This window comes from Melospiza melodia, chromosome 2, assembly GCF_035770615.1.
Source record: "Melospiza melodia melodia isolate bMelMel2 chromosome 2, bMelMel2.pri, whole genome shotgun sequence".
Lineage (NCBI taxonomy): Eukaryota > Metazoa > Chordata > Aves > Passeriformes > Passerellidae > Melospiza > Melospiza melodia.
Window position 1 is genome coordinate 84,713,661 of NC_086195.1, and position 576,716 is coordinate 85,290,376.

The window sequence follows — 576,716 nt, forward strand, 5'->3', positions numbered from 1 at the left end:
CTCTCCCTTTGAGGGGCCGTGGGGGTACCTACGGACACCCTGAGGGGGTGACAGAGTCCACTTCTCCCCGAGGCGCCCACGCCCCGGCTTCCTCCCTTTCCTCCCCGCCCGCCCCGTCTCACGCCCTGGCTCCCGCCCCCGGCGGCAGCTCTCCCCGATGGAACCGGCTGGGAAGGATGCAGACGGCAGCTCCGAGGTAATTATTAATGGCCGTGCCCACCGGGGCGGGAAGGGGGGGGCGCAAGGTGAGATAAAATGGGGCGGCGGGGAGCTGGGAGGCGGGAGCAGCTGTCGCGGAGCCCCGCCGGGAGCATGGCCCTCGCCGCGTCGCTGCTGCCAGCGCTGCTGCTGCTCTTGGGGCGGCCGGGGCTGGGAGCGCCGGGGCAGGGCGCGGGCACCTGGTCTCGCTTCGCCCGGCTGCCCTACCCGCAGGACCAGCTCTTCCTCCACGACACCTTCCCCGACGGCTTCCTCTGGGGCGCGGGCAGCGCCGCCTACCAGACGGAGGGCGGCTGGCGCCAGGGCGGCAAGGGGGCGTCCGTCTGGGACACCTTCGCCCACCGCCCGGCCACGCCGTCGGGGGCCGCCCCGCCGGGGCCCGTGGGCGGCGACGTGGCCAGCGACAGCTACAACAACCTGTTCCGCGACGTCGAGGCGCTGCGGCGCCTGGGGGTCTCGCACTACCGCTTCTCGCTCTCCTGGGCCCGGCTGCTGCCCAACGGGACGGCGCCGCCCAACCCCGCCGGGCTGGCGCACTACGGGCAGCTGCTGGCCCGCCTGCGAGAGCTGGGCGTCGAGCCCGTGGTCACCCTCTACCACTGGGACCTGCCGCAGGCCCTGCAGGACGCCTTCGGCGGCTGGGCCAGTCCCGTCCTGCCCGGGCTCTTCCGCGACTACGCCGAGCTGTGCTTCCGGCACTTCGGCGGGCAGGTGCGCTACTGGCTGACCATGGACAACCCGTACGTGGTGGCCTGGCACGGCTACGGCACGGGGCGGCTGCCGCCCGGCGTGCGGGGAGGCCCGCGCCTGGCCTACCTGGCCGCCCACCACCTGCTGCAGGTAAATGGCGCCAAGCGGCCCCGGCGGCTCCTCGGCCGTGCCAAGGTGCCGGGGCGCAGGCCGAGCTCAGCCCGCCTCGCCGGCACACCTGTCCCTTGGTCCGACACTGGCATGGAACACAAATCCATGTGCCCGACACAGTGCGGGCAGCAGGCCTGTAGGCACAGAGGCAAAACTCATGGTGTAAGGCAGGAGCTTACTGAGCTACTCACACCAGCGACTGAGTTGGTGGAGAGTTAAAGAGCTCTGTTTTGCAGAAATGTCCGTTTCTGCCCGCAGCAGTTCAGTTGCCATTCTGGGTGGGTGAGGGTCTGCAGACCCTGGGCTGTGACACTCCAGTGCTGCCTTTCTAAGGTGGAAGTGCTTAATAATACTATAAAGGGAATTAGCATATTTGATAAAAAAGGCTTACTGAATTAAGAGAGATGGTAGAGATGGCCAATATGTCAAACAGAGACGTTTCTTGACAAAGTATGATGGTTTTTTGAGTGTGAGCACTTTTTTGGTGAAAGAGACCCTTAATCTCCCAGTTAGTCTTGTAAGTGGCAATAGTAGTTTGCTGTACTTAATTTTTATTCTCTGTATCACTATTGTAGTATTTGCTAGGAGCAACCCGTGGAGATTTTCAGGGAGAATTAAGGAGAAGTGTATATCCTTCCAATGACAGGAGAAAGGATTCCTAACTGGAATGAGGTGGTCATTTAGGCATGATCTCTTGTACTTTAATATACATTTACATTTCTGCTAATATCTGTCTGCTCAGCACACACTTACTGGCAAGAGTTGTATCCTAATGAACATTGTGTATTAGATGTGGGCATGAAGAAAACATCCAATGCATGCCTTATTTGACCTTTTTCCACTTTCCTGTATTACTTCTACATTCTTTAATGCTACATATAAGTCAGAGGGAAAATAGAGATGGAGAATATGTGGGTAAAATTTCAGGTTAATTTCCTCGTCCTGAAAACTTTAAGCTCTTCACATGTAGTTACCATGGTGTGTACTTGGCCGTGTTTCATGCTTGAGTATATCCTGCATCACCATAGTACCAGAGTCCCTCATAATCTCAAGCCTGTGCTTCTTCTCTTAAAAACTTTGTGAAGGAAGATACTTTTCTATTTAATAAATGAGAAGCTGAGGCACAGTCTTGGCCACACCATATCAAAAGTGTAATTAAACCAGGAAGGTCTACCAATACCTGCTTTAGTGACAGAACTGTAGTATTTAGTTTTGTCCCAATGACTGTCAGTCAGGGTTTGCACATTTCTTTTTATGTGCAGTGGAAGGCAGCAAGACACCACTTTTTTCCCCCTACATTTTATGGAAGAGGAGCAGAAACACAGATGCAGTTAAGAGCCAAAGTGGCCACTGGTTGTTAGTGCCCTTTTCCTGGCATGTGATCTTTGTAGCATATTGGTCATTATACTTCCAGCTCTTCTATAAGTATATTCCTAGATCTCAAATCACCTGCAGAGAAAATCAGGGACATAGATTATGTTTAGAGAAGCTCACATCCCTGACTTCTCCAGTAAGAGTCTTCATGGAGGCAGAGGTAGAGCCTAGCTCTTCAGCACAGAGAAGTGAACAGCTTTCATCTGTGTCTCTTTCTCCTTTTTACTTCTCTGTAGTGTATTATTATTAGACCTTTCAACTTGTGCAAGCAGTGAAGTAGGAGGAAGTACATAGTATGGCTTGATATCCATATCAGGCTGTGCATTTGTCTAAGAAAAGTTTGAAGTTCTACCAATGATGGTAAAGAGAGAATTACGTTTCACATAGAAATTAAAGTGTCTTACCCAAGTCTAGAGTGATTGAGTTTGCAGCTTGAATGCTGTTCTTTAATATGTGTCTGTGGGTTGTATGGTTTTATAGGTGAGTTTGGTCATTATTTGGGAGTGTGCACGTCTTTGGTTTGTATCAGAAGGGTGCACAGCAGAACTGCTTTATCACATAAGCTGCAGGGTGTGTGCATCACTGGACAGTGTTGCTGGGAGATACAGTCCTCTTAGACCTACTGCAAAAGATACGGCTGAATCCTCTCATGCAAAGTCTACCCTTTTGCTCCTTATGTCATAAGATCTGGTGCCTGGTTTATTCTTAATCCTTTTTCCTTCTCTTTGCCATTCTTGTATTTTATTTTTTTTCCTGGGAAATGGAGTTTGCCGAACATGTTTAGTTTTTTTGAAGTTAGAATTTGTTGTCGTAATTGATTCTCAACAAATGTGCAGACTAGCTCTTAATATGCATGATTTCTGACTTTTTTCCCCCTTATTTACAATATGCAGGTAAAGCTGGTGCCTTCTAATTTATTTTACTGGATTCTAATTATGTTAAAAAGCAAAATAATTTCCTGTAAGTTCTTTAAAATTCAACAGATATAAATGTGGATTTGGGGCTTTGTTTTTCTGAGCGACTTATTTATTATCTGAAGAAATAATCAAATAAGAGTTTGATTCAATTTAGGTTGTTCAATTCAGAGCTGGTGAAAACAGGGCAATGAAGTTTGATTTAAGTAATGATGTTTGAATTCAGCTTGAATGGATTTCATCATATTGTACTGAATTTTTTAATTGCTTCTCATTTTTCTGAACTTCCTTAAGGGAGTCATAACAGATGCTAAATTGACAGAGACACTTTTTTATAGACAGGACCAAATAAAAATAGTGTAAAAAACTTGTAAGGAAAAATTATTTTATTAATGCATTCTTAGTGTGCTCTTGAGGGAATGTTCATCAGTATTCAGTGAAAATTTCACCCTTTTTTAGTATTTTCCACTGACACTTGTCGCTTTTGAGATGTCTAAGCCCTTCAGATGTGGTAATAAATGGAGGAAGCTGTTCATGTTTATTCACAAAATAAATGGAATGGATCAAGTATGTTTCATAAAAGTTGGCAATCTCTCAAGTCAACAGCCAGAAAATGTAATGCCAGCAATCTGTCATGTATATGATGCATCTCTTTTCTCCAAATAGGAGTTGAGAGAGGTCAGTGTATTATGTTCTGGTTTTTGCAAATGCGTTTTTTCATTAATGGTTCACAGTCTGAGTTGAACATACTTGGATTTACTCAATATAAACAGCATTTGCAGAAACAGAAGAACACGTTGTTTCCCTGAAGAAGTGAGTGGAACTGCTGCCTGGAAACCAGTCACATAGCAACAGACTGATTTCTATTCCAAAACTCTTTCCAAAACAGAAGGTAAGTACTCTCTTGTTGACCTTCAGTGCTAAACCTAATAAAGTGTCAGTAATTTCAGTGTAGGAGAGTGGTCTTTTCTTGGTGTGTATTGTTTATTTCAAAATTGAGGCAGCCCTCAAACTTTCACTCAGTGCAAATGGAATGATTTGGGATTTTCCTGAAAGTAACATAGCTCATCATAGTTGTCAAGACATACCTAATTTTTAGAAAAAAGGAGGAATACTGCTAAGTAATAGTATTTTTTCCTATTCTTGCTTTCTTAAAGCATAATTCAAAGAAGAACAAAGAAGAAATTGATTCTTACTTGAGTTTGAGTATTGGTTGGGTGGTATATGTTTGCACTAGTGATTATTCTGCTCATTAATAATTTGAATCAGGTTTCTTTCAAATACCAGATTTGACAAAGAAGTGCAGACAAACTGTGGTGCAAGTTCAGATCTGATGCTGCAGTTTCCTGTGCCAGTAGCTGCCAAAAGTTAGACTATGTTCTCAAATTATATTAAAAGCTATAGCAAGTTTTTTTTTTTAAGTTTTAATCATGAAAAGGAAAAAAATGCAGTGAGTTTCATTTTAAAATGTAATAAACAGAGATATTGGGTTTCAAGAATACTTGTTTTATTAAAATTAGCTCCAAGATAGATTACATAACTTTGCTTTTGCCATTCCTACCTGATTGCATACATGTTTGCAAAAGGATTGTTGTTTTCAAATATTCCATTGTAACAAACATTGTAACAAAACCAAAAATTTTAGAGATTATAGGAAATCTTAGCAAAACTCAACAGGCAGGATCTGGAAAGATCACACCGGAGTGGCTGAAATTGAATGGAAGCAGAATTTGTTTGTTCTGTGTGGAGGAAAACCAGGTCAAGCCTGTAGGTGTGTTAAGTCCCACCTCAACTCTTTTGCTGTTCATTATGAGGTTGGAGATGTCTTGAGAGTCTCTTCTTTGTGAGGTTTTTTAGTGCTTGGCTGTATAGCTGTGAATCTTTGTAAATTCCCTTGGCAGCCCCAAATCTGTGTTTTCATGTCTCATTTTGTGTCACCTGCCTGATTTCTAATCACTGTTGTAGCTGTTGCTGGAGGCACCTAGGTGATATTTCTATTTCCTGTCCAAGGTAGCCCAGTATGCTGCTTTTTTAAATAGCAGTTGTGTATGCTTCCTTTTTAAATAGCTGTTGTTCATGTTGGGCAGGGCTCTGCTCAATTCTGGGAAGATAATAATTGCTTGTTAACAGCAGTTTGATGCAGATAGAGGTGTTTAGATTGACAACATAGAATTTGCATCTGGTAAAATCTCACTGGGTACATGAGTTTAAAGCTCCTTGATGCTGTTCCATTTTGTATTTCTAAAGCCTCATAAGGTGTGGGATATTCTTCGTTCTTCCCTTCAACCCCTCTCCTCAAGCAGAAGGGATTCTGTATTTGTTGTAGTTTTGGGGATTCCAGAATGAAGCTTGTGGTAGAACTCACGTCACTCTGTATTCCTTTATGTTACAAGCTTTTCTAGTTTCCATTTCACCTTGTTTCTATGGTCAGTTTCCAGTACTTAAAGGTAGTTGATGGACATAATTCCTAGCTGTACTTGGGACCTGGGAAATAAAACTAGTGAAACATCTATTGTAATTCAAGATAGTTCACCATTGTTTAGTGTCTGCATTTCCCTTTTGGCTGAAAGCTAGGAGCTCTTAGCGCTTTTTCCCTCTGATAGGTCTGGTGGAAACCTCTGTTCTGCAACCAGCAGCAGGTTGGAAGTGCAGAGATTGTTCTTCCTTTTGAAAATGTTATTTTCTGTAAAGAAGAAATGCTGTGTCATGTAAGAGGAGGTTGTTTGGCTCATACTGTACCCATCTTCTAGAAGGTCAAATTCTGATTCTCTTGCTATGGTTGAAGTTGTGCTTAGCTTAGGTTTGTTCTCACACTTACTAACTAACAGCTTCTTCTTCCCAGTCTTCTCTGGGGAGCAAAATTTTTCCTCCATCTTTCATTATTTCTTAAACCAGTTAGAAGCAGTGAATATGTCAATACAGCTGATGGCAATGTCAGCAAGCAGTGACCATTAGGACAGGATGTAGGCATTTAGTCTTAATTATTTTGGTTATTGTGATGCATGATCCTTCTAACGTTGGGAGAAACGGGAAAGAGCAGATGTGTATGCTGACCCATCTGTAGTTTGCTTAACTCCAGTTGAAGAGTCCTGTGGCTTCCAGATAGAAATTGGCAGAGTTCAAAGGCAGTTTGATAATCCTTGCAAATGAATGTGTGATTTGTGTGTTTGGTTGTTGCTGATGAACAGATGAAATGCTGAATTTAATCTGAAGGTCAGTGTTGGCAAAGTTGTAAAAAAGCCAAGAAGCCAGCAATCAAAGGAGTCTGCTTGTACAAACTTGAAGGTAAAGAAATGTCCACAGGAGAATTTCTTCTATATTTTTTTTCACAAGATGGTAAAAATAAAGAGGAGGAAATTACAAAGACATGCTTCTGAAGAAGGAGAGGAGGTGACCTGTGCATACAAGGGTGAGGCCTGGTTGAATGGGGCTTTGGGCAACCTGGTGTACTGTGAGGTGTCCCTCCTGCCCACAGCATTGGGGTTGGAACTAGATGACTTTTAAGGTTCCTTCCAACCCAAGATATTCTATGACAGGTTTTAGCAATTAAAGGATGTGTGTTACCAGTTTTAAATACTAAATAAAAACTACTCATGCTTGCTTATTTGCCTGCCAAAGTATATAGAAAAATATCATAGTCAAATCTGTGATTTTAGATTAAATCAGAAGAATGGAACAGAAGAATATGGTTGTAGACAAAATCTTAAGTTCCTTAGGAAATTACTGAAATGAACATTGGACAGATCTCTGAAGGAGAAGGTGACTCATTGGATATGACCATGAAAGAAGAGACTGGCTTCTGAAGAACCACTGAATTATTTCACATGAGAGAAGATGTGTCAGCAGAAAGAGAAGGTGAGTTGTCAAGAAGGAAGAATAACTAAGTACAGAAGGAGAAAGGGATAATTTGCCATGGCAAGAGACTGGAGCCTTTAGTAAAATGGGATGAGTAGAAGATAATGATAATAAAGAAGGGAAGGAATTAGACTCACACTGTTGCTCTCTGTAAATACTCCTGTGTTGGAGAATTTTGCTCAGAAATGGCTTATAGAGTTCTGTTCAGACATGCCATAATCATATACAGCTGATGGAAAAGTAAAAGGCAGCTGTGAGGAGCAAATTCTCAAAGCCTGTTTTTGTGAACAACAGAAGTTCTCAGGCACGTTAATGTAAACAGCAAAGTTCTCAGGTTGTTTTTTAATAACAAGTAAATATCTTGTCCTTGGATAAGTTTTGGGAAAGCGAAAGTGACAAACATGGAGGCCTTGAGAACTGTTCATATCAGGGTGAGAAAACAAATCTTGGTTTTCATAACAAACTACAGGTATTGAAAACAAAAGGAGGGATTAATGTTTAATCTGCAACCTATGACGAGCTCGGGTTTTGCAATATGTATGAGCTTAATTAACACTGTTATAAAATGTGCCTGGTGGATCAATAAATCGGAGTTCGATGCTGATCAGAGGATGGGTCGTCTCCCTTCGCTTTCTACACTCCTGAACATAAGTATTAACGACAGGAAGAAAATTGAGAATTAAAAACCATATGCTTGCACACACAAAAGGATGCAAATACAGTTAGATTGACTCTTAGAAGTCATGAACAGCTTTGGAAGAAAGCTGCTGGAATGGCCATTCAGTATTAATGGTAGGAACAAAAATCTTATAAGACAGCTAGAGCAGTTTGGGAGAATAAACTTGATGCATTTGGTGGCAGTGGAGGTGACAGTAGCAGTAAACATGAAATCTTCCTCTTTGCTTTGCTGAATTCTTAACAGAATGATATAAGGCATGGTCTAAATCTGAGAACATCATTCAATGTAAAGAACAAAATACAGTCTATAGTAACAGTAAGCATTTGTTTAGTCTTTCAGTGATGGCAGGTTCTGGCTTTCTGTAGCTTCAGCTCTAATCTGAGAGCACAAAACTCTCATAAGAAGCCTGGCCTGTTATGTTTGTGGTGTGTATCCCTGGAGATTTGTCAGAGAGGATCCTTTGAGAAGCACACTGGAATAAGAAAAAGGACTTTGAGAATATCTGGATTTGGCCACATTGAAGCCCATTTGTGTTGCTCCATCTTTATGTATGTTTAGTTTGAGAAGAGATAAACTTCTGTATTATGAAAAATTGCAAAAGTTTAAAGCTTAATTTTGTTTTGATTCTAAAAAAACCCCAACCCATATTCTAAATTCTCCCAGTTATTGAAATCTTTACAGATGCTGTTTACAACAGTTGATAAAGGAACAGTTGATATAGGGACTGGGACCGCAAGTGGTTCCAGTGCCCCCTGACAGCTGGATCTCTGTGACGCCTGCCTGATGGAAAGGGCAGGGGCTTTTGCCCATCTCAGGATCTGGCCAGCCTGGGGAGTGCTGCAAGACACCCTGCAACACAATCTTCAGCAGGGGGGGGAGCTGACAGGGGCCTGTGCCAGGGGACTGTCACTTCAGTCTGCACAGTTTGTTACTTGCACATTAGCTCTCATGCTGACAGCTAAGATTGGATTTTTGTTTTCAGTCACAGCTCTAAAGAAGCGGAATGGTTCAATTGGCTGGGAGAGACTATCCTACTATGGAAATGCCTTGCAATTTTGTGAGTCCAAAAGTCAACCCAAGGTATCCTTTTGTAGGTTTATCAGTTTAATTCTCTTATGAAAGGCTAGAAAATGTTTGTACCACTGGGATTATATTTTACAAGATATTTGCTTTACAGTTGGGAAGACAGTAGCATCTGTTTTGATCCTGCTCCTAGGAAAGACTTCAAATGGTCGCATGGGGGAAGGGGACAGACTTGTAGCTGCTGGTCACACATTCTGGTAAGAGTTCACAGTGATTTTCCAATGCCTTTTCTCAGTCAGCTTTTTTCATGTTCTCTTGAATATGTAGTAGCTCCACTGGATCAGTTGTTTTTCAGAGTTGAGGCCAAAGTTTACTCAGTTTGTTTGTTTAACTTCCAGCATTTTAAGAAATGAAATAATTTTTTTGCTGCAGACATGGAACTGTTGAACATAGTTATTGATTAATTAGTCTAATTGTGGTTCCTCACAATTATATGGAAATGGTAGGATTATGCAGCATGTCTTTTCTTTTGAGAAAGTAGGTTGGAAAAATATTGCATTGTCAGCTTGATGATTTTTTATGAAAATTTATTTTGTAAGTAAGAACATATTACTTAAAAATCAATTGAACAAATCTGACCTTATGGTTGAAAAGAAAGTTCATCTGACACCTGGCTGTGCAGTAGTGACACGCTTGGCATGCTCTTTGTAACACACTTAATTAATTTGTTTTCCTGTGACAGTGCAAGGTTAGCTTGGGTACAAATGATGCTTGCAGAGAACGATCACCACACCAGTTGACCAGTTATGTATGCCCTCAGGAGGCAAAATCCAAGCCAAAAAGAGTTGTAACAAAACATGGGGTGATAGGAAGAAAGAGTATTGGGAAAACGGATAATGTTTGAGGATCTGGTGAGATTAGGGAGTGACTGGCCAAGAGTGGGAATGCAGGAGCTGAGTTTATGAGGCAATACTCCATTTTCATGTGTGTATTTAGCATTAAAATTTAAAATCAGCATGAAATGAGATGGCCTGGAGTCCTCATGGGTGATTTGTTTTTTCCCTGTTTCATTTTTTTAAATAAATGTCGTATGAATTATTTTGAGGAAGCTGACTGGCGATTTACAGAGATCACAGACCATGCTTCACAAGGATGGGGCCTTCTTCAAAGTCTGTCGTGGCTTATGGTGTCCACTTGCTGTCCCCATGTTGCCACCAGCACTGGGAGTGGGGGACACCATGAGTAACCTGCTAAAGAAAGGAGGGATGATACGTTAGATCTGGGTTACTCAAAGGAGCTTAAGGAAAACAAGTTTCCCTTTAGCTTTTTGGGGAACCCTGTCACTTTTAGGCAGTTAAGTAAATTCGCAGATTGAACAGATGCTTTCCTTTAATCTTAAGGAAAGTGTGCATTCCCATATTCAAACAGCATCTTTGTGTATGAAATGCAAGACCTTGGAAATGCACTGAAGGAGCTCTTGAACTCAGTTTTTCGTCGTGCTTCCCTTGCCAGCTATGAACATGTCTTTTGTTTTGGAAGAGAATATTGGGGGTATATCATGCAGGGAACAGAGCTGCAGGAATATGTTTCAACTGCAGTTTTGCATCTTAATTATATGCTTGGTGGAAAAAATAATCCCTTTTTCTTCATAACCCCCTGTCATTTCAGCTTGCTCATTCTAATCTTACTAATACCTCCCAAATTCACAAGTAATATAATGTCATTAGAGCAAGTCAGAAAAATCTAAAACCTTTGAAACTGGAATTTGCTGATTCATTGAAACTAAAATATTTGAGAGACTTCAGTTTTCTAGAAAAAGTTGTGAACTAGGGGAAATACAATATAAATAATTTTATTTTGCTGTAGAAAGTTTTGGTTTTCCGTTTTAATGTGATACTGAAAAAATTCATTTTGATGTAGTGAGTCAGTCAGTCATTTCACACTCTACCTTCTGTATTTTTTACTGGATGAGTGCCCACTGCTTCAAATTGGGTCAGTTTACCCTTGTTAAATTGCTGTTTAACCTGCTGCAATATGACTGACTTACTGAAACTGGAGATTGATGTTTTTTATTCTTTGATGAAAGAAATAAAATGGAGCTGTCAGGACAGAATTCCTGCACTGTAGAGGTTATTCCATGTCTCATATTTGTAGCTGGGCTGCTTGTGCTACTTTTGTGTGAAACTGTAATTATTCAGTCATTTATCCAGCTTCTCTTTCCTATTTATGGTAAAAGAAAAGTGGTACTTGAAGGAGGCAGTTGCTTAAAAGGGGGAAAAATTCTAATAAAAACAACATCAATTTGGCACAGTCATTTTGATTCTTAGAACCAGCAAAGTGTAGCACAAGGAAGTTCAGAAACAGCCTTTTTCCATAGCTCAGCTTAGGATAATGAAATAGAGACCTCTTCAAAATTGGTTGGTGGTGAAATGGTTATGCAAGAGCATTGTAAGAGTAAGCCATAAAAGGCAGGAACCCTAAATCACACCAGTGAGATCTCACTTTACCCAAGCTGGACTCTTCTGGAGAGTAATGTTTCCTGTGTTATTGGTAATTTGGAATAGATTTGTAGAAACCAGAGGGGGTGGGCATTATTCTGGTTTATATTGATTCTGGCCTGTAGGAGCTGCTTTTGTTGACTCGTGGTCAGGAAAGAATTTAAATTGTCAAGGAACAGTGTTGTGTATTGTTAGGCCTCTTTTTTCCCTTTCTCTGGGCCATGGCCAGGCTCCCACTAAAAAAATTATTTTACCTAAATAATTTGCCTTCTGTTGCAAGGGTTTAGGATTGTCATGATATCTTTGCTTTTCCTGATTTATTCCTGTGACTTGCTATGACATCTGAAGCATTTGGCATGTTTTTTTTTGTGTTAAATATCTTAGAAGTGGCTTTTTGGCTCATTAGTTACAAATATAGAATAGCAGAGTCATGGGATGGTTTGTGTTGGAAGGAGCTGGAAAGATCATTTAGTTCCAAACACCCTGTCATGATGTGACATCCCACCCTCAAGGGGGAGGGAACACCCAAGAGTTATGGATGCTCATGGTTGAAAAGGAATGATAAAAGTCAGAGGGTCCACAGCTTATCTTCTAGACTTGTGCACATGGGGAGGGACACCTTCTGCCAAATCAAGTTGCTCAAAGCCCTGCCCAGCCTGACCTTGATCAAAGGAATGGCACATCCACAGCTTTTCTGGGCAGCCCATTCCACTGCCTCACCACCTTCAAACTTCTCTTGAATATCCAATCTACATGTTCCCTCTTTCAGGTTAAAGCCATTTCCCCTTGTCTAATGCCCTTGTGCAAAGTTCTTCTCCAGCTTTCCTGTAGGCCCCCTTTAAGCCCTGGAAGGTGCTGTGAAGGGAGCCTTCACTTCTCCAGGAGGGAGCATATAATAGCCAGTAATGTGTAGTGTTTGAGGCTAGAGGCTTGCTGCAATATTGCAGACAACTAAGCTTGGTGATTCCTGAGTCTCTTATTTTTGCTTTGGAAGTGTTCAGTTTGAGTGAGTGCTCCTGGGAAATACATTCGTAGGGACAAAGTGAGTATGGAAGACTGAACTACAGAGAGGGTGAGGATTAAGAAAGGATCTAATGTACATTGGAGCAGCTCATTCCCAATATGGGAAAAGACCTGGAGGGTCTGGAAAGAGCTGTGGGATACTAGCATTTTGTAGACCCAAGATCACATATAAATGCCTGAGTGAGCTATTTGAGTGTCATGGGGCAGAAATTATACTGGGAGGTATACAGAGACAAGGCAGTTAATTGGTATGTGAAAAACATAGTTTATTTTTTACCAAAATAAACTGTTAACTGTCAGAGAGAGAGGCTTGTTGTGACACAAACACTGACACTGGACATAAAATAGAAACAGTAGCAATGACAAGCTGCCAGGCAGAGGCAGTTTTTTTTTGGTTACATAATAAAGCAGTTCCAGATTTTTGAGTGATTGGTGCAAGCAGCTGAAGATTTTTCTGTGAAGCACCTTGTTCTGGAACTGCTTCAATGATAATGAGATAGGCTGGACACCTGCTGTAGTTACTCTTCTATTCTTCTTGTACAAGTGTAATAAAATAGTACATTCTCAGTCCCGACAATATGTTTATGGTAAGATTAATTGTCGACCCCACCCCTAAATAATTCAGTATTGTTTTGTGCAGTAACTATGCAGAAGGTTTGGAAGCACCATCCCAGAGCATTTTGTGTCTGAAAGTTTTCAAAGACTAGAATACATAGAGAAGGCACACATACATATACATATACATATACATATACATATACATATACATATACATATACATATACACACATATAAATATATATATTTATGTAGGCAGTGGGTGTCATTCTGGAGTGTGGCCAATGAAAGCACTGTAGTTCTGCACAGGAGGAATGACACTGCTGATGTAAATGATAAAAAAATGTACATTATTGCAACTGTAGCCTAGCATGGTAGTTCAGATACAGCTAAACACCTGTTCTAAGTCAAAAAACTGTCTTTTGTTGTGTTGACTATGAAATGGATGGTTTAACTGAAGAGTAGTCTGGCAGATATGCAAATAATGTTTTAATCCATTTGTGTCATCCAGATTGAGAACAGAGGAGAATATGCAAGGAAGACCAGTCTGCCTAACCAAGGCTGGATATGGCCCATACAGAATGATTTGTTTTGGTGTTGGTTGGCTACCAGCTCTCAAGCCAGGTTTCATGGGGCTCATAGGAGAGCTGGGTGGAGATCAGAGCCTGCAGAGTCCTCGTACTCATCTTCATGTATCCTGTACAGCATGGAAATAATTTGTGGGTGTAGCTGGGACAGTCTTCAACCTGCAAAGATTATCAGTAGCAAATGGTACTTATCAGCAAATGGCTGAAAACACAGTGTTAAAGTACCCAGAGTTTACCACCCTCAGTTACAGTTGTCAGCAGCAGGACATTTTGCTACTTTTGAGTGAGGCTGTGGTATGGAAAATTACTCCTGTCCCACGGTTCAGAAGCATCATCATTGTGCTGGTCTTCCAGGCAGTGTTTGCATCAGCTCTGAGACACAGTTTGGCATCTGGTTGGCCTTGCAATAGCTGGCTTTCCAGTAACCATTATGAAATGTTGTTTAGCATAAAGATGCTTCTTTTAAAGTGGTTTGGCAGCGTTCCCAGTGATCCCAGAGGGAAGAGCAGCTAGGACTTGCTCTCCAGCTCTGAGGCAGCTGTCCACTGGGCTGACCAGGGTGGAGCTGTATGTGCTTTGGCTCTGCACCACAACTAGCGAGTAAAGATGTGGACTACGTTGTCCTTGGCTGCCTGCAATCCTTTTGCATAGGGCTATGTAATGTGACATGATGGGCCAGCAGCTCCAGGGTTGTGCAGCAGCTCTCTGTGAGGGCTTGTGATGGGGGAGAGGGAGGTGTGCAATGCATGGGCTTTGCTACTGCATGCAGTCTATTGCTTTGCTATTAGAGACATCTCCTTTGAAGACTGTGGAAGTAAATGCAGGGGATAGCAATCATGCTTGAGCGAATCTTAGGATGTGTTCACCATAGAAATCTACTTGAGCTTGCCACCTGAGGTTCCTTTTCCAGGTAATGGAGAGTAGTGAGCATGGTACCTCTTGTTCTATGACCAAAAAATGCAATAATTGTCCCATTTCTATCTGTGGGGTATAGGTAGGTAAACCCATGGTGACAAACTCAAGCCCAGACTTTTTGCAGACAGACTTTCACCTTTAGTCTAATTAGAGTGTGGAGAGGTTCAGTAGAGATGGAGGAGGGGAATACTGAGGGGCTCAAGAATTTGAGGTGCTTTCAGTTCCTATGACTTCTCAGAGGGTGAGCTCTGACATATGGTCTGGATCAAATGCAAATTTTGCCTGAGTCTCCCCTGCTTCAAGCATGTGGTATCTCCTGCATGTCTGTGGGGAAGACCTGTATCACATACTGTCCCCTGGTTTTCCTGGGCAGGGAGCTGAGTCTTTCTTCTGACCCAGGAAAGCAGCTGATATTCCCCCCTGCAAGGGTGGTCAGTAGCACGGTTTGGTCCTGTAAAGCCAGAACAGGCAAATAGCCATGGTGTCCCATGTAAGATGTCATGGACATTGAGTAGCCCCATCTTGCAGGTCTTAATTTCTTTTTCCCAGTTATCTGCTGCTGACCCACTCTGGCGCTTAAAGCATTTTGTGCTTTTTTCCAAAATATAAAGAGAGCAGTCCTTGTAAAATGTTTAAAACATAAAAAACCTCAAAACAAACAAACAAACCCCCCCCCCCCCATTAAAATAACATTGTCTTTTTACCAGTAGTTGGAACTGATATGCAAATGCAAACATATACTAGTTGCCACAGTCTCCTTCTGTCTGGAAACAGAAGATGCCTCTCCTTTAGGAGCCCCATTATTTTCTGCAAGGACTTTACAGAACCCTACATCAAGAAGTGGAATCGGTATTTACTAGCTATGCTACAGAGAAAATGTAAAAATGTGCAACCGGTCTTAAAAATAAATAAAACCTTATTATTTTAAAACAAAGCCCAGATATCTTCCAGTCACCTAAGAAAAAGTAGCACAAGGAAAGACATATGACCATCAGGTTGTGGGGAAAAAGAGAGTTAAAAAAATTTACATTTCCAAAATGCTTTTTGTCAGATCTGTCAGGAAAAGTGATCATGTTGAGCACTGGGATTCATAGACAGGAAAGGTTAATGAGGGTGAGGATTAGATAAATGTTGGTAACTGCAGGTGCAATGAACATAAAATGCTGCGAATTTACAGTATTGAAGGCAAGCCAGGCCCATCTGATAGCTTTCTGTGATAACTGACTGTCTAGAAAAAGAAAATATGATAAATGTAATCAACTCTATTTTCAGTAAGACCCTTGAAATGGTGGCACATGGAGAGTTACTGTTTCAGTGGAGAAGGAGGAGAATGTTCAGCTGTAGCTAGGAAATTGCTAAAGCAAATGTCATAGTGAGTTGTGCTGAAAGTAGAAGCATCAGTCTCAAAGGGCAGTTCACAGCTGAACTTCTTAATATATTTTAACTACCATGCCTTGGCACAGGCTAGGACTTCACTAGTTAGAGCATGTGCTAAAATTGAGGAAACAGTGCCAGTGCAAAGGATAATCAAAATAATAAACAGATGGAGAAGAAAGACTCAATTTTTTTTTTCTGTAAGAAGAGAACTTGCTGATCACAGCATGACCATCAGATGCAAATATAATCCAACTGTGACAAAGACACATTTGTTTCTGGTCTGTATCAGGTGATTTTTCCAGCAGAGATGAGGAATTACCAGAACATGGCTTGTTTACCTGAGCAAGAACACTAGGATAGAATATACTTCATGTCTATAAATAGATCAGTGGTAAAAAGAAGTGAAAGGAAATAACTAAGTGCGGGGAAAGTTTTGCTGCAAGAACAAGTGTTTGGACTGACCATGAATAAATTCAGCCTGAAAGTCAGGGGAAAAAGAAAACCATTTGTGAAGTGTCATTCTCTAGACATCTTCCAGAGAGAGTAGTATGAACAAAATAGCTAGCTTGTGTTAAAGCAAATCTGGATCATGTTATGAATAGGATTATGTCATATATTGCCCATAGAAGCACTGGTTTGAATCTGATACCATTGACGCTCTTCCTAATTTTATAATCCAGTTTTCCTAATTCTTGCCTGATAGTAGACACAGGATCATAAATATAGTAATGATTTTTTTTTCAGCAAGATATTTTTTGTATTTCTGTTAAAATTCCCCTAACATGGTAATATTACTTATCATTGTCTCCTCTTTACTGTATCATTTAAAAAAGCATTTGCAGTGTCTTACTCAGAATGTCTCATGCTTTTATGTGACATCCATTGTTGGGTCCACAATGAAAATATCATCTTGTAGGAACATAGGAAGATTGACAACAGGAGTAACTCCTGGTCTGCAGTAAATTGGGCTTGTGAAAGGCCTCTGCTTTCATTCCTGTTTCTCTCCTGCAGCACAGAGTTATCCCTGAAAGGAGGGATTATAGAGGCAGTACTTTCAGAGTAGCAATAACCTTTATATATATCTACATATAAATTATATACATATATATGAAGTATACCGAATATGTCCAGTGCCTCATTTGATAATAAACATCTAATGCATCTTATGTACTTGACTGTAAATTGTATCCCAATATTCTTATTTTATGTTTCAAATTAGGTATGTAAAATCCCTGATGTTTCTTCAGTATTTCCAACATCTCTGCTTTCTTCCATCTCAGAAGTATGAGGAAATTGGATTTTGACTGCTATAGATGGAGCCTTGCTTTTTTCCCAGTACTCATTTCTACAGAGATTATTTTTCCTCCCAGTAAGGCAGTAAGGACTTGTGTGTGTGTCTCCTGCAGAGCATCTTAGCTCTTTTCTAAGAGTGTTCCTGTATAAAAGAGCTTCCAGTGAAAAGTTCAGTTAATGCAGTGCAATTTCTTACAAATACCCCCCTCCTTCCTGCCTTTCATACTCCTTCCCTTAGTCTCAGCAAGTCTTAGCCTCCTGCCTTCCTCCCTTAGTCTCAGCAAAAACACCTGGCTCTTCGAGCCCTTCACACCCTAATTCAGACCAACAATTTGCTTTTCATTAGTGTTTGGGCAACTAGTTAATTGCTGCAGTGCCCCCTGCTCTGCCTTCTCTAGCATCGTTGATTGAATCATGGTTCCACATAAACTGTATAATCTGTGAATTTTTTAATATCTAAAGTGTCATCCTGATTTAATGTATGCTGTCTTAGACCCATTTTTTCCCAATACCCTTTGTACTACATACTTGTTGAAGGTTGTGTTGGCATAGCTGTGGCTACTGAAAGCCTTTGTCTCTAGGATAAAATGGCTGGCCAGCTCTTGCTGCACCATATGGGATCTCTCCAAGTCAAAGATTATTTTCATATTTGATTTTGATAAAAAATACAAATTTCTGTACTATGGTTCATAGCCTGAAATGGTTTGGGTTGATTTTGGATAAAGTTAACCTGGAAGCTGCTGTGCAGGATCCCACCTGGTATAATCTAGCTGTCCATCACCTTCTGGTCCGTGGGTTACTGTAGATATTGGGTCAATAGCTCTGCTGTTTGCTAAAGTACATGTAGGTGCTGTGTCTGAAAGTTCACTGGCTACACATTGTATTAGTGGTGCACTTAATCTCCTTTTCCATCTAACAAGCCTGGAGTATATGGAAGTAATAATAATTAAAGAGAGTATGTAAAAAAAATTGAGGCACTGGATTTATGTCTCTTCCTGTTCCTCTGTGCTTTAGCCTGAGGTGTTGCTGTTCATTCTTATGTCTGAGAGTGGGACTGTGGCAAACACTGACCTCTCTTACAAAAACCTCTGTGGCTCTGGAAGTGTTTAGATGGATGTCTTCATAGAAGTCTGTTGTAAGTTTTTGCTCTACCTGCATAACTCTTTGGTCAGTTTACTTAGAAACAATGATCTATACAAATTCTTTCCTTTGAACTGCCTTCCTTTAAAACAGGCAATATTTAAATGACAGGCATCTGTCTCATGATTAGATATTGACCTAATTACCACATTGTACATGGCCTCCTGAAAACTGCTGAGATACCTGCCCTCATGGTAACTGTGAAGCAGAGCAGTGCTACTTTCTGGAATTTCTGTACCTCAGCAAAGGAGGATGAATCATGCTGCTACAAGATTTATGTGAACTCGCATTTCTATTGTTCTAGTGTGGTTCAATATTAAAACTGGGATTTCTCCCAAAAGATGTTTTCTTTAAATAATTGAAAATATTACTTTATTTTGATATAGTATATTTTCATGCTGCAGTATACTGGCGGAATTTCCATGATTATACAGAAATAAAGGCCAATCTTAGACAAATTGCTTAAAAAGTGTACCTGAAGCTCTGAGTTAATTGATGAGTTGTGCCCTTATATTTTTGTATCTATATTTAGAATAGCTGGGGGGTGAAAAAGTATTTAGTCATATCTGAAATCAGTAGGAATGAAAATAGAAATGCATTTCATTTTTTGTATTCCTAGCCCAGTGATGATTCTCATTCATGTATACAAGTGTCTTGTCATCACTGGCTTTATACTTTGTTCTAGAGCAATTTGAAGTTTAGTACTGCACTTTGATATAGTAGACAAAAGATTAAATTTATTGTTTTCCCCTTGTGCCTGTTCCTTCAACGGAGTAATTTTTTTTGAACAGTGTCAGTGTTAGCCAAAGGGAAAATAATATTTTGTAGGTTTCCTATGTAAAGAAGCCCCAGTATCAAAGAGGGACAACTGCTTTATCTCCAAAAGAAAATGAGTGCACTGTCAGAGATCAGTGAAATATGTTAAGTTGCTCTTTAAAAAAGAACACATGCGAGGCCCCCAGGAGTGCTCACTGTGCTGCTAGAGTAAAGTCTAAACTTTAAATGTGCTAAGAATGTTTAAAATTTATGGAGTTGACAGAATATTTATGCATACCTCAGTCTGTTAATGTGATGTTAATTCTGATTAGCAAGTGTCTAGTACTGTGGTGAGAGCACAGAGGCCGAAACAAGGATTGCTGAAAGAGCAGTAGCTAATTAACATTTTCAACTATGTGTTAACCAGCGCCCGCCCTTTTCTGTGTGGCTCAGTAAGCAATCACTCTAACAACACACCTCCTTTTCTTTTGCTGTATTCTTTTAAAATTTATTTTATTTCCCTAAGGACTGGATAAAAGCAGCTTTAGGTGTTTCACTGTGATGTTTTTCTTCATTGATACAGCTGAGATTGCAGTACATTGATGTAGTAAACCCCCCTTATCCTGTATTGCTTCATAAAAAAGTATGGGATGTGGTTTGAAAAGGGAAACAGCTGTAGCTGGTATTTTTATATCAATTTTTAACATTCAGCTTCTTATCAACAACATTTAAACATTTCCTCACTATTATGTTATCCAGACAAGTTAGATTCTTTGTTTACAAACCGGTGAAACAGTTTAATTTCAACAGGTAATCAAAAATATGAAGACTTTGTTTATTAACTAAGAATTAAAGATTTGATTTTAAATACTTTTAGTTTGATGCAGTTATCTGTTCTACAGGAGTAGGGCTTTTACTGGAAATGGCGATTCTTACTCTGTTTGCCGACTACAAGAGTAAAGCAGGAAAACTTCTATGTGTACACTTTTGAGTTAACACTCATCTCTGCAGTAAAGCAATTTTATACCTACCATTAAACATGCATTTAGAAACAGACATAAAGGGACTTACTTATACCTCAAAAGTGTATTTTCATGGTTTCAGCACGCTTTGGATGAGATTCTAAATGTATTTCCTAAATCAAAGTATGTATAAATTGAATCTAGTTTAATCTGTGACTGCAGTATAGTCAAAAGCTTGTTGAAAAAAATGGATAAATGCACATAAATCATCCTTGCTGCTGAAGAAATGCAAAAATTCAAAGTTTGTTTCCAGTCTAAAACTGAATGCCCGATTTTGTCTTTCATCTCTTGATTCATGTTGTTGCTCAAATTTAAAAAACTGGTACCCCAAGAATTTCACTTCTCCTAATGATTAATTTTCCCCACCTTTCCTTGCACTGGAATTTATCTTTCCTCTTTTGAATTTTGATTTGAATAGCTGCTCTTTATCTTCTTGGTGGCTGCTGAGGAGTGTAGTGATTCCTCAAAATAAATATGCCTGACTAAAGTCTGCCTCCTCCAGTGACTGTATCCTCACTGACGAGATGTCAGCATGCTGAGTAACTTGAATTCAGCTTGAATTCCTCCTATAGTTTCCCAGATCTTCCTTTCATAGCCTAGCTTAGTGGAAGCAGTAACATTAAGGAAGAATTACAGCTAGTAATAACCATTGTAATAATTAAAACTTGTCAGTTAGCCCTGTGGTTCACTGTGGTGGTGCAAAGACAGACAGACTGCTGAGACATCCAGACCACCAATTACGAGTCATTCAGTTCTGCTTGACTTGTCTATCTGCAGGGTCCTATGATTCATCTTGTCAGCCTTTCAGGGGCTGCTGCTGGTGTAAAGCTTCTGGAGTGAAAAAGTCTTACTTAGACCCTCTTGGTTTTCCTGAATCCTTTCAGATTTTGATTCATTCTTATATTGTTCAGGACAAACAGTCAGAAGTTCATGCATTCACAAAGCTACCTGTTCAGAAGCTACTAGGACAAAAGAAGTGGCACACACATAATAAATGTGTACCATTTGAGAAGCCTAGACAATCCTGTCTGTCTTGCCTCCAGTTGCCAGTCCAAAAGACAAGGTTTTCCAGAGGTCATGAGTTGTGCAGATATCTTGATAGGCCAGACCATCCCAAATGGTACTGGGATGGCTCTGTTTGAGCAACTGAATTTTAGGTCATACATGGACATTAACCCTTCTGACTACTAATGCCAGGTGTCAAGGTCGGGAGCTGCTTTCTTCTTCATAGGGGTGGGGTTCAGTGGCTGGAGCAGGTATCTGCTGCCACTTGTGTTGTGGAACTTCCATGACGTTTGCACTGGCTCAGAGATCTGCAGATGACGCATGCAGATTTTTGTAGCAGTGGGTCCTGGTTAGGCAGGTTCTCTCTGGGATCTAAGTTGACACAAAAGCTACTCCAAAAGTCACTGGATTAAAGTTAATTTACTGTACAGTTTCAGTGAGTTTGCAATTGAGCATTCCTTTTAAAAGTGTGTGATTGAAATCACTTCAGTCATTTCTATTACATGTCCCCAGGCCAGATAATTTCAGGCAGGTTTCACACAAGGAGATAAGCCTTTAGTGCTTGCTTTTTATTATGTGTGCATAGAAACACAGCTGAATCTGACAGACAGAGTTTCAGTCTGACTGGAAAAAGAAGGAAGAATTGTATATTCACATCTAGTCAAATTGTAATCTAAACAGTTGTCTGAAAATTGAAACTGGTACCTTCAATTTATATTGCTTATCCTGATGTGCTGCTTTCTGCATCCATCTAGAGGGCTGAATGGGACATTCCATCTTATTTGATAGCCTGTTGTCACTGCTGCATAGTTCTTATCTCAGAATGGTTAAATTTAGTGTCCAAGCTTATAGCAAACACAGGTTATCATGTAAGTGATAGAACAGGATTTGGGCGTGAACAATCCAAATGTTTGGTTTAAAAAGAATTTTGCAGCAATTGCTTCTAGCAAGTCTTCTTCATTCTGGTTTTCATTTGCCTCTTATCGTACCACAGAGCTCTGTTCTGATACATTGGTTCCATATATGATGACTAAATTTGCGATTCCTATGACAACTGTGTTGAGCTGAATGCCTTCATATTACTCATTGTACCCTCCACTGATGGAGACTTCCACTTCCTTTACTGTTGATATCCCCTGGTTGTTTTTTTCTCACAGAGGAACTCAAAGTAGGAAAAGCTATCCACTATCACATTTATCTGGAAATACCTTCTGAAGCCATTTGATGTACCTGGGCACTGCAGTATTGGTCTGTTGTGAAACTGATTAAGGATCTTTCATTTTATATTTGCAACCATGGAACTGATATCTGAGTGCTGAAAAGAAAGAGGATCTAGTTTACCTTCTAGAAGCATTTCTTGTGATGCACATCAAATAATTCTGTAGCAGTTGTTTAATATTTTCTCCCAGAGGGAGCTACCTTTCTCCTGCTCTAGCCTCTTTGAAGTGACTTTTCTTGTGAGTAAATTGGATGAGGTCCCCATGATATGCTCTGGAGACCAACTTTTCTTGTAGTTCACTCTTCTGCTGAGCCCACACTGTTCATGCACTTAACTGTGCCGAACTTGGTAATTGCACCTTTCACCCACTCTGTAGTTTCTGAGTCACTGCTTTAAGTCTCCCAGGAGCACCATGTGCTCACTTTGTACAGTGAACTGACTGACTCCTTTGGTTTTACAATAACATAACCTCTACTGCTTCTGGAGGGGGTAACAAAGTGCAAATGAAGTGGCCATGCTGGAACAGCATCCCCAGCGTGGCTACCTGTGCCAGCCTTTTTGAATGCTGCTGAGGTCAGGTTTTGTCCTGATCTCCGCTCCTATTCCTGCACCTTCTTAAAGAACTTGGTTAAAGGCTAATCTGCAAACACCGATATAGAATGCGGGGGGAAAATAAAACTCGCAAAAGATCACAGCATATGTGAAATTGTAGCACAAGGAGCTTCTTAGTAATTTTTCCTCATTCATCCTTCTAAGGTCATTAATCTATTCCTAAATATTTTTCACTTTAATGTACCACTTGACCTGTTCATCAGTTCACTTAGAAGCGAACAGCCATGTACAAATATACGGCTCATACTTGTATAATTCACTCTTTCAGTGGTGTTTGAATCTGACTGTAGGTTAATTCATCATCTGTTCGTGAAATTACATGGATTTGATCAGCCTCTGGTAAATTTTTCCATGTTTGGTTGATATGAATATTGCATAAAGCTAGAGCACAGTGAAATCCTGGGGCACTAGATGCTTCTAAAATGGTATTGCTGCCGTGCCAATGTAGGGGGAAATTCTTTCCATCCTTTCCCTCATAACAAAATCCCAAAGACAGCATATGCTAAATCTGTTCTGCCTGATTATGGTGTTTTTTCCTACAACAGGTGTGGTTTATGGTGTAACAGAATTAATTGTTCAAAATCCAACCATTATCCAGTAAATCCTGCTGTCTGCTTTTATGATAGGCCAGATTGGAGCATCAGAAATACCTCATCTTCATGTAATTATTTATTACTCCAGTAAGCTTTTTTCCATGGTTTGGAGATATTTTTACTGCTTCTGTGGTTGATGGTCTGGACTCAAACACTTTGCCATATTCTTGCAGTCTAATTTCTTTTGAGACTCTGATTAGGGAAAAGCCACTAGCCATTCATCTCTAGTTGAACTTCGGGAGCTTTTAGGGCAGCACATTCATGCAATTCAGGAATAATTTCTGACTGCCAGTCTCACTTTCCCAACTCTACAAACATGGATTTTCCAAATCCAGTATCATTTGATGTTCTTGTAATAATAGCATGACAGCAATTTCTTTTTGTCTATCTTCTAGGAGCATTAAGTCACACTCAAAATGTTGTAATACCTCTCCAGGAGCATTTGGGCCAATTTATTTTTAATCTAGTGGTGTGCCCAGGATAAGATTCAAGGGTTAATTATTAACACCAGAGCATCAGAGCATCTGTTCTGGGTGCTTTAAGTGCAGGGATGGTGGTAATGAGTAACCTGATTTCTCTATCCTATAATATTCCTACCAAGCTATAGGCTTTCTTCCAAGCTAGGTTTTTGGTTTAGCTAGTTAGATTAGGTCCAGCAAGCTGAAATTTTTTTGTCATTTCATTATCTGTTGGGGGACACATGATGATGGACTTTAGTCTTATTTGTGTTTACCTCTATCTCTCACCAAGAAAAGTTTTCTTTCTAACACACCATCTTGGTTTTTTAAGCTTCTGCTAGCAGATCAGTCTTTTCAAAGCAATTTTCTTCACATGCTTCCACTAAACCATGAGAAGTACATTATTTCTCCCTGTGAAACACCTGGTTTAGCAAATTTAGAGAGGTATGTTGAGGGACCAAATATGAACAGATGAATATTGGTCTTCCCTATATGCATCTACCAAAGCAACATGCTTGACATTAGGCACCTCTTCCAGAATTTTTACCCTTAAATATGGGAGACATTTGTTTTGTATGTTTATTTCTTATTTTAATTCTGTATTTAACTAAAAGTAGTTTCATGTTTTAAGACTGATGTCGCTAAAGATTATATGTACTACTTTGGTTGTCCTCCTCACTATTGCTTTGGAGGGCAATAGTCTTCTCATTTGGCTTCTGCCTTAGCACAAGGAAGGGGCATGAATTCTGTGGCTTGGCCTTCTAAAGCTGTGTTCTGTAGTTTGACAGCTTCTGTGGGCACTCCTCTTCTTCCTGCTGGTTTTTTCTCTTCCCTCTTTCCATCCAGTTTGTACAAACCTTCATGAAACCACTGGTTTGAAGTCATAATGGATGCCTTCTCCTTGACAGTACTATTACAAAGATTGGAAGTTTCGGTTTTTAGCATTCATTTACTTTCAGTGCTTTGACTGGGCATTGCTTTATCACTTTTATATATTCTCTGTATGTTTTTGCTATATCAGTTTTATGTGAGTTTTGTGATAGTTTTATATGCTTAACATTTTTGCTCACTGCTGATTCTAGCATCATTCTTTCCAACCAGAATGTGGCATAAAATCCACTAATGTTCCATTTGTTTTCCTGGATAATGGTGTATTCAGTTGTCATAATTGTTACCATCATTCCCATTATGAGTTTCTCCAAAGTCATGGTGCTTTTTTTATCCTTCTTGTTCAACTGTCTGACAAATATCAGCTCCTGCAAAGTGGTGCTGTCTTGGTTTGTGCTGCTCACTACAGCTTGGGCAGTTCTGTGTGCTTGCTTTTCTGGATTACAACTCAGTTCTTCATGTGTTTTCCCTTGTATCTGTATTTTTTATACTTGGATATGATTATGATGATTGGAGCCTGGCCTTTCTTACAAGAGGTTCATGTTTTGGTAGAGGACTTTGCAGGTCATTCTCAGTACTGGAGCTTTTGTATGTTTATGTTTCTCCAGCACGCCCAAAGCAATTTTGATGGCAATGATTTTATCTTGGTCTTCCCCTAAATACTGCCTGAGCATTGTGTCCCAGATTTCAAGTCTTTTATCAGTGACTATTTTAGTTCTCTCCAGTACTGCAAGATTGTCTCTAAATCACTCAAGAGTACTGCTTTGTACTTTTATCTTCTTTTTGTACTCTGTTTAAGAATCTCTCATATCTTTAATATTCACATGGGTCACAACATTCCTTGAACTATTTTGGTGCAGTTCCGTAATTAATCTTTTCTGTCAGAGGTAAAGGAAAATGATTAAACACATCAAGTGTCTCAGAAGCACTTGTTGTCAGAAATAAAGCTATTTTTATCTTGTCTCCCATTGCTTCACAAAGTCAAATTCTGCTTAATTCTTTTCCAGATGACCTTTATATTTTCAGAGACTGTTTGCATCTCATGAGACTTGGAACTGCTTTCCCAGCCCACTTGTCTCTCGGTGCTTTAGTTTATTTGGACAGGATGTCGGCTCCAGTGGTTGTGCCAGCCTGTCTGTGTGGTGAGTGGAATGGAACAGGCACTTTTTCATCTTGCTGGCTCATTTGGGCATTAAAAATGGCTTGAGTGAGTTGTGGCCCAGAGGTGTCCCTACCTGAGGAAGTGCTTCAGATGCAGGTGATGGCAAAAATGGGGTGAGACGAGTCCCTGCCAAAGGGTGTGGCTGTGTTTGCACAGCCTCTGATGGTACTGGTGGGGCTTGCAGAGTGCTCTGTGCAGTCCAGCTGCCTTCTCTCTGGCTGCCATGCCACAGGGTGCTGGCCCAGTGTGTGGCCTTTTCAAAGCAAGGTAAGCCTGAGAGAGGTTTAACTCAGGGCTTGTGCCCTGACATCTCAGCTTTCTGGACTTCAAAGGAGGAGTTGCCTGCAGCAGCCGCCTGACACAGTGGGATCAAGGGGTTTTTGTTTCGTTCCATCACACTGTGGTCACTGTGTCTCCCTGCTGCAAATCTAACTGATAATGGTCATTATTGCCTGTGCATACAGTGTGTGAAAGTAAAAGCCTTCCAAGACTTTTCATCTGCTCTAAAATTCAATAGCAAAGTGTAAAAATAACTCTTACTCGCCTTCTTATCTTTCAGGTTTGTTATTTTCCCCTTCTGCTAATATTTTTGGAGTACCTGCAATGCATCTGGATGCCTGTGGCTTAGCTTCATGCTTTCAGGCTGCCTTCTCCCTTTCATTCTCGTGATAGCAAAGCACTATTTTGCCTAGGATGAGGAAAAATTATGTTCTATCTAGGCACTGTGCCTTCAGACAAATACTTAATGCTTTTTTGGGTATTTTTTCTGTAGAGGTGAGTATTACATTAAACAGAGGCACTTATTCTGGATTTAATACACTGGTCTACAACTTGGGGTATCTAGTTTAATTTGTCTTTTTCTGTGCATGTTGTAATATCTCCGTTTCCAGTTCTTAAAATAGGAATGATACTGTTTTGTGCCTAATGTGTGGCTGCCATAAATTCATTCCTGTTCATGTTCCAATGACCAGCACAATGTGAAAAACAGTGGCTAATGGTTATTGGGAAAGGAACTGGAAAAAAGGCTGTAGTTCAGATGTGTGATCAATACTGAGAGCTGTAATTCTAGCAAATGTTACATGGAGTGGTTGTAGACTGAAAAAAGTTCACTTGGTGTTCTATGTACCACTTACATAGCCTAATTCTATTGCAAAGTTGTTGAGATTGGTCAAAAATAATAAATTAATTGAAATTATCATCTGTGGTAATGTTGGCTAACAGATTGTAAAAGTAAAACTGGAACACTATATATTTGGGAAGGAATAATTGGAGAAACAGAGTAACAATATAATGAATATAAAAGTCCTGTGCTTTATATATGAAGATGTTATTTTACTAGTTTTGAAATATGGGAAGAACTGTAAGCAATTTCTACATACCTGTATCTGTTACCCAGTATTAAGATTATAGCTTGATTGTGAAACAGAATGTTTGCCCAAAGACTGTGTGCATAAAACTAACTTAGGATCTAAGGGTGAAACTTACATTAAATATGTCATCCATTTGTTGCAGCTTTTGATTAAAATACTTAGTTTTGATGATACGGGTGAAAAAGCACATTTTCCCCTTCCAGGTACAAGGCACATAGTGACTAATACATAGATTTTTACCATGTCATTCAAATATTTATTTCTATTTCAGCAGGGCTTTTGATGTAGAACTGAATAATGATATTTTTGTTGGAAGTATATTATCCCAGTTTCTACTGATCAAAACCCCTTTGTACACCCTTTTCAATTAACTCTTCTCTTTGTATTGCTAAATCATAGAATCATAGAATCATTTAACTTGGGAAATGTCATCCTGTCTGGGCAGCCTGGGGCAGGGCTTGACAACCCTTTCTTTCAGTGACAAAATTTTTCCCACTATCCCATCTCAACCTGCCCTGGTACAACTTGAGACCGTTTCCTCTTGTCCTGTCACTTGTTACATGGGAGTAGAGACTGACCCCCACCTGGCTACACCCTCGTTTTAGGGAGTTGTAATGAATGATGGGTTCTCTCTGTCCCTCAGTTTCTCCAGGCTAAACAGCTCACTCGGTTGCTCCTCATCAGACTTGCGCTCCAGACCCTTGTTGGGCTCCAGACTTGAGCTCCGTTGCCCTTCTGTGGACATGCTGCAGCACCTCAGTGTCCTTCTTGTAGTGAGGGGCCCAGAACTGTAACACAGGATTGGAGGTGTCCCCTCACCAGTGTCAAGTACAGTAACACTTTCCAATTCAGTTTCATTAATACATAAATAGACAGTTAAAACAAGATAATTCATCTGAGCGTGAAGAGCAAGGTGTTAGTGCAATTTATTTGTGAAATGAATGTTGTTATTACTGGTTCAGAAGACATAGAACTTAAAATTGAGAAAACTTGTTCTGGAGGAATGAACACAAATTATGGAATTGTGATGTTCCAATTAAAATTCTTGATTTGCTCTTGTGAAGGCTGTGCATCGTGATGGATATAAATACAGAGAACTCACAGAATAATCCATGTCAGTGCCAGATTCAGGAAGATCTTAATGATCATGGATTTAGAGGAGTAGTCAGGCAAGCAAATGTCTTAGTATTACTACATTGTTGTCATGTAGTGATTCAGACTGTATAGGTCTGTCCTGCCATAGAGTGGACAATCTCTGACACAGTAGGACTTGGTCAGATTATGAAGCTTGTGCGCCTGTGTTGAATTACTTCTGCTATCACTGCAGGAATTTGGTAGCACCTAGCCCATGCTATGACATTGCAGGGTTTGTTTTTCTGTCTTGGAAATGTGTTTGACCCTTCCCAGGCTATTCAGGTCTCCTGCATGGAAATTGCAGGTGTGACCTGAGTCTTTATTATTCTGGAGTGGCAACTAGTTGCTTGTGTTAAGGCAGCTGGTGGAGCCAGAGATCTCCACTGGCTGTAGTAGGAGCTTGGGCTCACATGTGGACAGTGAAATATAAGGTGTCTTCAGCTCAAAAGGAATCCTACCCTAGAGAGAGGATTCATTTGCAAAAGATAATTTGCACCCTGCCTATGGGTGCAAATTATCATTTGATGAGTTCTTTAATACCTCAGATGTCTCTGTGGAGCTAAGAGATACTATTTAGGATTTTTTGGGAGACTCACAGCTTTCTGAAACTGTCTGGAATTTGGGCTGGAATTCCAGTTGCCTCTGAAGTATCTAAAACTGTATTAACCACCTAATTTTAGTTAAATGAATTCTGTTCCAATTTCTGTATAGGCTCTCTGCTTTGTCACTGCTTCTTCCAGCTTTATTTCTATGCAGTTTTTGAATGCTTCATTAATCTACATCCACAGGGGACTTAATTGCACTGTTTTCTACGTTTAGCATTTTTAAAATGGAAATAATATAATTCTGCTTCATGCACACTCCAGAGGGCAGACATTTAAGCGAGCTTCTTCTTGCCACCTTTCATCTGCCCATGGAGTATGTTGTGTCTAAACTGAGTAACTGGTTTTGTCATCAGTGGAGAGAGATGGACTCGCAAAGAGTGACTCACGCTTCATATCTTAGACAGCAGTCTTCTCATCTTCTGTAGAGGCAGCCCAGGGGATTTAGAAAGTAAAGTTGAGTGAGATGATCCCACATTGCTACACTTCATCTTTTTTCATTGCAGTGAGAGAGTAAACAGCACTTCACTATGCTTGTAGAGGGATAATCTGTAGAATTCTCTTTCTCCTTTCTTCATGGTAGATCCAAAGCTACTAAAATGTTGGAAGATCTCTCTCCCCTGATAGGAAACAGGGAGGGCTGAGAGTTCTGGGAGCCACAGTACTCAAGGTGTTCTATAGCTGGGCAGCATACTTGCAAATGAAGATGACATAGATGAAATTATATGTTTTAGAGTGTGCATGGTGGTATCTTAACATTTGAGATGGTAAACTGGAGATGAGTCACATCCAACAGAGGAAAAATATACATCCCCTTTGTAAGAAAATTTGGGTGTGCAAATTTGAGTTGCAAGTGGTGACAAATTTATTCTCGATGGCATTTTAAAAATCATATTTTAAATGTTGGGTGTTGATCCTGATGTGTAGTGTCTTTGGTTCTTTCCTGAGCTTCGGTGTGAAGTAAAGTCTGTACTTAGGTCAGCTCTCATTTTTGCCATGAGATTTTGAAGTTGTTACTATAGTTTCTCACAAGCATCAAAACCCATTGTATTATTACAGACTGATGGTCCGGCTGCATCATGTTTATTGGAGCTATTGATGAGAGCGTCTACATGGAAATCTGCATCTCAGAGCTTGATTCAGATACATGCATGTAGGTGTGGACTCTGATTCAGAGTTTCTGAGATTGTTCTCTTTGGCTTTTGGTGACCACTCTGGAAAGGTGTGAGTCTAGTCTCCTGAAGATCTGTGCAGTTGTTTTATATACCCCACGATGACTCAAAGGCAGCAGGTTCCTGTGTGGGGGCTGCTGAATTGAGCCTTGATTATTGATCTTGCCTTTAGTTGTCCTTTACTTCCAGTGGTTTTTCTCTCAGCAATAATAATTAAAACTCTGCTAGAGCAGTAAAATCGTAGCATTTGCTGTTGTCCTGGGTAATTAACAATGCTGATGAAAAAAAATTACATTCCTAATAATGCTGGCAACTGGAAGTGATTGTACTTCAAAGCTTAAATGATAAGAGTGAAAAGGAAACTCTAAACAGCAGCTATCAGTAAACTAATGATAAAATTTGCCAACATGCCAACTGCATGGAGTAGAATTCTAAGGCTTTCTATATTATTTATATTATAGGGAAAACTAAAAATGCATGTGACACTTTGATATATGTTCATTTGATTGGCAACTCTGTATGGTGAGATTGGAGGTTTGTGTCATCACAGCGCATGTGAACAAATACTGAACGATGTGAGTCTCAAAATACAAATGTAACTATTAGTAGAGTTATTAGGTAGGTTTTATTCTAAGGAGTGGATCTCAGAATTACAGAATCACAAGATGTGTCTGGCAAGAAAGGACCACAGTGGTTCATCTGGTCCAGCCTCCCTGCTCAAGCTGAGTCATGATGGATCACGTTACACAGAATTGAAACCAACAAATCTTGAATATCTCCAGTGAGAGGAACTCCACAACCCTTTGGGCAGCTTATTCCAGTGCTTGTTGATCTCTACAGTAAAAAAGTTCTTTATATTCAGGTGGAACTTCCTGTGCCTCAGTTTCTGCCTGTTGCCTCTTGTCCTGTAGCTCAGCACTGCAGAGCAGAGCCTGGATCCATTTTCTTGGCACTCTTCTTTATATACTTAAAGACACTGATGAGGTCCCACTTCAGTCATCTCTTCCCATGGCTGAACAGGCCCAGCTTCCTCAGCCTTTCCTTGTAAGAGGGATGCTCCAGTCCCTCGCTCATCCTTGCTCTTCTCCACTGCACCAGGAGCTCCACGTCTCTCTTGTCCTGAGGAGCCAGAACTGGACACAGCACTCCAGATGTGCCTCACCAGGGCAGAGTAGAGGGGCAGGATCAGCTCCCCTGACCTGCTGGCACTGCTCTTCCATCCTAATCCACCCCAGGACACCAACGCCCTTCTTGGCCACAAGGGCTCTGCTGGCTCAGGGGCACCTTGTTGTCCATTAGGACCCCCAGGTCCTTCTCTGCAGAGCTGCTTTCCAGGAATTTCCCCCAGCATGTCCTAGGACATAGGGTCATTTGGTGCAGCACCCTGTATTTGCTTTTCTGGAACTTCAGGCAGTTCTTTGCATTTCTCCAGCCTCTTGAGGTCCTTCCACAGAGTTGCACAGAACCCTCTGTTGTATTGGTCACTCTCCCACCTTTGTGTTGTCAAATCTCATATTTTTACATTTTCAACAATGACATAGAAAAAAAAAAAAGACAATTTCTACTAATGTATAGATTACAAAAGATTGAATATGGATTCACAGGACAGTCAACATTCTCGTTGACTGATAAGCTAGGCTCAAAAGAAAATATGTTTTAGATGGTGAAGGGCTCTGGAGAGATGGTAGTTTAGATGTGCATATGCTCACACTGTAATTCTGTGGCCACATGAGCAGAAGTAGTATGGTAAATCATCTCTGGTTTTACTGCTGGCAAGACTGCCACTGGCGTATTATATCCATTTCTGCTTCTGCAGTTGAAAGACAGATGATGACAAATTGGAAGAGAATCAGAGGAGAGCAGTGAGAGTGGTTAAAGATCTTGAAGGTAATGCCTGAAGATAATACAAGACTTCAGGAACTTAACATTTAGCTTTTAAAAGGAACATTGAGAGACTTATAACTGACTCTGTAAGATCTCAGGAAAGAAATTTGGTAACAAAATACATTCTTATAGTAAAAGATAAAATTATACCAAGACAAGTGCTTAAATTCTGATGCTCGGTATAAATAGTACATTTTAATGGATTAAATGGAATTATTGGAATGATTTTTCAGGGCCTGTGGCAATTTTATTTTCACTAGACTTTCTAAAGTCCACATAGATAGTTCTATATTCCTATATTGTGTGTTCTGATTCAAAGAGTAATAAGTTCAAAGGTATTTCTTTGTTTTGTATTATTTCAGAGTTTTGGGCAATATTTTAAAGTTTTTTTTTTATATATATCCATGAATCTGCAGATAAAGTGATATTCCTATATAATGAAAACCTTTTTTGAAACATGTTTGGTTAAATGCATTTTCTTTTTTGTAAATTCTGGCAGTATGTCTGAACTCAATAATAGAAGTTAATAAAGCCAGAAGTGTGTTCAGTGCCTGTAATAGTATCTTATGGAAAACTGAGATGCTCTTTTCCCCAGCCAACTAGCAATTTCTGGTTGATCCATGGTATTAATGAAGTATTAAGAGGTAATTTAGGTATTGCAAACTATTGATGTATTAATAACACTGAGCCCCAGTAATTGAGAATAATTGTAATGTATTTTTGGGTCCATTAATTACAGCCTTTCTTCTCAACAGGCCCATGCTAAGGTCTGGCACCTCTACAATGACCATTTCCGTCCGGCTCAAAGAGGAAAAGTGTCCATTGCCCTCAGCTCCCACTGGATAAAACCCCAGCGTATGACTGAAAAGAGCATAAAAGAATGCCAAAAATCCCTTGATTTTGTGCTTGGCTGGTTTGCTAAGCCCATATTTATTGATGGTGACTATCCAGAGAGCATGAGGAGCAACCTCTCATCTCTGTTGCCTGAATTCAGTGAGGCTGAGAAGAAGTATATCAAGGGAACAGCAGACTTTTTTGCTCTTTCTTTTGGAGCTACCCTGAGTTTCCAGCTTTTGGACTCCCACATGAAATTTCAGCAGTTGGAATCAATAAGCCTGAGGCAGCTCCTTTACTGGATAAACAGTGAATATAACAACCCCCAAATCTTCATTGTGGAGAACAGCTGGTTCGTTTCTGGTACCACCAAGAAAGATGATGCCAAATATATTTACTATCTCAAAAAGTTCATTATGGAAACTTTAAAAGGTAGGACTCTGTATTAATACATGCTTGAAAAAATCATAATGCAGTATAGTCCACAGAGGTGTGTTAAGGTACCAGGCTGAAAACTGATTTTAGTCTTTAGCATTCATCTTAACACTTATGAAATGAGACTTCAAATCCCTTTCCTGGGTTTATTCTTTCCTTGAAGAACTCTCATATCTGCACATAGCATTTGGTGAGCCTGATGCTGCTGTTCTTGAAGACAGTAGGAAAATTTATACTGTCTTTGGTAGGAGGAACTGCAAGACATGTAAACTATATTCTGAGTGGCCTTTGGAGAATTTGCTGTATTATATATTAATAGTTGCTTTCCTTATCTGAATGCATATGTGCAAAACATAAGAATATATATATGCAAAGATAAATACTATGTAATAGGGATTCCCCTGATATTTTTTCCAAACAGTAAGGAAAATACACCACCGTAGATGAGACTTATTTGCTGTTTTCCCATTTCCTTCTGAAAAAACATTTTTTCAATCCTAGTACATGCCAGTAAGTTGTTGGGATTCCCATTTCCACTTTTTCTTTTAATGTCTAAATTTACAATTTGTTAAGTGATTTACTTGTCTACAGTTTACTGTTCTTGGTTTAAATAGTATTATTGTATCTATTAATTCAGATGAAATAGACATTGTGTTACATTGCCATTTTCATATGGTGAATGAGAAAAAATTGGTTTAATTTCATTCTCAGCAGTAATGAAGATGCAGAGGACTCCCAAATTGGTTTCATCTGCTACTCCAGAAACATAATTATTGCAAGTAAATTAAAAGGTGAATAAATACCTGAGCAAAATAGTAACTAACTGTTGCAAGTACAGTATCACTAGTTTGCATAAAGTCAGATGAAGAGTTCATCTTGGTGAAGAAGTCATAATCCGGTTACCTCAATTTCTGCTTAGATTTTAAATTGCTGGAAATACATACATGGATCTGTCTTTTAGTCACAGCTGACTGGAAGGAATCTCAATTTACAAAGTGTCTTTCCATTTATTGTATCACTCAATAAATAATAATAACAGCAACAACAGTACTAAAGACTTGTCATAAGACACTGGCACTTGCCTAAACCTTTTATAGAAAAAAACCCCAAACAAACAAAGAAAGCAGAGGCAGGCTGGATCTGCAGGAGGGACTTTGGTATCATTTAAATGGAAAGTATTGCACCCATATCTTCTGTTATTAGAATCTGCAAAATCCGATGTAAATACCAAAGGTTTCTATGCAGTACCTTGGGGAATTTAGCTGAGGAAGATCCAAAAAAGTCATCATGCTGGCTGTGAGCATATTTGTTGGATGGCATTAAAAAACAAACATAAAGGCACAAGATTTCTCTCTGAGAATTGTAGATATGCCTATCCAGTGCAATGAAGCACTGTAATAGGAAGATTTTTGAGGTATTTACCATGAAATTCACTCCAGTGGTGAAGGGACAGTAAAATGACGCAGGAACTGTAGCACTGAGAAGCAAGGATGATTAATTCAGACATGGGTCCATATAGCTGGGATTTTGCTACTTGCTAGATCTTGCCATCCAGTATCTGTGCCTGGCTGTGTGTATGCACTGGTTCAGACAGAACTGCTTATTTCTCCATCTGCTTTAGCAAATAAGTGTAGCCCAGTTGCTACCTGTAGAGCAAACCAGTAGAGCAAAACCCAGAGCAAACCTGTAGAGTAAAAAAGAATTGGTGTTGAAAGCCAGGTGTCCACATGGTATGTATTCCTGAGGCCCATTTCTGGATTAATTTTACCCCAGAGGAACCCAGGACATGCATTCTGAGCCCAATGTGTGATGTGAACTGAAGCATGGTGAGGGAGATTTGCTCAAAAGTGTGCTCCTGATTTCCCTTGAAGTGCTGATGTAGGTGTCCACTCTGATACTGCTTGCTGTAGAGAAGCTCTGTACAGTTTTTTAAATTTATTTTTTTATTTTCCTTTGGGAAAGGATATTTATTTGGGATTCACAGCCCTCTTTGCTATTTTTGGTATTTCTTTCTTTTTTTTTTTCTTTTTTTTTTTCTGGCACCATTTAGGGTTGATTAGAGTAAATAGAGCTGTAGTATAAAGTTGTTAAATATTAATTAGAGCCATTAATTGGTTGGAGATATCTTCTCCCCTCTATGAGGATCTTACTTTGGGATCATATTCATTTCCCTTCTCTGTCTCTGGTGCAACAAACAAATGGACTGTGCCTTGTAAAGCAGAGCATGTTGCCTGGAAGGGCTCCTCTAGGTCATGTTGATTGGGAGAGGTCAGGTCATTGTCTGGGGAGTTACCAGGTCTGAATTCAGAGTCTTAAGCAGAAAAGGAATAGCCAGACCCATGACAGGCAGGACCAAGCTATTCTCAGGTATGTCCAGAGGCAAAATATAGATCTTGGGCACCTTCCAGATGGAAGCATGGGCTGGGGGCTTCACACACCTCTTCTTCAAGCACTGGGGTTGGAGAGCAGCTGAGCAGAGGGTTTTAAAGATCTTGTAGGTCTGATACTTACGGGTCTGCCATGTTTCCTTTCATGACTTCTATACTATTGAGCCAAACAGGACATGAGCTGAACTGCTGTTTAATTTTTAACCTAGTTCTGGCAGAGTTCTGGTCTGTACAGTATCAAACTTGTAGGCTTGCTCTGGGGGATTGCTCAGATCAGGAGTCACTTGCAGTGGGAGTATAGATAAGGCCGCTGAGTTTCAGAAGCAAGGACAGTCTAGATTACAGTCAGCCTCATTGGGTCACCAACAGACATAAAGGAAAAAAGAGGAAAAGAAAAGAAAAAGAAAAAAGAAAAAAAGAAAAGAAAAGAAAAGAAAAGAAAAGAAAAGAAAAGAAAAGAAAAGAAAAGAAAAGAAAAGAAAAGAAAAGAAAAGAAAAGAAAAGAAAAGAAAAGAAAAGAAAAGAAAAGAGAAAAGAAAAAAGAAAAGAAAAGAGGAAAGAAAAGAAAGAAAATAAAAGAAAAAGAAAAGAAAAGAAAAGAAAAGAAAAGAAAAGAAAAGAAAAGAAAAGAAAAGAAAAGAAAAGAAAAGAAAAGAAAAGAAAAGAAAAGAAAAGAAAAGAAAAGAAAAGAAAAGAAAAGAAAAGAAAAGAAAAGCATTAATTTTCATTGTGATTATATGCAATTGGTGTGGGATTTGGTGTTTGAGACTTCCAGACTTCTTGGAACTTCCAAACATTTTTCAAGTTGCTTCTTTCCTTAGTGACACTTAAAAGTTAATACATTTTTTAAAAAAGATTTGAGGAGGATTTTTGCAAGGTGCTCAGGAGGTGTGGGAGTGCTGTGTGAAGTGATGACTTACAGAAGGGTGAGATGCTGTTCAAAGAGTTTTCGCTGAGACTGGTTCACACAGTGGCTTTTACTCTGCTGTATGGCAGATGTCATCATGGGTGCATGCAGAGGTTAGAAAAATAGTGACATTTGCCAGAGACAAAAGAAGGTGCCTTTAGGAGGAGAAATATTCCATTTCCTTAGACATTTTCTCATGACCTCTGACAAAGACTGGGCCAAATTTGTTCCTTATTTAATTGCATTGTTCCTTTAATTGATTCAAACAGGGCTATAATCAAGAATCCATGTGGTGCCTCATAACTGATTGTAATGAGGTACGTTAGTAAATGTACCTCAGGAAATTAGGATCTTGTTATTCTGCTTGCCTGAAATAATGCTTTCAGTGTTACTAGGCTGGTAAATATTATATTCAGGTAGTATCCAGTTTGGGCTGACAGAAAATGGTGAGTAATAAAGATAAACTTTGCTGGCTACAGAGCCAAACACCAGTTCAAAAGAACGCTTAAGAATGTGCTTAAATGCATTGCTGAATTAGGGTGGGTCTAATTATGTAATTAGAATTAGCACACTCTTTTATGCTTTCCTGGAGCTGAGCCTTGCCCAGGAACATTTTGCTGAATCTCAGTGTTTAATACAGCTAAAAGTGAGTATCATTTGGAATCTTATAATAATGCTGGTTAAACTAACAGATGCCAGTAGATCCTGACATTAACCTTTAATGCATGTGATGGTTTTAGAAGTCAAACAGTTGACCTAGAACATGCACATATTTTTAAAGACCCTTAAATATTTGAGCTGGAAAATGCTGTGCCATAAAAGATGAAAAGAGACAAAATTTCAAAATAAACAGAGGCTTTCTGTATTATCACTTCTACTTGGAATCTGTGGTAATAAAAATTCACGTGCACACCAAATATGCTGTCAGGTTTTTCCCAATGTGTATTTGGAGTGGAGGGGGAGGAGATGTAAAGGAGTACAGCTTTTGTTTGCATACAGGGTAGTGCTGCAGCAACAGCTGCCCTGGAGTGAGCTGCAGCATGAGCAGAACAGAGGGCAGTGCAGGGCAGCCCCCAGCTCCGTGGCTGCAGAGGGTTCAGGTTCTACTCTGAGGCTGAGCTTTGGCACATCTGATGAGCAGCGCTGCTGAAACCACTGCTGCACGGCTTCTCTTGCTAAACCTCGCTGCTTTAAAGCCAAGCCAGGTACCTCTGCTGCCTCCTACCATACTCTGGAAGCATTCCCAGTGCAGCTGAAATATGTTCCCTGAAAGGGCTTTGAGGAAGGCCCTGAGATACTTATCTGACCTGTTGCATTGTTCTTAAACACTAATGCTGCAAGCATTGCTGATAGTGTGGAATCTACAGAGGAAAAATGAGCACTGTGCTAAGTTTGGGTTTGTTCTTTCCTCAGCTATCCGGTACGATGGAGTAAACGTGTTTGGCTACACAGTCTGGTCCCTCCTGGATGGCTTTGAGTGGCACAGGGGGTACAGCATTCGACGTGGACTGTTCTATGTTGATTTTCAAAGCCACGACAAGAAGTTGATGCCCAAATCTTCTGTCTTGTTCTATCAAAAGTTGATAGAAAAAAATGGCTTCCCACCTTTGCCTGAAAACCAGCCCATAGAAGGTATTTTTCCCTGCGGCTTTGCTTGGGGAATTGTTGACAACTACATTCAGGTGAGTCTGATAATAAAGCTGACAGGCTGTCCAGCCAGATCAGTGCACAAGTTCACGGTGACATATTTGCTGAATAGACTGTCTTTGCTGCAGTGCTGCAAGGAGATGGGTACAAGGCTTTTGAGCCAAACAGTGTGTCTATCATTCTTCACCAGACTTGCTGTGTGTGACCAAGGCAAACCAGTCAGATTGAGACACTATAAATAACATTATAGAAAAATGTATGGAAATGGAAAGGAGTCTGATGCTTGTCTTCCCTCAGCATATGTGACCAGTTATGGGAAGTCAGCTCTTTTCAAAGGGAAGTCAATTAATCTGCTAAACTGTAAAATGCGTGTTTAGGAGTTCCTGACAACTCCTTAACTCCAGTGGCATGTTTCTATATCTTGTGCATATCCATCCTGGTACTGTTCTTAGAGAGATTTTATATAAAAGGAAGTGAACGAGATTAGTTTTAAATGAAATTTCTGTATTCCTTCTATTTCATTTTATGTTATACTGTGTCTGATGAGGGCTTGCAGTGCCCCTGCATTGAGCCTAGCTAGTTCATGGCTCTCAGTCTTTCTTTCAACTGATTTGACACTTTGGGAGAATGTTTCAAATTATAATACTTTATAACATGAGTAAAAATTCTACCTTAGTTATGATCATTTTAACTGTTGGGCTCCATAATTTTCAGATGCTATTTTGGGTTGCAGAGCTTCTCTAACCACAGTAAAGAGGTATAAATTCAAAGCCAAGGCTTCATCCAAAACCAGAATTTTTAATTCGTATTTTCCACAAAGGCAGAATCTTTCTTAAGGCTTGAATGTGAGGAACTTGTTTATTTTTTCTCACTCCAAAAGTAAGATTTGGCTTTGTTCTCTTGAGAAATACTGCAGCCTTCTTACCTCATGCACTGATTTCCTGGAAAATTCAAGTCATCCTCCTAGCTCTCAGATAGATTAAGAATTGGAAATGGAATTGCTGCTTTTGGAGTCAGTAACAACTATAAATTTGTGGAGTCAGTCAGCCTACAACAGCTAAAAAATCCCTCCCATCCCCAAAACCTTCAAAGCTGAATATTTTAGTTTCAAAAGGCCATTCAAACATTTTGTGCTGTAAGGCTTAGGTGTTTGATTTGTAGATGCATCACGGTGGAAAAACTGTTTTGACAGCATTCCCACAATATTAGTGGCAATGCATGCTTTAGTAATCTACAAGGGACAATTCTCCAGAAAAGCAATTTCCCTCAGACATGCTGTTTTTTATTACTTTCTTCTACAAGCACAGTACTGACCTCTCCGGAGAAAATAGCAACTGATTTTCAGCAGCTTCTTTTATACAGTCTGCAGAGCCTCAGCTACAAGTTGAACACTGGTTGTAGGCTGACACCTGCTTTTCAAACAGAGGGCAGGACAAGGAATCTGAGCTCAGGGGGAAGCTGCACGGCAAAGATTAAACGTAAAGAGAAAAGGACAAATAAAGACCATGGTACCTCTATCCTATGGTTTGGATCTAGAAAGAATTACGCAGAGTATGAATAAGGAAATTTCACACTGTGCATTATTATAAGTAGTTCAGTTTTTCATTTTCTAGTCCTTACTGTGCTGGTGATTTTCATTAAAACGTGGAAGTCTAATTCTGAGTGACCCTGAGAAGCTCATTTTGTACTGTTTTACTGTGTCATACAGGCAGTTGTGACATCTGAAACCCTAAAGCCTTCTGGGAAATGCATTTTCTGTTGGACTAACAGCAGGTTTACCCAGAAGCCCAAAAAAATTGATTCAGACATCAACAGCCTGCTGAAATAACTTGCAAATTACTTCAGTATGAATTAAATAAAAAAGGATGTCTCCAGCAAGAAGGAAAAAATTTGCTTGTCCACTGAATTTTTGCTAAAAATCAAGTGCAGAGCATTTCTCATCTTTCATCATGGTCAGGAAAAGAAGAGGACACAGAAATGATGTTGTATTCATTATTTCTTCTCATGCATTCAGGGAGTGGTCTTGAAATTGACTGTACTGGGTAATTTACAGCAGACAGTCTCTCTGTATTCCCTCCTTCAAAGAAAAAAAATTAAAAAATTCCTGTAGTCTTCACTGAAGATCTTGTTCTCTGGATATCTGTTGCAGACTTAGTGCCTTATCCCCGAGAAATCCCTTGTTTCTTTTGGAAACTGGAACAACTTAGAGAAGACATAGACATGATGACCATTAGCATGAGCTTGTTTGGAAAGTAGGGTGAAAATAATATATAGATTTGGTACTTTTCTGACATCACTTGTTAACAGAAAAGTCATTCATTCATATGAGCCCAAGATGGCAGTATCAGAGATGCTGAATGCAATGTTTTGATTCAGGATATTCTTCCACTAGGCTGTGTCTGATGGTTATGATGTTCCCACCTACCTGGAACAAAGAGCTTCAATCTGGTGTGTTTCCTGTTCCTCCTAGGTAGACACAACACCTGCCCAGTTCCTTGACTCCAGTGTTTATGTGTGGGATGTTCACCAGACGAAGCAGCTCATTAAAGTGGATGGAGTTTATGCCTCGAAACGCAAACGTCACTGTGTTGACTTTGCTGCTATCAGGCTCCAGATCTCTCTTCTGCAAGAAATGCATGTCACACACTTCCATTTTTCACTGAAATGGTCTTTAATCCTTCCTTTAGGTAACCTTTCTCTAATCAACCACACACTTGTACATTACTATCAGTGTTTTGCTAGTGAACTTCTCAGGGTTAACATAACTCCTGTCGTTGCTTTATGGCAACCTATGGTTGAGAATCAAGAGCTTCCAGTTTCTCTTGCCAAATATGGTGCTTGGGAAAACACAGAAACTGTTCAGGCTTTTGTTGAGTATGCCAGATTCTGCTTTACAAGTCTTGGGGACCATGTCAAATTTTGGATCACCATGAATGAACCATCTGTGAAAAACCTGACATACACAGCAGGGCACAACCTGTTGAAAGCCCATGCAAAAGTCTGGCATCTTTATGACAAAGAATTCAGGAGATCTCAGAAGGGCAAGATATCTATAGCTTTGCAAGCTGACTGGGTAGAACCAGCTTGTCCCTTTTCCAGGAATGACCAAGAAGTTGCTGACAGAATTTTAGAGTTTGACATTGGCTGGCTTGCAGAGCCCATCTTTGGGAATGGAGACTACCCGGAGGTGATGAGAGCGTGGCTTCACCGAAGAAACAGTGTTGACCTGTATAATTTCCACTTGCCTTACTTCTCAGAAGATGAAAAGAAGTTAATACAGGGCTCATTTGATTTTTTTGCCTTGAGTCACTACACTACTACCCTTGTGGGCTCAGAGAAAGAAGATGCAGTAAAATATGACCACTACCTTGAAGTTCAAATGATCAATGACATCACGTGGCTTCACTCACCCAGCAGAGCTGCGGTAGTGCCCTGGGGGCTGCGCAAATTGCTCAAGTGGGTGAAATCAAAGTATGGCAATGTCCCAGTTTATGTTATGGCTAATGGGATTGATGATGACCAGAATATGGTGCATGATAAGCTCAGAGTGTATTACATACAGAATTACATCAATGAAGCTTTAAAAGGTAAGGAGCCACAAATGGTTTATCTGTCACAAATCCCACTGTTAGTATACTCTGTGTGATAAAGTATGGTTAGCTTTATAATATGGGTCCTCTGTAGAATACTCCCTAAATGAGATGTTACTACAGTGTAACAGGTAATTTCCCCTTGATTTATGATTGATTGGTGTTACTAAATGTCAGGAAGATTGACCTTGCTTATATCCTGCATAAGACAGCAGAAGAAGATTTTTATGGATTCAGTAAATTTAAATAGAAGTTATGTGATTAGCTCCACATGTATTTAGTCAGGTTTTCATCTTACTGCACTTCTACTGTTGTTTTGCTTTGCTGCTTCTCTCCACTGATGTGCCTCAGGGCTGGATATGAGTTCTGTTCCTCAGTTGTCTCTGTATCTTATCCAACAATGATCTTATCCAACAGTGATCTTCATAATAATTCAGCTGTCTACCTCATTATGCCATTTCCTGGACTGTTTCCTGCTATTCAGAACACATACCAGTCCTTTTCTCTGTCTCAAAGATTCATAAATTATAAGGCAAAAAGCATTTTGAGTCATCCTGTCATACAGCACATGCTGTTTTTTCAGAAAAGTACAAGACCCAAGTGAGATAATTGTTACTGATGAAGAATCTTTGCTGCCTCACAGTATGTGTGTGTATATATGTATGTATATATATATATATATAAATCTCATTTATCTCATTTCTACTATTAATTGCTCTGGCTTCACCTTTAAGCAGTCTTGTGCATTTCCACATGTATTTTACCTATGTAGGTATTTGCAGACGCAAGACAAGCTATCTCTCATGTATCTCTTTGATAGAAAATAGAGACAACGCTCTTTGTGTCCCTTGCTGTAAAGCACCATTTCAAAGCTCTGAGTTATTACGTTTTTCCCTTTGTGCTGATATTCTTCATGAGAGGGGTAAACCCACACCTGGACACACTGTTCCTGTCACAACCACACTTAGGCAGGTATAACATAACCTCTTACCCTCCTCATTTCTACATGGAAGCAGGCTGTTGGCCTTCTTGGCCATGGCAGCAGGTTGGTTACACAGCTTCTGTGATGATATACTGTCATTTTAAACTCAGTTACAGATTTCTTCCCCCTATTTGAAGCAAGACCTCTTCAAAACTAGGTCTGCTTGTTGTTCACATTTGGTCATGTGCAAATGCCTGCTGCTTGTTTGTGCAAACCTTGCTATGCTGGCTAAGTTGTCTCTAATCTTTGTGACTTGCAGACTGTGAGAAAAACTTTTACATTTATTTCAGGTTGCTGATATATTTAAGATCTTTAAATAACTTAGTGCTAAAAGCTGAGCTCCATGACCATGGTAGAAATATACACATTGTGACACTTACTTGCCTTCAATTGCATTTCTAGACTTACTTCTCGTTCTATTACTTAATTCTACTTGAGACTAGTTGAAATCTGTTTATTATGGACTTCCCTTGACCTCATAACATTTTATTTTCTTGTTCCAAATGCCATATAATGTAAAGTCATTTGCCTTGTGAAGCTCTAAATATTTAACATCAAACATCATTACTTTTATTGATCTGCTGCTCTCAGAAAAAAAAAGTCAAGTTATTTTGACAAGATTTATTTTTCATAAAGCCAAACTGATTGGCATTAATAATGTATTATCTCCTAAATTTTATATTTATCAAGCTTTATATAATCTGTTCCACTCTTTTGATAGGTAGTAAAGGATGGCTGGCAGTTCCTGTCCACTGTATTAACTATTGGCTTTAACTTCCTCCTCTGTAATTTCCACCTCTTTTGCTGATTACTGAATATCCATATTAAGTGCCCAAGAGTTCATTCTCCATCATTTTGTAGCATTGAATGCATGTTTTATAAATCTATAGTTAAAAAAATATTTTGGCAATATTTGGGCTTGTGGTTTCAAACTGTTTTTTTCTGTACTGCTTGTCTCCTTGGCACTTCTGTTTTCAAAGTGTCTGTGGATATGGACTTTTCTCCCAGTTCCCATTAGCAAGAGCACCTGCATGCCTCTGCTTTTTACAGAACTTTATCCTTTGTACTGTTCTGGTACCACTGTCCCTCAGTCACTTCTTTCTCCCTCTTCTGTCCAGCCTGTAAATAGCTCCTGTGTTTTTCAGCTTAACCTATTTTCTTATCTTTTCACCTTCTTTGTGATGGATAAATATGTCTCTGCTAACTAGCTGTAATATTTTTCCTATAGTTTAATATAGACACCATGCTCTCATCCATAGTGTTTGGTCCATCAGCTTTTCCATTTTTTTCTTCTCCCTCTCTGATAGTGCATTTTTGTCCATCTTGTTGTTACATAACCTTGGCATCATGACTGATTCAGGTTTCTCCAAGACATGCATTTCTTTTTTGCAACACCTTGTGCAGTAACTAAGATGAATTATAAATCTTGTGTCCTTGCCTCAGTGTCACAGTGTAGAGGGGCATTGGTATGTGTATGCCCTGGCCTTAAAGTCCCTGTTCTGCCTTCTTCCTCCAGCTGGTTTCAGGCACTACATGTGGAAATTTTTGTGTATGTATTATTGCTCACCTGCATTGTTCCAGGGGAGCCAGCAGGTTTGTGCAGATAAATGATTCCAGGATACAGTATGGGCCCTTTTGGACTGAGGCTATATTTTGGAGTGCTTTGTACTCTCTTTAAGTACATCTTTGCCAATTGAAAACAAAGAACAGCAGTAACCATTTATATAACACCATTAAATCCACCTGCAGTTCTGCAAACACAACTAATTATCCTGGGCAGCAGCTCTGTAAAAGCCCAGGTAAATATTATTTCATTTTACACATGAAAAGTAGGTTAGAGGTGCTAAAATCTTGCACGTGGCTTCAGGAAGAATTGTTTCCAGAAGCATATGAAAGTTCAGTCCTGTGTTCATCTGCTTTAATTTGCTAAAACAGTGATTTTGAGAGATAAACTATTACAGTTTGTGTTTACTACCTTGGATTGATTTTTTTTGTCAAGCAGGATGGATGGCTCAAGGTTAACACTGCAGCTGCTGGGCCTCTTCCAGTAGCTGAGTTAGCAGTATGGATTGCAGACACGTTCTCAATACAGACTGATACAGGTCATCTTGGATCAGAAACTTGGGTTAATAACAGGAGAGGGCTGTAATTTACATAAACTTTCCCCTTGCACCAGTGATATCCCAGTGCACAACCTCAGCGTGGCTGTGTGATATTTCTGGTGTCGCTGTGCCTTTGCAAGTGAGAAGTGCAGCCAAACATCCTCTGTTTCTTGACTGTCCCCATCAGGATGTGCCCTGCAAGGGAGAAGGAGCAATCAGAGAAACAGGATGCAGAAAACTAGGGGCAGGAAACCCAAAACCTGTATTCTTTAATACATAACAAAGAGAGCCATCTTTTCATGATAGTCTCTATGCTGATCATAAAACACCATCAGGCACTCACAGCTGTGTTTGCCAAGCCCAAGGAAATAAATTGCAGGATACTCACAGATCACACTGTCTGGCAGTGGCTGACAGATTCTTACTTTTTATGAGAAACACTTCACAGATGTACATGTACCTTACCTAATTTTGGAGAGAAGTGCAGATGTGGATTTAACATTCCCCTGCCCCTCCTTTACATATGGATATATGGTACTGCTCTTGAATGCAAAGTGACATTGATTCATTTCTTCCACCCTTTGTCTTCTTTTGCAGCTTACACCTTGGATGACGTTAACCTTCAAGGATATTTTGTCTATTCTTTTAATGACAAAACTGCTCCTAAGTATGGTCTCTACAGCTATATTGCAAATCAGTATGAAGCAAAGCCTTCACTGAGACATTACAGAGAAATAATTGGCAATAATGGTTTTCCTGGTCCTGAAACTCCTGAGTTGCTGTGTCCAGAAGAGGTTGCCTCATGTGCCAATTGCCACTTCTTCCGAACAAGAAAATCGTTATTAGCCTTTATCTCTTTCGTATTTGTTGCATTTATTGTTACTATATTCTTCATTACTTACTACTCCAAGAGGGTGGAAAGACGGTATAAATAGAGCTTCTCCTTTGAATACATCGCTCACTGTCCTTTTTCTTGCAATCTCTTGGGAAATTTGAAATAAAATGCACAATGCTGTGATTGCTTCAGCATTAGGAAGGCATTTACATTGCTTGGTACTGCTGGATATTGACATTGAGAAGCTATTGCTTGCATATGGCTTCCAGAAATCATTTTCTCTGTTGTAGTACCTTTGGTTTATAACCAGTCCTTGATTCCTGTGGTTGGAGTTGTCTCACAACTTTCCCTGGGACCTTTTGATGCTTTACCCTTCTTGGATTTCCCTTGCTGAACTGTACAGGTAAAAGTAGGTTTTGATAATGTGGTGTGATGGAAGAGTCTAAATGTCAAATTCTCCAAGACTGAGGTGAAACCAGAATTTGCTTTTCCAAATTAGGATTTAACACTGATGTTTCTTAACCAGAGCTAGAACCTAACTGGAGCAGAGATCATGACTGAGAAGAAAGTGGAGGAGAATTGCAAAAAGCAGTGCCAGGGGAAAGATTAACCCCTGTCCTAAAGCAGATGCAGGAGGAAGAACAGGGGGTAATGAGTCTGTACTGCTGGGAGCTCTTGGTAAGTCAGTAACTGGTACTGTGACTACGTCTGAGTTCAGGATGCCATTGGGGAACTCCAGTTAAAGGAACTGTGTCATTCTCAGGGGGGTAAAAAGCAGGGATATATCCAGGGATTGCAGGGGTCCTGCCATCTACAGGAAAGAGATGAGAAGGGTGAAAGGGCTTCCCTTTGTTTTGCTCAGGGAAAAAAAAGGTAAAGAGCAGGAACTGGGATGTCTTCACTGTCTCAGCTGGCAGAAAGCTGTTTGCCTGACCCTGTGCCTCTTGCCCTGTACCCAGGGACATGGCACAGCTGGGACATCCTTTTTCTGCATTTCTCACAGCCAGTTGAACTCAGCTGCCACTGCTGCTGCCCAGCCACTTACCTGCTGGAAACTTGTGACAACTTAGCAGGGATGGTCTCTGCGTGCTATTTGTGTTGAGTGCAGAGTTTTCAAAAGGCAGCATTTTGGTGTAATAGTGCAGCACTTTATTGCTGCCAGGGTCTGGGACTGTGGAGCTGTTGGGCCAAACCTCTCACAGGTTGGCTGGAGGTTCTGCTTTGAGCAAGTGGACCTGGCAGCATTTGATCCCTAAGTATTACTGGATGTCTGAGGGCCTGTTTTTCTCTCAACAAGATGAAATAGTGGAATGTTAGCACCGTTGTTTATTAGTAGAAATAGAGAATGGGAAAGAAACCTGTGTCATTTGCCTGCCTTGTGAATTGCTGCATTCAGAGGGTCCTCAGGGTAAAGCACTACGGTCATTTTTGTCTGGTCTCTAACTCTAGGCCTGCATTGCCTTCAACTGTAATTGTATTTTTATTGTTATGTGAACAATGTCACTCACTGGAAAGAACATTTTAAAAGAAATGTGCTCTATGTTAATCAAGAATTATTTATCTACTAAGGCTGATTATGTTGTATTTAATGTGATGTTTATCTACTAGATTACTAGAAGATGACTAAATAACCTCCCAGGATTCTTTTCAACCTGATCACTCTATGATTCTATACTGCATATTAAAACTTACATATGAAATATGATTTTAATTTGTAATTTAAGATTATATTTTTTCTTACATAACGTATAGAAAAAAAATTACTGTCTTCTCATATGATTAATATATTTTTGTTCCAGTTCTAGTCTGTAAATGGTCTCTCTTTGCAATTATGTATATTTTGGTATTGAGATTGAGGTGCACATTTCAGGGTAAGTGATGAAGTATTAAAAATACGTGTAAAAATTATTTATAGACTGATAGGACTTGCTGTAGAAGAGAACATTTCAAACTGCTGTGTATTTATGTGTTGGTGCCTGGTGCACTGAGGATTATGAGGAAATAGCTCTCCCTGAGTGTATGAAATTTGGAATGGCTTTTCCCTGGCACGGCAGTGAATCACCATGCAATACGTTATGCCAGCTGCCAGATGCCTTTGCAGCACGTAACAAAAAATGGCATTCATTTAGCACAAGCTGCACCCAGCTCATGCCCAGCTTGTGTGTTCTGTATGCCTGTGTGTCTGTGTTTGTGTGTGTGGTGTGTGTTTTGCAGTTGGTCAAATGTGGGGGCCTGATGTTCTGAGGAGCCAGGTGTAGCTGGGTTGTACCTGCCCCCCTGGGTTTGAGGGGGCTCAGGGGGCCTGGACAGGGCAAATCCAGAAGAGCACAGGTGCCATGGGCACAGTGCTGATGGAGACTGGCCTGACCTGATGCTTCACGAGCAGTTCCCATCCATCCAGCTGCTGCTGGGAGCTGTGGGATGGCCCAGGCACAGCACAATGTGTGAAACATCGGTCCCGGCACGGAGGAGACACGGCAGGCTCTTCCCATAGAGGCTGGGTGATATGTAACCACTGACAGGCAGATGGCACCAGCTGGATAGCTAATTTGTAGGTAAACTGGGATTTGTTGCTGTGTGATCATATCCACTCATGGAGCCATGACCCATGGAGCTAACACAGCCTTTGGCATAGTTGTCTTTAGAAGAGGTTTTAAATATCACTGCAGAGCACAGCTGGCTTGAGCAGGGCACACTGGTTGCCAAAGCCTTCTCCCAAGCGTCCTGCCTGTGGTGCTGCTGGGCCAGTGAATTGCACAATGATGGGCTGTTCTGATGGAGACAATGGTATGGTTTTGCCTTTGGAATCTGCTTTATTTTATGTAATCTGGGACAGTGCAAGTTTCCTATCATTTGTCTTGAAAAAAATCACTCTTCAGTAATAACAAGGAACCCCATGAATAGGCAAAGATGGGATACCTGTCCAAGGTGTGCTTATGCAAACTGATGTGGCAATCACCTCCTTTGGTCCTGCTGTAGGGCACTTGCTGCCTTGGATGCTCACATGAGAGCAGTGATCTGGCTCTCCCAACCCAATCTGTGCATCCTGAGCAGAAATGCAGGCAGCAGGAAGGACGTGGAGCAGAGGGGGCTCCCTACTCAGGCTGCAGAGATGGCTTGGTGGTAGCTGGTGGTTTGTTTCCTCAAGAGCAACAAGGCTCAGCATGCTCAACTTGCGGTTTTTTAGGTACACTGCTTTCTTGATATTTAACTGTGTTTATAGAAAGAAATGTTGTTGCCAGTTTACTCAGTGCTCCAGATTAAACATTCTATCTGTTCAAAATATTTTTATGACACGTGTGCAAAACTTCTGGTTTATTTCTTGAAAAGATTATGCAGAGTGACTGTGGGAGGGATGTCTTTGCTAAATGACAGGATGAAAGTTATATTGTTTTTATAACAATCGCAGAAGTGAAATAAAGATACTGAATGTAACAAATTGTAACGTGATCTTACTGTTTAATCTGTCCAGTTTTTTCGCCTGCAGCATGAAGTACAGAGCATCTCAGGAGAGGCTATTGTGATAACTCTGCAAGGAGTTTGTGTTGTTTGTTTTTCCAGTGACACAGAAATAACTCTAGCTTTTGTTGGAGATTTCTGGGGCCTGTGGCTAAACAGATGTTTTTCCAGCAGACCTAGGAGTTTGGAGGCTTTTTGTTATTTGAGAGGTTTTTTTATTATTATTTTTTAAAGTGACTGTTGCTATTTAGAAGATCTGTGGAAGTAACCATACCAATTTAAGAGTGCTTTAGTGCAATATCTTATTCCATAGTAACACTGCAGTAAATTTGAAAACTCTTCTATTCCAGTAGAGTTACTCCCAGGTTTCAGGGATTCTGTCAGCATAGCTCAGCACTGAGCAGTCTGTTTGTGGCATCGTTGTTAAACATCCTAAGGAAAGTAAATGTCAAGATGAAGGGAAGTGGGAGCAGAACAGACAAACCCAGAGAACGGAAGAGGGGCCATACAAGCCTCAGCATGTTTAAACATGCAATTTGCCCTTTTCTCCTTGTATTATATGTGTTGCTTTCAAGTCACTTAGAAAACTTGATCTGTTCATTCTGCTTCCAGAGACGACTGAGGTGAAAATTTCCTTATTCAGGGTAAAGAAGTCAATTCTAGGTGCTAGACTTTAGCTTTGGCAAGGAAAGTTCAATCTTGTTCCTTTTTTGCTTGAGGAAAGCCAAGAAAAAGAGACATGGAAAAGAAAAAGGAAAGCTCTTCCTGTCTTTGATGTGCCACTCATTAATTGCCAAACCACCGTTCCTCAGCCCTCTCAAGGCTATGGCTGGTGCAGGCTTGTTAAACCCACCCTTCTTGTTAAGCCCACTCTTTATAAGAGATTGGAAAAAGGGAATAATGAGGTGAGAAGAAGGTGTCAGGGCCTAGTGTATCAGAGTCTTTTACTTTGCTTCATGAGTTGAACAGAAGCACCACTGTCGAGCAGTTCTGAGAAAAATTAAAACTTTTAAGAAATCAGAAAGTTGAAATAACAGCAGCCTGCAGCCAGGATGCTTGTGGGTGCTGACATTTCTCTGGCTGTTACTTTGTGATGCTTTCTGTGTTTCTGAAGGAGTAGCAAAAGCACCAGTGAGGCAGAGAGAAGCCAGGGAAAATGCTAACAAAATAGGGCAGAAAAGCCACAGGCACAAGCAGATGTGAAGTTCCTCATCCTGGGAGCTGAGTGTGCAGTCCCCTGCTATGGAGATGTGCCATGGGACTTGGAATATTCTTTGTTAAAAAATATTTTTTTCCATATTTCCCATATTTCTCCCTCAGTGATATCCCTCCTTCATGAGGAATTACACCTCCTACATGAGGAATTTAACTGTCAAAAGCCTTTGTCTTGTCACAAGAATTACTCACAACATGTGAAGCCACATTATCTGATCCCAGCTCTCCTGAGGTGATCCAAATCTGGCCCAGGTCCCAGGAGACCCATGAGAGTCTGAGGTGGAGGAGGGGTGGTCAGTCACCAGCCCTGAGCAAAGCAGTGGGAATTACAGCAGTGCTGTTTTCCAAATGCTGCAAGTTCACAGCGAGTGGGATTCATTTCTGTCTTAGTTCTTTTCTGTTAGTGGAAACAGTTTCTTCATTACTAAGAGTAACACACAAAACCCCTTTTGCGGGTTTTTGGTTGGTTGGTTTGTTTGCTTGTTTTTATGTTCATCTGTTTTTTATTTTTTTTTATTATGGGAAAGGGTGAGTTTTAATATTTCTGTAATCTGGGATGTATGATGGACTTCTCCCTGATGTTTTTTTATGGCAACAGTCCTTGTATGGGAGGAGAGCACCTTGGTAGTGACTTCTCAGTCCCACCTGTTTGGTTCTCAGGAGCTTCCATGCCAGAGCTTCCCTTGGGGCTGCACTTCCAAGCTGGAGCAACACTCCCAAGTGGGACATGTGCTGGGGCCTGGAGGAAAAGCAGGGCCAAGGGCATGTCCTGGTGAGATCCTGGCTGAAGTGGTGGTTTGGCTCTGGGTACTGAGCTGGCCAGTGCACGGCTGCTTTCTGCATTCAGGGCTCTGCAGAAAGCCCTCAGCAGCTCTGTAAACCAGCAGGGCTGCACAAACACAGCACCTGACCCAAGAAATCTGGTTTTCCTCCTGCCAGAGGAAGCTGTGAATTGGCTGAGTGTTCAGTTCAAGAGGTGTAATGGTATAAACTACCTGCATTGTAAAGTTTTACGAGGTGACAAAGTTTTGTAGTCTGGCAATAGTGCAGTGAGCTGGAGGCCGTAGGGTGCCCTGCCAGGAAAGAGAGGGGAGCAATAAGGTGAGGAGGGCTTCCCAGCAGGCTGCATCCTCTCTGGGCAGCCTGGAGCCTGAAGAGAGCCTGAAGGCTGCTCCTTCAGTCTGGGGCATGCATGGCCCAGGCACTTAGTGCTGGGTGAAGAATGGGGCAGAACAAGCTCCAGCTCTCTCATCACCCTTCTTCCCCCTTTGGGCACATACTTATATACACTTGGGCTATGAAATGGGGACCTAAATACCAAGGTGTGACAGAGGTATGTCAAGGTGTGTCACTTACTTAGAAGGCAAAATGCCATTTACAGGCCTTACAGATTTTTTGTCGATAGTTTTCACTTTGCAGCGACCCTTCTGCCTCCCCCTCTCCACTAGGATTAGATGGGTCTTATTTCCAAAAGCGAAGAAAATAAGTGCTCATAAAGGAAACTGCCAGTGATGCAGCCACCTCTCCCAGCACTTACTGAGCATTTAAGTCCAATTCTGATGCAAGTTTGTGAAATTTATAGGCATTTGTAACTCATTTATCTGCCACATTGCTGCGACATCTGTGAACGGATATTGCCTTTCCTTGCACCTCACAGCAGGAGGCGGTGGGATCCTGCTCTTGGCAGCACGTGGTTGCTCCTGCTCGGTATTCACGGGCACATTCCTCTGGCTGATGATATATTATTATTGGGCTGGAAGAAAAATAATGCAACCAAGCTCTTATTATTTTCTCCTTTTATCTGTTTAGTCATATTAATGTGGGATCATCGTTACATAAATGAGCAGGAGATGCAGTCAAGGACATGTTCATTTTTAAAGTCCTCCAATGCTCTTGTACTTCAGTCATTCATCTTCTGTCTTTAATTACAGCAAGTGATCTCAGAGGCACTTAAAAGATTAAATTACTCAATTATTTGAAAAATCTAAATGCAATAACTGTATCTTTTTGCTGATAAATACCAGCCATCGCTGGAAAAGGTTGCCCAAGGCAAAATATATTGGGAGGCCAAGGAGGCCATATTGCATTTTGCCTTAACCCAGTGATACCCTTTTAATTTTCATCATTTACAACCTTTATTTTTATTTGTATTGATAGTAACCACAAACTTTTCCATTGCTGTTCCGATGAATGTCACTGTCCAACACTTTACAAGTGTCCTGGCACCTCATTGCCTGTGGAGAGAAGGACATGAGGACAATCATAGGTTAAAAAGGCAGGGCATCAGCATGGCCAGGCAATGAACCCCATCCAAAGCAATGCTTGTGGATGGGGGATGGTTCAGTGTTTGGGAAGGGGATGTAATTAAAACACATCCCCAAGGTGGTGGCTTGCTCCATGATGAGGTGGGTGGGTTCCCTGTTGGCAAAGGTGAGCATCCGCGCTGTGCTAGTGGGCAGGCTGGCTTGGGTTCCCCTGCCTTGTAGGAAACAGGAAAGAGGGACAAAAACTGGCTCTGAGATGGTGTTCTGGGTGTCCCGTGGCCACAGAGGTAGCTGTTGATGTGCCCTGCATGTTGGCATCGCTGCCAATGCTGCATCAATGCATCTGCAGCAGCACAGTTTGTCCTTCCTGACCAGCAGCCCCATTGCTCACTTAGGATCCAGAAGTACAACCACTGCACAATGGGAAGTTTTTCCTAAACAATTTTTTTTGGCCTCTTTTGCAAAGCAACAGATGGGGTTGAGCCCAGTTCTGGGAGCCTGGCTAAGGCACTTGTGTGATCTCTTCTCCCTGGGCCAGGAGAAAAGGAACACAACTCTTCAGGGAAAGAGAAATCCAGGGTAAAGAGTTAAAATCCTGTATGTTCTCTTCATAGGTCCAATTCTGAGTTCCTGTCCTACTGGGCACCAGACAACACTGGGCAAAATACCAGAGCAGCCATGAACACAGAGTACTCTGCACTTTGGCCATGGTGGGCTCCTTTCTCATGCTGGTTGGCCAGCAGTGAGGCACAGGTGTGGGGTTTTGGTGTTGATAAAAACTTCCTGCTTTGGACTACCTCTAAAATGAAAGAGTCTGGGAGCAAAAGAAGGACTCACTGTTTGTTGTCAAGGCAGACCAGCTGTGGTTTCATGTCCTGCTGCCATGAAGAGCAGGCCTGGCTGGTGTTAGCAGGGAGCAGTGGGGTGGCCACGTGGGCTGGCAGACCCTGGGTGGGTGTGGGGGTCAGGCTGCCCTCAGCCAGTGTCTGTCCCACATGCATGGGGGCTGGGGCACTGCTGGCCCACAGATGCTGCTGCTGAGAGGGTTACTGTCCTCTGCTCCACCACCTGTGGTTCCCACGTTTATTTAATTAAAAATAAAAAGAAAAAAAAAAAGAGTAAGTAATTCAATACACATCCTCTCAAGGAACAGCAGTCATTCCAGCAAGGAGCAGGCCAGTGGTCTGGGGAAGGACAGATGGCCCTGCAGCTAATTTGCTCCCATAAATCGCAAGCTGTTGCAAATCCTCCCTGCAGTAAATGCTGGCTCTGTGTTTGTTGCCATGTGGAGCTGGGAGCTGCTATGAGCAGGAGGTAGAGCAGAATCTGTAGTTTTAGGCTTCCCTTGTGTCTTTTACAGAATTTAGCATTTTGGTTAAGAAATAAGCTGTAATCCTGTAGCTGGCTGCCAGCAGAGCTCCATGCAATGGCTCTTGCATCAGGACCAGTTATTTTCTTGTTGAAGCTCCAGCACAGCCAGGAGCTCATCCTGTGCCCTTGCAAACTGCTGCTGAGGACGTACGCACTGGAGTTCAAGTCTCTGCAGTTCACTGCCTTTAGCCTCTCCATCTTGCAGGATTCTCATCCCTGGGAGAGGATCAAAAGGCCCAGCTTGTCATTGCAGTGGGACAGGGGCTTATGGTTATTTTAGTGATCTGGCCTCCCTGATGAGAAGCAGAGAGACTCCTCACCCTGGTGTTTTATCCCTATTGTGGGACACAGGACATTCTGTACTCAAGCCCTGGCAGGCTGGCCATGACTGACTCACTGTTGCACCTGGAGCTGGGAGCACCTGGCCATGGTCACCCTGCCTTAAAGGGTGTGTCCTCCTGTGCATCCTGGGCTGGGTTAGAAGGCAGACATGCAAGGACTGAGTGAGACAGAGGGCATGCTGGCCTCAAGGACTGGGCTCAGGCAGTGGAAAAGAGCAGTGGAATATAACTACCTGTGGGAGGACAGTACTCGGGATAGAGATCCTTGTTTCAGAGTCGAAGGCATGGAAGCAGATAACTGTCCAGGTTACCTTTTGTGCAAGAGATGCTGATCTCTGTCAGAGGCATAGAGGCTGTGGTGTCTGGGACCTGCTGTGGGGTTAGGGAGGGTAACTCCCCAACATCAGCCTATGTAGGACAGGCAAATAGTTCTCTGCAGTGTTGTGACATTTTCTCTCATTTACTCATTAACCCGGACCCATTGCTCTGGCCTGCGTTTGCCCTTGAGTTCCACATGTCCTTGTGTTTGCTGAGCAGAGTCTTGCACAATGGAGCAGGGCAGCCTGAAGTTGCACAGTGGGTTCTGCTCTGCATCCATTGCTGCTCTGGGGGACTTGTTGGCTTTCTACATTGTATTCCTGAGTGGCCCAGAATATTGAGGGTCACAATTTAAAATGTACATTTTAGAAAAATCCAAACAGCTACCTTGTTATGAATCTGTGGCTTGATGCTTGATGTGTAACTGCATTGCAACAATAGTCTGCCTGGTCTAGCACCCATCCAAATGAAGCCTAGGTGCAGCTGTGGCTGACACACATCTGGCAAGGAGACCGTGACATGATCATGCTGAAGTCCCATGGGATTGTGAGTGGGTCATGCTGCTTTCTGTCTGGCAAGGTCTGTGTTCACTCCCCAGCATTTTCACATCACGACTGAGCTGGAGCAGCAGGATGTGTTTTCATCCTCTCCTATCTGACTGGCAGGCTCCAGCAGTCTTCTGGATAGTTATTCCAATATTTTCACCTCACAGTCATCTCAGGGTGCTCAGCCTGTGCTCTCATCTAACAGCCACCAGCCACTTCAGAGAGCAGCACCTCTTAGGCCTGCCAAAATCCTCTGAGGGTGACGCTGATTCTGCAGTGTAAATGCATCAAGCAGAGGGACTGCCCTGCTCGTGACTCCTGCAATGTGTTGTAGAGAGGACAGGCACCCAAGAATTCAACACTACGAAGTCTGTGCATACCAGGAGCTGAAACATCAGTGCTGCTAAGGTTAAGGCAACCTCATTGCCCTGAGATTGCAGCAGTGGCTGGGAGGGAGAAATGGGAATGAGAGCACATGACATAACAGCGTTTTTTTGCAAGAAGGGATGGACTTACACAGCTGACCATCTCTGCCGTGGCAGACACTTAGGAAAAAATGTGTCTTTTCAATCCAAATTTTAATACAGAGCTTTCTCTGAATGAAGGGACATAAAGGCTTATCCCCTCCTAGATGGTCTCTCACAGTTGACTGTGCTCAGCACCCTGTTTTCTGAAACTCTGCTTCTTTTAGTAAGCCAAGAGAGAGTTGGAGTGATATAGGCACATGACGTGCTTAGAGCTGCAGTAGAGTTCATTTTCTTTTTGCGGTGCTGTGCTTTGGATTCAGGATGGGAATAATGTTGGTAATACAGTGATGTTTTGGCTATTGTTAAGCAGTGCTCACCCTAAGTCAAAGACTTTTCAGCTTCCCATGCTCTGCTGGTGAGGAGCTGCAGAAGAAGCTGGGAGGGAGCATGGCCAGGACAGCTGAGCTGAACTGGCCAAAGGGATATTCTTGGAATGGATATGGAATGGATATTCCATACCATAGAACATCATGACCAGTGTATAAACTGGGGGAGTTGGCTGGGGGGGGACAATTGTTTTTCAGGAATGGGCTGGGCATTGGGCAGTGAGTGGTGAGCAACTGTATTGTGCATCATTTGAGTTTCTTGGATTTTATTCCTCTCTTTTTTACCTCCTTGTTTTTGTTGTTGTTGTAATAGCAATGATAACAATTATAACAATAACAATTAGTAACAACAACAACAACAACAACAATAATAATAATTTTGCTTTCGTTCAATTATTAAACTGTTGTTAACTCATAGGTTTTACCTCTTTCTGATTCCCTTCCCTGTCCCTCCAGGTGGAAGGATAGAGAGAGGGCGTTGTACCAGCTGGGGTACAACACTCATCCAAAGGAACCTTTAATTCATCTGTAGAATGTGTATGAAAAACCACAGAAGTCACTATCATGCCACTATACCTTTTTTGCAATGGCTGAATAGATTTGAGATGGCTGATGTCTTGACAATGTGAACCCAGCACTCACCCAGCTCCTGTGAGCCTAGACCTAAATTATTGACAAGAACACAGATGCAGAAACATGGCTGAATTTGGAAAACAGTCTTTGCCATGAAGCTCGTGTATACATAAGGATACTACAGGCTAAGTATAATGGACAACAATATAATTTTGAGCCTGCAGTTGTTACCCAAGTGCCACCCCAGAACAGTTTTGTGTATAGCAGGTTGCAATAAAGAAATCAAGGGCTTAAATTCAGCATTTCTTGAGCCAGTGGATGAAAAAAGAGCACAAAGAAACACGATTCTTTAGTGTATGCAAATTTATTCAACTCTGAAATTATTTATTTACAACTAATGACTGATACCAACTGATGAGGTAAAAATATGAGGTATTGATATGAGTATAACATTTAAAAATGCAATTATCATAATGTATCAATGTAACAATACAAAATACTGTGGTAGCTGAATGGTAGACATGGCATAACGTGCATTTTGAAGAAATCTTATATCAACAATACATGGCTTGGAGATGCCAGAAGCTCATGACAGAGCTTTTGCAAGGGCAGGAAAACAACCCTACCTTGCTAAGGGTGGCAGATGGCACAGGGCCTCTTCCAGCTGAGCGACGACTTGTGAGACAGGATAAAACCACTGTCCAGGTTTTCCCTTCTTTTCCTTAGGACATTATTTATTGCCAGACACTGCCATTCCCAGGGCTAGAAATTCTGTGCCTGTTAGTGCTGAGGCACTGCTGTATTTATTTATGTAAACTAATGTAGCAGAAGTACTCTAATTGCTCATGTTTTGGAAAACGGCCGGCATGAAATCTGCTGCCATGGCCACAGGCGTCTGGGAGGAGGTGCTGCTTTCTGGAATGGCATTCCCAGCTGGGGAGGCACTGTTTGCTCCTGGGAAGGCTGAGCCTGGGCAGTGGGGGTGCCCTGCAGCCAGCGGGTGACTGCCAGACCCCACTACGGCCACGTAACAGCCCCGTGAGTGCTCCCCTGTCTGCAGGACTTAAAGCTCATGGTAGTTGCACATTGCAACTATTGTTGGCCATCAACTCGAGGCAGGAGCTCCCAGGCAGCCAACATCCCTGATCCCAGCACTTGCACAACAAAACATGAGTGACACAGATCATGGGTGAAGATGACAGTGACTTTTTTTGGAGTCCTGCTCCTTCATAAGCTATGTGGGTCACCTTGGGTCACCCTGGGCACGCTGAGCTCCCACAGGTGTGCTGCCTCAGTTCACAGCACTGTCCCCTGCCAGCACAGCCCCCGTGTGTGTGCACGATGGCACCTGGGGTCATGCTCTAGCAGCTGTCACCAAACACAATCCACTGCACAGCTCCTACACCTGGGGAACGTTGAAATCTCTGACTTTGAAGGGACTTTCATTGAATTGGGGCACAAAGCTGTAGCTTCACATAGGAAATGCATCCTGCTTAATCCACCTCATACTAATCTTTCTGGATTTTGCTGGAAGGACTGAGCTGAAACACTGGCTGTGAGTGACTCTGCTGGTTTATGCAGCAATAAATAAAGTCTAAGTGAACAAATGTGATTAATGAAGAACAGTATTAAGAGGCTTGTACATTCTTACTGAGTCATAGATGCAATAACATTTTGGCCGTAGGTTAGTTAAAAACAAAATGGAACCCTGCCTCAAAGGCAATGTTGACAAATTATTATTATTACTTTTAAAGCATTCTTCCATTAGCAAAATAATAGGTCCCTGAAAATGAAATTATATAATAGGCTTAAATGGCTCCTACTCCTCATAGTCCTAATCCTGCTCCCACCAATGCCTCCAGAGGTGGGATCATGCAGAACAGTGCAATATAAGATGAAAATACTTGCTGTTACTATAAAAGCAATCTTTCCAAGAATAGCATTTATGTTGTCTTTTAAATCTCCAAGATGTGTTTAAAATCTTAAAAAAGCATAGTTATTTGTATAGTAAGAATATTAAAAGGCATGGTGTTCATCTGCATGTCTTTGTGTCCACTGGATGTGGAAAACCTGCTTTGGATTAGCTATCTCTATGGGAGAAGGAAAGAACACAGAAACACTCAGAACCTAGACAAAATGCTTAACAAAAAAATTAATTTACAGCTTAATAAGTTACCAGTCTTGATTTCAGCCATCTCAGGACACACAACATTACCTTGTGCTGTCCGAGGATGAGCAGTTACCTGGAACACTGCACACAGTGAGGTCTCTACTGACAGACACCAGTCATTTAAGGCAACAGGTAAGTTTTCAACACCTTCTGCTAAAAGTCACAATTCTGCAGCTGAACGTAAATGGCCTCCACAATGTCTGTCTCAGATGCATCTCCATGTATTTTATTTGGTGAGACTGATTCCCTCCTCATTATTTTTAAATGCACTGTAACCTCTTTCTTCCTTAGTTCCTGTAATGCTTCCTACATCTATTTCTAGGTACCTTCTCATAGCACACACAAACACAAAACACATTTGGGACCAGGCGTTTGTTACCACACGAGTTAGGCCTGGTAGCTCTGTGATAACAGCAAACACAGCTTATGTAGCAGTGACACACTGAGAAACAAGTGACAGGTCCACTTAAGGTCCAACTGATGCAAGTGATTTGCACTGAGTTATATACAAAATAATTAATTTATACATATACATATATATAGATAGAATATAGATAAATATATACATACTGTACATTATTTATTTACAATTAAAATATGCTTCTTAGAAGCCTTTAAATACCAGAGTTATGTAACATACAAGTAATGGCAATAATCTGTTTTTAAAGTAATAAAAGCTCTCTGAAGAAATGTTTAGTTCAAGAATAAAAATTAATACATAGTGGATGCAGGGGAAGGGGGAAGGTGAAGTCTCCAGAATAAAAAAACTTTCCTATAAAATTTCTTTTTCAGCTTTGTACAGATCCAGGTCTGGTCAGATTTATGCAGCTTAAATCAGACCTTTACTTTCAGTATTCCTGTTCCCTGCCAGACCCTGATTTATGCTCACATGCTCCCAGGAACACTTCCTCAGATTTTTGTTTCTGGTCCCTCAGCAATCAGAGGTTGAAATGAGTTTCTGATCCTGGCAACTTCTGCTGCACACAGATGTCCAAAGCCTTTGTTGTACCACTCTGGGGAATGTCCTCTGAAGAAATGAAAAGAGAATTATTGAGAAACTCAACTACTCAAGAAACATGCCCCACAGAAACGTGCTTGCCATGCTTCCTGCTCCCCACTGCCCACGGTGGTGGTGGACATTCAAATACTTGTCTTTTCAAGTGTACCTCGAAGTTCTCCCTTGCAGTAATCAAATAAGCAGATTCTGTTTCTAAGATCACAATCTATCAGTGGTGGGCACTGAGTGGAGAGAAGACTGCAGGAACACTCTGAAGCAGCAAAGCTAGTCTAACCCTGCCCTCTGCTCCCAGCATCTGAGCTTGAGGGTTTTGTCCTGCTGAATGGCCATTGCCTTGTGCAGGTGGGATACTTACTTGAGGTCAATCCTGCAGATGTGGGTCAGCCTGGCTTTCCCTGAGCCACAGGGCTCTATCAAGTACTGGGAGTCCATGACGATGGCTCGCACAGCTCCCATGAGAGGAGCCTCTTCATGCTCCACAGAGATGGCGACCAGCATGCACATCCCCTTGGGCAAATCCGTCCTCCATGTCCTGCAGGGATGGATCAAAGACAGATTCACATTAGCAATGAAACTTTTGGGCCCATGAGTAAGAACCAGAACTGAAGTTACAGTCTCCTTGTGTGCCCATCCTTGTTGCCTGCGATGCCAGTGGGCTGTCCCAGGAGTCCCTGGTAGAGTTTCATGGCTGTGTGGAATAGCCACCCATCTGTGTGGCTCCAGGTGGAGAAATTTTGCTTCTCCACATGAGCATTTTGTAGCCATCAGTATTCTAGGGCATGATAGAGCCTTTTGCAGTCAGACAAGTTTTGGAAAGGAGAAGGACCAAGGGTAAGCCATCCAGCAAAAGCTGAAACGGTGCATTGCACCCATGCAGGCTTACAGAACAAGAAATGCAGTTCAGTACAGCAGAAGTCCTCACTAATACCCAGAATATGTTTCAAGGGTGTCTGAATTAAAAACAAAATGTCCTTTCATTTCTTTCCCAGGTTTCTAGCCTCTCTAACATGCTGGAGAAGTTTTCCATCAAATTCAAGATTTCTAGACTTTAATACTTTTTTTTGTTGTTCTGTAAGCATTCTCTACATTCCCTTGTGTCTCACATCTTTCTCATCTGCACTCAATCTGAGAGGATAGGACTGTGCTCTTTCCTGTGCTGTGGGGAAAAAAGAGAAATTCCCACTGTGCTGTGTAACATGCATCATCCTGCTGTGGATTGTCTGAGACAGGGATTATGCTGCCTTGAGAAGTATCATATTTTTAGCAGGTAAGCTGCTTTCAAGGACTGTTGAAGGTTGGACCTCAGCAGATAATTTTAACATTTTGCATTTTTTTACATGAAACTGAGCTGTTATTCAAGACACTACAGGAAGATACTGACCAGAAGGTTTTACATGTTCTTGGGCATTAAAAAATTTGATGAGCTGTTTTGGCAGATGAAACATATGGGAGAAGGAAATCACAGCTGAGATCCAGTATGAGAAATGCTGAACCACCTCCTGCAAGTGCCTGCACAGTGTTAAGATGTGCCCACATCATTTTGGTAACTATCCAGCACTCCCTGGGCCATTTGGGAAGTGGAAAGTTCTCTGTCCCAGAGATTTCAGAAGACTTTGGTTTCCTGTTCCCAGTCATATGGATTTAGGCCAGTTTCAGCAGTTCTTTAAATACCTTACAGTAGTAGAATCATGGCACTTAACTCACCAAAATGCTGTCATACTTAATGAACATTAAACACTTGTGGATTCTTTAATACAAGTGATGCCTGTGCAGGGCAGCTGAGAGCTGTGTCATATCCCAGGCATATGAAACATTTCTCCTCTTACCATCAGAGTCTTCTCTAGGCAGCCTAATCCCCTTGTTATGACTGTCACATTGGAAAAAAAAAGGGAACAACTAAGTTGATCCTTTCACAGCCCAAAGTTTGACTGAGAAGGAGAAAATTGCCATCTGTTAAAATATATTTATTCATGTCCCCAGAGGTGTATTATAATTTCACTGTTCGCTTCCCACCAATCATAAGGTATCAAATTGACTGCGGTATTGCTGGGTAACCTTGCTCTAGACTTAATGATATCAATCAAAAGAGATAAACAACAGAATCTGACAGATCTGCCTGATGGCTGTTTCCAGCCCTTAAGAACCCACCAGGATTCATTTTTATGATATGTATTTCAGTCCTTGGGGGTCATTCTGCCTGGGTCAGTGAAAAGAATGAGAACTTGATAGCACGATTTTCCTTTAACTGATGTGGCTGCACAGCAGGTCTTTAAAGAACATAAACCACCAGGAAACCTAATAGTGAACTAAGTGGCAAATGAGAGGACCAAATTACGGCCGTCAGAACCTCCCCGCCGCTCGCAGGCCATCTTCCCGGTGCCATGCACAGGGCCAAATTTATCACTGGCTCAAGCTAATGACATCATATAAGAAGACTATTTATAAAATAATGATAGATATATAATTATATAAAATATATAATAGATATTTGATTATAAAGTAGTTAATTTAGCCCAGTATACTGTGGTAAGGCAAAGGAAATAGAGTAATGGAAGAACTGGTTACAGAAAGCATTTTTTAAATCTTCCCCTAAGAGTTCCAATAAGTCTTCCCTTATACCAACAATATCTGCATGTTGTCATCCTTTAAGAGACTACTAAAGTTCATAAAAGGGATGTACTTTCGTAATTATATTTTATTTGACCCATCTTTTTCCTTCAATCTTCATTCCCTTTAATACAATTCTGACTCCCTGTACTCCTTCCTTTGTCAAAACTGCTTTGTATTTCTCTAGCACATCATTTCAATCAAAGAAAGCAGGGACCAAAAGCAGGAATGCACAAAATCGTCCTACAATAAATAACTGTAGGATTGACCCTGTTAGTGAAATATGTCAGCAGCTCCACAATAGCTCCTAGCAAGCAAAGGCCTGGATTTCAAAGACAGAAGAGGGTTTTTTTTACTGCTCTGTACAGGCAGATAGACAATGGCAGAACTGGGATTGAATGTAGAATATTGATACACAGCTATACATTTATTTGAGAGAAGTCATCCCCTGGAAGAGAGAATACAAATCTACTGCCTCTTTCTGTTCATTTCCACACTAGGATTTTTATGGATCAGCATTTCTTCATTTACAAAGACTCCAACTGAAAATTTAAGATAATAACTTATATAGACACTGTATAACAGACTTAGCTTAAAAGCACCACTATCTTCTCTTCTAAACATTTGGCTCTTAAACATCAAACATTCCCCAGAGAACAGCAAAAGCAGCGTAAAAAACAATTGGGTTCTATTTGCACTGTTTTGACAACAAACAAAGCTGAGAGAGAAGAGCAGCTATTATCAGACATCTGTTCTGAGGAAGAAATTATATTTATGGCCTCAGGAGTATGTGCTGCTCAAATTACATCAGAGAAAAGGTCAGCATGCTGTAGGTGTATGACTAATTCAGTTTGAGAAATCAGCGCTGCTGCCCAGAAGTAGAGTTCCTGGAGAGCAATTACACAGATGTGAAGGCTGAGATAAAGCCAGATCTTCTTTATGCACTGCAGGAGCCAAAGGTACCAGAGAACCGCCCTCAGCTTACCTGAGAACAACAAAGTCTCGGACGGGGTGAGGAGCCATGGTGTTCAAAACATACTGGTAAACTTCTGTCTGCTTGTCCAGGCTCTCCACCACCTTCCACTGCAGGAAGTCCTCGTCCCAGAGGTGACGTTCTCTCAGCACTCGGTTCAGGACAACTGATGGGGGGGCTTCAACTTCAACTGAGGCTTTCCAAAGCCTTAGTGGGTTCCCATCCCCAACCTGGAGTGACCAAGAACACAAACCCTGGTAATTTACATGCCTGTGTTCAGCAGATGATAACTGAGGACAAAATCTCAACGTGTGTGTCTGAGTTCAGCTTAAGAGCATTCATATTTCCCTGCTAATCATTACTATTACTGCTATTGCTGCTGCTCTACTAGTCCTGGATGGAAATCTGAAGTGATTCATTACTCTGCTGTCACAACAGAATATATCTGGACTAGTTCCCATAGTGCCAGTGAGGTTCTTCATTACTTCTGGTGTGACAGACACTTTTCCAAGTCCAGACATCCTAAGTTTAATGATGAAAATGTGTCTGCAGAAATAAAAAGAGATGAAACTGAAACCCTGGGCTGAAATAAAGCAACTGCCTTAGGCAATCTTGTACACTTCCTGGGACTGAGGGTCCATGAACCCTCCTGGTTAATTCTGGGGGGGCAGAACATACTTTGATTCGGTTATGTGTCAGGTACACAGATGTTTTCTCCTCAAAATAGCTGCAAGGGAGGTGTTGGGAAAACACCTTTCAAAGAGCACAGACTGTTTGCTAACTCCTTCTTGCTCACTGATCCTGTTTCTTGGAACACCTCCACAGCTTATAGTAAGGGGAACAGAAAGTGCTGGGCTATGCACAAAGTGAATATCCTAGATTGCACACATCCAGCTTTTCTGCATGGTTTTAGGCAGTAAACAAGTTAACTGCAATCACTGGATCTTGCAAGCCCTGCTTTTCTAACCCTTCCCTACCCTACCGTTCTTATATAGCAATGTGAGTACTTTGGAAACCTCTAGTACCTCCTGTACACCCAGGGAGGATTGTTTCCCCAGAAACCCACCTTCCTGACCTCCCACCTTAAATTATTTCATGTTGTTAATTCTTTCTCCCCAAAGCTTTCAGTTCCCCATTTCCCCTGCCCTGGAGCCCCAGACTCCCAATTCCCTCTGTAGTTCACAGGTCCTTGACCTCCAGCAGTAAAGGCCTCTATTCCCTCTCTCCCATCTCCCACATCCTGCTCCCACCTGAGCTCTGTTACTCTCTCCCCAGCCTCCCACAGTCTGTCCCTGGACAGGTCACTCAGAAAAGCTGGCTACAAACCACAGTAACTGCAATTTCTTTGCCCTGACAGAGGGGTTGCACTTGCCCAAGCTGGGGTAATGCTGCCTCCTGCCCCCTCACCATCCCGATCTCACATTCCTCCCAGTGCTCTTCTGCCTAATTAGTGTCACCCACCCCTAATCCATCCCTTCCTCTTGCTCGCTGCTGCTGGTTTGGAGACCTCTGCTTTGCTACTCAGTTTCAGCACTGAACTCCACTCTCTGCAGGGCCCCTGCAGCACCCTCTGCCTCACGGCAGTGGTCTGGCTTTCTCTGAAGAGGTGATGGAGCCTAAAACAAATTCAGAAATTTTAATAAAAGCTGCAGTATCAAAAATCCACATGAAAAAAGGACAAAAGGATCAGGGATAAAACTGGCCTGCTTAAAAAAGCATAGGAGAGCCTGAAGAAGTTTTGTACCTACCTGTGTTCTAGCTGTGCTCTCCAAACTGCTAGCAAACACCAAGAATTTGTCAGAAACTTTTCACGTCCCCCAGTCAAAGAGCTTGCCCAGGTAATGTTCTCTGTTGTTTAACATCTCAGCTCACTCTCTGGTTGTGTTGTTTGCTGTGTCATTTACTTGATCTATTTTAGAGACCCTAGCTTGCTTTCTGTGCCTTTTTTTGGGATCTCATACTTGAATCACTATTACATTACATTTTAACTGCTTTTAGCAATCTTTTAAAAAATAATAATAATAAAAGAGTGCCTTGCCAGAAAGAAGGGTGTGAGTTTTGCCATACAACATGCCAGGGTGGCCCATAGCTGAGCTGCACTTTGCTTTGGTTTCTTTGCTGCTTCTTTCATGTCTCCCTAAATTACCTTTTTGTAGGCGAGTTCTGTGTTCTCTACACTGGAACATGTAACCCATCCTTTGAATTTCTCTTTTGCTTCTTTCTGGAGATTTTGCATGAGATTTTCTAGGTACATCTGATAGTTCCCTCCTTCCTCATCCACTTGTTTCCCAAGCTCGTCCAGGGTAGGAGAATGCACTTCTGCATCAACATAGGAGTTTCGGGATTGGGTGATCATCTCGTGTGGGACCTGTGCCACAGAAGGGAGAGAAAACACACAGGGAAAATCTCCTGCTGAGAACTTTTCCTTAAGACAATATGTTTCTAGGCTGATGGACCATTCAGCATTCACCCAGTTGCTCTAGCCTAGGATCTGCAAAATGCACATCAATTTCTGTCTTTATGCAAGATGAAACATCAAAGTAGTCTAATAAAACAGCTCATGGCTCTGCACTACTCATGCAGAACCATGTTAAGACTGATCAACTGGATGTCAATACCCCACTGTTTTTCCTTTAGCCCTCAGAAATATTGCCTTGTGCTTCTGGGGAAAGAAGATATGAGCATTTGCTCTCCTCCAGCTGCAGTGTACATAGCTGCAGGTCTCTATGTGATTTTTACTTTATTGCATGACACACAGAAATAAAGTGTAAAGGCAATTATTTTTAAGATGAATAAGTTTAATTGAGGCCTTAAAAGCATTGTAATAAAATTTTAAACTAGCAGATTTTGATTTGAATTAGTCTCAAATTTCCTAATCCACTGGTTTGGTTGAAAACTGTCACAGAATAATTACCCTGCATCTTTTGAATACTAAAAGGGAACTGCTGTAAAGACATGAGATAAATAAACTTTGGATGAAGCAAGTTTACAAATAAGTGAGGCACCAATCTCTGAGCTAACACAAGACAGAAAATATAAGCGTAAACATAAATACTTCAAAGGGTGCTGCATTATGTGGCCATGAATAATGCTGTTTGAGTCTCTCACTCACCTCAAAAAGTTTGTTGCATTCCATTATCATGTGAGCAAGTCCCTGAGTAGCTGCCAGGTTTTCACTGAGGTCCTTCTGATCTGGCTTCCCTGTTGCATATTTTTTCTGTATTACTCTGTAATTGAATTCAGTATCTCAGGTAAAAAGCTGAATCTTTTTAATATGAAAGCAAAAACCAGCAGGATGCTCCCAACATCAGAGAGAAAAAACCCCCCTATCTTTAGTTTCTATTTATCAACAAGACTGCTCAAACTGTTGGGCCTTTTTTAAAGGAAAAATGTTTACCTCAAATATTGCTCAGCCAAAGGTAAAAGCAGGAAAGGTTATTCATATCCTGCATGATGTGTGATACATTTTGAAATGGATTTTTAACAGACACGATGTAAAGTGGTTTACATTGTTACTTCTTAAAGCCCTTGTTCAGACATGGGTTATACATGTACTTGACCAAGAATCTCAGTGTATTCTAACCAGATGGGAAGGAAAAAAGTCAAGAGGGACCACTAATGTTTAGCCTGGCTATGCCCTGTTTAGTCTACACTCACCATGTTACAATTTTAATGTGTCCTGAAATAAACCCTGTTTCCTGAATGGCAGAATGTACACAGTAAATTGAAAGTGAAAAAAACCACTCATTGAAAATCTACATATCAAAATCCTTTAAAACATTGTTAATCTTTGACTTAACCAGAGCAAAATCAACCCCTTTTCCTTAACAGAAGTCAACATTACTCATGCAAAACTCACTAGTGCCCCATTGAAAATTCCGCATGGAAAGCAGGCACTGCATGTTCACAACAGACAACCTGAAATGCCTGCTGGGCTTGTGAAAACAAGTGTGCTTCTGGCTCTGCAGCCGGGGTTTTCCCCTCTTATTGAAGCCATGCCCTGTTTAATGTGTGCTGGAAAGCAGATGGCTTGGAAAATTTTTCCTGCATACCACTGAAAGTATCACTCCGTATTCAGGATGTGACTATTTATAATGCTGAGAAGAAACATACCTTGGAGAGCTTTCTTTCTTCACTATATTGAGATGGAAGAGGGAAGGGGCCAGACAAACAGCGATGTTCATGGGAGTCATCTGATTTTCCTCCACGGAGGTGACGTCGCTGAGGAAGCAGAGCAGGGTCTGCAGCACCTCCCTGTTCTCGTCGGCCATGAGCATGATGGCCGCCTGCACCGCCTGCAGCCGCTGCTCCTTGGGGACATCTGCCAGGGAGCAAGGGACGGCCAGGGGTCAGTTGTCAGATCAGGTAAGGGGACAGAGAGATAAAGCTACCACAGACATTCACAGCCCCCTCTGTGCTCAAACCCCGCGCAGAGGTGGTGCTCAGAGACGTGTTTCAGCGGTGGGCCTGGCAGCGTTGGGTTAGTGCTTGACTCACAGAGGTCTTTCCCGACCTTAGTGATGGCTTAGTGAAGAGGCAGATGACAGGAGACCAAGGGGAACAGATCAGCTGGTCCTGATCTGCTCCTCCTTCTGCTCCTCCACAAAGCACAGCTTCTCTTGCCAGTGTTTGGCATTTCTCTGTTTGTCTGAAGGCCTGCTCCCAAGAAAGACACTGGGCTTCATTTGAAGTTTATGAAGGGAGAAGACTACTCAGTACTTACAGCTTGAAATGGTATTTTTCAGGGTTTCTTTGTCCCCTGGCAAGACAGAAGTTTAAGTCTTAGGGAAGCTTTGGGAACGCTTAGATTTGTGTCCTAAACTGTAGAAGAGTTTAATGGAAGAAGTAGTGGAAATGCTTAAATAGCACCTCAGACAGATTCATTTCAAAAACTACCATAAGTTCTCTCAGTTTGGACTTTGAGTCCTCCTCTGGGTATTACATACTCTCTGTAATTGAGTGGAAAAAGAACAAAAGCAGATTTACAGTAGAGGGAACAGCCAGCTTTTAAGATTTGACTGCTAGCCTTCTACAAGCACTTTATTTTAAAAGCTTTCAGACATGAAAGACAAAATGAACACAGCTTAATACTTCTAAAGTTTCTGAAAGCAGCAAGGCCAGGTTTTTCTGAGAAGTCAGGGGAGCCTTTGCTAAATCCATGCCCTGTGTCTTTTCTTCCCAGGACACCTTCTGGTAATCCCTCCCTCCCCTTTATTGTTGCTCTGATGGGTCTGGTACATGAAGCAGAAGACCAGCCAGTGCTTCAAGTCACAGGTAAACATTAAACAACTGGGAGTTTTAGGAAAATGGAGAAAGTTTCATCAATGGTATGCTGTATAGACTACTACACTACTAATCTCATCCCAAATCCTATGTGTTACGGTAATTCAAGCCATTCTGGATACATGAAAGAGGTCTTGGATATATGAAAAATATCTTCAGCGAGTCCCAGAAAATCAGAAATCTCCTGCCAATACACTAGGAGAGGGGAATCTCTCCTAGTAACTTCACATTAACAATTTGTTAAACAGAACAAAGGGCAAGAAAAAGTCTCAGCTACAGATTAGTTTAATTGCAGATGTTATGAAATACTATTGGTATCCCAGAAATTTTCAACATTTTTCTTTCTGTGAAAGGAATTTTGTCAGTACTGTCTGAAACAGAAAAATATATTTGTTGTTGGTCACGTGGAAAAAAAATCCTTGCTACTCATTCTTAATCCAAACACTATTTTCTGATGCCTACAGAGCCCATTTTTTCTTGTTCCTACCTTGGTTTAAAGAGACTCATCCTCAAGTCTTTCTGAAAACCTTTAACTCCTAGTGTATTTTAGCAATCTTAACTCATTTAACTCACCTTTTCCCCTTCTCTCTGGAAGAGAAGTTCTTCAGATTTCCTGCTGCAGCACCACACAGGCATTACAGAATCAGCCCATGCCTCCCTCTTTTTATATTTTTTGTTGGCTGTTTCCCCATTCAGCCTCATGTCTTGGAAAAGGGCAGCCCTCTGGCTACAGACCTGCTTATGCTGATGCCACTGGGATCTGCCATCTCTGTTTTCCTGGAGCAAGGGGGTAATTTACTTGCAGTCTCTTCTGTGCAAAGAGACATCCCCAGTTTTCATCAAGCAGTAATTTGGAGGTGATTTGTTTCCAAGGACATGCAGAACATGTCCTTGCAGTGGATAATCTTCTCCTTGGCCACCTCCCCATGGAAATAATTGTGACTGCCATTTTATTAGCAGCCAGAATTCCTGTTGCTTTTCTGAACAAGATTATTAATGTGTGTGCAGGCAGACAACTTGTGAGCAGGAAAGGAGAAGGGGAAGTGATGGTCCAGGGCTGGGCACCAACTCTTGCAGTTAACTTTTGTCCCAAGACACCACGTACAGCCAAACCCACTGAATTTATTTGCAGTGCTGTCTCTCACATGCAGAATCCAGCGCTCTCTACCAGCTACAGACACTGTGGTGGTAAATTCATTAGTGACTGCATGCCACAGACAGATTTTTACAGTAAAGAGAAGCAGCGGAAGTATCTGAGATTCTTAAGCACTGGGATTACACAGTGTTTTAAAATGGCTTTCTATTGTTTTGGCAGCTGAAACATCTGCAAGTGAAAAGACTAGACACACTTCTCTTTAGTGCTTCCAATTATTTGGCTTAGGCTGGCTGCATCTGCCAGAGTGCTGGCTGACTGGCCCTCATAATGGACACTGTCAGGAAAAAACTCTAATTCCTCTGGCTGTTCAGTGTTTTCCTCACTGTTTATTTCTCCCTCAGTCTGGAGAAGAGATACACAGTCATTTCCTGATTCACAGGGACTTTCATTATTCTGATGCATCTCAGATTTTTCGGAAGATTGCTTATGCTGGAAAGAAAAGAAGAAATCCCCTGGTTTCTTTCTTTCTTTCTCTATGAGTTCTTTACATAGAGCTTATGATCTACATGAAGGCAGCTTGTTTTTGCATGTACGTTTTATTGCCTATTATGAAAAAGCAAATAATCAGAAGCCACAGCAAGGACGGGGAACTACAGAGACACATATAAATACCACTTCTCCATGCTCAGAAGACTCATTTATATTGAGAATAAATGCATGAAATGGGCCCACAGTTTAAAGAAATCTAACAAAAATATGAGACAAAATATGTCTTCATGGGCTTTGTGTCCAGAAGCCTGTTTTTCTGTCTTCTTTCTGGTTGTGAGGCTGGTATGAAGATTGTATTTTCATTAAATTTGACACTGAAATGTTTAGATGATTCTAAAGACCTGTTAGTGAAAGATTTTGAGGGAAGAGGGGTTTTTTATATCTCAAAGCCTAGCAGAAAGAAACCTATCCAGTGTTAACATGCCAAAAATATTTACAGTATATTACTATATAACAATTTCTAATTATTTATAATAAGAGAAATATGTAGAAATATCAACTTACATTGATAGATGTGCAGAAAAGTCTCTCCTAGTTTACTTGTGAGGAGGGGTTCTGGCAAGTCCCTGAAGAATTGCTTGACCATGTCAGCCACATCATATGCTGACTGGTCCTCATAGCTGACGTTTTCTGGGGAGCTCTCGTTCATCTGGCGCAGGGCCTGGATTCGGGATTTCACTCCAGATTTCCGAAACAGACCCACCTACAAACATACCACATTGACTTGGGTAAAGGGGAAAGTGGCACTTGAAGAATATATCTGTGGTATATACATTCATGTGTGGGACTTGGATCATGACCAAAGCTTGGGTTGCTTATTTCATTCTAGGCAAGGAGGACGAAAATGTGCAGATGCAATTGATGGTCCTACAAGTCCTGCAGACAAGCACAGGCCCCCACAGAAGGATTGCAGGGGTTAATAATGCTGCTGCTCTTTTTCCCATTCTAGAGAGAGGGTTCAGACTGCCTTGTGGTTTCTCTGCTGCCTGAGAAGTTTAAGCAAGATGCTCTGCTGATATGAATCAGCCTGGCTTGCTTGGCTTGGGTGACTGACTGTTGATTTACTCCAGCTGAGAATCTGGCCCCTCATGTTTATTTGGGTATATATTTTGAAGACTAACAGGAAAATATTATGCTTAGCTAAGTAATAAATGCTGTGACAAAAGATTAGTACTTCCTAGTAGAGCTTTAAAATCAAGATTAAATGTGTTTTTTCCCTTTCATGTTCTCTGCTTCCAAGAGTTCTCCCAAATCCCACTGAAAAGTCCAGTTCGAGAGTGGGGGCCACGGAGGGATTACTTGTGCAGTGTCACTAAGATACATTTTTATCCTGTTTGCTTTCTGTTTTGAAAGGAAGTGGTAATTCTTCAAATAATGCCTTCAAGGCAGGGCTGCCCTTTCTTGTCCTTCTCCACCCGTGGAATTCCCCCCGGGGTGAATTCCTGCGCCTCAACCACATTATTTATTCCCAAGTGAGTTTACAGTGTTTCATTTGGGAAGTGTTAACACTGTTTTCCCTTCAGTTTTGCAGGGAAAAAGGTGAAACATTGAGAGAGACCTATGGGAAAGGCCCATTTCCAGTTGGGAATTATAGACCCTTTTTCCTCTGTGGTTGCTGTCTCGCTGGTGATTCGTGCAGCTTCCTGCATGGGACAGTCGATCAACAAACAGTAAAGGTAAGGGAATCATGCCTTCAGCCTTCTTCCCCTTACTTCTGAGCACGAAGCAGCACAGAGTTCACAGAGGACCCTCCTCTCTCTAGAACACCTCCCATGCTCACCGGAGGGTATTTAGGCCCTCGGTTAATGTGCATATTCATGACACTAATTACACAGATCACAGCTCTACCAGGGGCTATATTTATTTAATTACTTCTATGGAGAGGAACTGCTGCACCAGACTGGCTGTGAGGCAGCTCTTCTGTGTCTTCTTACTGATGAATTTAGTGTCACTTGAGAGCTAAATTTATGTACAGGAAGTAGAGAACTGGAGCTCTGTATTTATGATCCCAAGTGAAGCTCTGATCTTCTTCCTGACAAGAGCGTACAAGAAAGAACATCCAGCTCTTTTCATCTGGTTTTCCCTTTCCCTTTCTCTTCTTCTTTTTAAATGCCTTTTCCTCTTAGAAATGTGTGCTGAAGATGAAGAAGATGGACTAGCTAATTGTGCCCAAAAGATGGACTAGCTAATTCTGTCCAAAAAATAAGGTTTTGGCTTGCAGTAGATAAATGTCAGACCACAGGCTCAGTTCTCTCCTTTTGATGGAAAGTGTTCTTGCTGGTATAAACAACCATTAAAAACTTCTAGATAAGTCTGATTTGAGAGGTCAGATGTCAAATCTCACCCATGCAATCTCCAGCTGCACATCATTCTACTGCTCTTGATCTCTGTTTAAAGACATTTATCCAAACTCCAATTTCCTTTTTTTTTATTAATGGAAAAAATTAATAATTAATCAAAAGAGTCTTCGCTCAATAGAGAAAGATGTTTTAGGCTTTGTTATGCATTATTACAGACTTGTTCAGTAAATAAAAAGGGACTAAAAATCCAGAGGTTAGTCTGCCCCAATCTCTTTACTATCTTCATGCTGCATGTATCATCTTCCCCATAAGCAGCTGTATGATGCATGACAGAAATAAAGATGCAGTTGGAAAAGGTAAAGCAGTTTCTCTTTCACAAAGTGAAACTGAATTACATATCCTACATAGGCCCTGTGGGGCTTCTCATGCCAGTTTAGGGATTTCAGTGGCAGGAGCCAGACCCTGCAATGGTTTAGAGCAACCACAACTTTGCCAAGAGTGTGCAGTAGAAGCTCTGACACCTGTTCTGAACTCTAGCCCACCTTCTGCAGTGCGCAGGAGAGACACAGAAGCAAGATGCTGAGGTTACCCAGGTCTCTGTCCAGGCATTAGCAGACTTTGAATTAAATGGGAACAAAGGGAGTAACTGTAAAGCAGAGGAGCTGAACTGCCTGGAATGTTTTTGCCTAGAAAGGTTTTTGGTGAAAAGATATTTTAAAGGACACCAATTTGTAGTTCTCCTCCTTCTTTTTTTTAATCAGTATTTTCCCAATTTTACTCTAAGAAGAAACCACAGCTGAACTGACATTCACAGAGCTCTGCTGCTTCCCAGCCTGTAAACACAAATGGAGCAGACAGTTGTTTGAGGCTTCCAACACCTTTTAATTGCCTCAAGTCTCTCAAGAGCGTTTTCTTTCTCCTTTGTACTCCCTTTTACATTCTCCCCACTTAATCCTCTCACTTCTCTTTCTTCCTCTGGCTCTGCCTCTTAGCTGGCAAGCCCATCTCTATCCATACATCTCCTGTTCCTCTTATTTGGGCGTCTCCTCCTCCAATCTCATCACTAATTCCAGGCTTGCTGCATCACTTTTCTTCCTACACTGGCTTTCCACAGCTTTTACACAGCTTAGTACACAAACCCAGATGAGCACTGTGGCAACCAGGCATGTTAGCTCCTGAATATATCACTTCTACTTGTCTCCATGTATCTTTCCCTTTCATCCTCTTAATACATTTCTGACAAGCCTTCATCCCACCCCTCAGCTCCTGCACTACATATGGCTGGCAGAACTCAGCTCAGCTCACTTTAACACTGTGAGTTAGATGTCAAGGTCTGACCACTACAGGGTCCCTTTACAGAGAGAACTGACAGGAAGGACCTTTGTCTTTCCCACTGGCTGCAAAGGGAAGTGGTTGTGATTCACTGGAACGCCTTTAATTTTCAATTTCAGTTTTGGGGAAGATGACTGTCACCCAACAGAAATCCTGAACAGCAAACAGAATGGTGATTAGAAAATGTGAAGATTCAAAACAGACTAATTCCACCCTTTTCATGTGCTCAGAAAGCAGCAAAGTCTGCAGAGCAAAGCGCTGGTTGCTCCCTTTGAACTTACAAATATCTAAAGGCAGTTATGAAAGAGGTCATATCACATGAGGTCAGTAACAGTAGAGGACTGAACATAAACAGCCAGGGGGTTTCTCCCAGTCCTATGTTCATAAAAATATACATCCTCATCCTTAGGGGAAGAACAGTAAAAATATGATTAGTATGTCCCTCTGTAGCTAAAGGGAATAAAAAAAATCTGAAATACTTTGAGCATGAGGGTCTCCCAGCTGGCTTGTTGTAGCTAAGAACACTATAAAAGGCAACGTACCATAATGGCTTTGGCATTGAACCCCTGCTGACCTAACTATCTGGATATATCTGACTCTGTCAACAGAATACTTGGAATATTTTGCTGAGTTTGCTCTCTATTCTTGGACTTTTCTGTCTTTGCTAAGTAAATAAAACCTTTCGTACCATATCTTGTGAAATTGTGAATGCAGTTAACCCTCAATGGCAACAGTCAAGCATAAGCAGTACAGATTTGTGTAGAAGTGGGGAGTCCTGATCCCTTTCCAGGTTTCGTTCAATATACATGAAGATCTCAAAATGTTCTTTGAAGTAGACTGTGGTATACAAATCAGCAGGACTGTTACAGCTACAAAATTTCAATAGATTAACTGGATACAAATCTCACAATGGAAAACTTTTAGTTTTGGCACCAACTATCAAATCACCAGAGGAGATTGAGGCCCAACATGAGAGATAATAATCTTCCAATAATCCTGGCACAAAAATGCTGACTGTTGCTTGCCTAAAGTGGCTTTTCAGAAAAAAAGAACAAGTCCATGGAGTAAAACTCCTACCTGGTCTAGACAGTTGCTCTGTAGGTAGCGCAGGGCTTGCTGTATGCTCTGGGGAAGAGGCTGCCCCGTTCTCTGGACATGAACTATCAGGGGCACACCAAAGACGTTCTTGTCCTTGTAGTCAGGGACTTTCATCCTCTTCATGAACTTTGGCACAGACCTGAAAATTAACACGAACAGGCTGCATGAAAAAATCAGGGTATTTACACACCTTCTGAATAACACTACTGACAGAAATTGGTAAGCGGGGCCTTTTTAAATAAAGATGGTGAAATAATGTTTAATGCACAATACACGGACACTTGAAAATTTGCATAATTGATTAATTTCTTAATGTCTATAACTGGATGGCCTCTGAGGTATAGCATAACAATCAGCTTTAACAAGAACCTCTTACTATGCAGGTGTCATCCAGCTGAAGCCAGTAAGATTTAAAGCATCTTTTAGGGACTCACAAGAATGGCAGAGCAAACCTGAGTGGAGAGGGTATCTGAGGGAAAAGGAGGTACTAACATGCTGATGATCTTTGATCTTCTACCAGTTACATGATTTAGTATTTCTATTGACTAAAATTTTACAATAAGAAATGATGGTGGGAAATCCCTATGTGTCAGATTCCTCCCTTGTGTTATATGATTTATTCTAGTTGAGTAACTTAAGTGAAAGCTGGTGAGCTTGCTTTCTTCAAAAAATTGAGATGAAAACAAGAACCAACTGGATTCCCTTTTTGGGAGTCATGACTGCCATGGAATTAAAAAAAAAAAGATGAATATGACCTGAATGTGACTAAGGGTTGTGTCATCTGTGTGGGAAGAAGTAAAAACTCATTTTAAATTACCTACTGAAGTACAGTGCGTAACTCTACAGCTATTTAAAGTGCCTCTCTTAAAAATCCTTAGAGACTGATTATAAAAACTGAAGAAATATCTTTCAGGATGGAAATCTTGTAGTAACAGTAGCACCTAGAATTTGTTGTATTCTAGTCTGCTTAATTGAAGTTGGGTAAGGTGAGATTCATTTCAGTGCAGATGCCAGCTAGCCACAGGGAGTACTCCTAAGGAGAGCAGTGAAATGGGGATTAATTTTACTGAATTTTAGTTATTTTACAGAGATTTAGAAAGAGTCAGCTGTCTGGGCTACTTCTATACCCACTCTAGAGAGAGACACCTCTGGAAGGTGACCAAAACCCTCACCCTTCGATATAATGGGCTGCTTTGGGGTCACCTGTCTCTTTCCTCTGACCACAAGCAGCCAACCTGACTTTCTCAGATTAGATTTATAACAGATTACTCTTTTAACTTTTCTTAATGACTGATGTCAGTGAGGTGAATCTCACATGTATCAATTGTATCTGTTTTTCCATTTCTAAGGGAAAACTTGTCATAACATAGCTCACAGATGAATTTAGCCGGATTTTGGGGAGGTCCTTTCAGCATGAAAATCACAATATAAATATCAAGTCATACTGTATCTGGACTGGGTGCCTCAGTGTATTAGGGAAAGATTCTGTCATCGTTTTGATTATTTCTCAGATACTTTCAAACTCTTATCCATGCCCATTTCCATTTCTGGTGTACCTCAATCTGTGGGGCCCACCAGGGTTTGTGTACCATGAAACACGCAGGTTTCTGTAGAGAAGGAGCCACAGAGTGAGCATTCACATCCATGTGTGCTTCCCTCCACTGCCTGAGTGACCAGGTAGCTGTCACAGCTGCCAGGGCTGCCAGCTCCCTCTAATACAGGTCCAGGCCTAGGCCAAAGCCTGCATCTTTGATTTCTAGAGAAAAGCCCCATAACTATTCTAACCCTTCTTTTAAAGCACAAACAAAGCAATATCAAACACATGAAGCAGCAGCTGTTTCTTTTCGAATCACCAAATGAATACTGGGTAGGACTTACTGTAAACTTTTCCTACTTTATAGTCACTCTCTCCTATTCCTGTTTATTTTTCTGGAACTGTAGCATTGTTCAAAAGGCCAGGGTTGTCTCTCTGTTAGAGCACAGGAATGAAGCCAGATTTCCAGGATCTATTTCTCACTCTGCCAACGAGCCATGAGGCAGCAATGGATTAAAAGGGACAGTTTCAAATACCACAATTGAAGTCAATGGTTCCTTCTAATTCCATTTATTTACCAACAGAGTAACAGAATTAGGAGAAGCTATTTTCTTCTAAAAAGTCTCCTTCCAGTTAGCAGTGGTACTCACCAGGTCCAGCCATGTTTGTTTGACATTGAGTACTTTTCCATGATGGCAGTGAGTCGAAGCAGAGAGAATTTTTGCAGTAGATTCAGCTGGGCTGCTGACTGGTTGCTAATGTGAAGTGATGCAATGGAGCGGCTCAGGCGATGAGAGATTTGGAAACTCTGCCATCGTAACTGCCTTTAGCAAAAGAAACGATAGAAAAATCAGAGAACTGCTTTGGCTGGGCAGAAAAGATGGTGTACTGTGAGATAGGACTGGGCAATGTATAAAACATACATAAACACACACATAAGTGATGGCTTGTGGTGTGAAAAGAAAGAAAATTTACCTTGGAGATAAATACAACAATTTAGTCAAATCTCTTTTAATTTCATAAATGCCCAAGTTTTGTTGTTTTAACATTAGAATCTCAAGTGGGTGTGGGTCCTGTCCATATACTTGGGGAAGCAGTGCTGCCTGCTATGGTCTTCAGCCCACGCACTTCCAACAGGATGTGGGAGATTCAGAGACAAATGTTCTTTGCCTGACTCAGAGCTGGTGTTTGATGCCTAGCCCCTCATCTCCCAGGGGACTGACCTGACCACTGAGGTATTTGGAGATGAGGTTCTCCAAACAGTTCTGTTATTAAATGCTGAAGGACTTTTTTGAAAAAGGATTAAACCCTGTGTCTCCTTAGCTGGAGCCAAAACCACCAAGCTATTGAACCATTCACATCTTTTTACTCCAATGCACTTTCTCTGTATACTGGATTCATCAGAAAAAAACCCCTAATCTTATTTTCATATTTCACTAAATATAAGTTCTGACTCAAATCCTAAAAACTTTGTCACTGCTCATTTACTCAATAGTTTCCTCCAGTCCACTTTCACTTTTGTGGTGGTGGTGAGCAAGCACAGGCAGCAGCAAACCATGGCATGGCAGAGTCCTCTGTGAGGGTGCAACAAGACTGACAGCAGATCAGAAGATACCAGTATTATCAGAAATACCAGTGTCAGAAAATACTAGATATGTTCTCTCTGCTTTGGCACTTTCAAAGCCACCCAACATGCAACAGTTTAGACCCACAAAAGCTTTTGCCCAGGAGCATTGGTACTTGGCTCAACAGGAGCTCATCACTCTGACTTAAAACATGTCTGTAAACTATCAACAAAATTCCACTTTTCACATTATTAAGAAGTCAGTCATTCACCATCATTTCATCCCACCCATGTAAGGGGCTGGGGCAGAATAGGGAGGTTCTCTTTGAGCACAAAGGGGCACATTTTTAAAGCAGATCAGTTCATTAAAAAGTGCATAAAGCTACAGATTCATAAAGACCTGAGTGCATAACTTGGAAGCCAAATTAAAAATGCATCCGACAACATATACAGGGTATATGTAATCAATGGATCAAGGGATAAAAAAATGCCTTAGTTTGCTCTATTAAATGAATTCTGCATTGATTCCATGTAAAAATATCCACAGCAGGATGTCCTTTCCCTGAAAATCCCACCTTTCCCTGGGAAGTCCCCATCTCCATACAGGATGAACACCACTGTAATGGTACCCTGGGCCTTCTGACACCCAAGCTGAGAACCTCTGCTTCATTACATTGTATTTCACAGTCTATGGATTTGTATACAAAATTTCGCTACTTACCTGCTTGGCCTTGTGAGTGATGCTCCCACCCCAGAGTCCCTCCTGTCCCTAACACCAGTGGCTTCAGATTCATTCAGGGATGTTCCATCTCTGTCCATGTCGCTCGGGGTGGTCCGGCCATCAGACACAGAGTTTCCTTCAAAATCAAGAGTGATCTGTGTGGGCGACTGGAAAGGCAATGGTGGGGATTCCCTGACTGACACGTCACCAACCGGCAGACCTGGCAACACCTTCTTTGACCAGCCATCTACCACCTCCTGCAGTCCATTGACATGTTGCAAAATGTCATCTAACTGAGGAAAAAGGACATCCTTCTCTATGTCCAGGAGGTCCCCAGTGCTAGCATACAAGTGGGAACCTGGCACATTGTCATAAATACTAATTCTGCTCTCTTTAGGACAGCAAGCCATCAGGCCAGATTCCTTTGGAGTAGAGCAGTTCTGCTTTCCCAAAGAGATGCTGCCTGTCCTCCAGTTTACACTGTTACTGTTGTCTGTAGGTGAGAGGCTTTCGATGGAGAGTGCCTTTGGGAAGGTCCCTGGTTTGTGATCCTTGGGAATGTGCACAACCAAGTTCTCTTGGGAATGAAATTCATTTTTGCGGTTTTGGTCCACCACTTGCCGTAAGGCTGTTCCTGCCAGAACATCCAGGTCCTCCAGGTACATCCCACCTCTCTTGTTTGCTTCATGGCACTTGCGTTCCTTCAAACACGGCGTGCTCACCCCACTGCTGCTGTTTTCGGACTGGCTGCTGTCACTGCTGGATTTGGCAGAAGAGGGAAGCCCTCTTTTGACTGAATCTTGCCCCAAATTCTGGAGATCGCCATTGACTATCTGCACACAGTGCATGTCTTTCAAGGATTTTGGCTCAAACTGGAGAACTGGTCCACTGATCTCTAAAGGACCTGTTCTTCCTGAGCCTTTTAGCTTTCCATGCACAGCTTTTGCTTTCAGCGTCTCCATGCGTTTTAGAAAGGTTTTCGCTCTGGCTCGTGTTGGATTTTCATTCTTCAGGCCGTCCCTGGGGGACGGGGCGGTGTTTATTGCAGCGGAGTCCTGCAGCAGGGTGCTCTCCACATCGTGGCGGGCAGAGCAGTCACAGGCCTCCCTGGCAGCGCTGGTGGTGCCAGACTGGCTCCTGCTGTCACTGCCCCCACTGCTCTCGCTGTGAATCGATGAGAGCTCAGGCTCGCTCAGATCTGTAAGGACGCTCTCACTGCTTGTCGTGTTTTTCATTTTAATGTCCCCAGAAGAGCCATGTCTGTCAGACCAGTGAAGCAGAGCGTCAATGTCGTCCACCCGAGACCATCGTTTGCTGGTTCTTTGGAAAGTCCATTTATTACTGATAGCACAGAGATCTTCTTCATCTGAATCTTCACTCTGGAAAAAAAGCAAGTGGCACGTGTTAAAATTGTGTGCTTTAACTTGATATTTGAATTAATGAGATTGGGCTGCTCTAGGTGAGCAACAGGCAACAAAGTCTCTCTGAGCCAAGTTTATGGAAGGCTGGTCATCAGTCCTTTCATAACACCCTCTTTCATTCAATTGTAAAGACTGCAAATATCTTAAAAAGAAAGAAATAAAAGCCTGCTCCGTGTTAGGAGTCCCACTGATACCTCTTGGCTTCCATGGACTGCCTGTGCACTGAGTTCTGTAGGGCTGATGCTCACAGTGACTGTTTAGAAAAAAACCTTTTGAAAGGCCAAAGTAAAAGAATCCTATTTGCAGGGATGGTGTTAAGATACACATGGTAAAGACAGGGAAGTGGCTGGGTACTACAGCAGTGTGAGCCATTTAAAAATCCAAGACAGCAAATATCTGGTGCTGCACGTAGTTTGCAGTGAAAACTAAATACACATCTATAAACTTCATGAGCCAGATGCATCTGACAAGATTTATGTTTCAGGACTATAACAACAGATAAATAATAATGATGCTTAAAAAGCAATAAAAATATTTGGCAGTATTGCTTAGGGTGTGTCTGAGTGCAGGCAAAGGAAAGCAGAGAAGGCAGCCATGGGGGTGTGGGCAGGAGGAGCAGCCAGGCTCAGGCTGGGATGGGGCAGCATCTGCAGCTGAGGTGAGCTTTCCTACAGTGGGCAACCACTGTCTTCACTGCTGTCATCAGTAGAGGCACCCCAAACTTGATGACCTGCAGCATGCCCCACTGTCTCTGCCTTCCTTCAACCTCTTCCAAGGCAGCAGCACCCCACACCCTTTCTGGTCTCATTATGTTTAGGTAGCTCCAGGAGCTACTCTGCAATGCAGAAAACGTGTGCCTTGAAAAAAAATTTAGATAAAAAACCTGACCCTATGACATTCTTCTCATCCGTTTGCTCAAACAAAAAAGATACATCTTCAGCATGAAGGCCATAGTTGCTAATGAGTACCCTTTTCCTGACTTTGAACTGGACTTATACTGCATTATTCTTGTGCATTTGTTTTAAAGCAGAACAAACTAACTTCACCTACATGACATTCAAACAGCTCTTCACATTCTTGGAAGCAGTATGAAGGCAGTAAAATATGACAGGCTGTCAGACTAAAATGAGGTGCTAAACCAGAAAGACTATTTTGGGACTGGAAAAATTCTCATTTTAAAAGTCTATTATTAGAAGTATTTTTATATGAAGTTTTGATGGTAAAGTTATCTCCAATCTTTGACTAGATCTTTGCTGGCCTGTCTAATTGAAAAATGTAGACCAAACTTTACAAGAGCACCCAAAACCTTAAATAACATGAAACCTCAAAAGCTAGAGATTGGGATCAGTAGCGTGCCAGGTCTCACTGAAGCCATAAACTTTTGCCAGTTTATCACTCCAAGTCAGCCAGATGTTTTAGATTGTGTCCAAACCATAAAATAAAATGTAGCTGTGAAATTTTGGGTTTAGGCATTCCTCTTTCTTTTGTTAACATTGAGGTGTGCAGTGTTCCTGTGAGTTTACAGGAATGAATGGAGATCCTCATTCTGTGGCTTGTTAAAGAGAAAAACTGAGCACCTAGTGAAATATGAGGGAAGGGGCTAGAAAAGGCAAATACTGCTTTGGCCATTTTGTCTGCAGGAAAGAAATTGCACATCAGACAGTTCTACCTTTGTTTTAACTCCACAGCTTGCTGTATGCATATATGGACCAAAGGACTGCATAGCCTCAGGAACTTAAAAATCCATTTATTGTGGTCTTAGTAGTGCCACAAAGTAGATATTTTAAAAACCACAAGGGTACGTACTTTTAAATATTTAGCAGTGGTAATTATATCTACAAAGCATACCACTGCTGAAGCGTTGGTGGCACCAGCCAGCAGAATAAACATATTTTTAAAATTTGTTCTACATTGCAATATGCCAAAGGGACCTTAAAGAAGATTCTTGGCTGACACAAATCCCTGTAGCTGCACTGACATTACTGTATGAGCTGACAGGATTTAGCCTGTGTTTTCTACAAGCTGGAATCGATTAAAGTAGCCAAAGTGTTAGAGACATTGCAAAAAACACCAAGAAGAAAGCATAGAGCAGAAGACAGAAATAAAAATAAATTCAGTGGTAAATATACTTTAAATCAAAAATTTGTGGAGTTTTTATTTTGTGGGGCTTTTTTTGTGTTTTTGTTTGGTTTATTTGAGGGTTTTTTTTTTTACAAAGCAGAGATGAACAGAAATGGATATTGGTAGTAAACAAGTTTTTCCTCTAACCGCAGAAAAGACAGGATTACATTCTGCCCAAGAATCACTTAGAAAATACTTAGAGGCTTTTCAGCGTCAAAACTTGCAGCTCAATTAAATAAAGGCTTAGTTTTGGGTTCTTTTTAATTGATAAAGAAACATGCTTGTGTTTCATCAGAAGCAAAATCAGGCAAATATGAAATGAAATATCTGGATTCTGAGATACTGCCATGGTGACTCACTATGAATTCAGCTGCACTGTGAGTCCTATGACATACTGTGCTTTTCTTTTGATGAAATCAATAGAAATTCTGGAAGCCACAAACATCCTGAATGACCCACTGTTCTTGTCAGATATCTGAGTGTCCTGACAAACGAAACTTTCCAAAAAAAATGTTGAGAGCACTTAGCCCACCCACGTGTCACCAGCTAGGGGTACAGCGGATCAAGAGAAGGTCTGAAAGCAATGATTCATCTGACACAGGCAGAGCAGACATTTTGGAGCAGTGACTGTATATTCTACTGACCTGGGGTGAAATCAAGTGCACTGCTTTGGAGCATATTCAAAAGTCCAGTTAATACCATTATGTTTGGGAAGATGAGAAGGGACAAGTTTCTTGAGGAGTGATTGGTAACATTTGCCAAAGAGAAAGAGGTTTTGATTCACAGATTTGTCACAGCTGATTTAAAATAGTGCAGCTTTTTGACTGAGGGTGTACTTGCCTGAAATACAGAGGCATGCTAACAAAAGGCAAGTAGTGGATTTATTCGCGGTGGAATTCTGCCACATTTTTCCAGCTGGGGGCAGGAATTCTCATAAATCGACAGCTGCAGAAGGCAGTTAATCCAAAGGCTAATCTCTGTCTGTCCAAATTGCTTACAGACATATTTGCAACACATACATGAGCATTTCTGTTTGCATCTTGATGAAGCCAAGGGAAGACAGCAGCCCACAGTGGGAATGGTCTGGGTGGGAGAGTGGGCAGTAGGGAACGCTCCTGCTGAGCTGTCTTTCACAGGAACCTTGCCTGGCAGCTTGCTTGGCCATATTTTGGTGAATCATTCAAGCAGCTCAGCTAGTCCTGTGCATACCTGTTATGCTGAAGCTCCAAAGCTGGCTGACTTTGCATTTCATTATCTACAGCCAAAGATTTATTTAGTTTGGTGATCAATTTCAGACCCAGATTCTGGCTTTTACACTTGCATTTACATTTCCTCCTGTCAGCAGGCTCTCCCTCCTCTTCTCTCACCCACATTCTCTTCTACTTTCAGTTGCTCTGTATCTGTGGACTAAAATCTCCTCCAACTCCTCTTTGTCTACATTTTTCTGTGCTCAGCTTCTCTGTGGCCTTGTGCAGGTATGGACTCAACTAGCTTCTGTACCCTTGAAAGAGTACAAAGAAGTGCCATGTCTCTTCCACCACAAATTAGTGGTCATCTGCAAGGAGAGCAGCTGAGGACTTCAGTCCATTCAGAACAGGGAGGAGTGGCAGCAAAAAATTAATGAAAAACAAACATAACAAAAAAAAAATCCTCCCTTTTTAACACAACATAAAACCCAAGACAAAAACACCCCAAAACCATACACAGTGAAGTCCCTGCAGCTCTAGGGAATGGACAAAATAGAAGCTTAAGAGGCTAGTACACAAAGGAATAAGCAGATATGTGCCAAAGTGGGATATCTGGACATTAAAACCATCCTCTGTTCATGTTCCCTCAAACACTGAATAGAGTATGATGAGACTGAATTTGCAAAGACATCAAAAATTCAGCTCTTGGATTCAGTTTTTAAAGAGCACTAGAAAAACACTCTAGGAAGGAAAAACAGGAACCAAGATTTTTCAGAGTTGACAACTAGCATTGAACAACACTCAAGGACTTTGGGGAATTTGTGACCAGAAAACCAAACGTTCAACAGTTAATGCTGGGCATGTTACAAAACTCAAAATCAACAGGCTGTTTCTGCAGCCCTCACTGAAGCCCTTTATGCTCAGATAATTCCCATGTTACACAGGAGCTTGTAAGGATGACAGAGTTTATTTTCATATTCTTAACTGGGAAGAAGTCAGTACAAGAAACAAAGAAAAGCTGTTGTTTTCATCTGAGCAGCTTCCATTTTTTTTTGAGCAGGATTTTCTACTGTGGACTCATATGGCATTGACAAACAAGCCAGTCTAATGAAGCTTTCCTGTCTTTTCATCCACTAACTTTAATTGCACACATGTAGAGTTTAAGTACTGTGTGAGCCCTTCTAACACACGTAGTATTTACTCACATTTTCTATTCTATTCATGATTTCAAGATTCAGCAATTCACATTATTTATGCCTCCAGATAATGCTGACATGCATGTTCAAAGTAAAATAAACTTAACTTACTTTTAAGAGCATTTTACTAGATTAAAGGCTAGATTGGGATGGTCTTATCACAAAAGCCAGGGTATATTTGATGAAGTTCCCTTACCTTTTTTCTTTGGAAGTTCACATCGAGTTTCATTGAGGCGCACTTGTTCAGTGTGTTCAGTCGTCTGCAGGGCAAAGCAAATTCAAAAGATTAGCAGCCTCTGACTAAAGGGCATGATTTTTTGCAAGTTCAAAACATGCTCTCTTATCTTACTGTAGGGTGCCAACCACATATAACAGCTTCAGAAAGGATAGTGGTCACCTATTCCAGCTACATGACCACTACATGAAAGGGGACCCTTAGTTTCACTTTACTTGACAGCCAGGTTTGATAGATTGCTTTTTAAATTCATAGACATTTCCACACAGCACAGGAAACAACTCTAAACAAACACCTGTGATAGCTGGGGAAATGACAAGAGAAGGAGGCGAGTTGCCTTATGCAAAGGCATCAAAAATGACTGTAACGTAATTGGTCTAAAATGGGAATTTCAAAGCACTAGTGAAAGACCAAACAAAAAATCAGCTGCAGTTCCTCACTTCTGACAGTTGGTACTTCTTTAAAAAAGTTGACATAAAGAACTTCTAGCTGCTACTTAAAAGTTTCTCCAAAGCCAAAAGTTTCTTTTCTCCTATCTGTGGATCTTACACACAGGTTAACACACCCAACATGTAAAAATCAAACATTTTAAAACAAATATTTTTAGCTATTTTTGACCATGGTCATATTGATGTTACCAGAGTCTCTGTAAGGCTTCTGCTCCTTAAATCCAAGGCTACCCTGTGATGACAGTGAGTTGAAATGACAATCTGTGTGTGTGTGTGTGTGTGTGTGTGTGTGTGTGTCTTTGTGCAAGGACAGCCAGAGGACAAGTAAACATGCTCTTTCAATAGAGAACCTCCTGTGGTAATGATAATTGATTTGGTTTTATTTATACTCAAAGATCCTGATTTATGAAACCATCCAAATTCTAAAAGCAGAGGCTGAAAGTTAAATATGTTCAACTTTGAAAATTTTCCACATCTAGGACTGAATTTCAAAATAAAGGGAGGCAGAGTGAGAGCCACATGCCCACAGCACTCCTCTGTTGGCTGCTTGCATCTCCTGTGTCTTTATAGGAAGACCTGTCTCTATTGCTTTTGGGTTGCAGTGAGAGGCCTCTAATTTCCAGAACTTAACATCTGAAATGCATGTGATAAGTTACAAGGACACATGAAAAAACTATCAGATCAATAATATAATCTCTCACATAACATAAGAAGATTATGGCATTAACATATTCCTCTGCAGAACTTCTAATATTAGAATACCTTTCAGATTGCTACCACTAACAAAGAACTGACCCACCAAATGTGGATCTTCCTTTTAAAAAAATTCCCTCTGAAAATATCACCTGCTCATTTGTAGATCAAATATTCCTCCCTAACTGAAGCCAATAAATCTGTTATGCCGCATCAGAAAAGTCCTGTGCTCGTGGTATTAATTTGGGTTTAATGTATGCACAAGCACACCCTGCATGCATGATAGCAATATTGAAATAAATTCCAGGGTTTGTGGCTGTGTAGCTATATCTGCAGTCTTCTGCCCACAAATCTTCTTCTGGGATTACATCTATTATTGCAAAACTCCTCTTTTGCCCAAACACAGAATTTCTCAACTCAAAGTGGCATTTTCTTGGGGCCCTGGGGCTGAATAATGTTCAGTGCTTCATTTGAGCACAAAATGTTTAAATGTGTGTATCGATATCAATTTCAAGTATGCAGAGGCACATTTTCAAAGGACTCCAGCCCAGCTTTCTGTCTTGGGGACAGCTTCCTCTTAGTGCTGAATATTGGCTAATATTGGAGTTCCTGCACCTCTTTGTCAGCTGGCCTGTGCTGAAGGGAAAAGTCTAGCTCCATTTCCACACTAGCTCCACCAAAACCAAAACTACTTTTTACTGGGCGCCAGGGACTTCAACCCCAGGTTTTAAATTAACCCCTCTTCAAAACATTGTTATGTTTTCTGGGGCTCTTCCAGGGCTGTGGAAAGATTTCCCAGGGAAATTACAGAACTAATGATCATATTTGTGAGTTTGTCTGGTACTAACAGCTCAAATCAAAATCAGTCTTTTTCAGCTTCTTTCACCTTGTTGATGTGCCAGTGGTGGCAGAAAATTTTTTTCATCAGTTTAAAGTTGTCAGATGACTGACAGTCAACTCCTCAGCAAGTTATTTGAAAATAAAAAAACCCCAGAAGTTTCTGGCTACAAAGGCTGTCACCAATGTTCCAGCTGAATTGAGAGGAGCACTGCACTTTTATGCCACTGCTTAAAAAACATGGGAAAAGAATGCTGTTTGTAATGTTAACAAAACACAAAGTCTGGAATTGAGAAAAGGCAGGGAAAAACACATTAAATAAACACAAGAGAGATGGCTATATAAAACCCAAATAATCTAGGATGCATTTGAAAGTATCTGTAAATTTCTGCATTGTTCAGGGAAAGACTGGAAAACATGTATTACAGCATTTCAGTGATGTTAATTTTATTTTCTCCAGAGCATCAAAGATGGCTTAAGACTTTGAAATAATTCTTTAAAAGCCAGCAGTGATATTCAGGTACCCAAACAGATGTTTCTGGTGCTATTTTAGATCCCCTGGAGTATCAAGCCTGGCCTTCAGCTGCTGCAGGTACCTCTGTCCAGCCAACACATGGAGAAGTCTGGGCTCTGTGAGGAGATTTAAGACGGCCACAGACACAAGTCCTTAGGGCTCTGAATCCCAACCCCAGTGCTGTAATTGTTAACTCTTATGATAGAAATTTTTCAGAAGCAGGAAATCTCCAGTTTTTTGCATTCTTTACAGCACTGAGCAGTGTTTACAAATAAATACAAGCTTGTAGCTATGCAGGCTCAGCCAGCTGGAAAACCTTGCGGGGGACCTGTTGTCCTGCTTTAGGAGAAATCCAAGTAAGAGGGAGCAATCCAAGTGATAGGGAGACAGCTCTGAAGTGAGTTTGAGTTCCAGGTGGATCTCTGGACCTGTTCTGCAGCTGCTTTCAAGCAGGTGCTTTGGAATGCAGCCAGGGCCACAGGAGATGCATCATGGGGAGGACAAGCATGGACAGTACAGTGTCTCCTGCATCAGCAGATCCACAAATACCCTCTCTTATGGATTTTGTCCAGGAAAACACACTCTGTTGTTCTGTAAATGCCCCTCTGAGGGAACCACAACAGTATTTATTTGTTTTATTGTTATTCCTAGCCAAGTTTAGGTGCTGAGTACACATGTCCATGCCTGGCTTCTTCTGGTGCTGTCAGCTTTGGGAAGAGAACATCAAGCGCTTAATGCTGGGCTTTGCTGAGGTCTTAACACTGAATAAGAGTCCTCCCAGCACCATTAGGGCTGGTGTGCAAGGCTGGCACTGGCATGTCCCTGCTCTACCGGTTTTGTGCATAAAGAGAATATTCTGTTTTCCAGTCCTATCACCTTTTTATCATGGCTGCCACTGACAGAGTCACCTTGTAGGCTCCAGGCTCACATGCGATGAGCAATCTCTCCTGGAAGTCAAGGGGAGCCATCCTGCTGCCTCCAGAGCACGGCTTTCTGTCCTGCATGGGGAGAGTCAGGCTTATCCCCCGCCCAGCACCTAGAGCAAGATAACCCAGCAGGTGGTACTGACTGCACATCCATCATTTCAGAACTCTGGTGGGAGCATGTCCCATCCCATACAGCAACCTTCCCTTTGTTTATAATCTATCTAAGAGACAACAGCTATGGAAAAATAAAATGCTAAGGGAAAAAAGACTGCTTGGCACAGCTCAAATTTTAAGAGCTTGATTTGGCGAACTGTGTATCAGACTGTGATATACTTGTTCTTCATGTTCTTAGTCACTGTATTTACGTGAATACTAAAAGTACAACATGGCTTGGCTTCTCCTTCTCGCCCTCTTATCACAGCAGCCACAAGAGTTCCCAGAGCAGAGTTGGTTGCTGCTATTTTGGATGCGACACAGCTATAAAATTTTCATGCTCAATTATTGTTTTGGCAGGATGACAGCGTTTGCCTGCAGACTGCCTGGCAATTCTCTATTGTTCATTACTCAATAAAATCTGAGAGGAATCTCTTGATAGATACACCTCTAACCCAAAGGCCTCAAATTTGGGTTTTACTCTGCCAGATTTTCAAATTATATTGTAAACAGCAGGAATGTTAGAATATCTCAAAAAGGTCACTGAAATCTTTTACAACAGGGAGTCTTAGACTTTCTGACAAAAATACTACCAGCTGTCTTAAAATAGGTTCTTCCTCATTTATGCCTTACGTTGTCTGGTATACTTCAACACCATAAGAAAACTGATTATAAAATGAGATTGAGAGTCTGATTTCAACTCACAAGAGCAGAGAAATTCAGTGTTTGTGCTATTACTATTCAGAGCTAAAACTGCTCAAACTGATTATCCATGCTGGCATTTCAGCTTTAAAATTATCTTCCAAAAAGCAATGAGAAGCCCATTTTGTTCAGCACTATGTGCTGAATGCACTATTAGTCAGTGTGATGGCTTGGTCACGCATAGCTTTAAGGGCAGCTTTGAATGTTAGAAGAATGGAAGTTTGACTGCCAACCTGGGAATCTGCACACAGAGATAATAACCAGCCTTTTTCAACTTTCTCTTTCCTCAAAGTGCACCACAGCCTGCAGCTCTCACGTGGTACACTGGCGTGCACCTTGCAGTAACACCATCACAGAGCAAAGGAAGGGCAGAGAATTGCCAACAGTGGTCAGCTGAGCTGTGAGGATTTCCAATGCACTGGAAAACTTGGAAGATGCTGCTTTGATAGCTCATAGAGTAGCAAAGCTGGAACTGGGGGCAGCAGTGGACACTATTGACTGTTTCTGATGAATCTTGGCATTTGGTACAATGGCTTTTTATGGCTCACTTTCAGCAAAAGGTTTGAAATGGCTGAGTTACATCCAACTAAATGTCTGCAATCCGAAAACATAAACTGTACATAATACTTGTATTTCTAATATTATGAGGAGCCATTCCTTCTTAAGATCTAAGCTGTTTAAAAGCTCCCAACAAAAAGTCAAATAAACAAGTGTTGTCTTCTCAATAAAATAATTACAGAAGAAGTAGTTAGAGAGTAATAAACCCATTTATCTTTAAAGTGTCGAAATATCTGTGCCTATGCTTTTTTCTATAGGTCTCATCATTGTCCCTTGGTTTAGGCTAATGTAAAGTATTTTTTTTCCCATGAGTGCATCTATCTAACTGCTAGTTAATTTTCCAAATCCTCAGGTTTTAATAAAAGAGAAAAACCCCCAACCCAACCAAGTCTCTAACTTCTCAGCTTGAAAAAAATCCTCATAAATATATTAACATAGTAACTGTAGGTGTATCTGTGAGTCTACAGAGAGGCTGGAAGAGCAAGAGATAAGCTGTTCCCATTTTTAGCTGTGTAGGTGTTGGATGCCTGGTGACCATGACTGCAGCAACACCATTGCAAATTACTTCAGAGAAGAATGATTAGGGAGCACCACAGAGCTATGGAATGACTATATCTCACTGTTTTTTCTCACAAGAAAGGGGCAGGAACAGACATCTTTCTTGCATTTTTAATGGTCCTTCAATTTTGTGGTAAAGGGCAGAGGGGAAGAGATCTCAGTCTCCTATCTCTAACACTTTCCAGTTCCCAAACTGCAGCAAAGCATGTCTTCCATCATGCCAGACTGAAGCAGGGGGATGTACAAATGTATGGGGAAGAAAGTATCTCCCCCACAGCAATCTCTCTCAGCAAGCAGCAGAGAACAGCAGTGGATCAAGTCTGCAATTAATTCTGTTCTCAGGCATCTGTGAGAGAGATCACTGGAGAATCCAAGTATTTCCTACTGATTTACCTTCAGACACAAAGGCTATTACATGGAGACAGAGAATATTCTGTTCCCTGTAGCCATAATAGACAGCATGAGAAGCAACTTGCAGCAGGGGAATTTTGGGAAAGCAATCTGACAGCTATGTCCAGAAACTACCTGGATCTGGCAAGAAGGGGGGCATAGTCTGGGATGGAGAGGTGGACTAGATGAAGTCTCTGTCACCCCTATTCATGGTGATTCTCAGAAACCTTTTCTGCATTCTTCCACCACAAACTCATTAATCCTTACAATGTACAGTATGATGTGGAACAGCATCTCCTAAAGCCATCTCTGCTACTTTGGCCACAGTTGCAGAAGGGGAAATAGAGTCTTGTCCAATTATCTTGATGTTGGTGTTGTGAAAGTTTCCATAACATGCAATGAAGCCTGCTTGGTTAAGGGCCAGATGCTCCTTTGTCCTGACTTGAAGAGGAGAGGAGCAGAACCAGCCTGAGCTGAGCACAGGGGAAAGAAGAGGGGAAAAATGTCTCTGCAATGTAGTTTTGCAAAACGCCACAGAATTGCTGTGTCTTGAGTCCTGGGGGACAGGACTTGAGCAATGCAGTATGGTATATTCATCACAGAGTACCAAAAGCAAGATAAACAGCAAACACAGGACAGCTGGGAGGGCCAAAGCACTGATCAGTTGTAGCATCTGTACTACTGGGGGGTCTGGTTCCACCTCTGCTACTGGTGCCAAATAAGAGTACCAAGGGAATCACAGCAGCATGAAAACTGTGCCTGCTGCCAGAGAAAAGGGCTTGCTGAATTCTCTGCAATGAAGTTTCATGTTTTTTGCTGGACTTAGACATAAGAGTTATTAGTGTGAGACTCAAATGTGACTCTTATTTATTCAGGGTGTGCTTGCACTACTGTTAGTTCTTAAAAAGCATCTGTTTCAAATCCATTGGATTTGGGTCTTCTCAAATTATGTGATGCTTTCTGTGATGTAGTGGGTCTCCTACTGAAGCATCTTCTGTAAGAGAAATTAACTCAGGATGCTGGCATTATAAATCTCATCACTTAATGCACCTGGACAAGCACACACCTCAACTGCTGCTATGCCAACAGTCAAAAATCATCTCATGCTTTTAAATTATCAGAAAAGAAACTTGGAGTGTTATTTACCTGCAAAGAGGTTCTACAAGGTCCTTGTCAAGAAAATCATGATCTTTCTTTACTGCAGCAATGTCAATGGGAAACTGGGAGTCTGTAAAAGGAGACACATTATTAAGATGACCACTTGCTACTCAAGTGAAAATATGTTATCTACATCTAAATTGCTTTGCATGTGCTTGCTCACTGAAATCTAGTATGACCAATTTCACTCAGCTCTGGCTCCCTTCCAGCTATGTCTGTGACTCTTTCTTACACCGTTCTGGTTTTTTTTTTTTCTGTTAAAGGTATAGCTGAATGTCCACTGCATTACAGTGACAGCAGAAGTATTTCATTTTGGCCTTAAAAATACTTAACTGTTAGCTGTTCATTTTAGCACCTTGCACAATGGATGAGATCAGGGAATTACCACCACACTTATTTTACATGAAGGTTTTCCCTTCTCATTACAGTGGCTTAATGAGTTATTTGCTAGACAGACTTTGCCAAAGCCCCAGAAATGTTCTGTGCCTTTTGTTTTTAAAACAGATCCAAATAACAATGATTTCAGACAGAGGGTTACTCAAATAACAGACAAAAAACCCCCTCAAACTGAATTATAATCCCCAATATTAGCTAAAAAGCCAGAATAGTATGCTGGAAGCTGACATTTGCAATGAAAAGTGACACAGCTCTGTAACAGTGGGATGGGTTCCAGTGTTGTGGCTGCTCTCCAGACTGCTCTGCCATGCTTAGATACCTCAGCAGGACACTGGGACACAGGAACTTCAGCCAGCATTTTCAGACACTACTGCTCACACTGACATAATAGATGCCTGTGAAAAGCACCTTGTTTTTGGAGACATAGTCTGTCTAGAGCACATATTGACTGCATGGGAACTGTTGGAGCCCAGCACAGGTTGTTTTTTGGAGAGAACATCCTTTTGAGTTAAGCAGGCAGCAGGTGTTCCTTTCTCTGGAGGAGTCACTATGTGACATACTCTGAATACAAGGCAGACACAGAATACTGCTGGCTACCCAGGGACTGCTAGATTCATAATTGTGTCAGTTTTGGTCTGGCAGGCTTATTAGTCTTAGTTCCTTGCTGGATTTAACAGAGCCTGCCTGCCTCCTGTGGAGCCACCTGAGCATCTCTGAATGGTGCTCCTGTCCCCAGGCACCTGAGCAGCCCAACATGACCTGGGCCCTGATGGAGCTCAGCTGGCCACAGGGGTGTCCTCAGCATCCCCCTCCCTGCCATCCTCAGCCCCACACGAGGGGAGGGGTGGTGTCCGAGCTGATTCCCTGCAGACTTGGCTCTGACCCATGAGGCTCCTTGGGCCTCGTTCCATGAGTGGATCTGTGCTGCCTCCAGACTCATGCTGACCCTGGAAAGTGTCCAGAGATGTTTGGCAGAGCTGCCTTTTGGCTAATAAGCCCAAGTGGCCTGAGCTGGGTGTCTCTGGCAGGGAGAACATGCACTTTGGGAAAAACGAGGCTCAGCCACAGTTTCCCTCTCAGCACTGAGCTGGGAAGAGCAGGAAAAACTCAGCTCCAGTCCCCAAACTACTATGGAACACAGCAGCAGTGCAACCAAGCCCTGCCTTCGGGGACACTGCTTCCCTGGGCACAAACTTAGCACCTAGGAAGGGGACACCACCATTTGCACTGAGGTAGCACTGAACTTTTCTTGTCAGCTTTTATTACTTCGCAAATGTGAAGTGCAACTCAGATTATTCACTTTTGGTAACTCTGCAGAGTTTTCAGTCTTACTTTCAGCATGATTGAAATTTTCAATAATTTCTACTGTCTTTATTTCAGGCATGTTTCAGAAAATAAACTCATGTTTTTAGATATTTTGTAGTAATTTGTTTTAACCTTTGGGGTTTATACAAGCTATGTCCCCCCCCTTTTTTTTTAAACTTCCCATGGTTACAAGGGTAAGAATCTTACTTTTCTTCATGCACTGGTATGACTCCAGCAGCTGAGGCTTTGTGAAGCATCCAGCCATGGCCATAACTCAGTCAAATGTGCAGTTGGCTGACTGCAAGCTCTCCTGGCGAGGGCCCAGTGCACTTTCAGAACCGCACAAAGAGGAGAAAGAGCAACTTACCCTCATAGAACTGAGCATATTGGGGAAATCCAGCTGCACGTAACCAGTCACACGCTTCCTTTGCTTCGATTTCTGAGCAAAAAGAGGAAAGAGAAAACAGTTCACACTCTGTTATTTTGAATTAGAAGCTCTTTCAATTACAAAGAAATAACAAAGAAATTTGATAGGATGTATTTGCTGTTACAGTACTGTCATCACTCTGAATCACATTTTATAGCATCAGAAGAGAGTCCCTCTGAGAAACCTGCCTGTCTCCACAGGACCCTGGGGTGCACAAAGCCCCTTGGTAGCTGGGACCAAGAGTTAACCATCTCCCTGCAGCAGAAGTTGTTCAGCCAGGTTTGTGGCTCTGTGATCTACGCTCCCCCAAGGGTAAGTTGCTGGCAAGAGGTGAAGGTGGAGCAGGGTGAAAATGGGGTGACAGGGAGCAGCACTGCGTTCTTTCCTGTTCTGATGTTTCTTGAGGAGCAGAATGCCACATGAAATCCATGGAAAGCACTGCCAGGAAAACCCCAGTGCAGGTGTCATGATACTGAAGGGACAATTGCAGGGGCACCTCTATTCTTACCAAGGGCTCCATGGGCTCACATTCTGGAAAGCAGTGTGCTGGCTCCAGCTCTGCCCAGCACCTGCACTGCCTGCATGTGCAGCTGCTCCCAGACCAACCGGGGGAACAGCTGAAAACAGAGGCCCATCCACACAAAGGTGGGGTTCAGAGGAAACCTGGGAAACATCTCTTTGTGCTGTCCAAACCTAGATCAGGATCTACCACCTGAACAGTTTTGGTTTACAGCATCAAAGTCAAAGCACATATCTGCACCTCTTACATTTGCAAAGCACGAAGAAACAGAGTGGGCAGGTGTTAAAGAAAGTAGACATTTTATGTTGCTTATTAATCAACCTGAATGAACCAGTCAAAGGTTTTGGCACATTTGTGGCTGTAAAGTCTAGACAGCCATAATACAAAACCCTAACTATAAAGCAAACAATGGAACTGGAAGAAGATGATCAGGCTCAGTTGATCTTCTGCATATTTTGCCTTGCATGTGAAAAAAATTCCAGTTGTAAATCAGTTTTCTACTAAAATGCATTTTTTAGGTAAGACATGCTATTGTGAACTTTTGCCCATGAAATTCTGTTCAGATCACTCATTATACCCTTAATGACTTTACCCACTGAAGCTCACTATAAAATCTGCTTTGAACATAGTCTGCAGTGTGTGACCTGCACACCTTTCTGATCCCCTACAAAATGAATCACACTGGCAAATTTTGTAGCAGAAATCAAAATTCAGAATACAAGGTCTATGTATCAAAAGCTCAATATCCCAAAGACGATTAGACAGCCAGGAACAACTCCACAATGGTCACAATCATTAGCAGTGCTGAAAAGGATTTACCACCAGGTCTTCATTTGCTTTGACATTAGTTCATGTCAAGGCCAAAAAACAGAGTATGAAAGTACATTCAGTTCTTGACAGTGCACAAAAGAATAAGCAGCTCACATAAAACGTGGCTCTCACTACAGCACATCTGTGTGCTGAAAGCACATCTCTATTATGTTCCAGTTAGACTATTTCTATTAAATGCTTGGAAAAGAGACAAGTCTTTATATTATTTTTTTTCTTTTGCTTAATTCAATCTCATGAAACACAGACAAATCAATCCCATTTCAAAATGTATTTTACAACTCAGAACAGCTGTACGTACACTCTAGCTTCATCTGGCCTGGAAATACAACTGACAGAGGCTGTGGGTGATGGAGAATGCTACCATTTAATGCTCTTATACGCTTATCATATTTCAGTGTTTTTTTTGCAGTTGGCTGCTCAGAGGAGCTTGCTGAGAAATATTCTTGCAGCCCAAACAAGATCTAAAAAATCTCAGATTGCAATGGCTGAGTAATTATAGGGAATAAACAAGAAAGTAGATCTCACTCTTCTCTGAGGTTTTGGTTTTAGGTTTTTTGTGGTGTTTTTGGTTTGGTTTTTACTTCTTTTTTATGAGGTTGTTTGCAACACACTGTATTCAGTCAAATATAATTGACTGATTAACTTCTGCTTTCAAAACTTTGACTCTATATCCTCCATGAAGGCATTTCTGGGGAGTATTCTCATTTTCTGAATGGCTACCTCAGCCTTGAGTAGGATTTGCTAATCTTCCAGCCCACTGAGTTTCAAGACAAGTATCAGTTCCCAGTTCCCTCCCATATCTCTCTTTCTTGTCTTATCCAGAGAACAGCAGGAGGGCAGAAGTGCACCAGGCTGCTGGCACAGCCCGAAACAGGACTTTGCTCATACAAGTGTGTTCCTGCTGGCCAAGGGCACCTGTTCCAGTCATTCCACTCTTGGTCCCTCCTACAGTTTAGGTGAAAAGGCACAACAAAGGATTCACTCCTCAGCAGACATCAAAGGTGATTTCTACTATTTTGCCCTGGGCATGTAATCCAAGTTATAGTTCAGAATGCAATATAAATGCTTTCATTACTGCAGTGTTTGAACAATAATTTGACATGCTAAGTTTAACCTTCTCTTTTTGTGCTCATATCCTAATATTTGCTTTTTCTTACTTCATAGTGAAACATTAGTGAAGACTTCTTTGGGAAGAGATGTGCAGCACCAAAAAGACCTCAGTGGAGGTGTCAATGGAGGGTGGTACAAATACTTTTAGCTGTGTTGTCCCAGTTCTGTTCCCATTTCCAGGCTAGTACGGGGGTTGGATCCTGCTTCCAGCAGATGCACTGTCCTGGTGCAACATGGAAGGACTTGGAAACCCACATGTGTTCAGAGGTGGCACCAAGGCAGTTTGTCAACAGCACAGAGAAGGGCTGTCATGGTGAAAAGGGTGATTTCAGAGAGGACATGGCTCAAGGCTGGCAGGAGGCACTGTTCCTCCAGCTCCTACCAGAAGCCTGTGAGCACCACTGACCCACCATCAGCATCTCCCTTGGCAGGACCAAAAAGGCTGCTTGCCCCAGCACACCTGATGGTGGGTTTGTCCTTATGCACTACTGCTCTTTCTGCTCTGTGGCTGGAAAAAAAAAATTAGGCTAATTTGCCCACTGCTTTCCACCTGCTTGGGCATCAGTTAACAACAATCATTAATTATTAAGGCTAGATAATAATTCAGTCCCAAATATTGATAACTGTCAGTATGTCTCACAGGACTAGAATTCTAAGGAGTTTTTTTTTCAGTTTCTAGTTGAAGCTTGAAGAAAACAAATTTCTCTTTTCCATTTCATTTTTCTACTGGTAGTGAGTTATAATTCAGGGTAAAATGAGGAGAGAGGTTCAATCAGGAAATGTGACAAGTATTCAGGGCACAGCTGGGTCTTGGCTTTGAGTCTATCTTTAGTATTAAACAGGTTTGAGCTTGTCTCCCACAAATCGTGTGGGTGGCTCTGGCTGTTCTGGGGCAGAAATGGAGACAGTTGTTTGTCATCTCTCCTGCTCTTCCAACACTTTCTCTGATTCTTCCCAAACTGATTTGTTTCTGCCCAACACCAGACTAGCAGCCAGCTGCCTCTGAAGGGGACATCTTTGTCCTGCCTATCCAAAGCCAGCTGGCTGCTTCTCCTGCTTCCCTTTGTGCCATACTGGCTAACCCTTCAGAGACCCAGCTCAACCCCCTAAGCTGGTAGAAAACTAACCCTCCAAAAGTGGTGGGAATGGACTGTTGTTGGATTGGCAAACTGATTCAAATCCTCTAAGGGTTCTGTTTAATTTATGTTAGCTATGTTTTAACAAGCTCAAGGAAGTCAAACCAATGGAACAGTCCTTCCCTCATGAAGGGGCACAGGAGAACTAAAAAGTCTAAACAGTCTAAAAAGTTGTTTGGTGAACAGCTCTCTCAGGAGAAACTCATGTAAATAAATTAATTTTCTGGCTTGGAAGCTTATCACCATCTACAAATATCAATGCCTAGACCTAGTTACTATAGTCCTTTCCTTTTTCCTGTCTAGATATCATATTTCATCGTATTTCTGCCTTTTTCTTCGGTCTCCTGTTTTGGTGTTTCTCTCCTTTTTTAAAATTACATTTTTGTTTAAAATGCAGATGTCCCTTTGCACAATGCAGTGAAAGATTTAGCAACTAGAATAAATAAGGTACGTAATTACCCCATCTATTGTGTTTATGTCAACTTTATGTGATAACCTTTATTGTTCATCTTCTGTAACAAATCACTGTTAATGTTCACCTTAGTATTCCCCCTCTATTGCTCACCACTTAAATCTAATTTAGTATATTCACACAAAATATCTAGGGATGTTAGAGAAAATGATTAATCAATTAGTTGGAAAGAAGTGCATTTGACTGTGGAGCCACATCAGTGAGCAAGTGGTTAGTCTGGTTACGTCAACTTTTGGTCTTTGTCTTACTCTTTCCTGCAAGAGGAGGAAAACTGTTGGGATGAGTTTGTGCTGCATCTTCCAGAACAAAACTCTAGGCTACCTGGCATTCTAGGGTCAGTTTGGAGGCTCAGCTCAACCCAGAGTGGTAAAATGCCTTTTCCTCTCAGGAATTGCTGCAGAACTGTACAAAAGGTAAACCAGAGAATACTCCTGGGGAGGAAACACTGATGGAGTCTTAGACCTGAGGCATGCTCCAGGCAGCTGTAGGCACTCAGACAGCCCTGTCTCACAGGTCCTGCTACAACCCTTGTGTCCCATAAACCTGTCAAGCCACCAACAAGCAATGTCACCACCCTGAAGTCTCCCCAGAAGAGCGCTCGTGAAGGAACATGAGTTCTTTGGAGAAGTTCACTCAGGCTGAAGCTGCATGAGAACAGCTTTAGCAGGCTTCAGCTTCTTCTTGCAGCTCAGTCTGAGATACTGCAATGGATGCCATTACTCTCCTGGCTCTCTATCACAGTCTTTAGGATATTTATCTGTGTTACTCTTCTTATTTCAAAGATGGCAAATTAAAGCACTTCAGAAGTACATAAACAAGTTAGAGGTGAAGTTGATAGGAATTGGATGCCTGACACTTATCTGGCCATAAAAATAGGGTTATCCCACTCCTCAGTTACCCTTAGAAATCTAGTCTGGACAATCCAAATTCAAAATTTTGGACATGTAAATGCATCACTCTACCATCCCACAGCTACAACGTACCACTAAAGGCTGATAGGTTTCCATTAAGAGGCATTTGCAAAGCTTCTTCAGAGCTCTGAAATTAGAGTGTAAAGGTGCTAAATTGGAAAGAACATGAATATATTTGTAAATAGGAGAAAGGATGACTTTTCAACTCACATAGGAAATTCATGGCAAAACAAGGGCTCACATGTGAGCAACCTGGTCTAGTGAAAGGTGTCCCTGCCTACCCACTGTAGGGGGCTTGTAACCTTAAGGTCCCTTCTAACCACCACCATTATATGATTTTATGATTCCATGATCTACAGCTTGCAAGGAGCAGGTTAATACCTTAATTGCTGTATTATCATCTCACTTCACTAATGCAAGCGCTTGGTATAGAGCATGGAAAAATTAAAAACTTGTCATATTCCCTAAGGAAAAATCCCCATGCAATTTAATAAGGACAGATACAATTTTCAATAACCTTTCATGCTTTTAGGTAGAGGTTTAATGGCTTACCCCATTCCCATCCACTCTGTAGGACTTTTCCAGAATAATTCCAATAATAACGCAACAGCAATTGTACCATGCAGCTGTAAAATTACCATTTATATTACAAATATATAATAAATAAAATAAACCATAAGCATACAATGAATTCATATGTTTTACTGCACTATGGTGCACACGCATCAATAAATCCTGATAATAAGGTTTTCAAAAGTGGAATTTCATTGGAATTATTTTATATCATGCCATATAATTAGTGTTAGAGACAAGGTTATGTTTTGCAAGGAAGGGACAAATAAAACTGTCAAAGTGTTATTTTAATAGTCCTAAACCTTTCATGGAATATTGTGGTACTAGTAATATTATAATAAAATACGGACCTTTTAAACTACTGTGGCTGAATATAATTTAAATGTCAATAGAAAAAGATCTTTCATGAGTAGTTCCTTTATGTGTAATTCTTTACCCTTGGTGAGTAATAGTCAAATGTGTCCATTCATGCTCTGACTTCTTAGAGAGGTCGAAAGTGAGAAGCCTGATTATTTATGAACATGAAAAAAAATAAATCTTGTATGCTGAGAGATTTAAAGAGTGTGACTGTTTACCTTGGAGAGCAGATGAATAAGGAAGGGTTATGCTAAAATGGTATAAAATCAGGGGTAATACAAAAATAGGAAATTGGGAACTACTGTTCACAGCACAAAAGCAGGGAGATTAATAAAAAAGAGGGAATAAAAAAGAAGGAAGGCAATCTGAACTGACATTGCCACATGACACTGGTATCAGGAGATGAGTTGGAGTTGGAACTTTATCTAACTACACACTGCTACCACCACAGATTTGGAGAAGAATTCTCCAGAAAGGAATAAATGAAACCAAGCTAAAGGCAGTGTTATGAAAAGGCTTTTTCCTGGTTAGATGATCAGCTTATCCAGCTTTTCCTTCTGAGCTACTGACACTTCTCTTACTCATACATAGTCTGGGACTGTATAAAATGTTTCTTTCAATGACCACAACAATTGTTTTGTTCTCTACTACAACCAAATTCTGTACAGGCCATCTGGGAGAATTCTCATCAGCCTTCTATCTTCAGCAAGGCTGCACTTCCCAAGAAAAAACAGGTGTGTTATTCCAGCAATGACTTAGGAAGCTACGTCTCCCTTCAGCAAAAGCATTATGCTGAATTCCTTTCCCAAATTAATGGGATACTGGTAAAACTAGTAGATCTGAGTTTTATACCAGGTTCATCAAGCACAGAACTTTTCAGGTCTGGGAACAGTGTCTGTATTTGAATTTTTTACATCTAGGTATCATCAGAGCTAGAGGTACAAGGCAATGAGTTTCCTCATGCAAACAGCAACAGGGAAATCAGAGTTTGCAGTGCAGGAGAGACCTTTGTGCAATGTGCTACACTCCACACACTCAGGCTGAGAGGTGACTTGCAGGAACCACCAAAGCAGCCAGCACACCAAGACAGCAGGCATGCAGGGACACACTGAAGAACTTAGGAGCAGGAATTGTCCTGAGGGACTCCTTCTTCAGAGCAATTAGCCACTCTATCAGGCAGCCATTACTGTTCCTGAAAGTCTATCATAAAATCGACTCCCTGGGGAATTCTCCCATTATATAGACTTCCAAGGGAACTCCTGGTAACGGGTGTACAGCACAATCAGGCATCTGAACATAAGAATGCAATGAGATTTCAACACCAAGTGGTTTAAACATTTGTTTCAGACATAGCATTAATAATACTGCAAAGATGTTTAACAGACCTAACCAATGCTGAAAATCCCATCCATGTGATATGGTTCAGTAATGTGAGGAAAAAAAAAGAGATTCGGGTCTTCATTTGAGTGTCTTCTTGAGATTTTTGGTTGCTCCTCATCATCATCATAATTCCTATTTACTGCAGGTTTCCTTTTCTCCTTTCCTTTCCACGTCTTCCACTGTGAAGCCACTTTAACTTTCTGTCATTCATTTCTCTGACATCTTTGCTACCCACTGTCCCACATGTCCACTCAGTTTATTCAACCTTACTTCATGCTAGTTTGTTTCCCATTTTTTGTCATCATCCTTACAAATTCCTGAAGTAGGATTTTAAATCCCTCCTAACCCAAAAAATCTCTCTCTATCTTCAAGCATCACTTCAAAGCCACTTTTCTTAGCTTACAATTGATTTGTACAATGCAGCACTTTGTGATGACACCAATAAAACAATAGCTTGCAACCCACATCTCATCTTGAGGCCCTTTAAACAGTTATAAAAACTGAAGAGAAAGTTATATATAGGGATCACTTCATCCCTGGGTGAAATGCAGCTGCATTAGGATGAAATGTGGCAGCTGCACAAAAGAATGCTGCAGCAGTTTATGACAAGAAACAAAGAGAATACTTTACCCAGCTGAAACCACTAACAGGATTTATGAGTTAGAATAAATTTGCATTATATATATATATATATATATATATCTCGAGAGCTGACAAGGACATCAGGCTCTCCTCCCTTTAGTCCTAAGAAAAATACTCTGGTATTACTAATGGACAAAAGTGATTAAGAACTTGGTTCCTTTCACATCCTCCTCCTTCTCCATTAGGATTTATATTCTTTTTCTTGCCTTCTGACAGCCCCCATGAGTCTTGGCTTCCTATAGACTTGGAGGACTGGATACCACCCACCCATTTTTCAGTACAACACTGCCCATCCCACCTATTTGGCCTGTCATTTGAAAGCTGAGAACTGCTGACTTGAGAATTAACAGAGCTCTTATACATGAGCACTGTATGCCCACTGAAAAATGTGTTGGGATAATGGTCTGGAAAATGTGAGTCTTTAGGGACTCTAATATAAAGTATATAGTATTTTTAATGTGGAAGAAACACTATCTAATAGATAGAGAAGAGGTAACAATCTCATCCCTTGGGATCGACTTCAAAACTTCTGGTGACTCCTAGAGTCACTATGAGTTAAATTTTGAAAGCAGACTCTTCTTTTACAAGTTTCTGGCTTTGGATTCCCGAGCTAAGAGATCTAGGCAGCGTCTAAACTTCCATGTATTATGGACCAAAGGGTGGCCTGAAGATTGGAACAGCTGCTGAGCTCACACTGAAAAGGGAAATACTGCGTCCAGCTGGTATTTTGAAAACTTCTTGCTCCCTGGATGTGTTATAAAGAGATTTTTGCAATGTGCCATTCCTAGTCCAATACCTCCAGACATCACCAATAAGTAGTCAGTGAAACTGCAGCTATATGTATCTATTCATGCTGTATATGTCTGTTATATATTCTTGTCATGTATCTTCTACTGAATCACTATTGTTGAGGAGTGAAAAGCCAAAAGACTACAAAGCAGCTTTGCAGAAATCAGCCTGGGTGCCTGGTGGGCACCAAGAGAACACAAAGCAGCCGCGTGCCCTTCTGCCAAGGAAGGCAGGCAGCACCCTGGGCTGCACAAGGAGGGGTGACAGCAGGTGAAGGGAGGTGATTCTTCCCCTCTTCTGACCACTGGTGAGGCCACATCTGGTGCGCTGCATCCAGTTATGGGCTCCTCAGTAAAATACAGATTCACTGGAGTGAGTCCAGCACAGGGCTACAAAGACAATGAAGGGCCTGGAGCATCTGAGAGATGAAGAAAGGCTTGAGAGAGCTGTGACTGCTCAGCATGGGAAAGAGAAGCCTCGGTGGAACCTCATCTGTAAGGATAAATATCTCAAGGGAGGGTGCAAAGAGGGCAGAGCCAGGATGTTCTCAGTGGTGCCCAGTGACAGGCAATGGGCACACACTGACACACAGAAGAAGGCTCTGTACATCTTCAAAGACTTATTTCCTGTAAGGGTAACTAAGCACTGGTACATGTTCCTCAGGGAGCTGGTGGAGGCTTCATCCTTGGAGATATTCAAAAGCCACCTGGACACAGCTGGCTACAGACGGCCTTGCTTGAGCAATTGGGTTGGACAAGATGACCTCCAGATGTGCTTTCCTACCTCAACCATTCAGTGAGTCTGACTATTTCAAGAAGTATGTAAAAATAACCCTGAACTGACCCAACAGTAAGGAGGAAGATATCTCTACCAGCAACATCATACTTTCCTTAGTAAAGAATTTCAGATGAAGACTCACTGTAAGCTCCTCTACACCTCTTTTCATCTTGAGGAAAACTAGCACTATTGATTTTTGAATCCAGAAAGTCACCGGAAGGGCAAGAACAATGCCAAGGAGAGGAACAGCCAATAGGAAGTATATATATTTCAATTCCAACTGTGCCACTACTGGAAACTTGCCATAACTTTATATTTGGAATTATAAGTGTTATTATCTTTGTAGCTGAACCAACTCTTTTATTGGATTGCTAATACTTTAATCACTAGAGCAGTAAATTCTTCAATCTGTACACAAGGTATGATTCTTCACTGCACATAAAGTGCCCAAGGTGTTTTGTCTGGTGCTCTGCCCTTGAGATCTGGTTTGAATTTGGACGCAGCAGATGGACCCCACTACATGTAGCTTGCAGCCACACTCTGTCCTTACAAGGTTTTGAAAAATGTCATCTCTTGCAAGGCAAGGGGAGACTTCCAGACAGCCTGAACTCAAGCAGCATACAAGATGTCTCTGGAGTGCCCTGACATTCAGAGGGCTCCCAAGAGGATGTAGTGCTGGTCTGACCATTAGTTTTGACTCTCATGTGTATTCATAACTCCAATTAAATGCAAAGATTTAATGTCCCTGGAAATCAGGGTTTTCAAGCTCAGTATCCTAAACTAGAGGTCAAGTTTCAGGCTTCAATGCCTTGCTTAGATTTTCCACAGTACTCAACGTGGTTTGCATGTGTGCAATACTGAAGTTAATTGGTCAGACAGTAATTGGAGCTCGGCAGATGAAAGGCACTATGGAATGCAGAGAATGCTTCATGTTATAATTTGAATGAAAATATAAACAATACCCCAAAAGACAGATGTTGTCATCATAAACTTTCTCTCTGAATTATGCAGATAAGTAGAACAAAATGTAATTCCTTATCAACATATTAATTATTCTTTGATTATGCCCTTCATGTTCTGGAGATGTTCAAATTACATACAGGCAATCAGATATACATCAGAGAAACTCTACCCATCTGAGGTGGTCTTCATGCTGTGAATCTATATTAAACACTGAACATTAATATTAAAGTAACTCCCCTTGGAGATAATACTTTGATGTATTAATAAAAAAGACTTCGCAGTTCTTGTTTATCATGAATTAAGATTAAAACACTTTCTTTTGCAGTTCTGTGTGAGATGAGTAATTTGAGCAGAGTTCAAATATTCCAAACTGAGGTCCAAATCCATGTCTGCAATGCAGAGTGCTGAGCTCTACCCTGGTGTTATCAGTGTTATCTGCTGTTATCAGCCGATTAACACTACAAGCAGATCTGTTTTTAGATCCCACTGTTTCCTTATTACCTCTTTTCATGCAAGGGCCTACAGAGAAAGATGTCCTGTGTATTACTTCCGAAAAAGAACCCCAAACAGCAGATGGTGACTTTTTCACACATTGTGTAAGAAACTGTCATCTACTTAAAATCCAGGAGCAGGAGGGCTGACGTTATCCTGAAAGCACAGACAAGACCTGTACCTACAAACCCAGCTGTCTTTTTCTGATTCACAACCATACCACTATTGTTGCCATTGAAGTATATCAACATTATTAACATCTTATCATGCCTCAAGACTGTAGTGAAAATTCATTTACAAAATGAAGGGTAACTTTATTTGTGGATAGCTACTGTTTTATTATGATTATTTGTGAGAGGATCAAACACCCATATCTGTTTATTGCTTTATTCCAGCTGCTATTTTCTGTAAGAACATTACTAAAAAAAGCTACCATGATGTCTTTTATGACTCTATGAGGAAATGAAAAATCAGTAAATTAATCCTCCGTGCAAATCATTATTTTCTTTTGTTGGACATTCTGAACTTGGAATACCTTCCTTTTTGGAGCTGGATTGATCCTGTGGCAGTGCCAGATGTGATGTGGAAAGCTGGCTCTGCCATGAGCAGGGGTTGGGCCAGATGACCTCCATTGTTTGATGGTTCAACTAACTTTTTAAATTATTTCAGTGATGAAAGAAATAACATATGCTTATGGGAAGATGTTATTGTGAACTAAATTTTACCCTTTGCTTTGACTATGCAGTGCCGTAAGAACAGTGGAGTCACACCAGTGGGTGTTTCAGCGTGATCTAGTCCAGAGCCACTAATTACATGGCTGTGTGCTGATCTTTGTAGAATCATGAGAAAAAACAAAGAGATTAAAGGAAACAATTACTCACCTACTAAAAAAAGAACATCTTTCCTCACTCTGTTTTCACAAAAGCACCCATTTTTACGAAAGTGCCTTTCAAACAATTTTCTCTAACATGTAAACAGTACTAACGTGGGAAAGTCAAATTAAGGTTCTTTTTTAGAGAACAGTGGAGCTACTGCTCAGACAGCTGTTCAGTTTCCATCATCCATCATGTAATGGAAATTTTATTTAATTTTACTGAATAGATACAGATTACTTTCAATATCCAGGGCCAGAGTTTTAAGGATATTTAAATTTCTAAACTGCTAGGATGCAGATTTTCAAAGATGTTCAAAGCATTTAACTCTCATTTACCTCTTCAAGCACACTGGATTATGATTTACCCAGTCCTGTCTTCTCCTACCAGGTGGCTGCAGACATTTTTGCGTACTCCACACATACACATCTAAATGTTTTTTGAACAACCAAAGGGATGATACAGAAGCAGCAGTATTACCAATGAACTCAAACGTTTTGGACATGTGAACTAACAAACTCTCATGATTTTTCTTCACACAAATAATTAGATTTTTTTTTGTTCATTCCCCTTTACAACGAAAGCTGCAGTCCATATGGTTGCAGAGCAATACACAGAAAACAGGCTAAAACAATTTTTACATGATAGCTGTTCACAAACATTTATTCATTCATACTGGAGGAAATAAGGAACAGACAACTTGGCTATGATGGTACCGTTATTATTTTTAGCCTTTTGGCTGGAGCCCTTAGTTTTCTTTCCATACGTTTTTAAATAGAAGGCTGTGGGGGTTTTACGTGCTCCTCCAAGAAGAGAACAGATTTTTAATGTAGCAAAAAATACTGATTTTCCATTCTGCAGCTCACCTAGGCCTGTTTCCATCTAATAAGCCATTGTACAAAATAACTGTTTCCTATAACAGGAAATTCTGCTATGGCAGAAGTATCACTGGGTCTCCATAGTACTGACACTTCTCATTTCCTTACCCCTGTTACAATGCAGAGCCAACAGGAGCCAGGTTTGTAGGAACCCTGTAATTACTTGACAATAATCACTGCCAGCAATGAAGCAGAGTTAGCAAAGAGATAATTAGCACACCACCCAGGACTAACAACTCTCTACACTTTTCCCCTCTTATTTTTAGCAACAAGCAGGAAAGACATAAATTGCTCTTTTATCAAATAGCATGAAAGAGCTTAGATAAGTTAGATGTTTGCAGTTATCACTTTATAAAGCCAGACCCTGGCCTTCAGCTATGTTCCATATATTAGCCTGGAAAGAGACAACAGGGAGGCTGGAGACCTACCAGTGCTTGCTCCCTGCCGGTGCCAGAGTGTGGATCTGTGGAGTACCTGTCAGGAGACACCAAAGCCACCAAAGAAGGACAAGCCTCCTATTTTCATCTCAGTGTCTCCTGTTGGGTAACAGGAGGGAATACAGAAGGGTTGGCTCTGCAAATGTCAGTGAAATACAGAGCCTGTCACTTTTTAACTTGCTGGATGAATTTCAACTATTTCTTAATCTTCCCATAGTTAATGGGAAGTCACTTGGTTAGTGTCAGTTGCCATCTCATGGATGGAGTCCCTTTGCTCTGACTGCTGAAGAGCACATTCCCACTCGTCTGAATCATGACTGGCCTGACTGTGGGCAAAGATGGTTTGGTCTCTAGACAGTTCTAGCAGCTAGATATTTGGAAAGTAAATGACTAATCCCTTGCCCAGCTAGACTTTCGGTGGGAAATGAGACACATCACTTAACGCTTACACTTCAGTTTAAAAATGGAAAAATTATTCTTCCCTCCTAAAGAAGCAAAATTGTTAGACTAAATATGCTGAAGCATTTATTATGCTAAAAATATGGTCCAAATCCATAAGGGCCACATAGAATACCTTGCATGAGCTTGTCTTCTTTTACCACTTTAACAAACCAGTGGCCTCTTAAACTGGAGATTTTTTTTTTGTATTCTGCCCACAGACAGAAACAAAACACTTGCTTTTCCAGCAGATATTACCCAGAGTCAGAAGTTGCCTTAAGCCATGACCTGATTCTGTATCAATTAGAGAGCATTCATCAGGAGATCAATGAATATAAATCCATGCTATAATTTAAGGTCAGTTTAGTCCAAGAGAGAGGCCAGCAAAGGAAAAATAAACAAATAAAGACCGTGGGTTTTTATAAAAAGCTGAGAAGAGTGCTGAAGTGCATACTTGAAATATTTCCTCTGAACTCCACAGTGTGGCTGGCACACCACGGGTTCAACACTTGATGCCTGTTCCACGTGTGCTACGTGGATGCACCAAGCCTGCACACACACACTTGCCAAGCAGAGTGACAGAGGTAATGTGACTATTTCTGAAAAATGAAGTGTTTATGGCTTGCTCAGTTTCAGAGTATGTTTCATAATCTTCAACACTCACAACGTGCCACTCATGGGCTTGCAACATATTCCTTCTGAACAGAAGCTACTTTGTGCTCATCACTGAAGAAGCATGTGCTGTGCAAGTGCCATACTGTATTTTGGCAGTAGCTGTTAGAAGTAAATTTACAGAGGATTAAGGAGATGGAAGGCAGCATGCCTCACTCTGTAATTCTGCAAAGCATTAAAACACCCTGTTTAAAGAAGAGATGAGAGATGGCTGCTATTCAAAATCTTGGGGCCTGAGGTTCACTTTGTTTTGACCCAATTTGCATTCGGTCCTGGAGAAGTCTCTGAACAACAACAGCTGCCCTTGCCCTGAAGGAGTGCATGAGGACACATCCCTCCTTTGGAAGTCACCTTGAGTGCAAGGTGGGAGCTGTCCCCAGGGGCCCAGAGCCACTCAGACCTGCTCCACAGGGAAGCTCCTGCCAGCTGCTATGCTGCCCCTGGGATCAGCCCTTCCCCATCTCCAGATGTGCTCCATGAAGTACAGGATTCCAGGGCTGCCCTGGGTTTATGTCCTCTCGAGGCTGGAAGAATGAAAGTATGTGCTGAGGACATGAGACATTTTTGGCTGTCCAGAGCTACAATAATACAGATATGCAGATATGCAGATAAACACAAAGATTGAAATTTGGTTGTGTATGCTTTGAAGGAAACTTTTTTTTTCAAGCGTATTCTTCTAGACTTGACCTTGGTCTGCACTTTTGAGAATCTGACATTTCTTGATGGTTTATTTCACTTTCAGATTTTGGCAGGGTCTAGCCTTAGATATGCCAGAAGTATGATGAGATAAGTTATTCTCCAGACAGAAACAGAAGCAGAAAGCAGGCAGCTGCCTACGAAAGATGGACTCTCCTACAGATTTTACCATAAAAAAAATGCCCCGTTCAATTTTTGAAAGGAGAAGACAAAATCTGAATATGAAATCTCAGCTAAAATGGCACTTAAAGACAGCTAATAACCGCCTTTGAGCCCACATGTTGCTCTGAAACCATTGGTTGAAACTGAAGACATGATTAAAGTATTTTGATTTAGGAGATAGGCTATGTTTGGCAGGGAGTGTTGGTGTTTTAAAGTTTCTCATTATGTTTTTCCTGATGCTTTGCCTTTTGCAGTGGTTTTTCACACTGTAATGGTAGTTAGAAACCCATTAGCCACAGTATTCTGTGGCCATGGCATTAGGCTCTGAAAGCTTACTTATTGCTAAGGAATAGCACTGATGTACTGAAAATTACAGTTCTGTATTTTCTGGTACAGCTTCATCTTTAAGGACAAACAATAACCCAAACAAATCAGCTTGGAAGCCGCTGCTTAACCTGCACTGGAGGATGTGCAGGGAAGGCAACACTGGCAAAAGTTGAAAATTATAATTGTGATGCTTCACTGGCTGACGCTGATTTTGGGAAGAGAGCTGGGGCTTTCATTAATCTTTCCATAACTCCAAGCCAAAGCCAGTCTGAGGTTGCTAAAAGTAGCCTCAAAACTGAGACTACAAAGCTCCTATTTCTTAGATGTATTTCAAAGAATTTCCTTAATTCGTTGTTTACCAATGTGGCCTTTCCTCATTGGGGTAGAAAAACATAATGAATGCTTATCACCTGCAAGCTCAAATCCCACTGGAAAGCTCTTTTTCAGGAAAATGTTATTGTGGTGAGGACTTTCAGGGAGTGTTGAAGTTTTAAAGTTTCTCATGATGTTTAGCATTTTTCTTCTAAATGAACAGGAAAAAACTCATCTGGCTCTCATTTGAATTCTCAATAGACTTTAGAGAGGAAATTCCAACCAGAGCTGTATTCCTACACCTAAAATCTACATGGGAATGAAGCAGCATGCTTGTTCCAATCCAACAGCAGCCAGAAGCAGCAGAGCTGGCTCAGTGGCACATTCACATGTTCCACACAGTAATGGTCTCAGAAGAGGGGCTGGTTTTATAAAACAGCCTTCAATAGGTCATGTCAGAAGTTCAATATTTAGATGACCTGCCTTCCATCATGCTTATTAACATGGGGATTTTTGGAGATAAAGAATGAAAATCATCTCACCTATCTGCAACTGCATTGGAACTATTAATCCTAGGTGCTACTGAAGGCTAGGGAGAGAAGGAAGTACTTCCTTTAAAATATTTCTCTTAATGTGTGAAAGAGGTGAAATGGCTTGTGCACAGAAAGAGCTCATTCTTCTCTATGGTCTACACAGAAAATATGGGATGTACAGGCAGATAAAGCAAAAGACATTTCCAGTGTGATTCTTCTTTGAGGCACATCCCACTAATGTATGGCGTGACTTAAGGTCCCTAATTTCACTTATTTGCACCTGATAGTCACCATTTGCAGTGGTGGTGTAGTGATCTGTATCCATGTTTGCAATGGGATTTGAGATTTATGTAGGAACATTCCTGTGTAGGTGCTCTGTGTTTACCACAAACAGCATGTATTTCCCACACAAAGCATATCATAGGATTAGCTACCTGACCTCAAAATCCACTAATCTGAAACATAAACAACCGAGTAAGCACTTATGTTGTTCACCCCCTAATCACCACAATGCCTCATTGATGAACAATTCATCTGCTGGATTTCATATATATCTCTATGTATATATTCCATATATGTGTCAGTATACATGTGTTATATGTATGTCTCACTAGAATTAAGCTCCAATTATCAAGATTCCCCCGTTGCAGTTGATACTATACATTCTTGGTACCCAGGTTTTCTTAATTGTTTTATAACATAAAGTATCTGAAGCTTATAAACAACTCCCTGCACTTTAGACTTTGCCAGAAAAAAATGCTTTTCTTTCCCTGAATATGTGGGCAGCCTCTGGACAAAGACGTTAGCTCAAAGCACAGGGCTGGTTCCAAGTTAAAATCAGGTTGAGGGCAGGCCTTCCCAGACAGCAGGGTAGGCATCTCCACTTTCCAGCTCCCAAAGAGCCCTGTTCCTAGTTCTCCCCAGACATAACAAGGGAGCTGATTGCTCAGTGCACAACAGGGACTAATGTGAGAATGTGATCCTGGCAGAGCCTCAGTAGAAGATTCTTGTAATTGATGTGAAGACAATATAACTGATTTGTAGACACATCACTCTGCACCATGCCTGCTGTATCAGCTTCCCAAAACTGTTGCTGATTGCCTTCTTCCCCAAGCATTTTCTTCTCTCTCAGTTTTGAAACTCTGGGAAGAACAAGCAATTTGTTTGTGCCATGCCTATTTGGCATGCTGCGCTGCACTCTTACACAAATAAACAGGGAACACGATGTAACACCACAGCAGCAGATTTAACTAAGATCCAATTGTGCTTGGTGCCATCTGAATATGGGAAGAATGTTCCCTTAAATGAAAAATCTTCAACAGAAAAACAAGTTCACCCTTCACAAGTATGTACCATAACATGGGACAATACACCATCTTTGACTTATGATTTCATCAGAGAGTAATTGGCTTGTTGGAGCATTTCTCCTCCAATAAGCAGCATTGCTCTCTATTGTTCCTCTGCACAGATCTGGATTTGGGGTGTCTTTTAGAGCCAGTATGAAGTCAGTCTTTGCTAGAAAGTGGTAGCCTGTCCAAAATCACCTCTCAAATAAGTTACCTTTGGCTGAACCACCACTGTTTCGATGCTGGAGGCTACTGGCTCTTGAATAATATTATGAGATTGTAAGCAACTAGAACAAATAGTTTATATTTCGAGGTGCGATTTATGAATTTAACTGACTTTTACTGAGTTCCTCACACCAAGAGCTCAGTGAAAGCCTGAGTAAATGCTCTGACTTGAAACACAAATCATCTAAAAAATTAATGATGAGTTATTTTCCCAAAAGTCTTAAGGACAAACACATTTCCAGGGCCTCTGAAAAGGAAATACCTCAGGGAGAATATTGTTATTAGGTGACACTGAGCAAATGCTTAAGCAGGAGTGATTGAAGCAGACTGTGTACCCTAAGAATTTAATGAGCAGCTTGAAGGAGTTGATGGCCTGCGGCACAGCCTCAGGTCATTAAATCTCAAATGGTTATTAATCCCTAGGAAATGCTTTCTGTCAAGGTCATTAGTGCTATTATACAGTGGAAACTGAGGGTGTATCAAGAAATTAGCATATAGCCTGTTTGCAGGAAAAATGTTCTCAGAGAGCATGGGCAGGTCATTTCCAGGAGGATGCTGCAGTGTCCACAAGCCACCTGGCTTGGCTGAACTTCCATGTACCTCTCTGCACCACTTCTAAGCTGAGCTGCTCTTTTGCAGAGTTTACAGGAACTTTACCATGCACTGAGCACTTGAATTAGCAGTCTGGCATAACTCCAAGGGTTAACATTAGCTGAAATCCCTCCTACTTAGCATATGATTTTAGGTTGGAGTCCTGCCCTACTGTTGTTTCTTCGAATAAATCCAGGAAATCTGATTCATTTGATGTGTACACTAGCGACCATAGCATTTCACCAAAGGCAGAAACTGTAAAGGTGTTGGATCACTGTCCTTTTCTCAGAATTTCCTAGGATAAAGGAAACTTCACTGCCTTCAAGCAGAAATACCTGAAACCAGAACAAATATATCAATTGGCACTTGTGGGCTTAAGGCCAAGACACTGATCAGCAGGCAGGGAAGGGCAGGAGGTGGTGAGATCCCAGTCTGGGGTTTCCCTCTTGGATCCCATCTCTGCATGGGGCACCTTGTGAACAAAGCCTCAGTTTTACAGTCACTGCTATCACCTTCCCATATAAGCATGGAAAGTGACTTTTTAAAAACAGAGTCTAGAGTTCAGGTAGTTATTTGATCAATTTTATGTAGCTAAAACAATGATTGAGTGTCAGATTTACTGATTTTTTTTCCCGAATTCTGATGCTGGTCTGTGATTTGATTCTGGCAAACCAAATCCTATTATTCTGTTAAACTGTCTTTGTGAATCAGACACTGAAATTATATCTACTACCGTGGTTATTCTGAATTTTGAATTACATTTATTTACACGTGACCTGGAGATCTTCTACACTATAACTATTGTATTATAATGATCAATGCTTGACTTTTAAGGTAATACAAGAGATTGCAATTACCAAAATCTCCCCCTTCTGCTCTAAACTAAGCAGAAAACCCAGAGAATTGTTACATAGTTGAATCATTTTGATTACATCCTGAGGACGATTTAGCACCCCAATTACACAGCTGTCAAAATTAAGTGAAGAGATCTTTCTTTATTAAAGACCCTGAGGAGATTTAGAAAGCAACAGCATATTATACTAAATAAAGAGAAAGAACAAAAGGACATCATGATCTATTTAATTCTTCTGACAATGTCTGCATTAACTGATCAATGCCTAGACATGCATTGCTATTTACTGTTTGATTAAGTGTCCTCACATTCACTGGCATCAGCTAATGCATCCTTGCTAAATGGAATTTATGCAAATGTTATTTCAACTACACATTTCTACATAGGTATCAGGAAGCTGAGGGCAAATTCACTCTTTTTCTTTTGTTTGTCTGATTGCTTTCTTGAGAGATATTCATTGAATGGAATTGGTAAATTATTGAAGTACAGAAAACTACTTTCACAATGATATTAAGGAAAAAAAATGCCCTTGTAGGACATGACTTCATGTTTTTTGCATGTACTGGGTCCTTGATTTTGTTAAGCATATCACAGATATGTTTGAGTACTGATATTGTAAGAAATGAAGTTTCACTTTAAAAATGTAAAAGATGAAATTGCACATTAAAAATACAACTATAGCAGAATATTTTTAGAAGGAAACTTTTGCTTAATTTAAATGTTAGACATCATTCCAAATACCTTAAAAAGAACTGCATACATATCACAGTAAAGAAAATTTTATTTGGCACTACTGGCTTAGACATGGCTGTGAAGCCATAAATCAGATAAAGTATGTATTTGGACACTAAATTATTTTGAGACTTGGAAAATTCCAGTAATGCTATATTTTTACAGCAGTATATTCCTGTAACCTAGATTACAATCAAAGGATATATGTAAAGTAATTTTCTTCTGAGGAAAAGATAAATTTAAAGTCCTGTTGTAAGGGGTCCAACAGTGCAGTTTCACACTGTCTTAAGGAATAAGCATGTTCTTCTGATGAAAATTTTCAATAGATTTTTGAAAAAATCTGCACCTAAATGTGTCTAACATTTATTTCCATGCTTGCTTTGCTGGATTGTGCCATAAGGCATGCATTGTACTATTTATGTAAGAAACAGATCAGAAAAAGAACCACACATTCTTCAGCTCTCCTGTATTTTCAACAAAATACAGAATTCCTTACTGCTGGGCTCCTTTTTGGTTTTATTTTCACAAGTATCTTTTCCTTCTGACTCTCCAACTGTGTTTTTTATTGTCTTAGTTTTCACAGCTATCCCACTAATGCTCAGGATACTTCAGTGAGTCTCTGTCAAATTTCATTCCTCCATGTGCTCTGTCACTGAATTTAGGAAAATGTTGAACTCCACTGCCTGTCAGGGCAGTCACATTCTCTTCACTGGATCTTATGCAAACACAGAGTAAGGAATAACTTGATAATGCCACCATCTGACTCATGTACTGGGACTGATAATAACTGCAGCCACATCCTGCAGAATGACCAGTCTGAAAAACAATAAAGAGAGTTGGCTTTTTCTCTTCCCAAGGATGGCCATGCTAAATTTTATTTTAAAAAGACTTCATCTAAGAAGATGAAATAAACCATGGAAAATAAGGCCAAAGTGGAGAGTGAAAGTTCATCTAATCCACTCTCTGTCAAAACCTGCAGGACTAATATTTACTCTTCCTTAGAGGAATCCTGGATTCAGGACAATTTCTGAGATACACCTGACTAAACAGGTTGCTTTGGTCTCAGACCAGCTAGGTGGCAAATTTACAGCTCTTTGCCGAAGTTGATGTTTTGATGATACAGTTCCAGCTCTGTTCTCAGGAGGAGACATTAACTTGAGCAGTGTGTGCCTGGAAGGCAGTGTTTACTTTTCCAGACCTTGCACTGAACTACCTCTGGATTGCCACACCTGTAGCAGAAACCCCATAAACTTCTCTTCTTTTCTTGCAAGCAGTATCTTATATTCCTGCCATGCAGGCATCTCAGCACCATTTGCACCCCTGCTCACAGAAATAGTGCCATTTCAGGCAATGCTGCTTTCCATGGTGTGTAAGGGCTGCTGGATGATAACCTCACCTGCAGTGCTCAGACTGGTTAACCCTCACTTCTTCGGATGAACACAAAAGTGCAGATCTCCCCAAGCTATCACAGGTTTGTTTGGATCAGGAATCTGCACAACTGTAAGTTTCAGAAGGCAGAAGAGCGGATTCCAGGAAGCAAAACAACCAGTGAATGAAAATCTGAGAATATACTTTGGGTGAAGCTCAGAAGAGGGAATTGCCAATTCCTCAAATAACATTGTTTATTTAACAGTATCCTGTTGGGGGGAACTACGTAACTGCAGTGACTGAGTAACTGTGTGTACTTATGCCATGATAATGTGATGAATTATCATGAAAGTCGGCTCTCCAGGGAGCAATATTTGTGTCAGGCAAACACTGTCTTCTAAATAGCCCATGGTTATCAGTGTGTCTGACCAGCCAGGAGTATGTTCTTCCAAATAAAAAAAAAAAATCCCTAAATTATAATTTTAGTGATAAATGCCTCTCCAAAACAATATTTCAGAATGAATATTTTAATCAAACACCAGACAGTCTCACTACTAATAAATAACCTGAAGAGTACATTCCTGTTTAGTATCGGTAAAAATATCAGCATTTAGCCCTAAAATATTTTGAATTTAAAACCTTGTGAATAGTTCACAGACAATGATGATTTTGTTTCTCTGCTTTGGCAAAAAAATATATTCAGTCAAATATATACTTGTTTATTTATAGCTCTTTGAAAAAATTGACAGAATTCAAAGAAAAAAATCTCTCTATGTATACCAAGTCTCTACATTTAGCTGGTGTCTGCAATCCACAGCACACGCAAAGTAGTAAAGAAGCATTAATTAGTATTAGTTAATTATTTTTTGTCAAATTATTGTTTTTTTCCATCTCAGGGCCTGAGCACTGATATTCCCCAATAACCTTCCAAAGAATCAATGCAGGAGACCGCACTCCTCCCCACTTCCTGCTCTTTTCTACTTCCTTTCTTTTAGAATATTTGAAGGCTGAGGTAGTAGAACACAGAAAAGATGATATTTAGTCTCTGTTCCAATACAGACCGGCTTTGAAGGACAGCAGTGAAGGCTTATCCCAAAAAAAAAATCCAGATTATTTTTTGGAAAATGTTTCAACTTGCTCACTGAGTGTGAGCTTTACCAAAGACACCTTCTGCAGCCCTAAACAGCAGCAGATCTCCTTCCTCACTTATACCTCAGTTCCATGTTTCAGTTTACAGTCTGTCTTGATAGTTCATCCTATGTGTGATGAACAAAATCCAAACAGAACTTGCAGGGAACTGCATGAAAAAAAATCCCCAAATGTCCTCTACTATTGTTTTCCATTTTAAATGCTAAGGAAGATGTCATTGTGGTCAGATGAGAGAAAAATAGAGATGCAAAAAGAATAATTTAGAAAAGCAGTCTTAGAAAAAGCACTTACTCAAGTGTCTGTCAAGGGGATGAGGTACAATTGTTCTGTTTCATTAATTTTTAATCACATCTGCCAATTGGCCTCAAAAGTCTCCAAGACTTTATGATGCCTCAAAATGAAAAGGGCAAAATGCTCTCCTCCATCATTTTGGAAGCAATCAGGGCATCTGTGGTAAACGTAAAGCCCCTTTCAAAGCAGCCTGAAGGGCTGAATGCTAAGGCAGCTGCTTGAAGGACAGCAATTAACCAGTAGCACCAGCTCATTTTTATCACAATGATTCCACACCCCTAAGGCAAATTTTGCTTTCAGGAGATGAAAAAATGAAAAATGACAGCATCACAAATGAGACCCCAGGAACGTTAAGATGGATGATCCCTAACTGAAATATAATAAATAGCTTTACTGTGGGGTTTTTTACCTTTATTTATTTAATATTTATTTATTAATTTTTAAATCCATTAATGCAAAAAAATGTGTAAGTTTTTTAGATCCATTCTGCCATATACCTTCTCAAGTAATTTTCTACTGGACAAACCTGCACTAGCCACTAACTAAAATTTTATGTCCTAACCATAGCCAGAATCTTTTTTTAAAAAGCAGACTCTGGACTTCCAAATCTGACTATAGCTATCTCTTAAATATTATTTAATAAAATGAGCACATGGAGTTGATAACACTTTTTAAAGTTTGCCACTTTTAAACGTTGAAAAGTAGTAAATGACCAAAACAACTGTCACTTCATAGGTGCCATGTACTGATAGAATGTTAACCATCTGTGAGCTGTACAGGTGTTTACTATGCTTGATAAGTTCACACCAAATTCATCACTGCCTGGGTTAAAACACATTAGAGATGAACAGGTAGGGTGGGTCCCACATTTTCCTCATAATGGAGAAGCAACTCAATTGTTGAATTGCTCAATAAATTTTCACTATAATAATTAAAAACATTTACAGGAAACCCAAAAATATATTTCTTTTATGTCTTCCTTCACAATACAATTCACAGAGCTTTACCCACTAATTCCTTCATAAGTCTTTTAATTTCTGCATGCTTTACAGTATATTTGTATAACTGCTTCTTAAAGAAATACTATTCATAATATCTGTCTCTCTGGGACACTCTCCTGCCCCCCAACACAATTTCAGAATTTACTGGCCAGTTTCAGTCAACTCTGACTGGAGGAGCCATATCTCCAAAATATTACATTTTAGAAAAGCTGGTGCTGAGGAGAGGAAAGTATAAAAATTAGCACTCCAGTGAGGGAAAGGCATTTGTGGGGTGACCACTGTGCATGCTGAGAGGCAGCAGACAGCTGACTGTAGAGTACACAACATTCTGCAGCAGCATCAGTGTCTGTACCACTTCTCTTGCAAACATTTAAGGGATGAGAGAGAGATCTCTCATCTGGGAAGTGACATGGAGGAGGGGAAGGACTTGTTTTCAGTGAAGTGGGGGAAAGGAATCCAAATTCATAGGAAACCAGGCTGCACTGATGTCAGAGCTCCGAAAGCAGAAATTCATTTCGCTCAGTTTTACAATAATGTCTAAGATGGAAATAAAGGTCAACCACCAGTCATTCCTGGGTAATGGGCTGTTCCAATTTTTGGCAGCTCCAGGATGACTCATGAGAGGAACACATCACTGCTGCATTCTTCGCCAGCGTTGCAGGAGTGACCACATAACGTCCCCACAGCACAATGTCCTCACACTGCTCTCAGCCCCATCTGTCCCACCCCCCCACTGCTTTCTTCTTTAGAAATTCCAAAAGAAAAAGACAGTGAGGGGCTGTGACACTGAGTGGGACCTCTACTGTAGGTAGGCAGCCTACCCCTGCCCTCAGATACATGTATACTTGCCTAGGTCCAAAACATCTCCTAAAAGTAATCTGCAAGAAAGGGCCTTGGAGCATGATATTTCCCAGTCCTACAGATCTACCAAGCTCCAGCATGAATGTCTCTAGAAGAGACAACAAAAATGAGGACATAAGCATGGCCATATCAAACCATCAAGCAACCAGCAATTCCCCAAATACACATTAAATCCAACATCCCTGCAGACCCATCCACTGCTTCACAAACCATTTCACAATGAAAGGCTGTACAAAGCCCAAATTTTATCCATACCAGCCAAAAATATGTAATGCATTCACAAGAACAAAGCTTTTCCTCAGCATTTTTGTGGTGTGAAGAGACAAAACTGCACAACTGCTGTCATCATTTATATTTCACTACAAAGCCAAAATCAGAACCTTGCAAGAGTCAGTGATGCTCAAATGTTTAATGACAAACTAGCTGGTGCCTACAGAGCTTACAGTCCTCACAGACAGGCAGAAAAGGAAAGGATAAAAAAACCAAAAGTGTGGAGACTTACGGATGGTCATCCTATGAAGGGAGGAATTTATCTCTTGAGTTAAATGTAGGAGATGTGAGCTCAACACACTCAGAACAAGCAGAGCCCAGGACTGCCTCTCTCTGAGGGGAGTGCTCTAATTCTTGGGCTATTATGCAAGAGGAAGATAAGTCACATTCATCTTCAAATGAGTAAAACCCAACTGCATGGAGCTGCCAGCATTTATTTCCTATTGTTCCTCTATAATCCCAGTGGAAGAGGTATTTACTTGGATGAGGCAGACTGAATCATCCTTGGGTGGGTGGATGGATAGATGGATGGATGGATAGATGGAAAGGGGGAACAGATCTTTCTCCTCAGATATTCAGTAAGCAACTGTTGCTTTTCTTAGACTGTACAAGTAGTTGTCACAAATTTACTGGACCATCTGCTTAACCCAAGGTACCGAAATCTTGAATTAAACAAAGTGGGTTTCCCACAAAACACATAGTCTCTCTAGCAAATGCCACTGTTTCTTGACTTTTCAGACAAATACCATGGTATTGCTAATTATAGTGGGCCTGACTTTCATCTGGAATGAATTAGTGTTGTTGCTGCCAACGACTGACCTAAAAAATCCATGTAAGACTGCAGAATCCTTACAAGAAAATGAGGCTCTCTGTTAGGTGGGGCATTGTTGCTAGGAAGACCTGTTGCTGAATGTTTTAATCCAAAAGATTAAAACATTATTTTACATTATGGTCTCTGACTTAGCACAGTAAACAACCTCCAAAACTGCAGTCTAGTAACAGTGCCTTTGTTCTGCTTGCCATCAATGGCAAGCAGGGACAATTTTCTCTTCCTTTTTTTCAAAATTACCCAGAAAAATACAACAGAATAGACCCAGGAACCAAGTTCTTTTTCAAATATGGAACATAATTTAATTTTTACAACAGAGAACAGAAGAGCGTGGAGTTTCTCTGACTGTGGATTTCTTGTAATTTCACTGAAGATAAATATTTAGATAACAACCAATGGGATATTTAATTGTCAGGAACTATTATATTTAAAGAAAGCGCTAGAGATTTTCAGACTTGTTTTCTTATGTGTGTTGACAACTCATTCCCATCATTTACCTTCTGTATGACATCTAAATACAATCACTGCTGTAATTTGTAAATTGTTAATATTAGGACTGTAGGGATGGCTATGCTTTCAGTTGTACATTAAAAAGGGACAGCTTTTACATCAACATCTGACTGAACTTCATTAGTTTCCCATCCATTATTTGTACTCCTCCTCCTTCTCCTTGGCCTAATTTTTTTTCTTGTTGTGCCCCTGTCTGATTTCATCCAGGAAGCTGCAAACCCTGACTGCTCTTGGCTCCTGTGATACTCATAAACCATGAGACAAATAAACACAGAAAGAAAGAGCAAAACCAAAGCAGGAGGAGATCTGGCAAACCCAGATATGTGAGTCCTCCAGCTGTGCACATAATCAGTCCATGGCACAATCTGAACCCAGACACAGCGTCCCACCTACTCCTTCCATCCTCTCTCCTGCTCAGTTTGTGTGAAAAGGAAAAATCTTCAGGTCAGGACCAAAATTTCTCATAAACCTGACCAGCACTTACAGAAACAGGACTGGCAATGGGACAATTGGCTGGCTAAATGATACAGTCCTCTGTCAGGAACTAACCCACAGGTCTGACAAACCCACAGCGGGTAGAATAAGGGTGTAGGAGTTCAATTTCAGGAGCTATTCTCAGTACTATTCACTCTTTGGGGGAAGCTTTTCACATCACAGCTTATCTAAGTGTCAAATAAATTCTATATTAATATCTAGTTCAAAGAGATCCTGAGAAGTGTTACTACTTGGAACTTCAGATCTCTGGAGGAAAAGCACCCTGAAGGTATGTAATAGCTGGAATTGCATGGATAGAGTCTCCAGTTGGTTACCAGTGAAGTTACAGATTAGATGCTAGGTTAACATATGCAGCAAAAGAAGTTGAGTAAGAAATGCATGTATCAGTAGAAATCTATTTAATGACTTTATCAGCTTGCATTTGTCAAATTCTGTTGGGTTTTGAGTAACTGAGAAACACCCCCAAAAGGATCAAAAGAACATTATATCACATATCAGAAAAATAATTTTATTCAGAGAATAAGAAAATGAAACAACTTCTCACAAAGAAAAATGACCTTGTAAGATGATGCAGCTCTGAATCAAATTACATACATTCTACTAATCAATAAAATACAGTTGTCAAGGCAACAATGACATGAGAAAGTGAAATACAGAGGTCTGTCTTACATAAACACATACACATACCAATATGTTTTGTGAACTTTTGTAATCTAGCAATGACTTCAAGGAAAAATATGTTTTTACAAAGGAACACATATTTTCCCAGGCTTGATAGATTCTTGTGTAAGAGCTTTTATGAGATCTTAGACAAGCTTCATTTTGTTTGGTAGTCTTTGTTCTTGTTCTTTATTTTTTTAACTGGAAAAGAAATGTTGCAAAAAACTGCTTTCAGTGAAAATTTATTCTTGCTATAAAAGTGATTTAAAACAGTGATAATTGGATGGGAGGTAAAACTCATTCAAAGCATTTGAATATGGATCCTGAACATAGTTTAGACTTTAAAAAATTGAATTTGTAGATCCTATCTGTACTATATTATGCAGACTTTAAGGGGCAAGCTCTGAATACAAAGACTAAATAAGAAAGGATTTTCTTTTCAAAGGTCTTACAATTCTCACTGTATGTGTTTTTCACCTGCAAGCTTAGCTCCGCTGCCTTATTCAACAACTGTTATAATCTCAGTGATCTGAGTGGAACAAATCAGAGCAGGATGTTATTGAGCATGACTACAGGTGATCCCAGCCAGCTCCGTCTGATCTCTGATTTTGTATTTAATTTTAATAGATCATTAAATTATTTCATAGCTTACCACCAGAACCTCTCAATACATGTGCTTGCTGCTGGAACAGGCTGTTTCCTTCGCTGTAGCTAAATAAAGCCCAGGTGTCCCAGCAACGTTCACAACTTCTTGCCCCTTTTTGCAAAAACCATGGACAATACCTTCTGGTCACAGGACACCACCTCATGGCTCCCAAATTACTGCTCATGTTTCACCCACCTGTGTGCTCAGCCACCTGGAGCTGGCAGGTACTTTCCCAGCTGGGATGCCATAGCAACCAGGGCTGAATAATCAAGGCAGAACTATAGCTGTCTATTGAATTTGCTCTGGAAGTTTGTGTGGACAATATAAGTGTAATATAAATAAATAATATGAAGCATGAGGATGTTTGACTGCTGCCTTAGAGGTCTGCAAGTATGCTCATTATAAGTATCAGGTTTTCAAGGCCATATCTTCTGAAAGATGGTTTTCAGACAATTTTTAAAAATGAACTGGTTTAGCTCATTTAGCATCTAAGTTCACTGAAAAACTCCTCTGGAGATATCCCACTGAGATCTGCCTCCTAATTTTCAGTTCAGTTAAAAAATGGAGCTAAGTCATTATGCAGCTGTCTGAAATATTCTTGTAACTGCAAACCCATGGTGTTTTTACAAAGAACTGAGAATATGGGATGGTATTTTCAGGTATGTGTAAGCAATTATAGTCCAAACAAAATAGTGTCTTCATTCCTCATTGGGTTAAGTGATGAAAAGATCAACTGCTATGTGTGATTACCTCTATTAATTTAGATGTGTAAATTAGACACGTTCCTGCAGGCCTATGGAGATTAAATGCACTATGCAAGTGCTAAATATTAACATAAATCTACATTTTGAATTCAGTGGCTCAGCAGCACAAGAGACGTGTACATCATTGTGCCTCTATCAACAACATTCAATTTTGGTTATCTTGTGTACATGGTCTTGCAAACCAAATTAATTCAACAGAGCTGCTCATGCAGGTCACTAGCCACTAGTGGAGGGATGTGACAAATTAAACATCTCCTTAACAAATCTTCTAAATCTTCTGCCCAGAGAAGTTGTGGATGCCCCATCCCTGCAATGCTCAAGGCCACATTGGGTGGGGCTTTGAGCAACCTCATCTAGCGGGCAGTGTCTCTTCCCACAGCAGGAGTTTGGAATTAGATGAACTTTAAGGTTCCTTCCAACCCAAACCATTCTATGCGTCTATTAATCTTTTGAACCCTTCTGTGACAAGTGAGGGCCCATCCTCTGCTTTAGCTGTACCAGCTGGGATGCACAGACACAGGAGAGACACAGAAAGAGCAATGCCTCAATGCTATGCTCTGCTGTGCTGGAAAAGAAGACGCACAGGTTCTTTTTGGAACTGGAGTTTAGGTACAGAAATGGGGGCCCCAGGACATGGGTGCAGTCTTCAAGTATTTCCCTGAAACAAAGCCAGTTGAGACCATGTTGTGACTTTTCAATGGCACAAAAGTGTTCATGGCTGGCAAAGGACTGTCATTTGCAGTTTTTGTCCCTGCTCAAAGCCTGTATTAGAATAGCTAAAAACCACAGTGTTCCTATTTCCCATAAAGTCACCCCCAAATGGGAGGGCCATGTCACACTGAAGGGGTGAGCTCAGCATTACTTCTCCCAGCAACACTCCATGAAGATGCTCCAGCCACCAACCCCTTTTGCAGGATTGCTGGTTCCCAGGCTCCTGCCTAAACTGTTGGCTGCACTGGCAGATTGCAAGAACTGAGACAGCCCTAATTAGTGATTTCACAGGACCTTCCATTCATTTGCAATTCAGCAGCTCAAGTCCACCTTTTAGAGACATCTACCACTTGTTTTACCATCTCCACAGAAGTTCCCTCCATCAGTCCTTTCTTTTTTCTCTATAACATCCACAGATATAAGAGGGAAATTTTACATAAGACAGAATGATACTGTTTTACTGAGTCTACTTGCTTTCAAAAGCATCAATAAATCAACAAACCAGAAGTAATTAAGGAACAAAAACAAGGCTAAGGGCTTGATTTAAATACATAAACCCTGGTACATTCAGGACTCAACCTCAGCCCATTCTGTCTGTCCCTGTGCAAAATGTTTAAACAGCAAGTGAGCTTATCTCTTCTAGATGTGTTTGGTGGATGGAAACTGAATTTAATGTAGCTTCCTTGTATTTTATCTGCTTACATCAGAACCCTATTATTATTTTAACCTTACAGTGACTTAATTAATGTTCTAGCCACGAAAAAAAATTGCCTGGGTGGCCTGAATAATATACCTCCATATTTTTTTATGAGGTGACCTTTCTGAGTTCAAGAAACCATGTTTGATCACTGGTTTTGGGTGGGAGTTTTGCTTGTGAGGATTATGAGTGCATTACAAGGAAAGCCTCCTTGATTTATGCATAATTTTTCTCTGAAGGTACAAAACAAGTAGCCATCAACTTAATGCTACTTAATGCTGAAGGCTTTAAAGGGTCACACAAAGTCATCCTTTTTACAGAACAGCAAACAATCACGATGCTAGGTTAGGGTTATAAATGAGTAAGTAAATCACTTATGCACTGCATTCAGCTGGCCCCCACTCTGAACTCATTTAGCACATAACAGCTTGGCTGTTGCCGTGTCTTGCGCAGACATTCAGTGGGTGGTTTCATAATGTTCCACAGCCTACAGAGCTCCGTTTTTTTTGGTTTTTTTTTTTTTGTTTGTTTAATGTAATTTACTGTAGCTCTACCACCCGCCCCATGCTTGTCACATGCTATATTACAAAGAATGACCGGACAAAATTTGTTTCAAAAATGGGATAATGTGCAACATGTCTAAAATATGGTCTGAGATATTTTATTTGTAAGAAGTTGCACTCTCAGGAAGGCACTTTTGTGGTGGCCACATGAAAAACGATTCCATGTAATGAAGAGATTTAAGAGCTGATTAATAAAAATGTAGGGACTGCATGGGCAGCAGACTAAAGGGCTGGAGCCTGACCACACCATCCTACCAATCCTTATGGAAGAGGAATGATTAGGGGCTAAAAGTCCTCAAATGTGCTCCAAATCACTAGGAGAATCCAGTCCCATTGGATGGAAAAACAAACTTGCATCAGCTCAGACCACTCTTTTCCCCTCCTGCCCAAATTCAAGATGAAAGGGAGACACTGGACTTACAGGGGAGTTGTTTACCAGAACTCTCCCTCTAAAGGAAGAGAGACCCCATCAAGAACCCTGTGATAAAGACAGATCTAAATAAAGTAACTGGGACACTAAATTTGTTCTGGATCATCAGGCAGCTCAGTGGCATAACCAAGGAAAGTAATTGGCACCTTCCTCTGGAACTCATGGCACTACCCACTGTTCTCTTGAGTTAGATATACCAAAAAGCAGGAAAGGTTCAAACTTAAGTAATGAAGAGAAAAAGCAGCTATGCCTCTGTGAAGGTGCCAACAAGGAACTGTTCTGTGGGAGGATAACCAAAACACATAGTGTCTGAGAAGGAAGTGAAGGAAATTAGGAAAATAGAAAAGGTTACAACTAATCTAAATTTCTGTAAACTTGAAAATCAAAATCAGCGGTCAACACATGAATAAAAACAACATGTCTGATAGCCATAAGAACACCCTCAAAACACAGAGAAAATGAGTGCACATCAAAATGGCATGACGAGCAGTGAGGCCAAAGAACAAGTTGAGTAGGCTGAATGATAGTGCATGGCAGGATGCTGTCCAGAAGAGAGGTGATGGTGAGTTTATTCTTAGGATACTGTTCAAGCACAGTGCTTAACTGCTTCTACTGCTCTGATAAAAATACTCAGTAAATATAGGAAATTTCCTCAGTAGTTTGGGTACATTACAAGATTCTTTCCAAGATTCTTTCTTTCTTTTTCTTTCTTTTTCTTTCTTTTTCTTTCTTTCTTTCTTTCTTTCTTTCTTTCTTTCTTTCTTTCTTTCTTTCTTTCTTTCTTTCTTTCTTTCTTTCTTTCTTTCTTTCTTTCTTTCTTTCTTTCCTTCCTTCCTTCCTTCCTTCCTTCCTTCCTTCCTTCCTTCCTTCCTTCCTTCCTTCCTTCCTTCCTTCCTTCCTTCCTTCCTTCCTTCCTTCCTTCCTTCCTTCCTTCCTTCCTTCCTTCCTTCCTTCCTTCCTTCCTTCCTTCCTTCCTTCCTTCCTTCCTTCCTTCCTTCCTTCCTTCCTTCCTTCCTTCCTTCCTTCCTTCCTTCCTTCCTTCCTTCCTTCCTTCCTTCCTTCCTTCCTTCCTTCCTTCCTTCCTTCCTTCCTTCCTTCCTCTCTCTCCCTCTCTCTCTTTTTTTCTCTTTCAGTGAAAAATGTCTTGACTGTACTATGTGATTATGTCTGGGAAACTGGATGTGATGGGGGACACGCAATAATTTTCTTTTTCCCCAGGTTTGTTATGTAATCCTGCATTGGACTTGGCATTGTAATCATTAGTAGAGAACACTGTGAAGAGCCTAAAGGGTATCAAATGAAGTGGTATTGTCAACTGAAAAATCCATTTTCCTTTCCATTTCTGTTAACACAGTAGCAGTGTACTTACTGACTAAAAAACATAACCCCCACCCTTTCATTTCATCATATGAAAATCTTGGCACTCACTCCCTGCCACATGAAAGCAAATGCCTGTAGACATGCCTGGTATATAACAAGTGCCTGTCATACTGTGATGTGAGCTGAATTGATTTGAAGGCAAACACCTTGACAGACAGGCCATCAGAGCACACACAAAAATAACACAGAGATAAATAAATAACACTGATGTACAGCATATCCCTGTTGTTTCTAATGTGCTTGGCAAGCTCTTTATTCCATATAAATAAAAAAATGACAGGAATTGAGTGTATTTTAGCAACAAACATCAGAAAAAACCAGTATCATCATCCTAGCATACTAATCTCTTGTGCTAACGAGGGACAAGCTGTTTCTGCACTGAAAACAGACTTTCCCCCAGACCTTTCACAAAGTCTTTCCTCCCTCTGCAGTAACAGCACTCACCATCAGCCAAGCTTTTGGCAGGTTACAGAGACCTGCACCCATTTTTGTCCATTCCTCTTCAAGCCTCTGCAAATCATAATTTCCAAAATGTGCCTGGCACTAGTGGAAGCACAACTTGCAACACTCAGCTTGCTGAGACCCAGAAAAAAGCAGAAAACCCCTGGCTGCGTGCAGTAGCAGATGCAGCAGCAAGACGTGTCCAGCATGGTCCCTTCAAAAGGTGCCAATAACCCCAACCAGAGCAGGATGTCAGGATAATGCAAAGAATTCACTTTTTGCCCCAGTTGTCCCTGCCATCAGTCACTGTGACCCCTCCTCCTAAGTAAATGAAATCAATCAGCAGGGATTTCTGTAAAATACATAAAACAGTCATCTTCCAGACTCTACCAGAAGATAAATGGTTCCAGACATTGGACTGCAGCCATTTTCCCACACATGCTACAGTGTTTTGTCATCCATATTGGGCCATAATAGTGAGTGGGTTTTACTTTTTGGTTTTTTTTTTCTCAGTCAGCAGCCAATGCTTCTGCTTCTAACTCGTACACTAAAACCACAGCAACAAGAGTAATTTTTTCTGTACAATTTGTAATAGAACAGCTTCACTCCCAATCAGACAGTCTGGGGTCTTGTACAGAACTTTGACACTTTTCTGCTACAGATAATATCATCTTATTGCACTCGGCTGGAGCTCTACAAACCTTTTTAGGATTAAAGCATATCACCCTAAATACAAACCACTGAAGTGAAACAAGCATGAAATTATGAGCAATGCAAACCTTATCTGAGAACCTGCTAACAAGAAATAATATGATTGCTTACAATATCTCATGTTGGCTTTTGTGCTAATTTCAAAGAAGGCTACAAGTATACGACAAAAGATGCATCACAGTGTGAGTTTTCAATTAATTTTAACATATTTTCAAGCAAGTCCTTAATAATCTGTTAACATAAAATGCACTTTGGAAAGAACCATGGGGTTTTTTCATTATTAAGAAATGTGCAACCAAATTCTATCCTTAATTAAATCAGGAGTAATTTTATTAACTACAGTAGACTTAAACCTGACTTACATCAGTGTAAGTGAGGGTAGGATTTAGCCCCGGGGTGTTTATACACTGTAGTTCCAGTTAGTTTAGATCTATTTGGGTGGGAACTCCTTTCCCCTTTCCAGAAAAAATATTCTTGTCTACCCTTTTTCACCTCACAGCTGGGGCCAAAACAGCCTTTTCTTCTAAGATATTTTTCTGAAAGGTTACGAATAAATCTTATCCTCGATAGGAGATGACCTTGTTAAACAAAAAAGCACCCTCTGAAGTAAGGGACACCGGCAGTTTGAAAGTTTGTTTACAAGTTTTGAAACACGGCACCTCAAACAGATAAGCTTATTTACATCTTACAAATAAATAAAAACTTCAAGTAAAAGCTATTTAATACAGGAGCTACTTATGTCTGTTTTCAAAGCTGAAAAGCCCTTTCAAACAGTATTAGCTGCTGCATTAAATATCCCTGTTGCAGTATAGAAACTTACTGTCCACAGATATCCTTGGGCTCCACTGCACCTCTGAACCAAAATCACTTTCTTCTTTACTTCATTTTCTGCTCTCTTGAAATCGGATTCCCAGTTCCTGACAGATGGCTCCTCTGTCACCGAGCTCTGCTTCCGCCTCCTTATCGCTGCCAGCTAATACTTCCACGATGCTTAGCTGTTGTCTGCGGAGCTGTGCTCTGCATCATTTCTACTCTGATCAATGCTCTGCTTGGTTTTAGGTTGTTCCTAGTCCCGCCTCCCGCTCTTGAAGAAACGAAAACTCACAGCTGGATTTTCTATAAATCATCTCTTTTAAGAGTGGCTGGGCAAGTATGGCAAATACTACAGCTAAGACCTGCTGCTCTATTTCAAACTTCAAAAACAATTCCTCATCTTAATGATGCACACGTGAAAGTTAATCATGTACTAAAATCACTAATACTGAAAAATAGTGGCCAGATAATTGTGACCTTCAGGGCTTAGATGCTGATTAATGTAATACAAAACTCCTCTCTGTTCCAGGGGGGGAATATGGTAAAACCTGCTGCCTTGGTGAACTGCTTTATATAGCACTGTGCTTTGAACAGGAGCTTGTCATGCTTACAAAGATAAATTTACATTTGCAATACAGAGCTTTCTGACAGACCAGCCCAGTGTACATAGTGTTTAGGCTAGCAGCCCTAAGCTTGAAAGAGACTTTACCATCACAGCAGCTCTTCTGAAGTGTGGGCAGGAAATACTTTTATTTTCTGCACAGGGCTAAGTGCACTACACAGCACTGAGCTCATTACCATGTTTAACAAAGCATGGAGTACAAAAGCAAGGTGGTACCATAAAACCAACACTACAAACTTTGCTCCCACGAAAACAGCAAAACAGAGCTGAGTTTCTGTAAACTGTTAATTGTTCTCATTCTCCACCTTCCAGATCTTCTTAAGAAATTGTGCTGTAGAAATGAAAAATGACTGGACAGATCTGGATACAGTCTGAATGGGCTGCAAAATCCTGGTGTTTTCTCTAGGATTTTTCTATGGAAAGAGCTGCATCCCAGCTAAAGTGTTGCCAGGGCTAAAATCAACTCCTTCCTTACTAACAGCTGCCTGTGTCCTGGTGTCCCATGAGGTCCCCTGACTGCTGCCCACACTGAAGAGCAGCTGAGCTGCTGCTGGAGTCTTGATAAAGAACTCCTTGGGTTTCGGACTGGGGAAGTGTGCAAGAGCAGCGTGTGCCAACAGCAACTCTTCCCCAAGTGTGCTGCTCAACTCCCAGCAAGCTGGGACCCGTGGGCTTCTCCTGCCAGCTGCTGGAGCTGAACTATTGCATCACTCGCCTTCTATGAGTGGATCTCATCCCTTTTTGAGTCTCATCTACCCTACAGTGTTCCAAAAATGCAGTGGAAAAACACCAAAAAAAGCACTTTTGTCTATTTATTCCGACTCTCTAACCACTTCATTACGTGCCCAATAATCCTCCCAAGTCCAGTTTTTCCACATGACAGATGAATGTGAGGGTTTCTGTCAGATCCAATTTGACTGTCTTTTTTCCCAAAGCTGAAGAATCTCCTGGTTTCATTCTGGGGCTGGTCTGCCTTTTTGCTCACCCCCGTAGGTATTGCTGCTCCCATAAGCACTGCAGCCAGCCCTTTTGTTCACCTGATAGAAGCTGATGCCACAGCACCCGAGCTCAAGCCTTGCTCCCAGTCCATGACTGATATTGTTGAAAATATTCTCACTTTCTTTGCTTTTAGTTCTGCAGACAGTAAGTGAGGACAGTCAGTTGTCACCTTGTGATCCCCATCACCATGGCATGAGTGACCTGAACACAAGAATTTCAGGACAACCACACCAGACTAATTTCCAAATAGTTACCAGCCTGGCAGCCCAGGAGAAAGCAGTATGGATTAAGACACCAGGAATGCTCTGAGCCAAGGACAACATCACTGTGATGCAGCTATAGTCTGTTGACCAGCAGCCACAAGACACAGGTCCTGGGCCCTGTCCAAGCTGTGACTCAGATCTGAAGTGCTGCAGTGACAGTGCTCTCCTGTGGATGCACTGGTTGATCAGTGCCAGTAATTTGATGATGGAGAGTGAAATGAGCATGGGCAGAGCACTATCCCTGCAACCAATCTAAATATGTAATGGCAAATATAGCAAATCTGCTTTCCAGGTGCTGTGGCACATTCAGTACTTATCAGCTGTCAAAAAACCACCACATAACCAACTAAAATTACTTGTTTGACCTTTTAAGTGTACTTGAAAATCCACAAATGAGACTCATCAGTAGTACATATCCAGTTGAATAACAGATCTCCAGAAAAGGTTTCCAAAGAGATTAAATACTCAATACAATGGTGTGACATGCACTATATAGACTGGAGATCTTCCAAGGACTTTTATAGAGCATTTTGTTTAATGTCTGCAGTAGTGTTTATGGTACAGAGGGCAAGATTTGCTCTTTCTCTGCCCTGAGATTCCTGACCATCACCTGAATAACAAGAAAATGTTTGCTGCAGGTGGAAATAAATATATTTATTATACATTGCTTCCTCCATGTGGTTTAGCTCCAGAAAGCGCACTGAGTTCTTTGGGGATGAAAGGGAAGATCTGCTGCTACCACCAGTGAGTGTTCAGCTCACAGGCTCAAACTAGAGTAAATCCCCAATAAGGCAGCAAAATGTGGTAGCAGAGACAATGGTTTATCAGGTCCTTTTTCTCTCTGCAAATCTTTTATTGGGCCCCACTACTTGCTAATTGTGAACAAAGCCCTGCTTCAGTATGGCTGAACCCAAGACCATGGAACGAGCTCAGGTCCCAGGAAACAATCCCCTGCATTGTTGGTCCCTGTTCTGGACCACTTCTACCAACTTCCTCCTAAGCAGTGTGAACATGAGTCTGTCTGGGTTCCCTGGCTGTGGGATCCCTCACTCTCCTTTGTTTGGTAGTACAGATGTTGTCCCAGGGATGAAGGACAGCAGGATAGTTCCTCCTGTCACTGTTATGCAGCCCTCACTTCCTCACTTGAAAATTGTTGTGAGATTTGCTGGGACCCTGCTGGCACACCAAGCTCACAAATGGTTTCAAAAACTGCACTGGGAAGGGGAAGGAGAAGGAATAAATAACTTACCATTTCCCTCCAGTGACTTGTAACTAGAAAAGCTCAGACTTCTCCATGCAACCAGGATAGCTGTGCTGGCTTGGCCCTGAACTCTTTTTGGGAATTGTATATATTTAATATGTCAAGCCTTCTACCCTGAGTTTGTCTGGGGAAAATTTTTAACAGTTTAAAGGCACTCTGATGGTAGTGTATTGCCTATAATAATGTGGTAAATAGAATTATTAAAAACTTTGCCTTTTGTATCTTAAAACTCTAAGGTACTCAAGAACACATTATTTCTTACTGTCAGATTTTGCTTTGCCAAGACAGAATGCATGAGACACTAGACAGATGTGGGAAAGTCTTGAGTTCTTTGAGAAGAAACAACAGATAAGAGGACACTGATGGAAAGGTGAGCAAGATGAAGATGCTTATCTATGAAGACCAGCATTTGTATCTGCCTACAGATCCTCTGCACCACTGTCCTGAAGCCTTCTTTCTCTGATAGTCTGAACATCCATTTTCAGCTGAAACTTCTCCACAGCTGAGCTACACTTGGGTCCTCCAGCTCAAATTCTCCTCATTAGTTTTCACCATCCAGTTGAAGGCAACAAGATCAGACAGGAGATCTTTGGATCCTGGAGGCTACAGCAGAGCCCTGTTTCAGTCTCCTTTGATAAAACAAGCCACTTCCCCTATAACAGCTTTTCCAAATCCCCTGATGCCAGTTGAATGGGGGCTGGATCACAGGGAACCAGAACTGTGTGCAGATGTGCCCCCCTGTGCCATGTACTCACCTCTCCCATGGGAATACTCTGCCAGACAGACCCAATGGCCAGGCTGCACTGCCTGCCCACATTTCAGGAGTGACTTGCAATTACTCTCCAGTCTGCAAAGGCACTCAAGCCTTTGATCTCTGTTGCTCCCAACTGCCAGCCTCCCAGATTTTGCCAGCATTTCCTGCTGCTGTTCCCTAATCACACTACCACACCACTGATAACCACAGTACAACTGCAAATTGAGCTGCCTGCAGAGGAAGGGCACATGGAGCCAGTGCCCCACTGTATGACCCCTTCCTTTCATCCCACTTTCTCACTGCATGTCCTCTACAAATTCTTGCAGATTCTGGAGAAGAACTTGAGGCAAAGGTTTTACTTTGTGCTACCAGGAACGGATGAACCCTGTTTTCAGGTTTCATTTAGAAACATAATCATATTTTTCCTAAAGATGATGGAACTTGATAAGTTGTAGAGATGAGGTAACATAAAGTGCTGCATCACTTTCAGCAAGAAGACAAAGGGGAAAGGAAAAATAATACTGAGTTATTACTATTTGAAACTCTGAATCAAAATGGATATTTTGAGGCAAAATCAAAATAAAAAAGCAAATTGAAAACTTCCTATCTAAAACAGAACACTGTTGACTGGGGGATTTTCTCCTGGGCAGCTTTCATGCAGCAGATGCTCTTACCTCTGACTGCCATTTCCCAAAGAGATCTTGAACTATTTGTCATTCATTTAGTATTGTGGTTGTTACGTAAAGTAGGACAGTTGTGCTATCTCCACCTGATGAGAAAGCCACACATTTTTTCATCCTAAATCAAACACATTTTTTGAAGAATCAAAGTATGCATTACCTAACTTACTTTTCAGAAAAACCTCTCTCACTTACACTTGGTCCTCATTTAGTTTTTCTTCTGCTGGAAAATCTCTGGAGTTAACATGGCATATCTGTGTGTCACATGTGTTCCCTTTTAATGGCCAACATAAATGTTTTTCATCTCTGGACTCTACAGCTTGAGTCTCACTTATGAAAGCCAAGCAGTGCCTCTCTGCTTTATTCATCACGCGACCAAAGGACTGCTGATCTCCCTCTTGTCTACGGGCAAAGCAGGGGCTCCCAGAGCCCAGCCCAACACCATTCCCTTTGGTTTCATCGAACTGATCTGCTGATAAACTCCATCCTGATTCCCAACACTCTTCAGCAAGCTCTGCTTCCCAATATGTTTCCCTTCCCAAGGACCAGCAGTGCCACGCTCGCCTCTGTGCCCCTGCAGGCTGGGCCTGGGTGAGTGTGGCTGTACGGTCCCACTACAAGGACACTGTGTGGATGACAGAGGCACAGTATTTCTTTACATTGTTAAAATGCTGCAAAGAATCAGAATAAAAATTATTGACATTGCTGCATGAGTCAAAACTTTAAGAAGCTTATATTAAAATATGGATCACTGGGTTGCTTCAAGGGAGGAAAAAACTTGTTTTCAGCAGAAAGTTCATTGGGCCCTGAAAATCAGTAATTAAAAACACCATTAGTAGACAATAATCATCTGCAGTGCTAGTTTCCTTCTGAACATAAAAGGCTTTAAAAGGACAGAGTAAGAGAGAAAAGTTCAGCATCAGCATTTGCCTCAAGACCCAATGCACCCAGGGGCTGGCCCAGCATCCCTTATGCAGGGAAATGAGAGCTAGAAAAGATATTTTTGTTGCTGTGTGTAAAAGCTGGATTTCTGAATTGATATGCCCGCACCATTTAAAATTAACTTGTTCACAGTAAAACTTGAAATGTCATCCTGAGGGACAGCACCACCATCGCTATCATCCTGATGCACATGTTAGAGAGAAGTGCCACCACCCTGGGCAGAAAATGCAGCCACTCTTTGCTGTGTAACAACACAAGGCTGGAAGCAAAGAATATGGTTTCCAAATTAAACAGCAGGAGTAATTTCTGCCAACAGGATGTAATTACTCCTCTTGTAAAAGAGCTGTGGAACACTTAATGGTTTCGAGCACTAATACATATGGAAACAGAGTGTTCCACAAATACCCAGCCAAGTGCTAGAGCACCACTGGCTTGGGGAGCAGTAAAGGGCCGAGAACACATTCAGTACTGCCTAAGACTTCAAGGGCCTCCTTCCAAATGCTGCTCTAGTGGGACTGAAGTTTCTGTAACAGGTATGGTCACTGCCCAGGGTGAAATTTCTTGTCTCTCATAGCAGCTGTAGGTAAGGCTGTGGTAAGACTGCGTCACAGCACTAAGTATAGATTTATCACCATCAAATCTCAATGCCAGGTCTGTGACTATTTCATTGATAATTTATCTGATTAGACTGCTATCTTCCCAAACATCTCTTTATGAGCAAGAAGGATCTGAGACTATGCCAAATATTTCAAGGTAATTCCATAGGATATATGGAATCTCAAAGCTGATGTGCTACTGACACTAATTTTCTTAAGGCCTGACCAAAATACATTTGCAGATAAGAAATAAATAACAGCATCTAAATGCAGAAATCCTAAAATTATGGCCAGAACATTCCCAGCATCTGAAAGCTCCTTCATAGAAAGTGTACTTGTTGAGTGAAGAATGTTAGGCCTTAAATACCCTATGGCAACTCAGTTCTTATATTTACATGCAAAAATTCATAGCCAAACTTATGAAATCAGGCAAGCAGAGTTCTCTACAAACAGCTCTTCTGGTACAAGTTTTTGACTATCTTTACTACTGCAAACTGGAGCTTGGGAGGAAACAAATGTCCCAGCATCTCCTCTTCCACTGAAAACACGACGTTTTCAAAACACATCCATATATGTAAGACCTTCTGCAACAAAACCAGCTCCACTCACACCTCTCACAGAGTATCATGCATTTCCCAGAGATTTTAAGGTGGGATTTGTTAAAATTAAGAACAGTACTTACCACATGAGAAAATTGTCCCTAACCAAGAAGACAAAGTTTTTCTACATATCCCTGCCTCAAACATCAGGAGGAAAACATGCTTGCAACTCATCTGAGGAACTGCTCTGAAATTTAACAGGCTCTAATGAAGACAGCAGAGGTTTATTTTGAACAATCCCTTAGGGGAATGGGCATGAATCCTCCATGTCAACAATGCCGCTCAGTGTGTGATTCTCTCATCCTCACACTGACTGAAGAGAAAGCAAATGAGTCTGGTTGGTGACTATTTCACGATATAAAATTTGTTTTGAAACATGCAAAAATTCTTTTTGAGCAAAACTCAGCATGATTGAGGTATGAAACATTGTTTTCCTGACCTTTCAGAATTCAAAAAAATCTGACATTTGGTTCTTTGGTCAGTTATGCTATTGACAAATTTATTTTCTTTTAACACACAAACGCACAAAAAACTTCACTCATCATAATGCTATTGCCATCATCCTTCAGATCTTTTAGCATGATTTACAGAGGGGGAAAAATGAAAGAAAAACAAAAACTGGCAGTACATTATGCAGCTTTGGGCAAAGAAGATGATGGATTCTCCCAAAGTAATTTCCTGCAAAGTGAGATTTGATATAAGGATCTTGATTATGTATGTCAGTGCTGGGAAGGTACCCAGACATGTGAGACTATCATTTACAAGCAATGCAGCCAAGGCAGAGGCCACTACTGGGTTTTAGAAAGGAAGAGCATTAGTACAAGGGAACAGAAAGAAAGGATTTTTCAGAAGAGTTGGAGACAGCAATATTTGATTTAACTTACAATACACTGCTACCTCCTAAGATGGTCCCAATTAGACCTATTTCTGCATACCACATTTGGCAAATGATGCCACACTTGGTCTTGTCCTTCTCTAACTCTCTTGGCAAAAGCAACAAAGGCTTCCTAGCACTAAAAGGCCACACTGCGGTTTTGTTTTCAAACATCACTTCTAGGAAAAAAGAGAGAGTAAAAAAAAACCTCTGTGAAATACTCTGTATCCAAGGACAAAGCAGAATGGTTCCATGTGAGACATTTTCAGTCTTTTCAGGCTTGGCATTTGTGGTATGAACTCAGAAAAGTCATTACCAGTAATTCTGTCATTTCAAGTGTTTGAAACACATGAGAAAAAGTGCTTCTAAAATGAAAATCCCATCCTAACCACTTCAGTAACACTTACAGATCAACTTCCTACAACTTCAATCTAAATCCATCTCACTATATTTAAAAAATATTTTTGGATGCTGTAAGTAAACCAAGGCATTCAACCTGTGACTTGAGAAAGAGATTTTCAAACAAAAATGTTGCAAGAAGCAAGCAATGATTAAGGAGACACATTTCCATTTGTTCACTTGAAGCGCTGCTTGTTGGATTAACCCAAAGTGAGCCTGCAATCCAGCCATATCTTTTCTTCCATCTTTAACAGCCAAGCAAAAACAAAGAAAAGAAAAGAAAAGGTATCACATGTGCAGCCACTTTGCAGGAAAGTTTTAAGTGATCAGAATTAATTCCTTTGCTCCTACTGACATATGGAAACTGCTTCTCTGACCTTTGATGAAGAATCCATCTCTGAGCTTCATTTTTATTTGATATATTCATTTTTTATTTGCTATATTTAATGACTGCTCTTATAAACCAGTCTAAATGGAGAAGCTAAACCCAGAAAGAAAATACAATATTTGGTTCTTTCAAACACCAGTTTAGGTTTATAAGCAACAAAGCAGGCAGTGTGCTGTGATGGTCTGGGTAGTCCCAGCAACACGAAGTCTCCCCTCTCCCTTCCTAGCAGGACTATCTGACAGTATCATGAAAAATACATATTTTTCAAGTCTCCAATAATCAAATTATCAAACCAAACTAAAGGTCAGGATTTCTATGGGCACATGTACAATGTGACTCACAAGGGATTTCAAAGCAGCTTTTCCCATACATGCAAATTCTCTCCGATGCCATTATTTTTGGTGTCTTGTACCGAGTGAAGTTGCACAATAATAATCCTGCTGTTAGAAAACACGTGCCCGTGACATAGGCACACCTATTGACACAAACGCTGGAGGCCCTGCTTGTGAAATGCCCGCACCTCTGTCAAATCAGCCTGAAATCAGCTCCGGAGCCGCCGAGGGCGTGGAGGCAGCGCACACAGAGGGAGTGTTTGCACAAGCCGTGTTTCCATAGGAAACCAGGGCAAACACACATCCCCGTTTACAGAAATGCAGCTTTCCATAGCGGCGGCGGGCGAGGCCTGCAGCTCCGGCCGCTGCCCGCTAGAGGCCGTGAAGCCCTTACGCCTGCCCTGGCCCGCCCGCACAGTCCAGCCAAGAGATGAGGAATGGGAAACACCAAAAAATGAGACGTATTTTCTTCTGACATTAAAATCTTAACACTTCCTGAGAGCAGCGAGGCACCTCAGCCCTGGCAGGCCAGCGGGAGCAGCAGGGCCTGCTGTGGGTGGCCAGCTCTGCCCACCAACAACTGGAAACCCGAGGAGGAGATGGATGAGGAGGGTGATCAGAAAAATGAGAAGCTACAGCTGGCTGGAGGGAAGCTACTCCTCTGTGACAAGCCCAAAGTAAACAATGGGCAGCCAAATTTAACGGGTCACTTTTAAAATTAATTATGCTTTTTGAACATCACTCATTGGAGCCTGGCAAGATGCAGCAGTCAACAGAAAGGATGCCAAGCATGAGGGGGATTTAATGAGCAGCGTTTGCTGGAGAACTGCAGCAACAAACACATGTGCACAGAAAAACACCGTGGAAGCTGCTTTGTGGGGAAGAAATCTGAGGGTATTTCTCAGTACTGAGAAATACATAGGGGTAGTGTAACAAAAAGAAGAAATACTCAATTTCTCCAATTTAACTCCAAGCAGGGCTTTGCTGGTTATTCAGAGATTATATCCTACCCCTCTGTGAGGGACACAGGGAAACAGATGAAAATTAGGAGAGGAGACCTGCCCAGAGCTGTGCTCTAAGGGAGTACATCAAACCTGGACTTCCACAGGAGGCACAGGAACATGGCCCTTACAGAGCCTAAGGCTGGAAATCACATCTAAATGTCTTCCTGTAAGCTCGTGACAGGCTATCCAGAAAACTACAAAGGGTCAATGTAGATCAGATTATTCTTCAGAGCTATTGACTGCCCTGCTTTTTGCAATGTTGAATTTCATCTGAGCTGTGCATTCACCTAGCTTAATTATGCCCCATTTTAAGTTCCTTTATGTTTTGCTATCTGGATTAGTTAAATGCTTTTGTGTTTTCTGCAATCTCTGTCATGTTCCACACTTGTGCCACAGATCATTAAACAGCATAAATGTCACACAATTTCTAAAATGACATTTCAGGGCAGCCCAATAAAAACCAATGACCTCAGTAAAAACGTATATTTATTTGTCTTGTATTGCTTTCAAGTTCTTGGCAACTCTGTGGTGAAACATTCTGTTAAGACTGGGTAATATGAGTTTAAGTACCTTCTGGCTGGTGGTCAGACATCTCAAAAGCATTAAGGTATGATGCAAAATGTGAGTACCACTGCATCCTTGGATGGCCATTTTACAAGAAGCTAGTGATCAGGTAGTTTGTGTTCAAATATACAACTTGGGCAGTTCAGGGTGGAAGAGGATTTTGGCTTTTGCATTTCATAAGGATATTTAGTGGTAGCTGTTGGTAAGTACCTCAGTGCAGCAGACTGAGGGTTGATGCCCCTTGCCCTGGTGGGGGCCTATAGCCCTCCCAGCATGGCATGGTGGGGATCCTTGGGCTGTGGCACTTGGCTTGTCCTGATGCAGCATGCAGGGATGCCACAGTAGAGCTCATGTTGTGACAGCAGCTCCAGAGCAGGAGGAGACCAACACACACTTTGTGAAGGGTGCAGCACACCCTGCACAGCAAACCAGTGTGCTGGGAGCCGTGTGAAAAGCTCTTGCTGGGAATGGTCCTTTATCAAAGGAGGGTAAATAAATTTAAGACAGATCTGTCTGTATTCATGAAGACAACTTTTTGTTGTTGTTAAGAAAACAGAAGTCTGGTGGTTTGTTGGCAAAAGAAAAATGTGAGAAGTGGCACGAGTGTTCTTCCACTTTATGCCTCTTTATGGCACCTAGGGTGGGGGGGCTGCCTGCAGATGTGGAAGCACATCCCCACCTCCCACTTCCAGCCCCAGCTCCACTGGGCAGCTTGCAGTCCCTCTGGCCAACACTCAAGGAAAAGCTGGGTCCTTATCTCTAATGTGTTCCAGTTAGGCGGCCCTGAGAGCAACCCCAGGTGTTCATACAGTCTCTAATCCCATTAAGGCTCTTTTAAAGCAAGTGGTTTGGTTGGGTTTTCTTTCTGGTGTCACAGAATTTACACTTAATGGGTTTGCAGTTATTAGGCAGTTAGAAAAGTTATTTGCACTTTGAGGTTTGCTGCCAGAAGTGTAGCAAGAGACAAGCACTGAGGTTCTTGTGAATCCCACAGCTGCTGTGACTTTTCCATGTGAGGAAGGAACAGTTGCCGGAGGCATTTCAGAGAAATGCAAGAACACAGGAACAGTTCATTAATACTGGAAGTGAATTTGCAATTATTGAGAGCAGATGGCCAGCTCACACAGTGAATGAACCTTAAACCATCTAGACTTACAAGACTACAGCAAACATTGAAACACTACCAAATTCACAAAAAAAAAAAAAAAGAAAAAGAAGTAAAATTCATACGTGCTCACAGTCAGAAGTCAGCTCAGATTTGGATCCTATGTACAGTGGCTTAAGTCCAGATAAAGCTGTCAATATTAAACTGAGTCAGTGGATTTACCACAGAGTTCATGCCCCTTCTTTTTACTTGCCTAAAAAACCTCTCAGAGCCATCAAAGATAAGCAAAAATAACAAGGACCTTAATAAAATAACAGTATCAGCATCATTAATAAAGCTAGGAATCAAGCTAATCCTCCCTTGTACAACTGCAACTCAGCTGTATCAGAAATGTGTTAGCAGCATTAATAAGAGTGGAAATCAAAGCTGAAGTTACATGACTAAGTTTTTCATTACTTAATAGTCCACTAACAAAAACCACCATACACACACTGCTTTAACAAATGTATCTGTGATGCACTCCAGAACTGTTGAATTCTTTCCATACATATGCTGTTTGTAAAGGCTCTGTGAAGGAGCTTAAGAGAGATATGTATCTTGAAAGCACTCCTCAGCAAAGCAGCTCATGGACAAATTAGAATTATTGCTGTAGGCATGTAACAGTACATATGTGCAAAGGGAAGGACTTAGCACCACATGCACTTCCCCCTGCCAGGTCTTCATTTGGCTTGGCAAACAAGACTATAATCACGGGGGGCAAGAGGGAGGCTGTAAGCAAAGAGCTCTCTTTCATGGTCCTTCCTGCATGTGTCCAGGGAGTGAAATGCAAGGCTCCACGAGCTCTGACAAGGCCATGCAGTCATCCTTCAAAATCTTTTTCCCTGTGACATGGAGTTTCAGCTGTGTACCTCTGGACAGCAAACAGTGAAGGCTCCCTAAGGTTAAGATGACCTGCAGCTTACAAGTCTTTGCAAATGGGTGCACGAGGGCTCCAGTGCTGTGTGGATGTCAAGGCAGTCGGCAGGGAGAGTCGACACCTCAGAATTGCCAAAGCCCTGTGCGAGAAGGTAACTGCAATTGGACTGCACTCTGAAGGCCAGCCAAAAGCTGCAACAGCAACAAAGGACATAGGCAAGGTATGTGACTTAAAAAAGAACGGTAATTGGATTTTCAGACAAGGAAGGGATGTTGGCTGGCTGGCACTTGTGATCAGTGCAACTTGCTGAGCAAGGAATAGAGAAAACTTAAAGGCAAATCCCTCCAATCAAGATAATTGCTAACAAGGCATCCAAAGATTTTTCCTTGGTTACCCTCACAGAGTTAAGGGTGTATGAATTTCTACTCATACACAGGATAGAATTTAAGTTTTCAGGGATGTACTTGTGGCAAAAAGCTTAGGTTTATTTCACACAATCAACTTAATTCTTCTCTTAAGCCAAAAATCTGCATAGCATGTCAGTTTGTTTGCAGATCAGATTGTTTGTGATATAATTCAGCAATTTCTTTGTCTGGTTTCATGGCTCAATGTACAAAAATATGTCAATGCATGTGATGAGCTTATACTATCAATAGGCTAATCCCATACCTACAGCAACAGAAAGTGTGAAGTGTTGTAGCTACTTTCAGATTCCTTCCCTTTACACTTCCTTTTCAACAAAAAGTAAAAAGCACAGGATACTTGAAGAGTTCTGCAGTGCCAACTATTACATTGTAAAGACATTGATATGTTGATTCAATATCTCAGAACTGCTTTAAAGTTTTCCAAAACTTTAGGAAAACAAAGTTTATAGCAGAAGTTAATTTGACAGAAGGTGGTTTACATATGCATCTATTTAGTATGCTGAATATAGCTTAAAAAACCTGTTGACTATAAAAAGCTATTTCTAGCAATATCTTAATTACGCTGGTTATTCTTTGAAACATTTTGCATTTCCCTGAAATTGTGTGATCCCAGAACTATTTTAAGCAGCCTGTGCCATTGCATATGCCATAGCAATTCTAGTTGGCTTCTGGGTCCAATTCCTGCATCTGTCTTCGGCCATTAAAAATTAAATTGAAATTCTTTTTCTCCAACAAATATTTATCCCATTGTAGTCTGATCAAATATATGGTAGCACTTGTAAACTGTTGTGATGACACAATACTTGGACCTCTCTCCATTAGCAAAGACAGATCTGGAGCAGACACTGGCTTACATACCCAAGGATTTCAGATTTCCAGACACATTTCTAATTTTGTATAAATAATTTTTTTTCCTTTCTAAATCTGACATTGCTCTTCATTAAGGACTGGGATTTGGAAAAAAAAAAACAAAAAAACGAACAGAAAATCCCATGGGATTGAAAACAACAGATGTTGTCTGTTTTAAGCTTCCTTTATTCCAAATCACTGAATTTCGTGCTTTTAAGATTTTCCTGCCTCTCTTTTCAGAGTCCCATGATTTTCTCTTTAAATGGATTTTCAAGAGGCTGACTCTGAACTGAAATGTATGTGAAAGAGATTTTCCACCTAAAATGCACCTTTTTTTTCCCACTGAAATTACTATAAATAAACTAAAAATATGATAGAAACACTACCAGGGCAGTGTCACTGTGTGTCCATACTGTGAGTAATAAACCCTACAGGATACCATCCCAACAAAAAGGAGGCACATGCTGCTCACTTCCCACCCAAAAATCCTTGTGCTTCCTGCTGCTCCTTTTCAACACTGCTGAATTGCCAGCTTCAAAATCCAAAATAGTGCTCCAGGACAGCCACAAAGGCATTTTAAAGCTTTCCTTAGAATCAATTTTCTTCCCCATAATCAGCAACTTTCCTGCATTTGCCTGCCCTCCATCTAGCTGAAGAGCCCCTGCCCTTAGGATGTAAAACTCATTCTTCTGCATCCTTTGAAAAGATGATGGGATCATGAAGTCATTGATTCAAAAATGGTCAGGGTGAAGCAATAGCTGTGTAATGCTGTGGAAAGAAAGGCTGTGTAATTTGATCCCGAAGGATATGGCAGGGAAATAATAAACAAGCAAGGAAGTTTGGGACAGATTTGACATCCTTTTTTTAAAAATTGACAGGTTTCAAAAAACAGCTATAGGAATTGTTTGCATACTGGATTAAGTAATAGCACAGTGAGGAGCAGTAATTTTGCCTATCTAAAAACTCAAACTTGGCAAATAGTTCTATCAGAATGTAGTGATATCTGACAGTGAAAATCTCTTCATTGCAGAAAGAAAGCACAAGAAAAATGTCTGAAATGTGAGGACAGACAAATTCAAATTAGAAGTTAAGCATATGATTTTCATACATTATATTTTTAAAAATTTTTGTCTCCTAGTCAGTACAGGGTAAGTTTCTGGGAAGGATATGGAAGCCAAACAACCAAATTCTGTTTTCAACACATTAGATAGACAGGAGGCCAGGCTAAATGAACTAATGGGTTTAAGCTTTACGAGGTTAAACCTTTCTATTAAGTGTCAGAAACTGTATGTTTACAGTGTTTATATTCATGGTCATTAATAAAAATAATTGGAAGTGACTACCCCTTTGATTTAAGCAGATTTGCATTGGTACAAGTTCATCGAATTGCAGATGGAAGAAATATTAAACCTCACCCCCTTCACAGATGGTAGGATTTTAGCAATGCTTTCACAAGGCCTCAACTGATATTTTATGCCTTAACTTCCTCTTGTATTCCAGGTTTTTTTTGCAACAGCACATGCACTACAGAAGCAATGCAAGTTAAACTACAGTACAGTTTTATTTGCCAAGCTTGAGTGGATGTAAACATCTGTCCTTTTGGAATTAGTGTGCCATTCATGTTCTTTTATAAATAAAAATCTATTTTTAAGTTAGAAAATAGGAAAAAAAGAGATGGATTTTCTGGTCTTCAGTAAGGCCATCTCTCCTTCTACCTTCTGTAAGCTTTTGTTGGTCCTGAGGCTCTCAGATACTGATTTATCCTGTTCTTCCATTATCTCTGGCATTGTTGACCAGCTGGGAAAATTATATGTCTGCACTACTTGAGACATGCAGGAGCCGCAGAAAATCAGTTGCACTTTCTGTAGCATCAAAGGTGATTTTTCTAAATTTTCTTCCAAAATGAAATTCTAACATATTTACCTCTCAGAAATACTGGAAAAAGAGTGCTTGGCTCTGGCCTTTGCTAATGGCTCTTGATTTTCCAATGGAAGGAAGGGCATGCAGCAACACAGTCTTTGATATGAAATCAAGATGCAGGTCATTGACAACAGCTACACCAGGAGCAGCCAGCACCTGTCATGAGCTCCAAGGTTGGCAGTTCTGAGGTGTTTTGAGGTCACTTATCTTGAGTCCATGAACTCAGAAGACCCTCATATGAACAGAAGTGCCCTGAGCTGCATGTAGGAAAGCTTTTGCCATGATTTCCAAGATCATGAATAGGGCACAGGGAATCTAGAAACTGTGCAGCTCAAGGGACTTTGGCAGCTCTGGCTTCCTCAGCAGTTCACCAGCTGAGACATTGAAAGACACGTTGGTTCACCAGAATACTGTCAAATATTACAAGATTTCATCAAAAGTTTCATGTCCATCACATGTCCCAGCCACAAAAGGCCTGAGAGAGTTTAAGAGACTGAAAGTAAGAGACCAGTGTGCCCTGCAATACTCTGGTGTGAGCTGGAGCAGCTGAGGTGGATGAAGTGTTGAGTAGCAGAGCAGAGGGCAAAAAGACTTCAAACTTGCTTTGAGCATGTGTACCTAGATTAGACAGGAGGCAGAAATATGGGATATGCCAGCATAGTACTGCAGTGGAACCACAGCAGCTGGGGGGTCAGGAGAGAGGAGAGCACAGAATTACACTGGATAGCTACTGATAAGGGACTTAGCAAATATGCACATTTCTGATTTTCACTAATGACTGAGGAAACCCTCAAATACATGATAGTTCAGCCAGTGGCCATTACTCAGAAATTGCCTAGGAAATGAACTGAAATTTGAAAAATTGTATAAAACCAAAAATATTGAAGTTCAGCACTTGTTAATACATTCACTGCTGATGTCCCTTCAGAAAAGATGTGTGGGCTTTGACATGTTCTTTCTTTCCAGCACTTTTCCCTCATCTATATAACTTATTGTCACAGCTCTGCAATTTTATTGACAGCTCTGATCTGTGAATTGCAGACTTGCTGTAGTTCTAAGGTTCATGGTTCACCTCTTGGTCTGGACTGTTTTTGTCCTGCAGAATATGGAACAGCTTTGGAAACAGCACATGCTGACAGTGATTATGATTCTCCACAGCAGCTTCTCAGAAAACTTTGTGGAAACTGTATTTTACCTCACAAGTCATGCAGACAAAGCATGTCCTATAAATTTCCATAATTAAACTTTATGAAAAGTATGCAAAGGTTTCATAAACAGTAAGGGAAAGCACAGTTGTAAAGAAACAAACAAACCAAAAAAATCTGTCAGCTTTAACACACTCATCTGGAGAAGCCAGCTACTTTGAGGAGAGACATAATGGTTACATGTTTTCAAGAAGCAGCAGCAAGTTGTATACTTCCAGCCTGTTCCTGGGAAAAGCCTGATGAGTGCAAAGAGAACAACTGTGAAACACTAAACATGCTGCTAATGTGCGAAGCCCTATGTTCTGGGGAGAGAAGAGCATTCAGAAATAATTGAATCATCCAGGGCTGTGCTCAGTGCATACCCTAAGGTGATTATGTTCAGAATAGAAGCTTTCAGAATGTCATTTAGTAAATGAAAACAGAGTTGGATACCAGTAATAAACCAGTGCCCTCAAGCTACTCATTTTTTATAGTGACTTAATTGAAACTTACAAATCACTGACTGCCAGATGCCTGGGAAAGGGGGCAGCACTGAGACCAGGACTGGAGACACTGAGATCCAGCAACAAATTGAGATTTTGCCTCCAGTAAAGAACAGTTTATAGCTATAATTTTCTTCCTCTGGTGATAAAAATGAGTCTGTCATGCTCTGAGTGCTCAAGTGTACTCCCAGAATAGGTACAGAGCTGGGTACCAACTTGTTTTCAACTTTCTAATTGCTGATTAACTCATTAAAATGAAACCAAGCACAAAGTTTTGCTTTCTCTTTCTTATTGTCACAAGAAGGCTTTTTAAAACTGCAATATCTCCTTAATCACATTTCAATTACCTAATTTGCAAGAAGCACAATTCTATTCTCTTTAAAAAGCAAGCATATATTTATAACTCATACTATTGTCATTCAAATGATCTATAACCATTACATTTGGGATTTATGCCTTTTTATATACATTTAGCACTTTCTTATTATAAAAATGAAATAAAACTTAAGAAAGATTTCCAATTAATACTACTTCTTGCAGAGAGATGTCCCTAAAAGAGTTGTTCTGTTAAGCTGTACACCATAAGAACTAAATTGGCTTTGAAAATGTAGCATTGTAGTTTTCCAAAGCTGAAGCCTAAGAAGAAAACGCATTTCTTTGGATGTAATAAATCTTCAGTGATGAGTACAACATGAAGGAAGCCTCGCTCTTCTTGAAAGCAGGGGACACTCCCTTCCACTCGTTTCTAATAACGTACTACAAGGCAGAACTCCCAGCCTGTCATTTTTCACAGCAATGGCTCGTCAGAGTGCTTGAGAACGATTTGGACATTGGTCTGAACTCAGCCCAAACATGAGTTTGGGCACTGAGATTACTTGCTCAAACCTAAATTAAATCATCCTGGGAGGGGAAAAGGCGTCAGAGAAGATTGTCACACTCCGAAGGCAAAGCACCACCCCCAGCCTGCCTGTGCAGTCCTTCCATACCAGGCCTTGCTCCACTCAGGAGTTTTGGCTGCCAGACTTCTACAAACCCAAGTCTCCAGCCATTGCCCCTGACTCTTGTCCTGCCTATTCTCAGCCCATTTTTCCATTGCTGAAGACTGAGCATATCACACAATTGCAGTTAACAGAGGATTTTGCAGCCTGCCTCTCCCATGCAAGAGAGCTTCGTCACTTTCTGCAGAAGATTAGTTTAGTGTTAGTTGCTTTGAAGATAATTGCTCAACAACAAATTCAGTTCTTAACCCTTATTTACATTTCCTAGAAGTTCTGTCAAGGTAGTGCCTTTGGGGCTGATGCTTTCTGGGCTTAATCTCAGTCCAAAGGTGATTTTCATGCATGTAAATGTAAATTCAAACGCGTTAATACTTCTCACACCAGACACACATATGACATGATTTTCTGCAGGACCTCTATACAAAAAAAAAATAGGAAAATATTTCCCATTTCTCACTGAGCTCTAAGGAATATTCCAAGTTAGAAGAAAATCCTGTTTCACAGACATGAAGAAATGAAATAAGAAATTAAGGTACTCTCACTGGGTTAGTGTGGGAAACTAGAGTGACACTGAGTATCCAAAACAAGTACTTAATTTACAGTCTGAGATGCTCAGTTCTGTCCCCAGCCTCTCTGAAGGAGCTGTGACAGCCTCTGGCTCTGCTCAGCACCCCTAAGTAGTGACATCTGCCCCAGCACGTGGATGGCCTGAGCAGCACCTGGATCGCGGGGCCAACAAGCCCCATAAAGGTTCTCAGTCACCACACACTGTCAGAAAATGTTAATAACTCAGGTTTTCAAGAATTCAGACTCCTGGATGTGTCAGCAGCGCAAATATCCATGTCCATCCTGATTTTATGTATATACACATATATATATTATTTACTGTCACTAAAATGTGGGAGCTGAGGTGTAAGACCTGGGTTTATTCATTGCACATCAAACTCCTGCCTGTGTGGTGTGCTATCATCTGCTCAGGAGAAAGAGCCTTAACTTAATTATGGCAACTGGTGTGGAGAAATTAATCATCACTGAGCACTGAAAAATAGAAATCAATACTTTTGTGTCCTTGCGAAATGGTCTATTGCTAGATAGATATTCATGGCTATATTTCTCTCATCCTGTGAATATTAATAAGGTAGCAAAGACTATATATATATATATCAAAGCCTTGGAAACAAGGCTATTGCTAATGCAGGTCCTTAGCAGTAACATGTTATAGCTACCAGCTGACTGATTTGTGGGATGCTAAGTAGCAGCTCCAGTATAACACAATCCTTCATTTCCTACTCTGAAACTTGTTTACTCCTGTTGCCATTTATTAAAGTACTGTCCAGCTATAATTAAAAAGGACAGGACAACAATAACCTTTAGTACCTCCTTGCTGTGATAAGGGAGATGCTTAAACAAGAGCTTAGACAGTTGACAGGCAAGTACAAATGGGGCTAAATTCACTTTGATGAGCTGTGTGACGGCTTCTTCCACAAATGAGACACAACAGAGAGGCAGGTCATTAGAAATCCCCCTGCAATGGGATGACGGGCACGTACAGCTTTTGCAATCCTATTAAGCTGTTGCCACTGAATGAAAGCACCTGCTCATTGCAGGGGTAGGTAAGAGATGTTGTTTATACCTGGTGTGGAGGGCTGCCTGTGCCTGAGACACCACGCTTAGGTAAATACACCCAATGCCTCTGGCCTGATTCAGCCTGGGTGGTGATAAAGATCTTAAATGAATTTCCAGGCATGAAACTATTACAAAATGGATTTAATGATGAAAGGCTATCTTACTGTATCTGTTCCACTGTTTTGTATCATAATTTAATAAACCAGAAAGTGTAGAGATGACAGACAGGTAAGCAGCCCAAAGGGTAAAGTCTATATTGGGGTGTCAGCTAATGCATGGGCCTCTAGAGTCCCGACTTGGGGCCCCAGTGGCAAAGAAGCCCCAGCTTGCTTCAACATCTGACCAGGATATTTGATCCACATATGGGGTATTTGCTGTGGTAGCCACATCCCATATGACAAGCACACACAATGAAAATTCTGATTTTTTTGCAGGAGTACTACCAGTGCACTTGCTGACCTGTTTTGTGGGATTATCCAGCATTCCTAGTCAGCCCTGGGTGTGGGCTTTCCATATGGTCATTAAGACTTCCTTGCTGCAGTACAGTAACATAATGAAGCAACTATTCAGTTATGACTAAAGTCCATTGCTATTTATGCCCTAAGAATATTTTATCCCTATTATAGGAAAAGTGGAGACAAATGTTACATGATAGTCTCATTTTATTATCTAATGAAATTATATGCCACTTTTTTAACAGGAGAAACCTGCGTTTCCCACTAGGCAATGTCGCATCAACAAGGCAATATTTTAATTTTTTTTTAATTACTGAATGTGGAAGAAATACTGTGTATGTACTCATACAGAAGCCATATGTACATATCATTTGCCTCTGGCCTTGCTATGTTTTCAATTGCTGATAGTTATATCTTTCCTAGCATGTGCTCCTCCCATCTGTTGTAACCAAATGTTGTTCCTAAGCCTATGCTCAGTTTGGAACCTTCAATGACTCACTCAGTTGCTCAACATAACCTCCTTTGTTTGGGTGGAACTCTACACATTGCACAAAGATAAGGCTTAGAGCCATTACTGTAAGCTTTTTGAAGCGCTAAAGTTATGTTGTCAAATGACTATTGAAAGCCTGAAGCAATGGCACCCTGGCTGCAATGCAAATAGCACTGTTCCCTGAGCTGACATGGGCTGATTTAAGAGACTGACTCAGTGTGAGCAGATTTGAACTCGACAGGTAATGCCAGAGCTCCTGGACAGATATGACAACACAAAATGTAAATGATGCCCCTGCAGAAGAGGTCTGTGAACTGGCAAGTCAGACATCCATGTCCATTAGGTGCAGGTTTCTGAGCAGATCCCACTGCCACAGCTGGACAGTTCCTCTAACTGTGCAGGTGCTTTTTGAACAAATACCACTTCTTGGTCTCAGGCCTTGTTTTGGGCTTTCTCTCATGCTGCATTTGAAAAATAGGAGAAAGCTCTCATTTATAGGGTGAAATTCTCTTCTACCTATTTTTATAAGCCAATTTTTAATTCAAAACTTGGAGAAACTTATATGAAAGGGATCTAGTCCACAAAGACTTTTTGTAAGATTTTTTGGTGCAATCTATGTTTAGACTGATTTCCTAAGGAAATGCCACCGACATGGCCAGGCTTTGTGTTTTTGGTCTGTCTCCCTTTCTGTGTCAGGCTCCTTACTGCCTCCACCAATAACTTTTGAACAAATTGGCTGATTTGAAAGAGAGACAGATGGCTCAAAGTATTAAACTCTTACAAGTTTTGTGAATATAAGCAGCAGGGTAATGGAAAGAGAGCCTCTTAGTGGCTCACTAAAGAAAAGGCTTCAGCAAAAATTCAATCCTTATTAAGCCAAAGAAAATCTGCACAAAGCTGAACCCTGATGTGCAAACTCACCACAAACAAGCCTTTGCTGGGGGTGGTGTTCAAGAACTAGTTTGTGTTATCTATTGCAAAGCAAACATCATCTTGTTTACTGTAGGAATAGCAAGCTAAATTTTTAATAAGGACACTGCTGAGGCAGTTAATATGCAATGCAATGATATTCATTAAGAAGATACCATAAGCCACAAGCCTTGTTGAACTTACACACTGCCTAACTTTGACAGTGCATCTGAGAAAAGAGTTGTATCAGTACTTAGGGCTCAGATTAAGATATTTGACATTGGCACATACATCTAACCTCACACAGCAGGTTTGGCATTAAACAAATCGCACTTGGCACTTGTTGAACAGGCTCTTGAACACTCCCCGCACCACGCACACATTGTCCTACAAAGAGCCTAGGTGGAGAAGGTCTGCACTTGAATCTGACAGGAAGCTTTGATCAGGCAAATTAGGACAAGCTTTTATGCAGAGTTCCTGTCTGTACAGACTGTGTGCTTGATGGCAGTGTCCCTGCTGGAGGCTCCTCTTCCATTATCGCTCACTGCATGATGCTCAGCTTACAAAGGACACTGCACTTCCCAATTTTCTTGCCTATTCCATACCACTTAGTTTTTATGAAGACACTTGGAATGTTGGTATTTTAATGCTTACCTAGTTTTTAATTAAATGTTATGATCCATAAATATACCAGTTTCTGAGAGCTTAGCTAAGAAAGAAGAGGCACAGGCCTGTATCTAGAGCTTTTAACAAAATTTCAGTCTCACAGGGTCACATAAACAGTGTCAAAATAAACAATATACACATCACACAGCACTGCACTCTCTGGTATAGTGGTGCTGAGTGGCTGCAGTGAGGAAAACTGCAGTTTCTGGGTGCATTTGAAGGCACTGAGCACACTGGCACCTTTGTAGGCAACCCCATCTAGCCTTCAGTCAGACAAATGTGCTCTCCACCAACCAAAATGGTGATAGGATTTTCTTCCTCTGGTTGCTATTATCCTGTGATGCAGTTTCATGTACAAAAGCAGCAGCTAACTGCAGGCACAAGACACTGAGAAAAGTAATTATCCTCTTCAGAGCAAAAAGAAATTCCTTCTCCTCAAGCAGGTAAATACTTCCTGGGCATATCAGCACCATACACACTGTCAGCAGAACCTCAGCTACCTGCTCTTGGGACCACCTTACATCTGCAATGCTTTCTGCTGATGTACTCCTCAAGGCAAGCAAATATTGCCACCATCAGCCCAACTCACCTAAAGTAACTCTTCTTGAGGCAAATAGCATCTTACATACTTGCCACTAGCTCATCAAACCTGGGTCTTCTGTCAAATCCCCACAGGGTCACTGCTTATTGACTTCTAACACCAAGGCAGCCACTCTAGGCCTGTGACAGTTTAGTGATGGCACCTAACTTCTGGGCTGGGATGGTGTTCAAAACTTGCATCTGCATGGTTGCCTCTGGCTAACCTCAAGAGCCTTATGCAAAACTACTTGATGGTTGTCTTAATCTCCATGAGCATGTAATCCCCTCACTGGTGCACTCCCTCCGTGCCAGACATTCCTGTCTGCATGCAGCTGTGCCACAGGGATTGCAACAGGCAACAGCTGCTGTCCCAGCGGTCCCTCAGTGCTCATGATCTCACCATTCCTGTCTTGGGTCACAAGCCATTTTGTAATACCCCACAAATACCTCCTAGACTGGATCCATGTTGCAAGGAGGGCACAACCCACCGCGGGACAAACAATCCATCTCTGTGCACTGGCTGTGCACCTGGCCATAGCCATAACAAAACTAAGGGAGAGTGAGCACAGCCAAAGGTCTTTCAGTCACTGTGTTACCCAGAAGCTTGGCAGGGACAGCCACAGTGCCCCTCAACAGGCACAACACGATTTGCTGAAGGGTCTAAGGTGCTAAGAGCCTGCTGTGATACACGGCCCGGAGGGCTGTCCTTGGGTGCCCACGGGGCAGAGCTCTCCTGCATGGGTCTGAGCTGGGACATTCACAGGTGGAACTGGCAATAAACCTTGCAGGAGAGAGGAAGGAAACAGGTGACTGACTGATGGATGCATTATTGCTGGAGCACTCCCAAAATTTTCATGGATAAATTCAGCAGTACAGAGTTTCTTGCATAGATGAGTTTCATCTTCTCCATGGCACATGGCAGAATTATTGATGGCATATTGAGCATATATTATGTGTTTGTGTAACTGAATTGTGCTGTATTGCAAGGGTCTTAGAACATACACAGGGTAGACAAGAATCCTTAATTCAGTCTACCTTCAGTGAGCTTTAATGCTACATGTGCCTAAATTCTGCAGTGCCTAAATAACTAAAATTATGGGAGGATGCACTCAAATATGTGACATGGCAGTGTGGGGTTCCCAAGCAGCCACACTCGTATGGGTATGGTCCATTTTTGAACAAGCTATAGACAAGAAACCACATTTGTCGAAAGGAAAAAGGTCTAAGAACATCTTGAATGAATAAATCACTGTAACACTACAAAATTAGGAAATTTTCCTGATTCCAGTCTGGTAGTGTCCCTGTAGGGTCAAGCTGTTGTCAAGAATAGCACATGGCCCCCAAGGGGACTTCTAGAAGGCCATGATGAGTTCCCCTCTATCACAGAAGCTCTGTTAGTGCTGCCTGCACTCTATCCTGCTTTCCCAGCTGCCAGGGAATTTGTACTACAGCCTCCCCAAATGATACCACTTGGGAACGTGCTATTTTTGCTCATGAGTGTGTCTGCAGACGAGTGTTCATCTCTCTGATTTGTAAATGTGCAGCAATGAAGGCTCCTAAATATAAAACTTGTATTTTTAACTACAGTTGATACATAATAAAAACATTCTAAATCCATGATTTTTTTAAAATGATGTGCTTAAAGGCATATTTCCATTTCCATTTTATTTACAGAGTAGGGAGGCAAAATGAGAAGAAAAAAGGGTAAAAGGGGCAACTACACAAGCAGACTCTGTGCAGCCAAATAAGGATGTGCATAAACACTGAAGAAAAAGTCCATAAAGTTGAAAATAAAAAAGGAAGATTTTGTTTAGACAGCCTTTTTTAATGATCAGTGATCTTATGCACGCTAGAGTTCTGTCAAACATGTAAAGGCACATTGCTAGCATACTTTCTTAGCAGATTTGGAAGAGGGAGCATGTGCATAATGTGATAAGGAAGGGGAAAATACCAAAATGAAAATGGCAGTTATGGAAAGTTATCTCTGTAGGCAGATGCAAAACATAGGGCCAAAATCTGTGTTGTTATTTCTTATGGTAGAGAGTGATAAGGCAAGAAAGTAAAGCAAATAAAGGAGAAAAATCAGACTAGTAGACAGATAAGCAATTAAATCAAGAGTTTAGACCTGTTCTGAACCTCTGAATTTCCCAAAAATGCTCAAAGAGCACTATGATATTACTGGCACATTGCAGCCTCCTACCTGCTGATTCACATGAGGTCCCAATATTTCTCTTTATGAATAATGCCAGAAGAATCTGGCTTTTCTCTTCCTAAGCACTGTGCGCTTTGCTTGTGCTGATCTCTTTTGAAATGTCAACTTTACATTTCCAATATCCACAAAGAAATTCTTAATAAAAAGATATGATCTGCATTTCAGAATGAGACCTTTAAATCCTTTAGCCCTGCCAGTTTCTAGGGAACTTTTGTTAAGAATAAAACACCCTGTTTAATAACTGCTTTCCAATAGTAATCAAGAGAGTTGCAAACATCAGTGGACCACAGATAATAAAGGCAGTACAATCCAGGCAAGGCAAAAAAAGGTTTTATCCAGGTTTCTTGTAAACAAATGTGAACAACAGTTTAAAATATGTTCTGTGCATAACCTTGCCATATTTTAATTAGATTTCCAAACTAAGATACTCTGAAATGTCTATTTAATATCATTCTGCTGAGTTATGACATAAGGACACATTAGAAATGTGCAAACAAATCCAATACACCCAGCTGCTTTTTTGCCTTTTTCTGCATTGCTTGTGCAGCTACAGTCTTTGCTTTTAATTCAGTAACACTGCTGATTGGCATTAAAGAGAGCTGTCCCATTCCTCACTACACATTCTTACCACCTACCTTGTAATAAAACCATACAAGCACAGTCCTTTGGGCCACAAGTCATCCTGTAGTGACACTTTTACCAGCCTCGATCCAAAGGAGGGAAGTGGCCAGGACCAAAACCAGCCCTTTTGGCAAGAATGTGGCTTTCAGCTGGATTACATGTCCACTGACACTTCCCAGAGCTGGGGCTGAGCAGTGAGCTGCTCACTTCTCCAGACCAACACAGGTTAAAGCCAACACTGCAGAAACAAGCCCCAGGCCTTGCCCCACTCACTCTGAGACTCCAACCCATACTGCTGCCTGTACAACAAATTTCATTCAGGTCTTCCTTCAATAGAGATAATTTATGTTAGTGTTTCAGTTCAGTTATAAGAGATGTTGGGTGGTGTAGTTTTGTATAAGGTCAAGGATTTCCCGCAGGGTGCTCCATGCCAGCTACTGGTCCTGACTGATGCCTTCTCTCTGATGTGCAGAGATGTTATGCACCTCACTGGTGCCACATCTGTAATCTTGCTACTGCCATGCCTGTACCTGTGCCAATCCCTTTGGAAAGAGCTGTAGGTGAAAGGCCCCATGAAAGAAATTTTAGCATTTATTAGTATTCTAGTATTTTAGTGCCAGTATGCCTTTTGTGTGTCTTTCTATTCTGGCAAGGCAGTGTGATGTAGTGTACTTGAACATGGTGTTGGGGACACTGGAACTCTAACTCTGGTTTCACTGCTCTGCTGCCACCTGTACTCCATCAAAATCTCTGAGCTCTGCTGTGTCCATCTTCTGATCTTCAAATTGCGGTAGCAGCTACAGATTCCAATTTACAGAGATGCTACCAGAGTTTCTAAGGCTGCTGAACACCTGTCACTTCTGCTTCCCTCAAAGGTTTCAAATGCTCTGAGAAGAAGGGTCACAGAGACTCAAAAAAAAGAAAAAAAAGCATCTTTAAGGTCATGCTTTACTTCAAAAGCACCATTTATAAAATTTGGTAAACTTAATTATTTCTGCTAGCCAGTGGGAACTTGTTACAGTTTTTGATGGGATACAAAACACACCAATTAAGAAGAGACTAGTAAAGTTTTCTAGGTTTTCCAGATACAGAATCACAGTGGACTCCAGATAATCTAAAGTCCTTCAGGCTTCTTAAGGTCAAAATATTTAAAGCCAATACTTCAGAGGTGCACTTTTTTGTTTTTTTTAAATGAGTGATTTACTTTATTATTAAACCAATAAAACTACTTATCTGGCTAAGCTAATTCCTACAGTCCAGTTACTCTGATCATATAAAGATATCTGTGATGGTCTTTGGCCTTTTAAATGTTTCCTAGAAAGAGAAAGCAATTTTTTTAATATGTTTGTTTTTGGGGACTTTTTTCTTCCTCTACTGACAGGACTTAGGACACAGGACTCAAAAAAAGTAGATAACAATAACTAGATGCCTATTTTTAGTTCCAAACTCTTCTGTCTTCATAGGACTAAAAACCTGTGTACATGCATTTTTCTTACGTGTACATCCCTGCAGCAGACCTGCATTTACTTGCCCTCCTTCACCTGAGTCATATTTGTACTCCTGGATAGATAATGGCAGTTTAAATACAGCTATCCGTTGCCTGGGGCAAGACTAAGACTCAGAAGCCAGGGTGAAAAACAACTTCTGATTCAGCATCCCTGGATATTTTTGGTGGCCTCCTCTATCTCCGGAATTAGTGACAACAGTGACCTACCTACCTTGTCTGTCTCCTTATCCCTCATCTGCTTTAGATTTGATCTCCATTGTGGCTCGTTCAGTTGCTCTGCAGATATGGCCTCACCTCATCCTGTACATTGGAAATAAATATACTGGGAAGGGTGGAGCAGACATGATGCTCCCCTCTTATCTCACCCTCTATCTCTTCTTTGCTCCAAATTTTCTTAGATTAATCTGCAGCTCCTCAGGCTGGGATAAAACAACTTAATTCAAATGGCATCAACTCATTGGACTTGACTGACTGCACATTAACAGCTCACCAAGATGAATCACAAATAAACAAAGCTACAAAGTCAGTTTATTTTTCTCTGCTTTCATCCTATTTTCTTTTTAAAGACTGCAGAACCACAGGTGAGTTTCAGCCAATAAATTATGGATCCTATACCATGTATACTACAGAACTGGAAGGGGTACCAAGACTGACTTTGCAGCATAGTGTTTATGCCATAGAGCAATGAAATTGGGGATCTTGGTTCAATTATCTGTGCAGATGTACAGTTATTAATTTATATAAAATTGAAGCTGGCAGAAGTTACAAGTGAGAAAGGTTTACTATTGCTTATGCCAAATGGGCAAGATCTGGAACTTGGGTCATTCACGGACACACCATAACCCATGGGCTGTTAGGGACTAGTTAGGGAAGGAGACAGAACAAGGAGGCTTGTCTTTAACTTGGTCTCCCACTGCATCCTTACAGCTAAACCAGGTAAGTGAACCATAGATTACATGGATGGCAAACGGTGAGGAAGATGACTGGATCACTGGTCTCACAGCTTATACTCAGCAATACAAAATCCAGTTGGTTGTTGGTTACTATTAGTATCCCTGAGGCAATGATACTGGGCTGATACTGTTTAATGTCTTTAATAACAACCTGGATCATGGAAGCACAGTCTCAGCAAATTTGTGGATGATACCAAACCATGGAGGGGTGGTTGAGATGCTGAAGAGCTGCTCTTCAAAGGAGGTTGCTGGAAGTTGCTTCTCAATCTGGACACACTGGAGGAACTGGCTGACAGGAACCTCACACATTCCACCTAAGTCCTGCAGCTGGGATGGAATAATCCTCTGCAACCAGACAGACTGGGGCTAACTGGACACACAGCCCTTGCAGAAAAGTCCTTTAGCTTTTCTTGGCAACAAATGGGACATAAATTTGCCCTTTTGGCCAATGATAACACCCTCACAGTAGGTTAGTGTATTAGGAAGAATGTAGCCAGCAGATAAAGGTACATGATTGCTTTCTTGTTATCCACACTTGTGAAACTACAGGCTACTCTGTTCATTTTGGGGTTCCCCAGCACAAGGATATCATGGGCATATCACACCAAGCCCTGCAGAAGGCTGAAGCAACTTGACATAGAAAGAAAGACCAGCAGAGCTGGGTTTGTTAACCTTAAGGAGAAAAGGCTAGGAGAGCTAATTAATGGCTTCGTCTACTTAACAGGAAAGTGAAGCCAGGGTCTTTTTAGAGGGACACAACTGTAGGATGAAAGGCAACAGAAACAAGGTTGCAGAATTTTAAATCCAATTAGACATAAAAGAAAAGAAAATTCCCCATTTGGTGGTCAAATGACATCCCAAGTTGCTCAGAGCATGTGTGGAAGTTGCGTATCAGTCCTTGGAGAACTCAGAACTTAACCTGACAAGGTCCCAAGCAATCTGACCCAGCTGTCTCTGCTCTGAGTAGGAGCTGGACTGGATGATCTCCCAATGCTTCTTCCAACCAAAATTATTCTGTGATTCTGTAAAGTTCACAGTCTTGTTGCCTGGCCAGCTCTTGAACATTGAAGTTTTGGAGGGTTTTAGGATGTTTCAGTGAAGCAGACACATCAAACATGAAATCGCAGTTTCTAAACGTGAGACTTCAACCAGGATTATTCCTTGCACTTAGTGGTGCTACTGTGATGCTCCTGCATGTGTTATTTTTATGCAAACTAGAGATATTTTGTTCCAGCACAGTTCCCCTTTCTCTGCTGGGGATCTGAACTCTGGGTCTCCAAGACAGCAAAGGAATATTGTGCCTTATCCAGCTGGTGTGAAGTCGTTGTGTATGCACAAGGACACAGCCTGAGTGAATGTCACCTGAGTCCTACTTAAAACTAGAACCTGAACTGTATTTCAGTAGACTGCAGTTTGATTAAAAACAGACTGGGTGAAAACTCAAGACCAAAAGTCAATAGTCATTTCAGTGAAATAGAACTATGTAGAGTCCCATGCATATTTTTAATCCATATTAAAGGACTTAAAATGTCAAGAGTCCAGTCTCCTGAATGTAACATTTCCCTCCAGGTTAAGCCTCAGAATGGAAACCATCAAATCTCTGTCAATCTCTCATGTGAACAAGAAATGGGACAAAATTGCTGTGGTGCCAACAACCATTTTACATATTGCCTGATGTTTTTTCAATGCAAAATTAAAATAGATCACAGAGAATATAAGGCAATGAAAAATTGAGCTAACCACAAATTTTCCATTTTAGAGAAGATGCAGGCTCAAGATACATTGAAAAAAAATCTACCATACCTGTATGTCGTTCTAAACATTTCTGAAGCATAAATGTCACAAGTATTTATTGGTGTCTCAGACTGAAGAGTACACTAGTGCCATTAAAAAAACAAATTCTGCTAAATCATGCAATAAACAAAATTGCAGCATCTAATTTGACAACTGCCACTGCTATAAAGATTTCCACTTCTGCTAATAAAAGAATGACATATGAAGATTTTTCCTTAAATCAGCAAATTAATTTGCAACTTTTTCATTGCCATAAAGTTGCAGTAATTGTTACTCAAAGGCAGGAAATTTAGCACAAATGCTAAAACCATGACAACAGGGAATCTGATTATTTTTAGTGGATTGTTAAAAATTCACCACAGTTCAATATTTTAAACTCTTGGTACAAGCTATTTGCACCTCTTAAATATTAATCCTGGTTTTAAATAATTTTCTTATAGCTTAAACAAAGAAGCAGACCTAAATTCAGTATGAATTACATCAGTAGTTAAATATCTAATAAGAAATTAACATCACTATAAATCTATTTTACATTTCACTATGATTATTTAGGACAGCTGAGCCTCATATATGCTGAAAGAGTATGTCAGCATACAACAGCTGCTGATAAAAACCAGCATGTGTTGGTGGAAGCTTTTTGTTTTCTGAAGATAATTAAAACTTGCTATGGTTTTCCAGCTGCTACAGAGTCAATAAGGAATACTTTAAAAAAATGAGTGGCACTTTTTTGATTCACTTTAAATGGATTGTGGCTATGTCTATTGAATATTAACTTTAGACAATTATTCTACAGTTTTGGGTTTTCATGAGTTTTCTAAAAAGCAAGCTATAGTTTCAACCAGAAAATTTTCAACTGTCAGCTTCAGGTGCTCAGGAGGAAGAAAGCATTCTGGTCACAGAAATATTTTGCTGAACAAGAAAAGCTACTCACTCAACTACTTGTGTCCTTATCCTTAAAATTCTGTGTACTATATATATTCAGATTGCATTTTAAAATCTCTCTCTATTGGTCTAGGCAGTTTTTTTGAAAACTTTCTGTTCTTAGAAACATTCACAGGCACATGGAGCTGTAAAAAGCCTTGCCAGTGTGGGAGACAGTGGCTCTGCAGAGCTACCATGAAAATGCTGAAAGCTTTATACCGATTCTCACTGAAGACTCAAGATGGGGGATTTTCCAAGATGTCAGACCACAGAAAATAACATGATATTATTTTCACATAATATCATACCTGGTGGCATGTGAAAACTGTCTTCCTGCTTGTACAACAACTTTTAGGTCCCATGCCCAATGAAAATCCAACGGCAATAGAGCAACTTAACGAAAGTCTTCCACAGAAATGGTCCAAAACACAACTTTCTAGAACAAGGCAACTTCAAAGGTCTGAGACACTTCTGAGTAATATATAATTACTCAGCTGAGTAAACGTAGCTGAGTAACCTAAATGACCTCTCCTTGCAGTTCTCATTGCTGGTGGCTTTCCATGAGCATCTGGAAACTGGTGGAAGCTGGTTTGCATTCTCTGACTAAAAAGATAAACCAAATAATGGAAAAGGAACTAAATTACCCTCAGTGATAGCCAAGTTCTCTCACACATCTTGACAAGCTGTGGATGTCAGAGGTCAGATTACAGCCCAGAAATATGTATGGATCATCTGATTTGTCAGCCTTGAAATAGACTTTCAGTACCCAACATAAGTATTACTGAAACAAAGTGTAATTTAATTTTTTCTTTAGCAATTGCAATTGTTTCATTTTAAACTTCAGAGGCCAGAACTAATGAATTGATCTTCAGATAAGAGGCCACTCGAAATAATAAGACTTTCAGCAAATAACACTGCCATTATGCACCAGGGAGCTGAAACGCTTATTATGCAGTTCAGTGAAAATTCAAAAGACACAAAGAATTTGATATGACTGGCAGCAGCACCGTCTAAAAATAGCTCTGCACAAAAGGGAATTAAAATGTCACCGGAAATCTCTTCCTTCCTTCAGAAGCTGCTGGTAAACAGAACTTTCTTAGTCTGAACTGACAATTACCCCATGAGCAAGTGCAAGGGCACCCCTTTGCCTCTTGCTGGCACCCATGGCCCTTCAAGGAGGATGTCAGGGCTGCTGGGGAGGGATGGCCTCAGGGTGAACTGCAGCCCCTCATCTCCCCAGGTAGCACCACTGATGCCATGTCTGATCAGCCATCACCACGATGAAGACAGCTCCAGCTATCAGCATGAAGCGCTGGATGAAGATAGAGCAATCCTGGCCATGAATCAGTGCCTGTATTATTTGATCCAGGCTACAGCACTCAGGCAGTAGTATGAAATGCAGCTTTTGCTGCCATGGCTCAGGTTTTGGCAAGGGTGTTTAGTTTTAATGCAGAATCAGCAGTTCAAATGATAAAGTTTTGGAAAAAGTATTCTGATATCTCAGTCTCTTGATTTGGAAGAAACTTTTAAGACAGATATTGCTGAATTGAAGAGACAAGAAACTCCTCTTAACTCTGGATAAGACCTAGGCAGACTGCCACACTTTTAACGAAGTGAAGCTGACAGGATGGCAGTTTTAAAATGTCCTCAGAAATACTTATAAATACAGCTGTAAAAATGAAAAGAAAAAGGAAAAAAATGTAAAGCCAAGGACTTACTGCCAAGCACTAACTTTTGGATTTTACATTATCCCCTTCAGATAAATGTTTGCAGGAAGAGAAAGCCATTACCTCTGAAGTTACAAAATGATTAGATATTCAGCTGCTGCCATCAGATGCAATTAAAGACACAAAACTTAGATTCATCCTGCAGAACATTAAAGTTTGCCAAATATATCATGAAAAAGCCACATTGTGTGGCTCTGAGAGTCTTGTCCTGTCCAGACTCCCACTCCCATATCAATTTGGGACTAGGGAAAATGAAACATTCTGTGCTTCCTGAAGCTGAAATGATGGAAAAGGACTGTGCCTTTCACACATGTGAAAGATGGCACCTTGTGCCATCTGAGTGTTGACAGAGATACTGCTTCCTCCTCAAATCTAGAGTCATCTTACGTCTTTGGTCCCTTTTCAAATCCTGGGTCTTTTGCAACTATGCTTGATTGGGATCAGCAATATGATCTAATACGATCTAATTATTTTGAATGGTTTTTGCAAGTTGTGACCTTACACAGATTCGGGACACTAATTTCAAAAGGAGAAGGATGAGGTTGTGGTTAGCTAATATGAACTGTTTCACAGTATGATATAATGAAAATTACTTAAGTACTTGGCTTCTAAACAGAAATTATTTCTGCATTTTTGCAGGAATGAAAAGGCACTCCATGACAGGATACATATACTTTTGAGTATATTCATCAGAAACTTCAAGCATTAAAAATTGTATTGCCTCTTTTGGGGGATAATACTGTAGAAACTTTAATATTGGATCTTTGGACCTTATGAGGAAGGTTTTTCCTCATTTTGCACCTTCTGTGGCAGTGGCAAGAGGGGTTACAATTACACTGCTAAATGAAACACAGACTGATTCTTGTTTTTTGGTCAAGTGGCATTACTCACTTCATGTCCTCTCTATATCTAGTAGTATAACTAGTCCTCTCTGAGGCTTAGTCTGAGCTGAGCCAGCTGGAGAAGCCCAAAACAGAGCCAGAGAATCTGCTCAGCAGCCCAGGGGGCACTACAAGCTCACCTCCCATCTTTTTTATTCAGCAGCACAGATATGCCCACTTAGACTCAGAGGGACATTTTACTGCTGTACCAACACAGGGAGGCAATGTGTTAACACCTAATATCTGCAAGCAGGAGTTTCTGGATAATAGTGTGGGTAAATGGACATTGAAGTAATTGGCCCAAAGGATACATGCAATAAGGAAGGGGGAAGTGCTGTCAGAGATCTAGGGAAAAACCACATGGTTCAGCATGCACTGAGGAGTTTGGAGAAGCAATAGGTCTTTGCAGAGAAGTGTTACACAGGAGCAAAAATTGTACCACCACCCCCATTTCCCAACCCATTCAGCAGTAAAAGCTGTGTTGCCTTTTCTTAAAGCTGAGGGTGCCGTATTTTCCTGCAAATGATTGCAGGAAGGAAGCTGAGAAATCTCCCAGAAAATGGCAGGTCTGGAGGGTGCTGGATGCCAGTGGGTGTGTGTTTGTGACTGAAGAGGATAAAACCCAGAATTAAATTAGAGATTTACATTTTAATTTGCTGCTTTTATCCATATTCCTAAACCATTCAAGTGGTGAAGGACTATAAACAAGCTCTGAAAAATCAATAAAATAAACAAACCATGAAAGACACTAGTGACACATTAAGGGGAAAAAAATCAGATACCCTCTAGGCCATTGGGACCAAAGGAGAGAAATCACAATAAATATACAGAAATTTTGGTTCCAAATCCTGAAAACTTTGCTCACATAAACAGACCTTCCTCCGACCACAATCCAATTAAAAGAGAGCACAACTATTGCCAAAGGCCTGTAACATCTAGCTCATTAAAACAGTACCAGTTGACATTATTAGGATGTATTATTTTGCTCCTTTAGCACAGGGGAAGGTTCATGTGAGTAAGTAGCAGGGCTGAGTCCTTCTTTGGCAAAGGGCTTTGACTGGAAAGCAAAATGTCTGGTATGTTCCAGGCAGGCAGTTTCCATGCCTGGCAGATGGTATTTACTTAAGATGTACTGCACAGCCCATTATTTTAAACCAAGTTACTTTGTCAAGTTTACCTAACTTATCACAAGGATTGTTCATCTCTGTGTCTGTATTAGTCAAAATCCCATGTGTTCTGAACTGCTATGGAGGGATTGTTTTCTCCCTGTAGAATTAAACTCGGTCCCATAACAAATGAGAGGTGAAAACCCACAAGATGTTTTCAAACTGAGTCACACACATCCTTTTCAGCCAAATCAAAATGCTCCCAAGTCCTCTGAATCATAGTGTCTACTCTTCAACAGCTTCTAAATAGTCCAGCTCAAGGTGCTCGAGGCCTCCTCTCTCCCACCATATTATGGTGTTCTTCTCTGATTAAACTGGACCTGAAAGGGGAAACTCCTCAGGTTTTTAAGCAAAAAGTGCACCACAAGCCACAAAGATGGGGGGGGGTTCTTGCTTACATTTATTTATCTATAAAATGAGTATAAATAAGAAATGACACAACTAGTATTATACTGGATCAAGCTCACAGGATATGTAATTCATCATTTTACCCTCAAAAGCAGCTATTAAAAGGTGTAACAAACTCGACTACAGACAATTGTTTCATAACCTAGTAACAAGGGTCCTGTTTGCTCAGTCCCTTAGGCACTAGTCCAAACATATGTGATGTCCTATTTGAAACAGCTCATATATTTGTTTAAGTGCAATTAAACATCTGAGAATATCTTGTGATAGGAATAAGATAAAAAAAAAGAGTGAGGCTAAGATGCTATCGTTGACTACACAGCTTGCACAGGAATAAAAATTAAAAGCACATAACTACTGCCAAGAAATAGTAGTATCTGTTTGGAACCTAAAACTGCAGATTTTTTAAAATTAACATTTACAGTGCTCATGGTACAAACACTGCACTTTATTTTCAGAGATTTCTGTATAAATATGGATATAAGAAACTGAGTAGGAAAAATGCTACATACATATTCTCTTAATTAATCAACTATTGTGAGTAATTTCCATTTTACTTCTGTTATATAGCATTTTATATGCCACAGTGACTTATCACTCCTTGTGAATTTAAACTAATTCCCCTTCTGATTATTATTACTCTAGTGATTACTTTATTGAGCATAAATCATGCATTTATTGGCTTAAATGTCTTTTAATATTACTGTCTATACTTGTACAATGGGGTTAATATGAAATTCAGTCTCGTCCATGATCAATGCAGAAGATATATAGCACAACTACAGCTGTTCATTTCACAATTTCAAAATAAGAAAGCCTCAAGTTAAGATTTCACCTTGGCTGAAATCTTACTTTCAGTGAAATTGAGAGTAAAAGTCTCCTAACTTATAAGGAGAGCCAAGATTTACTTTTTTGTGTCCAACCTGCATGTGTCAGCTGAAGTGCCTTTGACATTTCATGGCTGTGAAGCTTTAAGACTAGAAATAGCCACTATTATTGAATCCAATCTCCAGTACCACACAGGCCACTTCTAGTTACATATTTGAACTTTTTTGCCAGATAGTGGCCCCAGTGAAGGTTTCTCCCTTTTAAATGTCCTGTAGTTTATGAAGAACAACTTTTTAAAACTTTAATTAGCTGGACTGCACTCTTCTATACCAATATTGTTTTTAATATAAACACATCTCAGGGCACTCTGAGCTTATAAATACCTCTAAGGATGCTCACATTTTTTGTGTTAAAGTGTCCAACAAATACTTCAACCATTTCAGAGTACAAGTACATAATAAAAGTATTTTTAAAAATCCTATTATTTAATTGAGGAACTCTAGTTTCTTCAAGTTGAGGTCTAAGGACTTGAGGAAAGAATGTATAAGGAAGAAAAGATGATGAAGAAGCTTCAGGTGACATAGGGTCTCAGTTTCTAAGGGGCCTTAAAGAGTGTATGAAACAACGAACCCAAAGATCCCTTTGCTGTGAGCACACACCTGCCCGGCACACATCTAATGGTGGAGGGGGGTGGACCATGTCCCAGCGGAGGTCTGCAAAGCAGCTCTGCAGCTAAGGATGTTCCTCCTGGTGCTCTGGGCAACCCCAGCCCCAGTTCTGTCCTCTCCTGTGTGCCTGGGCTGGAGCGTAGACAGAAGGACCTCAAGAGGAGGCACCGGGAGCTGAAAAGTGGTTGCAAGGTGCTGCTGCCCTGACTCCCCAGCTTACAGGCTCATGAGACAGCAGACCTCCAGCACTGGTCAGAGATGACCTAAGTGAGGGTGTTTGTATCATTACCACCAAGGCTGAATCTTGTTGGTTAATCTTTCACTTTCCTGCTTTCAGTCAGTGAGGTTTAAACATGTGCAGGTAAAGTGGCCAGCATCCAGAACAGGAGAAAGGCTATGGTTCAGGTTGCCTGAACAACTCTATTTTGTCCTCTTTGAATGTCTGACCAAACTCACAGTCTTTAATTTTTTAATTGTGTCCCATTTCCCATCCTGCAATCCACACCTGTGTATATACCAGGAATTTTATGTGGGCTTTTTTAATGTAGCCTGTGACTGCAACATTTTCACCTATATGACTTCTCTGTTCTCCTTTTGAATACAAGAGCATATTATCTCTTATGGCAGAATAATTGTTGAAATTTAAGTCACTTGAATTGCATAATTTTTCCAAGTCACTTGTATACCTCTGTACTGCTTTCCACAAATTCTACTCATGCTTAGAAAAATAGAAGAATTAAACACCTAGAACTAATTACAAAGGGAAGACTATAAGACAGAAAAGTGCATTTGTTTGCACATTTCTAAAACTCACTCAAACCAGACAAATCCAGGTGACCAAAGGTAATAGCAAACATACAAGATCAAAACTGAAATTGCAACATGAGAGTATAAAACATTTGCTGAGTGCTGAATGGAGAGTTTGCCTTGAAAAATTGAAAGTCTGATTTAATATTGCTCCATCGAACAATTTTCTTCAACTGTTCTTGCCTGTGGATATAAACTGAGACAAATCACAGGACATTACACACTGTGGGCAGGAATTTACTCACTGAGAATAGGAATTTGTCTTGTTTTCATTTGCTTCTTCATATTATTGTCTTATTGAATGTGCAGGCGAAGAATCTAATTTTACTGTAGGTGAAAGGGAACATTCCTTTACCAGCCTGTCTATGCTGGGGCAGATGTGGCTTCATTCACCTTGACTTACACTCTACCTGTACTGCACAGCCCAATTTAACATTTTCAGGGTATAGCCTTAATTCTTCATTACTTTTTACCTACAGCTACTTTTTATATTTTCTATTCTGCGCTGAGTTTAGCCATGCACTGTAAAAGAAATAACATTGTGACTCATGTAATATAAATTCTTGAAAGCCACCACCTTATTTATTTAAAGAAAACATGAGTAATCGTTAATGAATTCTCATACAGTTACTGCATAGAGAGTTTGAATAAATGCCTCAGACCAAGCATGCTACACCCCGTTCCTTTAGGCTGAGGCATGTGTCCCCTTCAGTGTGGAAATGAATGGCCTCATGGGGGAAAGGGAATCATCAAAAAGATCACATCTTGAAATTACCTGTTTAATTCCAAACAGATAATTACCACTCACATTCACAGGCCACCTCATAATTCTGCCTGAAGGAGTTGGTGGTGTACACAAACTAAATATTTAGGACTTTCAGAGTATGATCTGATTGAAATAACAGTCTGGTTCCTGTCATTTCCCTTGTGGTGATTTTCTTTTTAGAAATGATTAAATAGTATAATTCCTCTAATGACTCATTTAGTTTATTTTTAACTAACACCAAAGGAAAATACAAAGGAAATAGTTTTCAGCAAATGTGTTTTTCAGGGAGGGGAAAAAAGCTGTATTGTGGTATGATAGCGTAAATTAGCATAGTTTAGAACAGTATATGCAGCTAATGGCTGAAAAACTAGCACTATGTGCAACACTTGTATCACACTGCATCACTGACCAGGAATGGAAGCTTTGTCTGCTTTATACATTATAAATTGGATATGTTGTAATTTTGTAAAACATTCCTTTAACTAAGGAAAAAATTTCCCTGATATAACAATCCTACTTCAGGTGCCTCCAGTCTGAAAACGAGCAAGTGAAAAATAACTGGGTAAGAGCAGAGAGCAGGTATTTAAACAAGCCCCAGGGCAGCTTAGCACTTAAACATGTGGCAGATCTGTTTTCAGCAAAGTAATTTACAAGGCAGGATTCACCATTCCAACAATCTTAAAATGCAGGCTGGATCTTTTTCTAAATGTATGCTACAATCCAAATTATTAGATTGGAGAAGTGCTAACTTAAGAATTGGGGTAGCTATGCTCAAATATTTTGTCTTAATAGCCTTAAAATGTATAACTCAAAGATACACAAATTCAAGCAACTAAATAATGATTTACATGCTTTACTCAACTGAATGACTGAAAGCAAGTTTTGGTTCTCATCTTGCATCTCCTAATCTACTTTTCAATATATTATTGATAAGTTTCTTTGTGGCACTCTGCTAGTTATGAATCCCATTTTTGTTAATGGGGTAAAACTCATTCACCGCTAAAAGCACAGCCTGATAACTCCACCCATTTTAGAGTACTCTTCCAGTACCCTCTGGGAAAAGGATGGGGACTGATCCAGTACCCTCACACTGCTTACAGTCTGAACAAAGGAAGCAGAGAGGGTGACATGCTAATCCAGCAAAACTTGGTGGAAGTCTTGTGAGGGATTGATGGATCTGGGTTTTTCATCCAGACCATAAACTGGAGGTTTCAAACTGAGTCATATTAGTTAGGCTTAGACTTTTTGGTATTGCTAATACAACTATTTGTATGAAAATTATTAGTCATTACTTAGGGCACTGTAGAACAAAATGTGTGCCTTGGTTTTGCACCAGATGTGTGTCTGCCTACATATGGGTTTACAGACAGACATCAGTATCTATCTGCACACATAATTTCCTTACTGCTAATGAACTGACACGTGACCAACAGTGGATCTTGTCCCCAGCTTACATCAATAAAAGAAATAATGTATTCATTCTTAGTGACCCAAAATACATAAATATTTCATATAGTGAACAGTAACATACATCACATGATCAAGCTACTATACAAATATCATTTCCACAGCTCTATGCAGAGCAGGTCGGAAAGCTGTGAAAGAGAAGCAGAGGTCATGCACCACAGACTGACCATCCATGCAACAAGCTGCAGGAAGAAAAGTTACAACTTTGAAACTTCCCACCATGCAACTTTTCCAAAGTCTCAGCAGCACTGGCTGGCTTTGGCAGCCCTGGCTGTCCCAGACAGATTACAGGTTACAAGAGGGAATGCTAAACAGCATCATGACAGGTAGGTGTGTTAATCCATCACATCCTCAGTTAATGCTGTTTGAACACTAAGTTGGTACTAGCACTGCACCCAAAACATTTTCAAATAAACTTGTAGAGAAATAAATTACCCTTTCTTTCCATTCAATCCAGGCCATACACTGGGTACACAGAATGACATAATATCCTTCCTGAAATCAGAGCTGCAGTGAGGACCAGTATCCTTCAAACACGACCAGTTCCTGAGACTGCCTTGCAAACAACTACATTTTCCTAATTGCCACAGAAACTATCTTTTTCATCTTTTTAAACCTAGCCAAAGAATTATACATTGTTTTCTTTATAAATGCAATAAAATTTCATCACTATATTCTGTACTTCTGCCAGAGTTTGACAGCCATAGATCTAAAGAATCTTACTGGAAAGCAGCGCATAAAAATAGCCATTCCATTTAACTGCTGCTGGTCAAAACCTCACACCAATTGCTGTGATATTTGCCAGATATGAATGATGTCATCTCCATACCTGCCCCTAGCAGAATCAAACACCTTTTTGCAACCTGTCCAGAAAGTGGCTTTTATCATCAGAAATTATTTTTTTTAATGTGACATTTTTCTGCATGTAGGACCACATCCACTTTGGAAACCAGTTCTCTTGAAAACAGGATTCCATACAAAACCATGATCAATACAAAACTGTGTATTGATTTGCTTTTTAATCCAGAAAAATTGCTACAGTTGGTTAGGGTTTTTATCTTTGCATTAGCCATTGTGAAGATGATTTTAAATTGTGTGCACAGGCCAAAGGATTTGTTCTGGGGCCCATCTGCATTTAGCTTTAGTGCCATAGACAGACATTCAGAAAAAACCAAATCGATACATTTGTAATGACTGCTTAGATAACTGCTTAAGCAGCTGTGGAAAGCCTAGTCAGCAATTATTTTTAAGGATATGGGACAAATTTTCTAATGCCCTGACAGTTACACACGCTTGTTCCCAAAGGATGTTATCCCAGTTGACTTCTTCCAGTTGCACTGGACTTCCGCTTCTTTTTTAATTGGGTGACCATCTATTCTTCTTTTGTGGGTTACCATGGGCAGGTCTGACCTGTAGCAACCAGAGCAGATGGGCTGGTGCCAGTAACTGCTCAGACAGTCACACAAGACGAAGTTCAGCACCTAAGATACCACAGTAGTTTATGATTAAAAGGTAACTTAGTTAAATGGCTAATCATGCACTAGCATTTGTCTCCTGGTGATCGGTGCATGTGTGTATGTGTGCAAACAGAGAGCTATGAATGACTACTTCAAACCCTGTCTCTAGCCACATTAATTTGGAATAGACACAGGAAACGAGCCTGAAATATGAGGCATTAAAACCTGTTCTCTTACGAAAGAGCAGAGCTGCAGCCCCTGCGCCAGCGCCGGGCTGCGGAGCGCTGCTGCCAGCAACTCACCTTGCTGAATCTTCGTCACCAGCTGGTGACGGGCAAGAATCCTGCTGGTCCTGTACGGAGGGCGCCGGGCGGCCGGATCGCAGCGCCACAAGAGCTCCTGGCCCTCGGGGGACACCGCGTTCAGGTACAGGCAGGCGGTGCCCGCGGCCCGGGGCACCTGCTTCAGCATCGCCGCTGCCCCGATCGGAGCCGGGCAAGGAGAGCAGGGACGCTCCAAGCCCCTGGGAGCTGCGAGGAGCGAGCGCTTTAAACGCCAAAGGAGTGCCAAGACCTACTACAGCTCGGGATTCCGGCTCTCCCACATGATCCGCGCGGGCCAATCGCTCCAGCACAGCAGCCTGGGGAAGTGAGCCTGCCGAGCGGGACAGACAGCCTGCCCCAGCCCGGCACACAACCCCAGCCCCGCACAGCCTGCCCCAGCCCGGCACACAACCCCAGCCCCAGCCCCAGCCCCGCACAGCCTGCCCCAGCCCGGCACACAACCCCAGCCCCGCGCAGCCTGTCCCGGTCCAGCAGGCACAGCCCTTTCCCAGCCCCAGCCTGTCCCGATCCAGCACCGCCTTTCCCAGCCCCAGCCCCAGCCTGTCCCGATCCAGCCCCGCACAGCCTTTCCCAGTCCCGCACAGCCTGCCGAGCCCCTCACAGCCTTTCCCAGCCCCAGCCCCAGCCTGCAGCAGCCCCAGCCTGTCCCGGCAGCTCCCCGGCTGGCCGGAGTTTACCCAAGCACGGAGGGGCTGCACCGGGCCGCTTCAGAAAGCAAAGAAGAAATAGTTGAAGATGTTCGAAAATGCGTATTTTAAAGTATTCAGGGCTGCCGAAAACTTTTTTCTCCTCTACTCTACGCTGCCCAGCTGTTGACTCATCTCTGGAGATGATGCCCTCACTTTTCTAAAAATCATACCCCTGTTTGCCAAGAAAGAAGTCCGTTTACGGAAGGGCTGTCTGAATCTCCAAAACCGCACGGTACAAGGAGCACTGGAACAAGCGAAGCCCTTGGGATGAAAAAAATTCAACAACACCTAGCAGCAGCCACTCAGCATAAACAAAACCCAAGAGTCCCTAACATTAATTCTACCAAGAACTGGTCACAGCCTGGAAGAGGGAAAAGAGGTGGAGATGTTCTCTGTTATTCATATTTTTTGTTGTTGTTTTTTTTGTTTTTAACAGACTGAGGGGCATGTGTTTTCATTCTATCCTCACATATCAACCACTGAGTGAGCAGAAGATGCTATTTCTTTAATTAATCATATGGAAACAGAACATTGCCACTTTTATAAGCAGGAGGGCAGCAAATCTGAGTGAAAATATACTGAAAATGCCCTTCTAGTCAAATAATTTTTAATTATATTCTAAAATACCAATATTTTGTATTAATACACCCCTAGTGTGTGCTGATTTCTAATAATTATGGGAAATGAGGGATTTCTAAGAATCCCAGGTCAGGAATGATGCTTCCACCTCCATGCCCCTTCCCAAGAGACCAGTGTCAAGCTGGGGTGCGGCAGCTGACAGCACTGTTGGAGTGGCTGCAAACCCCAGACAGCAAGGGCTCAGCCCCATCCCAACTCAGGGGGGATCTTGAGCTCCCAGAACTCTACCTGGACATCCATCTGCAGTGACATTATTGTCTGTGTCCTGTTCCCCAGCCTGAAGGCCAACAATATCTCACGACATGCGATGGTACAATGGAACTCTCCTCGCACTCCCTGCCTCACAGATGCTGACCAGGACAGGGCCATCAGGTGGCACTGCCTGGGACCTGCCTCCTCACAGAGGACAGGGCAGGTATAGTCACTAAACGTGAGAGGGGGAAGGACAGCTCTTGTTCACAACTATTCATTAAAATTTTGCTCCATGAAAACCCCCTTAGAACATAGTTTTACTGCGATGCAATCTGTTCTCATTACACCTTATGAATTTTATTCCTCATCAATGTGAGACTTGTGCAGTGCCATAAAATGGAGAAATATAATTCCAGGTACTAGAAATTTAAAATGAATGCTGTAGACTGGAAGCCTTCATTACCTGTTATTACCTTAACAGCACCTGCAGGGTCTGTACGTGCTGCTTTTTGCTCCAAGTATGCCTGCATGGCCTCCTCTGAGGCTCTAAGCAGAAACTTCAAACTCAAGAGCAAAGACACAGCATCACGATCATCTACACTCCCAAACAGGGCTGGGCACTGGCAGCCAGGCATAGGACTGACTTCTCTGCCTTGCTGTGCAAAGAGGAGAGGCAGGATTGCTTCACAGGTGTGAACAGAGAGAGCCTCAACAGCAGGGAAGAGATGGCTCCCATTCCTACTCCAGCTTGCCAAGCCAGTGTCAGTCACTCTGCTGCCATCTTTTCAGAATAAATATCCCAGAGACTCTCAAACATCAATGACAGGCACAGTGTTTATCCAAAGAGACATTACCTACCTCCATGCAGGGAAATTCATATTTGATTAATCTACAGTTCTTTGATCTAATTCTATTTTTAAAATGCCATTGCTAATGTAAAGCAAGTATTAACATTTAATACTACTCTGCTTAAATATTCAGAAGGATTTCTTTTTCCGTTGGAAAATGCATTGACTTTTTCAGCTAATGGGATTCTGCATTCTTCCTTGCAATACTTCCAAAGTCTAGGAAGCAGTTGAAGAGAAATGTAATGCTTCAAAAGCCAGTCCAAAGAAACAAAGACCACAGCAAGAGCCTAAGTAAGGTGTATATACTAGTGAACACGTTCCTAAGGGATCAGCAAACCCAGTTATATGCTTGTAACAGACAGCAGAGTACCAGCCTCAGTGCCCCCTGGCTGCCCATCCCTTCCCATGTCCTCACCAAGGGGTAAGGCAACAGGGCAGAGCTGCCCTGCCAGCTTCCCAGCCACTCATCTCAGAGGTTACAAAGGACAGAATAAGAAGCCTCTGTTGCTGAATGATGACTTTCCTCTCAGACACCAGGGTCCAAACACAACTTCAGAGCCAGAGGGTTGCCCCAGGCTCGGTGCTGACGAGTGCTGCCTGCGCTGAGGCTGAATTCTTTGGCTTCAGTCCAGTACTTGCATAGTAGTCAAATAAAACAAGAAACAACAAGAGTTAGCTGGTCTTGTGGTGCGTGTTTGAAAGCTCCTGTGCTTGAAGTTGTGCATGGCGAAAGAAAGAAGTAGCCCTCCTTGCATACTTTTAAAATGACTATATCCTTGTTTGGTGACTGCCTTGACACTCACTGTTTATTTTCAAAAATGTGTCATTCAGACAAGGAAAATCCTTTGGCCATCAACCTCTCAGACAAGATGTACTAGAGAGGTCTAAGTTGTTATATAATAGCACTAATTAATATTTCAGTCTCAGTCTACAGACTGTTTCTGGAATAGTTAATAGAGCAACACTGAACTTCATGCTAATGCATCTCATAAAAGCACTTCAAAATAAAAGCTTCCCTGTGCATTTTACAAGGAAATGTAAAGGGAGGGAGCTCCCTCCCATTTTACAATACACCTGAAATTGCTGCCAGTCTTGACAGAAGCACAGCCCATGAGATGACAACCCAACCCCATGCTCCCATGTTGTGACTGATCCATGCAGGAAAGGAGATTCCTTCATAAAAACATGTCTGGAATTAGTGGGTTTTTTAAAAAAAACTAATCAGAAATGTCCACACTGATATCTGTAATGTAATAATCACGTGTCACATCTAAAGTGACAATCAGTAACTTGATGGATACTGAAATACTATGGGATATCAGGAATCTTTAACTAAAGCCTTATTCATACAGCACAGTGCTTCTGATGACTGCATAGACTTACTGGCAAAGTCAGCTCAAGGAGTCATACTCCTTCCTCTCTATGCATTCACCGGCAGAACTGCAACACTTCATTTCTGTTAATTGATTTTTATGTCTCTCTGACACCTTTTCTCCCTGAAATGGCATTTGGTGTGAGAAAGGAATTAACTATTGGCAGGAAAAGTTGCCCCAGGGCTGCTCACAGATACTGCAGTATCTCAAGCAGTACTGGAAATCTGCTTCCATTTCACTGCGAGTAGAGTGCTGACATCAGCTGGAGAAAACAACACAATGTACTCTAGAAATGCTAAAATATATTTGATAACAAACTACTTTAATAATCTACTTATGACTGGCTTATCTGGGCAAGAAAATAGACACCACCTTGGCCTTAGAGAATTACTCCAGGAGGCAGTGCTTCAGGCGGGTTGTTGAGGACAAATTGAGATGAACATCAATTTTCCATTTGCATTACTATAAATATACAAATATATAAATATATAGATATAGATATAGATATAGATATAGATATAGATATAGATATAGATATAAATAGAAAATAGAAACAGAAATAGAAATACTAAACTGATTTTATAGTCAGAAGTGCTGATTTACATCTTAGAATGCGCACCTCCCAGTGAACTGTGAAATATGTCTGTGATGTTGTACCTGGCATGGAGTTCTCCAGGCTGGGATTGAACCTGCTGTTCTCACACAGTAATCAGCCACTTGATCTTCCCGAAGTGACCCATTTCCCTTTCATTGTTAGTTGCACTTATCTCGTTATTTCACATCAAAAATTTAATGGCAACTTGACAGCCTCTCTTCATTAGAAAGCACTGTTTCTATGAGAACAAAACAGTTTCATATCCACTAGAGGAGCACATTTGTTATTAACATTAGTGACATGTAGTTAGAAGCAGGAAACTCTTGTTTTCAAGTCACAGAAGAAAAAAACTCAGGCATGTGCTTTCAACTTTCTGATCTCTGGACTTCCTTCTATAATTCTGCAGGTAGAAGAATAGTTCAGTTTGCTGGATTATCGCCTGACTTCAACACCTTATATATGCAATATATCCTGGATACTGAAGTCCTATCCACATATCCCTATCCTATCCCTACATTCTGTATTTCTTACCTGCCTCTGCCCTTAGAAATGCCTGCACAGCAGCTCATGTACTAAGTACAGGCAGTTTCTCCTTTCTCAAATTCAAGAAGAGAAAAACTTCACATGCGGGGAAGCCAAAGCTGTGTTTAAGATGAAGCTGTCACTTCACATTTTGAACTCTGTCTCTGGGACCAGGACTTTAAAAAGCAGAAGTTCATTTCCTGCTGTTTAGGATAAATGTTTTATGTTTGAACACAGACATTTGTTTGAGAGCTGTTTGCTGGGATTACTGCAGGCTGCAAACTCTTTCATACAGGGCATGAAGCAGCAGGGAGTCTAGAGCAGCCAGAAATGCTTCCCTCTGGCTCAGTGGCACTTTTTGACTTTCTTCCTGAGGCTGTGCTGGGGCACTGAGGCTCTGCAGCTCATCTGGGGCAAAAGGAAAATAGTTGATGTGAGATTTCTGCATGGCCAGGAAGCGAGATGGAGACGGCTAATAGCTGCACGGAATTACAACAGAGGATTGTTTCACGGCAGAGCCCGATACTGATGTGTTCTGGAGGAAAGTCAGCTGCTGTGTCAACTGTCTGATAGTGAGTTTTAAAAATGAACAGGGCTTCTTAAGCATGAGAGAGGCTTACACACACCCTTGAAGATAAACCTCAAACCAGGAGATGAGGCTTCTGAAGAGTACACCATATACTTTTCTTCCAGTGTCCCCATTCCAGCATCAGAGGACAATCCACTTGCATTTTAAGACCCACATGTTCAATGAATAGTACTGCTACATAAAATACCTCCTGATTACAAACAAGAACATCAGAAGCCTGGCCACAGCACAGAAGCAGAAGATTAGAAATTATGTGCAGGAGTGCAACAGTAGTACGTTTAGGGAACAAAAGGATGGCAGGGAGGTGAGTAACCAGCCACCCAGGCAAACTTATGGAAATAAAGACACATGCAAAAAGCCAGGAAGATGAGGGTCAAGGCAAGAAAGTACGATTCATGTCATCAGTTCTCCTGTAGAGGTGCTCAGGATGTTAAATAAAAGGAAAATGAATAGTAAGTGATTTGATAAAGGCTCCTCTAAGATCCTCTACCAAGCAATCATAAAGAACCTCAGCTATCACAGATAAAAAGGAAAAGACCACTTGTGGTTTAATGACAGCTTAAACACAGGAAACAAAAGGAGTAATAAATAATCTATGTTCCCAATGGGATAAGGTTCCCAGAGGATTCACACAGACATTAGTGTTGGAACTTGTTTTGTCCACTATCCATACATGGGTTTTATAATGGGCCTGGATAATCAGCTGGAAAAATATAATAGTGATACCAAAGTATTCTGTCAGTCAAAAGAGAAATTGGTTGTATGCATTGAAGGTGTTTACTACAATATTGACTAAGAAGGCCTTAAAATTTAAGCTTTTGAAGGCTGATAAATGCACAGGACAAAAACCACCCTAAAAGTAACACAGAGTACAGTGATGACATTTAATGGGGCTGTAATCTCTAAGGAAACAGGTCTTGGATAGGTTTATGAAAACCCAATACAAGTGCTCAGTAGGAACAAAAAAATAGCAAAGTGGATTTTAAAACTTTTTGGAAAAGTAATTGAGTGCAAACCAACAAACATGGTTATGCCATTACAAATGTCTGTTCACCATTTGGTAATTATGACGTCTTTTCTCACAGTGGATAAAGTTGGGAATGGTAAGTGGGGGTAGGTTCAAAATGAATGAACATAAATAGTTCTCCATATATGTATAGCTGACCCCTGCAAGTCATTGTTTGAGGTTTTGAAGTCATTGTGGTTGCCAGAAGTTAGCAGCACTCAAAAAAGGATGAAATCCCTGGAAGAAAAATTCAGCAAGGACCATTAAGCCCAAAATTCCAGCTTATGGCTCAGGACCTCCTTGAACCAGGTGGGTGCAGGTAGGATATACAACATGCACAAAATCACTACATACCTTTCCCAGCATTATTTTTCCAAAAATAGCTGCATCTGCCCACTGCCCAGCTGGCCATGATACTGAGTTGGTCTGACCTGTGGCCACCCCACTGGGGCTGCTCTGAGCAGCAGTGGCCAGTCTGTATTCTCACCTGAGCTAACCAGATGTACCACCCACAGCCTATGTAAACGTGGGCTCCTAACAGCACTCCCAGTGCAGAAATGCATCAAAATAACTGCTCCTGTGGTCTGTGGCTGCAGCCTGCAGAATGGCAGTATTTCCCTGGGCTCAGCCTCTCCGTGCCCCCCTGTCACATTTGCTGGTGAAGTGTAACCTCCTGGTCTGTTGGCCACAATGTCGGGCTCAGAGGATGTGACCTCTCTGTCCCTTCTGTTTTCCCAGGGGCTCAGAAGGGACCAGGAGCTCCTGGATAGTTGGTAAGATCATTGGAAGGGGTCAGTTGTTTCATCCAGTGCCTGACAGCTAATTTAGGCATTATGGTCTCACTCTTGTTCAGTTTTTAAACATTTTTCCTCAGTCAAACCACACCAGCACATGAATAGAGACTCCACTGGCCTTAGGTGAACTCTTCACAAGCCAGGAATAGCCAGCGTCCCACGCTGTGTAAAGTCCCTAAAGACAGTGGTTCTCCACAGTAAATTAAGGAAAAAAACACAACAGCTGGGTAATAGAGTTCAAAAGAGAGGAAGACATTTCAGGTGGCAGACCTCCTCTGCTAAAGTATTTGGAGAGGATTATGACAGAAATGAGCTAAAAGTAGTTTCAACTTAGTGCAACTCCATATGCTAAATCTATACACAAGTTCCTGTGGGTTCACAGGAACTCTGTAAATATATTTAAGTAGTGGTGGGCTTACACACATCCTAATCTCACAGTCTCACTAACAAAGTGTTTGGATAACACACTGATAATGTAAGGAAGTGTTTAGATAAACTTAGTTCCTTATAGTTATCCAAATACATTGTAAATCCCCACACAGCCCTACTGCTGGTGTCACTCAGTCACAGACAAACATTCCTATCTGAGCTGAAGGCTCATGCCTTTGTAGACTTCAGGTAAGGGCTTTGCTATTCATTTTCTTTTCAACAGGACTCCAGTACTACCATGATCAAATAGGTAAGAGATGAAATATTCAGGTTTTGATCTGGTTTTGCCAGAAGATTTTCCCTCTCTCTGGGCTAGAGAACCAAAGCCAAAGTTAGATTTCGTAAAAGTTTTTAAAAAGCAACAAGGCAGAACTGAATAATTCTTGGCAACACTATTTCAAATACAGCAGCAGGGGACTGGTGTCTGGGAACATGAAATTCTCCAGGCTCCTTGAAATCAATGAATACTTGTTGCATGATTTCAGTCTCTGGCCCAGTAAGGCAGACAGACACGATGGTTAGGGCACAGCACTTGTGGCAGTGACTTGCTGGAAGACTTCAGGGAAGTTGTATAACCTGTCTCTGTACACCAGTTTCCTGACTGATACCAGTAATCTTTGCCTTTCTTAACTATTTTGGTACCTATATGTAAAAAAAAGGAAATACAATTTTGTAGGAAGATTTATTTTCCTTACAAGCAATATCAGTCCACTAGAGGCAGACTAAAATCTACTGTAACTGCATGAGCTAAGGAGAAAATAAAAACCCTTTAAAATGATCTTACACCTGTAGTGGATTCCTTCAGATGAGACACTTATTGCCTAAACTTGCAGATAGCCAGATATTTCCCAATGTGTTATTAAATGCATGTTGTCAGGTCTAATCAGCTCTGTGTAACAAGGATGTAGGGTTGTACATGTGGTTCTGCAGAGCAGTGTGCACTAACCAGTAAGCTGAGCCTGGACTCTAGGGCTGGACTGCAGCCTTGCGTGCAGGGAAGTGGGATACATACAAAGTGTTTTGTTCACAGACAGTTGGAATTCCTCCTTTTTTATTCTACAGTCCCCAGGCCATCACCACCAGGACAGCCACTAGGTACAGCAAAGCCATCCCTTGGCTGGTTACTCTCCCTGGAGACCCAGGGAAGCTGGGGCTTTGGCTGATGCCTGGGGGAGGTTTAGGTTACGGCGGGGTGGCAATTGTTCCTGGAGAGGGATGTCCTTTGCAGAGCCTACTGACCTGTTCTGCCTCTCCCATTTCCCCAATGAAGAAAACTAAATCAAGCCTTGCAGCAGCCACTGTCCCTGGTGCAGTGTGGGGACATCTGGCCTGACACATGGCAGGTCTGTGCTGCTGCTGTGAGGGTGAGTGGGGGCACTGAATACAGAGCTGAAGTCTGTCCCCACAATGTCTGGGAATGGGCCTGCCCATAACAGGGTGCACACAACATTTTCTTCCCTCCCCTAGGTCACCAGAACAAAGAGCCAGTACAAAAACCATCATGGATGAGCAGAGAATCTGGTCACTGTCCCAGCCTTAAGGCTGAGCCACCAGCTCACAGCAAGTGTGACCAACACACCTGCACACTTATCTGGCTGCATAATATCAGCAAGATTATGTGTGTCTGATTGGCAACCTCACAAATAAAGAAGCTGAGGGAATATGAGACATGCATGGATCACTTATTCCTTACCCAAAGCTAGAATTTAGCACAATCTACAGCAAGTGTTCTGTATAGCCCCATCTGTTTGGAGCAGAAAGAATGATGCCTATAACTTTTAATCTCAAATTATTTCTTTCTTCCTATCATAAAATTTTGGAGTATAAGCTACATATAGTATTTTTTTAATTAAAAAAATAATTAAAAACCCAAATAAATCCCCCGAATAATTCTTGGCAGAACTTTCACAATAAAACAGTAGTGGGACAGTTTACAATATTGATATTTATAAACTGGACAAGTCCCTGGACAGGATTTTCCGTCTTCTAGCAACCAGCTGCTCTATGCTTAATATAAGCATTTCATTTTTAGACTCCATATTTCTTGCATACTTCTTTTCACTCACATTTCACACTGTGCTAAATACACACCACAGAGCTGATGTGTCTCACTGGATAATGCTGCAGGTTGTTGGTTTTTTTACAGAGTGGAAACCTACCAAATAGCAGGACCAACAGAGAGGAGAGGGTTTCCCAGAGCTCCCTTTCCAGCCGCCTTGCTGCTCCTTCTAAAAAAAGGGCAGGCAGCCTGCAGCTCTCTTTCCCCATAGCCTCCCTTTGGACAATGCTTCCAGTGTACAGGAAGGGCCAGAAAAAGCCTAGAACCTTCAGCAGTGCAGGCAAGATGAACTATTTCCCAGCAAACATTTCTCCTTCTCTTCCAGTCCCCAATACAGGTGTACCTCCTTTCTCCCCTAGCTCACACACTCCCTTGCACACCCTCTTCCAGCAGCCACTTACCAAGATTCTTCCTCTGTTGATTCCCCCTCTGCTCGAAATAGGCACACCAAGAGAGTTGGTTGATAAGTTCCATTCCAGCTGAGAATTTCTTTTTACTCTCTCAATTACAGAGTGATGAAAATATTGCTGTCTGCTCTCATGTTTATCCTGGCATCCTATCACATCCTTCTCACAGGCTTTCTCCCTGTTCCACTGTCTGAATATACAGCTCTGTTTGAAATCAGCCTCACGGTGTTCCTCATTTGTTGTTGTCTACTTAAGGTGTTGCTCCATGTTTATGGAATGCAGTTTTACTGGAAAAATTCCTTGGCCAAAACCTTCAAAAGGAACTACTCATCTTGGGTCTATTTTCCAATGCACTTGGAAAGCTCTGACTTTCTGGGAAGGTTGGTTTCCTCAGTCTGGACATTAGACCTCTTTGAAGTATCTCAGTTGGGCAACAAAATATTGCAAAACTGAAATTGCACCTGACCTGTGAAGAAGGTTTGTCCTCTTTATCTTTCCCAATTTTCTTTGCCTCTTGTTCCATCAGATTTTGACAAGCAAGTGCTGTTCTTAGCTATAAGGACATGTAACTAAGGCAAAACTGGGTCCTGAAGGAAGTTTCAAGATCATGATGTTGTGGAGTTCTTTTGCTCCAAGCCAGAATTCATTATATACCCCGTAAGTGCTCAGGATTAGCACGTATGTAGCTGAGACTGGAATTGGCATTAAAGTACTTCGTATGTACTCTCTTCTTGAATTGCAAAAGAATGAAGCAGAGATTCACGTATTTCAGTCTTTATTTTTTCTCCTTTTATGTCCTGAGGAGCTTATGAAAAATAATATGCTCACTGGTTTCTAATATGTTACCAAACATAATAGGTTGGATGATAAATTAAAACCAAATGGAGTTCTGATTGTTTTGCTTTCAAGCCTGTATTGCTTTAAAAATAAACTTTGTTCCCACTTTGCTCAGATTAGTGGCACTTCACTTTGCTCAGACTAGTGACACAGAGGCAACTCTGACCATGACACCTGGAAATGACATGAAAATAACTTTTTAAAATAGCAATTGTGATGTGAGGGATTACACGTCTGCAGAACATTTCAAACGGGAAACAGTCGGCGTGTCTCACAAACTTAGGTGTAGCTCAGCTAGGAAGTGCACAGTCACATCATAAACCTCCCTTTTACTTTGCTCCTAATTGGCAGCCCTGCTAACAACATCAACAAAGAACTATTTACTGAAACCTGGAAGCTAAGAGGTCATACCATAAATTTGTCATGTTGTTATACTCTTTCCTAGGCATTCACCAGCAGCTGTTGTGAAAAACAGGATACCTGAGCCTTGATGGACTTTTGTGCTGATTGAGGACACAGAGAAATAAATATTCATACATCAAGTAACTATCTACTAGTTTGAAAAGTGAACTTCAGAATGCACTTTAAAACATGCATAATGAATTCTGCATGGCTGCTGCCCCTGTTGCTCAGCTAAGCCTGTTAGGGTTCACAAGTAAAATCAAGCAGCTTTTATTACAATGAATTCAGAATGTCTTCTAAAGATGTGTAATTCACATTGTGTAAATCTGCCTCCCCAGAATAAACTGGAAATGAAGAAATACATTTATGCAAGGTTTAGGTACACTGGCAGTTTACTGTCAGAACATGTGCCTTTAAGCACATATACAAGTGCCACTGAAGTCTCAGGTGCCTCATCAGCTCCATCTCCTGCTTTGCTGACTTGAGCAGGTACTTTAAAATGAAGCCAGAGATGTTATGAGCTGCAATCTCTAAAATTAAACTTCTCCACTGCTAGTGGCTCACTGATTTCCATATCAAAGGCACTTAGGTGGCAGCTGAAGAGATGGCTTTTCCCAGTCTGTCACTGCAAGAAAGTCTTTGGTGCTGTCACTTGGCTAGGATTATGGCAAGAAATAAGCACCACCGTAGGGCAATTCATTCCCCTTGTCTCACACACCTATTTCAGGATGACAGGACTGGCTTTCAGAGGTTCCTATTTCTGTCTTGACTGTAAAGAACCTGGTGTGACTAGCTCAGTCCTTTTAGAAGGCAACCCCACTAGACTCACGGCTTTCAAGTCAGGGCAGATGCTTTTCACTCAGTATGTTATTTATAACATGAATCAAGACTGTGTGGATATAGCATAAAATAGAACCTGCATTCTGAAGACTAAAAGAAGTGTAAGTGGAAAAGGAATGAATATTTCTTTTCTCAAGTATTTCTGTCAGTTGGCACAGCTTCGTTGTCTTGGCTGCTACATTCCCATTTGGGATCCAGCCTTATTCTGCAGTTCAAGTTGAAGCTATGCTCCCACAGGGCTGACAGATACATCCGTGGCTGTGCCACAGGTACATCAGTAGCTGTGTCACACAACTTGAGAAGCCAGAGGAATGCCAACATGGACTATATTCACACCTTCATTGGCAAGACAAGTCTAAGGATGCTGTCCTTGGGATAGGAGCCTGCCTCTACTATTTCATTAGCAGGGTCTGCATAGAGAATGGCTGAAAATAGTTATGTGCTAAGAAACTCAGGGAAGAATTAAATCTTCCTACTCATTATTCCCTACTTAAGTTATTGCTGAGTGTTTCATCCTTGCAATTGTGTGAACATGTATGTTTTAGTCAGGCATCTACTGGCATAACTGAGATGAGGCTTCCGGTGTAAAACAATGCCCTCTATTAAAGAAATAAGTCATCAAATAAGGGCATCTATAAATAGAAAGGGTTGTAAAAACAAATAGGGGAAAGCATCTGGTTTGCAGCATCTTTGCACAATTTGCAGTAGCTAAATCTGGAGTCAATTAATGACCTGTTTATTTTCCAAAAACTCAGTAAAATGCCTTGGCAAAAACTTAATCTGTCTCTGGAGAACATCTTACTTCCTTCCATATGTTGCCCGATCTGTCACAGCAATAAACTTCTTCTTCCCAGTTTGAAGATCCCTAATGATTGCACCAACTGATGCTTTCCATAAAAGAAGAGATAATGGTTCCAGCCCTGTACAAGCCACAATCCTCCCTTAAGAGAAAGCAATGCAAAGGAATACAAGAGCAAGTGAGTGCCCTGTGTTACAGCCTCTGTTGTGACCTAGAATCCAGAGATTTAAAACAGCTCCTACCTACAATTCATCCCAGCTGTTTTATAATCCCTCTGAATTTGATAGTTTCTTTAAAATTCTGCCATGCCACGATTAATGTATATGCCTTGGCTTTGTAAACACTTGTCCTGCTGTCCTTGTTTTTTAGGGTGCCTTCCAAAGAAACAGCTTAGGCCGTTTAGTAACTACGCATGTTTATGGTTTTGTATAAAACAAACCAGATGTGTCAGAGCCAATTTTATTTGGTGTTGTCTTGTCTAACCTAGATTCTGAAATGTATTTGTCCTCTCTTTGAAACAGATTAGGTATAGTATCTTCTGTTGTATTATATGTTGGAAATATGGATGTTCTGGTAACTTCCTCTTTCTGATGAACTCATATATCCAACCATACTGGTTTAACAGATAATCTTTTTTAAAAGAATCTACTGTTGGTTTCGAAGTTAAATATAACAAAACAGACTAGTCCACATGATTTGAATATTTAATAATCTAAATTTATACTGCATTTAAGTGCTCTGCTGAAATCAGACCATAATCAAATTATCAGTTTGGTTCTGAAACAAAAGCACTTGGAGCTGTTAGGGATAGGCAGAGACTGCAAATGTAATTACAAAAATACTTATCTGCCAAGCTGATATAAAACTATGTTTCTGATTCTCTGTGGACTAATGTTTCTTTATGTTCAGGAGTAATGGAGTGGGTCAGATCAGGATGATGAGTGGATCAAGCCATCCTTACATCAGAATTCAGGGTGTTTCTGTTGATTTTAGAGAAGTTCTTTATTTTCCTCAAAGTGACTGGCAGGAAAACAAATGATCCAAATCTTTAGCTGATAATGAAGCTGTAAAAGTTTCTTCCCAGGAAAGAAACTGGGCAAGTCCCAAACACCTCGCCATGTGGCAGAAATTCATGTGGAGGCTCAATGTATGTATGTATGTTTGGTTATGCACATTAAGGGTCAGTACTGACATTTTGAATTTTCACTGTGTCTTTTTGGTAATAAAAGTTTCCCAGTTTATTTAAAAGAAGCTGGTAGGCTCAATGCTGTCATGGGGCTTGAAAATTCTCAACTAAGAAAAGTAAGAGAAGATATGTTAAAAGTAAACGAAGCAATAAATAATGCAGAAAAGAGGAATCAGTTGTCACTTTTACCTTCCTATGATATCAGAAATACAGTGATGCTGAATAAAAGTTTAAATCTACAAATTAATGTTTAACAATTGAAGAGAAGTGTGTGCTGCACATTGTTTTTTCTTGCAAGTACATGATTTGAGTCACTAGTTATACTGTTACCCAGCAGGCCACTACCCATCATTTTTCTTTAACTACCAACTCCTCTAGCAGCTGAGCTATATACTGTATAATTAATTTCTGCTACTTTTTTTAGTGAGCTGTTCTGAAGATGAACATTTACCTTCTCTCATGGGCAACAAATAGGAGTAGCTGGAAGCCATTGTACAGCAGGAAAACTGTGACAGAGTTGCCATCACAGGGATGTGGGGATGATTCATACAACAAGAGTGCTGTGGTGAGTAGCTATAGACTCTTCAGAAAGGACAGGCAAGGAAGGAGTGGTGGCGGGATAGCTTTGTAGGTTAGAAAGAGTTTTGATTATCCAGAACTTGATGCCAATGATGATTGGGTTGAGTCAGGGGGAAGAAGCAGGAGGAAGGCCAAGAAGGCAGATATCCTAGTGGGACTCTGCTGTAGACCACCCAAACAGGATGAAGAGTCAGAAAAAATATTCTGTAAGCAGCTGAGAAAAGTTTCACAATCACTAGTCCTTGTTCTAAGGGGGGACTTCTGCTCACCAGAAACCTGGAAACAAAAGAATCTGGCACTTGCCATTATTAAACTCCATATTAAACTCCGTGATTGCCCAGCCCTCTATCAAAATATCTTGGCAGGGCCTCTATGCCTTTGAGGAAGCAGAATAAAGCCCTCATAATCCCAGGGGAAATGGTCAGCAACCACTTAGATACACACAAGTCTATGGAACTGGATAGTATCCACACAAAAGTACTGAGGCAAAAGTTCTCACCGAACCACTTTCCATCATTTACCAGCAGCTCTGGCCAAGTGGGCAGGTCCCAGCTGACTGGAGATTAGCCAACGTGACACCCACTTAGAAGGTCAGAAGGAGGATCCAGGGAACTACAGTTCTACCTCAGTGTCAGGGAAGGTTATGGAGCAGATCATCTTGAGTGCTGGCACGTGGCACGTGCAGGATAACCAGGGGATCAGGCCCCGCCAGCAGGGGTTTATGAAAGGCAGGTTCTGCTTGATCAGCCTGATGTCCTTCTGTAACAAGGTGACCCACTTAGCAGATCAGGGAAAGGCTGTGAATGCTGTCTACCTGGACTTTAGTAAAGCCTTTCAAACCTTTTAGCACAGCATTCTTCTAGAGACACTGGCTGCTTATGACTTGGACAAGTGCACGCCTTGCTGGATAAAAAATTGGCTGGATGTCTGGCCGCGGAGAGTGATGGAGAATGTAGCTACATCCAGCTGGTGGCTGGTCACCAGTGGTGTTCTCCAGGGCTTAGTACTGGGGCCAGTTCTTCTTAATATCTTTATTGACAAAATGCACAAGGGGATTGAGTGCACCCTCAGTCAGTCTGCAGGTGAGGCCAAGCTGGGTGGGAGCATTAACCTTCTGGAGGGCAGGAAGGCTCTGCAGAGGGATCTGGACAGAAAGGGTTGAAGGGCTGAGGCCAATTGTGTGAGGTTCGACAAGGAGAAGGGCAGTGTCCTGCACTCGGGTCACAATGACCCCATGCAGCAGAACATGATCCAGAACGTGCCCAGGTGGTCAAGAAGGCCAATGGCCAGGAGTGTTTGTACCCCCATACTCAGCCCTGGTGAGGCCACACTGCCCATCCTGTGTCCAGTTCTGGGCCCTCACTACAAGAAGGACATTGAGGTGCTGGAGCATGTCCAGGGAAGGGAAACAGAGCAGGGGAAGGGTCTGGAGTGCAAGGCCTATGAGGAGCAGCTGAGGGAGCTGGGGGTGCTCAGCCTGAAGAAAAGGAGACTCAGGAGAGAACTTACCACTCTCTACAGCTACCTGAAAGGAGGGTGTAATAAGATGGGGATTGGACTTTTCTTCCAAGTAATAGAACAAAAGAGAGCAGCCTCAAAATACCCTAGGGAATTTTAGATTGGATATTGGGAGAAATTTCTTCAACAACAGGGTTGTTAGGCATGAGGCTGCCCAGGGAATTAGGGGAATCACCATCCCTGGAGGTATTAAGAAGATATGTTGGTGGCACTGAAGGACATGGTTTAGTGGTGGACTTGGCAGTGCTGGGTTAATGCTTGCACTTCATGATCTTAAAGGTCTTTTCTAGTCTAAGTGATTCTATGACTTTATTTACAATTTAAAGCATTTATTGAACCAAGGCAATCTTTTGGGAATGTTTTTAAACACTACTTCATAAGTTTCAAATGAGTATCATATGCATAATGAAATTGCAATATTTTAATGTTACTCTTTAGTTTTGTGCCTTGAGATAGATGGTTACATATTTGTTTCTGAAGTAACATTTGCAAGTTGGGATTGTAGCAAAATATTTGCTAAAAAAGAGTGTGAATAGTTCACAGACTTGTCAGAATCCATCTGTTTGTGTCTATTAATGGGTACATTCCCAGCTGTGGTCTTTCTAATGCAATAAATAAAAAGTTTCTTTCTTACTATAAATCCAATGGCTGAAATCTCCTTGTAAAATTGATTTATTTCAATAAAAATTTATACTTATGTTAAAGACACCTCTTAAAATGAGCATGACCATGAGATGCCATTTGCATATCATTTCAGCAGCCATCGGACACATAAATGACTCAGTCTTAGATAATTTGCTACAGCATTTTTCTGGTTAAGCCGTGGAAGAGCGTGCCATTCAGACCAGGATGAGAGGGACAGGGATGGGAAAACACAGTGTATTTAGCACTGGAATGAGAGGCACATCCAAAATAATCTAAAGACTGGGACAAATGCTTAGTCCTCACTCCTTCATGCAATGAATCCAACACAAATTTACACATTTACACATGTGTGCAACACACTTTAGAGAAGTCCAAGATATGAACCAATGCAGGAGGTTCCTAAATCTTTAGGAATATTTTTTTAATACTGTGTGTAATTTTTTTTTTTTTTTTTGTATTTTGACTGAGACACATTACATTTCTAGCTTTGGTTTTGATTTATCTCTTTCACCATTCTCTTAAGCTATCCTTATGCAGCTACCTTACCCTTATCCTATGCAGCTACCCTACATTTCATAAATTGCAGCAACAGAAGACCATACACAAAGACATTTCAAACTAATTTTTGCTCAAATTCAGACAGACCTACATATGATCTAAGGTACATTTGAACTATGCTACTGTTCTGAGGCAATATCCCTTTAAATTCTTTCTGTAACAAAACCAATACTCCACTTTTGTGGCTGTCTTTTAAAGTGCTTCTGTATTAAATGACCTGTGAAGGTTCAGTGCCCTTCTGCATCATCATGGCCTGGAAAACCAGCCCTCTCCAGAAAAAAATTCCTTGGTTTATCAATGCACCAATGCCATTCATTTAGCTCAGGCAACAGAAGAAATTAATTATCCCCACATTATGTTACATTTGTGACAAGTAAAATTTGTGAAGTATTTATAAAATTAAGCAAGCTATTTTCAAGTTAATGAACTTGTCTTGCATCTAAAGAAATACCTATGGTTTAAGCAACTTTTTGGTAAATATAAATTTTAATTCATAGTGTTTTGAAATAGATTACGAATCAAATCTTTTTCAACTTAAAGAAAACCAACATTTATAAGTTCCAGTGCCTCCTCTTCCACTGTGCTACAGCATGTTGCTGGATCTGTAAAAATGACTTCTGTAAAAAAGGTTTTATAGAAAATGTTTTCTGTATACTTACTGTTCAACAACAACAAAGAAAGAAATCAGTATCTCTATGAAATAGTCCATTGAAATGCAATTCACTCTGGTGATTATATACAGCAGAGTATGCTTAGTTTTGATCACCAAGTTAGCTGAAAACATCTTGTTCTTTAATTCTCATAAATTTTGTTCTACTTCTACATTGCTAGGGCTCCTGGGTGGCACTCTGTTCTTGAGGACAGAGGATGCCTTGAATATTGCACTGCCCTAACAAAGCCAGCTGTTGTGTCTGACACTGGGTGACGCAGATGGGTTCGCACACTAATTGACATTACTGTATGTAAATTACTGCCCTCTACTGGAATGACAGGCAGGGAGTTTCACATGAAATGGATGCCTTGTAAGGTAATTACATTGATTGTTGAAGCCTGGTGTTTTCTGGAACCAAGGGCCATGGATTCCAGGTGTTCCCGATCCCTTCTTGGAGCATAGCTGTTTGCTGCACACATATCTGTGTGCATTCAGCCTTTGCTTATTGGCAGTACAGGGTGCACCAGGATGGTCTGATTGTCAAAATATTTTCCTTTTTTAACTGTAAACAGGATGTGCAAAGGAGCTACAGAAATGCACTTCTCTTGTGAATGCCCTAATGTCAGTCAAGACAACTGATGCCCTGATGTCAGTCAACCTTCTACAATGTCATATTTTTAAGCCTGTAATAATCAAACGAAAATATCACAAATTCTTAATTAATTGAAAATAATATTCGCAAACCCAAATTTTACAGACTGTAAGACAGGCACCACTTCTTTAAAATCATGAGGCTACTGATGTTTACAGGAAACAGACATTTTACAAAATGAAGTTTTTTCTTGGCTCTTCAGACTCTGAAGTTCTCATCTTCATTTTAAATTTGCTATGCAAATGTGCTTAAGTAGAAGTGAAAGCTGGTTTTCTCAATTAATTGTTATTCAAGGAGATGATTTTTAAAGGAGTTTTGATATATTGCGGCACAAGATTTGGCCATGGCATGACAGAAAAAGAAAAGAAATAAGGAAGAGCAAAATAGAACATCTGTCTCTCAAGAAATCCAAGAAGTACAAAATATAAGAAGACAAATGTGAGTCAAAGCACTGCAGTGAAACAAGGCCAATGCCTGGGAAGTATTGTACAAAATCAAATTGTTAAGTCACCTAAGTTCTCAGAATCCCTAGAAATATGACAATATGGGACATTTTGAAGGGGTTTTTTCATTAAAGCAAAAAGACAAAATTCAGAATTGGGACTTCATGATTCCTGAAACTAAACACCACATCCTACTGTAGCTGAGAAAGCAGAAGAATAGGAGTCCAGCCTCCAGTGCCTTCCTGAGTCCAGAAATTTCACACATTTCAGAATTTGCTGGCCAGCCACCAACAGACTACTGATGTTCACTAGGCAGCTGAAAGTTTATTGTGGATATAAATGTTCCATATAAATGTTCTGGCATAGCTATTATTATACACACAGTCACTTGCATGGGGATATGGAAGAAGCCTATAGGATTTCAGTCATATGAATAAATACAAAAACACCTAGTAGGAAATAACTGAGAACATACATTATTTAAGATGCCATGACTGATATAAAGAAGCTATTTTGGAATGGAAAAGCGTCATCACTGTTTAATGTCAGACAAATAAATTAAGTATTTTTATCAGTCTACATAATTTCCTATATATCTTAGGAAAATATGAGCACCAAAACCTGCATCTATCTAAACGTACATGAACTTCAACAGCATTGTGTTATATACTATGAATTGTTTCCAATATTTGGTCTGCAAACACCAGGATAAGTACAATGTTTACAGGAATATTCCATGAAGTCACAGTGTAGAGAACTGACAAGGTAGCAGCCTTCTTCTTGTCACATACAAGCATCTGCAGATGGCATGAGCTGAGGCCACGTATATGTGCAGAGAAAAAAGGAGAAATATTTGTTTACTGAGAACTGCAAGAACCTTGTGAATGCTCAAGGAACCATGGAAAGCCAGTAGAAAAAAAAACAGTAGAAAAAAACAAATCAAAACCCAAACCAAACAAACCCAAACCAAACAAAAAACTGTACTACAAAAAGGACTGACATAATAACTGTCTAGGAAAAAGAAGTGTACTTTCTAAAGATTAATGTGTCACTGAAACCTGTGAACAGACAAGCTCCAGGAAGAAGGAGACCTGTCAAGAACATTTTTTAAAGCTATCAAATAGAAACTGGCTGACTCAAATGGTATCCAGTTCTATTGCCAGCACTGATTCCCCATCTTATCAGCTGAGATTTGTATCTCTTACTGTCAGGAAATTAGGTAATCAAAATTGAATTTCTTTTAGGAAAATAATCACTGATACAACTCTCTCTGATGAAGGCAGTACCCATTCAAATACAAAATCTGTGTATTAAATGTAAAACCAGAAGATGAATGCTGTTGTCACCCTAGGAACATCTCCATGATCACTCCAAATCTTACATGGCAAATTGCAGAAGAGCCACAGGAACGAGTATGAGAAAAATCCATCTTTCTCTGGACTTTGAGACAGTGGGGAGTCCTTCATCACCCCCCTTCACAGTCTCATGCTGATACAGAAATACTTGGCAGGTCAAGCATATTGGTATTTTTGTAATTGTACTTCTGGAATTAACTTCTTGTTGCTGAGGGTCATGAGAGCCTGGCAGCAGCAGAACTAACAATGGTGGTATTTTGCCACCACTGCCCCCTTTTCAGATTCAAACCACTGGCCTTCAAGGAGTGCCTGGGGAAGGAGATGGAACATACAGGATATTGACATAACCCAGAAAACATAGGTGCAAAGAAAAGCCTCTTCATACTTTAATATTAAACTAATCAAAAACCCCTCCTCACATTAATAGAGAATGTACGGCACAATTAATTTAATTTATGAGATCAATGACTACTTTTTTGGCTACTACATTTTCTTTAGGACTGAGAGCAGAAAATTTCCTGGCATGCCTGACCAAATGAATCACTCATAAGTCACTTTCTTTCTTCCCTAAAGCACTCCATCATGAATAAAGAATGTCTTTCATAACTTTTCTCCTTGACAAAGGACAGTCTTTTCCCATCGATGGGGCTGGGTTAGGGAGGAATTTACACACATACATCTTATCAACATACATGAGAATCAGTATCTTGTACTCTCCAGTGCACTGGTGGGGACACACAACTGCAACATCTCTACTTTGCTTTCTAAAAATGTTATGCGCGTGATTTTAAAATAGAACATAAAAGTATGCCCACCAAATACCACATTTTTCACACATGCATCTCCCATACTCCTTAATTAAAACTGGTCTTCCAAAATGATTTCATAAAAAAAAATCCACTTGTTTCATGAGTGGCTTTAAGGTAGATTAATCTGCATTTGCACAAAGGTCTTAATTCAGAATAAATTTCACTAATGTAATAATACCAATCAATGTTGATCCCATACTGAGACATCTGCCTTTGCTCAGGGGTTCTCATAGGGCCTGGGAGCCTGGTACACATATTTCCTTTGGGGTTTCCAGTGACTTCACCCCAAAATAAACTTCTGCTTTGCAGAATAAAAACTTCACAAACAAGTTCTGAAAAGGTTTAGTTATAAATGAAAATCAAAAACTATGAGAAAGCTACAGATTTGATGGTTCTTTAATTAGGCTGCAGAACCATAGCTGCTCTTGTCTCCATACTGGCATTTCAGAAAACTGTGCTAAAATTCACAAAGTTCTGGTTGTGACCACTAGTTTTAGTTTTTTAAAACCCATTTTTCATTTCTGTATTCCCCAAGAGCAACAGATCAGCAGGTGCCAAGGAGCACCACGCTTTCTGAAGTGCAATTACAAACTTAGATTTGTTTATTTGCATCCAATAAAATCACAATAACCCACAAACCAACCACAAATTACTTTTGAGAGGAGTGGGTGCATTGCCTTGTCATCTTTGCAACATGCTGAATGTGACATTTACTTTCTGCTGGGCAAATTATTCTCCATTTTCTACCTATATCAGATAATGTTCAGTTTCATCTCTGATATAAATGTATTTCGGTCATATCTGAAGAGACACTTGTAGATGCTATTCAATTTATAAGGTCCTCCTGAACAGTTAAGGACACCTAAGAGTAGGACTTGTAAAGCTTTCCGTTTAAAGGTGTTAATTTTGGCTTCTTTAGACTTCCTAGGGATTTTCTTTTACTCACAAGTCTGCCTCATTCCTGTTTCAGTTTGGAGCTTCAGGTAATCCATTTCTAAGAAAAAACTAGTCCATGGTATGTTGTCCCACCACAAATTTTCATTCTACTTGATTTGAGACATTCAGTGCTTCATCATTTGGAAAAAAATCCTGCAACATCACAGGGGAAGCTCAAGAGTCAGTTTAGCACTGGTGCCTGAAAAATCTGTCCAAAATTGGACAAGTTAAAACAGTTTGAAATGTCAGTCTGAGCAAACCACTGGAGGTGTGGTGGAAAACTTGATCCCAAATTCCTTTTACCTAAAGCACAGCCAAGCCAAAAAAAAAAAAAAAAAGAGTGGGAGCATCTGAAACTGTTCCCCAAACCACGCCAGGCAGTTGCTCCTGGAGAGCTCTGTAGCTGAGTGTGAGCTGGAACAGTGCTCAAGAGTGCCCTGGCTGATAGGGCAGCTGCAGCAGGCAGTAGAGAGGATGTCACTGGATAGATAAGAGAGATTTTGTACCAGAAGAGTTAGAGGAGATCAAGTAGGGATTTAATCTCTTAAAGAACACAGAACATACAAAGGACTGTGGGACACAAAGCTCAGGTGAGAAGAGATTTGTCAGAAAGACTGAGGGGGTATCTATGCCACAGACACAGTGGAGGCAGCCTCACAGAGAAGAAATCCTGACAGCAATCTAGATTGCTAAATGTTTAGCAATGTAGATTGCTAAATAACAGCTAAAAGCTGAAATCAGAAACTACAGGCAAAGCTTTATCAGAAGAATGCTAGGGTCACAAAATTAATTTTGCAAACTTCAGTAAGTCTCAGAATTTAAGTCACCTGCTAAATTCTAACTCAGCCCTCTTTCGGCTAGGTAGTAAGACAAAGTCTCATCTTCATCTGCACATGCAGTTTCCAAGAATCCTGTCTGATGATGGGGTGTGGTCATGTATCATGCATGAAGCTCATGCAGTGGAAGACAGAAAAACCCAGGTTTCTGTGACTATGACAAGTAAATGTTGCCCAAGTGGCAGAGCACCTTCCATTCATTGTTGTACACCAGGTGAAACAAAATCTGACCAGACCACCAGAGCCTGCAAGTTATTAATTCTCTGGGTGCAGTACAGTTAGACCCAAATGCTGATTTGCTCAAAATGTTGTGCAACAGCAGCTACTGAGAGTCATAATTTGAATACTAAAGTAGATAATTCAAGTTCTAACTCTCAAGAGCTGATATTCCTGGGGTCCAGTCTCACTTTGGCTCTTGCTTCTATCTGTAAAATGGGAACAAGTAACCTTGAAGCTACTAGGAACAACTGAAACATTAATGTTATGACATATGCAAGCACCAGGCTCATGAACAGTTGAGGGAATTTATAATTCAGTGCTTAGTCCAGTGTTTCAGAAAGCTGCAGAACAGAAGGCTCTAAGTTAAGAGATTCAGCAACAGAGATCATCACTTTCTGCAGTAAATGAGGCTGAAAAATTCTGAGCAACAAAAAAGGTTAGGTGATTGTGTCAGTCAATCATGTCAGTGATGACAATTTTACCCTACGAGGGGGGGCTGTGCAATACAGTAAAAAACACCTTAACACTGGTGTTTCCTGACTCCAAAGTACTGAATTTAAAAATGAAATTAAAATTTAATTTTATTTTAGTGTATAGTAACTGAAAGAATGCCAGGTAGAAGGTGTCACTTTTCCCTTACGTTCAAGGAATGTAAGAACTGCAACTTGTGTTTTACTGTAACAGGTGATTATGATTTGAACAGGGATCTCAGAATTACTTTAGGTGATCACTGTAGGAGGATTTGCTAAATACCTGAATCAAATTCCTTAAACAATGGTTTTCAATAATGGCAAAGTGGTTCAGGATTACGTTAAACCAAAAGTATTTTGTACAACCCTTCAGGTAAATAGGCCCCCACAGGGAGTTAAAATTCTGGTACATTTCCCATTCACTTTGTCAATTCCAAATTAAACCATAAGCATAGTGGAAACAGTGTAAAATACCTCTGCAAAACTTACAAAAAGCACAAAAAACCCCCGAGGGTGCAATTTTTGGCACTGTAGAGGGTACACCCATTGTTTGAAAAACAAATCCCAGTCAGTGAATCAGAAAAAGTGACTAAGAGCTACTGGGCACCACGGATCTGCCCTGAATAGGAGACAGTGTGGAGCAGCCCTGTCCAGGAGCGTGCAGGAGCCAGGCTGCTGCTCATCTCTGCTGCAAAGGTAGGTGGAAGGAAGGAAGGAAAGGAAGGAAGGAAAGGAAGGAAGGAAGGAAGGAAGGAAGGAAGGAAGGAAGGAAGGAAGGAAGGAAGGAAGGAAGGAAGGAAGGAAGGAAGGAAGGAAGGAAGGAAGGAAGGAAGGAAGGAAGGAAGGAAGGAAGGAAGGAAGGAAGGAAGGAGCGAGCACACTGTAGCAGTGTTTTTATGCACAACCTACTTTTCCACAGCAACCCAGCCATGCTCTCTGCCTCCTTGGGAGCAGCTGAGTCAAAATTCAGCTCTCTCCTTGCTCTAGCCAGGATTCGGCTCCTCTCTCCAGCTCACACCCCTGCTGCCCAACAGGGCCCTGCTGCCCTCTGCTCCAGCCTGGATGCCAGGGCACAAACTCTTCCCAAGGAGCACTGGGGAAAGCCCTGAGTAACCTGCTCTGCTCCCAGTGCTGATCCTGCTCTGAGCTGGAGACTATACTGGAGAATTCCCAACACTTCATCCAACCCTAATGAGTACATAATTTTTATGAATTACAAAAATGTGCTTGCTTTCTTTACAGGTGTATCTTGGGCAACTGGTGTCCTGATCCTTAAAAAAGAGATAAAAGACTAAAGCAAAGCAAAAGAGCAACTATGTAAGTGCCTGCAAAAGTATCATCACAGCAAGGATTTAATCACAAGTTTTTATTTGGCTTGACAGTTAGAATATGACAGCACACTAATGATTAAAACTGCATTTAGTTTTGAGCACTGCTCTTGAACCTTAGTTACCAGTTACACTGCTGCTCTGACTGCCAGTCAGAGCTGAAATACAACGGCAACTTTGAGGAGAAAAGATGGAACTTGTATAACTATCTACCTGGTTGGGATCAGATCCACTGCAATGGAGAAGAAGATGGGCTGGCAACCAGCAAATAGTTGACACATTTAGATCAGCCTAAATTTCCTGCCTTGTCATTAAAAAAAGCTGGAAGAAGAGACCAAGGAATATATGCTGCAGCAACGCAGGTCAGCACAACAAACAAATATAAAAACAAGGACAAAAATGCCAGAGACAGAAAAGCAACAGAATAAGAGGACATATCTGGCACCAACAGACATTTGTACACATTTCATTATGTTGTCAGATAAGTAATTTAATTAAACAGCAAGTGTATCAGTGTCTTACCAGAGTATTATGAATAGCACTTAAATTATGGCGGTTCATAAACCCAGGACATTAGTATTCTATCCACCTTAAATAAAAAGTTTTGACTCCATCAATTTTAATACCCAGTTGCTTTAAGAAGTTGGCTACAGTATGATGGCAGCCTGCCCAGGTTCTTTGCTCAATCAAGCAATAGTTGTCTTTGACCAAAAAAGAAAAAAATAGCCAACAGTATCCTTGCTGAATGCCCGCTGGCATCTGCTATCAAAATAGGAAAAAGGGACTTAAAAGAAAATTAAAAACTTAAAAGTTTAGTATTTTAGTTAACCATAATATTACAAAATAGGTTGTTTTAGTAATTCCTTATTGAAGCTACCCAGTTTAGATTAATTTTTCAAAAAAACTACCATGCCATTTTTATCTATTACTTTAATTGTATGTACATAAGAACTAATGTGCTGCAGACATAAAAAACCTGCATCATTTACCTCTGTATTATACAACACAGCATGTCACAATGCCCTAGGCAAGGTCACCAAACTCCTAACAATGCTGTAGGATGTGACAGAGGAATCCATCTTTATAAATTAGACTTCATTATACATGATCCTGCTCATAAATCTTGATGTATCACTTTCTATAACTCTACTTTGCACTTGCATGTACACATACTAGATATTCTAATCTAGAACTTCTAATTCACAGAGTACTTTACAAATACACCCTGGGTGTATGCTTGTGTGCATAAAGCCACTGTGCTGCTGCAATAGCAGCGCTCTAAATGAGACCCGACCTCCCAGAGCACCTGCCCTGCTCTGTGCCCTTCTGGTCCCCACCTGGGGATGGAAAAGCTGCAGGAGGCCGGTTTGCCAGAGCAGGTAGGTGACCTGAAGCTATAGAAGCATCTGAAATGAAACAGACCATTTCTCTTTGGGAGTTGTGCAAAGCAAACCCTGTGAGGAACCAACCTGGTTGGTTAGACTTACAACACTGATCGGAGGAGCAGGTGAGCCTGCTTCCCGGAGGCAAAGCCAACCCTCTTCGTTTCGGAGGCGCTCAGAAGGTGCCTCCGACACGGAGCGAGGGGGCGGCTTAGCCCCGAGCCCGAATGCGTGTGTGAGCAGCCGCGCTGCCCGCCGGTTCCCGGGCAGGTGCTGCCTGCAGGGGCCGGGGGCTGCGACCCGCCTGCCCCGCTCCTGCCCGCAGCCCAGCCCGCCCGGTGCCCGTCCCGCCCGGCCAAGCCGCGGGCTCTCCCCGCTCCGGCAGCGGAGATGGTGCCCCCGGCCGTGCTCCTGGAGCGGGACCCCTCCTCATGCTGGGGCCGGGGCGTCCCCTCAGCGTCCCCGGGCAGGTAGCGGCGGCCGCGGCGCGGCGGGGACTGACCTGCGAGCCGCCGCTCCCGGACATTCCTCCACAGCAAGTCCCAGGCTTTGGCGGTGGAGTCCCGCAGCTGCTCGCTCAGCGACCTCCGGAGCTGCGCCTTGGCCGAGCGGCGCTGGCTGCTCATCCTCGGCGGCTCCGCATGCCGCCCCGGGCAGCCCCGCTCCGCGCCCGCTCTCCTCGCCGGGGACGGGCGGCGGCGCCCACACGGGGCCGCGGGGCAGCCCCGCCGCGCCGCAGCCGCGTCACCGCCGCCCCGGGCGGGCGGCCCTTCCTTCACCTGAGCGCCGCCCGCCCCGGCCCCCGGGGCAGCGCTCCCGCCGCCAGCCTCGCTCCCTCGCTCCCTCGCTGCCTCCCTCAGCGCCCCGTCCCGCGCCCGCCGCTCCCCGCCCTCCTGTCCTCCCCCGCGCTGCGGCCCCCGCGGGGCGGGGAAGGTGCCCCGGGCTCCGGCCCCGCTCCTGCCCTGACCGGGACCCCGCGCCCTCGGGCACCACCGACGGACCGGCACCCCGCGCGTCCCGCGGCCCCGCGCCTAAATTCCGTGACCCCGCTTGTGCCCGTGGGCCCATTTGGGAGCTGCCCTGCTGTCAGCTCCTGCTGCCGCCGCTGCGCTCCCTGGACAGCGACCGGGAGCTGCCCGCCGCACCCCGGCCGTGCCGCTCCAGCGCTGCGAACGCCGCTCCGGGGACAGGTCACCCGCCACGAGGTGACAGAAAACCTGCCTGGCAACGGGCTGCCTTTTTCACGGGAGGCTGTAATAGGCGCTTTGCCCATGCTTCAACTTTTGCGGAAAGAAAATTAGGTTTCTTTCTCAGAGGCCTAGGTTCATCAACTCTACACCCAAGATCAAGCCATAGTCCTCACAACACAGCCTCTCCTGTTTCTTTCCCACTTTCTCTGCAAGCCACCCACTTACTCTCCCCCTCCTTCCCCCTGCATGACTTCTTCTCTTACAAGCTCTTTTGAAAAGGTTTCAAAATTAAACCCCGGCAGACACTTTTTGCACACTTCACAGACTAAAATGAATCCTGATTTCTTCATCCGTAGGCTAGCCAGAAAGTAATGGCAGGGCCCTTATCCCATTTAGGAAAACCATTTTGTGTCTCTGCTTCTTCTGTGCTCTGGGAAATACTGTTTTAACAGTGTCCCCTTCCCTATCCTGGATGTGCCTCCAGCAGAGAGTCTGATAGCTGAGAAGGACAATGGCCGCTTCATTCCATTTAGTCACAATCAATTACTTACTGCTTGCTCTTTTGGCAGAGTATTTGTGATGTGTAAAGCAGAGGCTGATGTTCCTGCAAGGGAGTGCCCTACTGTGAAAGAGCTGCATGGCCAGGTGAAGCAGTCATGTTAAACATTATCGATATCCCCCTCTTGTTTAGATTTAAACTGTTACTGCAATGTCAGAAGCTAAAAGCAAGCAGACAGATGTATTCCATGTTACCACTGTTAATAATGTCTTCTGCTTACTTTGTGGTGTGAATTTGTTTTCCTTTGTCCCTGCTTTTAAGAGGTTCATCTAAAAAGGTTCATCTTAAGCTACTCTATTTTAGCTGATATAGTGAAGACTCTGTGCTTGTCCAGAACTTGTACAGATGTTGTATGTCACTCCTCTGCCTGCAGTTCCAATGTCCTCCAAATGACTGGACAAACACTTCTGAGAAAAGGGATGCCTTCCAGGGATGGATGCATCCAAGATCTGGAAGGGAGACAGCATAATTATGTAAATACTCCCACATCCCATGACCCAGAGCAAACACCTGCTGATGTTAATGGGAGAAGAGAGGATTACGGTTCCTACAATCAGCTCCTCTGCCCAGTAAATCTGCCTCTGACCTCTGCCTCTCTTTATTTAATCTCTCACCAACACAGCTATTACCAGTACATAAGACCTACTATGCCTGTTTACTGCCACAGGCTTTTATCAGTTAGGAACCAGGCAGAGATGAGAAATTAATTCCTGATATTGTACTCAGCTGCCCTATAAAGATGAGCCGTGACAGACAATCTAAAAGTGAAATAATAAACTCAGTTTTGAAGGTTTTGTATCATACTGCTGTGTCACCACCCACAAACGTCAGCCAGTACTGCAACCTTCAGCAGTGCTCTTCTGGCAGCCACACTTGGATGCACCAACTTGGAGTGCCCTGCCTGTCTGGAAGATAGATATCCCTTTCTTCAGTGGCTGTCTGTGATGGCCAGAATGTAGCAATAGAACAAAAGGTATTGTCTTCCCTTCTGCAGCATTTTTGAAGATCTCGCTTTATCAAAAATATCCCTAGACTTCCAGGTTTACTGAAAGCAGCTAATTAGTGACTAGATAGTGGCAATTGCTAATCCCATGTTATCTCACCACCAGTTACTAAGATAAACTGCAGTGATATGGCTGTATTTCATAATAAGCAACAGAAATGAACTGGCAAGCCTAGACCAAACTCTGTGGCAGGCACTGACAAAAATCTTACTGATTTCAGGTACTTTATTGTGGAAAACTGAATCCAGAGGCAAGATCAGATATTGTAGTTTTCTCCCCAAAGAAAACAGTGCTATTGAGTAATGAGAACACATCTCATGCAGCAACTGGCCTATTCCTATTTTATGCTTTTAATCATAGTCAGCTGTTCAGAAGTCTAATTACCATCACGAGTATTTTTGATGTATTACACCTCATAGTAGCAGTTACACTAAGAGCTATTCTGCAGAAGAAGTTACAATAAGAGCTATTTTGCTTGAAGGAGGGTACATGTTAGGAATTATTCATCGGTTAAACAAGCCTAATTTCCTTTTAGAATGTTAGAAAACCTGACAAGATGGTGAAATTCTGGTCTCTCACACATTTTGCATATGTTGGTTAAGTGTATAAGTAGCCAGCTGATCAGTACTTGAAACATTCTGACATCCAGCACAAGATGGCTATCATTTCTGGGGGAAAGAAAAGGAAAGCACATTTTCCACAGAATATACAGTTTTCCTGCTTGATATTAGTCTTGCCAAAATGGTTCTTTTCAGAGCAATTGCAATGAAACCACTGTATATGATGAAGAGAAAGGAGAAAGTTCCCAGCTGCCTTAAAAGAAGTTGAAATATTACATTTGTCTTTGCTCATTGATAACAGAATATTGGCAGGAATAAAAGTACTGTCTAAATCTTGAAGGCATATAAAATATTGGGGAAATGTCTAAACTAGTTGTACCCATGCTCTGATGCCATTGTGGCACAGAAGTCTGATACACTTATTTTATATTTAGCAATTTATAGCTCCTTCCAATCACCATGGTAATTAAACACCAAGTTAATTGACACAGCGTAGTATTCTGGCCCCTAATTAGCGGAGTGTTTTTAATTTGTTACAGATTCCATTATGCAGCCTGATGTAGTCCTAGTAAAGTAACTGTACACTAACTCCAATGCACCTGGTAAGAGAATCAGACCTAAGGAAAGAGAAACAGGACTACATATTGGTTTGCCATTTGTAAACTACTGAAAGACTATGATAAAAGTGCAACTTCTTTCCTTTCCACCCTCTTGTCTTTAATTATCATGAGTCAGGATTTTTTGTTAGCTTTATCACCTCACAATATTTGCCTACATGCAGAAGAGCAAAACAAGATATGTCATGTGGAGGAAAATGTGGGAAGAGTGCATCCTTGGTTACTATGTGCTGTTTAGAGGACACAGGCTCCTTACCCTGGTATCTCTTAGAAAGTAATACTAAAGCAAAGAGGAAATTACAGGATCTACAAGATCAATTATGTGGTCTGATGCTAATAAGTGCAATGCCAAATTTTATAGTTAATTTCATTCTTCAAGAACTGACTGTAATGAAGATTCTTGAAATTTATGATACCCAAAATGGTGTTGCTGTGCTTTTGTAGCTTCAAATAGTAGCTCAGACAGCCTAGATATAAACACATCAAGTAATGTTTATAACTTTAGCAGTGGTCTTTATCTCTTTGGGGGTCCTAGAGCTCTGGAATTTGTTTTCTATCACAGCTTAAATGGTCTGAGTGGGATGTTGTAAGTCTGGGTTACCACTGGAAGGGAAGAAAAGATTTGAGGTTTTCCATTGCTTGTTTTCCTAACAGCAGACTCGGGTGAATTTCATACTAATTCTGTGGTTGAAGTTATGTGAAAAGCACCAAGGGCATATGAGTAGGTGTCCTCTTTGACATCTAAGTAAACAAACAAATATTTTGAATTTTGAATAGAGAAAAATAAGAATCACTGTGAATGAGGACAAAATGTTCTAGCTTGTGCCCTGGCACTCTCTCCTTGTTTTTTTTTTTTTAATTTACATATACAAATTATCATAATTTTGAGGTAGCTTTAATGAGAACAAGTCATATATTAGTTTCACTCTTTTCTGATTTATCAAGAGATTGGCACCCATAAGTTCATCCTACTTCATTTCAGCTTTGTGAATCTCTGGGAAAGGGTTGCTCTGCACTTTGCCAACAGCAGAGCACTGCTGGCTTTCATTAGTGGGGGCCAAATTCTTTCACTTTTGTTCACAATGATTAATGCTGAAATAAATGGAACTTCTTGCAGTATTCACTGTGAACAGACTCTAAGTACGCTCAGATACAGACTACAGTAACAAAGTGTCTGCTGTTTGACTGTGCTCCCTCTCCCTTGCGAGAACAGGCATGGAGGGCATGGGGGGAAATTAAGCTTTAATTCTGTTCATACAAAGGATGATACTTTATTGTTGTTATTATTAATAACAAATTGTTTTCTCGAAGTGCTTGGAAGCAAAAACTGGATGGAGCTAAAGTTCAATCTTTGCCCTCAGGAGATTGCAAACTAAATATAAAACAGGACACCGATGGAGAGAAGACCTGATTGGGGTAGGAAGGGTGGAGTATGAGAGAGAAATAGAACTGGCCAGAGTAGTAACTGCTGGTACTTCTGGCACATCAGAATAGTGTCTGGAAGCACTGGTGCAAAGTGAGTTAGCAAGAGGGTCTCCAAGGAGGTTAATGTGGTATCTTTATATATTCAGAGGACCAACTTTCAAGAACGAGGGGCATTTTTAACAAAGGCATGCAAATGTGTATTTGAAAACATAATGAGTAGACAGCAAAAGCTGGGATCCTGTACACAAACAGGCTGTGGGGAGAAAGCTTTTAATATTGAACACATAGGTGAGGCAAGGGAAGGGTCTTCAGACTTCAGTCAAGCCGCCTCTACTTGATGCACCATAAAGGCAGGATGAGCTGCGATGAGCAGTGATAGAGAGAACTGCCAGGGTGTTTGCATTTGGGATGCAATGCAATAGACCAGATTGTGTCTATCAAGGCAGAGTAAATGGGAACAAAAGTGAAATGGTAAATGTGGGATGAAATTTTTTTTTTTCTACAGCAATCAAAAATTTTCACCTGGAAACCTCCTCCTGACAAAATCCATTGTTTCTTAAAGAATAAAAATTAAGAGAAATCATATATGTTTCTGGAAAATAAATGGGGTTTTTTGGGTTTAACTCAGCAGGGTTTTCACATTCTGGCCAGCTTTAATGTGCACATTTCTCTCCATCTTGCATTCTGCTTATATCTAGCTCTTGCAGGTTATTTTTAATAACTCCTCTACCTCTCCAGTCTCTTGTACTAAGACAGTCTAAATTGTCACAGGACATTATAAACTCCAGGAGAAGGTCCTGTGTGACAGGAGATATGTTATACATCTGTTATATATAACATATATAGCATATATAACAGATATATAACATACCTCCTGTTATATGAGAATGGTGAAGAAGGGAAGAGGGAGGCAGCTGTGGTTCAAATGATGATTGGATGGATTGCCCCCTGAGTAAACAAGGCACTTCTATGGAACAGCAGACAACCAAGCTGATGCTTCAGCTGAAATCCTGAAGAATTGCAGCCACAAGAGCCCTTGCACATTTCTCAGATAACAGACGAGAGGAATGGACAAAACAAACCAAGTGCCAATAAACTTTCACTTCCTTTCGTAAGATGCTCTGTGGACATCTTTAAAATATATTACATTGAAGATATGAAGTCTTGTGCTGAGCAAAGCCAGTCTCTGTAGAAATAGCCAATGCTTCAATGATTAAGCAACTGGGAAAGTGAACTACATTTTATATGTGTAGATGCATTGGTTTTTTACTGGAGCTGAGCTTGAAATTTTGAAGTGATTAATGCCCTTGAATAAGGGAGCAGCTATGTTGAAACACAAAATGTCTCAGCACAGAATATTGCCCCTGTTCTTCTCATTTCAGCTTCTGGTGTCTGATTTTCTCCCCCTCTTCAGTCACTTGACAAAAATATATTGTTTTAAACTACATCTTTCTTTGCTCTCAAAGTGTTCATTTCCTTAATATTGTATTGGGACCTTGTCTAAGCAACAATTTTTAATTTTTCTTTTCTAAACTTCCAACTGTTATTACCATCACAGTAGAAATAATTGGAACATTTGTGTAAAAAAGCCTTGCCTTGCAGCAGTCAATGGCAATTTAGCACACACCATAGCAGGATATTGGTTCAGAGACCTGGGAGCTTTTTCTCTTTCTTTTTTTTATAACTCTCCTGGATTACACAGGAAAACATGATCAGTCTTGACAGCAGGTTCTAACAACAATGCAAGCAAATTGTTCCCCAAACGAATTTACTTGTGAGAGTAAGAACTTTTTTTCAGATACGCAAACACTTCTCTGCACACACACCTTTTGAGTAATCAGGCTACTGACTGATGGCAGCATATTGCCAAGCATCAGTATATTGCAACCTCCATCACTGGCCACACAACTACTACTATTTAAACTTGTTTAACAGATTTTAAATGTATACATTTGGTAGAATTAAAAAGCAATGGCACTCATGTTTTTGGCCAGTAAATAAAGAGTGTTGTGGCCAGTTGCAGTAGGGGATAGAATTTCAGGTAGGAAGTATAGAATGGCCAGAATCAAAATTTGGCTGGGGCCCAAGCCAATCCCTATTAACCTCAACTGTTCTACAGGATCTTGAATCACTAAAGCTGATTTTAAATTTCTTCTTGATTCCACAATAAAGAAGGGCTAATTGTCTGTCCACAGTATTGCCTGAATCTCATTTGAAGTGAAGGCTGGTGACGATTCGATTGTAAGCATCATTTCCCACAGCTCCATTGGGAAGGTTTCCCAGCCGCCTCAGAGCCTGCCTAAGCCCACTCCATCACCCAGCTCTGGCATTACAGAACTCTCTGTTCCAGCAGGCTGAGTGGTACAGCCATTCCTGGGAGTATAAAGGAGCTTAAGCTTAGGAAGAATGCCTGTTTCATGACATTTAACATATCTGGGTATTCCCACTGAGAAGCAGGATATTCATGCTGTGGAGAAGGGGCTGGACTAGGTGGATCTGCAGCTCTTTATGTTCAAAAATATCCCTGTTTCTGTGAGAACATTTTGGTAGTGTCAGGCAGCACCTGTATTCCATTAACTCCAAAAGCATTTCAGTGTTTACAGTAACCAGGAAATGTCCATGTCTGTGTTATATTAACAAGTCAGCAGTAACAACTGCAGTTTCAGTTTTTAGAGCAATGTAGAGAAAGGTTTACTTTGAGTTGCTGAGGGTTTTTTTGCTTGAAAAACAGAGGCCTGTAGTACTGCCCTTGAAACCATTACAGAAAGCTTCAGGGAAAAAAGTTACCAAATGATGTCCAATAGCACTTCCTATAATCAGGGAGGCAAAAGCATAGCTATGAGTTGCAAGTCTAAAAAGTACTTGTGACAACAAATTTGTAGGTCCTTCACCTTAGTATTTTTGCTCGTACTCGTCCTGCCTACTGCATGTAAGGGAGTTTGCATAATGGCATAATTTCATTCAACATTCATTATGTTGGAAACCAAACTGTGTCATATTTTTATGTGGACTATACTACATATGCTCAGAGAGGTAAGCCATAAGGTACCACTGCAAAGTAGGCAGCAGACTTTATAGGAGCAGTGATGTGGTGCTAGAGAATTACAGTCTATGTAACAGAACTCACCTGTGAGAAATTAAAGCACAGCTTTTTGTAGTCTTCCAAATAGGCTCCAATTTCTGCATGCAAGAGGCAAAAGATCTTAGCTATGCACTCATGCGCTTTTCACATAACTGAATTTTAATAGTGACATTAAATTACTATTATATAAACAGTAACATCAAAGACTATGGGAGAAAGCTAGAAAATATATTTTTCTTTTCTCTTTTGGATTGAAAATGGTACATTGTAAAGCAACTTAATTCCCAAGAAGGCAGTAGCAGGGACTGCTCTGTACTTGGCCAAGCATACGAAAGGTAGAGAGACCTTAAGGAGGTGTTTCCCCATCACCTGCTGCTGTGTACACTGATGTGACCAGAATGATGACAGAGATCACAGTCACAGCTCTCTACTGAGTGTGCCACCCCTTGCCTGCCAGAAAGCACCATCTTTTTTATTTATAATTACTTGAAAAGGTGATTCCAAAAAGAACAGAGCAGGCTTCAGCTCCTCCTGAAACACTGTATTCAGCTGGCCTGATCCCCCTCTTATTAACAGGCACTTTTTTGAGACTCCATCAAGACATTTCTCCTTGACTTTATTTAAAAGCCATGCAAATGAAGGAGATATGCAATCAGGACTATTCCAGGAAGCAAGAAAAGGTTTTTACTTTGCTTGTATGTATTGCTGGTTCCAGAGTTCATTTTTTCAGTATTGCAATGACTTCTAGTGAAATCAGTTCCTAGAGATGATGACCTTTACAGTGCTGCAGGTACAGCTGTTGCTCATCTTGTTTACTTATGCTACTGTCATGCAGATTCATTCCAACACCTTTTTGTCATTTTGGGTTGACACAAATCTGTTCAGCAGTAATTACTTGAGATTGTTCTACATTTCAGGGAATATTTTGACTCATTTACATTACAAAAACCCATGCAAATTGCTAGGAGAATAGGTGCTAAAGGGATTATAACTCAACAGGATCTTACCACAGTGATAGCTTTTGAGACAGAAGATCAGTTAATTTACCTGACAGAGAACATTTATATTAAGTAATCCTTGGTTTGATCAAATTTATCAGATACATGCTTTCAGAGTTCAGGCCCTAAAAATATGTGACTGTCAATGCCAAAGGCAAAAAAAAGTGTCAGAAGTAAATATGGAAACCAAAAACCACTCTATTTCTGACTCATACTGGAGGTTATTCCCTATTTCTATTCTGAAATGTTGCTAAATAGTTTTAAAATGATTTAAAGTACTTCACTGCTGCCAGTCAAGTCAAAAAGAAAACTGTTTCAACTGGGAAACATTATCCTTCTTTAGGACTTAAGTAGATTTGGGGTTATCCACCTCTTTCCTGTCCTATAGCTTATCTTTTATAGCTGGGCAAGATAAATGCAAAATAGGTTGTATGTGCTACTAGAAAGTAGTAATAGGCTCTTACTTTGCTTTGCACAAGTATAAATTACCCTTTTAATGCAGAAATGCTGAAACTTAGGGTCTTTTCAATAATTACCAGGGACACCCTCCATTCCCAAAAGAAGTACTCTAATCATTCTTAAAAAAAAAAACAACAAAGCAACACCACAATTTAAACCAACCACTAGTTCCCCAAAAGAAGTACCCTAATAATTCGTAAAAAAACCCCAACAAACCAACACCACAATTTAAACCAAACACTAGTGACAGTCTCACATTAATAATGAAGTTATTCATTTGATGAAGTAACTGCAAAAATTGCCATATCCTTCACTGGAAATTTTCATCTAGTATGGGTACTCTTACCATGTTTATTAAGCATACATGAACATAAAGCCCTCCACTTCTTGCTGATTTGATGATCCTCATTAATAGGGGAAAAGATTCCAGCACAGAGAGTGTGCTGCTGCTTCTGAATATTGCATATATTGGATATCCTTATGAAGGTGAATAGGAATTTAGTGCCACATTTTTTCATGAGGCAAGTAAAATGATTCTATCTCCCCTGCTTACCATCCTTCACTGACTTCTCTGAATGTTTATTTTTGTAGACATTTTTGTAATGTTGATGATGGTGGGCATCACTGTAATATAGTTCCCTGAATTTACATGATTACATTATAATAATATCAATGCTGTTTTTTATACTTCATATAAATCAGTGTTTTATTTGCTCTCACAACTAGTGCTGCAAATTGAACAGCTGTTTTCACAGAGCAGTTTTAATTAAGCTGTCCATAATGCTGCCTAGATATTTTTCTGAGCTGGTAACACTTCATTAAGTATGCAGTATCAGTGAACACTTCAAATCATTCCTGAACATTACCTCACACTTCGGTAAATTGAAATCCCATCTTCACTGAGGTTGTCAAATCACCTTGTTTTGGTGATTTGAATTTGGTATTCAGAAATCTTTCTAATCCTCAGAACCCTAGGAAATCTTGCATTTGCTACAGATTTTGCCATCTGTTCACTCACTTGTCAAGATAATCAAGCTTTAAATGATACTTGCCCTAGTAAAATCCTTTGGGCAACCTATTATTAGCCTCTCTTTATTCTGAAAACTGACAAGTTCAATTTATGTGTCTTTGGATCTTTTATGAAGTTTATGTTTTATGACCAAAATTTGCTTCCCACACTGATTTCTCACATTTTTTCATCTCTGTTTTGAATATCTCTGCAATATTAGTTTTGAAAGCCAAGATAAGTTTTATCTCTTCCTGTTTTTCTGTGCAAAACCAGCTTCCTTTTTCTTTTTACAAATCCATACTGGATCCTACATCTGTATTCTCATTTGGGAATGTTATAGATTGCTTTGTTATTTTCAGAAACATATGATAATTAATGTGGGAAGCAGTAATTATTTTTGTTGCCCACAATGACTTTTATTCACCTTTAAAAATGGGTATCATTTTATCAGCCTTGGACAGCTGAACCTGATGAATGTGTCCCAGCACTTCCATGATTAGCTCCATTTCTCACAGTGGAAATTTCTTTGTCTCTTATTTGCAAAAAAGATTCCAGAATGGACTCACATCCAAGCATTAAGTCTGTTAAGGAAAAGGCGTTAAGGAAATATTCTGTTCAGGCACAAAAATTTCATGGTTTTATAAACTGTGCCCCTAAGTCTTAGAGTGTAAGTTCCTTTCCAATTTTTAGATGTGGTTACAAGTCATCATCTAGGAATATAAACAGGAATCTGGAATTTCAGCTTTTGGTCCTCAGTTTTTAAACCTTGCTTGTTATTACCCAGAAAGGTGGCCAATCCCCAGCCAGCCAAGAGGACATAACCCATGGGTGATGCAATGATGGACCATGGTGTGGCCATTAACCAGCAGAAAGAAAAGCAAGGACTTGTTTTGATTGCAAGGATGGAGAAGATGTATTATACATGGGTTTAGAGACCTTGCAGAACCATTTGTCCATTTCACTGAGAGCCACGGAGGAGTAAGATGCTCTGGACAGCTCAGAGGTATGGAATAGAGCCAACAGGAAGGGCAGAAGGAAGGGAAGGGAAGGGAAGGGAAGGGAAGGGAAGGGAAGGGAAGGGAAGGGAAGGGAAGGGAAGGGAAGGGAAGGGAAGGGAAGGGAAGGGAAGGGAAGGGAAGGGAAGGGAAGGGAAGGGAAGGGAAGGGAAGGGAAGGGAAGGGAAGGGAAGGGAAGGGAAGGGAAGGGAAGGGAAGGGAAGGGAAGGGAAGGGAAGGGAAGGGAAGGGAAGGGAAGGGAAGGGAAGGGAAGGGAAGGGAAGGCATCATAAGCAGGACAGTAATCAGACTCTAAAATGGCTGGGACTATAAGAAGAAACTAAATAGTGGTAAGGAGGAAAACTAAAACTGGATTTTGCAAAGAAGAAAATGTAGAGAAAGGGAATAAATACAGGGGAGTCCAGAAGTCTATCACAGAAAAAACAGTATGAGGTATTTGTGCATGGTGTAGAGGAGTGAGCACAGCAATGAACAAAGTGCTCTGCATGGAACGATCTCTGTTTGCACTGCTAGTCCAGGTTAACAGAATTAACCCAGTTAACTTTAGAATGCTTGGGTTTGTACTTCATTCATTTTAACTTCATCTGTGAAAGAGAAATGTTAATAAAATTTCAAAAGCAACAGATTTCCCTTCCTTGAATTTTGGACACCCACTGTTAAAAGAGAATTGAGGGAGATTGGAAGGGGGGTTGGAAACACATGTCCTTGAGAGGATATCTCATTCCATCCCAAACCAACTGTCTAGAAGAGGTGCTACAGTAGGTCTATGGAGCAGGACTTGATCTAGCTGAAAAAGATGTTACAATTTAAAAAAGCATCTCTACCCCAGTTACAGAAGAGGTTCTAAGAAAGCCATCTTGGACTGGAGGTAAAGCTGGAGGTATCAATTCCATCTCACATTTCCTGTTTCTGTAGAATCCTAGTAGTATTTCACCCTTTTAGACTCATTTGAAAATCTCAGGTTGAGTGTGTTTCAGTTTCACTCTAGTCTTTTCAAAGTCTCTAATAGATCTAAAAGCAAATTCATCATGATTCTCAATAGAATTTGTGTTCTGAAAGCCTGTAACTTGTTTCTTCCTTCGTTGCTTTTTAACATGGGCTATGTTTTGATGTGGAGATGTAGGAATTGTTTTGCTGTTGAATAACAACTTTTCTCTTGCAGCACGAGCTGTAAAACATGAACACCTTGTTGGATCACACTCTGAAATCTGAAATGGGCATCCTGCCAAGGCTCAGGGCTTCCTTTTTGTTTTGACTGTTGCAATGTTCTTGTTTCTGTTAGTATCACGTTCCTAGCACTTGTGCTTTTCAGACACCTACGGCCAAACAGCGTAACTCCACTGAGCCCACTGAAGCTGCAACAGACGTGAATTTGTCTCAGTATGTCTGTAAATTAACCAGTCATTTAAGCTGGAGAGTGACATTGATAAGCAATAACCGCAGAGGAGTGGTGAAAGGAAGATATCTCCTAGTTAGTTTTGGACAGTTGACACTAACTGCGTTGTCAGATAAGTCTTACTGACTGTGGGAAAAGCTGAGTGGGAAAAGTCACACTCGCCGCCTGCTAACCGTAGGAGGAAAACAGATCTGGAATGCAGAGGAAATCTTGACATTATCTGTTCCCCCAACCCCTACCAGCCAGGCAATCAAAATAACTAGCTGAGTATCAGCTGCCTCTGTTCCTGCCCCAAATAAAGGTGCTTTCTTGACAGAGCTTTTGCTCACAGGAGAGCAGGCAAAGAGAAGAAGTCTGAAGTGGGTGTGGGGGAGTGCTTCCTGCCAGAACCCAGGAGCAGCTTCTCTGTGACATCTAAAAGAATACTGATGACATAAACCTAGTGCTGTAAACAGAGGTGGCTCTGCCATTTCCAAAGGACAGCAATTCATGCCTGACAGCCCTGCAGCCCAGAACTCCTGTACTCCATTGCTCCACTTGGCTTCCATTGACATCACCAAGGACACTGTGCCAGGCTCTGCTACAAGAAGGATCAAACCCAAGGGAACAAAACCACTGGAAAGAACTCCTCTCTTCCCATCCAAATTTTGTTGTTTAAGAATAAAGTGTAGCTGTTTCAAATGAACACTTGCACAGTAAATTTATTTCCTTCTGAGCCCTCACAAGACACAAGGTTTATCAATACCCAAGGAAGCACTGTATACTATACTTACATATATGTATCATATATACATCAGAGCAAATTAGAGACACTCTCACATATTTCTGTGTACACTCACCTAGGTGTAGCTTAATACTCTGGATGTCATCCCTATAAGGTTGTTGTTATAAAAAATCAAGAAATATGGGGTCATAGAAGAGTATCACGGCAACAAGAGCAACAAATGAAAAGGTGCACTTTAAACTATGCTACTGAATATATTGAGTTCTCCAATACATCATCCAGCCATGGAGTGTAATGCATCCTTTCTGTCTGCCTTATAAATAGGTAGAAATATAAACCGGAAGTTTATTTTAACTTTGGAAACTCATCTTACTTTTTTCTTACCACATTAGAGTCCAGAGAGGTGTAAATTGAAGATTTTGACTATGTGTTGGTCAGCAGACAAGAAAAGTGTGTGAAAGTAATGGCTAACTTTATGTGCTATATATTTATCAAACAAACAGATCTCAATATCAGTACACTGCTAGTGATGACAAAGAGTGATGACAAAGAGTGATGACAAAGTAACTGTGGCCTTATACCTGCTTTGCCTACTCAAAAAGCCTGGAAATCAAAATTTGTGGCTTTTCTTGATGGAGTCCTGGCAGGGACAGTAAAGCATTTACTTCTGGGGAAGTAATTGCTTAATTCTGGGGAAGGCTGGAAAAAGACCAGTTGGCTGGGGGATGTTATAATTACTTCTCTCCATATACCTTCTTCACTGCTTTGGGAAGCAAGCACAGAAGAAATTATTCTCTGAATCTCTCCCTCCTATTTTGTAACCCAGACCCTTCTATTTGTCTTTGACAGAAGTGAATTACCAACTTCCCAAAGACACTTATTCTCTGACTTTTCTGCACTAAGAAGCCTTGAGCTGCAGCTGGCTGAGCCAATGCTGACCCCTCAGGTGTTTTTGGGCACGCACGAGCAGGTGTGGAAGCTCTCCATACAGCCACAGTGCTACTGCAAGCCCTTCCTGGAGCCAAGCTTAGCATGAATCAATGGCACAGCAAAGAGCACCTGGCAGGATGGGGACTGTAACCTGGACACCAACCAGCTCATGGACCAACATGCATGAAAATAAGCCCATGAGAAATTATTTGAATGCTGAATTAGAAACAAATGTAAATGTTTTAAGTCACCTTTTTGCATGAAAATGATCCATGATAATGTAAGGCTATAAAGGTTTGTGAGGGAAGGACTTCATTCTGCCTGTACAGTGCTCACAAGGACACTACTCTGGGCCTGAGGCCAATTGTCACTACCTCAGTTCAAAAAATTTAAAAATAATAAATGACCTTATTAGTAATCCAAGTAAGCAGCATAGTAATCCAAGTAAGCAGCATTTTTAAGAGTTTCCTGAAAGAACTACATACATTTTATGAAATATAATATTTCCCATTATATATATATATATGAGTCTCCCATTTCCTCAGCTACTTGATTCTGAAATCTGTGAAAAGTAGAGGCTATTTTTTTTCTTTACATATACAAATAATTTTCTCTACAGCTAAAAATGCATCATTAAGAGACTAAGTATAATCCCAAAAAGTTACTGGTGACTGCAACTGGCATAGAGTTTCACTCTACAAAAAAAAAAAAAAATCCCTAAATTTCTATAGGATATACCTGCAAGATTCTGTGCTAGAATCAGTTTACTTCTCAGAGTTAAATCATAGAAACCTTATATAACAGTGTCTTTGGAAACCAAGAAATATTCCAGGGTAGGTATATATCCAAGATAAATAAATATAAAATAAAAACCTACAGCCATTACCTTCCCAAACTCTATGTCAAAAGCCTACACTTTACGAAGGCTGGAATAGCAGATTCAGATCCACTTAATAATACCCACTTGAAAAGCAACCTTTTGGCCATCTGTTTTCTTGAAATTGCCTTTCCAATTGCTCTGCCTTCATAAAGACACAGAGCCAAGATCACAACTGACAGACGCCATTGTATGCAATGGAATGATATATGGGATGGCTTTGGTATGTCTTTTATATTCATATGCAGCCCCAGTCTCCTCCTCTGGCTGCATTTCAGTGGTGCCTTGACAGCATGGTGGAATTTACTAATTTGTTTATGCCTTGTGCTGAGCACTCAATAAATACCAGCATCTATATGTGCATTTCTGTCATAGCAACTTGCTGGCCTGGGTGGAATTAAATACAGAGAACAGGAAGGGCAGAGACTGGATGGTTTTCAGCTGAGAAGCCTTCTAAAAAGGCTCCTGTTTCTGAGTAGTTGACACCAACACTACATAGCTCTTTGTCCTCCTCTAGTGGTCCCACTATATTTAGGGAGAGGCTTATGCAGTGATTACTTCCTTCCAATTAATGCAGTCATTACCCCACGGCAAGCTGCTGAGGCTCATGCCTGGAGGTCCTGTGCTCAGTCCTGGCATGAGCCACAGTTCCATGGTGCTCATGGAAGTGGAGGAGGTGCCTCTGCTCACAGCCAGTGACAGCTGCACAGACATTGTAGCTCACAGGAGAGGAGGTGTCCTTGTGTCCGTGTGTCCTTGAGCCATGGCCACCACCTCTGAGCAGAGCCTGCACCACGGCAGGCTGTTCAATAGCAGGGAACAGTGGCATGGCCTGACTGCAGCCCCACAAAAGGTCCTATGTTGCAAAAGTCCAGAAGCTGACTGCTTTGTTTGATTTCTTTATTGTCCCAAATACTCTGCAGTATGTTCTAGCCAGAAGCTTTTCTCTGTGTTTTCCTGCCTGACTTGCAAACAAAGAATCAGTGCAAAATCCATCTTCTGTGCTGAGCCGTTCAGAGAGATGATGCATGTCACTCTGATGCAGCACAAAACCTTAAACATTAATCCTTAGGCACTGATACTAAAGAGTTAAATAACAAAAACTGAACCTAAAGAATTGTTGCAATGTAAATGTTTTCTAATAGGAAACACTAAAACTGTTGGAACTGCTATCCATTAGAAATGCTTTCTGTGAAGACAAAAGCTTCCTACCATTTAGATTATTCTTTGTTTGTGTGTGTCTCTGAGCTTTAATGCTTAGTTAGCACAATAAAAAGCTAAAGGTTTATTTTGCTGCTTGTATACTTTAACATTGGTAAAAAATTGTCTAACCTTCAAACTTTTGCAGTTATGTCTTGCACAGGAAATAAAACACAAGGACATAATTTGCATTGTGGCTATCAGAGGGGTCTGAGGGAAAGGTCTAATTGAAACAAAAAACAAATATACTTTTAAATTATTATTATTCAGTGAAAATTTTCCAGGCATTTGTTGATTTTGGAATAAATGTTAAATGGCAAAATGTGGTCTCTGCCACGACTCTTGGAAGCCCCCAGTTTAAAACAAGTTGGCTGCTCACGAGCAAAGGAGCTGAATATGGCTGTCTGTCTGCAACCTTTGTCAGGCAATTGTTCAGTCAAAGAAAAATATGACTCAAGAATCCTGTGTCTCCATGAACTTAGTTGCTGGAAATCAACACCACCTAATTCCAACAGAGGTGGAACTTTAGAGCAATTTATCAATCTGAATTAGATCACCTCTTACAGCAAGGTTCCTGTCACATCTCGAGTTGTTACAAACCCAAGCTCCTCTACCAGCTGCTTAGTGTTCAGCTGTCCTTAGGAGTCCAAGCTGTAACCAAACTGACTTAGGAAAAGTATTTATAATATATTCATTCTGAAATGACCTATATTTTGTACAATTATAAACTAGATATTATTTTTAATATTTATCATCTCTATTTTCAGTATTTTTCTTTCTTATTTAAAATGTTGACTAAAAATCAAAATCACAGAAAGAACCATGGAGCAGAGAATTAGGAAAAGATATTTAGAATGACATTGAGTAGTTGCATGGGTATAAAATATTTTTATACATTGCTGCTTTATTGCTTTACAAATGTCTTATATAAAATTCAGAGTACTTCTTAATGAATCAAGTTTTTGTGTATAATTCACATACTAGAACAGTAAACATATAAATTTCTAATCTATACCTGGCTGTTTTGTGCAGTTTTTTTTGAGAAACAGCAATATCTCATTTTCCTCTTGCTTTTGAGAGCAGAAGATCCCTGCCCTCAACTACTCCAATACATCAGTAAGAGCTGACTAGCAAAGATTTGCCTTTTTACAAGAACAAAAAAAGGCTTTGTTCTATAATTTCTGATTATGAAATGGAAGAGGCAATCTCACTGCCTAATTTTGGAAGCCAAACTGGCACTGCAGAAAAGTTAGAACTGGAGCCAAATGAAATGACCCTCTGATGCACTGTCTGCAGGACAAACACCAACTCTACCTGCTTCTAATTTGAGCAACACAGAGCATAACTAGTTAAGAGGCCAAGGTCACCAAACAGCTGGGTTTATTCAGTAGTTTACTTTCACTCTTTAGGAAAACAGCCTGTTCATTTTTCAGTCCAAAGCCAGCACCTCCACTTTGTGCTGGAAACATGTCAAAGTGACCCTGCTCTGCTTTCTAGTAAGTGCACGGGATCATTGGATAAGGATGTTTTATTTTCTCCAGTTATTTAAGGTCAGGTTTTCATCTTGGATAAACTTTTATAGCTGGAGTAATGACAGAATGAGACACAAGTACTGCCTAGGTCTTGCAAGGCACTGCTGAATGTCTAATCCAGCTGCTGCTCCCCCCTGAAGAGGATGAGAAGAGGGGTTTCACAGTCACAGCCTCAGCTCCACCACCAGCACACTTGCCAGGCATTCATGGCAAGTGAAAAGCTTAAAGAGATCACCTCCATCCCCCCCAAGCAAGAGGAAAATCCCAGAATAGGATAAGGTTCTATGAGCCACATCCATTTCCCTGTTCAGAGTGTGATTAGCCCATAATTCCTGCCCAGGGACTGCAGCAAAGGTAAAATAAAACCATGAGCATAAAACCTTTTATGACTAAGGAAACATAAAAAATATGTAATCAGTTGAAAGTACTGTACTCAGGTTTGATTTTGCGATGAATCAAGCACCTTCAGTTTCTAACAAGAGCCAGATGGAGTCACAGCTCCCTCCCATTTCCCAGAATCAGGCCCGTTGTTGGCAGTTGTTCATATACAGCTGCTATATAGCACAGTTCTGTTTCTTACACTATGGAGACCTCTCCTTGAAGTCAATTTGCATTATGCCTGGGCAAATATTGCAGTATCAGGCTGCTCATTAAAGCCCTGGGACCACTGTTGCCCCTGTTTGAATTTTGCATTATATCAGTCAAGGATACACAATTATCCGTGGAGTACTTCTGAAATGGCCAAGGTCACATGAGGATTTTATCGTATTACTGCAGTGCACCATCTTCCTTGCCAGCCCATTGCTGTTCTGCTACAGACTACATTACCATGCATCAGCAAATACATGAGCACACTGCTATATTTAGTGTTTCATACATACCACTAAAATAGAGGATGTGTCAGCTTTTAATCCGACTTCAAATTTTTGTCAGCAAAGTGAGGGCTCGTTTTCCCTACCAGTGATGAAGTGTGCTCTGTGTTAGTCATCTTGAGCTATGTGGTGATAACTTTAAAATACATTAGGCAGCTAGAATGCTCAATCTGAGTGGAATGTTTTTTACTAAGACACATACTGGGGGATAGTAAGGACACACAGCATCAGTCAGCCAGGTTTTAGTAGTGATTGCCACAGGCCACCTACAAACCCAGTAGCAATCTGATGGCAAGAGGAGCAGCTAAGCATGGTGATCTCTGGGGTACCACAGCAGACAATTAGGAGCTCATACACTGCAAGGGCAGAAGAGATAGGTGGTGCAGACTGGGTTTGATGTTATGTACCTGGCAATATGAGAAGAAAAGCATTGATGATGATGATGATAACTTGAACAGAGTGGTGTATTGCATGGAGATGGGACTGGGGCAGTCCTATTGATGGCATCATCTATTCATGAGAGCAGGAACATGGTTCAGTGGCTGAAACCTCAGGTACCACCAGGATAGCCACATTCATTCCCAAAGAAAGCAGAGTTCAGTGGATAAATCTGGTGTTTTCACAGGTCTCTAAAGCCTTTTCACAGTCTCTAAAGCCACTGAACAGGGTATTTTTTACATATTTGTAACACTTGCTTATTAATACCATCATATACAACCTGTACAAATGTGAATTGCCTTCCTGTCTACCAGTTCTACAGAAAGCCAAGAGACAACTTGCCCACCTCAGGCCAAGGGTGAGCCTGTATTTTTGAAAACAACTTTTCCACTCCAAACTTGTCCTCTCTTGCACCTATCCCTTGCACTTTGCTAACTACATCTTAAAGGGTGTGGGCAACACCACATTTGCAGCCTAGATCTAAGTCTAAATAACATTGTATTTATTTAACAGTGTGAAATCATATAAATATATGAATTTCCAAGACTTTGTGGCACTCCATTTCAGTCCAACCCAGAGCTGTCCATCCCAGCCCCATGATGCTGTGGCAGGGCTGTTCTCTGCCACAGCCCTGCCCAGCCATGTAACCCAACTTGCACACTGATATCCCATCCCATCCCATCCTTGGCCCATCTCTGTCCCCAGGCCTCATCCTGGAGCTGTCTGACCTCTGTTCCTGTGTCTGCCCCATTCCCCAGGCAGCCACCAGCTCATGCTGCATCCTGCCATGATTAAAGAAAACAGAAAGCAGAATAAATTAATGCCTCAAGAATCACATCTCACCATTATTTAATTTTTTTTTTCGAATGGTTAGATCATCATTTATTCCAGTGCATGCACTGTTATAAGTACCAATGTCATTACATCTGGAAGTAATGACGCCAGGCCTGGCAAGCATGCAGTGACACTGCCAGCAATGCTCGTACTTCAGATGAGGTTCCCTCATGGGGCTGGATGGTCTGTGCAGCTGTAGATTTTCTTAGACACATTTTGGGTATCCTGCTTAACATAATGCGAGGCACCCACTAGAAATCCAGGTAATAGAAGCCACAAAATATTGCATTAATTTGGGGAGGGGGAGGAAAAGCAACATAAAACTCAACTAGAGAGAGAACAGCATTCCAAAGGGGAGTTTTTTCCCTCTCACATGCAAATATGGTTTACATGGAGAATGACTGGAAGCTGATGACAGCCCAGCCTTGGGGAAAGGGCTGCAGAAGTTTCCACCCTGGCTGCAGGAGCTCTGAGCTGCCCTGTGCATCCCCAACTCCTTACGGGATGGGATGGGATGGAATGGGATGGGATGGGATGGGATGGGATGGGATGGGATTATAGGTGCTCTTTGATGGGGAGGGCAGGGTGACCCACTGGCACTCTGGGAAAAGACCCTCTTGGCCCCTGAGAGCTCTAGAGCTCTGGCCAAGAAAGGGGTCAGAATAATAAATGACAAAAGAGAATGAGAAAGAATAAGATGTAAGGGGAGAATGATGCAGAAAACAAGCCTGAGTAGAACAGTGAGTGCTGTGTTCTGTGTGCGGCTGATACAGGCAGGACAGGTTTTCTCCTCATGCAAGAAATTCCAAACCAGAAAATTTATTATCCAGAAAATATCAGAAATGTTTAGCAACTGCAAATCTGGAAGAAACCCGTGTCCCTTAGCTCAAGACATAATATAATTTAAATCAGGTTTTCTCTTTTTACCTCTTTTTTTTTTTTTTTTTTTAATATTTCAGTGTAACAGATTTCAATGCCAAAATTTTAAAGTTCAATAAAAATTAACACTTCTTGCTTTGAAGACTGTTAAATCATTGCAAGCTGAGAAGTGTGTGCCTGTTTTACAGAAACAATTTGAAATAGATTAATGGATACTAACCTTTTCCTGTAAAATGTTCTATTTGAAGAAATGAACATTTTCTGCCAAAAGCATTTTAATGATAAATTTATTACCAGCTCTACCATATGCTAGATTTCTATGATTAAAGTTTCACCTCAGTGACCAAACTGTGTCAGAAAATGACCTGTCATTCTTCTTTCATGTCTGCAGTCATCAGATTTTCAGCCATCATCCTACAGTTCTATCATTAGGATGGGCACTAAATTTTATCTCTTTGGGTGACAAAATTAATATTGTCATAAAAGTAAAACAATTAAAAATCAGTCATACAATAAAATGGGAACACTGCTAAAATAATTAGTTTTATTTAAAATGCATGTGCCATTGACAGGTTTTTCTTTTTTTTTATAAAGTGAGCCTTCAGTGGCACAGAGAGGTTTTGATCCAACAATGAATACAATTAAAACAATTGCTCAATCAATCTCAGAACTTCTGAAATTCGTTTAGCTTTGGAAAAACCCAGGCATGTGTTTCATTGGCAAATACCATCATGGAATAAATCCACATCCAAATCATAAGGCAGGAAGAGTTAATGTGTATAGAGCTCCAATGAAAATACATACATTTACACTACGCTCAGAAGCCTTTATGTTTTGTTGACCTGAGTTAAAGTACACGAGGGTGGAATTGCCTACAGAGAGCTGAGTTTTATAGGCCAGGATTTCTGTCATTTTGCTAAGCCACTATGTTTGCCAGCAGAGCCACTGAATCAGTGAAATTGACTCCAAAAAGCCGTGTTCATCTGATTTTAAATGACTCAAGGTTGGCCCCTGGAATGAACTGTGGATGCAGTTTAGATCAGAGACAGATGCAAGAAGAAATTACTGAGTGAGCACACTAGCTTAAACTAGTCCTTCAGGCAAAAAAAAAAAAAAGATGCTAAGTCATCTAGGGACAGAGGAGTAATTACAGCAGTGTTGTCCAATTCTTTCCTTTTAATTGGCACACTCTGCATACATCCTGACTAACAAAACAGAAAATGCAGTCAGAAATGGGTGATTCCAGAGGTCAATTGGTTTATGACTGAAATATTCCTAGCTGGCAAAGGCTTTTGTGGGAAGGTGGATTCATCTAGACTTTGAGAACATTACTTTTTGCAAAACTTTGAGGCGGTTATTAAACCCCAGTAACCCACATTCTGGGACGCAGTTCCTTTTCTCTGTATTTCTTAATTGTGCTTCATTACAATTTAATAAGGACTTTTACTCTCAATTAAGCAAATCATCCAAGCAGTTTCTTACGCCTGTTGCAATTAATTGGTTTTGTCAAATGAGGGTTTAATTGTGCGCTAAGTATCTTGCTGAACCAGGACCTGTGTGTGTGTACATATCTGTCCATCCAAACCTTTCCTTAGCTCCTGGCATGATAATGTATGTGCAGCTCAGGGTATCTGAGCATTTAGCTCTGTTTACTGCTCTGGTCTTGGTGCCTTGCTGGCCCCAAATAATTCCTCATAATGGTCAAACTCACTAATGCTGTTAATATTGAAAAATGCTTCAACCAGATAGTGGGCTCCTGCTAAGGGAGAAATCAGGCATTGTCTGCCAATTGGGACATGTGGGTCCCAGGGGGCAGTTGGATTTTTTGAAAAATATGCCTCTGTAATGAGCCTCTTCATCAGATTCAGCTGCTGAGTGACTGCTGAGACAGAAAAAGCTCTGAGGTGTTCCTCATCTCGGCTCACCTCTCTCTCTCTCACACACACACAGACACATGCACACACCAGTGCCATGGCAAGACCTTCAGGCCCCCTCTGACACCATTAACAAATGCTTGGGTTTATCCCTACTATTTCAGAACTTACCTTGCAAGGTGTAAGTCAAAAGGTGATGAATTATCAGCTTTCCTGAAAGAACCACCTTAATCCTACACCAATAGGTCATGAACAGCAGCATGGAAGCGATTGTCACGAATGCACTCAACACCCATTTCATAGCAGAGACTCCCTGGGTCCTCCATCATTGCACACATGGTTACTTACACAAGCCACCAAGAAACTTTCAAGATGTAATGCAGCCTTACCTGCTTTTTCCTTGCACAGCTTCTGAAACAGCATCTGTAAGAAAGTGATTTTTCTTTAATAATGGTAATTTTTTTTCATTCAAATAAGTTCCACATTTCAAGATGACAATCAATGTAATTATTAATGGTCACTACCTTACACAAAGCATAAAATCCAGAGCTTATCAATAAAAATTATGCACAATAGATGTTTTGCTTGCTAATGACAACCTGGCACCCATTTTCAGGACAGGTGAACCTGTCCTGCAGTGAGTCTAGGAGCACGCTCTACAAGCAGATAAGGTGCAACACACTGGAACATGCCTGAAAGGATCTTGCAATGCAGGTGGGGCTCAGTGAGCAGACAGGCTGCTGAAAAGTTGTGTAGGCAGCTCTACTGACGGGCAAGAAACAGGACACTGTGACTTGGGAAGGTAGATGTCTGTTTCCTGCTCATCTGTGACCAAGAGAGGGTTGCTCTGCCTAAGGCTCATGGGCAAACTGACCTGCCATGTTGTTTTCTTCATATTTTTCACTTTGCTGCTTTGGGTTTGCCACGCTAAATGAAAGAGGTGCCATTAACACCACACTTGGATGCACCTCTTGGTCCATTACTCTTCTCTTTAATAGCTTTCAGTGCCCAAATGAGGAGGTTGTTGACAGTGACTAAATGCATTTCCTTTCATAGATCACCAACTCTCAGCAATGCAGGCTGTAAATGAAACTAGCATAATGGGTGAAACTGCACCTAATTTTTTTTTTTAATTAAACAGAAGGGTGAACTGATTCCACCAGGTACCAGTGTGAAGTGCCCAATATGCAGGCAGCTGAAAAGACAGACATTCCTATGCCTTGCAGTGACACACCCTCTTCCTGTTATCTGCTTGTCCCCACATGGACAACCATCTGCACCTTTCCATCAGATGCACCAAGTGCTCCATTATCTCTTCAGTCAATATTGCTTCTGCAGCCTTGATAAGAATCTGTCTATAAAAACATTCTTTTTATTTATCTTTTATCTAATGAAGAATTTTACTGAGATATTGGAAAATTCCTCCTCTGAGCATGGAACCAAATTGATTAGGCATCTCTCTTAATAATAGGGAAAGCACAGCTAGGGTACATTTTTGCCTTCTGCAAGGCAATTTCATTCTAAAAGAGCCTCCTGCTCCATTGCAAGGTCTGCCTGAGCAGCAGCTGAAGTCGACCTATCTTTAGCAAGCAGGGATCAAATGGAGTGGTCACTTCTGATGGGAAGATAACGAGTGGCTGAGTCCAAATCATGTTTCATTAGTGGCAAAGTATCTCATTTCCACAGAGAAGTAGGAAATTCAGGCATGGGCTGTGTCAATTGGCAAGGGACAGGCAGGTCCCACATGAGTGTGCCAGGTTTTTGGGATGCCTTTCTGAGTGAGGCATATCATATTGTCTCTCCAGTCTTCAGTGAGCTGCAGTGTTGTTTATCACCCTGCCTGGGGACAGGCACCTGATTTTTAGAATCATAATTCTGGCATAAGCCTGGTTGGTGCCTAAATTGCTATACTGAATCTTTAGATAAGCACTTCTTGAAGAATACATAAATGATATGTGAATTGAAAATAAATATGTCAGTCCTTCATGGATAACTGGTTTGTGTGTTCTAGTGCTGCCAGAAGGACACCAGCTATTAAAATCATACCCAGGCTATGTTAACTTCCAAGATCTTTTTAGGATGCCATACAAAAAAGGATGCAAATTATTGCTGGAACAATCTCAAGTGGCAACAGAAAGCTGCCAACTAAAAGTGATTTATGGAAATGATAAGGCACTATATAACTGATTGTGTAACAAAATACATTTATTGGAGGACTAGCAATCCATCTGAACAGCATGGCACCAGCTAATCAAATATATAGAAACCACAGACCAAGAGAGTACAACTCTAGCCAAAAGACTGCTGCAGCACCTGCTGCTATGAATAATAAAGAAATCATTTGCGTACAACTCCAGCTGTAACAATTTTGCAAGTGGAAGTGTCAAACAGCAGCCAAAGATAAACACGCTCTGCTGATATAGCCATGTCTTATTTGCTGAAGCATGTAAACCAGCTCACAGAAAGCAGAAGTGTTTAGATGCTGGGTCCATTCCTCCTCCTCAGCAGTCCCATGTTTCAGCAGGGCCCTCCCACGTTCACCTCTGTGAGCAAAGGTCTCCAAAAGCTTGCCTGGACAGTGTCACCCTGTGCTCTGTGATCACAGCAGGATGAGCCAGTGACATGAATGAGGCAACTGTACCTTCAGTGTAGGTTCAGCTACCTAAAGAAAGGCTGTGGATCTATTGGTGGCAGGGAAGTGGACATGTTGCATTTATAAAGAACCTGACATGGCCTCAAGTTTCACCAGGGGAAATTTGGATTGGATTTTAAGAAAAACTTCTTCACAGAAATCAGTGCCAAACACTGAGACAGGCTGTTTGTTCAGGGAAGGGTGGAGTCACCATCCCTGGAGGTATTTAAAAGATGTGTAGATGCAGATGTGGCACTGAGAGACATGGTTAAATGGTGGACTTGACAGTGTTAGGTTAATGGCTGGACTTGGTGATCTCTGAGGTCTTCTACAACCTACAAGATTCAATGTTTCTGTGATTTTCTTGAAAGGCATTCTGTGTGGAAACAAATTACTCAAATGAACTCCTTGGGTGAAGTGGAAGTAAAGATAGAAGCAAAGCACCAGCATTATAAAGTCAACAAGGAAAATAAACATGCACATTGGAAAACTGTTTCTCTGATATATACATAATCTTTCATGGCTATAAGTGATCAGGGCATGGAACTCATCAAACTAGATTAAATGACTTAATATCATCCCAGAAACATTATTGTCACATAAAAGCTTTTTTTTTTCTGACACAGATTATGAAATGGTTGACTTGAACAACTTCAAAACCATTTTAATTTGCAACAGCACAGGGATTCTGTAATGCCAGCCAATCCTGTAATATCATACACCATTTCAAAGAAAAAAAAGACCATTCTGCATCCACGTCTTTTGCTTCCCTCTTCCCCATCAACCTCTATTAGTTATTAGCTCCTTTATTCTCCCATTTCAAACATGCCTATATCTTCCACTGATATTTCTGAGTACCTGTCAAACTGTCATCATTCACTCTCAGGAAATCACACCCTCCAAAAAAAAAATAAAAAAGGCAATTAGTGTATCTGTTCAGCATGCAAATATCTTTGCTAGACATTTAATAAAAAAGCCAGAGAATTTATTCAACATAGATATGGCATCAGAAATATCACTGCTATCAAATAAACCCTGGCATTTGGACAGGACTACTTTACATCTGCTGTTAATAAAAAAGGCTTTGAGTTCTGTAAGCTTGTGTTTTGTGGAGAGCAAGCGGCAGCAGCACTCTGAAACACGACACTCCTTGCAGAGGAAAAAGGATAAATCTGTATGACTTCCTACTGGTTCACTGATACTGAAGGAAAGCACTCTAAACTGAAAAAGGTCCTCCAAATAAGGATTAAAAAAATCATGCTGGTTCTTCATTCTGGCAATTTAATGACCTGCCAGGCCTTAATTAGAGTGACATATAGGCAGTTTTAAAGGAGGAAAACAGCAACCCACATGCAAAGCTCAATCATCTGTGTAGAAGGTTTATTAGATCCTTTTAGAAAGATATTTACATAAGGAAAGAAAATCCTAGTCATTACTTCAAAATAAAATTCTATAGCCCAAAACGGGAAGTAATATTATGACACAGCAATGTTAGCCTTAACTTGAAGTTACCTGGCCCCTGCAATGAGAGCTTCAGTCTGGATGACACTTGCAATTTCCCTAGAGCATGTTAGTCAGCTGAGAATAATGGCAATACTGAAGCTATTCCACAGAAAATACTGTTGAGACTGCTGTGTCAGAAATTTGATTTCTCTCAGAGACTTGGCACCCATCTTTGGTACAGGGTTGAAATTGCTACTGGATTTTAGTGCTTAAGATGTATCTTCAAAGGCTGCCAACAGAGCTCATAATTTTAATTTAAAATACAACCACTGCAGAGGTGTTTATTAGAGACCATATTTGATTTACAGCCCGAGTTCCATTAGTGAATTTCCCCTTGTGGCATGGAAGACAGGTCTTGGTTTGATGTGATTATGCCTCATACCTGTTGCATCACAACACAATGTGCTGTGATGCAACATTCAGCAGGTTAGAAAGCAGGGGGAAGGTGAAATTTTCAATTTCTTCCATTGAACCTGAGCTACTGTGCTGCAAACTATTCATGATGGGGTCAAAGAAAGAAGTTTTAACAGCTCCCCATTCTGCAGTCATGCAAGTCTTCTTGCTTGCTCACAAGAAGAGTGACCAGCAGGTCAAGGGAGGTGATTCTGCCCCTCCACTCTCATGAGACCCCACTGGGTGTGCTGCATCCAGCTCTGGGGACCCCAGCACAGAAAAAACGTGGTCCTATTGGAATGGATCCAGAGGAGGGCCACAAAGATCAGAATGATCACAATGATCAGAAGGCTGAAACAATTCTCCTATGAAGACAAAGAGTTGGAGAAGAGAAGGCTCTGGGGAGACCTCACTGCAGCCTTTCAGCACCTACAGGGGGATTTCAAGCATCTGTAAGAATTCAGAGGACACAGACTTGTCTTCTGAAAACCCTAAACTTAATACTCTGAGCTGTATTCTAAAAAGTTAAAACTGTAAATATTGCCTAAAGATATAAAAACATATTTAATAATTGTGCACAGCTGTTAAAGAACACAATGAAAATTTGAAAATTATTTTCCGTTGTTTAGTATTTTAGTTGGCAAAATTACCCTCACTCACAGTTTTTAACATGCATTTTACTTTAGTCCAAATATTTATTTAAATAAATATTTAAATACATTTTTAAATCTTTGCACCAAGATCAGTGCTAGCTCAAAAAACTGTCATAGAAAGAAAGAGTCATTAAATTGCTTTTATCTCTTTTCTACAAATATGTATCTATTTTGCCTATGCACTATTGACAGAAGTTTCGAAAATAATGTGACATTTCTTATGGCTGCTGTTTTGAAAGCTTTGATCAAATAGAAAACTACCTGGAAACTATATTAAAGTGAAAGCTTTTGAACAGCATTTAAAAATGTTTACAATATGTGGAGCAGGGCAATAATAAAGTATATAAAAATGAAAACCATTCCAACAATGTTCCAAGTGAGATTAGAAGAAAATGAGCTACAAGACTAACAGTAAAGCAACATGCATTTCAGTAAATGTAATTTATCATACTTATCTAAAAGAATTTACTATATTAACAGACCAGGGAGATTTCACCTCTAGCAGATACTAATACGATTTCCAAATGTCAAGCAGTTACAGCCTGGGGGGTTAAAACCAAATTTTAATTGAGGAGGATTCAGTTCCAACACGTGAGGAGCAGCCATTTGAGACGAGTGCTAGGGTGTGCCTCCGTGGTATTTTTTACTGTATTAAACCATTGCAATTGCTCATTTTGCCATCAGATTGGATGATACCATCCATCCCTGTGGCTCAGCTGGCCATGCCTATTTGTCTTGCACTAGCACTAGCACTCATCTCAACAAATGGGAATCAAAAGAAGCAGAACATTATCACCAAAAATAATTTTATCACCAAAAAGTTTCTGCTGTTTAAGTTGTTGCTTTCATCACAAGAGCTCCATTATAGCTCCATTTCCTCTGTCTCACATGTTGCTCTAGCGCAAGCATTTTGTTTAATACTTGGTAATCTTGGGTTTTTTCCTGTCATTCACTCTATATTACCTCTGCTTCTCCTATGATTTCCCCTATGGAATAAAATGACTGTGTTTGCTATTCCATAGTCTTGAAGACTGAACTATCTGATCTCCTAAATTTTGCCCCAGTACAACTAGTGAAAGTCTGAACGTGAAAATTTCCCTATTATTTAATGGCTAGCAAAAAGCCTCTGTGTTGACAAGAGCCTCTTTGTTGCTCACTATGCTGCACCACATACACAGGTATGCTCAGATACCACCATTTACATTAGAGTAAAAAAAAATGTTGCAGCAGTTTGCAATTGATCTACAAATCCCACAGAAGGATAAGAGCAATAATATGGGAATCAGTAGAAGTGGTAATTTGGGGCTTGAAACTATTGAGGACTTTTCCCACCTTGTTTTCCATTTAAAAATTAAATTGACATGACTTTTCAACAGAGAATGTGAATTATCAAATAAAAAAGCAAATTGTTAAAGGGTTTCATTTTGATAGTTTTGAAGGAAAAAATACTTTTTGGGTTGAAAATGTGTTTACTTTAATATTTAACTCATTATATTACATTACATAAGAAATTTGCAAAGCCTGGTGTTGAATCATATAAGAAAATTTTACAAATTGGCAAAGCATTTCACCAAACAGAAAGACTATTTCTATGAATATTTGTACTTGAAACCATTAAAAATGGGCACCAAAGTATCATAAGTTCAGGCATCTTCTTCAACTTCAAGGATTTTATTGTACCTTTTACTATTGATTTTAGAGGTCACTGTAATTAATGTAGAAAATAGCTCTGAACAGGCAAAATTATTTTTTTTAGTATTATTTTGAAGAAGTAGCTATTTAAAACTCCAGAATGTTACTTTGCTATAATATATCCATGGTAATTTTCTTAAATTTTTATGGATTCTATACTGTGCTCATGAAAGTTCATGTTCTAACCAAAGCCAGCTGTGAGAACAGCTTCTCTGTTGTCATTATTTTGCCCTTTGTGGCCAGTTGGATATACCTGAGAGACAGAACACAGATGTTTCACTGCAGAAACAGATGCCCCTGGGCCCTTCAAGGTGACCAGGGCAGCCAAGCAGGTCTGGTTCCACCTGGTGTAAAGTGGTGATACACCCCCATTCTCTTTCACTTACACAAGCTCTCAATAGCACTTCCCACTTTTGTGCTTTTAGATATGTTTTAATAGTGCCAAATATTTTAAAATCTAATTACAATCTAACCTGATTGTTGGGTACTATGTTCTTGCAAAGCAGGTACAGGCAGCCTCAAGAATTTAGCCAAGGAAACAGCTTGTGGAATATGTAGGCTCTTTTGGTTTGCATGGTGTCCTAAATATTCAATTCATCAGTCCCAATTCCCAACACCCACCCTTAAGGATCACTTCCTTACAGGATACAGTTCTGCCATGTCTCAGCAAATTTCATCCTGATAAAATCAAAAAATGTCCTCTTCATTGTGCTTTTACCTCTACCAAGTCCCAGAAGCACTTCGTCATCCTGAACTCTCGACTCTGCAGCAGGACTAACATCAACATGCTCAGAACTGTGCAAATAACAATTAGTGCTCAGCTCTCTGCTAAGATAACCAGCCATGCTTCTGTATAAACAAAGACATGAATAAAAACTGGAGATAATGCAGTTGTCACAACATATGCGTGGGGGTCAGGTGGAAATGTGATGGGGCAGAGGTGGGAGGAAGAAAGACAAATAAGAAGAGCAATGACTGCCAAATGGAGATGAACAAAAGTGAGAGGCCAGAGTAGCCCTGCTTTTTACAATCCTGGAACAATACAGTGAGTCACACATTGCTATCATTTTTACCCTCTTGAGTAGGAAGAAGTGCTATATCTATTTTAAAGATAGAATGAAGTGGGAAAGGTACAAGAGGTCACCCAGCAACAAAGACAGGCACGAAAGCTGGGGACTGCTGTGCTGCTCTGGGAAATGAGTGACTGCTAAAGCAAACAGCAGTTAGCAGTAATCCATGGCAGAACACGAAAACCAAGCCCTGTGAGCTCTGGCTACAGTTGGGGTGTTATTTTAGCTTGGCCCAGAGCAGTACTTAGCTGGGAATGAACTTCAGATTGACATTAGCAGCAGTTTGTTTGTTTTCACTACAGAGTGTCCACAGAAATGTTTCATGATGGCTAGGCTCTGAGTGGATATTGGGTATTCTCCTTCACAGTCAATAAAACTCATAATTGTAATTTAGTCTTAAACAAAAATGCACTTTTCCCAGTGTACTGATGTATTAGCCATCAGTTAAAATCTTGGTCAACCTTTTAGGCTTCTTGAGGAAAACCAACACAGGTTTCTTTTGTGGTCATTTCGTGGTAAAGCAGGGATAAGTGAAGAAAAAAATTGTTTTATTCCAAAGAGTTACTGAAAATGCAGAAGTTGTGCACAGCAGAAGAGCTGTGGACAGCTTCATGAGAGCACCTGTGGAAAATGTTAGGTATCATCTCTGCCCCTTCTGGCATCCCAGCAAGGGCTGATGCCCTTAGGAGAAGCAGACATTCTGATTGCTTTTTATCTTTTAATTTATAGATTTTAGTCTTTATAGAACATTTCATTACTGGAAACCTGCTGTAAATCCTTTTCAATCTGTGATAATTTTTTTTTTGCCTGCCTCTGTGGTTTTGTCTCTGTTTATCATAGCTGTTATGCCAGATTTAAAGAAAAATCTTTTCCCAGGCAAATGACATGGTTCTCTTTGGGAGGTTTCATAGTTCTCCCTTTCTAAGAAAGAAAAGAATGGCTTTTACCATTCTTTTGCTTTCCTGCTTCAGTGTGCCAGCAGCAGGTAAGAGGATGCCACCTACCTCACCACCTTCACAGCAAACGCACACAAGTATCAGAAATGACAACTCCACTGCAAATTCTGGTGTAGCCCATAGGAAAACCAATGCTTGTGATGTGTATTGACTTCTGTTGTTTATTTTCAAAATGAACACTTCAACCCATAAAAATAAGGGACAATGCATTTGTGTTCTGGTCGCAAAGTTAATAATTTCATAGAAAAGCATACATTTCCCTTTGCAGTGGGGTTCTCTGCCAGCAAATGCCCAGGTGCAATTCAGATAACTGCCATGTAAACACCTAAACAATTTCAAAGCCCTGTGTTTCCAGCTGCTTGCCTTACTTTTTGCCTTACCTGCCAAGATTATGCACATGATGAGAAAAGTTAGGTGAAATTATGCTGCATCAGGAGTTGAGAACTCCTTATGCACATGTGAACTAAGAACAAGAGGGCTGCAGTGCACCAAAAGTCAAACAGACATGTATGGTTTGAAATTATTTAGACAAAGCATGCTCAATGTTAATACTATGCTTAAATCCATTTTTAAAATACACTAACTGTGGTGGTGGGCTGCATTTGACTCAACACACTCTGCAGAAACTGGATCTAGAAGTCTTCTCTACAACATACACATCATGCACCCTAACCACCCCCTCTTCCCCTCCCCAGGTAAGCATATGCACACATATATAGACAGACACAATTTAGATATGTGTATATGTGTGTGTGCCTCTGATTCACTCACCCTTTCAATCTTTTCCCTGCAAAAATTCCTGAGATTGTGAGAGAGCATGAATTTGTGTGCTCACATACTGAAGGGGCTGCTGGCTTAATCTGTGACCTCCTGCAAGTCAGAGCAGCATTGACTGAACAAAGAAACAAATGTTCTTCAGCTAGTCATGAACATCTCCACTGCTACAGTGACCCTTGGATTACTGCTTATCCTTAAGCAGTTTGGTCTCTCACTTCTGCAGCTGTATCACTCCTAATACACAAGTCTAACTGCAAGTCAGAGATGTTAGGGTTTCCACAGCCACAACCATATTTTATAATTTAAAATTTACTGTCTTACAGACATCACAAAATGTCTGTACAGAAGCACTGACCTTGACTTATCTCTGTCATATCATGTTTAAAACAATTGGCAAAAGTCATGATGAGGTACTTAATCACCTGCATGCATCCTTCTCTGACAGCAGGAGAGAGCAGAAATTTGTTAAGGACTAGCTCAAATTTCCCTCCCCACCTTTCCCCCCATCCTCCCCCCTTCCCCCCCATTCCTGCATAGCCTAAAGCAGATTCAAACCCATTTCAATATATGTAGTACTGGCTAAACTATTTTGCTATTAAAAAAAACAAACAGACAACAAAAATAAAAAGAAACACTTTACTTCTTGAAATGGAGTAAAATAACTGCACCACCACAGAGGGGTTATAAAATTGGCATGTCATGGACAGCCAAAACAAATATATTCACAGAATTATCTCTATACCTTGTACTCCTATAAGAAGAACTTGTTTTATGCTTCTCTGCAATGCAGACAAACAGTAATTTCTGTTCCTTTTTTTTTCCCTTTCTTTTTTTTTGGTAGCTAAGCACCATGACCTTCCTAGAAATATTCAAGGATTCTTTAGTGGAAAACTCCACAATCTCTTCAGAGTGTTACTGTTCTCCATAGCTCAGTATAATACCTAAATGGAATAAACTAAACTTGAAATTATAGAATCATAAAATGTGGTATTAGGCAAGTTTTAGACAATTGAAATAAAAAGACAACTTTCATAGCATCGCTTAACATTTATGGCATGTTTGTTGAACAATTTTTATACCACTCACTTGCACATCATGGACTACAACTAAATGCTGATGGAATGAATGGAGATTTTTCTGTCACCTTGCATACCTTTACCTTTTTGTCCTTAATCACTGTGAGACAAATATCATCATTCTTTGTTTTCTGTTTGTGTAATTCACATTAATGACTACTGCTTAAAATTTGTTTTTACAGTTAGATTTAAGGCACTATTCATCTTTCAAAAAGCACTGATTTTACAAAAAACATCATTGCTTCAGTGATCTTAAATCAAAGTAGGTCTGATTTATATCAGACCTACAAGATTTATATCAGACCTACAAGTCAGGTACAACAAGAATAAACTTTTAAAGTGAAAACTATTGTGTCAACAAATGAAAAATTTGAAAAACCCCACAGTAAAGGGTGCACTTACTGATTCACATCTATCTTCTGTCCAATTTTATTGGACAGCAACTAAAAATAATGCCAACTCATGATGCAACCTCTGAGACCAGAAAGCAGTTATTGCAGTTCATTTTAAAAAGTTATCTCCTAATTGCTATATTCTAATGTTCCAAGAGAAAAAATTGGAATGGGAATATTTGAAAAGGGCTTCTCAGTGGTCCTTTTACCTACTAATTAATGCAAGAAAGGATTTTCAGCTTCCTATGCTCTCTGGCTGGGCTTCTGGACGTTTGTCAGAATGCACATCTGCAACAACCTTGGTGAGAGCAGCTGCTGGAAAACTGGATGCTGAGATGTCTCTCTACCTATACAGCTTGAATTCTGTTTCAGCATGAAAATGTATATTTGATTAGTAATTGGTTTATTAATTATTGAAGGAGGCTCTCCCAAAGTCTCATGGCTGTGAGATGAACCAATTCCCCATTCCTTGGGACCTCCATGCTGTCTGTGCAAAGAACAATAGCTCAGTTACTGAGAGGCTCAGTTTGCTCTGTTATGGGACAGATTTCCTACACAATCCTTCCTCCAGAAGCTGGAGCAATGATTTTGTACTTCACAGGGTAATGACATGAGAATAAAGGAGAGATGCCACATTACAGTCATTCTGCTGTCTGTGCTACAATTCATAGTGTCATGCATCTGAGGGCCTGTTCCTACTGCACTAGGAGTAAGAGAGGACTTTTACATAATTCTAAGTAGATCTTTTGCCAGAGAAGCATGTAAATTCATGCAAATGAGTTTTCAAAATTTGCTGACCTCTTGACAGCTTATGGAAGACAGTTTTCCATAACCTGGCTTTCTCCCAGGATTAGCTGTACCTCAGGACTGGGGGCAAGGTCTTGATTTAATCTAGGACCTGCAACACTCACGAGAGCTTGAAGGAGACCATCAAATACATAGAACCTTATTATGAACTGCTAGAGTTAATTATAGAATATCTGGAATTTCAATCTGCTTGTTATGTAACTTCAAATGTTTCATCCCTTGCAGCAATATCTGGGGCTTCATGGCCACTTGCACCTTCACATTCAAGGCCCTCCAGTATCTTAGGCACTCTTTAAAACTCATTTATGACTAGAAATACCTACTAATATTTTACAGCTGATGAAAAAAAGAAAAAATTCAATTGGAACATAATGTTTATACCACAACAAACAGGACAGTATCAAAACAGACTCAACAATGTACTTTATGACAGCATATTTTAGCTTACCAAATATAACAGCCAGTGTCAAGCCTCCTTATCACCTACATGATTAAAGAATGAGAATATGTAACTCTAGGCAGATGATTTAAGAAAGGAGAAGGGGTCTTACATATTAATCAACTGTGAGATTAAGGAACTATCATTATTTCACTGACTTCTTTCTACTTCAGATCTTTATACCCCTTTAGTCTGAATTCATAGCTACACAAACCCAAACAGGCAGCAAATGCTGGGTGGATGTAGCACCATGATGCACTCCCTGGAGTTCCTCCAGTTTTCATGCTAAACATTCTTAAGGCTCTTTAGAGATAAAAGTCTGATTTCTTGCTGCATTTTTTCTATGATGTACTGCAATGTTCACCTTCATTCTATGTCAAGTCTAATATAATTCATATCTAATCTTAGGCAAGCCTAAGCTCTCTCTTGACTAAAATGGATTCCAGCATGAACCTTTTTATTTTAGTAAATAATCAGACAATGACATTATTGTGGTGACCTTCATTTTAAAGAGTTCTGAAGGAAAGAAAGAGACACTCAAATTACCTTCTGCACAAGGGCTTTTCCACATTTGGTATCAGAATGTACCCAGCTCTTTTCTCTCCAGAAATTTTAGAGTTTTTGATCTTGTGTTGTAAATTTTCAGTACACTACCTGTCAGCTTTTTGCTAGTCACAGTGTTTTGGAACACATATTGAGAGCTTTATCCATATGAGATTAAAGTAAAAATTCAAGACAGCAACATAGAGAATGCAGCAATTTACCATTTATGCAGTGTTATGTTATTTTATTGCTTACATTACAAAGTGCCTCACATTCAGGATTCAACAAGAAATAAGGTCAATTTTTATGGGAACACACAATAGATGAAAAACTAGGTCAAACCCCATGCATATGTATCGGATCAAAGGATCATCCTTGGATTGAAGACCTCACAGCCCAGCTTAGACTTTCATTCTAGATTCTACACCAAATGTGACATTTTGCGAGGGAAACACTCACTGCCCAGTTGTGTGCTTATCCTCAAAAGTGCAATCGATTCTTGGATCTTGAGAAGATGGAGAATAAAATGTCTAGTCAGGCATTTGGGCTCCAGAGAGGACAAGGAACTCAGAAATCCCCAGAGCTCAGCATTTCAAAACAGCCAGCTGTAGATTGCTTTGCCAAGACTGAAGCTGTACTTAGGCCTGCTGTACTGGGGTTGTTCAGCCTGGAGAGGAGAAGGCTCCAGGAAGACCTCATGGTGGCCTTGCAGAACTTAAAGTGGCCTATAAAAAAGACAGGGAGAGCCACTTTTCATACTGATGGGAGCAGGCAGTGGGTTTAAACTAAGAAAGATTTAGATTAGGTGTTAGGAGGAAATTCTTTACTCAGAGGTAGTGAGGCACTGGCACAGGTTGCCCAGAGAAGACGTGGATACCCCATTCCTTTAAATGTTCAAGGCCAGGTTGGATGGGGCTCTGAGCAACCTGATCTAGTGGGTGTCATCTCTGCCCCTGGCAGAGGGATTGGAAATACATGATCTTTAAGGTCCCTTCCTTAAACCATTCTATGATCAGGATGCTCAGGTGCCTACTAGAGATGTTTACAATTTATGAACTGGTGCCAGTGGATACAAAAATAGACATGACCATCTTTCTGCCACTAGATCTGCCCCTAACAGTGTAATTAAAAACTGAAACATGCCATTTTGCATACACAAGGAAATATGTATTTACAGGTGATTTCAATACTGCTCTGATTTTTCAATATACTCAGCAGCCACTCTAGATCATGAAGCACAAGATTAGGAAAAAAATTTAAGAGAAAAAAATTAAGAAATTCCTGGCAAGTTTTACATTCCCCTTTAAAAAGAAAATACATACACCCTCCCTTCCTCCCTTCCCTCCAGCAAATACCACTCATGTTTAAGATTAGATTATTTTTCTCCCGATTCCTCTTTAGCTGCCAGAGAGTGACTCATTGTCAGATTGATCTAATTACAATTACAGACCTTGTTCTTCTGGTGTTACAAGGGAAAACTAGGAAACATAAAGGAAAAGGTCAATACAGAAAGACTCTACAAGTCAGGATATGTTAAACAGTGCCACTAGTGATTTCTGTTGATTTTTCTATAGTTTTCTTTTTAAAATAATGCAACAGAAATCAGTTACACTTCTCAGACACCTACCTGAAAGGTTGGTTTTGTTTTTGTGCAGCACATTACAGATTTTAGTTCTTTTGGCATAAGAGTGAAACAAGAGTGTAATAGTTTAATAATGTAGTTTAATAATAGCATCATAGTTACTGTTAGTAGAATAACAAATATGAGGGATTAATGTAACATTCAGGGGATATTTTGAAAGATTTATACCTTTGGTAGGAGGGATAATTTAACACCAACTGCTCTGCTAAGTCATTAGCAAAGCAGGATTTCTTTAAAGTTATATTTGCAATGTTTAGCTTTTTAATATTATTATTCTGAAGATACTATAATGCAAGCTTTATGTTAACTTATAGAACAAGGCACATTGAGCATATCACATAGTGTCTAAACAATGGATATAGTTTAAAACTCTAATTTATACACTTTGAAGGCAACAGTATACTTAAAAAGTATATAAAAATTCTTTTCCTGAGACCTATCTGTTGTTTGCCTTCAAACTTTTCCAGGAGCCAAAGAGAAAGGTTGAGTCTAAGGATCTTGCTTTGTCAGAAAGTTTATTTAATATTAGTAACCAAGAGCATTAAATTTGTACATTACTGTAATAACTTTTGTGTTTTCATATACTTCTAATTTTCCCAGAGAATGTAATTAGAGAGTAGGTATTTAACGACCCTATCCTTGTCACTGCCTTTATCTAATAGCTGACATTATGCAGCTAAATATGTCACCCCTGAGAGTCTTCTCAACTTGTTTTGAGATGCTGACACGGTGGTAAAAAAAGCACGGCTACCTTGACAGTTTTGCAGGGGAAACAGTTAGTAGATCTTACTGGTTTGGCAATTCAGAATAAATTAGCTTTGCTGGAGAAGTTTGAAATACTGAACAAACACAATACTGATGCAGTAACGCATTAGACGACATTATTAATTGGAATTAGCAAAGCAGGTTGTTAAGGCTATTTACTACTTAATTTTATTAATTATGTTTCATTTTGGTTAAAAAACCAAAACCATAAGCCTCATAATTTCAGATAATAAGATTTTGCCTTTTTTGTTTTGGAGAAGAGATATGAAGTATAGTAAATAATATTGGTTTTTAGTGACTAATTAAACAAATGTAAAGGAGGCTAGGAACATACAGTGCAGGCCACCTGAAAATCTTTACTGCAAAGGGACACCTTGTAACCCAAACTCTTTTATTTCCAGGAAGATGGCTGTTACAGAACATGACTGTCTTCAGCAGTGGCTATGGCAGTTGCATAGAAGAGACTTGGTTCAAGAACAGACTAGAATCGATGAAAATGAGAAGTCAAAAGAAAATCAGAATTTCCATTGCAACATTTTCGTCATAAATAATGAAGAATCAAATTAATTGAAGGTATGAAAAAACCCCAAACCTATATTGAAAATATGTGATTCATTTGTACATTTAACTGAAAATAAGTGCTTTTATATTCCAAGTCATCAAGATGTTAAATTTTAGCACTGTAACAAAACTTTGAGTTAATCTAACAGTACATTGTACATGTGGGATTGACTTCATCTAGTAACAGGTGTCTACAATGCAAACATTTACAGCTGAGCCAGTTATTCTGTATGGGATATGGGTCATCTCACAGCATAATCTCCTGAATAAAGCACTCTCCAAATGTACCTGGTTTTAAAAAGTCCAAAAAAAATCCCATGCATTTTGTAGAAACAGCATTTTCCACAGAACTGCAGCTCTGTGCAGCACTTGTCTTGCTGCACTGCATAGTCCCATGAAGGTCTGCAGTGGTACTTCCTGACCTCTCTGAGTCAGTACTAAGGTTTAGAGAAGGTACCTAATAAACATGGAAAATTTGAACCAGACAAAAAATGTAGCAGCATCATGAGAGGTGTGAAAAGACTATGTGAAAGTAGATGCTAATAGAAAAAGTCATTCATGCCAAGTTGCTTTCTTCAGTGTAAATACCTCTCAGTGAAAAACATTAAGTTGGTATAAAAGTCGCCTCCAAGGAGACAGTAGACATTTGTGTAAGTTTTTCAAAACACTTCTATTTCCAACAATCTGAAACTTAGAATTGGATTCATGTAGCAGAGCTAGCCCTTAAAAACATATTTATTGAGTGCTCAGCAAGTGAATTACAGAGGAACTGACAAAAAAGATGTTGCTAAATAAGAGCTGATGCCTTGTGATGCAAAATAATGTGATAGAGACTGGTAAATGGCCTTGGTATGCTGACACAAATTCTCTGCTCTTGTGGCATTCCTCCTGCAGGATCTGGTCCCTGCAGGAGGATTGCAGGGCCTCAAGGCCCTTCCTTCCGCATTTTTACCCCTACTTCTCCCTTTATCTGCCCAGGATTTGCTGTTGGAACAGCTCTTGCAAGCACCTCCATCACCTCTTCCACTGAAAAGGCAGCAGGTTTCCCAACCATTAAAGCCTTCACCTGAAACAGGTTACAGCATCTGAAATGAGCAGCCTGAAATGAGACCTGGGGATGCAGTAACTGACCAGGGGGTAAAGTGTAGGACAATATGGAAACATTTGCACCTGGGAGAGCTACAGCAAGAAGAGAGTCTGTTTATTTCCTAAATAAATGGTCTGTCACCATCGCAGCTCAGTGACACTCCACTCTCTGGCGTGCCCAAGCTAAAAAAAGTTCCTGAGATATTAGGATACACACAGAGAAGAAAGGAGAATAACATGGATAACAAGGCAATGTTTTTCTGTGAATTAGTGTGCAGTATCATGAAGGACATCATGGAAGAAGCATTGACCATCTTTCAAAAGAATCACAGACCTTCTGAGGATTCACAGAGGAACCACTCAGAGTTGTTAAAAACTGTAGAGAGAGCATGAAAAGACCAGTTGGTCCTAGGAGGAAAGTATAACATGGAAGATGTTGAGAAATGCATGTGTATGAAAGGTATATCAAGACCTCTGTCTTAATTTGTAACCCCAGAACACCAGCATCCAAAGGCATGAATTTTAAAAATGGGAATAGGAAACAGATTTTTCTTGAAGCAGGAAATTATACTATGACATACATTTCTGATAGAAGGCTTTGAGTGCTAGTGTTTAGCAAAGAGACAAAAGAACTCAGGCACCTTTTTGCGTGTCAGAAATATCCATATTCATTATTTTTCAAGCCACTGGATTTTTGAAATTAAATTGCTTGAATAAACCTATTTCTACACAGGAGCCAAGTCTTCTGGGTGGAGGTTAAGTCCCAAACTGTTAGCAGCATATTATATGTAAGCCTACTCACCAGGCAATAGTGATGCCCTTTGAAATTTGTGTTTCTGGCCACCCTGAAAAAAGACACTGTGGATCTCATCCAAATACCAGGCCTCCCAAAATGCCTAGCAAACATTCAAAGAAGAGTTAAACAGAACACTACAGGGTGGTTAAAAAGTTATCATTAATTACAATTATGTTTTAAAATAATAAATAACAGCCACAAGTGAAATAACTTAATTTTCTATGCCTTAGGTTCTCATTTCCTTAGTGGAAAACTTTGGATAATATGGTCTGTGCAACACAATCTACTCATCAAACTAATTACAGTATAAATTTCCACTCAATCTGTTTAACTAAGCATTAGTTGGAAAGTTCTTGGGAAACCCTTACCAACATAGTGAAAACCTTCCTTTATATAAATCATTTGAAAGAATATAAGAAAGGGAAGAAATCCATTGAAATTTAGCTCTTAGAAAGCTGATGAATAAGCTAATCTGTCACTGAGTGACTCAACGTTCAACTGTTTAAAAATGGCATATGAACAAAACCCCAGGAGAATGCCATTGTTCTGAGCTATTTTCTTTTCTTAATTAGCCCTAATGCTATTTTATAAAACTATTATTCTCTTTTTTAAGCTATCTTCAATCTGAGCACATAAATATGCAAAATATAGAAAAACAAAAAACAACAATAACAACAATTTCTGAAGTTAAAAGTTGCACCTGAAACTGGAACTGCAGTACTGAGAAATTTATTGAATTTAGGCTTCTTTTAGGATATAAATTGAATATGTTAATTTTATTCATCAGAAACAATGGCACAGTGCACATACATACAAAATCCACCAGAAATAAGGGAAGGTCACCAGGCTAATCACTTTGGCTTATTTCCCTTTTCTGTACTCCCATCTGCCTATTTTCTCTGCTCTTCATATTTAAAAGAAACAACTTGAACAAAGTTAGGCCAAAATTGACCTACTTTTTTTTGTTCGTTTTAGTTCATTTCTTTTTTCTTTGCAGCATCTCTGCAATTTGTATACCTTCTACTTCACACATGGTTTCTCTTTAAAGCCAACTGAATAATGTCATGTTTTTTTACCACTGATGAGAAAACCTGTAACAGGACAGTACAGAATCATCATTGCCAGGGATGGATCTTTGCATTAAAATGGTGTTGTATGCAGGACAGGTACCTCTACATTGAGAAACAGGTCACCTTAAGCCTACATAAAATTAGAATTAGCAAGTCTTCAGATCAAACTAATAGAAACAGAAGAGCATGTTACAATAACATGGTTTCTTGGAAGTGTGTTCTTTCCACATAATTTTGTGCAAATAGATTCAATTCACTTCATATTAAAATGCGGCACTTTGCTCTGAATCCTCTCCTCCCAAGCCAGTGCAGTACATGTTACTTATTAATCAAAGACTGTAGAAAAGGAATTTTATCAGTAGGTAAAGTACAGTCATTTGAGAGGAAAGAAAACAACCTAAAGTACAGAAATCAAATCAAGTGCTACAAAAAGTACTCTGTTCTGGTATCAGCAATGCCAACTTTTGAAAAAGAACATTAAAAATTTCTCCAAGATGGAAATGGGAGCCAAAACTCACTGCAGAAACAGACAAACCTGGCAATTGCATATAACACAGCTCAAGACCTAATAACAGTCCAATCTGTCAGTCAGTTCCTGCAACTGGCAGGAATTTTCAGATCAGTTCAGGAGTGATGCATGGACCACAACAGCTGCCAGCTCATAAGGGCTCAGCATGATGACATGAGCAATGAGGAACCCAAGCTAGTGACTGAAATTGGAAGAGATCCTAAATTACAGCTTTCTCCCCCAAACCTAGTTCTCCAAACTTTGTTATATATTTTGGTATGAGAAAAGTACAAATAAAAATCTAACAGAGCTTTAATGAGAATGGAATACAGGACAAAGGAGAGTTTATGTAAGCAGACCTAACTGGAAAGGGAAAAAAAAAAAAAGCAAAGACTCTTTAAAATAACTGCTTTTAGATTCATTGGCCCCACTCAGAAATCAAATCCCAGCCCTGACTGAACCTGTCTTGCCAGCTACTTTTTGTGCTTGGCAGGTAAGATGCATAAGGAAACAGTTTGAGTGCAGTTGCCAATCTGAATTTTATGGGACTGGGCTAGACTATCCTAATCACATTGATACCATTTTGCTTTGGCTTTCTCAAGTCTCTAAGAAGAAGCAGATTTGCAATGCAAGGTGGGTCAGTGAAAGCAAAAGGAATAGAGAGCCTGCAAACAGACTGGTTCTGATGCAGAGGAGTTGGTATTCCCTGTTATTTCATATGGATCCAAAACAAAAGCAAGTGTGAGACAGTTTAGTTCAACTCAGAGCTCAGATGAGATAATCTGATGGTGGCAAACCAAGCAGCTGGGGCAGGATTCAACTTTCAACCACAAGCAGGAGTGTCCTTTCTACCACTGCTCAGTAAAGCAGAGTGCAGCAGGTACTCTGAAGTGCATTTCACTGCACAGTTACATTCACATGTCCTCCAAGCAAACAGTGTGCTCCTGAAGGCTGTTGTGGTGGGTTCTGAAACCCTCCACAGAAGAACTGCATGAGGGCTCTGGATGAAAAGGAAAGACAACACGACCTCCATGTCTCCTCCTTGCTGGTGGCTGGAACAAACTTCTGCACCTTGTATTTCTGAAATTACAGGAATTCTATCCCATTTGGGCAGTACTATACAGGTGAGTAGAAGAGAACAGCCTGGTTTCTCCAGAAGAAGAGGAGATGGAAGAAAAATATTGCAAAGAAAGGAATTCTTCATCTTTCCAGCACACCTGCAAAGAGGCTAACCTGGAAACTGTAAAAGTGGTAAATAGATGTGGGCAGAGTTCCTGGCAGTGGTAGTTCTGCTAACTACTCAAGACAATCTTGTCCAGAAGACAAGAGTGGACCTCCTATACTACAGAAAATTCATATGATATACTAAATTGCATAGAGCAGTTCTGTCATTGCAGTCTTTCTTTCTAAAAAAGGAAAGCATTGCACTGTCCTGAGTCATGCATTTAGGACAGCCAGCAAGGAAAATGTGATGGAAAAGCTGCTTATTCTGGGAGAGATACTATCTTCCTTCCTCTCCAGAGCCATACAGTTTCATAGGGTTAGGATCCTGTCCCAGACAGCGTGGTTTGGAAATTTGCTGTTCTTTACTGGAGAAATGCTAATGAGCACAGCCTTTTACCCAAAACATCTCGCTGTCTGAGGCTCTTGCCAATTTGTTTGTTTGTTTTTTTAATTAAGAAATAAGTTTGCTCCTCATGCTGAGAAACAACTGGAGAGTCTGCTGTACCAGGGTACAAAGAGAACATGTGAGTCACGTTTGGCAGCATCTGCCATTACACACAGCAGAAGCTGCACTTAAGCCAGTGCTGGCTAAAGCAAGGGAACTCACAGAAATAGAGTCTTATCCATCAACATCACTGTATAGGTCAGAGAAGGCAGAAGCAGCATATCAATTTGATCTGGGATGCTGTATCAAAAGACCTCAGGAGGGTTTTCACAGAATGATTCGTAACTCTAGAAAGCCCCCAGGCTATTTGAACCGAATAGCAGATGTAGGGATAGATGATACTCCTCTCAGGTACAGAATGGATTGCCTTTATTGGAAATGCCACTAGATATTCAAAGGAAGGAAGACTACAATTAATGCTGTCCTTTCCCTTTTACCTGAGGCTATAGGATGGAAATTGGGATGCAGGTCTGCAATCAGAAACATTTTTGCCTTTGACCACAAAGGAAATAGTCACAATCTGGATCACAACTCAGCCTGTGTCTAGAGTCATAGCCCGGGATCTGGAGTAGGAAAAAAATAACTACTTAGAAGAAAATTGTAGTGCTCCCTTCGGTTCTCCTTTTCTTTCCCAGGTACAAACACCAAGCATTTGGAGGTGTATTTGTACACCTCACACAATAAAAAGGTGCTTTTACATTAAAAATGTATCAAACACAAAAATACTGCAAAAACTTAAATGTGCAAAATTCAGCACAGAAAAACACTGACCAGATGCCTGTTTTTCTCATAACAAAAATTAGACAAAATAAATCTAAGATCAGCTAAGCTAAGTCATTAACAGAAACAAGATAATACATATCATAGAGGAAAATATCAAAGATATTTTCCACTGAGGTTGGAAAATATCTTTAAGATTATCAATTCCAACTGTTAACCCTGTACCACTACCACGTTAATCATCAAAGCATGTCCTCAAGTGCCATATGCACTTTTTTTTTTTAATACTTCCTAGGATGGTGACTCCATCACTTCCCTAGGCAGTCTGTGACAATGCTTTATAACCCTTTCTGTGAAAATATTTTTCCTAATACCTAATCTAAGCCTCCCCTCGTGGAACTTGGAGCCATTTCTTCTCATCCTGTCACTTGTTACCTGGGAGAAGAGGTAATGGAGAGGAGCAGACCCGAAGACAGGTAGATACAAAATATAGAGACGAAAACTCTTTGATTTTGGTCATGCTGTATAAAAGCAAGTGAGAGCACTGAACTTACTTTGGTGATGAAAGTAGGTTTCCTAAACTGAAGTGATGGGATCTGCATCAAATAGGTGGAGAGGGCTTCTCTGTGGAAGAGAACATACTCTAGGAAGAAGTGAGGCAGGGAATACAGAGATGGATATTAATTTGAAGGGATTCACTCGTACATACATAAAACTACCTTGTTTCTGTTTGGGAGTCCCTGGATAGAAGGATGCACAGGGGTGTAGTGTATTGTATAACAATAAAACAGGTAGTATCAATCCTCCCATACACACATAGCAAAGTTGACGGTCTACTGCCAACATATCTACATTAAATTTAACTACATAAAGCAAATTTAGTTTTCTGGATGCCTGATTATTTTTCCTTTTTATCCACACACATATATATGGCACCAAGGCATATTTAGCAACCATTCTTTCTTTATGTCTATGTGCATATCTACATATGCATGGAGAAATGAGAAACATTTATATCTTCTGGCCTTCCTTCCAGTTATGTAACTATTAAGCAATGTCTTCAGCTGTTACCCTTCTAAAACTGTTCTTCTGATCCTACCTCACTTAGAGTTTGCTGCATCTTGTTTTCATTATGCTATAAAACTGAAGCAGTGGAGGAGGAGAGCTGTAAGAAAACCATTTGTTCAATGAAGAGGCCCTCAAAATAGCAAATACATTTTATTGAGCTCTTTTGGTAGAAGCTATGCTCTTCTGAAAAGTTAAAAAAGGAAGTTTTGACTCTTTCCCAATGGAATGAAATTTAATTTTTACACACACATAGATATCAGAAATAGATACTTGATTTCATATAAATATAAATATAAATATAAATTTAAATATATCCAAAACCAAATAACTGTTGTACTGTGTCATAAATGTAATTCTATTTTTATGAGTGTCATATCCTTTGCTGATTGAGCGCCAAAATCTCTTTTCAACCATTTCACTTCCAAGACAAATTGTCAGTATCCCCAGTGGCATGTATTAATTTATAGATGAGCAGGATCTTCATGGGATTACCAGCTGTTCTTCACATTTACATCCTTTGCCAAAATAATATTTCATAATGATTTCTTGAAGCACTCAATTACATGGAAAAGCCTCTGTAATGACCAGTCCTTGGCTCACCTTGCTCTCCTGTGGAAATACCATTAAAGCATAATTCTGTGGGTTGGAAAAACATATGTGAAGATATGAGAGTTGTCTTGGAAATACTTGGCTCCTGGTACAAGGAGCAGTAAGATCTGCATAGGGCATATCTCTCTAGCACATTTTCCAGCATTGTTGTCAGGATTATCATGTTAACTCTAGAGCAATCTATTGTGTGAAGTACTTCTCATTTGACACATAAATCATGCCCTATAGTCCAAAAAGCTTCCCTTGTAAGTGTAAAGGAGAGATGAGGCAACATGCCTGCAGACCAGAGAGAAAAAAGAAGCACCACAGCTGTGCTTGGTTGATGCACTGCCTTTTGTGGTGCACAAATGGTCCAGCTCCCACCTAGGTTTGCAGAAATGGAGTTTTAAGAAGGCTTTAAAAGGAAGATTGTTGCTGTGCCCTGGCTGTTTACAAAGAATTTTCCTAAAGTGTGAGGTCCCAACTAAGAGAGATCACAAAGGAACTTTTAAATCTAGGCATTTGGGACTGGGGAAGGGAGAGATGGAAGGTGAGCGAGTAAGCCAAGAAGTGTACATGATAAGAAAGGAACAGGCTATTAAGGAAGTTGCAAGTGAAAATAAAGACCTTACCTTTAATACAGCAAAAGACAGAGGCAAGGCTTGGGGAGTGAAAAAAGAATATGACTGAAGTGATGGATGAGGAAAATGATCCCTGCAGTAAAGTTAGGTAGATCTGAGTGGCAGGATTACACTCCTTTCTCACAAAGAAGCATTTAGTTCAGTGTCTCTGCTGAATCCAGAGGGGTTACTTTTGTGAGTTAGGAGTCTCCTGGGTCAGATAGAGCTCCATGAACTTTAGTGTGCTTCCTACTGAACTTCATTTATCTGAAAATTCAGTTTTAGGCAATGCATGTCAAAAAGAGCATAGACCAGAGATCAGAAACAAAAAATTATCATGGACATAGAAAATGTTAATTGCACAGGAAAACTAGATGAAGTAGGACTGTTAATCTAGAAAAGAGTGGGCTGAAACCTGAGAGTAGTTTCCAAACATATGTTATAATGAGAAAGGAAAAATCTTTTTTCCACAGCTGAGGAGGACAGGAGGAAATTATTTTAATGTGCAAGGAACTTCAGACTACACTTTCAAGAATGTAATTTCTAATGTTAAAACACAGCAAAACAATGGTTGCATGGTGAGATTGTGGGGTCTCTGTCATGAGAGAGCATACAAACATCTCTCAGAAGTGACATAGATCTACCTGATCCTATACTGCAGCAAAGGAAATAAAATATAGTTTACAGAATTCTCTAAAGCCTTTTTTTTTCATCTCTTGCTCTATTAACCTTCAAATAACCAGTTTATAACTCGTAATACAAGGTATTCTTCATGACTTGATCAGTACAATGAGATTTATATAATCAAATTTTACTTCTGTAACCTCTCTTAAAATACTGTTTCATGAGTCCAAATACTGTGCTGTGCTTTTTCAAGTGTCTTTTACTGATTAAAATAAGAGCCAGTTAGAAAGCTGAGACCTGAAGTGGATCATTACTCTTCAGGTCTTGTTTTACAACTACTTCACACACTGACAATGGCAGATGTGGTACAGAAGGTTTTCTTGCAAAAAGATAAACAGTAAAGATATAGTCCCTGGAGCTGTGACAGAATGGGATAAGTAAGGAAACAAGTGTTACCTGGGACCAGTTTTGTCCCAAGGAGTAAAATAAAAAACTCTCCAGGAAAATGAACTACTATCATAGTAATTGATGCTGATGCTGAACAATCATCTTTCCTATAAATTAAGCCAAAACCATAAACAATCATATTTCAATTTGAAAATAACTTTTAAAAAGCCCAAAGACTACGTGGTTCCCAGTAGGTCATTCTAAAATAACTATGGCTACACTTAAAACAGGAATTTGATATTTCTTATTTCTTCAAATGTGGCTTTACATTCAAGTTCTGTGGCACTGTAATATTTTCAAGAAATGAAGTTTCCTGGACAGTTGGAAGTGATTAACCTTTATGATACTTTGAGATTTTAGTGGGGTTAAGGAACTACAAAAAGCAAATACCAAAGGACTCAAATTTGGAAAACACTATTCCCATTCATGTCACCAAACTCACTACAGATCCTTGAAAAGCCGTGATTAAAAATAGCTAGACTAGATGCATGTGTGTCAAGCTGCAAGTGTTCCCAGAGGGTAATCACACAGATGTCCAAGCTCACACAACGGAAATTACAAGGCAGGGTGCCTGCCACTAAAGAGACATTTTTCCTTCACACAGAAAATGGTAGACAGTCTTCAGAAAAATGCTGAGGCGTTGTTCACACAGATTAAACGTTCCAGTCCCTGAGGGTCCTTATTCTAGCAAGAACTGTGAGATAAATAAAGACAGAGAATCTGAAAAGAAACAATTCTTCCAAATAAACCAAAATAGCATTATTGGAAATCTGAATACAAACCAATTGCAGCTGAGGTCGGGATGCTGCTTTTAGTTCCCATGCCAAATCTTCCAAAATCAACATTGTGGTTTGGCTGTATGTTATCAATAACCGCTTGCCATGCATTCATCTGACATGACTCACTGACACTCAGCTTCCTTCCTGCACTTCCTTTGGCTCTCAAACATAGCCCTGCATTCAAACTTCATTAGTACTGATGTCACACACCAGCCTCTCGCAGCAGCACCGAGTCAAGCCCGGCACTCACACAGGCAGAAGCTGACAAGTAGGAATGGCCATGCACACTGGTAATGTGCCTGGCTTTCAGAGCCTGCCAGGGGTACAGAAAGAGCATTAAATTACTGAAATCTGAATTTTAAAATCAATATTAATGCTGGGTAAATGTAAGTGTCTGAATGAATCTCTCTGCCTTGTGTGCAACCACATGAATGCAGCTGAGGAGCCAGGCCATATGGCCCAGGCGGCTCAACATTTACACTGCTAATCTGCACAGTAATAGTCTTTAGCTCTTAAACTTTCTCACTTTATTCATGAGCACATTACGCATTTTTTGTGGTTTTAAGAACTTCAGATTAGGATCCAAATAGAGGTTTTATATAATTTATTTGAGAAACCAGTAGATACCCAAGAAATTTTGCTGGGACACCAGACAATACAGGATGCACTGTCTCTGCCAGTCTACAAATTCCATTATTTTGGCAGGCAGGCAATACTAGGTTGCAGCTGAAAAAAAAAAAAATAAAAAAAAAAAAGGAATACAAATAGCAACTTACTGCTGGAGATGTCAATGCATAGCAATTGCTTTCAGGGAAAAGGAAGGCTACACTTTCTGAATACTGACTTCCAAGCTACTTTGTTGAATGTATGCTGTTATTTAGAACAACTATTTATTACAGACATCAAGTATAATATAAAAACAAACAAAAAAGGTGCTCTGCAATTTCTGTTTCTGGAGACAGCTTTGAACTGGTTTTGCTACTGCTAAATGCCTTATACCAAAAGCTTTTTAGGTTCATAATTCTTCACAAACACTAAGTAAAAATAGACATCTGCCCTTGAGTCTTAAGCCAACATAAAATATTTACAAGGATGGCATGACAACCAGCGTGCTTCAGTTTCTGTAAGAAGTTGGAATTCCCCTGATAAGTGGAGGTTCTGTGAAGTGTTATCATACTATTTATATCAAGTGTTATAAATGAAATTCTTACGCTGAAGTACATGTATCCAAAGAAAATACAGCCTACTTAAACAATATTTTTGCTCCTGATTTTCATACAAATTAGCTTTTTCATCTGCCTGCAAGTTCTTTCTGATTATTCTGCAATTATTTCTAATTTCTCTGAAGCTGCACATTAACTAAACAGAAAGAAGTTATTTTCCATGGTGAATAAACTGACTCTATATCTATGAAATCATTTGTACTAGAGTGAAAATGTGAAGGACTCCTAAGTTTTCTGAGGGATGAGGGACCTGAGTAGTGACTCATAACCATGTCACAGATGAAGTATAGAGTTCAGATCCATACAGATCCTTATGAAGCAATGTTGGATGTCTGTGCTATATATTCCTATATCATAATCCCATGAGAGCATGGTGCAGAGACACCTCCAGTGGCTTTGGGTGATGTTGGCCAAATAAAGTCCAGTTTTTAACCTCACTCTCAGTCCTGGGTCTGTCAGCAAAGCTGGCAGTGGAGAAGTAAGGATGCAGAATGTGTGAGGACAGTCATGGAACAAGAAAAAATATAAAGAAGACATACAGTAGACCAGAGAGAGATTTTAGTTAAGAGATTAAACAAGACACAATACATTATCAATACACTCTAGTGAGAAATCAATTATCTAAAAGTTGGGAACCCATGGTCTAGGTGCTTGCAATGCTGCTGAACTTTCCCTTGGGCATGGTGCTCTGAGGCCTTAAAGAAATTCCTCTAGAAGGACTCCTGCAAAGCTCCATGGGAATAAATGTATCCCTGGATCTGCAGGACTAGAATTAAAGCTTTCATTAGCACAGTGTCTTCTCACACAATGTTGACAACACTGTTCCCAAATATACAAGTAGCCACAATTTTGCCTGCTTTTGCATTATGTGCAAAGCAATTTTAAGTTACAAGTACATGTCCTAAATTATTGGTCCCAACAGTGAGCCTATAATGTAGCAATGATTTGCAATGATCTCTGAAGAGAACCTTCAGAGAAGCAGTTAATCATAGGATGTTGTGTAACATCAATATACTTGCTCAAAAGCCATGAATCAACCAGAACAAACAAACCACCAATTCTAACCAATGTCTTCTTGGGAGGTCAAAAAACAACAACAGGAAAAAAAGACAACCTTCAACAATTATGCCTGAAAATCTCTGATCCATCTTTTGTCTTTCAATATGCAAAGTTCATCAAGAGTTCCTTGGATAAGGTAGGGCTAAACAGAGAAAATAGATGTCTTCACCACAGCCATCAGTAGAACTGCTGCATTCTTCAAAGCTCTTGGAATTTTGTGTCAAAGTCTGCTGGAGCTCACTGTGCTGAAGGACAGTCAGGGACTGAACTGCCTCCAGTAAGCCACTATACCTTATGCTTTACCTGTGCATTCCCCAAAAGTCCGGCGCCCCCTGCCTGGCTATATCCATCCCCAAACTGAGATTTACTGTATGCTTTGCTGAGGAGTCAGTTTTGATCTTCACAATATGAGATTCAGGGCATTAATAGTTTTCAATATAAAAAGCAGGCTAACAGCACATTGGTAAAATGTCAGGTAAATAGATAGGCTCATTTCCACACTGAGCAGCATTATCATCAGGAGAAGTCTGGAGGGAGGAAACGCTGAGAAAGGAAACTCAGAACCAGAAGTCATTACGGTCATAACTCATACATAAGACAAAGCAAAGTGTATTTTAAAAATTATTTAAAGTGAGATATGCCTGAACACATAATTTCCCTAGGGATGGCTGGGTCTCTGGCAAGCACTTAAAACATCCGTGTTCCTGGGATGAAGTTTTTTGAAGACAAAATGCTACCATGTTGATTACCATGAGAAGGAGAATAATTGATTTTCAAAAGTACATGATTTCTGGAAGTTCAAGCTAGTCAAGAAAAGTGGTACCATATGCCAAATGGGATGGACACTGCTGAGGATCTGGCCTTGTTTCTTAGGATTCAGTTAGAATTTAACAGGAGCAGAGTTAGTGAGAAAATAGTAACAATTTAGCAACTTCAAGTCATTTGCTGCAGGAAAAACAAAACAAAACCAGCAGATAGCAAGCAGAGAAAGTCCTAAATCCAAAGGCATCTTTACTTTGGTTGCTTTTCCTCTCCTGCATGCATGGTGCATGAACTGCGCAACTCTGAAAAGCTTAAATAATTCAGGAATCAGAACCTGTCTTTCCCAGCCTTACCTGCAACTCAGTCTTGTTCTAGATCCTCTCAGGAGGAAGGCCTATGGGGTCTTCTCCTAACACAGCTCCCCTCAAAGCTTACTGGGAGCTTCAGTGAAGGCAAATCTGCCAGGTATAGGGCACACACCATCCAACAGCGCCACTTCATCGCTCCTAGCAATCCACTGCCCTTTATTTATACCCAGATGTGTCTATGGCTTGTCCCTAGTTATTTTTACCACATTGTTACCTCTAAGGCTTCCAAAATTCCTACCCAGGTTCCATCTTTACTGGCTGTCACTCTAAAACTCAACCTTTTTCATACCCCAGGAGTTGCGCAAATTGTTTTTGCCAGTCCATCTTCCACATGTGCATCCTGCAGTGGATGTGGGAGCTGAGCAAGCTGCTGACGATATGGCAAATCTAATTGTATAATTAAAGCCATCTGAAAGGGAAAGCCAAACTTTCATATGCCTAAGGGGAGTGGTTTAGCAAATATATATGCAGATGGAAGCATATCAAGAGCAAACAGCTAGTCATTCACAGAATAAATATTCCCATAATAAGTGCATAACGAGGAGCGATGGTAGAGCATGCAAAGCAGATGGCTGATCCATGCAACTAAATGTGTGGGTCCCAGAAGCCTCATTTATGCTTGCACTTTCCCTTTTTTATACCCTAAAGAATGAAAATAACAAAGCAAGCAATAAAAACAAAACACTGCCCCCTTTTCCCACCCTCTTTCCTCCAAAAACAAAACCAAAAAAAAGTCAGCCAAAACCAAAGAGAAAGAACAGGCCTTTCCAGGAGATGACCTGCTGCTCCAGTGAATGAGAAGTGCCAGATGATACACACTGGAAATCAGCATGAGCCACGATCTGCTGTGTTGAAATGCCTACCACACCTCTGAACCTGTCAGTCAGACTGGGGAAACTCTTACCCTTCAGACCCTCAGCCATGTGCCACAGGTGAGTGAGGGATCTTCTTAGCTGCCAGAAGACTCTGCTCTGCAAATGCAACCTTTGCAGACAGAACAGGGTATAAACTGGGAGGCTGTCAACCATGTTACTGGGATGCTGACTCACTAAAAAGTGCAACTACACTGATTTTAATGTGTATCACAGTACCCTGAATGCCTCAGACAGCAATGTTCAAGATGTACCTTACTGTATTGTAGGTCTGAAGGAAAAAATAGTATTCCAAATAATGGTATTTTGTTATATTTTATATAATATATTCTGGGTAAGGTAGGAAGAAGCAAAGCAAGTGTTGATGGGAGTACACAAGAGAGTCCAGCAGATCAGGAAAGACAATCTTGTATTGATTGTGCAGGACTGAAGATCAAAAGACCTGGTTGGTCCTTTCAGTACTGTGAGAGACCTCATGGAGGAAGCTGGGCAATCACTTCCATTCTGGCCTTCTGCCTTCCAGCTGCAAAACGAAGATAGTGTCCTTCTTAGGTCTGAAAACTTAAATATTGCAGTCCACCTCTTTGCATGTGGCTGTCTGTCTCCTGAGAAAGCAAGCAGGGAATGCAAACATTCCAGAATCAGATGAAATGTATTGTTACAGAAATGCCTGTCAGGAAACACTGGGTATGAACTCAGTCATGCCTACAGAATGCCTTCAGGTCCCTACTCTAAAATGCTAATCAACACTGGTTTACAGTTGAAAAGGTCTCACGTCTACTTATGTAAAATGAAAAGAATACAATCATTCAAACCTACATTCAAGAAGTGGGACAGGGTACACATTTCAGTGTTTTGCCCTCTTAATTCTTTCATGGTGATTTTTCAAAGCTATAGAAAATTTACAGCTTGGTTTGCTGTAAAATTTGTTTTGAGCAAACCATCTCTCCAAATTACTGAGTATTTTAAATGTGCCATATGGTACATAATTTTAGTTTCCCACATAATTTTTGTTTACCCCATAATGAACTTGATCTTTAGAGCTGGAGAATGTCCGATACCAGTGTTGCAATATGACTCAAAATGAATGACACTCGCACTCTGAGATGTCCAAGGCAAAAAAGGGGGGATTTATTTCTGAACCTCAATATTTATAGAATTCCAAAAGTGACCATGGATTGGGGGATGAAATTGCCACCTCTCCAACTACACTGGTCAAACCAACAGTCCATCAATTCTCTCCTCCTCCAGAAAGTAATGCAAAACAATCATTATTTACATGAAAAGTGTGTGAGAAACGCCATTACAAAAATGTAAACATCAGGTTTAGAAGAACTTAGAACAGGGCAACATACCAGTAATTCCTTTAAGAGCTTGAGGGGACCTTTTCAACATAATTTTTAGTATCCTAGAGTATTTAATGTCTTAAAGGGAAAAAAAAAACACCTTCCACAGGCTTGTTTGATATAAGAATGTCTACTATAGACATACACTTCCTATCCATGTGGTTTGATATCAAGACTGGCCTGGATGATTTTATTGTCTGGAGAATTTGAACCTGCTCTAGTCCTCATTACAGGTTTTTAGTTCAGTCTGAGATAATGCATTAAGTCTCAGAATTAATCTCTATTGTTGAACCTCATGAATCTCTGATGTGGTGAAAAAAATTAATCTTGAATTTCAACCACTATGGGCTGTATCTCAAATAATCTGGGAATTATGGATATTTAATGGATATGATACATATTTCTCAGAAAAGATCGCATCATGTTTATACCTGCTGCGAATAAAGCAGAAGTATTCTTCCTTTGACAGCACTCCCTAAGTAGCCCACCCAAACTAGGGATGTACACTCCCTGGACACCACCACCTCAGCCACTGTGAGAAAGGCTGAGTTACTTCTTTTGCAACCACTTTTGTAAGATTCTCCACTAAAGATAACTCTTGTCCAATAGGCTGTGACTGGGTGGGCAGCTTGGCCACAAACTTCTAACACAGCTACAACTACAAAAAATTTCCCTGTCCCTATGTAATTTGTGCCAGACAGTCAGCAAAACCCACCACACTCTCATTTGCCACATCCTAAGAGAATGGCATTGCAGGAGGACAGTAAGTGTGTGACACATGTGCCAGTGAAGATGACTGGAGCCACAGGTATGACAGCCTAGCCAGGACTCTGGGGAGCAAAAAATGTGTTTGTTTGGTTTTTTTTCCCAAGAGGCAAAAGCTATTCTTCCTGATGGGACTTTAATCCATTCACAGCAGCTGGAACTCCACATCACAGAGGCATACACAGCTGGACAGTTAGGCATCAAAATCAATCTCTCTCATAAAAAACAGCCCAGCCAGTAGAACATAAGTAAACTCAAGCTATATGTCTTAAGGAGCCCTCTCAAAGAGGTGCATACAAAAAGAACCAGTGGTGAGTAGAAAAAGTCATTCTTCTGATATGTCTTAATAAAAATATACCCTGAGGAGAGAAATGCCAATAAATCGACACAGAGCTACCTACCACCCAAAACTTCTGAAGAGACTTACAAAGGGAGGCTCCTCAGTTAAGCAAAGTCAACAACTCTGCAAGCCTCTGTCAGCAAAGAATCAGACAATCCTGACCCTGGGTTGAATTCCTGCTGTGACACAAAGACTTAAATACAAGTCCTTGCTGAAACTTCAGATACACTGTCAGAAAAAAACACTTAGAGAAAGCAGGCGAGAAATCCTTGAGGTACTGCTTTGGTACAGGTACACCTTGGGGATTAAAACTCATTATAACCATTTATTGCCAAAATTTCTTTTTCTTTTCTTTGTATTGCTACAAGGGATAGGGCTAGGGCAAACAAGACATCCAGATCAGGTTCCCTGTTTAAAGAATTCATTAAGAAGTAAGGGTACAATCACACCGTGTTACACTTCGAGCTTATGTTGTTTAAGCTCTCACTAAGTTCACTCTGCAAACAGACTGACTGACTGGCTGAAAAGCCAGCACAACACAGAACACAGTCTGTAAGAATACAAGGATTTGCATCTCAAAATGCTCCAACTGTACAGTCCAGGACCACTGCTGTCTAGAAAGACAGTGATGTCTGACATCAAAGCACAGTTGTGTTAGGATTGCACTGCCTGAGCAAGGAGCAAGGAATAATTTACAGAGCCACGGCTATAGATAGACATCTCATTAGGCAGATTATCTGAGTTGAAATTTCAAGAACCTTTAGGAAACTATTTTTATACATGAATCAAGGACGACTCCATTAAAAAAACCCAGCAATCAAAAGAGGTCAAGGCTTTGGATTTCGCACTGCATCCTGAGCTGGTGTGTCAGCAGAGTGATGCTGCGCACTGCTGGGAGCAGCTCCCTCCCCACACTGATCCAGAGAGAAGAGTGCCACCTGCTGAGGTCCTGCCAGCCTTCCTGCTTCAGTCCTCTCATCATCTCTGTCTCTCTGTCCACATCCACCCTCCTCTGCCCGTGTGATATTCCATGTACATTGGGGTACCATGTGCCTTCCACTGACAGAGCTTCCTGCTGTGCTGGAGTTAGTCAAGGGAGCAAGGAGACATTCAGCCTAAGAACTTAAAGGAGAATAAGATTCCCTTTTCACCTGAATCAGGCTGCAAATCTCCTGGGAATTAATCTCTGGATTAATTCCAGAGCAGCAGGAACTCTGTTTTGATGAATTTTCTATTTATCTGTACAGGCATCCTTCGTAGTGTAGGCACAACCTTGGATTAGTTTTAGTCAATTTACACAAACAAATGAAGCACGTTTCTTAGGATACTCTAGGAGTAAGGAAAAACAGGCTACAGGAATTAATATCATTAATGGAACTGTGACTTTTGCAACCATGATTGCAGAGAAGATAAAAGTGAACATGAAGGATAACATCTGTTTCAGTGTCTGTGCAACTTGCCAGTCCCAGGGGCATTTCAGAGAGCCCAGATTCTGCTACGGCCTCAACTGCCAAAAGTCTTTTTGGTATTTTTTCCAGATGAACTTGTGAGACATGTAACTAGCTCTGAACATGCTGAAATTAATATTTAGTGTGCAGGTTGAGACACTAGATGAAATAGGGAATCTGGAAACCAGGACCTACAAGAAAAAGCTAGATGAACCAGATTGACCCTGCAGAAGGAAGGCAGAAGGCAAAGAACAAGAACAGACCTTGTTCTGTGTACTGATGATGAACACAAGAAGGTATTTTACAGTACGAAAGCATAGTAAAACTTTCTAATCATCAATGGGGTACTGAAATGAATTTGAACAGGCTTTATAGTCTGTCAGTGGAGGTCTTAAAAAAGATATCAGAAAAACTTACATCAGGGTGACACAGGTATAGGTGATTCTGATGTGGTAAAGGGGAACAGCCTAAAAGACCTCTTGAGGTCTCTCAGACTGTAGGTTGCTGCACTTCTTCTCTGAGGCTGTGCTAACTCTGTTTCAGTGCAAAACTCACAGTCCAAGATGGAAACTCTAATTTGTTAGCTCAAGTTTTAAGACATGAAAGTCCTTCTGAAAATTTTCAGCCCAATTTTCATCCTTCTGGCTAACCCAAAATGTTCTCAAGCTTTAATTGGGTGGTTCATCTGAAAATTTCTATTAGGATATGTTGCAATAAAGAAGCTTCAGCCACTTTTATTTCTGAGCACTTTGGTTTTAATAATGATTAGTCATTGTAAATTTTAATGCAATACCGATTTAAAGGTCATCATTATGACACTTGGCTGCTTTAGATAATACATGACCTTTCTACCACACTGGATTATCAGAAAGCTCAATCTATCAAATAATCTCAAAATCACTACTTTATCACTCCATGTTTAGTTCTGGGAATTCACAAAAAAAAGGCCCTATGTGTGGTAGCAGGACAGAAAATGTCACCAAATAACTTTTCTGAAGTTTTAATTCCCTTGAGTGCACATCCTTTCACAAAGGGCTACATACACCCGAGGACAAGGGGGTGGCATTTGAGCAAAGCTGCCTCCTTCCAGTAGAAGCACAAGAAAAAGTTGCACCTTGCAAGGGATTATCTCTGTTAGAGAGATGGGATGCACGATTTGCTCCATTCATTTGCATAAAAAATGCTCTCCCCGTGCATTATGCTGGCCTCTGTCTCTGGTGTGTTATAGATGGAAGCTCCTTCTTCCCCAGCGTGGGAAACAGGCATGAGCAGCCCACAGGCTCTCCAGAGTACAAAGAGCCAGAGGCTGGTATTATGAGAGACCTTTGCACCACCGCTTAAGTGGGACCAGGGGTCTGACTCTGCCCAAGCTCTGAAATGCCACAGAAGCACTTCATCAGCACGGGCAGGACACATTTTTAATTATACATCTCTGGTAATATTTGAATCCCTTTGCTTTGCTCTTGCTGTGAACGACAATTGTAAAAGTCATAGCCTCTGTCTCAATCATGTGCTGTCTGATCAACATGTGAAATAGCCAGGAAAACCCTGCCAGAATAAAAATTACAGAAGTACTCTAAAAGAGGCATTATGGTAACACCATAACATAGAATATACTCACTCTTTTTTTTTTTTTTCCTTTTATCTTTAGGCTGTTGTAACAAGTATATCACGAGGCAGAAAAAAGAAAATGCAAACTCCTGACCAGATGGACAGACAGGTAAGGTATGACTGTACATACTTCCGTGAAGAAAACTGTGCTCAACCAATGCCACAAGCAAAAACACAAGAGACAGCCTCGTAGGGTTGAACCCAGCACATTCCTGCCATTCTCACCCATGGGAGCTGGCATACTCTATAATTTGTTCTTTCCTCTATAAAACATAGAGTGCTAAAAAACACAGTAGAAAATTGTACTGTCAGCCAGTTATACAAACCGTGTGTTGCATGCAAAACACGAGCCCAAAAAACATGAAAAGAAAAGAAAGAAAAGAGAGGGAAATTGTTTCTCTTTTGCACTTCACTAAGTACAAAGTTAGCTGCATGGAAGTGAGGTTCTCTTTATATTGGCATAGGCTTGGTATAATGTACTGGTATGGTTCCCAATCACCTCTTGTTATGCATGTACAGAGATTCCTATTTTTACAACTTGAATCTCATCTCTACGGACAAAGAGGACATTTCAGTTTGTACTGAAGAGCAATGCATTTCTGAGGCTGCATTTCTGCTAACACTGAAACATAAGTCAGCAAATTTAGTGCTTATTTTTAGCAAAAATGCACTACTATGAAATGAAATTGTGTTCCTGCGAACAGTCAGTGTTACCAGAAATAAAACACTGTTTTATTTCTGAAGTGTTTCTGCAAAATAATTCAGTCAGAAGATCAGAAAATTAACATATTTCAACAAATGTCATTCTAGAATATTTAAATTTACATATGATAAATATGTCTATAAAAGTCAAGTGGCACACATAGGATCAATTTGGGATGTATGTACTAATTAAATAATGCCAGCCTGCAACTCTTATTTTGTCACTGGAGCTGGAACTAGAAGGCAAATCTCACTGTGTGAGTTTGGGACAGTTATAATGAGAAAGGGATTGGGCTGGCTCAGAAAAGTGCTCACTCAATAAATTTTGCTGGCAGTTTCTTCTCATGGGGTTTTGGCAAAATCACCCCCAAGCCCAGCTGCTCTGCTGCTACTGCCATCCCTGGTGGACCTGCTGGCTGCCCTTGCAGAGGTGGGTGACCTCTATTTTCCAGCCGCTCCTGCGGTTCCTCCATTGTTCAAAGCTTTTCTTGCAATACAAACAGACATTATCAGTTTGAACTACAGAAATAGCCATGTAATGCCAAGCAATAAAAAGAACCAATTCTAGCCTCCTCCTGATACAGATTTGGACTTCATATACCTTTTGAAGTACATTAAATGAACTTTACTCCAAAATGAGTTGGAAACTTCAATTTGACTTTATACTGTATACAAAAAAAAAAGCATATAAATTATGTTGTCTACATCCATCAGAGAATAATTGTTTTAAAATTATTTTTCAACGGCATTTTATGAATAAGACAGCTCTTTCCTTTCCTGCATAGATAACTCAATTAGTTTTACAAATAAAATACAAATACAAAATACAAAGTATGTCCCTAGCCTGCAGGTAATTCTTATGAAAACTAAATTAAAATAATGAAATTGATGCAAAATACTGCTTTAAAAGTTACCATTAATACCATTAATATACTTTAAATTAAATAAATATTTTCATGGATCAAATGATTTAACAATAGCAATTTGAAGTAATTTTAAATACTGCATAGCTACATTAGGATTATCATCTTCAGCTGGTGACAGCATTTTTGTCAGAAAAAAAATGGTATTGAGCAATTAATTAAAAAAAGAAATTGTATTGGGTGTGGCTGAGATGGAGTAAACTTCCCCAAATTCAGCCCTCAATAGGGCTGTGCTTTGTAGCTAGAAAGGCATTGATAACCTGCCATCATTTTGGCCACTGCTGAGCAGCCCTTGAACAGCACCAAGGCTCTCTCCAACCTTGACCCCTGACTCTCGAGGGCCTGCGGGCTGGGGGTGGACAAGATCTTCAGAGGGGACACAGCTGGGACAGCTGACCCAGGCTTGCCAAAGGGATATTCCAGTCCATATGAAGCCTGCTCAGCAATAAAAGCCAAGATAAAAAAGGAGGAAGCAGGGAAGGGCTTTTGTTATTTATAACATCTGTCTTCCAAAGCAACCATTACATGTCCTGAAGCCCAGCTTCCCCAGGCTGAACATTGCCTGCTAATGGGAAGTAGAGAATAAATATTTTGTTTTCTTTTGCTTCTGGATGCACAATGTTATCTTTTGCTTTATTAAAGTGCCTTTATCTTGCCACACAAGTTTGGTTTTTTTTCATCTAATTTCCCCACTGAAGGACCTGACTGCTGGGATGAGGGAATAAAGACAAAAAGGAAAAGAAACAGGCTATGCTGGGTTCTTATGTTAGGGGCACACTTTGGCCAGAGTGCTGGCAAGTGCACTGGAAACAAAGCAGATGAGAAAGCCTGAGTATTGTAGATATTGGAATACACAGCTCTCAGGAAGGAAGGGAGGCATCTGCCCTTCACTCCCTATTACTGATTTTCATTAGAGATAGTACAATCTCTTCCTGGGCAATGGATTATTTTACTACCAAGAAACTACTTAGTCTTAAAAGCAGGGAAGATTCAGTCTTCCAGGAGCACTTGATGATCTCAGAAATGACTGCAAGTCCAGAGTGCTCCTGGGAAAGAAGGGTATCTCAATGTCCCCACTGTGCAGACAGAGCAGGGGAAAAACAGAGGCACAAAGTCCTGTTCAGAGGCACAAAAGTCCACCATATGGGGGTACACGTGGAAGTGGAGTGGGTCACCTACCTGACTACTTCAGCATGACTCTGTCCCAGTGAGATTCTGGTGAGATTAAGTACTGAACATGAGAAAAAAGGTTTTGCAAAGACAAGGTTTCAAGCTACCTGCAACTGTACTGGAGAGCTATTTTGCTGACATAATTAATAGCAGCATTAAAGAGGAAAGCAATTCACATGACTAAAGGACACAGTTTGAAATTTGTCTTCTCCAGAATGGGAACACTCAAGTTAGCACTCTATGAAGAAGGATGGTCTGGTAAGCAAAACCAGAGACTGTATATAGATTCTGCTCTTGACCATGTTGCAATCAATCATCTGGTTTTGAGACTTTGAGAAAGTAAGTAAAAACCTGATTTCTGCAAAAATTTCGCTACTTCTTCAGCATGAGCGATGCTACTTTTACAAATGCATTTAGTTGAAGCATAGACAGAAATCTTCAGCTCCAACATGGCCAAATAATTTTGTGTTCAAACACACTACATCTTTGAGGAAACAGAGCATTGAATGCTATGTCTTCATCATTCAGCTCCAGGCTTCTTAGTTCATTTTCTTGTACTTTGTGGGTCATAAAAAGTAGCCCAAAACCAAGATGGGCATAAGAAATCTTTGCCAGAGATTGCACAAGTCTTCTTGGGGCTTTACTATCAACTTTATTAGTGGGGGCAAGGTCAGAGTAAAGCATGATCTGCCTAATCGTCACCTTGGGAAACACACCCTACTAGATAATGGGATGGAACTGTTGATATAAATTCTACCATGAAGTGATAAATTTATGACTGTATCCAGCAGAGACAGTGCATGAAACTTATTCTGGTGTCAGGTTTAGGCACTTGTAATCTCAGATGGAAAATTAATACTGCTTACATATTTTGTGGAGAAATAAAGGATCAGCTCAAGGCCTGTAAATAGCTTAAGATCCTCAAAATTGTAAAGAGTGCTAGTAAAAGTAAAAACTGTTATGAGTTGCTGCATGATAACCTTTTCTGCCCTGGATGTTGGCAGCTATTTGATAAAAGGCTTTCACACACGCTCACTGATGGAATCATCTCTGATCCCTGGTGGTCCCAGGCCAGAAATATTGAACAAGGAGGCACACAAGAAACACAATGATTCTGACTTTGCTTCAGCTGTTAATATTTTTAAATTTCTCTGCCTCAAATATAATCAGAAGGTCAGAAAAGCATTACACTTACTACATAGAAATAATAGCCAAAAATTATTGCCTTATTAGTTTTATATTTCTAAACAATGTCAGAAGATGTCAGACATCCTGGAACCACTGATCTAAACTGTGAAACACTATTTATAGCATTAACTAGTATTTCTCAGAAAAAAAATCCTAAAGGAATCATAAACACTTCAGTTGTACAGGTTACAAAACAGTTTTGCTCCTCATTTTCTGAATCAAGTGGCTTAGCATAGATAAAGTATAGTTCACTAACAGTTTCAACTACCAGAAACTGGCACTGATGTGAAAGAAGCAGTTTGCCTTGCCTCATCTCCAGCCACTCTGACCCCCTCTTGCACCAGCCTACAGAACCAAGTCTGAGCAGAGAATCTGACTGAGAATCCAGGTCTCAAAACTGTAAAACAATCTATTTTAGCCCTATGTATTTAATATGTTCAAGTCATTTGTCAAATTAAAGCATAAGAAATCAAAACTGCACTCTTCAACTCTACTTAAAAAGAAAACAAAAGAGTAAACTTACAATAGATAAAGGAAAAAGCACTTTTTACCAATACATAAAGTTTTGTTTTCTTGCTCATTCACAGATTGCATGGACAGAGCATACTGTGTTACCTGCAAGACCTAGTGGGTGCTAACTGATGGGTTTTTCAGACCTCCATTAGACTCCTAAGTTAGACTCTGCTCAGTTTTCTCTGCTCAGAGCATAGAGAGGCAGGCACTGCCCATCAAATGCCAGATTGTAATTTATACGCCCTGGGACAGATTTATTTTATCCAGCTCTAAGCACGGATGTCTTGAGCAGGCACTTCTGAAATACGTGACCAAACGACATCAGCACTTTGGGGGCACAAAGCACATCAACAAGAGACCTCCACTCAGGCAACTACCTCAAGGCAAGGTGTGTCTTGCTGTAGATGGGCTTTTTCCTCTCCATTAATGGAAACTCAATAATGTAGACATGGATTTACAAATGCCAGCAATTGACAGGTGAAACTTTGCTGTTTGTCTCTCAAGCACGTGGCTTCCCTGCCAGGTACATACTTCCTGTAGTACCTCAAAAAGAAAGTTTCAGTGAAGCAGCCCTGGGAGAGGAAGGAAGGGCAGGAGACATCAGCCCTAAACCCATGATTTGCTTTTTTATTCCACCAAAATATCATAAGAAGTGCAAGTCATAAAAACAGGCATACAAACAGCATACCTACTGTGACAAGTTTGCAAAGAACACTTCATTGTCCCTTCTAGGCTTTTAGTCTAGTTGGTATCCATGAAAAGTGTGCAGCAAACATCACTGCCTTATATTGAGAATTGAACAACTGTGTCCTGCCTAATCTCTGCATATCATTCCTGAATAGAAGCATCTCTGCTGTTTGTAGAATTGGTCTCTGTTATTTGCTAATCTCAATAACTTATGGGGTATTTGTTTCTTTAAATCTCTTGGGTATATGAGCTACTGGGGAGTGGAGACAGGTAAGTTCTTTTGGACCTTCTGACTCACAAAAAATTGGAAGAGAAGAAAAACTGGATCATCAAAATACAAGAGGTCTGATTTATCTCTGTGTTACTCCCAAATTATGTATTATACCATCTGGATATGGGATCATGGGAGTTAAACAGATGCAGCCTGGGTGTGATATAGAAGGAATTATTCTGTCCCACCCTGTTTACTATAATGAAAGCAACTTCAGTATATCCTTTTTAAAAAATATGGAAAAGTCTGTATCTTAAGGAATAAACAGTGAAAATCTGTGTATTGGAGAGATATGACAGACAAATGCATACTGCATGCCTGGAGCTAGACATAGCATTATTTGAATTTGCATGATAAAGAGCACCAAAAGCAGCACTTTGAAGGAAGTAAAACGATCAACTCTCCTGAATGACATTTGCAAACACCAGTTTCAATATTTATTCCTAATTTAAAGCACTGTGCAATAAAAAAGCAGCTCAATAATTTCTTAAGAAATTCTTGCCTTCAGTTTTCTAGACTCTCTGATGCCCTAAGAAACATTTGTACTTTCTGCATTAACCTGCTCTTACTCCAGTATACAAAAATGATTGATACAATGCACGGACTGTACTGATGAGGATTCGTAGAATTGCTTTTTATCATGCTAGTATTTCCTGATTTTCAACAAAAAGAAAAAAAATAGACTTCGGAAAAGAAAAAAACCCAAAACTTACATCCTCTGCCTTTCCTCCCACACACCAGTAGCCAAACAACAGTATTACTGCAACACCACTTTGAAAATATTTGCATAGTACTAGTGGGAAGGCAGCTAAGCTGTGATACTTGTACATGCCTGAACATTTGGCCAAGGTAAAAAACAAATAAAGTTGGCAAGTTTCTTTTTAATTAATTCTGTTATCTATTCCAACTAGAACAAGCAACAAATCAGAACAAATGTTTGCGCTTTTGCAGAAATGGAAAATAGCAAACCTATTCTCCAAGGAAAGAAAATAGCTAGTGGGAAGACAATAATGTTTTCAATTAGCAAGCAAGTGGAGCCAACCTTCAAATTTCCTTTTCAGTGCACAGAAGTAGGTTCATTTAATGAAATAGAGAATTTTTATGGGGGTATGCATATCATTCTTTGGTAGATGAATACGACAGTGTTCAAGATATCTTTAATATAATAGATTTTTCTTTAATCCAAATTGTATAGATAACTTAAAATAAGCACCTTGTTCAGGGAACGAGAACTGATGAGATATTGGCTCAATGTGTAATTACTGCTAACACCTATTGGTTTAGGGACAGGAGGAAAAGAGGGGGGGAAATGTGATGCCGATGTCTGAAAATACCTCTGAGGTTATTTGTGGAAGAGATGCTAGTACAACTGATATGCATGGCAGAAAACTGACAGAAAGTATGCTTAAGAACATATGGACAGTAACACAGGATAATGGCTTAGAATAATTGGGATTTTGGAGGCCAACTTCTTTGAATGATCATGCAGATACAGGCAATTTGACTGCTACACTTCCATTTCAAAAAGCTTCTGATGAAGTTGACCATCAAACTCAAACTATGCTATGAAGGAGGAACTACAAAAAAGAGGTCAAGAAATAAAAATGGATTTTCATTGCTAACTAAAAGTGAAAAAAGAAGTTTCAGAATAATTGATTATTTTCTTTTACAGTGGATGGATTACCTGACAGTCTCATGGATCTGTTTTCAGCACACTTACAAATTAATTGGAAAATGGAGGAATAAAATTCACAAATTAATCGGAAAATGGAGGAATAAAAGGGGACAGTTTTCTGATAATATTCAACTACAGAGGTTAATAAAAACAAATACTTGCTGCAAGAGGACATCATGATGTTGAATGGTTTTAAAACAAGCAGAAAAATGTAAATCAATAGTAAATGCAGTCATTTGCTGGAGGAAAAAAAAAAACAAACAAACAAGAAAATCAGCCTCAGGTATTCACTACTTCCTACAAGATGCCTGAGATTCAGTTTTTGCCAGTACAAGAATTACAGCCAAAATGATAATTCAGTAACAAAATTATAATAAGAAAAATGTGTTGTATCACCTACTCCACAAGTGAACTTTGGAAATCAAAGTATCTTTGTTCTTTTGAATATCAAAAGAACAAACGAATACAAATGAGTACAAAAGGCACAACTAGAGTCGAAAAAGACTCTTAGGGGCTATTAATTACAAAAATGCAATATAGTGTCTATCTTCAATGTGCCTGCATGATAAATACCTCAAAGGAAGTTGAGATGGCTTACTATCTGCTTGCTATGTCCTTACACTTCTTTCCTGAACATCCAACACTGGCCACTGCCAAAGAAAGGACACAGGGCTATAAGTACTTTTGATTCAATCCAGTGCAGCCACTTTTTATGTTGCATGATGATCACAAGTACTACTGGCACACAAGTAATTTAAAAAAGGGAGACAGAAACTATTTACATTTCCAAATGAAGACACTGATCCTAAAGTAGTTTACATTTAGCTATTGGGAAAGTAAATCAAAGCCTTTTGAGAAAACTTTCTGATGGATTTTGATAGATTTTGATAGCAAGCTATAGCCATCACGTTGTAAAAAAAAACCCAAGTAAATATTTCTATTATTGGTTAGAAGTGCGATCTAACTAAAATTCCAGAATTGAGCAGTCAGGCTTGCAGAGAATGCAGTGTGGAATTCACATGAATTGAACACAACCAACTGTCAAGCTAAAAAATCCTAAGAGAGTACTTCTAAAATAAGCCATGAAGAAAAAGCTGTGGTGGTTGCTCTGATGCCTGGAATCCATCACATGCTACCTACAGATGAATTACTCTTTAGAAGTGCCTGTTTCTTTCCATTGACTATGAAGGTGATCCAAGTGACAAGTTCACATGTAGAAGTTTTCATCAGTGGTCTAAACTCAGATGAACCCCACAGCCCTGGAGCCTCATTAACTGAAGTCTAACTTAACTTTTATCTATAGCTGCTTTGCAAACCAAACTCCTCCATGCAGTGCAGTATTTGCACGAATCAAACATTTGATGTGTGTGGAATAAATTATTTCAAAGAAATGCACTGACAATTTTAATGATATAGTGTAAATTCTGAGGTTACTGAACCTGAGAGTCAGATAATGCTGTAGCTACTTACATCAGTTTTAGGTCGTGCTCCAGTCAACACTTGGTAAGGTAAACAATTTAGATGCTGGTAGTCTCCTCTTCTTTTCCAAGATCCTTTTTCTTGATGATCTCCATAAAGGCCTGTCTCTACTTGAACAGGGCACTGTAAGAGAATTTTTAAAACCCTATAAATAAAGACAAGCCAGAAATATTTTTAATGTGAACAGAAGATAAAAACTTAGGAATTTTATCTTTTCCTCTGATTTTATCTTTTCCTCTGGATTTTTTTTCCTCTGATGAAAGGCAAACATTTGGTTTTGATCTTTTTTTTTCTTAAAAGCACCTGCTGCATCATTTTTACACTTTGCTAAGCTAGACATCCCATCATTATGGAAAGTTGCTTCCTTAACATCCAGCATACAAACTGGAGAACTAATCAATAATAGTACACCTTCCTGTAACTTAAAGGAACTGAATCACTTTGTAGAAAGAGAAATAGTTTTATTAAAATTATTTTAAAACTATCTTTTAACTTTATTTCATGTTTATTTTTGTATATTAAACAGAGACCCAGAAAATCCCCATTTTCAAATTACAGATTCTGAACTTTCAAATAAATGTTCCTTATTCCCCAAAACCTGGGGAGTTCTCATTTCATTGTTCCACTCCCACGCCATTTTTTAAAAGATGGATGTCCTAACTCTGGGCCCACACTGAATGCAGTGTCAAGAAGAGACCAATTCCACAACATTCCCTCAAGTATCATGGTTTGCCCAAGGAAAAACTGGGTGAGTGAGCAAGAAGCAACACATGCTGCAATCCAGCAGAATTCATACTACGGACAATCGGGGAAACAGGGTCATGGGTGCACTGCAGAGCAGTCCCAAGCTGTTGGGGACAATCATTCTAATCAGCCCATTTTCAAGCTCTTCCTCTCCACAAAGTAACAAATGGGCTGCTGATCTTTAATAGCAATTGCCCAGTTCCCAGTTAGTATATTTTGTAAGGATGTAAAATGAGGAGGCTTTGAAAAGGTGACAAAATAATTAGTATGCAACCCCTAAAAAGTTTGAAGACAATATACTAAAGCAAAAGAATTAAATGAATACGTAAGTCAAAGAAAAAGCTTTGTTCAACCAAAGTCAGATCTCTAACATAAGATGATCAAAAATAAACAAACAGTATTTCCCTGTCATTCATGAATAATAAAAGACTGAAACTGAAAAAAATTTGATTCTCGTTTTCAAGATTTCCTGCTTTTTCTGTAGTGAAACTGAGTACAAGATACTAAGTGGCAATGAAGCAGATACATTAAACAATGGGGAAACACACTGCAGCAAGAGTGCTTTATCTCTGATGTTTCATTTTCAAAGTGCCTCCTTCTATACTGCTAAAAAGGATTTTTCTTCCATAGGAAAGGTACAGATTTTACAGGAGTGGAGCTATTAAATGTGTTTTTCCAAAACTAGCAGTTTTGTTGTTAGTACATTCAGAGAGTACAACTTTTTGCGCTTAAATTGTGTTCATTGCATTGGTGAGGGACTGTTTCAGAAAATAATTTGATTATAGACAATTATTTTTAACATCTTTGGATCAGCTACTGAGGAATCCAGTCAATGCTACATCCACATAATATTTGCCAACAAAAAAATGACCAGTAGCAATTTGTGGTTTACACAGATGTAGGAAGAAGTCATCCCTTAGCATTCATGCAAAAGCTATTATGTTTTAGAAAACACCTTGAATTTTCTCACTAAAACACTGCAAAACTCTCTGCTCTCACCCAATAGGTCCCATAATTTTTATTCACCCAGCGCATATATTGGCTTCTGTAAAAAAAAAATCTATATTATTAATAACAGATACCTTCACAACAGGAAAATGCAAAGAGTAAAAAAATATCAAAGAATTACTAGCAGAAACAGGTGAAAAATCCTTCAGTAGATAACTGACTGGCTCAAACTAGTGATTAAATTACAAAATATATTTCTGTGATATAGCATTTGCCATAAGAAATGACTCTGTCATCTGTTAAAAATTGTCCTCACCCTCAAGAGAACAACTTTCAGAGCAGCAGCTCCAACAAACCACTCATGCAGTAGTCACCTGCTTTGGAGATTTTGGGTATCCATCTCAGTCTTACACCTTTAAACAGTTCACCCAAAATCACTGTCAATCATGATTTCTTGCGTCAGTTCACAGTTGAGGATAAAACCATATTAAGAACACAAAAGTGGTTCATTTTATAGAAGGCAAATTTACACAGTTACTAGTAAATATATGCTTGAGAGAGGTCTTCTTTATTTTCAAGTTTCATGGTAAGTGACAAGAATAAAACATTTGATATGTGTGGAACAGATTACAAGCTATAGTTAGAAATATGGTACAAATAGCATGAACTGATAGAATATAAACTACTCATACAACTTGAGTGAAAACCAGACTGTTATTTTTTCCACTGCAACTCTCATTTTGAAATCTGCAGGATCTGTTTCTTTACAGTACATTTATGGAGAGATTTATGAGGATCTATCTCTTCTTTGACTATAAAGTAAAACTAAAGCCACCCATTCTGAGGCAAATTATGAATTAATATTTAAATCAGAGCAGATGATTCCCTTGCTGTATAAGTTCTTTTGTAGGAAACAGCAAATGGTATCCCGTCATCAGTTCCACAACAGATTTTCTAAGACTCTTTTTGCTCTGATCTTGCTGGTCTCATTAGAAAGACTTTGTATTAAGTGACCTGTCCAGTTTCTGTATTGAAATTGGCACTTGGAGGTTTAAAGGTCATTTCCAGTTTGTCATATAAGGCTACAAAAAAATGTGTCTGACTCACATATTTTCCCATCCACAGACAACTAAAATGAAGAGATCTCTTCTATTTAGAGTGAGAAGAGGTGGTTGATAAAGAGGACTGCAATTCCTCAAATATCATGCTAAGCAAAACAGTAATTTTGGTGCTGGTGTTGGGAACATCCTAACACCCTAGCAGAGGATTTTGGTGGGAGCATATATCCCAGGAAAAAGGCTGCGATGAGGCCTCAGGAAGGGAAGTGGTGTGCTGGGGTGCTGGTGATGGCATTCTCTATGCAACCATTTCTGATGATGCTGTTCTTATGTATCAAAGTTCATTTGAAAAAGTCACCTATTTAGATTTTTCTGCTGTTTACAGGCAATATGCCCTTCAGTGAGTGCTTCAGCAAAGGATTTGAGGTCGTATCCTATGATCCTCAGGCCAACATGAAAAAAGAATGATGCCTAACCAAACCACAGCTTTTACCTTAGTAGAATAGGCACAGCCATAAAATAATGGGTGTTTGGATCACTGGTTACCAGACTGTCTCACAATGAGAAGTGTTTAAACTCTGATGGCTGGGATTTCACTTTCAGACAGAAAAGCAGACTACGCTGCCACTGTATTTCGACAGAAGATATGGAGCATTCTCCTACAAGAAGACAGAACACTGTCCCTTAATGGGCAAATTAATTATGAAATTAATTCAGCTGGACAGAGCTGGTTCTAACTGGCTGACATGTACAGCAAGAAAGAAATGAGATGGCCATGGCCACTCTGTTACTAACACTCTCTCTGTAGAACTTGGAAACACAAAGTGCAAGAGTCTGAACATCCCACCTAGAGAGACACAAACATTTACATTGTGATGATCCACAAAGATGCTTACTTCAAGAATTTACTTTTACCTAATGAAGCAGCAGTGACAGCAAAAACATTCACAAAAGATCACCTTCCATGAACTTCATGCCAACATTCAGAGCTGAAAATCCTCACAATTCTATGTTAAGAACTGAGTTTAATCATAGTCTGAAGCAGAGAACACTTATATTTCTCATGCCGGTCATTCTCCATTAATTGCTTATATAAAAAAATTTGCTTATTCAAAAATTAATAAAATTATATCATTGCTCCTTTAATCCTATTTGTCCTCAAAATAAAAGCTTGAGAAACTGTCATCAACTGATGACACCTGTCATCACAAAATATTCTGAACTAGAGGATTGCACCTCTAAATCAACTATTCAAATAAAAGAAAGAGAGAAAGAAAAAAAATCTAGCTGTCCTGGGGTAACTGGGACACTAGTTCAACTCTTAATGAACAATGTCTCTCTTGCTGTTATATCTTTAAATAAATATAACAAATATTAATAGGTTAGCACTTAAATTAGCAATCTGAAAAACATGCAAGCAAATATCCCTAAAAAAACCCGAAAGTGTATAATGATTTTAAGATATCCTGACAGAAAATTTACAAGTTTCACCCTATCACAGTTCTGCTTATTTGACCATTAGTTATCCAATGTCAGAAATTTCATTTTACTGAAAACTTTCAACTTTACCCTAACACTTGAGCTCCTTGGCCTATTCTGAAACACAACTGGATCTAAAAACTATAGCTTGAGGAATGCTGTAGCTAAATGTTAGAGAACGTATCATATCACACACACATTCTTACCAGTTGCTTGTGCCTTTCAGAAGGAGTACTGGAGGGAGAAGAGCCAGCACTCAGAGCTTCTTCAATATCTAAGTTCAACTGTTCCAGTTTCTTCATAAGCCATGACATAGAGTCTGGCCATTCAGATTCTTTTTCTGGTTGGGTCTAGAAGAAATCAAACATACATGAAGTCTTAAAATATTCAAGCTGCTTCTATCTTGAAGATGCTTATTTTTTCTTCCAGCCCTCTTTCTCTGTCCTTGAGCAACATTCTTCCATTTAGAAAGCTTCAATTATCACTCCAATCCTGATGACACATATTCATAGCTGTTCTACATACTCAAATGACTTTTGTATATCTGAATAGCTTTCTATCACTTCATCTTGGGTGACCCACTGCTATTTCAAGCTAAGCAGAATCAGGACTAAAACTAAAGTCACTTTAATGCCTCTTGTTAAGCCACTTCTATTTCAGCATCTCTCCACTGATTGCTTGTTGCCAACAGGAACCAGAATATCGAAGGCCATCATATGCACTGTATTATATTCCTTACTAGAATTCTAGAATTGTCAAATCCTCTGCCCATATGGTGGGAATACTTTATTGGTCACTTTGTCACTAGGATGCATTTTTCCTTTTTACTTGAAGAGCTTTACTGTATAACTAAAATTTTAATCCATTGTAATGTAATCGACAAAGATGCTTTTCTTATTCCTTAATTTCCTGAAAATCCTTTCCAGTACTCTCCTAAAGCACCTCTCCATGGTAGTCCCTATGTATGCTGATGCATTATGCCTTGTTTTCTTTATTCACACCACTTCTAGTCATCCCCTACAAAAACCAGTCACACTGACCTCCCTGTCAACACAGGCAGCTACTGCTCCCCAGAAGACTGTCCTGAAGCTACTTCAGTTCCTTCATCTTCCTTCCTTTCACAAACAATACATATCTTTGCACAGAAGATAATTCCATAGTGAGCATCATCAGACAAACAGTAATAATGCATTTTCATCCTGCCATAATCCTAAGAGCATCATAACAACACTCCTCAAAACCCAGGGGAGATAGATGAGTACTGTTATTACTCTTACCTGATAAATCTTTATGGTACTTTGTTTCCTTACAGCATTTCACAAGTGGAACAGAAAGATAACTAATTGGCTCACAATTGTAGAAAAAAACCCCTTTACAAATAGAATGCAGGAGATTCACTCCTCTATTACACTGACATATACTATTACTAACAGAATTACTCATTTTCTCCCCAGTAACTAAGGTCCCAAATCATCAGACACTGAGTCTCATATTAGCAACAAACACATGTTCCCTTCAGAGGGGCTAATATGATCTTTTCAGAGATTGTTTCAAAGCACAGAAAAATAAATATCCCAATTTTTACTTTTCCAAATCTTTCTTTGGAATTTCACCAGTTTTTACAACCTCTGAGTATTTTGCCTGAAATGCTGTTATAACTGCTAAGCTGCACTTCAACTCTAAAGCTATTAAAATTATTTAAAGAGATACTTTGCTTGCTTCCCATTGTCTTTCCAACTATTTCCAAGTAAACTACAGGATGTTCCACAGAAAATGAGCATCAAAAGACACTTCACATATTGAATCCATTCTGAGTGAGATGATCTCACATAGGAAATGTGCATATTGATATATGTCCACAAAACTCATTTGTAAACAAAGCAAATGTTTTCCTGTGGTTTTGCTTCCTCACATACTGGTCTTTCCAATACTAAAAAACACTAAAAAAAGAGACTCAACAAGGACAAAACATGAAAACCCACACAAATTCCACAAACAATAAGGTATAAATTCTGCAAAAATCTAAAATGAATGTTCTATTTCTCAAAAGAGTTAAGATGCAATTTATGAAAAAGGAGCTGTAAGAATATGTTTTCTTACTTAACAATAGTAAACAATTCTGAAGCAACAATCACACAGGGAAATAAATAAACCGTGTTTGATTTCTATGAGCTATGCAAAAATCATTCTTGCCAGGTGATAGGTACTGAAGGTTACATTAGAAGTTTGGATTTCTGAGTTTAATAGGATGCAGGAGCAATTTCCACATGTTGAAACAGACCACTTTGTGTTCCATGACAGAAAAGAGTATTTTGAGGGGTGTTGAAGAGGTGTCTCTAATTTAGTGTTTTCCATTGAAAATACAAAGATAAAAATTCAAAAAATTTCTAAGACACTCCAAATGTATGCAACAGCACACATGATAGCACATTACAATAAAAAGTAAAGCTCCATGCACAGGGAAGCACATTTTGCCTCTATCTCGACAAATATTTACCTACTGGAACAATACCTGCAATATTCACTGATGTTCTCTCAAACAACTGTATGAGCCAAATCCCCTTATTTTTATAAATTTCTTGTTTTAATGCTACAGAATTCAAATCACAGTCATTTCTAAAAAATACAAGTCCTAAAGAGTTTCACCAAACTATAAATCTCCTAGCATTCTCCATTCAGTTCTTTTTTTTTCAGTCCAGTAAGACTCTATATTGTGTCTATTAAGGGGATGAGGAAAAAGATGGGGTTTCATTATCCTTGAAGATAAAGCCAAAAGGGCCTAGTTAACAAATGCCATTCACTAATTGGAAATTTGGCACAAAAGCACCATTTGGAACAAATGCTGATTGGCTACGTATTTCAAAGGTTGCCTGAAATTCCTGCTAAACAGAAAAAACATGATGCTACTTACATTCAAAAATATACAGCCTGCACAGTAGGACTTCTAACTGGTGAATAAATTTTGCCTAATCCATTCATGAGGAACACAGCTCCACAGTGTTCAGCCCCAGTAACTTGGTTGGACACTATCAAAGTGCTCCAAAGATCTGAGTACCAGTGTTTCCTGCCCATAGCAACTGCACAGGCAGCAGGGTCAGGGCGCCTTTGGAAGCTTTTGTGTCTTGCCCTTCAGAAGGAAAAAAATCTCACTTTAAATTATCTAGAGAATCATGGCCTGCTTTATTCATTGGGTTTTTTTCCCCTAAAAGGTTACAGGGAGAACACTCCTTTCCATATATTCTCAAGGTCCTTTTTTGTTGGAGCCATAGCCATTCAGCAATGCATAGGAAATGCTGTTACCTTTTGAGGAACCTTGAAAGCATAGAGACCGAAGTGAAACACTTTTTACATGCTACCTTCAAACACAGAATCATTTAGTTTGGAAAAGACCTCTAGGATCATCAAATCCAACTGTTAACCCAGCATTGCCAAGTCTACCACTAAACCACGTCCCTCAGTGCTGCAGCTACACATCTTTTAAATATCTCCAGGGGTGGTGACTCCACCACTTCCCTGGACAGCCTGTTCCAGTGCTTGAAGCCCTTTTAGTGGGAAAAAAAAAAAAAAAAAAAAAAAAAAAAAAAAAAAAAAAAAAAAAAAAAATCCTAATATCCAGTCTAAACCTCCCATGGTGCAAATTTGAGACCATTTTCTCATGTCCTGTCCTAGACAGATGAGCAGATAGATCTCCAGAAAGACCAGACAATCCCTTGTCAAACAAGTGTTTCAAGGGGGAGCAACACTGTCTATGGAAACCACGGCACACCCTAGGCCAAGAACAACTTATTGGCCTTGAAAGTGAACTTCTTTGCCATATAGATTTCTCAAGTCCCACATACTCACGCTAGATTAAAAAAAATTGTAATCATAAAACAAGAATCACCCTCCATGGAAAACAGAAAATTAAGTGGTACAAACTTCCTAAAATCAGAAACAGATGCAGCTATTATGCTTAAGATGGCTATTGTACAGAAGAATTATCCCAACAAATGAGATTTACTAAGACATATTTAGCAATCAGCAAAACATAGAACTCAGTTCTATCCTACAACAACCACAGTCTATTTTAGAACAGCTTAATGACTTTGTTACATGTACACATTCATATGTATCCTGACTCTGTATTCATTTGCATAGCTGAAATTTCATTACTACCAGTAACAAATCAGAGATAAAACAAGGTGCAAGATTGTGCCCAATCACCTAAACACTTACTTGCTCTTTTCTAACACTGAAAAGAAAATACATTCCAGACATTCAAAGGTTAGTGCCTTTTGGACCAAAGGCTTCTGCACATTGTTTTTCAGCTTTCAAGTATTCTTCACTAATCTTATTCGGCAAAAACATCTGTGATAAAAGGCATATTTGTTTCAATGTTTGGTCATGAGGCTTATTGCAAGAGGCATAATCGCTGCCAGCAAATCTAAATTTAAACTGAAAGAATGTGGCAGAAATGAACAACTCCATATAGAACGCTCAGGGGTCAGGGTTAACCCTGCTGCCAGACCTCATCCTATACTGGAAGCAGAAAGGCTTTCTAAGTGAAGGGTTATGAGAAAATTACACAACTCTAAATTTATCTGATAATTTGTGCCTTTCACTTTAGAACTTCAATAGGTCCAATTGTTCTGGTAATTAATGTATTGTACAACTTTGGGTAGAAAATCAGTAACCACAGAGTAAAATATACCAATGCTATTTAACCCTCCTCCCTATTAAATCTGCTCAGATAAAAATTCTCTCTGATGTACAGCCTAGATCTGTAAATAATGATTTTGTGGGACAATTTCAGGGACCAAATATCATATTCTGCTCTTGCTGCACAGATGGGGCTCCTCTGTTCTTAAAAAATCTCTGTGTAAAAGGTCTCTCAGCCATTGATGGCTTCGCCTACAGAGAATGGGGGAGGAAGCCAGATTGATTCCTGATGTAAAATCCTTCAAAAAATAATTATTTAGAATACAAAGAACTCTTTCATTCAAAAAATAGATTTACATGTGCCTTCTATATTGAAGATAAAATACTTCAAAAGGAATTTTCCTTAATATCCCACTACAGTGTTGCTCAAGTATTTACAGAGCTGTTGGATGGACAACTAACTTGTGGCACCTTCATCCTGGAAAGCAGGTGAGTAAACTCAGCAGTTGGCAACCTTTTCACTTCTAAGAACTGTATGGTTATGTAACTGAGATTATCAAGGAAGTCTCTTCCATCTCTCAAGTCAGCAGGCAAGGCCATGCACGTAGGTTTCTGGGAAAATGAAAGCTCTGATCCCCAAACCACTCACCTAAGATGGGCTGTAAGACCTTAGCAGTTTTGCAGAAAAAAGCTACAGAAATAATAACATGAAGATATGTGTCAATCTGTTTAAATGGAAACACCATTTCCGAGACAAATCATTTTCCCTTAAACTTATTACACTTCTTAAACACATCTCTGTATGGAACTTTGATTTTCATTCCGGTCCAGCCACTTTCTTTCTGCTGCTTTCCTTCCTGAAGGCTGCTGCCTCAAGCTACTGTTTTCTTCAGACAAGTTTTCAGAAGTGACACAAGCCATACCTGGATGAATGATGAAAACTTCTGTGTTTTTTGATGCTCTAGAGCAAAGTAAGCTGAATTTTAAACACATTCAAGTTTGTTTCTGGCTTTTCTGCATTTTCCCTTAAAGTGGTTCCACACACCTGCCTTAATTTTCTTTCACTAAGCTCAACTGCACATTTCTGTGACTTTATGTGTCTGTATTTAAGCACACACTATGTCTTTGAATAATGAATACAGTAAAATATAAAAAATATTGTGGAAATACTAACTTCAAATATAGTACAATAAGGATATATGCTTGGATTTTTTAAACTACTAATAGGTGCACAACATGGGAGAAAAAGGAACCCAAAGAAGCCATGAGAAAATAATGTAACATAATCCTGACTTCATTACATGTATTTGACTACTTGACTTTCAAAGTCCAAGTGGCTCAGGAATGGACTAAATTATTTTTAATAACTGCTTTTAATCTTTCAGACAGTAAATTGACAAATTTGACCTTTAATTTGCATTCATCACATTGATCTTGCACTGTGATAATGTCCATCATGGGAAAGAAAACAAAATTCTGAAGTCCTGTCTCTCTTTTAAGGGTTCTTGCATCAGTTTTTAAGAAGTATTGCCCTAAGCTAGACAGGACAGGAGAGAACCCCTCGTACCAATGGAGTCTTCCAAATAGTAAGTTTATGGAAAATTTCCCAGATGAAGAAACCCATGCTAATTCCTACGACTGCAGGCCACAAACTGTATCAACATGGTGTTTCCCCCAGACAAGAGCAAAACTGGAAAGGGAGAAGAAAGGAATTTAGTTGAAGACAAGGTTTGGGGCAAAATGTTTTGGAAAACAATTCCACACCGCTGCAGAAGTTTTAAAGTGCAGTAACCCAGACAGTCTAATATGAAAATTCTACTGCAGCTTCATTTTGTTTCTAGCCAAAGCAACTAGTTTTATATTGAACTTCTCATTAAAAAAAAGAAAAACCAAAAAAAACCCAACAACAACAACAAAAAAAAAACAACTTAAATGGCACCTAATTGGTTTTAACATTTTGCTCCAATGATTAAATTTTCCAGATTCTCAAAGCCTACAGCAACTTCACCTTCTATTCTGCTTGAAATTATGATGTCAAGCATCACCAAATTTCACGAACAGGCTGTTAGTCAAGCCTGTACTGATGACACATGCTACAGAACTGGCACCCAAATGGCCAGACAGTCTGTCTTAATTGACATCTGCTCCTATTTCAGCACATGAATTATCCTCTTGGGTTATCCCATCTTCAGCTGCTTCACAACAGATGCCAGCTCATCATCTATCTATTCTACCATTTCCTCCACCTTGTGAGGTGGAGGAAGTGAACTACACTTCTACTATCCTAGACACTTGTTCCAAGCAGTAGTCAAATTCCTGACACTGTCCATATTCATTTGGTTTGGCACCATCTGCAACAGCAGTTTTATCTGCACATCACAATTAGTGACAATGAATGACAAAGTACTTTACCCATATAGGTATTGAGACACAATTAATTTCTTCACAAAAAAATAATTGCAAAATTCTCTTACCAGGACTCCCTTGGAAAATGTAACCAGCTTGTATCTGTTCACAGCAGATATCTCCCTGCAGTGCTTCCTGACTAATAAATTTTAGGTTTCAGACTGGGTTCCATGAGACTGAGGGATCTCATGCCACTAAATCCAGACAAAGTTACAGACGAGAATAAGTAACTTACAGATCCTTCTCCCCAGCGTGGTTGGTTGCACCTTTTGAGATTGGGTAGGACTTAAACCAGTTTTCCTAAAACAGAGTTCTCTCTCTAGGAAACATTGTGGTTAGAACTGTCCAGGATGTGTAAAAGCTGGGCTCAGCTTCACCTTTGGCCTGATACATTTCATATGCTTTAAGGGGAAGGGATGCACTTCTGAGTAACAGAGAAGAACGAGAAAATACTGACGCTCTAGAAAACAAGAGGGAAATACCTGCAAATCACCCCAGAGGAATTAGGGAGGGCTCCTTCCAAAAGGTGGGGCAGCCCACAGGCCAGCTGAAATGCCTCTATGCCTATGCACATGGCACGAGAAACAAGCAAGTGGAGCTGGAAACCATGGTACAATTTGAAAGCTACAACATATTAGGAAAAGAGGCTGGGGCAGAACTGTAGTCAAGGACTACAAGGTTTTTAAAAGAGATATGTAGGGGCAGGGTTTTTGTACTCTGTGTTAGGGAGGGGATAGATTGTGAAGAGCTGCCTCTGAAAAACAGCCACAAAAAGGTCGACAGCCTGTGGGTAAAAAATTCAAAGACAGGACCAACAAAGGACACCTGCATGTGGGGGTCTGATCAGGGGGAAACCAAGGTCAAGGCCTCCTGCTTCAGATGCAGAAAGCATCACACTCCAAGACCTCATCCTAGCAAAGGATTTCCACCACCCAGGAATCTGCCAGGAAAGCAACACAGCTAGCTGTAAGAAATCCAAGAGGTACGTCAAGGAAAACTTCCTGGCGCAGGCATTGGACAAACGAACCAGATGAAGAGCACTACTGACCTGGTGCTCACCACAGTGGATGAGCTCATTAAAGGGGTTGGGACTGGAGGCAGTCCAGGCTGCTGTGACCTGGCTGTGGGTTGACAAAATCAATGAAGTTGGAAAAGACCTCGAGTGCATCGAGTCCAACCTATGACCAAATATCACCAAGTCAACATCAGACCACGGCTCTGAGTGCCACATCCAGTCTTTTGTTGAACCTTTCCTGTTCATGATCTAAGGAACATGGGCCTGGTGAGGAGCAAAGCCTGGGCCATTAACTTGGAAAAAAGGAGACCAGTAGTTAAAAGTAACATGAACTAGAAAACACTAATACCAGATAGAAAGGATAACAATAGGGCGTTTTAACCGAAAATGATTTTGTGACGCATGAAACATTCGGGAGATCACATCCATAAACCTTCTGAAAGGTAAAATAATTTTGGGAAAGTTTTTCACTTTGGGAAAAAGCCTTCAAAAGCTAGGGGAAAGCTTAGCTGGGCTTATATACAGCATAAAGCACTGGAGCCTCCAAAGAGGAAGTACTTGTGCCTTACTTTTGCTGCTGGCCCTAGAGTGAAGGGAGCTGTGTGGTGTGTCCCCGCGGGGAGCAGGGGCAGCACTACTCCCCCAGGAGCACCAGGAGCCAGCATGGGTGCCTTCCTCTCTGCCCTGTCAGCTCCAGCTGTGAAACAGCACACACAGGTGACTTGTTTCACAGTTAACCGGGGTTTTGTTTAGTGTTTATTGGTAAAGCAATGATCTTGTTTAATACAGCAGCTGAATTAAGCAAGGCCTTGTCTGCTGCCTTTGCAGACTGGCAGCCAGGGTGATCAGTCACAGCTGTCAGAACTCGCTCGGACACAAGCTGGTGCTCCGTGTGTGGGCACTCCAAGGCACTGAGGGCTGGGAATCAATCCCTGTGCTGGCACCAGGGCTGCCCTGGCAATCCAACACACAAGCTGAGTCATTTCTTCTAAAAATACCAGTGTCAGTGTTTCCTTGAGGAACTCTGGAGCAGGTTCTAGAGATTAAGATGGTAAAAGATAAGACAGAGATCTCAATATCTGGCAAACTTCAAATTGTAAAGAAAGAGACACCAAACGCCAGCATACTTTTATTTAAAAAAACTGATGTTGGTAGCTATAACCTTAACACTTTCTTATCTTAAAATACCAACATTCTTGTTTTCAGTTACTGGAATTTTAAAAATTCATACCTACAGTGAAAGAATTTCCAAGAAAATCGGGACTAGAGATTGTCTCCAACTACTTTGAAACTTCAACTGCTTTCAAAGTAAGCGGCTTCTTTTGGTTACACACAAAAACATAACTCATAAAAGCGCTATTGATGATACAAAGCCAGTAAAATCATAACAATACTATCATCCCATTTATGACAAGCTACCACACAAAACCCTCAAACCCACCAAGGATTAAAAGGATGCTCTAAAATTCACAATGAGTCATGGAGTTCTGTTAAATCTGACACTGCTCTCTGCCCAAGTTCTTACAATGCACTAATCAGAAAATACATTAATGTGTGTTAGCAAGCCATTTGTAAACTGAAATCTGAAATTAATGGAACAAATAAAGAGCAAAAGGTACCTTCTGGAATTCAAGGGTACTTAAGGACAAAGATGAGAAAGCTTGGCAGAAAGGATGCTATTTTTATGGCTAAGGATAGGTGGTGATGGGACAATGAATGGAACATGAATTTATGGGAGAACAAGAGAATAGATGATAATTGAAATAATGTAAACCTTCTAAATTATATCCTGAACCAATTTTCATCATGCTAACAATTAAGAGAGGGCATTAATCCCAGACCCAGAAAAGTCATTAGGCATGATTCCCAGATCTCCACTGGAAGTTTGTAACCCAAACATCCAGGTTTACTCACCAGGCTTCAGTATTAATCAAAAGCAATTTAAATGCCTCTATGCATTTGTTGTAAGTATTTAATGTTTAAATGCATTTTAAAAATTCACAACCATTCCTGAAACTGCTGAAATGTCTAGAGCAACAAAAGTAAGAAAACTTACATAGTTCATATTGGTAACTTTATTTGAAAAACTTGCACAAAGCCAAGACCACGTTACTCAAGAAATGCTACTATAGTTGCTAAAATATCACAGAATTATCTGGCATTAAACTCGTGACAATTTACACTTATCTGTTAAGTAACAACAACAAAAAAATTATGACAAGCTATAGCTTGTGTGTGAGCTGTACAAGAGATTTCCCAAGTTTCCCTTGTTACTGTGAGGGTGGTGAGACACTGGAACAAGGTGCCTATGGAAGTTGTGGATGCTCCATCCTTGGCTGTGTTCAAGGCCAGATCAGATGGAGCTCTCTGAGAAATGTGGTCTAGTGTAAGGTGTCCCTGCCCACAGCTACAATGCTGCAACAAAATGATCTTTAAGGTCCCTTCCAAACCAAACCCTCACATGGTTTTATTATACCCATGTAGTTCCACCAAAATTCTTGTGGTTGTCCCAAAATAGCATGCACATGCAAATCTTACAAACACCTTGGTATCTTCACACAAAATGAGAGCTGACATGTGCTTTAATTGGTTTATGACATGCACACTGAGAACGCCACGTAAGATTTGCAAAGAAACCAAATTTTGCAAGAGCAGCTCTTGCAGCAGCAGCAGGGAACCTGCCTGGGATTGGGACACGAAACAGCAGCACCATCCCACGTACGGCTGCACAAAGGCTCCTTCCTCCAAAAATCATAGAGGAGAAAGAACAAACAAAGGGTTTCTCCAATCAAAAAATGAACTTATGAGCATTATGACCTGTAGGCGACCAGATCTCCTCAGATCCCTCCACATAATTTGAGTAGCATACTTCACAAAATAGAAAAAAAACCCCAAAACAAACCAACCAACCAGACAAAACAAAAAAATAAACCCAAGACAAAAGTGTTGCTTTTCCAGATCCTTCTCTTGATGGAGGAAAACCAAAACCGAAGACCGACACAAAAGCCCCCCTAAACCAGCCCCACAAATCGTTTCCCCACGCTCGTGCTCAAGGTCACAGCACGCCGGGTCCGGGGGCCAGCGGGGCCGAGGGGGGAGCGGCGGGAGGGCTCGGGGCGCCTTTGGGGCACAGCCGCCCCTGCCGCCCCAGCCGCGGCCCCGGAGGCGGGCGGGGCGGGCGGCCCTGGACAGCGCTGGGGAGCGGGGCCCGGCGGGCGGAGGGGCAGGAGGGGCAGGAGGGGCAGGAGGCGGGGGCGCTGAGTGGGCGCTGAGGGGCGGCCGCGGCTTTCCCGCCCTTCCCGCGGTCCCAGCCAACAATGGCGGCGCCCGCGCGCGCCCAACGGTCCCCGGCCCCGCCCTCTCCAGGGGCTCTCGCGCGGGGGATGGGATGGGAGGGGCGGGGCTCGTGCCCGGGCCAGCGCCCTGAGGTGCGCGCGCAGCGCCTCTCCTCTTTCCCTTTCCGCTCGCGCCGCTGTGACGTCGCCGGGAGGGGCGGGGCCGGGGCGCGAGGGCGGGGGCGGCGGCCGCCTGCGGCTCGCGGGGCGGCAGCGCCACCTGGCGGGCGGCGCGGCGCGGGCCGAGGGCGCGCCCTAGCGGGCAGGGAGGGGAGCGCGCCCCGCCGGGCAGGGGCGGCGGGAGCTGCCGGGGCCGCGCTCCGGGACCCGCTGTGCCTCGCTCGCCGGCCCCGCACCGGGCGGCCTCGCCCGCAGGGGCTCTGTAAGGAGAAAAGCCGCTGCCAGCGAGGAGCGGCTCCTGCAGGGGGCGAGGCTGAGCCCCGGAGCCGCCCCCCGCTTGGCCGTGGGTGCGCTCGGCCCGTCCCTGTCGCCTTCAGGGGAAGAGGGGCCACCAGGGTGCCCGGGCCGGAGGGGCCGCCGAGCTGGCCCTGCCTCCGTCTTGCCCCGAGATCCTGCCCCATGGGGTGGAAACTGTCCCAGCCGGGTGTGGCTTTGCCCCTCCGAGAAGTGACTTTTCCATAGCGCCCTGCCTCGGGTTCTGCGTATGTCAGAGCATTTCGGCTGGAAAGACCTGCCCCATGCCCTGGCTGGGCGTGCGGAGGCTGGGGCGAGTGCCTTCCTTGGCTGCACAGCTAAGCAGAGGTACACAAGGCCAAAAAGTAATCGGAAGCAGATCTTTCATTTCTGGGCTCCTCCGTGCAAGAGAGACACAGCTCCTGGAGCGGATCTAGCGGGGGTTTGCGGGGAACTGGAGCATCTCTATTCAAGGGAAAATTGCAAAGTGTATCAAGGGAGTGGAGGAGCATCTCTCTTGCCAGGAAAGGCTGTGGGAACTGGCCATGTTCAGCCTCGAGAAGAGACAACTGAGAGGCAGTTCATCAATGTCTATGAGTTTCTCAAGGGAGGGTCAGAGGATGGACCAGGCTGTGCTCCATGATGCCCAACAATAGGACAAGAGGGAAGGAGCAGAAACTGATCCACAGGAAGTTCCACCTGAATATGAGGGACTTTTTTTCTCTATGGGTCACCAAGGACTGGAACAGATTGCCCAGAGGGGTAATCTGGTGGAATGTCCCTCAGCAGAGATATTGTCAAAAATATTTTTGCAATTGCATACACTGGTGAGAAGTTCCTGCTTTTGTGTTCAAGGCTACAGTTGCTACCATAAGAGCATTGCACTTAAATTTTTTTTTTTTCTTTTCCCCCATGGTATTTTAAGAGAACAAAGTCATACTGTTCTGTCTTTGCATTGTTAAGCTGCTGTGACATTTCTCCCACAACTTTTGAGCATTTCAGATACCTTCAAGCCAGTTTGGAAGATGGGAAGAAATATCAGGGACAACCAAGTTGAATTAAAATTTTGACTGTACAAGAGACAAAAGCGATGGCCCACTATAAAACTTAGGATGAGATAACAGACAGTATAATTTTTTAATAGCTGCTGAGGAACTTATTTTTGTGTGCTAATTTGCCAAGCAGTGGGAAGTTACCACTAGGTAAAGCACATATTGATTGTCCCTTGCTGGAGTGGTGGAGGGAGGTGCCAGAGACATTCTGGGGGAAAGGAAGTAGAGAAGACATTGGCAGTGCTGGGAAAATAGTGGGAAGTAGAAACTGGAAATAATATAAGAACAGGAAAGGACTGGAGTATGATGGAAAGCAGTGAGAAATGTGGAATAATTTGGGCGACAGGAGGTCCTGGAAGGGGTGAGGCAGGAGGCATTAATTCTGCAGAATGTCAGGGTGGTAATCTTAAATCTGAAAAATATTTTGGAACAATTAATTACTTTTCTGAGATAATCATCATGGGGTGATTAGGTGAATTCTGTAGAAACAGAAGGACAATATATTTTCACTTCCTATCCTGAGACGCTTGATTTTATAAATGACTTTTTTTTTCCCTCATGAAGAGCAATTAGTCCCTGATCAAGAAACTGAAGGAAAATGCATTACAAGGATTGTTCAGAGCTTATTTGCTGATTTTATAGGATTTGTATCATTCATCTCACATGCTCTTTTATTCTTTCATAAGCAGCAAAGGGGTTTCTCAACAGCTTCTGTTTAAGTGTCAGCCTTGCCAGGTTGCTCCTTGCAGAGCCCTCGGGGAGTGCAGTGAACTTCATTAGGTGCCTGTCTCTTGTGGCCAAGGATCAAGACAGGGATCTAGTTAGTCCCTTTCTGGATGTTAGGCAGGGGAGAAATAGTGGATTAAAAAACAGATTAAAAGAAAATTATTTTTTGTGGCAAAATTGCAGCACGAGTGCATTTTTTGAAAATCTTTTCTGGGAAAAAACTCGTCATTGGGAATGAGGTAGGAAACAAAATACCTCTGTAACTAAAACTACAGTGTAACACAAACAATATATTATATATTTTTTTAAGTTTTGAGTTGGCCAGAGTTAAAGGGAGGTGGGAGTAAGTCTGAAATCAGAAATACCATTATGCTTGGTGACTAGATAAAACCAGCTCCAGGTATAATTTATGGTACATGCACATTGCTCAGTTTTAATGTTTTGTCTCCCCTTGTTTTGAATAGAGCGTGGGCTGTAGCATGCAATTATAAGAAGCTTGTCAACGTGACATAAGGACACTGGTCAGAGCAACAAATAAATCTCCTTGCATAAATTTTTGGAAGTGAGAACGATGAGTAAGGAGGCACATTTTTCTTTCATTGTCTTAAGTTTCTTAAATGCCTGCACTTAATCAGATGGGATCTCCCTCTGGAGCTCTTCAAAGACATCAGTGTCTTTTCCTCAACTGTGTAAGAAATTTATGTGCTTCATTTGACAGCCTGCTTTCTCTATAGTGTGGAAACTGGATACATTCCCTAGCACCCAGATCCAGATAATATTCTGCTGATGTCTTAACTCTGTGTTAAGGCAAGATGTGCTGTGCTCCATCCCCATTTTCACTCCTTCTGGTCTTCCTCCTACATTCCCAGTTTTTCTGGAAGAAAATTATAAGAGCTGCAGCCTACTCCAGCAGCCCCCATGGATGATCAGGAACCATAGATATTTAAGTATTTGAGTGTCAGATAATTAATCACCTAAACTGCAGAGATCAGATTTCATTCCTACCTGCCTAGTAAAACTGGCAAAAGCTTTTAACCTGAAGAAGCAAAGGGCCTTACACAAAACATCCTGAACAAGCCATTGGCTGTACCTGGGACATGTCTTGCAAATCACCTCTCTGTGTCTCTGCTTGGGGATTTTTTGCCATCTTTTGTTTGGTAAACTGAAGTATCTATTTCTGCTACCTGCCTATGCTAAAAGCTGCAGCATCAGGTGTGTTACTATAATAATCTGCTGTGGTTTATGTTTTTTTTTTTTTCTCTAAATGACAGAATAGCCATGAAAAATATAGAAACTAAGAAGCTGAAGGAGTTGGGCAGAATTTAAAAGCTGAATTAAGATAATCACATTATGCACAAGAACAGTCATCCCTTATTAATGTAGTGTGTAGTTTTATATTGTTAATTATTAATGCTAGTTATGTACCTAAAGTGTTCAGAATTTGAGCTACATTTCTTCTTTCAGAAGAAATACATAAATACCATGTGAGTGATCAAAACAACTTCCAGAATTTTAACTATTCATGGTATTTGTACTTATTAATATCTGTAGACAGCTGAAGCCCTGTCTTGCTAGAATTAAAAACTAAAAAACTAATGTTGTGAAGTCAATGTTGCATTATTATTGCCACATAATACTGACTGCATATGGTGAGTGCATATATTTATAATACTGACTGTATAATATTTTGCTGCCCCTAGACATCTTACTTTATGAAGACTCTTTTAGTCAAAAACAGAAACAAAATAGTGACTATATATTTTAGCATGTCTTTTTTAACTTGGGAAGAAGATAGCTCACTTAAAAAACCTAAACCACTTTCTGTTAAACAAATCAGTTTGATCTCAATTTTTGAAGAAAAGATGCTTTGATAATGCAGCCTTGGGCATTGTTCCTGAAAGAAAATAATAGTTTATGTGTTCCCAGAGCTTCTAAACATACTTGCTTATACCATGTTAGTGTTTTTGTATAACACATAGGAAGGAAAATGAGGCTTGGAGATCAAAAAAATCTGTCTTGCTGTAAGAGTATGGTCACTAAATAGCAAAAACTACTGTTACCAGAACTTTAAGGTTCAGGCATGTTCCCTGTCCCTTGCTTCAAACATCATCTCCTGGAATGAGAAGGGTTGAGGGACAACAATGATCTGTAGCGATTACTTTTAAAATATCCAAAAGTTCTACAAAACCTTCAAAATACAAATGCACTCAACAAGTTCTGAGGCAGGTGAAGCTGAAAACATGAGCCTGTCCTGGAGTTTCACTTACCAAGAGTTAGCCTGACTGTTACTGACTTCCAGTCCTAGCATAACTTTTATATTGGAGCACTTCAGTTTTATTTGTATTTGCCTGGCTCTTTGTTAAGTACCTTAACTGAAAGCACTCAAAAATTCTGTTTATCCTTGTTAAGGTATTTGGTATTACTTTTATACTTATTTATAAAAGTAATAGTTATTAAACTTATATATATTATATAAGTGTACTTATTTATAAAAGTAATAGTTATTAAAAAGAGCAGGAAAATATTGCTCTTTGGAATTACTAGGAGAATTACAAGAAAGAGCAAAAAATCCCCCTGCTATGGGATGATTACCAACAGTGATAATTCTATTCGCAAGTATTTCAGTTCCCTGTGATATGGCATATTTTAGAAAAACCCCATCAACCACAAAAATCCACATAAAGAGACCTCTTGGTATAACTCTGCAAATAACTGCAACCAAACAATTCCTAGGCTAATTCAAGGATTTCAGCAGGTTTCTCCAGTTACATACTTCAAGCGAGTGTATTTTGAAATGCAGGATACTTAACAGTAGCAATAATAAGCAAAATCTTGCTAGCAAAATTCAGTATAATGTAGAATTGCAAGATCTGCAGGTTTAGGAAGATCTCTAGATATCCTTGAGAGGAAAGCTTTATGTGCACCTGGGGTATATCCAAACATGCCAGGATAAAAGCTGGAAGGATCATAGTTTGTATTTTAGCACGCTGTCTTAACGCAGCACTTGAGGAACTTGAAAAATCTACAAGTTTTCCCAATTGCTCTCCAATCCTGCTCATCTCTCTATAGTCCCAATGTGATACTGCCACCCATAAAAAAACCAAAAACTCAAACAACAAACCAAAACCCAAAACCCCAAAACAATTCCAAAGGGAATTGGTCTAGACAACTCTTGAATGGGAAAATGTGCATAAACTGAGCAGTGTACAGTTTGGCCCTGGTGGGAAAACCCTGCTTAGACAATGTAGAAACCAGCCTGGTTGCAGCCCAGCCAACATATATTTGAATTTAAAATTTAAAATGCCAAAGTGATAGTAATTTCATATCTTACATGACAAGTGATTTTCTTTTCTTTTAATTGATATTTGTCAATGCATCAGACTTGAATTACTTTTCAAAGACAGCTTAATTTTGACAGCTTTCCTCTGGGTAAAATACCTGTACCTGCAAAGCTCTTTAGTGGCCCACCTAGCGTGCTGCTGGAGGCTCCTGACATATCACAGCCAGGGTAAGGAATTTTTCACTGTCATAGAGAATTTTGAATCTTTGGGGAGTTTTTTTCTGAACTAAAGTAACTCCAAATTTAAAAATAATTACTTCCTTTGCAAAATGGTATGCTTTTATTTTTCATGATGTACCTAGGAGATTGGGGTTTTTGATAATACTGCCAATTTTAAATTGGATGCATAAACCAAATGTTCCTTCTCAAATTTGTACAGTTTTCAACCATACTTGCTACTCTTAAAAATTCCTTTTAATTTACATTAGAATTAAATGCTGTGTGTTCCAAGGTGCTTGTGTGAGCACTCCTTAGAATTTGCAACCCTTTGAACACAATTTCTAAATAAGAAAAAAGCACCCATCAAGAAGGCCTAGTCTTTTTTTATTACTCTTTTAACTTAGATATCTTCATTCTGTTTAATGCAACTTAAAATCACCTTCTTAAGAACTTTTTACAAAACTGGAAACATTGCACACAGAAAAAGATGATCAGAGATAAAAACTCTGAATGTATACATTCCAATTTATAGCAATTCTAACTATTTTAAAGTTTGCTATTATTTTTTGTTCGTATTCATGGTAAATTCTTTTACTTGAAGAAGTGGCAATTTTAGAGTTTGCTGTCTGTCATTCACATGCAAAATGCAAGCTTTGTCATGTCTGAAAAGTTGAGTTTCAAAAGCATTTTCTGAACTTCTATAATTTGTTTTTGCCTTTATTTCAGAAAGACCTGAGTTTGTCTCTGCTTGCTTGGAATACTGGGGGTTTCCCACTAAGGCTTCTTAATCTCATTTCTCTCTTTCAATTTTTTTTTTTTTTTTTTAGCATCAGTGGCATTCTGTGTCCCCCAAGACAAGGCTTGGACAATTCAAGACAGCACTTGATCTGTTCTACACCAAACACAAAGCAGAGGGGTATCCTGATAGCCCCCTTGCATTAGAAATGCATCATGGTATTGCAACAACTTTTATTTTAAAAAAAACCTCAGGGTCTTTGGAATGTTTCTGTCATCCAGGGATAATCTTTTTTAGTTTAATCATCTTTTATCTCACAAACATGAAGTTTTTCCATATATCACTAGTTATTTGTAACACCCTGGACAAATCTGCAACACAGCAGATTAAAGTACAGCTTGAGGTGAACTCTCAGAGTCTGGATCCTTAGTTGCACAAATTCTCAGTACTCCACTTCCTCTCAGTTTAGGCACCTATCTTGGCATGTTAATAAAAGGCAGTCTGTATATTCTTGCTTCTAGTTACTGCCTTTGTGTACTTTTCTCTTGATCTTGATATGTGGTGTACATCGTAAAAAATAAAATACATACAAGTTGAAGTATTCTGTTCTGTTGTTTCTTGGCAGGTTTAGCAGCTTTTTTTACGTTTTAGTTTAAGTAAATCAGACCCCAGACTAGCTGCCAAGGCTTTTGCCATGGTGAAAAGTCCTCATTATGTAAATACTGAAATGTCACCCTTATACTGCTTGAATAGAAACAATAAATAGTAACTGCAAACCTTACAGTAATTTATCTACCATATTACTAATTGCTTCATCACAAAGATTGGATGAAAGCCAAACAAAGTTTCTCTGCACATATATTAGAAATGAGCTGTTAAATCTGTGATGCTAAAACATTACCTATTCTAGACCTGATCTTTAAAAAATTGGATTGATAGTCTAAATGCCAAAGAACTTCAGAATCCATAGAAAGCACACAAAGAGACCCCAGTAATACAATGCAAAAACCTGGTGAGATTTTACTGAAGTTAATTTCTGGAATAAAAAATATTTCAAATGCAGACATAGACTTCAATGCCCTGTCTGATTTATTTCAGGAGAACTCTAAGCTAATTCAGAGGAGAGTTTCCTTCTCTGCACTGCAAAAGTCTCAGCTCTGAGATAATTCAAAACTGGACAAGAGTTTTACAAGAGCATCAGTTTGTACAAAAGCTTGGATAGAAAGAACAATCTGTTTCCATTTTTTATTGCAATTTGTAATACTCCATACTTGGAGAGATTGTTAAGGAAAGGCTTGAGGCTTAGGACACTTTCTTGTAGACAGTAACCGCAGAAGAATGCCATAAAATGAAATCTCAGATCTGTCAACTCTCAATGAAGTTCATGACATTTAAATTTTTTCAGTGTATCTCTAAATTGGGTTCAGTCATGGATCTCAGTGTCCACACAGATTTCTGGTTGTGTGGTAGCCTGCGATGTGGCAGTACCAAAATGCTCATAGATCCCTCAGCAAGTCAGATCATATCAGTTGGGTCCCATGGCCCTACCAAAGAAATATGTCTGTTACAATATCAAGCTAACATTACTTTATTAAAATTTCATGCCAAGAAGGACAGAGGGATCATAACTGTATCACTAGAGTCTGATTTTCATTAACTGGACATGTGTTACCTAGGAATAAGTTTCAAAAGCACCTAAATGCCTTATAGGAAGTGCTACAATCTTCCAGTGGGACTTCTGTGTATGAAGATATCTGTAACTTATTTTTCTTAATCCCTTTCAAGAACTTTTAAATATTACAAAATATACTTTGTGAGGTTGTTGATTCAGTAAAGTTCTGTTTCTGTTTTTTTCATTCGGTTATTTTTTTCTCCTTTGCTGTACTGCAGTTCTATTGGCTGACTTGAAAAGCATACCAAATCCTTATTTGTCAGCCAAACCAGCTTTAAAATGCAACCCTTCCCTGGTCTCCTCATCTTTTGTACAAGTTTCTGATCTCACAAATTCTGCTTATGCCCATCCCACAGTTTATCCAGTGTCTCCATCTGTTCCTTGAGGAAATATCTTTATTTTAATGATAAGCAGATTAACAGATTTCTACATGTTTCTTCTGGTTCCCTGCACCTAAGACTCAGCCTGTAATTCTCACAGGTGCCTCTTCCCATGCTCTGACAGAGCAATGTTGTTCATCACAGCCTTGACTTAGACAGGCCATATTTTCTATTGACTTTTTCTCTCCTTCTGTAGGGATACATGAAATATTTGAATGGGTTCACATTGCACAGGTTCCAGATATTTTGAGATACTTTTCAAGAAGAATCTTGATACAGCTCTTTTATTTTATGGTCCCAGTGCAATCATAAGCACATAATCTTTTTTTATGTTTTCTGATAATACCAGTAGTAATATTGCTCTTTCCTGAGGTGGTCTGATGATTCTAAAATATTCAAATACACAAAAAATAAAGCAGTCAGTATTTGAAAAAAACCCATAACTCACAAGTAGTGAATACTGTCCCCCTTTAGTATAAAACATCTGTTGTGTTAACTGTCTAGTCTTCTGAAGCTTTACAGATAAATAAAAATAACAACAATAAATGTAAACAATAAACAGTGCACTAATGCTCTTGAACACGCTAAAGCAGGGGTTCCCAAAATGCTGTTTTGTGAGGTCTTTTAATGTGTGCGCATGGGCTTTGATGAGGCTGTGCAACAAAATTCATTGGCAGTTCAGTATCTTCTTGGAAGGACAGCTATGAAGTTCTACACGTTTGAGCAGCCCAAGGGTTTTACACTGTGCAAGGTAACTCAGTAATCTCACCTTCTATAATATATGTATTATATATATAAAATATATTTACAACCTAATTCAACACCAAGTTGAAATGCACTTTTTGAATTTTCTAAAGGAATTTTTAAGTCAAGATGAATTGTCCTTTTGACTAATTATCCAATTTTCTTCATTAGTTTATCCAATTTTCTCAGACTCTCACTATGTCAGTAATTTATACTATATCCTACACATTTTTAGAGTGATGGTATTTTGCAAACTGCAGAAGAATCAACTGCAATGCAGCCCTCTGATTTTTTTGAGCATTAGTCACTCCATCACATGGAGATTTGTTTACTGGCTCTGCTTTTGATAAAGAACAGGTTTTGTCCCCTTATATTACAACTTTTCCCCAGGAGGGTTTTGGCAGAGCCCAAGCTGGAAGGGACTGCTCAGAATAGTCTGTGGGATGCATTCAAAAAAACCAGAGTGCATCCTTTCTCCAACCTCAACCCTATAGCCACTGATGCCTGCCAAAGATGATCTTGTGATTTAGTGTATCTGCTAATGGCAAGTAGTGTATCTTTTCTAGGGCCATATACATTTCTATTTTTTAATTCTATATTAATCAACAATGAGTGAAGCATGTTTATTAAAACAGGCAAGCAGCATGCAAGTATGTTGGAGAAATGAAGGGCAGTAATTTTGATAGCATCTACATGTTCTCCTACATAATTTCAATATACCAGTTCTTTTCATTATGATTTTAAAGCATATCCTTAAATTACTATTCTTCATATAACTTTACTGTTATTTTCCAAAATTCCTATCATTTCTTAGTAGAAACAGTCATGTAGCTAATGTCCTCAACAAGCAGGACACAACAAATGCCACATTGTAATGGGAAACAGTTACGCTATTAGGAATACTGAGGTGACAGAAAAAAGTACTCAATGCAAGATGCTCTATTCACCATTAGTCCTTCAAATTTGTGAAGCCAATAAAAAATCCTTTCATTAACTTAATAATTAAAGTCCCTAAGCTAGCATTTATCTGACTCTTAATAGTAAAGAGCTGATTGTGATTATTTATCGACTGACAATAATGCATCACTGCTAAAGCAATCAGGAGTTCTCCAACTCCTTTTCTGAGCAGGCAGGAAATAAGCATAAACACTAAAAAACTTGCAAAGTTCAAGTCACCGTGTCCTTATCTATCAGCTCTCAAGAAAGTGCCACTGAAATACAGAAAGTACAAATCTTACAGACACACAAAGGAAATTAGAATGTATAAAGCTTAGTGCATCACTTCTTTCTTAGACAAGTAATTTCCCATTTTTCTCCCCTTGATTTCATAGCCTGTTCTCCCTGGCTATTGTTATTTCAGTGCTCAGCTCTCCTACCTGGGTAGATTTCCAGTGTCTGCAGAAGATGACTGAAAGGAGATAATAACAACTGTATTATTCCTCATGAAGAAGTCATCACAAGTTTGCAACCATTCTCCTCCTCTAGCTTTGGAGTCTCAGTTTCATAGGGTAAAATGAAGTACAAACTTCCCAAGTATGGGAGGAATGAGAGTAGGAATTTGTACTTTACTCTAATATGTTCCTCTCCAGTTTATGCTCCTGTATGACTGAATTAGAGAAGAAGGTACTATTGCAGGGCAATTTTCAGATATCTTGAATTCCACCTAAGTTCTACTGCCTCATTAATGAAAACAGAATAGTACCTCTCAGAACAGTGCTTCAGAGTGGCTAAGCAGGGCACTGAGCAGAGTGTAAGCCACCCAAGTACAAGGGTAAGAAGCTTACTTTGGCACCTGATCACAGATGTAGGCTTCACTGCTGCTCTGTTTTGATCATTTAAATTGAATAAACTCAACGTAATCTGAATAATGAAAATTCACAGGATCACAGAGTCATTAAGGTTGGAAGATACCTTCAAGATTATCTAGGCCAACCAGCAACCCAGCACCACCATAATTACCCCTTAACCATATCCCCAAGAATCACATCCAGATGTCTCTTGAACACTCCCAGAGATGGTGACTCTGCTACTGCCCTGGGCATGTTGTTCCAATGCTTAACCACTCTTTGGGTGAATTATTTTTATAATGTCTAATCTGTCCTCTCCTGGCACAATTTAGGGCCATTTCCTCTCGTCCTTTCACTTGAGACATGTCACAAGAGACTGACCCCCACCTCACTACACCCTCCTTCCAGGTGCTTGTAAAATGATGAAGTGTCCCCTGAGCCTGCTTTTCTCCAGGCTAAACACCCCCAGCTCCATCAGTTGCTCCTCATCAGACTTGTGCTCCAGACCCTTCCACAGCTCCCTTATCCTTCTCTGGACACGCTCCAGCCTCTCAATGTTCTTCTTGTAGTGAGGGGCCCAGAACTGAACACAGGATCTGAGGTGTGGTCTCACCAGTGCCGAGTACAGGGGCACAGTCACTTCCCTGCTCCTGCTGGCCACACTACTGCTGATACAGGCCGGGATGGCATTGGCCTTCTTGGCCACCTGGGCACACTGCCAGGTCAGATTTATTGTCCAAGACTTAGAACTTTCTGATTCCTTTCTCATAGGGTATGATTACTTGATTAAAATATTTACAAGTCACACAGAAGGATACATATATTTTAAGGAATGATAATTGACTTTAAGACCTCTGGCTTTTGAATAAATTATATGGGATTCATCTCCTCTTCTTGTGACTGCAGCAACTGATGGGAGAAGACTGACATTGACAGTGGGATCGAGTGCACCCTCAGTGAGTTTTCAGATGGTACAAAGCTGAGCGGTGCAGTTGGCACAACAGAAGGACAGGATGCCATCCAGAGGGACCTGGACAAACCTGAGAAGTGGGCCCACAAGAACCTCATAAAGTCCAACAAGTCCAAGGGGCTGCACCTGTTGGGGCCGTCCCAGACGTGGGCACAGACTGGGAGAGGAACTCATTGAGAAGAGGAGAACTCAGGGTTTCTTGTAGAGGAAAAGCAGGACATGAACTGCAGTGTGTGCTCACAGCCCAGAAAGCCAGCTGCATCCTGGACTGAATCAAGCAGGCAAGATGAGGGACAGATGCTATGGAAACTTCCATATTGCATTTCAGCAAATTATTCCAGTCTAAATCTTGTGATTTAAGCCAATACAATAATTGTCAAACTTTTCATTTGGCAGTGAGTAATGAGGATAAAATTTACCTTACTGTAGTACAAGGATGGAACAAGGAAATCAATGACAGTAAGTGAATAATCAGGGAAAGAGAAACTGATCATCCTTTTTTTGTTTTTTCAGTAAATTACTGTTTTCTGAAGTAATTTTCAGAGTTCAGTTGCCTTAGTTTTAAATGTCAAAAACAATGGAGCTTTCACAAACCTCCTTTATGACACTACATTTTTCCTTGAAGTTTTACTGATGGTGAAAGCTGATGGCACAGCTCCCCTGCTAACACAATGCAGAGCTGCACACAGAGCCTGTCTCTGACATCGTACTGGCCACTCCCATGCCTGCGCAGCCTCCTCCAAAAGTCTTTGAACTTACAGTCTGAGGGCCAAATCCTGACAAAGATATTCATTGTGAATGCTACCTTAATTACCTAAATTATCGGTTTCGGTCATCTTGTCTCTCCTGGGGAGTGGCATCTCACTCTTAGTTTGACCCAGCTGAACACGGTAACATTCAATGCAAATATTAGTCCATCATTATGGTGCTTTAAACAAACAAGCAGGTTTGGTTTAGATCTTCCTAAATGCGTTGAAAGAGGCATGGTAAATGGTAAATTCATGGTAAATATGAATGCAGACAGGGAGGCTGCAGAGGGGCTGCTGGAGCACCTAGCAGTCCTAATGGTTACCCTAAGCAGTTCCTTTCCAGCACTTGGCTTTCCTGACTCAACCCATTGTCTCTCAAGGGAGCGAGAAACAATAGAGGAAGATGAGACAACTCTCTTAGGTGCCCTAAGTAATGTCAACAGCCACAGAAAGCTTTTTGGCTGTTCCAGTTGCTAATATGGGCTGCCCAAAGAAACTATTTGAAATTGCCCCAGAAAGGATTTTAAGTTTGCTTCCATGTTGGTAGGACTATGCTTGTCTCGTTGCAGCAGCCAAGAATATTAGCAGGGTTTGTATACAATCCCCGGGGTGAGGGAAGATCCATGACAATTCACACTGTCAAGGGTATGATTTCATAATACTTTCTTATTGCCTAATATCTGTCAAATACCTTCAAGTATTTACTTCCCTGAAATGTTAATCCTGAAAGTAACACATACTGTTTTCAGGCTACGTAAGGATAGGATAAGTTTATGGATGGAAAGTTGAATAGCAGCTCCTGGTTAAATGTGGTCTTCAGCTGTGTCCTGCTCAGTATAGTTTGAAGAAATGACAATCTAGAAAAATGTTATGTTTCAGAAGCTATTCTGAATTATTTATTGCCCCTGAACATGGAGCTGGCTGCATGCACAAACGCTGTATCAAGTTTGATATGAAGACTTGAAGTTAAACAAGCAAGGAAAAATGGCTGAAGGTGCCACTTCAGAGCTGCAAAAGAATCTCTGGACAGAACTAACCAAATAATCATAAAATTATCTAGATTGGAAAGAACCTCTAAGAACATTTAGTCCAACATTGGCCTGAGTGTTTGGGCAGAACTGTGTTGGGCATTAAATGTACTGCTGATTACAGACTCCTGACAAAGAAAAACAAATTGCCAAATTTAGATTTTATGAGGAGGCACAGGAAATATATGTGGAACTGCTCTAAGGGGGGAAACTCGGGGACCATGCTGAATTCAGAAATTGAACAGAAGTACCATTTATCTTGTACCACTTAGAAGAGGCAGAAGCCTTTGGAACAAGAAGAAAGAGCATTTTTAAAAGGCCATCATTATATGAATTGTTTTCAGCAGTTTCTTCCACTTGACAGAGTTGGCAGCATACACAAATTGATTTTTTTCCATCTTCCCTCTGCTTATTTACTGCTCAGTGCACTTAAAGGTTTTTCTCTACTTATTAATTAGAATGAAACACGAAGTTCAAGAGTTGTCACCTAAATGCGTGTAACAACTATTTAAGAGGAGATCGGGACAGACTCTGCTTGTGGTGACTGCCTGCAAGGGCCAGCGCTTCCTTCTTGGAGAAGGTGGCAGCCTTTCCTCCTTTCTGGAACTCAGATAGGAGGTTTGCAGTCAGTAACAGGTGCCTCTGGGTAGGAGTGTCCCTGCAGGATGGATCTTAAACACAGTTTCACTGGGAACTCCAGTAGCAAGGATTTAGCCAGGGTCTTGTGCAGGGTGCTCTGTATGATTGTCTGTATCTGTACAGCCAAAGTAATCTGTTTATTATATGATTATAAGTTTAAAGTTTAGCAATACCAGTTGCCCTTGTCAGCATTTTTACCTCATGCTGTCTTTATTTATTTGATTTCTTTCCACTAGAAAGACATTTCTCCCTAACACCATTTCTAAACAATAGAAATAAATAACTTGACAGTGACATACATTTGCTTCAACCAGAGTCATGGGGAGAGATTTCAGTCTGCATAATAATGCATGACTGCTGTTAAAATTTGAGAGACAAGACAATCTTAATGTTTATTTTAATTTTTTTTTAATTCTTGGAGGCTTTCCTTGAATGATGCTACTTATTTTCATAGAAAAAATCAAAACCAGGACTGCAACATTGCATCCATTTTTTAAAATGTTTTGACACATTTACTGAGATTTACTAGGTAATTTCACATGCTTGTCTGGCAATTTATAATCCATTATTTTGCACTTCAAGCTGCATCCTTGAGTTTATTTTATGGCATAGACATAAAGTAAACTAAATGACAACATCTTCTGGCGTCTCCCTTTTATCTATGGGAATGACCTTCAGTAAAGAAAATCCAAAGAATGTTTGTGCATCCATTTTGAGATATATTATTTTCATTAATGTGAATGTTTCTGAGTAATGAGGAAGTAAGACTTGGCTTAGGTTAGAAGAACAGTGCAATTACTTAATAAACCATGTGTCATGAGAATCAGGGTCAGTAGTGCATCAAAAGTTGCACTGTTTGGGAACCATCTTTGGGCCTTGGTCTTCTAATATAATCTGCTGAGGAAAATTTCTAAAAATCTGGCTTGCTTATTTGTGTGCTGATGGATTTCTGCAGTGAAGTTGGGATATGTATGAAATACAGCACAAAACTCCCACTCACTTAAGGGCATAATTAGTCACCCCAAACTGGAGATAGATTAATACTAAAGGAGAGAAGCAATTAATTTATGGCATAGTTTTGATGTAAATATGGACATTATAGTCCAAACTGTAACACTTCATTTAACCAGAATCAATAAAGCAACTCTGTGTTATACTCAGTAGAAGAAAAAAGGACAACTGCAGGCAGAGTAAAATAAAATACACTGGGTAAAAGACTACAGGACTACAGCCTGGTTTTCAAGGCATAGAGCAGATTTACATGAAAAATAACTTTTAAAAGCTGGAAGAAGGAGAAGAGAGGACAGAAAGGAATGCCTGACCTGCAGGTTAAGATCAATTTGTGCTCCAAGGTCAGGAACATTGGAATTCTAAGGGTTTGGTTTTGCCCACTATTTGGAGTCACTTCTTAGTTTTGTATTAGAACTGACTTTCTCCAATGATAAATGTGTTTAGCTCCAGTCATTTGGTTTGTCACCAGCTGTGAGCAGGGAGAAACCGTGCTTATTGTCCAGACTAGAGACAGTTCAGCTGGGAGGCTTCTGTTCCTCCAGTTCCAATAAACAAAGTTAATTTATTCAAAGTTGAGTTGTTTTTTTTTTAATGGAAAGGTTGTATATAGTTGGATGATTTTTATTGCTAAAGATTTTAAATTTTGTCCTGAAAACTTCTGTTTTCATTTTGGCCACTGGTCTATAAAAAATCGTGATATATAACACCACAGATTTAAAAAAAACGGAAAAACCCAACCAACCAACCAACCAACCATTATATACCACTCTTTAACTTGTCCTCTATATTGTTTTAATGAAATGTTAGTACAGAAAACAGTTATTAAGTGGAAACAGTGCTGTGGGTTAGGTGGCTCAGTGCTACAGTACCACCACACTAAAAGCCCATTTTTCAGCATGAAGAAACATATTCTGCTCTGAGACTAAATGTGAGCTCTATCCCTTTGGAACAGTCCTCAGACTGTGTGCTGTACATAGCTTGATATATGATCTTGTAGGAATGTAGGAAATGGAGCCAATCCCATTTAAATAAAAAAGAAACCAGAAAACCAAAGTTTGAAGTTCAGGCTAATAGAAGTGTGGTCAATCTGAAGTAAGATTTGTCTAGTGAAAAAGACTAGTATACTTTTACTGTAGGTTTAGGTTCTTAATTTTGTAATTCACAATAATTATCACCCTATAACAATTTACACAATTCCTTTTCCTCCTGTAACCAACCCTAAATGGCACCTCTTATTTAAAACACACTTGAAACTAAAGAATAGCTTGTATTACCTCCAGCTCCATATGTTTTTCTTCTTTGTCATGGTCCTTCAATGCCTTTTCAGATTGATTACTGCAGTCTTCTAAATGACAGGTGTGCTGATATTTAGTAAGTTCATGTTTAGCTTGCTTTCTTTGGGAAACATTCCTTCTCTGAAGGCCTTTGAAAAATGCCTCATACAGTGGCAGTTCTGTAAATGTGTCATGATCACCTCTGTTATCTGCTTCTTCCTCTTCAGAAGAAAAATCATCTGCGTCTCCAGCCTCGCAAATATGGAGCTTAGTGCCGGCTTCATGTGATAAAAATTCAAAATCAGAAAATGTGATAGCACATGGTTTGTGTTCTATGACTCTGATCTCATAATTTGCTTCTGGATTCTTGTGTGAATTTTTTCCTGTGAGGACTGGCCATTCTGTGTGCATGGGAAGGTTTAAAGGATCTTCCTTTGACATGTGCCTTGTAGAACAGGATAATTCTTCACAAAGGTGCTTTGTCTCGGGCTGGTTGGTGGCACTGGAACACCCTGCAGCCATGCCGAGTTGTAAGGATGTCTCATTGTGGTCCAGTAAGGATGACACAGATGGCAAGCTCAGCTCAGGTTCCAGTAATAAATTCTGAAATTTGTATGGACTTGTCTGATTTTCTGTCTTTCTTTGGTATTTTTCATACTTGGCTTCCTTTGGAGTTCCCAGGCACTCAGCAGATATAAGATAAGGTGAGCCCTGTTCTTCTTCATAGATGTTAGTTTCCATTCCAATGGGTTTCATCCATCAGAGATCAAAATGACTTCATTCTTGCTTGTCTTAAGAAACATATATCTGCATATGTAGCCAGGAAATATATTCTTAGTTTTCCAAAACCATGATCACACAGTCATTATTAATGCTTGGAATCTCATATAAAAACATCTGAATCCTTTCAGCTCCTGAAAAAAAAAATAAAAATGAATGAAAACATGCTTGCAATGGAGCACACCAGCAAAAGAAACCCTGAAACTTGAAATGTCCATATAAATTTACTTCAGATTTACTTGTGCAATATTTCATGTGTGCAGTTTAAATGAACTTTAAACATGAGAATTTTGACTTGTTTTGCTTATAGACTAGGAAAGAAATGGCAAATGCAGAATTTTTTTTTAATTAATGACTCTTAAGTTGGTTGTGACACAACAGTTCAGAATCATTCAAAGTGATGTTAGACATATGCTTGTTATCTAAACATGCCTCTCTATTCACTGTATTTTCATTGTCTATTAAATCACTGACAACTTTTACTGCTCTGATAAAGCTACTAAAATGTCATAGGGAAGACTAAGGGACAAAACACATGGAAATGTCACAGGGAAAACACAGAAAATAATATGTCATTACATGTGTGATTTTCTCTGTCTCAAATTCAGTGAATTGCCAGTGCAGTGCAACACCTGCCCATTTCTAAGAGATTTGAGAGGGAAAAGGAAGAGGCTAAAATAACAGAGAGCTTCAGTGCTACATCAGAGTTGGCCTTGTCTGCTTTAAAAGTCTTAGTACCCATGCTCACACCTAGGCAGGGCAAGTCCAATGCTCTGGGAGAAGGGAGCGGCTGAAGAACTGATCTCACATCACTGAGTAGCTTCTGTTCACCCATGCATGTCATTTACTTCTTGTGACAGATTGAATATTGGTAGTATTTATTTTAATGATTGTTTCAGTACTCCATCTGTGAGAGAGCAAAGCAGAACAGAAGCTTTTTCAAAATAAAAAGAGAAGCTTAAGCCTTTGATATATGTGGCAAACCTGTCAGTGATGAGGAAGATGTGTCAGAAGGCAGCACTGTGCCTGTCAAAGTGGGAAGCAAGCAAAATAAGATGCTGGCATATGATGCGCCTGTCACTGCATGTGCCATAAACTGAGCAATGCACACCAGCTAGGCATATTTTAGTGCTGGTTAGTGTGTATTTTACTGTTACAGGCATGCCTTTGGTAATAGAAAGAATACTGTAACACATCCAGAAAATTTGGATTTATTGTATTACCTTTGTCATTTGGACTGCAGCTGTAATAGATGTGAGCATGCAGTTACACACTGTTTATGTAGATCTCCTCTCAGCTATTGATAGCTATTTAAACATCAGACATTATTGTGAACTGTCTAACCTCCTGCTGGAGTCAGTGGAGAGAGAAAAATGCTTCCAGAAGGTAAATGCTCTCACTTAGCTTGTTTACCTATTTTGATGTGAGAGAAGTCTCCATCCTGGCTTGACTGCCTAATACAAAACTACAGAGGATGTCTAGGCAAAAAGCTTACACCAGTCATCCAGCCTTTAGAGGGACGAATAATGCCAAGAAGAACTTCAGCCCACAGCTGTGGTACACAATAATAATAGATTACATTATCTATGCATGAATGACAGACCTACTCCTCATTTTCTCAGGTGCCTCAGGGTAGTCATCTACACAGAATTGACTTCAGTTCCAGAAAGGGGAGAACTAGTTGAGCAAAAATGTCTTCAAAAAACAAAACACATTCCCACATTTAGATGGAATGATTGGAATAACTAACTTTTTGCATAATATCTTGTACATTGTGGGCACAGTGGAAAGGCCTCTTGCCATTTCAGGTGATTATTATCTGTGCTTTGCTATGAGCCATCACCTTTGCTTCTGAGTCCCTGACAGCCAGCACCCTGGAAGGAGCCACGCTGCCACCACACAAAGCCAGCTATAAACCAAAAAGTTCTGGCTGCTCTAGCAGATTGCACAAAGGGCAGAAAAGGAGCTTTGGCCTGGCTGCCCACATCAGGTGAGAGGGTGGGATGTGTTCACCAGCCATTGCTGCTGGTGGCTGTCCTGTTCTTCAGCTGATGGTAGTTCCAGAAGAAGTAGCAGTGCTCAGGTCTCCTCCACAGACTCTTTCCCAGTCTTCACCCCTTCCTATTGTCACTCCTTCTTCCCATCCTTGGCCCATTTCCTGGGCCCTCTTTAGTTTTGGTAATGCTGCCAAGCAGGATCTGCTGTGATAACATCTGCAGAAATACACCTCTGTGTTCATAGTAACATCTCTGCTGTAATAAGCCAAACATTCAGCAAAAAGTGCTCCAGAAGCAGTTACAGAAATTCACAGGATTACAGAATGGGTTGGGTTGGGTTGGAGAGGACCAGAGGGGGTTATCTGGTCCAACCTCCCTCCACAAGCAGGACCATCCTGCAGCACATGGCACAGGATTGTGTCCAGACACTTGCTGAATATCAACAGTGAGGGAGAGATTCCCCAACCTCCCTGCTGCCTCCCTGACAATCTGTTCTAGTCACAGAGATTAGAACAACAGAGAATAATAAAGAAGTTATTACATAATATGGAAGTTCTACCTCATTTTTAGGTGGAACTTCCTGTGTATCAGTTTCTGCCTTGTACATCAAATTCTGCAGTAGGCATGCCCAGGATAAGTGAATTATATATTTTTTTATTTCTAGTACTTTAGGATGGTGCTTTAGACTCCCAAAAATGAATTATCAACCAAAATATTGTATTTTTCACTATGTCTCCATATAACTCTATATTACTAGTATTTACAATCAATACCCAACTTCTTTTAAAACTTTGCTAAGTTATTTCTCTCAAATGAGTTTTGGTTTTTACAGGATATGATGTAAACCTGTAATTTTTACAGTTTAATTGCAAAAATCATGAAAGAGCTTTTTCTGTTTACTGGATTTGCTATTCTATTGTATTCTTTTTTTTTCCTGGGATGAGACTGGAATAAATCAAGTACTCAGAAGCAGGCTGGTTTTGTGCAAGTATGGCAAGAAATCTCTGAAGGGGAAGTGGTGAGAAGAATGTCAGTTTGTCCTTGTTCACCCTGTGCAACATTATCTTTTTACTCAATCTAGAAATGGCTATGAAAAACCCCACACTTTAATGTATAATATTAAATTCCATATTTATAAAGAGTGACACATAGACATTTCTAGCTCCTAAAAATGGAGCAATCTTGGCAAAGCAGAGAATTTAGAAATCCTACCCATAGCAAAATTTTTAACTCAGAGTGCTCTGAACATTCAGAGCTAAATCTGTACATGTCACAAAAGGCCTCTAAGACAGTCCTGCAAAAGAATGTAATTCTCACCACAATGATGAATGTATACACATACAAGTTCTGAAAACCAGTAATCTTTCTGGAAAGGTCTTCAAGGCTTTATAAATAGGGAGATTACTTTCGTCTGCATATGTAATTCTAAATATATACTGTAGCATTAGCTCCACTGGTAGCAGCTAGTGTAGATGAGGATATGGAATAATGAAAGTATATGTCGGTTTTTCAACTAAAAAGATAATTCAGAGGTAACTGTCCAATCAGAATTGACTCCAAGAAGCATTAGTAAGAGCAAAAACATTATAAGGCAACACACAGGATTATTTTTTTTTTTTTTGCTAAATGTGAAATGCATATCTGAGTGTAGCAACTTCAGCTGTTCACACACATGAGTTTAAAACTTACAAATAGAATGTTGTTTATTAATGAAAACTGCTTACAAATCAGCAATGAATTAATACAGATTTTTGATACGCCAAAAGTGGCATGCCATGGAAGGGAAGTTCTCATATGGTCTGGCACACGCAAGTGTGTATGTGAAGCCTCACAGATCAGTTTCTGTGTATCATGCTCTACTGGCTTGACTCCCCTTTGCCTGAAATCAAATTATTATGATTTATTTTGTGGCATTACTCTAACAGCAAGTGTCCTAAAACAGTTTTTCAAACATGGCTTAAATTAGTACATTTCAATAATCATTATGTATTTTGGCGTTACAGAGCATGTGATTATATGTAACTTTTTCAATTTAAATTCAATTTAAATCTGAACTGACATAGTAAACCAGCAAATCAAGTTCTTATCTTGGCTGGAACAGTGCACCACTCATCTAAAATAAAAAGTTTCTACCTCTCAGGCCCTAGTGCATTTTTTTCCCTTTCACAATGACTTTGCATAGTATTTTCTATTGACTTATACAATATTCCCCTGAAAAACTAAGCAAACAAGGCAAGAGAATGCGAGACACATAGACTAAGAGAAAATAACGAGATTAGGATTTTTTCCTGATGATTATTTTACCTGTTTTGCAAGGTAACCCCATATTTTTCAATTCAGTTAATTTCCATAAGCGTAACAACAGGAGCTGTGTGAGTAGCCAAAAGATCCTCCAAGCATTGGGGCAGAACAGAAAAAGAAGTGAGCAGATCCTTAACAAAAGACATTTCAGCTTCCTCGCTGCACAAGAACTCTGTCAACAGAAGTATGTGTGAGAATCCCTGGGGCGAAAACAGCCTTCTGAAGGCATTGGCCAAATTATTCACAGAAAATTACAGAAAAAAAGGAGAGGGGAAGGAAAAAAATAAAAAGAGAGAGTAAAAGCATGCTTCATAGGATCACCAGGCACTTCTAAAAATACAGCATGACCTCATTCTTCACATTATGCCAGAACTTAACATCGTGCTTTGCTTTATCACCTGGAGCACCTGGAGTCAGGTTCCCACTGCTCGAGTTTGGATGCTGTCAGATTTTGAAAAGGTAGGCAGTAAAATGCCTTTTGATGTAGTATAAAGGCAGTGTAAAGCAGTACCAAAATTAGCTTCCTTGTCACTTGCAAATGTTAATGATTTTTTGCCTATGTTTCATCAAGACCTGCATTTGCTGCCAAAGCTTTACAAGTCTTTCCTTTTATATATATTAATAGAATCTTAGCTTGCAGACAGACTTCTGCATACACTGCAAACTGTAGTTGCAGTGCAAGTTACTGGACACATGAGCCTCTGAGTGTGATTATAAATCAGTTATTTGCAAATCTAACCTGGAAAGGAGAAGGATGCATTGTCACTGGAGTTATAGTTAAATTTTGGAAATGTTTCTCTATATTGCTTTTAAACAGAGCAAAAAGCAAAAATGAAAATGCTGCAATACCCTTCTACTCCTGTAATGGATGTATTCATGTACTCAGGCTTGTAGCTGTAGATTAGGTTTCTCACCTTGAGATATCCTTGAGGGACACTTGTGTATCTTGGCACAGATGCTGCCACAACTACTTCCATTCTGACTCATTTCAGCGAGTGAAGGAGGTGGCACTGAGATGCTGGTATCTCTTACACCTCATGCTCCTGATTGCCTTCACTGAAGTTAAGCAGTATTTTATTCAGCAACAAATTTGGCCTAGTTATGAATGAGTTAGTCAGCGAATGAAGCGACATCTTGAGGCAACCATTTTTCAGGAATTACTTTATGTGACAGTTTGGTGAGGGTTGTCTCAGTTCAGAAGTGCTCATTATCCCAGGACAGTTGCACTACCAGGTCTGTCTACTACCAGCTTTGCCATCACTGCCTCCACCTCCACTGCGTCTGAAGCTCATTCTCATTGCCAAGGAAAATAAAATACCTTCTCAAATGCAATAAAATAAAATAATAAAGAGACACTTTGTTAATTTAATAGTGCTTACATTTATGTTTGTCTTAGGTGCAACTGTTGGTGGCAGATGTGCTGTTTTCCAAGCAGCCTCTTAACAAGCACAGCAACGTCAGCAATTCATTTACAGCTGGACCTACTTGCAGTGCATAGGAGGAAAGATTGCTATGAGAGGAGTTGTTGACATACTTTGTGCTATTAGCTGAGCCTGAGGCTGAGTTTAACCCAGCACAGGCACTGACATCCTGCCAGTATGCTGACTCAATTTATTTCTGCCTAAACCAGCATTTCCAAAGGCACCGTCATTGACACCTTACAGCACATGGTAATTGCAAATAAAGCGAGAAATACACTCTGCAATACGACTGTTGTCCTTTCTAAGAGCTTAGATCCATGGGCAGTGTTTATTTCTAGTTAGTTTATATAAAGTGGGCCTTGATTTTGCAAACCTTTCTGCTCTGTGCAGCCTGTGAATAGGTGAATAGCATGATTACAATCCTGAGCAAAACCAAATGGCAGGAATGTGTGAGCAGCAGTACAGTGTCTTCAAAGAGTAAGATCTGTCTTTCCTTCTTCCAATAGGCACCTTTTACCACTGCATTCAATGTGTTATTTTTGTATTCCCTGTCCTGCCTCATGTACCTTGTCTTACATCAATCTCCTGATGAGATATTGGTCAGAGGTTGTTGGATGGACTACATGCTTTTAGAGGGCAATTTTGAATGATTTAAGAGCACACTCTGAATTGCTTGAGAAATTAAACCTGATGTAAAGATAGAATACTTTGGCTTTGTTTCTATATGGGCAGTGCAGTCAATGTGGAACAGGAAGAATGGCCAGCTGTACATGGACCCTGTTCATAAACACAAGGTCCAAATGAACCAACACCTGATAAATGTTTTTAAAATAACACTGGGTAAACCACATAAGGAAAAAAAGTCTGTGCCCTTTAGGCTGATGAGCTTCACATTGGTGAGATCCCAGGTTTTTGTCTAAGCTGCCAGTCCACACCAAAGTCAGGAAACATCGTTTCTGCAAGCAAAGATGCACAGGCATGAGCTGCTTCTCCTTCCTGTTCCTTCAGCTTTTAAAGTGAATTCCATCATATGTGTTCATGGGATGCTCAAGGGACTTTTGGAAATTGATCTTCATTTTGTGCAAGTGGAAAGAAGCTGGAAGGACCAATTTTATCTTTTTGTTCATATTGGGTGATGTCAATGATAACATTTACTTACATAACACAAGTTCTATTAATATATTTTTATTTTTAAGCTCCTGAAAGAGAAATGATGTAAGACAACCACTTCTCACTCTACAAGTTAGGTAAATAACAAGCAGCTTGCTTTTAGTTTGTTTTTTTTTTTTCTGTTTAGCTCTTTTCTATTCAAAATTGTTTATCAACAAAAAAATTATCTTTCTCAGCCTGCAAGTGTCTTCAAAAATTATACATATCCTTCTGAGAAATTGCTGCTGAACCTGTGACACCAACTAGCAGCCAAAAGAAGTTATTTTGGCAATTCACAGGGCCAAGAACTGGTATGGTCTGGTTTTGTATGGTTCATGAGTCCTTAAAATGAAAGAAATTAAGTACTTTAAATGTATTTCCCTTTTTGAAAAAGAAAAACAAATCACGGTCTTCAGTGCTTTCATGATAAAGTATCAGTTCATATTAATTTCAGTTTTAACCATTATTATCCACAATCTGCATATAAGGAATTGCAGATTGCTATAACCACACACACAACAGGAGAGTTGTAAGCTGGAATCAAAATTTCTCTATCACTAAAGCATTGTCTTAATCACTTTGCATCTTCCATCTGTCAAAAATGTTTTATTTACTGATTGTCATGATTGAATTTACACAAAGAACATAAATGACTGAGGCTTCATCAGGCATCATGAGTGAAGATCAGCACTTGTTTTCATAGGATGAACTCTTCTTGATAATATTGTTTATGGAAGAGAGTTGCATTTCATTAGAAATATGTACCCTTTTACCTCTGATTCTCTTAAACAGGGATAAAAAGATAATCTTAAGCAACCCCCTATACCACTCCAAGCTTCTGATTTTCTAATAATCTATTAAATTCTCCCCAACAGCTCCAACACCCTTCAATAACTCTTAAATGCAGTGCCTCTGCTTCAGGCTTCCTTTACACCCACAAGTTCAGTTTCAAGTTCTGGTCCTGATCTTCAAAATAATCTTGAAGCCTTGACTCTTGCCTCAGCACGCTCTGTCCTTGCCACCGTGGCCATGGCCCACACAGGGGTGAAAGCCTGGTGCAGGGGAAGAGATGCCCCAGCAGGGGCTACTGCACTCATTGCAGCAGAAACCACATAAAAATATGTCGCTCTTGCTGCTTTCTGAGTGAAGCACAGAGAGAAAAATAACTCACAGGACACTGGTGTTTGAGATAAGAATTGCCTAAGTTGCTCTGAAACCAGCCAGTCTAGAGAGTGGGAAGCAGCCAGTCCCCGCCCAAGTACATTAATCCTGATCACAAGACATGATTGTTTCTGATACCTAAGCCAGATGGCTGAATACCTGAAGGAAAAACAGGTAAATTCAGCTGCCCAAACATGGGCTTCTAATGTCCTTTGAGACATCCTAAACTAACCCCCTTGGCCTCCAGCTGGCAGCTCAGAGGTGCGAATCTCCAACTCCTCTGGCATACCTGCTGCATGGATGTCATGGGACAACAGGGCATTTCAGGGGCACTGCTTGGCACCTGCAGGTAGGCACTTGTTTAGGCAGATGAATTGCCCTTTTAGATTCCTCAGCAGGCTATTCAAAGAATGTAACTTCAGGCACCTAATTTTGATGACTAACTTAGCTTTCTTAGTTAAGAGCCCTAATCTCTCCTTTCCCTATACAAAAAGCCTGCATTCTTAATGTATGCGCCTCAATTCAGCTGGCATAAGTACTGTGTTGCTTCCAAAAAGAGGTGTGTTAGTCTTGTGATTGAGCAAAGAAGCTGCTGTAGGAATCCAAATTGATAAAAATTGCCAGCAGCTCCCTGCTGCTTAAGGACCTGTTTCTGTGCTGCAGTTATTGGGGAAACTTTCAAGGCTAGATCAGAACATACTCAGAAAACAAACAAGAACAAGCACTTTAGTGCCAGGTTTGTGGCACTTCAGCTCCCCAGGTTTGCACTCCTATCAGTCTTATAAAGTTTCTGCAATGTTTTGGCAACATGCTACATTTCTCAGTTGAAATACGCTGCTTAATGCAAGACTAGTAAACAGCTTGAATAGGCAGGGCTTTGATTTATGAACTGCATCAATATGGTAATGAGCATGTTGGCTGGGCAATTAGTTTTCAATTGTATAGGCTCACACCAGCTTTTGTTATTATGAGTACAAAGGTTTGTCAGAGTACTTCTGAGTTCAGTATTTCAGAATCCTCTGGTGTCTTTATGCCTATTGGACCAGAACTGAAGCAAATTAAAGCCTCTGCTACACCTTCTGAATCTAATACCACTAAACCATGTGTATGAAAATATCAGCAGTGAATAGATTAAATAGATGCATCCATTTTAAATGCTACTTTGCATGCTTTTTTTTTCCAGTCTAAGGTGGGCTTTGATCTCCAGCAATGTCTTTATCACCCTCTCTAATCAGTGTCTGTAATGAATGCTAAAGAAATAGTGACCCTGCAATAAATGTCAATTACTACAAAGGCCATGCTGCAGGGCAGCCCCTCCTCTCAAGTCCTGCTGGGTCCATGAGATATAAATGAGCAGCAAGGGAGGACTGTGTCAGCTGCAATGAAGACCAGTTATTTCAGAGGGAGCAAAAGTTATTTTAGAGGAACCTCCTGTGATCCCTATCTCTAATTGCAGAAACACCAAAATGAATCTCACTCAGTTTTCATCAAGCAACACTTTTTGATATAAGGACTCCTCCTTCAAAACCAACCTATATTTGATGGATAACCCATGCATTTTTGTTTAATCAAAAAACCAAAACAAAATAAAAAAGAATATTTATGTTGGGAGATATTTACTCCTTTTGATTAATTTTCAAAGCTTTCAGAAGAAATAAGTGTTTGAGCATAAAGTGCTCAGATGAATACTTCAATATTTTCAGCCTTTCTAACTCTTGCCCTCCATCTGATTTTTAAAATTATATTGTTAAGTATTCAGTTAATTTGACAGAATCTCATAGTTCTTTCAAATTCTTCTATTTGGGGGGATAAGCTTTGTTTTGTATTTTTTTTTTCCTAAATAAACCAGGCAAAGGCAAAACATCCAGCAACACTTAATGACAGCTGCTTTAGAGATGTTCAAAGTTTATTTAGGTACAAAAGGAAGTGTTTCTTAAGCCAAGGTCCATATTTGAGGCCTGAGTAGCTATTTTGAACAAATTCCCTCTTTGCTTTCTAGGTTATTTCTTCTCCTGTTATTTGAGATCTTCCAATAATTAGTTACAGTCATCTGTTTTCCAGTCACAGTTCTTTAATTCCAAATTTCTACTTAGGCTGATTTCTTGTTTTGCTTGCTAAATTAGACAGATTTATTACCATAAATCAGATGCTCTTTCCCCATAGAATGGGTTACAGTTTTATCGAATAACAGCGCTCCTTTTTGGATAAACTCAAACATTTCAAGGGGTTTGACAATTATAGTCTAAAAATATCTAAACTAGCTCTAAGCCTGCTAGCCTAGGTCTCACAAATAATGAAGCAGTGGAGCTGAGGCACACTGCTGTGATACCCCTTTTTTGGGGGTATCCAAAGAGCAACTCAGGTCTTTACAAGATACCTGCAATAACTGTATGCCAAGTTCAGAGGTCATCTTTGAAGCTATTCCCTGGAGCTTTCATAAGTTTGGTTTCTTATGCTCCTTTTTGGTTTCTTATGCTATTTTTTGAGACTCCCTCAGATTTTCTCCACTTGTGACATCTTTCCTCTATGCAGACTGAAACTGCCTGGGGTGTTTCCACATGACTTTATGGAACAAAGTGGCAAATAAGTACCCATCTTGAAAAATTATGCAATCCACTAGAGAATGCTTCTAGAAATTTTAAAAGGTCTGCTACACCTGAAGTGTAGTCCACAAAAAAAGAAAAGCTGTTTTGTGGGTTTTTTCCCAAAAAATAAAAGTAATTTGGAGTAGAAAAAAATACCTGAAATGCTTTATATACAGTCCAACAGCTATATAAAGCAAAAGTGCAGGATAATTATTCCTTAATTTTTTCTAGTTTTCCTTTCCTATATAAGGTATTTATTTCCAACCATTAAAAATAAAACCAAAAGATAAGTAGAAATCTTAATCAAATGGGATGTCAATTTCATAGCAGGATGAAGCTCGCACAAACATGAAATTAATTTAATCTGATTTCCATGGAAATGTGGAATTGTTGCAAATTCTGTTACTGAGTTCCTTAAAAAAGCAGAATAGTTATGTCCAGGTTCCGCACAGCATACAAGTGTTAAATCAAATGATTAACATCTTTCCTTGGCCAGGCAAGAGCCTCTGACACTTAATTCAAATAAATGATCTCTGACAGAGATGGTGTGTTTCACCTTAATTTTATGAGTAAAAAGTTTGTGTTAATGCAAGAGAGATTTTCTTTCCTTCAGAATGCTGAAAGTCATTTATTCAGATATCAGAGAGAAGGAAAATTAGTCATTTTTCCCCTTTGTGACAAGAAAAAAGACTAGTTGCTTTGTCTGAGTTTTAGAAGTGCCACAAATTCAGTTTCAATCTTCTTTCATTAAAGATGCGATGTGTTCATCTGTGCACATTGCATGTCCCTTTACAGAGACCCTCTTAGGACTGAGGATGCCTGTGCCATCTTAGTGGGAGCTGAGGAGTTGAATATCAGTTTTTCATGAAGCTCAGACACTAAATCATAGCAGTCTAAAGTGTTGGTGTATATTTGTAATGCTAGAAATAAAGTCTTATTTTAACACTGAGGAATAACCACCACATTGGTAATATTTAGTTTAAAAATATAAAAAGAAGTAAATATTTGATGGTTTATTACCTCTCTGCTCAAAAAAAAAAACGTACAACAAATGCTCAAAGTTTAAGCACTCAGTGCCTTCCTACCCTAATGTTCCAAACAGCTTAAGGCTAAAGTTTTTGATGTTTTTATCACTAAATATATAAGGAGGCTTGATCTTCAAAAAGCTACAGGCCTTTCCTTTTGTAAAATGTGAGCCACTTCTAAAGCGCGTTTCTCCAAAGGGAAAATGTGTCTGGCAGCAAACACTCTGACTTCAAAACTTCAGGCTCTCTCTGGCTTTTTAAAAAATACATGTCTTCATCCCCACTGTTTTCAAAAGAAGCTTAAAAATGGTAAAGGACTATAACTAATGCAACTTTGGCTCCTCAAGCCAAAGTGCTGACAGGGCAAAGCAGCTGCATGAAATACAGACTTCCCTGCACACCCCATCCAGGCATAAATTGCAAACCACCCACAGCAGGCAGAGTGGCCATGACAAGGGACCAGCAATGGCACTGCCTCTGGCCACCCACACCAGGGCACTTACTGCTGACAGGTTTTTCTCTGCCACCTCTCTCCCTGTTAAAACTGCAGTAAATGAACAGTTTTTATGCTTTTTGCTGCTGGGGAAACATGGAATTGGTCTTGTTCATCTCTCATCACCAGAAGTTATGTGAACACATGGCAGTGCCTGCAGCCACAAAGGCACCATGGATTATTAACCACAGGGCTGCATTGCTTTAGTCAAGCCACACTTTGCAAGATGATGCCCAAAAGCAGTGAAAAGCAGAGTTACTTTTAGTGTTTTCTGGGGGAAAACAGAGCCCTGTGTAGAGACAACGCAAGGATGCACAGTAAGGAGAAAATTAGCTGTGCCACTTCCCAAAAAATATGTCCTCAAGGCTCAACAAGCCCTGGAAGAACCTCTGAGCTCAATAAATAGGCTGCATGATAGCAAATAAATGGACAAATGAAGATTTGTAATAATTTAAAATTTCAGTTGCTCCAGCAGACAAAATTAACTACCGTGATCAGAGTCAGATTGTGTATAAATATAGAGAAAATTATAACACCACTCTAAAATTGCTTATATTCACAGCTTAACATACTTATTAACCTTTTCCCATTGCATTTCAGCATATTGATATTCTTAAAACATAATGTCTCGTATGCTAATGCAATATTTGCACATATGCAAATGCTCAGGCAAGGACTCTGCTTATGAGACAACCTGGGCTGTACTCCCCATGTGTTTGCTGTAATGCACTTCTGTCATCCCTTTAAATCAGTGGGAAGGCTGTAGTGATTTTATATTGCTAGGAGTGTCCATTGCAGTGAGAGATTGACGAGTACCAGACTGAGAGCTGGTTGACACACCTTTACCTTACTCCTGCTGAAAATGTATATTACCACATGGATTTTAATGACTTATCCCTACCATTCTGTAGCCTGGGATTTCCTGCTGCACCCTGCCCATGAGACAGGCAGCCAAGGATGTGGCAATACAGGAAAGGCAATGGTGAAACAAGACATGGTTATCTTTGACTGCTTCTCTGCGAGTTATTTACATCTAATTGTGCAATTTTGCAAAAGGTTCAGTTTCCCTTTAATTTGGCTGCAGTACCAACCTGGCAACATCACAATTTCAGTAAATTCTTGTCATAGATGACCTTCAGCTAAGTAAAGAAATGTTAGCTTGCATAAACAATTCCAAAGATATTTGAAAGTATCCTAAATAAACACCATACCTGTGAGGGTACAGGCAAGTAGAAGGTTTTATGAGCTTCTGCCTGAAATACTGTTGAGTTTCCTCAGAGCAAGATGCAGAGTGCCATTGAGTTTACCTGCCATGTGTTTACTGCTACAAAGCCTCCTTACCCCACCCCATTTCCCTGTGCAATGTAGATATATGGAAAAGCAGAAGTATCCACCTTTCATTGGCATCTTTCAGGCTGAAGACATTGTCAGTACTGTGTGTCCAAAATAACTCTTTCAGTTATGAACTTCAACCTATGCAAGCAAGATAAAATACTGGGACTACTAACTTCTAGGGTTTGTTTTGGGAGAGTTTTTATGTAATGGTGTCAGTCAAATAGTGTATATGAAAGCAATTCTTCAGAGACAGTTTAAATGCTACTGCAGAAATGCCTACCAGACTGTGAAAGGTCTATTTTAAGAGGTATTAAAAAGACAACAAGGAAGGTTCCCTCAAGCATGTGTACTCTGTTCATACATGGTGGTGACAATTAGTGTAAATGCTCTTTATCAAACACCATTTTATCTCAAATTAACATTTAAGTGGCAAGATTTCACTTTATTTGATATGATAGGTAATTAAAGAAATAAAATTACACTAATTTCAAGATTTTTGAATTCTCCATTTTTTTTATAAGAAAACTTGATAGCTTTATTTTGCACAACATTTTCCATATGGGGGTGTGCCTCACTAATGCATATTTGAGGAGCTTATGACAAAGAGGAGTGCACAAGTGAAGATAAGTAGTCACATGTGTGTGTGCCTGTTGTTATGAATTCAGCAATGCTGAGTGCCTCTCACTCTGTAACAGCTGGTATGAGACTCAGGAATTTCAAAACACTAGGTGCTTCTACATTTCACCAGAAACAGTGGCTAAATTAAATACCTTCAATTTTTTTTTCCCTCTCCCAAAAGATATGTGACAAATCCACTGCCACAGAAGTGCAGAGGAGCTTAGAAGTGTCTCTGGCTTGCAGAACTGGCTGGGACAGCAGAGGTAAACTGGCCACTAGTGATGCAGAGAAACCCCTTTGGCTTTCCTTTGTCCTGTTTATGTCAAACACCTTGGTGCTCCTGATGCTTCCCTTCTCTTGGTGGATGCTCTGCAGTGAGTGATACTTTGCAGGCAGGGACGGGACTCCCCATGTAGCACTGCCTGGGCAGGCAGGAGGAGCCCACGGCCCGTAACCTCCCACCACCTCTAGCAACAGCTCTCAGGGCAGCCCAGAGCCAGGCAGGAGGCAGGTCAGGCACAGCTGCCTTCAGCAGGCCAAGCTGCTTGGCTCTGGAGGTCTCTGGATCATGGATTTGTAAACTTGCTCAACATGAACAGCATCCATTATCTCTGTCTTGACTTGCAAAGCGAGCAAAAAGTCTAAAGGAAGGGACCCAAGGACAGAATTGTCTAGGACAGAGAAAGAGGGGTTTGGGGATGGCTCACATGGATTGAGACAAAGGCTTGCTTTCAGAGAAAGTTGGAAATGCCTGAGATTTAGGGTAAAGGTTGATATTTTTGAGCTGTATGTTACTTTAAGTGATCTGGCACTGGTCAGGTAATGAGTGAGCTCATGCTCTACAGTTACATGTGGAGCCATAACTCAGCCCATCTTAGAAAGACTATGAGCCTCAGTGGCACCAATAAACTGCAAAAAATAGGTAAGTGGGAGAAGGAGCGGGGCCTGGGACTCCCCCTGTTCAGGGAGATTCTTCTCACAACAGGCCAAAGACCCCAGTACCTCCTTGCTCACTGGGTTTAGACCTGTAAATGTCATCTCCCTTTCAGAGCAGTGTTTGTTGCTGGCAGGAGGATTGTGCCGTGCCAGAGGATGTTGAAACCTGGTGGCTGATGGACTTTCCTGAAAAGTGTGAGCAGTGTTTTAGACAGTGGGTCTAAAAAGCAAATATTCCAGCTCCTGGGCAATGAGAAGCCTCTTCTGCTGCTGCCATTAGAGCATCATTTCTTCTGAGCTCAGGAATGTCAATAGGCAGAAGATCTGCTCCCAGGAAGGAAGGTCCTGCTTTACTCACAGCCTGGGCTGCTCTCAGCACAGGTCTCTGGGTGGGATGGGGGCTCATGGGCCAAAGCTCTGGGAGCCACTGGCCCCAAGCCTTGCACTCCCCAGACCCCAGTGTCCCTGCCAGGCAAGGAGCAGGTCTGCTTTCACATGCAAACCAGGATGGAAGCCAGAGAACAGGCAGCATTGATGAACCCAGCATCAAAAGCAAGGGCATGTAGGAGCTGAGTTAATTGCTGCTTAAAGCACTTAAAGCACAAATTCAGAAATTAAGATCTGATGCAAAGATGACTCAGAAGCAACACACTGGGTTTAGCTGGCATGCATAGGGATTTTCCCTCTTAAAAGGAGCTACACATTTGTTAGTGCCAGAGAGCTTTTATAACAGGAGAGTTGCTTTAGCCCCAAAACAGTGTTTTCTAACATTGCCCTCTCTCCCAATAAGGGAACACCAAAGCTGACTCAGAGAACTCTGAGCTGAGACTCTGCCCAGAGGAATAATATGAATAATCTAAACCGCTCTTACAGCTCCCCCTGTCAATTTACTAAAAGCATCATATCTGTAGTTGGATCTGTGGCTTAAAAAAATGTGCCCTAAGGCAGGATTTTATTTGCTGCTATGTCAATACATTAAAAGATCCAGAATGTGTTTAAGAGTAGGCTGATGTGGATTAAAAAAAATCAGTAGAATTCTCAAAATATTGTTCTTGCTTTCTCTGAATAACATCTTACAGAAAGACATGCTTCACACTACATGATTTCAAAGTGATGAAATCTTTGCTTCTTCACTGCCGCTTTTTGTGGCTCCTCCTTTGGCTCAAAGGAGTTGTGCCAATATAGAAAAAAATGTTATTTATATTGTGGTAGAGCCAGGATGCCACATAAAGAACCTGTTCTTTATTGTGTGAAGTGCAGTAAATTCACAGGAATGAGTCCCTGCCCAAGGAACCCACAGCCTGTAACTCTGAACATGGCACAGCACAAGGAACTGTGGAAAGCACAAACGACCATAGAGAAGGCAGATCGTGATGGGCATAAATAAACACAAATGTTGGCCAGCGAGGCCCCAGAGGCTCATGAGGCTGGTTGAAGGCTTTAGAAATACCGATATATCACAAAATGCTAATTTTACGGTCACATCTGGGATAATTTTTAAAAAGCATTAAAAAGCATTTTAAAAAAGCATTCATCAAAGCATTACTGAGATGTACTGCAGTACTAAAGACATGAGGAGGTTCCAGGGGATTTGGTCGTTCTAAATTCGGGTGGAATTGGGAAGCAAAGTATAATTTCAAAATATAGATGAAAATATTTTCAGTGATCTTGTGAGAATATCATTCAGCTAGTTACTGCCTTATGCTTCTTTGTGCATTTTGACTTAGGTGAGATTTGGATTGTTTAACTCATTCAAACTACTTCAGCCACCTAAAGTAATTATTTGTAAAGTTTTGGTAGGTCAATGCAACCCCACAGTTTGCTGTATTATGTATTATATATTCTTTCTTCTAAGTGGATTTTCAATCTATTTTTAAGAGTAAAAAATAGTTTATTCTTAGCCAGAAATTAATTAAATCCCATTCATTCAAATGAAGCTAATTCCATCTACTCAAGGACCTTTTCTATGTTAATGCCTCTTTTCCAAAGTTCCATAAAGTACTTTACAAAATACATATCACAATTATGGAGGAAAGACCATGGAGGAAACAAAAGAAAAAAAGGCTGTGTACATAGTTTCTAGAACATTTTGAAATTAAATATTACATCAAATTTAAAGACAAAAAACTGTACATTTTACACTTAATCTTACTTAATGTGTTACTGGAAACCGGACTGAATTTTAGCCTCAGAGCATCTTGTGAAGCAATATTCAGTCTGTTACCATGTTTACCCTTATAAAAAAAATCTGGAAAACTGCTGCCCAGAGAGATGCAGCTTTTTTTGGCAAAAGATGTCCTCACCAAGCTTCTTTTACTACCTTAACATAAAACAATTTCCTTAGTGAAATAAACTGTATGGTCAAAGAGAGCTGTTTGCTATAATAACTGAATCTAGAGTTTCTTCCATGAGAAATCTCTTGGTCAGAGATATTATTTTTCTCCATTAGCTACTCAGCTCTTATTAAAGACAGCTCTTCAGAAGATACCACACCAAAGAGCAACAACTACAAAAACAACAACAACAAAGGATTGAGTGTGGTGGTTTGCTCCAAATAACTGCCTGAATCAGAGCAAAACAGATTGCTGAGGTGTGTCTTGTGCTGAAGCTCACAGAGTCTTGGTTTGGCATGTTTATGGCTCTGCTGTCTAGTTGCATTTTTTTAAAGTTGGTTAATATAACTAGATTTTATAGATATCTCATTTAATAAAGCAATCCAAAACAATCCATAGCAATCCCTCAAACGTTTTGTAAAAAGTGTCATTGCTGTATTATTAATTTTATTGACTGGTGCACATAGGGAATTAATCAGTTTGATCTGCAAAACAAAATTATATGTAATAGGGGTTTTAGCATAGCAAAAAGATTCGGCTGAGGAAAGATGTGAGGAGATGAGATGGAATAAAAATTAAAGCTATTCAAAGTCTATTTATTAAAAAATTCGGTTCATGGAACTGTGAGAAAAAATGATTGCAAACCAAACCAAACCAAACCAAACCAAACCAAACCAAACCAAACCAAACCAAACCAAACCAAACCAAACCAAACCAAACCATACCAAACCAAACCAAACCAAACCATTATAATAGGTCAAAATTCTAGTTCCTCTTTTTTAAAAATTAATCTAGGCAGGCATTTTGCTAGCATTAATAAAATGCCTTTTCTGACATAACAGAAATTAATTGTAGAAGAAAGTGTTTTTTTAATATGAATTCTTTCAGGAATTCCTGCTTTGAAGAAATTAACAAAGTTGTTTCCACCCTGATCTTCAGTGAAAAATACTTTGGAATGTTAAATTGTCTTGCAAGGTCTAATCTGTGATTTCTGCTATTCACCAGTCCAAATTCTAGAGAAAATAGTCTCTGCTCTAGAAAATGTATAAATTGATAAAGAAACATTAATAACAAAATTGTAAAAATTATTATTTCTATCACAGATACTGGATGAAAAAACCTGAGGCTGGTAGATGACAATTTTAGTTTTACTAAAGTTGGCTTGGAACAGGAGTGTCAAGAAAAGTCTCAGAGAAGACAAAACTGTTACACCATAATCCAAGCTTGGAAACAGTGCCTCTTAGGCACAGTCTGTGTGACCAGTTTTCACTGTTTTTCTGAAAATAAGCTGCCCATTAGAAGAGTCTCTGTCTCCAGGGAGAGCAGAAGGCACTTCGGATGACAGCTATTGACAGGGTGTCTTTGCTGCCCAATCGAAGCTCACCAGGACTGTCCAGGCCAGAACCACATGTTCCACTGTGAGACACCAAAACTGATGCTCTCTCCTGGGAGCATTTGATTTAGCTTGTCACATCTCCATTTCTAGAGGGGACCTGCACAGTCCCCTGAGAAGCTGAGGCAAGCAATCAAAGTCTCAGTGCTTCAGCAGGGACCTTTCAAGGATACAGAGGTCCTAAGCATGCCCCATCCCCAATTAATCTACAGATGCTGTACTGCTGGGATTAGTCTATCAAACTTGTTATTGGGACATTTGCCATTAAAAAAAATAAATGGGCAGAGCATACACAGTGATATTGGCAGAAAGAAGTGCTGCCTTACTCATTATTTTCTCACACTTTTGGTGTAGTAAATAAATCAACTCTGAACATTGTTTAGGAAACTTGCAGCACTAGTATAGACTGCCTAAAATAACTTGCTTATTGATGACCTATAAATCCAACTTAAATCTCACATTAACCTTTTCTCTGAGTAGCTTTTTCATTAGTAGATGATTAAGTGATTGGAAATGGCTGAAAATGAAGCCACTCAGCTTGCAAAAGGGCAGACCAATGTCCCTGATGCATCCATAAGTCCTGGTATTTTTCAAAATTGGAGGCACCAGCTGAAACTGGGCTGTTTCTTGCACAAACTGATTCAAAACCACAAACCATTGCAAGGTAGGGGAGACATCTTGTTCGTTTTTTTTTAAAGGAAGCTTAAGGTCATACTTTGCATGCTGTGCTCAGCTCCCAGACTGGATCTCTTATTTTTCCCCTACTGCATAAATATAAGTAGGGTGGGATTCCCATTTATGTCAGTACCACATTACTATTGTCATGTCACAGAAACCTTCCTTTTCACCTGCCAGAAGCTCATCAGAATTGCACAGTATTAACTGTGTTCTTGTGCAACACCAGACCCATAGAGTGATGCCATTTTGTCAGACCTACTATACTTTGTACATAAACATCAAAGAATTTAATGAAAAAAAACCCCTACGTATTTCTTACTATTAGTCTTTAAATATTGCCTCTCTCCAGAAGCTCAGTTTTGAAGAAGCCTCCCAAAATAGCTCAGTAGATTGAAACACCAGAAAATACAGAAGAAGAGCCACTTTTAACTGACAAGAACCATCAGTAGGGCTACCTGGTCACACTGCAGTGGTAATAAATTGGCTCCTGCATCTAACACCAGTTTCTACTACCTTGTCTGCCAGATTATTACATATGCAGAGAAGCCTTCTGCTGAGAGATATACACTTCAATTTCAGCCCATGACCTCATATTTTACCTTTTTGCTAGAGATTCAGACCTAGTTCTGTGTTCTACCCTTAGGTACTTGTACACTGTAATTAAATCCTATCTCACCTGCTCCTTTTTCACGGCCCAACATGTTAAGGTCTTGGAGACATTTCTTGAAGAAATGTATTTCTTGAAGAAGATATATTCTCCTGCCTCCTAAATAAGCCTTGTTCCTTGGACCACTTCCAAGTTTTCCTTAGGGAATGCACCAAATTACAAACCTCTTGAAAGATTTAGAAGTCCACGGGGCTTCACGTGGTGCAATTATTGGGGGAGACTGGCTTTAAAGAATATGGCTGGGCAGGTTAAAGTCAATGGAAGTTCAATGTGTGGAGAGATTAGAGGATCAAGGCTTGGTAGGCTGAATGCAGTATGGGACCTAAAAATGTTAGCAGGAATTCAGACAACAGTGTATGTTCAAATCCTGAATCTAGGGCTGACTTTAATTCTTTGGTGTGTTTTAAATACCTATGTAAATAGCTGTGGTTGTGGGGAAGCCCAGGGAAGAATTGCAATTTGCTCCAAGGATTGTGCAGCTGCAGAGAGGCACCTGAGTTTGTGTAAGATGCTGCAGGGACAGATGACAGTAGGAGTCCCAGCCCCAGAGTCTGGGGTGAGGCAGCAAGGTAGGACCAGCTATGGAAGCTCCTGCATTCCCATCCTGCCTGGAATTAGGGTCAGATGCTGCTTAAAGTCATCTGACCCTGAGCTTCAAAATTGCTGAAAAGTGAGAGAGAGGGATTGGACCTGAAGGGTCAGCACCCCCACCTCCTTGCCCAAAACCTCCTCCTCCCCACCCTCCATAATGTGGATGTGCAGGAGATCTGCTCCCCAGTCAGGTCAGCTGCCATCCATCCATCCATCCATCCATCCATCCATCCATCCATCCATCCATCCATCCATCCATCCATCCATCCATCCATCCATCCCACTTGACTGGCCTTGAGTCACAGGTCTGTGCCACCACAGCTATCATAAAACACTTCCAGAGGATGCCTGAAAGCGACGAATCCATCACATAAATAAAGCATAAGTGTAATTTGCCCTGAAAGTGGAAGAAATGCTCTGTTTAACGACGCCCGCTTGTTGGATGATTGCAGCGGGCGCGGTGACAGTCACAATGATGAACTGCTGTTCCTCTGAATAGTCCCTCAATAGCAGCTGTGTGACAACTCATAAATGACATTCCTCATACGCAGCACCCGATAATGCCAGCTTCACTACGCTAATGCACTCATTGCTCTAATATCTCAGCTTTTCAGCCAGAGAATGCTGCCTGCCTAAAAAGCAAAGAAATTTTTGTGCTATTTATCAGAAGACTTTGTACTTTGTTTTCCATGGAAAATGGGACTGTCCTTTCTATGTCGTAGGATAGTCCTTATTCCAACAGGTAATACAAAAGATTAAATAAAAATAAGGAGAGGAAAATAGGTGACAGTATTTGCCCATTTTTCCCATGTAAATGGGTTTAATGATAAAAGTAATTTCTAAAAAGCAATACTGAAAATCTTCTAGGAGGAAGGTCATGAATTTCTGAAACATTATTCAAAGGCCTTTCCTGTAAGAAGTGGACTCCTAGGGCTAGATAGCACATTTCCAAAAACTGAGGAGCTCCACAAATGTTACGTGTCAAAAGGAGAAGTGTTCCTTACTGTTCCTTAACATCATCCTGTGCATATTCCACTAGGAATCCTTAAAAAATATTTCTGCTAAGGATTCCTATAAAATATTTGTCAAATCTAGTATTTTGTGTCTCAGCCTTGCCCTCTTTATGAAAATCTCTGTCTACAGAGCAGCTAGCCTTGTTTTGTCTTTATCTTTCAAATATGCACTCAAACTCATAGAATCTCTTTCCTTCTACCTTTTATTTTCCTTTCTGTGTTTTTTTTTTATTGCATCTCCTTCCTTTACATTAGAGGTGGAATGAAGACATACAGTCTAATTCAATACCAGGAGAGTATTTCTTTCTAGAACCCCTGCTGAAATACTGTTCATTTACTTGTGGTCTCTTATACTTGGCAACCAGCCAACAACACTTTTTGATTTTTAAAATGTTAAGGGAAAAAGTACAGATAATGAAACAAAGTCCAATTAGAGGGACTAACATCAAAAGGTCGATGCCTTTGCAAAGGATTAAAATGTGCACAACACCAGAAGTAGCCTTATTTCAATGTTTCAGACAACGTGGAATAGAACTGCTGAAATCTCCCACAAGTGGCAGGCTTTGCCTTTGCAGCCTTCATGGTTGTTTTTCTTGCAGCACAACCACAGATGACAGACTATAAATCTGTGGTGAGAAATGGACCTTGTCTGAAGGAGCTTGCAAATTAAACATGCACAACAAGAGGTTGGAAGGAAAACAGAGCCAGAAAAGGCAGGCAGCAGATATGTGATAAAGGCAGCAGCTGCACAGGTCCAGGTCCTCTTCCCATTTGGTTTCAATCAAGTATTCCAAACCTCAGGTTTTTCTCACAACAGTACAGACAGAGAATTGGCAAATTGTGGCAACCAAAGTCATCATCACCATATCTAAAATGTGCTAATATTCAACTGAAGATTTTTTTTTCATTTTTAAAATTAGTTTTAAACAGTCCAGGAACAGGCATTGCAAGGCTCCTACCTTTGGCAAACTCGGTTTAGGAAGACCAGACTTGGTTACAGCCCAAGCTGCTGCTGAACCCACCTCACTGCCACCTTCTTAGTCCTTTGCTGCTCTCTCCAGCTTAAATGAAGGATTAAAAAGGAGAGCACAATTGCATGCTGCATTTATGTAAATCTTTCTCCTCTGATTTTCTAAAACTACATTTTCATTTTTGTTTGTCAAAAGATTTAATGTTTAATTAATCTGTCTTAACAGACAAGAAAATGTGTTCTAGCAAAAAGTTCCTCCTGTGTATATATGGTCTGTTCAAATAACCTTTTTCCCAACTTCTCTGCAATCAGAAGATTTGAATTTTAATGCAAAATGTTCATGCTAGAACCTGATCATATCCCAGAGCTACAATTCTGAGTGGCATCAGTCCATGGTATCTGACTGTATTTGCCAAAAACATGTCAGGACTCCCCTATAGTTCAAATCACCCCATAAATTCTGCACTTACACAACACGGGTGACCTCATACCCAAGGCATGCCTTAATGATCAAGCAAGTGGAAACGTTCAGTAAATACATTGAATGTTTGACATTGTTATCAGTGGGTGTTCCCTGGGTCTCTTGTGAAACAATCCCAAGATTAATGCAAGGCCAAGAAGTGTCAGCCAAGTGAAAACCTTAAATGTTAGTTAAGAAATTTAAATAGACAACAGCAGTTTCCCTGCATTAAAATTCGGCAAAATAGTTCTTAGAGAAGTATTGGGGAAAAAACCCCTGGATTTTCTGAACAGTAAGTTATTTGTGTTGCTTTGACTGACTTTCTTTTAAGTCATTGCTTCAGACATTGTGGAGCTGAAAGAAGTGTGCCAGTCTCATAAGGAGTTCTGAGAAATTAAAATATCTCAACAAAAGTTTTGATAAAGTCCATGATAAAAATTTGGTTTGATACAGACAGCTTTTCAGTGTTTCAGCCTTTCAGCCTTTCAGCCTCTCAAAATCAGGTCTTAGAAATATTCCTAGTTGAGAAGAAGACTGATTCCCTAAACCAGAGCACAGTGCCCCCTCTACAGTGCACAGAAAACTTGGCTACTTCTACTGATTCCCGTGTCAGCAGAAGGCATTGACATGCTGTAGTAAAATAACAGAGAGGGAAAGGAATGATATCAGAAAGAAAAGCAGATTTTTCTTATTATTTTTCTTTCTCTGTACTTCACTTTACAGGCTAAGTTGAATTTAAATACACATGGTTGTTTTTGCACACTGGGCATGGGGCGCCGTCTGGGCCCAGAGCTGTGGGGCAGCCCCTGCAGGGGTGTGTGGGGCGCTGGCAGGGGTTCCATCCACACGGCTTTGGCGCCCCAAGCAGCACAGAACAGAAACATTCAGCAGCTTTGAGTTGCAACCACCATGCTCAGCATTGCCTTTCTTGGGCAGTCTTGCAAGGAATGAAGCCTTACCCTGTAAATATTATACACTCCTGGTTATGAACCTGATTAGGCTGCTGAGAGAACGGGACAAGTCAAATGCTTTAAGCACACGTAGGAAGGATATACAGGGTTGAGTTTGGAAGCTTTGTGTTAATGTATCTTGTATCAATACAGAGACATAAAAGAGTCATTAAAAAAGAGTCATAGAGCTAAATTTATCAACAGCAATAAATGCAAAACCAAATTCCCAACCTGCCGGCTGCCACAAGCATCACCTGGTTGCCTTTGCACTGAAATTATTTCCATCAAATAATTCACATTCATAAACTAAACTAAAGAACATAAATGGAACACTGCAAAGGATGGATTTGCAATGGCCTGAGCTGAAAAGAATTTACTGCCTAGGTCACAGAGGTGCTTGGATGGCCCTAGGAGTTGGCTATAGCAGTGTTCAAGGCGGTGGCAAAAACGATGGATCACAATCACATTTGTGTGCTACATTACTAAGTAATGAACTGCTCTGTACTACATGTTTTGCCTCCAGGAACAGCTACTTATGTCATTCTTTTTAGTCATCTTTTTGCAGCAGAACATCATAGTTTGATAACCAACATCTTTAGTTTCAGGAGTTCAGAATTGTGCCAAATCTTTAGCGTCAATTACTGTGTGTAAAATGAAATATTTATGGATTCTATGGACAAAAATTTAAAAATCCAGCATGAACATCCATTAGCAGAAGTTTTTCACTTTTGCTCCCTATCTCTGAATTCAAACCCTTGACATGTTAATGAGCACACTCACAAGTAAGTAGGTGTGAGAGGAAAATCAGGGCATCGTCCTCCCAACAGCAACAGCATCCCCGTTCTCAGCTCTGTAATGCCTTTTGCATGGTCTTGATGGCCTGACTTCCAACAGTGCCAAATGGTTAAAGAAGTAGAAAATAATTTTTAGGGATGCACTAAGCACCTAAATGAATTAAGAATGTCCCATCTACTTATCTACTTCAGGAATGACCTTGCTAACTTTGGTGTGAGGAAAAGCTTTTCCTTAGGAAAAGAGCTGAGCTTGCATGAAGAAATGAGTAGGCTGGCATTTGCTCCTGCCCTGGATCCCAGAAGACTGAAAAGACCTGATAAGCAGCCTGATGCAGTTCTCTTCCCTAAGGTAATATCTTTATTCCTCATCAAAGATGAATTTTCATTTTTATCATAGTTTTTTCAACTTAGGGACTTCATGTGGATAACACCTTATTGGAGTAAGTGATACCAGCTGTTATGTGATGTGATGTGATGTGAAAGAGAATGTCTCAGTAAGGGTTTTTAATGTGGATAAAAGACTGTATTACAATAAATAGAAAATATGTTTATCCTATTAGAGCTAATGCCAAGGATAAAATCCTCTGTGATTCCTCTGTGTGCACACAAACCAGATGCTGACAGGCCCAGCTGCAGACCCCATTTTACCAGTTTGTCCAAGTCATCCTTAGTGAATCATTGCATCTTGTCTTGTTTCTAATCTAATTCCATCCATTATCCAAGATGGATAATTTCCAGGGAAACATTATAGAGGCAGAAATGTCTGCAAAGAATAAAAATTGTGTAAATCTGCTTTTCGATTTATGCAGTGCAGAAGTCTTCTGCCAGCCCTTCTTCCATTTGAGCAGGTCTGCACATGCAGGAAGAGGAAAATGAGAGGCATGAGCCACAGTCTGAATATCCAGTGTTTATGCATCCCACATGGCAAAAATGAGTGTATGGCAAAAATCACTGATGCTGGTGATGGCATGCTAAGACCACTGCCTATAGCATGAGCTTAGACATTTGCCCACACTCTGTCTGTTCATACCTCTTGTTTCTTGTCTTGTGTTTGATGGGAAGCTTATTCACTCAGCTGTCACTTTTTTGTTGTGTGCCTGTATGGCAGCCAGAACAGGGAAATCATGGCTCAGAAAGAATGGCCTGTGTCAAAGGGTAGCCCAAATTAAAATTTGGGGTCCATGTAAAAAACACATGCCTTAGGTCATTGCCTATATGAGGTAAAGCAGCCTAGCAGGGTAAAACTGTCCAGTTCTGGTGGGGCAGAGGTCACATCTCTCCAGCACTCTTTTTTCTCCTTGTTTGTCCATACAAAGCCATCTGGGCACTTAAGAATGTCCTAGCACCTTCTCAATAAATGCCCTCTATAACAATGCCTCAAAATTCAACCCCATGTTTTGACTGGGAAGTGTCTTCAATTGGAAGACAACCTGGAGGAGAAAAAGGTAAGATAATTCCTTCTCTCCAGGAAAAGCAGAGCAAAGCAAAAAAAGTGAGAAGTCCTCTTTTCCAAAGATGTAAATAAGACTTTTAAGCTCACAGCCCGAAGGGAACTGCATGCCCTATCCACAAAACCAGATTGGTTATGAAATTGGATGTTTGTTTAATTCAACAGCATTCATGTGCCTGGCTCATCATAAATCTTAATATGTAAATAATCCAACTACATGGATTTCAGCAGGAGCAGATTTCACACTGATTTCCATACAGAAGACATTAGAGAATTCCTGATTTAGTCATTAGGACTGTTTTAAGGGGTATTTGCTGGGGAAAAAAAATGTGTCCCCTGTTCTCAGTCACCTCAAATCCTATGAGCTGAGGGTGGGGTTAGGGACCCCTTCAGGCAAGCCTGGGTGCCAGTACAGACTCTGCTGCCCAGTCCCCACCTGGGGCAGAGCTCTAAACCATGCCCATGCAGTGCTGGGACCTTCAGCCCACGTTGTGGTTTAGATCCCTCGGGAGTCTCATTTGGGCATTAGGAACCTCTGTGCCAATTTCTGAATCAGAGAAGGGCTCCAGCAGCCAGTGGCATCTGGGGCATTGAGTAGATAAACGTCTCTGTGCTGCAAGGAGGATCACATGGACAGAGGACAGTGGAAGACATCACCAACTCTGCTAATTGGTGGTCTGAGCTGCGCTTTTAACACTGAGTTTATCATGACAGCTGATGTATTTTAAGGTTGGATGCTGCTGAGCTCATTCATCTCACAGAAGGCGGCAGCATGATGGAGCATTGAAACACACCACTGACACAAAAGCAGACTGAAGTTAATTTAAAAAAAAGCTTAAACATCTGCTCCAAGAACCAGCTCTCTAGTGCATAGATGGGAGCACTAAAGTTTGAAACATTACAGAGTGTTTAACCAGTACCACACCAGATGTTAGACGTTGTTGGCAATGGTGTAGATATTATCTGGCAAGTTCTCGTGAGCAGCTGACAAGAATGAAGAGTGACATATAAGAAACAGAAAATGCCAGCCATATGGCATGAATATTATGCTAATGTTTCAGGTGTCAAGCAGTAGTCGCTTGTGTTTAATTTGAGTGAGCAAAATTTATATGGATTTTATTGATTACACGATGTTATACACAATTTCATTTACATCCCCATATTGTTACAACTGTAATTTTGCCATTTAACAGTAATATACACTGAACTAAATTCCTCCACTTAGGAGCAATGTTGTTATCTTTATGGCTTTACTAACACATCTCCATGTCACAGGTGTAATGTTTATTCCTACAGTGCCACTGCGGTCGGCGAAGGAGCTGTGCTGCAGCCTGCAAGGCACCGCTGGCTGACGCTGCAGCCTGAGGTTGTTTGTAAATACCAACAGCCTAAGAGAAGTGCAGCACCCAGGCTCTTTATGGGTGTGTCTCCACAAAAATAAATTGCCGTGATTTGATCCCCAAACCTCTTCATGCTGGTGTTGTATTTGCCGGGCATTTTCAGGAGGGAGTTCTCACAGCAGACTGGGTGTCTGAGCTTCAGACACTGAAGGGGAGCCCCACTGGCAGCTCAGCTCTGCCACATTTCCTGAAGGAACATGATGACAAGCTGCTGTACAGACCACATGCCACATCAGAACAAGGTTTTTTTCACTGAGAAGTGGAAGAAGAAAAGCCTGGTGCCACAAAATTGTCCTAGTCGCTCTGTATCTCACCCTTAAAGAAGCTCAGATCAGCCTCATATCACTGACAACAAAGGGAAAGGAAAACCAGCCTGAGTTGCTGGATTGTCAAGAACTGTCTCACAGAGACAAGGCTTAAAAATGGCTCAAAAGTGCATTTGTTTGATGATTCATTTTGGGCTGCTTCTTGGTCAATGCATAAAGCAGCACATGACACATGTGACATGTGCTGAGGCACGAGGGTGATGATTGGGCTGACTGTGGGAAAGGCCAGCACCACTTCTGGTCTATTTTATACAAGGAATAAAAAATTATAAAAATTAAACTAAAAAGAAAAAGGAAAATAAAAATAAAAAAAAAAAAAGGATGGAAATGAATTAAACAGCAGCAAAGGTCTTACTAGGGATGAGATTACAGATTGCTTACTGTGATATTTGCATCCATACAAAAGGTTAAATGGTAAAACATCTCCTTATAAGCATATTTGTGAGGGAGGTTTCCACTCCTTGTGGCATTATATGGTGACTATGTAATGAAGGTATAATTGACATAGGCTGAAGTGGTTATGAAGAAAGGAATTTGAGAGATAGAGCACATTGTGGAGCACACCTGGGAAAGATGCAGGTGGGCTGGGAAGGCTAGACCCTGCCTGGTTCTGAGAGGAAAAGAGGAATTCCTACATCTTGCAAACACCCCATGATGTATTTGTGATGCAGGTCTTTGCTGTGCACTTGAGCTATGCTGAAGAGTAATTGGGTAGGTAGAAAATGTCTGCCTGGTGCCACCTGCCACAGTCACAGGGTTATTATTAAGTGGATTGAGGATATATTGGCTGGAGTGAGCACTTTCTGTCATGAAAACTCCAAAAGTTGGCTCAGATGTTGCAAGACAGACTCTCTGCCTGTAGCTACAAGTTGTGCCATTCTCTGTCGAGCTCCTCATTACAAAAGTTTGATGAAGGACAGGTTGCCCTCCACGTGACTTTGGCAGTGGTGTTGCTGGTGTGGTAACATTTCCATTGCCCTTGGATGCAAGACACAATTTCCAGGTTCTTTGGTAGCAGCATCCTCTGCTGTTTCTAGCAGGCTTTGGAGTCTAGCCAGCATCAGAGTCTCCTGTAAGCCCTCACTGTAAGCCCACTAGAGTCATTGTCACCCTAATGCCATCTCAGCGTGTCTGCCTACTCTTGACTGCTGCGCTGGTTCTCCTCGGAGCAGTGTGAGACAGAGCACCTCTCAGTGGTTTTACTTCCTTGTTTTCCTAAAGGGCATAACCAAGTTTTTTCATAAGCACAGTCTGGCTTCCTCCTCTTTGAAAATCTTCAGACCAAGCCTGCATCCCATTTTTCCTCTCTATATAGTTTTGCACTTACAGGAGTGTTAGGTCTACAATATTTTCAAAGCATCGTTCAATGTATTATTCATATAAACCCTGGGCTGATGCTAGTCCACACACCCTTCTTTGAGGTTAAGCTCTGTGAACTGCATTTTTATATGTAGAGAACAGCTCCGGTCATAATGCCAAGTGCAATAGCAATTACAAAAGAAGGAAAAATGTTACCCTCCAATTATGCCCTAAGTACTGCAGAGGCAAAGCAAGGGCAGTGTTTGGGTAGTGCCAAAAGTGAGATCTAAGCCTCATAAGTGGGGATTGGATGCAGCTGTCCCACAGTATGGCTCTGAGCTTTCAGTTTAGTACACTGTCAGTCTTGCACCAAAGATATCTGAGATCTATGTACATAAGATTACAATCATTTTAAATCACCTGTTTTATTTTGCTCTGAAGAGAGATGAAGCCATCTGGTCTCACTTTGGAGGTGACAACCAAAAACTGCTGGTAGCGACAGCTATCAGCTCAGTGGTGAAAAAACCACTTTCTTCTCCCAGGGTAACAAGTGGCAGGATGAGAGGAAATGGCCTCAAATTGCACCAGGGGAGACTTAGATTGGATATGAGGAAAAATATCTTCACTGAAAGGGTGGTCAAGCACTGGAACAGGCTGCCCAGGGAAGTGGTGGAATCACAATCCCTGTAAGGCTCCAAAAATGTAGATGTGGCACTTGGGGATGCAATTTAGTGGCAAACACATTGGATTAACAGCTGGATGTTGGATTAACATGGGAGTTGAACTAACATGGGAGCAATGCAGCCACAGCACCCAGTGGGAGAGGCAGAGGTGGGTGTGTCCTGGGCAGAGCTGCGGGGAGGCAGGAAGGCACCAGCTCCTTCACAGCCCCTGGAGAGGAGGACATGGGGAGGAGTGGCAGACAGCAGCGTGTGGATATGGGCAGGCAGGAGCCAGGGAACAGGAACATTGCTGCTCCCTGCTCTGGTGCTTTTCTTCAGGCTACAGTGGGTATTGCATTCACATCTCCATGTTTCTGTTCATCCTCTCGCCTTTTGTTTGTGATCTTTTCAGAGCAGGACTGTCTCCTAATACATGTTTTTTCAGTGACTTGCACTGTGAAGCCCTGATCTTGCTAGAGGCCTCTAGTCATGACTTTAATACAAATGATAAATCATCATCATAAAACAGGACTGCACGAATCCATAACTCCTGTCATAACTCAGTGATGAAGTGTCAGCAGCTCACAGACATATGACAAGGTCAGGGAGACCACGGAAAGCCAGAAGAAGTGAATGCTCACAGGAAAGAGGAGGTGTTGAATGGCCTTGAAATATTTCTAGTATGTGTCAGTGTTATATCCGTGTCAGTTCAGAGCTGATTTCCTTTATCGATGTCACCTCCTGACAGCGATGTGGCCGGGAGAGGGACTGAGCCACACATCACAGGCACTCACCGAGGGGCAGCTGCATGAAAACATGCAATACAGTCGCAGGGTGCTTCCATCCTCAGGCTGCTCTGAGGGCACCAAGCTGGCAACCAGGCTTCAGCAACACCATTTCTTTGTCCTTTTAGTGATGCCTAGAGACACTTACTCATGTCTCCTCTCTTTTTTCCCTCTGTCTCATAAAGGAAAGCTATGTGCGTATGTCACACAGGGGATTTTGATAGTTCTGGAGCTTCTCCCTTTCACCTGTGAGTCAGCTCAGACATACACAAGGATCATTGGCCGGGGAACTGCTTTCCCAGGCAGCCTCTGGGCCCATGGCTAAATTCCCTGACAGACCCCATCCCATGCTTGAATCTGTACAAGTCAACAACATGCTTTGCAAAAGCTGTCATCACTCTCTAGGGTTACACATTTTTTCAGTGTCCCCTAACCTGTAGAGGCAAGGAGTTTGGGAGAGCCAGAGCATAACAGGAAAGATTTGCTGCAGGAATGTGAGGAGATGGTGGTGAAAAACCCAGCAGTTCTGTCCATTCATAGCAAATCAAATAAGCATAGAAATATCTTTAAGCCATTTTATCTGGCAAGAAGCCATGCTGTCTTTTCAGCCAAAGTATGATGCTTGGAGAAATGTAGCTTCAGTAAGCTGAATAACAGGTGAAAAAGAAGCATGAGGGCAGAGTCAAGATGTATTTATGGAAAAATATTTGTCCTTGATGAACTGAAGGATTTATGCTATTCCTTCCCATAGCTTCACAGCTTGAAGGCAACAATTCTGTCTTCCTCCTTATTCCTGAGATTAGAACTTTCAAAAGATTTTTAAGTGTTTCAAAATAAATGTAGTCTTTAGAGCCTTCCCTGCTGTAGGCTGCTGAAGGCTATGCTGTCTGTCACATTGGTTTAATGGCTTACACAACCAGGAAAAATCCATCTTGTTCCCAGTTATGACTGCACTGTAAGGAACTCCTCTAGAGACTCCTATTTGCCAGATGGCATCATTTGTAGACAGACAATTGCAATACAATGGAGAGGTTTTTTTCAGAATTTATCATTGTTAAATTTTACATTTGGTATTGAGTACTCTAAATGAAAGCAGGTTCATTGTTCAATACTGCCAAAATCACACAGGCTATTGCAAGAAAGAAATCACTCCCGGATTCAGGTCCTGGTGTATCAGCAACACCAGAACAACTGCTCTCCCTCCATCTTGGTGGAGAAAATTTCCAAAATTAGGATGAGAATTGGTTCAAATAGTTTTGGCACAGATGACACAGTAAATCAGATGAACAGAGAGAATTAAAACAGTGAAGCAGGAAGGAGAAAAGCAGGAGGAGCTGAGAAGTGACATCAGATAAAGAGATGTGAAACAGATGTGCTTGAACCTGAGCAAGGCTATGCTTTGGGATAGATTAAACAGGAGCAGCACATGAGACAGTTTCCCCTGGAGAGCCACCCAGAAGTAAAGTGCTTTAAAGAAGAACTTGAAATCAGAGAATATGTTATAGTCAGTATGATAACATGTGCATTAGGCACTGAGAGAGACCAGCACAAAAAGTGATCCAGAGTAAGAAAAGGAGAAAAAGTGTTCAAGACATTGGAAGTCCAGACAGAAAGCAGAAGCTTTCAGAGACTTGAGAAAGCTGGACACTACCTGAAGGCAAAAAGCACATTAGTATTCATAAAAAAAATAATTACAGTAATTTGGACTGCACTTCAGGATGATGTAAATGGGCTACTGACTTGCTTAGCATTTGAGGCACTGCCACTAAATCATTGCTTGGACATTCTTGTCCTTCATTTTACTGCTGTGACAATGCAGCAGCCATGAAGCACCACCACAAGGATGCTCTCTCTAGGCTGCCAATGCTTTTATCTTGCTCTGTGAAGGTCAGATCCTGGCAATGTTAGGCCAGTCCTCCATCCTCATTGTAATATTCAGGCACCCTCTGAACCACCTCTTTTAAATCCATACAAAATGCAGCTCTTTGCATCCTGGTTTCAGGAGATCAAATTGCCATCCTCTCTTATCCTCCTCATGGACACAAACTTGTGGTCCTCCTAGCTCTGAGCTCATCTTTTCTATCAAAATTTACAACTATGAGACTGACTATTCCTTACTTTTACCATTTAACAGCAGCAAATTCAGACTAACAACTGCCTCTCTGGTTTCCTTTTCCTCATATTTTGATTATTTATATGGTTAAAATTTTAACTTTTAATGTAGTAACAATCTTCAAAACAACATCTTCAAACCTACTTCTTTAGTACCCTGCAACTCATGCTCATCTGACCGTGGTTAAGTGAATATGCACTTTCATTCATCTTTCTTCTTTCTACTTTTTATTTCTACTTCTACCTGTTGGCTTGGTGGTTGGTTTTTTTTTGTTGTTGTTTTTGGTTTTTTGTTTGTTTTTGTTTTTGTTGTTTGTTTGTTTGGGTTTTTTTGTCCTCTTATCTCCCCAGCCCTCAAGTTTGGAGCATAGTGAGGCTATGTAGCCATCTGTCTGTCCAGTTACTCTGCTGCAAAATCCTCCTACCAAAGAAAGCCTTTACTATGGGTTGGGCTAGGAACTATTTGCTCTCATTACCATCATGTCCAGGAAGACATCTGTTGAATCTGTGTAATAGGCCTGACTTTCACTTACCCTTTGTCTTTCCAGCTGTAGAGACCCACCCTGAAGTCTCATTAGCAAAGTAAGAATAATGACACTGTTTTGTTTTCCCACCTCCAGGCAGCTGCAGAACCTTCCCTAACCAACTGCAAGCCAAGTCTCTTGTCCCTGGAGTCCTAATGCTTGAGAAACCCACTAAGTAGTTTTAGTTTGCAGTTTATTTCCCTTGTGCTCTGTGTCTTTCAGCTGGCTTCATCTGGGATCAGCAATGGAGGGAGATGATGCAGACTGAACTCATGGCAAAGGAACGCAAAAGAGAGAATGTCAGAGGAACAAACTAAATACTAGGTAATTTCATTTCTCAGCTGGACAAACTGATATTTTAAATGACGACTACCATAAGTTGCCCTCCCTTTTGTGGGTCCCAGTGTTTCTCTTTCTTTATTGCAATGGCCTACAAGGCTTGAGCTCCTCGAAACCTCCAAGAAAAGAAGTCTTTTCTTGGCTATTTTGGCTTTCAATTTGTAGACAGTGACAGCCCTGGAGCTGTTGGATGATGTATTTGGCAAAGGCTGGCCTCCTTAACTAACTCAACCACAGATACCTCACATGCAGAAAAGATGTGGGATTTACAAATGGGTGCAGCTCTATCAGGAGAACCAGGTACATGGTCACTAACATTTTTGCATGCTTTCTAAGCCCTGACAAATTTCTGGAGACCTTCCCATAGTTGTTCTGCTCTCACAATGTCTCTTGGAGAAAAGACATGGAGCTGGCCAGAGAACAGAGAATAATACTCCCCCAGGTCAAGATTTCTTGAAGTTGCCTCCAGCAGACAACCTCACGGAAAAAGGAGGAGAGGGACTGGGAGTTAATCACTCCCCCTTTACACCAGGGCTACATCCTTACTAGCAGGTGTGGCCTTATTTCCATCATTTTCTTGGCAGTTTGGAGGTTTATCATCAGATCGGATTGCTGGCCAGATCATGGGCGGTGCCACAGCTCAGGAAGCACAGCACGATGAGCTCCTCATCCCTGCTTCTGCTGTGGTTGGGGCAGAGTCTCCCTAAACTGTCACACACACAAGGACATGACCTTAAAATAACAATTTTTCAAACATTTTTGAGGAACACAGATTGCTGACAGAGAATTTGAGGCAATCTAAATCTTAGGTGAGGACAAAAATTCTGTGAAGCTAGCTTCAAAAAGGATTTAGTTTGACCATATCTTTAACCTGGGGGTCGATTAAAAGAAGAGAAGCTTCAGTGACTAATTTCTACAGGGTCTGAAATATAACAGGTTATTAAACGCACAACACAACAGCTGCAGAATCTGACAGAGATATTGTTCTCCCTAAGCATTTGGTAATAGAGTATTTCAGATGATTGAATAGCTAATAAAGTCAGAGTCTTTGCTAAGTAGATGGATACCAGCAATATTGCAAAGGTAATTATAGATTTCTATCAAAAAATTCTTGACTCAAAATATTTATTCTCAGACTGAAGCTAATACGCAGATCTCGGTTACGGAAAAAATATTTTAGCCGCTATTTAAAAGGTTTCCAATTTGCTCTACTGTAGTGGCTTCCAATTACAACCAATTTCAAGGTGTAAGTTTTCAGATTGAGTATTCATTTTTTCAAGGTAAATCCTCACCAGTTGTCACATAAAACTAGTTTTCCCATTAATCATGTTCTTAAGCTTTTTGGCAGTACAGGGAGGCTTATTTCCTTTGCTCCTTCTCAGGCATCAGGCAGCTGGGATATCTGTACCTCTATAAAGTTACAGAGTGGTAAGAAAGGGTCAGAGGAGCAAAAAACAGTGTTAGGGATGCTTGCAAAAAAAAAAAAAACCATGCACAAAATTATTCATTTGCTTCTTTGTTGCTATTTCAGCCTGCCTTTTTTTTTCAATTGATGTTTCAGACCCTTTACTCATTCTCTGTGAGAGCCACTAGAAAACCAGGGTATGTTTTAAAATCTTGCACACTCAGCTATGCCAGCTAATTCACAGGCTGCAGAAAAAAAGTTCTTTACATCTGCAATTTATCCCATTATCACGGAGGAGCGTGCAGCAGAGCTTGTACTCACACTCAAGCTAGTTTATCTGTAACTCTGATTATTTTTGCCTGGTTTATAAAAATGCAATGTATACTCGTTTCCATTTAGTTGAGCCAACTCATATCATACAGCACTGCCCACGTCTGCTTTGCTTTGCATTTCTTAATGTCACCTCCTTTGCAGGCTTTATTAACCCCATGCCCTGCCTCAACACACTCAATTTTCCTCTTTGAAACCCCATCTTGAGTACTCATTGCTGTTACAAAAACTGTGAGAAATGAAATGGCAATGGCTCAAGTGTAAAATAATCGAAAATATTTCAAATATATACAAAGAGGAGATGTTGTTTCATTCTTCTCCTACCATTTGGGTAGCACTGCATTTCTCAGAGAAAGCATTTCTGAGAAGCAGAGAGTTTGTGGGCACAAGTGTGTGGCACCTGGGCTGGAGGAAGGGTGCTGGAGACCAGTCAGCTCCCACTGTGAATGTGGCTCCAGCATCACCATCCCTGGAGTAAAGGACAGCCCCTGCTCACCTATAAAATGCAGCAAGGATGTGACAGTGACTAGAGCAGCGTGGGCACCTTAACCTGCTCAGATATTGCAGAGCAATGCCCGCACAGATTTCATGTCCACACACAGTAAAACACACATCAGGATGCTGGATCTGAGCTCTAACCCTCTAGGAAGATCTGCTAGGATCAAAGAGGATTGCTGGTGGGCTCTATTGTGCTGATGAGGTGCAAAAATATCAAAACCATATGCAGAAGTGTCTTTACCTTTCCCTTATGCACAGGAAGATCAGTCTCACAAGCTAACTGTAAATAAAGGATGCCAGCAGCACTCATGGTCATAGGGAGCTGTTGCACTGAGGATGCAGGCACAGCATTACAAATTGCTGAAAGATGTAGACTTTGCTGCACACTGGTGCAAGTACTTGTGTGTGCAGGATCCAACAGGTTTTGGAGGCTACTTCAGCGCATATTAAACAACATATTCTTCTGCATCTAAATATGGTTTCCAGGTAAACTGAGAATTAGGTCCAAGCCAGAAATTTGTATCAAAGTTCCAATTTATATGAGAGAGTTCAAGGAGACACATTTGGTTTTGGGATTTTTTTTTTGTTTTGGTTTTGTTTGGTTTCTTTGGTTTTTTTTTTTGTTTTGTTTTTTTTTTTTTTTAATTACTAGCTAGGGAAAGAGATGCTAGCTGCTGAATATTGTGAAATGTTTGTTTAAATTTTCAAGACACTTTCCCTTCATGCTGTGCATGTATCTAGGGTTTTGTTCCCATTTCTAGCAAAATTTGAGCCTAATAAAAAGTATTCTAACCTCCATTTACTGCAGTGGCCATCAGCTAGCTAGATCTTTTATTTCTATTGTCAGTGGCAATAAGAAATTGGTGACAAAAAAGATTATTGTGGCTGTAACTGCAGTGTTATTTATAAACAGCTAGATGCACAAGAAATGCAATTTAAATTTCATTGTGAGCAATACTCAGTTCTAGAGCTCTCTGATGTACAATTCATAGCTGCTTAAATTGTAGTCATTACTCTCACACTACAATACTCTTTGTCATAACAAAGGGAAATTACTTTTCTGTCAATTACTTTTGCAAGATTAGTTAATTTGCACTTGCAAAGGGTTTGGAGCAGCATCTCAGTTCCATGGAGGTGTTTCTCAAAAGCATTTGGCAATTAAAGTTTGGGGAAGTGGAAGTCACCTTCAAAATGTAAAGAAGAGAGACAGCTCATGGATCTCAAGGTGTCATATGCCAGTGAAGAGCAGCAATGAAGAGCAGATCTGTCACTGACAGACTGCCAACCTCAGTGCTGCAGAAACCTGTACTGAGGACCTGCAAGAGAAATACTCCTGTCTGCAAGAGGAATGCTCCTCTCTGTTTCAGTACTGAACAGCCACTCAAGTCACTGGCAACATTTGAAATCACTGCCCTGACCACACGTGAGCTGTGCATGCATTTATCTCTATAAAACATCCTTCTCTTCGGCATCTCCTTCTGTTGCTATCTGTGTGTTTGCTTAATCCATGTCAGAATGCAGATAGCAAGAGCCAAAATCATGAGAAGGAATGTTATTTTTACTTACTTGCCTGGAAATTCTGTGTCAGCTTTAGCATATCTGGCTTGGATATCCACCTCAGTCATCGCAGCTCCTGACCCTAGCAGCATAATTTAAGGTGTTGAAGTTTTAATGCCTGAATTCCTTGGAGGGGTGATGGAGGAACTGTGTGCAGCATTGCCTGAGAGACAACACAGTGCTCTTCCACCCCTCTTAAAAATCTGCTTCAGGAAGGCTCCCCCTTCTTTTTCCTTCATGCGTCTCCTCAAGCAGGTGTGGCACTTAAGGGCATGGTTTAAGTGGTGGGTTTGACATTGCTGGGTTAAGGCCGGACTCAATGACCTTAGAGACCTTTTCCTAACTTTTCCAATAATTCTATTATTCTTTTAATGATTTCTGAGGCATCGCCTGAGACCCTTCTTGCTGGGATCAGGGGTATTGTGGGCAGGAGGTGTGGCTGTGCCTTCTGCAGCCGGTGAGATGCTCTCAGGGGGGAGGGTGCTGGCATGACATGATGCTGTCGCTCCCCAGCCCGCAGGGATTAACACCCACACAGAGAGAGCAAACAGGACCCAACAGAGGCAGCAAATCTTCTCTTCCCTCCATGAAAATAGTGGAAAGCCTTTTGGAAAATGAGGCATTCAAGAGAGGCCTCAGATTTAGTATGAAGAGTGGGAGGGGTTTTATACCCTACCTCTTCCCTGCAGCCAGGCAAGGTTGCTTAAATCACCTCAAAGTTGAGGTCACAGGTATTTTTTTGTAAGTGGAGCAGAATAAGTGGAGTGCAGACACACCGTGTAGCTGTATTGTCATGCACTGCGTGCAGCTGGCACAGCACAGCTTCATCTCTAGGTATTATTGCAATTAAAATGATGAAATAGCAACAGCACAGGCATCCTCAACAATGATGTTTGTGTTTAGGCATGTCAGACTATGCTGATACTGATATCCCAATGCTATATATTGGCATCACAGCTCTCACGGAGTTTTGCAATGTTTTCAATCCTAACCCCTACCAAATTCCAACAAATACAGTCACAGTCTTCCTTCCTGATACTGCTCTCTTGATACAACAAGGGGCAGAGCATCCTTATCTTTCCTCCCCAGCCTGAGCTGCCTGCAGGTGCTGTTGCTGTGCTTTGGCGCAGAACATTTCAAAGGCAGAAATTACACAGGAGGGAGTTCTCAGCAGAGTTTACAGAATGTTTCAGGGCACCTTAATCATATGTTATTTCTGTTCCCATTAGGTTAATGAATTTGCAACACTGCTCAGCCCAAAACTAGACTCTGCTCCAGTCATCCATATAAACTTTAGAAAGTGTTTAAAAATCATGAGTGTTTATGTTGCCTTTAATTATTTTCCATTTCAGTTGCCTGGATTTTCTTTTGAGACAAATTTTCTTGGTTTACATCAAAGCTATGATCCCACCTTGCACAAAAGATAAATCTACATTTGTTTCCAAGAATTAGAATTAGGTGGGGCTAAATTCTGCAGATTAATAAGGCTAGGCATGAAGACATGTGCATAAGAATAAGGATATAAAAGTGTAAAGATATGTACCAGGGTATAAAGATACAGACTGCAATTTTCAAACTTTCAGCTTGAAACAATGACAGACAATATCCAAAAATTACTTTCCTTTTTTTTCTTTGGCTAAAGTTCCAAAATATTAGAGTCAGTCCCACTTCTTTTTTCTCAACCACTATTTAAATGTCCCCTCTTTAAAATATACTTAGTTTACCTATTTGTTTCACTACAATAACATGCCAGTTCTTAGCTCTTTATTCACAGAGGGACAAAGGAAAACCACATCAATTTTTGGTTCTATATGATACAGAAACTGTTGCAAAAGGTAGGGGTTTTTTATTTATATGCCACTCAGACTCCTGTAATTTCAGGACATAATGCAGTGGCACTAAAGCATCTGGGATTTGAATGTTGAAAAAGCCAGTTGTGGCTGTAAAGGTTTTGGGATTGACAGTGTTTGGGATCTGTTTAATTTTTCTGGATAGACCCAGAGAGCTTGTGGTCTGGGTTGCTCAGTGGTGTACCTCCCTACAGCTCTGCACATTCCTTTTACATGTGTGATCCCAAAAGCTGCCCCTTTGACATATGAATACAGTTGTTTGGGTTTTTTTTTCTGAGAACATAAACCCAGCAATTTAATTAAGGTAATTTAATTTGTCTTCAAAACAATGCACAATGCATTCATTAAAGTAACTTAATTTGTCTTCAAAACAGAGTATTATTCATTCACCCTAAGGCATGAAACACGCAGCACAAAGGGCAAAAAACATCAGAGGTACATGATTCTTACTCATACCCTCATCTTTCCCCTTGACAGCTTTTGTGCTTTCTCATTTTGCGCTTCAAGGAGCATTTGTGTTGTACTAGCACCAGTCTGTTTTTACAGCGCTTTCCTTTGCCCTTAACTCCCTTCCTTTCACACATTGCTTCTGGACAGCTTCTCTCAGGTGACTCAAAGGCCCCAGCTTTGCAAAGCTTTTGTGAGAGTATAGTGTGATACTTCTCAGTCCTGAAAAAACAGAGATATTAGCAGTGTTGTGACCAAGGTGTTATCTTTTAGGTCCACAGACCTCCGTGACTTTGCGGACTCTTTTGCATGTGCTCAGCTTCTCTTCACCTGCTTGATCATTTTCAAAACCCCTGTTCACAAACTGCACAATAAATATCATCTCACAAATACACATGTGGAAGCAGAATATTAATTTAAAAAAATATCAGGCACATTATTCTAGTTTCCTAGTGGAACTACTTGTTCCAAAATAACAGCCTGTGATACATACCTATTATCAGCAAAAAAAAAAAAATGCTATAGAATACCAAATAGTTATAAAAGACAAGGTTTTATAAAACTTTAAAGTTTTGATAATTTAAAAAAATGTTATAAAAATTTTGTATTTAGGCTGCATACATCAGATGAATATTTTGTAAGGTAAACCTTGTGCCCATACAGACAGAATTTAGTAAGATTTTTTAATTAATAGAGTGCCGTTGTTGAGAATGTGCCCACATAGCACAAAAATATCTGATATGTAATGATAAAAAGTACTTCAAGAGAAACTATTTTAGGTACATTTCAGCTGAGTTAGCTTCATCTAATCCCCACTTCTGTGGTAGATATGAACACACTTCATTCTAGGAACTTGGGAAATGCCAGAGAAGAGCAGGCCTGTTGGCTTCACTGGTGTGTTTATTTCTTGGTGATACTGAATGTTTAGAGACGTGTGTGCTCCTGGAAGTTCTCACAGCAGGTAGCATTTGTAATGAACTCCTTAAAATCTGAACATACCATGTTCTTGTTTGCCCTTCGGAGTAACTAGGAAACCAGCCTTACCCCAGAGGTGTCTCTCCCTTTCAGACTTTTTGTAGCTTTGGCATTTCCAGCTAGCTGAGATTAATTTCTATTGGTAAAAGTATCACAGAGTTCAGTTCTTTAGCTGCAGCAGGAGAGGTATAAACTGGATATTTCTGACCAGCAATACCAGTCAGAGCTGGCACTCCCATTTGAAACAAAGCCAGCTAATGCCTCTGGGATGAATCTCAGGAGATAGGACAGAGCCTGCAGAGAGCCACACAAAACCTCTCCTCTCGGTAGTGCAGGAGCTCTGGACTGTCCTAGCGTGCAGAACAGGGAAATCAAAACTGTTGCAAGGAAGCCCCACCTACAACACAAAATAACCCATTAGTCTCTCCACCACAAAGAGCTGGGAGTTATTTTGCTGGGTAGGTGGCCATGGGAACAGTGTGGTTATCATCACACAGCAGAGACGGAAACCAGACCTTTCTCCAGGAATGGGGAAGCAGCCTCCAGGAGTACCACAGGGAGCAGCACTTTCACAGCAAGAAGCCAAGCTTCCCAAAACAACATCACCACTACAGAACACCACAAACATAAAAATTATCAAGGAAAACCTAAAACCTTTCTGAGCAAGAAAGGAAATAAAGAGTAACACATACATTTGTTTTCTTGAGATAGATATCAAAGGTTAGACAAGGTATGAGGGCACATAGCTGGATTTAGCTTCAACCTTGCATAGACTGGAGACACAAAACTGAAGTTCATGGAATAAAAGTGAGATTGCTCTGTTTAATCTTTGCTTTTGGAAGAAGCTGGAGGTGAAAGCACAACTGAGAGGAGGCAGGACCATCCTTCATGCACAACTGCAGTAACTCTTGTTCATCTCCTCGGCCAGCCTGGCAGGGATGGCAGCTGCCTGGATTGAGCCACATTCCAGCTCTGGTCACACTGGAATGACTCCAGGGTCATGTCATTGACTTCAATGAAGTTATTCTCTATTCATGCTTGCTAGCTGAGAATCTGGCCCATTCTATCTCGGCAGCAATATCTAATAGAGAAAATACTGCCAAATTAAGGGAACAAGAAGAACTAAACTATGTGACATGAAGAGGAAACATTTTATATTATAAGGATTATTGAGGCCCTTTAGTTTAAGGACTTTATCAGCATTTTAAGGACAGTTCTATATATAGAAATGCATTTCTATATATGCCTAGATTTTCTTTTAAGCCTCGTTTGCTTAGAAAGTGAAAAGAAAATGTATTGATTTTAACATTATTGAAATAAAAATGCTGCAGTTTGTTCAACACGGAACACTAATTCATTATACATCTATGAGCAGGACTCTTCCATTTAGGATTTCCTCCACATCAATTAAGAAGGCCTTTCTGACCAAAGTATGTTGAGTTTCATGATTTTCTCCATGGGACCACTTTTCTGTTCATGCCAAATTCAGTTTTGGGAAAAATGCTGTGTTTTGGCTTGCTGGGTAAATCCAGGTTGTTCATGATGTAGTGACCAACAAAAGATGGAGAAAAAGAATCAAGGTAAGGGAAATTTATCATCGCTGTATTATTTCCAATAAGTTCTGATTAATTCTCTGCAGGGCTTGATGATACAGTATATCTGACTTTAGAGAAGCCAGGGGTGTAACAAAAGCTCTGCAACCAATTATATAAGAGTAGCAAAAAGTTATAGGTTTACTCCAGAAGTTCATTTCTAAAAGAAATACTGACATTTACTCTTTAGCAGGCAATGGACTGAATTGCCTCACTGCCGTTGTACTGAGTTGGTATCATCCCATGCTGTGTGCTCTGACTAATGCAGCAGAAATGCACTTGTATGCCCACACCTCATCTGGATGCTGTTTGTGTTGCTGCATGATCTGGAGGCACCCAGACAGAGAATGAGTGGTGATGGATCCACCAGGGATGGGGCTTCTGCTATACCTACTTAGCAGTAACATGCCACTTAGCCTCAGTTTTCACCTAACCTTTGGATTTCATCTGGACTCAGCAGAATATAAATTTATAAACTGATGCAACACCCTGGCCAAGAAAGAGAGACAGGAAGAAGAGAAACATGCCTACTTACTAAGGAAAATGTAAGTTAAATTGAGAAAGGTGTTGGATTGTTTTGGGTAGCTAGAAAGACCTGTGGAACAATCCAGATGGGATTTAAAACAACCTTTTTTTTATTTTTTTAGAGCATGTATCTCAGCTTGCACTAACATCAAAGTGAATCAAGAAAAGTTGTAGCATATAGCTCTTTTCACACAAGATTCTGTATAAAATAATGCCCTAGGATGACAGAGGTCCTGTTAGACCATCCTGGACAGTTCCCATAAGGAAGTGAAAATATCACAAGCCTGGAGTGGCAAACTGCCTGCTCATGTTTGGACTCCTGGTCTGGGTATCAACCCTTAGAGCTCTCCCACAGAAATTCATTTCATTATTCCTATGCAAGAAAGAGCAGGTTATTAATATTTCAGCTACAGAAATGATCCTCCTGTGCTAGTGCAATGTATCTGTTAGAATTAGTTCTGTAAATCTGCATCATAATGGACAATATTCTCTAAAACTAATTTCCTGCAATCATCATTAATTGGCCAGCTTTCTAACACCTGGTACCAACAGATTTTTCATCCAGCAAGTGCAGTGCCACACAATGGTAACAGCAGGTTTTCACCTAATCCCTCTCCATACACAAGCAAACATCAAATGTGCCTGTAACAAAGACACACAGACCAGCCTGACATTTGCTGATAACTCCCAAGAGATTCTCCCTCAGTACAACTAGTCCTGCTCAAACAGACTTTCCAGTGGAAAAGATGATTTGAAATAATTTCAAACTAGACTAATTGCACTCACTTGAAAAGAACATCCTTCTCTTCCTCAGCGTGCACATATATTAGTCCAGCTGTAAGTGCAGCTAACACTTTGCAAAGTTTTCCAAAGCAATAATTATTTCATCTTAGGACAATTCACAACAGCTTGCTTGATAATGAAGTTATGCTGATATATATACTTCATGCAAAGTTGCACACACACACACATACATTCACCCGCAAAATAAAATTTAAAAAATTTTTAAAAGTAGGCATTTAAAACTGCTTTTAAATTCCACTCACAGTTTCAAAGTTCAAGCATAAAACTTCTTGCCTTGCATCTGTAGCTCCAAGCTGTCTGTAAAGATAACACAGTCCATCAGATATCCTGGTTTTGTTTCCTTGCATAAAAATATCATCTGTGACAGGCACAGGAGCTGGCTTCAAGGACCAGCCCCTTCGGCGGAGCACACCAATCGGGAGGCCCGGGAGCACATGTGGAATATGTGGAATGCTGCTCGCCGGCACGCCGGTCACGGCCACGGGCACATCTGCGCGGCGGGACACGGAGAGCTGCCAGACAGCTCGGGTGTCACGGAACCCCGCGCTGGAGGTGCCACGGTCCCGGCCGTGCCCGGTGTCCCAGCCCAGCCGAGCCGAGCCGAGCCGAGCTGTCACGGAGCGCCTCAGAGCCGCCGCTCCTGCTGCACCAGCCCTGGGGACACCTGAGCCTGAGGCCAAGGCCTTGCCCCTTCTGACGTTTTTCTTTAATGGTTTAATAAAAACCTCCTTTACCATTATATTTAATGTCTCTTCACTTTTTCTCTTCGCTGCTCTTCTAACCCCCTTTAGAGTTTTATATTCCAAACCATGCCTGTGGAAAAGTCCTGGGCATTGAAAGCCCCTCGTATCAGGGGGGCCGGCAGTGCTCCTCACCCTTGGGGTCAGCCTCACCTCGGATTTCCTCCCTTTCCTGAGGCCGCAGGGCTGTCTGCCCTCAGGCTCCCTGCTCCTCCTGCCAGGTTTGTTCCGTGCCAGCTCTGCTCGGTGCCTGTCCGCCACAGAGGTCAGTTTCTTCTTGCATCTGTGGTGACACTCCAAGCGCATGGCTCAGAAATGGTATTTAGGGATACAGACCCCGCTTCCCTGCTCCCTGCGTGCCCAGCCCTCGCCCCGGAGCAGGATGAGAGGAAGGAGTTCGTATCTGCTAACGCCGCCAAGCCAAAACTCAGACCATACACGGGTGAACTAACATCTGTAGGTCTGTTTTTCACTGCCGGAAGGGCAAGTCACAACGTGCTGTGAAGGGAAGCCAGTAAACACAGTGCAAAACCTGTGCCTTTTCCAGCTGGAGTGAGAGACCTGGAGGCCTTCCCCCCTCGCACCTCTCATAACCTCAGTGCTGGCTTTATTAACTCAGAGTAGCAGCTTCACTTGATCAGATAACCTGACTTTTGCATTCAGGGTGCAGGTTAGAGAGGACTGGCTGTAATAAATGCTGCTGTCTCTAGTCTGAATAACTTGCTGGTTTAATTACATTATTTTTCCTTCTAATTTCTAGTTTAGCAGATTAGTAATTCACTAAAGGGTCATTTTACAATGTTTTCCGATGGTGGATTAACCAGGCTGGTTAAAAACCTAGACAAAGCTCCATTTTCCACCCCTTGTTTCTCAGAGGAAAAATTCCCACAGAATGTCACTGCGACAGGACGGACTTCGGCCAGTGAAATGAGTTCCCGCCGGATTCAGGGTGGAATTTCCCATTTCCAGAGGCTAAGGCCAGCACACCCCAAGCAGGAAATAACTCTCCGTTAGCAAGAGCCAAGAACCCCGGTGGAAGCGCTTTCTTTCATCGGCCGCCGGTGGGGCGGGGAGGAGGCAGCAGGGACCGTCTCTGGCGTGCCGTAGGTCTATTGCAAATCTGCAGCAAGGAGCAAACTCGTTCCCAGTTCCCAGCCGGGAACATTTTGTTCAGAGGTTTCCGAGCTGGGAGCAGCTGGGGCAAGGCTGGCCGGAGATTTTCCTGCCTGATCCTGATCCCGGTTCCGCACCCAGGGGTGGTTCCGCAGAGGGGTAGAGCTGGGTCAGCCTGCCTGGCTCTCCCGGGGGCTGGGACAAACCTTCCCCCTCCTTTGCTGCTGAAGAAGATGCACTGTCTGGCAGCGCTTCGGAGGGGGAGGTGGAGGAAAAAATGCTGAGCCTTGTAAAACGGGTATTTCCACTGCGTCTGAGACCTTGCTGGGGTGATGCAGGGGAACCTGAGCAGAAACCTTCCTGTACGGCCAGGGCAGAGACCTGTTCCGAGGCTCACTGACTTCCCACAAGCTTTCAAAGGGTCTTGCTTCACTTTTCATTTTTTTGGTCCTACACGAGGTCAAACCTCCCGAAGAGAGTTTTGCCACATGCAGACCCATGCCCTCATGGCAGTGACAAGTGGGACCTTGAATCTGCACTGGCACTCGGGAGAGCTGCCTGAGCCCTCTGCCTGTGGCACTGCTGTGGCTGCACAGGGGGTGGCACAGGTGGCCCAAATTTGCATTTGGCCTGGCAAACTCAGCTTGATAGATGGTGTTTAATGTCCAGCCAAGCCAGGTTTTGAAAGCTAAGCTACACATAAATGGCTGAGATTTAACAAGTCACCTTACCACAGCAGTGGGAGATGGACAGTCCTGATATCTCTTTCAGCCTAGTTGCTTATCAGCACTTTCTTCCCTGCAGGATAGCTGCATTAATTCCCAGCTACATTGCATCTCACTGAACTGTTCTTTTCCTTTACTCCCAGCATGTATATTTTTCCCTCTCCTTTTAGTCCTGATTATTTCTGACTGTGTCCTACCAAATTTCTATCCTTGATATTTACAGCTTGCAAATATTCATTGGTTTATTACATTGCTTCTGATCCACCACTTCACCAAGGTCTGTATATTTTTCCTCATGAATCAGTTCCTCCAGACTCCCTATTTTTTGCTGCTCTTTCCTGTAGAGTTTGCAGACTTTGTTTGGTTTTAAAAGACAGCGGAGGGAAGTTTAATTCTCTTTTCTTTAATGAAGGGCAATAGCTGGATGAAATGAAACACATATTATGGAGAGTTTCAGGAAAACTTGCATTTGAAATGGCCAGTTCTAAACTTCATACTTGTTCCCTCCTATTTGCCACATTTGTTTGGATCCCTAGCATTTTATGCTGCAAACCTTCACACCCCTTTTGTAAAACACAAATACAAAATTGACTGTCCTGGGTGAATTCATTGAGTCGCATGAAGCCCCCTGAACAGGCAGGTACATGTGTGGGCAAACAGCTTTGTGATTGCAGTCTCAGGATGAGATCTTCAATGGTCCCCAGGAATCCAACCCACACCATTGCCTGAAAGGTGGGGTTTGGTGGGAAAGGTGGGAAAATGCACAACCCAGGAGGAGCTTCAGCCCTGCCTGGAATACCAGTCACAGGTGGCTGCTGGGTCAGTGGTCACTGAGAAGGTCACACTGGCACCTGTCTCTGTCTCTGTATCTCCCCTGCATTACCCCAAGGCCAAAGTGCAAACAGGCATCTGAGTAAAGAGAAATCTGTTGCAACATGGTGTGAGTACAATAAGTCTCTCCAACCTTTGCCACCAGACGCTGCGTGGTTGCCTTTGGCACAAATTGTACTTTATTCTGCTAAGGATCCCACTGGAATCTCACTATGCTTACTAAGACTTAGTGGGAGCTGAAGGAGAAAAAAAATAATCTCCAGGGAGTTTAAGTAAGGTTTGATTATTTATGGGAGCAGCAGGGGAATGGTAAAATTGTCCTGGATTTGTTGTGAGGCTCTGGCATTGCACCAGACTGCTGTTTTCCAACCACTCTCTTTTTTTGGATGCTCTTAAATCTAGACTGTAACTTCAGATTAGTGAAGTTCTGCATAGATGATGAAGAATCAGAGGACAATTCAGGGCTGCTCTCCATCTGGTGTATTTTGAGTATTTCAAGAAATTTTGACTCCTTACAGAAAGAAAAAAAGTTAAATCATGCACCTTTCATATAACTCTCTCCACCAGGGGCTATTCCCTGTGGACTCTGTCTGCAATGCAGCAACCAGAGAGAACAAGGTCTGTAATTTTAGTTCAGGTATATTTGGGCTTATTTTTATTCACATGAGCTACAGCAAGCTGTAGCAGGGCTACAGATGCCTCTTCAGCTGCAGTTTTTCCATTAAGGCTGATTTATTACCCAAAAGCAAACAAAAGCAATATAAAAACCAACAAGATAAAGGCAACTAAATAAGTATTTAGCAATGATATCTACTTGTCTTTGCAATAGTTTTCATAGTCTTGTGGTTTAGGCCTGTTTTATGGTCCTTTTAATTTCATGAAATGTGTGGCATGTCAGTATTTTTTTTCAGCTCTTAAAATAAGTGATAAGCAATTTTTTTTATCAAAAATCTCATAGTAAGAATTTTTAAATAATACCTGAATTGAATTCAATCCTATCATGTTTCCCTAGAATGATTTCTTAAGAGTGTGAAAATGGGGAAAAACAAATTCCTATCTAAAATTCTTCATAACTTACACCAAGAAAAGGAAAGAATGCCTTCCAGCTGGTCTGATTAACAGCTAATATGTCATATAATGATATCAGCATAACAAATATGTTTAATTTTCCCTAGATAATGATAGCAGTTAACCCAGGTCAGAAATTAATTTTAAAAAATAAATATAATTAACTGCTGAACTGCATTTCCCTCCCAGAAACTAAGGTCAAAGTTCTGGTTTAAAAGACATTTTTTTCCAGTAAAGTTAGCAGTTTTCTGCTGCATAAAAGCAGCAGAAAACCAGCCCCAACCTTTGAGGATGAATCCAAATATTCTAGACTGAACTTCTGAGGGAAACTGTTTCTATGAATCAGCTCAACCAGCTCCCTTCAACAACAGAGCACTTGTAACTGTGATAGCACCGTCCACTTTTCATTAACATGCAGCTATCAGTGTGGTGAGTCACACTATAAAGCATTTAATAACTGTTCTCATAAATACCATACACCATCTGGTAACTGAATCAAAAGGCTACATGCCAGTTTTACTTTGGGATGAAAAGGTCTGTTTTAAATTTACACCCATAGTCTCAGGGTGAACAGATATTACAAAAAATTAGCATAGAAACAGGTCATCCCACCCAATTCTCCAAAAGTACAGCTGAAAATGAAAACAAATTATTCAGTGGGATATTTTGACATTATACTGTTTGTTCTCATTGCAAGTCAGAATGACAGGACTTGAAACTTTCATTATTCATGTCAAAAGACACCAATCTTTTTTTTTATTATTATTCTTAGGGAAGATGTCTGCATTAAGTTTCTTACTAAATTATATTGAAATGAAATGTTCTGACATGCCCAAAAAACAAAAAAAGTTTTCTTCTGAATTTGCTGGAGTGACATAAAATACTTTGCTTCATAGCAATTCAGCTTGAGACTTCCACTTGGAGACAACATCACCTCATCTCGCAGGAATGCTGGCTCCTGCCATCATCCCATCACTCAGGCTGGACACTGATTAGGTCACACAAGAAGCCTGGAAGTCCCCCGATGCAGCTCACTCGGTGACAAAGCACGGCAGACTTAACAAGAGGAAGCTTTGGACATTATCACTGCATTGGCAAGCACTGCACAGCTGGAATTCAATTTCTATAAAACTCAGATAACTCAGACTGCTGAGGTTTATTGTCCTGACATAGAAGTTAAGGGCATTTTGGTCAGAAAGGGTTTGAATGCTTATAAGATGTATTAATTAGTCTAATGAAATGTACTTGTCAGAACACACTTCTGCTCTGTTACCCATACATTTTTCAGTTTCCAATTCTCAGAAATAAACCAATTATTATCTAACCCCTTTCACTGAAGCTGCCTCTAGTCAATTATAGAGTGTGAACTTCAACTGGCTGCACTCCAGAGGTTATAGTGGGAGGGAAGGAGCTGTGGAGGTGATGGAGGGACTGAACGTGACTCGAATATCCCATGGGGAGCTGGAGGTGAAGATGTATTATAGTGTGTGGGCCCAAAGGAGCAGCTATGCAAGAAGTAAGCAGGAACAAATCAATATGTCGAGTATAAAAATAAAATCCTACCAAATGATGTAAATCTCCTTTTCTCAAGCGAATGTTAGGAAAAAAAACTATTCAGAGGTTTCAGAACAAGAGATACAAACTCCAAGGGGAGGAAATCCACCTATGTGCAACTTGCTGTCCCTCTCTGGGGTAACTGTGCCCCTCATAGACCAGGTGTTGCCTTCTAAATGCAAGCAGAAAACTCTACTTCTAAATGTCCCTGTTCCTCCACCCCCACCCTCTCAGCTGGCTACAGCACCATCCTGTTTCTGAACACCACCAGCTTCACAAGGTACTTCACAGACATGTCTAAAAGCCTTCCACACTGCCCATACAGAAATGTTGGCCCTCAGAGGCTGGCACCATCAGCTTTGACCAATCTTGCAAGGCACTTTGCAAAAGTTTTAAAAATGAATTCGGAAGTATTGAAAACTCTCGATGAACCCTGCAAAGAAATACAAAATTGAAACAACTTCCCTCCAATTGTGACCAACGCTCCATTGCTGGTGATAAGATCTTTCTGTAATTATAAAACTGCAGGCAGTTTTATAATTACAGAAATAAAACACTCTTGTGTGTTTATTTCCTGCGCTGTTTTTGATTGTTGTGCCTTTCTGGTTCACTAAAGCAGCTGTCTAAATTCTGGCTTATTTGAGATTGGTGGCTATAGCAGTAAGAATTCATACAATGTCTAGGAGATCATCATGTGCAACTGTGAACAAGAAGGACAGCCCTTTCATTCTCAAATAATTTTTGCACAGGGTAAAGCTCTCAGAAATGGAAGTGGGAGAAGATTGAGAAGAGAAAGATACCCTGTTTCTTCCCAGTCTAATCACAGTAGTTATATTGAAAGCAGAGGTGAGAGGAAGTGACTGGCATGAGATCTACCAAAACAGGGCCCCAACCTGTGTGGGGTACATATTTCAGCACCTCTGGAGGGCTCATGCCATTATTCTTTATATGCTATGATATACTATTATTCATTATCCCATTTAATGTTTTGTTCCTGCTTCTTAGAGCACCAGCTTATTTATCTAGCACAAACATTCTGGAAATTAATTGTATTTAAAGAAATCACTTGAACCAATTTGGTTTATGGAGCTGTGTTTCCATTCATCTCCTCCTTGATCATCTCTGTCTTAAAGCAAATGATTCACAGCAAGTGGGAGTTCCCTGTCATGCCTCCACACACCAGTTCCAGCGCAACTGAACAGCTCTGACCCTTCAAATTCTCACCTAAACTTTCCCAGGGACAGACTTTTGGCTTGGTGCTCAGGTTTCTTGACCTCACAGAGCAAGAGTAGAGCTGTGGTCTGGAGTTTCATCACTGAGTCCCGGGTTGCAGCCTGTGTGCTCCCTGAGAAGCAAAGCCCCCAGACACATATATTTGCTCTTAGAGTTGAACTTCTAATGCTATCAGAATCAAACAGAATTCAGAATTCTCAAATCTGTCTGTACCATTAAGATCTCCTTGTTCTACGAGTATATTAAAAACACTGAATGTGCCAGATCAGGCTCAGTTTCACCACCAGTGTGTATATTGTGAGAAACACGTGTCCTTGCCATTCTCTGGGCAGAGCTGAACTATTTCTGCCTTTGATCCAAGCAATACGAGGGAAAGTGGATGCCTTAGGAGCATGCCAGCCATTGGTTCATATGTTATGCTTGCCAAGATTGTATGACTTTCTGCTTTTGGCACAAAACTGTGGCATGCTTTTCTGCTTTTGGCAAGTGGACGCATCTTGGCAATGGCACATTTCAGGCTTGTGTGTGCTTGCAACGTGCATGGAAAATGTACTGTCCCAACACCCCACATGACTCCAGAAGGAATAATAATCCTAATTTTTTTTTTCCAGAGGAGCATTCTCAGGAGCATATCATAAACTCAGAAACGCTGGTTGCGAGGGACCTCTGGGGTTCACCCTGCAGCTCTATTGCCAGCACTTGGTCAGGTCAGCCACGCTTTTTCTAACTGAGCTTTCAGGATCCATTCCAAGGATAAAGATTCCACCACCACTCTCTTTAGGCTCTCAAAATGTTTCCTAAACTCTATCCTGAACCTCTCAGAACAGTCTGTGGCTATTGCCTCTTCTGCAACTGGGCATCTTCCACTTCCAAGAAATCCTTGATTCTGTAGTCTTTGTAATACCCATTGGCATACTTGTGGGCTGCTATTTCATTACCTCCTGGTGTCTTTTTCACCGTAGACACCTCAGCATCTCCTTCACCTAATGGGCTTTAGGCCTAAAGCTGGACACTGTTCCAGATGGGCCAGTTCCAAGCAGAGTAACAGTCCTTGCTATGCTGGCTTTGGTCCCAGCAATGGAGTTGAGGAAGCTTCTGGGATGGAAGCTCAGGCTGGATCATATTTAACCTGGCACCTGGGTCCTTAAGTTCTTTTCAGTGGGGCCAGCGTGACTCAGGCAGTTTCCACTCTGCTCTGGTGCAGGGGTTATTCTGCCACACACAGGTCTTTGCCCTTTTCCTTGCTGAAGGGAACATGGAATGACCCCTCAAGGCTCTCAAGGTTCTCAAGATCATGTTGAACTGAAGCCCAGGAGTTGAGTACCAGCTTTTTTACTTCACCACCAACTAGTGTTATTGTGAAGTTTTCTGTTAGTCATTTACAAGCTAATTTTAAATATTTAACATGTAGTGTTAATCACAGACCTCAATTAGAATTATGGAGGCTTCATACCTCTGTAAAAGTGGCAAAACTGAGCTATTTTATCTTAGAAACATAAAATAGTTCAGGTTGGAAGGGATCTTTAAAGGTCCTGCAATGAGCAGGGACATCTTCAACTCCATCATGTTGCTCAGAGCTTGATCCAGCCTGGCCTTGAGTATTTCAGGAACCTGAAGCATTTGCATTCAAGAAGAGAAACAGAAGAAAGTACATAGAGAAAAAAGTACATGAGGTAGGTTTTTTAGTATTGCACATTCAGGGACAGTCAAGGTCACGGAATCATAGAATCACAGAAGCACATAATCATAGAATCATAGAATTATAGAATGGTTTGGGTTAGAAAGGGCCTTAAAGAACATACAGCTCCACTCTCGCTGCCATAGGCAGAGACACTAGACCAGGTTGCTCAAAGTCCCTTACATGGCCTTGAACACTCCATCCACAACTTCTCTGGGCAACCTGTTTCCATGCCTCACCACCCTCATAATGAAGATTTTCTTCCTATCATCTAATCTAAACCTACTCTCTTTCAGTTTGAAGCCATTCTGCATCATCCTGTAAGAAATTTCTCTCCATCTTTCTTGTAAGCTCTCTTCAGATGCTGGAAAATCACAATTAAGTCACTCCAAAGCCTTCTCTTTTCCAGGCCGAACAATCCCAATTCTCTCAGCCTTTCCTGAGGAGACGTTCTCCACTTTTCTAATTATCTTGGGGGCCTCCTCTGGACTTGCTCCAACAGGTCAATTCTTCTAGAGCTGGATGCAGAACTGCAAAGTGGAGTAGGGGAGGCAGAATCCCCTCCCTCGCCCTGCAGGCCACACTTCTTTTGGTGCACCCTGGACATGATTGGCATTCTGGGATGGATGCAATCCCATACTTTGCTAGTTGACATGCAGCCCCTCACTCCCCATCACCCCAAGTCCTTCTTGGCAGGGCTGCTCTGCATCTGTTCATTCCCCAGCCTGTGCTGGTACCAGGAGTTGCCCCAACCCAGGTGCAACACCTTGTACTTGGTCTTTTGGGCCTCACGAGGTTCCCATGCGCCACTTCTCCAGCTTATCCGGGTCCCTCTGGATGGCATCCCATCCCTCAGGTGTGTCAACTGCACTGCTCAGCTTGGCACCATCTGCAAATCTGCTGAAGGTACACTCAGGTCATTTGAGTGTTCTTGTGCATGTTTATATGCTTAATGATGTAGCCTTTTTTTAAAATGAATTATAATCCTATCCTGAAGTGGCAGGATGCATTAAAATTCCTGATACATTATTTGAACTTTACAATCACATTGAACCACTTCATTGGCAATACACACTCAAATTTTGTTTCAACTCTATTTTCAGTATTATTACTGCAGGCTGCTTTAGTCAGTATAGTAGCATTTAGGAATCCAATAGATTGTAAAATAGAATTGACCTTGTCATTACCATTGTCTGTCCTAGCCAGTAGGGAACATATTGTTCATAGCTCTTTCCTCACATAAGATCACAGAAAATACAAGCAATTTTTCCTTTAGCTAGAGAGAACATTTCAAGAGAAGATGGCAAACGCTCTCATGTTGATGTTAAAATCAGACTGTGGTGGTCATAAGAATAGGAAATTCTGTTGGGTGAGAGAGAGAAAAGCTGCCTTGTTCTTAACATATCCCTTTCTATTTTCCAGAATGCTGCGGCAAGCTCAAACTCTCTCTGTATTTCTTTGCAGCAAAGTTGTCAGTAATGGCTTCTACAGAAAATTTTAACTGTAGAAGACCTTGTACCAAGCTTGTACAAGACAGTACTATTTTTATTTTCCATGCATATGAATTACTGGTGTATGCAGTGGCGAAAACAGCATTTCAACATGTGCCTCACTTCAACAAAGTGATACCAAAATACTCAAGAAATATCTAAAAGTTGGGCACACAAATTTTGTTATAAAATATAGAGCACTAAGAGGCTCACTCAGCATGAAAAGGAGAGAAAATTTTCAAAGAAAACCAGAAGTAACAAGCATGGGGTTTCTATATTCCAGTATGTAGCTTGAAACTGAAGCCCTTATTAGAGTACAGTTCGGAGTTCTCAGCAATGTGTTTTCTCTTGTAAGAACAATACCTGTCAGACACAGCCTATTACTTATAGTGAGGAGGATGTACAAAGACAGGGTGCTCAGAGAAATATGGAGTGAGAGATGTTCAGTTCTCACTCAGCTACACCATGAGCAGCAATCACAGCAGCCTGTAACCCAATTGCTCTTGTTAACTACAGATTGCTGCATCCTCGAGTCTCCTGAAATAGTCTCCTACCAACTCATTATAATATGACCCATCTGCTAGATTTGTAGAAAAAGGACATGTTCCATCATCTTTAAATGCAGTGCCTGAGCCACTGTCCATGTTTAATCCCTCTCTTGCTCTCTGAACTATTACCTTGTCATCATTTCTAGAGTCCTGGTGCTAGGTCTGTATATACAGTAGTAAAGGACCCTTGAGATGTCACAAATTCTTTAATGTGACATCCTTATAGCCAAGAAGTCCTTGGGGAAAATAAAATGGATAAGTGAAAAATGCATGAAGTAAAATACAGAGTTCAGCTTGGGTAAAAAAGATGCATATTCTGTTTTAAATGGGATGTATCATACCAGTATGTGACAAGGATGAAGTATTTCATTTGGGTGAGGAGTGGTAAGCATCCTTTGAAACAGGATGGAAAGAGATAGCTAAATCCTTAGTCTATAGAAAACATCTTCTGAGTCTACTTCTTTTCCCATTGGAGAATTACAAACATGAAGGAAGCATTCAGCCCAGATTTTATGACATTTGCTCAAGAGAATGTCTTTTGGTCAGGCACCAAGAAGAGATCTCACTGTATCACAACAGATTCCAATCCTGTGAGCGTGCAGCATTTAACCTTTTCTTACACTGGGAAGCACATCCCTGGAGATGCTGTTCTCACCAGGAATCTCTTCTGGTATAAGCAGGTGAGCAAACACCAGCAGGGCTGCTTAGCTCAGCTTGGCCTTTGTAGCAGAAAGCTGAGACAGCCTCAGGCACCTCAAGTGTTGGCCACTGAATAATTTGCCATAAGTACAAGAGCACCACCTTGTGATCCCTGAAAGCCAGCCTGCCAGCTGGAGGAGGAGGATGGCAGCAGTGCCCTCCTGCTGCTCCCAAGGGTTCTCCTCTGTCCCTGGGACAGCCACCACCATGCAAACCTGGATGCACTCCTGCTGCATTGCTTACTCCAGCACATTGCCTTAGCAGTGTGAAAGGGCACAGAGACGAACGTAGAACAACGTACCACTGATATTTGATCTGGGAGAAGATGTGGTCCTGCAACTTTTCCTGCTGTGCATGTCAGGGAGAAGAACAACTTCCAGTGCAAGCAGTGTTATACATCCACCCAAAAGGATATGTCAGCAGCAGTAATAAATCACCTGGCTGCAGCTGCAGCCACCAACCAAATGCCCATAGAGCACAACAGGATGCAAGATTTATTAAACTGGACTGCTGTAAACCAGGCAAAATCCTAGGCTGTGGCAACAGATTTATTTTTCTGGGTGCTAACACCGGTTGAACAGCACAGTCTTGCTCTGTATAGATGATCTGCCTTTGTTTTTTGGTCTGTCTTCAGTAGAACCATTAAAATGGCCAGCCCTGAGTTACAGTTCCAGGTCCTAATGAAAAGACTTTGCTTCAGACAAAAAAGAAAGCTATTTTCCAATTTTTAGAAATCAGCACATTCACTCAGAGATGCCTTTCATGTTATAGCAAAATTTCCACTGCTGTGGAGAATTTAAGAAAAGTTTGCACAAGCTGAGGATGCTTGTCTGGCAAATAAGGTGTAAAGATCATATATAAAATGCAAAACAGTACCTAGATGTTATCTGAAACAATTTTCTGGGACAACAAAAATCTGGCGTCAGAATCACGTTTGCAAAAGAAAAGTTGGCAAAGCAACTTAAGAAGTCCTGCAATACTGTCCAGAAATTTTAATTTTTTAAACATATAGCAGTGGTCAAATCAATGAAAAGCACTTTGGAAGTGCTGGATTAATTTAAGTTCTATTCTGGTAATTATGCTAGGAAAGTGAAGGAATCTGAAAAATCCAAAACATCACCTCCTACTCATTTACACAGAAAAATTGGAAACCATTTGAATCCTTGCCATATTATTGAAACAAGATATTTTTATAGATTCAAATAGTTAGGAAAAGATTCCAAAAGCCTTTAGGTGCCTGTGGCATAGCTCAAGCAGAATTTAGATGCCTGCATTCATGGGAGTGAATCACAACAATTCTGCCTGTGGCAGGCATACCTGCAAGGCACCTAAGCTGTCATCAGTAAAGGCATTTAGGCACCTAAAGTACTTCTAATGTGTATTCCCAGAGGCCTTCTTATCTTGGATGAGATGAGTGTCTCAGCAGATATTTTGTTTCACGGTGTGTTTAGGCATTCTCTAAGTATTTGCTGGGCTGCCTAGAATCCTTTGTTTATTAGGGATGGTTACACAACACCCAGCCCGTGCCAACACCACTGAGCCCAGCACAAAGCAGGGAGTTCATGTGCCTGCTGCTATTCCAAAGTCATCCAGATGAACTCCCCTGTGAAATGGTGTCCATCATCTGCTCTACCTGTAAGGTGAGGAACAGTTCCATTCCTGTAGGAATCTTCTTTTAACACAGTTATTCATACACAAGCAGCAACTGAAGTGGCTGCAGGTTTTCAGAGCTATAAACTCCTCTCACTCAGCTGTCAGAAGCCCTGAGACAGGGAGACGGAACTTCAGATTCATCTCTTGTTTCAGCATTTTCTCTGCACCCCTTTGCTTGGCACCCTGGCTGTTGTACAGTCTAGTGTCTAACTGTTTTCCTCCGCTGTATAAAATAACTAAGGAATAATAACTCAGAACTGCAGATTTCTGCCTCTGAGGTGGGCGTCATCATGCTGGGGTCCCTGTGTGTCTGGGTTTGGTGACTTTTCATCCTAACACATGTGAGTACAAATCCAGATTCTGACATCCACTTTTCCAGAAATGCTAAATAAAGAGAAGACCTTCCTTGTACTGCCATTCATTCCCTGAGATAGTTAGGGCGGCCTTATAGAGCATCAGTATGAATAACACTTCATGATCAAAGGAATAATCTGAAACTTTGAGTTATTACTATTTAAAAAATAAAAAAGGAACTTCTTTTGAAGGATATCCCTTTTAAGACTAAAAGACCCTAAATAAAGCACCCTAGATGACAGTAATAGTACCAAGTATTCCTTCTGCTATTCTGCGAAATGCCCTCATGAGTCTGAAATCATATACTGGGATGTTTTTAGACACTAGACAGCATGGAAATACTCTCTGTAAATGAGGAATGTTGTAATTACAGAGCAGCAGTACAGGAACTGTAATGGTGAGGACCAAACCTCCTAAGTCAGTATCTCAGCACTGTGGCTGGCAAAGACCAAAGGAGCTTGTGACTCTGCAGACCCACAGTGAGTGTTATAAGCAGCTGAAGGAGGGAAAGAATGGCTAGTTTGCATCTGTCATCTGATCACCTTAGGACTGATTTTTTTTTCCCTTTCAGAATTAGGATAACAGCTTCTAGAAGAATGTGACCAGAAATGTGATTAAAAATAGCATATCCATAACAAACAGCTCTTAATGTTGTGTATAAGTATGTTCACATCAGTTGGCAGAATTTTTTCTTTACATGAAGACGCTTGAAAATTATTGTGCCCTAAAACATAAGCCATGGAAAATGTTCCTTTGGTTAGAGCAAGAAGAGAGACACAGTAAAACAAAAGTCATTATTTCTTTAGGTACCTACTGTAATGGTACTGTTCCCTCTTCACATTTTTTTCCCTGTTTGTTTTAGGGTATTTCCCATCTATGGGCCACCCCGGTACTATCAAACCACCCCAGTGGCAGATGCCCAGCCGCCTGTTCTACCTTCTCACAAAACCCACTGTCCTGACAAGTTGCTGCTTGGGACAATCAGGGACCATCCCCTCCTCCTGAGAAGGGACTGTCACAGGCCCAGGGACAGAGGTTGAAAATAAAGTTACAGCTAACAGAGCTTCCAGAGGTACTTGAAATGCTGCACTAATTGTGGCTCTGTGTGTATCTACCTCCCAGTGGCAGCTCTTTGAGCTCTGAAGGTCACGAACGCTCACAAATATTTAGCAGTAATAACCCACCAGAAATGTCAAAGCCAGGAAGTGAAATGCTACACCCACAATTCTCTATGCATTGTATTTCACTTTCAGCAAAGCATAACAAAGCAAAGCAAATAGCCTCGGAAAAGTTCATTTAGCCAGTTAGAGAAAGATGGGATTTTTTTTTAGTATGATTCTGGCTTATGTATGTATCCATTTTCTCTGCCTGACCTTTTTCAGATCAGCCTCTGTTGCTCAGAAAATGGTCTGTCTTTTATTCATGCTGGGTCTCTACCTGACATCAAAGAGGTTTGCATATGTGGATCAAGAGATCAAAGGTGCTGATAATCTCCCAAAATCTGCTTGGATGTGCCATTCAAATTAATACACTGGTAGGAGTTAGCTTCGGTATTATTATACTAAAGAAAACATCGAGTTTGGGAAGTTTTGCTAGGAGGGTTTGTTGCCATTGACAGGTTTGAGACAAACTCGACTGCTAAGTATCCCTAATTAGCCTAACTCTCATGTTGATTTCTCTTCTTTAGCAATTGGTGCTACATTTAATTTCTTTTTTAAAAAGTCAAATTGCGAGCTAGAAAAAGTTTGCAGCCTGTAAACAGGCGCTCTCAGTCTGTTGAGGCTTGAACAGATGCACAATTCATGAACTGAAACTACATGATATAACAACTCAACCATTTATTGACTTGATGAAGCAAAGCTTGTTACTAACAATAGGCTATTCATATCATCTCTCTTTTCTGATAAACAGGACAAGAAACGATTTGGAATTCTGGTTTTTGAAATACAGATGAACCCAGTTTAGCTCTTGCCATAGATAGAAAACATTTTCTGGTTTATTCTTCAGATGATTTTTAATTTAAAGTTGTTTTAAAAATACTTCTGCAGCTTTTTTCTAGAGAAAGATATTCCAGAGCTATGGAAAAACTTTACATTGGTTCATATTCTCCATCAGCTTGCTCATTTCAAGGTTATAACAAAGTTCATCTCAAAATGATCTTAGTAATTAATGGCAGTAAACAGCTGTGGTCCTAATACATGGAATAGTTCATAATGTACATGACTCATAATTAATTCATTCAATCCAAGTCCTTGAATTATCAAATGGAAAACAAGAAGCGTGGAACAAAATTGCTGCAATGTTTTAAGAGAAAATCAGCTTTGAAAAGTCACAACATTCTGAATAATCTCACAGTAATTTAAGATGGTCTGCAGCAACAACAAAAAGCAGTAAATGGAGATCTTGTTGCAAATTGTGTTGCAATCCATGTTAGATTCTCAGTGATGTTGGAAAAGCATGTATCTTTATATCTGAGAAACATGCATATTGAAAAGCAAATAGTTGGATGAAAACAAGTCCCCGTCAATACTGAACAAAGTTTGACCTCCTGATTTCACTAACAAAACTGGAAAAAGTGCTGCAATCATTACATCAGAGAAGAGCAGTGCACTGAATGCACAGCAATTTCAGACCTGCTATGGATGTAGTTTTTTAATGCAAATCAGACTGAATTTTTTTGCATGATTAAGAGGCTTTTGGGGAAGGACGCAGCTGCATAAGTGAAGAATATTCAGCCAAATGACTCAGGAGGTCACTGCTGCAGAAACATGTTTTTATTTGGGTGGGAAGACATTATATATTTGGTAAAAAAGCATTGAAACTCTTGATTTCCATTTAATTTCCCTTTCCGTTTCCATCTTGACTATATAGACACTTCAAGCATCTCAAATAGGAAGGATTCGTGCATGCCCATAGAAACCGTGATGTACTCCAGATTGGAGAAAATTCTCTTGGGTAATACCAGCACAAATTCACTTGAATAAATAAGCTTTCCAAGAAAATTATACCAAAATTTAAAATTTGTTGGTAGTCTAACTTAATTACAACCCTCTCTGTTATCATTAAGTGGGAACTGCTTTTGTCCTTGTGGTACTTGGTTGATTTTTTATGACACATCCAAACAGACATGGAAACATGAGCATGAGTGTCAGGGTGCATCTCTAAACCAGTGAATTGGGTGTCCTCTTGGAAATCTGCTGCCTTGTGTTCTCTGTAATGTTTCCATGTGAAATCATGTCATCAGGAGAGGAAGACTGCTTTCTCCATCCCTCTTGGCACATTCAGTTGGCTGAGTTGGCTGAGTATGGGAAACTTTAATTCGGCCCCCACATCCAACGTGAACTGTATGTCCAGATCCGGGAAAACAAGTCCTGAAACCTTGGGGTAAATTCAGCCCAGCTGAGGTTATATGAGCATTTCTCATCCCATGAGGCTTGCCCTGCAAGGTAGGATTGCCCTGCAAAGGTAGGGCTGTGGGTCCCTAAGGCCAGCCCTGGTGCCTAAACCCACCACAGTGGCAGAGGAGAGCAGTGGGTGGCCCGTGGGCTGTGCTGCCCCTTTCACTGCTCTGCCAGGCACGGAGGCTGCCTTGGGATCTCTGCTGCGGACAAAGCCTTGGCACCGAGTCCCTAGGAAGGAAGGGTTGCATGGACACAGAAGTACAGTGCCAGGCTTGCAAAATGCTGGGATTAGTTCTCTTACTTCCCAAGAGATCAATTCTGGTGATTATCTTCTCTACTGCTCTGGCTTTTTGATGTGGAATTGCAAAGGTACTTCACATAAGCACTTGTGATATAGACATTTCTTTAAACACAGCATATTATTTGTGAGATCTTGTAGTCAGACACATTTTATTACACAAAGAATGTAGCAATTCCATTATTTGTAACTAGATATTGCAAAGAGTAGGTGGGTACCAAGGAAAATACACTTCTAATGCAGATCCTCTGTCAAATATTATAAGATCATAAAATTCCCAAGAAGTATCTTTTCAAACCATTATTGTTTTCTGCCTTCATCGGTTCATGAAAGCTCAAAAGAGCCAACTAAATTTCTGTTGAAAGGAATTACAAATTCTGAAAAATCAATAAATACAACTGTATTCCCAGCAGAACGTTTTTATACTGTGGTAGACAAGGATGAAGATGCATTTCCTGTAAACTTATCTATGAAAAAGACAGCTCAGAGAGTACAATTTAATTACTAAGCTATAACAAGACATCTGGGGAAATTGCTAGATTGGCAGCTTTTGAAAGTGTTTATAAAGTGATTTTACAGAAAAAAAAAGGAAAGGATTATTTTTTTTTTACTAAGGAATGGAAAGTTTGCCAATATTTTAAAACAGGAAACAAAAAATATTTTAAACTAAGAGGCAGATATAACTCAGTAGAAATATGCTGCTTCAGAAGAGCAGGTGGCCTTTCATAGCCAAGTATTTGTTATTCTTTTATTGTATGAATGACATTTATAGCAGATTCTATAGCAAAGTGTTTGTTAACATGAAGAACCAACAGTTAAAATTATCACTCTCTTAGCCTTTGAAAAGTTTACCGAGCAGTGAATTTATCATCAATGACATTCCTGTATAAATAGCACTGCTAATTTTTCTAACCTAATAATATGTTCCATGTTCTTACAGTATTTTTATTATTATCAAAATAAGCAAAGTAATCCTTAATCTTGTTTTCTCTTTGAATTCAGAATGTCTTTTTTTTCCATTGTATTTTTAGTGCTGGCTAAATTCCACTGAATTTATGAGCAGGTCCTCTGTTATAAAACGGATATATCTTTTTCCGTATTAAGCTTTTCTAATCAGCTTTTCTTTTATCACCTCAGATAAATAAGATTCTTCATAGAAATATACTCTAACTTTTTATGACAACTCCCCCTTGTCTAGTTGGTTGTTCAGAAGCTTTAGTAGATGTTTATCCAAAGCTGGACATAATGGTTGTTGTCTCCACACACAGATAAATAAAATGTCACGAATTACTTTATCCTTCAAATTCGCTTCTCTTCCTCAAAATCTGCAGATATTTTTTGTCTATATCATGCCCTCAAAGTAACTTTGGGAGATGTATGTAAATGGTCAGTGTCACCAGCTCACCTTGCACGAGCTGCACCAAAATAAAAGAATTTAGTTATGAGAGTCCCTCTAATAGGCACCAGTACTTTAGATTTATTGCCCTAGGTACCAACAGGTCTTCAGCACTCTGATTCATGAATGAAGTCACAGCCAACGGCATCCAGATTTCCCCATAATGGTGCCACGAGCAGACAGGAGCAAGGCACAGACCTGAGGCCCGTCAGTCCATGAGACAGTAAACTCCCATTCTCCATTCTTTGCACCGTGGTTTCTGGTGTCTGATGAACCAGTCATGTCTAGAGAGATCCACAGCCATCACCTTCACCACATCAACAAGGAAAGCAGAGAGTACCACATAGAATAATTTTGCTTCTGAATTAAAATGAATATTATGTCATCTAGCAAAATCCCTCTATTGGTATCATTAAGAGCTGGGGAGAAATCAGAAATTATAACATTTTGATCACAGTTGCAGCCAACAACCCTCAGTTAAAAATGTGATGCACAGGGGGTAGGTAATGTCAAAACCCCTGCAGATTCTTGACTCGGAGACAATCGAGATTTTGACATTGGGACACTGGGACCAAATCAAGCTGGATTTCCTGTCCATCAGGGGCTTTTGTCCTCACACAAGCAGCATTCCTAAGCAGCCAGTCATGAAAACCTCCTAGCAGCCATCAAAGCAGCACAAAGTAGCTTGAGTGTCCTGCTGAGGGAGGCAGCAAACCCCCTTGCCTGCCCAGACACTGTTCTGGAAAGATCTGATACATTCCGTACTCACATGATATTTGTTACTCATTCTGAGCACAATATAGCAAGTGTTACCCCGTGCTAGGGTGACTGCATGTCCTGTACTGAACACTGCAATAAACACAGAAGTATAATAGCCCTTTGGCAAGAGTTTGTGTCCCTCTCAGCGACAGTATCACCATTAAAGCTGTGCCTGTAGGCCTAATCTCTCTGGCTGCTCTTTTTAAGCCAGCAGTCTTTTCTGGAGTCCTTTTTCCTTCCTTGCGATGTTATCATTTATTACTGACAAAGGGTGAAAAGCTCAAACATTTGCAAACAAACGTGGTAAGACGGTCCCTACCCTGAAGATAGCATCATTTACTTTGGATATGGATAAATTAATCGTTTATGCTGAACTTTTGGCTCCTTTATCAAAACTTTACCTGGTGCTCAGTCATCAGTGCCAGACCTGTGCCATGGGAGCAGAACAAGCCCCAGCCTGACCTGTGGGCAGGAGGGGAGATCAGAGCAGTCCCAGCCCTGGTCAGGATCTGAGCCCTGATTGCAATTCACACTGAAACTGCTTCTGTTTTAATATTCTCACCATCAGCCAAAAGGAACTGCTCTAGATACAAAATTCTTGTTTTCTTGAAATCTGAACTGTTGCCAGGCTGAACTGTTGATATGACTTTCTCTAAAATAAAAGGCATCTCTAAATAATTCAGACTGTATAAGGAGCTGAGAGGGAAACACAGGTGAATCCTATTTTTTTAAACTTCCATATTAGCAAAGAAAGGCACTTTTAGAGAAAAATAAAATAAACCTCCCTACCACCTTGTTGTTCAAACGCTTCTTTTAGACAGCTGGCTTCACTTTCAAACATGTTTTATAACAAGAGCAAATAAACTCAAAAATTTCGATGGTAACCTATCCAAAGTGCTTAGAGTTTTTGTCATGCTTCCACATGTACTTTTGGCTGCTATAAACAGCAGGTTAGTGTCAACATGAGTTCCTCCTGTCTGTTGCCCTTCTGAGTTCCCAGGAGGCAAAGGCACTTCATATCAGTCCTCCTGAAGGTCACATTTGCTCCTGCTCACACGTTCTGCAAATACAGAGCTCTGTTTCATAATGGGCAGGGTGGGGCACTGGTAAATCCATGAGTTCTGCAACATCAGGGGAGCTGCTATTACTCCAGCACTACACTGAGATTCACTCTCTCTGTGTCCTAACTCATCAAACTATGCACAAATGTTTTTCTGCTTTCAGCTGCTGTGATCCCATTTGGACTTCCTGTATACCTGCAGGAAAATCAAATCAAATGTTATTTATGAGAAGGTTTGAACCCTTCTCCTGGACTCTGTGTGTTTGTGTAAAGGTTTTTTCGTGCTTTTTTCTGCCTTTGCCCTTTAATAATGTTCTACTTGTGACTGCACAAATATGATGCTTTCACTGGGACTACACTGCTTGTCCAGAAGTTCAACCTTTCAAATGGTACATACAAAGGCAAGAAGTGGTGCAAGCTGCAGGTGCAGGCAGGAGCACCTGAAATTTTAGGCATGCATAAACTGAGGCCAGTGCTGGAGAGAACAGGTCCCACTCTCACAGTAGCTGTACATTTACATACTCTGACGGGTTTCTGGCAGTAGGCAACTGAAAATGATGAGCTGTCTCAACAGATTAAAATTAAATTCTATTGAAGAAAACAACATACAAAAATTATGTTTCTGTATAATCTGTGTGATTAAATGTTACTTGTTTCAAAGCTAATGTTTCTGTCACTTTCAATTACAGCTTTTGGAAGCTTTATTCTGCATCATTTAATCTCTTTAAATAACTTTCCTGTTCAGCTTTGTTATAGGGATTGGCACACTTAGTATGAATATTGCACTGCTACTAACTCCTGCAATAACATTGCTGACTCTGATTTAGAATTAGATTAATCATATCTGCTCTCCCTATCATGTCTGGAAGTTGGAAAAAGGAATAAAATCAAATGGGGTCACATGCTGGAACTTCTTTATTGGTCAAGTTATATTGAACAGGCTCATGTCAAATATCTGTGATAAATAGATGAAAATTTAATAATTTCTAAACAGTGACAGACATTTCTTGTTGGGGAATGATTTTCAAAGCTTTTTTAAAAAAGAAATATTTGCTATTCTAAAAGCTGGAGGGTTGAATATTTTTCACTTGGTTTTACCATTTCTAAATTTTGAGACAAACACTGAAACGGAATTAAATTTTAGTGAGGTTAAACAAATTACAACTTGTTCAACTAGTTTAGAACTCCTGACATAAATGAACTTAGTCAAAAAATCCTATATTTGTTGACAGAAGAACCTTTGAATCAAAATCAATAAAAAAACTGATCTCCATGTCTACATTTGGCTGAATATTTTCCTTTATTTGTCTAAGGAAATTACGATTTATGTGCAAAAAGGAAACTACATTTGCAATTAATGAGCAAATGGAAGAAAGCAGGGAAGGGAGCTTTGCTAGCAAAAAAATAAAAAAGTTTTTACCAAAGGCTGCTCTCCAAGGCAAGCTCTGCCACCTCGTGGGCTGCAGCCCTCTTACAGGGTAGCGCCCAGAGCTGGGGGCAGGAGAGCACAATCGTGTAGGGAGAGGGTCTGTAAAAAACCCCAAACGACCCAGTATCTAAAATAAATCGTAGAAAGAATTTCAATAACATCAGGGGTTTGAATCATAATTATTAAAATCAGTCTCAGGCTGAAAAGGAAATTATGTCAACAGGACAGCAAGGTATATTGGTCTAGCTGATTCTTCCAACCATAATTCCCAGATTTAAATCCTTTTCAAGCAGCATTAGATACAGTGCAGACGCTCAGTGCCAGTATTACTGGATCTACACAAATCCCAGCTCCCTGCTGCTGCTGTGCCCCAGGCACCCCGAGCCACAGGGACATGACTCCATACAGACCCCAAAGCATCACAGGCTGCACCCTGGCAGGCAGAGGTAGGGGCAGTCCTAGTCCAGCTTTGTGACCCAGATATGCCTCTTTTGTAGATGTTGTTTTTTTTTTTTTTTTTCCTCACAGAAGATTACAGAGCCATGCTGTGTTTTTTCCAGTTTGCTGACCTAAACAGAAACCTGGATCAAGTTACAAACAAACAAGCAAAATCGATTCTCTCTTGTGAAATGAAGAGCTGGAAAAATAGTTTGGATTAACCCACAAAATTTCTTTGACAGAAAAGAATAATCACTAAGCTGTTGAAAATACAAGCTTGGTGATTTCCAGCTGAGAACATGATTTAGTAGATTTTCCTTTTCAGAAATGTTGTGCTGCTCTGACTTTTCTTGCATTTTCAGGAAGCAACAAAATCAAGACAAAACATGCAAATACTTTCAGTGGCCCCCAGTTTTAGCACGTTCCTTCATCAACAGCTGTACTCAAGGAGCACAGACAGCTTTGGTCTATGACTCAATATCCTAATTGAGACCTTCCAGCTGGCAGCACCAAATGGGAAGGACTGGAGAAGAGTGGGGAGACCCCTTATTGTACAGAGTTTCAGTGTTACCTCAAACAGCAATCTCATCTGGTGATATAAATACAGCTGTCACATTCACATATATGCTATTTTAGCCATATCAACCCACCAACAGTTTGCAATTAACCTATCACTAGGGGAACAAACAGATTTTTAATATTACTTTAACCATTTAAACTGAAAAGCCATGAGAAATAAGGAAGAAGAGCATGTCCGTGACATGCCACATTTACAGGGACTAATCTTTTTACTATAGAGTTTGACTATTACTGCCTACACAAACATGCTCAGTTCTCAAAGGAAGTGGTTCATTTCTCTGTGACAAAACTAAAAAAGAATTAGGTGGATGAAAATTCTCAGATATATCCATACAGCTTTGATCATTTAGGGATCATTTCCAAAGTATGTTGAGAACTTCAGACATCAGATGCTTTTTTGGAATTGTAACTTCTTGTAAGACAAATGTCTGAATTTTGAGCACTTGACAAATGGCTGATGAAAACAAGGAACTAAAGGAGATGTGTACAAAACATATTGCTCAATTTTGTTTCTTGAGTGACCAAGCACATAGACAATTTTGCCTGAATTACTGGATGTCCCTGTAATAGAGTTGAAAAATAAGGGGGAAAAGTGTATTTCAACAGATGTTAAGCAATATACTTGGAATTACATTAAACTATTATATATTTTAAATGATAAATTAAATGTACTGAAGCATCAGAGATTCTAGGTGACTTTGCTATTATAGCTGCTCTAGTGTTGAAGGCACATAAATAGTTAAAGGGTAGCAGTAGATAAGGAAGATGTGATTCTGCTTCATTTATTGATGAATCATACTTCCTTGATGGGGGCTAGAAACTAGCCACATTTCTGTGATGATACAAATGTATGAATCTCTGTTCCTACTAAATATTTTTCAATGAGTAGTGCTTTTTTAAATAGTCATACGAATTCCTGCAGTAATCTAGATTTTGCTGTTAACTGCGGAGAGTTTACACAACAGTTTGTTACATTTACTTTATTTTTATAATGTTCATTGAATGGTATGATTGATGAGATGACTTTGAGGGTTAAAAAGTCATGTAGGTAGCTTGGATAAGGAATACAGATAATTGTTTACCATTAACCAGTGGCAGCAAGAACAAGTCTCTAAGTGATAAAGCAGAAAGTTAAAGATCTTCTGTAGGAGCTGACAAAACCTTACAATTTGATTTCAAGTGAAGAAAAAAAGTCCTGAAGAAAGCTTTTTTCTTTCCTAGCACCACTGGCAGAGCATTTATTATGTATAGGAGAGTTATATTTTTAATAAGTGCTACACATTGTATTTGTAGTCATAGAGATTTAAACAAGGGACCTGCTGGCTCCCCAGATACATGAAAAGTGCAGGCAATGGACTCTGTTCTCCCTTTGCATTCTGTCAGCAGCTGTGTCACTCCTGCCTTTCTCAGTTTACAAGGACTGGCTGCTCCAGGAAATATGAGGTGTCACTGAACGCTTTAAAACATGGCCAGTAGTCTCCCCATCATAACATTTATATTTTAATGGGATTATTTTAATTTTGGAAGCAGAAGCACAGCAAGGCAGATTATTTGCATCTCTTCAGGCTGGTTTAGGGCCAGGAGTAGCCTAGATCAACATTACTGAAATTCAACATCTCTGTGGTGATTTAAAAAATAATTTGCTTGACTGCTTCCCTTGGTTGTTGACAAGAATTTACATCATAGAACTGTCCCTAAGTCATACAATACCTTAGTACAGAGAGAGGATAGCAGAGAAATACAGAAAGAGGCCTCAAAGGGCCCACAACATGCTGCCTTCTCTGATTGCAGAGAGGGTCGATTCTGTGTGGCTTGGGGACGTGAGGCAATGCTTGTAAGAGGTAAAGTCAGTACCAGAGGAACACACACAGCTGCAGCCAGATTTGTATCACTTTACCTATGGGGAAATGACCTGATCATTTAGGGCAGTGCAATAAAACCTCCTGTTCTGTACCACAGATGAGTACTCAAATTTTTGTTAACATTTGAATTCTGTCACAGTAGGAAGCTTCTTGTGCTGCACATTATTCTTGTGTCAGCCATGATAATAAAACATCCACCTCCTGAAATTTTTTTATGAGCAATAATTTATTTTTACAATAAAAAAGCACTTTAGATTATTTTTAAACAAAAACAAACCTGTGAGTATATGACTAGCAGCAGCTATAACAGAAGGATCTAATTTGTTTTTCTCATCCAGAACCTCATGAAGTGTCATTTTTCTTTTTCACATTCCTGTGCTGTTCAAAACATCAGTTTATAGAGCTTACAAATGCACTTTCCTTTGGAGTCTGGTATGTATTCTCTTGAGGGTCTCAGACAATTACAGCAAAAAATAGAAGCATCAATTGCAATATTTTTGCACAGCATGGTGTTACTCCTGCTGAGGTTTTAATTTGCCCCGAGACTGCATATATCAGCAGATTTTCAAAATTACATTATAAACTGATATTTCATTTGGCCTAAAATTCTGCTTAGTTTCTTGTTGTACCAAGGTCTCCCAGACACCAAAATCAGTGTGATTCCCAAGCTCACAGGCAAAGGAACTTGGGATTTGGGATTCAAGAGTAATTATGGAACCTTGCTAGACTGGGGAAGCAGCAAGGGGCTAAAAACCTTCCTCTTCACATCACAATAGCACTACCAGCAGAAAGCATTAGAGTCTGGTACAAGACATTATTATATCCTGGGACAGAGGAGAAGAGAACAGGGATGGAATCTAGTTGAAGAAAGGGAAGAAAAAATCTCCCACTTGTATTTCTGTACATTTCCTTTGCTATCTCGTCTTAAAATTTTTGAAAGTCGTCTCCTGTTCTCTGCAAAATCTGTGGATTTTTACTCTACTTGCAGTCGCATGAAGACTGCTTGAAACATCCTCCATTCTAATCAGTGGGAACATTGAATTTACATAGTTTTGAATTAGACTGCATCTTTGCATTTGCTTTTAGTATAATAAAGAATCTCCAGCTGAGGGAGCTGGGTTTGTTTAGTCTTGAGAAGAGGAGACTCAAGAGGGACCTCATTGCTCTCTATAACTCCCTGAAAGGAGGTTGTAGTGAGGTGGGGGCCGGTCTCTCGCACCACACCTGCAGTGAGAGAACCAGAGGAAATGGCTTTAAACTGAGACAGGGAAGATTCAGATTAGATGGTTTAAAAAAAAATAAATTACTAGAGTTAGACTGCTCAGGTATTGGAATAGTTTGCCAACGGATGTGGTGGAGTCATGGTCCCTAGATGGGTTAGAAAGGCATTTGGATCTGTCACTGGGTGATCTGGTTTAGTGGCTTAGGGGTTACAGTGATACTGCTGGGTAGACAGGATGATCTTGTAGGTCTCTTGATGATTCTATGATTCTATAATTCTATGCCATTAACGAAAACACTAAATAACACTGGTCCCAGTACAGAACCCTGAAGGACAACACTGACATCCATGAGGACTCTGAGCCATTGACTGCTACCCTCTGGATGCCATCTTTCAACCAATTCCTTATCCACTCAATAGTCCACCTACCAAATCCATCTCCCTCCAATTTAGAGAGAAGGATGTTATGGGTGACACTGTCAAAGCTTAAGAGTTCAGACAGATAATAGCTCTGTCCTTGTCCACTGATGTAGTCACTCTCTTGGAGAGGGCCACTAGGTTGGTAAACTTGCCAATGGTGAAGCTGTGATAGCTGTCTCAAATCACCTCCCTGTCCTCCACGTGCCTTAGCACAGCTTGCAGAAGGATCTGTTCCATGGCCTTCCCAGGCACAGAGGGGAGGCTGACAGGTTGCTGGTTCACAGGGTCCTCCTTTCTAAACTTTTTAAAGATTAGTAAATTGTTTCCTGTTTTCCAGTCACCGGGAACTTCATCTGCCTGCCATGATTTCTCAAATATGATGGGGAGTGACTTGTCAATTACAGCAGCCAATTCCCTCAGGATTCTGGGATGCACCTCAGCAGGTCCTATACACTTACAAACAATCCTCAGTTGGTCATGAACATTATCTTCTCTTATACTCAGAATCACTTTGCTCCCCCAAAACACAGTGTTTCCACCCAGTTTCAAGCCACCTTTCATAACAGGCAAATGTCATGATCATGACACTACAAAAACTTCTGGTCCAAATGAAACTCTGCCCAAATGAACTACTATGTAATAGAAGTGATTTTAAAATCCAGGATTTCCCCATTACATATAAAAATCAAAGATGACATTCAGCCAGATCAAGAATAAAGCAACATTTAAATGGAACACACTTTAGAATAGATAATCAAATAATCAGTCCTAAGAGTAGATCTACATTAATTTAAAATGAAAAAATAAAAATCTGTTATTAGTTTCTAACTCTTATATCCTACTGAATACCTTCAAAATATTTCTATAGAAAGTTGTAACTTCTACAATGCTGACAAGTGTAAATTTTGCTAATTACATCTGCCTTCCTCCTTGGCAATCTGACTAAAGATGACTGAATTGCAAATAACTTATTCTAGCATGTCTGTGTGTTTCTTCATTACCTACTATATAATTCCAAGGCTTAAAAAACATAAGATTCTACATTAGAAAGACAGCAGATCAACAGATAAAATCTTGTTTCAATCTCTGATCAGTATCTCATATTGCAAGATGCAGAAAAAGCTGTGTTCTTAACCACCCACCTATTTATCAGTTACTGCATGTGAAGAATCATTCTTATCTTTTGGAGCAATCTGCTTACTCTTTGATGTATAAGATATAAATAGCTTTGTTTTTACCTTTTCAATAAATTTAACGGGAAATAATGAAGTTTACATAAATAATTAATCAACAGTGTTTGATTGTTGGGAACAAAAAACCTTTGGACAATCCCTTTATTCTGAAGCCAGGATGACTGACACCAGCATGTACAAGAGGGGAACAGAATGCATGATGCTATATTGATGAATGATGTCAAGAACCTGCACCATAAGGCATCCAATGATAAACACAAGTTGCAAAACCAAAAGGGAGGAGAAAGAAATGACACTTTACCTGAGGGTGCTTCTGTAACATTTAGCAGAACAGCTGGATTGCCCAAGAATGAGTATTCCACTATATTACTAAACATATTGCAAAGTTAGTTACTAGATTTTAAATCTAGTAAATCAAAGTTCCATTGTACATTATAGATAAAATCCTAAACCTATGGAAATCAACATAAAAATAACTATTTCCTTCACTGTGATAAAAATCTGTCCCATTTCTATATTGATTTAATAATTAAAACATTTAATAGTACCAGAAACTTTAATGGTATTATCTTTTAAATTTGCATAACTGACTGTTCTCAGGGGTTCTCTGACTACAGGTAGAGGATGGAGTTCACATGATCAGTGAAGCTGATCAGCTGCCTTCTGAAGTCAGTGGAAGGTCTCAGAATTGTTTTGACAATCACCAATTTGATAAAAAAAACTTTTCTGAAATAATGGTATATCTCCTAGAACAAGATGAAGACTTTAGATATCTACTAAAAATACATTAAAATTTCTATTAGAAACAGAAGTGAATTTTGTTTGTATATTTAGCATTAACAGGATTTATTTAAGGCACAGCATGCAAGAAAAAGTCAGTGGTCCTGAATGTATTTAATGTCTATGTCTTTGTCTTTTTACACAGTCTTAAACATCTAGTGCGTATATAAGCTTGTGAGTTCACACTTGTATCTATGTGCAAATAAATTTTCCTCTGTGATACTGCTATAACTCATTTACCCTTATCATGTTCTCTCCTTGTTGTTTATTAGCACCATTTGTTATGTCACATTTAAAATTAGATTGGGAGATATTTGGGGGAGGAATCATTAGCAGGTTGCAATCAGAACTCTAATTATGCTGCTACTGGAGGGTGTTGAGGAACCCATAGCTGAGTGAACAGATGTACTCATTTTTAATAGGAGAAGTCATGTCATAGTAAATTACAGCTCCATTTTCCAGAATATGGGCCTATTGAAGGATTTGCAGGTAAAAAGTGGTAGCAGAGCTGAAATTGAAAAGCTGTGACATATCTGACACGCTAAGTGCAGACACTTCATGCTGCTGCTCAGACACTGCACACTGATGCAGAATGCAAATAGGCCCAAGACTTCTTCCACCAGCTACCAACAAAGCTTTAGAAAGGTAGACTTTCTGGAACAGATAAACAAAGTGCTGACAGGAAAAGTTACAAGAGAAAGGAAGGGTATATTGCCTGGCAGTGTTAAAGAATTACAGCAGCTTTTTTCTGGAGGCAAGCTAATTTACAAGCAGAGGCACTAATGGGCTAAGACGCCAAATTTCTGCTTCCTAGAAGAAATAGTCTGCTCTGCTTGAGTGGGAGAATGACAGAAAAGTTAAAAAAGAGCCTACTAAGCTAAGCAGGAAGCTTATGATGACAAAACACCCTAGGTCTACAGGTGCTAAAAAAATACATTACTTGATCCTGTCTGGACTAAATCCCCACAGAAAGCATTGGAAAAATAATGAGCAATCTGAGCAGCAGACTCTGTATGCCTTGAGTTCACTGGAGGCATGCACAGTGATGGAGATGAGACTGAAGATAAATATGGGAGAGCGCTGCAGCTGGACCAGACAACTCCAGCTCACCATCCTTTCTCTTACAGCAGCCACACAAGGTACACAGGGCAGATTATATAAGTGGGGGAAATATAGAGTGGTAATTTCCCTGAACATTCTCCCAAACTTCAACAATGCTGTTTTAGGGGCTCTCTGTGCCAGATATACCTTCCACAAAGCCAGTAAACACTGCAGCTTTTTCTTTTGTGAATTTATGTGGCCCTAAACTTCTCTAAACTTTAAGCCTCCTCAGTATCCTGTGTCAAGGACTTCTAAAGTGTAATTATGACCTGTGTAAAGAACCACAATCTTCTTGTTTTGAACCTTTGAAAGTGCTACTTTGAGTTTGTGCTTGGTTCCCAGAAGCAACATAAGCAGTCTGCTTGCAGTGCTGAAGGTTTTCCAGGAAACATCAGCAGGCTGGCCAGTGAGCACTCCTGGCTGCTAGCACCAGCAAGTCAGATGAAACTCATGTTCCTTTACATGTGTAAGTGATAAAGGCCAAAAAAGGTGTGTCAGCACTATACCCCTGCTCATCCATACTTGCCAAGGCTAAGGATGTTCCTTGGCATCATTTTGGCCCATTCTAATACTTCCTAAGCCAATGCCAAAGCACACTCTGGAGGACAGTATGTGCTGTTTCTAACAGGCAGCATAGAAAGACTGCACCATGTCCAACTTCCTTCACGCTACCCCACCTCCAGTGCTGCCCTGGCAGGCCCCCCATGCCCCAAAACAGCCACATGCACTTATGTCATACACCAGGATATCCACATGTTCACCTCATACTATGAAAACTTTACTCCAGTGGGATGCAACTCAATCCACAGTTCAGCATGTCCCATGGATGGGAACAAACATTTTGGTGTCTTCCTCTACAACTTTTGGTGACAGCTCATCTAATTTACCGAGAGTGGACATTCCCTGCTTTCATTTACTACTACAGGTTTTTGTTGTGATTAGCAAGAAAAGGCCACTTGCACAAGTAGAACTGCACAAGTTTATGTCGCCTTCCAGACATGATCTGTAGTATCTGCAGTAGAGCTCTCCAGTGGAACCCATTGGCCAGGTCCTAAAAGATGTAGTGGCAGCCAAAGAGGTAAGGTACACTGATCTTGCTCTTTACCTCTTTCCTATCAAGCTTGTTAACTTATCTTAAAAGTACAAAGAATTTATCATGGTTTTGACCTCTGATACAGATGTCTAATTAGCCATCACACAAGGATATTATGGACTGATAAAAAGAATGACACCTAAATGCAGAGGACATACTAGGAAAAAAAAAAACAAACAGGTTCCCGAAAGGAAAAATTTGTAGGAGGCAGAAAAAGTGACAGTCTATGCTTTGAATGGTACTCATATCCACTGTATCCCTATAAACAACTGACTCAGAGAAGAACTGTTTATGAAATGGGAAGTGTCTCATTAGATAATTTAAAAAATACATAAATTGTTAGCCTATGCATTTTATTTCTCTATCATGAACAGTGCTGTCACATATGTGCAGCTAGAAAACAATCCAAAAATTTTAACTACTGCATCTCCGAAGGATGGACTTTATGGTTCTTCAAGACCTGCATATGTTGCTGGTTTAAGCTGGTTCCTCCAGATGAGAGACATCTGAGGCAAAACAAAATAAGAGAACAGCTTCGTCATGAATACAGCAAATCATTCATACACACTCAATTCTACTTGCACTAAAGCTTGAAAAGAGGCTATTCACAGAGTTGAAAAAGAGTTCTCTTCACTGTAAGGAAGTGTAAATTAAGACTGATACCTGAAGAAGTGGAAGGACAAAATAGATGAAGAGAATGAAAGCAAAATATTTAATCTACTATGTCTTGTTTTTCTTAAACTCAACAGCGTAATAGACTGCTCCTCAAGGTGTGCTTAGCATTTAGAGCTGGGTTCTGCATTGCCAACTATAAAAAACCGACTAATTTTAAAGTGTCCTTGTGTAAGAAATGTAAGAACCAGAGGAATGATCAAGACCTGAGGATGCTGTCCTTGTTTTAGTTTGACAAAAAGAGAAGCAGCAGTTTTGTCACTATAGTGTTGTAATGCTGAAGAACAGAAAGTCAATCTCTTAATCTCTGCTGGTAGAACCTGCCAGCACCAGGAGCTCTGGGACTGGGGTTCATTCCCATTCACATCAATAGCAATACAGCTCTATGAAGGTCTATCAATACTAATAGCTTTTCATAGTGGGTATTGCTCTGCGGTAATTTTCTAGGACCTCAGCTAGGTAATAGTGCTATGTGCACAAGGCTCCTGTTACCAAAGGTGGATAAATCTGTGGTAAATGTTTTTCAAACTACATTTCTGCTCCAGATTTCCTTTGTCATTGTGTATTGGACATTTTAATGTATAAAACCAGGAAGTGAAGTGTGATGTAGCTTGTTATAGATGTTGTTTATAGATGTGTTTATATCAGAAACACATTTACTGAGAGGATGTGAGAATACACTGCTTTTAAGATTCCACCTACTGACACATGAACAGGGTTGGCCTCAGATTTAGTTACTAAATCTGAGTAAACCTCTAATGACTGACTGACATCAAAACAAAACTTGAAAGATTAGCAAAATTTATGGGAACTGACATTGAATATAAGATGACAGCTCTTCTGAAAACCGAGTCTCTGCAGAAAACTAGGAAATTCAAAAGCTTTGGTATATCCATTGATTCAACAAAAATGTAATTACTCTACAAGGGAAAAGACAAATTAGGAGACATGAGCAAGACTGCTGTGGCCTGAATAAAAGAGATTCTACAAGTGTAAGTTGTTGATTTTATAGGAGATGAAATTATGATAGCCAAGATGTGAAATATTACTGTGTTCAAAAAACACAGAATGTGCTATAGAACCTTTGAGTTTCAGTAAATGTATAAAAACATGATCATGACAAACAATCTGGTCTGCCAGTGGCACAGGATAGACACAAGTTTGGGTAATATTGTTTTCTAGTGACTTTACAGGAATTCAACAGAAATCTGATTTTTACATGCCACATTTATTGTCATCTTCAGAAATACACCAAGATGTGGTCAGAGGTGTCTGAAATTAATTTATTAGCATTCTATTAACTCAAAGGAGCTGCAACATCTATTATGAAGAGAAAAACTTACATACAAAAAAGGTTATCAAAACTTAGAAATCTAGAAAACACTTATTATCCTCACCACATTAGTTAGGATATAAGAGGCAAAGGTACCTAGGAAGCAACTTCTTTCTTCTACATTAATCTAATTTTTTGCAAAAGTGCATTATTTGTCTTTTTTTTTTTTTTTATTGTAAAAGTAACTCAGGTCAATAAAAAAATTCAAGGTGAAGTCCTGATGAGAATGGAAGCAAAACACCTACATTTAAAAATAATCAAAATAATCCTTAGTCCACTGTCAGTGACATTTACCCTTATCTAGAAAAAGGCAAGAAAACATCCTTTGTCAACACCTTCACAAAACTGATGTCTAATTACAGGACAAGCGACACATTGCTTTATATATTTAAATATCTTACAGCATGTCATTCTTTAAAGATCTTATGGACTAGTTTCCATAAGGTACTTTTGTGTCTTATGAAGAATACACCCTGAAAAGAATGCCAAATATTTCTTTATTGAGTCATGTTCAGAGGACTTTCAGGAGTCTTAAATTCAAACCTGCAATCCTTAGTGGACAAAAGCTTCCTTTTTCTTCCAGTTCTGTTATTGCAAAATGCAGGCTGGTGGAAATGGAAGAACATAAGTGTGCATTTTAGTCAGTAACCTTATAAATCTCTGGGGGAAAGACCAAAAATACATATGAAAATAGCCAATGGTTTTTAAAAACACTCTCAGTAGAAAAATGGGCATGTATTCAGCATAGATGAAGTTCATCTGAGGAAGGGATCTGTAACTCCATATGTCCCCAGACACATGTTCAAATTTATTTTCAGGCTATTTAAACAATGTCAACAGTCTTCTTATGTTTTTCTATTATTACTAACTATGCTATAAGTCTTGCTTTAAACATGTAGCTGGGCAATTCTTACTTCTGGGAAAAAAAAGCATCGTAGGTTTGCACAGCTATGCACAATTGAGGCCACAGAGCACGTAAGAGCATCAAGACATACCTCACTTTTTTTCCCTTGGCTTCTCCAGGTACATTAGAGACCTGGGAAGCTGAGGAGGGTCAGGTTCTTAGCAGCGGGATTTGGAACATGAAAAAGTACTGATTACATTGGAACAAGTGCCCTGCTGGGTTTTTTTTAACACACCTAATTGTTTTCACATTTTCACATCTTTATGAAAGGGCTTTTTTTAATCTTTTGCAGATGGACAAACATACAAAAGACTTTACAGTAATGACTGATGCACAGGATGTATCCCCTAATTAAATATTAACTCCATAGCCTTTTCCAGAATACAGTTTTAATGGTTGTAAAGAATTATCTTGCACCTTTTTAGCCTCATCCCTGCATGGAAAACGTCTATAACATTTTTATTACCTTAATTTTTTAAAGCATAGTAAGATAAACTATCAAAGTCCTGAAGAAAATGGAATTCTTGGTTTTACTTCTCTTATGATGAAGCAGCTTCTTTGGTGCTTCCAATCTACATGAGATAGGCTTGTTTTAGATTTTTATTTGGCTACCAGCATTAGTTGTTTTTCCCTCTGTCAAGTTCAATCTGCATTACATCAGCATGTCACAGTAGAACAGATGTCACTTTATTTTGGTCTCTTTTTTAATTAGTGGTCCAGTCTTCCTTGACCTGCTACAATTTACTTGCAGCAATATAGGTGCTCTGATGGGGACATAACCTAGAGTGACAGCTAACAGAAATATTGCTGAAATATTTGAAACTGAAAAGAAAAATCTATCTCAGTCAGATAAGCAGCCTGAAGGATCAAAGGATGCCAAAAAGACTTCTGCTTGAAAAATACAAGCAATTTTACAGCAAAATGGTACTAGGACCTTTTAATGGCTTACTTGAATTGCTAGCAGCAATCATGCTGTAAATTTATTTAGGAGTTAGTGTAACAGCTCTCTAATTTGTTCTAATGCTTCAAGAATTGGTTTAAAGATGTTAAAAATATATATATACATATATATATACACACACATGCACACGTATATATATGTATATATTTAGACACAGGACACATCTTACAGTTTTGCTTCAATTTGGGTATAAGATGGAGCTTCTCTTACAGTACCTGACATTGTGTCACCTTCTGATAATGTGGCTGCTGGTAGTAAGAGGCTCAAAATGCCATTTGTAGTTAAAATCTCTATTTTCAGATATATAGTCTAGTTTACTCATGCAGAGAAGTCATTTTACCTTTTGACCTTTCTGCTGGACTGAACAAAATGAGTGAAGACATATTCTAAAAGTCTTTGTGTTTGAGTGAATTGTGACTGCAGCTGAAATTGTCAGTCTCCTGTATTATTCACATTAATTTATTTGTAATACAGTTGGCCAAACCATTCCATTTTAGATAGTTATTTCATTTTGTTTAGATTTATAGTGAAGTTAAAAAATTAATGGAGCAGAAAATCGAAGCATTGTAGACCATTTTAATCAGATAGGAAGTACTACAATTGCAATAATAAGATTTTTACTTAACACATTAATTTCGTTCATTTGCCTAATTACTTTCTATAACACAAAATAACTGAAAGCTTAGGTACAAGCCCATGCTTAAATGCATTGCTGAGGTAGAGCACATTTTCCAAGATTTTCTTTGCAGGACAAGAAGAAATCTTATGGAATTTTAATAATAAATAGAGCTAATAATAAAAAGAGCCTAAGGCTTTTCAGACATGCTATGTCTTCACTCCTTGATCTCTTCAGGAGCTGAAGGAATCTAAAAGACTGGATTCCGTCCTATCTGCTTATGTCTGACCTCATGCAAAAAGGATTTGTTTCCACTGGTACTTTAAAAGCATGGAATACCTGTCAGAGCACTTGCTGGAAGCTGGCATGAGTTAGCAAAAGCTCTCTGGGGGCTGGAAAGACTGTGCAGGTTATAAGGAGTTATCAAGAAGTTGCAATTGAGTGACATTGATAGACACAAGAAGAGCAGCACATCATTCAGAAATTATTAAAAAGTCAGGCAAATGAGCTAAGGATCTGGAAAAACAAAAAAAGGTAAGTAATAAACACAGCTAACTAAAGAGAATACCAAATAAATTACTGATCAGATTCAAAGATTACTTTCAAGACCAGCCGGTATGGAGCAGAGGGAACAGCTATGCATGAGAAACACTGTAGACCCCAAAATGTAAATGTAGCAAAGGGCAGAGGAACAGGACATCCTGTGGTGCTGGGTAGAAGTTAAGCTCTGGGCAGGGTATTGCTGCTGCTGCTTTCACAGGCTCAGTCATGCACCAGGGCAGTGCTGACAAAGAAGTCTCAGAACTTCTGCTGGCCAGAGTGACCCCGAGATACATCAGAAAGTCTCTTTTCCCAGCCCGGCAGTTGAAGGAGGAGTCAGAACTCTTCTATTCTCGACGTTGTTTATTGTATCTTATCTATAAAATTCTTTCTCTTGACCTGCTGAGGTCTGCTCAGACAGACAGTCAGAGGCACTGACCGCCCCTGGGGCAGTGTTATCTTTTTATACTAAAAACTACGTGTACAGTATTTACCGTAACTTCCCAATACCTATCACCTATGTTAGACAGTGAGCTTCTACTCTAAACCAGTCCAAAAGTGCCAACATCACAGCAGAAGATGGAGGCCAAGAAGAAGGAGAAAGGCTGGACATGCCCAGATTCCTCCATCTTGCCTCCTGAAATCACATTCGAAAACCCCCAAAAATCTATTTTTCACCCCATGACAAACTAATTATTCTTCTACTCAGACTTTCATGGCTTGCAGATCCTCATATAAGGTTGGTAAATTTTTCCACATGTCATAATCAAAATCACAGGCGTCTTGGGCTCTGTGCCAAGGTCTCTGAGCGCCCTGGCAGAGGTTCGGGCAATGCTGGACAGCCAGAGGGATGTCCTGAATTCTGACAAAGAAGTACCAAAAGAATCACAGATTCAAGTAGATTGGAAAGGACCTCTGAAACCATTGAGTCCAACCCATGACCCAACACCCCCTTGTCCATCAGACCAGGGCACTGAGTGTCGCACACAGCCTTTCCCTACACGCCTCCAGGGACAGTGACCCCAGTGACCTCCCTGGGCAGTCCATTCCAGTATCTAATCACCCTTTCTGTGAAGAATTTCTTTGCAATGTCTACCTGCTGCAGCTTAAAACTGCCCTCTTTTCCTGCTGCTGGATGCCTGGGAGAGGAGGCCAACACCCACTTGGCTACACTCTCCTGTCAGGTAATTGTGGGATTTGCTAATTCATGGCAATCTGCAAATGAAACTGATTAACGACTGTCCATGAGAGAGCAAGAAATGTAACTATTTCAGACAAACAGGGAACATGGTATTGATGAAAAGAGCTCTACTACCTCGTGCCCCCAGCAGGTTTTTGTGATCTTCATGAGTAATTCAAATGTCTAGCTTAGAGAAGCCATTACCAGCATTATAGTTTCTGACTCTGGGAACAAAGTTGCACACAGACCTGATAAAATATGAGCAGCCACATGAACATTTTCCCATAATTTTTACCAAAGAAATCAAATAAGAAAAAAAAAAATAGGCTGACATATTTCAGCTTATTCATGTGTATAGATAGCCATGTTTCATTACTTCAAGGAATTCTGCTTCCAAATAATATCACTTGTGCATATGCTTCATTTATTAGGGCTATAAGACAAAGAGCCAAATGAGACTGTCAATTACATATATATTTTTTTGTAATTCTCTGTGTAGATATTCTGTATATACACAAAGCCACACACACAGAGGGAACTTGAAAATTCACTGTACGACATATATTATGGGCAACTCATTAATTTGTAGTGAGGCTGTGGGAAGAGTTTTTGAGAAAGGGAAGAAAATAATCCAAATCCTTCTGAAACCTGTTTTTTGTTTTTTTTTTGTTTTTTTTTTTTTGCCATAAAACAAAGTAAAGTAAAAGAACTGGCGCAGGAGATACAGTTTTAAGGATAAAATGGCAAGATGAACATCATCAGATCACAGTTGACATTACCAATATAATAGTAATGACTCCACCAAATAGCAAGAAATAAAATAAAAAAATATTTTATAATAAGATTATAAATTAAAAATGTTATTACATCATTATCATTAATAATAATAACAACTATAATAATATTTTATTATAAATAATTATAACAATTAAAAGCCTTTCTAGGTGTTATGGGCTTTTGGAGATTTCACATTCCAAATTATCACTGTAAACTCCCTCGACCAAGTCTTTATAGTCTTTAGTTGCTCCAGGAGCAGTTTAGGTTGGACATTAGGATTAATTTCTCCACAGAAAAGGTGATTTAACATTGATTTAACATTGGCATGGGATGCGCTGGGAGGTGGTGGAGTCACTGTCCCCGAAGGTGTTTAAGGGAAGACTGGATGTGGCACTCGGTGCCATGTCTGGTTGAGTTGATGGTGTTGGGTCATTTGTTGGATCTCAGAGGTATTTTCCAACCCAACTGATTCTGTGATTGCCTGACATGAGCTGCAAGAGGAATGATTTCAGACGGGGCAGGGAGGGCTCGCACCTCCAACGGGAGGCAGCGCGCTGGTTTGGGCTGGCGGGCAGAGTTAATCTCTTGCGCAGCGCTTGGTAAGGGGCTCTCTCGTCTAAGCCTTCAGGGAGCACAGTGAGTACAGGTGCCAAGGCTCAGGGGGTGTCTCTGTCCCTCCGGACAGCGATCCGGGCGGGTGGCGCTGAGATCCCCGCCGGGCCGGGCTGGGGGGCGGCCGCCGCGCTCCTCTGAGGGAGCCGCGGGGCGGGGCCGCCGCCGGGGTTTGTCCCTTGGCGGCCGCCGTACGGCGCGCGCTTCCCGCAGCCGGCCCGCGCGCTTCGGGAGCGCCATGAGCCTGTGGGCGGACAAGCACCGGCCCGGCGCCCTCGGCCGCCTCGACTTCCACCGCGAGCAGGCGGCGCGGCTCCGCAACCTGGTCAGTGAGCCACGGGCTCGGCTCTGCCCCGCGCCCTCCCCGCCGGACTCTGCCCGGGGCCCCCGCGGCCTCCAGGTCCTCTCGGTCCTCTCCTCCCCGCAGCGAGAACCCCCCCGGAGTCGGCATTGCGCCTGAATGAGGGGGAGAACTTTACTGTGCGGGTGACCGGGCGCTGGAACAGATTGCTCAGAGTGGCTGCGGAGTCTCCGTCACTGGAGATAGTCGGGAACCCTCTGGATGCAATCCTGCACCCGGTGCTCTGGGAGGTTGGACCGCTGTGGTCCATTCCAGCCTGACCCATGCTATAATTGGGATTCCCTGCGGGCGCTGGCGCTGCTCCGTGGGGCCGAGGTCGGCAGCTTTCCCTCCGTGCAGGCCCTGCCTTTCCGAGCAGCGCCCGTGCGCGGGAAGCGTCCCGGCATCGCGCCCTGCTTGGCAGCGAGGCCCTGGTGCCGGGGAACCTGTGGGGAATCGGTGGCTCAGCTCTTTGGGGAGCGGTGTGCACTTGCTCTTCCTGCTGGTTTCAGTGTCCCCGAGAACAGGGCTTGGCTTGTTTGCCTCATGTTAGCAGAAATTTTTGAGGCGAGCAGCTAGGAAAGAAAGTCAGGACTGCTTCCCCTGCCAGATGTGCCCACTGGCACATGCACTTCCTCAGGAATGAGTGATATCTAACTCATGTAGGTAGTAGTGATATCTAACTCATGCTTTCTGTGGGGTAGGCTGAGATGTGCTCCAAGTCATGCATTTTAGCTTTCCAGGAGATAAACTCCTTTTATATATATATATATATATATATATATATATATATATATATATATATATACACACACACACACACACACAAAACCACACACACACATATATATATATGTATGTATGTATGTATGTACATCATTAATATATATAAGCATTTGCTTTAAACTTTGTTTCAACCCTTTTTACTGTGTGTTTCTTGCAGTTGTCACTCTAGTTACTGTGGGAAGCGTATAAGTGTTGGAGTGGGGGTTTTGGGGTTTGTTTTGTTGTTGGTTTGCTTGGGGTGTTTTTCAAGCAGTGAGGTGTTTGAAATTAAATGAGTTGCACGTGGCTGTCAGAAAAATAGATTTTATAGAAATGTTGCTGCAGGGAAAGATTTCAGCAGTTTTAATACTAGGTGCTATGTTGTGATGGAGCTGGTAAAGTCATTTAATGTAAACTTGGGTGAAAATGGAAGGGTAAATGATCTTATAAGGAAAATACTGTGGTAGCTAACTGGTCTTGTTTCTTTTTTATTCAGGTTCAATGTGGTGACTTTCCTCATCTGTTGGTGTATGGACCATCAGGAGCTGGAAAAAAGACAAGAATAATGTGTTTGTTAAGGGAATTATATGGTGCCGGAGTGGAGAAACTGAGGATTGAGCATCAGAGTATAACGGTAAAAAAATAAATCTTCCATCTCCTGTGAAGTAATGTGGAAATAGTGATATATTTTGTGGAAATAGTGATATATTTCTGTTGTGAGACCTTTGGAGTTGAGTTTCAAAAATTAATTTTTATTTTGCACTCAGTATCTTCAATGTTTTTATGTAATTAATCATACCAGTTTGGTTATACAAACAAATTATGTTCCAGATGTTCTTCAGGCCTTTTGGTGTGGGTTTGTCTCTTGTTTTCTGTGCCTGTTTGGCTGTTTTTGTGGTGAAAGTTCTTTTGTTCAGAATGGGTTTTTTAATTTATTGTTTACAGTTAATTTTGGACCATAGCATCTCTGCTGTTGCCATTTTATGGGCTGGATGATGTGTCAGTATTCCTTTTTTCTTTGGAGGTGGGGCTGGGACTGTAGGAGATTAGCAAGCCTGTGTCTCCAGAGTTCTTTGATCTCTGAGACTCTTGGTTTGCCTGTTACTTAGCCAGGTGTAAGCTCCAAGAGATTTTTAGAATACTTTCTGAAACTTAATGCGCTTATTTTCTACGTAGGCACCTTCTAAGAAGAAGATTGAAATTAGCACCATTGCAAGTAATTATCACCTTGAAGTTAACCCAAGGTAAGTGTGCAGTAAAAATGTCTCACTTTAAAGGTGAGCCAGTGGCTGTGTTGTGAGTGCCTTCAGCCTGGCTGCATGAGGGACTGATTGCCTGATTTGTTCCCTGAGCAAGTTAGGTAATGGTCTGTGGGTTTGGTCTGCAAATGAGAGCAGGGAGAGGATTTTTAATTGAGCAGCTGTAAATGAACAGAAATTTGGATTGCTGTATACTTAAGGCAGAAATGTTCTGTTTAACTGGCTGTATAAGCATGCTGATGTTGAGGAATGGGCAATGGAGACAATTCTGAATTGACAGATTTCACCATTTTGGTTGAAATTAAGAACTTCTACTGGAGCTAGCACCTCCATATCATTAGTTCCCTCACAAATACAAAAATTAAGGAATTTGAAAGAAAGAAAGGCTTACCCTGTAACTCTCCAAATAAAGTGTTTAGAGCATGGGAAAGACCACCACAAAATACTGTGGATCCTGTCTTGAGTGAGGTCTGATATTGATTTAAACAACAGAAGCTCTTTGGGGCGAGCTGTCTACATCTTCTTTGGCTGTTATGAAACTGGAGGGGATGGTTTGGAGACCCAAAGCAAATATTTGTATTTACCTGAAACCAGGTAAATACAAAGCAACATAATGTTGCTTTAAATCATTAAAGTGGTGTTGGTTACTGCTAAACCATAGCTCATGCTGCCTTGCCATGTAGAAGTTATTCTGCATTGCCAGGTCTCCTTTAAAAACTCATTCTTCAGCTAATCTGTTTATTGATTAGTGAGTATCTGCTGGTGTGCTAATACAGACACAAATAATTATCAGCTAATTACCAATAAAAGCTGAGGCTTATTGGTAATCATTGTTTTGAATATGTCATTTTGGTGATATCAAATGTGTGACCATTCAATCCGGCTGTGATAACCTGATACTACTAGTACTCTTCCTGTTACTCTGTATAGAGTACTTAGAGCTTGAAACATAAAATAATTGTATTTCAATTTAAATACAAAAGTGCTGAGTTTTGATTGAGGATTAATATCCTGATTTGTAGGCTTTCAGTAACTGAGCAATTGTCATGTTTATGTCTGACCAGACAGTAAACCTCTGCTGTGCAGTGGCCTGTGAAGTTTGACTGAATTATAACAATGGTGAAGTCATGTGCCTCTTGAGTAACATGGAATGGGGTGAATGGCTAACAAGGAGAGGAAGTGAATTTCTGGGAAGGACTCTGCTGAATAAAAGCCCACATTTATGTCAGGCATCCTCTTACGTGGTTAGGCTTAATTGTTCTTCCCATAATGAGTAAAAAGATTCTCATTGTGTGTCTTTGTTCAAACTAGGTAAAAGTTTAGGTTTCTCATTGAATAAAAGAAGTTCTATTTTAATGAGTTAATAAAACATTTACCAATGGATTTACTACATTTGAATAAAGTGCTACTAGTCCATTTGTGCCTGCATAAACTTCTGGTTGTTTTTATTATAGAGGAGGTAACTTTCAACAAAGTATATGGGTATTAGTTTAATTCTAACCCAACAGCTTCTGAATTCTTTTGGCATTCTTGCTCGTTCATTTGTCTTTTGGAGGATGTATTTTATATGCAATATAAAGTTGTTTTAAAACAAGATTTTTTCACATTCCTGGTGCAGTGATGCAGGAAACAATGACCGTGTAGTAATTCAGGAGCTCTTGAAGACAGTGGCACAGTCCCAGCAGCTTGAGACTAGTACTCAACGAGATTTTAAAGGTGAGTAAAACAGTTAAAACCAGTCAAAATGCTTTTTAAACATGGGGAGATTTCAGTTCACTGTTTTGTTTGTACCTGTATGTTGCGTGAAGATTGTACAGTCAAAAAGGCACGCAAGTAATCTTAATCTTTATTTTCCTGCCTGTGGAACCATGCTGTGTTTTTCTGTGTGTTATCACTTATTTTGGTATTATTGCTTGTATATCAAAAGTATTTTTTCTTAGAAAGATCTGATACTAATACAGAACCCTGCTATGTTTAATCCCTTTTTCAGTGGTGCTGTTAACAGAAGTTGACAAACTTACTAAAGAGGCTCAGCATGCTTTGCGAAGAACAATGGAGAAGTACATGGCGACCTGCAGGTTGATCTTGTGCTGCAACTCAATGTCAAAAATTATAGTGCCCATTCAAAGCAGATGCCTGGCTGTACGAGTGCCTGCTCCCAGCATTGAAGATGTACGTTGAAACGGAGGCAAAAATAAGTTGCTATAAAATTCTTGGATAAGTTCTTGGCGTGGATTTATATTTTATTTTTACATAATGATGTAATTTTCCTTTGTGTTGGATGATTTTCCAAGCATGGCTTATGAAAGACTGGTCCATCTCTGGTCCAGAAATCTTTCTAACGGGAGAATCTGTAGGTGCTGAACAGTTTGCAGACTGTTGTACTCCCTGCTATCTGTTTTCTGTCTAGATCTGCCATGTCTTGTCTAGTGTGTGTAAGAAAGAAGGCCTGACTCTTCCTCAGGAGCTGGCTCAAAGGATTGCAGAGAAATCTGGCAGGAATCTTCGGAAAGCACTCCTTATGTGTGAGTCCTGCAGAGTACAACAGTAAGTCACTGCAAAAGTTAATGTTAAGTTCTACTGTCAGACATAAATGACTTTGCTTCTAACGCCTTGTTAAAATAGGCAACAACTTGCTTAGACTGTAATCTCTAAAAAGATATTATTTCTTAGGTATCCTTTTACTGCTGATCAAGACATTCCTGAGATGGACTGGGAAATTTATTTGAGAGAAACTGCAAATGCTATTGTTGGTCAACAGACACCACAAAGGTAGGTGAATGCATTTGTTAAGAGCTATAAATGATGTTTTCCATGTACTGTGGAACTAAAAAAAAAGTTGTATTCAAAAATGTGGTGTCTCCAGTTATGTGTAATTTTCTGTATTTCTGACTGGAGCTGGTACTTTGCAGCCAGAGGAGTGGAGCTTTAAAATTGCCAGAGAGTATGAATGAGTATCAGGAACTGAAGAAGTTTTTCCCTGTCAAAGCTTAGTAATCTGAAGTGACCTTAGGCTCAGTTGCATGTTGTGTTTCCCCATTGGGTGGTTTTTTTTGTGTGGGAGTGGTGGGTGTGTGTGGTCGTTTTGGTTTGTTTTACGTAAAGTTTCTCTTTGACCATCTTTAGCATAAAGCACCTTTGTAAAAGAACTGGGAGTAAGAATTCATTGCTTTTTTTGAGCACATTAGGAGATGACTCCTGTGTCCATTTCACTGTCATAGCCAAAGCCTGATCCTTTTAGCCTGTTCCATTTATTATTTGCACAAGATGTCACTTAATTTAAATGCTTGTAGCATCTGTCCTTCTGTTTTCAAAAGCTGAGCTTTGGCTAATTGTGTCAGCTCTGCCACCTAATTGTCTTATCCTTTCTTCTAAACAATGAAGACAGAAGAACAGCACAAAGGATCTCTCTGGCTGTAGTAAATTAGTCACTAGTCTTAAGCATGAATAACTTAGATACAAAGAAAAATTAAAGGGAAACAATCCCGAGACAAATTACAATAGCCTTGTAGCTTCTAGATTAACTGAGACCATTGTAACTAGAGTATGTGTCATTTATCTTTTGAGTAATATGCAGCCTTTGAATTGAAATTGACTCATGCAATGCTTTTGGTCTTAAAATAACACCCAAAAGCAAAAAAGAGACATTGCTTGGATTGCCTCTTTTCCTGCAGTGTATTTCACTAGTTGTGAAAGACATTAGTATGCTTTGGGATCATGCTTCTCATATTTTGTGGTGTCTCTCCAACAGGCTTTTAGAAGTCCGTGGGCGGCTTTATGAACTCCTGACACACTGCATCCCTCCTGAGATTATAATGAAGGTAATTCAGCTGTAGCTCTTAATGTGCTATACATTTTTATAGCATGACTGTCTCCACTAAAGCTTTTTTAAAAAAAAGGCACCAAAATATCATAAATTATCAAGATATTGATGAAAAGATGTGTCCTTTCCAAACAGATTAAAACTTGTTCAGTGGTCAAAGAAAAACAGCATCATAGCTAAGTAAAAATAAAGGAGGACATTCTTAGTCCCCTTCACTTCTCAGGCCAATTACTATATTAAAGCATAGTTGAGGATCCTGGTGGTCTTTCACAACCTTAATGATTAAATAATTCTGTGGGCTAATCTTTATATGATTGGTTTTCTTTTATAAGCTTTGTTGTTATAAGTTCATTATTTGCTGTGTCTTTGTGGAGAGGTGTCCAGCAGAACTATTCAAAGACAGATGTCACCTTGGGAGGGAAAAAGCAAGTGGGATGTACATGTTGTTATTTTAAGGATACTGAAGACAGCTAGAGTAGAACAAAGATCAAAAATAATATTTGCAACTTAACCTAGTAATGTTTGTTTTGCCATCAGACATAATTTCTTTTGACATTAACAAATTTCTGCTTTCTGATGGTTTTGGTACTTAGATGTTTCTTTAACTTTCCTTTCTTACAGTAGGTTAGTAGATCCTGCATTGCTGTGTTTGAGAGGAAAATGGTGCATGTTCTCTACTCACTCCCTCTTCATAAACTTGAAATGGTCTAGAGATACTTCTCACTTAATCCTGGCTGTTTCAATTGAGATGGATTTGGATGATTTTATTGCTGTCTCTAAAATTATTCATTTTGAGGTTTTGTAAGAAATATTGAAGTCAAGTTGTCTTGTGTGTCTGCACATAAATATGTTCATAAATACAGACAGAGACACTTAAATTCTAATTAACCCTTTCCTTGGTTTTTATTAATGTTGTTTCTCTTTGTGCTTGATGCTGTCAAGATATAACTAAGTGGTTTTAATACACTTGCTGTCTTGGTAGGAATTCTCCTCAGGCCATGTTCCTACATGCAGTAGAGGTTATAGTGTTTGGAGATGGGGTTAATTAATTTTCTTTTATTAAGACACAAATTATCCCAGTAAATGAATATATTTTCTGTTGGAATAATGAGGGAACTATTAGTTAATGGTTAGTTATTTTCAAAGAACCAAGGTTATCCTCTTAACAAAAAATACATAATTTTTCAAATACTGCCCTGTTTTTTTCCCATTTTAGGGTCTTTTGACAGAACTTCTAAATAATTGTGATGGACAACTGAAAGGAGAAGTGGCACAGATGGCAGCCTTCTATGAACATCGCTTGCAACTGGGCAGCAAAGCCATTTATCATCTGGAAGCATTTGTTGCAAAGTTTATGGCAATTTACAAGAAGTTCATGGAGGATGGGCTGGATGACATAATGTTCTAACTGATGCCCAAAGTTGTACACAGAATGTTGTGTCAAGATACCAATGGTGTTGCAAATGTCTAGTTTTCTGTGCTTGATTACATATGGGTCTACTTCTAAGTCAAATATTTTTGTTTGGCTATTTAATAAAACAATGTTTGTTCAGCTTTAGAAACCAGATGGATTTTTTGACAGCCACAAATCCATCTTTAGAGCCATACAAAATACATTGGCTTTTCAGAAAGACAACACATTGCCTTTGAAGATGTGCAAGATCAGAGCTGCTTTGCAGTATTTGTAAGCTGACATTAAGAAGAGAGAACACAGGTGCTGTGTGCTTGGTTTTTGTTTGTTAATCACAGATGGGTGAGACTGAAGGAAAAAGATGTTTTTTCCGTGTTCTGCCAAGTTCCACCTTGAACATATATGTTCTGCCTTCCGATCTATACATCTTAGTGTTTGTCTGGCTTCTTTTTTATAGCCTGAGTGTTTTCTGTGGTGTGCTCACACCAAATGTTTTCTTTTTTTTTTTCTTTGTAAGCAGTCGCATTGAAATTGTGGAGGAGCAATACTTTGGTGTTGCTTGTAAATCACATGTAACATGTTTAGAAGGATTATACCTTCAAAAAGCATGTTTTCCAGCTTTCAACAAGTATTTTTTACCTTTTAAACTGATATATGACCTTTTTAAAATGTGAAAATAAATTGTAGCAAATATGAATAAAAATGCTGAATTGTTTTTTTCACACTGTCTCTAACAGTCTAGGTGCATTCATCTGCTTTGATGTAGACATCTTTTAGAAAGGTGGGATATCCCACACATGCTGTAAAACTGAAGGGAGCCACTGAAGTTTAAAAAAATCCAAATAAATACAAGCAACAAGAACAAGTGAAAAAACAGCCTCCCAAAATAATAATAATGATAAGAATAGAGAACCAACAATTCCTGTGCTGCAAGTCTTTCACATGTTATATCTGTATACCGTGGTACTATAAAAATTACTGAATTCATGCTCTTTATTCTCAATGCTAATTTAGGCTATTACTAGACAATATTTAAAGCTTAAGTTAATTAAATACTGCTGCTGTTCTCAAGGACTTAAGGGTTCCATGTGGGGTGTTAGTGCACAGCTTGCATTCAGATTCATTCTCAGTAAGATGGTGCTGCCCTGTTTCCTGCTCAGTGGGGCTCCTGAAGAAAGAGATGATGAGAGTTTTTTTCCTTCCATATGCTTGTCACCCAAATCCACAGCACTGGTAACTTGTCATATTGTGAATGTCTTCACTGTCAGAAGATCCTGGAGAAACATTAAACTAGTCAGTGATAGCGGAAAGGAATGCTTAAATTCATTACAAAGTAGGGCACAACTTTGCAATAGAGGGGGCATAATTACTGCACATAAAAACTGCTCTGCTCTGTCCAGAGCCTTTACTGGTTTTTAAAAGCTGAACAGCTGTTATGATTTCCCTACTACTAATCTATAGTGTGTGATAAAGTGAGTTCAAAGGATGACAAAATACTTCCCCCTCCCAAAAAAACCAACCCCAAAAGCTAATGTGGGAGAAAAGGAATGTGTGTAGGGGGTTGTGAAATGCACAGGGGCAATGTTGCTGTGGAGGGTGGAGAGGCAGGAGCTGTATTGGAGGTTTGTTGGGGCAGAGGAACAACTTGCTCTTTCAAAAGGCCTCAGCAGCTTTGTCTAGGAGTCAGAAACACAGTATAAATCTCTGTAGGTGTTGTTGTTGCTCCTTGTTGAAGTTCCCTTTTTATCCTTTATTACCTAGGATGAATCAAGAGTAGCCAAGGATGGAAAGATGGTATAATGACAGGATTTCTCTGACAGAACATGGCAATCACTCATCCTGAGAGCCAGCATTTCCCCCTGCAGATCTTGACTCATCTTCCACAGTCTAGAACACAAATTTAAGTACACATGGGCACAAGTGTCTTAAAAGTCTCTGCACGTGTCTTTCCTTGCTAGAAATTTTCCAGGAAATTTTGACTTAGTATCTGTAACAGGCTTCAGGGGAAGTGGTCATGCCATCAAGTGTGTCAGAGTTCAAGGAGTTGTCTGGATGTTGCTCCGTCATGTCCTTTAGTTTTAGTTCGTCCTGTGAGGAGCATGGAGTTGGACTTGATGATCCTTAGGAGTGACTTCCACCTTGAGAGATGCTGTGATGATCAGTAAGTGTTGTGCCTTCTGGGAATGTTTTAGACACTCACTCCCTTAGATGCTGCTTCCTCTCCCTTAGGGGCAGTTGCAGCTCTTGCTTAGAAGCAGTGTGATGCTGAACTGAGGTGCTGGGCTCTGCTGCAGGGAGCAGGGACCCTTGAGCTCATGCAGGTGGCTGTCAGAAATAAAACTGAGTTTTCTGCCTTTTTTTCCCCTTCATGGGGCTCCCGTGCAAATCCTTTCACCAAAAATACAGAATGTTAGTCTGGCAAGTGAGCCTCTTCTGGGTGGGCACCGCTGCCTCTCCAGCCTGGAACAGAATCACAGAATGATTTAGGTTAGAAAAGACCTCTGAGATCGAGTCCAGCTGAGCCTGCACACACATGGCCCAACAACAGTGCTGTGCTGGACCTACGCTTGGCACAGCACACATGCCTTGCAGATCAAATGGAAGAGGCAGTGCAGATAGACTCCTGAACACTAACTAGCACAGGACCAACCTCTCAAATGATCCATTTCTTCAGCTGATTTCATCTTTTGAGACCTGCTTAGAATTGCTGCTGAATTGCATGCTGAGAGGATTACCCTCGCTTTTATCCAGCGACACCTCCCGCTAGCTGGAAATGAAAACTCCAAGCTGCTCCCTCCCACGTGGGACTTAAGCACTGAAGGTGTCTGAGGGGTTGCAGAGGAGTCAGCTTCATGATAGCACAGAAAGCCAGAGGTGAAACCCATTTAAAAAAAAGGATCAAGAAACTGAAGGCAGCAAGTACTTCTGTTGAAACTTCCTGTGCTCTGCAGAGATCAGCTGTGCAAAGGGTGAATGGTACATTCATACTTTATTCCCCATCTCTGAAGCTCAAGTGCTAACTCCTGTGAGGAATATTTAAAGAATTTGACCTCTATTGTTGAATGTACCCTGAAGGCTAATCAATAGTGCATCATTCAAGGTGCATGTCAGGAATTGGTTACATTTCACAAAATGGCTAAGATTAAAATAATTTGTCATTATCTTCAACACTTCAGAAATTGACTCACAATTTTCTCTGTCATCAAAATTGAAATTATTTTCTGTCCAAATTAACCAGGACCCCTGGTTCCTACTCCAGGTTTTTGCTTTTTTAATTTTTTTTTCCTTTTTTAATGCTGTGGATGCTTTGTTTGTTTTCAAGTTGACACCAGTAACAGTTAAACATTCCTTTAGCAGCTTGTCTGTCTTCTACAGTTGTGTACAGTTGGTGAACTTCTGGAAGAAATTGAATGCTCTGTTTCCGCAGTCCTACCATTAGTAAATTGTGTCCCAATCATTTGAGCCTTAGGTGATGTTTCAGTAGAGGTGGGTTTGGCACCTCCTAAATAAGAGTGAGACATTAGCTATTACAAGCATGTAGTTTCAGCACTGACACCACTGGTCCATCTGTGTTTCTCTTAGCAGCCACCACCTCTGTCCTGGCACCTTCTTGGAGCTATTTGCCGTTCTATCCCAGGACATGGAGTAGGTGTTGGTCTTATATGTTTTAACCTCTTTGCAAGCCACTGTATACAATTATAAAGAATAAAGATTGGGCATGGGAAAGTTGAAGACTGAGAGCTGGGGACCTAATGTGCTGCTCTCTTTCTTGGTTGACCTCAAGTGTTCCCAAATAATTTTTCTTGGTTTTCCCTGGGACAATCTACTTTGCTGTATGAAATGTGATGCTTTTAGTTGGCAGCCTGTGACAGCTAGTGAATGGCACAGTTTCACTATAGCTCAATGTTGCCAATGTGGGCTTTCACTGCAAGCAAGCTGGTGTTCTTTTTTTAAACTTGTGATAGTATGTTCATGTCAAATGATTTTTGTGCCAAAGTATAAAGGCAACACTTAGCTCACTCCTGGTCACAATGAGATGTGAAAGGCATGCTAGTAAAGCACGTGTTTTGTGAAATCCATAGAATATTTCCTGTGCTTTTTACCACTCAGAATCCTTCTGCCAAATGTTATTTCAGTCTTGAGTGAGAAGGAAGGAAGGAAAATCAGGAGCCCCTTCAAAGAGAAGAAAAATAATCAGAATGACAAAGCAGGCAAGGACAGATCCTGAGGGAAGACAGGTACACTCATTAATTGTATTTACATTTCAAAGACTAGTCACCTGCAGTGTTCTCAATCATACCCTACACTTACATTCCCTGCCACACACCATGAATAATAAATGCACTTTTGAAGATAGAGTAAGTGACCAAATAGGCTTCTTCCAGTTCTAATTTTGTGGGTGATCTTAATTTGAGAGGTCAGTACAAATGCCTATGGTAAGTGACGATTTTAGGCCAGTAATTGCAAATTAAGACAGAAAGCAAGATGCTGGCTAAGGCACTTTCAGATAGATCACAGATAACCTTGCAGGAGCTGATTAACTCAAATGGAATGCCTCCTTAGGTGATAGCTACCAAATGATATTTGGAACAATTTTTAAAATTAAAAAGAATGAGGGAAAAGGATTTATGAAACTCTTGGCAGCATTTTCTCTGGAGAAAGAATTTTGATAATCAGTGGGGTTAGCTGTTTGCTAATTAGCAAACAATTAGAAGAAAGACATTTACCCAGTAGGCAAACATCTTTTATGATAGGCTCACTCTCATCAAACCTGTTTATGCTGAAGGAGGATAAACATTGCTGTGCTCAGAGTGTCTCAGTGATGTGAGCAGCACTGGCTGCTGCTCCTGTGCCACCTTTGCATGGGCTGGCTGGGACTCAGTGTAACAGTGCCTAATGTGGCAAGCACAAAACAGAGAACCCTGCACTGCACTTGTGATCCTGAGGTAGCTGAGGACAATTTCCCAGAGCTCCACAAAAGAAATTAGGAACAGCGCAGCAACCATCTGTGGAGAAAACAAAAATCTCCAACATTGGGGGATTTTTTGGGACCTGCAAACCAGAAGAAGTGAGAAGACATTTGTTTTATTTATAAAAAAGTAAATCATTATATGGTGTAAAGGAGATAATCATTGATAGATGAGAGTTAGTGTCAGTTTTCTGAAAGTGTCCCTTGGACAGGTGAGGCCTCAAATGACCATAAATTCAGAGGGGTGGATGTTTTAAATTAAAGCAGAGATAAGACAAAACCCAGCAACCTTTCTACAAAACAGGGATGTGTCATCAGCACTGCCTGGTGTAAAGCTGGAGGGGATGATGAATCTGAGTGTTTAAGGCTGAACTCCTCTCCATGCTCCTTCCACAAGCAATGGAAAGAGATGAGCAGGTGCTGAACATGAGCTTGCTAGTCCAAACAAGTCTTTAAGGTGTACTCCATTGTTCATCCTCTAAAGGAACTCTTCCTTGCCATTAACTCCATAGGCAATAAAGGAGTACAAAACTAGACTTACATACAGATCCACTGACTCGATGCCTAAATGAAGCCAGAAAAATTGCACCTGTCTATTCTAGAATCCAGCACAGAACAGCAAAGAGCACAGAGGAAAACAAATTGAGATCAAGTGCTGCTCAGGAGTGCAGAGCACTTCCCTCCTATATCCTTTGGCACAAGGTAGTGCCTACCTTGCAGACTCCAAATGCAGACTGTGTGGAAGAAATTAAGGAATGCACTCATTCCTGGTTTTGCTACTGGCATTCTAATCAAAACAAGAATTTAGAATAGAGCTTATGGCTTTATCACATTTCTGACATGCATAAATGTGAGGATTTATTAATACAAGATCTTTGCAAACAAATATGTATTTTTACTTTCTTTCCACTTTGAGGGCTGTGTCTGAGAGCAGTTTCTTTTGCAAGAGTCTGAATTAAGTCTGATCCCAAGAAGTCCAGAGGCAGCCATTGTGAGTGCAAGGCATCTCACATGGCAGCAGGTCTGACCCATCCCTTAGGCAGAACTTCCCTGCTAAATTGGCCCTGTGCAGTTCATTTCATTCAAAACAAAGACATTAACTCCTTGTTTGAGGTGAGAGTTACTTTTAGAGCTGCTAACAGTTGTCCAGAGATTAAAAATCCTTCCAGCTAGGTTAGTATTGTCCCTGTGACGTGGATCTTGTTTGGAAACAGCTGGATCAGGTAGGCAGGGGATCGGCATTAGGAGAAATCTCGTGGTGACTCATTGCACCTGAGGGAGGAACTGGAGATGATGAGCTCTAAGGGAATGCTGGAATAGGCTAAAACCTTCCAACAGGAGTAGCCAGGTTCAGTTAAAATACCTGTGCTGTTCCAGGAACAAGCTAAGTGTCAGGTATGCTTGAGGGCAAGGACTGGCAGCTACCATCAGAGGCCTTTTACTTGTGCACTGTGTGGGTAAACAGCCTGTTGAACCAGGGGAGCAAATATGATGGAGGGGCTCAGAGGTGCTTTGGGCAACCTGAAGATGCACTAAAAAATGCAGAGATGCTGTTAGAGAATGGTGTAAATAGTGCTGAGGTGGTTCCATGCCCATATGGGCCACTCATTTGAGAGTTGGACTGGGTTATCCTTGTATGAAACGAAGGGAATGGTGTCAACAGAGCTGAATGGCAGCAACATTTTGTGTCTGAAAATTATTTTCTCCATTTGCTAACAGTGATGCTAACATTTAGTGGGAAAAAAGGAGCAGTGCAGAGGCAATCATTACAGATGGAGGACACTGATTAGCCTATCTAGCTCTTCCACCTGAGAATACAAGATGTACTATGATGGTACCATGGAAGGAAGTAAAGGAAATGTTATTACAGATATTATATCCAAATTGAATTAAAGCTGCATTAAAAACCAGAGACTGCTGCACTTTTTCATGCTAGGTCTGAAAACACGATATACATCTGCTACTGACAGGCACGTAAAGAGTATGCAGGGGCTTATTTCTCAGAAAACAAGTTTGATCTCTGACTTGCTGCTTCACAGATCCACGGAAATAAAAGCAGGAAGTAAAATTATGGACAGACATTAATAAATAAACATCAGCAAAGCAGATGTGTTGTTTGGGATTATTGTTTGTTTTGCTTCCAAATATTTACTTTACATTGCAAACTCTAACAGTAAATTGTTACAGTTTCTTTATCTATAAAAATCAGGTAATGAATCTGTCTTTCTTTGCAAAAGGTGAATCTGCAGATAAAAAGCATTATGTTAATAAATATTTTCTCAGTTGACTAGCAACCACTGGGACACTTTTCTGTGCTGTGCTCATTCACTGTAGAGATTTAAATGAGTTACTAAATCCTTCTGACTTTTAATTTTATTGGCAGGGCAAGAACAATCCTTAAAACATGAACCCCCCTTTAAAACTGTGTTTTTGAGGGGTCATGTAGTGGCATACAGGGAAGCAAGTATCTCATTGCTTCCTTGGCTGTGGCTGCTCCAAGGCTGTGAAAATATCTCTGGAATGTGACAGTGTCATGAGTTACTGCCTCTGCCACCCAGTAATTCTCATAAAAGCCAGTCTGTCTTGTGTGACTGGAAATATCATATGGGCTGACAAAGTGGAACTGTAATAAAATGGTGTATCTTTCACTTACTTCCCATGTTATGTTACATCAAGTAGCAGAGTACAATAAATTTTAAAATAAAAAGTTGACATGAATGATTATATAGTAATAAATGAACAACAAAGACTTTTAATGCACACATAAAAATAATCCAGCAATCACCTTCCAACTGTATTTTATCTATTTTCAAGCAACAAAACACAGCTGGCAGCTGTTTATGAAAAGGGATCAGTATGCTAAAGTGTGCTCAGCCTGAAATAATAACTCTAGGAAAAAATTTCAATAAAGATGTATTTTAAGAACAAAATCAAAGAAAACAAAGTCACGGAACCTGAGAGCTTCAAAGCAGCTTCTTCCTCATACATGCCCTTCTCACCAAAACAAACTCAAGGCTATAAAAATTTCAGGAACTGTTTTCAAAGGCGCTGAGGTTTCAAAAGAAAGAAAACCTCTAAGTATTCCCTGTGCACTTCAATAAGGGAATTTTCCCTAGAACTTCCACACTTTAGTGTTTTCTGTGATCATGCACCAGTTGGTGTGGTCAAAGTACAAATGAGTAATGCATAGCTCAGGAATATGGTGCTCTTTCAGCTTGGCCAGTTTCTTGTCTTTAAAAATGTAGCTGTACCTCAGTCAGGCCCCACCAGGACCTGTCTGCTGTCAGCTGTGCTTGGTCAGGGCACTCATTGACTTTTTTATGCATAGAAGCACCTACTCTGCTTTTGCTCTGAGGTTAGCAAGAAAGCTCCTTGGTTTGGGAGATGGTCTATTTTAAATTGTTGTCTGACAGCTAATTCTTTCTGACATGAAATCAGGTCAGGTGAATACACTCTGCTGCAACCACAATGACTACCTGCTGCTGTTAGGGAGCTGTACCTTTACTTGCCTTAATTCTGCATAGCAGCTTCTGAAAGCCTTTGAGCAGCGTGGGCAGCACAGGTTTAACAGCCACTTCAGAAGTTGTTGTATTTTAAAAACTCAGTTTGCAACGTAGAAAAAGTGAGAAGTACGTTTTGGGAATCCATGAGCTTTGCGTTTTTTTCAACTTTTTCTCCCCTTTTCAATTAATTCAGCTCAACACTGTAATTGCCATAACTAACAAGCCCTTCTTGGTGCCATTGATTGCCCAAATTTAATACTGAGTCAAGTGATCTTGAGAACAGAGATGATCTCAGAGACTTCTCTGACACTGTGCACAGTGCTTTTTTCTCCCCTCTGCAGGATGAGCTCCGTGCTGTCCTGCACAGCTCTGAAGTCCCATCCAGCTTATGACAGGGCTGTTTCAAAGCCAGTTCTTTGTCCCTGTGAAGAATTGATTTTTGTACTCCATGTGAGCAAGGCTCACCTGAGGAGCAGGAAGGAGGTGAAGGTTTCTAAGGAACAAAGTTGTCTTGCTTTTCAAATCTTCCCCATTTTTGCTCCATTGCCCACACATATATCATTATCTGGCCTCCTACTCTCAAGATGTGAGCCATCTCTTTTATCACTTGCATGCGCCTCTCTTCCAGTTGAAAAATGGTGTATCACTAGAAGAGAACAGATAAGGTGAATAAGTATCCCTTGAGGCACTAATGAATACAGAGTGTAGGGACAGGGACTGGCTCTGACACACTGGAAGCTGATGCTTTGCACTGCAGGAATACATCAATTATCTTCTGTTGTGCTATGTGTGGTTGTAGTACCTTTATCATCTCTGACATGCTGCTAGCTTTAACTTTAAAGAGTCCCTTCCATACTGTCGTATTTTAAAAGCACAGCAGAATTTAGAAATGTTGAAACAACTGACATCTGTCAGACTAGCAATAAACAACAAAATGATCTTTTCTCAATGAATGGCTATTTGGCCAGTGGCAAAGCAACCTGCAATGTTGAATCAAAATATTGGTGAGAGAAACTTGGTCAACTAGCATTTGTCTACTTCTTCCCAGTAACAAATATATACAATTAAAACAAATAGTTGGATAATCTCATTCCTGTGTGATACCCCCCTCCCAGCACACAAACATATGATATGTGGAGAGCACCTTATCAGAAGGATGGTGAAACTCAAGTAATGCACTTTCCCTTGAGCCAGAACCCAGTTTAAATTCCACTCTCATTTCAATAAAAAATTTTGCATAAGAAAGGGCGATTGGTCTCAGACTTTGGCAGGAATTTGCAGAATGACAGTGCTGCAGGTTAGCTCTCAGGCTCAGCAGCTTTGGAGCAATTCACAACAAACACGGAGGTTGATTAGGTCTTGGTGCACAGCAGGGACTCTGGCAAAGGTTCTGCTACATCAAGGGAATGTTAAATCCTGTAATAGTGCTGGAGAGGAAAGGGCACATATTAAAGACACCGAAAGCAAAAAGCAATAGAATTAATGATAATTATCCAAGCTTATATTTCCCTCAGTGAAAATGCCCTGTGCTAGATGGAGCAGAAATGATGGCTTCCACAGAGAAACAATGTGTCTTTCAAGGGAAAATAAATAAAGGCTTGATTCTAGAAACAAAAGTACAGATAATGCTAGCTGAAGCTCTGTATGTGTATCCTCTAGGTGAGCTTCAGGGTAGCCATCCACCATCAGATCCATTTTGCCCCAGAGAAAGAGACACTTTACAATTAAAAGAATAACAGCATACAGTCCAGCTGTCATAGGAAAACACTGCAATGAATGATGCACTCAGTGGCAAGGTGAGGATCAAAAGGCAAACTTTAAAGAAATAGGGTGTTTTAACATCCAGTTATTTGACTGCTCTGCCTGTAGGTTTCACTTTTGTGAGATCAACAGAAATCAATTCCAAAAGCTTAGGTCTTCTAGCAGTAGTTGAGATGTTGATACTGAAATGTTATGGCCTTTGTAATTAAAAATGCATCAAGTATCATTAAGGAAATTACAGTCTATTAATACAATCTCACACTGAACAAAATTTTAGTGTTGTCAATTTAAATATGTCAGATAACTTTAAAAGCTGTGGGTGAGGTATTCCATTAAAAAAAATGCCTAAATCTAGGAAACAGACCATTTGCATGGGGCAACATCACACAGAAACCACAGACTATCATGTGAATTACTGCACATGATTATTTTTAATCAAAGCCAAGCCTGTGAGACTCCAAGACCACCATGCAGTCACATTCACTTAAAGCAAACGGCTCACACAAAAAAATTTTTTTTTGTTTTCCTTGACATCAAAGTTGTTGTCTATAGAAATTGTTTAAACTGAACAAGTTGCACTGTGCAGTATTGGTGCTGCTTCAGAGATGGAGCTGAGCTGGCAGTGAGGCACAAACACCAAGGCCTGACTGCAGCCCAGCAGTGACATGAGCCTGCTTCCCTCCCCTCCAGTGGAACAGTTCAGATCTGCTTCTCCTGCAACTCCTTCCATACTGATGAGTCAATGGCACTGGAGAGAATATTTCATAGAACCTTAGGATAGTTTGGGTTGGAAGGAACATGAAGATCCCCTGCTTTCAATTCCTGCAGCATGGAAAGAGACACCTTCCACTAGACCAGTTTGCTCAGAGCCCCAGGTGACCCGGCCTTGAACACTTCCAGGGAGAGGACATCCAGAATTTTCTGGACAACCTGCCCCAGTGCCTCACTACCCTCATCATAAAACATTTGTTCCTATTATCTAATATAAATAAAGTTTAGAAAGTCCCTCTCCATCTTTCTAACAGTCTCCCTTTAATCACTGAAAGACTACAATAAGGTCTTTCTGGTCCTTCAGTGCTTCCCCTCTCACCATCAGTTCAGCATCTTTTAAGGGGATTTTCCACCATCCAAACACTATAAAACAAGGGTCCAGATGCTTGAGATTGCATTTATTATAGTGAATGGTACTTTAAATCAAAAGTAGCTTTGTCCTCGATTGCAGTAAATACAGAAACTTGCAGGGGGTGAAGACAATGTCAGGACAGAGGAAACTTATTCTGGGTCAGAGCAAATGTCCCTTCAGCATGGTACTGTGGCAGCGGCCAGCACCAGAGGTGCAGGAAAAAAAGAAGGGAAGAAGAATGATGCTCTGTCCCCTTGCTTCCTGTGGTCTGCAGCCTAAGAGCTGTATCTGATAGCCAGGGATGGATCTGCCCTCCATGGATACTTTCTTGGACTCACTTGTACTTCAGATTACACCAATTCACATGTCAAACTAACCTGCAATTTAATGATATAGATTCTTTTTCTATTTTAAATGTTTCCCTGTGGTTCTCCTGTTGCAATAAAGCACATAAATTTACTCCTTATTCACTAATTTAATGTAGTTTGTGAATTCCAGGATGCTATCTCCCTCAGAAGCAGTATGAATTATACACTTCCTTTAAGACACTTTTGTGATGACACTATTTAATTAGGTAAAGAGCCACAGCCCATTAACCTGTCCTCATACATAATCAGTTTGTACCTTTGATCATTATAAAGACCTTTACTGGTTCACCTATATCCTTCCAGAGATGGAGAAAATCTGAATTTCATGAAGTATTCAAGATATGGGTGCATCAAGTATTTATCTTCTACCATTCTTCTGCATTTTAATTTTTGTTCTTGATATTTGACTACTGTTTTGACTGGGTTTGAATTCTAATCTGATACTTTTCAAGGCACAGAAAATGTGTGTTATGATGATTTCAATAACTTTCCTGAACAAGAACAGAGGATACCTCTGTGAATGTACCCTTAGTTATTTTTTTCTATGTACATAACCTGGCAATTATCCACAATGCTTTTCTGAGATTTTGCACCCAGTCCTTGGTTTCATGTGGGAATTTTTCTTGCAAATCCTTGCAACTGGTAATCCTGAATAACTCTGTGGCACCAGCAATCTTTATCACTGGCCTAGGAATTTCCTTTGTAATTTTAAATTGGTATCTTTTGAAGAGCAGCCTTTATACAGGTGCTGTACACACATGCTGAGCATTCACCAATTTTCACACTCCTCTATCAGCATTTTACCCTTCTGGCTTTCCCTTCCAATTTTCCTTAGAGTTTCTTCCTTTCTGGTAGTAAACTTTTATGCAGTGAATTTTTAAAAGCATTTTCTAGCAAGTAGTTTGATTACAGTCCCATTAAATTTAGTGAGAGGATGTGGTTCTTGCACAATTACTTATTGATGTGGGCCTGATGCACTCTTTCAGACGAATAAGAGGTTTTTTCCCTTTTGGGGGTTCTCAGATTAATCTTTTCAAGAGTCTTTGTGCCCCTGTTGTACCATATACACAACCTACACATGGAAAATTGTGGTTTCTCAATATTGTGTTTTCTGCCCCACTGGCCCTGTAGTCTCTTGCAATAATCTGTGGTCATTTTCTCTAAGTTTATCAAGGGGTTGGCGATACATCCTTATTATTACACTGCTCTCCTTTGAAGCTTTCTACCTACTGTTTCTTCTTCCAGAGATTTATCCTCCTGCTATTTTCCCACAGAGGAATATTTAGATCTTTTATCTTTTTTAGCTGTTTTGCAAGCCTTGTAACAAAAGGTAGAAAAACCCCTTAAGGGCTTTAATGAACATCATATCATTATCATACTAAGCAAAATCCTGCCAGGGTGATGCGTACAAGTAGGGCCACTTTTAATATTTCAAACAACCAAACAAACCATTGAAAAAAAAATTTTTGCTTGGGTTGAGCACAAATGCTTGACCAAAACTGCTGACACCTCTGTAGGCACAAAGCCTTGCTTCATGGATTACTGGCTATTTTAAATCAAGCATCCTTTGCATTTTGGCAATACATTCCTCCACCCTACTAAAAAAATCAATCCAAATTAATTTTGTGTCATGTACTGCTCATTCCCACTGCTTTTATTTAAATTGAAGACTGAAAGTTTTTCCATAGCTGAAAAATACATAATGCAATTTTAAATTTTAAATGGAGAAGGTGAGGAGGAAAGAACATTTCAAAGATTCTTCTCTTCTTCATTTCACAAGGATATAATTAATTGTTCCTTCTCTTAATTGAATACTGTGACTAATCCTACTAAAAGAGATTATTTAGAGCAAGCAGACAATGCTAGATACATTTTTGTGCCATTCAGCTGTCTACAGAGAAGAAAACTGAAAGCATAAACAACTTTTCTGAATTTTTTTACAAGTCACTTTCAAAATTAATATTTTAGGTCAGTGATTCAATTTAAACCCCGTTAAATGGCAAAAAAGAGATCTGTGCAATCAGAAATTGCTTTTCTTTGTTAAATTTCTTTATTGAAGCTAAATCCCTTTGGAGACATTTGAAAAGTATTTAAAGATCACAGAATTTTTATCTCACAGAGTCTTTTGTATATACTATATATACACACTTCAGATGCCACTTTATCTCTGTCAGCTGTAATAGTGGGAACAATTGCAACATATACAAAGACATGGTTCTAAGCTAAATGTTATTTTAGTCTCTCCATTATGGTGATATCAAAAATAAAAAGGGGAGGAAAAATGCAAATATACCAAGGAATTATTTAAAAGCATTATTGAATAAAATTCAAACAGTGTTTCCATGAAAAACTTTTGCCTTTTGAAAACAGAACTCAATTACTTAGGATGGAAAATTTGTTAATTCTTTTATTTTTTGCACATTTATGGTTAACATGAGGAAATAAGGCTGCTACCTTTATAAAAAGGCATAATTGTGAAATGTAATTACCTTTTTAAAGTCTTGATTCAGGAATCATATGCTTTATTTTAAGCATTTGAATAGCTACACTGCTTCAGCTGGATTACTTCTGTGTTTATTAAAGATGATTCTGAAATGTTTGTCACAGTAGCATAAAAATGGGGACACCTACAACTAAACCAGCAAAAGAAGGTAATAAAATAAGGTCAAGTACAGCAGTCTTCATCAAGTCATCCCTGTCCCCTGTTTTCTGCCATCCTCGAGGTGCCTACCCTGGGTTACTTCTTCCCTCTTCCTCTCACAGAGCAGTGTGGCCCATCCTGGAGCTGCTGGCCCACTCTCACCAGCTGCAGTACCTGGGGCTCCCCAGCTGGGCTCCCAGAGGTGGTTCTGTCTGCCCTCAAGCACCATTTCATCTTGGTTATGTACTTTATATTAGTTCTCATTGCATAGAGAGAAAATAATGCAGGCAGCTGCTGCCCCTCCTTCCCTCTCAGGTGTGCTTTACGTGCTGGCCTACAGGATCAGGCTCCTTCTCCATCTCCTTTGGGTCTATTTGGCTGCAGGTTTCAAGTGTTGATGGTGGTGGTTTCCTCACCAGTGCAGATGAGTGTTGAAGGATTGGTGCCCATCTCTGAGGAGTGGAAATGTGGGTCTGAAACCCCTCCAGCTGTGGAAGGAGGTGAATTGAGCTCTTCTGCTTCCTGGGCCTTCTGCTTCCTGAGGACTTGGCTGTACCAGAAAGGAAAAAAAAAAAGCAAAGTCTCTGTAATACTCTGTTAGACACCAACCCCAAAGAGACCTTGGTACTAGGGATCTTTATTTAGCGAGGAAAGTGTAAATGTGCGCCCAGGCCAGGTGCCTGGACACTGTTCTGGATCCTTTCTGGATCACAGTGTCCCATTCAGCAGGACAACAAGCTTCTGGCAGCACAGTGTGAAACCCCCCTGCTAGGGCACCCTGCCCTCAGGTGACAGCACAGTCCTGACCAAAGTGTGATGTGGAGGCTGCTCAGCCATCCCTCCTTCCACAACCCCAGCAGTGTTGCTCTGCACCCCGAGAGAGGGAGGAAAACAGATGTACATGGGCAGCTCGTGCTGCTGCTGAGAAGCTGTCACCTCTTCTGCTGACACCCAGCAGCTGGCCAAGACCTTGCAGCCAGCCAGTGCTGTTAAGAACATGTAGGCGAGATTTCAGACAGATAAACTGTCAACGTGGTGACAGTGATAAGGCCACAGATTGTGGTCTAAAATAAATTATTCCATTTAAAAATGATGAACAGGCTGCTGGCTGTTACTGTGAAAATTAAACTAAATATAAGGGTGTTTTTGAAGTTAGCACCAGTTCTGCACTCCAGTAACTTGGAGCAGCAGAGTGAACCATAAGGGAAGGAGTAACTTCTGCTGCAATGTTTGTTTTCCTAAGTAAAAAATTCCCCAAACCAAAAGAGTCCAGTTGTCTGACCTGAACACATCCTGAGATAACAGTATCATACACTGGAAATAAATTTAGGATATTTTTGTTAAGTCAGTTATAACCAGCATGAAAATATCAAAGCAAGAAACACAGAGCTCCTGATTTGGTTGAGATAGAAATCCTTGCTGTGGGTGATAATTGCCTAAAGAGAAAACACTGTCAGCTGAGTAAGTCCAGAGGAAAAAAACCTGTGGAAATGACAGAAAAGCCAGCAGCTCCTATGGAGCTTCTTTGCATCTCTAAGAATTTGTGATTACTAGCTTGAAAATACAGCATTATTCACTTTAAATAAAACACTAACATTGGTGAGGCCAAAGCTGAAATCTGGGTTGGCAGGTGTCTCAGAAACAGCAGAGGTACTCTGTGGGTCACCTCATCAAAACCAGAAAATCCCACAATGGGTGGTATTTCTCTGGTGTCCCTAAGACCTCTTGTGATATTCAGATTTTGTTAATATTTTGCACATCTGACTTCCACCAGGGAGGAGGGCTCACTGCTGTGAGAGGAGCTGTATTAACATTAGGCTGTGAGAGAAGCTGTATTAACTGGTTATAGGAGAGTCAATGGATTTTTCTTAAAAAGCTCAGATGAGCTTTACATTACAACAGATGCAGAAAAATAGATGTTATTCATTTTCTGTCTCCATGGAAAACTTAAACACTTGGCCCAAACGTGACCCAATTTCCTCCAAACTGCTCTTAAATTCTCTTAATATCTGAAGTAAATAACCTTTGCTGCAGGGTAAGATGATTATGTTTTTCTCTTTCTATGTCAAACAAAGAACAGCTTTCTCTAAAAGCCATTTATGTATTTGAAGACTATTATGTTTCCTTCAGTCTTTTAGTTTTTCTCTTTCTAGACTAACCAAATCAAATTCCTTCAGCTTCTTCTAACAATTCAGTATTTCTAAACAGCAGTTATTTAAAATGTCTCAATACAGATTGCAAACTTTCTAAGACATGGTCCCCAAAAGCAGAGAGGATATTCCATCTAAGATCTCAAACACACCAAGCACAGGAGAGTGACAGTTTTCTGACCTCCATGAAGCTGTTCTGTCACCATCCCAAGCAGGTATTTACATGATTTTGTAGCAGCATGACACAACTTGCACCTTTTTAGCCTGTGGTCCATCTTGCCTGGTCATTATTTCTCATTTCATTTGTTGAATGCTCCCTTGCCGAGCACAGTATATCTCTTTTGATGGTTTCTGTATGACTTCTTGATTCCAGAGAACCCTCCATTATTTGCCTTTGTCAAATCCCATCTTCCAAAAGAATTCCAGCTCCTCCTATATCAGCACCATTCACAAACTGTGCAATATGCTTTCTAGCAGCCATCAAAGATATTAATTAAAATTTTGTGTATAAATAGAAGTAGGGTGGCTCCAAAGAGCATCCCCTTTTTCAAATGCATACTGTGTGGAGAGTGAACCACTGATTCATTTTGAGAATGATTTTTTTCCATATTCTTAGCTCCATTTACTTATTTTACTTGCAACATTGACACAATAGTCAAGATGTATCATATCTTTTCCTGCTACCCTGTCTGTTGGGATGATTGCCCTGTCAAAAACAGAAAACAGATTGACTTGCTCCTGACAAACCCATATTGGCTGTTTCCTCTTGCATTAGTACTCTGTAGGTTTAAACAATGTAGGTTTAAATAATTTATTATATTTAAATTAGATTATTTAAATTATTTATTCTACTATCCTTGCATAAATCTGAGTTAGCCTGGCTTCCCCGTAATGTCCTTTCTCTCTCTTCTGACAAAAATCTTATATTTGCTTTTCTTCTCTTGCTGGGGATCCTAAATATGATCTGCTAGTTCATAGTAGTTTAAGACTAATTCCATGATATCCTAGTAATTTGTGTAACCAAATTTATATAAATATTCCTTAAGATGTTCTTTCACTTTAGATAGTCCAAACTCTTCTTCTCTTATTAAAGCTCTCTTAACTTTTTGTGACTGTTAATAGTTTTTTGTAAAGACCAAAGAAAAATGCAGGTTTCCCTCTCATCTCCTATTTGCTCTTCTTTTTTGTTTTCCTCTTGCTATGTATACATTTATAAAACCTTAATCCAGTTCTACTTCATGTTATTTTGTAGTCATCCTGATTTTAGTTCTTCACACCATGCCATTAATTATGCAATTATTAACAGTCATGGTTTTTGCTGATTTCTTTTCAACTTCTATGGCATTAAAGAGCTCCTGTCATACAAGACCTCTCTGCTTTCCACTGGGACAGATTTCTTGTTCTGCCTTTAACATTGCCTGTTTAAGGGAATTTTCTGACCTCAGTGCCTTCTTGTTGGAAAGAGTTAAAAATCTTCTGGAAAATAATCCTGATTGATCCTTGGAAAAGTGGAATATAGGAGGGCTGGCAGGTAGTGCCATGCCTATCTGACAAAACTCTGTGTTATGCAGCAACCCAGGTTGCACAAAAAATAAAGTTTCTTTATGGCTTTTTCTTTAGGGAAAGTTTTTCTTTAAGGAAACTTTGTCATTATGGCAGGGCAATATTATGCCCATAATAATTGGCACAGCATTGCAGTATAAATACACTGAGATCTGATATTAACTTTTGGTTTCTTCTTGCTCAGCATCTCTCTGAGTTTTACCATAAAGACAGAACCATATAGACTAAGGAAACTCTCCCAGAGCTGTTACTTGGACTTTTTTATTTTTTGCCCAAGAGACTCTTCCACTTTGTGTATTTCAAGGAATTATACTATTTGCAATTACACAGACCATTTTCTCAGACAGTGTAAATTAGAACTATTCATGTTTATGACCTTTAGTTTCCCCTCACTTTTTCTGTTAAATTATCATGAGACTAAAAGATCACAGATTAAAGCAAAGTTTGTTTTCATATACTGGTATTAACACTGAGGAAAGCCATTTGATGCTCTTCACTCCAGGAACCCTTTTCCCCACTGGGCTAAGAGTCTGATCAGATATTTCAGTAATATAAAATGACTTTACTGACTTGGGTATCTGACACTTAATTGGAGAGGCAAATATGATGTCCTTACCTTTGCATTTGCAGGAAAGAAGTTTCATATTTATATTAACAGAAAAAGGTTCTTCTTATCCCTTGACCGTCTCAGAGGACAAGAGCTCAGTATATACAAAACTTCATTAACTCAGAACATGATTTTTCCATATAAATGAAAAAAACCCACATTAACAGAGGTAAAGCCATGATAAAAGTAGTCAGTCTTCTATTATGATTCGGAGCAACTCCTTGGCCAAAGGGAAAACAACAATCTCAGTCCTCTTTCCATTACTGCAGGTGGCAAAAATCCTACCAATTTCAATAAATCAGCAATGGCTTCATCATGTTAACAATAAAAAAAATCTATTGTTATATGGTAAAGGGGATGATTTCTGTTGTTTGGTGATATTAAATCTCAAATAAAATATATACACTGGAAAAGTGAGTATGATTTCTCTCTTAAAGCAGTGAAAACATTGTGGAATGAATTGCGTATACTCACAGTGCAAACTGTCGCCTGAAAAGAAGTTAAGCATTTGAAAGTAGTATATTTTAAACTTTTTCTGATGTATCATGTCTTTCTTTGTTTCTTGTGAGGTTACTCCATGTAGCTGGCAATAAATACTTCATTATATGTGTATATGCAAAAGGTGAAAAGTGCAAGTTAAAATCGTCACGTTAGGCCATATCTTCTGCTTTCCTTTAGACTCTTCACAGGCATTCCTGGGGCACAGACTTTACACCTTCTGAACATTTCTGCATACCCTTATCAACAAATCTGGCTTGTTACTTCTGGCTTCACTTACTTACCCTTGATTTCCAGAAATTGCAAAATCAGCTTTGGGCACAGGATGATCCCTCTGGGCAAAGGGTGTGAAAAACTGGTAATAAGGATTATTAGCTATTGGTCATGTTTTTTAAAATATGACTGAAGAATTTTCAGGTGGTGTAACTGAGCCTGGTTCCCAGCCCCATACTTAGCAGGGACAATGACCCAAAGTCAGATTTCAAGATGGATGTGGATTTGTAAATAAAGTCCTTCAGGGCTTAAAGGAAGATCACCTGAGACATGGAAAATAGGATGTGCCAATATATTCACTAACTTCAAGAGATGCAAGACATTAACATTTCGCTTTGATTTAAGAACGCTTGGAGACCTTCACATTCCTTTGGTTGAGAAAAGGAAAATCAAGTTTGTTGAGCACTGTAATTTGCTTTATTTACAGTACTGTCTAGCTTTTAATCAATATAGGCTTAATACCAAACTTTTAAAAGGTGATCAAGTAATTCCAAGGCTCCAAAACAAAAGAACTCTCAAAATGTAAAAGAGAAAAAAACAGAGGTTAACGCTACCATTCAGTGTCTGCTTTAAATGCGGCCAAAGGCAGGTAGCTGCTCCACTGTTAAATTAGGATGAAAAGGGCAACTAATCAAAAGGAAAAAATCCGACAAGACAAATTCTGAGGTTAGTTAATGGATGTTTTGATGTGGCAGCGCTGAAGTGAGCACTTCTGCTTGATTTCTCATCAGCTCCTTTTTCTTTCTCTACATTATGCCCTGTTTTGCTGAAACAGATCTCTCTGCAGAGAAGGAATAGGTTACTGACTTGGCCAAAAACAACCTTTCTTGTTGCTGGCTTACTTTCCAGCTCTATCAATGTCATGGTTATCCTTCCTCATAAACACAAAAATAATTGTGCTGGCTGACAAACCATGAAACACATGAGTAAATCCAGTGTTTGGGAAGGTTCACAATGACATAATATTGAGCTTTGAATATGTACAATATTCCTAAGCAAGCTTCTTTGTTACATCTTCTTCCTGACAGAGACAACATTTCAAATTTCTGCCATGTGATAAGGCACAAATAAGTCTCGCCTCTTCTGTTTTTCACATTGTAGTTTAGTTGTGCTTGGGCTGGAAAAAACCTCACATCTGTGTGACTTACCCATCTTGTAGTTTTTCACTGTGTTTGCAATAATACACATTTCTTGTGCTAATTACCTGGTCTTCACAATCCAGAATATTCTGTTGGTCAGTGAAAAAATCCCAAACCTAGAAGAGACAGCAATGGCAGCCTAAGTGGTTTAGACAGTTTATAAGTCTGTCCAGTAGCCGCTGTTGGCACATAGAACTTACCAGCAATGGACGAGGCAGTGTTGGAGCTCTCACTCCCACCAGGCAGATGTGAGCTGTGGCAGAGTGCTGCTTCATGGCCTCCAATTTGAGCCAATTCCACTGATGGGAAGCAGCAGTTTCAACCCAGTTTATCAGCTTGAGAGCTGATGTGAAGTTATTTGCCATTCCTCCAGCCTGAAGGAATAATGAGGAGGAGAAAAGAAGGACATTCGGTGTCTGTAAAAAAGAAAATGCATTCCTGACATATGCCATGATGTATATCCTTGACTGGCCTAGCTTGAAATTTTCCCCCCATTTTAAAGGAGACACAACTGCAGTGGAATCCAGGTTGTTTTTTACCCTCACAGTATGATGAGCACAGACTGCTCTCTCCTGCCTGGCAGGCTCTCTGCTGTGTGACGGGAGGTGCTCAAGTGAGATTGCTACACAAGGCCATTTACCTTGGCCTGCCCAGCACGTAGGAAATCAAAAATATTTATGGTAATGATGCTACTGCAATTCTGCTTGTAATAGACTCAAAATGCTAAGTGAAGGCATCATGTAGTGGGAGCACAGCACTGAATTATTCCTGTGTATTGAAATGCTGATAGACAAACAAAGCTGCTAAGTAATTAAGTCACTATTAGACCAAACCATTAAATCCATTGTCTGCTGTTCTAACTGCTGCTAATTGCTGTCACCATGACAACAGGGGAGTTTCTTTATCTGATATCTCCATGTATTTTCCTTTTCATAATGGAGCCTGCCACATGGAAATTGACATCTTCCCAACTTGAAATACTTGTGTTGACATAAAGGCAGACATCTTTAGATAAGAGCAACTTTAATATCAGAGGATCTTACCTAAATTTTTTATAATTTCTTTGCAGAATTATCTGGATCTTAACACAAAGTGCATTTTAAAATAGATTATTAATTTAAAAACCTTGCCTTCTCACTTGTATGATAAAATTCATGGTTCATCTTAAAATCAGGGAGGTAAATGCATCAGGCCAATATAATACTCTGTACCTTGTGCAGATTTCCGTTCACATCCGATTTATGGCTCCGCTTGCATCAACATTATCCTTGGTCAGAGCCCATATTTTATCTCTAAATATTTTTTTAAAAAAGAGAAATAGTTATTTAGGAGCCTTTCAAATATTTAAATCCTATATTTAGGTTATTGCCATCCCATAGCACCTGTTCTGGAGCCCCATCAATCTGTTATTCCATTTGAATGGGAGGTGAATCACTGCCGAGCTGCAAATAGAAATCTGCTCTGAACTGCTTGTCTAATATTAACTGCTGATGCCGTCTCCAAAGAAAGAAGGAAGGATATCCAGAGAGAAGCTGGAGCTCTCTCAGTCCTTCCCATGTCTTATTTCAGCACCAGCTGAGAAGAGGTGCTTTGAAACAGTGCCAACACTTGGCTAATATTAGACCCTATTTTCCAGGGAGAAAGGATAGAAAGAGGACTGCCTGAGAGCTCTGTCTGGAAAAAGAACTTCAGGACTTTTCTGTGTTTGACTTTTGAAGGGATAGGCTCTCTTTTAAACTGGGCAAGAGCTATTAAAAGGATTCCCTCTAATCTGACACCAGAGGCTGCTTCCCAGGGCTGGAGGGCAGAGGAGAGCCCTGCAGGTGGATCCCTGTCCAGTGCCATGGTACCACTCTTGGCAATTGTGTTTCATCTGAAAATCACCCTTGTCCATGGACACCACCATAGTTTGGCAACAGCCTGAGCTTAAATTAGAGCAATCAAGAAGTTGGAAGCCTGTGACATTGGTAAAAATTCAATGTGATATTTCTCTGTGTGTTTTATTTGTCCCTATTGTAAACATTGTGAAATCTGCCAAGATCTGGTACAATTACGCTTCCCAACATTGGGACTGTGATAAACTGGGAAAAGTGCATGGTAAAGTTTGAGTGACACCCAAAAAGTGTCCTAGAGAAAGGGAAGGAAGAAAAACATGCACTGTAACTCTTGTTACCAAAGTATATTTCCTTAACTTAAGCTTGTTTAATATTAACTGCTGATGCCATCAGTATGACATTGTTTATTTAGGAGATAGTATTTCCAAATATTATGTTGCCATTAAAGAGAAATTGCTGCGGCTTTTAAAGGAAGAAAGACCATCTGTTCTACATTTTTATACAATGTGTTGTTTTCTCATATAAACCTGAAATGAATTTTATGACCTTTAACACAATGTTTATTAACTTGCTTATATTGTACTTAGAAGCTGTTAACTTTTGCTTCATAAAGGCTTCCAAAGTTTTTAAGTCCACCCTTGAAAAAGATATTTTCTAACAAGCCCATTGTTAATAGACCCATCTTTAAAAATGGCAGCTGAAAATTATGATAAATATCAAAAGAATCTCAGAGTCTGAAACAAAAGCTCCAAGACATGTCATTTGTCCTCTGCTTCATTCAGCACCCAGGAATATCTGTATCTACAGGATTCCTATGGCACAATTCATTGACACCATGTGTTACTGGGGACAAATATCCTTCCAGTTTTCCAAGCATCCATTTTTTCCAGCTGTTCTGGATTGGTATGCTGCACAGCTATTAGCAATGCCCCCAGGAAAACCCTATGATATTGAGCATAGCTGATTGCATCCTAAGCCATTTTCAGTTCAATGTAAAGTTTTGTACAGACAAACTGTAAAATTTGTGATCTTTATTGTACATTACTGGCCACAGCAGGATTTCATTATATTATCAAAGATTTGGGCCACCAAGACAGACTGACTCCTCTCCAACAGCATGATTCTAACAACTATATGCAGAATAAATTCTCCAAGGCAAAAGTATTGATGGCAGAGCCTCACCCAAGATCTCTGTACTGTAAGTTGGCCATTAATCTGGCTCCTGATACAGTCCTTATCTGGTCCTTGTTTTCAAACCCATGCACATTTTAAATCCCATCAGCTCAAAAGACTACTGTTCTGAATTTTCCTAGGCAATTACATCACAGAGAAACACTGGAGCACACTAAGCCCAAATTCAGTCTTGCAGCAACAGCAAGAAACTAACTCTAGAGGAGGTTTGGTTATGTAATTTATTTATCTGAAAAGCTGTGCTAGGAGTAAATCTTGTAGCCCTTAGTGTCTTCTGTCATATCAGATGTTCAGTCAGCATCACTGGGAAATTGCTTAGATCAAGGTGATGACAAGTCTTGGAGTGGGATGAAGAAATTCTTTGGAAGTTCATCACTGTTCTCTTTGTTATATGTGTTCCTAAATTACAACCATTCTAGAAACAGAGATAATAAAAAAAAGACAGTGTAGATGAGTTGCCCTGGTTTAGTCTCTCCCACAGAGCAATGCATATATTTTTAGCTTCTAGTGAGGTTTAAAGCCATCACCTTGCAAGCACTTACACAGGTGCTTAACTCTGTGTGTGCAAACAATAGTGCCGAGTGCCTCCAGCGGGGATATTCCAGGCACAGAGTTCACGACATGCATCAGTGAGTACAAAACTGGCTCTCTGAGGCAGAAGGATTTTTTTATCGTTCTTCATTATAACCCAGCTCTGCTGTAGAAGCCAGTTTTTAAAAAACGCCTTCAGAAAGACCCTGGTTGAAATAGCTGAAGTGCTCTGCTGGGGATCGTTTCAAGAGGAAGCTGATGTACTATCAAATATACAGGGAAAGGCAGAAGGAGGCTCGAGAAGGAAAGGAAAATTGCTCTTTGGAAAAGCTGCAGCATCATTTCAAAGCTTTGCTATTGCTTCATTTGACAAGGGGAAATAATAGCTGGTGAACTGATGTAAGATCACAGGAGTGAAAGAGCACAGAGCTGTTTAACTCCAGCACACACTCAGGACAGCTTGCTTAGGCTGAGGGACAGCCTGAGATTTGCTATTACCTTGGTGCTTAACTAGCAGGAAAAGAAAGAAGGTGCATATCAAAGCACCTAGCAAGAGAAACTACACAGCAAGACACCCTTTCAAATTAAGGCACAAAAATGTTTAAATGCAAGAAACCCATCATGAGCTGTGTGTAATGCAGTGTCTCCTCTGTGAAAGGAGAGAAACAGATGTTGCAGCAGTTGTGATTCCCTCCTAGAATTATGAAAAATACTGTATCTTTTGTTTTAAAAGGATAGCTCCAAGAGTGGGGTAAATGCTCTGGACTCTCTGAAGTCTAACAGTCCAGTTCTGAAAGGCACTATTAAAATAAGTTTTCCACAAGGTTCTTTTAAGAAAATAACCCTCCTGGGAGAGGCTGGAGGGAAAGAGCCCTCAAGCTGATTCCCAGCAGCCACCAGCAGTCCTGCTGTGGACATATCTGCCTGGAGACCCTCAGTGGATGTCCATCTCCCACACTTGCCAAGCTATAAACCACAAAATGCTCTACAGCTCTCCATTCAATGCTTTTAGTACAACAGGCTAAAACTTGTATAAAATACAGTGCACCAGAGGAGGAGAGGAGAGAGATGTTTGAGGGCACAGACACTGAGAATAGTAAGTAAAAAATGTTCTGGCAGTCTTAGGAAGCCGGTTATGACCCACACCACAGAAGCAAGGAAAAAACCCCAAACCAAGATCGAAAAGCAAACAGGTACATCCACCAATCTCACCTGGGGGAAAATAATTTCTGGGGCATTGACTCAGGTTCAAACACACGATTTATACATGCCAGTCTGAATCTCAAAGATCTGCAGTTTCTCTATCATCACCAACATTCTTTCTCTAGTCACAAGGAAAGCCATAAAATAATCTGGAAATCAAGCTATGCTTCAGGACAAAGGATGTTTTCTGCCCAACACAAAATCAGATATTTGCTGCTGCAAATGTCACACAATGGCATTTTACATTGCTGTTGTTTGCTTACTTGCATAACAAAGGCTTTGGGGAATGAATGCTGATAATTTTTTTTTGAGCACACTCACCCCTACCTTTATGTGAATTTAAAAAAAATGGAGCAAATCTGTTCATCCAGGGCTGACTGGAAAGCAAAAAGCAGAGCAGCAGTTCAGTCTTAATGCTTGTCACCTAATCTTCAGCTAAACTTGACACAACTTGATTGAAAGTGAAATTAGAGTTTAAAAGCTATTGAAAACTTCTGAGTTCATAAGTGATTATTAACCTCCTGAGCACTGTGAAGGCCCTGACTGTTCATGTGGGATGTGAGCCTTGTGCAGGCTGTGCCTGATGCTTCTGAGAGCCCTTACATCTCACAGCATTGCTCCCCAGAGGGAACCACAGACTGCTGGTGGAGGGAACTCTGGCTCCTGCATCCAGAATAGGAGCTCATCCTCTAGCTATGGCACAGTAGCTTCTGATGTGTTCTTAATGTCTTAAATTTATTTTTTAATTAGAAAATAAATTATTTGAGACTGTTCTGTTTTCAGCTGTTAATTTTCTTCCTAGTAGCTGGTACCTTGCTGTGTTTTGGATTTACTGTGACAGTAACATTGATAACACAGTGATGTTTTGCTCGTTCCTGAGTAGTGCTCACTCTACCTTAAGGACTTTTCAGTTTTCTATGCTCTGCTGGACAGCAGGTACACAAGAAGCTGTGAGGGAGCATGGCCAGGGCAGCTGACCTGAACTGGCCAAAGGGATATTCCATACTTTCATTTCTCAGTGTCATGTTCAGTGTGTAAGCTGTGGGGAGCTGATTGCTGCTTGGGGATGGGCTACCATCAGACATCAAGTGATGCATTTCTTGTGTTTCTTGGGATTTATTCCTTCCTCTACTACTACTATTACTACTACAATTAATATTATTAATATTATATAAAATCTCAATCATTAAACTATTCCTTTATCAACCTATGAGTTTTCTCATTTTTACCCTTCCAGTTCTCTTCCCCCCTATCCTGCTGTTGGAGAGGAGTGAGGGACTGCTTGTGTGGTACTTAGTTGCTGCCTAGAATTAAACCACAACAGGGAGAAGAATAGGCTTTCTAATTCTAAATAATGTCATTCTTTGGGTAACACCCAATGATGTCAATTTAACTCAGCAGCTTTGTTGTTCAACCTAATGGGAGAGAATAAACTGAATTGGTAATAAGCTTGCTTTTGACAGCGACAGTCTTCTAGAAGGATGTGTCATCAGAAAGCTCCCAGATGGAATGAGTAATTCCTGATTTAAAAGAAAAGCCTATTCTTCTCCTCTGCCCCTGAGCACTTGCAGCTGTGAGGGCAGCCACAGGACCAGGCTGCCTGGAGCAGCACAGTGGCTCCTGCCAAACTCTCCCCAGCTCTGCCAAGGCCCCTCTGGCCCCTCCAGAGCCCCTTGCACATGGGATATGCCATGGAAAAGCTGACAGGAGCATGGGAAATGGGACTGACTCGAAGTTGTGTCCCAGCACCACTGAGCCCTCCCTGATGCCAGCCAGAGAGGCAAAACTGGAGCTGTCAAGCTGAGCTGGGCTTCTTCAGAGACATGATTAGCTTAAGTCTTAAAGCAATTAGTGCCAGCAAATGATGTAACAGCTGCCCTATCATAGCAGAAAATCCAAAACAGTGACTCCAGGACCACACTATTTCCAATACCTATGGAAGAGATGATGATGACCTACTCCCCCCAGTTAAATGAGTATTTTTCTGATGGTGCATTTGGAAAACCTGCTTTATCCTTCTCCCTCTCTGTGCCCCCTGCACCATCAGCTTTTCCCTCTTATACAGACATCACAAAATGACTGCACTGAAATAGCTTGCCTGTGAAGCACTAAATCTTTGTGTGAAACACAGCAAATGTTCATCTGGACCTTGTTAGGGTCCCTTCAGAGACCTTCACCAAGTTTGTTCTTCTACCAGGAGCTGCAGCCACCACCGGAACACACTGCCAGTCAGATTATCAGCCTCTACCCCTGCCAAGCAGATAAGAGAAGAACAGGGGAGGAAAAATCAGCCTTAAAGCCCTTGAAGGATAGTTCCCATGAGGCGTCAGAATCTGGGGAAGGACTTATTAACAGAAAGGGAAATGCAATATGGGGCACAGAATTGCTACAAGAAAAGAGAAATGAAAGTAGTAGATAGGAAGGAAGTGACAAAAGGGGATTTTGTAAATAATAAAGATGGAAAATGAAGGGTAAGGAATGTAAATGAAAAAGAGAAGACCAAAACTGAGAAAAAGAAAAGGGGATAAAAAAGCAATGATAGGTAGAGAAACTTCATGTTGCTATTTCAATTAATTGGCTTTGGTGCATTTTTCCCAGATACCACCATGCATAGGCACAGCACCACAATTTGATAGTTAATCTCCTATTTGTGGATTCCTCATAATGCCCTATTAATATTAGTATGATGTGGTGAAACCTTTCTACAGCGTCCCAGTTTCTGCAGCATATCATACTGGATCTATCCTCACCCTTTTAAACAGCTGAGAGACAGCAGATCTGCATCTTTTCCATATTCCTAAAGCCACCATTTGGTGCATGTCTTTCCAAACCCACCACACTCTGGAAGTGCAGTCAGAGAGGTGGCTACATGCAGCAGAGAAGCAGGAGAGAAGAGCAAGAAGGGAAGGATGGGATCTGTGAAACTGAACCAGTGCTCACTCAGAAAAAGCCACGACTTTTGGAAGACCTGACATGGGAACATGCTCACTTAATTCAGGTAATTAACCATGAAGAGCAGCCTCACACATTGCCAATACCCAGTACAGATTCCAATACTGCAGGAGTGGGCAAGGAGAGAAACTGCCCTGAAAAGGCCCAATGTATTTTGAAAGGAAAATGAGGACAAAGTTAGCTAAAGTTAGAAGATGGTGATACCATATGGGTATTGTCATAGAAGGCTGGATTGTGAAGCCTGATCTGTAGTTCTGGACTCTGAAATGCAACCTGGAAGTTAGAAACTGTGGGAAAACTTTTTGGCCCTTCAGGCTAGAGAAAGTGCTGAATTTTGAAGACCTGAGCTACACACTGATGCCCTTTGTGATTTTCAAAATGTGAATTTTGGTTGCAACACAGAAACTAATTTTACCAATACTTCTGTAATGAAGGCAAAACCTGTTTAGGGAATTTGGGACACTGGATACCTGAATACTAAACTAAATATTAACTCACACTGTTAAAATTGGTGCAATCTGAGGGAGTCACCATCCCTGGAGGTATTTAAAAGATGTGTAGATGTGGCACTTAGGGACATGGTTTGGTGGTGGACTTGTCAGTACTGGGTTAATGACTGGCCTCAGTGACCTTCGAGATATTTTCCAGTCTAAAAGATTCTATGATTCTATAAGTGTCAGTGTTAGGTTCTTGGACTTCTGCATTGTTTCCATGCTGTCTGCCCTGCCTGACCTCAGTCATAAGATTCCCCTCTATATTCTTGATGCCTTCATGGACAGACAGGTGTCTTCCTGCTCAGTAGTCCAGACCACAGTGGTATGATTTGCTGATCCCAGCCCTTTGGAGGTGTAGCACTACAACACATCTTTCTTAGGAACCCCTTTCAAAATCTCTAAGTAAACACAGTGCATGAAAGGAACAACATCCACCTCAGAGAAGGGGAAGAAAAAAGCCAATCCAGAGCCTGAAAAATAACAAAAGCAGGTACATTTTCTTAGTCCTAATGTGGAAAGAAGGTTGACTCCACAGTATTTGAAAACCTACTGGTGGAGTGGGTTGCTAGAAGCTTGGCTGCTGTGCCAGTTACAGTTTACTCTCCTCAGCTGCGCTTGTGACACAAAATTCACATCTTGCCCAATTCATCAGACATCTGAAGAGAATTTTCATAAACACATGTTGGCAACAGCTATGGGTAATAAAACAAGTTTGCATCACCACCACAACTCCCTCTTCCTGACACGGAGCTGTCACTGGAAGGAAGGCTTAAGCAACAAAACTTCCCTTGCAGATGCATCTGTGCATCCCTTAGAATGCTGATGCTGTCCAGGCAGCTTTACCCTAAAAGGGGCAGAAAAAAAAATCACCCAGAGAAGATTGACCCTGCAAACTCTGCAGCATCTAAAAACAGATACATGTGAAAACAAAAGGCTAATATGATGATATAGCTTACTTATGGTGCCAAGTGAATCCATAAAATCATCACATTTGATGGTTTTCTCCTATCTAAGAATAAGGCATGCCTGAGAGAGCAAAGCAGTAATTGGATTAAACTGGATTGAATGTCTTAGTGCTACTTTATGCCATTACAAAACTGACATGATTATAGAAATGGAAAGCATAAAATTGGAAGTATTAACCTGAAGTTCTTGTAAATTTAGTGCTTGATTCGTCCTGCTCCAGAGACCTTGAAAAAAATACATATTTCTGTAAGTTGCATCATGGCTGAACCCTCCCCAACAAGCCTGAGGTACTAAGAAGGGACTGTACCTGGGAACAAAGAGGAGGAAAGATTTCCAGCACTCTGCTTAAGGTTTTATGCATTCAATTTCCATTAATAAAGCTAATATTTACTCTCAGAATTCCAAGCTTGAAGAAATGAATTATGTTCAGAAAAATAACAGTTTATAAAAAAAAAGTCCATAGCCAGTGAACTGCATTTTAATTTTCAATGTTTTATTTAAAGAGTTATTTAAGGGGAAGAAAATAATAAGATAAGCCTCTGGCCACTGAAGATCTGAATCATTTTATAGATGTAGATGCAAGTAGTCAGCAGAACAAAACAATACATGACACCATTTCACAGTTCAGGGACTGCTGGGAACAGAGACATCATGTGAAATAATTTTCAATATATAACTTTCTGTATAATAACAAAGAAACAAAGAAACAAACAAAAAACCTAAAAGCAAAAACCAGATAGCCAAGAAATCACACATTGACCACAGCTCAGTGAGCTGGTTGTTGCAATGAGAATTGCTAGAGAAAAATTGATTATTGATGGCATTTTCAGAGAAAAATGTGGTTTCAACACTTTTTTTTTACAAAAACTCAGATAATTTCCTGAGTGCAAACCCGTTCCAGGCTTCCAGATTGCAAACACAGTAGCATGCCAAGAAAAGAGATGAAACAACATGAACATGCAGCTGAAACACACTGGAATTAACCAGACACCACCAGGTATTTTTCTGTAGCAGAGCATCAGTCACATAGTCTTGATATAAACAAGTCAGAATAAATTGCTTACATGTTATAAATCTGAATGTCTGGTAGTCTGTTCAAAGTGGCTAATTATGTGCTTGAAAATACCTGGTTTTGTACTACCCAAATCCCAACACTTTCCTGTTTGGGTTAGCAGACATCGAAAGTTCTTATCCTGTTTTCTTCCATTCTGACAGACCCTAGAGTTACAGTAAGTGTTTCAAATAAACATGGATTTTTATAGAAGATTTGATGAGGATATCAGTACACTTGCTTAAGTTTTAATATTTATATTATATTATAATTATATATATATTATATTTAAGATTTATATTCCTTGGCAGCTTTAGGTTAATGGTTGGACTTGATGATCTTGGAAGTCTTTTCCAACCCAAATGATTCTGAGTCTGTCTGACCCAACATGGACACATATCCCATGGGAAAGTTTTGCCAAGACATTGCTCGAGTATCACATCTCCATACTTTCACCTCTTGCTTTGGACTGGGACTGGCAGCCTGTCCAGCTCCTAGAAATCCCTGTGAGACACACTGTCCTTCATGTACACCTTGGTGCACAAGGTTGTGGTGGATTTTGGGCAGTGCAGGTAGATTTGTGAGCTTCCCTAGGTACACAGTATTATACTCTAATTCCTCCTTCTCCTCCCCATCTTGGGCTCGAGACAGTGCAGAAGTTGGATTAAAAGGCTAAATCACATGAGAATGGCTCAAGCATTTCCACTAACATAGTTTAGAATGAACTGGGCAGGAAAATACTGCCAGTTGCCTTTGTTGGTGACTTTTCCACATCTCCCTGTGACAGGTTTCATTTCCTTCATGTACAGAATCACAACCTTCACTTCTTAAAACTACTACATCCTTGCTCTCCAGCTACATAAATGAGCACTGCCATCTGTGCCTGGTAATCCTTTCTTGCAGGCATCCAGCATCCCCTTACAAATCTGTGCTTTTCAGATAGTAGCAATCTATAGTAGCACTGGTCATCTGCACTCAAACACATGTCATCTGATCCCTGTTTATGTAATAAAGAGCTTGTATTGGAAACTACTGGCAGTAATTCAACAGTGAAGGACTGTGGATTTGAGCATTATGGATTTACGTAAGTGGAGAGAAAACCAATCTAGTTTGTGCTTAAATGATTATGTTGAGTCCTGCCAATTGAGCTGGGGGGAAGCTCTTGCCTTGCAACTCCCCTGCTTAGCCTGTGGGATATTTGCCATGAGGGAAAATGGGAGCTCTTTGTATCATATTCCCTTCGAGGACAAAAGAGCAGAGGGGATGAAATAGAAATAAGTTTATCTTCATTAAAACACTAGTGTTGTAAATAAGGCATCTTATAATAAATTGGATGAATTTGCACAATTTTAGCAAAAAGGAATGGTGTACTTAATTTTGTTACTGACAACTGCAGTTTTGTTACTGTAATAGTTAATTTCCTAACTTTTGATTTACAATAATTTAATAACCTTTTCCTTTTCCCACCTCTATTGCTACTTGCAGAACCTGAAAAAAAAAAAAAGAAAAAGAAGCATCAAAGCAGGTAGGGAGGCATCATCAGGTCCTGAAACAAAAGCCAATAACTGATTTTGCATTAGCTTGGATCATCATTAAAACATCATATCCATTTAGAAATGGTACATTTTCTCAGCTTAGAGGAGCCGTTCTGAATTTCCTGAAGCATCTCTCCCTACCCTTGCATCTTCTGCACTACTGCATGTGCTTGTACAGTGCATGGCAAAACCACACCTCTGAAAAGGCAGCCAAAACCCCAAAATGACAGGATGGCTATGAGGCAACAGGTGAGACAGTGAGAAAAAAATCAAATTGCATGCATAAATACAGTAACAGAATCCACAGACAGAGTCTGGGAAGAGATGGGAAATCTAATCCATGAAAGGACAGGGATAAAAAGCAGTTGTCCAACATATTAGGGCTCCTGAGAAAAAAAATAAGTGGTGCCAAAGAAGATACATTTGTGTGAGTGGATGCAGTGAGGGGAGAACTGTGCACCAGCCCAGAACTGTGGTCAGGCAGGTTTTGAATGTCGCTGAAGATGGAGCTCCACAATTTTTCTGGGCAACTTTTTCTAGTATTCATCATTCTTACAGTAAAAAGATGTTTCTTATGGTCAAGTAGATGTTTTGAGAAATGTCTGACTCTCCTAACTTGTATTTATATATACAATAATATAAAATATATACAATTTTTATATCCAATAAAATCCCCTTCTAAACTGAAAGAACACATGGAAACGTCACACAGGGTGGTCACAGAAGCATCACCCAGGAATCAGCAAAGTGCTAAAGCCATGGACTATGTAGTGTGCAAGAGAAGCTTAGCCCAAAGGAGCACAGACACAAGCCAGACTGTCACTTGACCTGTTGGTCAGGAACTACTTCCATGAGCTCTTCCCTTTGGCATGACAGACATAAACCTCAGGTACACCCACAGTGAGCGGCTGTGAGCGGCTCACCTCTGTGCTCTGGTTTTCTCTAAGTCTGACTGCTCTAAAGAGGAGGCTCATGATGAAGGGGGCAAAGAGCAGTGTTGGCCTAGGGGCTAGGGGTGAGTACCTCACCTTTGAATTAGCAGTATAGATGCAGCTGAATTTTCAAAAGGCCTGGTGTTTTCACACGGGATATCCTCCTAAATATTAGGCACTGCAGAGCAGAGAAGCTGAGTGAAGCCATCATCTCTTTGATGAAGTGCTCTGAGAAGTGCAGTAATTGCTCTGCTGAAGTCGGGAACTGACATTTCATATTGTCCTGAGGTCTGCTCAGGAGGAAATTCTGCACTGTGGATCTCGGGGAGATGGAGACTCAGATTTCTTTTTGGCTACAATTTCTTTCCACTCAGACAGCGAAATACTGGATTTAAGCAGAATAAAGGTGTCCATTACAGAAGTACATCATGCAAGGCAGTATTACCATGGAAGGAATCCACAGGCTGTGTACAGTCAGATGGATTTAAATAGGAGAATGCTATTTTCTCCACTAATGCTGAACTGTGCAGTTCTATTGAGTTGCCTGCTCCACTCCCCCTTCCTCCTTGGTCTCTCCACCTCAAAGCAGTAATGTGGAAGTCTGGTTGGTGTACCAGTGCCCCAGCTAAGCGGGAAGGATTTCATCCTAAACAACTGCAGCCCACTGAAATATCCCACTGAGGCTGGCGATGGTTTCCAGCTGCAGCCTCCCCTTGCTGTTTTTACAATGCTCAGTTCATAAAATTTACAGGGGCAATATATACAACCTGTTCTGCTCTCGGAGATAGCTGTGGGATTGCAGTGAGGCCTCTGATAATGCCAAATTTTTTTCCTGGGTTTAATACTTGAGGGAAGAATAAGGACTGAAAAAGTGGGAGACAGTGCAAAATAGCTTCCTGCCTCACAGAAAGGATCATGACAATTCAAACTAAAATATCCCAAGCAGGATTTACTAAACAGCCCCTGGCTACAGAACTTCCTCCACTGCAGCTGCTTTCAATAATAAGGCTTCAATGCCTATTGTTTTTTTCCTTACTTACAAACAATTCCAAATGTTTGATTTAATTATGCTGAATACAAAGCTGCGATGTCTCTGGCCAGAATTGCTTCTGACAGTACAGCAGTGGCAAGGGCCCAGTCTCACAGACCTCCAGAATTTAACCTGCCTGCAAAGAGTAGTTTGCACAGCCCCCAGGTTCTTCTTTCTGGGATGAAAACAGACAAAAAAAAGAGTGACCTTTCATCCTAAAGAAGATAAAATTTTAGAAACCTTTCAGAAATTGAAAGCACAGGAGGTCTTGCCTGCTACCTCATTTAACAGGAAGAATGGCAGCTTGCTTGCTATTTTCTTTTAATTTCAGAACAAAATAAACCCCTCTACAACTGACTTAAGACTGAAAAAAGGAAGAGCTGTGCACAAATCCTGAATTATTATCTTAAGCCAAACCAAACAAACATGATATAGAAAGAACAGGCAAGATAAAAGGGAATCCATAAAAATTTCAAAGCAGTTTGGAGCCACTTGTGAGCTGAGGTTTGATCCGTGTGGTGATAATGTAGTGCCAAAGTAACTCCTCCAATGACATCAACAGAACTACTCTGGCTTTATACCAGCATGGCTGGATTCACAGCCTGGCTCTGAATGCATTTGTAATTAAACCATCAGTGCACTTGCCATACACCCCAGGTTTATAGATGTTCTAAAATTGCTCAGTGAGCAGTAGTTATTTCCAGGATATGGGTATAGTAAAAGATATTAGCCAAAATGGTTTATGCCAAATCTTAAACTGATGAAACTCTATCAGTTTCTGACTGATGTGACCTGTGCATCTGCCCCATGTGTGTTGTTGCACATCAGTCAGGGCAAGATGAATCTACACAGTGATCTCATCTTGCCAAAGTACTAAAAAAACATAGGGAGAGCAGTGAAAATTAAATGTGAGGTCAGCAAAGACTCAGACCTGAGACTGTGAATATCCCAGCAAATCCTGTCCTCTGGCATGCAATTGAGGCTAAGCCTAATGTAAAGACCTTGTTTTGCTCAGTGAGCTTATAGGATTCTTTTCAGCAGAAGTCTGGGCTTGACTCAGGATGTCCTTTCTCTTCTGGTGAGGGCCCTGTAATTCTCAGCCAAGAAACTGACTGAATTCCAGTCCATGAAAGCCTCAATGTGGGAGAGATTCGGAACTCATGCAATGTAAATGAGCCCTGGCCTTGGCTGCTGTTGTGGAGTGGAGGAAGAGAAATGAGATATCAAGGCGAATGAAGCGCAGGATAAAAGGGAGGAGAGGGAAGTGTGGGAAGTCAGAGCTCTGTTTTCTGCATCACAATAGGAAGAAATAAATCCACTACTTGTATTTCTGAAAGGACCTGGCCTAGCAGTAGTATGTCAGTTTTCCAAAATCTCTGGGCAGCCCAGAAAGAGTCAGACTCTCCAGCTATTGCCTGAAGAGTGCTCCGTGTCTTTATCTCATTGTTTTTCCCCCCAAAACATTCAAACAGGTAAGTTCCCTCTCGTCATCTGTTAACTCTTCAGTCCCATTGGGCTGAGTTCAACCAGCCCTGGTCATTCATCCCATAAGGACTCACTTTGGGAGCAGCTGCATTGCTCTTGTGTTTCCAATGTCTCCTAATCACCTCCCCACTTTATAGGGTAGTTAAGACCATTTGGTTTCTCATTTTACTTTTATTTTAACTTCATAATTTTTTTCTAACACTGTTTCAATTGCGACTTGCCGACTTTGGAAAACTTTTTATCTCTGCTGTCCCAAGCAGCTTCAGCCAAAAGCAAGAAGAAACAGGCTTTATGGCTGATACCCATCACTGGCTGTGGATAAAGGCTGTCACCTTTATAAATAGTACAGGACAATATGCTTCTGGTACAGAGAACAGCCAAAAACTCTTAGCAACTGTAGCAGAATATGAAGTAGTTTTACATTGGCATAAAATCTAGAAATTGGTCACTGTTCCTTTCTCCTCAATTCAACGATGTTGGCACAACTTAGCCTGAAAACCAAACAAATAAAGTCATTAAGAAGCCCTCATAAACAGATGAAAATGGTGCGATCTGTAAAAAATATATTTGTTGATATATGAAGTTAAAAAGTTACAAGTCATCTTGCAGTATAGAATCCTGAACATTAAGTTTTAAAGACAAATGAATTTTCTAAAACAGTTTTGATATACAAATCACTAAACAAAACAAGCTTCACAACAGGAAAGAGAAAAAAAAATAATAGGAGTTATTAGCAATTTATTTCTCATGAGTGAACTTGCTGCCAATTCCCCAGTCCCTTTACATAAAACAATATAAAGAGATGAGAAAAACACAGTCTGCTGTAGGAAATTCATTCTGGAATAAATATGGTTTTAAAAGTCAAAATAAAGAAGGTCGTTCTGAAGCCACAGGGAAATTTCAATGTCCCCAACAGAGTTATAACTGATGACAAAGAATAGTAATTCTCCTGCTTGTGCAATCTATCCTACTCAGTGTCCTTGGCCTAAAGCATGATATAGGATATAGGGTGCCAAAAATTCAGTAGTATTATATTCTGAAATTAATGGGAAAAAATAGCACAAGAAAATATCTCATAATATTTTCTCCACATTTTTGTCTTCATTGGAACCAGAAAAGACAAAAGAATAATTACCAGCTGGTGAATAAAGTAGCCTATATCTTCTTGAACAGCAAAATCACCAGAGAAGTTCAATGTCAAAGCATCTGCTCCATGCAGGATGTCATCAATCCAAGTTTCCAAGGGAAGGGAAAAACCTTTGCTGCTTAGACAGATATTAAACCTGCCTGGAATCTGAAATATATGTCCCATATTAGAGCAGTCATTCATGCTCTTCAGAAGAATTGTCTCCTACTGTAGCTCTTCGATGAAACCAGGACAATTGAAAATATTTATAAAAGATGGGTATGTTAGATATCATGACCTATAAGAGCTTGATAAATCAATAAAACTTTCAGTGTCCACTCAGAAGATGAAATTCCCAGTGAACTATGGCAGGACACTAAGATATTTTTGTAATAATAGAATTTAGATGTTTCAGATCTGCAAGTCATTTTAAGGGTTCTCATTTCTCTTTGAAGGACTCTGGCAAGAAGGGAGCTTGGCCTTGCTGGGGATGGGTTTCCAGTAAGATGCTTGGTCCAACCTCGTGGTTTGGGCAAATGCAACATTCCTGTGCCTTTGTCTCTGACTGCACAAGTGAACTTCTGCAGCAAGAACGACCTTGGCAGGGGCGAGGCTGCGCAAGGGACACGCACAAATCTCTGAATGGAGCAGCTGCAGAACCAGCTCACGAGGGAGGCAGACAAATTTGTGGGACCATAAGTGAAAAAGATGGAACAAAGACACCATTGTCACCCCTCCTTTTTAGCTGTATTTTAGAAAAACCTCAAATGTCTCTCAGCAGTAAAGATTCTGAGATACATGGATGAATGGATTTGATTCCACTAGCACAGAGCACTACTATGCATGTAAATTGGTTCTAATTATAAGATAGTCTGTCTTTCAGTGTAATTCACATCTTGTGAGGCCCAAAAAATTATTTCATAGCAAGTAAAGGTGCCTTTCTTTTAATTACAAGCTATAACTTATGCATTTGGAAAACTGAGAATTCTTAGAAGTGTAGTTATTCTCCACTGACTACCAAATTTTAAAGCACCATTAACTCAAACAGATAAAATAAGATTAATTTAGATCATATTATGTCAGTAATGGCTCATAAACATTTCTGCAGTCCCCAGTTCTATCCTAGAAACAGAGCAAGTGCTGCACTGGCAGAAGCCAAAGATGCCTCCTGCCCAGAGGTCTGGTTCTGATGGTAGCACATAATCAAAAACTGTGGGGAAATCCGTAGGTGACACCATGGCATCCCCACAGGTGGGAGGGGAGGAATGTCTCTGGTCTCCTGAACTTCTGAAAGTGAGAGTCTTTATACTCACCCTACTTAGAGTGTATTTGGGATTGCTCCATTTCCTTCCCTCCAGCTGAAATAAACCATGAAAAACTACAAAAGACAGCCATATGTTAAATGTCACAGAATATGCTCACTGATATGTATATCAGTATGTATGCATTAGGTATGCTTTAAAAAAAAAAAAGTAAATTTTTTTAGTTTAAAATTAATGTTACCAGTTTTGTATTAGACTCTTTTTTCACCCTACTTGGTGTTTTTCCTTTTTAAAAAACACTCACTACCTTTCTATAAAAATGGGCTATTTCTATTCTATTTTATGACATACTTTTTGTTCTTGTTTCTATCTGTTCTATATGACTTTTTTACTGTATGGCATCCTCTGTATCTTGCTGTTCTATTCTTCCTAGAAATATAAATGCTAGCCTTATTGAGTCTGCTATGACACCAACCCTACACAGAAGTTTTTGGGGCCCTAGCCACATTTCATTGATGTCTGTGAGAAAATAATTGTCCTCCAAATCAATCAACCTTGGCCAGGCAATAGGCTTGTCACATCAATAAGGAGAAAGCTTTTAGCCAGCTGTTAAATTTAGAATATTTATAAAGAAAGAAATCTAACCATTTTCCAGATGACTTAATTCTTCCCCCATTCCCATCTTCTGCCCTGTCCTCCTGCACTTTGCTGCTTCCCATCACTTGTGTGAATCTGGAGAGGGCTGAAGCAGGTTGTCTGCATGTGGTCAGATCCAAACCCTTGCAAAATAAACCAACCAGACAAATCTTGCTGTTTTGGCAAGTTATAGGAAAACAAAGTACATGCTGACTCAGTCTTAGCAGCCAAAAAACCCACCAGCCCCTTGACTCTTGTGTCCTAAGGACTTGGCTGATGAACAAACATGAACTAAACTAAATTCTCCAAACTGCTCAACTATTTAAAAAATAAGTTAAGATTTTAATGGAAATGCTTAGTTTGCCTTGACATTCAATTACTTATCTGACAGGTTAGATTTAAGTCTATAAATGTCACTAGCATATTTGCCTATTAGCTATTTAACCTATGAATACATTTACCATTGTTTCAGCTCACAGGGCTCACACCATGAGCTCATCTGCAGCCTGGGGTTGACAGTTTATTACTTCACACATTTTCTTCTATGAGCTAGTCTGTTTTTAGTATATGACAAGACTTCATCACTCTGTGGTTTTTAAGTTTACTCAAACTCCTCTAAAAACTTTTATCAAACCTTTTCAGGAGGGTAGAACTATGTCTCTTTGTTCTTCTTTCCACACTAAATTGAAAGTACTTTCAAAGAACACTAAGACACTAGAGAAACACAGTCTTTCACAGCTGGATGTACTCTAGTTTTCATTTCACCACCCCCTACTATTTGGCCAAGATTTTGTGATCTCTGCCTCTCCCAGAAGCAAAGCAGGTGCTGTGAATTCCAGGTGGATGATGGTGCAGGAGGACCTGAGAGCACACATCACAATGATCATACCTGTTGATCAGAGGAGGTTATTTTACACTGCCTCCCTAAGCTTGGTAGAATCACTCTACACAGCAAAAGCAAAATGAAAACTCCTGGGCTTCAGCTCATGCATTATGTTCAAATCAATGCAAGCAAGCATCTTTTTTTTTCTTTTTTTTGGGAGAAATATCCCATCTTCCTACTGTAGAACATAGCCATTTGCTATGAAGGAATTCTTTCTGTGCAGAAATAAGCTCATCTTTTTTTACAACCTGCTCCCTTCAAAGCTTGCCTGGGGCCCATCTGCTTGAGCAGGCTTATGTAAAAAGACACTGAATCAAAAGGAGGCAGCAGGGGACTGCAGAGAGTATGAAGTGACTTCCCAGCCTTATCTCTGTTTCCCTGACATGCAATATTCCCAATGAAGGCTGGGAAATAAGTACAGAATCCATCCTGACACCACAAAATACTAGGCAGTGTTTAGGCCACTGTCTGAGACTGCTGCTGACCCAGAATTTTCTCCCCATTTCCTTTGCTACTCTGCCTGCCAGAAATCCTGTGCTGTTTCTTGAATCACTGCCTAGGCCACTTTCATGGTAGACATGAGCACACTGTTCTCTGCTGATGTGAGTTATAAAATATTCGTTCTGATGCAGTTACACAAGAGTAATCCAATTGTGCTGGAAATTGAATAACTGAATTAGCTGAGCTAGTACAGTTTTCCTTCTTTGGGCACAGAACTGTGCCAAGGAAAAACCCAGCTCCTGGAGCATGGCCATTCACCTTTGTGTGCAAAAGACTCCAGAGGTGAATTGTAAGCTCTTTTGTTTGTAGCTTACCACTGCTCTGCACAACAGGGAGCCAGTCCATGGCCCAGCATCCTAAGCACCCCAAAAGTGCTGCTGTAACCATGCAACAATAACTACTAATGCCAGCAGGCTTAGAAAAATTCATTTTAACTTCTGATTTTATACGGTGTTCTGCTACATATTTTATAAAAAGGATTTAAAATACAAAAATTCATACCATTCACCCAAAATCAGTTAAACAGTGGCCTCTTATCTTTGGACTGCACAGGCAGGAGTCTGTGTAGACAGTGACCAACAATCTAAGACTATCCTGCTAGAGAAGAGGTCACCCCATATCAAGGATGAAGAGCTCTGATGCTCCAAAAAGCACTGGTACTTCACCTCTGAAATGCTGCAGAACCACTCACGGTGTGCATGAACACAGTGAGGTTTTATCTCAACAAACTGTATGACAGCCTCTTCACTGAAGACTAAATTTCCTCTGAATACTAATGCTGGCATTGTGTTGACTTTACAATGCAGAGTTCTCTCACTCCCACTATCAGCTCAACCACCATACAAATTTCCTTCGTTACTGCTGTGACCTCACATTCCAAAACTCCCTTGCAGGAAATTACATGCATTTCAACAGTGGCAAAAAGCAAGGTTTGAGAAATATGCTTCTGAAATAGGATTTAAAATCTGGACTTTGAAAGCTTTCATCTCCAGATGATATCCTATCACAGACTTTTTCACAGGAAGATATAAAATCATGTGTCCCCCTTTGCAAAGACATAAAAAGAATCACTGAAGGGTGTGAAATTGCAACTAATATTGGCTTCCAAAAGTTGAGCCAATTGAAGAAAGAAATTTAGTTTATATGCATCTTTTCAATAGGATGAGGATAGAAAACCTTTTAAAAAAGCATATTTTGAAAGAGAAAGAAAAAATTCCTGCCTTCTCAATTACATGAATGAAAACCCAAGTGTGTTAGAATTGCTCCTTCAAGTTGCACACGTAGTATGAAAAAAGAGAAAATCATACACCATCAATATGAGTACTGTTGTTATTATACAACAATAAGAATTTATCCCACACAACCAAATCCAAGTTCTAATTTAGGAAATAATCCCACTTGTCACAGATAATCTTGGTCAGTACTTTAACAATACCAAAAGCCTTTATAGAAGGACCTGTTATCTACCAAAGTAGGGAAGGATTGTGGATGGAATGTGCTGTGTTTTGACAATCCCAGGCTGAGAAAAAATTCCTTTTAGGGTCTCAGGGCAGGTTTCAGCGTTTTTCAGGCTGTGATATACCGCAAAACTTCTAGAGCCTTGCAGAAAGAAAACACAGCTATGCCATGCTGGCCTTCCCCTCTGCTGTCCCTGAAATTGAGCACCAATTCTAGACAACAGAATAAAATTCAGCTCTAGGGTACAAGTAGGAATGATTTCCATCCTTCAGACTCTTTCTTCCATGGCTCCGTGCCACTATGCCTATAAAGCCCCAAGGTCACTTCAGCAGGCTGTAAGCTGCACCTGAACTTTACCACAGGTGCCACACTTATCTTACACCCCTCTTTTATGCTTCAGCTACTACCTGTGTGGGATTAAAACAGTTTCCCATTTTCTGTTTCATATGAACCTCATAATTTCAGTGGTCTATTTGTCCCACTGCATCACACATGCCTTTATCCAGGCCATGGTGGGCAGAAAACACTGAAGGTGCCAAATAATAGAAGGCTCAGTTTATAACTTCTGGTCTTGTGATGGGTCTGGATTTTTCCTCTAACCTCACCCAGTTCAACATGCATGTTGTAACATTGTACCTGGGAACCTGGTTCCTGTTTGCCCCTTTGGTTAAAACCAGACAGCACTTTAAGAAATTGCTGAAGAAAGGAGACTGTGCAACACAGTCTCATGAGCCATGTATCCTTTGGAAATCAGGAAATGAAATAAGTAATTGGATTTTGTAATAATTGACTTTGTGTAAGTGGGTCTGAATTGATCCAAAGGATTAATAGTTACGAAAACTTTGAAGGAGAAATTTATGAGCCCATATATTTGTTTTTCCTCCCCAGCTCACCTCTCTTTGTTTACTGCAGTTCATTTGATCTTCAGGCAGGTATATATTTTAATCTGAGCTGTTCCAGAAAATTCTGTAGATATTTTTGAGCTGCTGTACATTTTCACCAAGGTAACTAAACTCAGAAGATATATAAACATATATTTTGTTTTACTATTTTGCTTGTTTTTCACTTCTGTGCCCAGCCCTTCAATTCTTTACATCTGCATTCCTGCATCAAGTCTCTACTTCAGAGGCATATTCCCAAAAGTCCCAGTTCCTTGAAACACAGTATTCTTTTTAAAAGGCAGAAATGACTTTGTGGTCTGACACTTGAATACCTGAGGGATTTCTACCGAACTTACTGTGTGAATGTTGACAGAATCAGCAGGAGACAAATAGAAGCTTTACTCTTCTAAACAGGGTTGTGGAAATACCACTGTATTTATAACACAAGGTATAAATCCCCAAACCCCTTTGTTCATTGTTCTGCAAGCACTTGCTTAAGCAAAACTCAACAAAAACCACTTGTGCAGCAGTTCTCTTAGATTACACCAACAACAAAGGAAAAAATTATTGTGAAGACACAGTCTTTTCCCAGAATTTCCTTGTATTCCACCATACTGATTTATGCCTACTGAAAAGGAAGGCTTATCATGCACAGGTGCACTATTAATGTTATGTTACAGGTAGTATATGGCAAGGTCTGCAATAATCAGTCACTGCACTCTTGTTGACATTATAGGAAAAATTGCTACCTTTTAATACCTCCTGTGTTTGACTAGTTTGACTGAGCTGGCAGAGCTCCCAGCAGTGAGAAAGTCCCTGTGCAACCATGCTCCAGTTACTAAAGTACTCTAGTCTCATCTTCATTTGGAGGGTATGTGGACAGAAGAGGTAAAACAGCCACATCCAACTCTACTCATTCCTAAGAAAATCTCAACACCAAGCAGAAGATGAACAACTCCAGAAAACTATGCAGAAAGCATGGTGAGAGAATAGGAGGACAGGAACAAGTGAATAAACAACTAAGATTAGATTAGGATAGATTTGTACCTCATTCTGACCCACTTCTCCTTGCAAAACAGGATGAATTACTTCACACATGTTTAAGTTTTATGTGTGCATTCTCTGTCCCACTGCATGCTTTCTGCCATCTTTACAGGCAGAAGAAGAGGCAAAAATTGAAAAGAAATGCTTGCAATTCCTCATCAGAAAAAGGCTATGGGGCATAGTGAGGTATGGAAGACCTTTGCCATTTAATCAAAACTGATGACCAAATTTGCATTTGGCATCTATGAGCAAAACAAAAGCCAGGGTACAGAGAACAGAAATCCAGCTGCACACACATACACACACAAAAATAAATAGGGGCAATACGTGGGAGCCTTAGAGAACCACGTTAAGGAAGGATAACATGATGTCTCTCCCATCTCTTTCTGGGTTGCATGTATAAAAATATGACTATCCCACTTCTGCTCCTTTGATGAAGAGAAGCTTGCAGCAGTGAAATTGAGGGTATGTCAACAGAGTATTCACAGGCATAATTTTGGATTGTATGGGTATACCCAACTTATAAACGGTGTAGTTCATGTACTCAAAGCACTGCAACTGTGGATGGAGTCCAACACATATTTTCTGACAGTGTTGCCAGAAAACATAACTATTGAAATTCTGTCCAGACTGGATCTCATTTTGGAACCCATTCAGCTTCATTTTCTCTCCAAACCCAGGATAAACTAGCCATTGAGATTTTTTTTTATTTTTTTTATTTATTTATTTTTTTTTTAATAGGATACAACTCTCTATCTGGGCTATTCTAACCATAGTATTGTGACACCACATCTAGCAGCATTACTTCTGCAGCCAAAAGCAGTAAATTGAATGTGCTGGGGCCCATGCTGGCACTGAAGCCAACAAATAGCCAATACATGATAGCCAACAGACACAGGGCAGCCAGGCAAACCCTGTTACCCCTCCATAGTGGATGGCTGGACCCATACTTCCACTAAAACAATTCCTGCTCCATGCTTGCTCCTGATCAACAGCCAGGATTTGTGTATGACTGCAAGCATGCTCATAATTGTGCCAGCACAGCTCTGAAGCAAGCCAGAGACCAAGCTGAAGATTGGATCTCTGCTCACTTCTGTTACTTCACCCTTAGAGCTTGTTTTGGGTGACTCAGGAGTGCTTAAAGACATACAGCTTAGAGGAGAGCTCACTCCAGGACTGCAGCAGGCAGCAGAGGTGTAACTGTACCTGGAATGGCTTACAACAATCCCAGTTCCAGCTTCTCACACTGTCCTGACATATCTCAGGGTATGTCATGCACCTTTTGTTACTCTGTGCACACAGGACTGCAGAAAGCTACAACACAGGTATCACATTGCTTCAGACAACCCAAGCTGAAAAGACTCACAAAATAGCAATTGCCTCTTTGGGCCTCAAAAGCATCCCTTGAGAAGTCAACGTACCTGATAAAGAACAAGTATCTGGATGTGAGTCAGTTTGCTGTAAAATTGCTGTGTAGAACCCTCCTATTAAACACTACAGAAATGGTTTTTGAGGTGTTGCAGAGATTCAGAATTACTGATTGATCCTTCCATTTCCTTTTCTACGTCCATTACATCTTGAGCCTTCCCTTCTTCACCCTGAAATGTAGTCTCTGAGACTTTCATAGCAGGGACAATATGAAGTTCAGTGTAGCAGTCCTTTGAAATCCTTCACACTCTTTTGCACTGGGAATTAACAGAAGTGATATGGAGGCTTTTGAATTGTTGGGTACTTTGGGTCAAATTTAAAGTGACCCTCACATCTAAGACTGCAAGTCTATCTATACCACAAACATCTATATTTGCCCTAAAATATCCAGTTTGAAACTATCATGCTTCCAACACACCCTGATTCACTCTTTGACGGTCTCATCCTTCAGTTTGTTCTGCTTAGGCTGAGGATTTGAGAACAAGAGGTCAGTAAGTGACTGAACCACAGTCTCCCTCATATTTCTCATTTCTGACCTTCAATACCTCTCTCTGCTCTCCATATGAAGAGACCAGCTGGAAAAAGAGCCAAAAAATTCACACACCACTTATGAGGAGCCCTCTATTTTGCAGCTAAGAAGCACAAAATGTGGGCTGCTCTGCTGTGCATTATGAAGAGAGATACAGATGGTGTAAGACAGCTCACGTGGTTCAGAATAATTGAGAGGGAACCTCAGGATAGACCTGACATATCAATGCAGACATATAGTTCCTCTGCAGATGGTGCTCACCATGGCATATAGATGTACCAGAAGCTCTTCACCACACAAAAGTAAAAGCTGCATGCCTTCTAAATAAAAAACCTCAAACAGAGCCACACAGCTAAAATGAAGCAATCAGTAATCTTGCCACTAGGTCTATTTCTTGAGCTTGACAAGGAGCCTGACTAAAGAAAAATTAAAAAAAAAAAAAGTCTCTTATCTTAAGTTATGGACACAAAGTGATTTCTGTTTCCCGGGTACATGCAGAAAGGAGAGGATTCTTTCCCTCCTTTTTAAATGACACAGAGAATATTTTGTTTAATAAATTAGTCTGATGCTGCTACACTTCAATTAGAAGTTCTGACTGTATTATACTTTTGTTCCTTTTTCAAAAATGTTTTTCCTTCTTCACTGCAAAATGCTTTGAGCTGCAAATTATTTCTGCATTTCAGATTTATACAGAAATATGTACAAACCGAAAGAAGAAAAATGAAAATATATTCATGCAGCTGTTTCTGCCTATCACCTTTAATCTTTCATGCACTTTAAAATATGTGCTTCCCACAAAGGGAGAGAGAGATCTATTTTTGCTTTATGTGAATATAAAAGTAATTTGTTGCCATAGCAATATTTTTTCTATCCAAATGCTCTGAACACCACAGTTGCTTCAGGTTTTGAGCAAACTGCAACTATCCCAAAAAAACATGTAAAGTATTATGCTTCAATAACCTTTTCAGTTCCATTACAATTATGTCTTTCTGCTAGACATTATTAACAAAAAATAATTCAATAAAGATGTTTATGTCTATACAAGCTTAGTCCCAGAGATCACTTTCAAAATCATTTGCTTTCATCTTGTTTAATTCAATTTGCACTAAATTTCTGCAGAATGGACTGAAAAAATCTGTATCCAGTGGGCCAAATTCTGAAGCCCACAGGAACAGTGAACAGATTTAGAGCAAGATGTTAATCCCCTACATGCTCTACTTTCTTAAATTCCCCACCTCATGTAGTGCTCTTAGTAGAGTTCTCAGAGATGTTAGCCCTGTTCATTTCCATAGCAACCCTCTCCACAGAGCGGAACAATTTGTTAAAATTGTTGCAGTTCAGCCTTTGAAAACAGCAATATCACAAAGACTTGTAGGAGAACACTCGCAGAGCTTGGGCTATGAATCACCACCAGAACATCATTTTTTTCACATTAATTTTGACCCTGTCCTGGAAACAGCAACTTCCATGGCTCTCGGAGGACATTTCATGCAAGTTGGAACTATGGATTATGCTGCACAAAAAAGCAGTGCCTGGTTGAAGCTTACTATGCATTCTTATTGCAGTATTATGTCATGTTTAAATAAAAATAAAACAGAAACCAGATGAAGTACATAATCTTCAAGATCTTAGTAAAAACCCCAGTCCCAGAACACGGACATGTTGGCAGCTTTCCACCCCCACCTACACTGTAAGAGCAATTTCACAACATGGGGGATTTATGTAAATTGAGGTTGACTGCTCCAGCCCACCAATGGTGTTCCCAGGCATGATGACAGATTAAACTCCATCAAAACCTCCACACTGGCCACCTGGTGCTCACAGATCTGGTGAAGTCCTCCTGATGTGACCACAGGTGAATCCCTGTGCAGTTCAGTTGTAAAGAAGGCACTGCTGGGGTGTGTATGTACATTTTTTACTATTTCTGACTGGATGAAAGTTGTGCCTGGCTAAATGTCTTTGTTGCCTTGCACACATTTTCTCCAGCCCTTGAATGCTTGCTTGTCTGTTTTGCTGCACTTTCTTGAGCTTGTAAACCCTTTGGGGTTTTTTACGATCTATCCCACAGGGCCCTAGCCTGGCAAGCGTTTCTGTAAAATTACAACATAAACACTAAATAAACACGCTTGTTACAGCCCAGACATGCTAACACAGTGTCTCGTTTCTTAAAAAAATCTATCATGTGCTTTCTTAATCCAGATGTAAGTCATGATTTACTGTTGTATTTAAATTATCACCATCTGTTTAAACTGGACATAAAACACAAAATGTTCTTTTTTTCCATGCTCTCACAACCAACCCAAAATGCAATATGCATTTTGTTCTCCTGAACCTGAACTCTGAATCTGCTATGGATGGCTGTTGTGTGCTGTCACCTGCACAGGTAGTGCCTGCATGTGTGTTTTATACAGTGGCACAGAGAGGGAAAGGAGACAGCAGGAAACAGCAATGGGGTGGCAAGGGTGAGAAAAGTGATCAGGAAGTCTTCAGCTGACAAGATATTTGCAGTACATGAACTGCCATAACATACTTGTCTCAAGGTGAAGTTTCATGGTTGGCTGAAGACAGACTAAATCCATGTACTAGTGCAAAAACCTGAGCATTCTTGCCTTCCCTTCATTCCAGCCTGCAACAGAAGTGTGTTCCCTTCTGCCAGCATTAACACAAGACTGGGAGAGTGATCTAGACAAAAGCATTTCTCTGGTTTTGAGTTTGGCCAGGTTAAAGTCAGGTCACTTTCCAGAGCTGATCATGCAACCAGCCATGTAAGCCACAGTAGAGGAGTAAAATTACCCCTTTCAAGGGCATCACATCTCGCAAAATGGAGGTCAGTGAATCCCTGCTGTGAAGGAACACTCTTAACTGACTAAGTTTCACATGGATAGTGCTCTCTAAGGGGGATGCACAAAATAACTATCCATCAGTATGTGTCAGGCAGTTTACTGCCAGAGGAAGCAACTTACCAAAACCAATTGTCAATTGGCTGGTACACTTTGCATTAAGCAATAAAGACCCACTCCATAATTTACACTGCTGACTCCCAAATGTGCAATTAGATTTTTTAATGTTTAATTCCAGTAATTCTGCTTTACTAATGAACAACAGGTGTCAATATTATTGCAACAAGTCATAGTTCTTATTAATGTGCTTATTAACTTTTGTTCTTATTAACTAATGTGCTTATTAACTTTTATTGTTAAGTTCACCTAAATACCACTTGATATGCAGTGAACATTAACTATTTTAAACACAATGGCAGGTGAGTTCCAGCTGTGCTTGTATCAATGTCATAGTTTTAGAAACAACAGCTAACAATGAGCTTTATTATACCAATGATGCACTGAACCATTTTCTTTTTGTCTGCCTACTTTCTCTCCACAGTCAGGCAGCTCCTCAACTGGCAAAGCTCCAAAAAGCATGGAGATTCATAAATGCAAATATGTATCAAATATGCAAACATTATGGATCTGTGTGTCCTGAAATATGCATGCTCTTAAAACAGAGCAACATAGTTTCCTGATAATACCTAATGACATCTGACAGCTCATATTATAAACAGATTTCCTTCTGGAAGAAGAATTAGTGGGGAATACAAATGGAGGGATACAAGAAAGTAAAATAAATATGTTTACAGGAAAGAAAATAATGCAAGGACAAGTACAAAACTGCCCAGTGTTGATTGTGCTGCAGAAACTCCTGACCGTATTGCAGTACATGGGGTGGAAGGTCTGTGTCCCCAAATTGCACTGCAAAGAATTATGGAAACTCTGGGAAAGGAGAAGTGTGAACCTGGGAGCAGAGGTAGGTAAATGAAAGTGCAAGCGTGCAGGGTTCCCAGGCAGACTCCTCTGGAAAGAAGGATGAAGCTGCTGTAAAGGTACTTGAAGGGCACACATCCAACCCTGACAGACCTCTCCAACCCACTGCTCATTATCAGGAGTTAGATCACGGCTTTACACTCATGGGGTCATGGATTTGTTCCTCCTTCCACACAGTGAAGCATCCATCAAAGTTGTGCAGTAAGCAGCTTCACCAGCTGGAAACAATGGGCCAGAGGAGGATTTTATTTAAGCAGGCAAAACACTGGGAGGGCCACTCTCACAGTTGCCTACAGGCCCTTCATGCCACCCTGACAGCCACAGCCAGGCATGCGGAATTAAGATCCCACGCAGCAAAGGCAGCTTGGTGTTGGAATGGCATAAAAATCCCCAATTGCTGCCTGTGTCCTTGGGAAGTCAGAGGAAGGGAAGCTGTGGGCAGGGCAGTGTGGGCTGCTGGCCTGAGGAACCTCTCCCAAAGGGCTCAGGAGGGAGCAAACCCTCCCTGGCGGATGGCCCCCTCTGCCTTGTGCTGGCTGGGCCCCTCAGGCCCGTCCTTTACCTGCAGCTGGTTCTACACCAAGGAAACTCACTCAGCACTCTCTTCTGTGGGCCAGGCTTATGCTGGGATCCAGAAGAGTGGCCATGGGCCCTTGGGAGTCACAGCACTGCTTCAGGGGAGATGCCAATGGTGTCCGAGCCCCCCTACTGCACAGGAGCCACTTCCCAACCCAGCTCTAGAATGTTCAGCACAGTACAAGAAAGGATTCAGGTCACTGAGGTGGATATGGAAAAGAAAATCTTGGGGCATGGGGAACATAAAAGACAAAGCACTCAGACTTGATACATCTCACGAGCTAAAAGAAATAGAGGATCACACAGAGTTCAGTCCAGCTCTGGCGCTAGTCACAGTTTCACCACTGACGTGCTGCACAAAATTGCTCAGATTCACTGACTATCCATGTAAATTTTTTTCTATTACAAATGAAGATAATGTGTTTGGCCTTCCTGTGAGGTGCTTCATCTTCAAAAAGCAGAATGAATGAATATATATGAATCTTCTTAATTAATACATGAAATCTGCCAGGCAAATTTAATGTTTTTATTTTGTATTTGTACAGCACCTCATGCAATATGGATCCTTTTTTTGTTTTAACTAAGGCTCGAAGGCACTTGCAGGTCAGCAACAGTATACAGAGTTAATTATTCTCTTGCATGGATGCATAAGGAAAAAATAATTTTTAGAAATAAAAGTAAAAAAAAGGAAAAAATTCTGGAAGGCTGTCCCCTGAGGCAGCCTATTTGCATCAAACCCCTTCAAAACTAACTGAAAGAATAAGCAAAGGAAACAAAGGAAACAGTACATGAATAAAAAAATAAAACCCAAAACCCAGTCCTAGCAAATATAATGTCTATATAAAATTTTAAAATCCTGGCCTTCCTTTGAAATCTAAGCAAACATACATAAGACATATTTTAATTTCACCATTTTTCAATTAATTATTTGATATCATGCAGAAAAACCCCAAACCCCTGAAAGACATCTAATTAAGATCCCAATACTATGAATATATGCATGTGTAGGTTTTCTGATTTAGTAAATTCAGGTGATCGATTTGTACTTGTGGAAATCAGAAATAAAACTTTAGTTCCTGATCATGCTGATTCTGCAAATACTTGCTTAGATGAGTAGTACTCAGTTTAGTCCGCCACTTCCTTCCTTCCTTCCTTCCTTCCTTCCTTCCTTCCTTCCTTCCTTCCTTCCTTCCTTCCTTCCTTCCTTCCTTCCTTCCTTCCTTCCTTCCTTCCTTCCTTCCTTCCTTCCTTCCTTCCTTCCTTCCTTCCTTCCTTCCTTCCTTCCTTCCTTCCTTCCTTCCTTCCTTCCTTCCTTCCTTCCTTCCTTCCTTCCTTCCTTCCTTCCTTCCTTCCTTCCTTCCTTCCTTCCTTCCTTCATTCCTTCCTTCCTTCCTCATGTATTCTTGGCAGTAGTTTTGTTTGAACAGATAGAGAAGCCTTACTTACATGAATGGAACAGGCTTTTCATGCCAGATTTCAGTAGAACTGGACCTCTGTTCTTGATCTGTTTGTAAGCAATAAAAAATAAATTATACTGGCCTTGCTATTGGTTAGTGGGTTACATTAGTGGGAACCAGTGCTTCTCACCAGACTATGGTGACTAATATTTCAGAGAGACAATTTAGCTCTAAGCATCCCAGTTCTATTTTGAGTGAACTGCAACCTGGAGAGCCTCCAAAGTTGTCCCAGACCAGTTAGCCAAGAACAGGAGTTATCTCCTTCTCGACCTGTCCTGGTCTTTTTAAAGTTTTACATATTTCCTTTAAGGGCCTGTAAGTTTTTTTTACTCTTTTTTCACCTCTTCACCAGTAAATAAACTTCTCTGTCACTACCACAGCTGCTTACAGATTTTCAAAAACAGAACTCTTTGTTCAGCCTCCAAAGGTCTTTAAGAAGTGGCTGCTCATTTTTATGCCAACCCAAATGAAAGCATGAGGGCAAGCCCTCTGGGTACACAAGCAGAGCTCATTATATTCACTGGAACCATGGCTCCAAGTCACCCAGAGGTCTGCTGTACACAGCTGTCCAAGCCAGGAATTCAAAAATAAAAACCCAATCTGGTAAGAAAATTACTTGGTAGAAAAATAAGTCTTTAAGGATGTGTCACCACACATCTTGATGACACTTCTATATACATTGTTTGAATTCAAAGGTAGGGAAAGTCCTACAACATTAGAATATGAAATTAAGTGAAGGATCCTGTTATTTCTCTTACATGTAGCCTTCTATTTTTCACTATAAACACTGCCTGGTCTGTAATTATGCTGACCCTTTGTTTCCTCTGGCTGTGCACTTATGCCCTTATTCTACAAGGCACCCAATTTACCTAAATTGGATATTACTTCAATAAATTTATAAAATATTTGTAACCTAAAACACAATTGAAATGCAGTTCAAGTATACAACTTTCTTGGCTGGTAAAACTGTTTTTAGTGCTGTATTTTTATGTTACAGGAGTGACTGAAAAATTATAAGGGACTGACTGGAACATTCCTGACATTTTTTATTGATCTGGGACTTGTTTCTGCTGAAAAAAAAAAGTGAGGGAAGACATCAAAAATTTCAGAATGATGGTTGCAAGAATTTTTTTATTGGTTTAGAACTGAACTCAAAGACCATTTCTGTCAGTCAGGAAACTCCTATTACCTTCAGATATATTGCTGAGAATGTCAAATAAAACATTACTGTGAATGTGTAGTACACTTACAAAGCATAAGCAATAATGCTTCTTAGCACTGTTGATGCTAGAAGCTAAAAGGAATTGAATAGAGATGCTGAGCTTGGGAATCAAATGGCTTAGAAAACATTTCTTGACATGTGCTACAGACTGGAGTTATGCACAGATGTAGCATTCTATTTTGGCATGCATTTAGGTAACTTAAGGCAATATTTAAAAAATAACAATGGATATGCCATTGTATTCCAGTGAATTTTGCTTGTGTCAAGATTTATCCAAAAGCCTCTGTAATGAGCTAAGAAGCTAAAGTTATGAGTGAATTTTCCAACTCCTGTTAATTTAAACAGGTGGGATGAATTTGAAACCTTGTATATAGAATAAATAGGATGATGAGATTTACTCACGTCACATTTGCCACAACAGGAGGAAATCTGATGATTTTTATATAGCAATATTTTTTTTTCAGTAAATCCTATTAATCTGGAATACGTTAGTGACTTAGTGTTCTGGTGATTTTAGTGATTCCTAAGATTTGGGAAAGTCACACCAGTAGTACCATGCATAAACAGAATACAAGCAAATTCTGGGTTCTCAAATACACAGAGGATTTTTTCTGATTTCAAAGAAGTTGTGGAACATCAAAAAGACAGAAATTTTTACCCACTACTATAAATTCTAACAGATATTTTGACAGTTATCCCCTTAAACCCATTCATATTATCAGATGCCTAATAATGGATACTATAATTACATTTTATGCTAAAGGACTAGTGGGCCATAAAGTTTGCTGATAATGTGACTGATGATCATAGGAGAGATGAAGTAGAAAGATATGCTAACATTTGCTAAAATGCTGTGCTAGAATTATTTATGTAGTCATGTAAAGGATGATATTCCATTTATCAGATGCTGTTTTTCAAAGTTTTTTATTTTTCAGCTGAAGTATGATATTCTCAAACATGACATAATATTTCTAAAGAAAAACTTGTAACATATTTTCTAGATGGAAAGAAGATGAGAAGGTGAAAAAGCCCTTTTATTCAACCTTCATCTGAACAAGACTCACATTGCAATGAAAACTGCTGAAAAATTGAAATTGTCAGAGATGTAGTTCTGGAATGTAGATATGCCTTTCATTGGGCTGCTGAATAATCAGATTTAAGATTATGGTGCTTTAAAACATACATTATACACAGATAGTAAATTATATTAAATGGATAAAAGAAAAAATCTTCCATTTTTATGGCACTGTTCGCCCATGAATCTATTAAATAAGTGAATATTGATTAGATGATGTCTCAGGATTCCATTAGCTATGAAGATGCAAGCACAAAAAGGTGGATGGAAGTTAGTACTTATTTGAGGATTGGAAATAAGATCTGTGAAAGATTATATGAATGAACTCTAGGTTCCAGAAGATGCATGATACAGAAATACACAGAGATTTCTGCCATGATGAGGAATATGTAGCATGTAATGTTGTGCATTAATTAATTATTTAGGCAATTGCAACATATGACATTTTTTTCTTGGACTTAAATGGGAAAAATCCCACGTTTCTCAATAAAGCTCTCAGAAATTAGGATGTTTTGAGGTAAACTTTGCCTCTCTGGGCTAAACCTTCCACATTTTGCATCCTACAAGAGTTTGGGGTGAAGTGTCTCACCACGCCCTGGCTTTCATTGTGTGTTGGCATGGAGAAAAGTGGGAGTGGTAGGGATGTTGCAGGTGATTCAGGGACCGATACAGTCAGCATGGGAGCTGTGCAGGGCACACCAGAAGATGCATCATCAAAGGCTTAAGAGAACCCTGTTCCATGGTGTCTGACTGGCTTTTCAAGGAAAAAGCTGTGACAGCTGTTTGCAGTATGGGTACAGTGCTTCTAGGAGGGTAAATTACTGCACAGAATCTCCTTACACAGAGTTGTGCACAGAGCTCACGGTGACTTCTGAGTCACTGAGAAAAAAACAAAATGCAAAGACATGGCCCCATATGCCCCCAGTTAAAAGGCTGGAGCAATTCCCGAGGCAGTTTGGGTGTCCAGGGTTTAGGTAACTCCTGAGTTGGAGACCTTGCCCTTGGCTATGCTTCCTTGCAGTTAAAACAGCCAAACAGTATGGCCATGGCTAGAGCCTGGCAATGCATGTCAAAGAACAGACCCTGGCACAATGTTGCTAGCAGAAAATTAAAAATTTTGGATTTCAGGAGCCTTTGGTGACTTCTGAAGCTTCTTCTTTCCTAAGACACACACTTAGGGAGTCCAGTATAAACACAGACATATGCTGTAGGCTGTTAGCTGTGTCTGGTTTAAAAGCTTGTTGGTCCTTCCTTGTGTAGATACAAAACCCTTTTCTTCTGGTATTACCCATAATGGAATGATCCTCCTACCTTCTTCAAAGTCTTTTCTAAACCCTTTTTGAAGCTATTTGTTTTCCAAGGTACAACTCTCAGTTCCATGCTACTGTTTGCTTTCTTGTTCCAAGCTTTTGGACCTTGAGCTTGGTTTTCTTAAAATGTATTTTTAATGGTTCACCTTATAAATGTCTTCCATGACTTTCCTATGCTTGCTACTGTTCTTTCAACAAGTAAAATAGTTGGCTATTTTCGAATACTCACATCTGAAATACTGTTATTAGTTTGTGATTTTTTATTGATCACTGCTTTCTGAAATCTGTCAGTTTCCAATTGTTATTGATTAAGATTTTGCAGAGCTCATGGCACTCTTACTTCAGTGGGAGCAAGGTGCCTATTTTTGCTTTCACCCCATCCCCTGCAATATTTTTTGAGGTTGTTTGCAATTTTCAAGCACATATACTGAAAGATAAATATCTTAAAGATAAATATGTTTCATAAAAGTAGATATGTGTAGAAAAATATTACTAGAGTTCAAATATTGCTCTCAATAATTTCTGAATCCATTGGGTAGTTTCTGTAGTTACAGATGACAGAATATTTGTCATTTTGAAATACCCTGCAGCAAGAAATAATAGCCCTGTGTTGATATATGCAGAGTAAACAGAAAATCTAAGTGTAATATTGTTGAACAGTCAATTAACCAAGAGAGACACAATTCCCTAGAAAGCCAGGTTCTGTTAGCTCTCAGAACTACTTGTTTAATCAGATTGTCATGTGATTCTAAGGCAAATACCTTACAAACGTCTGCCCCACATCCTTTATCAAACAAATTTGTAGTACAAAAAAATGAGATTAGTTTGACGAGGCTGTTATAACACCCTAAAATTATTTTCCTATCTCTTGCTATAGATTCAATCTTTCACTAGGTTTTGTGTTATTGGGCTCAGGCTGACTCCCTGCTGAAAGTCTTATCAGCCAATGCACTATCGTTTTTTGAAAATTGACTTAACTTTAGCACTGTTTGGTCTTCCCAAATTTCCTTAGTAATTTGATATTTATTAAAAATTAACCTAACCCATTTGTTCTGTAATGTCCCCACCTCAGAGGCACTCAGTTAAACATTCTTCTTTACTAGGGATGGGCTGGGAAGTGCTTCTTTGACTTCTTAAGAAATTAGATATTTATTGAGTTCTTCTGCCTTTTCTACAGCATTATTTAAACATCTCTTTCATTATATGTCTTATTAATGAGACCAGTGTCAAAGTGCTTCCTGAATTATTCATGGTAGTTTATGGTGATGAAACTGTGGAATATAGCAGAAGATGAATGATTTTGTGGTTATGATATCCTCATACCATTAAGAGATTTAAGTTTTATTCCTACAGCCTTCCAATGTGACACTATCAAACTAAAACCCTTTTGTGTCATATGACCACCTCCTTCTGGAGTTGCTAGTGAAGAATTTAAACATTGCGTGTTTTCCTTGGTCTGTTCCCTCTGCCTCCTTCATGGAAGTCTTAATTCAGTAAGACTTTCTACTCTCAGTTCTCAACCTCCCTCCTTCCTAAAGGCAATCATAATCCACTGCTCTCTCATATCAAAAGACAATAAAAGATAGTCTCAGACATGCCCCAAGATTTCATTCACCTTTGACCTTACTTTTTTCCTTGCTTCTCTTCATGTCCCAGTTAATCAAACACGTGGTGTACAGCCCTTAAACTGAATTACCATTTATCAGCTTTCATGTACGCAGGCCTGACCTCCCTGTGCTGTGGCCTGGCTGCCTTTTCCTGCACTGAAACTTTTCTTACATGGTCTTCTGTGATCTCTTCATGTGCTGTGGACATTTTCTATATCACCACATTCTACTTTCCTTGGATACTATGGCCATCTCTTACATTGGAAACACCATTTTATGAATTTTTCAACTTTTTAATTTCAGGTTTTATCTGTAGCTTCTCTTGCTAAATATTTTTCTTTTTGCAAATAATTTATTAGTTAAGCAAATCAGGAACTTTTAAGAGCTTAATCACATCACTTGCTATTTTATTCTGTTTTTCTGATAATCCTAATTGTACTTCATGTATCTGATAATCTTTATATCTTTCTTGCATTGCAAATAATCTCAATGATCGTTAAAATTTCTATTACCAGCTTCATGCAAGAAATAAAAAGGTTCACTCATAATCCAGCAGGTCAGATTTGATGATAATTGGAGCTAGTGAGGATATCTCTGTGAGCAAGACTGGCCCCATCGGTAGCAGTGCTCGAGTGCTGTCTCTGGATGAGTGGCTTGGATGACAGCAAAATGGGCCATCTCTGTGTTCAGGTTCAGAAAGATGCCCTTCCTCTTCTCTTTCTGGACCTGATTACACCTAGGTCCATTCACAATCAGCTACTTTATTCAGGTTTTACTACTAAAGATCATCAGCAAGTTTTTACTCTTCATGGCCAGCATATACCTGGCTGTGGTGCAAACAGGTCACCACTGCTATTTTTGAGACTTCCTGAATTTACATTCTGTTCCTTTTTTGATCTGTTCCTTTTTTGTTCTGTTCCTTATTTGTTCTAACCCAATTCATTGATTCGGGAGAGTTTTAGAGAGAAAACTCTATTCACCATTTGAACCACAAACCAGACACAGCTTACCCCTGCTATGACAGTTTAAAGATAACTTACTGGCACGTGAAGAATTTATCCAGGAAAGTGCACCAGAATTGCAGTTGAGCACTGTCTGCAGTTCAAGCCTGTGGAATACAAATGCTGTAGTGTGGGCATAGAATTCACAGTTTGGGTTTTTGCAATGTGCCCTACTCAGCACTCACAGCACATAGGCTTTTTCTCCCCCACTCCACTTGTCAGAAGTGTAATTTAACACAGACAAGGAGATGATCTCAAGGAGGAATCCCAGGTTCTGAGTAGAGCTATCGTGGATCAGCTGCAATCAATGAGACTCAGACATAATAAAAAAGCTGATATAATAGATGACTTTAAATAAATGGAAGACTTACATAGGGACAGATCTGGGAATGACACTAGGGCCAGGCAGGGGAACACATGGACTTGAAATACATCCACAATTCATTAAGACCATCTATCCTATTTATTACTACCTTTAAGCCCATAAAGTGCAAATACAAATGTATTAGGGAAAAATTTTCTAGACTTTGTCCAATACATTTACTTCTACATGAAACAGAATACTTCTGGAGTGTGCTTAGTTACAGTTAAGAACAGAGAGTATAAAGTGATTTTTCAAAATTAATTTCTGTCTCCTACTTTCAGCTACATCCTTCTGATCTCATATGTTCAAAATGATAGGCAGAGAGAGGAAAAAAACCCTAAACATTCAATTCTACCTGTTTCCTAAGCAGACTTTTGCAATCTTTACCATGATTACAGAATTATTTTATTAGCCTGAGTAGGATTTTTTATATAATTGATTTCAGAGAGCGGATACATCAGTCATTGCTGGGGTTTATGTCTTTGCCGTAAAAGCACTGACCAGGTTTTAAGAGCATGTCAGCTAAGATAATGTGCAATGGTGATAAGTGCCAAATTGTTCAGGCAGTAGCTATAGCCAGTCTTCCTCATTTTGACTGCTCCCTGGGAGGGGGTTCCAGAGGTCTGGCATTTCTTCCTTGGCTAATATTAGGCTTAAAATGTTCTGATTTAAATATTCTGGAAATAGTCAAGATCTGAAAGAAAAAATGAGGCATAAGTCATTATGCATCCACTAAGGAAAACCTGTGCCAGCAGAAAAACTGAGAAGTCTGGAGAAAGGTGGAGTGTGGAAGGGACATTCTGCCACTATCAATTCCCTCATTATTCATTTAGGATTAGTCTCCTTTTTTCTGATCACAGAAGATAATTCCTGAAACAGTGCCTCAGTCATCAGCTCTGGAGACTCTATTGAGCTCAGTGCAAACAGATTAATTTGAATATCTTAAAGCAAGAAGTCCAAGTCTTCACAATAATTTTTCTACAAGCAGTAACAGATCTGAAAGAGAGTATAACATCCATTACTGGCACATGAATATTTTTCAGATGCTTATATCTCCTTACTTATAGGTCTCATCCACTCTTGATTATGTGTTCATCTCTGCAGTAATGATTTTGAAACTATAATTAAATAAAAAAATAAGATAAAGAGTATGAGAATGTAAACACTAAATCTCAAAACATAAAACTTATCAAGACTCCACATGGGATTCCTCATACAACTCTCAGATAAAGATGTTGAATGAAATTGATTATGATAGTCCCTTCTACATCTAAAGATTAAGACAAAAGGCAAGGCTGAAACATGAAATTCAGAAAATATACTTTATTCTTCAAATAATAAGAGAAGCCTTCCCTATCCATCCTGTGATAATACTAGCTCTTTCCCTGTGCTTTCATAGCATTCATGCAGTACAGGTATATTTACAAAGTGTTTACAAAACAACTCACCAATACATTATAAAACAGAACACATGGAATACCTCTTTTTGAATTTTCCTTTTTTAAATTAATGTATTAGGACTCCCATTCCATTTAACCAATGATATATTGCATACTTTTCTGAGTTTCGCTCCCAGTTTTCAAGCTGTTGGAATATTGGTTTTGGAGGAAGATGTGATCTCCTCTGTGCTAGCTCTGAATCTCAGTATTGAATGCCACAGTTTTCTGTGACTGTGACTGGTTGAAAAACCCTGTGATTCTCCCAGATACTTTCTTATAAAAGTGCTTAAACTTACCCCTACAGTTCTATTGCAGAGTTCTGTAGTCTGGATGATATCTGTCACAGTGGTATCCAAATGCTTGTTTAGTTAATGTCTGCTATGTAAATGCTTACTCCATTTAACCCACTAAATGTGCTCTCCACTGCTTTGTATTTAACCTAAACTTCTTGTTCTAAGACATTTAAAGCCAAAGTCAGTCCTCCAGAATAGCTGTTGACACTAATACCTCACTGATAAAAACAATGTCAGGATGAAAATTAGTTCCCATTTGTCCCACCCTATAGATGCCAGGCTTCCTCAATAGCCTGGCATTATATGTTTTGCCTTTGCTTCTCACTTAGTTATCAATGAAGACCACATACCTTGCAGAGACAAGGTGAAATATCTTTTGCCTCTGGCATTTTTGGCTCCTCCTTCCTCAGGGAAAATCCTAGCCATATCCATGACAAGCAAAAAGTTTAATTTCACTAACTTTAAGTTATATACCTTATCCCATCCAGCATGATCCCCCCATGATACGATCTCATTGCAAACTTCCAGCAGTTCACTGGTAAGTTCCAAACTGATTATACACTTACCTGTGCTCTTGTGGTTTATCCTGCTCCAGCAGTGCACAGACATCAACTTGTGTACCAGAGCAAACACTATTTGTTTGGAACTGGGACAAGGTTTCACTAATAGTTTCAGGATAGTCTGATTCTTCAATTGAAATATCTTCTTCCACTGCTGACATCCAAAAATGGTATGGCCCTAGTCTCTAACTTAAAGCTGGGTCAATTCTGTGAATCACAAAGCTATAGCCAGTCTAGCCTCTAAGGAAGTACACCTTCTCTTATGCCATGTGAAATAAAGAGTTTCTCCTCTCAAGAACACACTCATTCACAATCCCCATTATCCTTTAGGCAGTTCTTTCTATATTGTAAAATCGTTAGGAAACAGCACAGCACAACCTGATCCCAAGACATAGCCTAGCTGCCAATTTCAAAGCACTATGTGCAACAACACAGCATGGTATAATAACTTTTCCTGAAATTTATTTTTAAAAATGTTCTTTGCTTTCCACAGTTCTCCCTCTTGTAAAGAAAAAACCCCAAAACAACAAAAGCAGACTCAGAAGCGATCACAATGTCAGCAAGAGTGAAAAGCCCAGATTAGTTATTGCTATTGTCAGGAGCAAGCTATTGTTGAACAACAACCACGACTGCACTTTCCAAGCCTCTTGACTAATTCTTGAAATTGTGTCCCAAATGAGTGTAACAGAGAGCAAGTCTGACTGCAGAGTGGGCAAACATGCAGTTGTGGGAGCAGAATTCAGAGCTCAGCACAGCTCCTGAAATCAATGTGGTTGCACCAGAGTAGCTGAGAGCAGAATGTACTATATGCTACACACTGGAAGTCCTGTCATGAATTAGGCAAAGAAAAAATACTCGGCACACAGATAAAATGTAACATAATTGGAAGTAGCCAGAACTAGCCATTTTATGTGAGGAAATCTTCTGTGCTCTGGAAAAAATAAAGCTTAATTTTAGAATATTGAGACTGTTGTACAAGGTATCTATGGAATGGTTTGTTAAAACCTATTTTTACTTTATTTTAATTTGTTTGTTTTTATTACAGCAGGAGCCAGAAGCTGCAGCAATGGCTGAGCAAAAGTTAGAATTTCCATCTTCTTTGGGACAAGAAGCGAAAATATCAACATGCACCTCGGAACAAAGTGTTCTCAAACACATGGATTCAGAAACAATTTAACATTTGATATTTTCCTAGCTGAGCAGAAAATCTGCAGGTTTCTGCAATGTTACTCTGCCTGGTGGGGTTTGAAGGTTGAATTGCGTGTAGTGTGACTGGGTGGGTAAGACAGCGGGCTCATCACAGTGGTGGGGCTGGCAGTGAGAGGAGAGCCAGTGCTGTATCCATGTGGAGAGAGTCCAGCCTGGGAGTTCAACACCACAGGGACAGATGAGGCTAAAACTACAAACCCAATTGTAAAATACAGTGTTGTTACGAAACCAAGTTTCTACTGAACCGAGTTAAACACAATATCTTGGCTCAAAGAGAAGCCTCAGAGCCATTTGGGAGATGTGGGAGAATGTTTTACTTTTTTTGTGGATGTTTTACTTTATTGTCCAATGGTGTCCTCATGGTATTAGAAGCTGCACAAAGCTAATTAGACAAGACAGCGTATTTTTAGGCGAATTAGGTATTTCCGTCTCCTATTCTCCATTTCATGAACCCAGCACTGATGCACCATTAGGAAATATTTCTCCCTCTCTCACAGTTCTCTGTCTACACTAATAAACTGAACAGGCTCAGGCTAGGCTACCACAGCTATTTTTTGGGCACTATCATCTAACACTGTCTGGCCATGGCTTGGGAGACTCATCCCAGTAAGGAGTATGGATGAGATCTCCCTATTTTGGGTGAGAAAACCCCCATGGGGGTCCATAAGCAGGCACATCTCTCATCCTCTGTGTCCTGGCTCTGATCTATTCCATGCGTTTGCATGGTAAGACAAATACATGCACATGTGGGAGGGAGGATGGACAGAAGGTCTGAGTGGTGAGAATCCTTGTTTTTTTCAACCTCAGTTTTGGTCCAAACCTGTTCATAGTTCTCTTCATCAGGCAAATCCTGGCTGCTTGCATGGGGATGTGAGAAGAGGAGTGGGTGCTGAGGAGCGCCAGGAGGCAGGGAAAGAGTGGGACTGCAGTATTGGCTTAAAACATTTGTGAATAGTAATTGCCACACCTAACTTCAGGTATTTAACCAAGTTTTTTGACCTGTCACTGCTGGGGCTCCACACTGCCTTTCATGAGCAAAAGGAGATACCTCATGTGAGCACAGAGAACACTGGAGAGCCACAACCTTCTCAATTTGGGGACTTTGCTAAGTGCCCTTGGTCAGGCTGGAGGAACAATCTCCAGGTGGCTTGTTGCAAATGAAGACAGCAAGAATGTGGACCAAAATGCCTGACGCCAGCACAAATTATTTAACTATAAGAACATATTTCTCCTCTGATAGAGGTTTTCTTTATTAATGCAGTCATTTCTATGAACATTTTATAATTGGACCAGGTACCTGGAAATGAATATGAAGTATTGAAGTTACAGAGCAGATCATGCATGTACTTATGAATTGAAAGGAGAAATTCTAGCTGAGAAATGCTTAACTGCATCTTAAACCTTTCTCCAGTGAAAATTAAAGGGTTGCTTAGGACTGCCTACTTTTGCTATCAAAAGGTACATCAGATGTTGAAGTGCAATTAAAATCCAGTGGGGCCAATTTTGCAACTAATAAAAATTTGTATAACTGGAGTTCATTGGAGCAGTTTTGATGTTCAGCACCTGAGGATCTGCTTCTTAGTTTTAATTATTTTTTCAAGTGTTCCTCTGCTGTGGCAGAAAGGGAGGAGAGGTGGAAAGAAGTCAGTATGAAAGAGGAAAGATGTATGTCTCTATTACCTTACAAAAGCAAAGGTAGGGAAAATGGAAGCTTTAATCCAGACTAATACTAATAGATGTAGGAATATATGTTTTCTGTTTTGTTTTGCTTGGGTGTTATTTGGGTTTGTGCTTTACGTAAAAAAGGATGAAAATACCCTTCAGAACTTGGTCTTGAACAGTCTGCTAAATAGGCACTTTTATCTGTGCAGAAATAGGTATTTGAGAGATAGGCTTATGGATAAAATCATAAAAGGCTTTTTTCTCACTAAATGAAAGGATGGCTCTTCCTTCAGTTATCATTATTGTAGTTTGGTGCCTTCCATTCAAACAGTAAATATAGCTCTCAGTAAATTGACCTGCCCTTTAACATGAGGGTGCTCTTTGGGGTCACATAAATGCAGTGAACTGTGCAAGAGCATGTACCAGAGGGACAGGGAGGGTATATAAAGTACTTATTATGTGTGGTCCTTGATTTGTATTCATCCATCTATAATAAATTTCTATAGAGGGAATGCAGTCTTAAAATCCAGACTTTAGTCATCAAGCACTTGCGAAATGATGCTTTTGTGGTGCTTTATCAGTAGCCAAGGATAATATTTGATATGATCAAATGACAACTGCAGTGATTGTATTTTCTCTTCTTTCTAATCTGGTATTGCAAAACAGCTTTGATACACAGCACAATGATGAACTCTTAGTCATGGTTTGGCACAGCTTGCACTAATTTAAGACAATGTTTTAATAATTGTTGCCTGCATCTGCAGAGCAGAAATGTGTCCTATATAAAAAATCAAAACATGGAGTCATAGGGAAGTAACTCCTTTCCTAAAAATTTTCCAAGGAGGACAGTGTCAGGAAACATAGCTGCCTCCATGCCTGGCTCTGTCCTTGTCCCAGCCAGATGGCAGGCAAGAGCTGCCTCTGCAAGAGCTGCCAGGGCTGGGAATATTTCTTCCCACCCAAGCCTGGGAAGTGGGGAAAGAAAGGCAAGGCAGACTGAGAGAGAGCACAGGGCTACTTCGGAGGCCACAAAACAGCTGCTAGTGCCCCTTACTACCCATAAAGAAGCAATTACTGAAAACTCTGAGTGTAATTAATAGTACATTGGAAGGTCTTCAGAGGGATTTTGGAGGCAAGTGAGGTTTGTTTCTGACCGTCATGGTTGCTGCCTCTGGTTAGCTCCACACACTGGATTCAGCAAGGTTGTGTGAGGAGCAGGGGTGTAGGAAAAGGAAGAAAATGGTCATTTTGAAAACGTTTCAAATCTTCAGTATGTGCATAATCATTTGATCATTCAGAGAAAACAATAAACCTTTTACTAGACCCGGAGTCTCGAAACTAATCTACAGACAGTAAACAAAGGGGAGTGAGAAAGAGAGGGGAAAAAAATAAAAAACCCCAAGTCTCTACCTGCTACTACCATCTAGTGGTAAAAAAGAAATAAAGGAGGTTTTGCAGGAACACTGTGGGAGGGAGGGAGGAGGCTGGTGAACAGAATTAAGAAATCAGAGAGTTGTTATCTGTCAGCCATTTGCTCCCCGGTGCACCCACACCTTGCTCTGGTCATGAAAAGTAAGCACAAAGCCAGAGCCATGAATAGAAAGGATCAGTCAGGGCATAAATATAAATATGTTTATATTTATCTTGATCTCAGAATTCACATCTTTGCTTTCATCATACAGATATGATTGAAGATCTTCCACCCACAGCCATTTTTGCACTCATATACATGTGCAGTAGGCAGCAAAACAGCACCTGGGCTTTCTCAGTTAACTGCAGGAAAATACAAGGTCATGTACATACCCTGAGAGCGGCTCCTCTCCTAGTGGAGGTAGTGAGGTTACTGTGGTGGCCTCAGCTGTCCTCACACTCCCTGCTGCCTCCAAGGGCAGCCCTGCCACCCTGCCCATGGCATGCTCTCTCTCCCCTGCTGGCCTGACCACCCTCTGAGCTGGCACGCCAGGAGAGCAGAGCAGGCGCTCTGCTGGTGCTCCTCGCTGGGGGCTAGGTGCTTCCTCATGGAATCCTGCTGGGACTCCACCGGCACCTTACCTTCAGCAGCATCTTTGAAGGATCTCCTTTGAAGCTGCTGGTCCCCCAAGAAAACTTCTACCTCCCAAGAAAACAAGCTTACCAGTCTGAAATGCAGGGCTAAGAAAGCATGTGGTCTATTTAGGACAAGTACAGGGAGGGGAAACAACAGCTGACTTTAGAGCTGCCTTGCACACCAGTTTGGCTTTGAGCTGTGCTCCCTTCAGCTCACAGGTGAGCCATTCCTCAGGGCGATGCACATCTCTTCACAAGCCAGTGGGAAAGCCTTTCAGTTCTTCCAAGCTGCTTCTGTCCCCATCACAGCCTGCTTTCTCTCTATCATTGCTAACCTTAATCCATTTTAGTTTGGTTGGGAATCTCAACAGAAAATTCAGTAGAAGACTTTTGTGTCTACACATGAGTAATGCAAAGGAATTTTTAGAAGTAAGGTATACAAAACAAGGTATAGCTAAAATATAGCCATTTGTTTTTAAGACAATGATTAGTGGGTAGGATTAATTATTTTTTCTACACATGGAAGACAGGAAAAAAATTGTCATTGTCGCCCAATGACTTGGAGTGAAGTCAGCTGCTGCTCTCCCATATTTCAATAGGGTTCCTGATGCATATGCATGAATCTTGGCAGCTTCCTGCAATCTTCAGTAGTTATTCCATCAAGGCATCAGGTTCAGTGTCAGGTGTAATTGGAATCATGCAGACCATACCTGCAGCCGCTAGCGTGTTGTGTGTCCTCAGATCGCCTCTTCCCCCTGCCTGGAGCAGGACAGCTTCCACACTACTGCAGCTCACTGCAATAAATACATCTATAAAATGTGCCTTTTCCTCTAGAAATGTCTGAGTGCAATCGAAAGTTTATGTACCTCAGTTCAGAGGACACTGGTACTGTTTGGGCAAAAGTGATTTCAACCTTACATTCAATGCCTAAAATTAGAGTAACCAAGTGCTGTAAGTACAGCCTGTACCCCCTCCAAGGGGGAAAAACCAAACAAGAAATAACCAACTAGAATCAGCCCTGAGAGACATATTTATTTTAAACTCATTGTATCAAACTTCAAGTTGATGCCGAAAATAGGTCAAGAAACCACTAAAGTGCTTCTCTCCAATCAATGAAGCAGAAAGTGAGAGTGAGCAACTCCAGTGCAACCTACAAAACTAAAGTGGCTGAAGTTCAGCATTAGGTGGATGGGAGTTTTCACTCCTGTTGGGACACGGAAAAACAGGGAGAACTGGACAGGAAAGAAGTTCCCTATTGACAATTTCCCTATGAAGAAAGCAGCAGTTACCAAAAACCTGCTTCTAGAAGAAAAACTTAAGGTATGAAATACTGCTCTGAAAACAGCTCCACTGGCAGGTTGGGTGTCCTTTTACACCCAGATAGGAGATCACTGGAAGGCTTGTTGATGGTTTATCATTGAGATAGATCCTGATCTTTCTACCAGTAGTCAAATTCCCCCAAGTTAGGTGGACAAACTCTCTCCCATGTCCCAGGTGGCACTTAAGCATTATTTTTTTTCAAACAAGCTGTGGCAGTGACAATGATAAATAATTCATGATCTGTCTCCTTTACACCTTCTGGCTGCATGTCCTACAGTCATTTATTAGAATGATGCTGTCTCACGTTTATTCAAGTATCTATTGCTGAGAGACCCATGAAAATAGAAAAATAATTATTCTTCATCAGGATGCAGTTGCATTTATAGAAACATTTGTTATATTTATAGAAGTGTTATTTACCTAAACACTTAGGTAAATAAGCTGTGCTAAGAGATTCTATGGTATTTATAGTTAAAGGAAATAGGGAACTTGAAATAGAAATTACATGCATATTTGTCTGATAATCATTTAGTTCTGATAGAAGTTGCTTTTGCAAATGCATTTATATAATTAATCTATTTATACATTTATTAATCTGAAGACTTAACTTGGATATTCACTTGCTAGATGGGTACATTTTGTATCATCCTTTGTACTGGTAATTGTATATTGTTCTTCTCATGAAACACCTAGAAATATGTTCCTCCTTCATGAGACAGCCACAAAGACCTTTCTGATCACAATGTGTAGATTTGATTTTTCAACCTCCCACATAGAATTAAAACAAAAATAATGAATACTACTGAGATCCCCTAATAATTCTGATTAGATGGTTGACATCCTGATGACTCAGTTAAAAGGGACTTGTATACTTTATTTCCAGAAGCATTAAACCTGCCTGTCAGTATTTAGTCCTATGATGATGGCATGCTTTTTTCTCTGCTTTCCCCTAATGAGTACATTACACATTTATTTTTTCTTAGTCTGATTTCATGAGAAATAAAGTCAATAAAATTGTTTTATCTTACTGTTTTTCTCTGCCTCTTCTCCCTCTTTGTCACTTTTTAATCAATTAAGGCAGAGGTCTCAAAGACTATGAAGTCTTAAAAAATATTTAATAATCAGGGGCTGATTAGAGAACACTGACTTCATTGATTCTGCTTCTAAGTGAAAAGAGCAGAGGATTTGGCCATGCCTCAGTTCTGGTTCTCAGCAGGACCCCAGCATGGGCAGTCGGTGTGACTGTGGTCCTGTCTGTGGCCCAGGCAGGGAGCCCCAAGGCGCAGGTGGGGAAGGGATAGATGGGCTGGAGGGGTGCTGTGCTGTGGGAACGTGGGGAACAAACTCCTGGGAGCACTATGGGGCAATGGTGGGACACTGCAGAGACTGTGTGTAAAATGGTGGGAGTTGCAGTGCAAGGAGAAGCTGTTGTTCTTGAGGTGGGTGAGCAGGTGTGAGGTGTCACTCAGCCACTTGCAAGACAAATCCATGTGAAGTAACTTTTCCTTAACTCCCCCCCTTACTTACCAATTTCCTTTCTTTTATGCTCAACTTCTGCTGTTATTTTTTCGACTGTTCCTGCTCTGGCATGTGTCACACTACCTACCCAGCTTGTAATCTTTTCTGCCAAGGATGTGCTTTTATTGTTTTCCACAACTTCCTTTCAGAAGAAAGCTCCACATATCCTAGGTTATTGTTATAATTTTTTTCATGATCATAATTTTCTAATGTGCAAAGCTACTGAAAGTAAATGTGTGCTGCAGCTTTGTTATTACATTCCATTTACCAAGAGTATTTTTTCTTATGCATAAATACTTTGTGTTGCCTTTAGGTTTTTCTGTGTTTATTTTAGCTCCCCATTTCTTGTTTGCTGCATAAATATAATTTATTACCTCTTCTCTGCAGTTTCTAGATACTCAGGAAGTGTAATGTCATGTGCAAACTGCATAGGTACTTCTCATTTATCCTCTGTAATCTTAACTGCAGTACAACTTCCTGAAAGCTTCCACCAGACACAGCATGTAGAGAAAAAGGGGGTGGATAGAATTGCACTAGAAAATTTTCTTCTCTTCTTTCTCTTGCTCTTACAAAGTAGTTACTTCATGCTCTATGATAATTGTTACTATGAGGAGATAAGTGCTACTTTAGCCCCAAATTGATGAGCTTCACGTGGCAATTACTTGGTGGAATTTCATTGCCTATGGTATGCAGGTCAGATTAGATGATTCTTCTGGCATTAAAATTTATGAACCTATAAATTTCTGTTTCTCACTAGTTCTCGTAATGCCTCCTAACATTTCCAATGAGTAACAGCCCTCTCATCTATCAAATACTCAAAGCTTAGGTAAATTATCCTGCATGACCTTCAAAGCTTTTCTGTCATTTTCAGTCTGGTCTTCCAGATGTTGTGCCCCTAAAGCTCTAAGTAGGTTAGGAATTATGAGTGCCTAGGGATGCTGGATGAGTGTTTGACAAACTGCTTCAGTGTGAAAAATCAGGTGGCTTGTCCTAGCCTTAGGTTGCTTGCCTTGTAAAATCCTCTTTAACTAGTTAGCTTACAGGAGTAAGATATTTATTACTCAGAGGGAACTTTATTATTGGTGTGTGTGTGCATCTGTGGATACATTATGAGGATAGAAACTTATACTGATGTGTTTAGGAATTTATTATGGTTGTTTTTAACCAAGCCCCTTTCTGCAGACCCAGTTGCAAGCTCTCTCCTGCCACCCAGGGTCTCTCTGACCATGGATTTGGAGCGAAGACTCAGCTCTGATGCAGCACAGCTGGATAACCTCCACACAGGCAAGTCTGAAAGAGATGTGAGAAAGTCTGTATGGAGATAAGAAAGACAAATTTACTGGCAGAAGTAGGATTGTTAAGATAAGATCAGAAGTAGTTGGTGTATTTAAGAGGGAAAACATCCATGTGGAAAGATATGAGAAAGTAAAGGAAAGATTTTAGGATGCTGATCGTGCTAGCTGGGGCTGCTGGTTGTGAGTGATCAGCTCAGCAGCTAAGGGTGGTCAGAGCCACCAGGAGCAGGTGGACAAGGATAACCCTGTGACAAGGAAGATCTCCTTTGTGGGTCAGCCCTGCCCCTCCCTGCTGGGCCGGCCAAAGCACTCGGGGTTCTTTGTTAGGGGTGGGGAGCACGTCTGTGCTCAGCCTCACAGCTGGTTAAATACTGCCTACCTGCTTCTCTCTGTTTGCCTCATTTGCTCTGTGCTTTAAGCTGTTTTTTCCATCTTTTTGCATAATCCCTAGTACTGCAGCACCAGGATGCTGGAACAAATGACCTCAGGATCAGTAATGAGTTCCTTAAACAACAAGTTCAAAACCTCCAAGTATGTTGCAAAATTTACATTTTTTAAAAGTTAAATAGCATTTAAAAGTCTTCATTCTAATTTTCCCTTTTGTCACGATCTTAATAATGTTCCCGTCCCTGCCTTCTGCTGCTTCTATTGTGTGTGTTGTGTCACTCAGTAATTTGAAACTGTTTATAATGATTCATCTTTTTTCTTCAGGAAGAAGACTCCTCCTTCAGTGAAAGCTTTAAGTAGTAACAATCAGTTTTAACATATAGATTTGCAAGATCCTGATGCAGCATTAACTGAAATCTTCCGGTAAAAACCTTTGCATTGTCACTGGAAATGGTGTCTGGACTACAAGGCTAGATCCCAGCAGATGACAGACATATTTCTAAGTTTGTGCCAAGCACAAGTTCAGGTTCAAGTTGCCCTGATTAGGAGCTGAAGATTCCTCAGAAGGGAAGAAGGAGAATGTCTGCTGGTGAAAGAAAACTTTCAGAAATCAGATGTGTGCCCTTTGCAGCCTGCCCAACAATTTTAAGTGCTCTTAAAGACCCCTTCATTACAGGCTGGAGGAAATTAAAGCTTCAAAATCACTGAGAAAGTCTGTGTGAGAGGGCTGAAGGAGGGAGCTTTGGGTGCATTGGAGTGGCACTCAGGCACATAACACTTGGAGAGACCAAGCTACAGCTGCCATTAGGTGTAACAATCTGAACTGGTTGCTTGGCAGGGCAGGCAACCTCAGCATCAGAACTGGCTTATCTAAAGGAATTTTCTAATGAGTGATCTGCAGAGAAATTTCAAAGGGTGCAAACACACTGAGGGAAACAAAAAAACATAAGAGGCAGATCTTGAAATAGGCTGGTAAGTCAGAAAACACTTTTCTTCCAAATTTGTGGGAGAGGAGATTGGAAAACACCTTTAGAGCATATTTAATACCTATTAGCAAAAATCAACTTTATTAAATTAAAATTGTATAGTGACTGATGGATGAGGGGTGTTATAATCATTTATAAAGACAGACCCACACAACTGTCAGCATAAAGAAATGGAAGGCAACGAGAGCCAAGATTTTCTCATGGAAGGAAAATTAAAGCCAGAGAAATAAGACATTTGTGTGGGCACATGGGCTATTAGTTTTTGATTAAATTTCATTGTTGAATCAGTAGCTCTATTGTTTGCTAATGAAGGATCATTTTTAGCAAACATTTTTATTATCATTTATGTTTAATAGTGCAGCATTTTTGATAATAGTGAGCACTAAGGAGTCGTGAGAGGATTTAAAATCACTATTTTAGAAGTGTTGGGTTCTCCAGATTTGTTTGAATGTTCAAGTTTTTAAAAATTTCTTCCTCTCATGCACAAGACCTGGCTCCCTCAAACTCTTATTTAATTCCTTCAGCTAAAGAGTTGAGGAACTTCAAGAAAAATACAAATTTTCTGTGAGTCAAATAAAAAATGGCACAGCTGACAACAGCGATTATCTCCCTAAACCATGTACAAGGAAAGATCTCAGTGTACATTTAAAGAGCAAAATACCCAGAAGGAGTTAGGCTTTAAATAAGTGAAAGAACCAAATGGTTGAAGAAGAAAGATATTTTCCCAGTGTCTCAGCTGTAGATTACTGACAGACTCCTCCAGGGAGACTTTATCAAATAAAATGCAGATATCAGTTGTTTTGCAGTTTGGAAGAAGAGAGTTTGTAGACATAAACCAAATATCTCTCTGATAAACTTTGCTTTCTGGGCAAAACTAAATCTGTTTCTGAATGTAGTAAGCACGAAAACATTTGGCATCTCCTGCAGAGTAAGAATAGGATTTTTAGGTTTTTGAAGCTAAGAGGAAGATGGTTGCAAGGTGTTTTTAAAATTAACTAATTTCTGTGGGTATTCTAAATAAGACTGTGTCTTACCTTAGCCATAGCTTTTATCAGTGTATTCACTTATTCTTCTGATGTCCTCTTACCTGTATAAGAATCTCATAGTCCAAGCCACAATCCAAACAGCAAGTGAGATGGGGATAAAAGAGAAAATGTTAAAAGCATTAATTTCTGGTTTGCTTTTATTTTTAAGCAGACAGAAAGAAAAACTGTTTTCCACCTTAATAGTTAAATTTATATTTCAGCTATGGCATTCTTTTACTTGGAAAACAAAGGACCATTAACAGGTTTTTAGGATTGCTTTCTTTGAAACAGTTAAATGAAATTACTATCCCTTATGTGAGCCTGATATGGTATTTACCTGATGAGCTAAAATGAACTTCTGTCCCAACAGACTTCCCCCTTTTTTTTCCCTTTTGACTTCATATCTAATCTTTTATCAGTTGATAAAAATGGAGCAGATAAATCAGTGTTGCTGGAAAATAAAAAGAAAAACAAAGGTATAGGTAATTAGATTTGTATACCTATAGAAACTAATCTGCAGAAGAAATAAAACTATTACTTTAGAACCTGATCATTTTAACATATTTCTCATCTACTTTCTACAGATTTAGAGGTACGTAAAAAAGCCTTTAGGAAAAGCTTTAAACATATTTTCAGGGTTTTTTTCTTTACATACAATCTTGTTGCTTATTCTTACAAATCTGTGTTCACAATTATCTGTCTAACACATGAAAATGAATCCCTGTTTCCTTCCTATACCTATGCCTATGAAGATGGAAACTTTTCCTGTGCTACCCTAACTCAGTAAGGGAGATTACATAACATTCTTATTAATTGCCTTTTTCTATATGTGCTTTACAGCAGGATTAAAAAATAGCAATAATAGAATTATTGTTTGCCCCAAAGATGATCTGTGGAAATTTGCTTTGTGACTTTGTGATCTGGTAACTTTTAGTTAACTCCTGACTTTATAATAATTTCTACTACTATCTCCTAAGTTTTTTGTTTGATTGATTTGGATTTCACTTTTTGTTTAACAATATCCTTGCGGCAGAGAACCCCTCATGGGTCAAATCCCGTTTTCAGAGGTAAATGGTGGGATATTCAATGGACTAAAATAAGTGCAATTATAAAGCGCTGCTCCTTGGTCATTACCAGAGCTTGATTTTATGTTTTATTTGTTGACCACATTGTTGCTTTGAGGCCTCAGAACCATCTGTGCCAAGAGTTAAAACTGTATTTTCCCATCTATTCTTCATTCTGCTAAAAATTACTGGTCTTTCAGTTGTAAACAAAGGGTGATTTATCTTCATGGCTAGAAGGAATGGAATTAGCCCATCATAAATTCAGGGTAATCTGTTTTTCCATTACTAGCTTTAGTTCCACAGCTAATGAAGGAGAAGCCACTACATTAGAGCATTATTGTAAGGTGACATTTTAATGGGAACATAACTTTTGGGGAACTGAAAAGGTATACACAGCCACAAACCCCACTAAGACACTGAGGGCTGGCCTGACTTTCTTTCATCTGAGGCAAATGAAATGCTGGAATGGTTTTACTTAAATGTGCCTCAGACTGGCTGTACTTGCTCTGCATAAGGAGCAGGGCAGCCCAATTCATTAAACAGAGAGAAAAGGATGCCTCTGTTCAGGCCAGGCATGGCTGCCACACAGCATTCCAAGGCTTGAGAAAAACACTCTCTACTTGAGGCTAGACCTCAAATATGATGCTTCTTATGACCAATTTGCTATAAATGATTCATTAAGAGCATTTCAGAACTATGCCCTTGGCTGAAAAAAAATAAACATTCTTTTTATGCATGCATTCAGATTCAAATGTATATAGATACATCTTTCCTACTTAGAAGTGTGCTATGTATATAAACCTATGTCCTTAATACACTTGCTACATCGTATTTATTCTGCAGTTGGATTTCCCTTCAGTTTGTGACATTAAATACCACAATGAAATACCACACTGCTTAAATAAAATGTCTGTATTTATTTGCAGCCATTGAATTGGCAGTGTCCTTCTTCATATTGTGTGGTTTTGAAAGTTTTCTATAATTTGTACTTTTTCTTTTTACAGTTACCTTTTGCCATCAAAGCTTGCCACATTTCTCTAATTAACCTCTATCATAAAAGCACAAACACATCTCTGTGCGAATATAAAAACAGAAAACAGGGCTCAAAGACAGGAGCTTTTGCTCCTCCAGAGCAGTGTAAAGCAGATTGTGGGGCAGTACCCATGGAGAAGGTGTGCCCGTGTCCTTGGGTGCCAGGGGTTATCACTGTGAGCCTGGGGCACAGTGCTCTCTGCTCTCCTGTTTCTCCAGCCTGCAGTGTCCTTGCTCAGCAATGCCCTGCTGGAGCTGGAAAGCATCACATGTCCATTCTAAACCAAGGGTACAAATATCCAAACTCAAGGGCTAAAAATCAAGTTCTAAATATTGCCAAAACCTTTACATTCCTATATTTTTATGCATGAGGCTTCCTGGCTGAAAAATCTGGAAATCCATCCCAGGCTGGCACTGGAACCCCATCAGATCCTTCTCATGGCCAACTCTGGCACAGCCAGCCTTGGTGCAGGCCTGAGGGTGGAGCTGCAAGCAGAAGTCTCAAAGACAATAGTTCTGCTTGACTGGTAGTGTGCTGGAGACCCAGCTCAGCGACCCTGCATGTAATGGGGAGATTTCTGCTGAGTTTAGTGAAAAACACGTCCCTTTGAAGGATGTTTTCAATCGTTGTAGTGTTTTAACAGCCATAATTAGGCCAGGACCTCTGTGACAAATTGGACCTAAATCAGCAAGAACATTTTAAAGTATCTGAATGAAGGCTGTAACAAACAAAAAAGAGTAACCTTCAGTGAAGAAAATTAAGTTTAGAAAGACTTGTTCACTCAAATATATCTTATTTTAAACAGCCATGCTAATCTTAAAGTTTACAATTATAAGAAAGAAGGAAAAGTGCAAATGTCTTTGTAAACATTATATTCAAATGTGGGTAACTGCAGAAATGAGAACATTCTGTCCCTCAGAGGAACTGCATGAGCTTTATAATATTTGCTCAGATTTAGATAACTTAGCAAACTGAATGCAGCTCACATTGCACTCAGTGAGAATGATTTTAAAAATCAAAAGGGCAATTATGAATGAAGAAAAGAGTAAAATTACAGAGTGCCATTTTATTGTACTAGCAAAATAGAATCAATGAAGTAAAGTCAGAATTTAAGATATCTGGATAGCTGTTATTTAGGTTGTCTGTTTTTTTCTAAGGGTGGCTGACAGACCTGGAATTCCATAAATGCTCTTGAAATGCTGAGGATGAGAAAGCTTGTGCTGTTCTACAGCTGTTGGGGCAAGACAAAAAATTTCCCTTTGAATTTTGATTAATAATGTGCCAGAGTAACTGGAAAAATCCACGTGTAGTTTTGAAATTCCTGTTACTTTTTGAAAAGTGTTGGGACTCAGCCATGAGATCCTTTAGGTGAATTTTCACACTCTGTAAGAAGCTGCAGAACAAAATAAGTTATGACTGTAAACGCCGTTTTTTGACATAGATGAAGAAAGGAAAATCAAGTCAGGAAAGCCAAACTGACAGAGTTGACCTTGTGGGACCCCTTCCACAAGGAGCTTTATAAGGAGGCTACGTCACTGTAATGAAAGGGTTTAAAAATGCAGCTAATGTTTGGAACAAAGGAAAGAAATGAGAGTGTAGTTTTTTTGAGGTACTGGTGATTTCTCTTCTCAGCTGAGCATAAAACCTACAGCAGCCTGACTGTTTATAGTCTCTGAGGAGAATAAAGATCAGTCTCCAACAGAAGATTGTAGCTGCACTCAGAGGAGTTTAACAACCTGCTGCCCCCAAGATTGAGAGGTCCAGAAGGCATCAAAACTTGGTCCAAAGATCAAATCCATTAAAAAACTTTCTCAAATGCACACATTTCTACATAGGCAAAAAGTGAAAATGTGGAAAAATAGAATCAATATGGATGTGGAAAACCAGGATTACTAAATGACTATTCAAAGCTTAGGTTAAATTCTATTTGGCTGTTAATGAAAAGAAGTGATGTTTTGCAAAGACATGGTGATTTTCAGCTTTAAAAAGTTGAGAAATAGCATCTGAAACAGCACTTCTCCTTGGGCTGTCTCATCATTCAGTTTTCAAGCAAAATTTATGGAGCTTGAAGTGTCTTGATTTTCCTCTTTCCTGAGCAACATAACTGAGCAGCTACCTACTATAAGGAATCATGAGAAAAGTTCTTCATGGGTTGCAGTGGAGCACTGGCTATAATAAAACTGAAGAACTTCTCAACTGAGGAGCATTCAAGAATGACCAGAAAAATGAGGCAAGGAAGAGCAAGAAGCTCCATTACTCTTTTCACTTCCATCTGCATGTCTCTCACACTAACATGGCTAGAGATAATCCTGAGTGCTTCACAGGGCAGCTGTGTTGGGGTACCCATGCAGACTAGATGTTGCTCTGAGGTGAGGGCAAGAAGTAGCTTTGCACTGCTGCTGTTCTGCCCATGGGAGACACAGGAAGCTGGGGCCCAAGAGATGACTGCCCTGGACAGAAGGGGTGATTCTGACAGTCATTTCAACAAAGGTCACAAATTTCACAGTTGAAAATTCAAAGCTAAAAACGAAATGCTGCAAGGAAGGGTGCTTTACCTTCAGCTTTGTGCCATTTCCAGCTGCTAGCACTGTATTTTTACTCCATCTCTGCAAGCTTCAGGCATCTATCTGATGTTGGGAGGGGCTGTTTTAAGACAAGATCCTATATCTTTTTCTCAGAAGTTTCATGTGCTGATTCAAGCTCTTTGCTCTGTTCTCATTATCTAAAGGAAGACTAACTTATCTCAAAGTACTTTTGTTCCTCAAAAAAAAGGAGAAAATGAAGAATTTAAAAGAGAAGATGCTGTTGCTGCTTACGTAATAGCTGCCATCTTGGGCTAAAACAACTTTGCAAAATTTTCCCAAACAAAATGTAGTGTCATTTCATATCAGTACTTACATCTCCTTGTGGCTTTAGGGGAGATAGATATAAAAAACCTTGGACTATTTGCTTCATTCTCAGCCTTTCAGCTGATGCATAGCATTGTAAAACTATCTGACAAGACAAGTTATCATGTCACTCAGTTTATGGTGAGGATATGATAACTTTATACCTGTGCAGAATTACATTTCTTACCTGAATGCAAAGATGAAAAGGTGGGAGGAGGTAATGAAGCCAAATATATCAATAAAATCCACCTGACATAATCACTCCAAGCAAGAAAGCCTTTTGAAGCAAAAATCTCTGGCAAAACCTGTATCTGGTGGTGCAGCCCAAGAGGAATGGATCTGGAAAGACAAGGAGCTGAGGCTGTGGGCTGGGTGTTTATCTGCATTTCTAGAGGCCTTCCCTGGCCTGGCTCTAACCTTCCTGCTTGGACTGAGCACCTAAGAGTGGCTGCTGTGCTTTGGGTGCTTCCCTGAAGGGCATCTGACAGTTCAGCTCCACTGAGAGAGGCAGAGCTTGCACGCAGTGACTCCACTGTCCCCAGGACATCACCTGGGGTACTGCAAGTGGGGACGGATGGGAGGCTTCCAAAACTGCACACCTGCTGCAGGCTAAAATTCTGCTACAGACGCAGCCCACACAGAGTGATCTGAAAGAAAGTTTTGCAATTGTATTGTTTTGAGTCACTGGACACAGGTGAACTTTGAATTGTGTCTGCGCTGTTGATGAGTGGTTTGCTGTTGTTTTTCCCTCCTTCTTACCCCCTCCCCCCCTCCTTCCTTCTCCTTTTCTTCCTCTTTCCTTTAAAATCCTCTAGAATGAATAAGTAAAGCAAGATAATTCAGTGAGACGAATTACCATGCTACGAACAGGGGATTATTCTTCAGGCAAGAGATATATTACTGTTTTCATATTTCCAATGGAATGAGAAGAGATTTGTTTCACTGCATCTATTGATGATTGAGTGGTTTAGTTCAGAGCATCTCTTCATGCAAAAATGATTTCCAATGAACTACGAGATGAGAGTGACTAAGGACTAAGTGCCTGTATTTTCTACTTCATCTTCTTCCTTTATTGTTTAGAAAAAAGAGGATGGGGTACCAGAGCTTACAACAGCGTACATGTATTATCTTTATTGGGCCAACCTGCTGGCATATTTTTATAAAATCAGAAATTAATCAAAGACAATTTTCAAATTGAAAGTGTAGGTGTTTGTTATGCTGCTGCCCATTCTGATATTTTTGGCCATCTGAATCGTATAAACATAAATAAGATAGAAGGATCCTGGCTGAAATTGCCATCATAGAGGCAACAGATGGCTATGGGAACATTAAGTAAAGTCTGATTTGTTGCTGATTGCAAAATGGAAAACTGTCAACAACAGCAGATTCTAACCACCTCTCCAAGCTGGAAGACCAATTGGAGACTACTTTTAGCCTGGACAACTTAATCTGAACAGGTGAGACACCCCTCAGCATGAGTCTTCACAAACCCAGTGACTCTTCAGGGTGCAAGATCCAAATCATACATATTTTAAAGATTCAGGATGTTAAAAAGATGTTACCCAATTGAGGCTGCATGACCCTTATTTATTTGTTTTCTAGTCCAGCTCTGGAGGCACCGACACTGGCTGCCTTTAAGTTGCTTCTAAAGAAAGTCTAATCACTAAGCATGTGACTGTTGCATGCTGCAGATGGATTGTTCCCAAGGAGCTTTTCTTCTGCAAAGTCTGGACTAGAATTGGAGGTGAGTGAGTGTATGTTGCTGCACTGCAAAGGCTGAGGAGCAGTGGGGTTTGGGACTCTCCTGTTCTACCAGTGCTCTGCACAAACCAGTGCTCTGCACAAAGGTTTGTATTCTGTATTGTCACTCAGTTAAATTAATTGAAAATCTGCCACCTTGCAAAATACTTACAAATTTATAACAACCACCGCCACATAGATATATAATGATAAAATTAAATACACACTTGCATATAAGCATATGCCTCAGGTCATTTGTAATTGCTGAAAAAATGCATCTTATTTAAAAAAATCATTGGGAATCCACCCTTCAAAATGACAGCTACTCTGCCTATCATAAAAACTATTGGCTGAATTGGCTCACTGTAACAGTCTTAAAAAATAGGCAGAATATATTTTAAGCATGGACTGAGCAGTACTGTCAACCTTAAAGTGGTCTTTTCAGGTCATGGATGAGGGAGTGTATGTAAATAAGGAGCTGAAAGTTCATAGAATTCTGATCTTGAAGTTAAGAAAGAAGTCATGGTATGACACTAAAATGCAATTTTGACTCAAGCTTTTCTGTAACAGAATATATGCATATGTTGTTTGAAAGTGGAGTTACTATGGTAATTTGTTATTTACCAGAGAGGAGTAATTGAACAATTTTTTTCCCAACTGGTTTATGAACAAGTCACACCTGTTCCTGAGTGGGTTTAAATTACTCACCCTTCTTTTCTATGCCAAACTTTTCATATTCAATTGCTCTGCTGTTTCAGATTCTATACACTCCTTCCTCTGATGACTGATGCCACTTCTCATTTGCAGAAGTAATTCTTTTTTTTCTATCTGACATCTCAAAGGATAAAAAAAATATTTATTTTATTTAGAACTTCTGTCTATAAATTAACAAAAAACCTATGCATCAATCATGTCTTCATTTGTATGAAAAATGTATATATCTAGGTAAATGTGTATACACATCTGTATTTCACTGGAACTTGGGTAAGCACTACTCTCTTTGAGATTGCAGTGATTTAATATTCATCACTTTTACTTCTTCATGCCAAAAGAATTCCCTGAACAGGTGAGAAATTTGCTCCGTGAGGAGAGTGTATAAAAAGAAATTTTTTCCAAAATTAATTGATTTTCAGCTTTGCACAGTTTGGTGTGCACTAAGCCAGCTGCAATAAAACACAGAGAGGTAAATGTCATACCTACTGAATTATAACAGCTGGAAAGCTTCCTCTGCCCTTTAGTTCATATGGAAATTTCAGGTGAGGTGTTGGTTTTTTTTGGGGGGGTGTGGTGTGGGTTGTTAAGCTCACACACAAAAATAAGTTGCAAAAATCAGCTTACTTTGTAAAACATCTGTAGGTTATCAGAGTACATTAGCATCTGTTGACAAACCCTTGCCAGGAGGGAGGAATGGCATCAGCAAATCATGGGCATATTATTATTTGATCCTACCACATACTCAATTAGATCAAAGCTTACCAGCTCCAAATGCTCATTTTTAATTTTGTAGTGATGCCTCAGGCCAAAGAAATGGGTACCATGGCAGACATGTTCTGTGACAATAACTGAGACATTTAAGACTCAAAATATTAGTGATTTTAGGGCTATAATGTCAGATTTAAGGATTTTTAATTAACACTTTCTGCATGCATTAAATATGCTCCTTTCACCAACAAAGTTTTTTATTTTTCTTCTTGAATTCTCTGAAAAGAATTTTGCTTCAGGTCTTTTATCACTATCAAGAAATAATAGCAAGCACCGCATTAAAAAGAAATTACCCAACAAAATGAAAGATTTGCTTGGCTGAGAACATGAGAGAATGCATACAGTTGTGAGGTAGCTCTTACTATTAATTATACTGCTGCATCCTTCAGAGGAGGAAACAAGATGTTTTTGTCAAAGTGCTGGGGAATTATAGGGTCTATGTTCAGGTTATGGTAAAGGGGTGGACAAAATTCCCCTTCCAACCTGCTCTGTGCCCCAGAGCACCCCACACACCACTGGTGGGTTACTGTGAGACTCCTCTTCCAGGCAAGGTGTGTAGGGGTTTGCAGTTTTGCTGCAGCTATACTGGTTTTTGTCAATGGATTAGGGAAATGTGTGAACAAATCCACTATTTGTTTGTGCACCAAACTGCTCTGGCACACAGCTCACCTCACTGCTGAAAAGTTACCAGCCTCCAGAGAATGTACCAGCTGTTCCAAGGGAAGGCAATATTGTCTGTAAACTGTAAGAAGGATTCACTGATTGCCAAGAAAAAAAATACCATTTCCTTCTTGCTTGTCCCCACCTCCACTTCTGCAGCTTGCCCTACTCTTTCTTTCACAGATGCTACTTTCCTCTTTGGTCTGGATCCTCTTCTTAACTGCTTCTTTGCTTTTCAGCTCCAAAACATGGGTCAGCCCATGATGTCTCCTCATTTATGGTATTTGAAACTCTTTTTCTCGAAACCCTTTGGATCACAGCCCTTCTCTTCCTGCTCTTCTTAATCACATTACCACGGAAAATGGCTTTCTCAACCCCTCCTTTTTTCTCTCTCCTCACTCCTGCTTTTCCTTCTCCCTCTACCTCATCCCAGAAATGTCAGGTTTTATGTGCTCTTTATGGGACTCCAAAGAGGTCTGACATGAGTAATCAAGTCCAAAATTTCAGGCTGCTCTGTGCATGTTAGACTTTGCAGTAATGACCTTCCCAAACTCCTCCTCCCTGTCCACAGGCAGGGAAGCTCCAGTATGTGGCTTGGGGATGATTTGAGAGGCCAGCTGTTCATAAGCATGCTGCGAGAATCAAAAATCTGACCAAAAGCTTAACAATTTGGGACAAAATATTATCAAATAATCATGTCAATTACCTCATATTGCTTTGTGTGTGCTACTGAATTCTGATGTAACACTGTCTGTAAGTGTCTTGGGAACTCTACTGTGCTAGGTATTGAAGAAAAGGAAAGACCCTGTTTGGGACTTTCATGTTACAGTTTTGCAGGATTCCTGTGGATTCTGTGCGAATCCCTGGCACACTTCATTGCAAGATTGAGATTCTGCAGGCCTATCATCCTATTCCTACATGATGGGCCAGCAGAGAGACCTGTGATATCTACCTCTGTGCAGGATCAGCTGGTGTTTATTTGTAGCACTGTGGAAACCTCTCCCTCTTTATAACAATATGATCCTGGTGAACTAGAGATAAATTAAATAAAAAAAAAATAGATTGTTTCTTCCAGCTGAAATTTGCAATTTGAGATGAGCAAATTGTCATGGCTCCTCCTGTGCACAGGGTGTGCTCAGTGACAAGAGGAGATCCAAGCAATGTTGAAGGTTTGTTGTGTTTCATGCAATGCTGGGCACTCCACTTAGGCCTGTAGAAGCACTTTCTTTGTCAATATCAGCTCTCTCCAAGGTCTGAAAGAAACAGCCTCTTCAGTCTTCTTGCCATTATTCTTTATTTTAAAACAGTTGTTCTCCTCAGGTGCCTTTAGCTCCTTATAAAACACTTCTGAACTTTTTACCCCCTAGGTCGTGTGTTTTGAGTGCCTGTAAGTGGCCAGTACCTTGTTCCATTTCAAATGCCCTGAACAGTGGGATTTGGGGAAGGCTTTGTCTAATGTCATCCTTCTGGAATGGCTCAGAATCAGCCTGGGTCTTTTGGGTACCTTTCCCCCTGGGAACTATTAATCTATTTATATCCTGAAAGGCTGGGCTTTGTACCTTTGTTTTTGATGTTACCCTGCAAGCTGACAAATATGAATGCTGAAAGGTCCCAAAATTGTGGAATGAAAAGAATTCCAAACCACCCTGGTAAAGCAGATTCAAATACTCATGACTTTTAATACCTCCAAGAGCTGTTGTCATAATACATAACATCCTTCACCTGTACAACGCAGGCCCATGGAAGAGACTTGTCTTCTGATTGGGCTAGAATATGTTTTTAAAAGATTTCCACACTTTATTTAATTACTTCAAGTGATGGCAAATCTAGCACATCACTTCATGGCTTATGTCCATAGCTCTGTATTTGCAGTTCTGATCATCATAGGTGCAAACACGGACAATGTAAGAGATGCTACTACCAGAATTATTCTTCCCCTGCTACTCTTTACAAACCACAAACGAATGGAATCATTATGAGGACTTTTTTTTCCAGATTCAAACCCTCACTTAGTTACTGACTTACTGAAAAAACCCCCAAAACTGTGTAGGGCTGTTTCTTCAAAAGAGTTTTCTGAGTGTGGAGAAGTGAGTTTCATCCCACCTTTGTAGTGGCACACAGTTGTTAACCCAAAGCCTGAATTCAGAATCAGCCCATCTCCAATCTGTGGCTGTTTTGGAAAAGCTTTTTTCCTTTGTTCCTCTTCCATCCTGTTCCAAGCCCAAGGGAGCACTGACACAGTTATAGCTTCAAAGTGATGGCTCACTTTTGTCCCCTCTGAGCTGGACAAGTGGTGCAGGAGGACCTGGGCCCCTGCATAGCTCCCTGTGAGGGGAGCAGAGCTGGCAGCCAGCCCTGGACAAGCCAGCGGTGGGGCACAGCGAGGGCACAGCAAGCGCAGGGCTCCAGCCTGGGCTCCTCATCCTGCTGGCTGAGCACGTGCTGGAGTCTGCTGGGGAAAGCTGGTGCCTCAGACAGCTGATGACCTCTCTGCTCTCCACTCTTGGTCCCCCACCTGCCCTGTGGTTCCTTTGTTAGCCAGCATGACTAATGCTGCAATTACATGCCAGGATTTATCCGCGCTCTGAACTGACAGCTGACAATGTGAATTTCTCTCTCTAAAATCCTTTTGTGCTGGCATTTTGCAGGCAATATACTGGAATTTGTTTTTTTCTGTCTGGGTGCTTTGGTATGTATGCTTTGGTTAGTCTAAATCAAAATGTTAGATACAAATGAAGACTACAAATTCCTCCTAGTTTTGTACAAATTTGCCAGATGTCAATGTGAGTCCATCTTGGCCAATAATGCTTTTAACATTTACTTTGGTACTAGCTATAGTAGCTTCCAGCAGAGACTTGAAACAGCCTTGACCATTCCATTTGGCCTATATAACATTCAGCCTGCAGCTTCATTTCCATGCTGTCTTCAGAAGCCCTTTTTATAAACTGCTGCTCCGTGTTAATAGGCATTTATGTATTGACTGTCTTTTATTGATGGAAGAAATAAGTATTTTTAAAAATTTATTATTAGTAAAAAAATTTGAGACCTTATCTGGAGAAAAGCATGTGTTTTACAGCAAGTTATTATATGTAGTTACTATATGCTATATTTTGTAGCATAGCCTGTACCGTTAAAGGGCTTTCATTAGTGCAGAAGTCACTTGCTCCTGATGTGAATGGGAGTTTTACTATTGACTCCAGTGGAGCCAGGCTTTCAACCATCATTTTAAGGCTTTTATTATTGGAAGAGGTTTATTGAGTGATTTTACAGTCTTGAGGGAAGCAAATCTGTCCTGTTTCCTGCCTTATTTTTACACCTATGGCTCAGAAGAGAGATACAGATGAAATCTATAAAACCAAATTTCTTTTATAGACAATTGAAAATATACTGGGTTGTATTTATCTTGATTGTGTTTGATCAGCTGTTCCTGTGACTCTGCATGCACTGTCTGTTCATAGTGGGCACATGGCCAGCCTGCTGTAAATGAACTGCACCAGCAGAAAATGCAGAGGAGAGAGGCTATTCTTGAAATAGCACTATGCAATGTGATGTTTCATGTTACTTTACAGACAAGACACAGTTGCAGCAAAGTGGCTGGTGTCTTCCAGCTAATTTTTTAACTAACCTGAACACAGGAGGAACAAGCTTCAAGTCATTTAGTTGATGAATTGCTTGGATAAAAGAGACCATGAAAGGAACAGGGAGTAAAATATTCAGTGAACTTGTGGTGTGCAGGAGGGCAGATGGAGAAAAAAATACAGAATGGGCACAGCAGAAGAAAGGCATTCAGAAAAATAACTAATGAAATATTTAATGCCCATAAGTAGTCAGTGAAATCTGTGCCGTGTAGGGTAGCATTACTATTTTGCTCTTGAATTAAGACACATCTGCAAAGAATTCACCAAAATCCTAAATCTAATTCTTCTCTGTCATTAGATGATTTTTGAAATGACTGGTTTATGTCAGTTTTGATGAAGCTGCATGGAACACAAAACCCTATATGTGATAATACCTCGTGCCTGGTATCTCCTTGACTTTTCCTCTGGACACTGGTTATGAGGCGCGCTCCCTGATGGCTGAGATAGAACACAGGCTAAATAAACGAGTAAGATCACTAATTTTTCTCCTGGATATGGATTTAGGTGATGCAGAATAACTTGCTGGATCCTGCAAGTCCTTCCTAGTAGCTTTTGCTGTAGGTTCTGAGCTGTTGCTGTGACTAACACAACACAGATGTTGCTGCTGTTGCTCTGCTGTACCAAATATGTCTGCCTGGATGAAAAATAATTTTCTAGCTTTATATTTTTGACAGATTTGTAATGGATGGTTATATGAATAGTCTTATTTTCCTACACACTCAATTAATATTTTCTATGTATAATCTATATTTCCAGCTGTGGTATACAGACCCTGCTAGAATGGGGTTCTACCTTCAAGTCTGAAAAATGAAGAAAGGTTCCAAGAGAAGAAGGACTTTGTTTTTAGCTTTTGAGCTTACAGGATCTCTATAAATATGAGGAATTATATTAGGTTTCTAGAATGATTTCTGTACTTTCCTTCATGGGGGAAAATTTCCAAAGTCCAGTGCATGCAGGACAACTCATCTTGGCAAGGAAGTACTGGAGACTTCCATAGTGATGCCAGGATGCTCACTCCTTGTGCAGGTTGGCAGCAGGTGCCAGTCCCCAGGATGTGCTGGGAGGAGTGTCTGCATGAGAGGCCACAGAAAATGTGCCATAGAACCAATGGGGTTGATGGACACATCTTCCCACACTGCCCACAGAGAACTGTGTCCGTGTTTTCTTTGCCTCCTGCTCTGCAGCAGTGCAGGTGCTCAGGTAACCCCTGCCAGCTGTGCAGGCAGAGTTCATGGACTGCAGCCCAGATGTCATCTCCAAAGGAACAAGTGTTTTGGGAAATGCATGGCTCTGTAAGCATGATATTGTGAGACTTACCCTGCCATATGATCCCACTGAAGGCCAGCTGGAACAGCTCCTCTTGAATGTAGGACCTGAAACAATGGCTGCCAGAGCCTCATAGTAGGCACTTAATTTTGCTTGGCTTCCTTCAGGATGGGAGAAGCCTTCTTTTTTTATAAATTACTCAGTAGGCCCATCTGAAATTATTTTCTTCTTGAGTAATTGCTCTGAGGACATTGTTTATAAGCTGCTGACCTTTAAATGGCCTCCTTGTTCCATTACCATGGTTCTTGGGTATTTAAAGCTCCAGGTCACTTTCACTTTTAATTGTGCTTTATTATTCTCCGTTGTTGCAGAATGTTTCAGTCAATTTAACTAGAAGGGAGTCTTATACACTTCCCTTAATGGATTGAATTTGGGTCATAAAAAAATTATCCTTATCCAAGGAACAATTATCCTTGCCTATTTTATTAATCTTAGTCTTGTCTCATTTATTTTTAAGTTTCTGTGGACCTCCTTTTGAAGGCAGCTATAAGCAGAGTTTATTGCAGGTTAGCAGGAGAGACTGTTCTCTGCTGCTGGGGGTGAAAGTGTGATGAGGAAGAAGTAAGAGATGGGGAGAGTTTAATGCTGGTAGGGTTTTGAAATAATTGCATGGTTCATATAATTTGTTTCAGAGTAAAGTGAAAATTAATAAAGCAAAGGCTTTATCTGACATTTAATCCTGAATGTACATAGAAGCTTGTTGAGCAAAGCATCAGCTTGCTTTCCTTTCCTTCCATGATTTACTAATTAGACTTCAGTGGTAAAGTACTAAAGCTTAGTATAGATGAAATCTTGCATCTTCCTATTAACAAAAGTGATTATGAAGCACATAAAACACATGATGGTAACTTCAAATGCTGTTTCTGTAATGCCCTGGCAGAATTTTAAGATGCCAATCAGCTTAGTAGCTGTGAGCTTTCAACATGGGAAGTGGCTGGAGTTTATTTTTAATTATAATTATTCTCATTTTCTTCTACTCCATCCTAATTCTGCCTTTCTCTTCTTAAACCTTTTTGCTCAGTTTCTTCTCTCACCCTGCCTTTACTCAGATTCTATGTCCTTCTAGTACATTGTTCCCCATGTTAATTTTAAATATTATGCTGCTTCATCTGCAAGATAGTTTCTGTTTCAAGTAATATGAAAAGTGCACAAAGGGATTTGACCCTAGGGGAAAAATTACATGTCTGAAATTTCCCAAAGCCCAAAGCTTCAATCTAAACCCACCTATCTAGTTGTCACTGAACTCTGAGGTACCTGAGCCATCCTTTGAAAGTTTCCTTTTATGATAAAATTTCCCCCAGTCTGAGCAATTTATGGTTTGTTGATGCCTTAGCCCACTGATGGCCCAGAAAATGAGAATCCTTTTGCCTGAAAACTCTAGGATCCTGAAATCAAACATCATTCTCCAAACACATACAGTATATATGCAAAGATTTGATTCCTCATTGAATGCAGTTATGGTCACTTCCCTTTAACACAGTTACAGGCTCAATGCTTGAGTGCAGTAGGAAAATACCAGGAGGTGCCCATGAAGTAGGAGATCTGACTCCTTCCTCAGCATCAGCAGTTTAACACCTTTATCTCCTGTGTCCTACAGGAGCACCCAAGCCAACAGAGGAAAAGGATGAGGAGAAAAAATTATGCTCCCAAAGGTGTTTGTGAATTTTTCCTGAGGACTTGAATACCACAGCTGGAGTCCCATCTTTTTTCCTTCCTATTCCTTTTCTTTGCCCTTCCTGAAGGGAAACATCACCAAGTTTCCTACTCATGCTCCCTTTCTGACTCATTCCTGTGTGCAGTGAGGGGATACTCCTGCAGGATGTGGTCCCCTCTCCTCCATCTCTGTCCATCAGCAGGTTTCTTAAGGGAATTACCTTGGAGAAGAAGAGGGAAGCAAAGGAAAGAAGTGTCTCCAGGTGTGTGTGAGGGTGTGTGCAGCTAGAGCTTACTCTGGCACAGCATCAGGCCAAGGTGGCAGCAGGTACTGAGTCCCACAGCTGTGGTAATCTTCAAGAGCTGGGATGCAGGCAGAGGAAAGCCGTTGTCCTGGGATAAGAGTCTCAGCTGCCATCCAACACTCTCAGCTCATTTGTGCCATTGCTTGGCCTCTGTGCTGCTGGCTAATTCCCACATGAAGAAATGCTGATGTAACGAGAGTAGTTTTGGTGTCTGGTGACAGTTTAAAAAAGGCCAAAGGGAGGTTTTTTTCAGAAATAAAGTTTTTTTACCAAGTCAGATACTAAGGTTGGAAAAATATGACGTGCTTTTGTGTGCACAAGCATCCCTGCAAAAACAGTACCAAGCTGAAAAGTTCCTTTTATGGCGAGGACCATGCAGAACTTACCTGCAACACAGTCAAGTCCAATTGATGAAGTTATTGAATCATGTAAACTACTGTGGGATTCACCTCACTTAATGGTAAACATCTATTGTAGTTGTTAGTGTCTGAGATAAGTCTCTGTGGAAGTCCCACAGAATTGATGGAAAACCAGTTCAAGCCATTAGATTTCAATTAATTGATCCATAGAGCTCTCTATTCCCTTCAAGACTGATTAAGAGAATGTAGACAACAAACTCACATTAAATCATATTCTCAGATGCTTACCTTTGGTCCAACAATTCTCTGCCCATGTGTTTCAATTGCAGGAGGAGGATCATGTGGTGTTTGGCAAGATGAACTTTTGGTATTCAGGCCAGATAACATATTTTGCCAGGAGACAGGCAAGGACTGAGGGGCTCAAGTCTAATCCTGAAATGCTTGATGTCTTCTACTAGTACTAAGAGGAGTTAAGAACACTTATTTCATTTGGAAAGCACTTGTTAACAGAAAATTCATGCACCACAGGAAGCACTTGTGTGCAATTTACATATTTTAATTTGATCATATGGTATCTCGTTCTGGAAATAGGTTAATGCTTTACATTCATAAACTTCAAAGAGAACAGTAGTAGCAGAATTATTTGACCATCCTGTGTTAAGAGGTATGTCAGCTGAACAGAAACATGGCCAGATGCCAATATTAGAATCACAGAAGTTTTCAGATTCAATCCAGATAGTGGGATGTAAAGATTTGTACTGAGCAAGATGGGAAACAATATCACAATTACCTATTTTATAAACTTGTGGATGTTGTAGTTTCTGTCTAATCACAGGAATTTTGCTAACTACTGCCCTGAAACATGAGGATTCACAGCTAAGGTGATGTTTATTTTGTATTTGATTTGTCTGTGTAGGTCCTGATGCTCTCTTGCAAACCTCAGATACTTTTTTGGTCCTCATAATTTACTGGTCTCATTGATTACATCTACACTGAAAAATAAAATGGATGCATACCCATTGTCTAACTGAGGATAAAAGATGTGGCACATCTCACAGTGCTGGAAGGCCAGGAAATGAGCTCCAGGGCTGATGGTACCAACTGGGTTGTACTCACACTGCCACTCTGCAGCAAAGTGTGTCTGCCAGACCGTGTCTTGGCCCAAATGGTGGTTCAAAGACATAAGAGTGATTCTTCTGTGGTTTCCTTTTTTCCTTTTTTTTCCTTTTTTTTTTTTTTTTTTTTTACTCAAAATATGAGAGATAATGTCAGCAAAATGTCAGATCTTTGAAAGTGACATTTTCACAACATGAAACCAAGGACTCATCTCTTATAGCCTGGAGTGCATCTGGGAATATTGAATCCTTTGAGAATATCATTGAAAGGCAGAAAGAGACTAACTGGTGCATTGTCCATGCAAGAGCAGCTGCCCAAAGAGAACTTCTCCCAGATATGCCTTTGCAAGAAACTAAATTGGAGCTGCTGAGACCAGTGTACTGTTTAAGCAGAGGCAATGCCTGAAAGTCCAGTGTGTGAGCAAACTTTCTGCTCCTCTTTTTGCTCAGAAGTGGAGATTCTCAGAGGCGCTTTGCAGCAGTGAATTCCAAAGTCAATTACTGTTCACGAAGACTCATGTATCCTTGTAGCAGCTGGATACCAGTTGATTTCACTGGATATTCTTTGCCTATGTGTTATGAGTGGAGATAAAGCAATGTAGGCATCTATAGTCCTTATTCTGCTTGTTAGTCTCTCCCTGTTTTTTGCACAGATGTGCCCAACAAAGAGAAGTATCTGTCTCTGAGGCATTCCTCTAGTAGAAATTATAGTTTCTAATTTTAATAGAAAAATAAACCGTGGTTTATTTTTATTTAGTACCTTCCCATATATAGTGGGTTGACCCTGGCTGAATCCCAGGCATCTACGAAGGCCGCTCTATCACTCCCATCCACACCTGGACAGGGGAGAGACAATATAACAAAGGGTTCGTGAGCTAAGGACTGGGAGAGATCACTCATCAAATACCATCACAGGCAAAAGAGGCTTGACTTAGGAGATAGTAAGTGAATTTATTACTAACAAAACCAGAGCGGGATAATGAAAAATAAAATAAATCTTCAAAGCAAATTTCCCTACCCTTGCCTCACCAGCTTTACCTTCTCCCCCTCAGTGGTGGAAGGAGATGGGTAATGGTGATTAAAGTCAGTTCATTACACATTGCTTCTGCCTCTGCATGGGGTTCCTCCCACAGGAAATAGTGTTCCATGACCTTCTCCAGTGTGAGTCCATCCCACAGGCAACAGTTCTCTATTGACTGCTGCAACATGGGTCACTCTTCCATGCATGCATTCCTTCAGGCACAGCCTGCTTCAGCATGGGTCCCCCACGGGGTCGCAGCTCCAGCGTGGGCTCCTCTCTCCGCAGGTCTGCAGGTCCCTGTACTCCCCTTTGCTGCCAAAACCTGGCCACATAAACCCAACACACCTTATAAAAGTCTTCCCAACTTCCTGATTGCTTCCATTATCTGCAACTATTTAAAGAAATCAGATAACCAGATATGAGCCTAGAAAACATTTTTGGTCATTCAATGTTTTGTATTAATTTTGTGAACTACCTTGAACTAAGACAAAACCTCACAGATTTTGGCTACCCCAAAGCAGGTGTCTAGCCTCAGGGCAAAGCATGAATTCCAGTTTTCATAGACATGAACATATACACTCCTGTGTTAATTGGGATGTTTGGTGCCACTGGAAACCTGGCCACTTTTTTCTGTATGCTCCCATGCAATCTGGAATGTCTACCTTGAGAATTCCAAATTGGAAAATACAGACCCAAAGTGGTTTGGCCTTTTAGCCGTCTCTTAACCTTATATTTTTTGTGAAAGAGTAATCTCCACTATCATTGCTGTATGCACCCTTTTCACTGCATTTTCAGTAAATGTTGTGATGTATCCACAGAAAATGGCATGATAGCTGTTACAATACAATACAGTGTTAGACTAAGGCTTATCTGTGATGGACCTGGCAAAAAACCCAACACCCTTTCAGGGGCACCTTTTCCTTAGAGCTTCTTAAGTACCTAAATGGATTTATTTTTTTAAATTTCTGCTTTTTTTTTTTTATTTTGTAAATCTCTTACATATTGTCCCATTGTTTGGTGTGGTTACATTAAACAGAGTGGGTTTTTTCTAGAAAACTGGGAAGAAGTACCTGTCAAGGCTCTGTGAGTGATATTACAATGAAAAATACCAGATATTATGTGCTCCACAAAATAGAGTAAATCTGCAGTTTTGCATCATATTTGTTAATAAAGGCACTCTATTAATGTGTTCAGCATAATCAATGGCATCAGTGGTGCTACACAGTCAGGTGGGTGTTGCCTGGGGGAAAAGAAATATGTTTCCTCCTTACCCCTTTTACTGATATTTGGTCCTTGTATCTTTAGTCAAGATTGAATTGTAAGTGCCTCAGAATACAGTCCAAGATCCAAGAGCTGTTCTTGTGAAGTAGATAGGATACTTGTTTCTAAAAAATGAATAAACTCCTAATCTATTTTTGAATAATAAATCTTGATTTGCATTAATTTTTTGCTAAAATTTGCATTTGCAAAGTCGTATTGCATTGAAAATCCTTTCTAAAAATACTTTAAAGGGGGAAGAAAGTAATAAGTATTGCAAGAATAATGAGAATAATCAAATTAAGAGTATTTTAAATTAAAAGTAAATTAATAATTACTTTAAGAATTATACCATGATTAGGAAGGGAAAAGAGTGGAAAGTGTGAAAGCAGAAAAGTCCCAAGTATTCTGTGGTCTGGGACTTCCCAGTCTACATAGTAATCTGTCCCATGGGGATAACAAAAAGCATTCAAAAACTGAAAGGTAATGATGGGAAGAGTAGCATAAAAATTTATTGCAACTGCTGGCCCCCATGGTACCTTCTCCCAAACAGCATGGTGGGGTTTCAGAAAGAGCTGGGCAAGTCAGTCCAGTTTAAGACAAAAATGCAGTAACACATAGCAAAAACCCATCTCCTTGGTCTTATATTAACTCTTTCATTTTGGTGATCCCAAATAAAGCAGGAAAAGTTGACAAGAGCTGGACAGGAGTTTTGTGGGAATACCTTTTCCAGTGAAATAGCTTTTGCAGTCTGTCAACACAGGAATATTTTATGGTAGAAAAGCTGCTGGTTTCATCCATGTTCTCACTTAATTGCTCATGTAACTTTTACAAAAGTAGCCCCTTTTAATGGCTCCCATGTGTAAAGCACAGAATCAATGCTGCATTTTAGTGTATCCTGAAATTAATTGCCTTTTCACGTTATTTTCCCTTCAGTTCTATCTGTGATGTGGGATGATATTCTTTGCAACAAGCAGCAGCAGTGCATCAGAGCAGTGTTTATAATCTGTGAAGATCCGTAGCTGTCTAATCTCAGCTAAAGACTTTCAGCTCCCAGATAATAATTGTTCACAGAATTTAATTGACCCATGTCTGATCCCTTATTGAGCCAGCAGTGGCCCAGGGCTTGTAGCTGAGCTTAAGATACAATTATGTGTATTCAAACTATGTCACTTTACAACCCACCTAAGCATCTTATTTCAGCTGCAGCCATATGGAATGAGGATGCCAAGGCTATATAACCTACTTACTGCAATTTTGAGAGCTTGGATGGCATAGTAATGGTCCCACAGCCCTCAAGAACCATGAGCTATTTGCATTTCTTCAGGGAGTTCTTTTCCTGCAGGACAAATAGCAGCTGGCAGAGGAGTAAGCCCCCAAGACTAATTTAATTCAAAAGCATGCATTTGGTTACAAATAAAAGGTTCAATATGAAACATAGCTGTGCATCTTTAGGTGCAATGGTATTAGGAAAACCTGTGTTTTCAGAAATTCTTTTGAAGTATATGACTAAATGCTAACAAGGGAAATAAAAGAGAATCACCTCATCTTCATAGTCTGGATGATATGACTCTATCTTTGTCAATAACTCTTACAAGATAATGTAATAATTGAAAACCACCATTCCCTACCCTCATGTGGATCAGAAATAAAAGTTACAGAATGCTGTGTTTCAATGAGATTTCTTTGCCCTTTGATGAATTAAATCATTTTGAAGACATGAGGCGTGCTTTTGCTTATTTCCCAAACACCTTCTACATCTAGTACGCTCTCAGAGGTCTGGTTGTTTCTTTCTTCAAAAATGTGATATATTTTGCATTGAAAATCCAATTTCTTGCTAAGAAACCTTCATAAGAACAGACAGTATTTAAGTCTGGCTGTATTTGCTTGGTCTTTTGAGGTTATCTCAGGCACATAATAAGCATTATCAGCCCATCCATTAATAAATTACTGTGAGACCAAGACAGCAGATATGCTTTGCCCAGCAGAGCATATTACAGATCTCATACTGTGGTCTGACTACAATGCCTTGTCTCTTTTGAAAGCCACATCAAAATGAAAGACAAATCAAAGCTTGAAGGTTAGAAAGAAAATTGTTTTGATATGTAAAATACTATAGAAAATAAGTAGGCATCTCAACAAACATATGTGTCACTCTAAAAATTTCTCTTTCATTTTACGTCTTATGTGGATGTTGGTTTGTTTTGCTTCTTTGTTGTTGTTTTTGCTTGTATGCATTTTTTTTTTTTTTTTGTTTTGGGGTTTTTGGGTGGGGCTTTTTTTTTTTTTTTTATTGTGAGTAGTGGGGTTGTGTAGGTATTTGCAGATTATAGATCTAATTACAATAACATCATGCTGCTTCCACAATAACTTTCATCTTTCTTGAGAGCTGATCATTGTTGCTATAGAGAAATAATTCTGACTTTGTTGTTTCAGTTTGATTGTGACAGACTTTGCTAAACTCATGCTGTGGCACAAGGTAAGTTCCAGGTCCTGGTATAATCTCCTTCTTGCCAGGACAGCTTTCTTGAAATACATTGCTTTTCTTAAAATATAGTAGTTTTTGTTCTCAGCAATGATGTGCCAGAAAAATCCTGAATCCATTGTTCTTCGCTTATCTCTGTACAAATTCATTAAAATGTGATGGCAGTGTATTGGCACTTTCAGATTAATTTTCAAAATTTTACCCCAAAGCACTTTGCAGAATGAAGTTCAGAATTTCAACCTTATTTAAGAAGCCATATAAGAGTGACTTAATTACTTTGCTGAGATGTATTTATTTTCATGGTTAAAAGCATGTGTTAACTCATGCTTTTGTTTAATCAATACTAGAAGCTGTATTTCTGAAATAAAGAGAGTGTTGTTGGCACCAGATTTTGATGTTTTTAAAATTAAAGTAAGTCAAACTATTTTCTTTAGGTGTATTTTGCCTCAATCCTTGAGTGAAAGTAATTCCCTTGAATTGTTCCCTTAGTTTAGGTTGTTTCCTATTCTGAAACCTCACCACCACTTCTGTAGCTGTTTCTCCAAAACCTCTAACTGACTCAGATCCACTTTCTTTTATATCTGCTATCTTTTACTATGGGGTAACTAAATAAATTAATGGATAAACAAAGAAAGCAAATTTACATGTCTTCTACAAAAAATATCTTCATCAAAACAATAAACCTTTAAAAGCCTACTGCAGATGCTCTTTTGGGCATCTAAATTAGTTAACTAAATTATAGAGAAAGAAGTTTGGCATTCATCTTTAATTTTCCACCTTGCATGGTGTTTCCTTTATTGAGAAAGGCATTTATATGAAGTGGCCAGTCTGGAGATTGCTGTACATTAATGTTGGTACATCCTCTTATTAAAGTTCATTAGGAAGTAGAAAGGAGGACACTGAGAACAGGAAGTGTCATAAACTATTTTGCTGCTTCTGGACTATGTCTTGGCTTGTTTATGTCATGGCTGCAAAGCTGACTTTTTGTGAATGCTGCCTCATTTAAAAAATATAAATGTGATTACCTTGAATAGGCTGCTTGGAGTGCACTGTAACAAGATTTTCCTCTGTTGCATTATGAGATACTTCTGAAATGTGTATAATGTTTTCTTCCCCTGGACTCACTTCCCAGGCCAAGTAAATGGAGTATCTGGTGAAGAAGCCACTGGAGCCAGGGAGGGCAGAACCCAGCTTCTCAGGACAGGCATCCTGCACAGTGCTGTGTGTGGTAGAGAGATTTCAGTGGTCCCATCACTGCTGTCTCCAACCTAAAACTTCTGACACCTGCATCACCCCCAGGATTCTTAGTGTGAAACCAAGGCCAGAGTAAGTCTGGCTATGTGGTGAGGGAGGAAATCTGAAGCAGTGTAATTCATAATGAAACTGATTTCCCTAAATGCAAGGCTAATTCCTTGTCAGCAGCTTCATTGATTAAAAAGATAAATAAATTCTCCCCTTCAGTTGGTGATTAATGGGCATGAGAGCCTGATGCATTCTGTGCATATTCAGAGAAGGCACAGGACAAGAAACTTTTAACTTGGACACAAACCCCATGGGACATTAGAGAGCCTTGCACAACAGAGGAATAAACATATGGAGGGTAAATACCAGACATTAATTTGATTAGAAAATCAATACATAGAACAGTTTCCTTGCACTTCAGCCAATTAAGACAATGATCAGCAAAAGTCCCTGGACTACTTACGTATGTTACATTAGATCTTTATCAGATAAAGGCCAGGGGAAAAAAACAGAACTCCCTTGTCAGCTAGAGCACCCTAACTTGGAGGCTTTGGGGCCACAGTCCTTTGCTCCAGATATTTCTGGCTTGTGAAGATTCCTCTTTGGCTGTCCAGAAGAGTGGTTGCCACAACAAGAATCTGTCCCCTGTCCCCACCATCCAAATGCCCCAAAAGTCTTATGCTTCAGTGTACCTCTTTCACATACATTCCATCAAATCCAGCAGGCAGCACAGTGTGGGGTCAGGATCTCAGGTAGGTGCACGCTCTGCCTGTCAGGATGTGGTGAGGGTGTGGAGTGCTCATCTCCCTTTGCTCTTTTTGCTTTGCCCAGAACCCTGTGCATGCAGGTGCCGCTCCCTAGCTGGGACATCTGCACTTTGACAAGAGGTGTTTTGTATTGCTCTGAATGGCCTCCTTAAGCTCCACAAAAGGGTGGGTGGTTTTTCATAGTAATTTTCCTATTGAGTGTCTCTAGGACAGGTTCACACAGGCAGATTCACTCTGGTTCAGTTTTACCTTTTTTACAAGGGATGGTTCAAATCTAGATGTCCTTGCTGAGAGTCAGATTCCAAATTTCTGTACAGCAATTCAGAATTTGAGTATCAGAAGAGGATGGGTTGAATCTTGTCTAATGTTTTACTTTTTTTCTTTAAACTCCATACTTTTTTTTCCTCTCTGAAACATCAGAAGATCTAGTGCCCATACTATTTTTTTTTCAGAATCCAGCTTCATTATGTGAGTGCAAATACAGTGTGGCTCCTTTCTTTCTGCATGAAGACTCTAATTCCCTAGCCTAGGAGTAAGCAGAGTCTAAGATTCTTTTCTTGCAAACGAAATTTTAGTCATTCAAGATTTTCATAATCTGACTGCATACTGGATATATTGATAATGTAATTAGATTTTAAATTTCAGTTCATGTTCTCCATTTCCTTAATGTGATTGGATGGTCTTTTTTTCCTGATTTAAAATATTGGTTCCGGATGTCAGGCTCCTAAACAGCCATTTGATTGGTAACTGCAGAGTGGTGGATCGAATCAATGATATGAAACCGAGTGTGCATTTCACACATTAGCTGAGAGCTGTACTCATCTGACCTCATTCACGCTCAGTTTTATGCCTCTGCCCTTTTGCTGCAGTAATGGAGTAACTCCAGACTTATGTGGCTGTGTAGGGAAGAACACACAGAAGATGAAAATGGCTTTGTGCAGCTCTGGCCGTGGATGTGCGCCTGGGGACAGGGTGGATGCTGCTGCACCCCTGTGTGTCTGCTCCCTGGGAGGTGACAGACACCTGAGGCCACAGTGAAATCTTGAGATTTCAGTATATTCCTAAGAGAATATCCAAGAGCCCCAAGTATATTCCTAAGGAGTGATCTTCTCTCGGAGCTGTGGGCTGAGGGGAATGGGAGGCGGTAGAAGAGGACCCTCATAGCCCTTTGTCTGGTGTTTTCCTAATTTAGAGGTTTTCCTTGACCTATTTTACACCATCAAAGTACCATAAAATGCCCTTAAAATGAGACTAAAGCACAAACACTTGAATCTTTTGGGAGAGACATAATTGATGTGAAGGATATTTTTCTTCCATTTTGTGTGGCACTAAGTCTTTGGATTGATAGTGTTCATTTTAGTGATAGTAATTGTAGTCCCAGAACATCAACTGTGGTGCAGTTGTTGTTCAAAAATTTAGACCTGGCTGAAAATAAATTGAATTGGTCTCAGTCTGAGTTTCCCCTACTTGGCCTCAGGCATGGATGGAGCTCACTGAGCTCCTTGCTTTTTGTAGTTCAATATGATTAATTTAATTCAATGAATTCCATAAAGAATCTTGATGTTTCTTTTCTGTGAGCTTTATTTTAGTCTATACAACTCTTCCACTATTTAATTTTTCTATCACCTTGAAATTAGGTGTGCAATTACCCCAGCTGATGTTGCAGGGCTCATTTATGTGTGGATGACTAGCTGGTCCTTTTCAGCAGCTTGATGTGTGCACTGAGACTGAGTGTAACATTGTTGAATCGAATGTGTGTGCATGCTGGAGATGTTGTTAGTGTTTGGTGTCAGTGAGAAATGTGATGGTACTGGGTAATCCCTTAAGGCTGGTCCTTTATGGGCTGAGAACTGGTTGTTTATTGTGTTACTTGTTTGTCCACTGTGATGGAAGACATTTGGAAAACTCTAAATCCACCCTAACACACCTTTTGTGGAGGAGTTGCCATTATATTATCTCAGATAATATTTGTATAGTGCTCATAGCATCCTGTGTGCCTCCAGGAGTAAAGACAAAGCCTGTGCCTTGAAGAGGTGGCAAATTAAGGTTTCCACAGAGCTCAGCAGCCTTGTGGATTGTAAATTGCAAGGACAGGCCTTAAAAGAAAGGCAATAAGGTGGTGCAGGGAAATGTATCAAATGGTGCACAGTGAAACTTCAGGGTAGCAGCCATCAAGCTTGTAATTTTTCCGTTCTGCTATTTCTCTATAGATTTTTTAGATTATTTTCTGCTGCTTTGATTTTAGACATTTAGCATACATCTCATCCAAGGATAAAACAATAGCAGTAGATCAGGTAAGGCAGGGCCAGGTAGAAGTTTCTTGCAGGCAAATTAACATAAAGAGAGGAACAATCCCCTACCATTGCTACCTACTTTCTTGTATATAGTATTTAAGTTTATTAAACTTATTTTTAACAGAAGTTTTCAAGTAGAAGAGGATGCGTACTCCTTATGCAACTTATCCTTTTATCCTATTATGAAATATCCTTCATCCATTCCAAATGTTCTCCTTTTCACATGGCTGTGAATCTTCCTTCCATCTGATCTTCCTGATCCTCAAGAATACCCAACAGATAGTCACAGGAGCAGACACTGTTCTTAATGATTTTCCTCCTTTTTTGTCCTTTGACATTTTCCTTTACAGCGGAGCCCAATATGATGTTTAATATTCTCTTTATTCTTCCTTAACCTTCAATCCTTGATTTTCAGATTTCTCTCTGCCACGTGCGTAGCAGCATTACACAGTGAATAAAAGTTTTCTATGGAAATACAAAGGCACTGAACTATTTAGTTTCAGAAGCTGTGGTGCAGTGTACTATTACTGAATGATGTGCTCTGCAAATCAACTCAATGTGCTTATTTTTTTTCCTTCAGTTTCACTTGAGAATTTCCTTAATCAAGAGGAAACATGCTTGCAAAGAAAAGAGAGAAGAGATTCTGAGCACAAATAAAGACTGTGCCTTATACAGTAATCAGGTCTGTTAAATGTAAACATTATATATAAATGATCAGACTTAATAAACAGGATTACATGAACATTTATTTACTACATGAATTGTATTGGCAATCAGCCATAAGGAATTTAGTTCTCCCACATTACTACCCCTTTATTTATTGCAAAGTGCTGTTGGGGCTGGTATGTAGTTATAGCAGGCAAAGGGCGGAATAACTGCAGGATGCTGGGGAGACAGGAACAGACACTTTCCCTCCCTCTGTTTCTGTTCAGGAAACAGAAACTCCAGGTAGCCCTCGGGACATGCAGGATATAGGTCACTTGGGTGCATTCCAAAGAAAAAACTAGAAACTCAATGCAGTGAATTAATATTTTGAGCCAAGGGAAAGTGAGGGAAGGGAAGGGAAGGGAAGGGAAGGGAAGGGAAGGGAAGGGAAGGGAAGGGAAGGGAAGGGAAGGGAAGGGAAGGGAAGGGAAGGGAAGGGAAGGGAAGGGAAGGGAAGGGAAGGGAAGGGAAGGGAAGGGAAGGGAAGGGAAGGGAAGGGAAGGGAAGGGAAGGGAAGCGAAGGGAAGGGAAGCGAAGGGAAGGGAAGCGAAGGGAAGGGAAGGGAAGGGAAGGGAAGGGAAGGGAAGGGAAGGGAAGGGAAGGGAAGGGAAGGGAAGGGAAGGGAAGGGAAGGGAAGGGAAGGAAGGGAAGGGAAGGGAAGGGAAGGGAAGGGAAGGGAAGGGGCTTCTGACCAGAGGTTGAAAACAATGGGAAATCTGTCTTCAACTTCCAGGGAGGCAGACTTTTTTTACTGCCTGAAATAACTGAGCTTGAGAAGGTCACACAATGTGTGTTGAAATTAAAGTCCATACTAACTTGTTGCAGCTAGTTATCTATAATGCTATTATAGTAGTATCTCTACAGAAGACTGAAGAGCATATTCACTTTCGGCTTTTTGTGTTTTCATGATAGCAACATTTCTAGTAGTGTGTCCGTGTTTGCCAAGGGCTGTGAAAGCTGCCAGCCTCCCCCCTTCTCCTTGGGGTTGTCCATCTCTTGATGTCTGTTGATGCCTGGGCAGCAGCTGAGGCCTGTGAGGCAGGCTCAGCACTTCTGCTGTCTCCACTTCTCTCAACACTGGCAATCTGCAGGAGGACATAACAATTTGGAAATCCATTCTTCTACCAGCCTCAATGGGAGGATGTGAGATGAGACCAGATATTCAGCTGATGTGCTAAGCCCCAAGTATATTTTTTCTAGGAGGATCTCACTCTCAATGACTATTAAATCCATCTGTTGATCAATTGATGTTTCTATCCTGCGGCTCCTAGGCAGCTCAGATACATTGTGAATGACTGGTTTAGACAGCCAGGGCAGAACAAATAGTTCTAATTACCTGCAAACTTTTTACTTCTAAATTTCTGCCTGTATAAGAATATCCTAGAGCTAATCTTAGAAATAACACCTATTTGATTATTTTCCTAATTAAACACAGTTGTGCAAGAACAGTGCATATAAGAACAGTGCATGTAGGAACAGTATCTTATTTGGGTAATGACTGAGCTCTCACTGTCCCCTGCTCACAAGGTGTTTTGGAGGCTGCTCTATGGTGTGTGCTTCAGGCTGCGTTCCCCAGCAGCATCTGTGGAGTCAGCCTCATTTAGCATCTCTGCCAGCTGCTCTCAGGCCTGCCCCAGGACAGAGAAGAGACAGCAGTGAGCTGAGCAAGGCTCTGCACTTCCCCAGTTATGTGCTTTTCCCTGGGGAGGGCAGGGAATTGAGAGAGGACAGGCAGCAAGCAGAGCAAGGCAGGGGCTCCTGTTTTTCTCAGCTGACTTGCTGGGGGACCTGCAGCCCCAGCACCTCACTCTCCCAGGGGAGCTGTCCTTAGCTGGTCACCAAGCCAGGCAGCGTGCCTGTCTTACAGCTGCATTCTCTAACAATGTCATTTCCAGTCTCCTCAAGGCCAGTTCCGTGCTCTCTCAGGAATACCTCACACAGCTATCCAGGGAAAAAACCTTTCCATTCAGAAAACTATGAGGTGACAGCTGTAAGCTGTCACAAATTAAGCCTTTCCAGGAACAGTCCCTCCTGCTTTGTTTCCAGTGAATATGTTACTGGCAGGGAGGTATAATATGTTTCAAATGTGGTGTTGAAAAAAATAATAGCTGCCTTAAGGAGCTGTGACATTTTTGAAAAGCCAGAACTCTGACATCCTTCAGAGCTGCAAGTTCTGGAAAGCCTGAAGCTGCCCCTGTCTCTTACCTTCATGGCTGAAGAACACTCCAGTGGGAGAGTTGCTTCCTCTGATTTGGGTCTAAATTTATAATAAAAAGAACCATAAAAACTCTTAAAAACTTCCCTCTTATCTCCATGGAACTAGATATCACACAACAGCTTTATGAGGACTGTCTCCTAAAAGGGGTGTTTGAGGCTGTATAGGTGGTCAGCAGAAAAAAACATTTCCTGGGCTGGCTCCTGAGCCATGCTAGTGACAGGGGAAGCCCAGGGGGATTCCTTGCCCACCTTTTTTAAGTTTACACACTGCATAGTCTTGAGTCACTGAGCTTCCTGGCTACATATTGACACACAGAAGCACCACTAAATGAAGTGATACAGCCTTGAAGAATTTACAGGAAAACCAAGGAGGTGTGAGGAATTCTATGGTAATCATAAACTACAGCTTTAAAAAATAAGTCGCATACACCACATGTAGCAATCCATTATAAAGAAATTCTACAGTCCTTATTGTAGATTTCAAAGAACAGTAAATGTGGAATATCTTATTTGCAAGCTAAGTTTTTTTTAAAACCCTGTAAAATCTTGCTTCTTAAACATACTGCAAAATTTTGATTAGTATTAAACCTCAGAGTTCAAAAAAATGCCACATGTCATATTTAAATCTCCTCAAACTATTAGAACCCAAAGGTCACAATGTTGGTTGGAGATTTTAGTTTCACAGTTAAGTTTCACAAAGAGCTTCTCTTCCATACAACAGAAATTATTGCTGTCCTAAATGTTAATTTGTGAGTCTAGGTTTTATTCAGTGTTTTCCATGGATGATCTGCCTTCTAGTTCAGCAGCAATACGAAAATTGAGCCCTTTTTCACCAGGGATACGGGTACATTTTACTGGAGGGACAGCACTGGTCTCTATATTCAATTGTACTGAGTTGCAGCTCTTCCATATGACCAATGGAGTCATTGGTACTTGCCAGCACCTCTGGAATAGACCCTCTGTGCTCAGATATTAATTAGAGACCTTCAGTAATTAAGATCTGAGCACCTGGAATAAATGTGTAGGCTGCTCTGCTAAGCAGGGGAGATGGGTAGGCTGCAAAGTGTCTTGGTGTGTGGGATGTAAACTGGCTCCCAAATGTCTGTCTTTCACCAAAGGATGACCCTACATGACTTACTGGTCTTTTCAGCCAAAGTTTTATACAGTTAGACTCCTGCAGGAAGTTTATTGTCTCCTTTCTTAAGAGGTCAAGAATTCCCAATACAGATATCTTTTCCTATGGAAAATGCCAATAATTAAAGTCCAGGAAGACAAGTGCCTGTCACAGGTAGGAAAAGTAACACAGAAAAAAAATAATGCTTTTCAAGTGCTCAGATACTGAGTATGGACAACTTAGGTAATCAGATAATAAATTCACTGTGTTTTTGTTTTTTAATAGAATTATCTTCCTAGGAAAAGGAAAGGTTCTGCCAATATAAGAATACTTTATGGAAAGTGTTGGAGTTTTTTGCAAATATTTAGTGGGAGGAAGTCAGATATTTTGCTTCGGAGACTTTCCTGGCATTTATTTTTGTGCCAATAATACATGATATATATGCTTATTTCACTGCTATTCAAATATTGATATGAAGCCAAATAAATCTGAACACCACAATTGAAATACAGCACTCTGAGTGTCTCAGAGCTTTTTGGAGCTCCCAAACTGAATTTCTTTTTTTTGAGAAGCCTGAATTTTCTGTGAGATTCTAATGATCCTTTACTTTTGAGGAAGAGTTTAAAGTAGATTAGTTGGTGGAACTGTGAGTGAATAACCGGTCCTTGTAGTCCATCAGCCCTAACATATTACAATATCTGATCTCCCCCTTCTCACAGGGTGCTCCTGGCTGGTCCTGGTGAGCTGCAGTCCATGCACCAGCACACCTGTTTCCCCCTAACTAACAGATTTTATCTCTAAGGATAAAGCATATATGGGTGAACAGAATTATGCAAACACAGGTGCATGCTATAACAGTAAATGCCTTGTTGATTACTTAAATTAAGACCAATTTTCAGAACACAGCTGCTTAGTACTAATGTGTCTTCCTTAGGTATTGTTTTTAACAAGTTGTGAAACCTGCTCAAAGAGCTCTTTGGTCACATCTGCTGCTTCGGTATTGAGCATGTGGTAGAGCAGCTATATGTAGAATAATGAGAAATTTTCTTAAAAATATCCAAATTTCACAATTATTTTTTTTATTAGATGAGAGCTTTGAGCTTGACTAGCAGTGATGTATGAATGCACAAGTTTCTACAAGAAAAAGAGCCCCAACTTCTTTTTGTATTTGGCAGTAGGAATGTTTAGGATGCATGTCATAGCCCAAGTCATAGCTCAAAAGTAATGATCTAAGGATTAATAATTTCCAGTATACAAATGAGCTTTATACAGTAGAGAAGAAAAGAGCAGGTGGTTCAGGGGATTTTCTTTTGTCAAAAGCTGGCATCTGATCACAGTTGACTGGATTCATAAAACACTAGAGTGGAGGATCACTAAGTTATAGCCACTGGGTTCCCATTGGATATCACTTTGGGTAAGCCCCATCTACTTCAGAATCATTGACATAGCCTTGGTAAGGAGAAGTTTTTGCCTTATGAATCCACTGATGTTCCTTAGGGAACACTCTGGGATTGTGGACATGATGGTCTGGTCAACAGAATCCATTTGAATCCTGAAAGATATTCAACAGATTCTCTCACAAAAAAAACCCCGAACTCCAAACTCAAACATTTAAGAAAATTGTGTAATGGAATAAGAAGACAGTCCTTTTATTGCTGATTAATTGTTTGAATGGAAAGTTTGAGTTAATAGCTGGAGGCATGAGGGTGGTGGAGGAAGGTCACCAGTGGGTTCCTATTGAGGTCTGAGTGGGCACATGGGCTGCTCAACATATTCATGAACCACCTGGAGGAAGGTTTGAACAATGCCAAGACAAAAGGGCACGGATATAAAATTATTCATAGCAGGACTAACAACAAAGGCAAGGATTGAATGTGAAGACTGACAGAAAGAATTTATGAGACCGAGTGACTGGAGAATAAAATGACAGGTGAAATTCAGTGTATAATTATGAAAGAAATGCACAGATGGAAAAATCCTAACTTTGCATACAAAATGATGGCCTTTTATCTGACCATTACCTCTCAAGAGTAAGATCTTGAGCTTACAATAAATATTTCTATGAAAATGTCATTCTTGGTGCCCAGTAGCAGTCAGGAGCAGATGTAAATGTTAAGGATCATTAGAAGAAAATAGAGAACAATAAGAGAAAATGTTATAAAGCCATTTCATTAATTTATGGTTTACTCACATCCTAAGTAAGTAAACCATAAATTGTTGTATAAAATACAGGTACCTTCATTTTCAAAAGGAAATGTTAAAGCTGAAAAACATTCTGTGAAGGGCAACAAAAATGATCACAGTACTGAATAACTTCCAAGTGAGAACAAACGAAGTAAACCAGGACTCTTCAGCACTGGAATGCAAGCCTCTACAGGAGGGGACAAAACAGAGGCATGAAACTTCATTAGTGATGTGAAGGTGATAGTGGTTGATATATTCACTGTCTCTTCCAATACAAGTATAAAGGAATTTAACAGAGACTGTACAAGTGGTTGAAAACAAACAAAAAGGGGTATATTTCACCCAGCAAGCAGTCAGCCTATATAAACAAAGTCCCTGAGGCCATTGTGCTGAAAAAAAAAATTATGACAGTGCTGGGGAATACCGAGACTCAGATTTTTGGCCTAAATTTGTTCAAACCTTATCTCTGGTTCTGTGGATTCCCCCATTATATTTACAAAGGCTAAAATCTCTTCCATATCTAGATGGCAGCATAAGGACTGGTGGCAGCAAGAATTCAAAGCCTGGGAAAATTGGTGTCATCCCTGGTAAAATGTCTCAATAGGTATTTCTTTTTTCTTCTTTCCACAGAGGACACCCACAGATTAACAAAACATCTGCTGTTGTTCACTCATTTACATCACCAAATGTTTGCTCTGCATACTATGGGAAAAAATAAGAAGACACAGACTTCCCCAAGACATTTTAATGACTGATGATAATAAAGGGTGAAGTTAAAATGGTAGCAAAAGTGTATGTCAGTTTGGACTTTGTGATCATAGGACACTCTCTGGCCACAAAGAGGTCACAGAGTTTCCTATGATCGCAAGGAGGATCTTCGCGCTACTCCTGATTCTTGATTTGTAACTGCACAAGGAGACAAATGGGATTTTTTTCTCCCATGTTAGATCAGAGATGTCCAGAGATGGGTACAGCTCTGCTGTTGATGCTGGAAGCTGATGTATTCCTCCACCTATGGCTTTTAAGGACACTTGAGTATTTCAGAGCCTGAAGGACAATGCTTTTTTTCTGGCAGGCACCTTCATCACTGGTTATGAAGCATTTTTGAACTGGCTAGTAGGTTCATATATATTTCATTTTCCTTCTGGTAAGGCTGTGGAGACCTCCAAAGACCATGAGCAAGGAAGCCAACAGGGTGCTGCTGTTTTTACAGATCTGACCATTAGCATTGCAAAATATAGAAGGTACTGCAACAAAGTAGGATTGAGAAGAAAGTCTTAGAGATCTGTGGGGAAGAGTAAAGAGGGAGGAAAAATAAAAAAATAAAAAAATAAAGAAATTCTTGAATAGCTCTGGGAATGTGATATCAACTAAGTTTTGTAAAGTTGAGGAAAACTTTTTCTCCTAAATATGATGAAGCATTTTCAAAAGCAAAGCAATGAGCTGCAGATCTCAAGAACACAAATGAAGACACAAATTGTAGGTGAGAAAGATGCTACAGGAATGAAAGGAAGCATCAGATTTTTATTCATCCAAAAGACACAAACCACACTTCTTGAGACGTTATTTTCTCTTTTCCCTTCCCTTCCCTTCCCTTCCCTTCCCTTCCCTTCCCTTCCCTTCCCTTCCCTTCCCTTCCCTTCCCTTCCCTTCCCTTCCCTTCCCTTCCCTTCCCTTCCCTTCCCTTCCCTTCCCTTCCCTTCCCTTCCCTTCCCTTCCCTTCCCTTCCCTTCCCTTCCCTTCCCTGCATATATATGTATTGAAAGAGTTTGGTACATTTCTAATAGTTTGGTAATGCTTCCTGTTTATTGTTAATAATGGAATATTGGGTGAATATACTTTTTTTCCGCTTGCTTATGAACCGCATTCGTTCCAGAAAAGTACTCACAGCCTAGTTTGACTGACCCTCTCCATATCTCTGAGTCTCTGAGGATGTCTCTATATCAGAAATAGATTCAGGAATTATCTCCATGTGCAGTCAGCAATGATATAAAGAAGAAGGATTTTAGCTAAGGTATTTAAGAGCCTTGCAGTCTTATAAGATTAATAAGAGCTGGAATGGACATATCTATGTTGTTCTAAACAAAGGTGCTTATCAGCATTTCGAAAAACAAATGAGATGGAAGTTAGTATACACTTGTAAAGTATTAATGTTGTTAGGTATGATACCTTAGCAATTAAAATATAAGTTTTTCTAAACCTCAGGTTTTTAACTAAAAAGAGGGCATATGTTTTTCCTTAATACCTTGGAGAAAAGCTTAAGTCTATATTCACTGTCCAACAGAAGGGATGAGTTGGCTTGTTGAAGGGAAATTGCATTAAGTGTAGAAACCCAACAAAAACATCAATTGCAGTGTTAGACCTTATGCACTCAGCTTGAGGTTGTTCACCAATCATGTGGGAACAATTATCTTTATGGATTATTGATTATATGAAACCCTCAGGCAACTGTGGGCCTCATAAGGCACTTTGTGGTTGCAAGAAGGGTAAATTTTGTTGGCTCTTTCAAGAGCCTTCCTGAATAATTTGAGAATGCATTAATCAATCTCTAGGGGCAGTTACCACTAGTAATCAGGCTAGATGGATAATTTGATTAATTACAGATTCTTCAGAACATAAATAGGTACAGTAATCAGATTAGGGAAGCTAAAAATACAAGATACTGAGACAAAGGTCTAATTAATTTATATATAAGGCAAGTAAATTGTAAATATGTTAGGACTGGTTGTTGGAAACAGCCAGGGATTGCCAGAGGGAAGGAAATGATGGCATGTTTTTCTCCTCATGACTGCCTTAGTGGAGCATACCAACTGCAGAGTTTCTTCAGTTGTTTTTGAACAAGAGAAGTCTTATTATTTCCAGTGATGAACTGATGCAAAATAACAACATTTGAAGCAAACCCCACAAAGGTCAAGAAAAACCCGTCTGTTTTGAATGTTACTGTACTAATAATCTTTAATTGTGAGAAGTTAGGCTCTTGTTTACAGGCAATTCTTGTGTTTCTAGTTTGCTGCTCTTAGGTCTGTAAGAGTTTTCTCACACAGTTTAAGGGAAATATTCTCTGAATGCTGATATTTGGCTATTCTTTTTGTAGCATGTCCATTGTGCATATTTAGCATTGGATTTCTTCCTGCCTACCATATACACTTTTTTTTTTTTGGTGTGTGTGTGGTTTTTTTTTTTTTTGTTTGTTTTGCATGTTTCATTTTTGTTTTGCTCTCACAGCAATTTATGCTACTCCAGTCTAGTCCAGAGGAGACAGGATTTTAAACCTTCCAGCAAGTACTTCCAGGAGAGCTCTATGGGACAAGACCGCCTAGGAACTCAAGGAAAAAATATGTCATCTCACATCCTTGGCAGTTTACTCTTAATGGAAAATTCCCTCCCATTTTTCAAATTGGTGATTTCCACTCAAAGGAGTGACAAGATGCGTGACAGATGTGCCGCTGTTTGGAAATGGGCCTGGCTGGGTTTCACTGGTGATACAGATCTCACTGCAAGCCACCAAATGAATTGGAAGTAATGAAGATTATACTGTGGTTTAAGCTGTACCCTTCAAGAAACCCTGTCTAATTGCAGATTGGAACACCTGTATCTCTCAATTTCTGCTATTTATGATAAAAATCTCTATCTTACCCTGTAAAGACAAATTGTATCAGTCATATTTGAACTCAATGGCTTGTACACTTCTGAAGAGAAGAAATACTACAAAAATTTGTTGTTTAAGCTACAGAGCCAACAAGCTAAGGTAAGCTATAGAAATCCAGATGTCCTTCTCTGTGATAACTCCTGCAAGTGATATATATATATATATATATATATATATATATATATATATATATATATATACACACCATAAAAACCAAACGTACATGGAAAAAATTTGCATGACATAGTACAGTTGTTTTACCAAGTAGAGGCTTAACAATTAGCAGAATAAAACTGGAGGATAATGAATAACAATAAAGCTGGATTTAGCTCTAGAGCCTTAGTTTTTTAAACACAACTAATTTTGGCTGAACATGTTTTTGTTAAAGAAGAGCATACCTTGTGTATTAGATTTCATTATTCCTATGTCAGAGAAATTAATATCTGAAACACATATCTGTGGTTACTTCTTAATTACTGTTACAGAAAATGTAAGCTGAATCCTTAATGTTGTATAAAATTGTATGATTAAAAAAAGTCTTTTATGTGCAACCAGCTGAATACTCCTGATATGTTAGATCTTGAACCAGAACCTCACACAGTGTGTATGAGACCTTATCCATGAGACAAATGTGTCCAGTGTATTTATGTTCCTGTACTTTCCAAGCATTTGAAATTAGATTTACTTAGTATTTTTAAGAAAGAAACAGAAAGAATGGCAAGTTCTTATATGGTGTAGCTCTATGCATTTGCTAAAATTTTATAGGATCATAGAAACATCATTTGGGGAAAGCCCTCTAAGGTCATTGAGTCCAGCTGTTAGCACTGCCCAGTCTCCAATGAAGCATGTCCCTCAGTGACATATCTGCATGCCCTTTAAATATCTCCAGGGATGATGATTCTACCACTTCCCTGGATGGCCTCTTCCAATGTATGACCATCCTTTTGGTGAAGAAAGTTTTTCTAATATGCAATCTAAACCTTGCTTGGTGCAACTTAAGGCTGTTCCCTCTTGTCTTTTCACTTGTTGCTTTGGAGAGGAAGACTAAACCCCACCTCACTACCACCTCCTTTCAGGTAGCTATAGACAACAACTAGTTTTCTCCTGAGCATTATTTTTCCTCATTTTCTTGTGTTCTCTGGAAAACTTCCCTAAACCTGTGTGAGAGAGGAGTACCCTTTTATCTGTCTGTTTTCCATGTGTCATAGCAGTGAAATTCCTAAGAGGTATTAAATTCCTTGAGGTATGCTAAAGTGACAGGAGGCAGTTTATTCTTATCTTGCCATCACTTGTATCTTGATAGAAAGAAGGATGAAGAGGGCAATAAATAAGAATGGAGTAAGTGCTTTTGATCATGCTTTAATGAAAGTCTCAATACAATAGGGAAGGTGCTGCTCTGGAGCCTCTTGGCTGGCAGAGACAATGCTGCAAAGTGGCAGGGATTGCAGATCCAGCTGGATCCCACGGCTGAGCCTGAGCCAGAAGTGCCTCCCAGGGCCATGGACTGGCACGGGTGTCAGTGTCAGTCATGTGCAAGTGGATGCCACTTGAGGAGCAGATGCTGAACATCTACAGACAGAATTTTAGAGAAGGACTGCCAATCTGGAGATCAAGTGGCATCATGGAAATTGTATGACTACCCTGCATCACAATGAGCTGAAACTCATCCCAAGGTCAGGGCAGCTAGTGAAAGGTTTGTGTAGCTCAGCATCTTGTGTCCAGAAGTAGCTAATATTATCTGTCCATAGAGGAGTGTACGAGCAGAGCATGTGTAAAAGCAGGGTGCTTCTTCAGAGGTGTGTCACCCTGGGGCTTGGTTTAACCAGGGGTGGATATTCATCTACACTGCAAGTTGTAAAGCAAAGAAGAAAAGTGTTACTGTGTGGGGGAGGAAAAGAAAGAAAAGTGTGCCTGTATTGAGCTAACCATGACTCTGTAGGACGCCTGAGGTGCTCTTTGGCTGGAGAGATTTTTAGAAGTGGGATTTTCATGCACCTTCTGTATGCAATTTCTTAAATTAATTGATACTTTTCTCCATAAGGCTTGTACTGCCTATGTTTGCCATCTGAGAAGCTGTGCACCTGTCAGACCTTCTGCCTGTTATCTAGTATGTGCTCCCAGGCTCCTCTCTTTTGCAGATCTAGATTTGGACTCATGAGAAGATGAAGCATCCTGCCTTATCTATTTCTTCTCCTCCCTATACAAGTCAGGCTGCGAGCATGTGTGGGAGCAGTGCAACTCAATTGCATCCTGCCGCAGCCCTGATAAATTCAGCAGCGTGTGGCAGTGAAGTGCTTGGCAGAGCTCTAAGATAAGTAAGATAAATGCTGTGCACTTTCCCAGTGAAGATCTTCATATAAATGTGAAGTAGCTCAGGCTGTGATTTGGGCCTCCTCCTCAGAGAGCTGCTGTGTTTCCCCATCTGCTGTGTAAGGCCAAGACTTATTTCTGACACCTGAGAGTTTGGGGAAGGGAGAGCAGATCGTGTAAGGCCCATTGTAAGAGCAATTAGAGTATTACTTAGAGACATTATAGTTACAAGTGGTGGGAAACCTGGCTTGATCTATCTCTTGTGATGATACAAGCTCTTCAGAGAAGTCTTGAGGCAGCTTCAAGCACCATAAGTCTCACTTTGACTCACACTCTCTGCAGACAGGCCTGTAAGTGTTGGGCCTGCTCTGCTGTATCAGGACAAAGAAAAAAGAGAAATCAGCAGCTGGCATACAGACCCTTTTTCACCAAGCATTGCTGTTTACACTTGTCAAGTTCCAGGTTTTTCAAATTGTTGAAGGAGGGAACAAAGAATAGAAAGATCCTTTTTTTGCTGTTGTTATCCTAAGTGATATTTGCGGGTGAACTTGCCCTGGCAGTTGGATGTCCACCCAGACATCAGCCCAGGGAAATACTCTGCTACCAGGGCTGAGATTGACAGGAACCTTAAGCCAGTAGTCAGTGTCTTCAATTTTGACAGAATAACTCAGTATTGAGTTGTGGATGCCTGCAAGTCTGGGCTGGTATCTGCTGCACTAGTAAAAGCAAAGCTGGTATTTATAGATAGGACAAGCCTGTGGTTGCCCCAGTTTACACAGCATGGCAGGAAAAATGATTGTCATGCCTGCCTGGTGCTTCCTGACCTGTCCTGTTCTATGCCATGCTATGTATTTATGCCATGCTACCCTCTCTGTGCTGCTCTGCGCTATCTGTGCTGTGCTATCACATGATGTCTGTGCTTGAGACATTCCTCCCACCCCAAGGTACTGTGAATGAGACTCTGTGATTTCCTGAATTGCAGTCACAGGGCAGCAGAGAGAAGACAAAGATCTGATCTCTTCAATTCATTGTACTGCAGCAGGTAGACAATTTAATTCTCTAAGGCTGACGGTATTTTCACAGACACAAAGTTTTACATGAGAAAGTGAAGAAAATTAATTAAACTGAAGCAGAGCATTGAAGGTGGCCAGAAGATACATTTTGTGTTAGTTATATCTCTCCAGGCACTGTTTTAAACAAATTGTGGCCTCTTTGCCAGGTAGATTTTTGGTAATACTTTATCTACTGGTCTGTGTAAATGAAATTTTAACATTTCATTTTGTAACACAAATTGCAATGTAACAGAATTATGCCAGTGCCTCAGTGAAAAGATGCCAGCTTCTTATTGCACTAGTTTGAGCTCCAATTCATTTGAATGAAAAAAAGCATTTCAAAATTATAAATGATCGATGTCCTTCAACCACAAAATCAGTAGATACTCATGATTCTCCTCTTTTACTATTGACTTACTGAAATGCAAGGTAAAATAAAAGGCAATACATTGGTAAACCTATTACATAAACACCATAAACCTGTCATTTTTCTGGTACTATAGAAAATACCCCCAGAATATGAACAAACACCTGCTTTTTCCAGCTATGCTTTAATTTTAGTGGCATGTTATTGTGCTATCCTGTGTGCTAGCTCTTGACACCTTCCAGAAACAATGGAATAGTACAACAGAGTTTCCTTTTCTTATACTTACTAAGAGAAATAGAACCTCTAGTCACTCCCTGAGTTCTACATGCAATTCCCAGACTCGTTTTCCAAAGAAGAAGCTGTCAGAAGCGCACAAAGCCTGTTGTGGAGTCATTTATAATATTTGATGTGTGGCTCAGTCTGGAGCCCCTTGCTGACATCAAGATTTCATCAATCTAGGAAAAGTATAGCCATGCTGTAGAAGACGATTTTTGCTTAATGTTTGGGCTGAGTGGGCAGAAAAGACAGCACTACAGGGGCATGCCAAACCTCCTCTATCAGCTAGCCCTGGGGGAGTCACTGGCAGGCACCTTCCAGACTGATGGTCAGCTCCCAGCATCCTGTCACTGTGAAAGCATAGCAGATTGCATCCCTCCTCCTTGTGCTGAGCCCGCTGAGCTGTCACAGAGAAGAAGGACAAGGGGTACAGGGTAGAGGTTGCATCCTGAGCTCTACTACTTCACCTGCTGTATTTTGAGCAGATGAGATGCATAGACAACTCGAGGTTTGTCTGCACTTTTAATAAAAAATATCCCAAATGAGACTGGGTGTCATATAGCACAGCACTGTACACCAGGAGATGGCCTGAATCCTACCCAGTGCCATTGGGTAAGAGCAATTGCTGCTGTCAGAACGGGATAAAGCTTCCTCCATTCTGCAGCAAGGACAGTGTCACATCCCCAGGTTGGAAGAGCCTTTCTGAGAACCCTTTGCCCAACATTGCCAGAGGCATTGCCCCTGCTACTGGCACATTGCAGTGAAGAAAAATGGACCCTCAAATGGTGTTACTTGGCACATGCAATGAGTAATTACAAAGGAATTTTGAGGAGCAATTGGCATGGCCCTGGACTGGTAACTGAGCTCAAAGAGCAGAGAAGGGCATTGTCCCATTGGCCTCCTTCACATCTGTCCTCTGAGTGGGAGAAGGAATTAGGCTTTCTCAGCTGTGGCCCCACAAGCAATTTGCCATGTCTCCCAGTACAAACCAATAGGTCATGTGCCCGGCAGGGCTGTTTGGGTGGATCAGGAATGGTTTGTGGCATTTATAACATGGAAAAATAGGAAAAGTACCATCTTTCATTATGTGTTAAGGATGTGCCTGAGCAATTATGTTGAGGAAACTGTATTATAATGGAGTTAACTTGTAAAGGCTTCTTCACTGTACATGATCACATCAGTTTTTCTCCACAATGTTTGTCTTTTGGGGTATGCTCCTGCAGTGTAATGCAATTTGCCATATGAGGGCTGTGAAATGGAAGCCTTTAGTTTAATTTTTGTTAGGTCTATTTTTTTTTCTAGGAGATGTGTAAGTTGCTAACCTTCATAGCTGGATTTGACCTAAATCTGTGAAGGTCAGAGATAGCCCTTTAGAGTTTTCATTTCAAACTATGTATTTCACCAGCTGTAGTAAAGCACACTTTATTTTATAATATAAAAAATGGACAATTAATTAAATCATTTTACTAGTGAAGTCTGACCTTGGTAGGAATTCACAATTGTTGAATGTACTTGCACATCTGCATGCTTAAATACAGTCATTAAGCAAAAAAAAAACAAAAAAAAAAAAAAAAACAAAAAAACAAAAAAACCCCCACACCTCAAAAAGAAACCATACACTAAAACACCATGGTCAGACATATGCAAAATAAGAAATCTTTAAAAATTTCTACTAGTAACAGGGAAATTCTCCATTATTGGTGGGCTTTGCCTGTGTCCAAGCTGATAAAAAGTCAATGGTCATGCAGTTGTGCTTTACTGCATCTGCATATCATCTAAAAAGCAATTTTCCTCTCATTTGCCGGAAAGCTTCATATTTGATTGATCACATTGCTTTTTGCTTGCATTTTGCCTGTACAGATTGATGACTACCATATTATACACGTAGAACCTGAGCAAATAAACTAATTTTGCTATCATTCTATTTATGGGGCACCTTCAAGGGATATTTACATTCTTCATATAATATTTACATTCTGATACATTTGCCTATGACAAATGGTTTTCCTTCAGGTAGTTTACCCTCTTGTGTGGCTTGGCAAAGGTGATTTCACTAAACAAGGAGTAATTTTCTTTATCCCAGGTTGGTTCATTTGCCAGTCAAAAGTATGCCTCACAATAAAGGTGAGAGAGGTGGTGTTTCATTGAGCATGCCCAATAATTTATCAGTAAGAGGTGGAAAATTATGTCAGAATCGACATTATGGCTTCTTTTTATTCTTTTCTACTCAGTTTGAGTTAACTCAGTTTGAGTTAATTTTCTTAGTGTAAGTTGTGCTGTGTTTGTGCTGCTGCAAGGAAACACCCTGACCTGTGGGCACCTCTTTCCCTGACCTGCTGTGTGATCTTGTTCATTAGGACGGAGCAGCACAGGAGAGTACAGATGTCTCCACAGGTAGGCGGTAAGTCAGGAAAGGACATGTTTCTGAACATCCCCATGGAAATTATCTGCTCTATCCATCACCTAAGAACCTCTAGGAATCTAAAGCTTCACACTTAAATTTCCCAAAGATGAATGAAAGGTGAAATTACTCAACTAGGGTTGAAATCCAAAGTCGAGCAAATAAATCAGATGGCTGCAAGTCAGGTAATGCAATAGTTTCAAGTCAAGTAGTGGCTTTAAACTGAGGAAGGGTTGGTTTAGATTAGATATAAGGAAAAAAATCTCTATTGTGAGAGTCATGAAGCAGTGGAACAGGTTGCCCAGAAAAGCTGTGGATGCCCCATCCCTGGAAGTGTTTAAGGCCAGGTTGGATATGACTTTGAAAAACCTGCTTTAGTGAGAGATCCCTGCCCATGGCAGGGGGTTGGAACTAATCAAGCATTAAGATCCCCTCCAATCCAAACCATTCTATGATTGTGAAATTCTGGGATGTCCCTGGTTTTGCTGGTGCCTGTTGGACATGCTCTGAGGGTGCAGACTGGAGCAAATATCTGAGGTTAGGCAGAGGTGCCAAACCAACCTGGGCACCGAGTTTGCAGAGAGGTCACCAGGGAACCTGACTGCCTCTCACTAACAGCTGACTCCAGACCAAATGATCTGCATGGAAGAGTCTTCTGGGGATGGAAAGAAGCAACTGGGCTACAGACATGGCTGTGGGAACCATGGTAATTTTTTAATACGAAGGACTAAGTGTATAACCTGGGACTTGGGAATTTGTGTGGTTTTCTGTGGTTCACTTCTTGTTTTCTGTTTTTCTCTTAATTTACTCTTGCTTTTTTGTTTGTTTTGTTTTTTTCTTTTTGAGGGGTTTTGTTGTTGTTTTTACTTACTTTTTTGTTTGCTTTTTCTAAGGTGAGAAACTCACTCAGAGAATATAAAAAGCAGCTACTGAGAGGGGAATTTTACTGTATTGATAAGCATTCATCATCAATTTTTTTTTTTTTGTCAATAGTACACCATCCTCAAGGTAGGAGGAAAGAGGCAGAGGTCCTTAGCAAGCCATAATGCTTCCCTGAAGATCCCCAGCTAGTGCAGGGTCAGACCCCTGAGCTTGACTCACTGTTCCTTTCTCTGAAAAATGCCTGTATTTTCTCACCTAGTTTGTTTTGAGAGTCAGGATGATGAAGAAGGAATTACAGTCTCCTTCCCCTGTTTTTGCGACAACCCCACTGTCAGCAAAAGGCTGCATTCTTCCTTGGCAAACCTTACTCAGAGTCCTCTCAAATATTCCTATATCAAGGGTTTTGCCAGTTGATGTTTCATAGTAAATAAAGCTTTTATTTTATTTTAAAGAAAACATTTGAAATAAATTTCCTTTTGAATGGAGATCAGTATAAATAAGAACCAGAAGCTGAACAACGTGCCTAGTGTATCCCAATTAGCACTGGATTATTAGTCTGCCAGGGTGCCAGCCTAAAAGTCGCTGGCTGCTTTGTAACACAGCTGGGCAACTCACTAATTGTTTTTATTAATGAAGAAAGCTTCCCTTCCTCAGCTGTTTCTTAATGAAATTGTGGGTTCTTCCTTGGTTAGCAAATCAAATCAGACTGCATTTGCACATGTTTGCGTGACCAACAGATTGCAATTTGAATAAGAACAACATCTAAGTTTCAAATACAGCTCATGGATAATTAATGACCATTCATTGGTAATAATTAAATTTACTGACACATGAAATATTATATCTGACTGACAGAGATTTGTTAGGTTAGGAATACTGGATCCAATACAGAAAGAGAAATATTACGGAATAGACTTTGGCATCAACTTAGAATGTATTTATCTTCAAAATATTACATAATTTTATAGTTCAAATAAGTATTTTAACAACTCTTTATGGAATTATGTGATGTAGTTTGTAATAAATGTGTGACACCAAAGTGCTACTGAGACTTATTTCTTGCCCGAGTCACTTGAAGCAGGTGATGTTTTGTGAGATTAATACTCTTGTCACATAACACTTGCTTCTGCCTAGCGTTATATCTTCCACTTTATTGTGCCTGTGAATCAAATGCAAATAAAATTATGGTGCCAACTACATTTGACAAGAATAAAATAGCATCCTTAGTCAATTTTGTGATGCCTCTGAAAGGCCAACAGGGATTTTTTTTCCCCCAGTTTTACTCATCCTATTTAGTGGTGGAATAAGCATACATTTCCTCACAAGGTCCTGGACTGGATAGGGCTGGTGCAGACAGCAATCTCCCGATCTGCGTTTTTGGCTGCAATTTCAATTCAGTTCTGATGCAAGCACACTGCAGCAAACCTGCAGCAGCTGAACAAAGAGTGTGTGTGCATTTGTGGTTTCTAAAATTTTCCTGTGGTAACAGAGGGGGCTGTGAAGTGTGAGCTATCCTGAGAGCTTTGGTGCCCAAAGTGCATGCTTTGAAAGCCGTGGTAATTGGGACACTGGGTCAGTCATGAGAGTGCTGAAATAGGAACAAACGTTCTAAGTATTTGTAAGAGAATGAGACATAGTATGTAGGAGCTTATCCTGTGTGATTATAGTGCTAGTCCTGGAGCAGGAGGAATTGTGGAAAGTTTTATCCAGCACTGGTCCTACGACCTACAGTCCCACTTATGTGTGCCTGGAGGATGTGCTCCACAAGCTGACACAGAACTTAGATTAGAGCATGGACCACCTTGCCACAGTGTTCTGTCAACCCTGAGTCTTCACAAAGCCCTGCCACTGACCATCTTTCCCTTTCACCTTTTCTGTCAAAATTGTTAGTATAGAATCTTCTCTGGGCTGCTGGAGCAGCAGCTCTGTATTCACAAAGGAGAACAAAGAGTGAAAAGCCATTGAGAAGCAGGGAGAAGAGTGAATTATTGGAGGTTGCTACAAGGACAGAGTGTGGGGTTCTTCATTTTCTGACAAGAAGGTATCTCATTATTTCAGTCCAGGATGACTCTAACAGGAGTAATTGTTAGGAATTATTTTCAAGGCATATATTCATTGAGAAGTGCAGTTATCTTGTGACAACTTATGTGAGATTTTAAGCAAGGAAGAAGATGATGAGCAGGAAAAATTCCCAGGAGGGAGTATTGTTACCTCCCTCTCCTTGATTATCCACAAGGATGAGAACACTCTGTGAGGTGAGAAGAGACCAAGTTTCAATGCAACCCTTGCATCCTCTTTGGTAACATAATGTTGGACTTCAATTAAAATGGCTGGGAGGCTCAAATGGACAGGGCAGTTTTAGCAGGCAGAAGTTATAAACCAGAAGTGCCTTGCAGAGTGAGGACCTGAGGAAGGTAAGATGCTGATAGTGCTGTTTTCTTTCTGCTGAGAGGGTAATCTAGTTGTGGCTATTCAGTGCACGTCTGCCTGCATCCACATCAAACACCTATTCCCCAACTGTTCCCATGAGTTAAAGACCATTTAGTTGTTTGTAAGTCTGCCCTGTCACTTCTCTGTTTATTTTTTTTAACCCCCATTCTGGAACAAAACTTCAAATCTTGGCAGCCAGTAACTTGTTCTTTGTGATAACTTGAGAAATTAAGTCACCAAATCAGCCAAGAAACTGCTTTTTTATGGGTTGAACTATAATTAATGAGGTAGGAGAGAAATAAAAAGGCCACTCATGTCCAGATAGAGGTCTTGAGATGTAGTATGTCCTGGGAAGTTCTGGAAGATGCGAAGGGGCAAGACAAGCAGGAGTTCTCTGTACTGATTTCAGTTCTTTTAGCCACAGGTTTGTCTGTCTCTTGCAATCTGGCCATGGTTTACATGGGTTTGAACCTTGTAGACACATCAGTGTCTTGCCTTTACCCTCATGTGTTTCTGCAGGTGTCAGTTCTAACAGAGTGGGCTTTTTTAAAAAAACAAGCTGATGGTGGTTTCTCCAGCAAAAGAGAGAGAAAGGTATTCAGCACTGATCCCAGGGTAGCCAGGAGGATCATCCTGTAGGACAGGTGCTATTCTTTTGGAGATACCCAGACATCATCCAAACCTGGGCAGGGCAACCACTCTGCCCAAGCCTCACGTGCCCAGGGGTACAAGGTCAGGTGGCATTTCTAAAGCAGAGTTCAGTGTGGATGGTAGGTGTAGTACTAAGTGAGGCTATGCAAAAATATTATGCAAGGTTTTAACATTTACAAAATTAAGCATGTTTCTCCAGCAGAATCTCTCCTCTCAATTGATGCATGAGGTGAGGAATTTTTGATGGACCACTTTTTCCAAATGTACAATAAATAAAATGTCAGCAGCTACTAGAAAAGACTGAAAAAAAATCTCTCTTAAAATAGTTACCTAACCTGCACCTTTTCCTTTCAGCTGCTATAATTTCTCTGCCACTCAGCAGCCCAGAGAGCAATGCTCAGCATGTTTTACAAGCACTCCATGTAACTTGTGGAGAAGAATAAAAAGGTCATCTTTCCAATGCTGTGTAATCCTGTACACTATTAAGTACTAAAGGTATTTCTCTTTTGAACCAATAGTACTGGAAGCAACAAGAGTGGGACTCATGAGCATTTAAAAAGGGTTCTGTTAGGCAAATATGTGATCAAAGCCAGGAACAGTCCTTTGCTGAGAGAAACACACTATGCATTTTCAAGTTGTGGGACTTTTCTAGTCTTGCCCACATCATAGCACATATCCTCAGCTGTGTCCAGTGGAGCTATGCAATGGGTATGCCTTAACTTCTACATGTCTGCTGTGTCTATTGATTATCTGAGCAATTGATGCTAAAGCAGCTAAGTCATGTTTACCCAAATTGAAAAGATGATTGGCCAGATCCATCCCTCCTGTGACTGTTCCAATCAGTGCAGTTCTGTAAAGGACAAATCTACCTCAAGAGAAGGAAAATTACTCCTTACATGCCTGTTAGACCAAGGCAGCTGCCAAAAATAAATTAGGAAAAATAAGACAGATTTCCAATAAAAAAGCACACCTTATCCAAGTTCACGCTTCCCTGAAAAGATCCAGAAAAATGCTGTTGGAGTATGAGTTCCTGCGGCAGGGTGCTGCTGCAGGGCTCTTGTGCCCAGTCCCTGCCCAGGTGGTTGTGCTGCAGAGACTGCTCTGAGCAGGCACCCGAAATCTTGGCCTGGGTCTCCTCCCTGACATGTCTCCGTGGTAGGGGATGCTCAGGAGGGTGCAGAGGGGAGGCTGGTGGAGACCTCCTTATCTCCTCCCCAGCTGCACTCCTAAGTAAAGCAGGAGCACACATCTGGGCAGACAGACCCAACAGGCTTCTGCCAACCATGCCACTTAGAGCGGATGTGAAAGAGAGACAGCTTGTTAGTGAGGTCGAAACAGAGCCCGCTTATTTATCAGCATAAACATCCCCGGGGGGCTGGATTAAATGTTTGCATGCTGGGGAAAACATATTGTGCCAGCAGAAAGGATGAGTCAGTCCTAAAGAGACATGCATCTTGCATTCTGCTTCTGTGCCTGCCAAACTGCCCTGCAACCTATTACTGGGGAAGCTCGAGCCTGCAGTGTGATTTTCTAGTACTAGTGGATATTTTTAGTCAGGTTCTCTCTGACATCCTCTCTTAAATGCTAGCCATTAATGCAGTGCACATCCTGTTTGTGTCATTTTGTCCTTAGAGACTTCTCGATGGATGGATTGTTCTGTAATGCAGGTAACCCTAATGAATAAATAAATGTCAACTCGATATTTCACAAAGTAAAATACTATAGCTATTTTCAGTAACACGCTGAAGTAATTTCACCTTTACAGGAATTCTGATCTCAATTTCAGTGTTTTCAAATCTGTCCAATACAAATCTGAATGAGCAATTCATTATGAATAATTTATGCAGCAGATTTGACCCACTTTTCCATTTGCAAATTACTATAATTCCTCTGTAATGGTTATATTTTCCCCTCTAGTTTTTCCCTACAAACCTAGATTGAGGCCAAGCAAGGCCATCTAAAATAAATGGTAATTTAACTCTACCTAGTGCTTGCTTCCAGGCTATGGATGCAACATTTCTATGAGAAAATATGAAATGGAAAGTACACTTTGATTATTTAAATTTTGTATTATTCCTCTTTGATGAAAGAGCATAGAGGTACTTGGTTGTTTGCTGAGAATTTTATGCAACTATCACTTCAACATGTATAAAATTTTTATCTTGTGATTAGTTATCTCTGCATTACAATTGTTGCTAATTAGTTCATAAAGTTAATTTTGTAAAGAAGCTCTAAAAAATATCAGCAACACACATAGAAAGTTCAGTTGAAACTGCAGTGTAACATATTTGTATCCTCTTCCCAAGGCTTTGTCTTTAAGCCTCAGTTCTAGAAAAATTCTGGCTTCATTCCTGATTGATGCAATACATGGCAAACATGTTTATCTGTGGCTCTTCAGAAGGTTTTACATTTTTCTCTTTCCTGGCATAATTTAAACAGTGAAATTATATTTGTGCAGTGTTTCTCATGAACTGTGTAGTGACAATTTTCCCTCTTTCTGTTTTTGATTAATTGTTGTCGCACCTGAGTGCTGTCCCGAGAAGATGAGGACTCTTGAGTGTTCTACTCTGGGTGCAGTTCAGGAAAGGAGTTTCTAACTGTGCATGGGGAAATGAAACCATGTGCACCTTTAATAATCCCAGTGGTTCTGACACAGAGAGCTGTTTAATCTGTCAAACAGCTCCTCTGAAATCTTCTGGCTCTTCAATTTGTTCTTCTGTTTGCTTTTTAGGATATGGTGTGGCAGCCTGTATTTCAGCCTCAATAAAGTGCAGAATTAGGCACTCATCCTTTAAAAAGATTCTTATCTCTTTATAAAGATGGATAGCTTGGTCATGGAAAGCAGAATATAGCTTCTGAAAGAAATGGGAACCATGTACAAATGAGGCAGTAAAAATAAATGACACAGTACATTCACTAGCCAAGCAAGATGTTATAGTGTACATAAAGGCTAAGATGCTGACTTCACAGGACCTTGTGAGCAGAGCTTCTGGAGGCAGAAGCAATTTACAATTATTGGTACATTAATGACAGTATGTGATAAGTGAATTACTGGGACGTTGGTAAATGCTATTCTCATTAAAAGTCAATCTATTGTTGGCACTAAACCCATAGTTTTCAGATATGCCTACATATTGAGCCATTAAAAAATGTCAGTCTGAGCTATCATCTGGCAAGAAGAGTCTCAACTGAGGAATGAAACCTTATTTTAGTAGGTGTTGTAGAGTAAATCTTTTTTAAGCCACTGGAAAATCATACATATGTAAGATACTGGAAGACATCTTTCTATTAATTTCCTGCAGAAAGGCAGAGGAAGTAGGTTAATGGTCTTTGAGTTACAGATTCAAGCTGTTGAAGTGCAGCTAATTTTGAAAAATGAAGTGCCCTGGCAAGAGGACTTGGGGCATTCTTTATTACAGGTGTTGGAAAGATATTACTAGAATCTCTCCAAGATCCAACTTGTTCCATCATGGAGTGGATTTGCCTTTTAGGGGTTATTCCAAAGGTGTTGATTACTTGTATATCTGAGAATAATATAGGTTTCCAATTGGCTTAGGTGACATGGATAGTTGCTGCAGGAAGTGCTAAATACAGAACCTATGGAAGGTGTGTCTTCTAGAAAATATTGAGTTACCAAAAATGTGGGGGAAATGGTGGAGGGGGGAGGGAGGGAGGAATAACTGTGATTAGGAATAGGTAACAGTCACTCCTCACTTAAAGCTGAAGAGCTAGGCATGTACTCCTAAACTTTTTGCAGTTTTAAACAATTGCAAGTGTGGAATGTTACTTTACTTCTTTATGTTACTGTACTTCCTTCTGGTCAAGGAAGTCTGCTAGGAAAGTAGACCACTTAGTTTTGGAGATTGTAGTTGAACAAGGATTCTGACCCTTGGAAAGCATTGTCTGATCAATGATGGATCAAAGTATATTCTCTTTGACTTCTTGCTTATGCAAGCATCTGCCAGCAAAGATTTGTCTCAGCAAATTGACTGGAGTGCTAAGACTCTCTGAAATATGAAGGGTCCCTGGGAGATGTGAATAGGGACACTATCCCATAAAAGGGATTTCTGGATGGGAAAAAGACCAGCAGGAGATTCAGAATATCAAGAAAGAAGACATTGCTGAGTCAGTGAGAAGTTCCATTTACTTCAATCTATTTTCTTCTTAGTCATCAAGGTCCATAGATAAACATAATTAGCATATTTCAGCCTTGTTTACTCTGACTTTTAAATAGCTATGGATTGTGATAATAATCCTGCTTCTTTGCTGATCATTTCATATTTGCATGTTTCCATAATAGGTAGCTCTTGGGACACACAATGTTTTAGGGTGACGACCCTTTCTGATTCCCAGCTTATTCTGAGCTAAGATCAGACCTGACTGGAGGGAAGTTGTTAAGGCAGTAGTGTGGTACAATAAGGCCCTGTTGCCTCAGAAGCCTACTGGAAACACAAATGTTTCTGTGAAACTCATAGGCCCAGGAAAAAGGACAGCAACGTTTGTATGACTGTAATCCTGAGGCAATGTGTAAATGCACTGCATTCCTTAGGGATGGGTGCTGTGCCTGTGCTGCTGTAAAAAGAGGCTCTGGAACTGCTCCAGTCTCAGGGTCTCATAATGAAGCTGATTTCTCCTTCACTGCATTTGGCTAAAGGCTTCCTCCTTCACTGTGTTTGGAAAACATACCCTCAGTGAAAAGCATGCTCATTCAGGGTTTGAGCAAGCTCCTCAGGGGGCCTTTTCTTTCCTGGAATAATTTCTGTCTCCTTGGATTGTTCTTCAATCACACTTTGTGCAATAGCCTCATGTTTCTCATTGACATGTTGACATAATTGTAGTGTGTACTATGTAGACGTAAAGAGTTACTGCACACAGATTGAAAGCATTGGATGTCTTGTGAATCTTCAAGAATCTCTTAGGAATGTTAATGAATCCCATTGTTACTCATTCCATCAATGACCTTTGGGTTGTTTTGTTTTTTTTGTAAGAAAAAGATAAATAGCAAAATGTTTTAAGATGTTTATTGTAAAGTGCTGAAAGAGGAGCCTTAAAATAAGATCAATACTCTTCTCTGCACCACACAAGTTTAAAGGAGAAAATGTTGTTTGAAATGCAATTTCAGTTTCCTTTACTTGGGATTCCTATTTGAAGATCAAGTTGGAAGAAACTGAATTTTCCTCCGCTATGTCCAAAGGAACTACTGTATTTTTACTGATATCCCAATTAACAATTTCAGTGTTCATATTGCAGAGGAACCACATTGCCCACCACATATTTGTAACAAAAGAATGTTGGAGGTATGTTTACCAAAGCAATAAAGTAGATTAAATTAAAATTTGATTTAGGGTAATTAAAATTTGATTTAGGGTTTTTGAATGGCACTTCATTCAGATCAAGAAAAAAATGTGGTGTTCTCTATTTGAGACATGGTCATATGTGTTTTTAAGCAACAATCTGATAACCTTGAACTTATAATAATAGGAAACTGAACAGAAGGATAAAAAATTCATCATTCATATAATATATATGAACATATATAAAATTTCTAAATATTTTATTTGTACATATATATATATACATACACAAAGGCACAATATGCTTTATACATGATTAGATTTCAAAGACATATTTCAGTTTGACAGCTGAATTAAATAATAGTTTTCATATTGATGAGTAGTCATTCATATTTTACCTTCTTTGATGAATTTATAAGTTCATATGGCCCAAGTAAACTTTTCTCACCCCTCTTCATTGGTCAGGAACTTTAATTCTGCCCATCTGTCTTTTGAATAGGAAACTACTTAAAGTTTTTTCTGCTTTTTAAAGCTTCAGATTTAAAGCACAAATCTCTGAAGGTACATACATGTTGTCCCATTGGAGCGCAGCTGGATTTCATACCCAGTCCTCATCTGCTTGCAAGATGTTCCATGTTTGGAGGTTGTCATCTGGAACACAAACGCTGCTCATCAGTATGAGCTGATCTGAACTGTGTGCATGGGTCCAGCCCTGTATTCCCTGCCCACACAGAGGTGTCCAAAGGAACTTTTGTGATCTCTCCAGCCCTTACACCCTCATCCTCTCCTGCCTTCACAGGCACATTGAGCCCTTCGCTGTACAGTGTGTTAAAGGCTGTTTCTGATGGAAAGCTTTCAACAGCCTCTGCCTGCAGACTTCCCTTGGCTCTGCACCTAAGAAGTGAGTGGCAAGGAGAAAGTCCAGAGAGCTCCAGAGAACATGTGATGTACACGGTGGCTTTAGCAGCCCGAAACTCAACTTCTGGCCTGGGTCCAGGAAGCCACTCTTAGCTTGGTTCAGATCTAGCATAAGACTTGGTAGGAGTTGTGTGAAGACAGGAATAAGTAGGGGCTCTAGGTGGCTGTTTTGAGGAGGATTGGATTGAAACCTCAGACTTCACATTTTTGTTCTTATTGCTTTATCTGTTTTTGGTTTTTTTTTGGTTTTTTTTTTTTTTTTTTTTTTTAAGGCCTTTTTCATTATAAACAAAAAGCTTTGTCCAAATAAAATGCATTCTAACTAACTGACAGCTGTTAATCTTCAGTACTTGCTCTTACTCACTCTTTTAACTTTTTTTCATCGAGGCCAGAACGAGTCAACTGTACTTATGGCCCACAGCAGCAGCCTGGCATGGCCACCCTGCTGGGCCAGGCAGGTCGAGGTCACCAGTCCCGCTGGGAGCTGTGTGGGGCTAATGCAGAGCCAGTGGCATGAGCAAGGATGCAAGGACTGGCCAATTGCCTTTCCTCTCTTGCTGTGCCAAAAACAGTATCCAGAAGCTGTGGATAGTGCAGCTATCCTGACAGCACTTGGGATGCCCACAGTACCAGCACTGAGGGTACCTATATTGATGACACAAGTACATTTGGTCCTTCATTAAATAATTGCTGCTGGAGCCATTAGTCATCCTTTTATGGCCAATGTTGTGTGACCTCAGCCAGCAGGAGGTAGGTGCTATCATCTACAGTGAGGTTGGAAAAAAAATGGTTGGTGTTTCTTTCCTGTAATAAAGGAGAGAGTGCCAACCTACACACTCCCAGGTGGTGTGAGCACATTTTCTAGGTTTGGTCACAGTGCCATGAGGTGGCATTTGGATAGCAATAATCTGCCTAATGACAAGGTGGAATGGTGCTCCTTGTGGTTTCTGCCCAAACTGAGTGCTGTTCACGGAGGAAGATAATATACAGCTTTGTCAAGGAACTGTATCATAAAACCTTGTAATGATGGCCTAACAGAGGAGCAGAATTTTCTAGATAGCTTCACATACTCATTTGAATGAAACATATCCAGCTGATTTCAAGGACAACTACAACTTCTCTTCAGTAGCCATCAGCGGAAATGCTCCTGGTGTAAACACACGGTGGAGGATTTCATGAAGGGCTCTAATTTTTGCTCCAGATAATTGTGGTGGCTTCTTCAGGGTTTCACAAACACCATATTGAATAATGATAATAGTGGTTGAACTAGCAGCTTTCTATGATCTCTCTACATATTTTCCTCATGTCCTATACTTTTGGTACAATGAAGAAGTGCTTTTGTAAATGATGCATAATATAAGAAATCATTTGACTACTTCTAGAGAAAAGAGAAGGTGTAGGAGAGAAAAGGCAAAGTGGATGTCTTGGTACCAGAATGGAAGTTGAAACGTGTAATACACCCCGTGCATACCCCCAGTGGTGTCTGGGATTCAAACCCTCACTCTGGGCAGGGCAGTGTCTGAAGCTAGCCTGCAAGAAAATAAAAAGGATAAAGCCAAAACACTTGTCCATCTCCAGATGCCAGAAATGGAAGCAAATGCTGCAGAGGATATGCCTTTATTCTCTCTGTCTGCAAAACATATTCCTGAATGTTTGATACTGCAAGGATTCTTCTGAAGAACCAAAACACAATCAACTGGATAACAGATGCGCAACCCAATGCCTTTCATACACCACTTTAGATGCTGATAGCCACTCATGGAGCCAGAGACCTGGACCCCAGTCATTCTTTGCCTTGAGAAACTCTGTTACATTCCATTCCACACTGGAGATTCTTCACCCTGCCTGAGGCTGCAGAAGCTGGATAAACAAATGTCTTGTTCCCCATCATTATTTTCCTTGTTTCAAAACTAGATGTAGAAAGTGGTGCTCTTCCAGGGTTTGGGATCTTTCCTGGAATGGTGAGTTTGAACATTCCTAGGATGCAGAGGACTTAAGCTACTCCCTTGGTGAGCAGAGTCTGTATTTCCTTCTGTCCAAGAAGAGAACAATGCTGCCTTGTCTTATATGCCAAGGCAGTCTTATGGCTCATATGACTCTGCAACCATATTTTAAAAGAAAGCACAGTTTTCACAATTATTTTAGGCTGTAAAAGCAATTCTCAACTAGGTGAGCAAGTTAAAAATGCAAGTACATTCCTCAGAGACAAAAGGACAAGATTTTTGGAACTCTGTTTCTGTATTTTCTTTTGGTTGAACTAGGTGTACTTCATACAATGTGTTGACTTCTGTGACTCCTTTTTTTAAACTGATTATCCTTCCTAGATATCATACAGGAACCTGGATTTTTAACTCATATTTTTGATCTGAGTTTTCACACATGGGTGCCTAAGTAGCTATAGCGTGGAGCGAAAACAGGGCTGAAGAAAAGGCACACTTTCCCTGGGGTAGGTCATCACTGACAACAAATGTAACCTCATTATCCTTTTCTTACCACATTTCCCATGGAGGAAACCTAGTGTGAGATTTGCCATAGGGTACTTCACTATGTCTCTTATTTATTCACACTGGGACAGCAAGAAAAAAAACAGAACAAAACAAAATTCCTCACTATCTCCCTTGGTATCACTGCTCTGTTGTTGTCTTTATTCTACAACTTTCAAGTGGTTTCCAGTGGGAGTGACCACAGCAAGAAAGACAAGAGAGAAATGGGTTTTTTTTACATATGAAAAACATCTGCTTAATGCTGTCAGCTTTCTGCCATGAGAAAGCTTCCTTTTTTTTTTGTTTTTTGTTTTTTGTTTTTTTTTTTTTTTTTTTTTTGTTTTGTTTTGTTTTGTTTTGTTTTGTTTTTCTTCTCCCTCCAATTGCTGCCTCTACAGCCTTTGCCTCTCTCACAAAAATATTCCAGTTCTGGGCATCAAGTGGCAAACATTGTGTGGTAGCCATAGGCTCTGTGACAAGTTAGATCAGAAAAAGCATTCAGGGATTCCAGCTTAATACAGTGAAGTAGCTGATATTTTGCATAGACTAAAGCAAAGCTGCCAGTATGATCAGGCATCATGGTTCTGCCTCTTCTTGTCTTGGAAAGCAGAACGGCCTCTTGTTGTCCAGGAAAGAAAGCTCTGATAGGCTCTGGAACCAGTTTAGAAAATTGCTGCCAACTCTAGAAATTCGAAAGAACCACAGCCAGATTAGTTATTACAGAAACAAGATCCTTGGGATCCTCTGACCTCTAAATATCTTAAATCATTGAGACAAATGAGTCTACTGAACAACTGCAGTAACTCGGTGAGGTGGGCTGACCCTGACTGGATATCAGGTGCCCACCAAAACCACTCTGTCACTCCCTTCCCAGCTGGGCAGGGGAGAGAACACAAAACAAAAGGCTCGTGGGTCAAGACAAGGGCAGGAGAAGGTCACTCAGCAATCACTGTCATGAGCAAAACAGGAATGACTTGGGGAAACCACTTATTTCCAATCAAATCCAAGTTGGTTAATGAGAGATAAACCAAGTTCTGCCAGTAAACCTACTCCAACCTGGACTCATCTCTCCGCAGAGCCACGGGTCCTGCCAGGAGCCTCCTCTAGTGTAGACTTCTCATGGGTCACAGCCTCATTCAGGCAAACATCTGCTTCTGGGTGGGCTCCTCCAAGGGCAGTGGGTGGATCTCAGCTCCCCTGTTGACCTCCATAGCCTGCAGGGGAATCTCAGCTCCTGTGCCTGGAGCACCTCTTTCACCTCCTCCTTCGCTGGCCTTGGTGCCTCTCACTCCTTTTTCTGGCTGCAGCTGATGTTTTGCAGGTGTTTTTTTTTTACCTTGTAAAATCTGTTGTCCCAGAGGCACTACTGCCAGGGCAGTAAGGCTTGAACTTGAGCAGCAATGCGTCTGTCATGGAGCCAGCTGGCATTGCCTTTGTTGGACATGGGGAAACTTCTTGGCATCTTCCCACAGAAACCACCCCTGTAGCAAAACCTTGCCACACAAGCCCAATGCAATGCAGTTTCAGTGGGTACAAATACTTCACAATTAAATTCAATGGGACACACTGCCAGGAGAAGAATCGTACCCATCTTAACACAATGAGAAAATTTTATCTACTAATCACACTTTCTGCCCAGCTCAACCAGTAACAGTTAAACAATAAAAGCACAGGCCTGAATGCAGAATCCAAACATGTGCAACAGGTGAAACACATTACTTAATGATATTATTAAAATCCTAAATCAAAGTCCATAGAGCCAAGTCTCCCACATTTTCCTCCCTTAGTGATTTGCTGCTGAAGCAAAGGAGGAATTCCAGGACACTGACCAAAGGTAAAGTTTCACCGAATACATCAACTACTAAAAGTAGTAATCTAAAGCTGTCTTGATAGCAGCACGCTTCCTCCATTGCTTGTTTTAATTCAAACTTGTAGAGTCATAGAACTTGCTGAACTTTGCATATATCACCAACAATAATACTCTTTCAAAAGTAATCCCAACATTAATATCCCAGGCAGGGCAAGAAATAATTAAAATGTAGAAAATTCCATATAGATGTTTCCAATATTAATGGGAAGCACCTTAGTCAATAAAAAGGAAGAGTAGTTTTAGTTCATAGAAATGAATATTTAAAAACAATACTATAACATTTTCTTTCAGTTGCATTTTTTTCCCTTGCAATATTCACTCGACAATAATGGCATTGTTTTCTCCAACTAATATCTTTCATTTTTCCCTTATAAGAGCTGAAATGGTGGCACATCTCACACATCCCTCCCCCATCACTGGGCAGCAATATATAGCTCCATAGATACATAAATCTCAAATGTCTAGATAGGTCTTTCCACAAAAATAATCCAACTTCAAACCTCTTTATTATGGGCCCAGCTGATCTGCCCCTCTTCATGCTGAAGAGTTTGTATAAGAAAACTGAGACTCCCCACAGGAGGTAGCAATAGCTGGTAGACTTCTGCAGCTGTCAAATAGAGCAGCACTTCAGAGAAATGCTTTCGCATCCTCCAGGATTTTGTTTTCTAATTAGCTTTGATATATACCATCTCCAAGCCGGACCCTATTCATGCACAAGTTACTGTGACATCTCGTTGCTGTTTACAGGCATCCACAGTACAAGCACAAAAGCAGCCCAGGGTTAGGTCTCCAAATTCCTTGCAGATTGAGGTATTTGGATTCAATAACAAGATTAGTGATTTTAGATTACTAAGGAAGAAGCAAATTACCTAGATAATGCTTGATCTGTCTCCTAGTATTAAAAAAAAGGAATGGAGTTACTTGGCCACTTGGAATTTTCTGTGGCTAAAAAATGGCTATTTTGTAAATAATTGAATTTTATGCAGGGACCTAATGATGCAAACTCAATAGCTTTACTCTTTTAAAAATAAGTAATGGACTGCCCATGCATAAGGCAATGGCATAGCCAAATGCCATTGTTGGAGAGTTACAGTCAAAGCCGGGCTTTGACATCTGGCCCCTGAGCTTGCCAAGCTCATTCAGTCAGGGATTGCAATGGATGACTATATTAAAAAAGAGAAAGCCAGCTGAGTAGTGATGCAAAACAACCACCTTTCACTCCCATCTCTTCTCCTCCTCTACCCCCATATGTCACAGTGCTAGTGAAAGGAACGATATCCTGCCAAATTAACAGTTCAATCCCATGTCTGTGACAACATTTTTGGAACACGAAAGCTATTCTAAAACCCAAGCTTTTACTGGAGTCTAATCTGTGACCTACGAGACAGGAGGTGTTTGGAGTGCAACTCAGAAAACTGACCTTTTCAAGCCCTACAGAATTGGGTCATCCAAATTCACTGTGATCATGCTGCTTTAAAAATGATGTTTTCCAGCACTCTGTTATCACTTGACAGTGCATGGTGTCAGCAGGTTGCTGGTGAAGCTCAGGGTGCCAGATGATACTGGACGTCATTAATGGCTGATGGAGAACTGCTAGACTTCATCTTGTGGTTCTCTGCTAACTGGAGTTGGCTCTTTTCTATTTCTTTAAGAGTGTTCCTAATCCTTTCTAAAGGGCTTATGAACTTTAACAAATAGCTGCCATTTAGAGCCTCCTTACATTTTGATGCTGAGGGAAAACGATCCAAATTAAAAATAGTGATTTTGAAATTGATTATTGAAGTTACATTAATCTCCCAAACCAGTGGAAGCTATAATGCAAAATGAAACTTACTTTCAGTCACTATAATTTGCTTTCCTTTGGACTTTAGAAGAGATTTAAATTAAATTGAATTTAACCTTGTTTCTTTCTGAATAAAGAGTGTCCATATAAAAGGTTTAATCTGGTTTTATGGTTATTTAGATTAGCTTTACTGAGAAAGATGAGAGAAATTACATTGGAAAAGATAAATAGGGACTGTGGGAAAGCTCTTTAGAGTATGTAAAATGTATCTTGTTACCCAACCCTTACTTTAGCCTTTCTGAATCTGCAGATTCAGTGGTCATTTTCTGTAATTAAACTGTCATGTAAATATTGAAATAATTTCAATGTAGGCCCTAATCACAGTAAAATGTGTACATATGGACATTTATCTTTGAAATCAGTGGATTACACAGAAGTACGAGAGTCAGCCACCTGTGCTAATATCACAAGGTACAGGCCTGGAAGTACAAAGCAGGGTATAGCAGAAAGAGAAGCCTTGTAATCTGTTGTTTATCCATTTCTAGGCTCATATGAATGTAAAGAATAATTTTTATTTATCTTCCAGCTTTCCCCAGGGATTCATGCCTTAATTTTCCTACTGTGGACATCAGTGACTAGCTGTGGATATCTGCAGTGGGGACATATTTGTCTCTTTTCTGCAGTTTTTTACAACTTTTTACGACTTGTCTTTTTTGCATAAGACTGCTGTAATAGTATGGTTCCTTACTTGTGGAGGACTATGGAAATCACCATGTGTAAGTGGCCTCTGCTGTCCAGTTATCACTAATGGCCCTGAAATTAGGTTTATGCTCCTGCAGAATGTGGTAATTCCCAACATGCTTCAAACTACCTGTGGTTTTAAGGGAAGAGAAAGGATAATGCCGTGGTCTGAAGCACCCTCTTTTTTACTCTTCCCTTTCAAAAAGACTGGAGCAAAATGCAAGATGAATTTTTTTCTCATAAAACAGTTTTGAATTTGATTAGCTCCAAGCAGTGCCTGGAGCTAAAGTCAAATATGTGCTACCAGTTCAGGCCTTGACCCTTCGAGTTATGAAATTTTCCAAGCTGGTCAATCAGTAACAGAGTATTACAGAAACCCTCAATGATGCCATTCCAGGTGATACCTCTGCCAGATTCAAGTATAACTCTGAGATCAATAGGGTGAAAAATTTGGGTAATGGTTCATGTGTTCAGTATCTGCATTTTACAAAGATTCAAGATTTCACACATACTTTTATACGTGCTTGGAGCCACTGAACTCCTTTCCCCTGAGCAATTTATGAAGCTTGTCATTGGGTGGCTCTGTGGTGTGATATAAAGTGTAACTATTCATAAGCCATGCAGGGATTGCCCTCTCTGAAAATTCAGTACTGCAGCATTTTGAAGAGCATCCCATTCTCTCTGACAGAGAAAGGGTGAGATTAAGCTTTCCAAGGAGCTTTACTGCCAGAAAGTCTGGCTGTCTAGCCTGACCTCCCGAGAATAGTTTGACTGTGGCAGTGACAGGCAGAAGAGGAACTAGAGAGCCAAAAGTAGAACCATTTGGAAAAAACAGAAGTGTAGTGAAGGTAGGGCAAAAAGCAAAGAATCACCTATATAACACTACACTCAGCTTCAGATTTGGAGCATTTTGTTGCATTGCCAACATCTTGCTTTTGTTCTGTCCAAGTAACCAGTCAGGCAGATTTCATGCAACAGCTGTTGTCCCCATATCCAGATGTGTTTATGTGTCACCAGATTGGAAACACCAAGACCCTGTTTGAGCTGCATCTGTATTTTCCAGAAGACTATGGCTGCTGATCAAAGCTTGGGGTAATTTTTATTTTGCCTTCCTGCTGGGGATTTGACTCATCAGAATTTAGGCTGGGTCTTGAATAGGGCATCAGGGTGTAAAATAAGATCAAGACACAGTTGAGAAGTTCCTCATTGGTGTTTGTAAAAGTCTCATTGTGTTTACTCCATGCCCAGATTCATTTTCAAAGACTTTGGGAGCAAAAGAGTATTTAAGAACTTTGAATGCAGGCTGCACATAATCTGGTACGAGAGAGTACTTCTTTACCTCCCCATGGTGCCTAGCTTGCTGAAGCAGCTGAAAGGCCTGAGTTTTAGTGATAAAATTTTCTCAAGTGCTCAAAGTTATGCTCCAGTGAAAGGCTAAATGTTACTACTTAGTTGGAACTTAGCATCCAGCTGTTTATTTTCCCCAGAAGCCGCAGCAGTTTACTTTCAAACATACAGTTGATGAAGGAGGTCCTCCTCTGCACAGTGACAGCTGACACAGTCTCTGAGGTGACCTGGGCCACCTGTGCTTGCATTCAGCAAGTTTGGCTCTACCTGAACTCCAGTAGAGCACTTTATGGGTCTGTAAGCCATGGCAAGGGCATTGTGCCCTTGTGTGTAGGGGCAAAAATGCAACCTTCATAAGCCAGGACAGGGAACAGGGAACAGTCTTCATAACGATGGTACCTTCTGAAAGGCTTGGCATTCTTATTATCAGTTATCTAAATGTTTATTCACCTGGATAAAACCCCAGAAGGGACTCTGGATATTCATATTAGAGAGTGATTTTTCTGTTTTACAGGTGAGTGCCCCAACTATCACATTTTCTGAAGTGCACATGCTCTCTGATTTTTCCCAGAGTCTTAAGAGTTTTCCTACATGGTGTGATCACATCAAGGAAAGGCATAGAAACTGACCACATCCAGATTAACTTTCTTCCTTACAGAAGAAGTACCAGAAGGTGTTGTTCTGTAACCACACAAGCTGAAGAAGGAAGGTGCCTTGGCTTCCTACTTTCTTCATCACCATGTTAGCACTTCCAATCCAGCTTCTGCAAAGAAGGGACTGCCTGAATCTTTGCAAAACTGACTGTAGGCTTCTCTCTAGTGAGCAGGACTCCGTGCTGTGGGTCCAGACTGTATGCATACATAGATAAATGTGTACCTGTGTGTGTGTACGCATGTAGGGATGTGAATATGGAGATGTATATTCCTCCAGCCTTGCCTCAGTTAAACTCTGTTGAGGGATTGGGTTTGAGACATTTAATTGTGCTTAATGTCTCCTAAGGACGAGTCTTAGATGACTTCTACTGAAGGTAGAAGTATGTCTGTCCATAACTGCCCTTTTGAGGCCAAATCTCAGCTCTGGATTCTACTCCAAGACCCAGAAGTCCTGGCAGAAGCCCTGCAGAGCATTATTTTCAAATACACATATCTTCTATTTGATCCTCAGATATCAAAAAAGGCTTGTTGTCTGCTTCTTATAACCTAGTGCTATGAAGAGCATGAAGATCATTCATATATGTTGTGACACAGGGAATTGGTTATGTACCAATGGGAGCTAAAGAGCACAAGAGGTCAAAGGAATGATATGTTAAAAGTGTTGCACCGTGCTGTTATGGGCACCTGCATTTTGGGGAGGGGAAGAGAGGATTAAAGGTTTCTCACAGTTGGGCCACATTCCTTTCATGATTATTTAAGTATTACACGACGCAGTTTCCAGTTCACACAAATACCAGATTAGTAAAGATAACACTGGCAAGGAGAAGGCATTCAGTGTGTGAGGTCAATTATGTTTTGCTGGAATGAAATGTGCTCATGAACAGGGTTCTGGTTCACAGAGAAAGGTTTAGGCACCTTGATTCCTTCCTGCATTTTTTTCTTGGTTGAGAATGATATAGACTTCACAGAGTTTATGAAATATCAATATGTAAAGTTCTTGCTAAAGAAGCTATACTAGCTCAGAGTGTGTAAATGCAAACTTATATAGTTTATCCTGGTAAAAGATGCCAATAAAGAGGATGTTGTTCAGAAATATGGTGTAGTGCTGCCTAAGAAATAGTTCCTTTTTTGAGTTTGAGTTGCCCGTTTGTTAGGTAGCTTTGACAATCTAATCTCAGTAGTATAGACTAAGCCACAGACAGTCAGCTCTTCAGTCGCACAGTTTTTGTTTGCCAGCAAGTTTGTGAAAACGACGCTTGGTACATCTAGATCAATACTTTAGTGCAGACCAATTGTCCCTGTTACCTTGCTCTGGGTCATGGAGCAGAATCTGAAACAGGTGGACTGCTCTTGTTTGAAGTAAATAAAATTATGTGGTTCAGGAGAGCCTTTAGTGTGTTCCAGCCAGTTGTCCCATTCAGTCCATGGGACACAACTAGACCTGCCTGAGGTACTGCTCCCTGAAACAGGGATAGTGTGTCCTGCAGACCCTTAACACCAGCTGTCCCTCTCCGTGGATTCACTGCTATTACACATCACCTCGTACCAATGCAGAAAGCAGGCTCTGCAACCATGACTTTGGAACAGAAAGGAAAACGAGATGTATTAAAGCATCTCTATTTCTCATCCACACTTGGTTTCAATATTGGATTTTGTCACTGAGCAGCACAGGCATTTTTGCTACTTAAGATCAAGACTTGCAGAGTGATTAGACTGGCAATAGGTCTTTCATAGAGCATTTATTATATTTCATAAGAGACTTTAGTTTCCTCTGCATGAGTAAGCAGAGCAGCATGACTCCTTGTCTTCCTTTGGGACTCATGGTGTGAGCTAGAGAAAAGCTATTGCAAATAAATCAACAGTATTTTGACTCTAGTGAAGAAACCTTTTTGTGTGGGAACAGAGATCTGCGACTTATGTTTGCAGTTTCTGTACTGGTCTTCTCTTCTGGCTGGCACAGTCTATGCCCTAAAAATAAATGGAGACTGTAGGTTTGCCCAGAGGAGATTGCAGAGCAAATTGATCCAAAATGCTAGATAATAGATATAGTTATGTTGGTTATATTCAAGAACATTAGATTCTTCTGTGAAATTGTAAGTCATATCTTGATTAGCAAAATAGTTTTAATTTAAGGATGGAACACAATGGTCAGTTCTGACAGTTACTGCTTCATTTTTTGGAAATAAACTGCCCGGAGAACTGACCTGGGTTGCACAAGGAGACAGCCCAATGGGTAGGTACTCCCACAGTCACCTTGGAAGAGGCAGTACTAAAGGGGAGACTTCAGGCTTCAGCTGTCAAAATGCTGTTTGTTCAGGCTGGCTCAGCTCCTGACAGGACCAGTGGGGAGAGATGTCTTTGGTGGGCAGCGTGCCCCAGCCAGCTATCTTAAAGCGTGATGTACTCTGCTTGGGAAACCTCTCTCTTGCTCTCTCAGAGCTTAGTTTATACTGGATATTTAATATATGAAGTGCTGAGGTGACTTCCACCCACTTCTGTTCCCTTTTCTGCCCTCTTCTCCTCAGTGCCTGACAGTAAGAATTATGTCTGTTTGTCTGCAAGACAAACTCACATTTATAAAACTGGAACAAAACACCTTCTCTATCTTCTCTTTTTCAGTTAGCTTCAATATTTTTTTGTGATCAGGCTCCTCAGTATTGGAGACAGAAGATACTGGAAGATCCTAAAAATTGCCATTATGAATTACAAAATAGAAAGTCAGTAGTTTTCACATCTTATGTGACCTTATGCTGAAAACATGATTTTAATCATTCAGTGACAATAATTTCTCAAGCATGTTCCGGCAAATGTCTTTAAGAGAGCCACAGAAATTGCACCTAATAGTTTTTCTGTGAGGTACTGAAAAATCTTTATCTTTGGGCTGATTTTCCAGGGCAACAAATTACTTTGTTAGAGAGAGGCCAGGGTACAGTGTAACACAGGCATTGTGATTACTGAAGCCATTACTGGTTATATTGCTTGTTGCAGGCAGTGTGGTGAGAGAATTTGTCAGTGCAAAGAGCGGTGTGGCATCCTCAGCATGTCCTTTTCTCTCCATATTCTCTTTCTCTTGCAGAAAAAGAATTTGCTCTGAATTGCTTTAGAAAAATTGAAGACCTACAGAATAAACTGAGGGCAAAAATTCATGCTGAAAATGGAAAGGGATCTGATAAACGTGGTGCATTTTTTATTTGAAAAACACAGCAGGCTGGAAAACAGGGCTCTTGGTTGCTTTATATTTGCACTTGATGGGACCATCTCAGATCTTATGGGTGTCTCTTTTGCCATCCAAAATTAGTTTTCTCGTGCCAATCACACTTTTTGCTCTACTGCAAAACTAGAGCTAACTACTCACAGCAAGAAAATCCAGTGGACATATGAAATATCTCTGTTCTGAGCTGCTAGGAGCTTGAGATCTCTTCCTTCTTTCCATGGGGCTGTTTCTATACAAAAGCTAATTCAAATATTTAAAACTATTCATTTTTATGTGTACTGCTGTAATATCAATCAGGACTGCATCTGAGGACCTTCACCTTACTTCAGGTGTGTTCAGTTTTGGTGCAAATTGTGTGCTTACCACTCTAGGTGTGTGCTTTAGCAATGCACAAATGAATCAAACCCTTGCATAGAGAAATAAAGGTGTTTGATGGATTTCAGTGTTTGTTCTGAAAAAAAGCAAAGCACAGAGGACTATTGTCATCAAACACATGCTTGGCAGGTGGCACAGCCAACATGCAGCACTGCATAACTATGGCAAGGCCAAGTTCAGAAAGAAGATGGGCACTGACACCTCATTTCCCAGCCTGCCTGTAGCTGGTGTGTTTGTCTGGGAGTCCTACAGACACCTAGGGCAAATAATGCTGACTTTTTCCAATCTGAGGTAGCAAATGAAGGCTTGAGAAGGTGAATATACTCAGGTGAGATGCACTTATCTAAAAGAATCAGCCTGCAGTTCCTTATTCTCTGGGGAACATTGGGAGATGGCATCCAATAATTTGATTGTCCCAGGGATCTCAAAGCATGTGTAATGTCAAGTCATTAAGAAGGCAGCAGACCTCATTCTGGGTGGGACTGACAAATAAATAGGATTTGTATTTCAAGATAATGCTTTCACTGCTGTCCTTAGTATCCTTTGGTTGATATTATTATCTTTGTAGTTTTGGTTTGGACAATGCCAATGAAACTAACAAGTGTTGTCTGAAAAAAAGAACAAAGACAAATCCTGAGCCTGACACTGATCTACCTCTTCAGCTGGGTCCCTCTGGAGGGGAACAGCCTTGGCATCAAGAGGCCACTGTCAGAGGCACAGTTCCTGGATGCTATTTGAAGCTTCCCCTGGAGGCTGCTTATTTCAAGAGCCTTGGCTTCTCCTTGCTCTGGAGCTGGCATTCAGACATGAATAATGACAGCCAGGCATTTGCTTTTCAGGTGAACATCCATATATCTCAGTCAGGGGACAAAAGAGCAGCTGAGGGAAATGGGGTATGTGAATATTTATAGGCACACAGAATGCATGATTTCCTCTTTAATGCTACACAGGCTTGAAAAAAAACTCAGAAAAGGCTGGCAAAGGAAAAGCATTAGTCCAGGTTTGTTACTTGGCTGACAAACAAATAGGTGGTGTATTTTCATTCTAATGTTTTCGCTGACATTTTTAGTATCATCTATTTGGTGTTACCCTATTTTGATCCATAAATACTTGCTGACATATATTTGAGCTGTAAAATACACACTGTATATTTTTAGAACAAAGTGACCCCTACCCTATTTTTTATGCTGGGGAACAGCAAAATGTGGAGCAGTAACTGAGCTTTGAGTTTTGTATTTGCAGGGAACTTTGCATATATTAATGTGTTTGAAATTAATGATCCTTTAATTAGCATGATAAACCAGAAAAATAAAGCAAATATGGGATGACCAACTCTTCCTTTAAAATTTTCAGAATCTGTCAACCCCACTGATATGAGAAATACCAATGTTTAAAATATATGTTTATAAAGATTACAAAAGCCTGCATTTGACAAGAGAAAAAAACTGCTAATTAAAATAAAAGTAATATTTTGAAAGTTTTAAAGAACTATTTGCATATCAGAGAATGGAATCCAGTTTGGAAATACTCTTCTAGCGCAGCTCACTAGCTGGTTTTCCTGAGATTAGCCTAATCAGCTAGCATGGAAAGAGCTGTCATTTGGCCTTACTGATGCATTGCAAAAGTACACTGTAGGCTTTGATTAAGGTTTTATGCTGCTGTTGGAAAAATGCCTTGTTGCAGCAGCGAGGAAATTTACATTCTCCAAGTCCATGTGGTTGGATATTATGAATGAGAAAGACTTGTGTAAGGAGCGTGATCTGGATTAAACCGGGGAGGCTTCTGCTTGCCAGCTCAAACAGCAGAGCAGGCTGCAATTTACCTTGTTTTTAGTAAGCAGATAAGATAAAAAACAAATAGGACCTAACAAGAAGGAGGTCATGCAAAGAGAGAAGAGTCTGCCTAGAGAAACTGTGGAAGTTTTGCAGCTGACACCTACGAGTGTGGGTCAGTCAACATGCTTGAGGGCAGAGCTGCGTTCAGAGGGACCTGGGCAGCCCAGAGGAACAGCCAACAACAACCTCTTGAAATGTGATAAGAAGAATGCAGTTCTGCCCCTAGGCAGGGAGAACTATGGGGATGGATTGGCTCTGCTGTGGGGCAGCTCTGCTGTAGGTTTGGTAGATGGTGAGCAGGGTACGAGCCAGCAGTGGATCTGGCAGCAGCAATATCCCAGACTTTATGAATAGAAACAGCCAGCAGAGCAAAGGAAGTGATTACTCCCTCGGCTCAGCATTTGTTACACTACATTTAGGCTACTGGATCCATTTTTGTCTCCCCAGTTCAAGGCAAACATTGATAAGCTGGAGGGAGTTCAGTTGAGGCCACTAGAGTGGGAGGAGGAGGAGAAGTCACGCTGTGAGGAGAAGCTGAGAAGGGAGCTGGACTTGCTCAACCTGGGGAGGACACAGCTTTGGGGGCACCCAACAGCACCTACAGTGAGGATGGAGACAGACACTTCAGAGCCTGCAAAAATAAAGCTAACCCTGCATGGGGCAGGAGGTTGCACTAGAGATAAAAATTCCCTTGCAAACTGAGCTGTCCTGTAGTCCTACAAATAGCACGAAGGCAGAGTAAATCAGGGAAATAAAAATAGTGGAGCAATTTATCTGTCAGAAAGTCACATTCAGAAAGGTCTTTCCCAACCCAGGTCATAAGTGCTGTTTGTGCACTGGTGTGGTCACACAAAGAGGCAGTGTAGTAGCAGGTAGATTTCCAGATAGACTAGCAGATAGATTTCTTGGTGGATAAGCATTCAAAAAAGAGATTCATTCCACTCAGTGAGCAAAGCAAGGCTCCTGAAGTCTCAAAAGGGAAGCAAGTCTGGAGAGAAAAAGAGAAACTTTAAAACAGATGGTGAGACTATGAGAGGTGCTCAGGTAGGCACAAGTACTCAGCCTCGGGCTGGACTCGAGTCTCTGAGTCCTCATGAATAACAAGAAATTAAAACAACCAAAAAAACCTTAGAAGCATGCTGATTGGTTTTGTTAAGGACTGACTGAGATCTTTGGGGGTGAAAACTAAAATTGGAAGACAAGATCAAATGCATAATTCAAAGTTATAAGAGAACATGAGTCACATGCTGAAAGCCACAAAATCAAGTTTCAGACTCAGAGATAGTATTAAAATACGGTAGTTAAAAATCAACATACTGTTTGTGAAGGAAGTTGCAGCCAATTTGCTGATTAATCCTCCTTCAATCCTGTAGAACAAGTGTTCTTTGGCCTACATAAAAAGCATCAGAGGCTAAAATTCCAGGGCCCTTCATTTTTTAATGAAGCTATTTTAATCAATGTTGAAGAATTATATATATATTCAGGGACATTGCTTGTTTTGGGTGATTTGTAATGGGTGGATAAGCTTTTTGTTTTATGCCATTGCCTTGAATACTGCCCAGCACTAGAGTGGTTGGATGTCATGAGTACTATCTGCTGGCTTCAGTCCAGTTTCTAGTGGGCAGGTGTCTATCTGAAAGAAACATCATCATCATTGACATTAATTTGTATCTGTATTGAGAGTCACGGTAGAGAGGCCAATATTCAAATGTGTGTGACTCCTTTTAGCTTTCTCAGGGACAGAAATGGAGTTCTAGAATAAGATGGAAGCATCACTGGAAAATACTCATGGCTCGTATTTTTATGTATATATATATACACACATACACACACACACATACACACACACACACACACATACTTTACTTAAAGACAACCAAGAAAAATACAGTTTCCTATGCTTTAAATTTTACTGTTAAAAAAAAAATCACATTGAAAAAAGACCACATAAAATTTGCCTTGCAATCAAGCTGTCTTCCTTATGTTTACTTCATCACAGTGGTTGCTTTATTTAATGTATTCTCGAGCTATTTTCCTGCACAAGAGCTTTTCCAAATAAAAAAAAAGAGTGAAGAACTGCATCCCCAGCCCTTAATTCATCTCCTGGCAGTCACAGAAAACAACACATCCAGAGTGCCCCTAATACTCACAGCTTCCCCCATCAGCTGGCTGCTGCTTTGCCTAAGGCAGGGATGTTTCAGAAGAAGGTAATTGAGTATGGGCCTGGTTATTGGATTAATTTCAGGCTTTGGTAGCCTTTCTGTATCTGAAACTGAAAGGATATACCTGCCTCCTGGATAGGCAATAGAAAGGGAGTGCATCTTTGCACAGCCCTGATGAGTTCTCAGCTGGTCTCTCAGCCTCAGTTGGAGCAGCTGGAGGAGGGGCTTATGAGCAGGACAAGAAAACCTCATGGCAAAGAAAATTGTGAGGCTAGATTTCTTCTTTTGCTTCTAAATAAAGAACTAGGGCCACTGTTGGGCCATGAGAAGGAAAGATGAAGCCAAACATTTCATAATATGATCCATGCTAAAAATAGAAATATTTCCTTTGGTCTTTTCACCTCTGTGAAAATGATGCACTCACCTACACCATCCAGCTCTCACCACCCTACAGCCTTTGGTTGTGATATTAAAAACTGTTTATGTGGTCTGGTGCTGATAAAGAGATAGCTGGCAAAGGAAATAGCATAGAGAGAGATGGAACATGATGTAATTTTTTTGAATGTGCAAAGGTTCCATTAGAATTGCTAGAAATTAATGATTTTGCATTATTTACTCTAATTAGGTCTATTCAATTAAGCCAGTAAATATAAACATCTCAATTTTAACAGAATTACTTGCCTTAGCCTTTTATTTCTGACAGAATTTCTTCTTGTGATTATTTTCTTAGTGTTGCACTTGAGGGTGCCTAAAACTTTTGGATCCCAAAGACATCTATTGTGATATTCAATTTCTGACTACTTCTGGATGTTGATGAATTAAAAAAAAAAAAAGAAATTTAGCCTTGCAGGACCGGCCAAGTCTGTGGGAAATGAACCTTGTACTCTTTCTGCTTTGTCACCTGCCATAAACACCTAACTCTCAACAATTCATGGAACACTGTTGCCTGGTTTTGTCACTTGCAGTTTAAAACATGACCTGGAAAACAAATGCATTGCTACATTTCCTCCATCATTATGTTGGTTTATTCCCAGAAGAATGAAAAGTATATTCAAGATTGTTTTGAGATGGGTTAACAGCTGTCAAGAAATTTAATTGGACTTTTGTTGAGTAGTTTTGAAGACTGGCTCCCTTGTGTCTCTGTAAACACTATCCTAGTCCTTATACCAGTGTCAAAAATCCTGCATGAAATTATCATACTGCCAAGGGGACAGGGCTTGGAAATAGTGAGAGAGCTGGAACATTTCTTTTTCACTGATGTTGCTTATTGTCCCTTTTGACTGCTCTGAACTTGTGTATTGCAAAGTCATTGACTTGGGAGAATTCTAGAAAAGTACTCAGGACAGCTCACACAGCTCATAGCCCACACGAATTGTTAAACCAACAAAAAACCCCACAGAAACCCACAATTTCCAGGACAGCATAGAGTGAGGCACCTGCCCATTTCACTGGTAGGGCTGAGCCATTTCCAGTCACAAGTTGCAAGATTGGTTTAAAATTTATTGCTACATTTTATCTCAGGGAATCCATAAACACTGAAGTCACATAATTAGCAAAAAAACCAATAAAGGGTTTAATTTGTATGTCCTGGAAATTCTTCCCAGTCAACCATAATATGTCAAGACCTCTGTCTAGAATTCTAGAAGAAACTTGGTTTATGTGGACAAGGAGGGAGATATGTTTTTTCAAGGTCTGCTTATTTTTATTTTGTAATATCTGTAAACAGAGCAGCATTATTTTCCTCGCTCATTTAGTTCAACTAATGGACATACAAACATCAGGTTGTAAAAATTCTGTCACTCCTAATAAATCACAGCCTGTGCTGGATAAGCATATAGCCCATCACCATCAGATTTAGCTGGATAGACACCCCTGGTCTGCCGGACTCTGCCTCAACCTGCTGGAAGACTTAGGAGATGCCCAACCCTAACAAGTCTCTCACATTCTTTGCCTCTTTCCTTAGTTCCTTGATTTCTGATCCACACTGAACAGCACTCCCCGCTGCTTTCGACAAAATGAAAGGGATTATGAATCACTTTTATGTTCTACAAGTGCAGAAGATTGTTTTAATTGTGACATTGGGGTTAAACCTCTGTTGTTGCTTAAAGCTCCAAAATCTCAGAACAGACTCCCATTTCTAAGCAGGGGAAAAGAACTTCATTTACAAAATTAAGACAATTTTCCATATGCAGATTTCTTATAGAGAATAATTTTCTTACTGTAAAAACAACAGAAAGAAAGCAGCATAAAAAAGGACTTGGAAATCCCTTGTTTACAGTATCACTTTGTTGACACTTTAGTAAAAGTGATATTTAAATACTATTGGATAGTAAAATATAAGATAAAAATAAAGGGGGCTTTTGGAACTTAGGAATTTTTTTATAACATTAAATTACTTTGCAATATTCGTATCTTCATCTGCAGATATTATTCAAAGGAAAATTGCAATTTAGCACCAGGAAAAATTTTAAATGGAAAAAGGAAAGCCGTAGTGCATGCAAGAAGAAGGATTGCTCCCCAGCGCAAATACCATTTTACCCAGACTTCTGTTTTACAGCAAAATACAACCTTGCCAGCACTAGAAGAGCATTACTGGGCCAAGAATGGTCAATTAGACCATTTGCTTGCTAGTCACAAACTCTGACCTTCCCAAAGAGGCTTTTCTTTTTATATTTATGGAAAGGGCTGAAGTTTCTCAACACTCCAACACTGTACAATGCTGTTTCAATTTTCTGGAAAAGAAAATCAGAAGTGTGAAGTGCTATGATAGTACGCCATCCTATACCTGAGTGTCTTCCCCGTGTTCTACTGATAAAAAATTATGACAGACAACAGCCTTGTAGATCCAATTTAACTCTGGAAAGCTAGGATCCATTTTACTACTTTATCATAGCTAACATCTTTCAAATTATGACTTCATTGAGATCATTTTCTGTAAATAAATTTTACCCTGAAATTCATTCATCTACTTCCTTTGGTGACTTCGTGGATCTGAGATTGTAATTAGAAATTCAGAATTAGAATTGGCAATTGGGTCCAAGACTGAATGTTGATAAATTGTTTTTGCACAGCTGTGAAGATATTAAATCTACTCCAATACTTCAGCTGTATTGGCTTCATAGAATTATCGCAGGCAAAATGTAGTAAAAGCTTACTTTTGCCATTAAAGGGAACAGATCTGCTTCTGACACATTAAAGTGACAAATCTGATGAGTTAGTAGGTAACATTTTTGGATAGTTACTCTTCAGAATAGAGCCATACTTCAGAGCATGTTGCGCTGTACCAGAACACATGCCATCAAAGGAGAAGATGGGGCCACAATCACAGAGGAAAAGGAATGAGGGGGGCCAGCCAGTTTCACTGAGATGGTGGCCTTTGAGAATATAAAGCTTTTCAACTCAACAGCTTTTTTCTGCCCATTGTACTTTGTCCTAGCAGAAGAGCAAAACAAACCAGAGACTTGAACAAGGTGGGATTCAGCCCAGTCCAGTGTGGAACACGTGAGACTGGGGCACCCCAGCCTCTGCTAAAGCTGCAAATTGAGCTGGAGGTCACTGCTTTCAAAGCATCTGGTCCCTCTTTTGGTGCCTCCTTTGGGAAAGGAAATGAAATCTTGAGAAACAGAAAAGAAGGACTTACAAACACTCTGAAATGGAGATATGATCACAAGAAATGCAATTGAAGAAAGAAAAAAAAGAAAATTGGGAAATTTAGTGGCTACCAGAAAATAGACCAGGATTACATGCAGTGCAGTGTGAAGGGCCAAAAAACGCCAAAACTAAGCTCACAGATGCTGCAAAAGCAGGGGAAAAAATCATGGAGGAAGACACAACTTTGAGGGGAAGATATGAGTGACATGGCATGGAATCTGAAAAAAAGAAATCACCAAAGTGAAAGCCATCAAAAGGCATGGGATGCCATGAAGTGCAGGGACATGGACCGAAGCTTGCCCAATTGATTCCCATTGAAATCACAAGATTTCGTTTCCTTTCAGGAAGGGAAGTGAAATCTTGCAAAACAGAAAAGAAAGACTTACAAACACTCTGGAAAGGAGATAGGATCAAATGAAATGCGACTGTAATCAGAAGATTTAATTTCCTTTATCAAAAGATAATGCACTGGTTGTCTGGTAGGCAGATTTCTGGAACAATTTTTTTATTTGGTTTGCCCAGCTCAGTCTTCATTGCACTCTATTTACTCAGTTCCGTGCATAGTAAAATTCTTCCCTGTTGTCATGTGCGGTCATCAGCAGATCTTGCTAAGAAATCCTAGGCAGTGATATACTCTCCTCCTTTAATCAGGGCAGAACCTGTAATACCCAGAAGTATCAAGGAATATTGATTTGCATGGGTTTGATGGATGGCATTTATTCCCAAGTCAGCAGATTGGATTCTTAGTGCTGTGACTTTACAGTGAATGTGTACAGTGTCTAATTTAGTAAAAAATGCCCTTGTGTGAGTGTTTGGGGTTGTACTATCCCCCTCTCCCCACCCATCATCTTGCTTTATCTTGAGACTAATGTATTTTCAAGGAAATTTTGAAGAGAGACCCCCATTCCTATACCACCCCTTGTGGTGGCATACAGTACTCTGGACTCCTAATTTTCAAAGTATTACAGAGTCATTGACTAATTAGGGTTGGAATGAATGACTGGAGATCATATAATCCAACTTCCTACTACAGCAGGTTCACCATGCAGGATGGCATCTGGGCAGGGTTTGAATATCTCCAGAGAAGGATACTCCAACAACCCTTCTGAGAAATCTGTTCCAGTGCTCTGTCACCCTCGAGACTTCCTATGTCTTAACTTTTTTTCCCCACAGGAGAATTTGCAAGTTGAATAGAATAAAGAATAAAATAGAGTTTAACATCTCAGAAGCAAACTATGCAGAAAATCACTAAGAGAAAAGATGAGCACAGTTTATATGTGGCAGTCATAAAGGTAACTAAGGATGTTCAAGACAGAATTAGCAGCAGATACCTGTAGGGAAAAAAATCCAGTTTGCTGTCTTTATGACACTAATCCTACTGCTTGGGACTGTAAGTCTACATATGGCAAGCAACGTGTTTTTCTTAGACACTGCTTATTAAATACCTGATATATCTACAGGAGAAAGAGGACTAACGTTTTGTGCTCTTGGGTGCTGTGGACAGATCAGAAATATATTTCATAAACTTCATCTGAAACAAATCACCTTCATAGCCTCTCTTGGGGCAAGATCAATTTGCACTGGCCAAGGATGTTGCAGGCTGCCTGCAATCTCTTCAGAACTGTTGCCTGGTGCTGGAGTGCCAGATTCTCATTCTCCCAAATGCCAAATTCATATTTTGAAATAGAAACAATACTAACAAATTACAGAAATTGTATGAGAACTAGCAGGCCTGATTTCCCATTATGCTGCTTTAGTCTGCTCTAACATGGAGGTGAATGAGACCATCAAAGCATGCTACAGTGTAGTGCAGGAGTGTTTATAAGCAGATTTAACAGGCAGGCTTGGTTTTTTTTTGAACAAACAGAAAAATCTAAGTAGGGAAAGCCAGTAGATTATGTGGATTTGAGTCATGCACGCTTCTTACTGCATGTCATTAAACTTTATTCTTTAAAATGTATTCACACTAAAGACTCACAATCCATGTGATTGTGCTATCATGTAGGAAAAAAGCTAACTAAATACTACTTGGAAAAGGAGCATTAAGCAGCACAGTATCTTGTGGGCTAATTATACAGTGAGGTAAGAGCTGGAAAGGAAAATAAACAGGACTAATGAAACGAGCAGATGATACTTTATAAGGACTTCAGCATGCTTGTGTGAATGGAAAAATAATTTCTTGAAGAGTTCAGAAAAAAAGCACAGTATAGTAACAGAGGATCCACTCCAGAAAAATGACAGAAAGTACCTGAGATAGAAATTTCAATCTGAGAGAAAACTGAAAAATTATAGTGGCAAAATCAGGGAAACCATGACTTATTGATTTATTATCTGGCCTCCAATTAAATGTTTGCTATTGTACTAAATCAGTCACTGATGGCCTTGAAGAAATGTACACTCACATGGCAGCATATTTGTGGACAGAGAAATGGAATTTGCTTATCTATCCTAAGCCACGTTGTAGCTATTTACTCTAATTTTTGTCTTTTGTTTTTCTGTCACTCTATTTTCCTTCCATGATCTGAGCATAGGGACTGACCACCTCAGGGAACATTTCCTCTTATCCTTGAATGACTGTTTAAGTGTGATGATCAGTGACAAAGGTCTGTTTGGAGGCCAGTAACGAGCAATGTACCCCACTGGTCAATACTGGGCCCAGTTCTTCTTAAAACCTTCCTTATTGACCTGGGTGATGAGGCAGAGTGTAGCCTCAGAAATGATGACAGCCTGATGACACAAAACCAGGAGGAGTGGCTGATATTCCAGATAGTCAGACTCACATCCAGAGGGATCTTGAACAGGCTGGAGAAATAGGTGGATAGAAATGACATGAAGCTCAACCAGGTGGAGTGCAAAGTTCTGCACCTGAGGAGAGAAAATCCCAAATGTCATACTCTGTGTGTCACTTGGCTGGAAAGCAGTTTTTCAGAAAAGGACCTGAATGGTTCTGGACAAGATGACCTCCAGAGGTGCTTTTCAAACTGAGCCATTCAATGGTTCAATGGTTCTGGGATTCTGAATCTCCCAATGATTTCCATGTTACTCCATAGAAGCACTGGTAGCCAGCTAAGGACAAAGATGTGACCTAGCTTAGGGGTTTTTGAGATATGTCAGAGAATCCCTCCTGGTTTCCAGAGGCTGTAGAGAAGGAACTCTGCATACAGGTGTTAGATTTTATCTTCAAGTGTTAGTGATATATCTCAGGTTCACTACAACAATGGTCACCTAATTTTTTTTTATTAGAATCGAATCAAGCCCTAAACTGAAGCAAGATTAAGTGAATGCCACTCTTCTTCAGGACCCTTGAAAACATAAGACTAGTAGACTGTTCAACAGGACAATTGCCATGGATATAAACCTGCTGCCTTGCAACATGACTGAGCACATCCAAGATCCTTATGCATTTAGGGAGACACTGTACAAAGAATGGTGTTTAGTTCTAGATTCAATGCAATGTAAGTGTCTACTTGTAAGCCATGTATCTAAGCTCCCATCAGAGCAAATGGAAATCCAGCCCCTACATTCAATAGTTTGGCATTCAATAGTCAATAATTATTGACTAGGAGCCTGCATTTGGGCAGCTGAGTAACTCTTGAGGCTCCACTGACTCATGAAGGTAGGAAGTTATTTGTACAAATATTGCCTTGAGTTTGAGAACCACAGACATGCTCAAAGTGGTGCATAACCAGTTAAGGAAGTATTGGAGGGTAATGAAACTCAAAGATGGAGAAAGGCCCTGACTCTCCTCAGTGTATGACATGAAGCATTTGTTTCAAAAGGGTACTTTAGTGAAACCTGCTACAGTCAGGAGTCCAGAGGTCTTTATCCTCAAGGAGTCAAGGTGAGAACCAAGTCATAAGTCACTCCAGAAGAAACTACCTGTCAGCAACAGAGGTAATGGCTGACAGAGAAAGCAGGGAACAGTAATTAACTCTGTCTCTCCACTCTGAGAAAGATGCTATGCACAGTATATCTTCAAGCAAGGGTGATAAACTATTAAACTCTCATGAATATTCATGCTAATTTTTAGTTCTTCAGAAACATTTTGTGGGGATAAAGGACAGCGTGGCGAGAACCTTCAGGCTTATGGGCTTGAAAATAAATGGGAAAATAAAATTAAAGTAATGAATTATAGCTACAGGTCTTCTTTAAAAAATGGCAATATGGAAGAATGCCTCCTTTGCTAGAATCACAGTCATAGAATGGGTTTGGTTGGAAGGGACCTTAAAGATCACATAGTCTCAAACCCCTGGTAAGGACAGGGACACCTGCTACTTGACCAAGTTGTTCAAAGCCCTAACTACCATGGCCTTTAATACTTCTAGGGATGGGGCATCCCCAGCTTCTCTGGGCAACTTGTTCCAGTACCTCATTACTCCCACCATGCAGAGTTTCTTCTGAATATATAATCTAAAACCCCTTTCTACACTTTGAGGAAGTCGGGAGGATAAAAGAAAGAGCAGACATTCTAAAGCTTGCACTGTACGCCTGGAGAAAACTTGCTCTTTTGCCTCATGAACATTCTGAGAACACAGCAGCACATTATTGAAAAAGTGACAAACTCACTACCCACATCATAATATCATGAAGTGTAGTAATATTCCCCAAAGTCTTCCCCTTAATGTTAAAATCAATAGATGTAAAGTAACAAGAAAATATGTGGCAGCATTTTGTCTGATCGTTGTAATATATTGAGTGTGGGTGGTGCGGAGAGGTAGTTTCTGACATGGAAATTATTTCACTGCAACCTACTTTAGATTGAGGGTTGCACTAGTCAAACCCATTGTTTTATGCTTTATACTTATTTAGCCCATTCACAGTCACTTTCAAACACTCATTGGCAAAAACTTTGTGGATATGTCTCCTACTGATTCCTGGAGTGGCTACCTAGAAGAGAGACTAGTCAGAGTTTAAATAATAAAATAGATATTTATTAAAGACCTTCAACAGGGCCTTTCGCTGCACCTTGAGCAGTGCAAAAGCCTGGCAGAGTTTGGTCTATTTGCATATCAGAGGTTAATTGTCCTATTACAGCTTCAGGTAATGAAGTCACATTCCCACAGTTTGCTCCTCCCAATTCACTTTTGTTTATACTTTTCGAGGCCTAAGGCTATGATGGTGACCTTGGTTCTCAGGCCTGGAAGGATTGTTTTTCTGACCAAAATGTGAGGAAAGCTTACTAACACTTTATATGGACTTCAGAGTTATACACTAATGTAGTACAAGATCTGAAAAACATAAAAGCTAAAAACTTAAGGCATCATTCCATATGCATTGTCACATTGCAGGGTAGTAGCATATCAGAAACAAGAAAATTTTAGAATTTGGGACATTTTTAGCAAAGTTTTTTAAACCTTCATAGACTATGCTCATAGATAGTCACCAAGTACTTTTTGCCTATACTCTCATTTGTTACCTAAGGACATTCTCCAAAGACTTTTTGCTTGTGATATTCTTGTATTGTCTGGTATACTTTACATGTTACTTATGTTGTAGACTACTTGCAAGGTAAGATACAGTGATAGAAATTTATCATCCTGATCTCTTGTGTGTTCAATAATAGGTAGAATTTCCTGGAGTGGGTCTGCCTTTCCATCTATCTCTTATTTTCATTGTTATTGTTGTTTTTGTTGTTGTTTTTCTCCCCAAAGCCCCATGCTACAATGCAATAGGGTATTTATCCACTAGCAGAAAAAAAATAGAAGAAAAAAATGTTTCTAGCTTGTTTTCTCATCCATTTAATTATCCATTTTCCCATTTTATATGACATCTTAATGACACAATTATGAGGTATAAAATGCTGGTAGATAGATTTCTATCACCCCAAGAGGAAAATGTCAATGCCCTTATAAGAAGTTTATTCATGCATTCCTTCATATTCAGAATTATCCCACATAAACTTTCAGAATGTTTTTCTTTGCAAAACAATGTAAATAAATATTATTTACATTACTGAGGTAATTTATTAGCCAACAGATAGAATGTCTAAGGACATCCTGCTGGTAGTTAGGATAATGAAATATGAAATTCCATGTAGTTTTAAATTTTTCTACAATGCCTCTAGGTTAATTTGAATGCTCCAGGGTTATGGACCTTGAATACTTGATCTTACACTGTTTTATACCTTTGGTGGTATTTAGGCAGTAGGCAGAATTGGCTGATATGTCATGTTGACTGCTTGTCATAACGACACCTATCCAAACATCAAAGGTACATATTGAAGTTTTTTGGGCATGGTTGTGAGATGAATACCCTTCAGGACTCCTAGACTTTAAATTTGGCATTCATATTTAAATCTGTACAAAATGAGTGTCACACACATCACCAGGACAAAGTACACTATGAATTTTCACTTGAAGATATTTTTTGTACAATTAATCTACTTTTTTTTTTCCAATGACAATCAGAAACAATTACTTAAGGAGGAAATAAAATTGCAAAATGTAAAAGACTTTAATTTTATTATATTACTTGTTCCGTAAGCACCAGAGCTTAAACCTTAATTATGCCCCACCTCCTTGCTCCTTTTTCTTATTATTCATTACTTTTCCTGATTTGTTTCTCTTCATTTAAGTGCCTGACTCATAACCTGAACGTAAATTGAGGGATAAGACCTCATAAGGTTTTCCTTCTCTGTTACATATCAAAAGAGGAAAGAAGTTAGAAGTAAAAAGAAAAGTCTTAAGAGGACTCAATGAATTTACCTCTACCCCAAGTTTGCATTCCTTTTTGCTTCCACACAACCTCACAAGACAGGCAGGTGGGCTCAGCCAGACAATTATTCAGTGTGGGATGCAGTCAACCTGATGTGATGAGAAGCACCTATATTAAGGCAATTGCCAGCCATTCTCAGAGCCTTGGGGCTTGATATGGTTGTCCTCACGTAGATGCGATTTCAAATGCCAGAGTCAGACAGGACATGTAAAGATTACAAGTCGATCTGACAGTGTGCTTACGTGGTGGTGCATCCAGCCCCACAATGGGCTGCACTGTGATCTCAGAAATGCTCATTAGGCCTTGGCCATGGCAAAAAGCGCCTGGATTAAGCTCCTCTGGAGCTTAATTAGAAACACTGTCTTCTCCAAGAAATTTAAGCTCTCTAAGGAGCACCAGGGTTTTTTTTTTACAAACAGCCTTGGAAACTTTTTTCTGGACTGAACAACAGCTTCAGTAGAACATTGCTTTGAGCTTTCACAGGAAGTTACTGATCTGAGGTATGGCCAGGATGGAAAATTACGATGACTAAAGCCAACGCTCTTGCAGCCCTATAAATAGTGGTCCTAAGTGAGGCCCTTTGAGCTTTTCTTGACCACAACAGGCTGTGACCAGGAGTCCTACTCTGAGTGGGGCCTCAGAGCCAGGGAACTCTCAATTTTGCCATATCTTGGAGAATTGCCAAATGGCAATGATGGATCCTGGACTGATACCCCCACTCCTCCAGGCTCAGCTCTTTGCCTGTTGAGAAGATGTGAAGGTATCCAGCTTCACTGAATTCAAGGGGAATTTTTCACAGATATATACCTTGTACACACTCCTTAAGGTCTCTCTGTGTGTGCTAATGTGCTATAGCAAATGCACTATGAATTTTGCTGTCTTAGATTCTCAAGTGCATTCGATTCCTAAGTAAGTTGGGCCTATAAATGAGCTTGTCGTGCTTATAGTAAATTCTTTAGAATATTTTGTTAATTTTTTTAAATTAGGTTGTTAATTAAGTGCTGCTAAGCTAAAGTGCAGTTGAAACCTTTAGGCCTAAACCTTTGATAAAGTCTGTGGCTAAATTTGGCAGGAGGGTCCATGCTGAACTTTTCATTCTTACCTGTCCTATCCTTATCCTTTTTCCATCCCTAGCCTTCACATAGGTAATTTTAGGTTAAATTTAGTTCTAGCTTGATGGATTTTAGATCTTAGTCCAATTTGTCTGTGTGTGCTTTAAGCAACTAGTAAGTAGTAGAATGAACCTTGCCAACAAGCTTTGTTGTACTTTCATATTAAAAATGCTTTGGCCAATACCTTGTCTGGTCATCTAGTGAGCAAAGTAAACCACTTTTTCATCATAGGAAAAATATGCCTTTGAGATAAGCAGCTAGAGACCAGATGAGTTCCCTGAAGACATCTCAAATTGTTTCTCAGCTTTCAAATCTAGAAATAAGCTTATCATGAAGTCTTTTTCTCCTCTGCTGCACAAGAGGTGGAATTTAGCTGCTTAATGCCTCTGCTTTAATAGTTTTTTCTGCTCCAAAGCAACCTGTATAACCTTTAGTTCCTGTGGAGGAACATGGATGTCCAATAGAGCCTTTGTCAAGCCTGAAAGTCTCAGGAAGATGTCTCATTTTCCACAAGGTATCTAAAGAGCCATTATAAACTTACGTTTAGGTATCCTAATGGTGCTTTAGGGCATCTAGTGAGACTGTACTCTTACCACAGGAACCTGTGCTGGGAGTCTAAAACTAGATGTTACAAGTCCCATGAACCCAGTTCTGTTGTCAACAGGTAACCTCTCATCAATGTCATGTTCTTTTGAGACGCCTCTAAGCATCTGCACCAGCCTCTAGCAACTCTTCCAGGCAATCATCAGTCTCTCATTGGGTTCTGTGTTGTGATGGATGTCTTCCAGAAACCCTAGGGCATCTAAAATACTTCAGTGTAAGCAACTGAATCAAATAACTTTCTCCAATAAGACTGTGACAATGTGACACTGTCTCAAATATATATGTCATGTGTATGTTGAACTAGTGCCATAAGCCATGCTTAAAATGGCAGGATTTTCTTAGCTATGGCCATTAATAAAGGACCTGAATTATAGAGGGCAAAACTGAATGACAGCTGAAACATATATGCTTTTGAAACACTGGAGGCTTAACATCTTTTCTTGTTCTGAACTAGAACTTAAAAGACCTTATGAAAGAGACTGTGTAAAATAGTGTAAAATAATACAGAATTTAAAAGATACTTTCATAAAAATGACCAGAAGGTTCTTTGAAACACTTTGAGTCTACTGAACTGTATACCACTGGGGTTTTCTTGGGTGGTTTTCTTGGGGTTTCTGGTGTAGTTCAGAGTTCAGCTGTTTTCACTGTCATGGCTCCTCCTGGGAGATGTAACTGTAATGCTTTTTATGCCCATCATGTTAACTTTTTCAGACTACCTGACAGGTATTGTGTCTTATTTTTCATAGCATCTGCTGAACCTAGGGTGCAAAGTTCTGCTTGAAAATGGTAACTTGCTCATGCATATTTTTTCTTCATAAAATATGTAAGCTAATATGTAGAGTAATACTTAGAAAAAAATCTCCAGTTCATAAAAATCCTGACAGGTATGTCATAAGGAAGTGAATGGGGAAGGAAAAGAACCTGGTTACATTTTAAAGTGACCTTCAGCAGCACACAATTAAATGTACATTTATTGACTGTAAATATAAGGGAAAGAAGAATGACTAGTTGAATACTCCACTAAAGAGTGTTCAACTAATTCTGTCATGGGTAATATGCATCCCTATATTGTCTTCATAGAGAGAAGTAAATAAACTCTTTAACTGCATCCTCACTTTTCTTAAATTCATGCAATGAACAACATTTGCTTTTTATACGAGCATAATCAATTGGTAATCACAAGATTTGGCAATCTTCTGGACCACTAGTTAGATGCCATGTCCAGCTCAGGTGAAACTCTGATTTCCATGGCCAGTATCAGCCACACAGACCTTAGAAGAAGTGGCTGAGTAAAAAGGAAAAAGAGGAATGTGACTTAAATCGCTGCATCTAAAAATTGCCAGTATCAAGCCTTTGTTTCCTTTCCCAAAAGCAGTTACAAATGCCTATTCCATTTTTCCCATTTCTCAGAATACTTCTTAGTTAGAGTGAGGATGTCACTCCTCTTGCCCTGCTAAGAACAGCTGGTTTAGGCTTTTCTAAGGTTAATGTTCTTCTGCAACATCTTAAAGAAGAGTAAAGACCATGTGTTCAAAAAACATGGAAAAACTTCAGGTAAGCATAGCTCCACAAAAGTCAGAGTACAACAACTGGCATGTCATCTTGAAGAATTCAAAATCAAATTTCCACTGTAACCCAACCTTTTGACTTCGGTGTGACCAAGAAGACAAAGTCCCACTGCAGATAATACATAGTTTTTCCAGGCAAAGATTTCTGCCCCTTCGAACTTCAAGTCAAGCTCTTTCACTAGTGAAAATCACAGTACAAGGTCTGCATTACTATGACAAGTGAAGGAAAAAAATTGATAAAGATCTGTAATAACCTAAAAGAAATTTCATACATCACTGAAGACACAGAAAACTGAAAATAAAAGAGATTGGGGTTATATTTCTTTTTAATAATGTCAGTCAAAAATGTTCCAGTCAGTGGTCTGAACACCATGGATGAGGACAGATTTACCACTTCATTTCACTGAATAACAATTTCAAAGCCTAGCAAAATCTTGGTAAGAGGAGATGGTGAAGCCTAAACTTACTGTCAACAAATCGCACTAGACAAATAATGCATTTTGATAAAATAGCTGCATGATCCTTGAACTGGAATATCTAAATAAGACAAAAGGTTTTAGAGGAAGGATAAAGGGAATTTGTAAAGAATCAGTGACACCAAATAGGCTCATGTGCACTTTTGCTGTCACAAAAGGGGCAAATCTGGGTGATACTTACAGCCTTGTAAGCTCTGTGTAGTGGGCATAGTAGTAAACTCAGTTAGAATAGATGTGGGTGGACTTTTGACTTGAAGGAAGAAAAAGAATGTAGTCAACACTGTGACCTCACTAGATGCCCAAATGGTCGCTCAGAAATTAATCAGAGCACTGCTCAAATTGTAATATGGGCCTGACATCTTTTTATTTGGAGCAAGGTTTTACAAGTAGCTTATGCAAAAGTATGAAGCTAATGCTACCACTGGAATGGGACCCTGGTTCCCATCACCCCTCTACTTAATCATACCTGCCCCACACCACGCAGACATGAGTCCTTCAGTTCTGTTCAGTTCCTTGATCGTGTTCACCACCAGTCCTACCAAAATATGACCTCTGTGTCATGGGTCTACCACTGGATCTCATGCACTGAACAGCTTTGTGATTGCTGGTGGGAATAAAAGGGAGAACGTGGGAATGCGGAATCCTTACAGTGTTCTCAAACAGTGAAACTACTCTTTATCTCAGAATTAATTTATCATCAACAATTGTATGCAGCAGCAACATAGAGATTTCCCACATTTGTATTCCTAACATTATGCTGGATTTGATTGCTTTTCTTTCACTGAATACTCTTTCTGTTTACAGACTGAACAAAGAAAACTTGCAAAGAGGGAGATAACAAATATACAAATTGACAAAAGCATTTTATATTAGATTTCTGAACTTTTGAGATTTTATAAACATTTCCATAAAAAAGGGGAATGCCTAAGTATTTGTGAATTAACAACACCATGGCAGAGCAGAATGAATGCAATTTTATTTCTTTGTGTTCATTTATTTCTCCATTCTTCGTATTTTTCACATTGTCTTTATTGTTCATATTACACAAACATGCTCTGTAGAAATGTGAATTGACTAACAAAAGTAGTTAGTGGCAATAGGAATGAAGTTTGACATCAGCTGCAGGCAACAAGAACAAATGAAAAAGAAGCATGGGAACACAAATAAAAAAAGAGAATTTAAGAAAGAATATGCTATGGACATTTTTGTATCCTTAATCAACATATTGTACAGATCTGATAAGGTAGAATGTCAAAAGCATGCTTAGTTCTGGATATCACTGGAAATGCTGCAACAAGAAATAGATACCTATGGAATTAAAAATACAGTATATAAAAAATGAATTACTTTATTATTGACATTTGGAGTTGTTCTCTCAAAACTGTTGCAGAACTTGCACAGTATTTGTTGAGTGTTTCTAACCTTAAATGGAATTCAGAAAGCCATTTGTACAGAAAAAAATATTGTGAGGTTTGGAATGCTATACCCTTCTTAAATGTAATTATAGTGTCAGATAGCACAATAAAGTCTTTCACTGTAGCAATGAGAACCAGAGCTTCTGTCTGTGAACAACAAAGGAATTTTAAAATTATCTTCCAATGAAACAAGATTGAATAATTTTTTATTAATTTTTTAATTATGTTTCTCACCTGCTTTGAATTAATAGAAATATAAAATTGAGAGTGTCTGAAGCCAGTAGAGCTACTCAATTGTGAGACCAGCTTGAGTTTTGTCACAACCCATTTTAACTTCCATTTCCTCATTTCATTCATTTCCCTTCAGTAATTTTCATTGGCTTGACAGGACTTAAGTCAACTGTGTTGTTTTTGATACAATAAAAAGTAATTGACTTTCAGATGTTCAAGGACATCTTGCCCCATCAACACCTTCCCGTCTCTGGATGTGTATACACAGACATATGCATACAGGCAAGAGAGATGGAGCTGTGAAATGAAGCTGAGAGATCAATGTGGTACACTTTAAAATTTCATAGACCTGATTATTCCCAACAGTCATGTAAGTACCTGGTGAGATTAAGTGTGAAAGTTCATCTCAAAGGTTAGCATCCTAAAAATAACCTTTGAAAGGCTGAACAGTTGTAACAACAGAGAAAACTGTCCCTGGTGGTGCAAGAGCAGCAGGGGCGGTCTTTTTGAAAGCTAAAGATAGCCCCAGTGACCATGGCAGCCAGCTGCCTCAGATCCTGGGCTTGGAGAGAGGGCAGCCCCAGAGGTGGCCACAGGCAGCAGCAGAACCACAGGTGCTGAAAAAATAAACTAAAATCTTCTTTGTTAACGTTCTTGCTTAAAAGTCAGTCTCTAAAAAAAGTTTGTTTAACATGAAAATAGTGAAAAGCAGCTGTGGTACACCTGGACAAAGATAGCAGGGAGCAGGGTTTATTTTTTGAAAAGAGAAGGAAATGCAGAGAACTGCACTACACACTGTCAGAGAACTAGTCCTCAGGATAGCCCCAGGCACTGGCAGTAGAGCAAACAACAATGGGTGAGGAGTGTGGGGGTATGTGCTTTGAGGGAGCCATGGCTAGTAATGCTGACCCCCAGAGAGGCTAATAAGACCAGGTGAAGAGAGGAGAAGAGGGAAAAAATTAAACCCAGAAATCCTTTCTATTGTTGTGAGAGAGCAAAGGAGTACAATGCTGCTGGAGGCACATCATGCATTATGCAAGTGACCACAGCTGCCCAGCTCCTCCAGAGCCCCAGAGTGGTTAGCACCAGTGCAACTAATGATGCCAAATGTATAATGAGTGGGTGAGGGACCAGGAGCAGGCTTAGTCACTGAGAGATCTAAACTATGACTGAGCTTTCCTACAGAAACAAAAGGGTAACCAGAGAAGGACCTCCATGCACACCAAAAAATACAAAGCTGCTCCTGGAACTCTCGTCCAGGAGCTGCAGGGCACTGTTCCCTGCTGGATCTGGGCCCTGATGTGAGCTGAGCAGTGCTGGGGGATCCACAGAGGGCAAGGCATGGGAGTGGTGTAAGGGCAGTGGGGGAGTGGGTGCCCAGTGCATGGTGACATAAAGGAATGATATTTCTGAAGGGCAGTCATGGAGAATAGAGGAGGGCTCAGCCTGGTGCTGAAAATGTGTTTGAGGAGCTGCATTGATCTACATGGCCCTGTGCACTACTCCAGTTCTTCACTTCTTCTCCTGCCCAGGCTCATAAATTCTCACCTGCAGTGGGCAGAAAGGCCCCAACATTAGCATGCTGCTCCTCATCCTAATTCCCAAAACCATGATGGATTTTTGTATTCCTGTGCCCCCCAAATCACTCTGGCAGGACAACAAGGCAGGACAACAAGTTTTAATTCCATAAGCACTTGAAAGGCCTAACTGTTACTACAAAAAAGTGATGCTTTTGACAGACAGAAGTCTGCTTTGGTATCAGTAACAACAGAATTTTCCCAAGGTAAACAGTAATATCCTAGCAGACATTCACCTTATCTGCAACTGCTGATATAACTCAAGAATGATGCCTTCTATGTTATCTTCTTTTTCCATATAAATGCTGAAAATGCATTATGACAAGCATGTTCTCTTTGCAAAAAAAATGCTTTAGATTGAGAATTTTCTTTTCCACAGCTTTAAGGGCATGACAGATCACCAACCAGTACATAAGTGGGACAATCTGGGGAGAAAAGATCACAGCAGCAGCAGCAGCTCTAACATGGTCCAGTTTCTCCACTACTCACAGCTGCTCTAGAGTATTTCTCTGCTCCATTGTCCGTGTTAATAGCCCCTCAAACTTCCATGATGTAAAAAAAATCTGCAGATGACAGATTTTAAAACTAGCTATTTCAGACACAGAAGGAAAAAAAAAATAATTTTTTCAACTCTTCAAACTTAGATCTGATTTCTGTGGTGGTTGAAGTGGACTTGGTGCCTCAGAGCAAAGCAAACACATATGTTTGGGAAGGCTTTTAAACTACTTGACACCAAACCACCTTGTGCCACACAGAGAATATTTTTTCAGCCTTACAGACTTCTGATGTATGTAAAGTGCTGGCTTTCACGTGTGTCTTTGAGATGCAGTTGGTGGTGTGGTGCTACGTGTGACCTCAGACATCTGGACTAGCTGTCAGCCAGAACCATGAGAGTTTGCAGCACCATACTGAGGCACTTTCACATCAGATGGAGAGAAAAATATTCTCAGATATTGGCTCTCTCCCAAAACCAGTACTTCCCTTGGATCACACCTCATGCAAAACTCTGTATGACTTGAAGAGAAAGATGGGTTATTGGCATATTTTGCACAGGCAGTCTGTTGGCTTTATTGTAAGTGACGACAGCTCCAGCCTGGAGGAGGCATGACTGCATGTTGCTTTGTGCATATATATACTACTTCCCCTGCTGTTTCGATTTGATTTTGTATTTTCTCATTGAAAAAGATAAGACAGATAAAAACCATCTGACTTCCATAGCAAAAAGCATATGCCAGTTGCAGGTATTCCTGAAAAAAAAAAAAAAAAGAAGTGAGAGAAGTGTACACATACCGAGAAAAAGAAATGGGGTTTTCATATATAGTAACAAATCAAATTACATTTGAAGGTAAAATCTATTTAATCCCTCTTCCATCCACAGCTGATGCAAAAATAAGCCACAAATTGGTGCTAACACTGAACAACATCACTGAGACTGCTCTACAAAGCATCCTCATTAGAAATTTGCATCCAGATCCTGTAGGCTTTTGGAGGAATTGCTGCAGTATCAAGACATAGCTATCATTTGTCAAGTAATTCTCTAGGATAAAAATCTCAGACACCTGCTGACTTTAATCAAGCAGAGACCAATATCCCAAGATAGAAAGCAGCTCCAGTGAGGAATTCCCAATGAGAAGGAGTGGGAAAGTTAAGTAAGGTGTCAGGCAGGACCCTCATAGGTGGAAGGAGCAGCCCATGGGGCTCGTGGTGTCTGGCTGATCCCTGTGCCCCAGCAGGGAGAGAGGAGGCTTTTCCTGCAGTGGGGCTGGGCTGCAGCAGGGGAGGGCAGTGCCCACCTCGCTCCGGGGCCGGCCTGCTGGGAACCTACAATGCTGCAGCTGCTGAGGTCGCAAGTCGCTTCTGATCTTAAACACTGCCGGAAGCTTTAAATCAGTTTTATGTACTCTGGTGAAGTTTGTAAGAGTTTTCACCCTTTAAGATGACTGAAAGTCAGAGTCCTGAGCAGTGCCTAAGAGCAGTCCTGTAACTCAACAGATGTGGATTGCCATTGCCAGCAATACACCAGGAGCTGCACTCTGCACAGGGCCCCCAGACTTGTCAGGGTTGGGCTGGCTTTGTCCTGGGCTGCCTGCAGCTTGGCTTTAACTTGCTTCAGCTGTTGCCAGCAGCTTCCTAATGAGCATGTGGCTACTGTCTAATATGTTTTACTTTTGCTTAGCTTTATAGAATCATCTGGTATAACCGTAATTTTTACATGGATACTATTTAGCAAGCTGTTATTTTAGGCAGAACAAAATATTTTTGACCCTAGAAAAATGATGTGATGTAAAGGAATGGCACAGTAGCAGGAGCCTTTGGCTAGAGGGACAGAGAGTGAAGGATTACAGGCGTGGAAATACCTGTAAACATGGAACCTGCTGTAAACAAATCACCAGTGGTTAGTTGGAGAAAGGCAGTCCTGAGGGCTGGGTAAACTGGTTTTAGGGTTAACAAAGAAAACAAGGAAGAAGTATCCAGCATATATGAAATCTCAGGTATATGAAATCACACATTTCCAGTGGAAAAAAGGAGAAGCAGCACATTTTGATAGATGATACATAACAGTAGATCCATGGGGTGAGCAAGAAGAAATCCCTACTCCCACCATCAGCATCATACTCTGCTTGGCATAGGGCAGGGGTGCTGATGACCTGTGACACTGAAGCACTGAACATTTGTGTGCAGGGAGAGGGTAGAGGGAGAACACAGAAATGGGAAAAGGAGCAGCTGTTAGGAAGGGAATGGAGCCTTTGTCCTACACCAAAGGAGGTGGCTCTGAGGAACCATCTTGTGTCCCATAAGACTGAGAGGAACTTTACTCAGTGCAGAAAAATTTACTACTGGAAGACAATGAAGACAAAATTAAGAACAGGAGGAACATGGAGCATGAATGCAATAAAATACTTCTTACTTCCTGCTTAGGGACTATACAGTGATTTGGGCAGACAAACGTATCAGGGCCTTCAGAAGCAACCAACACAGCCAAGAGCCCCTAATCAGCAGCATAACTGGCTCTAAAATAGCAATTTTAGAGATTGCAGTAAAAATCTAAGAGATTGCAGTAGAAAGGGATCTTTCCCACCTCAGGTGAATGCTGTGACTCCAGACAATTTGCTACTCTTGAGTAACTCTCTTTTGCTTTTCCTTTTTTTTTTTTTGTGCACTTGTTTATGGCTTTTATTGGCTCTGTTTCATTCAGCATCACAAAAAAGGATCAGATTTCAAGACTTCAAAAAGTTTTGTTTTCCATCCTTGCTAAAATCCAGTGCCAAATTCAATTTTCTGACACAGGCTGACTAACTCACCGTGAGGAACAGAAGTAGAAATGTGACATTATATTGGGAGGAGTAAGATATGATGGAAGAGTTATCATTTCCTTGTTCAGGAGATGTTAGAAGTACATTTAAGAGGTACATTGAGACCACTATTAGCAGCTTTTCTTCCCAACACAGTTTGCTCTGGAGTAGGGAACCCTCCCTGCAGAATCAGAAGCATAGTTTCTGCCATTTGGGCTGATGACATGGCATAATTAGTTGGCACATATGAAATAGCTTTTTCTCAGGTGGTGAGTTGCTCTGTCAGCCAGCTATGTATAGAAAGAGATGGTACCAAAGGTTCCTTGCTATTGACATGTACTCACCAGCCTAATTTTGCTGTTGTCAGAAGACATAATGCCAATGACAATGTCAAATCTATTTTGTCATGTATTATAGTATAGGCCTGATGATTAGTATTTTTTCTGGAAGTATCACTTAGCAGACAGAAGAATACATGGGAGAATGACAACAACAGTCATCTCTGGCAAGAAAAGTAGCTTTAGAAACGTTCTTAAGGCAGTGTACATTCAGAGGCATTATTCTACAATGCAAACAATTTGCTTGCAAGCACACTGCAATGATGGCTCTCACTGTGAAGAATAGCTTTGCTGCGTGTCGTTCTTTGGCAGTATGAAAGGATGTATGAGGTCATGGATAATTACCACTAACCCCACTGGGTGTTCACTACCAGCAATTCCAGTTGCATCCGTGTGCACCCATGTGCACAGCCTGTAACGTAACACATAGCAGAACAAAAAAAAAAATCTCATTGGCTTTTTATAAGTCATTTACTTTGTGTGACAGATGTCCAAGGCTTAAATAAATGCACAGTGAAAGCAGCTTGGATGACTTCATAAGAGGTTATGGGATGAAACACTCTATTTCCTTTGATGCCACTGTGTATGAGTATATTAAATATATTTCATAAAGAACTAAATGTTAGCATATTGTTGTCCAGTAGGGACAACAATTGCCAGTAACAAGTGCCTACAACCCAAGTATGCAGAGATAATGATGATTGACTGGACAGCTCCTGCTGTAATGAAGCTAAAAATAATTCAAGTTGTCTTGGAGACAAATAGCAGAAATGTACTAAAAAAGGGGAAAGTATTGAAATACTGATAATCCATAGGGTGATACTAAAAGATTCACTAAGAATCCATGGGCTGGATTTCTCATGCAGAGAAGCCATTACCTCAGTTTGCCAGTGTTTTGGAATTCCAGATTCAGCACCCGTGGGCACATCTGCATGGGGGAGCTCACAGCTCTAGCACAGTTTGTACAGGATAATACTGGCCTGAATGTTCAGAAAGCATTGGTTTGCACGGTCCCAGGTCCAGCCTACAAAGCCATAATTTGCCTTTTCAGGAGGACATGTTAGCTCAGGCACAGCACAGCACTCCAGGACCAGCTCTGAGCACAGTCAAAGTGAGCTCAAATCTCTCTGCATGTACTCATTTAGACATATCCTCAAAGTTCTCAAACACATTTTTGCTGTGTTTGCCAAATTCCCAGTGGCAACAGTTTTGACAGTCACAGTCAAAATGCAACTGTGTAATAATAAGTTTTCTTGTGGCAGTTGCTCATAAAGTCCTTGGTGACTACACATAGATCCCAAGAGACATTGTGAAGTGCTGCTTTAAGAATGGTGTGACTTTGGTAAAATCTTTCTGGGTGTTAATCAATAAAAATCATATTTTACAAAGTTTTGGGAGCCTACTACAGAGACAAAAATTATGTTTTCCAGTGTTCATTTTCTTTCTTGCAAAAAATTGGGAAATTAATTTCCAAGACCTTCAAACCAGAGACCACATAAAGAAATTTAATGATTTTGTCTTAGAATAATTAAGAGGTCTGGTCAAGACAGGTTGATGTTTTCCCTGCCATAAAATTCTCCATTGCCAGAAAAAAGGTAAAATCAATGGAAGATAAGAAAAGTTTTAAGTGTAAGCCTCGTTTTTTGTACTTTTTATGTTTGTTTTTTTTGGTTTTTGTTAAATGGATGGGAAAAAATGATTGTCACTGTAGAAATAAGATGTTACATATGCACAGCTGTGGATTACAGTGAATGTTTTTCATGTCATAACTCTCATCATAACTTGGACCTGAGAGTCTCCTTTTATAAATACATTGAGACATGATCTGTGCAATTAGCTGGAAACATTGTGTCAACCTGATCTTTCCTTCTGCTTCCTCAGTTACTGCCCAATCCTTCATCTTCATCAGGCAGTTCTTGTTTATCTCATCTACCTTTTGAAAACTGTCTTAGACCTAATTTTGACTATTTCAATCTCATCAGTTAGCTCCATTCAAGAGCTTTTTGGATGAAGAAACAGTCATTGTGCTTTTTTTAAATTTATGCTAAGTCCTGCAGAAGATTTCCCAATAAACCTATTAGACTGTTTCTCCCTTCCCCTGTGTCCCTGTCATCCTGAGATGGCACGGGCATGCACTGCCTCTAGAGGTACAGCCACTTTGTACAAAAATGGCACCTTTTCCAGTGCTGGAAATGAGCAAATTGTTCCACATTTTTACATCAAAACTAGAAAGGGAATAGGACAAACCCTGATGCCTGTCACAGCTTTGCTATACAATTTTGCTTCTTGGGGGTTGTAAATCAATGTAATGAGGCGCTCTAGTAAAGTTCTACAAACGGGTCATGCTGATAAAGGTACTCTGATAAATAATGATGGGACCAGGCAAATTCTTCACACCTGAAAATTCCTCTTTTGCATCCAGTTTTTGTTTTGGACCACCCCAAGCTGGTCTCTAGAAATCAGTGCTCAGGCAAGTGCTTCAGTGCAAGGGCCAGTTCCAAAAGCCAGTATTGATGAGGCTGTATGAGATCTGGCTCACTCCATTCTGCACAGTCCTAATGATCTCAGAAGGATCTTCATTCTCACAAACGCCCACGTTTCCACCTCAGTGCAGGCAACAAAAGCCTCAGGTTCTTATTGATGGGCTGCAACAGGACATTTAGGTTATTTCTGAACCTAGGGCTGAGAAAAAAAATGCTTGCAGTAATACTTATATTCCAGATGCCAGAGCAGTTTCAGTGATACTCATGACAAAGTTCCATCCCAGTTACTGTGGTATAACTCTTCTCTGGTGTCCTGTTGTTATGCAGCATCCACATGGGTGACCTGTTCTAGGTCAGGCAAGCCTGAAATGGTGCAGAGGGCCTCTCCACTCACCCCTTGACCACAGAGTGATGAACCATTCACTAGGGTGAATGGGACCCTTGTAGGATTTGCAAGCAGGGACTCAGGGCCATCTTTTGATGTCCTCCTCCATTGCTATTGATTTAATAAAGGAGGTTGAGAGCAACTCTTTACTTAAAACAAGCAGCTCTTACTCCTGTTTGGAGCTATAAATCTGCCTTACTGCTGACATGAATGATATGCCCATATCACCTCTAAACCCTGCACTCACAATTAATCTTTCCTATATTACAGCTGGCCCACTCAGTGGACCTCTCTTTTAGTTTTGGGAATGGCAAGATTGTTGTTTTGAACATAAAGTACAAATGTGGAAGGAGGAAAATATGTTAGAAAAACTAGAGAAAGACAGGAAGACTGGTAGAGAAAAACATGTACCAAACACTCAAGGATTCAGGACAGGAGACAGATAGCAGCATTTTTGGAGGCTGACGATATTTTCTCTTTCATTAAAATTCTGACCCTATTCAGTGGCATGTTTTTGTGTTTTCTCATCTAGACTCTGTCAGGTTATTTTTAATTGTGTAATTCTCCAGCAGCTTGCAGATATAAAACTTTCATTTTTTATTAAGCAGTTCTTCTTAGTTGATCTTCTACAATAGAAAATGAAATTTCTATGTGAGCTAGCCACTAGAGAGTTGGAGGGAAGCAATATCTGGGTTAACAGACTGTTTTAAACCCATTCTCTCAGGACCTTTCTCTTTCCCTTCAGCATTTTCAGTCTGTCTGCTTCTTCTTGCCTGCTTACTTTGTCAGTGTTCAGGCCAATTGTGATCTACTTGAAAAAGTAGGATGGATGCATGAAATAATGGCTTTTCATACCAAGTGAACACTTAAAATAATCTGACAATAACAGGAATGTGTTGAGAACAGCGCCCAGGGCAGGACTGGAGGAATGGTGCTTGGATCAAGGCACATTGAACAGGACAAATAATGAGCACACTAGCAAACAACTAACTTTTATCTCATTAGTTGCCCCTGAGGTAGCTGTATTGCTTTGATCTTAATTTGCAACTGCAATAGCAAAAATAAAGTGAAGTATTTCATCTTTGAAGTGCAGTAGCCCCATATTTGCTCACATTTATCAGCCTCAGAAGTACACAACTAGCATGCACGTGATTTGGACTGTCTCTATGCAGTCTGTGTGTGGCATTAAGGTCTAAGGGAAAATTTGCACAGCTGAAAAATAAAAAAAAAGGCTTTTAGAAGCAAAACTTTGTATGCACATTACATAACAAAATTTTCATAGATTCTTCTCTGTGCTGAAACCTCCAGACTTCCATTTGCAAGCTTGCAAGCTTATGTTATAAAACACTCAGGACCTGAGTCAGTGCTGTGAACCGCCTTTGATATCACTAGCCTCTAATATTCCTCCCAGCAGGAATGCTAAAGTTCACTGCCAATAGCTTGGAGGCTGGCTGATGGTGTCCAAACTAAAGGAGTGCAGAAAGAACATTTTATGCCTGAAAAGTGCTAACATGTCCAGTGAAAAAGAAATCTGCGTTACAACACCCTCAGGGCTTTGAAATAGCACTTGTGACAACATTGTGTTGTATTCTGATGTACCGTGGTCCAGCTCTTATCTGAAGAACAGGCATTTTGGACTCCACAGAGACAGAATGTGGTGCTTTGTAATAAAATAATGATAGGCTGAAGCCATAGAAGACTATGCAAAGATCATCAGTTTCACTTAGAACTTTACGCTAAATTATGATTCATAGCACAAATAACAAAAAAATCTCTTTAGCTCAATTATGTGGCTTAGTCTGGGAGACCAATAATTCCAATTCATAGTCCATATTTAACTGTCTTGTGATGGGTGCAGCAGTGTCCCTCTCTTGCACATCAAGATAATTTTGGAAAGCACTTGAGGATCCATGTGTCAGCGTTTTGGCATTAAATCCATTAAACAGTAAATGTTAGATATTAGATTTAGTAAAATATTTCTATGCTTAGGGCACTGAAGAAATGTAAATTGTAAGAAAAAAAGCATACCTGCTTTTATTTTCACCAGAAAAAAAGCAAATCTTTTGATTTGTGGGTACAGAATATGATACTTCAGTAGAATTTTTTTAGTTATGATTCTTTTTTCCAAATTAATAGGCTGATCACATCAAACTCTCAGTGCTCAAGTGCTCAAGAAGAGTACTTCCGCCCCACATTAATCTAATCAAGCGGGTTTTTTTCATTTCAGCATTATTCTGGCATTGAAAAATGCAACTGAGTTGCCAAGACATTTTACTTGAAAACCAAAAACAGTAACATGAGAAGGCACAATCTCTTTGTATCCTAGTGGAGGTATCATGTGATAAAAATGCCATTTTGAGAGCCTAGAAAATGGAAATTCTCTTTCAGAGGTTACATGTAACTTTGAGTAAATAATTTAGAGGATTACTCTGAGACCATGAGAAATAATATCAGCCCAGTCCTACTTAGCATATGAGCTTTTTATATGTATTCCTGATTACACCTGCTTATGTTGAAGAGGAAAGCACCTTTGTAGTGTTAGCTTGTCTGAGGCAACACAGCTTAATTGAATGCAAGCTGGAGTACATTCTTGCTTAAGAAGTGCCAGTGCCAGTCACACATTGCATTCCTAGGGACACAGCAGTGCTGCAAAAACAAAAGAGTCCTTGACAGTGCAGGTGAAGACACTAAATCTGGCCAGGTAACTCAGATCCTAGCAGAGTCCTAAGGTAATTGTGCTACTCTTTCTGCGGCATGAAATGAAAGAAGTAACGCTCACTGCGGAACCCCAGACTGAATTTGCAAGGGTGGGATTTGGGGAAACAAAGCTGATGCTCTCGTCTATCATGCTTGTGTTGATAATCATTGAGGAAATATGGAACTGCTCTTATGCGGTTGGAGTTCAGAGTAAGCTAGCATTGCAAGTGTGAGTGAGCTGAACTGTGTAGAGTCTTTTAAATGCTTTGATGTCCACATAAGCAAGGTGCAGCAAGCCCCCACAGTCGCCTCTGTTGGAGTGTTAAAGTTACTGAGCTCCAGCTCCTGTTGGGAAGATGTTCTGAGCATTGCACAAAAGCCACAATGGAGGGACATGGCTGTGTTTGAGAGCAGACTGGGGAGATTTGGCAGCGAAAGCATCTTGTCTGGAAGACAGACACACTGCAAAATTCTGGCATGTGGGTCCAGGTGGGCAGCTCTTGCTGGACACCTTGAAGCATGATGGGCCCTCTTCATACTCTGACCTGAAGGAATGCATCACAGAAAAGCTGACAAAATAGCCATGACAGATTTTACTGTGATAAAGGATGGCCTGGCCAATTTTGTGCCATGCTTCCTTTCATACAGAAAGATAGCTCTTGCATTAATGCTTTGGAGTCATTGGGTAATGTAAAGGGATCAGGTTCCTGAGGTAAAGGCAAAAACATGTCTGAGATTGTGAACTTCACAGACAGCCTTCCCCTGTCAGGTGTCCTGTTCTCTGAAAGTCATTGGCTATGGGCCAAAATAGGCATAAGTAAATTAAAGTTCACTCATTAGGCCGTAGCAATGTAGATAATGTCATTACACCATGACAAAAACAGCTTCAGAGATTAGTCCCAAGCCCTTTGGGTAAAGACACAGGAAGACCCAAATACGTTCACTCATTTCCACAGTTTTCATGCTGAGGAGCTTGTCAGAAACATGCAGTTTATCTCAACCCACAGAAATCTATCCATAAGGCATGTGCAGAAACACATCCCAACACAGTGACTAATCCTGCACCAACAGCACTGATTTTAGTCACTTGACGGCTTGGAAGATACATTTAGAACTGATTTGACAATTAAAAGCAAATGTTTTAATGCCTTAAATCAATCTTTTCCTAATTATTTATTTGCAGACTCATGAAAATTTGCTTCCATACTGCAGTTATTCCAAATGATTCACATTTTTTCCTTGTATGCATGTGTGGGATTATGGATATATTGAGAGGTGTAAAATACGATATTCACTACCTATAAGTGACAACTGATTATATAAGTAACATGGTTCTGTCTCATTTCCCTCACTCACTGAGTGTAACAGTTGACATTTGCACTGGAAGAAGCTGGTGCAGGGCTGAACACCTCAGGGGAAACTGGTGATTTAGGGATAGGTTGTAGCTCAAAGAAAGAAGAGCTACTTTAAGCACTTACAAATGCATCATCTTCAAACTACATAAGACATCACTTAGTCAGGTTCCTAAAAAATCCACAACCTCCTACACTCTTTATTGGTATAAGTGCAGAGTTTGAACTTAATTTTGGCTCACACTACTCATACAAATGAATCATCTGTGGAAATGCTTGGTGCGCTGACAAAAAAACATCAAAACTTGATACTTCTTCTTTGGGTCCAGAAGGTTTGACAGATCTGATACTGGCCCCCATAATGGCATTTCTAAACTTCCCACTGCTGCTCTTGAGACCATCAGTATGTCCCAGGCAACAGTAAAGGAGCCCTTAATCTAGTGGATAACACGGGATAGGCATCTGCTACGCTTTTTTTAGTGTCACCATTTAAGTGGATTATTAGCATCAGCCCTTTGTAGGGACATAGCTGGAACCCATAGGATGGGACTGTGGAAGGAATGACAAGGCTGAACAGAAGCAAGGAGCCAAGCAGCTGCCCCAGGTAGCCTCATTGCCTCCTCCAGGCGGTGCCTGGCTCTTGCGCATTGCTGCCAAGGGTTAAATCAAAGTTCATATAGACAGAACTTATATAATGTCCTCTCTGCCGCCATTCTCTTTTACAGATAGATTGTTCTAATACACTCCATATATAATGTAAGTTTATCTCTCTTTATTTTGGCAGGATATTGCAACCTTTGAACTGAAATATCCACAGTCTGCTATCATAACAGAGCTTCTGACATATCAGTATAACCCAGCTTGGCAGGCATCCCTGCAAATACTATTAAAAGTTTTATTGCTGGAAAAATGCAGCTATCCCCTACCTTACAACCTTTTAAGGGATCAGGGTTCCTGAATACCATTAGGAAATAAACTGCCATGAGCATGTGAAGGCTGTTGAGGTTGTATTTTGAGGCTACATCTCCTTGCTATATGCTAAGGAATAAAAGAAGGGGTGGGGATAGGGAATGACTCTGGGTGAAATAAATTGGTAAAACAATGGAAAGACACAAAATTAATAGCAGAACTGGTCACTGATAATGTTAAGGTAACATAGGATCTGTGCAATTCTTCATTGGAAGAGGCACAAACTCATAAGAAGCAAAAACAAAGCAGGAAGACACGGTATTGCCTGGAAAGATCACCCCAGGGATGGTGAGAGCCACATGTGAAATCAAAGGAGAAGTAAGGGATGGTTTCTGTTAAAATATGTTGTTACTGTGAGAAAAAGCTGATGGTAGCTTAACCAGTCATACAGGAGATAGAAAAAATAACATGTCCGGAGACCAGTGGATTTGATCAGCAACTACAACAAGACAGAGTCTAGGGCAAGATTTATAATTTATGCTGGATGCCATGTTGCACCAATGAAGTATGCTCAGTGTGTATGCTAGCTAGTCTACTCACCTGGGACATCCTATAGGTCTTTAATATTTAACTTGAGTATTACAAGTGTGTTTCTATTTATGATCTTGGTAGCATACATCCCACCACATCATGGGCACTCTTCTGGCAGAGATGCAGACTGGACTTTGCCTCCTGATTTCCATGTTTATCCCTTAGCTGTGGCAGCAAATATCTTAATAATTTCAAATGGACACAACATCTGGAAATAGGAGAAGGTGTGCTGCTAAGCATTAAGACCAAGTGGGTTGCAAAGCATTGTGAGTTATATTGACAAGGAACAGGTTAGGAAGGCTCTGAACATGTTGATCAGCCGTTCACTGTCATTTGGGAAGGCATGGCTAAAATATGTGACTGTATGTTCTTCACAGCCTTCGACTGTCTCAAGTACAGATTGCCTTGGGTCACAGTGGCTTTGTGGGTCCTCACCAGAACTCTGCAGTTCAGTCACTCCTGTTCCAAAGTCTCTTTTGCTGGTGCTGGTTTCTGGTTTCTGACTGATCTAAGTGGGCTTGGTCTCAGGAGGCAATTATCCTTTCAGAACTGCCAGCAGCAGCTGCTAACAGTGATCCCAAACAACCTTCTAGAGCACATTCTTCTTCTGAGTATTCTTCTTCTGATACTTTATCTATGTGGGCAACATAATTAAACTTGCACTGAGGATTACACACACCTGAGTCTATTTTCTAGGCTTTATTACATTATGTTTGGTTGGGCTTTCGATGATGTTTCGAACAATATCTTTCAGTTACTCTCACAGTCACCCCATGTTGCCCTCCCCTGGTTTCTTTGTCCCCCTGCATTGCTTTCCCCCAGGCCTCTTTGCTCTCCACTTCTCCTCTCTAGAAAGGTTTTAAAACAGATAAGTGTCCTCTGATCTCAAGCCATAGAAGTGGGACAATAAGCTTGTTAACCTAAGCCTGAACCAGGCAGGTAGGCACTTTGAGATTAATAGCCTACCCACTGTTCTCTGAAGGACTCTTGGTATTTGCCCTGGAGATATCTTATCTCTATCACTGAGCAAGCAGGAAATGAAACATAGATTCATAAAGTTTAAGCCCAGAAGGGACCATTAGAAGCACTATTCTCATCTTATATATATCAGAGGCCCTTTAATTTCACCCATTTATCCTTGTAGTGAGTTCAATAACTTCTGTTTGAGCAGAGGAAATGCTCCTCCTAAGAGATGCTCCAGATTTAAATTCATGCACTCAAACAAAAAAAAAAAAAACAAAAAAAAAAAAAAAAAAAAAAAAAATCAAGCACATAAATGGAGACAGGTAACACCAATACAGACGTCTCCCTCATTCTCTGTAAGAGTGTCTGCCTCTGTTTTGATACAGATCTGACATGTTTTAGCATGTCTGTATGAGTCACTTTAAAATGCACCCATCCCCAGCACAAGAGATCCTGGAAGTTAACACACATTTAGCCCACTGATTAGACACCATAACAACCTTTTCAGGTAGGTTGCACATGATAGTATATCAATACAAAAATAGCACAATGCCATATGCAGGATTGTAAATGTCATTGATTTGTACCTCTAGACTGACAAATGAGGGAGGGCTGCCCTGACAACTCAGTTTGTTACCTCTCTTAGTTTTTGCTCACATCTACTCTCTCTGTCTGAGACATATTGACTGTAGGGGAATCTTAGAGCATTGATGATGGAAGACAGTCCCACATTATTACAGTGAGAGCCCTATAAGCTTGTAGTCCTCTTTTATTTAGCTGTGGACACTAGCAGTAAGTCTAGGTAGCATCTAAGGAAAAACTGAGGCCAGCAAGGAAGTAATTAAAATAGGTGCAAAAGGCTAATGTACTCTACGATGCTTTGCAGCAGGACAGATAATATTCCAAATTATCTTTAAGCAAATTAACCAAATTGACTAGGAAAACTGATCCTATTGTCAAACATAAAACAATTAAATACAGGAACATCTTTGGACACTTGTAATATGTGCTGAGACAAGGAAGACTTTTTATCTCTATGCATTGCAGTTGTACACCCTTCTGAATGCATGATTAAAGCAGCACTCCTTCAGGGTGTTTGCAAGCAGTCATTGAAAATGGGGAAGTTTTGAATGAGAACATATTCCCTGGTGGTGTATCATCTCAAAGAAAGAATCTAAATGTGGTTGTAACACTCTTTTTTCTAAAGACATCCCAATATTTAAAGCTGACTTTAGTTCAAGAGGTTGAGAAAGGTTGTATTTACATATTGCTATTCACTTGGTAGATTTTCTACAAATGTTGGCCTCTAAAAGTTATGAACATGGACCTATCCATGTCAGATAATTTCAGGACCATGTTACTTGGATTTATTTTTTTGGTGGAGGCAATCTGCAGAATGTTCAATTACAGAACATTTCACTCTGGGGTATACTTGACAATAGAAGTCTAAAAGACCAGATCTGAGGAGATTTTGAGCAGTCAGTTTTCATCAGCTTCTGAGTTTGAAAAAGTGCCCATATGAAACCACTGAAGTCTAGTTTCTCACCCTCAGCATATTGTGTTCCCCTGCCTCTGGAAGCCAAGACAAGTGTGCTATTATTGCAGTGAAATCTCTTATTAATACCCAAATCGTCTTTTTACTATGCAAAAAACTATAAACCCCACAATTTCATGAGGGAAAGTAATTAAGACAATCTGAACATGTGCCTACCCAGGGAGAGCCTTTTGCTGACAGATCACAATTTCATGACAAAGCTGACAACCAAAGTTTTACTTGGCCTGTACTAATGCAACTGTTAGAAGAGGATTCTGAAAAGACCTTGAACTGATTTGTGGGAAAGGACTAGGGAAGAACATGCCTAACAATGCAAGGGATATGAGGCGACTATAAAAATGTGCACTTCCTTGAACTTAAAAAAGTTAAATTCTCTAAGTTTTCTTTAAAATTTGAATTTTCTTTAAAAGTTGAATTCTCTAAGTTTTCTTTAAAATTAATTTCTTTAAAACTAAAAAAATAATTATTAAACCCACAAGTTTTACTGGATTACATATGGATTGATTGCAGAACTATAGATTAGCACAAGGAAAGAATCTGAAGGGTGTTGCATTAGGTTGACCCTGATAAACAGAGGTTTCTGCGATGTCTCTAATTTTAAGCACCCCATTGAAGATTTAATCAGGTGATAGTTCACAGTTCCTACTTTGTGATTTTTTTAGAGCAGTTCCTGCTGATAAGAATGTTCTAATATAGCTCAGCAACTAGTCCATCAGTATTAATAACAATCAACGAACTAATTAATGCATGCCTGCTGTGTGTATTTCAACAATATAAATGTGGATGGAAAAGGTACAAGATAGTAAGGTAATTTTTATAAGTGGGCTCTGTTTCCTGGTTGTAATAGGCAGCTGAATTATTTTTTAGTCTTAGTGTTCAGGAAGCATAATTATATTTTCAGTAATTTGTACTGAATATAACAATTAATAATGTTCAAATATGTAAATGAATTTTAAATTTATCTTCTTACATCTACTGTTTTTCTTAATTCTAGTATATATTGATAACATGTACTTTGTGAAAGCAAGAAGCCTCACCCTTTTCATTTCTGCTAGTTTTATGCTCCAATATGGCTCCAATAACACTGTTTTACACCATCACGGCTGAGAACAGAATTAGGCCCAGTGACAAAAGAAAAAAAATAGGAAACTAAATTTCAGTTTTGCAGCCATCATCACAGACAGTCCAGTAATTTAGAGAATCTCATCTTGTCCATGACAGCCTCTTTACTGCACAACATTGAAACCATTGAAACTTTCAACTCATTGCTGGTATTTGCACGTGAGTGAAAATTCATATTATCTATGAATATGAAAGATTCAGTGGGATAATACCAGGTCTCAATTTGCCTTCCTATATATACATTTTATTCTTATTGCTTATTTAGTACCATCATGTTTAGCAATAAAGGTCATAACATCTTTGGGAACACTGTCTCTACTAGTCAACTGTGAGAAGCCAGATTAGGTTTTGAAAAAATGTGTTTATACAAAAACCAATCAGGCCACTGAAGTTGCTTCTTATTCTCCTGTAATATCCCTGTGGTAGTATCCAATAAGCATTATAGAGTCAGCCTGACTGAAAAGAAAGCAAAAATTCTCTTATCAAGTATATTATTACTTGGAGCCTTTTCTAGGTTTGGAAAATATTGCAGTCTCCTTTCCTTCAACAGCTGCATGATGTATGTTTACAGAAATCATTTAGGACGGCAGTACTCCTTTGAAAATCTAAACTTTTAATAGATGTCATTTACTGGGCTTACTAAGAGCAGTAAATGCTGTCTGTAATGATCTTCCCTGGCAAGGAAGCTGCCTAAAGGGGCAATATGTGTTCTGTTTGCCAATATCATTGTGCATATGCCTCCAGAGACACCCCAACAGCCTTCAGAAAGCAGGCAGATCAGCCAGCCCTTGCAGACAAGGTGCTTGTCACAAAACATTTTCTGCAAAGGCAGACTCTCCAAAGAAAGGGAGCTCTCTCTCCATACCACCTACACCCTGCAGCCCGACTGTAGCAGTGATTTGCTCAGCACAGTCATCTGCATGATGGCCTCCATGGGCCTCCAAGCCCCAGCTCCTTTCCCAGAGACCTGGCTATGGTGCTGGGGAGCTGCAGGGAGCTGCAGGGAGCTGCAGGTAGCCCATAGCAGCCAAACTGAAAGACCTGGCAGGATGAGGATGACCCGTGCTGTGTGTAGTGCAGTGCCCTCAAGCAGGTTCTCAAGGATGGACTTCAAATTGCCCCTTTAGTTTCTTTAGTGCTGAAGGTGCTAAGACAAACGTTCTTAGGCATTTCTAACATGTCTGAGGTATGGGGCTGTTGTTGTGAGGATGCTGCTCCTGAGTGAGTGGTCAGGAGCTTTGTACTGAGGATACCTGTTGCCACATTGGCTGCACCTGAGCTGTGGTGGGCCCACAGTCCCGCCTGCCTGCACCTTTTTGGCACCAGCTGCTCCATTACATTTTACCCCTTGGAGCAAACATGAGACCCTGGGCAGCATCACTGCTTCATTGAGGTTACATGGAGGCAGAGACAGGGAGAGGTTTTGCAGCAGCAGCTCTGGTGGCTCGGAAGGGTGAGTTGCCCCACTGAGTTGGAGTGAGCTGTCCCCACTGGTGACCTGGAGTGACTTGTGCAATGGGAACTGTGCTGCCAGCACTGAGCAGCTGCTGTCAAGTTCCCTGCTGTGACACTGAGAAGAGTCAGTTCTCTACATGTAACTGATGATTTTGAAAAGTGACAGATATATTGATGCCCTGATAGCCTACAACCTCAGAGGATGTTAATAGTTTACCTAATAATATCCTGAGCTGCTAAGACAGATGTAGTTGCTGCTGACAACAGGGAAAGAAATGGAGCCAATGATGAATGTAGTAACGCTTTCCCACATTGAACAAAGGCAGCTTCTATGCACTGTGGAACAGCGTTTTTTGTCCTAAAGGATCTAACACATACTTTCTGTACTTTGTGTCATTTGCTGATGTTTTGCTGAAAAACTAGCCTCCTATTGCCAAGTTTCTAACAAATTGATAGCATTTCAATTTAAAAAAATACATTACCATGTATTTTACGTAGACTTTGTGGAAGATTTGCATTATGATAACTGGCTTGAGTGAACGATACTGTCTGAACTTGGATCCTACCTAGTCAGATTTTCCTCATCCTGTGATCAGTGTATCAGCATGACTGTGGTACCTGTGTGAGACTGATATTATCTGCATCACCTTATCTAATGTATATAGTGCCCCTGTGGCTCTGTGATGTTTGCTGTGATTTTGTTTCCTTGGAGAACTCCAAAAATTTGACTTTTTTTTCCCAATAAGAGTCATTAATACTGAAGTGATTAATTAATAGCGTTAAGTGATGCTGCTTTGACTTCATTGATACGCTCCTTCATACCTCATTTTGTTCCATATTTGCTAACAGTGTTTGCAGTGTGCTCTCTTCCTGCCAGGCAGTAAACTGCATGACTGTCTTTGTTTCTGCTTGTTTGCCTGCACTAGATCTAGAAAGATCTCTTTTATAATTGCTTTTTTATTTTCCTATTAAATTAAATGCTGGTGTTAAAAGATTTCTAAGATGCAAGTTCTGTTGACAAAGAAATAGGTGCACATCTTTACAGCCCTGGCTGCCACTGCACTTAAATGCAATTTACGCATCTCTGCCTTGACAGCAGCGCAGCCCTGTGTAATGCCTGTCAGCTCAAAATCAATAGGCACCTTGTGGCTAACTTGAAAGCTTCCCAGGCACTGGAGTTACGCTCTGTCCATGCTAACTTGGAACCTCAGAGAAGCTGCTGTCACTGCACTGGTTGTGCACAACAGGCTTTCAGCTGGAGCAATCATCCAGGGGTGAGGGAGCAGAAACACAGGGCCTGTTATTTGAACAGAAATCTTGCAGTTATGCTCTTCCTTCACTGTTTTTCTTTTAAACATGTGTATCTTGCATGCCAAGCTGAGGCCTGCCAGGAAAATACTCTTCTTTCCCTCTCACTGCACCCCACAGGAAGGGTCTGTAATGTGCTCTATGGGGCAACCTCTGGGAATATGGATCTGAGCCCTTGTCTTCTGAAGGAGATTGGAAACCCAGGTTGTCCCTTCCTGGGGCGCTACTTTAATGTCATTGGTCTATCATAAAAAATTTCATAGGCACAGTTATCAGGCAGCCTTAAAAAGATAGGAGTACAGCCCACTTGAGAAGCTGTGTGAAAAGGCAAAATATTTTTAGCCTGGAACAAAAACCAAAGTGACAGAGATGGTGAGAAGGCTTCTTTCTGATCTCTCCAGGGGTTTTTGACTATCCCTATGTGGAATCCAGGGACAGTTTTCAGTATCCCTCTACAAACCTCTAGATGATCTATCAAAAGTGGGTTGTGTGGCTCATCCTTTGGAAAGCAGAGGTAGGTGGCTAAATTCTCAAGTTTCATATATCGCTAAAAATCCCATTCAAAGTCAACCATCTTGCACAATTTTTTTCATTTGTTTCCCCATCACATCTAGAGCACTCTCTGCCAGGTGCAGAGGTATTAAGATAGGTTAGCACTCTACTGCATCCCACCATGTTTTTCTGGGACTTCTGCATGGTGGTCAATGGACAATAATTGTCCTGATAGCCACTCTGATCAAATGAATTCTATTTCAGGCCAAACTTTAGTTTTCATTTAATACCTCAGAGGATTCTAAATTTCTTAACACAGCCAAGCTCTCAACATTTTGAATTTTGTGGCTTGAGAGGCAATTTCACCATGTATTTTAAAGAATCCAAATATATTAACTGTAATTGAAACTCTATCTTTTATTCTATAGAGACTCTCATTTGCCTAAAGTTATAAAACTGTGAAAAATCATTATTAAAAAAAATTTATGAGGCTTAGTACCATAAATGCTTCACTCAAGTAACAAGACAACCACCCACTCCATCTCAACAATAGATAAAAACAATATACACTATGAGGGCAATTTTACCATTTTTTGATTAAGTTATATAAAAGTATATTTCCAACAGAAATTTCATCCAACTTTCTCCATTTCCTGGTGACTTCTTGGAATATTTTCCGAAGTTTTTAAAACTCCAGTGATTGTCTGTGCAATTTGCACTTTCGATTCATTTGTAAAGAAAATGTGGCAATCTTCTTGACACTCTGAGGAGACACAAGGAGGCCAAGTTGTGATTATGTGATATTATTTTATAAAATTGCCACCCACTAAGGATAGGATTCAGTTTCATACTCTTGAACTTAGAGTCTGGTTCAATGACTTTTAGCAGAGTCCTGTGGCTATTTGGGATGCTCTCAGATGCAGCAGCCTGTCTCCATCTGCAGTTCCAGTGGGCACAGTTCTCTGCCTCAGCCTCCAGCCCTGTGTGGATCTTGGATGCACTAGGCTATTTCATATTGCAAAAGCCATGAGCTGTATGTCTGAACTCCTGGTGCAGCTTAGTTACCAACTGGTTTCACCACAAGGTAGACATCTTCATTGGGTCAACCAAATACTTTCACTGACTCAGAATCCAAGCAATTCCTTTGAAATGATAGTTTAATCTGGAAGATTATCATCACCACAATCATTAGCATCAAGGGAATGAAGAAAATTGAAATACATAAGAATCTAAAAAATTTGAGTTTTGTCTGCCATGAGCTGATGAGTCTTCTCCATATTAGTGGCTACATATCCTACAGCTTTGTAGTATTCATAAGAAACAAACACATGGACATGGGTGCACATCTAGGACCTGAGAAGACATGCTGCCAAAAATTACTTTTCTTTTGGTGCATAACAAGCTGTACATTTCTGCTGTTTATTTTCAATAAACTATGTTGATAACAATTTTTTAGTCTCTTTGTTGTTTAGTATCTATGTTGATAACATCTTTTTAGTCTCTTTAGTCTCTGGCCTTACCTACTGCCAGTATAATGGATTAAAGCAGAAATAAGTGATATTCCTGATTAAGAAAGGTCTGGTGGTTTCTGAACAAACTCTTGATGGAACACATGGCATCCCATTTTTTGTAACCCTTATACGTGAAAATACACTTTTAACTTTCTGATACTTTGAATAGGATTTATAACTTTCTTTCTGACTGACCATATACTGTCCTGTTTATTTCATTGTTAATCCAGGGCAGCATAGAGGAGGTAAAACCAGCAACAGAAACTAATAGAGAATAGTCTGATAATTGTGTGATGAAAATCAGGGTCTCATATATATTTTGTTCCGCCTTAGAGCAACAGATAGAATCAGAATCATAGAATGGTTTGGGTTGGAAGGGTCTTCAAAGATCATCTAGTTCCAACCCTGCTGCCATGGGCAAGAAATCTACCACAAGAACAGGGTGCTCTGAGCCCCATCCAGCCTGGCCTTGAACACCTGCAGGAAAAGGCATCCACAGCTTCTCTGGGCAACCTATTCCAGTGCCTTGCCACACACAGAGAAAAGATCATCTTCCTAATATCTCATCTGCTTTTACTGTCCTGCAGCTCAAAGGTCATGAATCATATCCCAGTACGATTAGAAGCCTTATCACAGGATTCGACAAAAATAACTATAATTGTTTCCGATAACTAATAATAATAATAATAATAATAATAATAATAATAATAATAATAATAATAATAATAATAATAATAATAATAGTAATAATAATAGTTTCAGATGTGCAAAGGGGTCTGAAAGTACTATGGGCAAATATACAACTAGAAGAAATCAGTCTTGAAGACAAAGTAAATGTTTTTCCCTTGATGACAAACCTTCCACTGATCTCAGGGGGAAAAGGATTTTGCTCCAAGGAGTTGCATGTTCCTGGACAGACACTATAGTGCCTGAGTGAAGCTATTAGCAAATTCCTATTGAAACAGGCCCCTTGTAAGGATGCAAAATATGTACTTGGTGAACAAATTAGGAGCCATAGCAACTGCCTAAACACACCAGCACAGTCACTACACAAATAAAACCACCTCAGTGGTATGCTCCCATCATTCAATCTTGGCTTGATAAATCTGTGCACAGAGCAGCCAAGGGATATTTGCAGATTGCTGGAGGGAGAAGCCATGGCCAAATGTAGTAAATTTCTTGCTACCTATCCATCAAATTCCTCTAATTCTACCAAAATCAAAAGGCAAACTACTGCTATCCTTGGCATTTGTCACCCCTGAAAGCAAACCACACAACTCACAGTTGGCTCAATTCTAACATTAAATATATAGGTGGGACTTTGCTGTTTAATTCACCTGAACAGAGCCTGAACTCTGCTTTAGTGGGTAATGATGTTTCCCTTTATTTACATAGATGTATTTAGTAATTAATTTTGTCTATATCTATAGGTTTCTACCCTTTCAAAAAAATATAAAATTGAATTTTTTTTTGCCAAGTGAGTTCAAAAGATGGCATTAGACATGGAATCAAGAACCTTTATGTCTGGAAGTGAGATTTTCCATCTAGTCAACCAGAACTAGTTTATAAAGAAATCTTACAGAATAACTACCCTCACTCAATAAATCAGGAGAGTGAAGCATGAAAAAGGAAAAGGATCTGGCTAAGGCAATTGTTTTTCAGGTCACTGACAGAGCTGGAAACCAAATCTTCCAAGTTTTAGTCTGGCATTAGCTCAGCTGAATTGTGCCTCTCTCCAAGCAGGCAGGTGTAAGGACTATCTAACCTGAACAGCTCTACTGTTCCTATCTACAAGACCAATCTGATATGGAGATAAAAAGGTTTGGGTGACTTTCAATATCATTTGGTGCTCTCAGAAACCTTTGATGTACTTCTATTAGTTTTCTACAGGATTGTTAACTCCGCTTCTTTAATTTGCTCCCTTAAGTTTTATTCCCACTCCCCACCAAGAAGATGCCAATTTCCAAAGACTAGATTTTGTAACTAGCTGTCAGCAGCTATGCTAAAAGTGTGAACTCCTCACAAGACATGTCATTTCATCCCTGGGGCTGGGATCTGCCTCTTCCCATGTTCCCTCCAGGTAAGGTGGTGTGGCCATTCTGCTTGCCCTTCGAGGCCAGAACCGTGGAGTTGGTTCAGCTCACTACTTAAATCCCTAATGGCAACTCTTGTATGAAATCATCTCACCTAATTTTAAACATCTAAAAGGGAGCTGTTTTGTTGCAGGTCTGGTTATCAAGCCTCCTTGTGCAGTCAATTAATACAGAGGAATTTCCAGAGGACAGTTAATTCCAAAGGTTGGAGTCCAGAAAATGTGTGATAAATAAGGCCCTCTGGATGTGCCTGTCTCTTTCTATAGGATAAAGACAGAACCTGTCTAAGTAGAATAGACAAGATGCCTTATATTTAGATAGCTGTCATTAGGTGAGGTAAAAATCTACCTTTAATAGCTTCATACCCTGTTTTACCCATCTCTTAACTGGGACTAATACAGCCATCGGTGGAATGGCAGGTGTCCACATTTATTATCTGCAGTTATGGAGACATTGTTAAATGCATAACTCTGTGGAAGAATGAAGAACTCATTATTCACAACTGTGACAGATGGCAGAACTGTTTTGGGCACAGTTTACTGTAAATATTCCATCTATTATGTCTTGCTAGGAGGTGTAACTAGGCAATGAGGAGGTAGGAGGGCTTTTTATATCGTCCTGAGTACAGGACAGAGGGCTCAGTAGCTGGTTCCCCAAGGAAGAGGAGACTGGTCTGGCCATTCCCATGAGCAGATGGACAGGCTTGGCTAGGAGCAGCTCCCAGAGTGCTGAGTGGGGCAGCAGAGGAGCTAGAGATGCTCTCAGCAAGGGGTGGCTGCAGTGGCTCAACACATGGGCTCCCATGAGGAACAAAGGACTGGTTTGTAGAGCAGAATATGGGTCAAAAGCAAGGCCAATGCCTTTCCTGGGGACTTACAGTAGCACTTCCCTGGGGATTTAGGGTAGCCCAGAAAGTTGCTGAAAATCATTAGACTAGAAATCTAAATAAAAGATGCCTCTTGGAAGGGCATGGTAGGAAGCAATATTTATCTTACCTTGTTTTGGGTTTTTTCTGCTCTGATAAATCTGACTTTTGAACCATTGTAGTTCTTTAGATGTCTTTCATTGTTCATGCTCTAAAGAAAAAGAAAGGTAATTTCATACCTGCCTCATAGAGGGTCAGGCCACAACCACCTACTTTGCTCTTGAGCTGTTCACACTGTCCACTGTGGATCCCTCCTACAACTGGGAACAGTTACTAATTCAATTTTAGTGGAGACCTACATGAAATAAGTATTTAGTCCTTTGTGAGGGGCCTGGAGTCTTGATGAGAATTTGCAATTTGTTTGCCAAATTTGCTTACAACTTGATTTTACAAACGTAAAGTTACATTTCAAAGAAACCGGTGCTGTTGAAATAAGGTGGCTACAGAGCTGAACAAGCCACAGAGGCAGCTACTGAAGAGTTAAGCATTTGCTGAGATCAATACTGTCACTAACTCACAATAGAAATGCATGACTGATGGGCACACAAGTGCCTTGAAGCTGATGGAACTGGAATGCCTTAGGCCAGCAGGGAATTTGGACCATCACCTGCAATTAATATGACTTATCTTGAAATAAGAGGGTATTTTCATAAATAAAAAGGTTCTTTGATGCCAAAATACAGACAGACAGAAGGCCACTCTTCCTCTTTTCTAATATCTAGCCCAAACCATTTTGACCTTGGCAAAAATGATAGAAAAATGAGTATTTATGAGGTTTTAGCAGCAGAAATAGACATCAGAGAAGTTGGAAATGTACTCCATGGCTTTCCATATGCAGAGGGCCAGGACAGGGCACAAACTTAATAATCATGTATTTTTCTAATTTACTTGATCTGTGTCCTGGTTTAGGAGGTATGATGTACTGAAATGACAAAACTATTTGAGAGAGATTTTGGCAGATATTTTCACTCTGCTTTTGCATTGTGTATTTATTTCCATGGAGTTTTTCAGCCTGGGGAATGTTTGTACACAGGGTAAAGCAGTGGAGAATCGGCCTCACCATTGTACCAACCCTACCCTCTAAACTTCTTATAAACTTGATGAATTAAGTATATTTGCACTGTTCTCTCATTTATATTTTTCTAGTCAATACATGTTGTTCCTGCTCTTCTACCTGTAGTGAATTCAGTGCCCCTTATCTCACAGGAATAGCCACCACTTGCCCCATAATATATGGAAAATCACTGCTCACACTTCTGTTGCAAATGTCAGCGTAATGTGCAGCACTTGTTTACAGCTCCCACGAGCAATTGTACTGAGGTACATGCTGGTGTTAGGAATTATTTGGGTGTTTATAACAATTTCTTTTATTGAGCTGATGTCCTCTCACACATGCAGCAATCATGGTATTGTGAAAATTTAAAGGAAAGTGTTACTGTAGAGACTCTTTGTTCCTAATTTTTTTAATTATTACTTTTTATTGCAAGATCATAAAACAGGGAAATTACTGTAAATTCAAATTATTTATCTAATAAAATAGCAGATGTTTATCCCTAGGAATTGCTTACAAGATTTGCCATAAGTAACACTCTTAAGATCATGAGCACAAGGAGCAAACTACAGCTTGCATTACCAAACATTTGCTTTCTGAAGATAGGTTATAGCACATTCCTTTTTTCTTACCTCTAAGCATCTGAAAATTTGGAATAGATTTCTGACAATAATTTTTTCACTTAGAGGATCTTAAAATCTCTAAAACATTATTCTGAAAGTCAAGCTGAATATATGCACGGATTTAAAACATGTTAATTTATACAAATCAGAACCATTCAATTAAGCTCATGCTCAAAATGGTTTCCTCTTATAGGAGCTGCCTACCATCTGTTAAGTCAACTATTTCTATTGCCAATGTTCTTAAGTTCATCGTTTATGCTGGAGTGATTGAGATTCTTAATCATAAATATCATCTGTTCTTTTCCCTCTCTGTCCTCCCCCTCTCCGCTTGGGCCATGATATTTTGGGGTCTTTCTTAATCAGCAGTTTCTGAAAGCGAGACCACAGGAAGAAAGCAAGCCCAGCCTGGGGAGGAGGAAAGGGGCAGTTGTTACTGTTGCCTGCTGGCTTGCAGTGATTTTTCACTGACCACAGCACAATCAGATTGTGTGCATTTTCCTTGCATTTGATACACAGCCACAACTAGAAGGGATGGTGGCTACAGCCTTGGGTCATCTCTTCGCTGCCTTTCTGCATGTCAGTGTTTTTCACACAGGCAAAAACCCTTTAATTTTCATAAAAGGGTCAGGTCCCTGAGGAAGTGTAAAAGACATCTGAGTCAGCAATATTTGCTTCAGTAACTCCCAGAAGTTTCCTTATAAAGTTCCTTCTGGTCAATCCTTGTATCTGGGGCTCTCATATCTTGAGAGCAGCATATTGTTCCACACAAAAATATATGTTTAAATGAAATTAAGAATTATTTCAAACTAACAAGGAAGAATGGATTTTAAGAGTGTCTTGATTGGGCTTTCTGGAGATGTACCACAAACCAGAGAAACAAAATTTGCTGCTTTCTTGTTTCATTTAACAAATAATTTGCTGTTTATGTATTTCTGGTACTTACATACACTTATAATATTTCTTTTTCTGGCTGATGTATTCAATGAGTAATTCCCTGTCCCCCGTCTTTGCAAACGTGTCATTTTGCCAAGGCTCTGCCACCAGGAAGAAAACACAGAAAGGAGAGGTGAGGACTGTTGCCTCCTGATCCCACCTTCTGCATAGATTCTGAACACATACTTTGTGCTCCGTAGCAGCATGGGATGCCAGAAATTTATCTTTAAATTCTTGCTGCTGATGCTGGAGTTCACTGGGTCTTATGTTCAGCCTGAGAGTGCAGATGTGTTGGCTCTGTGATGCTCATAAAGTCTAGATGGAGCAGATTCCCCAGGAGCTGCAGAGGAGGCAGTGAGCACCTGTCACCTGAGAGTCACTGTGCTTGCATGAACTGCATGAATGGTAAGAGCTCCTCATGGGTCATGCCACCCACATCCTGTCTCACCCTGTAAAGTGCTTTATGACCAAACACATCAACTCAGGCTTTGTATTCCCATAGAAGATATTAGTGAATTGGAATTAATTAACTGTTGACTTTTTAACCGTATGTTTCAGGGCTGTTCTATTTGTCTTTGCCTTTTTCATTGTGAGTAGATAGCTGACTATATGAGGGGTGGAGTGAAATTCAGCACAGAAGACAAAATGTTTTTATCAGCTGTGTAGCAGTGAGGGTGCTATTACTTTTGCACCACCAGCTGCTAACTACATGAATGATTTATGAAAGTGTGACTGACTGACTTTGTATTAGGTTCTGCTATTTCAGCATTCCTATTAGCAGGGATATTAGCAAAAATTATCATTCTTCTGTGTTTGAATGAGAATTTTGAAGCTTATCTTATTCTTGTAAAGCAAACAACAACACAAACTCAAGTAGATTGCATTAAGAACAAGATACAGTGATGAACTGAATTCCCACAACTCCCACTGAGGCAATGGAGTGAAGGCACTCTGCATTTCTTGGGATGGGGAAATCTAGTTCACTCAGTACTCTGATAAATTATAAATGCACCGCTGATTTTACAACTAGGTCTGGATGAAGAGTATATAGTGCTAGAACAATCATAGAGGAATCAGAGTGGACACTTAAATTTATTAATATTCAGTTGAGAAGCAAAAATGAACTCACATGGTATGATTTTCTAAGTCACTTGGAATCTGTTCCAAAGTGTATTGTCATTTCCATGCCACATTACATTTCAAGGAAGAAACAGAGCCTTTTGATTGTACTGTGTAATATCCTACACTAACTTCTTCACTGCCACATAGCTTATTTATGTAAAATATGTATTGAAGCTCCAAAGATAGAACCAAGTTCACTAGCAATGGGATTCAAACTCTGAAGAACCAAGAGATAAGAAGAGATAAAGCTGCTGTTTTATCATGAAATGTGAATTCCCTTGGCTAAACCATAAATGCCTCATTACTTTGCTGTTCTGACACTAAGGAATTGAAGTGTAATTAAACCTGATTTGTTTTCCATTGCAAACTCTGCTATTTAATTTTATATCTACTTTGTTTTCAAAGTTAACATCATCATAATAATATAACTTACGTTCCATAGATAGCAGGTCTTTAACCTAATCCTCCACAAAAAGCTAAAATAATTTAATGGTATGCCATCATGGCAAGGAAAGTGCATGTTATGATTTCCATAAGATAGACTTCAAAATAAACTGAAGAATTTTATCTTCATGAACAACCATATGCTACCATTACATGGATATTTTCTTTCCTCTAACTTTGAAAACTGGGCTCTGGTTATTAGAAATGCCTCTATAAAGTCACTGGCAATCCACAGCTCCCTTGGAGCTTGTGAGTGTGCTCATTGCAATAACAGCCATTCCATGTGACCATGGGTGAATCTGCAGCAGTATTTGTTATTAAGAGGCAATGACTGAAAATTGAGGATCATCTCCCCACAGCTCTTTAGGCCTCTAAGGCCAATATTGGCATTTCCAAGTCTTCAGCCGAATTTCTGCTCTTCCTAAGGGTGACTAGGTTTCCTTCCCTAAGTGCCTCTAAAGCTGACTAAAGCAGCAAAGCTGTTTGGCTGCTGGCTAATAGCTCAGACACCAAGGTCAAGCTGAGGCTCAGAACATTCCCAGAAGTGAAGTTATTAGGAAAACGTAAATTTTCTACAGATGGGAAAATAGCTAGGGTTTTGCAGTCTTCTTCTCTTGACCCTTTTGACTCCCATTTCCTATGGCTGGTGCTATGGATTGTACCTGTCCAGGGGCAGGGGAGAGCTGGTAAAATGTTCTCCAAGGCTGTGGCTGAGAGGGGAGGCCAATGCCTGTGGTATTTTCTGGGTCCCCCATGGCAGGAAGGAAAGATGAATCTGACTCCATGTTCTCAGAAGGCTAATTTATTATTTTATGATCTATATTATATTAAAGAATGCTGTACTAAACCAAACTAAAGAGCAGAGAAGGCTAAAAGATACTAATGAAAACTCATGACTCTCTCCAAAGCCCCGACACAGCTGGCTGTGATTGGCCATTAAGTAAAAACCATTCACATGCTGGGTAAACAATCTCCAACCACATTCCAAAGCAGCAAAACACGGAGAAGTGAATCAGATAGTTATTGTTTTCCTTTTTCTCTGAGGCTTCTCAGCTTCCCAGGAGAGAAATCCTGGTGAAGAGATTTTTCCAGAAAAATATGATGGCGACAAATGCTGTCTGTGGGGGATGTGGCAGGAGGCACAGAGCTGTGTATGTCTAACAGTGCATATCAGCAAGGCCAAGTCTGTGCTCACAGCAGTGCCACAGGGGGCATCACCCTGATGGCCTTGGGCTGGTCCATCCTTCTCCCCCCTGGTGAATTCCCTGAGGTTTGAGGAAAAGAGGAAATATATTTCTATCTAAACATCTATCATACCTTTCTGTCTTATCTATCAAAAGCTTCATGCTGTAGCTATGTCCACCTGTCCTTTTTTGCTTTAGCCTCCCTGGATATTTTCAAGAAAGGACTGGACATGGCACTTAGTGCTATGGTGTAGTTGATAGGGTGGAGATCAGTCAAAGGACACACTTGATGATCTTGGAGGTCTTTTCCAATTTAAATGATTCTGTATCATCACAATGGCCATTGAGAAAGTGTCATGAGTGCTTTGGCTGCCAGGGTTTGAGCTGTTGAAGAAATTGATTTTATGTGTGACAAAAGTTATATTTTTTGGTTGAGGACAGTGAGCAGACAACCCCTCTCAATAAGCTGGCTCCACCATTTCCCTCACTTAGGCGGCTGCTTTGTCTTCCTCTCTCCTTGGCATTTTGCTCCTGGCCAGGCGGCTCCCTGCAGCACCTAAAAGTGCATGGGCAGCCTGACAGCTCGGCTGGTGGCTCTGAGCACTGGGAGCCTGGGAAGTGCAAGGCACAGCAAAGGGGGAGCTGGGCGGGAGCTGGGAATAAAGCAGTATCCCCATGTCAAAATAAAAGTCAGCTATCTTGTTAATCAAATAAAGAAAAACACTATCCCTGTGTAGCAACAAAGCAATTTCCCCATGTCAAAATAGCAGCCATCTGACTTGTAAATCCGGTAGCTCAATGAAACACTGAGTGGCCTTAAGTCCCAAAATACTGTATCCACACAGATTCTGCCCTGTAAAGTTACTAAGGTATGCTTTATCTTGGTTGTTGGTTTTTTGTTTTTTCTTTTTGGTAGGTTGGTTTTTTGGTATTTTTTGTTTGTTTGTTTTGTTTTGGATTTTTCTTGTTGGTGTTTTGGGTTTTTTTTTTGTTTTGTTTTTTTCACATTATTATTGCCTAGTTTCAGAAAGACAGCCATCAGTACAAGTCAATAAGGATTGTGTTCATTTGCAAGTTGACTTGTTGGAACTTAAAACTGTTGTTATTTATTGTTAAGAAAAAAAGAAGATTTTTTCCTCATGTAGAATTTAGATGGAAAAATTGGTCAGCAGAGGTTTATTTGTCTCTGGAGTTGGGAAGCGGCTTTATAATAGAAATATAGATTGGACTGTTATTACACTGATTTTGGTAAATATTGCCATCCTCTTCTCTGTGTGTGTGCATGCAGGTTAATTAAAAAGTTCAGAGCCTTGCCTGTGAAAATTCATCTTTTTAAAAATGTACATATGAATTTAGAAGCTTAATGAGAGAGATCTACAGAAAACTTAAAGTGTTTTCTGTTCAAAGTCAGAAGGAGTAATTCTACAGTCTGTTTTCTGACCTTTTCTTAAGTAAATTGACTTTCTTGGATAAGCAAGGCAATTATTAACTCTATAGACATTAATTACATCCATATGATATTTATTGCACACCAAAGGAAAAAAAAAAAAAAAGAGAAAATTAAAATTCCATACTCAAGTATTCAACAGAAAAACAACACCAGCATGAGTGCTGCTTGTGTTTCAATTCCAAAGCCCAGAGTAATGCCATTCAGAGAACCAGCATCCTGCAGGATAAATCCTTAGGAATCGTTGCAGAGAGCTCCAGCCCAGGGAGCAGCTGATGGCACTAGCAGGGGTTCATTTTTATGGGGATAAGCAGAATACAGGATGGCAGCGCTTCCCACTGAGAAACCAGACAGCACTGGAGGGGTGGCCAATGCCAGGAGCCTTGAGCTTCACTCCCAGCTCTGGAGAGGAGTGTGCACAGCTGTATCTGCCTTTCTCACACCTATGTGATCACTTCTGTTCAGATACACCTCAGTCCTGCCTTCTGCATACCCCCTTCTCAACCTCAATCTCTTGTGTTCAAAACATCTAAGTCTATTGGCTTGAGTTTCACACCCTAAAAGCAGATTTCCTGCATGGCTATTTTCAGCCTTCTAGTTTCTTTCCTCCAGTGTACTTATCCATAAACCTATGACCCTTCTCTATTTTTGTCAGCCTCTTTTCCCCACTTTGCCTTCTAGTC

General features: G+C 40.3%; 3 protein-coding genes and 2 long non-coding RNA genes across 13 annotated transcripts; 4 read left to right on the top strand and 1 right to left on the bottom strand.

Annotated features, from left to right (window-relative positions):
* The first annotated feature begins 255 nt into the window (after nucleotides 1-255).
* On the top strand, nucleotides 256-49,357 carry KL (klotho). Its single transcript, XM_063149148.1, has 5 exons — nucleotides 256-1,059; nucleotides 32,949-33,459; nucleotides 38,170-38,438; nucleotides 40,874-41,990; nucleotides 45,675-49,357. The coding sequence occupies exons 1-5, from the start codon at nucleotides 256-258 to the stop codon at nucleotides 46,010-46,012; spliced, it is 3,039 nt and encodes a 1,012-aa protein (XP_063005218.1). The 3' UTR covers nucleotides 46,013-49,357.
* A 7,839-nt stretch (nucleotides 49,358-57,196) lies between these two features.
* Nucleotides 57,197-341,933, bottom strand: STARD13 (StAR related lipid transfer domain containing 13). 8 transcript variants are annotated; one of them, XM_063149149.1, is made up of 18 exons: nucleotides 341,783-341,933; nucleotides 297,011-297,924; nucleotides 269,142-269,285; nucleotides 264,698-264,829; nucleotides 220,818-220,851; nucleotides 94,263-94,334; nucleotides 92,183-92,264; nucleotides 85,218-85,281; nucleotides 79,097-80,475; nucleotides 77,462-77,635; nucleotides 75,257-75,416; nucleotides 71,052-71,250; nucleotides 67,733-67,940; nucleotides 66,732-66,846; nucleotides 65,766-65,987; nucleotides 63,632-63,849; nucleotides 60,395-60,571; nucleotides 57,197-60,048 (listed from the first exon to the last, which is right to left on the bottom strand). In XM_063149149.1, exons 2-18 carry the CDS (start codon nucleotides 297,764-297,766, stop codon nucleotides 59,931-59,933), a joined length of 4,254 nt encoding a protein of 1,417 aa, XP_063005219.1. In that variant the 5' UTR covers nucleotides 297,767-297,924; nucleotides 341,783-341,933; the 3' UTR covers nucleotides 57,197-59,930. The 8 variants fall into 8 exon arrangements, with proteins under 8 accessions (XP_063005219.1, XP_063005220.1, XP_063005221.1 ...); XM_063149150.1 differs by lacking the exon at nucleotides 269,142-269,285 and having other exon boundaries at nucleotides 341,783-341,929; XM_063149151.1 differs by lacking the exons at nucleotides 297,011-297,924; nucleotides 341,783-341,933 and adding an exon at nucleotides 290,929-291,068.
* On the top strand, nucleotides 68,567-102,247 carry LOC134414497 (uncharacterized). 2 transcript variants are annotated; one of them, XR_010026757.1, is made up of 6 exons: nucleotides 68,567-68,893; nucleotides 72,071-72,223; nucleotides 94,523-94,634; nucleotides 96,496-96,674; nucleotides 96,838-97,249; nucleotides 98,317-102,247. It is a non-coding gene; the product is annotated as an uncharacterized LOC134414497 (long non-coding RNA). The 2 variants fall into 2 exon arrangements; XR_010026756.1 differs by having other exon boundaries at nucleotides 68,569-68,893; nucleotides 96,838-102,247.
* LOC134414498 (uncharacterized) lies at nucleotides 196,803-210,953 on the top strand. Its single transcript, XR_010026758.1, has 3 exons — nucleotides 196,803-196,950; nucleotides 208,641-208,859; nucleotides 210,035-210,953. It is a non-coding gene; the product is annotated as an uncharacterized LOC134414498 (long non-coding RNA).
* Nucleotides 341,934-380,065: 38,132 nt separating the features above from the next.
* On the top strand, nucleotides 380,066-388,172 carry RFC3 (replication factor C subunit 3). Its single transcript, XM_063149157.1, has 9 exons — nucleotides 380,066-380,177; nucleotides 381,454-381,591; nucleotides 382,134-382,201; nucleotides 383,835-383,932; nucleotides 384,207-384,388; nucleotides 384,627-384,763; nucleotides 384,890-384,988; nucleotides 385,968-386,037; nucleotides 387,256-388,172. Exons 1-9 carry the CDS (start codon nucleotides 380,091-380,093, stop codon nucleotides 387,445-387,447), a joined length of 1,071 nt encoding a protein of 356 aa, XP_063005227.1. The 5' UTR covers nucleotides 380,066-380,090; the 3' UTR covers nucleotides 387,448-388,172.
* The last annotated feature ends 188,544 nt before the right edge of the window (nucleotides 388,173-576,716 follow it).

Coding starts and splice junctions, on each gene's coding strand:
- KL (XM_063149148.1), top strand. CDS start 256: ATGGGGCGGCGGGGAGCTGGGAGGCGGGAGCAGCTGTCGCGGAGCCCC. Junction 1,060..32,948: donor CCGCCCACCACCTGCTGCAG/GTAAATGGCGCC, acceptor TCTTCTCAACAG/GCCCATGCTAAGGTCTGGCA. Junction 38,439..40,873: donor TTGTTGACAACTACATTCAG/GTGAGTCTGATA, acceptor TGTTCCTCCTAG/GTAGACACAACACCTGCCCA.
- STARD13 (XM_063149149.1), bottom strand. CDS start 297,766: ATGAAACCCATTGGAATGGAAACTAACATCTATGAAGAAGAACAGGGC. Junction 220,852..264,697: donor GAGCACGACCTAAAACTGAT/GTAAGTAGCTAC, acceptor ACTTTCTTACAG/ATGCTGTTTCAGAAGCTGTG. Junction 75,417..77,461: donor AACAAACATGGCTGGACCTG/GTGAGTACCACT, acceptor GTTAATTTTCAG/GTCTGTGCCAAAGTTCATGA.
- RFC3 (XM_063149157.1), top strand. CDS start 380,091: ATGAGCCTGTGGGCGGACAAGCACCGGCCCGGCGCCCTCGGCCGCCTC. Junction 382,202..383,834: donor CACCTTGAAGTTAACCCAAG/GTAAGTGTGCAG, acceptor TTCCTGGTGCAG/TGATGCAGGAAACAATGACC. Junction 383,933..384,206: donor TACTCAACGAGATTTTAAAG/GTGAGTAAAACA, acceptor TCCCTTTTTCAG/TGGTGCTGTTAACAGAAGTT.